The sequence below is a fragment of the Hemitrygon akajei genome, chromosome 4 (assembly GCF_048418815.1).
Source record: "Hemitrygon akajei chromosome 4, sHemAka1.3, whole genome shotgun sequence".
Taxonomy (NCBI): domain Eukaryota; kingdom Metazoa; phylum Chordata; class Chondrichthyes; order Myliobatiformes; family Dasyatidae; genus Hemitrygon; species Hemitrygon akajei.
In genome coordinates, this window is record NC_133127.1 from 163,042,769 (window position 1) to 163,527,615 (window position 484,847).

At 41.8% G+C, this 484,847-nt stretch overlaps 7 protein-coding genes, 2 long non-coding RNA genes and 4 other non-coding genes across 15 annotated transcripts in view; 6 read left to right on the forward strand and 7 right to left on the reverse strand.

Annotated features, from left to right (window-relative positions):
• The window catches only part of LOC140725967 (uncharacterized), a 6,985-nt gene extending 6,654 nt beyond the window's left edge, over window positions 1–331 (forward strand). Inside the window, exon 3 of the long non-coding RNA XR_012098549.1 lies at window positions 1–331. This exon is cut by the window's left edge and continues 136 nt beyond it. This is a non-coding gene — a long non-coding RNA (uncharacterized lncRNA).
• Window positions 332–63,575: 63,244 nt separating this feature from the next.
• LOC140726885 (high mobility group protein B1-like) lies at window positions 63,576–71,444 on the reverse strand. The gene is made up of 5 exons (XM_073043849.1): window positions 71,299–71,444; window positions 69,642–69,806; window positions 66,470–66,618; window positions 65,109–65,283; window positions 63,576–64,187 (listed from the first exon to the last, which is right to left on the reverse strand). The coding sequence occupies exons 2-5, from the start codon at window positions 69,792–69,794 to the stop codon at window positions 64,017–64,019; spliced, it is 648 nt and encodes a 215-aa protein (XP_072899950.1). The 5' UTR covers window positions 69,795–69,806; window positions 71,299–71,444; the 3' UTR covers window positions 63,576–64,016.
• Window positions 71,445–102,121: 30,677 nt separating this feature from the next.
• uspl1 (ubiquitin specific peptidase like 1) lies at window positions 102,122–135,869 on the forward strand. Of its 2 annotated transcripts, XM_073043843.1 has the most exons (9): window positions 102,122–102,259; window positions 107,361–107,531; window positions 108,024–108,152; window positions 109,756–110,389; window positions 116,757–116,870; window positions 123,368–123,497; window positions 124,203–124,328; window positions 124,402–124,562; window positions 132,692–135,869. In XM_073043843.1, exons 2-9 carry the CDS (start codon window positions 107,406–107,408, stop codon window positions 134,656–134,658), a joined length of 3,387 nt encoding a protein of 1,128 aa, XP_072899944.1. In that variant the 5' UTR covers window positions 102,122–102,259; window positions 107,361–107,405; the 3' UTR covers window positions 134,659–135,869. The 2 variants fall into 2 exon arrangements, with proteins under 2 accessions (XP_072899944.1, XP_072899943.1); XM_073043842.1 differs by lacking the exon at window positions 102,122–102,259 and having other exon boundaries at window positions 103,158–107,531.
• A 7,933-nt stretch (window positions 135,870–143,802) lies between these two features.
• Window positions 143,803–143,875, reverse strand: trnav-aac (transfer RNA valine (anticodon AAC)). Its single transcript has one exon. It is a non-coding gene; the product is annotated as a tRNA-Val (tRNA).
• Window positions 143,876–144,045: 170 nt separating this feature from the next.
• Window positions 144,046–144,119, reverse strand: trnan-guu (transfer RNA asparagine (anticodon GUU)). Its single transcript has one exon. It is a non-coding gene; the product is annotated as a tRNA-Asn (tRNA).
• An 8,533-nt stretch (window positions 144,120–152,652) lies between these two features.
• On the reverse strand, window positions 152,653–152,724 carry trnae-uuc (transfer RNA glutamic acid (anticodon UUC)). Its single transcript has one exon. It is a non-coding gene; the product is annotated as a tRNA-Glu (tRNA).
• Window positions 152,725–153,866: 1,142 nt separating this feature from the next.
• Window positions 153,867–153,938, reverse strand: trnae-uuc (transfer RNA glutamic acid (anticodon UUC)). The gene has a single exon. It is a non-coding gene; the product is annotated as a tRNA-Glu (tRNA).
• Window positions 153,939–175,768: 21,830 nt separating this feature from the next.
• On the forward strand, window positions 175,769–192,255 carry alox5ap (arachidonate 5-lipoxygenase-activating protein). The gene is made up of 5 exons (XM_073043850.1): window positions 175,769–175,979; window positions 176,246–176,327; window positions 186,551–186,621; window positions 189,945–190,026; window positions 191,934–192,255. Exons 1-5 carry the CDS (start codon window positions 175,910–175,912, stop codon window positions 192,094–192,096), a joined length of 468 nt encoding a protein of 155 aa, XP_072899951.1. The 5' UTR covers window positions 175,769–175,909; the 3' UTR covers window positions 192,097–192,255.
• Window positions 192,256–199,516: 7,261 nt separating this feature from the next.
• LOC140726884 (mesenteric estrogen-dependent adipogenesis protein-like) lies at window positions 199,517–242,098 on the forward strand. The gene is made up of 6 exons (XM_073043848.1): window positions 199,517–199,579; window positions 221,665–222,006; window positions 224,811–224,920; window positions 228,525–228,637; window positions 234,675–234,945; window positions 240,347–242,098. The coding sequence occupies exons 2-6, from the start codon at window positions 221,753–221,755 to the stop codon at window positions 240,493–240,495; spliced, it is 897 nt and encodes a 298-aa protein (XP_072899949.1). The 5' UTR covers window positions 199,517–199,579; window positions 221,665–221,752; the 3' UTR covers window positions 240,496–242,098.
• Window positions 242,099–257,862: 15,764 nt separating this feature from the next.
• tex26 (testis expressed 26) lies at window positions 257,863–284,482 on the forward strand. Its single transcript, XM_073043847.1, has 8 exons — window positions 257,863–258,122; window positions 258,213–258,402; window positions 265,516–265,600; window positions 270,394–270,541; window positions 270,653–270,809; window positions 276,635–276,808; window positions 281,827–281,988; window positions 284,255–284,482. The coding sequence occupies exons 1-8, from the start codon at window positions 258,066–258,068 to the stop codon at window positions 284,287–284,289; spliced, it is 1,008 nt and encodes a 335-aa protein (XP_072899948.1). The 5' UTR covers window positions 257,863–258,065; the 3' UTR covers window positions 284,290–284,482.
• A 9,557-nt stretch (window positions 284,483–294,039) lies between these two features.
• Window positions 294,040–399,473, forward strand: wdr95 (WD40 repeat domain 95). The gene is made up of 28 exons (XM_073041931.1): window positions 294,040–294,241; window positions 302,762–303,041; window positions 330,850–330,903; window positions 333,864–333,947; window positions 338,278–338,343; window positions 348,504–348,734; window positions 349,459–349,541; window positions 349,639–349,731; window positions 350,407–350,452; window positions 351,499–351,604; window positions 356,538–356,778; window positions 357,200–357,305; window positions 357,955–358,106; window positions 360,150–360,246; window positions 361,766–361,872; window positions 361,971–362,050; window positions 367,103–367,157; window positions 371,499–371,544; window positions 374,018–374,077; window positions 377,007–377,169; window positions 381,325–381,420; window positions 385,854–385,912; window positions 390,129–390,270; window positions 393,664–393,703; window positions 393,795–393,883; window positions 394,828–395,018; window positions 395,640–395,734; window positions 396,696–399,473. Exons 1-28 carry the CDS (start codon window positions 294,174–294,176, stop codon window positions 396,886–396,888), a joined length of 3,123 nt encoding a protein of 1,040 aa, XP_072898032.1. The 5' UTR covers window positions 294,040–294,173; the 3' UTR covers window positions 396,889–399,473.
• On the reverse strand, window positions 316,687–318,962 carry LOC140726887 (uncharacterized). Its single transcript, XR_012098749.1, has 2 exons — window positions 318,631–318,962; window positions 316,687–317,378 (listed from the first exon to the last, which is right to left on the reverse strand). It is a non-coding gene; the product is annotated as an uncharacterized lncRNA (long non-coding RNA).
• Window positions 399,474–403,541: 4,068 nt separating the features above from the next.
• LOC140726882 (heat shock protein 105 kDa-like) lies at window positions 403,542–480,580 on the reverse strand. Of its 2 annotated transcripts, XM_073043844.1 has the most exons (18): window positions 480,401–480,580; window positions 465,006–465,063; window positions 462,367–462,504; window positions 454,486–454,608; window positions 450,812–450,911; window positions 450,597–450,730; window positions 435,719–435,963; window positions 432,716–432,944; window positions 432,225–432,331; window positions 431,930–432,063; window positions 425,980–426,185; window positions 425,088–425,216; window positions 418,368–418,499; window positions 417,351–417,476; window positions 412,157–412,264; window positions 406,212–406,331; window positions 405,966–406,127; window positions 403,542–404,929 (listed from the first exon to the last, which is right to left on the reverse strand). In XM_073043844.1, the coding sequence occupies exons 1-18, from the start codon at window positions 480,505–480,507 to the stop codon at window positions 404,735–404,737; spliced, it is 2,553 nt and encodes an 850-aa protein (XP_072899945.1). In that variant the 5' UTR covers window positions 480,508–480,580; the 3' UTR covers window positions 403,542–404,734. The 2 variants fall into 2 exon arrangements, with proteins under 2 accessions (XP_072899945.1, XP_072899946.1); XM_073043845.1 differs by lacking the exon at window positions 425,088–425,216 and having other exon boundaries at window positions 418,368–418,508; window positions 425,998–426,185.
• Window positions 480,581–484,847: the final 4,267 nt, after the last annotated feature.

The following is a 484,847-nucleotide window of genomic DNA, read 5'->3' on the forward strand; positions in this document are numbered from 1 at the left end:
TTAAACTCCATGTCGTAAGAGTGAGCTTCTGGGAAAAGTGCCCAATGTTGTAACCAGGTAGCAGTCATCACGGGGATTTCCTTCCTGTGATTGAAAATGGACACAAGGTCTGTCACTCGAGTAAACTTTTGTCCGTAGAGGTAGGTGTGGAACTTCTCTTTCCCCCATACTAGACCAAGGGCCTCTCGGTCAGTCTGTGCATAGTTGCATTCTGCGTTCGTCAGTGATCTCGAAGCAAATGCAATTGGACATTCAGGTCCATCTTCCATAGTGTGTGACAGAATGGCTCCAATGCCATAAGGGGACGCATCGCATGCCAGCCTGATGGACAGTAATGGGTCATAATGGGTGAGCAGTTCATCTGATGTTATTAGCCTCTTTGTTTACTTCAATGCTCTTTCAAATCTTTCTCACCATTACCACTTTGCTCCTGTCTGCAACAGTGCATTTAAGGCTTGCAGCACTGTAGCAATGTTTGGGAAAAACTAGTGGTAGTAGTTTACAAAGTATGACCTGAGCCGTGACACATTTTCCAGTTTGGGTGCCTGTAGCACTGCTTCCATTTTCTCTTGTGACTTACGTAAGCCATGCTTGTCAATGACATGTCTATTGTATGAAACTTCATTCTTGAAAAACTCACGTTTCTCTCTCTTTGCTAGTACACCATACTCACTCAGCTTAGATAGCACTTTACCAAGGTTGTGGAGGTGCTCTTCATCACTCTTGCCAGTCATGATGATGTCATCGAGGTAACATTGTGTTCCTGGGATATGTTGGAGGATCTGGACCGTTGCTCTTTGTATATTGCTAGGACTGATGCAACACCAAAGATGAGATGATAATACTGGAACAATCCCTTGTGAATATTGATTGTGAGGAACTTCCTGCTTGACTCCTCAATCTCCATTTGCCTGTAGGCTTGTGACAAGTCAATCTTTGAAAACCTCTCCCCGCCTGTCAATTATGCTAATATGTCTTCTTTTCATGGCAGGGGATACTGCACAGTACGCAGCGCAGGGTTAATACTCACTTTGAAGTTCTCACATATGCAAACAGCTCTGGCCTTCCCTTTCTTGACAATGGATGTAGCCCAATTGCTCCCCTCAACCTTGGAGAGAATGCCAGATGCCTCCAAGCTCTGCAGTTCAGTATCCACTTCAGGCTATGTGTAAGGCACTAGACACGCTTGAAACTTGGTGTTGCTGCTTCATGCAGTTCAATTCTGGCCTTTATGCCTTTGAGTTTATCAATACCCTTCTCAAACACCTTCTCATTATCATTCAAGAGCTGTGACAGCCTCTAGTTAGCGCTACCATTTGGGCCCCAGTTGTCTGTTGATGACACATTGACAGATTTGATTGTCTACCAGTCTAGTTATCACATCCGGAAGGTGCTGGCACTGGACTTTTCAATACCTAAAGCTCTAACTGCTGTATTTGACCTCCACACTTCACATTCACTTTCAGTTTGCCTTTGAGAAACACTCCTTCACTGGTGTAGGTCTTTGTACACTTCTAGCACTGAGGTCTTTTCTAATGGTAGCTTAGAAAATAGTCTGTTGTAGTCAGCCTCAAATTATAGATAAAGCTGATTCTGTATTCAGCTCCATTTTCAGTTTTACACCAGACATATCTATTGTGATCCATATGATTTTGTGATCTGCTTCAGTAATACTGTGCAGTTCTAGACATGACAGCTCACCTTTGTCAGACTCTGTTGTCTGATTCTGTTTCACATTTAGTGACTTTATGCATTTGTTTCATGTTGTGTTTAATTTTTCACTCTGTAGTTTTTCTTTTTGGTTGTGCTTTTTGTCTGCCTTCCACACTCTCTATGTGACCTCGTCTGTGACTCTTTCTGCAAACTTTTTCTTTGAACCGACAATCATTTGCATCATGGGAGTATTTGCCACATTGGTAGCATGTTTGGCTTTTTCTACCATTCAGGACATTTTGTGCATTTCACATTCTAAACTCTTTTTCTATAGTTCTACTACGTCCTTTGCTGCAGTCTCTAATGATATTGCAATGGTCAATACCTGTTATAAAGTTAGGTCTCTTTCTGACAGTAGCCTCTTTTAAGTGCTTTGACTATGCATGCCATCCTGTCCCTTAATGCATCAGAAAACCCATCTCTAAGGTCACAGTCTTGGGAAAGTTTGCGCAGTTCTGCAATATATTCAGAAATGCTTTCATCCTTTGACTAGTTGTAAAATCTAAATCTCTTAGCAGTTCAGGGCTCAAGTGATTTTGTAAAATTGTAATAATTTCATCGAACATCTTGCTTGCTGACGCTTCAGGGGTTACTAAGTTGTGTAAAAGCCTGTATGTTTAAGCACCCAATGAGCTAAGAAGTGTGGAGACTTGCTTTTCCTCATCCACATCGTTCATGTTACAATACAGTTCAGCTATCTAGACATACGATTTCCAGTCACCATTAGCACAATCAGATTTGTCAACTTTCCCGGCTAAGGGCATTGTCACCTTTTCAGTTTAACTTTGCTAGTTGTGCATCTTTCACTGTGTACTATGCAGTCTTACTCATGAGTCTCTTTGTTCGTGTCCATTTCTCCGTGACTGCCTTCTCCGTACTGTTTAACTCTTTCCTCTGGCTGTCATGTCCCATAACTGTCGGTACGGTCGGTGATGTTTGCTGATATTCAGGTTCGTATTCGTTGCCAATTTGTTGTGTCTGTGCAACTACATATTAATTGAATCAAAGCACCCACGTGGGAGATGATTAACTGGTGTATTCACATTGCAGAGAGAGTGAGAGAGAGAAAAAACAGATAATTGCGCATGCGTAGACAGCAGATCAATGTGCTTAGTAAGTTACCCGTCCATCAGTAGTGCTAAGGAGAGTCATTGCTCTAAAAGAAACAGATTCATACAGTACAGATATCTTCTTGATCTTCTGAACCAATATTTACTTTTTTTTAAAACTGCGTATATCTTATCTCATCATCCCATTTGTGTTCGCTCCTCCCTCAGACCCCTTCCCCCAGAAATGTAGGCAGTGGGGCAATGTGAAGCTGAGGGAGCTGAAATTAAATAATATAACTTCAAGGAATTGGAAGTGTGCAAATCTTTGAAGGTGGTAGGATGCAATCCTGAGTGGTTTATGAAGTGTATGGAATTCTGTTAGACTGAAAAAAGTCAATTGTGCTCAAGCTTCCAATTTACCCACAGCGAGAGTCTTGCATTCAATTATGGGCAAATTCAGTTCTCACCAGGGAGAGTACAGTCGGCCCTCCTTATCCGCGAGTTCCGCATGCAAGAATTCAACCAACTGCGAATCGAGAAAACCCAGAAGTGCTCTTCCAGCACTCGTTCTCGAGCATGTACAGACTTTTTCCTTGTCATTATTCCCTAAACAATGCAGTATAACAACTATTTACATAGCACTTACATTGTATTAGGTGTTATAAGTAATGTAGAGATGATTTAAAGTATACAGGAGGATGTGCGTAGGTTATCATGGATCAGGATTAAAAAAATTAGTTCTCTTACTAAGTAAGTTGGAACAGCTACATCCAGTATTATTTAGTGTCAGTTAGTCAAACGTTTGTCTTAGAAAATAGTATATATTTTACCTTTCTATGCATATAAAACACTTAAGAAACGTTTGTATTTCAATAATTAAACCACTGCGTTGCTTAGTAATAATTGTAGCTTTCATCAGGGCAGGGCCTTTCTCACTTTATCCTTTAAAATTATTCCGATCATTGACCGACTGTAGCCTAATGGTTTTCCAATGACCGATGGCGTTTCACCTCTTTCCGATCGCTTTATTATTTCTACTTTATTTTCAATCGTGATCGTGATTATTTTCGTGAACAGAAACACCGCGGATTCAGAGCTCAGCCAGGTCCTAAAGACCACTGTTCTGAGACAGGTTAAATAAGGTCCGTGGTTCCGCTGGATCCTAAAGTCTACCACACTGAAACAGGTTAAATAAGGGACTTGAGCATCCGCATTTTTTGGTATTCGCAAGGGATCCCGGAACCAATCCCTCGCAGATAAGGAGGGCTGTCTGTATATAAAAACTTTCAATGGGAAAAGAAAGCCTCTTCCAGCCATGTGTTTCATTCATAGTTGAAAATTCAGAATGATATCAAGCTTCTGCTCTTTAGATGTACAGACTATTGTACCCAGCACAAACAATAATTTAAATAATGCATTTTCTTTTGATGGTCAGAAGACTCGTATTTAGTATGTCAACACACAGGTCTTCCAGAAAACTCTTGGTTTAAATTAGATTTGAGTTAAAGTGCTTCTGCTCTGAATTTCCATAGGGTTTGTCCAGATTTGGGGTGGGGTGTAGTTAATTAGATTAATTGGAGAAGCTGGGATTGTGCAGCAGAGAACAAACTTCCCAGAATTCCCTCTGTACACTGTAAAATGTCCAATTGTTCATGGGCCAGCTGTAATTCAGAGCAGGAAATGAACAGTGACTTGTTAGTAAAGTTTGAGACAGTTAGTACACCAAAACATATTTGTGTGACTGGGGAATTTCTATCTCACCTGCTCAGAATTAAATTGTGCAAGAGATGTAAGTATTCACAATGTCAACAAACTAGTGGACAATGAGAATGAATTTCAAATGACCTGTGTGTTTGAAATATCCAATACCCTAGCAATCATGCTTGTGACTTCACTTAATAAATTGCAGTGCCAGATGCAGAATATTTTTAAATTTGCCAGTCATCCAAAAGAGCAAGGGTTTGGATCATGAAGTGCACATGCTTCATGGATTAGTCACAAGAGTTAATATTTAATTAGTGAAATGAGTTTCACTAATGCTGGAATTGATAATCAATTACTTCTTTTTAAAAAGCATTTGACAAGGTCCTTTGTGGCAGACTAGTCCAGAAGATTAAGTTGCAGGTGATTCACAGTGAACCAATCTATTAGATACAAAATTAGCTTTGTCATAGATGACAGAAAAGAGTGGAGGAGTGTTTTATTTGTCTGGAAATCTCTGGTCAGTGAAGTTGTGGAAGGATCAGTGCTGAGACCTTTATTTGTAATATATGTTTAAATGATTTGGAGGAGGACAAAGGTTGTCTGGTTAGTAAGTCTGCAGATCACACAAAAATGGGTGGAGTTTTGGGTAGTGAGCAAGCTTGGCAAAGGATACGGCAGTGTAGAGACTGGTTAGAAATTTACGTAGTGAAATGGCAGATGGTGTTTAATCTGAACAAATGTGAAATAATGCATTTTGGCAGGTCAAATGCAGGAGAAGAGTACTGAGCTCTCTTCTTGCTGATGTCATCTGGAAGAAGGTACAAGAGCTTCAGGATCCATGCCACTAAGTTCAGGAACAGTTGGTATCCACAACCATCAGACTGTTGAACCAGAGGGGTTAACTTTAGTCGACTTCACTTACCCTATCATTGAACTGTTCCCACAACCTATGGACTCAGTTTCAAGGACTCTACAACTCATTTTCTCAATATTTATTGCTTATGTATTTATTGGTATTTTGTTTTTTTCTTTTTTTGTATTTGCACAGTGTGTTGTATTTTGCACATTGATTGTTGTCTGTCCTATTAGGGATGGTCTTTCATTGACTACTGTATTGTGATTCTTGTATTTATTGTGAATGCCCACAAGAGAATGAATCTCATGGTTGTATGTGGTGACTTTGTACTTTGTATATGTACTTTGATAATCTGTTTAATTTGAACTTTGGATATGGTTTATTGTGTAGTCATAAGAGATTTGTTGAATTGGCCATTTGATTATGTATTTCAGCACAGCACTGTGGGCAGACGGGTCTCTTCCTGTGCTGTACTGTTCTATGTTTAATTCAAACAAAATGCAGTCCTGGTGAAGGATCTCAGCCCAAAATATCAATAGTTTATTTATCTCCATAGATTCCGCCTGTCCGTGTGTGTGTGTGTGTGTGTGTGTGTGTGTGTGTGTGTGTGTGTGTGTGTGTGTGTGTGTGTGTGTGTGTGTGTGTGTGTGTGTGTGTGTGTGTGTGTGTGTGTGTGTGTGTGTGTGTGTGTGTGTGTGTGTGTGTGTGTGTGTGTGTGTGTGTGTGTGTGTGTGTGTGTGTATAGTAGTGTTCCTGTATCACCAATACTGTCAATAAAGACACTAAATATGTTCAAGGACTGCATCTCTTTACAGAAAATTCCCTTTAGCTCCCAGTATTGAAACAAAAAAACTGTGGTGTATGCTAACTAATCTTAATTCACATAGTTATGAATGAATTGCCATATTTAAACAGACTGCATCAATCATTTAGAGAGGAATACATGTTGGTAACAGGCTTTTGACCAGTGGCCAATCTGGACATTGTAAGTTTTAAGAGGAGGGGATTTCACTCAGGTCCACTGCCCAAGTAGAAAAGGAGCAGCAGGTTGCTACAGCGAAATAAAGCTTTGACCAGGGTCCAGTCCAGTCAGTGTTTGGGATTGATTAGCATAAGCAAATTAAAGGAAGGCAGGAGCAAGTTTGGTGGCCATTGTCACAGCAGCCGTTGTCTGAGTGGGTACAGTCAGAGTGGTGATCTGGAGGCTTTAGCTCTTTGAGGCTTCAGCAAAGAGAAGCTTCAATCAGAGAAAGAAAAGAAAAACTCTTGGTTATTTCATTCCTTTCCTTTCATTATATCTGCTCAGCTAGGACAGTAGAGTTGCCAGGCAGGGTAGTGAAATGCTTCTCTTGTGGGATGTGGGATGGCAGGGGGATCTCCAGTGTCCCTGACCACTACAGTTGGGAGACGTGCATCGAGCTACAGCTTCTAACAATCCGTTAAGGAGTTGGAGCTGCAACAGGATGAACTCCAGATCATTCGGGAGGCTGAAGGAGTGATAGACAGGACATATAAATAGGTAGTTACACCCAAGGTGCAGGACACAGAAATCTGGGTGACAGTCAGGAAGGGGAAAGGGGTTAAGGAGCCAGTGCAGGGTACCCCTGTGGCCATCCCCCTCAACAACAGGTATATCACTTTGGGTACTGCTGGGGGTGGAGGAGGGGGTTGACCAAACAGAAGAGAGTTACGGTGGTTGGGTCTCTGAGTCTGGCTGTGACTCAGAAAGGAAGTGGGGAGAAGAGGCACGCTGTGATGATAGGTGATTCATTAGGGGAATGGACAGGAGGTTCTGTGGGTGAGAACAAGATTCCCATATGATATGTTGCCTCTTAGGTGCCAGTGTCTCAGATATCTTGGATTGAATCCTCAGCATTCTTGAACAGCCAGAAGTTGTGGTCCATGTAGGTATCAATGGCATGGGAGGACAAGAGATGAGGTTCTGCATAGGGAGTTCGGTGCTAAAAGTGCAGGAACTCCAAGGTTGTGATCTCAGGATTGCTAATTGTGCCACGTACTAGTAAGGCTGGAACTAGGAAGATTATACAGTTTAATACATGGCTAAGAAGTTGCTGTAGGAGGGAGAGGATAAGATTTTTGGATTATTGGGCTCTCTTCCAGGGAAGGTGGGATCTGTACAGAAGGGATGACTTGCACCTGAACAGGAAGGGGACTAATATCCTGGCGGGAAGGTTTGTTAATGCAGTATGGTGGGGTTTAAACTAGAGTTGCAGAGGGATGGGACATAGAGTGCCAGAACACTTAGTGGAGAGGTTGTGGAGGCAGATGTTGGTAAGACCTCAGACGAAGTTAGAAATCAAATGGTTGAGCATAGTGTGATTAGTGTCCTGAGCTGCTATGTTTCAATGCAAGAAGTATTGAAGGAAAGGTGGATGATAGTGCTGAAGTTGAGGTAGCTGGTTTACAAACAGAGGTGATGTGTAGTGCGGAGAGGCTGTTGATAGTGCAAAATTGCAGTCAACGGCAAGTTTTAACTTAAAAGGTGGACAAAATCAAAAAGGGTGAATATAGGACTGAAGGTGTTATATCTGAATGCGCACAGTATATGGAATAAGGTAGATGAAATTGTAACACAGTTGCAGATTGGCAGGTATGATGTTGTAGGCATCACTGAATCATGGTTGAAAGATTATGGCTGGGAGCTTTAATGTCCAAGGATGTACTTTGTATTGAAAGAACAGACAGGAAGGCAGTGTTGTTCTGTTGGTAAAAAAATGAAACCAAATCATTAGAAACAGGTGACATAGGGTCAAAAGGTGTTGAATCATTGTGGACACAGTTAAGAAACTTCAAGGGTAAAAAGACCCTATGGGAGTTGGGACTATGGGAGACCCCTAAACAGTAGTAAGGATGCAGTCTACAAATTACAACGGTAGATAGAAAATGAATACCAAATGGGCAATGTTACAATAGTCATGGGGATGTCAAAATGCAGATAGATTGGGAAAATCAGGTTGGTGCTGGATTTCAAGAGAGGGCATTTCTAAAATGCCTACAAGATAGCTTTTTAGAGCAGCTTGTGGTTGAGCCCACTGGGGGATCAGCTATTCTGGATTGGATGTGTGAAATGAACAGAATTGATTAGAGAGTTTAAGCTAAAAGAACTCTTGGGGAAAGTGATCAGAATATCATCAAATTCACCCTGAATTTTGATAAGGAGAAGCTAAAGTCTGATATATCAGTATTACAATGGAGTAAAGGGAATTACAGAGGCATGAGAGAGGAGTTGGCCAGCATTGGTTGGAAAAGAACACTGACAGGGATGATGGCAGAGCAAGAATGTCTGGAATTCCTGGAAGCAATTTGGAAGGCTAAGGATATATATATCCCAAAAAGGAAGAATTATTCGAAAGGTAAGTTGACACAACCGTGGCTTACAAGAGAAGTCAAAGAGAGGGCATATAATACAGAACCAATTAGTGGGAAGTTAGAGGATTGGGAAGTTTTTAAAAATCAACAGAGGGTAACTAAAAAAAGTCATTAAGGTAAAGATGGAATACGAATGTAAGCTACTAAAGAGGATACCAAAAGTTTCTTCAGATACATAAAGTGTAAAGGAGAGGTGAGAGTGGATATCAAACCATTGAAAAACGATGCTGGAGAGGTAGTAATTGGGGAGCAAGGAAATGACGGATGAACTGAATAAGTATTTTGCATCACTCTTCACTGTGGAAGACAATAGTAGTATGGTGGAAGTTCCAGGTGTCAGGTCGTGAGGTGTATGAAGTTCCCATTACTAGAGAGAAGGTTCTTAGGAAATAGAAAGGACTGAAATAAGAGAAGTCACCTGGATGAGCTGGTGTACACCCCAGGGTTCTGAAGGAGGTGGCTGAAGAGATTGTGGAGGTATTAGTCATGATCTTTCAAGACTCACTTGGTTCTGGAAGACTGGAAAATTGCAGATGTCACTCCACTCTTCAAAAAGGGTCAAAGGCAGAAGAAAATAAACTATAGACCAGTTAGTCTGACCTCAGTGGTTGAGAAGATGTTGGAGTCAATTATTAAGGATGAGGCCTCAGGGTACTTGGAGGCACATGATAAAATAGGCCTTAGTTGGCATAGTTTCCTCAAGGGAAAACCTTGCCTGACAAATCTGTTGGAATTCTTTGAAGAAATAACAAGCAGGATAGACAATGGAGAACTGTTTGCTTATGGCGTGTACTTGGATTTTCAGAAGGCCTTTGATAAGGTGCCACACGTGAGGCTGCTTAACAAGCTATGAGCCCATGGTATTACAGGAAAGATTCAAGCATGGATAAAGCAGTGGCTGATTGGCAAGAGGCAAAGAGTGGGAATAAAGGGAGCCTCTTCTGGTTGGCTGCCGGTGACTACTGTAAAAGAGGTTTTTGTTGGGAACAATTCTTTTTATGTTATATGTCAGTGGTTTGGATGATGGAATTGATGGCTTTGTTGCAAAGTTTGCAGAAGATATGAAGCTAGGTGGAGGGGCAGGTAGTTTTGAGCAAAGTAATTACAGATGGAATGCTGTGTTGGGAAGTGTAAGGTCATGAACTTTGGTAGAAGAAATGCAAGGGCTGACTATTTTCTAAACAAAGAAAATACAAAAAACTGAGACACAAAGAAACTTGGGAGTGCTTGCGCAGGATTTCCTAAAGGTTAATTTGCAGGTCGTGTCTGCAGTGAGGAAGGTGATGTTAGCATTCATTTAAAGAGGACTGGAATATCAAAGCAAGGATGTAATGTTGAGACTTTATAAAGTACTGGTGAGGGCTCACTTGAAGTATTCTGAACAGTTTTGGGCCCCTTATCTTAGAAAGTATGTGCTGAAACTGGAGAGGGTTCAAAGGAGGTTCACAAAAATGATTCCAGGATTAATTGGCTTGTCATATGAAGAGAGTTTGATGGCTCTAGGACTGTATTCACTAAAATTCAGAAAAATAAGTGGTAACCTAATTGAAGCCTATCAAATGGTGAAAGGCCTGGATAGTGTGAATGTGGAGCTGGTATTTCATATGGTGGGAGAGTCTAAAACCAAAGGACACAGCCTTAGGATAGAGGGGCATCATTTTAGTATGAAGATGAGGAGGAATTTCTTCAGCCAGAGAGTGGTGAATCTGTAGAATTCTTTGCTACAGGCAGCAGTGAAGGTCAAATATACAAGGCCAATGGATATTTAAGTCAGAGGTTGATAGATTCTTGATTGGTCAGGGAATGAAGGGTTATGGGGAGAGGCAAGAGATTAGGACTGAGAAGAAAATTAGCTCAGCCATGATGAAATAACGGAGCAGACTCAATGGGCCAAATGACCTAATTCTGCTCCTATCTTATAGTCTTAGGATGGTTTATTTGAGATGTGAAAATCTATACACAATCAGTTGAGATACACTCAATAGTCACTTTATTGGGTATACCTGTACATCTACTCGTTCGTGCAAATATCTAATCAGCTTATCATGTGGCAGCAACTAAATGCATAAAAGCATATAGACATGGTCAGGAGATTCAGTTTTTCTTCAAAGTTCAAAGTAAATTTATTATAAAAGTCCATATATATATCACCATATACAACCCTGCAAATCATTTTCTTGTGAGCATGCTCAATAAACCTACAGTATAACCATAACAGAATCAATGAAAAACTGCACCATCTGATGTTCAGATCAAACAGCAGAATGGGGAGGAAATGTGACCTAAGTGACTGTCCATAGTATGATTGTTGGTGCTAGATGGGGTGATTTCATAATCGAAGACACTGCTAATCTCCTGGAATTTTTGTGCACATCTGTATCAGGGGTTTACAGAAAATGGTGTGAGAAACCCCATGTAAGGCTTATTGAAAAAGTAAGGAGGCTTGGGATCCAAGGGGAAATTGCTTTGTGGATCCAGAACTGGCTTGCCCACAGAAGGCAAAGAGTGGTTGTAGACGGGTCATATTCTACATGGAGGTCAGTCACCAGTGGTGTGCCTCAGGGATCTGTTCCAGTAGGTCAAATATGATGACAGAATATAGTATTAATGGTAAGACTCTTGGCAGTGTGGAGGATCAGAGGGAACTTGGGGCCTGAGTCCACAGGACACTCAAGGCTGCTGCGCAGGTTGACTCTGTGGTTAAGAAGGCATACGGTGCATTAGCCTTCATCAATAATGGGATTGAGTTTAGGAGCCGAAAGGTAATGTTGCAGCTATATAGGACCCTGGTCAGACCCCACTTGGAGTACTGTGCTCAGTTCTGGTCGCCTTGCTGTAGGAGCGATGTGGAAACCATAGAAAGGGTGCAGAGGAAATTTACGAGGATGTTGCCTGGATTGGGGAGCATGCCTTATGAGAATAGGTTGAGTGAACTCGGCCTTTTTTCCTTGGAGCATCGGAGGATGAGAGGTGACCTGATAGAGCTGTATGAGATGATGAGAGGCGTTGATCATGTGGACAGTCAGAGGCTTTTTCCCAGGGCTAAGATAGCTAGCACAAGAGGACACAGTTTTAAGGTGTTTGGAAGTAGGTACAGAGGAGATATCAGGGGTAAATTTTTCACACAGAATGGTGAGTGTGTGGAATGAGCTGCCGGCGACGGTGGTGGAGGCGAATACAATTGGGTCTTTTAAGAGACTCTTGGATAGGTACATGGAGCTCAGAAAAATAGAGGGCTATGGGTAACCCTAGGTAATTTCTCAGGTAAGGACATGTTCGGCACAGCTTTGTGGCCAAAGGGCCTGTATTGTGCTGTAGGTTTTCTATGTTTCTGAACAAAAATATCTAGTGAGCGGCAGTTCTGTGGGTAAAAATGCCTTGTTAATGAGGGAAGTTAGAGGAGAATAACCAGACTAGTTCAAACTGACTGTAAGTAACTCAAATAACCACGCATTACAAGAGTGGTGTGCAGAAGATGACAGTATCTTCCAACACACAACACTGCGAACCTTGAAGTGGATGAGTTACAGCAGCAAAAGATTGCATACACTCAATGTCCACTTTATTTGGTACAGGAGGTACCTAATTAAGTGACCATTCAGCGTATACTGTATGAATGAAACACATTTTAGAACTGTTCAAAAATTTTCATTTTGTTCTAAGGTTGCAGATGAGTTATCAAATGAATGGAGACAATTGATGTGTTAAGATCGCTCTCTGAGGTATGGTGATGTAATAGTTTTTTTTAACAGGACTTACAATCATAATCCAGAGACATGAGTTTGAATCCCATCATGGCAACCTTAACAACAGCAGCCATGAATCATCAGATTAGAGACTATGCTAGGAACTGGAGCTGTAGCTGGATAAGCTTAAACTCATAAGGGAGAATAAGGAGGCGATAGATAGGTGCTACAGGGAGATAGTCACCCCTAAATTGCTGGAGGCAGGTAACTGTTAGTGAGAAAGAGAATGGGTGAGCAGTGTGTAGTACCCCGTAGTCATTTGCCATAATAATAAGTATACCACTTTGGATACTGTTTGGGAGACTTTAGCACTGAGTCTAGCTTTGAGGCTCAGAAGGAAAGGGCAGAGAAGTGGAGTGGAATGATGATAGGAGTTTCGATAGTTAGAGGAGCAGGCAAGACATTCTGTTGACATGAAAGAGACACCTGGATGGTATCTTGCCTCCCACAGCATTCTAAAGGGAGAGGGTAAACAGCTGGAATTCATGGTACATATTGGTACCAAGAACGTAGGTAGGAAAAGGGAGGAGGTCCTGAAGAGAGAATATGGGGAGTTAGGTAGAAAAGTGAAAAGCAGGACCTCCAGTGTCTGGATTGCTGCCTGTACCACATGCCAGTGAAGGTAAGAAAAAAATGAATGTGTGGCTGAGGAATTGGTGCAGGGTGGCTCTGATCAAATCAAACCTTAGAAAGAGGTGACCTAGGATTGGAAGGTGTAGAATACTTGTGGGTAGAATAAAGAAACAGCAAGGGTAAAAAAACACTGAGGGGAGTTACCTGTATTTACAGACCTTCGAACAGTAGCCAGGATATGGGCTACAAATTACAATGAAAGATAGAAAAGGCATTTAAAAAGGGCAATGTTACTATAGTCATGGGGATTTCAATATGGAGGTACATTGGGAAAATCAGGTTGGTGCTAGATGCCAAGAGAGGGAATTTGTAGAATGCCAGTGAGATGGCTTTTTAGAGCAGCTTGAGGTTGAGCCCACTAGGGAAAAGGTAATTCTGGATTAGTGTTGTGTAATGAACCAGATTCAATTAGGAAGCTTAAGATAAATGAATCCTCAGGAGGCTGTGATAATATTATGATAGAATGACCCTGTAGCTTGAAAGATAGAAGCTAAAATCAGATGTATCAGTATTACAATGGTGTATAGAGAATTACAGAGGCATGAGAGAAGAGCTGGCCAAAGTTGGTTGGAAGTGAATGCTGGCAAGAAGGGGATGGCAGAACAGCAATGGCTTTAGTTTCTGGGAGCAGTTCGGATGGTGCAGGATAGATACATCCCAAACAAGAAGAAGTCATCTAAAGGGGGATGAGGCATCAGTGGATTTTTTCTTCCAGATATGTAAAGAGTAAAAGAGAAGCAAGACTACATATCAGACCACTGGAAAATAATGCTGCAGAGGCAGTGATGGTGGACAAAGAAATAGTGCAAAGGGACTTGGGAGTCCTAGTGCAGGATACCCTAAAGATTAACCACCAAGTTGGATTGGCAGTAAGGAAAGCGAATGCTATGTTGGCATTCATTTCAAGAGGTGTTGATGAGGCTCTATGGGGCACTGGTGAGACCCCATTTGGAATACTGTGTGCAGTTTTGGGCCCCCTAGCTTAGAAAGGATGCGCTGATGTTGGAGAGAGTTCAGAGAAGATTCACGAGGATGGTTCCTGGAATGCAGGGACTAACATATGAGGAGCGTTTGTCGGCTCTTGGATTATATTCATTAGAGTATAGAAGAATGAGAGGGGATCTCATAGAAACATTTCGAATGTTGAAAGGGTTGGACAGAGTAGATGTGAAAAGGCTGTTTCCCTTGGTGGGTGAGTCCAGGACAAGAGGTCACAGTCTTAGAATTAGAGGGTACCCATTTAAAACAGAGATGAGGAGAAATTTTTTTAGCCAGAGGGTCATGGATTTATGGAATTCTTTGCCACATACAGCTGTGGAGGCCCAATCATTGAGGGTTTTTAAGGAGGAGATTGACAGGTATCTAATTAATCAGGGTATCAAGGGATATGGGAAAAAAGCTGGAAATTGGAACTAGACAGGAGAATAGTTTAGCTCATGGTGGAGTGGTGGAGCAGACTCGATGGGCCGAATGGCCTACTTCTGCTCCTTTGTCTTGTGATCTTGTGAAATAGCAAACTTAGTAAGTATTTTGCATCACTTTTTACTGTGGAAGACACTAGCAATATGCCAGAAATTCAAGAGTGTTGGGGACAGAAGTGAGTGCAGTTGCTATTACTAAGGAGAAGGTTTGGTAAAGCTGAAAGGTTTGAAGGTAAATAAGTCACCTGGACTAGATGGTGTACACCCCAGGGTTCTGAAAGTGATAGCTGCAGAGAAGACATTAGTAGTAGAGGGATTGTGGAGGCATTCGTAGTGATCTTTGAAGACTGGAAAGTTGCAAATGTCACTCCACTCTTTAAGAAGAGAGGGAGGCAAAAGAAAGGAAATTGTAGGCCAGTTAGCCTGATTTCAATGATTAGGAAGATTTTGGATCCAGACAGACAGACATGCTTTATTGATCCCAAGGGAAATTGGGTTTCATTACAGTCGCACCAACCAAGAATAGGTAGAAATACAGCAATATAAAACCATAAATAATTAAATAATAAGTAAATTGTGCCATTATAATTATAATTATAATTATTGCCTCATCCATTATAAATGATGAGGTTTTGAGTTGCCTGGAGGCATATTATCAAATAGGACAATGTCAGCATGGTTCCCTTAAGGGGAAATCTTGCCTGACAAATTTGTTGGAATTTTTTGATGAAGTAACGGGCAGCATAGACAAAAGAGAGTCAGTAGAGGTTGTTCACTTGGATTCTCCGAAGGCCTTTGATAAGGTGCCACACATGAGGCTGCCAAACAAGGTAAGAGACCATGGTAACACAGGAATTTTACTAGCATGGATAGCAGATTGGCTGACAGGTAGGAGGCAAAGTGGGGAATGAAGGCGGCCTTATCTGGTTGACTACCATTGACTGGTGGTGTTCCGCAGAGGTCGGTGTTGGGACCGCTTCTTTTCATGTTATATGTCAATGATTTAGATGCCTGAATTGATGGTTTTGTGGCCAAGTTAGTGGACAATACAAAGATAGGTGGAAGGGCAGGTAGTGTTGAGGAAGCAGGGGGTCTGCAGAAGGACTTAGACAGATTAGGAGAATGAGCAAAGAAGTGGAAGATGGAATATAGTGCTGGGAAGTGTATGGTCATGCACTCTGGTAGAAATAATAAAGCCATAGATTATTTTCTAAATGGGGAGAAAATTCAAAATAAGGTGGTGCAAACGGACTTGGGAGTCTTTGTGCAAGATTCCCTAAATGGTAACTTGCAGGTTCAGCCAGTGCAATGTTAGCATTCACTTTGAGAGGACTAGGATATTAAAGCAAGGATGTAATGTTGTTTTATAAGGCATTGGTAAGACAGCACTTGGTGTACTGTGAGCAGTTTAGGTCCTCTTTTCTAAGACAGGATGTGGTGCTATTGGAGAGGATCCAAAGGAGGTTCACAAGAATGACTCTGGGAATGAAAAGGTTAACATACAAGGAGCATTTGATGACTTTGAGCCTGTAATTCCTGGAGTTTAGAAGAGTGAGAGGTGATCTCATTGAAGTCAAGTCAAGTCGTCAATTTTATTGTCATTTCGACCATAACTGCTGGTACAGTGCATAGTAAAAATGAGACAATGTTTTTCAGGACCATGGTGTTACATGACACAGTACAAAAACTAGACTGAACTACGTATTTAAAAAAAACACAGAGAAAGCTACACTAGACTACAGACCTACACAGGGCTGCATAAAGTGCACAAAAAAGGTGCAGGCATTTACAATAAATAATAAACAGGGCAGTAGGGCAAGGTGTCAGTCCAGGCTTCGGGTATTGAGGAGTCTGATAGCTTGGGGGAAGAAACTGTTACATAGTCTGGTCGTGAGAGCCCGAATGCTTCGGAGCCTTTTCCCAGATGGCAGGAGGGAGAAGAGATTGTATGAGGGGTGCATGGGGTCCTTCATAATGCTGTTTCCTTTGCGGATGCAGCGTGTAGTGTAAACCTATTAAGTACTGAAAGCTCTAAATTGAGTGGCTGTGGAGAGGATGTTTCCTATAGTGGGGGAGTCTAGGACTGGAGAACACAGCTTCTGAATAGAGGGATGTCCTTTTAGAACAAAGATGAGGAGGAATTTCTTTAGTGATGAATGTTTGGAATTCATTGCCACAGACAGCTGTGGAGGCCCACTCATTGGGTATATTTAAGAGGATGGTTGATAGGTTCTTGATTAGAAAGGGCATCAATGGTTGTGGAAAGAATGCAGGAGAATGGGGTTGAGAGGGATAATAAATCAGCTGAGATGGAATGGCGGAGCAGATTTGATGGTCCAAGTGGCCTAATTCTACACATACGTTTTACAATCTTATGGTCATAGAGCAATCCCATCTGGTTCACTAGAGTATTTCAAGAAATAAAAGCAGAACTCCTTATTGATTTGGCCTATATGTGGCGAGAAATACAGGAGTGATTCTTCTCTACCTCTGTTCAGCAGTAATTGGAGATAGATGCCATGTCTGCAGCCTGTGAACGAATAACTAAAACTGTGAAAGTCTAAGGTAACTGAAATGATAGTAAGCGGCAAATTATTACATAGTATTCACAGAAACGTGGCTCACCCCTACCCTTTCAGACGCAGCACTCCAGCCTGAGGGCTTCACCATCCACCACAAAGACAGGACAGCTAAGTCTTTTAAAGGTAGAGGAGGCAGAATATGCTTCCTGATTACCTCGTTGTGGTGTAGAGGTGTGGCGGTTCCGTCTCAATCCAGCTCATCTGACTTGGAATATCTAGTCGTCAAATGTCATTCATTTTACCTGTTGAGGGAGTTTTCTGCCATCATCGGGGTAGCGGTGTACATTCCATGCATGGCTAACGTCAGGCAGGCACTGGAGGAGCTGAGCACTGTGATCAGCATTCACAAAACAATGCACTCTTGATGCCTTCCTTATCATTGTAGGGAATTTCAATCAGGCCACCTTAAAGAAGTCTTCGACCAGCTAGCACCAACATATCACCTGTGGAACCTGAAGAGCCAAAATATTCAACCACTGTTACACCACTATCTCATGCCCGCACTTTGGGAAGTCTGATCACCTGGCTGTACCTCCACTCCTGGTGTACAGACAGACTAAAGACTGCAGCAGCAGTGAAGAGGACCAAAAAGGTATGGACAAGGGAGGTGGAGGAGCACTTGCAGGGCAGTTTGAGTCAGTGAACTGGACAATATTAAGAGATTCATCTTTGAATCTGAATGAATTTGCTGCAGTAGTCACCAATTTCATCAAGACCTGTGTGGTGAGTGTGTGCCTTTAAGAACATGCCAGACAAATCCAAACCAAAAGCCATGGATAAACCAGGAGAATCTTAATCTGCTGAGGGCTAGATCTGTAGCATTCAAAACCAGTGATCCATAACTGTACAAGGAGTCCAGATACGACCTATGGAAGGCTATTTTAAGAGTGGTAAAAGAAAACCTGTTTGAAGTTAGAGACAGAATCAGATACACTTCAGCTCTGGAGGATTTGCAGGCCATTACTTCCTACAAGGTAAAACCTAACATCATGAATAGGTGTGATGTTTCACTCCCAGGTATGCTCAATGTCTTTTATGCAGGCTTTGAAATAAAGAATAAAACACCTGTGTGAATCCCTGAAGCATCTGGTGACCCTGTGAACTCTGTCTCAGAGGCCAATATTGGAACATCTTTCAAGAGGATGAACCCTTGCAATGGATCAGGCCCTGATGGTGTACCGGGTGGGGCACTAACGAACTGTGTCAATCAACTGATGGGAATGCTCGAGGGTATTTTCAAGCTCTCACTGTTGCAGTCAGAGTTCAAAAGAGAGAGAATCATACCATTGCCCAAGAAGAGCAGGGTGACTATCGCCCAGTTGCACTCACATCGACTGTGATGACACTTCAAGAGGTTGGTCATAGCCATGATCAGCTCCTGCCTAAGGAGGGACCTGGACTTGCTGCAATTTGCCTATCACCACAATAAGTACAGCAGATGCAATCTCACTGGCTCTCCACTTAACCTTGGATCAGCTGGGCAATAGCAATACCTACACAAGGCTGCTGTTTATTGATTACAGCTCGATGTTCAAATCTATCATACCTCCGTACAAATCAACAAGCTCCAAAACTTGGGTCTCTGTACCTTCCTCTGCAACTGGATCCTTAACTTCCTCAGCAGGAGACCACAGTCAGTCAGTGCAGATCAGAAATAACATCTCCTCCTTGCTGACAATCAGCATTGGTGCACCTCAGCAATGTGTGCTAATCCCAATGCTCTACTCTCTCTACACCCATGACTATGGCTAGTCACAGCTCAAACACCATCTATAAATTTGCCGATGACACAACTATTGTTGACAGAATTTCAGATGGTGATGAGGAGGCATAGAGGATTGACATAGATCAGCTGGTTGAGTGGTGTCACAACAACAGGGCTGCACTCATTGTCAGTAAGACCAAGGAATTGATTGTGGACTTCAGGAAGGGGAAGTCGTGGGAACACACACCAGTCCTCAGCAAGAGTGTAGAAAGGGTAGCAACACACACAAAATGCTGGTGGAACACAGCAGGCCAGGCAGCATCTATAGGGAGAAGCACTGTCGACGTTTCGGGCCGAGAGTTTTCAAATTTCTGGGTGTCAACATCTCTGAAGGTCTATCCTAGGCTCAACACCTTGATGAAATTATGAAGAAAACATGCCAGTGGCTATATTTCATTAGGAGTTTGGGGAGATTTGGTATGTCTTCAAATACTCTAGTAAATTTCTACACATGTACTATGGAGAGAATTCTAGTCGGTTGCATCACCATTTGGTATGGAAGAGCCACTGCATAGGATCAGAGGAGGCTGCTGAGGGTTGCAAACTCAGCCCACTCCATCATGGGTGTTAGTGTCCCCAGCATCAAGGACATCTTCAAAAGAGGATGCCTCAAAACTGCAGCATCCATCATTAAGGACCCCCATCACCCAGGATGTGCCCTCTTCTCATTGCTACTATCAAGGAGGTGGTACAGGATGCTGAAGACACACACTCAATGGAACAGCTTTTTCCATTCTGCCATTAGATTTTTGAATGGACAATGAACCCAAGTACCTTATCTCACTATTTTTGCTCTCTTTTGACACTACTTATTTTATTTTGAAGTATATATACTCTAATTGTAATGTATAGTTTATTTTGTTTACATTGTACTGCTGCAGCAAAATAACATATGCCTACAATATTAAACCTGATTCTGATTAGTCTCACAAAGGAGGTTAAATTCGGCTCCCAATTTGCCATGCTAAGTGTAATGGAAATGCTGAGCAAGAGTAAGCTATATTACCGTGCTGTCTGTGATCTGTTGGAGCAGCTTAAAGAAAGGCAAATTTCACAGGAATGCCAAACTTCTGCTTGTCAGATGTACTGACTGCTTCATTCAACATAAGTAACGACTGCAATAATCCATTTCCTTTAGTAGGTCATAAGATTCATGTTTGACGTGCCAGCTGTAAATGAGGTTTGAGCATGAATATTAGGCAAATGCCATTTAGCCAAGGCTCATGGATTATGGGAAAGAGTGGAGCAGTAAATGTAGGGATGGCTCTGAATGTCCCAGTGTGTCAGAGGTTTGTGGCATCAGGGACATGTCTCCTGGCCTGGGAGTTTCTTTGGAATATACTGGGATCTGCTAGTTAACAGGTAAGGTGAGGTTCATTCTCCTGAAGAGCATACCTCCTGCTGTTCCAGCCTAGGTCTTAGTTTATATGCTATTAAAAAAATGCAGCAAACTTAAGACCTACTCCAGTGGTATGAGAAAGTGCCTACTCCTTGGATTTGGCACGCTGGCACCCTGTCCTGATATGAAAGTTGCAGAAAACATACCAATAGTGGCCTTTGTCAGGAAAATTAGATGAAAAAAGCTGGTGCTGACTTCCATACACTCCTTCAAAACTTTAAATACTTCTGGATGGGAAAATAATAGCAAGAGAACTAAGGAACGTAAGCTTACCAAGTAACATTTTATTTTAAAAACAGCTAAACAATAAACATCCACATTTCACAGATCTTAAAATTCCAAACATCCTGGCTTTCTAATCTGACCCAGGAAAGAACCCATGCTAGAATATCAGGATGTGATACGGTATGTATAATATTCACTTTCATATTGCTGAGTGTGTTGTGGACAGTAACTCACGTTGCAGTGGTATTTTGGACTGTGTCTCAGGGCAGCATGCATCAGATCCTCATCTTCTTTCCTCACCAGAGTTTAGGCCTAGTTCTTTAAAAAAAAATCTTTTAAGGTGATACCTATGTGACAGTACATTAAATGTTAATCTGCCATTTACCTTGAAGCCTTTAAGTGTTGAGGTGGTTGTCTTCTGACCTCAATCAATTCTGCTACAGTCCAAAGGACACAATGTGGAAATGGCTGAAGGCATTGATATAAACATTTAAAGGTCATCAATGATCTTAAAGAAGAAATGTATAATTGAGGTGGAATAGTGTTTGAGAGGACAGAGGTATCCAGATAAGGTTTGAAACCAAAATAGAAATAGAAGTAAAATGTGCTATCAAAAAAACACACAAAGCTAAACCAGATCCATTGGGGATCAAACTATAAGACATTCTAAAGGAACCCCATTTTTCAGCCACATTCTATTTCACAAAACTATTCAGACAGGTCAATTTTCAATTTATTATGTAAGCTGGTATGAGGAATGATTTCAATTAAAATTGGACAGTTTCTTTATTATTCCCATCCTAACGCAAATGTTTCTTTTGATTGGTATGGAAGGCAAAAGTTTAAATCCAAAGGCAGCATCTTAAAAACATGGACATTGTCAATGTTCTAAACAAGCCTCCGGAAATACAGTCCAATAAAATGTGGCTTTAGCAGTGGTGTATTTTTGTGGAGAAGTAAATTCTTGCACATGTTGGGAAACACTAACAAAATAGATTTCTCAAGACTCTGATATAGTCCAATTAAAGAAGACAGAAAGTAAGTCACCTAGCAGTAATGAAAACAGTATTAAATACAGATGGAAATAATTCACCCATCCAACTCTATGAGTTCATTTTCAAGTGTTTATACCATTGAAACTTGTTTTCTCTCCATGAGCAAATTTATATGTTTTTATTAAATTTATATGGAAGTATAATATTAAATCAGATAACAGTGCCTGAAATTGACAGTTTTGATTTTGATTTTTTTGGGACTCTGTTTTCCTAACAATGCCAATATTTATTCACTGTCTATAAAAAAAAAGCAAAAAAAAGTGGCACACCTGAGGACTGGGATAAATTCAGAGACCAGTAGAGGAGGACAAAGGGCTTAATTAGGAAAGGGAAAAAAGATTATGAGAGAAAGCTGGCAGGGAACATAAAAACTGACTGTAAAAGCTTTTATAGATACGTGAAAAGAAAAAGATTGGTCAAGACAAATGTAGGTGCTTTACAGTCAGAAACAGGTGAATTGATCATAGGGAACAAAGACATAGCAGACCAATTGAATAACTACTTTGGTTCTGTCTTCACTAAGGAGGACATAAATAATCTTCTAGAAATAGTAAGGGACCGAGGGTATAGTGAGATGTAGGGAAGTGGTGTTAGGTAAATTGAAGGGATTAAAGGCAGATAAAACCCCAGGGCCAGATGGTCTGCATCCCAGAGTGCTTAAGGAAGTAGCCCAAGAAATAGTGGATGCATTAGTGATAATTTTCAAAACTCCTTAGATTCTGGATTAGTTCCTGAGGATTGGAGGGTGGCTAATGTAACCCCACTTTTTAAAAAAGGAGGGAGAGAAAAACTGGGGATTTATAGACCAGTTAGGCTGACATCAGTGGTGGGGAAAATGCTAGAGTCAGTTATCAAACATGTGATAACAGCACATTTGGAAAGAGGTGAAATCATCGGACAAAGTCAGCATGGATTTGTGAAAGGAAGATCATGTCTGCTGAATCTTATAGATTTTTTTGAAGATGTAGCTAGTAGAGTGGATAGGGGAGAGCCTGTGGATGTGGTATATTTAGATTTTCAAAAGGCTTTTGACAAGGTCCCACACAGGGGATTAGTGTGCAAACTTAAAGCACACGGTATTGGGGGGATGGTATTGATGTGGATAGAGAATTGGTTGGCAGACAGGAAGCAAAGAGTGGGAGTAAACGGGACCTTTTCAGAATGGCAGGCAGTGACTAGTGGGGTACTGAGGAGCAAGGCTCAGTGCTGGGACCCCAGTTGTTTATAATATATATTAATGATTTAGACGAGGGAATTAAATGCAGCATCTCCAAGTTTGCGGATGACACAAAGCTGGGCGGTGGTGTTAGCTGTGAGGAGGATGCTAAGAGGATGCAGGGTGACTTGGATAGGTTAGGTGAGTGGGCAAATTCATGGCAGATGCAATTTAATGTGGATAAATGTGAGGTTATCCACTTTGGTTGCAAGAACAGGAAAACAAATTATTATCAGAACGGTGGCCGATTAGGAAAAGGGGAGATGCAACGAGACCTGGGTGTCATTGTACACCAGTCATTGAAGGTGGGCATGCAGGTACAGCAGGCGGTGAAAAAGGCAAATGGTATGTTGGCATTCATAGCAAAAGGATTTGAGTACAGGAGCAGGGAGGTTCTACTGCAGTTGTACAAGGCCTTGGTGAGACCGCACCTAGAGTATTGTGTGCAGTTTTGGTCCCCTAATCTGAGGAAAGACGTTCTTGCCATAGAGGGAGTACAGAGAAGGTTCACCAGATTGATTCCTGGGATGGCAGGACTTTCATATGAAGAAAGACTGGATCGACTAGGTTTATACTCACTGGAATTTAGAAGATTGAGGGGGGATCTTATTGAAATGTATAAAGTTCTAAAGGGATTGGACAGGCTAGATGCAGGAAGATTGTTTCCGATGTTGGGGAAGTCCAGAACGAGGGGTCACAGTTTAAGGATAAAGGGGAAGCCTTTTAGGACCGAGATGAGGAAAAACTTCACACAGAGTGTGGTGAATCTGTGGAATTCTCTGCCACAGGAAATAGTTGAGGTCGGTTCATTGGCTATATTTAAGAGGAAGTTTGATATGGCCCTTGTGGCTAAAGGGATCAGGGGGTATGGAGCAAAAGCAGATACAGGGTTCTGAGTTGGATGATCAGCCATGATCATACTGAATGGCGGTGCAGGCTCGAAGGGCCGAATGGCCTACTCCTGCACCTATTTTCTATGTTTCTATAATTGCACTTGAAAAGTTATGTTGAGTTGTCTTCTGGAATTACTAATATCATTCTGCTGAACACATTCCCAGAATACTGTTGAAGAAGGACATCCAAGATTTAGCTGCAGTGACGAATGGCAATATAATACCAAATCAGGATTGTGTGCTAAATGAAGGGGATATGTAGTTGGAGATGTTCCCCAAATGTTGAATTATGGTGTAGAGCTATTACTTTTCTTGTGGTTTTCTTGTGCTTGCTTATAATTTTTAAATAATTACCAATATATATGTAATTGTTCAGTAAATTTCCGGGTAATTGCAGTATAGTTGATTCTGTATTTTATTATTTAGAGATACAGCACGGAATAGGCCCTCCAAGCCGCACTGCACAGCAATCCCCCAATTAAACCCTAGCCTAATCATGGGACAATTTTCAATGGCCATTTAATCCACTAGCCAATGCATCTTTGGACTGTAGGAGGAAACCAGAGCACACAGAGTATAGACTTCCAATATAACTCGGAGTCCTGCCATGTGCAGAAGTTCGCTGATGACACGGCCATAGTGGGGTGTGTCAGGAATGGACAGGAGGAGGAGTATAGGAAACTGATACAGGACTTTGTGATATGGTGCAACTCAAACTACCTGCGTCTCAATATCACCAAGACCAAGGAGATGGTGGTGGACTTTAGGAGATCTAGGCCTCATATGGAGCCAGTGATCATTAATGGAGAATGTGTGGAGCAGGTTAAGACCTACAAGTATCTGGGAGTACAGTTAGACGAGAAGCTAGACTGGACTGCCAACACAGATGCCTTGTGCAGGAAGGCACAGAGTCGACTGTACTTCCTAAGAAGATTGGCGTCATTCAATGTCTGTAGTGAGATGCTGAAGATGTTCTATAGGTCAGTTGTGGAGAGCGCCCTCTTCTTTGTGGTGGCGTGTTGGGGAGGAAGCATTAAGAAGAGGGACGCCTCACGTCTTAATAAGCTGGTAAGGAAGGCGGGCTCTGTCGTGGGCAAAGTACTGGAGAGTTTAACATCGGTAGCTGAGCGAAGGGCGCTGAGTAGGCTACGGTCAATTATGGATAACTCTGAACATCCTCTACATAGCACCATCCAGAGACAGAGAAGCAGTTTCAGCGACAGGTTACTATCGATGCAATGCTCCTCAGACAGGATGAAGAGGTCAATACTCCCCAATGCCATTAGGCTTTACAATTCTACCGCCAGGACTTAAGAACTTTTTAAAAGCTATTATTAATGCTTTTTGAGATAGTGATTTAGATGCATATCATATTTTTTACTGAGTTAAGTATTGTATGTAATTAGTTTTGCTACAACAAGTGTATGGGACATTGGAAAAAAAGTTGAATTTCCCCATGGGGATGAATAAAGTATCTACCTATCTATCTATCAGAGGAAACCCAGGTGCATGTGGGAAGGGGCATACAAACTTACTTACCAAGCTTGCCCGAAAGCTTCTCAGTTTTTCCACAGCAGGTGTCACACCACTTGAATCTGGCTGTTTTATAGGTTAATTGTTATCACTGGAATGTTGTCATCTCCAGTCTGAGTTGTAAATGTCCACAGCCTTTTTTGTCATCTGTTTTTTCTTTATTTGTTCTTTGTTCTTGTAATACTTAATACTACCTGTATTAAACCATAACAATGAAGTTTTATGCCATGTTCATGATTTCCAAAGAACCTCCAGATCTTAGCTGGCTGCATCTTGGTGCGGTAAGGAAGCTGCAAGGCATTTGACCACAAGATCCTACAGAGGATAGAAAGAGGATCAATGCAGTCTCCCTCCCCCTCTACTTGTGAGATTTACCATAAGTGTTGTAGATGAAGGGTCCACAGCATTGTTTAGGCAGCCTAGCAGCATTTCACAATCTCTTTGATCCACTACCATCAGGAAGGAGGCACAGGAGCATCAGGACTAGGTCTTCCAGGCTGGGTAACAGCTTCTTCCCTTCAGGAACTAATGAATACCCTGCCACCACCAAGATCTTGTCACTAGGACAGTGAGTTGTTTACGGTTTACTACTTGTCTGTTCTGTGTACCACATGCATTGTGAATTATATTTTATGACTTATTTATGGTAATATTATGATTTCTGTTCTGTGTGATATATGCTTTGTGGGTGCACTGTGGTCCAGAGGAGCATTGTTGGTTTGGTTGTATATATGTACAGTCTGGTGACAATAAACATCAATTTGAACTTGAAACACTAAATAATGCCTGAAGGTTGGTAGGGAATTGTGCATGCAGGCATGGACTGCTTAATGTATGGAGGAGCTTTGTGGCTAAATTCGAAGATGGGTAGAAGTACAGGTAGTGTTGAGGATGCAGAAGGACTTGGATAGATTAGCAGAATGGGAAAAGAAGGGGCAGATGGAATACAGTATCGGGAAGTGTATGGTCATGCACTTTGCTAGAAGGAATAAAAGCATAGACTATCTTCTAAACAGGGAGAAAATTAAAAAATCTGACATACAAGGGGACTTCGGTATCCTCGTGAAGGATTCCCTAAACGTTAAGTTGCAGGCTGAGTCAGTGGTGAGGAAGGCAAATTCAATGTTAGCATTTATTTCAAGAGGACCAGTATACAAAAGCAAAAATGTAATGCTGATGCTTTATAAGGCTCTGGTGAGCCTCATTTGGAGCATCATGAGCAGTTTTGGGCCCCTTATCTAAGACAGGAAGTGCTGACATTGGAAAGGGTTCAGAAGAGGTTTGCAAGAATTATTCTGGGAATGAAAGGCTTATCATATTGAGTAGCAATTGATGGCTTTGGGTCTTTACTTGCTAGAATTTAGAAGAATGGGGGGGTGGGGAATCTCATTGAAACCTATCAAATGATGAAAGGCCTAGAGTGGATATGGAGATGATGTTTGAGCCTTCCTTGTAGGCCCTCTCTTTTGCTTTTCCTTTGGCTCTGACATAACTTGTCAGCCACGGTAGTGTCCTTCTTACATTTGAAAATTTCTTCTTATTTGGAATATATCTGTCTTGCAATTCCCTCATTTTTCACAGAAACTTCAGCCATTGCTGCTCTGCTGTCCTTCCTGCTAGTGTCCTTTTCCAGTCAACTTTGGCCAGTTCCCCATTCATGCCATTGTAATTTCCTTTATTCCACTGAAATACCAACACATTGGAATTTAATTTCAGATTTTAAAGTGAACTTGATCATATTGTGATCACTAATCCCTAAGGGTTCCTTAACCTTAAACTCTCTTTATCACCTCCGGATCATTGCACAACACCCAGTCCAGCACATCCGATCCCCTAGTGGGCTCAACAAAAAGCTGTTCTAAAAAGCCATCCCTTAGACATTCTACAAATTCTCTCTCTTGAGGTCCAGTACTGGCCTGATTTTCCCAATCCACTTTCATGTTAAAATCCCCAACGATTATCATGACATTGCCCTTCTGACTCACCTTTTCAGTCTCCTGCTGTAATTTGTAATCCACATCCCGGCTGCTGTTTGGAGCCCTGTATACAACTGCCATTAGGGTCCTTTTACCCTTGCCATTTCTTAACTCAAGCCATCGAGACTCTACACCTTCCAATCCATTGTCAACACTTCTAATGATTTAATATTATTTCTTATACACAGGGCCACACCTCCCCCTCTGCCTGCTAATCTATCTTGCTGATTCACCATATATCCTTGGACGTTCAGCTCTCAATGGCAGCCATCCTTTAACCAAGTTTCAGAGATGGCCACAATGTCATACTGGCCAATCTGTAGCTGACTTTCAAGATCATCCATTTTATTTCTTATGCTGTGTGCATTCAAATACAACACATTCAGTCCAGTATTTGTTGCTTTCTGTTTTAATTGCACCACGCCTCTATTGCCCTGTAACTCATCCCATTGGCTGTGATTATGCCTCTTCTCCTGCCTGTCCTTTCTATCATCTCTGTTGCATGCTATCTTTGATTTATTTCTGTTTCCCCCTTCCTCAGCCCTATCACTCCAGTTCCCATACCCCTGCCAAATTAGTTTAAACCCTCCATAACAGCTCTTTTAAATCTGCCTGCTAGGATATTGGACCCCTTTGGGTTCAGGTGTAACTCATCCTTTTCATAATGGTCATACCTCCCTCAGAAGATGCCCCAATGATCCAGGAACTTGAAACCCTGTCCCCAACACCAGTCTCTCAGCCACACTGATCATGCTATTCTTGTGCTCGTTAGCATGTGGCACAGGCAGCAATCCTGAGGTTCTGCTTTTCAGCTTCCTATCCAACTCCCTGAATTCTCTCTTCAGGACCTCCTCCCTTTTTCTACTTATGTCATTGGTACCAATGTGTACCGAGACTTCTGTTTGTTCACCCTCTCCCTTCAGAATACTCTGCACCCGATCCAAGACGTACTGTACCCTGGCACCTGGGAAGCAATAAGCCATGCGGGTATCTCTGTCAGGCTGACAGAACTTCCTGTCTATTCCCCTCACTATGGAATCCCCTATGACTACTGCATTCCTCATCTTCTCTCCCTTCTGCACCACGGAACCAGGCTCAGTGCCAGAGACCTGATCACTGTGGTTGCCCTCTGTCAGATCACAGCATCCAAACTGAGATAATGATTACTAAGGGGGATAGTCACAGGGATGTTCTCTACTATCTGAGCTCTTCCCCTCCCTTCCCTGACAGTCACCTACCGTACTCATCTAACTCCTGCAGCCTCAGAGTGACTACCGTAACTCCTTGTTTCAAAAGTTTAATAGTACATATCAAGAGGGAATGCCACACTCTTTTGCTTTTTATGCTCTGTTCCTATACTTAGGAGGTCCCTTTATTCTATTTTTCCCAGAACAGGCATCCTGTGCACTCCGTCCAAGTGTGAGTCAATTTAGTGATACTGTACTTGGCATTGTAGGTTACTTTGCATTGACCCCAGTGACTATTAAATTTTTTTTGGTGGGAAACTGGATTGTATCCTTATTTGGTGTGCTACATGTGCTGCATTTAGTCTTAATGACAAAATGGAAACTGCAGCCCTGCCGACCCCACCCACCCCCACACCAACATTCATAAAATTTACTGCTACAAAAGAGTCAGAGTGGGGTTTTCCCATGACTACTGCCTTAAAACACGCCCTGCCGCTAGGAAGCATGGCAAGCAGGTCCCAGCATTAAAGAGCTCCCTTCATGGTAACCAAACTACAGCAGCATAAGAACTGCCGTAGGGATGAGGGAAAATGTGGGGGAGGGGATAGACGTGCCTTTGGTGCGTATGGCCACACAATTCCCACCGCCCCCCGCCAACTGCAATCGCTCTCACAATGTGAGAAACTCCTCACTTCTGCAGGTCACAGGTTCATTACTCAGGCAAAGATTGCTGCATATCTGTGCCATGTATAATTCTGAAAGCTTGCAGTAAGCACTGTGAAGCCCAGCAATGATGTAACAAATGTGCACAGCAAATGCAGGCAGTAGCACAGTGAGGTCCCAGGCGGAATCCTCTATTTCCTTTCCCCTTGCCAAATTGCTGCTGGGATTGCTCCTTGTTTTACTGCTGGTTATAAACAGAAGTGGTTGGCTGTACTTTATTACTCCATTTTCTTTGTCAGTAATGAGGAAATGAGTGTCTTGTGCGTTGATGACATCATTGCTCGTGCACAAATTATGCCAAATAAACACCAGCTGCATGAAGATGAATTATGTCTGGTTCAGTTTCCTGAGTGCAACAGTTTTTGTGCACTATTTGTGCATGAAGTGGATGCTATCTGTGCACCTCCCAATTCTAGGCATTTGAGCTTTCAAAATCAGTTTCACAAATCTTATCTTCTGATTTTCATCTACTTTACACTGAGTAGAAATAGATGCAAAGTACAAGGGTGAGGTGGGACTGGAGAGATAAATTGAACACAGTAATCTTTGTAGGGAGGAAAACCTCATTGTCCTTTCAGTGGGCCTCATGCCAACTTTCTATGTTGTGTTACTGTTTTTCAGCAAGTTCCCATTTCAGTATACCCCCTGCTATACAGGGTGTGTAAAATGACAGAAGGTTTCAGGAGAAATTCCCGTCTCCCTAATCACCACCTCCAAAACCTTCAGGTCTCTGAATTACCAGTTTCTAAAGGTAAGTTATTCAAGATCTTCCAGTCCTTGAGATCCCAATGAAATTAAATCAAATACTTACATAATGTATTTGAATCCTGTTTATTTACCAGCAAATTGATCTTCAAATACCCATTTGCAAACAAATATGGAGTTTCTAATCAATATATCTATCAATCAGTGTCACTTCAGACTCCAGGAATTGGAATCAGTATAATTTCCCCACCAACCCAAACCTGAAATCTCCTCTAGTACTATGAATGTCCTATGCATGTCCAGCACTTTTCCAAATCTAGTTTTCCATATATCTCAGTCTCCCCTCCATTTGACTATTGCCACCCTCATTGTTAACCTTGCATTTTGAAGCTCTAATTCCACCACCTTATCACAGACTGTCCAAGCTCTTTTGCCAAGGTCCAGAGTTACTTCATTCCAGTGAAGCGTCTTCAATCTGAAACATTATCTCTGTTTCTCTTCCCAAAAATTTAATAGGCTCATCAGAGTCAGCTTCTTCCCACAAAGGATGTGCATATTTGGAATGAGCTGCGAAGTAGCGGATAGGAGAGGTTTAGAGGGCTATGGGCTACCTCACTGGGTCATACAGTGGGCGGGGACAAGTTGGGCTGAAGGGCCTGTTTCCAGAGACAAATCTGCAACTCTGTACAACCTGACCTGCTGAGTCCACCATTTTCTATTTTATTCTAGAATTATAATCAGAAACAGAATCAGTTTTAATATCACTGGCATATGTTGTAAAAATTTGTTGTTTTGCAATGGTAATATATTATAATATATAATTTTTAAAAACTAAATGTAAAATTAGAAATATGTAAACAATTTAAATTAAATAAGTATTACAAAAAGAGAGCAAAAGAATTCCTCCAATTGATCTCCACTCCACCCCACCCCCCATTTTTCAAGCAATTCTGCAAACGTTTACTTTATTGGAGAAACTAAGTAAAAGTATATCCTTCATAAAGATATTGAAAGCAAAATGAAATTAATAGGACAGAAAAGGAGAAAATGTGGTCGAGCACAAACATCTTGCTATATCAGGCAGCCTGAATTGCTCATTACCATGCTCAAAGCTTGAAGTGCTAAATCAGCACAAGCAAGAACATAGGAAAGTATGGCACTGGAATAGGTTCTTCAGCCCACAAAATCTGTGTAAATATGATGTCCAATTCAACTAAATTTTTTCTACCTGTGTGTGATTCATAACCTTTTATTCAATGCATATTCATGTGTGCAACAGCCACTTAAAAAACACTATCGCATCTACTTCCAACACAACCCCTAGCAGCCTGTTCCAGGCAACTAGCACACACTTTGTAAAAAAAAATTCCCCTACGTATCTCCTTTAAACTTTACCCCCTCACCTTAAACGTATGTCCTCTAGGTATTGATTTTTCTACCCTGGGAAAAAGTTCTGATTGTGATTGACTATGCCTTGCATAATCTTATAAATTTCTATCAGATCTCTCCTCTGCCTTTGTCGCTCGATAGAAAAAAATCCAAGTTCATCGAACTTCTCCTCATAGTTCAAAACAACACACAGAATGTTGGAGGAACTCGTCAGGTCAGTCAGCATCTATGGAAATGAATAAACAGTTGATGTTTCAGGCAGAGATCCTTCTTCAGGACTCTGGATTCCTGTATCTGCAGAATCTCTTGTGTTTGTCATTTGTCCTTCTAATCCAGGCAGCATCCTGGTAAACCTCTTCTGCATTATTTCCAAAGCCTTGACATCCTTCCTATAATGGGGCAATCAGATTTGCGCACAGTATTCCAAGTGCAACCTGACCAAATTTTTATATAACTATAACATGACCCACACTCAGTGCCCCTGACCAATGAAGGCAAGCATGCCACATACCTTCTTTTCCACCCTTTCTACTTGTGTGGTCACTTTCAGTGAGCTATGAACTTGAATCACAAGATCACTGTACATGTTGAATGCTATTAAGGATCCTGCTATTAACTGTAGACTCTCTCCTTACATTAGACTTCCCATTAGCTAGAATTAAAGTCCACCTGCCTTTTCTCCACCCATCAACATGCATTAAAATTTCAAACAAGAAACAAATGCATTCAGAATTAAGAATTTTATCAGTTATGAACACATTAAAATATCTAGTTGTGTTGTCTAGCTGCATTTGCTATCTTTCACATCACTGATTCTCATTGCAAAAAGAACATAAAAGGTAGTGTCATCTTTAAATAACTTTTACCATGTTTCCTTCTCCTTAGAGTAATACAGTACAAAAGCAACCGGCTACATACAGAGTAAGATCACTAAAAATTATGACTTTACTAAACTGAATAGGATTGCTCCTTATTATATTATGCAAGAATAAGTGAACAATTTGACCTTACTCTCTGATCAAGAAGACTATTGAATCTATCATGTCCATACTTATCATGTAATTCAGCTTTATGTAATTGTGCATTTGTTCCTTTGGAAAATAGGCAAGCTTCAGCCATTCTTTAAAGAATCTGTTAACGATTTTATTCTATACAATGCACAAGGGAAATATTTTTCCTCGGTCAGCAGGGTTTCATACAGAGAAGGAGGTCTCCGCTGAAAGTTGTTAGCAATTCTGCATTTCTAAAAAGGTTGCTGTGAGAGAATCAAAATAACAGAAAAGTGCTGTATCTTTAACATTGCCCAATGTAGAGAATAAATTAATAGATTTATTTTGTGTAAAACTAAAGACAAATGAGCTAAAGATCAAGAACTAAATAATGGAGCACAATTAGGAGCTAATAAAGCGTGGCCTCATCTCATTAGTTCAACAGCTCAGGATGCACTAGTGCCACATTTTAGCCTGAGCCTTTCATACTCTGAACAATTCATAACACAACTGTTAATGTTTCTGACACTTTAAGACCATGCAACCCCAACCACCCTGAGACTTCTTGTATAAACTGAGTTACTTCTTATAATCCATTTGAATTGAGCATATGGAAGTCTGTAAGCTAAGTGGATGTTGAAATGGGATCCATATTGGTATTCTGAAAATTTGTTCCTTTAATTTTCAGGGAATGAATCGGTGACAGTAGTTGTTAAGTTTGTGGCACATATTTCATAGCTGTTTTGCTCTTTATCTTTTTATGAAGTTGCTTGTTTAAATGCTTCCTATACTAAGCAAAAAATATTTAGTGGGAGCTGAGTCTTTTCTGTTATCAAACTCAGCTTCCTAGCATTACTTCTTCATATGCTGTAACCATCTGATGTACCCCTTTGGCTGCATCCTTGTTCTTTCAGAGTGCCAAGAAGACAGGAAGTAAGCAAGACACAATTTTTGGCATTTAATGGGATTATTTATGAGCTGCCATTTTAAGCCACAGCTTTGTGGTAGCCACTTTGATATAAACACATGGGAAAAATCTGCAAACAACCTCAACAATTCTTCAAAAATACGTAGAAAAAGAACTACTTCATAACAGGGATAGTACAGTATGCTCTGTTCAATTTGAACTAGCAGGTCTCCGTTGTCTTTGCCAAGATTAGTCTAATTCTGAATTTATGCTAAAGAGATTATGTACTGTCATGCCAAGAGAATATGAAGAAAAAAATGTTTTTTTAGGAACTTCTCAGTGATTTTGTCTCTGGGTTCCTTTGAACTAAAAAATGCCTTTACTTTTTCATGACATCAATAAAATCAAACTAATCTCTTGCCCAAAAGACTGCCATAGCCCATCTCTGGATTGAAAACAACCACATTTGCTTCCAAATCTGTCCCATCCCAAAGGAAGTCTATGCTGAGTACGTCCTTAAATTTGTCTCTTTCTGTCTTTGTCTCCTTGTCTGTATCTCTCTGCCTCTCCCTCTCCACGGCCACCTACCACCTTGAAGGTTGCCTGTGGCATTTCCTTTACCCACCATTGGTTGCATGTCAGTTTAATAATGAGACTCAGAGCCTGATGTCAGGGGCTTCTCAGTGACGACTAATCTGCAAAAGGAATAGTCTATTGTGTTTTCTGCAGTTGCCACATTTTATCTGACCTTACGTATAATTTGTAATCCAAAACCTCAATAGTTGCAATAGGTATCGCATAACTAATCTGCTTCAGAACTTGCTTTTTTATTCTGGGCAGCTCCCAAATAAGACCATAAGATATAGGAGCAGAAGTAGGCTATCCGGCCCATCGAGTCAACTCTGCCATTCAATCATGGCTGATCTAATTCTTCCAGTCATCCCAACTCCCCTGCCTTCTCCCCATACCCTTTGATGCCCTAGCTAATCAAGAACCTATTTATCAATGTCTTAAATGTTCTCAATGACTTGGCCTCCAAAGCCGCCCGTGGCACCAAATTCCACAGATTTACCACCCTCTGACTAAAGTAATTTCTCCGCATCTCTGTTCTAAATCGAAGTCCTTCAATCCTGAAGACGTGCCCTCTTATCCTAGACTCCCCTACCATGGGAAATAACTTTACTGTATCTGATCTGTTCAGGCCTTTTAACATTTGGAATATTTCTATGAGATCCCCCCTCATTCTCCTGAACTCCAGGGAATACATCCCAAGAGCTGCCAGACATTCCTCACACGGTAACCCTTTCATTCCTGGAATCATTCTCAAATGCCAATGTGCTCTAAAGGTCCCCAGAATCTTCTGTATGGCTGTTCCGATGCTGGCAAAGATTGTTTTGTCTCTATTATAGCTAATGTTGCTCCGTTATTCAAGAAAGGCTCCAAGAATAAGCAACAAAATTACGGGCCAGTGAGTAAATTATTGGAAGGTATTCTAATGGACAGGATATATAAGTATTTGGATAGACAAGATCTGATTAGGGATAGTCAGCATGGCTTTGTGCGTGATCGGTTGTGTCTAACCAATCTTTTCAAGCAGGTTACCAAAAAATTTAATGAGAGAAAGGCAGTAAATATTTTCTCCATGTACTTTAGCAAAGCCTTTGATAAAGTCCCACATGGGAAGCTGGTCCATAAGGTTCAATTGAAAGATGGAATTTAATGCAGGCAAGTGTGAGATGTTGCACTTTGGGAGGACAAACCAGGATCGGACTTGCACGGTGAATTGGAGTGCCATAGAGCAAAGGTATTTTGGAATACAGATCCATAATTCCTTGAAAAGTGATGCCACAGGTAGACTGGATCGTAAAGAGAGTTTTTGGCATATTGTCCTTCATAAATAAGTGCAGGAGATAGGATGTTATATTGAAGTTGTATAAGACATTGGTGAGGCCAGATTTAGAGTTTTGTGTACCCTATCTGCAGGAAAGACATAATAAGATTGAAAGAGTATTGAGAAATTTTACAACAATGTTGTTGGAACTCGAGGACCTGAGTTACAAGAAAAGGTTAAATAGGTTAGGATTTTATTCCCTGGAGCATAGAAGAATGAGGGGAAATTTGTTTTGAGAAATACATAATTACGAGCGGTATAGATAGGGTAAATGCAAATCATTTCTTTCCACTGATACTGAGTGAGAGAAGAACTAAAAGTCATGGGTTAAGGGTGAAAGGTGAAATATTTAAGGGGAACCTGAGGGGGAACTTCACTCAGAGAGTGGTTTAAGAGTGCAAATACTGCTAGTGGAAGTGATGGGTGTAGATTTGACTGCAATATTTAAAAGTTTAGGTAGGTACTGTACATAATTGAGAGGTATATGGAGGGCTTTGGTACAGGTGTGGGTGAATGGGATTAGGCAGAACAACAACTCAGCATGGACTAGATGGATTGAAGGACCTGTTTCTGTGCTGTTGTGCTCTAAGACTCTATTTCTTAGGGACTGTAAACATTCTTAGAGGATGGGTTGAAAGGTTGTTCTCATTTAGTGGGTAGAGCTCAATATGTTTTGTTCATAATGTGTAAACATCTGAATCTTGCTGCGGGTACTAATTTCTTCCTTTTGTTGGTGCTGCTCAGCAACTCTGAGTTCCATTTATTCTTCTTGAATTACATTCATGAATTTAATCCAGTGCATTTTTGTGCTTCTTCTTCTTTATCACCTCTGAAGGTGGTTGCTTCTGGACTGGTGTTTAAATAATCTGAAGGGTTTTGTGGAGGATTATGCATTGGTCATAGCCACATCAGTTTCTGATTTTTTAAGTGCCCAGTGCAATAAGAAAGGAAGCATGTGTTTACACAAGCCATTAGAATAGCCTCACTGGTATGAAAGCAGATAAACTCAGGTAAGGACAAAATCAGGCTGTGTTATAGAGAGAGAAAAGAAGGCAGACTTGTTCATGGAGCAGAAGTGGTCTGGAACATTGGTCTGGCTCTGTTCCCTTATAGGGACAGAGACAGAAAATATGGAAAGGAACCTGTTTCTTGGGTCTGAAACCAAGAGACAAGCTGTTATTGGAGTATAAAAGTTGCACTGTTTGCTGTGTAACCAAAACTATGTAGTCAGCTTTGAACTTGCTATTTGCTATGCATGTATCCAATTTAGCAGGAGAATGAAATCTTAAGAATGTAGAAGACAATGGTGTGTTAATGAGAGGTAGCTAAGAGATGTAGATTAGAACATGATTAAGTCAATGGGTAGAAACAATAGTGGTGGATGTACTTGTGATACGCAACTATAGACCGATTGGATATGCTAATGCAACAAAACCAGGAGATTGCTATAAAAAATGCTATGTACAAGGATCGGTGGGCAATCAGCGACTAGCTCAATGACTGTCTCGGCTTTGATTTGCAAATTAAAGTTTAACCCTTCTTGAAGAATCTTCTGCGTCTCCTGGTTGTTTGTGGGGCACGAGAAACCACAACACTGTCTACTCTTATCTTTTATAAGACCACCAGTTCTCATAGCTATCTTGACTATATCTCTTCCCATCCTGACTCCTGTAAAAATGCTATTCCCTTTTCTCATTTCCTTCTTCTCTGCCACATCTGTTTCCAGGGTGAGGCTTTCCTTTCCAAGACATCAGAGATGTCCTTCTTCTTCGAAGAATGAGATTTCCCTTCTTCCACCATTAGTGCTGCCCTCAGCCACATCTTTTTTTCCCAGACATCTATGCTCACCCCATCTTCCCGCTGCCTTAGCAGGGATAGAGTTCCTTTTGACCTCATCTACCACCCCATAAACCTCAACACTTTGTTCTCTGCAATTTCTGCCATCTTCAATGAAACCCTAGCAACAAACATATCTTTACCTCCCAAACACTCTCTGGTTTCCACAAGGATTGTTCTTTCTGTATTTCCCTTGTTCATTCATCCCTCCCCACTAATCTCTTTCTGGCACTTGGCCCTGCAAAAGGAAGAAATGCTATTTACCTTCTTCCTCAGCTCCAGTCAGGGATCCAGACAGTCCTTCCAGGTGAGGCAACACTTCACCTGCAAATCTGTTGGGTTCATCTTCTGTATCTGATGCTTCCGGTACAGCCTCCTCATCACTGGAGACACCCGATGTAGATTGGGAGACCGCTTCGTCAGGCACCTCAGCTCTGTCTGCAAAAAGCGGAATTTCTCATTGGCCAACCATTTCAATTCCTATCACCGTTCCTTTTCCAACACGCCAGTCTGTGGCCACCTCTTCTGCCATGATGAGGCCACTTACAGGTTGGAACAGCAATAGCTCAATGTACCCTCCAACCTGAAGGCATGAACATCAATTTCTCCAGCTTCCCGTAATTTTTCCCTCTGCTTTCCATTTTCTTCATTTCCCCCACTCTGGCCTCTTACCTCTTCTCCTCACTTGTCTTTTAATTCCCCTCCTCCTTCCCTTTCTCCCATGATCCACTCGCCTGTCCTATCAGAGTCCTTCTTCTTCAGCCCTTTGCCTTTTCCACTTATCACCTATTAGCTTCTTACTTTATTCCCTCCTCCCCCACCCACCTGGCTTCATCTATCACCTTCTCATTTGTCCTCTTTTCTCTCTCCCCCATCCCCCAACTTTTTATTTTGGCATCTTTCCACTTCCTTTCCAATCCTGAAGAAGGGTCTTGGCTCGAAATATCGACTGTTTATTTATTTCCATAGATGCTGCCTGACCTGCTGAGTTCCTCCAGCATTTTATGTGTGTTACTCTGAAACCAATGGATCAGTCTTATTCCTGTTTGGTGGAGGAAAATTCACTTACATATTTTATTGAATATTGTACTCTAAAATGGTTTAATGTTTCTATTTATGACTCATTATACAAATTTACTGAGCACAATGTGCTGCTTTCTTTATTGCCAAACCAGGATTCTGTGTTTGTCCAAGACGATACATAGTGCCCTGAAGGATTAAATACGCACATGGAAAGGAAATAACATAATAATGGAACCAAATCCTTCCCTGAGTTAGTTAAAAGTAACAGACACAAAGTGCTGGAGGAACTCAGCAGTTCAGACAGCATCTGCGGAGAGGAAAAAACAGTTAACATTTAAAGCTGAGCTCCTCATGGTGAAATTCTGGTCTTCTTAGTCTTTATATCCTCTTTAAATTTTATATAACGTGCTTACAATATCATTCAAATATGAAGGAGATTCGGCTCAGATGATGCATAGCTGTTATCACTTTGAAGACATGGGTTGTCTTTTCAACTGAGGTTGTTCAGTTGCTTCAGCGATTTGCTTATCCATTTTGGATTCACTGACAGCAGATGGTATTTTGAGTGCTTTGAAGGAGGATATGTTCTTTATGATGCTTTGCAATGTTGTGATTATACATATATTTGTGGCAGTCAAATGTGATAAGGAAATGCTTACTTGTTGTGTTCAATGAGATCTGTGGCCTGAGCTATTATGATGTAGACCAGAATGTCGGTGTTCCTTTGAATTTTGCTTTCATTCTATTTTTCATTGCTTTAACCATGAAATAAGTGGTTTATTTTGATGGCTCGGCCTGTACCCATTGGAGTTTAGAAGAATGAAGGGAGGTCTTTTTGAAATGTATCAGATATTGAAAGGCCTCGGTAGACTGTATGTGGAAAGGATGTTTCCTTTAGTGGTGGAGTCTAGAAGCAAGTTCAAGTTTAATTGCCATTCAACCATACTTGAATACCCATGTATACAGCTAAACAAAACAGGGTTACACTGGTGCCAAAGTATACAACATACTGCCAACAGTCATACACAGCACAGAGGGCACATAGCACATAAAAGACAGTCGTAAAAAAAAACACATAAAAAAAATAGTCCAAGTCCCTGAGTCCATGTATGTTGTAGCAGTCTGCGGTCAAGCGCAATGCATCTTGTCTTTTGCGGAGTGAACACTGGAGGGCAGCACCAACTCCATTCAGTATGCCCTGACACACCCCTTCCGACACTCCAGTTGAGTGCACCGACTCTGACGCCTCCCTCGGGCAGTGGCAAACAGGCAACACAGCAGCTCGAGGCCTAGTCCTCTCTGCAACCGAGGCCATGCAGTTCACCCACTGTTCGCCAGTAAACCAGTGAATCTGACTTGCAGCCTCCCACATTATCAAAATCCAACAGGAAAAGTGACTAAGACAATCACTCACTATTAGACTGCACACTGCTTTTGCGTACCAACTCCTCAGATGACTCTCTGACGCAGGCAACGGCACGATTCACACCAACTCCAGCTTCTTCAGTTGTTCCAATGAGCAACTCGCTGATGGGGAAGACCCGTACTTTTTCTTAATGTCCAGCAAGGTCTTGGGATCATAAAAAATACTTTTAAAGAAAAGACGATACCGCCTTTGATTGGCTCTTTAGAAGCCGCTGCATCCAACCTCACGCTATCTTACCAGACCAAAGGGCACAACCTCAGAATACAAGGATGTCCCTTTAGAACAGAGATAAGAAGGAATTTCTTTAGCTAGAAGATGGTAAATCTGTGGAATTCACTGACAAAGATGATTGTGGAGGTCAAGTCATTGGGTATATTTAAAGAAAAGGTTAATAGGTTTTTGAATAATCAGGGTGTCAAAAGTTATGGGGAAAGGGCAGGAGAATGGGGTTGAGAGGGATAATAAATCAACCATAATGGAATGACAGAGATGTCTCGAATACATGCAAGAACTAGCTAAATCAAAATGAGTGTAGCTGGCAGCATTTCCATCACTGAGTGGTATTCTTCTGTAGTTTTGTAAAAAGCAATAAACTCCTTAATGCACCATCAATAACTCTTGGAGACGTGAGGCGAGATATAGGCTTTTATTGGCGAGAAGAAAGAACAAGCAGCAATTGACCACCACACTACATCCTGGAGACTGAGGCCGGGGCGGAGTCCCCAATCGCCTTTATACCGGGGTCAGTGGGAGGAGCCACAGGAGCAGTCAGCGGGGGGGGGGGGGGGCGTGTCCAGACAGGTATATGTAGTTCACCACACTCCTTTCTCCCATAATTTGCCTTTTGTATGAACAAAATGATTTTATTGCATTCTTTGATGATTGGACAGCAAAGTGTGATTTTGTGAGGTGTTAATCCTAAATAATTAGCAAACTTCCTAAAGTCAGTGTTGTTGAATAGTAGTCCATTATCCATCCTTGCTATTTCAGTAATATTTTTAAAAAAACTCAAATTTGTCAAAAAATGCAACCAGGATATAGTTCTGTGAAAGCCTCATGTTAACCCATGGTTCATTGGAAAACTCTGATATTTGTATTGATCCATGAAAATCTGAAATCAACACTGCTTCACACACTGGACATGAGATAATTTTACATTCAGCAAAGCAACCTAACCTGGCATCCTCAAACACAAAAGCCCATCTGCTCCTCTGCAACCTAGTGGAATCTGTTGTAGGCACTGTGTATACCATCACTACAATACAAAGAGCTGATACAGTGCCAAAGCTAAGAGTATCAAAGTCAACTGAGATTGTTTCAAGTGTTGTGAAGATTTTTGTGATTTGTGTTGAAATTTTCTTCAGAGCAATCAAAGGTGTAGTACAGCTATGCAGTAGTATTGTTGCCAATGACTTTGCCTAATATCTATATATTTTTTATTTATTTTCATTTTAAAAATTCATAGATTCACTATACCAGGGGTCCCCAACTTTTTTTATGCCCATGAGCCTTAGCATTAACTGAGGGGTCTGTGGACCCCAGGTTGGAAACCCCTGCACTATACAGATCAAACAATTACTTAACTCTTTATTTTCACAACCTTAAATAATACTCATGAAGTATTTAGTTACATAACTCATTCACAGCTTCCAAGTTACTTGTGTTTAGATATTACCACCCAGAAAGAGAATCAGGTTTATTATCACTGATAAGTGACATGAAATTTGATGTTTTGCAATACATATATTAATTCAACCATCAGTTCCTTAATTATCAAAGTGACTGTTTATGCTTTTGCAATCCAACAGACTATCCCTTCCACCAGATGCCAGTCCCAAACCATCCTTAGCCCCGATTACTTTCAAATCTCTTAGTGTCTGTCCTTTCAGTTAGTCCTGACGAAGGGTCTCGGCCCGAAATGTCGACAGTGCTTCTTCCTATAGATGCTGCCTGGCCTGCTGTGTTCCACCAGCATTTTATATGTGTTGTTTGAATTTCCAGCATCTGCAGATTTCCTTGTGTTTGAACCATCCTTATTTACCTGTTCTGTGCCCAGGGTCAGCTGTGTGCTGGTACCACTCTGCTTTCTCACATTGATGCTGACCAAACATTGACCACGTAGCTTTTCCTCACTGTGCTCTTTGTACTGGGATCCCAACCTCTTTATCTCTGTCTAGCTAGGAGAGTTCCTCCCAGATCTGTTGGGATAGTTGACCTCTCTGACTGCTACAATACCTTGGCATTTCTTTGCTGACCTGGAGTAGGACGACAGTAATAAATGTTAAAGATTTGTTCACTCTTTATGTTGATAGATACATCTAGAACAACCAATAGAGCTATGAATTGCAAAATGTCACTTCTACCTGTGATTGAGTGTTTTGGAAATTGGGGTGAATAACAAATGTGTGCATTGGATCATCAAAACAGTTGTTGCACCGCCTTGAAGAACCCCAGCGGTAATTGAGCAGGAGCAGAAATGGAAATCCATGCAGATGATTTTTTGACTACCAAGATAGCTAAAAATGGAAATAGACTGAGGAAATCCCTTCCAATTTGACGGTGAGGGACGATGCATCTTAGTTGAAAGGTATAATTAATCATGACAAAAACTGGAAACAGATTAAGAAGAATAAAGTGGAGGGTACTAATGAAGTCACAAATCATGAATGACTTTGATAAAATCAATTTCCATGCTGTAGTAAGTGCAGGATCTACACTAGGTCAACACAAGCATAGAATTCAGGGAATATGATCTCATATTTGAGAGGCAATGGTACATCAATGGATTATAGAAATGGGGAGATGGAGGTTGGTGGGCTAGGTTTGGTGGAGTCATTTGGGAGTTGAGTAGCTTCTTTTTGGGGGGATAGGTAAAGATGGGAAAAACTGAGGGTTGAGGATGAAGAGGATGCTACCTGTCTGAAGGGAACTGTCAATATGGAGACCAGGAAAGGAATTTGTGTGCTTAGCAGATGTGGAAATTGGGCACTGGGAGAAGAAGATGGAACTTAAAGGGAAGATGAGCCTGGGGAAAACAAAAGGGGAGACTGGTAAAGTTTAGCCCCAGTGGAAATGGCAAAGGCAACTGAACATATGATCTCAATCTCCATGATAGAAGTTCACAAGTTCAACTGGCATCATTAGAGGTGATGTGGCGAAGGTTTTCAAAAGGCATTTTGTGTTGAAGGGAACCTGTGCAATATCTTTCAATTTCAGGTTTATATTGCCAAAACTATATGAGGTATCAACAACAAAACTAAGTTGAAATAAGCTGGATTGAAAGGAGTCCTTTGATGGCTTCCTTCATTCCAGCTCTCCCTGCTGATCTAGGACTTCTCACAGTTATACTATTTAGTATGTCAAACTATATTTACACCAGTTATGTCAGTATTTGGGAGACTCATATAAAACATCTGTTTTGATGATAGATTTTCTATGACATGAGCTTGGATAAGCACCTATCCATGTATTGCAAAAATGGTGGACAAATTGAAGTCTGATAGAAACAAATGATAAATCAGATCTCTGCCTTGACTGATTAGAAGAAAAGCTGTGATTTATTATATCTTATTTTGCTTTGTTTAAGGATAAAAGTTCTGATTCTAGAGATCTGTGGGCAATTCTAAAGTGCGTGTGAACATTCTGAAGAGCAGCTGAATGTCATGGTACATGTTAGCACTAATGACACAGGTAGAAAGAGGAATGAGATCCTGTAGAGCGAATTTGGGAAAACAGGTAGAAGTTTAAAAAAGCAGGACCTCAAGGGTCATAATCTCAGGACTACTCCCTGTCCCATGGGCTAGCATGGGTAACAATAAGAAAGCAGGACAGATGAATGTGTGGCTGAAGACCTGAGCAGGAGAGAAGACTTTGCGTATTTGGATCAATGGGACCAGATGAGATCTGTAGAAGAAAGGCAGGTTACACCTAACCAACACCATTACTTCTTCAGGAGGCTAAAGAAATCTGGTTCGAACCACAGGTGACTTTGGGCGGGTTCTGCTTGCTGTTTTGTGATGTTTTCTCAGCTCTGCGCTGAACTGAGGCTATGGCCTGCTCCGGCTGCTCCGGGCTTTGTGCCTGTTGGCTCACTTTTGTTCTGAATGCCATTTGCTTACTTTTATTGTTTGTATGATTTGTTTTGTTCTCTTTGCACATTGTGTGTTTAACAGTCTTCCTTTTTTTAATGGGTTCTTTTGGGTTTATTTGTTTTGTGGCTGCCTGTAAGGAGACGAATCGTAAGGTTGTATGTTTTATAATTTATACATTAATAATAAATGTACTTTGAACTTTGAAATTTGGCATGCCCTTTAAACCCTCACCAATTTTTATTGATGCACCATAGGAAACATTCTTTCCAGATGCATCACCACTTGGTATGCAAACGCTCTGTTCGAGACTGCAAGAAACCGCAGAGCATTATGGACACAGATCAGTATGTCATGAAAACCGGCCTCCTTTCCATGGACTATACTTCTCACTACCTTGACAATGCAGCCAACATAGCTCCACCCACCCGAGACATTTTGCCTTCTCTCCCCTCACATCAGGCAGTAGGTATAAAAAACTTGAAAGAATGTACCACCAGGTTCAATGACAAATTCTGTCCCACTGTTATAAGACTATTGAATGGTGTATAGTACAATACTATGGACTCTTGATCTCTCAATTCGCTTTGTAATGATCTTGCACTTTCTTCTCTGTCTGCACTTCACTTTCCCTGTAAATGTAAGACGTTATTCTGCATTCTGTTATTGCTTTACCTTGTACTACATCAGTGCACTGATGTAATACTGTAAGACCATAAGGCCATTTAGCCCATTGAATATGTTCTGCCATTCCATCATGGCAGATTTATTATCCCTCTCAACCCCATTCTCTTGCCTTCTCCCCATAATTGTTGACACTCTTACTAACTAAGAACCTATCGACTTCCACGTTAAATATACCCAATGACTTGGCCTCCACAGTCGTCTGTGGCAATGAATTGCACAAATTCACCACCCTCTGACTAAAGAAGTTCCTCTTTATCTCTGCTCTAAAGAGACATTATTCTATTTTGAGGCTGTGCTCTCTGGTCCTAGACTTTTCCCACTATAGGGAACATCCTCTCCACGTTCACTATATCTAGACCTTTCAGTATCTTATAAGTTTCAATGAGATCACTCCTCATTCTTCTAAACTCCAGCAAGTACAAGCCCAGAGCCATCAAACGCTCCTCATGAAGTGATTAGTATGTATGGCAGGCAAAACAAAGTTTTTTCACTGTATCTTGGTACATGTGACAATGACAAACCAATTTACCAAATGAGTAAATTGCTCTGTCTTTGATGGTATGTAGCTTGTAGAGAGTTGTTAGTTCTGCACTGATTCATCACACTTCAGAATTGTACCTTGAAGATAGGTGCAAAGAGTTAAACGCATCCTAAATCTCTGATCTGTTCTTATAGTCACAATATTTGTGTGGCTGGTCCAGTTGAGTATCTGGTTGATAATCCCTAGGGTATTGAAGGTGGGGGACTTGATGATGATCATGCCATTGAATGTAAAGGGTAAGTGGTTAGATACTCTGTTGTTGGAAGTGTCATTGCCTGGCATTTTGATGGTGCAAGTCTGACCTTCACTAAGTATTGTCTGGGTCTTACTCCATGCAGGCATGGGTGGTAGATTTTCTAGGAGCAATGCAAATTGAATTAAGCATTGTGCAATCATCAGCCACCACCTCCATTTCTGACCTTATGATGCAAGGCAGGTAATTGATGAAGAGAGTTGGATATATGATACTGCCCTGAGGAAGTTCTGCAGCAACGATTCAGGGGGAATGGGATGACAACAACCACAACCACCGTCTTTTGTGCAAGGAATGACTCCAGCCATTCAGTTGTTTTGCCTTCGATACCTGTTCACTTCAATTTTCTCAGAATATATTGATGCTACATTGGATCAAATAATGTCTTGATATCACAGTCAGTTTCTTTCACCTCACCTCTGGAATTCAGCTATTGATCTCTCTTTGGATTGGATTAATGTATTAGCTGAGCTGACTTTTCTTCAGCATTGGGAAACAGGTTATTAGTGAGTTAGTGCCGCTTAATAACCCCATTGATTGCAGTTTCCAAGACTTTTCTGGTGACTGAGTATAGACTAATTGGCCTGCAATTATTAGGATTGAATTTGTCTTATTTTTTTTGTGAACAGTAGATACTTGGATGATTTTCCACATTGTTAGCTTGATGTCAATGTTGTAACTCTCGCAGAACAGCGAGACTCGAGATCTACTTAGTTTTGAGTGCGGGTCTTCAGTGCTACAGTGTGACTTTGTTTGCTCCAAAGTCCTTTCCTGGATCCAGTGTTATGACTGGTTTATGTAATGGTGGGATCTCAGAGGAAACTGAAATCGGTCAACAACTTGGCACTTGTTTCTGAACATTGGCAGTGAATCCCTCGGCCCTTTCTTCCCATCATTGAATATGGAGATGATCTTAGAGATCCTACCTCCTTTTAGCTGTTTACTTATCCATTATTTTTCACAACTGGATATGCTAGGAGGCATAAGAGATACTGCAGATGCTGAAAATCTTGAGCAACAAGCACAAAATTCTGGAGGAACTCAGCAGGTCAGTCAGCATCCATGGCCGGAAGTGCACAGTTGACATTTTGGGCCTTCATCAGGACAGTAAAGGGGTAGAGCCAGAAAAGGTGAGGGGGATGAGGAGGGCCACAAGCTGACAGGAAAGGGTATGAGCCTAGATATGCTAGGTCTATGTAGCCTTAATTTGATGCTTCCATTGTTGAATTCCCTAGCTCTCTCTATTGCATGCTGTTTGCAAGCAAGACATCTGTATCTTATATTTGTAAATACAAACCCACATAAAGAAATAAATTCTGAAAAGACTTGCATTATAAAAAGTTTTGTTTAGACTTGGAGTTGCTGCAAAACTTTACAGTCAATGCAAAAACCATTCTATAGATCTTGCAGTTTCAACAATGTGGAGTATTTACAGGTTATAGCATATTATAATTCTGGCTGAACTTTGAATAAAGACTTCGAGGCGCCTGGATTAGAACTTGTTTTTGTCAGATAATCAAAATGCCAAAATGACCAAAGTGCCATCTGCTGTCAGCATTAAGCAATACAGGAAGAACTGTACAAAGTGCTGTTTTGCAATTGCCAGTGCTGGTAAGAAGTAGCACTGGATTTATAAAATATATATGTTGATATTCTGTTCGTTTTTAATGTCAAGTAGTTAAAGGTCATCCCATTGATATAGTTTACCCTAATTTATGCAATATTTAATTATACTATATATATATCTGTAAATTAATTATTATGGTTTAACATGGTGCATTGTTAATTTCCACATCAACCCTTTCCTGTCGTCTTGCTGAACATCTTGCGCACTCAGCTTTGCAAACTCATAGTGCAGCCTGATTGACAGAAAACTACCACCAATCAAATTTTTTTGTTTAGATCGTTCTAGAAATTTATTTTAACTTAAGGGCTGCACACACTGGTGTGACAGTTAGTCCTGCTGCTGCAGCATTTGAGTAATCTGGGAGAAGCCTAAACCCAGTCCTGTCTCTTGCAATTTCTCCCTCTGACTGCGGGTTTTCTCCAGGTCCTGCGGTTCCTCCCCATTCTGTAGATATGTTGTGAGACTAATTGGCAGCTGTAAATTGCCCCAATGTAATTATTTTGCATGAGAATTGGAATATGTTTATGGACATATGAGAGAGAATGGGTTATGGAGAAGTACACAAAAGAAACTAATACAATTGAGCAGAGAACGAGGGTACGTTCAGTGGGCAATATACACTCAGTGGTCACTTTATTAGGTGTATGTACATGATCTTCTACTGCAGTAGACCACCCACTTCAAGGTTCAATGTGAATGTTTTACAGAGATGCTCCTTTGCACACCACTGTTGCAACACGTGGTTATTTAAGTTACCCTTGCCTTTTTGTCAGCTTGAACTAGTCTAGCCATTCTCCTCTGAACTCTCTCATTAACAAGGCACTTTGCCCAAGAACTGCTGCTCACTGGATTTTTTTTTTGTTTATTGCACCCTTTTCTTTGAACTCCAGAGACTGGTGTGCCTGGAAGTCCTGGGAGATGAGCAGTTTCAGAGATAATCAAACCATCCAGTCTGGCATCAACAATCATTCCATGGTCCAAGTCACTTAGATGACATTTCTTCCACATTATCATGTTCTGTCTGAACAACAACTGAACCTCTTGACCGTGTCTGGGTGTTTTTATGCTGATTGACTGATTAGATACTTGCATTAATAAGCAGGTGTTCAGATGTATCTAATAAAGTGGCCACTATGATTCAGAATAAGCCCCAGCCTGAATAAATAGGAAGCCAACTGGCAAAAATTATGTGACGCTTTGAAGTTCAAGTATGCAAGCCCTGTTTCTGAAGCCACAGGTAAACTTCTGTTTCTCATCTGCTGAAAATTGGATTGAATTAAAGTCAGTCAGAGTTTTGCTTGAGAAGGTTGATACATATGGGAAGCTGAAGGTCTAGACGTATTTGTGCTTGAATTGCAAAATGTTAGCAGGCAAGTCATTAGGACAACAAATGGTGTACTGGCCTTTCTTCAAAAATCAAACAGTTTATAAATAAATTTGAGTTTCTAGTCAGAATTAGATTTATGTATAAATTTGATACTGTACATGTTGCGAAAGTTGTTTTATGGCAGCAGTACAGTGCAATACATTAAAAATTACTATAAGTTACAATAAAATGTACAGTATAAAGAAAAAATAAGTAGTGCAAAAATAGAGAAAATAGTGAGGCAGTGTTTATGGGTTCATGGACCATACAGTAATCTTATGGCAGACCAGAAGAAGCTGTTCCTAAAATGTTAAGTATGTGTCTTCAGGCTCATGTACCTCCTCTGTGATGGTAGTAATGAGAAGAGGCCATGTCCTAGGTGGTGAAAGTTCTTAATGATTGATGCCAGCTTCTTGAGGTATCACTTTTTGAAGAAGTTCTCAATGCTGGGGAGGCTAGTGCCTATGATGGAGCTGGCTGAGTTTACAACCCTTTGCAGCTTTTTCTGATCCTGTGCAGAGGCCCCTCCATACTAGACGGTGATGCAACCAGTTATAATGCTGTCCACCACACACCTGTAGAAATTTGCTACAGTCATTGGTAATATACCAAATCTACTCAAACTCCTGCATGCCTTCTTCAAAATTGCATCAATATGTTGGGTTTAGAATAGATCTTCAGAGATGTTGACATCCAGCAACTTGAAGCTGCTCACCCTTTCTGCTGCTGATCCTTCGATGAGGACTGGTGTGTGTTCTCCTGACTTCCCTTTCCTGAAGCCCATTATCAGATCCTTGGTCTTACTGATGCTGAGTGCAAGGTTGTTGTTGTGACACCACTCAACCAACCAGTCTATTTAACTCCTATACACTTCCTCGTCACCATCTGAGATGTGATTGTACAAGTACATGTATGCATTCGTGTAATGGAAAAGGCATATAAAATTAGATAAGCAGCATTTGCATGAGAAACTTAAATTCAACACAATTTTTACAATAAAGAACATAGAACAACAGAAAGCAAAGTCCCTTCTAGTGAAATTGATAAAAGTGGTTTATAATGCTGTTAAACAGGGGTAGTGTTCATGGTTGTGCAAGTTGGTTCAAGAATTGAATGGTTGAAGGAACTGTCCTTGAACCTGGTGGTGTGGGATTTCTGTACCTCCTATCTAATGGTAGCTATGAAAAGATAGCATGGCCCAGATAATAGGAATCCTTTATGATGGATTTTGCATTCTTGAGGCAATATCTATTATTGCAAGAGAGCTGGGGTTAGGAAAAATAAAAAGCTGTTACATTGGCACTAGTGAGGCCATACTTGGGAGTATTATACATAGTTTTCTTCCCCTTATTTAAGAAATCTATATTCATTAGAATTTAGAAGAATGAGTTGTAATCTTATTGATATATATAAAATCCTTGGCATTATAGAGTAATGTCAAGATGCTTCTAATAGTGAGCGGATCTCTAATGAGGGAACACTTTAGTTGGGGTGTGATCACTATAAATTCTGGGATGTAGTATCACCACACCTCTTGCAGAGGATGTTGAGACTACAGTCCTGGGAATTCAGTTCATGGCCACATTTCTGACTTGTTACAACCCACGTTACAAACAGTTAACAGGAACAGAACCCTACCATAACCTGTATATTTTTAAATGTAAACTTATGTATCCACTCGACATTCAAAAAAATCATTATATGTTACGACAATATACTCACCATATTTTAATGAAATTATTGTACCCTTTGATTATTTAGTGTTTCTTGGCATATATTTATGGTCCTTTAGATAATACCCATTGAGTTTGCTCTGCCATTCCATTATGGCTGATTTATTATAATTCTCAAACCGATTCTCCTGCCTTCTTCCTGTAATCTTTGAGGCCCTTACCATTCAAGAACCTATCAACCTCTGCTTTAAATGTACTCAGTGACTTGGCCTGCACAGCTGTCCGTGGCAATGAACTCCATAGATTCTACGCATTCTGGCTAAAGAAATTCCTCCTCATCTTTGTTCTAAATGGACATTTTTCTATTCTGAGGCTGTACCCTCTGGTCTTAGACTCTCCCAGCTCTTGGAAACATCCTCTTCATTTTCACTCCATTTAGGCCTTTCAATATTTGATAGGTTTCAGTGAGATTCTCCTCATTCCTCTAAACTCCAATGAGTACAGGCTGAGAGCCATCAAACGCTTCTCATACTGTACGTTAACCCTTTCATTTCCATGAACTACCTTTGGGCCCTCTCCATTGAGAGCGCATCCTTTCTTAGATAAGGGGCACAAATGTTCCCACAATATTCCATGTGCAATCTGTCCAATGTCTTACACTAGAAGCAAACTTGCCAAAGGGTTGTCCTGAACTCTGAAGAATTAATTAGGTCTCAGTTCATGTGAGGTGAACCCAGTTCCTGATCATCTATTTGGTTTCTTTCCTGCCTCTTTCAGCCACTGGATAGTTTGATTTGGTGAGTGAATACTGTACTATGTGGGGTATTGTTTACAAGATGCTTTGTGTTGCTGCCTCTGTATGAAGGCAAAATGTCATTTGTTTCAAATAGTGTTCACCTTTAATGATTCAAAGGCATATTTATGGTAGGAAGTGCAGTTCTCTAATGAATGCGAGGATGGATGTTCCTGCAATTAATATTGCGAATCATGCTGATTTATATGAGCCTGTCTCTTTAGTGGACAGGATGAAAGAGTAAGGAAGCAGGAGTGAAATGTAACAAACATTTTGTGTCTGTCAGAGGTTTTACAGGTTGTAACTGGCAGAAGAAATAAGGGCAAGCTAGATGATATTAATGTATTTGAATTTTCAGCAGGCTTTTGAAAGGAGCCACACAAAAGATTATTAAAGGAAGTTCAAGGGAACGATGGTTTCGAGGGTAATACACTAACTGGATAGAAGCTTGGTTAATAGACAGAAAAAAAGTGGAAGGTTGCAATGAATGGGGTACTGCAGGAAGCAATGCTGATTTCCTAGTCGTTCACAATCTGTACCTTGTAGGAAGAAAATATAATATCTTTAAATACATTGATGTTGCAAAGCTAGGTGGCAGTGTGTGCTCTGTGGCGGATGATGCAAAGCAGCTTCAGGGTGACATGAATACAAAGTAAAGATATCATAATATAATTATGAAGAATTCCTATTAAGACCACAGCTGGATTATTGTGTACATGTCTGAATTCCTAAAATCGGGAAGGAGATACTTGTGGTATGGGGATAAAGTTTCACCAAGATGATTTAATGGAGGGGTGGGGTGGATTTTTTTTCTTGTGAGGAGAGCTGAGGTCTATTTGGCCTTCAGAGGAATGAAAGGTGTATTCATTGAAATTCAGTATATTCAAGTCATATGTAAATAGATCTTGAGGTATTGAAAGAAATGAAGAGATATCAGGAAAGTCCTGATGAGGCAAAGATGAGCCATGATCTTACTGAAGAACAGAGTGGCACAAGGGTTCAAGTAGCTTACTTCTGTTCCTGTTCTCACATTTTTCTGATATATTGCTAGTTACAGCCTCAAAGAACTGACTGATTTATCAACACTGATCTACCTTTCAAAAATCTAAGCTAAGTTTTAAGTTACCTTCTAAGTGCCCCGTTGTTATCACATTTTTTATTATTTGAATCTAGCAATGTCCTGGCTATTGATGTCAATCTAACTGCTTTGTGGCTTCCTGTTTGTCTCTCCCTTCATTCTTAAATACCGGTAGTAGAATTTACCTTCGTTACCTTTTAATCTAACGGAACTAATCTAGAATCTAAGGATTTTTGGATGATGATAACCAGAGCATTTGCCGTCCATCTTTTTCACAACCTTGGGATTCAGGTTATTAGATCATGGACTTATTGGCTTTCTACAAGACCTTTCTCTTTTAAAGTATTTTTTTTAAGCTCCTCATTCATGCTAGAATGTTTGCTCAGTATTTTCAGGCAAGACAGATCAGTTTAATTTTTATTCTATTTCCTTATACTGCCATATAATTTCTTCCTTTTCTCTCTGTAAGGCACCCACATAAACTTTTCTAATCTTTACCTTTCCACATATTTCTCCTTTGTTTGTCTTCTTACTGTTTTACTGAATTCTGATTTTTTTTCAAGCCATCAGGTATCTGGCAATATTGTTAGCGTCTCCTCTGATCTAATTATTTCTTCTTCTTCCCTACCTTCTTCAAGATTCAAAATTGTTTAATGTCATTTCCTGTACACAAGTATAAAGGAGAACCAAGTAATTCCTTTCCTTGTTTCTCTTTCGCCTGCTGTATGTTTTGGAATCCGGGGTAAGTTGCCACCTGGGTTCTGAGGTAACAGAGAGGAAATGCAAATCTTTTCACACATGGGACAGAGCAGGAGGTGGCTGACAAACCAGGTAGGTCAATGCTTGGTGTACTCCTTCTTTTGTTTCTGCACATTTCCAATGCGTGGACTGAATCGATGTTCCTAATACATTCCCAAATGCTGTTTCTCCCTCCCTCCATCCTTAAATTGTAGAGTTACACGTGCTATCTTTTAATATGTAGGAACTAAAATCAAAGCCCACACAGGGATATCCTATTATTGTAGGTTCAATATGGTCCTGCTAAATGCTTTGGGATCCTTCAGGAAGCTGAAGTGTTAACGAGATGCTTTTTGATCATTTTTTTGTTATCCTTCTGAGGCTGTTCAGTGTAGGTTCTAGGGGCTTTGAAATAAATAGATTGTTTTCCAGCCATAAACATGAGGTATTATTCCCAGTGACCAGTGACTATGAAATTAGCTCATTAGTTCAAAGCTTTGCATAATATGAAAACTGTCAAGAATTTATACAGCCCTTCACTTACTGCCCTACCCACAATTCAGCATCCATTACGGAAAGAAATCCCTGTGGCAAGCACTGGTGTCCATGTCTGGATTTCCAGTGTGAGCTGCAGAGGAGTCTGTGCTGAGATTTCAAAATCATTTGCGTTTCTGGATTATTTTCACAGACATGATTCACCAGAATCAGAAACAGATTGACTCTGTTTCTGTGAGCTTAGAGTCACTGTGCCCAATGATGTCTCAATTACTCCAGTCACTGTGTTCCAACAATGGAAGCAGACTTGTAAAGGATTAACCTGCTTCCCACCAATAACAAAATCACAAACATACCTAAAAAAGTGCAGTCATAATTCTTCAGAAATACTAATTGTAAAATGCACATCTAATTTTTTATTGCAGTTTAATTAATTCTTCTCGTAATGTCAATCTATTTGTACACTACCAAGGGCCACACCCATAAGACCATAAGATATAGGAGTAGAATTAGGCAATTTGTCCCATTGAGTGTGATCCGCCATTTCATCATGGCTGATCTAATTTTCCTCTCAGCCCCAATCTCCTGTCCTCTCTCAGTATTCCTTCATGCCCTGACTTGTCAAGAATCTATCAAACTCTGCCTTAAATATACATAAAGGCTTGGCCTCCACTGCTGCCTCTGGGAAAGAATTCCACAGATTCACCACTCTCTGGCTAAAGAAATTCCTCCTCATCTCTGTTGTAAACGACGCCCCTTTGTTCTGAGGCTGTGTCCTCTGGTCTTAGACTCTCCCACCATGGGACACATCCTCTTCACATTCACTCTATCAAGGCCTTTCACCATTCAATAGGTTTCAATGAGATCACCCCTCATTCTTCTGAATTCTAGTGAATACTGGTTCAGAGCCTTCAAATGCTCTTCATATGACAAGCCATTCAACCCTGGAATCAAATGTCAATCTTCTGGAATATATTTTTATTATATGTTAACTTATTTGTGATAATATCACATTATGTGTTGTGTATGATTTATAAGTACTCTGTTGTGCAATTTGGTCCGGGGGTACCTTTTCACATTTGGCGGTATACATGTATACAGTTGAATGAAAATAAACTTGAACTTGAACTTAAATCCAGTCAGTGGCTTTTTTTTTACCACAAATCCATGGGGAGTGTCCATTTGAATTTCTGGAGTAATTTGAAGTAACTTGAAAATCATTCTAATTATGTAGTTTTTGAAGAAAGCCATTTTGCAAAGTTTATTGCTGAAATTAGAATCAGAATCAGGTTTAATATCACTGGCATATGTTGTGAAGTATGTTGCTTTGCAGTAGCGGTACATTGCAATACATAATAAAAGAACTATAAATTGCAATAGATATATATATATAATAAATTAAAAATAAATGCAGGTTGAACACCCCTTATCCAAAATACTTGGGCCTGGTAGTGTTTCATATTTCAGATTTTGGAATATTAGCATCTATGTTAGAACCCAAGTCTAAACATAAATAATATTTTTAGTAATTTTGTACATGAAACAATAACGTATACATTGAACCATCAGAAAGGTAAGCTATCACTATCTCAGCCAGCCAGGTGGACAGTCAGTGGCTGTTTGGCATCGCCATCATTCCTGAATCTGAATTTATGGGCTACCTGTAAGCAGTCTTTTACATTTTAACAGTAAAAGTTGTTACAGATTGTTAATAAAATGAAAATAGAATGTGTGCAGGGCAGGGTATCAAATGCAGCACAGCAGCATCCGGAGAATACATGAATCAGCTGCTGAACAATGACAAGCAACGATCAATAGACAATTGAAATCTTAATTGTTTACTTTATGCAGTATTTTCTATTTTTCATTAACTGTTCATTACTTGCAGCACAGAACTTTAACAGTTTGTTCTTCTGTTTCTTCAGGTCATAGATCCTCTGTTAGATGATTCACACACGCCACTCTCAAGGACTTTCTGAATCAGAATCAGGTTTATTATTATCGGCATGTGTCGTGAAATTTGTTAACAACAGCAGCAGTTCAATGCAATACATAATATAGAAGAAGAAGAAAAATAATAATAATAATTAATTAATTGATTAATTACAGTATGCATATATTGAACAGGTTAAAAATCGTGCAAAAAACAGAAACAATATTTATTTTAAAAGTGAGATGGTGTTCAAGGATTAAATATCCATTTAAGAATCGGATGGCAGAGGGGAAGAAGGTGTCCTGAATCACTGAGTGTGTGTCTTCAGGCTTCTGTACCTCCTACCTGATGGTAACAGTGAGAAAAGGGCATGTCCTGTGTGCTGGATAATAATAGATGCTGCCTTTCTGAGACACCGCACCTTGAAGATGTCCTGGGTACTTTCTAGGCTAGTACCCAAGGTGGAACTGACTAAATTTATGACCATCTGCAGCTTCTTTTGGTCCTGTACTTTAGCCCCTCCATACCAGACAATGATGCAGCCTCTCTCCATGGTAAACCTATAGAAGTTTTTGAGTGTATTTGTTGACATACCAAATCTCTTCAAACTCCTAATGAACTATAGTCGCTATCTTGCCTTCTTTATAACCATATTGATATGTTGGGACCAGGTTAGGCCCTCAGAGATCTTGACACCCAGGAACTTGAAACTGCTCACTCTCTCCACTTCTGATCCTTCTATGAGGATTGGTATGTGTTCCTTCGTCTTACCCTTCCTGAAGCCCACAATCAGCGCTTTCGTCTTACTGACACTGAGTGCAAGGTTGTTGCTGTGACACCACTCCACTAGTTGGCATATCTCACTCCTGTACTCCCTCTTGTCACCCTCTGAGATTCTACCAACAATGGTTGTATCGTCAGTAAATTTATGGATAGTATTTGAACTATGCCTAGCCACACTGTCATGGGTATAGACTGAGCAGAGCAGTGGGCTAAGCACACACCCCTGAGGTGCACCAGTGTTGATCGTAAGCAAGGAGGAGAAGTTATCATCAATCCACGCAGATTGTAGTCTTCCAGTTAGGAAGTCTAGGAGAGAGGTACAGAGGCCAATTGCAGAGAGAGGTACAGAGGCCAAGGTTCTGTAACTTCTCAATCAGGATTGTGGGAATTATGGTATTAAGTGATGAGTTATAGCAATATACAGTATCCTGACATAGGTGTTTGTGTTGTCCAGGTGGTCTAAAGATGTGTAGAGAGCCACTAAGGTTGCATCTATCGTTGACCTATTGTGACAATAGGCAAATTGCAATGGGTCCAGGTCCTTGCTGAGGCAGGAGTTCAGTCTAGTCATGACCAACTTCCCAAAACATTGCATCACTGTAGATGTGACTGCTACTGGGCGACAGTCATAAAGGCAGCTCACACTATTCTTCTTAGGCACTGATGTTGTTGCCTTTTTGAAGCAAATGGGAACTTTTGCCTGTAGCAGTGAGAGGTTGAAAATGTCCTTGAATACTCCTACCAGTTAGTTGGTACAGGTTTTCAGCCTTACCAGATACTCCATCGGGACCTTCCACCTTGCGAGGGTTCACCCTCTTTAAAGACAGCCTAACATTGGCCTCTGAGACAAAGATCACAGGACTGTCAGGTGCAGCAGGGATCTTCACAGCTGTAGTTATATTCTCCCTTTCATTGAGTTCATCTGGTAGTGAAGCATCCCTGCCATTCATGCTTTTGGGTTTCGCTTTGTAGGAATTAATGTCTTGCAAACCCTGCCAGAGTTGTACATCCGATGTGTTACAGATAAACATAAATGCTGCCTCTTTTTCTTTTCACTATTGCCCATATAGGTGATTGCAGGCCTTTTTCACATTTTCAACAATATCCTCACAGCGCAGAGCAGAGAATAAGCAAGAAACACATGGAAATCACTGAGTAATGCACTGAAGGTCTGGCTATGTTGAGTACTGAAAACAAACTGGCTCCATCGGGCCCCACTCCGGATATGTGAGGTCGCTTCTCATCAGTGTTCAGAGACCTAGCATCAACTGGGAACCTTCTTTGCGCCTTGTGAAATTTCCCATTTGTGGCATCATGTCAGTGCTCAAAACATTCAGGATTTTGGATTTTCAGATAAGGGGTGCTCAATCTGTAGTGCAAAAAGAGAACATGAAAAAGAAAAAAAAAATGAGGTAGTGTACATGGGTTCATTGTCCATTCAGAAATCTGATGGCAGTGGGAGAGAAGCTGTTCTGAAAACGTTGAGCAGTGGCGAAGAAGTTGTTCCGAAAACGTTGTGTGTGTGTCTTCAGGCTACTGTACCCCCTCCTGGATGGTAGCAATGGCAAGAGGGCTTGTCCTACATGCTGAGGACCCTTAATGATGAATGCCACCTTTCTGAGGCATGGCCTTTTGAAGGTGAAGCCACAGCAACCAGCTTTCCAGCACTGATCTGTGGTTCAGAACGGGAGAAGGGGAGCGCAGTAGTAATAGGGAATTCAATAATTAGGGGAGCAGAAAGCAGCATCTGTAGACATGAAAGAGCCATTTGGATGGTGCGTTTCCTCCCAGGTGCCAGGATCAGGGATGTCTCAGATTAGGTCCACGATATTCTAAAAGGGGAGGATGAACAGCCGGAAGTTGTGGTACAGATTGGTACCAACGACATAGGGTAGAAAAGGGAGGAGGTTCTAAAGAGAGAGTATAGGGAGTTAGGCAAAAAGCTGAAAAACAGGACCACCTGGGTAGTTATCTCTGGATTGTTGTCCATTTCCCCAATCTGTCTAAGTCCTTCTGCAAATCATCTTCTGCAGACTTCCTGCTACCTACCCACCCTTCATTTCTTGGGATCCAGCACCAACCGGATTTTCCCTGTCTACCTGCATTGAAATCGCCCATGATTATCATTGCATTGCCCTTTTTTACATGCCTTTTCTATCTCTCATTGTAATTTGTAACCCACATCCTGGCTACTGTTCAGAGGCCTGGATTTAACTCCCATCAGTGTCATTTTACCCTTGCACAAGAATTCTACATCTTCCGATGCTGTGTCATCTCTTTCTGAGAATTTGATTTCATTTTTTAACCAACAGAGCCACTCCACCTTCTCTGTCTACCTTCCTGTCTTTTCAATATAGAACATAGAACAATACAGCACAGTACAGGCCATTCGGCCCACAATGTTGACCCTTAAACTCTGCCTCCTATATAACCCTCCACCTTAAATTCCTCCATATACCTGTCTAGTAGTCTCTTAAATTTCACTAGTAGTATCCTTGTTATATCTTTGTTTGTTAAGCTCCCAACTATGATCTTCTTTCAGCCATGACTCAGAGATGCTCACAACATACCTGCCAATTTCTACTGCACTACAAGAGCACCTACCTTATTCCATATACTGCATGCATTCAAATATAACACTTTCAGTCCTGTATTTATCATTCCTTATGATTTGTCCCTCCTGTTACACTTTAATTCATGTCTCTAACTGCAATTTTGCCCTATCATCTTCCCCTTCCTGAAATCCACAATCAATTCCTTGGTCTTTCTGATGTTGAGTGCAAGGTTGTTGTTTCGACACCTCTCAACCAGTTCATCTATCTCACTCCTGTATGTTTCCTTGTCGCCATCTGAAATTCTGCCAACAAAAGCTGTGTCACTGGCAAATTAATTGATGTCATTTGAGCTGTGCCTTGGTGCACTATCCTGAGTGTAGAGAGAATAGAGCAGTGGGCTAAGCATGCATCCTTCAGGTGTGCCTGTGATGATTGCTAGCAAGGAGATTATGTTATTTTATGATCTGCACTGACTGTAGTCTCCCTATGAGGAAGTCAAGGATCCAGTTGCAGAAAGAGGTATAGAGGCCCAGGTTTTGGAGCTTGTTGAGTAGTACTAAAGAAATGACTGTGTTGAATGCTGAGCTGTAATCAATAAACAGCAGTCTAACAGGTATTTGCTATTGTCCAGCTGAACCAAGGCCGAGTGGAGAGTAGCCAGTAAGATTACATCAGCTGTAGACTTACTTTGGCAGTAGGCAAATATTCTGCAATTGATTTTTCAGCCACATGGAGGTATAAAACAGGAAGATGTCAGGCAATACAAAAAGAGATTATTTTTCAGCTTCGAAAAGTTATTGAAGGTTGGTATATTGTGAGATCTTGGTGCGCTGGTTCATGAGATACATAGAGCAAACGCACAGGAACCTCAAGTAATCAGAAAGGGAGATAGAAATTTGGACTTTGCTGTAAGGGATTTGCAGTAGAAAAGTAACAAATTTTTGTTGAGAGTAAGTGGCTCTGGTGACACCACGTTTAAATACACAGCATAATTTGAATCACGTCTGAGGACCGATATACCTGTCTTGGAGTAAATGAAACCTATGTTCACTGACTCATTCCTGAGATGAGGATATTGCCTCATGTGGAGAGATTAAGGAAGACCGGCCCATTCTCACTGGTATTTCAATGAAGTCCTTGAGATATCAAAGATTCTTAGAGGATTTGACAAAGTGGATGACCAGAGCCTGTGTTTTCTTCAAATGGGGTTATCTTGCTAATTAGTCAATTAGAACTGAGTGACAAGGTTTTTTAACATAAGAGCTGCACGTATTTTGAAGACTCCACCTCAGAGGGCTGTAGATGCTTAGGTATATTCAAGACTGAAACTGTTAATTTTTTGGAGATGAATGATAGTCGTGTGGGTAGTCAGAGGCTTTTTTTCCCAGGGCTGAAATGGCTAGCACGAGAGGGCATAGTTTTAAGGTGCTTGGAAGTAGGTACAGAGGAGATGTCAGGCGTAAGTTTTTTACGCAGCGAGTGGTGAGTGCGTGGAATGGGCTGTTGGCAGCGGTGGTGGAGACAGAAAAGATAGGATCTTTTACGAGGCTCCTGAATGGATACATGGAGCTTAGAAAAATAGAGGACTATGGGTAAGCCTAGGTAGTTCTAAGGTAAGGACATGTTTGGCTCAGCTTTGTGGGCCGAAAGGCCTGTATTGTGCTGTAGGTTTTCTATGTTTCTATGAATGAAATCAGGTGAATCGGATTTGCAAGGAAGAAATTTTGAGGTACATGAGTGGGGCAGGCTCAGGCCTACTCCTTATAAAAGTCAGTAGTCTATTCTAAGTGGGTTCTTTAGTTAAATATAATCACAACAATTCCAGCATACTCCCTAGCACCTCCCTTATACTACTGTTCATTATCCTGAGATCATTGGAGACTCTGTTGTGTGAGTCCTGACTTTCACCTTGCATTGAACCATTACCACTGCATTCACTTATTTAACATATGCCTCTGGTTATTTCTCGTTTTCATTATCAACCCTTAGCTTCATTACATTCCCCCCCCCCCCCCCCCCATTCTGAGCAACCCTGAATTTAATCCCTTCAGCTGTCAAGACTCTGAGTTCTGGAATTCTATCTTTAATCATCTCAGCCTTTCTATCTTTCCTTTATATTTTCCTTAAAATGTATTTCCTGCTCCAAGTGTTTGGTAATCTGTCCTGCAGTCTCCTTTGATAGCCAACAGTCACCCTTATTTTATATAATGATCATTATAATTTTATTTGTATTTGTTGTAATTAAACTGTATCCGTGACTATAAGCTTTTGGTGCTGAAAGGTTCTTTTGTCAGTATTGGCTATGTCACTTAAAGAAGTCTTTCTGAAGAATGAAAGTTCATGAATCAGTGGGTGTTTCAATTAGTAATCTAAAGTTAGAAATCAACTTGATCTTTCTGTCAGTGTCTACCAACACAGTTTCAATTACAATGACCTGCTGAGTTCCTCCAGCATTTTGTGTATATTGCAATTTCCTATACCTGTGAATGAATTTGTACCTTCATACACAACCCAAAAGTTTCTATTCAGCATACTGACATATTGAAAATTATTAAAACTTAATATGTTAACTGCACTTTGCATATTTAGACAAAGTATAAACGTTTTATCTTCAAGCTTTCATTATATCATTTGTCCTGTCAAAGTAGTCACAAGATAGATAAAATTCAAACAGCAAGGACAGACTGGACAATCTGATGGCCATGATTACAGCACTAAAAATTAACTTGTTTTCTCTCTATTTCGTGTCTGAAAAATGCTTCCTGGCCTGAAATGTTAACTCTGTTTCTCTTTCTGTAGATGCTGCCTAACCTGCTCTTTTTCTTCTGTTTTTATTTCAGATTTCCTGCAGCTTTTTTGATTTTCTTTAGAGTATTTTCCTGTATTTAAACCTCAATCTGAATGTTGACCAACTACTTTGATGAGAAGGGGAATGCATCTCCTCCTTCATGAATGGAGAACAGCAGTCAGTAATGCATCCGCTTTGTGCATGGGGCAAATACAATTAATTGTATCCATGTGATTTTGAGTGCCTTGTCTTAGACTTAGAAGAACCACAAATAGTTTCACTCTTTTAATTGCAAACTCCTCTCTGTCACCATTAAAACAGTGAGCAGATGAACTCTACAGATTAATCCCTAGCCTCAGTTTATGAGAGATATTCCATTTGTTCTTTCTGCTCTTCCACTATTTTCCTTGTAAAACTAACATTTTGTTTTCTCTTTTCTGGTTCTGAATAAGGGTCTTTGACCTGAAATAATAACTATGTTTCTCTTTCCAATACTGCCTGGCCTGCTTTGTGTTCCCAGTGTTTTCTGTTTTTCTCTCAGATTTTTCAGTATCTTCAGTTTTTGATTTTTATCTGCCTCCAAAGGTCTCTGGCTAGAAAATTGCAATGATTTGTAACTCTTGACAGAGTAACTTCCTCCTTACCTTCATATGGAATGGATAACTCCTTATTCTGAAAAAATGTCTCTAGTTTCAGATGTCCAGACTGGGAGAAACCTCCTCTCTAAATCCACCCTGTCAATCCTCCTCAAAACCTTGTACACTCATTGGCCACTTTATTAGGTACAGGAATGGACTCTGATATGTTTTGCAGCTGCAACCCATGCACTTCAAAGATTGATGTATTGTGCATTCAGAGATGCTCTTCTGCACACTGCTGTTGTAACACGTGGTTATCTGAGTTACTGTCGCTTTCCTGTTAGCTTGAACCACTCTGGCCATTCTCCTCTGACTTCTCATTAACAAAGCGTTTTCACCCACAGAACTGCCTGCACTGGATGTTTGTTTGTTTATTGCACCATTCTCTGTAAACTCTAGAGGCTGTTGTGTGTGAAAATCCCAAGAGATCAGCAGTTTCTGGAGTATCCAAACTATTCCATTTGGCACCAACAATCATCCCACAGTCAAAGTAACTTCCTCCCCATTCTGATACTTAGTCTGAACAACAAATAAACCTCTTGACCATGTTTGCAAGCTTTTATGCATTGAGTTGCTGACTTGTTGTTTGTAATAATACATGAATAACCTTGATGTATATGTGGTGAATATAGCGATGAAATGGTCTGAAAAATGGCAGTTGCAATTTAATCCAGACATTTATGAGGTGATGTATTTTGAAACTGTTAATGAGGCTGTGCCATATACCATAAATGGTAGAGTCTTACAAATTATTGAGGGACAGAAACCTTGGAATACAACTCCATAGATTCTTGAATACGACAACACAGGTAGACAATATGGTTAGGAAGACATATGGTATATTGGCCTTCATAAATCAGAGGATTGAATACAAAATAAGGAAGGTTATGGGCTCCAACTTTAGAAAACTTTGGTCAAATCTTGGGCTGGGGGGACATCTAGAATGCCCTGTTTGTGGGTGAAGGAAGTTTAGAAAGGTGCAACCAGAAATCACAATCAGCAGTGAGAATATTTGCTGACTTAAGGTGCCGTCACCTTTTAGTTTATGATCTCATGGATTCTTGGTGATGAGTCAAAGTGTGCCTTAAAGGCCTCAAGATCATTTTTTTTTAAACTTGAGAAAGCTTAGTTAGCAAAGCCATGGCCTTATCAAACCATTTGAAAAAATTCATGGTTTCAAATACAAAATTTTTTAATAATTTGATGTGATAGTGTGATAGAACCACTATTAACAAACTATTAGGAAAATTAATATTTTAAAAAAAACTAACCAGTTGGATGTTTCTCCACATTAATAAGGCCCGGAGCAATTACTTTCCATTCACTTGGCACAGGAATAGCCCATAAACCTCTTGCACTGACACTGATTTTTGTTGCACTTATAACTTAATTATCAGGAATTAGGCAAAAGTCATCTCCTCTCATTGAACAAATATTAGGTTTAAACTTATTTAAATCCTGTTTGCCTAATCCAGAGGTTTCCCTCAAGCAAAGAATTTCAATAGAGATTTAAAATCACTCTCATTTGTTCAAGTGAAGTTTACAAAAGCTCTCCAGGACCTAAGCTTTACTTTACAAACATTGCAGACAAGCATTTGAATGCACTTGGTGCTTTTCACATGTCATTCAATTTAGAGGACTTAATGATAGTTGTTTGCAAAGTGGAAGGTGAAACTTGCATCCTTTTTTAAGGTAGCAAATATATTAGTAAAGATAAAAGCCAGTTAGTTTATAGAACCAGATGCTCCCATCTCTGCTCAGGTTAGCATCCACCCAACTCCAAATGTTTACATTTATCTGTCCAGCAACTACAAACTTGAGAGGTGAACACATCCACTATTAACTACCTTCAACTAGTTATGCAGAGTTTAAAAACAGGCAAATAAGTAACGGTAATAATCAGACCTATGTGACTACACCATTGTGTGCTATGGCAGCTGCAAGGCATCGTACCGCAAGACCCTATGGGAAATGGTAAAAACTGCTGAGAGGATCACTGGGGTCTCCCTCCCTACTGTTTGTGATATTTACTGGCAGTATTGTATATGAAGGACCCGAGACCCACAGCTTCTTCCCCCAGGCTGTGAAGCTAATGAATATCCTGTCACCACCAAGGTCTCCTCACTTGGACAGCAAGCTATTGTTTACCTGTGCTGTACATTTCACATACATAGAACTATATTAACTTTTTTTATTTTATGTGCTGTGTGATAGTTGTATGGTGATCCAGAGGAACATTGCTTCATTTGGTTGTATATATGTAGTCAGATGATAAACATAATATCAAAGAATAAAAACACCATTGGAGAGCATTAATAAAAAGTTTTATTTTATAAGCGTTTCAAAAGGTCAAACAAAAGAAGCTGCAACCTCTGGCAATTACAGAGTGGCAATTTCTAACACAATGTTGGATGCACCAAGAATGTTACAATAACTCAATAGCAGATTAATGCCCCCTCCCCCAGACCAAGTTGGTGCGTGAAACCAACATGAAATTGCTCACCATGCCAATTCATATCCCCTCACTGTACCAGCCATGGTAAGTGTCAAACAAAACACCACTAAGAACAGAGACAATGGGCCACCCAAAGACACTTTCGTAGTGTGTTAACTATACAAAACAAAAATAAACTGTACAGTTTAAAATCAAATTCTCATATACATAGCCTTATATATTTTTAAAAAGAAGCAGTGTACAGGGCAGGGGTAAATGCTCTATAGCTAAGTGTTGCTGGAAGCAAAATTAATTCAATCATCATCATCCTCATCATCTTCCTCTTCCTCTTCATCTTCCTCATCATCATCTTCATCCTCATCATCATCTTCCTCCTCTACTACCTTCTTTTTCTTTTCAACTTTGGTAGCTGGAGTCTTTTTAGTAGTATCGGTCTTTGCTTTAGCACGATATGCTGCAAGATCCTACAAAACAAAATGAAAAATATTTTAGCCTTGAGTAAGTTTGTTCGTGATTGGGCTAGTTTAACTGAACCAGAATATTTAATAGGCCCCTAATATTAGCTGAAGGTCAGTACTAGAATCTTTTTAATTTTAGTACTAAAATTAAAATCCAGCATCTCATACCCACATAAATATGACAATACTATGTTTACCAATAACACCAAGTTTCATTAATCTTGACTTTCAACACAAGTGATTTTTAAGTTAGCATCACTTCCAATGTTAAGAATCATCAGCCAAATCCTAAAATACTCAATAGTGTTAGTACAAAAAAAGTTATCTGCACACTCAGTGGCCACTTTGTTAGCTATAGGGATGGAAGCTAGTGTAGTCTTCTACACTGGCTGTTGCCCACCCATTTAAAGGTTTAACATGTTGTGCATTCCACTCTTCTGCACACCACTTGTTGTAATGTGTTATTTGAGTTTGTTGCCTTCCTGTCAGCTTGAACCTGCCTGACAATTCTTCTCTGACCTTTCTCATTAACACCCACAGAACTGCTACTCACTGGAATTTTTGTTCTTTGCCCAATTCTCTGTAAACTCTAGAGACTGGAGTGTGTGAAAATCCCAAGAGATCAGCAGTTTGAGATACTCAAACCACCCCATCTGGCACCAATAATAATTCCACAAAGTCACTCAGGTCATATTTCTTTCCCATTCTGATGTTTAGTCTGAACAACTGATTCTCTTGATCATGTCTGCATCAAGTTGTTGCCATACCATTGGCTGATTAAATACTTGCATTCACGAGGTGTATAGGTGTACCTAATAATGTACAGTGGAGGCATTATGGATCTTAAGTTACATTAATTATCCATTTACAAGCTGTGGAAGTACAAAAAAATCCTACTAAAGCTGATAACTTTTAGTCAAATATTACCTGTTCATATCTTTCCTTGAGCTTAGCTGCCCTCTTCTCATATGGAATCTTATCACTTGCAGAAGTTGCATTCCAAAGCTCTCCCAGTTTCCTGGCTGTTTCTCCAATTGATAAACCAGGATTTTCCTCTTTAATTTTAGGACGCCAGTCAGAGCAGAACACAAAGAAAGCAGATCTGAAATGAATTGTAATCAATTAAAACTGGAAGTGAACCTGCATGAAGTAGAAACCCTTAACCATACCCTTTGCACCTAAAAGATGACTATTTGGACAGCTTTGCCAACATCCCTCCACAAGTTCAACCCAAATCTTGCAGTTTAACCCATCTCCTTTGAGATATACACTCTCCCCCCCCCCCCCCCCACAAAATCTACCAATGGTTCCATTTTTGCCATTTCCAAGTTGCAATTTTCCTTCATAAGCATCCAGTCTAAATTACTCCAGTATTGGTAGCCTTCATCTCCATAATCTGTTGACAAGGCCCCCTTCCCCCAAAGCTCTAGGAATCCCTTTCCTAAACCCCTCTGCCTCTTCAGATACTTCTACTACAACTTATTGTCTCCATACATAGGAGAATGTTAAATGAAGCTACAGTATTAAAAAAAGATGCTGAATACAAGTTTAAGTCAAAGTTTGGGTTAAAAGCAGGAACGGACAAATGTACCTTGTGTAACCCACTCACAAATGGCCAAGTGGCTTCCCTTGTTCCTACACAGGAGTTATTGCAATATCATATCCATAGAAAGCATCTTATCTGGCAACTGCTATACTACAAGAAACTGCAAAGTTGTGGACACAGCTCAACAAATCACAGCTTCCCTTCCATGGAAACTCTTCACTTTTTGCTGCCTTGGAAAAGAGCCAACATAATGGTCTTATAATAAGAATCTACTCTATAAATTCACCCTCCTCCCCTCTCCCATCAGCTAAAATGCCTGAAAGGACATAGCATTAGGCTCAATGACAGTTCTATTCCACGGTGACAAGACTATTGAACAATTCTCTAGTATGAAAGGTGGATTCTTGTTCTCACAATCTACATTATGATCTTGCACCTTACTATTTACCTGGACTACACTCTGTAAGTGTAACAGAGATATATTCCGCATCTTATTATTTTACTTTATACTAACTCAAATGCACGGTTTTAGTTAATTGTTCTGTATGGACAATATGCATTGTTCACTGCCCAGGTGACAATAGTAAACCAATTTAATTTACCAAGTTAATGCCCATATTAAGAGTATCATTACGATAAACACAATTTGGAAGATTCAAGCACTGCATTAGAAATGTTATACTGGGAACAATTTTGAGGTATTTTAGCAATATCTACAATGTATTTTTAGATATAAACTTACGGAGGCCTCTTTGGTGCATTAGGGTCCTTCTTTCTCTTTGCTTTTTTGCCACCTGTTGGTGGCACATAATTTTTCATTTCCTTCTCCCAACGAAGTTTGTCTTCTTTTGCCTTTTCTTCAAATTTTGTTTTCTCTTTGCCGGTCATTGACTAAAAATCAATCCAAAAATAAAATCCAAAAATAATGCCAAAAATATTTAGTTCACTAGATTTATGACTGGCCTAATAAAAAGTAGTCTGTGTACAACTGGTTCACTTTGTTTGTGCATTAATATATTTTTGTATTCTACACCCTAATCAAAGGTTTGGTAACATTCCAAGTAATTCTTTCCAATGCCAAAGCTTTATCCTATTTCAAGAGTGCAGAGATGTCATGGTGGACATATTTCCAGACAATTAACCTGATATCAGGGTATAAAGTTGGCACAAGTCAAATTTCCTTACAATTCTTAACTGTGTACTCAAATATGAAGATAACTCACAAGATTGTTGGAAAACAAAATTTAAATGCCAATCTACAGAAGGTGATAGATAGGCACTCATTTAAAGATTAGACAAACTAGCAGGCTTTAAGAAAAGCCTTAGGAATGGTAAGAGAAAGTGGAAAAAAATACAAGAGGCATTTATGAAGGAAATTCTAGAGCTTAGAGCTCTGTCAATGGAAGGATTAGTTAACAATAAAACAATATTCAGGGATTTTTAACTGGTCATATTTGGAAAAACGCAACAGTCTCTGTGATATCTACAAAAATTGATGCTTTGCTTAAGACAGGTACAATGAGTCAATGAAAAGTGCAATGCTGTGCAGGCAAAAATATTGTAGAGACCATAAGATGGCAGCCATATGTGCATTAGAAAGTAAAGGGTAGAGATGATAAAATCATGGAGCAAACTTTTCAGTGAGATGTCAGCAGAGTGGTTACTGTAATGGTACAAATATGACCTGAAGCTCATCTCAGAATGAAAAAAAAATCACATTTCTTCCAGTCTATTTCAATTTCAGAGATGGGGTTGGTGGGTAGGGAATAGAATGTAGTTAATCCAAGATTATTGTTTTGCCTCACCAAAATGTAATAGGTGGTCTTCTTTACCACTGTATGTAAAACATGCTGCTGTTTAGAAAGTGATTAATTGATGACACTGAGGTAGTCGTAGGTATTGTCAGCATATGTGGAGAAATTAACATTCTTGTTTAAACGATGACACCAAGGAACAACAGTTAGGAAGTGGCCTGGGAGGTACGTGTGTACCTATATATAAATATAGCAGACGGGGGGGGGGGGGGGGGGGGGGAAAGAACTAAAGTAATGGGACAGTTTCAGTAAAGGAAGCTAATGCAGGTAATTCACTGGCCATGACTAGATAGGTCATGGTCAACCACAAACTAGGTGAGGAGGATGATGAGCAATTATTTTTTATGACAATCACAAAACGTCGTTACTGCTCTTAAAAGTCAACTGAGTGAAACTTACTGATGAATTATGACACAAGGTCCCAACACCTAAGATATCCCCAATGGCCTGGGTTTATTTCCTTCATGTCCATCCAATTTTCCTTTAAAAATCACTGATTCACATTCATTTACAGTACCCTCAGGGTAGTAAGTTACAAATTATTACCACAGCATACCCCATATCTTTTCATACCTGGCCCTTGTGCATCTGCCAAAAGAGTTGGGAACATAAAGCAGTCTATTATCTTGTATTCAAGGTTAAGCAAAGCATCCACTCCAGGAATGGCTAGCCTTAGTAATGCACAACATTAATTTTCATGTAATCCATTACCTCTACTATCTCCACTTCTGCCAATATCTTGTCAGTATCTTCTTGTGCAGAAAAACTCAAAGTACTTATCGTGTGTTCTAGTCTTACCCTGTGCCTATGCACATTCATTCCCAAAAAGGCTCCACCCCATCCCTTATCATGTTTACACGCCAGTCAAAAGATTTTTCTTATTTCCTTCTATGTGAATTGACATTCTATTCTCAAACTTTCTCATTACTTGCAATTTGAGTGTTAGAACAGGAACCTGAGAAGATTCATCCATTCAACTAGATGAGGAAAAATTAATTAAATGCTGTCAGTTTCAATGATGAAGTAGTCCTCATGCTCATAACACTTCATAGAACAGAGCAGAAAGCTTGGGAGAAGAATCCAAATAGAGAAATTCAATTAGACTTTGTTTTTGCGATCCAGGATACCCATGACATAGTTAATGGGGTTGGGTTTACACTAAAACTCAATTAGGTAGTAAATGTTTTTTTTAAATTCCATTTAACTTTGGGTCTCTCTGAGTAAAAGGCTGTATAACAATTTTAATGAAGATTAGGGAATTAAAAATGGAAGCAAATATATTGTTAACTAGTTCGATAACTGCAGAAATGCAACTATATATCACTTTCAGAAATCTCAGCTGTCTGTCGGTTTGGCTTTAACTCATGATGTGGAAAATAAAAAAGCAGCATCTATAAAGGATGTAATATCAATGTGCAAAACTATAACCAAACATCCCAAGCACATCTACAAAATGTTGTAGGAGCTCAGAAGAACAAGCAAGGTTTGCAGCAGAGACCCTTCATCTGTGTCTTGGCCCAAAATACGAACTGTTCATTTTCCTCCATAGATGCCACCTGACCTGAGCTCCTCCAGCATTCTGTGTGGGTTGCCCTAGACTTCCAGCATCTGCAGCAGCTTGTGATCCCAAGAACACCATTTAACTTAATTGCCCAAATTAGAAAGGAATTTTTCAGCACCAGAGGCATTGTAGATAAGGACAATCACAGAACTGATCTGTACTGTAAATGATACTATAAAAAAGGTGATTTTTTTGTATTGTAGGATTTTTGACAATGTCCTATTTAAATGTTCATTCAGAGCATTTTATTAAAATTTAAACTTTAAAATTACAAGAAAATGCAACTTTAAAAAAATCAATAACAGGCAAACTCTGGATTATGAAAACCCATTTTGTACTTGCATGTGAAAACCTTGAATTCTTTTACATATACTGATGTTGTGGGGGGGCGTTGTTTCTGACAGGTCCATATTACATAGTGATCTGTTTTCAATCATACCATTTTTGCTTCAGTTTTAATATACATATTGAGGGGCAGAAGGTAAATATAAAATTTGGCAACTAGATTTGCCACCAAGTTACAGAACGCAAACTCCCACCTTCCACCTTTCTGCACACTTCTTTGAAAATTCAGAAAAGTTGACAGTGGCATCAGGATGCTTTTTCTTGTGCTCCTCACGGCAAGTTTGGACAAAGAAGGCATACGAGGACATTTTGCCTCGAGGTCTTTTAGGATCACCTCCCCTTACCATTTTGGCCCTTTCCTGAAAGGAAAAATCGTAGACAATTAATTGAATCCTGTACAATTCATAACATTCCATGTACTCATGTGGTGCATGAAATCGAGACACATTGCTCTTTTTCAGATACTTCCAAGATCCAACGAAATTTCGATGAACATGCAGTGTGGTGTACGTTAAATGGTGTAAAAACAAGTTTTGTGGAGACTAATACTGTATTACTGTTGATATTCCATTTGCGTTCGCATCACATTCTTCTGAGGCAGTACAGGTTTAAGCTACCTGTGCCTTTGTCGGTATCTATCACGAGAACTATTTATCAATACATCCTTACAGTTCTCAAAAAAAACACACACAAAAAAAAAGAACGAGTGCAAATTGCTATCCCGTTTACATTAAGTGTACGAAAACAACCGCGCCCCTGCATTTTAACATGGGACTACGAGGTGGGAAGAGACGATGAACGGTGCACAAATTCAACGGGCAAAATAAATTGCACTCCCGGCTATGTCATTTTCCACAAATCTGCTCTAAATGTTAATTCCATCCTTCGCGCCATTTTAAAATCAGTGGGAAAAAACATCTAATTTCTTTACCCGTGATAAAAAATGTTTCCGCGATTTAACAACCCCGCCTAACTCTTCCCGCAGTTATACTGCAAAAGTTTAAATTAGAATCGAAAAATACACTTCGAAATCTTAGCTTTCATGGTCACTTCCCGCCACATTGTTTTCCATTCTTGGATAAAGAATATAAAATAACGTCCATTAAAAATTTAAATCTCTAATCCAAATCCCTAAAAATAATAAAAAGTTAATATGCCGAACGCGTTGGTTCTGTTTAAAAATCATGGGGCTAAAGCGGAGGCACTTCACTAGAGTCTGGAGCAATGGCTGAGAACAAAAAAAAATGAGGTCAAACAACAACGACAATATTTCTTCTTCCATGTTGAAAAATCCTTCTTCATGAGAGAAAGTCCCCTTCAAATGTCACCAACCACCGTCTTCAGACGGTTTGCTAACGCCAAACGCCCGTTTTCCACGTTTTTCTCGCCTGTGGTCTTTGCGCTTGGCGGTATATAGTTATAGTGTGGGGTTTGTACATATAGTTTAGTAATACAGCCGCGAATGGCCGCTTGACTCTAACATTGAGAGTACATGGCTCCATCTTGATAGCAGCGTCAGTGCGAGAGCAGAACAGCCCGGCTCACCTTACAACCCGCATTTCTCCCCTTTAACCGCCTGCAAGCCCGACAAAAAGCGTATCGTTAGATAGCCCAGAGCCCCTGCTACCCGACCTCGCCCCGAAAACCCACTGTGAACGGCGCTTTACAGCGCCTGACACGGTTTGGAAAAGTTGAACTCAACTCGCTCTCGACGCGCTGCTATTTAATAATGGCTTTTCCTCAGCCGCCGTCAGCCATATTAAACAGCGCGGCTGAGGGAGATTTTTTAACTTTAATTCTAACACCCTACTAACGCACAGTTTTAAAATAAAACTAAAGAGTAAGACATGCCCGTTTAGAAAATGCTGAATTTTGGCCCTCTCGGAGCCTAAAAGCGAGGCGCTGTTGTAGAGTCTTTCCTTGCACTTGGTCCGCACGCTAACAATCAGCCTCACTCCGTCTCTCGCTGTAATGGCTGGGAAGGCGCTTGCTGCCTGCGCACTATCACTAGCCACTGCCGCGCTGCCATTGGCCGCGGCCGAGCCATTGCGCTCTCTGATTGGTCAGCGCCCCGCCATTGTTCTGACTACAGCTGTTCTTCGATTGGCCGCCGGGGGGAAAATGACAGCTGAAGGCGAAACAGCGCGCAAATACAAATCCAAAGAGACTGCAAAGATAGGTACAGAGCAGTCGGAGAACATAGCCACATAGTCTCTATGCAGCCTTGGTATATATATGTAAACTGCACTCCACTGGCTTTACCCCAGCTGGTACGCACTCCTCGATGTTTGGCTTGGTACGGTGGTCTCATATCGTTAATGACACTCCTTTCATTTAAGGTTAAGAGTTGTATGTGACAGAATGCAAAACTGTACAAAAATAAATGTGAATATTCAGCGCGAGAGGCAATGTTGACTTTTTAAAATTAAAGTCCAACGATCTGAAATGTTAATTGAATTACTCTTTCTGAAGATACATCTTCAGCACTTTTTGGATGAGGTCAGCTTTCTAGCACCCTTAGTATTTTGCTTTCTGTGAACTGCATTTATGGACAACGAATGCGCCATAATTTAAAAAGTCCTATCGCGCAATATCTAACATATATGAACAGAACATTATTGCTTTGGAAGTAAACTTTTCTGTTAATTTAATGATTAATTCGCAAATTATACGTTTCCACAAATATCAAAGTTTTGAATATCCAGAAAACACCAAATTATATTCTCTTACTCTTAATATCCCTTACTTTGTTCAACATATGAATATAAAACTATATTACAACAAATAAAACTTTAGTTGCTTGGCCATTCTATCGTGTACATCAGATCCTGAAATGTCGTAACAAAACTATGTTCATTGAATACCGAATATCTCCGAATGTAAAAGCAATGAGCGTAAATCAGATAATTCCCAATTTTGAGTAAGGATTACATATTTCTTTTTCGACATCGGGCAAATATTCAATCGGTAGGTTTAACAGCAACCTTCAAGTAGACATATCGTACCGATATAAAACTTATGCTCATAGCTCACAGCAGACTCATACAAGAAAATCTGTGTGTTCCTCTAGATTGCAGCATCTGCAGAATCTCGTGTTTACGATTTGTATTCAGCGTATTTATTTAATTGTGGATCAAGTAATTCAAAAATAAACTAAGAAAATAGTAGAAAGGGACTTCAACGAAAAAGTTAATGATAAAATATAGATTTTGTCCATTCATTTGTCATTACAATTGTATTAAACATTGTTTACGGCACATTCTAGGTGTGTTTTAAACTGCGTCGACAAGATTCTTAGCCATGCATATGAACAGCTTGGCATCTAAACCAGAAAGCCAGAAATTGCCATGTACAGTAAATAATGATCTTAAGAGTTTACTCTATTAACTATTTGCAATGTGTAGTCTGGCCATACTTGTTTTAAATACTTCCTTTCTTTTTCATGCTTTTCTCTTTAATGTCATTTTCCACCTCCTACGAATTTATTATGTGTGTTTCTTCATTTTAAATGTTGTTACAAATCAGCGAGGCTAAGTTAATTTCTTGGTATTAATCAACCCCTCCTCGTTCTCTAATTCTACTTCCTCGGGCGTTCTTAGCGAGACACACACACACACACACACACACACACACACACACACACACACACACACACACACACACACACACACACACACACACACACACACACACACACACACACACACACACACACACACACACACACACACACACACACCCCCCCCCCCCCCATTACTTTCATATCTTATACGAGTGCATTATTAGATCCAAGACATAGAAACCAGAAAAAAATTTGAATTCTCCAAATCGGAATTAACTCCAGTCTCTGCCAGAGAAGTTTTCCATAGATGCTGCCTAACCTGCTGAGTTCCTCCAGTATTTTGTGTGTGTTGTTTAACTGCTAAATACGTGTTTATAACGGGTCTGGGAAATTCACTAGAGAAGCCAAGGACTCGTTAAGACAGAGGAGACCTGAAATGAGTAAAGATTCTTTCTCTGAAGCTTCTACAATTCGGATTGATGAAATTGGAAGAGGTCTTTAAGAGGGGAAAATTCACAACTGACATTGCCTTGATTACTCTCACATGGTCTGGAGTTCAATAGCAGCAAATAAGAAAAATCATAATATGAAGAAGCATGGAATAAGGCCATTAGGCACAATATATTTGCATCTTAAAAAAACAATAGGTTGGTCCCATTCCTCTGTTCCTCTTCAATTCTCATTTGTCCTATTTATATATTTATAGACTTATCTTTTGAAGATTTGAAATCATGGAGTCAATAGTATAAACTATTTTCACAGCACCCAGTGGTGCATTTCTAGTTCAAGACAACCACTGCTGGTTTCACACCCTTGGTACAGTATCAATCTAGTAAAATGCCTCTGCACCCTGATCCTGGAAGCTGCAAGCAGCTTGTTTCCAGCAAATCCACTGGCAGCACTCAGCTCCAATGGGCAACCCATGCTGTTCATATGCCTGGCATGTGCTTCACAATTAAAACACTCTTCTGAGTTCCATGTCATGGAAAGTGATTACTTTGACTATCATAGGAACACTTCAAGAAGGTAATCGAACCATGCTTGAAACAACTCAATACCTTCACTGACTCATGTGCATGTATACTCCATGTCTTATCAAAATGGAGGAGCAGCATCCACAAGTGATACTGAGAATCTTAAAACTTTGTCAGGAGCAGGTGGAAGCACAATGAAAATGGTGGAAGCAGTGTACAGCATCCCAGTAGACTTTAGGGTATTAATGGTGATGGGGATGACATGGAAAATAAAATGATGCATCATTTCAGCCACTTAAGAAGATGTTAGGGGCTATGTGGCTTACTTCTGGTAATATTTCTTATCCTTCTTAAAATTGTAACATTTGCTTTAGATTGTCCCCATCTTTACACCAAAATGCATCAGTTTACAATATTTTTTAAAAATGCAACAGTCATACATCAGTCCATTTCAGCAAATACAGGATGATACAAGTGGCCAGCAGAGAAGTTAATAAGGGAATAATAAAAGGGTTAAGCTTACATTAGGTCCCATTAATGATGTACAGAGATTAGCCTCCTCATCTGTTCCAGAATGAGTGTTTCCACAAGACTGAAATGGCCATGTCATGTGGTCACAAACCTCTGAAAGTTTATTCCTGCTGAATAACATATTACCCATTGCTCATTTTGACCAAGTACTGTTACCAGCTTCATTGTTACTAAACTAGTTCTCTGCCGCCTGTTCCTAGCAGGTTGCTACCAGAGAGATGAAGAGGAAGAGCAGTTGTCTCTTCATTAAAGGATAAGTAGGCTGATGGTCTGTTTATTTGCCATGACTGGAGGATGTATAACAATTTGTCCTGTGATGACAGTAATCAAAATATGCACATACTGGATTTTCATTGCTGGCTTACCTCTCTAAGGCACAGATGTCATGAATCGTACAATTAAACTCTACACACTTTCAGAACAACCAAAAGAATTCATCAACTCTAAGGGATTTTATTTTATCGAGGCTTAGCTGGAGAGCTGGAAATCTGGCAAGTCAGGCCAGGTTAGGCCAAGTCAAGCTTATTCTCATATGCACAGGTATGGTAAGGTACAGATACAATGAAAAACCAGCCTGCAGCAGCATCACAGGCATGTAGTTTCAGCCAATACAGAACTTAAGTTATATGTAAATGATACATTAATTATACACAGTAGGGAAAATAAACATCGCAGAACAAGCTATTAGTGCAAGCAAAACAGAGTCAGAGACATGTCCATGGCAGTTCAAGAGGTGGTCGGTAATGTTCCATTGCTGAGGGAACATTAGGATTGTGCATCTCAGTTCAAGAACATGATGGTTGTAGGAAAGTAGCTGTTCCTGAACCTGGTGTTGTGTAATTTCAGGTGTATGTACCTCCTACTCAACTGTATCAATGAGAAAAGGACACTATTCAGATAATAGGATCCTTGATGATAGATGTTACCTTGTTGAAGACGCACCTCATGCAGATACTTTCAATGACAGGAAAGGCTGTGCCCATGATGGACAGGGCTGTGTACACTACTCTCTGCAGCTTTTTGCTCTGCATGGGAATTGCTGTATCAGGAAACTTTCAACAGTGCATCCACAGAAATTTTTTTTGGTATTTGATGACATGTTAAATCTCCTTCAGCTTCTAAAAAGAAGAAGAGGCACTGGTTCATTTTTTCCATTATTGTGTCCATGTACTGAGCCCAGGAAAGGTCATCTGAGATGTTAATACAAAAGAATGTGAAGCTGTTCACTCTCCCCAACTCTGACCCATCAATGAGAATGTGCATGTGGTGTCCCAGCTTCCCCTTTCTGAAATCTACAATTAGTTTTGCTAGCACTGAGGTGATTATCGCAGCACCACTCCATCAAGTGTTCTGTCACACTCCTGTATACTGACTCATTACCGACCATGATTCAGGCCTTTGCAGATTCCCCATAAGATAACATACTTCATTCATACTTTGTCAATCTAACATTCCTAACACCTTCCAAACTGGAACAAAGAATGGCAGCTTAGTGGAAAATGATATTCCTTTCAAACCTTTTATGCTCTGCCAGTGAGAATCTTGAGGTTAGTCACAGCCTGCTGTGTTCTGTACAGGATAATGCAGCACTTTTTCCTTCAGTATTGTCAGTCTCCCAACCCCAGTCGAAGCCCAGAAATCTTACTCTCTCTGGGTAAGCAACTCAGAGTTCACAAATATCTTGGAAGCCCACTTCAAACCTATCTACCATCACGTGTAATCCAGTTAAAATATCTTTGACCACAGGCCCTAAGGTTTGTATTTGTGGGTCTGTAAATAAGCCTTCAAAGAAGTAGCCAGACTGTAAATGGAAAATTGTATGGTTTAAAAAACCTTTGTTATTTCTCCATAAATGTTTCATTCTGTGTGCCATTGCGGGATGTTTGGCTTGAAATACAGGCAGTAGCTTACTCTAGATGTTCCTAATCCTCTGGCATTCTTGGTGTACATCAGCCATGGGCAATTCTGCCATTACTGGCTTTGGGATCTCAGTCCAGCCAAACACAGCTTGACAAACACCCTCAAATGTTGTTGCCACCATTCTCTATTTGTCTTCAAAGATGCTCAGTCATAAAATCAGAGTCAGATAGTTATATAACACAGAAAAATACCCTTTGGCCTACTATGTCTGTACTAATTCCATTTCTGTCACTTTCCCTTTGTTTTTATATGCCTTGGTGTTTCAGCTACCAAGTGTCTGTTTCTAATACATCCTTAAATTCCAACCATTCAAGATTCCAACCAGCCTTTGGCTGATAAAAATTATCTTCCTACCTATCATTTTAAACTAATATCCTTTTATTTTTAATTCATCTACAGTACTATGCAAAAGTCCTAGGCACATATATACAGACAGGGTGCTAAGTCATTTGCTCTGTACTGTAGTAATTTTATTTATTGTACTGTATTGTTGCAAACAAAACAAATTTCATTACATATGTGAGTGATGATAAACCTGCTTCTGAAATGGGTCTCTGTTGTGGAGTGAGAATGGTAAGGGGAGGGAGCAGGAAGCACCAGAACAATATTCTATAATGATCAATAAACCAATTGTTTGGAATCTATTTACCTCGCCTGGTGTCTCAGGGTTAGGTGCGTCTGCAACTATCCCACACCCCTCCTGCTGCATGCCACTCTTACCATATTCAACATTCATTTTTCCCGCCAGATCTACAAACACGCTCTTCACTCCACAGTGACAGCCTCCTCCTCTCCGCTAATTACAAGGTGACAGAACATCTTCTTAACAAGCCCTACAAAAAAAGTTTAAAACAGAAATGCTGTGGACACTGGAAATCTGAAATTAACTACGTAACCAGATTCTGCTCTAATTCCATCTGCAAGTTTGCAGATGATACACCATAGCGGGCTATATCTCAACTAATGATGAGTCAGAATACAGGAAGGAGATAGAAGCCTACTGGCATGGTGTCATAACAACAACCTCTCCCTCAATATCAGCAAATCTAAAAAGCTGGTCAATGACATCAGGAGGGGGTGCCAGTGCACATGCTCCTGCCTTCATCTATGGTGCTGAGGTTGAAAGGGTTAAGAACTTTACTTCTAGGAATGAACATCACCAATGTCCTGTCCTGGTCCACACATGTAGACACCACAGTCAAGAAAGCCCACCTATGCCTCTACTTCCTCAAGAGGCTAAAGAAATTTGGCATGACCCCTTTGACTTACACCATTTTTTTAAATCAATACAACATAGAAAGCATTCTATCCAGATGCATCATGGTTTAATATGGCAACTGCTCACCCCTTGACCAGAAGAAACTGCAGAGTGTTAGAGATACAGCTCAGCAGAGCATGGAAATCAGTCTCCTCTCCACAGACTCTGTCTACACTAACCAGCAGAGTCAAAACCCCAACCTCCCAAGACAGTTTCTCCTCTCCTCCTGTCAGGTAGAGTATACAAAAGCCTGAGAGCATGTACCACCAGGCTCAAGGACAGCTTTCATTCTATTGTTTTAAGATTATTGAAACCTTCTCTGTTCAATGACTGAACATGTTGAAATCATTACCATAGAAGGCAGTACAGACCAAGTCATTAAATTAACAATTAAAGTCACCGAGAAAAGGTAGCTATAGTTCTTAATGTCAAAATGACCAAGGGATTTTGGGAGGAAGCAGTGGATGATCAGGCATAATTAAATTTAAAAATGCAGCAGGTCCAAAGGCTGAATAGCCTATACCTGCTCTTATTTTCCATGTTTATTAATTTACGGAAGATGCATGATTGGAGTTTACTCATGCCCAGATAAGACAGCGGCCACAGGGCCCAGCAGCAGATGCCATGAGACATTGTGGTGATGTATTATGTTACACAGTTAGGTGTTCTTGCTGATGGAGATGTCAGAGGTTGGAATCTACGTTCAGGTCAGGTGTTGCCAAGGTTTCAGATAGTCTGGACTGTTTCTTCGAGGTCCCTGATGATGTGGTTGAGTATGCATGTGAAAAAGAGGTTGAACAGCACAGGGGCCAGCGCACACCCTTGCTTCACACTATCTGGGATATTGAATGGCTCTGAGGTTTCTCCATTTGAGAGCACAAGGACAGTCATATTATTGTGGCAGAAGTAAATAAGATTGATGGACTTGAGTGGGCATCCCAACTTTGACAAGATTGTCCAGAACGCTTCTCTGTTAACCGTGTCAAAGGCCTTGGTTAAATCTATGAAGACTACGTACAGATCCAGGTTCTGCTTGATACATTTTTCTTGAACCTGTGGACAACGAACATCACATTGATGATGCTTCTTCCAGGGAGGAACCCACACAGGGTGACAGGCAGGGTCTTCTCCAATAGTGTGATGATTAGGCAGTTGAGAATCACGTGGGTGGAGATCTTCCCAGCGATCAACAGCAGCAAAATGCTACAGTAGTTATTGCAGTCAGCTTTGCTGCCTTTGTTCTTGGAAAGAAGTACAATCCAAGAGTATTTGAATTCACTGGCTATGTCTTCATCTTCCTAGATGCTGTCAGAATATCATGAAAGGCTCTTAGTGCAACTGGACTCATTGTCTTGAAGATCTTGGCGGGGATTGTGTCCTCCTCAAAGGATTTCCAGAATTTAAACCTCTTCTATTGTAGGAGGGAAGTCGAGGCTGATGACAGTGGGTTTCTCGGGGATCTGATCAAGTGCAGTCTAGTTTACAGTAGAGAGCCTATTGCACAAGTTCATGATTGTTGTTATGGTCTTTTTGTCTCTGAGCATGACTGTGCCATCTACTGACAGAAGGCATGTGGTGCATGGCTTGTATGGTCCATCGATTGCACTGAAGATCATCTTTAAGATTTTGGCGTCAGCATAGTACTAATTTCCTCCATCTTTCTCTCCCAGCATTCAGTTTGTATTCTGCGTAGAACAGTCTGTGCTTGCTTCTGAAGATGTTTGAAGTGATTGCTTTTCAGGATGGAAGATATATCATTTTGCTTTGCAAAAAACGGTTTCTGCTTCACTTCCAGTATCAGTTGATATTTCTGTTAATTTTGTCAGACCAATCCTGATGAGCTCTCTTTATAGGTCTGAGGGCTGACTTTACTGATTTCATAACTAGCGTCTTGTATTGATCCCACTTCTGCGCAATGCTTCCATTCAAGGGCCTATGGGATGCCAGTGTGTCATCGAGACTGTTTGCAAATTGCTCTCGATGTTTATGGTGATGCAACTTGTCGGATTACTTTTAAGATATCAAATACCATAAAATATAGTAGAATCAGGCCATTTGGCCCATCGAGTCTGCTCTGCCATTTCATCATGGCTGATTCATTTCTCTCTCAGCCACAATCTCTTGCCTTCTCCCTGTACCCCTTCACACCCTGACTAATCATGAATCTATCAATCTCTGCCTTAAATATATCCAATGACTTGGCCTCCACAGCCATTTGTGGCAACAAATTCCATATTCACCACCATCTGGCAAAAGAAATTCCTTCTCCTTCTGTTCTAATGGATGTCCCACTATTCTGAGGCTGAGAGAGGATATACAAAGCTAGGTAGGAAGCTGAAACACAGGACCTCAAGGGTAGTAATATCTGGATTACTCCCCGTGCCACACACTAGTGAGGGCAAGATAGGATGATTTAGTGTGGGTGGAAGTCAGTAACTGGAAGAGAGCAATCACTCTTTTAGATGTATCTGATAGACCCTTGCAGTAGCAACAAAGACAATGAGGAACAGATCAGGAGGTAGATATTGGAAAGCTGCAAAAATAACAGGATTCTTGTCATTGGTGACTTCAACTTCCCTAATATTGATTGGTACTTCCTTAGTGTAAAAGATTTTGATGGGATGGAATTTGTTAGGTGTGTCCAGGGCAGATTCCTGACTGAATGTGTAGACAGGGAGACTAGAGGGAAGGTCATACTGGATGGATCTAGTACTAGGCAATGAGCCAGGTTAGCTGTCAGATATCTTGGTGGGTGAGCATTGCAGAAACAGTGACCACAACTCCCTGATGTTTACCATAGCCTTGGAGAGGGATAGGAGCTGACAGTATAGGAATGGTTTTATTTGGAGGAAAGGTAATTATGATGCTATTAGGCAGGAACGGGAGCATAAATTTGTCAGGTTGGAGGCCGACGACTAGTGGTGTGCCTAAAGGATCTGTACTGGGTCCAATGTTGTTTGTCATATACATTAATGATCTGGAGGATGGGGTGGTAAATTGGATTAGTAAGTATGCAGATGATACTAAGGTAGGTGGCATTGTGGATAATGAAGTAGGTTTTCAAAGCTTGCAGAGAGATTTAGGCCAGTTAGAAGAGTGGGCTGAAAGATGGCAGATGGAGTTTAATGCTGTTAAGTGTGATATGCTGATAAGAGGTGCTACATTTTGGTAGGACTAATCAAAATAGGACATACATGGTAAATGGTAGGCCATTGAGGAATGCAGTAGAACAGAGTGATATAGGAATAATGGTGCATAGTTCCCTGAAGGTGGAATCTCGTGTGGGTAGGGTGGTGAAGAAAGCTTTTGGTATGCTAGCCTTTATAAATCAGAGCATTGAGTCAAGGAGTTGGGATGTAATGTTAAAATTGTACAAGGCAGTGGTGAGGCCAAATTTGGAGTATTGTGTACAGTTCTGGTCACCGAATTATAGGAAAGATGTCAACAAAATAGAGAGCGTACAGAGGAGATTTACTAGAATGTTACCTGGGTTTCAGCACCTAAGTCACAGAGAACGGTTGAACAAGTTAGGTCTTTATTCTTTGGAGCATAGAAGGTTGATGGGGGGACTTGATAGGTATTTAAAATTAAGAGGGGTATAGATAGAGTTGACGTGGAAAGGCTTTTTTCATTGAGAGTAGGAGAGATTCAAACAAGAGGACATGAGTTGAGAGTTAAGGGACAAAAGTTTAGGGGTAACACGAGGGGGAACTTCTTTACTCAGGGAGTGGTAGCTGTGTGGAACGAGCTTCCAGTAGAAGTGGTAGAGACAGGTTCGATTTTGTCATTTAAAAAAAAATTGGATAGGTATATGGACAGGAAAGGAATGGAGGGTTATGGGCTGAGTGCAGGTAGGTGGGACTAGGTGAGAATAAGCGTTCAGCATGGACTAGAAGGGCTGAGATGGCCTGTTTCCGTGCTGTAATTGTTATATGGTTATATAAATTGGAAAAAGATGTACTCACGGAAATGCACAATGGAAATGTGGGTGTTCTTTTGGCAGCACTGCATGGGGTTCTGGTTAGGTCTGTCCCATTAAGATAGAGGAAGGATGGTAGGGTGAAGGAACCATGGTTAATGATTGATAAGTAACATCTAGACAAGAAGAAGAAAGAAGCTTACCTAAGGTTTAGGAGGCAAGGATCAGACAGGGCACTAGAGAGTTACAAGGCAGCCAGAAAGGTGCTGAATAATGGAATTAAAAGCACTAGAAGGGGCATGAGAAGGCCTTGGCGAGTAGCATTAAGGGAACTCCAAGGTCTTCTACACATATATGAAGAACATGAGGATGGCTAGAGTGAGGGTAGTAGCGATCAGGGATAACAGAGGAAATATATGCCTGGAGTTGGAGAAGGTAGGGAAGGTCCTTTATGGATATTTTGCTTCAGTATTCACCAGTGAGAGGAACCGTAATGATTGTGAGGACAGTGTCAAACAGGCTGATATGCTTGAACATGTCAATGATAAGAAAGAGGCTGTGCTAAACTTTTAAAAACCATTAGGATAAACAACTCCCCAGAACAGGACGGGATATACTCCAGTTTACTACGGGAAGCAAAGGAAGAGATTGCCGTGCCTTTGGTGATGATCTTTGTGTCCTGAATGGCCACAGGAGTAGTACCAGAAGATTGGACGGTGATAAATCTTATTCCTTTGTTCAAAAAGGGAGTAGAGATAACCCTGGGAATCTTACTTAAGTGGTGGGTAAATTATTGGAGGAAAATATTCAAGACAGAATTTATGAACATTTAGAGAAACATAGTCTGATTACAGATAATAAACATGGCTTTGTGAGGGGCAGGGAATACCGCGCAACCCAGACTGAATTCTTTGAGGATGTAATAAAGCACATAGATGAAGGTAGAGCAGTTGATGTAGTGTATATGGATTTTAATAAGGCCTTTGACAAGGTTCTCCATAGAAGACCCATGCAGAATGTTTGGAGGCATGAGATCCAGGGAAACTTGGCTGTGTAGATATAGAATTGCCTTGCCTACAGAAGGCAGAGGGTAATTGTAGATGGAACATATTCTGCTTGGAGGTCAGTGACTAGTGGTGTTCTGCAAGGATCTGATCTGGGACTCCTGCTCATTGTTATTTTTATAAGTAACATAGATGAGGAAGTAGAAGGGTGGGTTGTTAAGTCTGCAGATGAAATAAAGACTTCTGGAGTTGTAGTTCATGTAGAAAGATGTCAAGGATTGCAACAGGACATTGAAAGGAGGTAGAGCTGAGCTGAGAAGTGGCACATCAAGTTCAGTCCAGAAAAGTGTGAAGTTATTCATTTTGGAAAGTTGAATTTGAAGGCAGAATACAGGGTTAACAAAAGGATTCTAGGCAGTGTAGATGAACATAGCAATCTTTGGGTCCATGTCCATAGATCCCTCAAGGTTGCCACACAAGTTGATAGGATTGTTAAGAAGGTGTATGATGTGGTGACCTTTATTATTTGGGGAACTGAATTCAGGTGCCATGAGGCAACGTTGCAGTTCTATAAAACTCTGGCTATACATATGCTTGGAATATTGTGTTCAGTTCTGGTCATCTCATTATAGGAGGGACTTGGAAACTTCAGAGAGGGTGCAATGGAGATCTATGCTACCAGAATTAGAGAGAAAGTCTTATGAGGACAGGTTGAGCGAGCTGGGCTTGTCTTTTCAGAATGAAGAAGAATGAGAGGTGACTTAACGGAAGTGTACAAAGTGATTAGAGGCATAAGTAGAGCGGATACCCAGAAACTTATTCCCAGGGTGGAAATGGCTAATATGAGGGGGCAAAATTTTTAAGTACTTGTTAGAAGGTATAGGGAACAGTAAGTTATTTTTGCACAGTGAGTGGTGGGTGCATGGAATGCAACAGCTATATTAGAGACACTTAAGAAACTCTTATCTAGGCACATGGGTCAAAGGGTCTGTATTGTGCAAAAGTATTCTGTGTTCTAAGTTCTATGTTAAATACAATTTGCAGGTTATCAGAAAAAGGAAAACATTCAGGATTGTCCATGAAGGCATCATTACATTTTCACTAACTGCCAAAGGACAGGGCTTCTCCAACATACAACTAGACATTGCGCAGACATATTGCAATAATTTTAACCTCACTGCACCACCCCACAATCAAGATGGTCAGAGGGACATCTATCCTGAAAATCATGACCCCAAGCAATTGTGTAGCCAGGAAGCAGATTCTATACTGTTCTGTGTTTCATTTTTGAGATCAGGTTTCCACCATACAAATTTAATGCTGACAGCTAGGTTTCCCGGAATTCACAGAATATGGCAGTGAAATGGAGATGGAAGCAGGCAGATAAGGCAGCCTGCAAATCCTCAAGCAATTTGTTTGCCACAATCACCCACAACTCTGCAAAACCACAATCTTTAGATTTTACAACACAAGAACAAAAGAAATTGGAGGAAGAATAAATCATCCAGCCCCTCAAAACAGCTCTGCCATTCATTAAAATCATGGCTGATCTTCTATCCTGACATCATTTTTCAACACAATCTTGATAACCCTTGATTTACGTCCAGAAATCTACAAACTCATGTTTGAACTAAAACAATGCATTTGCTTTTATGGTCATTTGGGGTATGAAATTTCAAAGATTCACCATAACTCAGCGTGAAGAAATTTCTCATCTCAGTCATAAATTGTTCTGTTTTATTCTGAAATCGTGGTCCCAGTTATGTCTTCCTCAGCCAGTGGAATGACTTCCCTGCATCACACTTCTGTATGTTTTGATGAGGTCTCTTTTCATTCTTCTCAGATCTTTTAATCTTCTGAATCTCAAAGAATATAGTCCTATTTAATCTTTCCTCATATGGCAAAGTCACAGTTTCTTTAACCAATCGGATGAATCTTTGTTGTACTCCCTCTGGCTTGTGAATCTCTCTGTCTATCCGGATTTCCATCGGCCTGCTGATTCTGACTCTCATTCTTTCTTTCTTTCTTCTTTTTATTCACACTCTCTCTCTCCTGACTATTATCCCTTCCACCCCACAATCACTCCTTTAGTCCCTTTACATTTTTTAGATCATGTTTTTAAAAATTAGTCATACAACACAGAAAGAGGCCATTCAGCCCAATTTGTTTATGCTGACCAAGAATCTCATCTAAGATAATCAGCATCTGCCCACATTGGGCCCATATCCCTTTAAACCTTTCTTATCCATGTACCTGTCTAAGTTCATTTTAAATGTTGTTAATGTACCTGCCACAGTCACTTCCTCTGGCAGCTCATTCCAGTTGCTCTTTAGGTTCCTATTAAATCTGTCCCACTCACTCTAAGCCTTCGTCCTCTGGTACTTGATTCCCCAACCCCATGAAAAAGATTGTGAACATTCAGCTTAACTATGCTCCTCATGATTTTATACATAGCTCTAAGATTATCCTTCAGTCTTCTTCATTCCAATGAATAACCTGCTCAAGCTCTTACTATAGCTCAGTCTCTCAAATCCTGGCAACATCTCATAAATATCCTCTACACTCTTTCCAGTTTAATGCCATCCTTACTACAGCAGGGCAACCAAAACTGAACATCATTTTCCAAATGTGGCCTCACAACAATCTTGGATGACTAATAATTCAATGGTGTGCACTTCAGTCAAATGTTGAAAATTCTAATTGCCATAGCTATTTCAATTACCTATGATGATAATAGAATTCCCAGATGGTGATTTAGAGATTTATAGTGTCTTCAAAAGGGTACACTGGCATCTTTTCCAACCATTATTGTGTCAGACTATGTAACAAGAATAGTACAGATGAAGGAAAGTAAACGTGGCTTTAACATCCCATGAAAAGGAATTATAAACATATGGATCAACAAAGATCACTAATTCTATTTCTACAGATAACGTTATTCTATACAGTAAAAATTGAGTGGAATTTATTCATTAAAAGGTGAAATTAGAGTTTGAACTGCTAAAAGTCAGCAACTGGAGAGGCAGAGGGGCTAATTTCAGTGACTTGGAAAGGAATCTGTTTGGAATTGGAAGATTTAAGGCAAATGTTGCATGGAACAAACACAAGAACTAAAGCAGCTACACATACCTTTCTGGAGCAAATATATAAAAGGAAAAGTGACTCATTCATGGCTCACAGAAGAAGTTCAGAATAGTATTAAATCCAAATGAACTAAAAAGCAATGAGCCTGAATTCTGGGAGCAGTTTAGAATTTGGCAAAGGCAAAGGAAAAAGAGGGATGTACATACACTACAAGGGACATAGAAGTTGGCTATATACGGTCAACAAATATACAGTAAGTGGCCACTTTATCAGGTACCTGTATCTAATAAAGTGGCCACTGAGTGTGTATTTGTGGTCTTCTGCTGCTGTAACACATTAAGGTTCAACGGGTTGTGCATTCAGAGATGCTCTTCTGCACACCACTGTTATAATGCGTGGTTATTTGAGTTACTGTTGCTTTTGTTTCAGCTTGAACCAGCTTAGCCATTCTTCTCTGACCTCTCTCATAACAAGGAGAACTGCCACTCACTGGATGTTTTTTGATTTTCGCATCATTCTCTGTAAATTCTAGATACTGTTGTGCGTGAAAATCCCAGATCAGTAGTTTCTGAGATACTCAAACTACTTTGTCTGGCAGCGACAATCATTCCTCAGTCTAAGTCATTTAGATCACATTTCTTCCCCATTCTGATGTTTGGTCTGATCGACAGCTGAACTTCTTAACTATATCTGTGTGCTTTTACGCAATGAGTTTTTGCCACGTGATTGGCTAACTAGATATTTGCACTAACAAGCATGTATAGGTGTACCTAATAAAGAGGCCACTAGTGTATAAAGAAATGTAAGCCCCTTATAGTTAGAAACTTGAGATTTTACAAAGGGGAAAAAAAGCCATTAAACAATTACTTTGACTTTGTTTGCATGAAAGAGAACACCAATATCTTCCCACAGATGCTTGGGAATAATGAATAGGAAGAATTAAAGGAAATTAGTAACAGTAAAAATAAAACTGCTGGAGAAATTAATGACACTGATAAAGGATAAATCCTCTGGGGGCAGATAATATGCATCCCAACATAGTAAAAGAAGAAACTGTTGAAATAATAGATGCATTGGTTATCATCTTCCATAGTTGAAGCTGGGTGGCTGACAACATTAGTAAGTGAATTGCTTCAACATGGAGGGTTACAATGGGGCTAGTCAATGGGATTAATACAGAAGGATGCCCACTGGACAATTTAAATCAAATGGCCTGTTTCCATGCTTTAAGATTCTAAGAAAAATATATTGTAAAAGAGTTCCTATACATTGGTGGCTGGTAAATATAACACTACTATATTAAAAAAAAGAGAAAACTATAGAATGTCTAACGTCAGTAGCAGGGAAATTGCTAGTATCTATAATGAAGGATGCAAAGTCAAGTCACTTACAACATATCAATAAGATTAAACAAAGTCAACATGGATTTACAGAATCAGATTTATTATCACTGACATATGACATGAAATTTGTTGTTTTGTGGTAGTAAATATAAAAATGTATCAATTACAAAAATAAATCATGCAGAAATAGGGAGTAACAAGGTAGTGTTCAAGGACTGTTCAGAAATCTAATGGTGTTCATGAGTAGTTAAGTGTTGGTTTTCAGGCTTCTGTACCTCCTCCCTGATGGGAGTAACAAGAAGAGGGTATGTGCTATATGATGGGTGGTCCTTAATGATGAATATCACCTTCTTTAGGCCCAACCTTTTGAAGATGCCCTCAATAGTGGGTAGGGTTGTGCCCTTGATGAAGCTGGCTGAGTCTGTAACCCATGCACTGGGGGCTTCATACCAGGCTCTAATATAACCAGTCAGAATGTCCTTTACAAAAATATTGAAGAGTCTTTGGAAACCTACCAAATCTCCTCAAACTCCTAACAAAGTAGAGCCACCAGCATGCCTTGTTTATGTTTGCATTAATGCATGAAGCCCAAGACATCTAAGATGTTGATGCCCAGAACCTTGAAACTACTCACTGTTGGCTCCTCAATGAGGATTGGTCTGTGTTTTCCGGCTTCCGCTTCCTAAAGTCTACAATCAATCCCTTGGTCATCAATCTGTCCTGTAAGCCTGCTCATTGCCATCTTAAATTCTAACAACAACAGTAGGTAGAATTGTCAAATTTATAGACAGTGTTTGAGCTGAACTTAGCACCACAGTCATGAGTGTAGAGAAAGAGTAGTAGCTAAGCATGCATCATTGAAGTGTGTCTGTGTTGATAGTCAATGAAGAAGAGATGTTATCACTAATCATCACTGACTGTGGTCTTCCAATAAGAAAGTCGAGGATCCAGTTGCAGAGGGAGGTACAGAAGTCCAGGTTCTGAAGGTTGGTTAATAGTATTGAAGGAATGATGGTATCGAATGTCAAGCTGTTGTATCCCTTGTGGCTATCTAAGTGCTCCAAAGCAGAGTGGAGAGCAAGTGAGATTGCATCCACTGTAGACTTGTTTTACTGGTAGGCAAAATGCAGTGAATTCAGGTCTTACTCAGGCACGAATTACTTCTAATTAAAAATACTACTTAAAATGTCGAAGCACTTGAGTACTACCATGCAATTGCTAGTGAGGCAGATCACCTTGAATCTTCTTGGGCACCAGAATGATTGCTTCCCTTTTGAAACCGGTGAAAATCTAAGATGGCAACCATGAGATGTAGAAGATGTCCTTCAACACTCCAGCCGGTTGGTCGCCTCAGGTTTTCAGAATACAACCAGGTACACCATTAGAGCCTGCTGTCTTGCAAGTGTTCAGCTTCATCAAGGATGTTTGGACATTGACCTCCAAGAAATCACAGCATCACTGGATGATATGGGGATTTGCACAGGTGTAGTGTTATTCTACCTTTCAAAGCATACAAAAAAGATGTTGGGCTCACTGGGGAGTGAAACATCACTGTCCTTAATACTGTTAGGTTTCGCTTTATAGGAATTAATGGCAATGCAAACCCTGCATATTGTTCATCCAATCCTATCTATAGCTTCACTCAGACTTGCCTCTTCAATGGCTTTCATAGGTCATAGTTAGACTTGTAGGTTCTGGATTATCAGTCTTGAGCACAGCACATCTAGCCCTCAGCAAACTGCAATCCCTTGGTTCATCCAGGGCTTCTGATTTGGAATATTCTTAAAAGTCATACTCTCATCCACACAGGTCTTGATGAAGTCAGTGATGACCGTGGCATATTAATTCAGATTACAATTCATGAAAAAGATAAAAGGCAGCTACTGGATGTTGTGTATTTGAATTGTCGGTAAGTTTACGATAAGGTCCTACATAAGAGGCTTATGTGAAAAATTAAAGCACCTGTGATTGTAAGTGATGGACTGGCAGAGATTGAAACTTGGTTGACAAATAGGAAATAGAGACTTAGAAAGGTATTTCTTCAGCTAATGACTATTACGGCTCTGAACTGATCAGTGCTAGTGCCCTGGCTTTTCACAACATACAGTATATCAATAATTTGGATAGAAGAACTTAATTCACTATTTCTAATCACAAACAAGAGAAAATCTGCAGACGCTGGAAATCCAAGCAACACACACAAAATGTTGGCGGAACTCAGCAGGTCAGGCAGCATCTATGGAAAAGAATAAATAGTTGACATTTTGGGCTGAGACCCTTCATCAGGACTGGAGGAAAAAAGATGAGGAGTCAAAGAAAGAAGATGGGGAGAAGGGAGGAAGAAATATAACGTAGTAGGTGATAGGTGAAATCAAGAGATGGGGAGGAGTGAAGTAAAGAGCTGGGATGTCAATTGGTGAAAGAGATATATGGCTGGAGCAGGGGGAATCTGATAGGAGAAGACAGAAGGCCATGGAATAAGGGAAGGGGAGGCGCACCAAAGAGAGGTAATGGGTAGGTAAGGAGACAAGGTGAGAGAGGGAAATGAGAATGAGGAACGGTGAAGGGGCAGGGGTATTACTGGAAGTTTGAGAAAATGATGTACATGCCATCAGGTTGGAGGCTACCTAGAAGGAAGATAAGGTGTTGCTCCTCCAATCTGAGTGTGAACTCATTGCGGCAGTAGAGAAGGCCATGGACTGACATGTCGGAATGAGAATGGGAAGTAGAATTAAAATGGGCGACCACTGAAAGATGCTGCTTTTCCTGGCGGACGGAGCATAGGTGCTCAGCAAAGATGCAGCAAGCAGCTGAGAAGGCAAATATATGTTGGCCTTCAATACAAGAGGTTTTGAGTACAGAAGCAAGAATGCCATACAATTATACAGGACCTTTATAACATCACCAAGACATGGCCTCCACACCTCAGAAAGGATATACTTGCTCTACAGGAGTGCAGTGAAGATTCATCAGAGTCTAGGGATGGCAGGTCTATATTAACAGAGTTTAGAAGAATGAGAAGGGAGCTTATGAAGACATAAAAAATTCTGAATGGGCTAGACAGGCTAAGTGCAAGGGATTGCTTCCCTGGCTGGGACCCAAGAGCAAAAGGTCACAGTCTCAGAGATTTACTACTGAGATGAAGAGAAAGATCTTCACTCAAAAGATGCAAAACCTGTGGAATTCTGTACCAAAGAACACGATAGAGGCTAAGGTTGAATATTTCTAAGAAGGAAATAAATGTATTTCCAGATACAAAATGTATCAAGGAGTATTGGATTAGAAATATGGGTTACAATTGTGCAAGATAGCTCAGCAACCAATGCAACTAATGTCGACATCCTGCAGACAATTCATCAAACTACGACTTCTTCTCCTTCTTTTAAATATGCTTCTACTACTAATCTGTGTGTGATTGGAACCTATAATTTACATTTTGATAATGTGTTTTTGGGCTGACTAAGTGATCTGTTGCTTTGGCTGTATCCGAGAGAATTCGACGTGGTTGTGAGTGAGTTTGGGTACGGAGTGTGTGGCCTAATAACAGAGACCAAACCCATGATCGGCTCCAACTCTCAACCAGCTTGTTGATTAGTGTCAAGCAAGATTGAAATCAATGAGGACAAGAGCAGAAGGTGAGCGGGTGTTCAACGCCGTCTGCCTTTGTTTGACCAGTCTCTCTTTCTCTCTCGCATGCTGCTGCTGGAAGAAAGTGCAGGAGTCTTGGGTCCTAGTCAAGATTTGATCGGCGCAGTTCATAAATTGGACTCAGTTTTAGAGAACTCTACGGTTTATATTATTTGTGTTGCGGTTTCTGATGACTCCTTTTTTCATTGCTATTTTGTGCAATTTTGATCAGAGCGGCCTGGTTCTGCAGCCTGTAGTCAATGAATGACACAGCACCAAAATGAACAGAACTAAATATTCCTAGACTGCTTCAAGGCTCCGTGGCTTGATGTTTAATATTCCATATATTACTCACCATTTTTTGCCATTTGCGTGATTTGCTATTTTATTTAGGAGTTCCTAAATAAAAAAGGCAAGAAAATGGCGGCGCGACGGCAGCGCGCACGGCCTCTCCAGGAATGAAGCAGCGTGCATGGCCTCTCCAGGAATGAAGCAGCGTGCACGGCCTCTCCAGGAATGAATATCTGTTATCTGTAAGTAGGGCTGTGCACAATCCTGATTTGATGGGGACAGACGTGAGAAGCACGGAGGAACATCTGGTGAAACTTCTGACATGCCTGTTTCACCGCCGCTGCTACTGTGCGATCGGAAACATCTCCGGCGAGGAAGACCCCAAATCCTCGGCTTTGCCTGTTGCTTGGCGGCCGGGGCCGGGGTCAAAGCGCTCGGCAGAGATGGTGCTCAGTGCCGGAGGGTTGGTTGGAGGCTCGAAGTTTTTTGGACGGACTCAGAGTTGGCTGTAGTCGTATGCTTCCAGAGGCTGCGTCAGGAAGCTTTGCGGCGCTGGAGGTTCATGGCAGGAAGAGTTCTTCTTCCTTCTACCGTCTATGTGAGATGATGGGCTATCGAGGACTTTGAGACTTTTTATTACCGTGTCCATGGTCTGCCCTTATCAAATTATGGCATTGCTTTGCACTGTTGTAACTATATGTTATAATTATGTGGTTTTTGTAAGTTAGTCTTGGTCTGTCTTGTGTTTTTGTTCTATCATACTTGAGGAACATTGTATCACTTCTTAATGCATGCATTACTAAATGACAATAAATGAGGACTGAGTGTCCTCACAATCTAATCTAATCCTTGCTTGATGTTTTTTTTGAATGAGTTCCATGGTGTTCCTTTGTTTAGTGGCTATCTGTGTCTCAGGGTTATATACTGCATACATACCTTGATAATAAATGCACTTAGAATCTTTGAAATAAGGTATTGTGGTAGAAGATCAGGCATGATCTTCATGAATAGCATGGCACACTTGAAAGGCAGAATAACCTGCTCTTACTGACATCAAATTACAATAAAAGGCAGCACTGGGCATAGCAGCGAGCATAACGTTTTACAGTGCCAGTGATCTAACGAGCGCAAGAATAGCATGATCAGGTATATTAATGCGTGGCTGAGAGACTGGTGGAGGGGACAGGGCTTCGGGTTCCTGGATCACTGGGGCCCCTTCTGGGGGAGATACAATGTGTACAAAAAGGATGGGTTACACCTGAACCCAAAAGAGTGCAATATTCCAGCAGGCAGGTTTAATAGAACTGTTAGGGAGGGTTTAAGCTAATTTGGCAGAGGTATGGGAACTGGACTGATAGGGCTGAGGAAGGGGGAAACAAAGATAGCATGCAACAGAGATGATAGAAAGGGCAGGCAAGGAGATGAAGCATAATCACAGTCAGTGGGATGATTTGCAGGGCAATAGAGGCATGGTGCAGTTAAAACAGAAAGCAACAAATACTGGACTGAAAGTGTTGTATTTGAATTCACGCAGCATAAGAAATAAAATGGATGATCTTGAAATTCAGGTACAGATTGGCAAGTATGACGTTGTGGCCATCTCTGAAACTTGGCTAAAGGATGGTTGCCATTGGGAGCTGTATGTCCAAGGATATATGGTGTATTGGAAAGATAGGTTAGTAGGCAGAGAGGGTGGTGTGGCCCTGTGTATAAGAAATAATATTAAATCACTAGAAAGGGATGACATAGGATCAGAGGGTGTAGAGTCTTTATGAGTTGAGTTAAGAAATGGCAAGGGCAAAAGGACCCTAATGGCAGTTGTATACAGGTCTCCAAACAGCAGCTGGGATGTGGATTACAAATTATGGCAGGAGATAGAAAAGGTGAGTCAGAAGGGCAACATCATGAAAATCATTGGGGATTTTAACATCAAAATGGATTGGGAAAAAACAGGCTAGTACTGGACCTCAAGAAAGAGAATTTGTGGAAAGTCTAAGGGATGGCTTTTTAGAACAGCTTTTTGTTGAGCCCACTAGGGGATTGGATTTGCTGGACTGGGTGTTGTGCAATGATCCGGAGGTGATAAAGAGAGTTTAAGGTTAAGGAACCCTTAGGGATTAGTGATCACAATATGATCAAATTCACTTTGAAATCTGAAATTAAATTCCAATGTGTTGGTATTTCAGTGGAATAAAGGAAATTACAAAGGCATGAGTGGGGAACTGGCCAAAGTTGACTGGAAAAGGACACTAGCAGGAAGGACAGCTATACTTTAAATCTTTATCTTTAATGAAAAAAAAAAGAAAACCTAAAGATATATTATCAATGTATCAATAATTAAAAAGTTAAAAGTTAGTATCAATTAGACACCAAATAGTGGAAACATTTGAAGGGCTACGGAGATAGGAAAAGGAAAAAGAAATAATTTGCCACAGAAACATAATGGACAGAATGCTGTATATTTCTATGATTCTCTATAACAGATTCATCTGGGTACATGAACTGAGGATTGGCAAATAGAATTTGATCCAGATGAACGTGAGATATTGCATTTTGGGAGATCAGATCAGAGTTGGTTTTATACAATGAATGGGGTGTGTTATGGACCAGAGGGACCAAGGACTGCAAGAGCATATTTAGTTGAAAGCAATGTCACGGTGGTGAAGAAGGCATTTCCCACATCTTGCCAAGCCTCCATCAGTTCAGGGCATTGAGGATAGAAGTTGGGAAGTTATCATGGAAAGATATAAGATGTCAGTAGACCACATTAGAGTATTGTGTTCAGTTTTGGTCACCCTATTGTGGGAAAGATGTTATTAAACTAGAAAGAGTGCAGAAGCTTACCAGAATGTTTCTGCACTTGGGGGCCTGAATTACAAGAGACCATAAAACTCTAAGACATAGGAGCAGAACGAGGTCATTCAGCCCATCAAATCTGCTCTTCCATTTGATCATAGCTAATTTATTTTCATTCTCAACCCCATTCTCCTGCCTATTCTTCGTAACCTTTCTCGACCTTACTAATCAAGAAAATATCAATCTCTGCTTTAAATATACCCAATGACTTGTGGCAATGAATTCCATAGATTCACCACTTCCGGCTAAAGAAATTCTGCTTCATCTCTGTTCTAAAGGGACAATCTTTTATTCTGAAGCTGAATTTTCTGATCCCAGATTCTCCCACTATTGGATACATCCTTTCCACGTCCACTATCTTGGCCTTTCAATATTCATTCGGTTTCAATGAGACCCCTCTACGCTATCTATGCCTCTTGTAATTTTGAAATTGGCCCACATCTGGTACATGGTACAAATGGAATTTGCCACTGATTAGCCCATGTCTGAAATTTATCATGGTCAGACTAATTGTGACCAAAGGCTGCTTCATTATCTCAAAACTTGCATTTGGCCAGAGGTTGTATAGACTAGGACTTTATTTCCTTGGATGTAAGAGAATGAGGGGTGACCTGACAGAAGTACCGGTACATAAGATTATAAGGGGCATAGACAAGGTGAAAGTACAAAGTCTTTTTCCCAGGAAGGAGGTGCTATGAACAAGACATAGCTTTAAGCTTGTCTTGTTTATTATTTATTGTAATGCCTGCACTGTTTTGTGCACTTTATGCAGTCCTGGGTAGGTCTGTAGTTCAGTGTAGTTTTTGTATTGTTTTACGTAGTTCAGTGTAGTTTTTGTATTGTCTCAAATAGCACCATGGTCCTGAAAAACGGTGTATCGTTTTTACTGTGTACTGCAGCAGCAGTTTATGGTTGAAATGATAATAAAAAGTGACTTGACTTGAAGATAAGAGCCAAGATTTAAAGGGGACATCAGGGACAGCTTCTTACACAAAAGGAGCTGCCAGAAATGGTGGTTGAGGCAGGCACATTAGCAACATTTTAAAGCCATCTAGATGAGTACATGGATAGCAGGGGTTTAGAGTGCAATGGGCCAAATACAGGCAGATGGGGCTAGCTTACTGGCATGGAGTTAAGCCAAAGTGCCTGTTTCCATGCTGTATGACTGAGTCTCGTCACACAGTCATATAGCAGGAAACCAGGCTCTGGGGCTCACTGAGTCTGCATCAACTATTCATTTACATCAATCCTGCACTCCTCTGTCTTTGTTTAATACTCTCTCTATATATCTCTCTCTCTCATTCCCAAAAGCTTCCCTCAGATTCTACCACTCACCTATCAGAGGCAGTTCACAATGGCTATTAACTCATATTGTTAGGATGTGAAAAGAAACTTGAGCATCTGAGAAAAGCACACAGTTTGAATAAACAAACTCCACAGAGATATCAGAGGTCAGGCTTGAACTCTGGTCACTGGAGCTGTGGGGAGGCAGCTCTACCACCTTTTCTCTTCTCTGGAAAGATGAAAACAAACATGTAAACTAGCCCTGGAATATTCCAACCTAACCCCCCCCCCCCACCTTGAAAATTGTTACTTGTTGACATTGCACTGATCATGATTTATATTACAGGGCACCTACCTCAATAAGAGAAAGGTACAGATCTTCCTTACTACAATAAAGTTAATCAAGAGTCAATACACAAGCAGGCAAGCCTGTTTCAAATGGCTAACATTACTTGGGAGAAGAAAAATCAGCTTAGCGCTTCCATTATAAAATTGAACCATGGCTTTCTTATCCACTCTAAACCTTGAAGTTGAAATAGTTTACCCATGTAAATAGAATGCTATGCATCAACATTTCAGATAGAGCAATCAAGTCTAGTTTCTGAGTTAAACAAAAATACATACCCAATTTTTGTTGAGTAACTGAGGTGCTTTTAATAGGAATAAATCTTGTGACCAATATAATTTCCAATACATCAATTTCATTTTGAGAAGACCAAAACAGAGTAGGCAGTAGAAAACTGTTGCACTTAGTAACCTTTTTCAGTGCCATTAATGCTGATTTGCTCCCTGGTAGCAGAAATCTTTGCTTACCTAGAGTAAAAAGAGTACATAAATAGTTTCACCAACTCATACACAACACTGATTTGCTGCTGCTGTACAAGTTAGCCACAAAAAATCAGCTAATTTCATAAGTTAACCACATTTGGAAAGTTTAATGTTTACCAGTAGTAAGGGCACCTCTGCACAAAATAAAATCCTCAATGAATTGCAAAGTTGTTAACGATTAAATGCAACTATACCAGTTAAAATGGTTTCAAGAAGGCTTTATACTAATGATTATGGACTGCAGGAGGCCTTTGAACAGAGATACAACCATTCCCCATCTCTAAGCTTGTTCTAATATTAAACAACTTTATCTGCAATTCAACTCACTTCTTCCAAGTCAAATGTGTACCTATGGAAACCTGCATCTACAAACGTAAGTTAGCCTGGTTCTATGTGGAATAATTGGAACGGTCCTTGTTTCGGTCCTTTATGTGCCCATTACCTCACACTTGTTTCCAGAAGATTGATAAGTGCACTGGTAACACTTCCTGTTCTGGTACAGAATTTGTATCTTTCATTGTCATTGTTGCCAATTTTCACCATTGTCACACTTTCACATTGTTCATCTCTGACTCTGCTTCAATTTCCTTTCCAGTTTAGGGGACAGGAGAGTGATCAATATCCAATACAAGTGTACAGAGTGCCACAATTCTCTAGACTAACCTCCTCCAGTCTACTCTTCCAATTCTCCTGATTTTGTCATATCAACTTTGACAAATAATTTCCATACCAGTACTTCTGAAGTGTCTTCCTGTTTCCTTAATTTCTTCTTCACGTAATTGACATGGCAGTCTGTTTCTAGTATTTTTGCTTTCCTCTCAACTATTGTAAGGATGCGATTCCAATTCTCATCATCTATCATCCTATCAGGCTTCACACTCAATAGATTATCCTCTGTAATTTCCTGATGCCATCACCTGACACATCTTCCCCTTACAGAATTCTAAAAGGTCTATTCCTTTTATAACTACCAGTTTGTACCTCCACTTTCACAAACATTCACTCCCTGTTTTGGCACCTTCTAGGCAACAAAAGAAAATACATACAATGTCCTTTACTTCTTCTCTTCCTGGTATTAAGAGAATGGAACACTCCTTTCAGATCAACCAGTGGTTCACTTGTATTTCTCCCAATTTAGTGTATTGCATTCAGTAATCACAGTACAGAACATAGAACAGTGCAGGCCTTTCCCCCCACAATGTAGTGCTGAACCAAATAAATTAGTAATCAAATGACCAACTAATCCCTTATGCCTACATAATGTATATATTTCTCCATTTTCCAGACATTCATGTACCTAGCTAAATGTCTCTTATAAGTCCTTAATATATTTATGGCTACTGCCACCACAAGTAGTGCATTCCAGGCATCTACCACTCTCTGTGTAAAAATCTTGCCTCTCACATCTCCTTTAAAATGATCCCTTCTCACCTTAAATGCATCCTGTCTGGTATTAGATATTTCAACCCTGGGAAAAGATACTGTCTGTCTACTCTTATCTATACCTCTCACAATTTTATAAACCTCTACCAGATCTCCCCTGTTTCCACCGTGCCAAAGAAAACAACCCAAGTTTTTTCAACCTCCCGTTATAGCACATGGCCTCTAATCCCAGCAGCATCCTGGTAAAACCTCTTCTGCACCCTCTCCAAAGCCTCAATGTCTTTCCTATTATGGGGTGACCAAAACTATGCAATACTCCAAATGCAGCCAAGCTAGAGTATCAAGCTAGATATTAAAGCTGCAACATAACTTCTTGACTTTTGAACTCAATGCCTCAACTGATTAGGCTGCATTTAGAACACTCCTAGCAACCTGAGTAGCCAGTTTCGGGAAGCTGTTAACTTGGACCCCAAGATCCAATCAAGCTCTTTCTCAGTATTGTCAACTGTTGTAATATTGGAAATATGGAAGACAGTTTGAACACTACATCTTTCAAAAAGGATCACAAAAGTGAACAGATCGCCTACTTTACTGATGCATTTTGAGGGAATATTGTGGAGAATTCCCAGTACTTGATTAGTATTAGCTTGGTTGAATGGAAGTACTGTTATCTCATTCAAAAGCACATGGATTCAGGAACCAATCAAAGAACTTGATCACATAACACAAGCTGAATAATACAATTTTGAAAATGTTGCTTTTCTGTAGAGATGAACTTGCGCTGTCAGCTTACCAATTCAAGTATATACCAAAGATCCCATGGTACTAATCAAGAGAAGACAATAAAACCTGTAGTATCTTAACCAACAAAGATTACTTCAAATTCACAGTTTATATTAAATTCACCTTTTTTAACAGTCCTTTAGGGTGGGGGATGACCTGGTTGCACTCCTTTTCAGTTAAGTAACTGTTGAGGCCCATGTGGAATTCACATATTCTGCCATGTGCTGTTTGATGGAAGGGTACACAGACAGCTTTATGCACTGTAGGCCTTTTGCCATTTTTGATGGGCTTTCACTTGTTCTTTACAAACATCCCTAAGATTTTTAGTACCATCCTGGCAGGCACTTTTCCAATTTAATTAATCACCAGCCAGGGATTTACACATATCAACGAGGATGCTTCATCACTTTCAATGAACATTTCAGATATCTTTAATGTACTTTAATAAAAATAACTGCTATAAACATTGAGAATTTATTACAAAGTACATAAAAATGTTCCTTGTCATTCTCCTCAGCAGCCTTTTTTTATCTGGCTCAAATGTTTGGATATTTATGCATGCCAAATATTTCTCCAACATACCAGCTAAAATTAACCTTAAGAATCTATCAGACAGCCGCTAAGCAGCCCAGAAAAAAGATTAAAACTTCTAATAACATCTCCATCAAAATCTTTCCTTTACAGTCATTTTCTATCATTGCAGAGGAATACAAAAGGAATAAATGATTCTGCAGCAGCAGTTTCCATTTCCATACTGCCCATTTCAAACATCCCAATGCACTCTCTGACTAGGCCTGGCATTGTGAATGCTAAGTGTTAACCAATTCTGTAAACTACAAATAGAAATACTGGATGGGAACTGTAAATGCATTCATTCGTGTTTATCTTTAGTCACTTGTTGAGCAGAGCAAGTAGGATCTGCATTTGGAGAAATCTCCGACTCAGAGCATAGAAACATAGAAAACCTACATAACAATACAGGCCCTTCGGCCCACGATGCTGTGCCAAACATGTACTAACTTTAGAAATTATTTAGGGTTACCCACAGCCCTCTATTTTTCTAAGCTTCATGTACCTATCCAGGAGTCTCTTAAAAGACATCATATCCGCCTCCACCACCATCGCCAGCAGCTCATTCCTCGCACTCACCAACCATTGTGTAAAAAACTTGTCCCTGACATCTCCTCTGTACCAACTTCCAAGCACCTTAAAACTGTGCCCTCTTGTGCTAGCCATTTCAGCCCTGGGAAAAAGCCTCTGACTATCCACACAATCAATGCCTCTCATCATCTTATACACCTCTATCAGGTCACCTCTCATCCTCTGTCATTCCAAGGAGAAAAGGCCAAGTTCACTCAACCTATTCTGATGGGGCATGCTCCCCAATCCAGGCAACATCCTTGTAAATCTCCTCTGCACCCTTTCTGTGGCTTGCACATCCTTCCTGTAGTGAGGTGACCAGAACCAAGCACAGTTCTCCAAGTGGAGTCTGACCAGGGTCCTACATAGCAGTAACATTACTTCTCGGCTCTTAAATTCAATCCCACAGTTGATGAAGGCCAATGCATCGTATGCTTTCTTAACCACAGAGTCAACCTGCGCAGCAGCTTTGAGTGTCCTATGGACTCGGACCCCAAGATCCCTCTGAACTTCCACACTGCCAAGAGTCTTATCATAAATAATATATTCTGCCATCATACTTGACCTACCAAAATGAGCCACCTCACATTTACCTAGGTTGAACTCCATCTGCCACTTCTCAGCCCAGTTTTGCATCCTATCTATGTCCAACCTCTGACAGCCCTCCACACTATCCACAACACCTCCAATCTTTGTGTCATCAGCAAATTTACTAACCCATCCCTCCACTTCCTCATACAGGTCATTTATAAAAATCATGAAGAGAAGGGGTCGCAGAACAGATCCCTGAGACACACCACTGGTCATCGATCTCCATGCAGAACCCTCTACAACCGCTCTTTGTCTTCTGTGGGCAAGCCAATTCTAGATCCACAAAATAAGGTCCCCTTGGATCCCATGCCTCCTTAATTTCTCAAGAAGCCTTGCATGGGGTACCTTATCAAATACCTTGCTGAAATCCATATACACTATATCTACTACTCTACCTTCATCAATGGGTTTAGTCACATCCTCAAAAAATTCAATCAGGCTTGTAAGGCACGACCTGCCTTTGACAAAGCCATGCTGACTATCCCTAATTATATTATGCCTCTCCAAATGTTCAAAAATCCTGCCTCTCAGGATCTTCTCCATCAACTTACAAACCACTGAAAATGCTGAAGGAACTCAACATCTATTAAAGTGAATAAACAATCAATGTTTCGGGCCAAGACTCTTCCTTAGGACTAGAAAGGAAGGGGGAAGAAGAAGGAGGACTAGCTTTAAGGTGATAGGTCAAGCTAAGTGAGTGGGAAAAGTAAAGAGCTGGAGAAGAAAGAACCTGATAGGAGATTGGACCATGGGAGATAGGAAAGAAGGTGCAGCAGAGGGAGGTGATAGGCAAGTGAGAAGAGGTAAGAGGCTAGAGTGTGGAATAGATGAAGAGTGAAAGGAGAAAGGAAAAAATTACTGGAAGGAGAAATCAATTTCATGTCATCAGGTGGGAGGCAACCTAAATGGAATATGACGAGTTGCTCCTCCACTCTGAGACCGACATGTTGGAATGGGAATGGGGAGAGAAATTAATTGGTTGGCCACTGGAAAATTCCACTTTTGGCAGATGGAGTGTAGGTGCTCAACAAAGCGGTCCCCCAATTTACCTCGGGTCTCACCAATGTAGAGGAGGTGGCATCAGGAGAACAGGACATAATAGAAAACCCCTAAAGATTCATGGGTGAAGTGTTGCATCACCTGGAAGGACTATTTGGGACCCAGAATGGAGGTGAGGGAGGTGAATGGACTTGTTGGGATATGTGCCAGGTGGGAGATTACTGGGGAAGGACAAGTGCACAAGAGTATTGCAGAGGGAGCAATCTCTGTGGAAAGCAGAGAGTGAGAGGAGGTAAAGATGCATTGGGTGATAGGATCCTTTTGAAGATGGCAGAAGTTACAGAGAATGATGTTTTGGACATGAGGCTCATGGAGTGGTATGTAAGGACAAGAGCAAGTCTGTCCGTATTAAGATGGTGTGAACGTGGATGTCTAGGAAATGGAGATGCGGATGAAGGCAACATCAATGGTGGAGCAAGGGAAGGCCTTTTTTGAAGGAGGACATCTCTTATGTTCTGGAAAGGAAAGCCTCATCCTAGGAACAGATGTCATGCGAACAAAGGGACAAGAGAAAAGGAAAAAGCATGTTTACATAGTGGAACGAGGCATAATCCAGGTAGCTGCAGAAATCGGTAGCCTTATGAAAGTCGTCAGTAGAGTTTGTCTCCAGAGGAGGCAGAGAGATCAGAAAAGGGAGAGATGAGTCAAAAATTAACTGTGGATTTAAGTGTGTGTGTGTAAATAGTTTCAATATGTGATAAAATAAATTGTGTTCTTTCATAATCAAAAGTCCTGTGTACATACACCCTCGGAGGTCGACGGGGTGGGGGTGCTACCTCCTTGAAATGCAGGGTGGGATGTCTGTAATGAGAGCATGGATGCATGAAGCAGGACCAATGCAGTCGTCAATGTCACTTGAAATTTAAAAGTTACCTAGCTTATGTAATTGAAATTTTAAAAAAACTAGAAGCTTTCACGAAATTTCTATCAATGTTTTCCTCTCAGTGGCTGCTCAACGTCGTCCAACGGCCTGACAGAATATCCCAGATGAAAATGAGGCTCCAGCGATTCTCAAAATTTCCACGAGTTCGCGAATGTTTCCCACAGACACGTAGAGGGAGCTGACCCTCTCCTCGTTGTGTTTTTTTTGCGCTTTGTGGACGACGGCCGTAAACATCTCCCAAGTCAACAGACAGGCGAAACCTAAAACCGACCACGTGCTACCAGCGGACCGGATGTGGAAAGCCGTCACCGGAAGTTCGACACTGAAGTCGCTCGGCGAAAGTTGGTTCTGCGGGGCGGGCGGGCAGTCGTTTCCAGCGGCGGTGAGGTGACCGGAGGAGGAAGCACCGGCACGAACGAGGGTTGGAGTAGCTGGAGAAGGAACGCCTTAGTCTTGCGGTGGGGTGAAGCTGCGAGAAAGGGGGTGGAACAGGTAAGAGTCTTTTTCACGTGGACCATCCATGTGTTTTGGGCTCGAGTGTGGGTCCCCCCGCACCGACGCGGGGTTTGTGGAGATTGCAAAGACTGGAGATATTGGAATCGTGAGCGGAAAAAAAAATCAGTTCTCTATTTGTGAAAACAAAACATCCTCTATCAATTTAATTGGTCGAGCAGTAACTGTGGGTAAAGTCCCAATATAGTCCTTCGACCTGAACAGTCGACATTTCCTCTCCTCTTCCCCCCCCCCCCCCATAGATGCTGCTCTACCTCCTTAGTTCGTTCCAGCATACATTTCTTCCGTCTACACTGCTAATTGGATAGTGAGGGCTGCAAAGGGTGTGTGAGCCCACATTCATACAGGGCTGGGACTGCAAAATCTGCCATTCAGCTTTGGTAGGATAGGCTCTCCCAATTCAGATGGAGCTAATAATCGAGTCTCTGACGTTTTGGATCGTAATCCTTTCTGGGAAGCCGCACTGCCACAAACCTTACTCTGATCAGCTCTCACTCCTAACCTCTGCCTGGTTGAGTGGTTGTATTTAGTTTGGGGCTCTGCATGGAGGTATATAATGTTTGTTAACTGTTTAATCACATTCTTTCGCATCAAAGTTCAAGCACTTGAGTAGTTGAGATTCTTCAAGTGACTACGCTTTTCCTTCTCAAAATAAACAGAAAATTTTGGTTCATGTATTATGCATGTATTCTGTTGTGGCTGAAATTTGTAATTAATTTATTATTATGGACTTGGGAGTGCCAGCATCCCCTCCTGCACTCTTCTGTGATTGACATGTTTTATTTTGATCTAATGAACCTAGATGGAAAGATTTGGGAGCTAAAGATTGTTTGATACACCACACTAGATTAAAATGAGTAGTACCTGGATGAACAAGCTGGATGAACACAGCAGGTCGGGCAGCATCCGTTGAAATGAGCTTTGGTGACTTTGTGTATCTGTTTTAATTCCATTTATTGGTAAGCTCAATACAGTTCTTGGATATTCGTTAAAAAGCTGTGTGATTTTAATTCAGTTAGGGGATTTACTTCACTCTCACCTTCATTCTTACTGGAGTCTTGTACTTTAGTGATCTCACATATTTAGTATTTAAGAGCAATATTAAGTCAAACTTTAAATGATATCCAAATGCTAGTGTACATAAGAATTCTTAATCCTTAACGTACTAGTTTACCTTGCAGATATTCTTGTAGAAATACAGTAGATGCCAGTTAATTGGGACACATCAGGACCAGTGCATATTGGCCCACATTAAGCAGCTGCCCCAATTAGCTGAAGTTTCATGGAAATAGTTGAAAGGGTATAAAAAAAAGATGAACTGGGTAACCAAATTATGCATTTAAATGAAATACAGAACAATTAAGAACACTACCAATACTACTACACTACTATGAAACTATTAGTTCCTAATGTTTATCAACAGGAATTCATCCAGTGTACACTGCTGTGTTCTTTTGACTGTAACTGAATAAAATCAGCGCAGACTCCTAGTGTAAATACGGATTGCAAATCATAAACATGAGAAACGCTGCAGATGCTAGAAGTCTAAAGCAACACACACACAAAATGCTGGAGGAAATCAGCAGATCAGGCAGCAACTTTCACAGGATGAGTGATAGTAAAAATGTTTGAACCCCAACCCCCGCACAACAAGTAGCAGCAAAGTATCAACCCTGCCCCCTCCCCCACTTAATTCAGCAAAAAGCATCTGCACCTTCTACCCATCAAGCAAGCAACAAAAAGGTGGGGGAAGAGGAAGGAAGACAGCTAGAAGGCGATAGGTGAAGCCAGAGGGGTAGGAAAAGTAAAGGTGCTGGAGAGGAAGGAATCTGATAGGAAGGAGCATGGACCATAGGAGAAAGGGAAGGAGGAGGGGATCCAGGGGGAGTGGATAGGCAGGTGACAAGAGGTAGAGGCCAGAGTACAGTAGCATACTTTTGATGACTGTATCCTCCAAATCTTTATTTTCATTGTATCATTCAAGATGATTGTCAATACCTTCAAATTCTTTGTAGATCATAACTAGATGAAGTAGTGAAGTAATTTCAATGTCAGTCCTGGATGTTTCTTGAATGTTTGAAACTGCAATAAGCAAAACAGTTCTGAATTGTCTTAATGCTAATTTCTTGCCAACTATCAGTGACAAAAATCACTGCTTTTTGAACACAAAGCACACGACTGACGTTATTTAAAAACTTCATTCTAAGCATGAAGTTTGACGCTAGTTAGAAATGTTGTTTCTTGTTACACTTAAGTGGCATGGTGTTTGAAATAAATATAGGAAGCCTCAGCTGTTTCCTGGATTTTTGTGCTTTAAGAATTGTTGCAAATAAGCAGCTGCCCCAATTAACCAGAATCCGCTGTATTTGCTATTTAAGGTGCTTTCCATTTTACCATGCCAAAGTAACAAAATTGGCAGCAAGAGTTCTACTGCTATTTAATATTTACATGTACAGTATATAAAAGAAAGTGGTGAACAAAGTGAAGCTTAATCGTGTTGTCAAATTTTAATGAGTTTTTTTCCAATCATTGTTAAAAGCAAGTGCTTTAGCATCTGGAAATGCATTTGGATATAAAAATAGCAAAATGTCACATTAAACATTTTCATTTAGTTCTAGCTATAGTTAAATTGCACATGGCTCTCTCAACTTAATCATTCATATTTAGAAATACACTGGCTTTTGGATTTTGTTATGTTGTTATTTCTATTGAGTCTATAATGATATCAGCACTTCTCTGTAGGACAATTGTTTTTTTCAGTTGGTTTCTTTAGAAATGTAAAGCGGGCCAAATTAGTGATTAATCATAACAAGTATACTGTATAAGGGCAGTATACTTTGTTTTCTCAAAGTACATCCAATACGATGTAAAACATTGAATTGATTGGTTGCAAGTTGATCTCTGGTCTAACTGTGGGAGCACTATTTATTACTCTGACTGCAGATGAATGAAATTAGGATACAGATGACAGATTATTGCATTTATTAAGGTGAGTGCTTTTAATCAGTTTTGATAATGTTAATTTCAATTGTTTAAGTCCCGTAGTGAAAAACACCCAATTTTTTTCTATATTTCTTTTTGAACCAAACCATACATTAAAGTAGGAAATGAAGACTTGATTCATAATTTTTAGTTTTGTTCTTTTTTTTTAATGTGCTTTTCTGACTTAACAGAAGGTGATTTGTTTGGTTTGACATTCTCCAACTACATAAAAGAAAAGCAATTTAATATTTTTTTTACCGTTATGTTATGTGAAATCTATAGGTGATGTGCCGCACCTTCCATATGTTCCAGCATCTCAAATTTCAGTCTGCATTGAATAAAGTGGCCTAAATTTTTGTAAAACGTGCCATTGATTATACAGAATTTTGGAGGAAATTCATTTTTTCTATTTCTGCCATTTAATATTTTGCAACATATTACACATGGATATATTTCTGTATTTCAGTGAACTCTAAATTCAACCTTAAGCACAATGTATTCTACCAAGCTTAATAAGTGCGTCTATTTTTAAGTTGAATTTAAGACCTTGAAATAAAGTTAATTTGAATTTTAAATTTACAATGGTGGCTAATACATCTGTCCTTGGCTTTGAAAGAACCAAGATCCTTGATCCCATGTCCATCTTTTTATCTTAAACTCCTTTCAGTCTGAAACAACTGTTCCAGTTGCTTTTTTTTTAACAGGAGGATCAACAATGCAAAAGTAATTTTTCTGTTCTCTAAGCAACACACATAAAATGCTGGGGGAACTCAGCAGGTGAAGCAGCATCTTAGGAAAATAGTACAGTTGACATTTTGGACCGAAATCCTTCGGCAGGACTGATTGCCAAAGGGTTTCGGCCCAAAACATCGACTTAACTCTTTTCTATGGATGCTGCCTGACCTAAGTTCCACTAGCATTGTTTGTGTGTTGCTTGGATTTCCAGCATCTGCAGATTTCCCCTTATTCTTCTGTTCTCTGGATCATTTGGTTGAGGTTTTAGATTTTAATTTCTAGTTAGTGGTCTAATCAACATAGGTCTAATTTTTCCTCTGTTATAATTTCTGTTTGGTTTCTTTTTAAATCTCTTTGAGTTCCTAGCTTTGCCAGCTGATGTTGGTAAGTGTGGTATTTGGAGAGATCATTATGCATTACCATGCAGACCCATCAACCGTTTAAGAAGGCCAACATTACTAAACTCATTGCATGGAAAGAATAATGTACTTTAAGCACGAAGTTCTGCATGGTAGGACTTCAGTAAGGGCTTTGATAAGGTTATGTCTGGTAGGCTTCTGTGGAAAATTGGGATCTAGGAAGAGCTAGTTAATTAGATACTCAATTTGCTTGATGGCAGGAAGCAGAGGGTGATAGTGAGAGGTTGTGTATTGGACTGGAGGCTAATGGCTCTCTTGGGGTCGTCATAGGCTCATTACTATTCATTTATTTCAATAATTTGGAAATTGTACAAGGCACAGTTAGTAACCGCTACTGTTGACAGTGAAGGTGGATTTACAGTATGATCTTGGCCAGTTGGGTAGGTGGGCTAAAGAATGGTAAATAAAGTTTAATTCAGATAAGTTTGAGGAATTAAATGTTGGGAAGGTAGAAACTTGCTCCTATGCATTGTAAGGATGCATGCAATATTTTACAAAATATTGCTGAATTTTGTTCATGACTTGGGTGCTTCCTTCAACCAGAAAAAGTAATAATCACCAGAGGATTGTAATAGCTCATTTGATACATGAGTTTTGACATTAGTAAGCAGTGCATGTGTTCTTTATTTAAATACAAGTCCTTTGTGTGAGGTTAGTGAATGTTATCTAATGTTATTAATTCAAGTAAATTGTCTTCTGGTTGGGCCATTTTATTAAACTGTAACCACAATACCAAAGATGGCACTGAGATCAGTTTCAAATTGAAACAGAGGTGCTGATATGCTGGTTTTGATGTGGAATTTTTACTCAAAATATTGTAAACTAAATTACCATTTCAAATTTATACTTGTTATGTATATTTTCAGTATTGTAGCTGCTTGCATTTTAAAAATTCCAAAGTTTTGAGTAGTCTCTAATGATATCTTCATTTTTTATCTTAACAGCTTTATCTAAGAAGTTCCTGATATGTGCTTCAAATCACCAGTGAGATGGTAAAGGTTAGCCTGTGGCCCAGCATGATGGATAAACAGAAGACCAAGACTTATTTGCCATTAAGTGGTGCAGGCACTGATATAAATATGTCTTCCATCCACACAGTGGGGTATTTGGGAAAAGTCAGTAAAACTGTTTATTCCTCTCTAAACTGCGCAAAGTTCTAAATTTTATTACATTCCAAATTATTTTAATCTATTATTTCTGGGAAAAAAATTCAAAATTATGGAACGTTCTAAACTCATAATGACACGGAAATCTTGCACAGAGTGCTAAGGCGAAAGATTTTTCTGAGGTGAAAACATGATAAAAGTGGTAATCCTCTGAGTGATTATTGAAAAATGTTTTTGTTTTAAAGAACAACCAAGATCTGCTTTCAAATGAGAACCAGAATATGAAAGTAAACTTGGTATAAACATTTTTTTCACTTCTATACAACAAAATATAAATATACATTTCATGTTGGTTACCAAGGATGGAGATATCATATTAGATGAATTTAAGTTTCTATTTTGAAAGGAATTGGTGTAAAACTTTGATTCTTTTCCACAAAAACCATAATTGTAAACAAGGTCAACTCTTCTTTTGATGTCATTTTTCGTTTCTGTGTGCAGTTTTCTCATAGTACTTCACTTGACCTGCAAGAATATTGTCCAGTTTGTGCAGCAAACGGGAAAAGCCGGGCACTACGGACGTATTGTATAAGCTTTGAAGAATCCATTCTTCTTTGTGAAAATCCACAGGTACTGAATATTATTGAACTAATTTTTTCTTGGGAGAGTAGACGTGAGCTGGAATATTTTTCATATCAAGCTGCAACGATTCTATTAGCCGCATAAAAAATTGGTCTAGTTGTTTGTACTGTTAGTCAGTACGAGAAACTGCATTAACACTGCAATGGTGAACAGAACTTTTCAGTGGTGCCTATATTGATGTACAGATGGAAAAGTAAATTATTTTCCATCTATAGTGTCATAGAGCACTACAAGACAGAAACAGGCCCTTTAGCCTATCTAGTTCATGCCAAACGTTTATTCTGCCTAGTCCCATCAATCTGCAACTGGACCATAACCCTCTATACCCTTCTCATCCATGTACTCATCTGTACTTCTTTGAAGTGTTGAAATCAAATTAGCATCCGCTACTTCTGCTGGCAGTTTGTTCCACACTCTCACCACCCTCTGAGTGAAGAAGTTCCTCCTTCACCCTTAATGACCTATATTTCTTGTCTCACAGAACCTCAATGGAACAAGCCTGTTTCATTTACCTATCTATACTTCTCAATTTTGTATACCTCTGTCAAATCTTATCTGATTCTTCTATGCTCCAGCAGATAAAGTCCTAACCTATTCAGTCTTTCCCTATAACTTGGGTCCTCAAGTTCTGATAACATCCTTGTAAACTTTCTCTGTACTCTTTCAATCTTATTGATCTCTTTCCTGAGGATGGTGACAAGAACTGCACACAATACTCCAGCTTTGGCCTCACCAATGTCCTATGCAACTTCAGGGTAACATCCCAACTCCCATACTCACTGCTTTGCTTTATGAAGGCCAATGTGCCAGAAGCTCTCTTTACAACTCTTATCTACCTAAGCCAACAGTTTCGAGGAATTATGTATAATCCCAGATCATCTGTTCCACTACACTCCTCAGTGCCCTATCATTCACTATAAGTCCTACCTTGGTTTCTCCTCCTTCCAAAGTGCAACACCTCACACTTACCTACATTAGATTCCACCTGTTATTTTTTGTCCCCATTTTTCTAGTTAGTCCAGGTCCCTCTGCAAGTTTTGGCCTTCCTCACTGTCCACTGTGCCCTCAATCTTGATGAAATCCACAAATTTGCTGATTCATTTTACCACATTGTCATTCAGATTGTTGATGTAATTGAAAAGGAACAGACCTGTATTCCTGGTGCCTAATGGATCCCTGCAGCATATCACTAGTCACAGGCCTCCAGTCAGTGAGGCAACCATATACTATCACATGAAAACAATGTCGAATCCAATTTGCCAGCTCATCCTGAATGCCAAGAGACTGAGCCTTTTTAACCACCCTCCCATTTGTGACCTTGTCAGGGGCCTTGCTATAGTCCATGTGGACTACACCCATTACCTTCCCTTCATCTTTCCTGATAACCTCCTTGGAAAAGAAATTGGTTGGGGGATGACCTACCATACACAAAGCTATGTTGACTATCTCAAATCAGGTCCTATCTATCGAAATACTTGTGTATCCAGTCCCCTAGTCTGATCTGACATGTAATTGTTCCAAATTTGGGGGGATGTTTTGTCATTTGAGTTATTACTGCTTTTTAAATCTAACTGTTTCCTCTCCTTTATAGTGTTTCTTTCCTTTGGGATGTAAACCATTGAATGAGATCCTACTTGCATCTGCTTTACCAAGAACTCAATTATCTTCTTACAATGCGAAGAGCATATCTGAATCAAGCTTGCTGGTTCAACCTTGCAAACAGAATATAAAACGGCAAAAAACTTTGAATTGTAATAATAATGATACTTGGAATAGTTTCAGTGGCATTTCCAAGGAAGATGCATTTCAGTATTCAGGCAGTGGCTCAGATAGAATTGACAATTTTGTTCCTTGTTCAAAAAATGGAAGTAATCAAGAAACACTTAATTCTACTGCTGCGAGAGGCGCAGTTGTCTCAAGTGAGCCAATTACAGTGGCACCTGGTCAATTGTGTGGCAAAAGGAAGGAGCTATCAACTGAATCAGAACATTCTGGATTGGAAGTTTCTAAAGAGAAATTGTGCATCGAACAATTAGTCCTTCAGTGGAAGAACACGTCTGCTCTCTGCTGGTTAGATTGTATATTAACAACCTTGGTTCACTTGAAAGTAATTCGAAATGTCATAAGCAATATAGGAGCTGAAACAGAATCTCCAATTAAGAAACTATGCACTGAATATGATAAAGCATGTGCACTACTGTCTCACAGCCAATGTCATGGAACAGGTAGGAACTGATAATTGATCTCCTATATTTTGCTGTAGTACATAATCTGATTTTTATTTTTGTATCATGTTCATTCACTGCTTGATTTGAAATACTGATGACTTAAGAAATTCTCATGCCAAGGAAAGCCTAACTCTTTGGAATAACCTTTTTTTGGGAAGTTGAAATCAATTTTTAATGACAATTTAAATATATCTTTATTCTTGCTAGTAACTCAAGCTTCAACTACAGTAGAATTTTGGATCAACCCAATTAAATATTTTAATAAAGTATTAAGAATTCAGCAAAAATGGTGACAACATCTGAGTTGGAATATTGTGGATTAACACTTACTTTGGTACATACTTAAGGCACTTTTGTGGCCAAACCAAAAATTGATCTTGACAAATTTTGATGGCTTTAGAGTCAAGACCAAATTGTTCTAAGCAAAGTCTTTAAAATGTACAATATTTTTTTCTTTAGTTTTCCAAGTCACCTTAAATGTGTATTCTTTGAACCTACAATCGATGTGAACAATCTATCTTGTTTAGACTGCATTTTATTTTGAACTGCTCTATCACACTTCCTTTCAACTTTAAATCCAAGGAAAACATTCTCAGTTTCTCAATCTTCCTAGTTACATCAGACCCCCATTCTTGACACCATCCTACCAAATTTTATTTACATCTTCAATGGGGTTTATGTCCCTTCTAAGGTCTAGCAACAAAAAAAGTGCTTATAAAACAATAAGATTTAGGAGCAGAGCTAAGCTGTTCAATGCATCATTCACTCCTAATGATTTTTGTTTCAATATTCTTAACCTCCTCACCAAATAAGAACCAATCAATCTCTGTCTTAAATACAACCATCGAGTTGACCTACAGAACCTTCTGTGCCAATGACTTCCATAGATTCACCACTCTGGCTGAAGAAATTCCTTCTCATCTCAGTTTGAAAGGGACATCTTTTTTGTGTCTGTGCCCTCTGATCCTGGATTCTCCTAATGGATATTTTTAAACTAGAAAATTTTCAGGTTGGTGATTTTTTTTTTTAAAAAAAGCAGGTGGATCACAACAATAAAATAAAAAGTAACAATGTTTGTTTTTCTCTTTGAAATGTGCTCATGGCTTCAAACTAATACAAATCTGGTGCCAAATTTAAAATGTAAAAATTGTAAAGGAGAGGGTTAAATAGGGTAGGTTTTAGAATATCTTTAATTTATATTTTGAAATCCCTCTACAGAGTAAGCTGCCACAATGAAAAATAGTATTTCAAAGATAATATTTCTATCTTATACATGCCATTGAGTAAATTATTACTGTACCACGCTGATTAGATATCCATCTGTCTGCTTTGAAATAAGGACCAACCTTCCATTAACTTTCTGAGCTTTGTGCCCAGGGACCCAAAGTTCCCTTTGTACTGCAGCTTTCTGCATTTTGTTATTTCCATTTCAGTATCTGTTCAATAACTTCACTTTTCCCCCTACCTTATACCTCATTTATCAACTTTCGTCCACTAATTAGACACTCAGTATCTGTTTGCAGACTGTTTGTATCCCTCTTGCAATTTGCTTTCCTGCCCATTTTTTGAGTCAGCTGTAAATCTGGCTGTCTTACATCTGCTTAATTTTCCTACATCACTAATTTATACAGTTAAAAAGTTGTAGTCCCAGCTCTGAATTCTGTGGTATTTCACTGATTGCAGGTTCCCAGCCTAAAAATAACACCCTTATCCCCTACACACACACAAAGTGCTGATGGAACGCAGCAGGTCAGGCAGCATCTATAGGGAAAAGCACTGTCGATGTTTCGGGCTGAGACCCTTCGTCAGGACTAACGTTAGTCTTGGCCCGAAACGTCGACGGTGCTTCTACCTATAGATGCTGCCTGATCTGCTGCGTTCCACCAGCATTTTGTGTGTGTTGCTTGAATTTCCAACATCTGCAGATTTCCTCATGTTTACCCTTATCCCCTGCTTTGGTTTTCTGCTTGTTAGATATTCGTTCCTTGCTGAGAAGTTGCCTGCAACAGCATGAGCACTTATTGAATATATCTATTTGAAATTCTGGTTATAAAGCCTGATTCCCCTCTAGCAACTCTGAAAGAGACCACCTCATTGAATTCCAACAAATTCCCCCTTTGTAAAGCTACTGTGATTCATTATAGTTTTTCAAATGTACTGCAATTACTTAATTGAATATTAATTTTTCTGTCAATAAATGGCATGCATTTTGCTCCAGTTTTTTAAAATTTGTTTTTCACATTGGTAGTTTTCTAATCAATAGACAATAGGTGCAGAAGTAGACCATTCGGCCCTTCAAGCCTGCACCGTCATTCTGAGATCATGGCTGATCATCTACTATCAATACCAGGTTCCTGCCTTGTCTCCATATCCCTTGATTCCCCTATCCATAAGATACCTATCTAGCTCCTTCTTGAAAGCATCCAGAGAATTGGCCTCCACTGCCTTCCGAGGCAGTGCATTCCAGACCCCCACAACTCTCTGGGAGAAGTTTTTCCTTAACTCTGTCCTAAATGACCTACCCCTTATTCTCAAACCATGCCCTCTGGTACTGGACTCTCCCAGCATCTGGAACATATTTCCTGCCTCTGTCTTGTCCAATCCCTTAATAATCCCTCCCTCCTTTCTTAAAAAGTGGGATAACATTAGCCATTCTCCAATCCTCAGGAACTGATCCTGAATCTAAGGAACATTGGAAAATGATTACCAATGCATCCGCAATTTCCAGCAATTTTAGTACTCTAGGATGCAGACCATCTGGACCTGGGGGTTTGTCAGCCTTCAGCCCCATCAGTCTACTCATCGCTGTTTCCTTCCTAATGTCAATCTGTTTCATTTCCTCTGTTACCCTATGTCCTTGGCCCATCCATACATCTGGGAGATTGCTTGTGTCTTCCCTAGTGAAGACAGATCTAAAGTACTTATTAAATTCTTCTGCCATTTCTCTGTTTCCCATAACAATTTCACCCAATTCATTCTTCAAGGGCCCAACATTGTTCTTAACTATCTTCTTTCTCTTCACATACCTAAAAAAGCTTTTGCTATCCTCCTTTATATTCCTGGCTAGCTTGCATTCGTACCTCATTTTTTCTCCCCGTATTGCCTTTTTAGTTAAGTTCTGTTGTTCCTTAAAAATTTCCCAATCATCTGTCCTCTCACTCACCTTAGCTCTGTCATACTTTTTTTTTAAAAATGCTATGTAATCTCTGACTTCCTTTGTCAACCACTGTGGCCTCTTCCCCCCCTTTGAATCCTTCCTTCTCTAGGGGATGAACTGATTCTGCACCTTGTGCATTATTCCCAAGAATATCTGCCATTGCTGTTCCACTGTCTTTTCTGCTTGGATATCTGTCAGTTAACTTTGGCCAGCTCCTCCCTCATGGCTCCATAGTCTCCCCTGTTCAACTGCAACACTGACACCTCCGATTTGCCCTTATCCTTCTCAAATCGCAGACTCCTTTGCCAAAAATCCTAAAATCCTTTGCCACTTCTCCATAATTTTTGGAAGCTTATCAGTAAGTCACATTTTAGGATCCTAAGGTGCAAAATATCCTAGGTAGAGAACACTAGACCTCTGCAAATCTCCACAGCACTTGCTTCAGAAGGGCAGCGTTCATTCCGAAGCCCAAGGAAAGCAGGGTGAGTCTAGTAGCACACTCATCTATTGTGATGAAGTGCTTCAAGAGGGTAGAAGAAACTCCTTCCTCAGCAAGGACCAGGACCTGGACCTGCTTCAATTTGCCTACCACTGCAACAGATCTACACTCAATGCCATCTCACTCGCTCCACACTCTGGAGCACTGAGACAACAGCAAAACATACATCAAATGACGGTATGCCCATTAACAGCTGAATATTCAACACCATCATTCCTTCAATATTAATAACAAAGTTTCAAAACCTGGGCTTCTGTACCTCCCTCTGCAGCTGGATCATTGTCTTCCTTTTTGGGAGACCACAGGCAGTGTGGATCAGTAATAGCATCTCCGTATTGACAATCAATTTAAGTGCATCTCAAGGATGCTTGCTTATCCTGCTGCTCTACTCAGTGTTCATCACTGTGTGGCCAGGTGCAGCTTACACCTTCTATAATTTTGCCGATTGGCAGATTCTGCCAACGTTAGCAGAATCTCAGATGGCGTTGAGGAGGCTTACAAGAGTGAGATAGATAAATTGTAACAACAGCCTCTCACTCAGTGTCAGCAAGATCAAGCAACTGATTGTAGAATTCAGGAAGTTGAAGTTGGGAGAACTTACCAGTCCTCATTAAGGGGTCAGTGGTAGAAATGGTCAGCAGCTTCATGTTCCTGGGTGTTAACATCTGAGGATCTATTCTAGGCCCAACATTTGCAATAATGAAGAAAGCATTCCAATGGCTACTTTGTTGGGAGTTTGAGATTTGGTATGTCACTAAAGACTCTTAGAAATTTCTATAGATGTACAATGGTGTTCTGACTTGCTGCATCACAGCCTGGTATGGAGCCTCCATTGTACAGGTTCAGAAGAGACTGCAAAGTTTTGTAAACTCTGCTGACTCCCATCATGGGCACAACCCTTTCCACTATCAAGGACATCTTTAAGAGGCAGTGCCTTGGGAAAGCAGCTTTCATTGTTAAGGAACTTCACCATCCAAGACATGCCCTTCTCTCATTCCTGCTATTAGGGAGGAGTTACAGGAGTCTGAAGACCAGTATTCAAATGGTTTAAGAACAGCTTCTTTCCCTCTGCCATCAGATATCTAAGCAGTCCACAAACACTGCCACATTACCACGTTTTTTTCTTGCACAATATATTTGCAAGTTATAGATTTGTGTTTACACTGTACTTCAAAACAAATTTCATGGCACATGTCATTGATAATTCTGATTGAGGCAATAGGACTTGTCTACTGGAGCTCCATTAGTCTGCTTAGTTAATTCTCTAGCAGTTGTGATAATATTTAATTCCCTCCCCAGCTTTCTTTAATGTTAATAGATTGTTATAGTGTCTTCTATCTTAAAGACTTAAACTAAGTATATGGTTAATTCTCTGTTATTTCTTAATCTCATTCTCTAGGAGGCTAATATTCACCTGCAATTTTTACACACTAAAATAAACTTAACTTTTTTTCACTAATTGCCTTGATAGTTTATTTTCTTTTATCTTGCAGTCTTTGCATTCTTAGGCTTTACTACTAGCTTTTTGCTCTTTTTCAATTTGATGCTCTCTAACTTGCTCAGCTAACAGTTCATTTGAATATTTTCCTACTTAGTCAGATACAATTTTGCCGTGTTACAAATTACAAATATATGTCACTACTTCTACATAGTCATCCCTGGTCATTTTTCGGCCTAATCTACTCTTAATTCTCATCTCATTTTATTGTAATTATTAGATTTAAGTTAAAATGGTGTTTCAGACCCAAATTTTTTGTCTGAAGGCAAAAGTTATTCATCATTGTAGTGTTAACACATAGCTAAGTCCTCTTATTTCTGTTTCCCAGGCATGTTCCTTATTTAACAAATATATAGTACTGTGCAAAAATCTATGTATAATTAGGGTGCCTAAGATTTTTGTACAGTAATGTACCCTTTTAGAGTGACTAATGCTTTGGTTATTGTGGGGGTTGTTGGTGGTCTTTAAATGCTATTCTTACTGGTGATGCCTTTCCCTTGATATTTTTAATCTCCATTCAGATGGACTTCATCTGAGACTGGGGATTGTCTTTTGCAACTGTACTTATTTTTCTGTTATTAACATTGCTATCTCACTATCTTTCCCTTCCTGTTTGTCCTTGGAAAATTTTTTTTAAATCACAGTACTGAGAAAGGATGTGTTAGTAAACATCAAATGGTTGTTCAGAAAAGAATTTTAAGAAGAAACATTTTCATATTGTGAATTGAATCAGGAATAAGTTTAAAATAAGTTGACCAGGAGCCTTTAATAGAATTGAATATAGATCAATAGGTTCAGCGTGTGTTTACACGATTTAGGATATGCCTGCAGTATTGAATGAGGTTGTTTATGAAGAGTGGAAGACTGGTCAGGAATGTGTTGTAATAATAAATGTAGACGAAGGAAGTATGGTTGAGTTTGTTGCAAATACTTTTTTAAGCACTCTTATTATAAAACAACAGATCCTGCAATTCATTAGCACCGTGGCTACTATGTTTAGCATGATGAGAAGCCAGTTCACACTGAGTTATTAGTTCAGATAATTTTTCCTGTTAAATTTGATTATATGTTTTGTTTTGAGGCCAACTTTGATACAGAAATAAAAGTTTAATTGATTTTAAGTGGATGAGTTGCTATCTGTTTAGGTGATTTTTTTTTCTTCTCTCCCTTAAAATAATTGATCTGTGTCTGTGTCCTTTTTTATTTGCAGGTGATGGTTCATGGCAGATTCCTCCTCAGCTGCTTGCTCAGATAGAATTAATACTGAAAGATATCCGGCAGAGCTTCTTCGAGTTGCTTCAACCAAAGCTGAAATGTGAATTAGGTAATCACTAATTTGGGTGCATGTAAAATAAATGTTACCCTTAATATTTTTCATATAAAAATCAATTTTCTGTCCATTAATGGCTGAAAAACAGTGCTGCACTGGAAATGATTATGGTAACGTGTACACCATTGTGTAATATTTAAACCAAGCATATGAGTATAATCTGTTGCTGCTAATACCAGAGTAGTTAATATGTCTAAGATTATCTCTTTCCAGTCTTCCCCATTGAATAATTTTTGCTTTTTAATTTTGGCGGGTGCTTTTTTTGGTGGTGTTTGTTTTTTTTAAAATTGAGATTCAGCATAGAATAGGCCCATCCAGCACTTCAAGGTGTGCTACCCAGCAACCCTATCCTAATCCAGGGATAATTTACAATGACCAATTAATTTACCAACTGGTGTGTCTTCGGATTGTAGGAGAAAACCCACGCAGTCATGCGGAAAGTATACAAACTCTTTACAGACTGTTGGGAATTGAACCTGGGCTGCTGCTACCGTAAAATGTTGTGTTAAATATTAAGCTACTGTGCTGAATCAATGTTGTGGGCTATATTCCTTGTCAGAAATGGGAGGAGAACAAGCCATTATCTCTTTGAAACTGCTCTACAGTTTAGATCATGACATCTTCCTCAAAGCCATTTTTTTCCCCCAGTACTATCACTTAGGTCCTTGATTCATAAAGCACAGTAAATTAATAATTTCTGCTTAAATGAACCTCTACAATTCACTACCTGTTGTGAACAAGTTTCTGCCCATCTGTTCTGAATGTCCTGCTCTTTATTGTGAGGCTCTGACCCCAACTCCAAGGCCATTCAAAGAAAAACATCTGTGTTAATAAGACTTCTGCTCATTCTTTTAAACTCCAGAGTATACAAATCTGGTGCATTTGATCTTGCCTTCAGTGAATCTTTTAATGCACTCACATGACAATATATTCATTTTTAAGTATGGTATCCAAAACTAAGTTCTTCAATTCTACCAAGATGGGTTCAACAGATTGGAGAAGTATGAATAAAGTAAAAGAGAAAAGTAAGGGTGGAGTGAAGAAAAGTCAAGTGCATTAAGAGACAAAGATTACTAGATTTTAAGGACACAGTGAGTGTAAGGGCACTTTACCTGAATGCCTGTAGTATTCGTAACAAGGTATGATTTAGTGGCCATTACAGAAACATTGCAGAGTGGAGAGGATTGAGAATTAAATACCAATAATAACTGGTAATATGGACAGATCAACAGGAAGGTAGTGGAGGTGGGCTATCCCTCTTAATTAAGGATGAGATCCAGGTGATGGTGAGAGACTGTCTAAGGTGCAGAACGTTGAATCCACCTGGGTAGAGATTAGAAATAGTAAAGGGGGGAAAAACACTGGTGAGAGTTGTCTATTGGCCACCAAATAATAATATTACAGTAAACTGAGAAATATCTGAGACATGTAAGATTGGAACAGCAGTTATCATGGGGGACTTTAACTTGCACATAGTTTGGGTGAATCAAGTTGGTTGAGGCTGTCTTGAGGAAGACTTCATGGAATGCATCCATGATGACATTCTTGAACAGCATGTTACTGAACCTACAAGGGAACATGCTGCCTTGGATCTGGTCCTGTGCAATAAGACAGGTAAAATTAGCAATCTTGTAGTTAGGTATTCTCTTGGAAAGAGTGATTACAGTATGATTGAGTCTTTCATACAAATGGAGGGTGCAGTAGTTTGATCTAAAACCAGTGTATTATGCCTAACCATGGGAGGCTATAACAGGATGAGGGAGGAGTTGGATAGGGTAGACTGGGAACACATGTAATATGGTAGGACGATTGAGGAACATTGAAAGACTTTCAAAGAGATTTTTCATTGTGCTCAACAAAAGTATATTCCAGTTAAAAGCAAGGACAGTAAGGGTGTGAAGAGCCAGCCATGGATAACTAGGGAAATAAAAGAAGTTATCAAACTAAAAGTGTACAAAGTCGCCAAGAGTAGTGGGAAACTGGAAGATTGGAAAAGCTTTGAAAAGCACAAAGAACCACTAACCAAGCAATAATGAAAGAGAAGATAGATTATGAAAATAAACTAGCACAGATATAAAAACAGATAAAGCAGAAAAGGGTGGTCAAACTGGACATAGGTTCCTTGAGGACGAGATGGAAGAATTGATACTGAGTATTGAGGAAATGGCCAAGGCTTTTGACTATTTTGTGTCAGTCTTCATAGTGGAGGACATGTCTAACACGCTGAAGAGAGATATTATGGATACAGTGGGAGGTGAGGACCATGGTACAATAGCTATCTATAAAGAGGTGGTGCTGAGCAAACTTGTGGGCCTAAAGATAGTCCTGATGGAATGCGTCCCAGGGCACTGAAAGAAATGGTTGAGGTTTGGTTGATAATTTACCAAAGTTCTCTGGACTCAGGGCAGGTCCTGGCAGATTGGAAGAAGGCAAATGTCACACCACTGTTCAAAATAGGAAGCAGGCAAAAGGCAAGTAACTAAAGGCCAGTTAGTTTAACATCTGTGGGGAAAATGCTTGAAGCTATCATTAAGAAATGGCAAAGCTTCTGGAAGAAATGGATCTACCATCAGATGCAGCACGGATTCAGCAAAAGCTGATCTTGTTTGACAAACTGACTGGAGTTCTTTGAGGATGTAATGAGTGCAGTGGTTAGAGGGAAACAGATGGACGTTACTTACTTGAATTTCCAGAAGGTGTTTGATAAGGTGCCATTTAAAAGTCTTGTCCATAAGATAAGGATGTATAGAGTTTGGAATGATGTATTTGCATGGATAGAGGATTGGTTAAACAATAGAAAGCAGAGAGTTGGGAGACACGGATGTTCCCTTGGTTGACAATCAGTGGTGAGTGGTGTGCCCCAGGGGTCGGTGCTGGGCCCACAACTGTTCACAATGTACATTAATGATCTGGAAGCAGGGACTGAGTGTTAAGTTTGATGAAAGCACTAAATTGAGTGAAAAAGCAAATTGTGCAGAGGATATGGAGTGCTTGCAGAGAGATGAGGTGAGTTGGTGAGGGCCTGGCAGATGAAGTAAAATGGTAGATGCAAGGTCATCCACTTTGGAAGGAAAAATGGAAGATCAGATTTAAGTGGCAAAATATTGCAGCGTACTGCTGTGCAGAAGGACTGAGGAGTGCTTGTACATGAATTGCAAAAGGTTGGATAGCAGGTGCAGCAGGCTGTCAAGTAGGCAAATAGAATATTGACCTCCATTACTAGAGAGGTTGAATTTAAGAGCAGGGAGGTTATGCTGCAACAGTGTAGGGTACTGGTAAGGCCACACCTGGAGTACTATGTGCAGTTCTGGTCTCCTTATTTGAGGAAGGATATACTGGTTTTGGAGGTGGTGATGAGGAGGTTCCCCAGGATGATTCCAGAGATGAGGGGGTTTGACTATGAGAAGTAATTGGGACTTGTACTGGGACTGTACTCAGTGAAATTCAGAAGGAAGAGAGGAGATCTTATAGAAACATATAAAATTATGAAAGTGATAGATAAGATAGAGGCAGGAAAGTTGTTTCCACTGGTTGGTGAGACTAGAACTAGGGGACGTAGTCTCAAGATTCAAGGGAATAAATTTAGGACAGAAGAGGAGGAACTGCTTTTCCCAAAAAGTGGTGAATCTGTGAAATTCTCTGCCCAATGAAGCAGTGAGGCTACTTCAAATATATTTAAAACAAGGTTGGATAGATTTGTGCATAGGGGAATTAAGGGTTATGGGGGGGAAAGGCAGATAGGTGGAAATGAGTCCACGGCCAGATCAGCCATAATCTTATTGAATGGCAGAGCAGGCTCAAAGGGCCAGATGGTCTACCCCTGCTCCTATTTCTTATGTTCTTATAATTGTAAGATATCATTGCTCCTGTGCTCAGCTCCCTTTGGGGTAAAAGGTGAAAGCACTGCTTCCCTTTCTTATTGCATGCTGTAACTGTGTAGTGAGTTTCAAACGCTTGAGTATGCAGGAATCTAAATCCCTGGAGCATGGATGTTACCAGTTTCCAGAATCTAGTAGGAAATGGGCTGTTTTGGATAAACTATTGGTCGAATTTTCAGTAGTTACATTGCTAACAGACCTTTCACTCTTGCTGTCACTAAGGTTGGGTAACTCAATCTGGGCTTGCATTTTAAGGTGGAGCTTTTAGAAATATTTGGTTGTGAGTATTAAGTTATGCAGTTGAAAAGTAGATGAAAATTTCAAAGTGTTTGCTGCTTCTAGTCATTCTTTAAATCCATGGAATGGGATATTTTAAAATTTGAACAATTCTCTTTTTCCCTTCACCCAATTACTTTTCAAAGATTCAAAGTATGTATACAGAATACAACTCTGAGATCCATCTTCTTGTAGGCAGCCACAAAGCAAAGAAACACCATGGGGGACTTTGAAGTTCATATTACATGTGTTCTTAAATTTATTTTTTGCTGATTTTTGAGCAAGAAAACATCAAGCATAATACATGCCAAAAAAAATAGATTTTGCAAAAAGCAAGCAAACAACACATGGAATATCAAACCAGTAGTATTCAGTTTAGTTCAGTTCCACACCTCTAGCCAGTGTAAGCCGCAGAGCAATTCTTTACCAGAGCATACCAGTCCAAACCGATCAAACCACTCAAAACAGTGCTTCTGTGCAAAGGGATCTGGGGGTCCTGGTGCAGGAAACACGAAAAGTTAGTATGCAAGTGCAGCAGGTGGTCAAGAAGGCCAATGGAATGCTGGCTTTTATTGCTAGGGGGATGGAGTACAAGAACAGGGAGGTCTTACTGCAGTTGTACCGGGTATTGGTGAGACCACACCTGGAGTACTGCGTGCAGTTCTGGTGTCCATATTTAAGAAAGGACATACTGGCTCTCGAGGCAGTGCAGAGAAGGTTCACTAGGTTAATTCCGGGGATGGGTGGGTTGATGTATGATGAGAGGTTGAGTTGATTGGGACTCTACTCATTGGAGTTCCGAAGAATGAGAGGCGATCTTATTGAAACATATAAGATTGTGAAGGGGCTTGATCGGGTGGATGCGGGGAGAATGTTCCCAATGATGGGTGAAACTAGGACTAGGGGGCATAATCTTAAAATAAGGGGATGCCGTTCCAGGACTGAGATGCGGAGAAATTTCTTCACTCAGAGGGTAGTGGGGCTGTGGAATTTACTGCCCCAGAGAGCTGTGGAAGCTACTACACTCAATAAATTCAAAACAGAGATAGACATTTTCCTGGATAAAAATGGCATTAGGGGATACGGTGAGTGAGCAGGTAAGTGGACACGAGGCTAGGTTTAGATCAGCCATGTGATCTCCTGGACCAGTTTTCGATAGCCTGGATGGGTCAGAGAGGAATTTTCCAGATTTTTTCTCCTCAATTGGCAACTCGGTTTTTTCCCCCCGGGTGATCACATGGGTTTGGGCGGGATGAATAATAAAATAAAATGGGCGGCATGGTGCCCTGTTGGTTGGCATTGTTGCCTTGTGGGATTCGGTGAAAACTAGAGTTAAGATTGGATCAGCCATGATCTTGTTGAATGGCGGAGCAGGCTTGAGGGGCCGATTGGCCTACTCCTGCTCCTATCTCTTATGTTCTTATGTAACAGCAAAAAAATTGAAGAACACATACAGTGTGAACCTCAAAGGGACCAAAATGAGTCCACAGCCTCGCCAATCAATTCTGGCAACTTGGATCTCAAGACTTGCCTCCAACAACAGCTGGTGAGAGGGAGAGGACGACCTGTCAAACACAGGCAGACAGTGTCGAACACCCTCCTGTCCTCCGCTCTTGTTTCCATTGACTCCAGCTTTGCTCGACTGCTTAATTGGAGAGAAACAAGAGTCGATTGTGGGTTTGTTCCCCGTTACCAGGCCTCCAGACCGCACACTTCACTCCAAACCTCACTGAACTCCCTCAGAGACAGCAAAGCCCCAGGTCCAGCCTTTATTTAAAATTCAGATTCACATCTATCAAGTTCTTCTATGCAATTTTAGTCCTTGCATCTATTACCATCCATACTTCTGCAGCCTGAGCCTGCCACTCTTCAGTATTTACCATTCCTAGTATGGAGACCAACAATAAGCAGATTCAATCAGCTATTTATATTTTGTCAGATTTGCCATCACCATAATATTTTTGGATCCTGCTGTTATCTGTTAGGGGAGGAAATTGCTAAGAGGTCTGTCCTGTTTTATAATGAAAATTTGCTAAATCTTAATGGTCAATGCATATCATTCCAATGCTAATTTAGCTGCAGTAATTGTGCAGACTAATACAGTTGCTGTTGCCTCAAAGGGATTAGTTCTGGACTTCAGTTAGACCTATATTAAATGAAACACAAGCAAGGTCAATCTATACACTGCATTATTGTTCTCTCATATTAGACTATTTTTTGATGCTGCTGCAACAAAATATTGCTGGCTGTCATTAAAACTATGTAGCTGATGTGCAGCTATGTTGTCTTTTTTAATATAATGTGCTCCATTTGACAATATTTTAATGTCTTGTCCAGGAAAACCTGATAGCCCGGTCTTTGCTTTTCCGCTTCTCCTAAGACAGGATACCTATTTTGAGATGCTCTTCATGCAGTCATATATTTGGAGTTTTGAATGTATTAAGTGTGGCTACAAATATGATGAGAGGCAAGTATATCTTATAGACTAAAATTTAACTTGTTGGTAGCAAATATTTGTGCTGTATTACAGTATTAGAATATGGATAGCTAGTAAAATCATTCTGCCAATTCCTATAAAACATTATTCCTTCACTGTTTTTATTCTCGAGATTTGTGCGTGAATATTGGAAATTCAATTATTTTTGAGTGTACAATACTTCATATTACCTTCAAAATATAAGGTGTAATTTATGTAAAGTATTGATTTCTGTAAGATTAATGAAACAATTATGTGAATAATAACTAAGTGGATCCAAAGTAATGTGACTATTTTGTATTGCATCAGTCATTTGAATTAACCTGTAGGGCTATATCAATTGCTTTTGAAATAATGCTTCTAAATTTTATTGCGTTTGATTGTTTCTTGGATAAACCAGGTTGGACACAACACCTTCGGAATAACATGATGGAACATAGCATCAAATATCTGGCTTTGTTTCCACTATCATTTTGTTTCTATTGGAATGATAACTTTTAATCTTTCATAAGATGGAAAGCAACTGATTCCAGTTCCCACTTGAGAACTCTAATTAGTAATTTGTATTGCAATAAGATGTCTTTTAAAATGTACATACCCTTGGCAGTAACCTCTTACAACCGGTAGAGAGAAGGCACTTTTACTGAATAAAAGTTTTTTTTATATGTATTGTTAATGGAAGGTTTTTCTTTTTAGGTGTACAAAAACCTTGACGACATTTACAAAAGCAGATTCAGATTGGCATCCTCTGAATGCTGTTCATAAATCACCCTGCAATAAGTGTCAAGATCAAGATCAAAGGAGGAAAATGCTTATAGAACGGTAGGTATGTTGTTCATAGAGTTAATCATTACAGTTCATGTTAGGAACTAATTGCAACTACTTTTCCTCCTAGGATTTCCTCAATATACATGCTACATTTTGTGGATGGCCTACCACATACAGATTTGGATGCCTACAGATTTGACTTTCAAGGCAGTTTGTACAGAATCTGCACCATTATTCAGTATTTACAGACTATGAAGCACTTTATCACTTGGATTCGGAATCCTGATGGTATGAATTGTGTTTTCTGGCTTGGCTTCAATGTTTCAAAGTACTGTTTCCTTGGAATGTAGTGATGTTGGTCATTGCTTTGAAATTATCACACTAACAAGTGGGTATAAATATTTGGAATTTGCAAAAAAAAGACTTAATTGTAGCAACAACTTTGTAGGTAGCAAGCCTTTATTCTTAATAGCGCCTCCTCAAAGAAAAACAAATATGCAAAATCTTGTTGTAGACCGGTCTAGAAAATTGAGCTTTTTAATTAAAGTTGCTCCCATATCACGGATATGGGATAGTGGAAACAAGGAGACAGAAGAATAAAGGTAAAAGAAATGCCGTGTTTTGAAAAGGAATTGATCGGAGATGAATTTTATAGGCTATAAGATGATGTAGGATTTTTCTTAAGCAAAAATCTCAAACTCAGGAGGAACTCAGGCCACATCTGTAAATCTCTTGTGTTCAGGATTTTTCTTGGCTTCTCTTTGGATGATTGGAGAGCACATTTTACTAGATTAGATAGAATATTTTGTAGAATAAATTTGTCATTTTGACAGATAGGGTTCTGATTAGGTTTGATTTAATTTCATTAAATCGGACTTGAATTCAGAAGTTCAAATATGAAGACTCAGACTGTGTCACCTTGGGAAAATATTTTTTTAAAAAGATGAACAAAAGAAACGATTGAATCTGCAACGGATGTATTGAAAAGGAATTTAGTAGCAGCCATATACCAACTATCTGAAAAATGGAAAAAATGGTGTAAATGGATAGTGGTATTTCTATATGTAGAAAATAGTACTTATGAATGGATGATGTGATTCGAGTGTACATGACAGTTGAATTAATATTAGGATCAATATAATTGCTCTTTTAATCTATTTAAATGGACTTGGCTATAGAGACCATCATTGCAAACCTTACAGCTTGGTAAAAGATCAAAATGATAGAGACTGATCAGGTCAAGTAAGTTCATCACATACTTGGTAGGTGCAATTTAATGTAGCTGAGCGTAAAGCAATGCATTTTGTGTGATGTCTAATGGAAAAAGTGGCACATAAGTACACTCAAGTTGCTGCATGTTTATGGACATGATAGAGTTAAGAAGGTATGATATATTACGTTTTGTTAATGGGGGTATTCAATAGCAAAACAGTCAAATCATGCTGAACCTTCAAAAATTACTGCTTTAATATTGTGTTCAATTCATGGGAGCACACTTCAGAAAAGGGCACAGAATTTTTACAAGGTTGTTAGGAATGAGATTGTTTATAGAGTAAATTCATTGAATTAAAGCTAAATTATAAGCAAATTTGTTAGAGCAAGGATGGAGAATTTACTCGGACAGATATCAGTAACCATATATCCCAGGGTATTGAAAGAAACAGCAGATGTTATAGTTGAGGCTTTGATGATAATTCACCAAAATTCTCTGGACTCTGGGCAGGTCCTGGTATATTGGAAAAAGGCGAACTTTGTGCTACTGTTCAAAAAAGGATGCAAGCTAAAGGCAGGTAACAATAGGCCAGTTAGTTTAACATCTGTAGTTGGGAAAATGCTTAAGTTATCATTAAAGAAGAAATAGCAAGACATCCGGAAAGAAATGGATCCATCATGCAGACGCAGCATGGATTCAGCAAAGGCTGGTCCTGTTTGACAAACTTACTGGAGTTCTTTGAGGATGTAACGAGTGCAATGGATAAAGGGAGACAGATGGACGTTATTTACTTAGATTTCCAGAAGGCGTTTGATAAGGTGCCACATAAAAGACTTGCCCATAAGATAAGAATGCAGAGAGCTGGGATACATGGGTGTTACTCTGGTTGGTTATCAGTGGTGAGCAGTGTGCCGCAGGGGTCGGTGCTGGGCCTGCAACTGTTCACGATATACATTAATGATCTGGAATAGAGACTGAGTGTAGTGTATGTAAGTTTGCTGATGACTCTAAATTGAGTGGAAAAGCAAATTGTGTAGAGGATATGGAGAGCCTGCAGAGAGATATAGATAAGTGAGTGGGCAAGGGTCTGGTAGATGGATTACAGTGTTGGTAAATGCAAGGTCATCCACTTTGGAAGGGAAAATGGAAGATCAGATTACTATTTAAATGGTAAAAGATTGCAGCATGTTGCTGTGCAGAAGGATTTGGGAGTGCTTGTGCGTGAATCACAAAAGGTTGGTTTGCAGGTACAGCAGGCTATCAAGAAGGGAAATGGAATGTTGGCCTCATTGCTAGAGGATTGAATTTAAGAGCAGGGAGGTTATGCTGCAACTGTATAGGGTACTGGTGAAGTTGCATCTGGAGTACTGCGTGCTATTCTGGTCTCCTTACTTGAAGAATGTACTAGCTTGGAGGCGGTGCAAAGGAGGTTCACCAGGTTGATACCAGAGATGAGGTGATTAGACTATGAGGAGAGATTGAGTCGCCTGGGACTGTACTTGCTGCAATTCAGAAGGAACAGGGGAGATCTTATAGAGACATAGAAAATTATGAAAGGGATAGATATGACAGAAGCAGGAAAGCTGTTCCCACTGGTTGGTGAGACTAGAACTAGGGGACATAACCTGAAAATCGGGGAGTAAATTAGGACGGAGATGCGGAACTGCTTTTCCCCAGAGAATTTTCTGCTCAATGAAGCAGTGGAAGCTACCTCAGTAAATATATTTAAGACAAGGTTGGATAGTTTATTGCATAGTAGTGGTTATGGAGAAAAGGCAGGTAGGTGGCGATGAGTCCATGATCTTATTGAATGGCGGGGCAGGCTCGACGGGCTAGATGGCCTACTCTTGCTCCTATTTCTTACGTTCTTATAAAATGTGTAAATGAACTAGAATGCAAATTGAGAACTTCCCTCATAGAAGCTCATTAAGATCAGAAACATTCTAATTAAATTGGTGGAAATGAATTCCAAGGGAACTTTTTAAAGGCAACTGGATATGTACTTGAAGGCAAATGATTAGGGTAGAAATGGAGAAATGGTGTGGAATTTGAACTGGTTAGCTCTTTCAGAACCAGCAAGAGATGAATAACTGATCTATTTGCTTTGCAGCTACATGGCTCTGTGACTGTATGAATGCAATGACTGAATCCCAGTTTTACCCAAGCACTACAACAACCATTTTAATTTATATTAATTTGCATAACCATGTTAGGTTTTATTAGGATGTGGCTAATGTGGTGGTCTATCGATTTGTTCTAATGTGATTATTAGATTTGCATATCGAAAGTAAACGATGCCATTAAATGAGATGTTAGATTTCCATCTAAGTTTTCTTTCAATTATACATTTGGGGCTGCTATACATTCTGAGAGAAAGCTTGTATTAATGATTGAACTGGAATGTTTGAATGTCGGGTTATCATTTGATATGTTGGATCTTTGACATATCTTTGCTGTTCCACGTGGACTTGACTGTTCATTTTGTAATTATGCAGTCAATTTCCTCAACAGAAAAGACCTATTCCTCAGCCTTTACCAACAATTAACTCAGAATTTCTAAAATTATTTTTCCTTTTGGTAGTTATAAATTAATTCTTCATTAACTCCTCATCTTCCCCTTTTATTAAAAGCCTAAAAATCTCACCAATGTCATCTTTATTTTCTGGAAATGATTTTGGTGTAGCTTCTCAAATATCAAAAATATATATGCTGTTTCCATTAGTTAAAAGCTGAAAAATACTGGACAATGTAACAAGCTGGACAGCATTTATGCAGAAAGGAACTGTTAATGTTACAAGTTGATTACCTTCCCATGTGAAGTATCAATTCATTCATCAGAACTAAGCAAAATTATGAAGCTAACAATGTTTTTGATTGCAGATGAAGGGGAAATGTGGGAGGGTGAAGATTTAATTACACAAGCTGTCATAGTGCAGTCTGAGTGGATGGTGAAGATTTGTTTTCTGAAGATGTCTGAAGGAATGTATTGTAAATGAAAGGATGTGAATGAAAATGGATGAGGGAATAAAAATATGTCCAAACTATGTGGTACTGAACACTGCACATTGTGAAAAATGTCAGCATGTCTGTCAGCAACTGGAGAGAGAGAAATACAATTGTTAGGTCCTCCCAATTAGTGTCCTTCCAGTAGCAGCAATTCAGTTCAGCATACTATATTAAGTGTATGGTGTGGCTTACTCTGGAGAAAGTAAATGCAAATTGAGTGATCACTTTGCAGAGCAGCTTTGTTCAGTCATCAAGGATAGCATCAAGTATCCAGTTGTTGGTAAATAATTTTCCAGCCCACTCACATTCTAACCTGTCTTGCTATTCATTATGCTGGGTTTCACTGGAATAGCAGTACATCTTCCAACTTGTTCATGATAGTTTTTGGGGTTTCACACTGCATTGAACAATTTCAGGTTTAAAAAAAAATCTTCCAGAATGCAAAGACTGCCAGTGCAGGAATCTGGGGTTGGTGGGGAAGAGTGCTGTTAGAACCCAGTCACTCAACAGCATCTGTGAAGGTAAAAGGTGTATGTTGCCATTTTGAGTTGAGACCCTGCATCAGGACTGAGGGATAAGGAAAGGTACAGGGGTTAAGTGGGACAGAGGCTGGAAAATGATGTGTAACCATGTGAGGGAGTGATGAAGGAGACGTGGGAAATGGAAGAAATGTGTCTGTGGGCTCCATTAGCTACTTCAAGGAAAGAGGATGGTTTAGTGGCCTTAGAGCTGAAGGCCTCCATTGAGAAAAAGGATGTGATCTTTGAAAAAGGGGGGTGTCGTTGAGATAGCTGTGGGAGTCAGGATAATTGAAGATGCTAGTGTCTCCAGAGATGGAGACTAAGAGATCGAGAAAAAAGATGTCAGTGATAGTTCAGGTGCATTTGAGGGCAGGATAGAAGTTGGTAGCAAAGGTGTTGCATTTGCTTTGTGCTAGTGTAGGGGGTGACAGCAATGCAGTCATTAATGCAGCAGAACAATCTGGTTGGGAGAGGGGTGAGATGTAGGTAGTGGTGCCAGATAAGCTTGGATCTTGAGAGGATGTTTCCTATGGTTGGTGGATCTAGGACCAGAAGTCACAGCCTCAGAATAGAGGGATGTCCATTTAGAACAGAGATTAGGAATTTCTTCAGCCAGAGGGTGGTGAATCTGGAGTCTGAGTCATTGAGTATATTTAAAGCAGAAGTTCTTTGTCAGGGCACAATGGTTACGGGGCAAAGTGTAGAGAATGGGGTTGAGAACAATAATAAATCAGCCACGGTGGAATGGTGGAGCAGACTCAATGGGACAAATGGCCCAATTCTCTTGTTTTATGGTCTTGTGGGTTATTCCACGTGGCTAACATAAAGACCAGTATAGCTAAGGCCCATATGCATGCCCATGGCAACACCTTTGATCTGCAGAAAGTGGGAGGAATTGAAAGGGAAACTGAGGACAATGATAGGTTCTGCCAGGAAGGAGAGAGTGTTAACGGCAGGGAACACTTATCAAATAAAGATGCAGAGGAATCCCAAGTTGTTCGTAGCTGGGAGTTGGGCTGGTGGGGGAGGAATGTTGAGGCCTAGAGAGTGGACATCGAAGGTTAAGGTGGGAAGGTGTGACTAGTGAACTGGAAGTTATCAAAATGATGAAGGGCAAAGAGGTGTTTTAGGTGTAAGTGGGAGGGAACTGGATAAAAGGATTAGCCTGCCAAATGTCTTTGTCTTTTCATTCATCTCCTAATTACATATACTCGAGACAGATCAAATGCAATTGGCAAACTTCACTCACCTTCTTTAACTGGGCACCCCTACCCACTCATATTATTGTCTTCGTCTTATTGTCCAGCTTCTTGCAGAACTTTTCTTGTTTCTCTGCACATCTCTCCCTTTTCGGCCGCAGAAAACCAATTTAATTTCAAGCTTCGTATTTCTCATGAAAGGCCAATGAGCTGAAACACTGCAGCTTCTTGTGATCCTGTGCATTAGAGGCTCCATAGCAGGCTTTGATGCAGCCAGTCAGAATGCTCCCCATTAAACATCTCACTGAGGACCTTACACTTATCTGTACTTTAATACAGATTTGTCATTCCTTGTCCCACTTCCCTAACTGATCAAGATCCATCTGATTCTTCCCTATCACGACACTAATTGTGTGCCATCTGGAAACTTACTGATCAAGTCTGTGCATTTCCACCTAAATCATTTATATAAATAGTGAATAACAAAGTCTCAACACTGACCTCTGCAGCACACCACTAGTCACTGGCTTCCATTCTGAGAAAAAACCTTCAACTACCACCTTCTGCTTTATACTACGTCTCCCTGGACTCTATGGGCCCTGACCTTGTTGAACGCCTTGCTAAAGTCTGAATACCCTATCTTCACCTAACTATTTTGGTTAGCTCTTTTTAAAAAAAAACTCTACAAGGTTCCTCAAGTATGATTTTCCACGCACAAATCCATGCTGACTCTTCCAAATCAGACTCTATCACTAAATGCTTGTAGATTAAGAGGCAAGTAGAAAGAAACTTTGAAAGGAGTATAAGGTTCAAAGGTTCATTTATTATCGAAGTATACAACTTGAAATTCTATTGCAGGTGGCCACGAAACCAAGAAAGGGAAAAAAGGCAGCACAATCATCAACCCCCAAAAAATCCCCTCCTCCCTGCACAAAAAAAGAACAAAAATGGAACAGGCACATCAACCCCTCCCTGCACAAAAAGTGAACAAGGTCAGGTGATAAACATATAATATAAAAAAAACTATAAGACTGAAGAAAGGTCCATAGTCCAAGTCCGTGATCCAAAATGTAGAAAACCTGGGCAACGCTCTCCAGGCCCAGTGCCAGACCTTCCCCTCTCCATAGCAGAGTGATCAAAAGATAGGCAGCTGATGTTTACCCTTGGTACTTGCCTTGATGCTTCAATCTCCCTCAGCCTTCTCTCACACTGCCTCTGCCTCCCTGAATCCTCTTGGAGACTGCAGAGCACTGAAGCACCCAAACGATTTTTAAGCTTCCGTATTCGCTTCGATGTTTCGGTCTCTCTCCTCATTTTAATCAACAAACAATGGAAGCTTTAATCAGTGAAATGGAGTTGAACGTCGGCTTGAGCTTTGCCCGCCATGAGGTTCACGCACGCTACCTCTGCCTTCCGGAGACTTCAGAGTGCTGGAACACCCAGACAATCTCCAAGCAGCAAATCACAGGCTCCAACATTTCCAGAGTCACATCCAAGATGAAAAACAAACACAAAAGACATAAAAGAGCAGATATTAGGGCATTTGTGCAAAATTTATTGAGAATGGGAGGGCAGATTGAGAAAATGGTTATGATAGGATGCTGGGCTTTAAAAAGGTTTGAATACAAAGAGGGCATAATAAACTTATCATAAAACATTTGATTCAGCCACAACTGGTTTGTGTCCAAACATCAGGGAGAATGTGAAGTTCGTGGAGAAAGTGCAGGAAAGAGTTACCAAAATTCCAAGGATGGGTTATGATGTAGGTGGACTGGTAAAACTGATTTTGTTTTTGGAATAGTGGAGATTGCAAACAATATGATGGAATTTTTAAAAACAATAATGGTGTAGACTAAGGAAAGAAAATTGTTATGGTGAAACCTTTGGGAAGCAGGAGTGGGGAATGAAAATGATTGGCATTGAATAGTTGAAGTCTGAAATGCAGAGCAAGGGTGCTGGTGCAGATGGATTCAATTTCAGTGTTGAAAAGGAAATTGGATTTAATTGGGTAAGTGATGGGGCAGGTTTTTCTCAGTGCAATGAGACAAGGCAGTGATTTGCTCGGGTGAAATGGCCTGAATGGCATCCTTTTATGATCTTTAATGCTCCTCAACAATGCACACAAGTGTTCACCATTTAACATTTTACTTCATATTTTTAGAAAAATGTTTACATGTATATAATATATCATAGAAATATAATTGCAGAAGGCACTGTCCTTATACCCATAATGTAACCGTGCACTTTAGATCAGTTTTCAGTAAATTTGTTTGATGGTGAGCTGTATTTTTAAGAGGACAAATGTGGAAATTGTCTCAAGGTATTAGGTCACCGTGTCTGCATACTAATGCTAATATCTTTTTAAAGGTAGAATGAATATCTTTAGTCATTTCATTAATTTCCAATATTCCAACAGTGATTTTTTTAAAAATAAGATTGGTTTTGCTTTTAAAGTTTTATTTCAATTTGCTCTTGTAGGTTCTTGGCTTCAGTGTGATGATTTGCAGGGTTCCAGTTGTTTCAGACGTTTGACATTAGATGTTCCTGCAGATGAAGTTCACATTGTCATCTGGGAAAATAGTGACTTTGAAAAAAGAACATGGAACCGGGATATCATTCTGCGTTGTGACTCTTCATCTGCCACTTGTCCTAATGCTCCATCCTTAAATACTGAAGCTACTTCCTCTGTTCAACTTCCAACCAAAACATCATTGACGAGTTCTGTTCAGTTTAATACAGTAGTGACACCAGTACACAGTACAGTTAAAGAGATTACCACACCATATAAAGACAGTGTAAAACAAAGCAATATAAAAGATCTGGAGAATTCAGGAAATGACACATTAATAACACTGAATCTTACTGAGGTTAAAGTGGATGACAAAGGGAATCCATTGTGCGACATTCAATTCATACCAGATGCTCGGCTGTTACAAAATTCACCACAGGTGACTATTGATCGTAGTGTTGCTGTCCATCCTTCTACAGAAGTACAATATTCTAGTGAACAAGCCCATCAAATTGCTGAAACTGTTGTAAATTTTGATGTGCCTCAAAAACCTGTTTTACATTCTGAACTGTCATCTAGTCCATTTGGATCCTTACATTTGCAAGGAACTGAGATACCTGATATTCAGATGCCGATGTTACAAAGCGATTCTGCTGTGAAAATTTTAACAGCAGCATGTCAAGTAGAAGAAATGAAAATCCCATCTGAAAATTCAGAAATTCCTATAAGGTCTAATAACAAAATACAAAAGAAAGATTGCAATAAAATGCCAGCATCTCCAATCATGAAAACATCTGCTGCAAATAAGTTATCAGCTGATATTGCTCAGCCTGCGGTAACTAAACGAAACTTCACTGCTGGCTGGAGAAAGTGTCTGTTGAATCGTCATCTATCAATGTTGAGCACCAATGAACCTAGAACAGCTAAGAATGAAGTTGGGAATATTCAAAGGGGTGGTTTAAGCAAATTTGTTAAGCAAGCAAATTCAAAGCATCCTGTGAAGGAACATTTTGATGGGTTCAAAAGCAAAATTCTTCCAAAACTTGCACAAAAGGCAAGCAAAAATCTACCTGAATCACCAGATCTAACTGTTCCAAACATTACCAGTGTACAAAAGAGCAACCCTCAGTTTGTTAATATGAAGGAAAACTACAAAGAGTTACTGTCAAAGAAAATATCTTTGGATACCCATACTTTAAATAAAATACATCTTTCCAATTCATCAAAATTTGGTAATCCTTTGATGCATGAGGCAGGGGCTTGTAATGTGAATTATCAGGGCTCTGTCCTAGTTGATAAAACAGAACTGAATAACATGGATTCCAAAGTTCAAAAGCTCCGTCTTAAGTTACTCAAAAAGCTGCAAACCAAAAAAAATCAATTGGCATCACTTGACCAGTTAATGAAGACTAATCAGTGTGGTGAATCTGTGAGCACTGAGCAATCATTAAATCTGGCAAATAACAGTGGAAGCCTGCTGTATGATTTTTTGAATGAACTGTGGCATCAACCTGGAGTTGAAGACAATGAATCTGTTTGTACCAGCTCTAGTGCTTCATTGAACAGTAGTCCAAGCCATGATGAATTACTTGCAGAACTATTCACTCCAACTGGAGCTTCAACTTTGGACTACATGAAACATGACTTGAGACACTTTGAAATGCTACCAGATGGTGGAGTAGCAAATGGAAAACTGAGTAATGACTGCAGCATAGCTTCAAAGTCTAGAAACACATCTTCTATTTCAGCTTTAGATATGCAACAACAAGCTTACAAAAATGAGCTAATTGGCATAACTAACAACCATGCATCATCTTTTGAGAGTCCTATCAAGGATGAAATATTGGTAGATTTATTGTCCATTTCAACTCTAAACTCTTTCACAGGAGAAAATGAATTGCCCATTTTTGATGAAAAACTTTTTGAAAACTGCTAACAGAAAACTGCTGATGGTTCACTGAAACAGTTTTTAAAAAAGTGGTTTAAACAGCAATATTGCTGATTATGAATTTACTCTCATTGTTTTGTCACTAAATGGTGAAGTTTGCCCAGTCCATATTTGGAAAATAGTTTGTTTTATATTCTGGAGAATATTTGTGTGTAAAATTTACTTCCACAGGCACTGTTGTTTTATAATAGTTTCATTGTACTCGGGATCTGAGAATCTGCATTTGCTGCTTCTGCATACGATGTTTATGGCCATCCATTTTATTTGCTGACATTCTGTTTTGACACAGTGTGCACCATTATTTATATGAATAATTTTTAAAGTGCAATTTATCAATCCTGAACTGTAAATAAATTTGTTAATATTTCAATAATAGTTGGTGTTATTTGCAACAACAGATGCAAGAAACTTTTAATAATATAACAGTTCACACCACACAAAAATACACTAAATTCATAGAATGCTTAAACCACTTGAATTACGCTAAAAGCAATTGATCCATTGGAAGGAATGTAACATTAAGTTCAAGTATAAAATGTGGGTTCTTATTTTTATCACCTGTAATATAAATTAGTACAAGTGCAGGCAATAGGCAAAAGTTCTGTTTTGTGTAAAGATTGTTTATTAAATATTTCTTTTGGATCAGTTTATAAAGTTACTGTAATTATATTATAATTATTTTCCTATAAAAGTAAATGCTAGAAATGGTTTGGTAGACACTACCACATTTCTTAGTTTTGCTGAAGATTGAAAACTGCATCTTCTCTTGCATAGATACATTTTTGATCTCCAGCCTTTGATGCTTTACAATCTCCATTTTCAGTTGCTTTTTAATTTAGATATGAGTTCTAGAAGATCCAGTAAAGAAATCAGTGGAAATTCTGGGGACTGAATGTATATTTTGAGTAGTCACAATTGGTGAGACCTGTCAAATTATTTATGTAGGCATTAATTTTAACACCTGAGTGTTTGGTGCTTTTTTGAAATTTAACATGTGCTGTAAATTGCATCAATACAATCTTGAACTATTTCAATTTTCAGGAAATATTTTTTGTAACAGGTTCTTAATAGTCCAAAAAGGCCTTGTATATTCTCATTCAAAATAGTTCAAGGTTTCACTAAAATTGCCTTTTGAAGTTTCTGTGACAATGTAACTCATTGGTTCTGTTAACTTTCTTATTAAAAGTGTAATGACTAAACTCGGCATACTGCTATCAATAACTGTTCCAAATGCTTTAAACATTATTGAAATTAATCAAATATTTTAATGTAATAATTTAAATGTCAATGCTGCTTAAATCTTTCATCACAGAATGATTGAAAACCTAAAGTGGAATGGTACTGAAGAAAAATATGAAAGGTCATCATCATTTCTTAGCTTGTCACAGCAGACAGCCAGCCACTCAAGTGTTGTTTGGTTGATGTTGAGTCAGTTAAATCAGATGAGAGTGGGCAGTTGTGCAGAATGTGTTCAGATCAGCCCATGTGAAGAAAATAGACCCGTTGCTTAACGAAGGCTGCCGAATAATCACGGGCACACTGCGCCCTGCACCCCACACCCACTATCATCATTTACAGACTTGCAGGCATTGCTCCCCAGAGATCCAAAGACACACAACAAAAATTGAAAAAGGTAAACAGAACTTGGATCCACAGCACCCACTAACTACATCATCATGTGCTGGTTTCCAACGGCCTAAAATCGAGGAAAAGCCTTGCTACAGTGGAGGAACTACTGCATGGAACATTCCCCGCACCCCACCTCCCAAACATAAGGATTGACCTCTGGCAAAAAACAAGCCAGAACCCCATCAAACAATACAGTGCAAGACCCCACAGAAATGTTGCCAGACGGGGCACTCACAACAGAGCGAGAGCAGGAGTTTGTGGGACGGGGGACAATATGGTGAAGTGGGGTTTAAAGACCAGCGAATCCTGTGAGAGTGGCGAAAGGGTGCAGAACATTGAAAATATGAAAGGTTGAACCAATCATGGTTTTCCAAAAGTAACACACAAAATGCTGGTGGAACACAGCAGGCCAGGCAGCATCTATAGGGAGAAGCACTGTCGATGTTTTGGGCCCAGACCCTTTGTCCTGAAAACCAATACTAGTTATTTTAGATTCATAGTTATACAGCATGGAAATAGACCCTTTGGCTAATTTCATCCTCCCTGACCTATATTCCTAAATTAATCCCATTTGCCTGTATTTGGCCTGCAGCCTTCCAAACTTATTCCTATGCATGTGTCTGTCTTTATTACCCTTTCTGTGGAAAAATTTGTTCTCAAACATTCTTTAGATCATTCCCTTCTCACCTTAAATGAATGCCTTCTAGTTTTAGACTCTTCTCATTCTGGGGAATAAAGACTGACCATTTTCCTTTAACTATGCCCGTCATTATTTTGTAAATCTTAGTTCCTTTGCTCCAGGAAAAACATGTCCTAGCCTATCCAACCTCCAGTCCTGTCAACAAACTTATTAATCTTTCTGCATGCTCTCTAATCACATCCTTCCTAGAGAATGATGATCAGAACTGCATACAGTACCACAAGTGTGGCCCAATCAATATTTTGTACAACTGTAACAGGGCGTCCCAACTCTTGTACAAGTAACTTCAGAAAATGGATCACTTTGCACTCATCGTGAGTTAAATTTCACCTGCCTCGCCTTTGTCCATTTACATAGTTGATTAATATACTGTACTGCTGTAATCTTAGATCTCTTTTCACTGTCCAATGGTTTTTTAAAAAGATTCACTAATAGTGCCATCTTTATTTTTGACCAAATTGATACACATTATATGGCAAACAACATAGCAACCAGCACCAGTCACTGTGACACTCCTCTTGGTCACCACTTCAAACAAGAACTTGGATCAAATTTGTGAAACATTACTTCCCATGCACCCATCTTCCCAAATGCAAATAAATCCCATCTCTCAGGACCCTTGCCAGTAATTTAATGACCACTGATCAGAGTGGCCACCGAGTGTATATCACCGCTATAAGTAGCAGAGGTGTGAAATCCATGCGTGAAAGGGGAACTAATACCTGTCAAGTTGACTGAGGCTGAGACAGATCAATGCTGGAATTTGAAACCATATCAGAAATGCTGGAAGGACTTGGAACCAGGAACTCTTCTGTTTCTCTTTCCATGGATGTTACTTAATGTGGGGGAAAAAGTCTCAGGAGCAGCAGACAAAATAGACTCAGAGAATTGTTTCAGACTAAAGAGTTTTATTACATGATATCATGGAGAGCCCAGACACCTAAAGCGGAGTTCTGAGACTGCTCAACAATGGATTACGCTCTTATTTATACCTCAGGTGTATGTGACAAGAAGCACTTAAATCTGAAAAAGGAGGCAACTTCAACTACAACTCGTTAGAATAGCGAAGTTGCACTATATATCCTTGAGCGGTTATACACTTTCTTAAGTGTTAGTTCTCAGGACAGTATATCAGGCTTTCCCAAGCAAAGACTTGTGATGATTCTTAGAACAAGGAAGCACAGACAGTTATTTTCCCATCCCATCTACAAAGCACATTTCAGTTACACAGTGTACATTAGTCGCAGATAAGTGATTACAGACTTCGAATTCACGTACTAGAAGAAGGTCATTAACCCTTTAACTTTCGTCACAATGTCTTACTATTTTTCTTCCACACTTAACTAGCTGAGTTCTTACAACATACCCGTTTTGGTGACTCATTGTCACCTATGTAACCCTGCCTGTTGATGGCGAACTTCTAAAAACTCATTTTTGAAAGAATGACAGCAATAAATTATAATTTAAAATACTTTGCACTGGATTATCCCAAATATATTCTGTATTTTGTATAAAAAACATTGACAAAGATCTTACAGAATTAAAAATATAGATTGGTAAAGTTGTGAATTTGTGGTGGATTTTTTAAAGTAGCCATTCACAATTGTCTGTGTTCAAAAGTGTAGATTTCCCATGGGAATACAAAGCAAACCAGTCAAACAGATACATTCCAAAAGGGTGGATCAAAATGAATTGCTCTGATGGGGTGAAATAACGGGGAAGAAAAGATTAAGCTACTCTATTTAATATACTATTAATGTACTGTATAGACTGTAATGTTACTTCAGATTTTCTGCATCAGCAGTTTTCTTCTCTTGGCTAACTGAATTGAATTAACTTTATTTTTTACATCCTTCACCTACAGGAGTAAAAGTCTTTGTTACATCTCTGTCTCAATGTGCAATGTGTAATTTATAGTAGTTTGTAATAAATAGTATGTACAACAGAACAGTCAATATAGCTTAGAAATACGATTGTGTCAGCATGAATTAATCAGTCTGATGGTCTGGAGGAAGAAGCTGTTTCAGAACTGTTGGTCCTGGCTTTAATGCTGCAGTACTGTTTCTTGGATGGTAGCAGCTGGAACAGTTTGTGATTGGAGTGACTCGGGTCCCTATTATCCTTCGGGCCCTTTTTACACACCTGTCACTGTAAATGCCCTGAATAGTGGGAGGTTCACATCCACAGATGTGCTGGGCTGTCCACACCACTCTTTGCAGAATCCTGCGATTGAGGGAAGTACAGGTCCCATACCAGGCAGTGACACAGCCAGTCAGGAAACTCTCAATTATGCCCCTGTAGAAAGTTCTTAGGATTTGGGGACTCATGTCAAACTTCTTCAACCGTCTGAGGTGAAAGAGGCGCTGTTGTGCTTTTTTTTAAACACCACAGAGCCGGTACGTACAGACCATCTGAGATCCTTGGTGATGTGTATACTGAGGAACTTAAAGCTGTTCACCCTCTCAATCCCAGATCCATTGATGTCAATAGGGGTGATCCTGTCTCCATTCCTCCTGTAGTCTATAACCAGCTCCTTTGTTTTTGCGACATTGAGGGAGAGATTGTTTTCTTGACACCATCATGTCAGGGTGATGACTTCTCTGTAGGCTGCCTCATTATTTGAGATAAGGCCAATGAATGTATCATCTGCAAATTGTATTAGCAGATTGGAGCTGTGGGTGTCAACACAGTCATGGGTATACAGGGAGTAAAGGTGGGGGGGGGGGGGCTTAGGACACAGCCCTGGGCATTCCTGTGTTGAGGGTCAAGGCGTAGAGTGAGGGAGCCCACTATTATCACCTGCTATTGGTGTAGACTCAATATTAAATTTTATTGATACTGGCATTGGTTTGTTATTGTCACATATAACAAGATTCATTGAAAAGCTTGTGTTATAAACTCTACACAGATTAAAATCATTACACAGTGCATTGAGGTAAAACAACAACAATGCAGAATAAAGTGTAAAAGTTATAGAAGAAGTGCAATGCAGGTAAACAATAAAATGTAAGAACAGAAGGTAGATTCTGACTTTTGAGTCTTAAAATTTTGAGGTGCATTCAAGAGTCTGATAACAGTGGGAAAGAAGCTATCCTTGAGCCTGGTGGTAAATGCTTTAAGCCTTTTGTATCTTTTGTCCAATGGGAGAAGGGAGAAAGAATTTCTAGGGAGGGTGGGGTCTTCGATTATGTTGGCTGCTTTACTAAGGCAGCAAGAAGTGGAATCGTGGTTAGACAACGTTTATACTTAAGCCCTGATCTTACTGAACGTCAGAGCTGTCTGAATTATGTTAGGTTAATTATGGTGTGTTCTTTGTAAAATTTCCATTAAAGTAATAAATTTTATTCCATTAAAGTAATAAATCTCCCTCTTGTTTCCTTCAGTCCAGTTTATCGGCAAAGCTGGGTTGGCGAAACTGAAGATAATTTTACTCAATTGTTTCCGCCGCCCCCCCCCCCCCCAACTAATAACGTAGAGTAGAAATATGACCCAAGGGTTCCGGGGAAAAGGGATTTCACCTTTGTGACAAACTTGAGATGCTGGAGTTATTATATTGGAGCAGAGAAGGTTCAACATATTCAATAGAGCTCAATAGGTGCATAAAGATTTTGATAATAATCTTCTAGTGGCATAAGAATTGATCACTGAAGATTAAGGAGTTTTTTAAAAAGAAGTTTCAACCATAAAGAACCATGATCCATACACAGTCAATTGATATGAACTAGAATGCACTCCCTAGAAAGATGGTGAAAATAGATGCAATGGTATCATTCAAAATGAAAATATTGGATGAATACTTGAAGTGAGGTAATCGCAGGGTTTGGACTGACACTGAGAATGTGAGACCAACTAAATCAACTTGATAGTGCTAAGGAAGAGTTTCTAAAAACTATCTGGGTGTCAGGGTCCGGTCCGAAGTCTGCGTTCCGGGTCTCGGTCCGGTCCGAGTGCTCCGGACTCCAGGTCCTGCAATTGCCCCTCCCGTCACCCGTGAACTAGTTCGGACCCTCCTGGCTCAAGGAGGCACACCTGTAACTCACTGAGCTGCAGGTGTTTATAAGGGGCCTTGGGACTGGGACCAGGTGGGTGGTCGTTTTGTTCTCTTCTGTTTCCCCGCCGGCTCCGAACTCTTCTCTGCATTCTGTTATCCTGTTCGGGCTCAGATCTACTCCTCATCATGCTTCTCTGCCCCGTACCAGTACTGCCAGGTTGGTCCTCTCCCCCACCTTTCTTCCCATGCGCTGGTCCCGCTTCTCCGCTCGTTTGTTTTGTTCGCGCGGTCGTGCTGTCTGCCGGCCTTTCCCGATTTTCCTGCTATCATGGCTGTTGTGTTGGTCACCCTAGACCTATGCCCGTTCCTACCCCCCTCGCTCCGTCGGGCAGGTCTGGCCGGTCTGCCGCTGCCTGGCAGGGCTTCTGCCCCGTCCTCCTCTTCCGCCCGAACCCTGGGATTGTGCCCCGCACCTGCCTAGGGGTTCGCATCTTGCCCAGGCCTCCGGTGTTTCTGCCTGGGAGGCGGCCCTACCCGGGACATATGCGACCCGCCCAGGAAGGGCTCACCGCCAGCCTATCTAGCCACCTAGACCTGTCTGCCTACCTGCCCAAACCCCGGGAGCCCGCTCCACTCTGCCTGCCCGACACTCTATCTACCTGAACCCCAGCTCCACCCTTAAATGCCATGGCATCCCCATCCTGTCCTCCCCCAGTACTTCAGTGTCTGCATCCTGCGTTTGGGTCCATCCGCCCCGTTCCTGACACTGGGATAACTATAAAGCAAAATATTTTTGTTTGACAAAAAAAGACATTTTGAAAAAGTAAATTTTAGAAGATACTGATCATAATACCACAAGGTTTGCGTAGTTAAATAAAAGAAGGAACAATTTAATGTCAAAAAGATTTAATGTAAGAAAGGTGAGTTTCAAAGGGATGAGAACAAATCCAACACACGTAAACTAGAACCAAACATAGACAAGCAAAGCTGTAGCAGAACACTTGTCTCCCTTTTAGGTTGATAAATAAAAAGATTTACAGAGTAATATTAAGGAAAACAAAGGTTGCTTATAGAACAGAAACAGGCTCTCAGTCCATTACTACACCATGCCCATGCCAACCATTTCATGCCAATCCATAGCAATCCTGGTTACCAGCACTTCATTCATAGCCTTCTGCACCTTAGGGATTCTAGTACTCGATTAAGTGCTTAAATGTTGTGAGAGTATTGCCACCACCACCTCAGGCAATGTGTTTCAGATACCACGCAAACTTCCCTACATCCTTCACCCTAAATTTGTGCCCCTTGGTTTTATGCAGCTGTTATGAGAAATTTTTTTTGTTTCACTCATTTTTTTCTGTTGCCCTCAGAAACCCTTCTACCTCTGCTGCTGTATAGAAAACAAACCCAGTCTGTCTGTGGTGACGAACTACACACTTTATTCTTGCCGTGGCATAAACTACATGCTCTAAAGTTGCACCATAACTTCTGTGTTTTATTCTGTGTCCTGGCTAATAAAGGCAAATAACCCACATGCCTTCACCACCTTTTCTATCTATACTGCTGCCTTTAGGGATCCCTCTATGCCAGGACCAGTTCTTCAACACACCCACGGCCATACTATTTACTGTCCTACAGTCTGCCACCACAACCATGACTTTACCCGTGGCAACCAAAGATTTAATCATTTCTGCCAGGGCCCCAGAAATCGCTTTCCCTTGCTCCTTTAGTAGCTAGGGATCCATCCAACTAGGCCCCAGGGAGTAACCCACCTTTAATCCACTTTATATCTCTTTTTTTAATGATAGAGGACACAGGTTTAAGGTGCTGGGGAGTAGGTACAGAGGAGATGTCGGGGGTAATTTTTTTACGCAGAGAGTGGTGGGTGCGTGGAATGGGCTGCCGGCGACAGTGGTGGAGGTGGAATCGATAGGGTCTTTTAAGTGACTTTTGGATAGGTACATGGAGCTTAGAAAAATAGAGGTATGGGTAAGCCTAGTAATTTCTAAGGTAGGGACATGTTCGGCACAACTTTTTGGGCCAAAGGGCCTGTATTGTGCTGTAGGTCTTCTATTATAACCTGTTCCCGGATTACTTATTATTATTTAATTATTTATGCTTTTCATATTGCTATATTTCTACCTATTCTTGGTTGGTGCGACTGTAACGAAACCCAATTTCCCTCGGGATCAATAAAGTATGTCTATCTGTTCACCAGCTCTGACATGAATTCTCCAATTACAAATGCACTCCTTAGTGAGTACAGATGAGAAGTAGCTACATAAGACATTTCCAACATCCTGTGCTCCGTGTACGGACTGTCCTTTTGTCCCTAGTGGAATTTGCTTTTTAAACTGGTTTCTTTCTTGTTTTTCACATACTTTGATCAGGTTGCACATATTAGCAAGAACTCGAATGAATACAAAGAAATAGCCGGGAGGTGGAAAATAAAATAAGACTGTCAGAACGGCCTTCAGCCTGAAATGTTCTTATTTTTAAAGACGCTGACTGGATCTGCTGAATGCTTCCAGCATTTTCAGATTTTCTTTTTCCTAGCATCTGCAGTCTAATGTCTAGTTTAAAAAGATTTTATTAACATTGTTGAAATACATTATTATATCAATTTTATTCCATTCCTGGGATTGAAAACATGTTTAATCAGCAGTAAACACGAGGAAATCTGAAGATGCTGGATATTCAAGCAACGCAGTATATAGCTTCCGCTGTTGTAACTGTACCGGAGAACAGTACAATGCTTCAGTTCGCAGTTTATATGTTTGATGTTTAAGTATTTAATGAATTAAAATAGAAATGTTTCCGCCCGGTTTCGAACCGGGGACCTTTCGCGTGTTAGGCGAACGTGATAACCACTACACTACGGAAACCAAGTCATACAAATTCTTTCCTGCTTCCCCCCCATGTGTAATTGAAGTTTCATGTATAGTATATAAACATCTACAATGATGTACTGAGTTATGCTAAAATTATCAGAGTTGACTCCTTTCTAGTGTATTTTAAATCTATCAAAATAATTTCAAATAGGGAAAACATCATACGTCCCTGGGTGGGCTCGAACCACCAACCTTTCGGTTAACAGCCGAACGCGCTAACCGATTGCGCCACAGAGACGATGACGACGATGGAATGAGAAACACAACTGAACTAGGACAAAATAATCTGCAGATCCTGGAAATTCAAGCAACACACACAAAACGCTGATGGAACACAGCAGGCCAGACAGCATCTATAGGGAGAAGCGCTGTCGACGTTTCGAGCCGAGACCCTTCGTCATTTTGTGTGTGTTGGTGACAAAATATTGTGATTGGTTCATTAGTTGTGTTGCTATTATAAATAAGAAGATCCTGCTGTCCCTGTGTATATAACCCATCTGCAAGCCGCAACGAATTAACTGAGAAACAAGAGAAAATCTGCAGACGCTGGAAGTCCAAGCAACACACACAAAATGCTGGAGGAACTCAGCAGGCCAGGCAGCATCAATGGAAAAGAGTACAGTCGACGTTTTGGCTGAACTATTGAATTTCTATAAGTAACCTCGCTGCGCAAATATTGCAATCATTTCCGACCACTCGCTTAGATAGATAGATAGATAGATACTTTATTCATCCCCATGGGGAAATTCAACTTTTTTCCAATGTCCCATACACTTGTTGTAGCAAAACTAATTACATACAATACTTAACTCAGTAAAAAATATGATATGCATCTAAATCACTATCTCAAAAAGCATTAATAATAGCTTTTAAAAAGTTCTTAAGTCCTGGCGGTTGAATTGTAAAGCCTAATGGCATTGGGGAGTATTGACCTCTTCATCCTGTCTGAGGAGCATTGCATCGATAGTAACCTGTCGCTGAAACTGCTTCTCTGTCTCTGGATGGTGCTATGTAGAGGATGTTCAGAGTTTTCCATAATTGACCGTAGCCTACTCAGCGCCCTTCGCTCAGCTACCGATGTTAAACTTTGCCCACGACAGAGCCCGCCTTCCTTACCAGCTTATTAAGACGTGAGGCGTCCCTCTTCTTAATGCTTCCTCCCCAACACGCCACCACAAAGAAGAGGGCGCTCTCCACAACTGACCTATAGAACACCTTCAGCATCTCACTACAGACATTGAATGACACCAACCTTCTAAGGAAGTACAGTCGACTCTGTGCCTTCCTGCACAAGGCATCTGTGTTGGCAGTCCAGTCTAGCTTCTCGTCTAACTGTACTCCCAGATACTTGTAGGTCTTAACCTGCTCCACACATTCTCCATTAATGATCACTGGCTCCATATGAGGCCTAGATCTCCTAAAGTCCACCACCATCTCCTTGGTCTTGGTGATATTGAGACGCAGGTAGTTTGAGTTGCACCATATCACAAAGTCCTGTATCAGTTTCCTATACTCCTCCTCCTGTCCATTCCTGACACACCCCACTATGGCCGTGTCATTAGCGAACTTCTGCACATGGCAGGACTCCGAGTTATATTGAAAGTCCGATGTGTACAGGGTGAACAGGACCGGAGAGAGCACGGTCCCCTGCGGCGCTCCTGTGCTGCTGACCACCGTGTCAGACCTACAGTCTCCCAACCGCACATACTGAGGTCTATCTGTCAAGTAGTCCACTATCCAATCCACCATGTGAGAGTCTACTCTCATCTCCGTTAGTTTGTGCCTTAAGATCTTGGGCTGGATGGTGTTAAAGGCACTAGAGAAGTCAAGGAATGTAATCCTCACAGCTTAAGCTGACTTTCGAATCCCTGTAAACCACCAGCCTCTGCAACCAATGGAGTATAACAAAACCTCTAACACACATTCACTTCGGACTCAAAAGTAAGTAGGGTAATTGAGGTCAACCCTCAGATGAGATTAAAAAGATTAAAGTAATTTACAGCTAAGGAATAAAGACAGCCGAGGAAGAGGAAACAGCTTGCAGTCAGGTGGATAAAAGAGTGGAGACAATCTCGTTGGGGGTAGGTGGTCTAGGACGTCCTTGTCTGGTCAATGGTGTTAACAAATGAGTTGAATACTTCCCACCCACCACCTTCCACCTCGTTGGGTCTCACCTATCACCTGTACTCCACCCGATCGCCCTCCCCACCACCTTTCTTATTTTGGTTTATGAACCCTTCCTCCCGGTCCCGATGAAGGGTCATGACGACTGTTTATTCCCCTCCATAGATGCTGCTGCCTGACATGCAGAGTTCCTCCAGAATTTTGTGAGGGTCGCTAGAGGGAATCCAAACATGGTTTATGAGTAGATAAACAACAGGAAGATAGCTAACAAAAGAGTAAGGCCTTTATAACCAAAAAGATCACCTGTGTGTAGAGATGATGGGTTAAGCAAGAGCCTGAAATATCGTTTTATAATTTTATGGGGTAAATAAAGATGATGGCAATGAATGGTGAACTATTAGAATTATAGAACACAACAGCACATAAACAGGCTGTTCGGCCCATCTAGTCTGTGCCAAACCATTTATCTGCCTAGTCCAATTGACCTGCAACTGGACCATACACCCACCCTCCCCCACCCTGCCATCCACTTACCTATCCAAACTTCTCTTAAGTGTTAAAATGGAACCTGCATCCACCACTTCCACTGGCAGCTTATTACACACTCTCACCACACTCTGAGTTTAAAAAATTCCCCCTTGCGTTCCCCCCAAATATTTCACCTTTCACACTTAACCCATGACCTCTAGTTCCAGGATCTCCCTACCTCAGTGGAAAAAAAGCCCGCTTGCATTTACCCCATCTATACCTCTCATAATTTTGTATACCTCTTTTAAATCACTCTTCATTCTCCTATGTTCTGGGGAATTAAGTCCTAACCTATTCAAACTTTCCCTATAACTCAGGTCCTACAGTCCTGGCAGTGTTCTTATAAATTTTCTCTGCACTCATTCAGTATTATTGGCATCTTTCCTGTAGGTAGGTGACCAAACTGCATACAGTACTCCAAGTTAGACCTTAACGTCTAATACAACTTCAACATAACATTCCAACTTCTATACTCAGTACTTAGATTTATGAAGGCTAAAGTGCCAAAAGTTCTCTTTACGACCCTATTGATTTGTGACGATACTTTTCAGGAATTATGGATCTGTATTACCCGATCACTCTGCTCCACCACACTCCTCAGTGTCCTACTGCTCACCGTGTAAGTCCTACCCTGGTTTACCCTCTCAAAGGCCAACAATTCACATTTGTCTGCATTAAATTCCATCTGCCAATTTTTCCTGCTGCAAGCTCTGATGGTCTTCCTCACTGTCCACTACACCCCTAGTCTTGGTGTCATTGGCAGATCTGCTGTTTGCCACATTATCCTCCAGATCATTGATCTGGATGATAAACAACAGCAGACCCAGCACCTATTCCTGTGGCACACAGCTACTCACAGGCCACCAATCAGAGAGGCAACCATCTACTGCCACAAACAAGAGAATATCTGCAGATGCTGGAAATCCGTGCAACACACACACAAAATGCTGGACGAACTCAGCAGAACAGGCAGCATCCATGAAAAGAAAGAACAGTCAACGTTTCGGGCTGAAACCCTTCAGCAGGACTGGGGAGAAAAGGCTGAGGAGTAGATTTAAAAGGTGGGGAGAGGAGAGAGAGACACCAGGTGATAAGTGAAACCTGGAGGAGGAGCTGGGAAATTGATTGGTGAAAGAAACAGAAGACCATGGAAGAAAGAAAATGTGGGGAAGGGGCATCAGATGGAGGTGATGGGCGGGAAAAGAGGATGGGAAAAGGAGAAGGGGGAGGAGTGGTTGGGGTTGGGGGACATTACTGGAAGTTTGAGAAATCGATGCTCATGCCATCAGAGTGTTGTTCCTGCAACCTCAGTGTGGCCTCATCATGACAGTGGAGGAGGCCATGGATGGTCATATTGGAATCGGAATGGGAAGTGGAATTAAAATGGGTGGCCACTGGGATGTCCTGCTTCTTCTGGTGGATAGAGCTGGTCTCCCAATCTACATTGATCTCACTGATATACAGGAGGTCACACCAGGAGCATTGAACACAGTATATGACCCCAACAGACTCACTGATGAAGTGTTGCCTCACCTGGAAGGACTGTATAGGGCCCTGAATGGTAGTGAGGGAAGAGGTGTAAAGGCAGGTGTTGCACTTGTTTCACTTGCAAGAATAGGTGCCAGGAGCGAGATTAGTGGGAAGGAACGAACGGGCAAGGGAGTCGCATAGGGAGCAATCCCTGCGGAAAGCTGAAAGTGGAGGGGAGGGGAGGGAAAGATGTGCTTGGTGGTGGGATCCCGTTCGAGGTGGCAGAAGTTTTGCAGAATTATGTGCTGGACGCAGAGGCTGGTAAGTGGTAGGTGAGGACAAAAGGAATCCTATCTCTGGTAGGATGACGGGAGGATGGGGCAAGGGCAGATGGGCGTGAAATGGAAGAGGTTGGGAGACCACTTCAGCAAGCATCTACGCTCTGTCTGCCAGAACAAGCAGGATCTCCCAGTGGCCACCCATTTTAATTCCTCTTCCCATTCCCATTCCGATATGTCCGTTTATGGCCTCCTCCAGCTTCGTGATGAGGTTGGAGTAGCAACACCTTACATTCCATTTGGTAGCCTTCAACATGATGGCATGACATTGATTTCTCAAACCTCCGGTAATGCTCCACTGCCTTCTCCATTTCCCATCCCCTTTTCCCTCTCTCATCTTATCTCCTTGCCCACCCATCACCTCCCTCTGGTGCTCCTCCCCAGCTCTTCACTTTATCCCCCCAACCCCCCAGGTTTCACCTATTCCTGTTGGTTCTCACTCCCCTAGCCCGACCTTTTTAATCTACTCCTCAGTTTTTTATCTCTAGTCCCGCTGAAGGGTTTTGGCCCGAAATGTCGACTGTACTTTTTTCATAGAGGCTGCCTGGCCTGCTGAGTTACTCCAGCATTCTGTGTGTGTTGCATCTACTGCCACTCTCTGGCTTTTCCCGTGAAACCCATGTTTAATCCAATTTACTTCCTCACCTAGAATGCCAAGCGACTGAACCTTCTTGACCTACCTCCCTCTCAAAGGCCTTGCTCAAGTCTATGTAGACAACATCCACAGCCTTGCCTTCATCAACATTTCTGGTAACTTCTTCAAAAATCCTCTATCCGATTGGATAAAAAACGACCTACCATGCACAAGGCTGTGTTGACTATCCCTAATCAAACCCTGAATATCCATAATATTCCTTAGAATACATTCCAATAATTTACCCAGTACTAATGTTAGGCTCACTGGCATATAATTTCCTGGCTTAGAGTTTATTCATAGATTGCCACACTGATCTTCCAGTTGACGTATTTTTTCCCTTGCTGCCCTTTAGCTCTTAATATATCTGTAGAAACCCTTGATGTTTTCCTTTACCATGTCTGCTGGAGCAACCTCATGCCTTCTTTTAGCCCTCCTGATTTCCTTCTTAAGTGTTCTCTTGAATTTCTTATATATCAAGTATCTCATTTGTTCTCTCCTGCCTATACCCTACAATGCACCCTTGTATTCATCACACTTTTTGATTTTGTCCCCATGCTTCACCACACTAACTGCTATTTTCCCCTGTCATCTGCCTGTCTTTCCTGACAATCTCACTGCACAGTGCATCTAGTTGTATACCAAATATCCCATCCTTAGCCATATATTTCCAGTTCCCATCCCCATGTCAAGTTAGTTGAAAGCTCCCCAGAAGCTCTAGTAAACCTGCCTGCTAGGATATTGGTCACCCTCAGGTTCAGGTAGAACCTGTCCTTCTATTTACGGGTTGTACGTTCCCTAGAAGAGATCCCAATGATACAGAAATCTGAAACCCTGCCTGCCCCCTACACCAGTTCCTCAGCCACACATTCATCTGCCAAATCATCCTATTCCTACCCTCATTGGCATGTGGCACAGGTAGCAATCCAGAGATTACCACCCTGGAGGTCCTGCTTTTCGGATTTTTACCTATCCCCTATATTGCTGGCATTGGAGACGGTCCAGAGGAGGTTCACAAGGATTGTTCCAGGAATGAAAGGGTTATCATACGAACAACGCTTGATGGCTCTGGGTCTGTATTCGCTGGAATTCAGAAGGATGAGAGGGGTTCTCACCGAAACCTTTCAAATGTTGAAAGGCCTAGACAGAGTAGATGTGGAAAGGAAGTTTCCCATGTTTCCCAGAGAAAATGAAATGCAGGCAGAAAATAAGGGGCCAGGTCATAACGAAGTAGATAGTGTCGTGGTTTCTCGTGCCCCACAAACGACCAGGAGACGCAGAAGATTCTTCAAGAAGGGTTAAACTTTAATTTGCAAATCAAAGCTGAGACAGTCATTGAGCTGATTGCCCACCGATCCTTGTACATAGCATTTTTTATAGCAATCTCCTGGTTTCGTTCATTAGCATATCCAATCGGTCTACAGTTGCGTATCACAAGTACATCGGCCACTATTGTTTCTACCCATTGACTTAATCATGTTCTAATCTACATCTCTTAGCTACCTCTCATTAACACATCATTATCTTCTACATTCTTAAGATTTCATTCTCCTACTAAATTGGATACATGCATAGCAAATAGCAAACTCAAAGCTGACTACATAATCTACATCTCTCAGCTAGCCTCTCATTAACACACCATTATCTTCTTATTTGGCTACATTTACATTGGCTTACTTGAGAGTCACTGATGTGTTCAATAGTACAGAGACAATACAGAGATTTCATTCTCCTACTAAATTGGATACATACATAGCAAATAGCAAACACAAAGCTGACTACATAGTTTTGGTTACACTTTGCGACTTTATACTCCAATAATAGTTGAGGTCAAGAGTCTATCTTATAAGACCATAAGACATATGAGCAGAATTAGGCCATCTGGCCCATCGAGTCTGCTCTGCCATTCAATCATGGGAGTCTAGGACAAGAGGGCAAAGCCTCATGCAGCTATGAAGGCCAGGTCATTAGGTGTATTTAAGGCAGAGATTGACAAGTTCTTGATTGACATGGCATCTAAGGTTATGGGGAGAAGAAAAAAGGATCAGCCATGACTGAATGGCGGAGCAGACTTGAGGGACCAGTGGGCTAATTCTGCCCCTATGTCTTATGGTCTAAGATAGACTCTTGACCTCAACTATCTACTTCTTTATGACCTGGCCCCTTATTTTCTGCCTGCATTTTATTTTCTCTGTGGCTTGTTTTACCTTGTTCTATCTCAATGCACTGTATTGATTTGATCTTTATGAACTGTATGTGCATGATATTCCAATGTTTTAATATTAATGGGGCATACTTTCTAAAAATAGCCACAAATCCAAAACACATGATTAAAATTTATCTCCAAGAAATTACTTATAACTTCACAGAAGCTGCTTGACAGGGTGAGTTCGTTCAGCAGTCTGTTTTTTTTTACACACTCCAAACTTTGGTTTGTCCATTCTAAGGCATAAGGCATGCATTGTGTGGGGAGTGATGTCTAAAGACTGATTTTTTGAGGAGGCAATAAGGAGAGTTGAAGACACAACCTGTTTTTTTGACAAGGCCCTGTATAGCATACAGGTCAGAAAAGGTAAAAGCCCTTATGATCCAAGAAAGACAGACGAGATTAGCGTTGCGGGACAAAAGGAAAGTATAATAGTAGATGTAGTAAACTGTTTGCTGGAGAGACTCAGCAGGTCGAGCAGCAACAATGGGGCATAGGGTGGGGGGAGAAATTCGGACGTTTGGGTTATAAACCCTGCATGGAGAGTCCCTGATAGCAAGATACCATTGCTAACAGTTGCATGTTGCTCTTGGTTACCTCCCTTTTGTTCTCCTACACTGACAAACCCAGCATTTTCTTGCATCACATGAAGAAACGCAAAACATTAGGAGCAGGAGGGCGCCATCCAGCCATTGGGGCGTGCTCATCACTCCTCCATATCTTTCAACTCAGCTCCTAAACTCCCTCGGTTCCCGTATGTCCGGGAATCTATCTACTTCTGAAGCGTGGCCGGCATTTTAAAGTTTCTTTTCCTCCCTCTGGACATGTTTTTGTTTGTGGTAAAGCGAAGAGAACTTTGTTGCCACTGCCTGGTGAGAGCGCTGTAAGGTTTAATTACAAACCGGAATTAACAAGCTAAACGAAGGCGCGTTAGAGTCATATCACCGTAACTCGGAACTATAGACCGATTACTCGATCAAACTTGCCATTTTCGTGTCCGTCTTAAATATGTTGCACCCGGAACACGATACAGAGTGACCGAATTAAAAAACCAAACCACCGCTAAACAATATTCCGCCTTTGTAAACGGTGCACTGGAAAGCCCTCATTGAATATATATTAAATGTGGAGTCGCGATGACGTTCGCTTTAAATTATGAACCCAAATCCTCAAAAAAATGTACGGAACACTGCCATTATTGGCACTTCCCTTTCTAAACAACACAACGCTTTGGCGGCGGTTCTCTATGATTCATGGTTCTGTAGATTTATGCTGCAGTGGTCCCTCCTGGTCTAACGTGAAAACTACTGCTGAGCTACACCAGCCATTATAGAAAGAGCACGCAGTTAATGTTAATTTCAATAGAAAAATAAATAAGGACTGTCCCGACTTCAGTGTGTATCGGAAGAAAAAGAGATTTTAAAAAGGGATTAAACTACAACGAAAAGAGGAAGGGGGAAAAAATATTCAATTCCCATACCGGGAGTCGAACCCGGGCCGCCTGGGTGAAAACCAGGAATCCTAACCGCTAGACCATATGGGAGATTGATATTGACAAGCTCACAAAACGTCTTAATAAATGTGCACCTCTGTAGGAGTTGGATGGACTGCAGTTGATTACAATATTGGCCGATACTGTATCGTGAGTCGAAGGGCCTGTATGGTGCTGTACTTTTCCATGTGTGATAATTACTTCGCAGAACTTATATAGTCATATATGATCTTTCTGATTTATTTTTCGAAAGGAAGGTAGCAGAAGAAAATGGGCGAGAAGGTTGGAGTACAAACGTGTGATAGGTGAGGGGAAAGGTAGCTGGGGGTCGTGGGGGGAATGAATTAAGAAACTGGGAGGTGATAGGAAGAAGAAGAAAAAGAAGGAGAAGAAAAGGAATGAGGAGGAGGAGGAGGAGGAGGAGGAGAAGGGGAGGAAGAGGAAGGAGAAGAAAAGGAATGAGGAGGAGGAGGAGAAGAGGAAAAAGAGGAGAAGGGGGAGGAAGAGGAAGAAGAAGAAGAGAGGACAGGGGACTATGGAACGAAGGGGGAAGCAGATGGGCAGGTGAGGAGAAGAGAAGGGGCAAGGCTTCTGCCCCCTTCCTTTCCAGTCCTGATGAAAGGTCTCGGCTGGAATCGTCATCTGTTTATTCCCCTCCATAGATGCTGACTACGTGCTGAGTTATTCCAACATTTTGTGTGTATTGCTCAAGATTTCCAGCATCTGCATAATCTTTAGAGTTTATGATTTTCTGCAATTAATTTCCCGGGTTACTCCGTAAGCATCTCCCATACTTGGTTGTGACCTCTAAGCCAAGACGGACAAGAGCAGCAAACGGATGGGAAAACCACCGCTGAAGTTTCCCTCCAACTCATAGAAAATCCTGGGCATCTAGATCACAATCCCTTTTATGGATCTGAGTCCTGAAACCTCCCACCCAACATCATCGTGGGATTGCCGTCGTGGAAAAAAATACAATCGTTTCTGAAAGTGGCGCAGCAATTGATAAATGTTAGCTTTACCAGCGATGTGTCTAAGAAAGCCGAATAATAAATTCAACAAAGGCATCAAATCAGATAGGAAGGGATAGTGTGTTGATTTATCCTGACCACTAAACGTAGTATAAATGCGATCAAGCCAAGTACTACTGGGATCGTCAACTGTCAATAGAACAAAAAACATAAAATAACTGCTTCCCATACCGGGAGTCGAACCCGGGCCGCCTGGGTGAAAACCAGGAATCCTAACCGCTAGACCATATGGGAGAAGTTCATGGGTCGATTACTAAATATATTAATTAACCTGATCTCTTTCAAAATGTTCTTTCCTAAAGTGTATTTTGATGTTAATTTTCAATTTTATCTTTTAATAAAAGAGCACTTTTATATTTTATAATCTGACTATATATATACACACATACACAAATGTAGGTCAGCTGGTTGGTAAGTTAGCAGACAACGTTAAATTTGCTGGAATTGTACAAAGTTGGGAAGATTGTCAAAAGATTCGTAAGGATATAGACCAGTTGGAAAAGTGTTAAAGAAGCAGGAGATGGAGATTAAATCCAGCGTTAGGTGTTTCAATCTGGGGAGGTTAAATGCAATACAGTTAACGGGCGGACTCTCAGAAACGATGTCTAGAGAGATCAAGTTATATTGCTTTCATCAGGAGGGGTGTTGAGTAGAAAATTCAGGAAGTCGCATTGCAGTTCTATAAAACGTTGGTTAGGCCACATTTGGAGTACCGTGTGCAATTCTTGTTGCCGCATTATAGGAAGGATGTGGAGGCTTTGGAGAGGTGTACCAGGATGTTGCCTAGGTGAGAGGATTAGCTATAAGGAGCGGTTATACAAAGTTGGGTTGTTTTTTTCTCGGGAAAGTGCTGGAGTTTGAGGGGCGACCTGATAGAAGTGTATCGAGAGGCATAGATGTGTAGATAATATATCTTTTCCCCCAGGGTGGAAGTACCAGATAGCATTGTTTTAGGGTGAACGTAGAACATAGAAGATTGCACAGCATTGGCCAAGGCCTTTGGTCCACAATGTTGTGCTACTGTTCAACCTACTCCAAGATAGATCACTTTCATCCTGCACAGCCATCCAGTTTTCTCTCACTATGAAGTGCAAGGGGGAAGTTTAAAAGAGATACACAAAGGATGTCTTTTATATACAGGAAGTGGTAGACCTGGAACTCACTACCAGGGAAGCGCTGGAAGCAAATACAACAGCAATATTTAGACAAGCACGTGCGCAGAGAATGGAGGGATATAGACTATAGGCCAATGGATTTACCTTGAATGGGCATCATGATTGGCACAAGCCATGTCCCGTGCTGTACTGTTCTATGTTCAGGGGCACTCAGTGTCTGTGTGTAGAACAACAGCCAGAATAAAACAGGTGAGTTAAGAAAAGACTTTGCAGCTGAATCTAGTAATGCAGACCAGTCAGTTTCAATTTGATAAACATTAATAAAGATAGAACTAGCAATTATTGAACAAGTGTAGACTTATAAGAGAACAACCATCATGGATTTTTAAAATTATGGCTAAAAAGCAATAGAGGTGTTTGATAAAGTGTTAAAGTTGATGGATCAAATTCATCTGCTTGCTCGGATAGTTATCATTCTCTAAAAAAACATTTGATAAAGTGCAGTATAGTAGATTTGTAGCCAAGCTGCAGTTTGTGAATTATTAATAGTTGTAGCAGTGTAGGTAGAAATTGGCTAACAGGAAACAGAGAAATAGTGGGCTTTATACTGAGGAATCGAGTTCAAGAGCAAGGAATTCACAATTTTACAATTCACTATTTATCAAATTTCACAATTTTATTAAAATGATTTTGGTCACATCTGGAATATTGTGCCCAGTTTTGGTTGTCACAGTTTAGAAAACAGATGCAGAGGTACAGAAGAAGCAGGCTTTGTTCTCCTTGGAACAGAGGAGATTGCAAGGTGATCTGATTGAGGTAGTTAAAATCATATAGGTTATTGGCAAAATAGATGGGGAAAATATCTCATTAACAGAGGCGTGAAGAATTAGGGGTCATAGAATGAACCTAAAGGAACTAAAATGACATGAAAACAGTTTTTTTTTCATTTTCTGGGATCTTGGGGTCCAACTCCATAGCTCTGTGGAAGTGGCTAACATGTACATTGGGTGGTAAAGAAGGGTAAGTCATGTTTGCCTTTGTTTGTTGAGATATTGAGTTTGAGAGCTAGGATGATATGTTGCCATTTTGTAAAGCCCTACATAGGCTACAGATGGGGTATTACATTCAGTCCTGCTCAACCTCATTACAGGAAGGATGTGGAGGCTTTGGAGAAGGTGCAGAAAAGATTTACCAAGACGCTACCTAGATCAGAGGAAAAGTGCTATAAGGAGAGGTTATAATTAGGGTTGATTTCTCTGGAGCAGTAGAGGATGAAAGGAGACATGATAGAAGTTTATAAAATTATGTACGGTGGCGGGTATTTTACCCCATTGGCAGAAATGTCTAATAATTGAGGCTATGCAGTTGAAGTGAAAGGGAGACATTTTAGAGATGTCCAGGTTACATTTTTGCATGGGGAGTGGTGGGTGTTTGGGACAAGCTGCCAGTGCGAATGGGAAAGGCAGATACAATAGGGAGGTTTAAGAGATTCTTAGATAAGCAAATGAATATGCAAAGAATGGAGGAAGGAAGACTATCAGAGGTGGATAGGGTCATAAAGAGAGCTTTTGGTACATTGGCCTTTATAAATCAAAGTATTGAGAGAAGAGAGTTGGAATGTAATGGTGAGGTTGTATAAGACATTGGTGAGACCGAATTTGGAGTATTGTGTGCAGTTTTGGTCACCTAGTTACAGGAAGGATATTAATAAGGTTAAAAGAGTGCAGAGAAGGTTTACAAGGATGTTGCTGGGACTTGAGAAACTGAATTACAGAGAAAGGTTGAATAGGTTAGGACTTTATTCCCTGAGCGTGGAAGAATGAGATAGAATTTGATAGAGGTGTATAAAATTATGACGGGTATAGATAGAGTGAATACAAGCAGGCTTTTTCCACTGAGGTTAGGGGAAAAAAACCCAGAAGACATGGGTTAGGGGTGAAGGGGGAAAAGTTTAAAGGGAACATTGGGGGGGGGGGGCTTCTTCACAGAGGGTGGTGGGAGTGTGGAATGAACTGCCAGATGAAGTGGTCAATGCGGGCTCACTTTTAACATTGAAGGAAAACTTGGACAGGTACATAGATGAGAGGGGTATGGAAGGATATGGGCCAGGTGCAGGTCAGTGGGACTAGGCAGAAAAATGGTTCAGCACAGCCAAAAAGGGCCAAAGGGCCTGTTTCTGTGCTGTAATGTTCTATGGTTCTAAGACCATGTACAGCCCAAAAAGATTAGCTTAACTAGGCATCAATAGCCTAATCAGTTCTGGTTTTGGTTTAGTTATAGGAATTGGTTTATCATTGTCACATGTACCAAAATGCAGTGCAAAGCTTGTCTTTCATACTGTTCATACAGATCAGTTCATTACACAGTGCATTGAAGTAGAATAAGGTAAAACAATAACAGCTACAGAGAGGGTGCACTGCAGGTAGACAAAAACAGTGATGGATCATAATGAGGTAGTGTTTAGTGAGGTCAAGGGTCCAATTTATCAAACTAGGGAAATATTTACTAGTCCTATAGCAACAGGCCAGAAGCTGTCCTTGGTGATATATGCTCTTGGCTTTTGTATCTTCTGCCCAATGGAAGAGGGGAGAAGAGAGGATAGACATTTGATTTGATTATGCTGGCTTTTTACTGATGCAGTATAGATACAGTACACACACTTCTTTGGAGTGAAGTACTGAGCTGGGTCCATAACTCTCAGCAGTTTCGTGCAGTCATGTGCAGATCAGTTGTCAAACTAAGCTGTGTTTTTTACCACAGAACACACAATTCAGTCAAGTTCTGATCAAGATAGTGCTGAACTACAGAGTCTGGAGGTCGTGGCTTCAAATTATTTGTTTTTAGGTCTGTAGGGATGGTCTGGGGGTCAGTACAGGGAGTTAGGGGTCAGGTTAGGGTTTAGGGACAGGGATGAGGGAGAGTTAGAAGTCAGGGACAGTCAACTGTAGAAGCCAGAGGTCAGAGTTCAGGGCGAAGCACTTCATGGTTGAAAGCCAGCGATCCCCATGGATGGTGGATTGGCAAGCACTAAGGATGAAGGCTGTCGATCTCTGTGTCAGTAACCGAAGTCGGCAAGTTCATGGACAAGGGCTGGTGACCCCACAGGTCAGGGTGTACACCAGGTCACTGAGCTGCAGGGCTGTAAGTCCATGTGAGCCCAGAGGTTGAGGCCCGATGTTCAAAGTTCTGTGATTGGTGAGTCCTGCAGTTAATACCAGAGGCTGAAGCTGAAGGTCGCAGAGACACGTCTGCAAGTCTGGGCCTAATGTCTGTGGTGTCAGAGTACAGGGTCAAGGACTGGTAGACAGCATGTGCTGGGATTGGAGGCCTGTTTCTGTGTGAAAGTGGGTGACAGGAAAGAGTTTGTAATGCTGTTGTTTTGAAATGTGTGGTGACATTTGCAGCTGCCCTCAGCACATCCTTAAGTTACGTTGGTTGGTTAAAGCAAACCGACTTCTTCGAGATCATCTGCGAAACAGTTAAAAGTTTTCTCTTTAATGTCTCTTCTTTCCTTTTGAAGGTCATCATAGTCGTGGCTATCCCTCGAGGTCGAGGATGATGGTCTTCGTTCTGTTTCCACAGAGTGAAGATGCCTGTGTGTGTATTTGTTTAATGAGTACTTGATGTTGCACTCCAAGAAGCACATGATATTTCACAAATCAACCAACTGATTCCAAAGGCATGGAAACCACGACGATTGGAGCTGATGGATTTGTTGCCACCTTCATCCGCCTTTACAGCCGTTGAGTTCGAAGTGACTTCATCCGCCTGTTCCACCGTTGAGGTCTTGGTTGGATTGTTCTTTGTCAGGGACCTCACCCTTGACCTTACCGCCATGGGTGACCCTACCAGGAGCATAGCTCCAGACGGCATCGCTCTCGGGATCTCAGGACCACACAAGCTTCTCCACCACGACAAGGTGACAATCCACAGAGAAGTTTTGAAGGTAGCTGTGTGCCTGTCAGAGTCCATGATCTACGGCTGCACACAAACTCTGGTTCTTCATGGTGGTGGGTTCCCCCTCGCAGAGACTGCCCAGTGGCCTAGAGTTTTTAATATCTCCAGGAGCGGCTTGGCAGATGTGTGTCTCTGTGGTGTGGCCTGCTGCAGCCCCGTGGATGACCCGGTTCCTCACCGGTGTCGCTGGCTAAAGAGCCGCAGGAGATCAGAGCTTTGAGACAGCGGGTGCGGCTATCAGAACATCGAGAGAGGCCTCTGCACTCGAGCGATCGCGCTCTCTCTCTCTTCCTCTTTTGATGTTGAGTGAGAGTCTGGTGGTCTTCGAGGCAGGGGAACACGAAATGAACGTGACACTGCAGGCTGTAACATTGGAACAGCAAGCTGTTGACCTGCTCTCTCACTGTGGAAGGAGTGATACCTCTGTCTTCCTCGTTAGTTAGTGAGAGAGAGAGAGCACATGAAATGTCAATCTTTGGGATGAACAGTGGCTTTTAACGGACTCTAGATCTGGCCTCTGTGTGGGCTTTGCTATTGCTTCCATAGTGGGTGGTGGTGGGGGCTGATGTTTTCTGCTGGAACGTGGGGAAAGGGGGAAGGTTGATCCTTTGCTGCTGCTTGTGCCTGGGGGGGGAGGGGGCTTTGGGGTTCTAACATTTTTCAGTCCTTCATTCTTTGGGGTTTTCTTCTTTTTTGTGGATGTCTGTGAAGAGTACAAATTTCAGGTTGTATATTGTATACATTCTCTGATATTAAATGGAACCGCTGAACCAATACATTTCACTGTATATTTGATAAATAAATGAATTTGAATATGAATCTGAATATTATGCAGATAGGATGTTTTCTATGGTATATCAATTAAAAATAATGTGCCTCCAACTGGCATTTTTCAGCTAATTTTTCCAGCTGGTACAGATCCTGCTTCGAGCTTTCATAGCCTTCCTCACTAAACGCTACATTCCCAATCTTGGTGTCATCTGCAGATACCGTTTCTGATACAGTTTACCACATCATCATCCAGATCACTGATAAAGATGACAAACAATGACAGTCCCAGTACTGATCCTGCGGCACACCACTAGTCACAGGCCTCCAGTCAGGGAGTCAACCATCTACAACCACTCTCTGGCTTCTTCTGGAAAGCCAATGTCTAATCCAATTTACTGTCTCATCTTGAACGCCAAGCAACTGAACCTTGTTGACCAACCTCCCATGCTGTTCCTTGTCAAAGGCCTTGATGAAGTCCATGTAGACAGCATCCACTGTCTTGCCTTCATCAGTTTTCCTGGTAACTTCCTCAGCCTTTTGTTTTCACTAGATCATACAAAGTCTGTATTCTCAAAATTTCACTTTTGAAGGCCTCCCATTTACCAAGCACACTTTGCCAGTAAACAACCTGACACAGATCCACACTTACCAGAGCCTTTCTGATACCATCAAAATTGGCCTTATCCAATATAGAATCCCAACTTGAGGACCAGACCTATGTTTTTCCATAATTTCCTCAAAACTAATGACATTGTGATCACCAGATGCAATGACTTCCCCTACACAAACTTCTGTCACCTGCTCTGTCTCATTCCCTAATAGGAGATCTAGTATCACACTCTCTCTAGCTGGGACTTCCATGTACTTATTAAAGAAACTTTCCTGAACATATTTGACAACCTCTTTCCTATCCAGCCCTCTTACAGTATGGGAGTCTCAGTCAATACAAGGAAAAGTAAAATCACGTACTATCACAAACTCATGTTTCTTGCAACAGTCTGCGATCTCTCTATAAATTTACTCCTCTAAATCCTGCAGACAGTTGTGTGGTCTATAATACAATACCGTTAATGTGGTCAAGTCTGTTGAGCCAAAGCCAGACCACCCTACAATTGCCTCAATCACACAATAGCCACTCCGCTTACACCTCTTTGCTTTTTATTGGTTTGAACAATGACTCACTCCCAAAGAGACTTGCAGCTTTCAAATGGCTCCCACCCTGCAAGATGTCAACCTCTCCCTCACTACTTCAAACAGTCCTCCTTGGAATTTGAAGCTCTCAACCCTCAACACTGTTAATATAGACAGGAGCATGTGCTCCATTCCAGAAGTCAATGATCATCTCTTTTGTTTTGCTGACAGTGAGGGAAGGTTTTTCTCATGACAGCATGTCACTAAGGTCCTTATCTCCTTCCTGTACCCCAACTCGTCATTACCTGAGATGCAGCCCTGCAGCCCACTATGGTGGTATCATCTGCAAACTTGTAGGTGGAGTAGAGCGGAATCTGGAAATGTAGTCATGGTTGTGCAGAGAGTAGAGTAGGAGTGTGGTAATGAGCTTGCCAGGAACTATAGTAGAGTAGGCAGAGGAGTAGTCAATAAACGATAGTCTAACGTAAGTGTCTTTACTGTCTAGAGACGAGTGTAAGGTCAGGGAGAGGGCATCCACAGCAGATCTGCTTCTTCAGTTGTAAGCAAATGGCCGCGTGTCTGGGAAGCTGGACTTAACGTGTGCCATGAGTGGCGTTTTGAAGCATTTCGTGGTGTAGATGTCAGAGCCACAGGGCAGTAAGGCTGATTACCTTGCTTTCTTTGGGGACTGGGTTGACAGAGGTCTTCTTAAAGCAGGTGGGTAGCTCAGATTGAAGCAGAGAGAGGGAAAAATGTCTGCAAATATCCCCGCCAGTTGAGTTGCACAGGATCCAAAGACACAGCCACGGGCACCATCGGCCCATGGTTTCACTCTCTGAAAGGCTGATTTACATCTACATTGGTGACTGTGGGTTCAGGCGCACTGAACGTTGTCAGGGCATAACCTTTCAGCCGCTTGAAATAGTTTGTTATGATTTTCTTTCTATTCAGATTAGTGGACAGAAATTTATAGATGTCACACACTCAGCCCGATAGCATTTATTGAGGAACCTGGTTCTTATTACAAGAAAATGCATTTATAACATTACCATTTAACATTTATCGATACTGTAAAAATAATTCCCTGAAAATAATTCTATTGCACAGACTCATATTCAGTAAAGAGCATGCAGATACTCAACTGAGCTTTCAACAGTCATTTGGGTAGCTGTAAAATAGACGGGCGGATGTGAATAATTATCTTGTGTGGGATGAGAATCAAGGTCATATGGTAAGGAAACATGCCCATCCATTGTATCTGTACTTAACTTCATTTACCCTGTATTGAGTCAATATTCAAAATGATTGCACAAGAATATAGCTACATTTCAGTCATGTTTATATCTTTGCATGTATTTTAATGCAGAAGTCATGAGAAAGAGAATTATCTGAAAATTATCAAGTTCTACAGAGAGGAAACAGCATTTTCAGTCAGTTTTCAAAAAGAGGTTAAATCTCACTCTTGCTAAAATCACAGATATGTGGTTGAGATAAGATTCATCTGCATTTCTTACATCTAATACTTGAAAGAACGTTTTTAACCAAACTACATACATTTTCCTTGTTGTATAAATATCAACCGGCTATGGTTTTAAAAATGTATTCATTTCCTGGATGCGGGCATTGATTACAAATGCCTAGTTTTCCTGGACAAGTGAATGACAAGCTTCGTGTTTGAATTGTTGCAATCTGTATGATGGAAGAGATCCCTCTACACTGTTGATTACTAGGTACCCGGCAATGATGAAGGATTGGCAATGTACTTCCTAGCTGTGATATTATAAAACTGGGAGAGGAATTTGGAAGTGAACCTATTACTTCTTATAGGTTCACTTCCAAAAATTATTTCTTTGAAAATATTTCCATGGAAGGATATATACTGTGCAGTTCATACACATACAAAGGAGATTCACCAGACTAATTCTAGGGATGAGAGGGTTAGGGTTAGGCAAGGAAGTGTAGATAGTTTGGGTCTGTATTCCTTGGAGTTTAGAAGAAAGACGGGGTGAACTTCAAATGCATAAGATCCTAAGGGAGCTTGACAGTAGATGTGGAAATGTTTCTGCCAGCGAGACAGTCATGAACAATAGGACATAGTGACAAAATAAAGAGTTGGTCATTTAAAATAGGGTGTGTAGAAATTTCTTCCCTTGGAAATTAAGTGTTCTCTAGAATTCTCTGCCCATTAGGATGGTGGATATATGCCACCATCTACAACCCTAAGATTCATTTTCATACAGGTATTCACAGTAAATACAAGAAACACAATAGAATCAATGAAAGACCCCACCCAACAGGACAGACAAACAATGTGCAAAAGACAACAATCTGTGCAAATAAAAAAGAAAGAATATAAAGTAACACTAAATTAGCAATAAATATTGAGAACATGAGAGGAAGAGTCCTTGAAAGTGAGTCCACAGGTTGTTGGAACAGTTCAGTGATGGGGTGAATGAGGTTGAGTAAAGTTCTCCCCTCTGTTTCATGTGCCTAATAGGTTGGAGGGTAATAATTGCTCATGAACCTGGTGGTGTGGGTCCTGAGGCTCTTATACCTCCTTCCTGATGGCAGCAGTGCGAAGAGAATATGGCCTGAATAGTGGAGAGGGCGTAACCTTTGATGGACTGGACAATATCTACTACTTTTTGTAGGCTTTTCTGTTCAAGGGCATTGATTTTTTTCCATACAGGCTGTGATGCAACCATTCAATATACTCTCCACTGTGTATCTGTAGAAGATTGTCAAAGAATTAGATGATGTGCCAAATCTTCGCAAACTTCTAAAAAGTAGAGGCACTAGCGTGCTTTCTTCATAATGCCACATACATGCTGGACCCAGGATAGATCCTCTGAAATGATAACACCGAGGAATTTGAAGTTGCTGACCCACTCGACAACTGATACCCCTTTGAGGAGTGGCTAATCAATCTCTGATTTCCTCCTCCTGAAGTCAGTAGTCATCTCCTTGGTCTTGCTGGCATTGAGTGAGTAGTTGTTTCTGTGGCACCACTCAGCCAGATTCTCAATCTTATCCTATATGCTGATTCATCAATCAAAAGCATCCTGATGTATGCATCTTTGCATGCCAAACGTTCAGATTCAGATTCAGATTCAGTTTATTGTCATTTAGAAACCACAAATGCAATGCAGTTAAAAAATGAGGCTTAATGAGGTTGCAGGCTTAAGTGAAGAACCAATAACATGGCATCTGCTGTGACCTGTTGTGACAGCAGGCAAATTGGAGCGGATCCGAGTCTTATCAGGCAGGAGATGATACGTTTCATCGTCAGCCTCTCAAAGCGCTTCGTCATTGTGGATGTAAGTGCTACTGGATGATAGTCATTGAGGCAGGTTACCATGTTTTTCTTAGGCTGCTTGAAGCAGGTGGGTACCTCACACTACCTACCGAAGAGAGAGATCTCAGCGAACACTCCAGCCGGTTGATCAGCATGGGTTTTTAGTACTCAGCCACGTACCCCACCTGGGCTGAATGCTTTCTGTGGGGTTCACCCTCCAGAAAGATGCTCTCACGTCGGCCACAGGGATCGAAGTCACAGGGTCGTCGGTGACTGTAGGAGTTTGTGAACGTGCCTCCATGTTTTGATGGTCAAAGCGAGCATAAAAAAGGCATTTAGCTCAGCTGGAAGCGAAACCCTGTGTCACCTGTGTCGCTTGGTTTCACTTTGTAGGAGGTGATAGCATTTGAGCCCTGCCACAGCTAGTGAGCATCTTTCTGTGATTCAAGTTTGGCCCAGAACTGCAACTTTGCATGTGAGTGGCTCTCTGGAGATCATACCAGGACCCTTTGTATCTTACTTGGTCACCCAGACCTGAACACCACTGATCTGACCCTCAACAGATCCTGGATCTCTGATTCATCCAGGGCTACTGGCTGGGGAAGACTCTGAACAATCTTGTGGGGACGCACTCGTCTATGACTGGCAAAGAAGAGGAGTTGAGGCTGGCATAGATCAGCCATGGTTATACTGAATGGCAAGAGAGTCTTGAGGGGCTGGAAGGCCTAACCCTGCTCCCATGTTTTTGTGCTCTATGTCATACTTCACACACCAAAGATACATATTAAACATTCAAGTTTCATTTTGGATTCCACATCGCCTTCTGTGTTTTTTTAAAATGCTACTTTCTTTATAGAATCTGCAAATACTGTATATATACAAACATCTATGTCAGGATGTCATTTGTCAACTATAGCTCAGCACTTAACACCATCACTCCAACAATCCTGATTGATAAGTTACAGAACCTGGGCCTCTGTACCTCCCTCTGCAACTGGATCATCATCTTCCTAACTGGAAGACCACAATCTGTGCGGATTGGTGATAACATCTCCTCCTCGCTGACATTCAACACTGGCAAACCTCAGGGATGTGTGCTTTGCCCACTGCTCTACTCTCTCTCTATACCCATAACTGTGTGGCTAGGCATAGCTCAAATGCCATCTATAACTTTTTTGATGATACAACCATTTTTGGAAGAGACTCAGATGGAGATGAGAGGATTTTACAGGAACAAGATTTATCAGCTAGTTGTGTCGTGTTGCAGCAACAACCTTGCACTCAACATCAGTAAGACCAAAGAGGTGATTGTGGACTTCAGAAAGTGTAGGACAAGGGAACACATACCAATCCTCATAGAGGGATCAGAAGTGGAGAGAGTGAGCAATTTCAAGCTGCTGGGTGTCAAGATCTCTGAGGATCTAACCTGGTCCCAACATATCGATGCAGCAATAAAGAAGGCAAGTCAGCAGCAATATTTCATCAGGAGTTTGCGGAGATTTGGTTTGTTACCTAAGACACTTTAAAACGTCTACAGATGTACTGTGGAGAGCATTCTAACAGGCTGCATCACTTTCTGGTATTGGGGGGCACTACCACACAGGACCAAAAGAAGCTACAGAAAGTTGTAAAATTAGTCAGCTCCATCTTGGGTACTAACCTCCAAGACATCTTCAAGGAGTGGTGCCTCCGACATGCCCTTTTCTCACTGCTACCATCAGGTAGGAGGTACAGAAGTCTGAAGACACACACTCAGTGATTCAGGAACAGCTTCTACCCCTCTGCCATCTGATTCCTAAATGGACACTGAAACCATGAACACTTCCTTCCTTTTTTAACATATACTATTTCTGCTTTCGCACTATTTTTAATTTAACTATTTAATATACATAGATATATATACTTTCAGTGATTTATTTAATTTTTTATTTTTCTCTATTTTATCATGTATTGCATTGTACTGCTGCTGCTAAGATAACTTTCACGACATAAGCCAATGATAATAAACCTGATTCTGATTCTGATCATTCAGTAGGTCCTGGCACGGTTCTGGAGGATTGGAAAATTCAAATGTCACTCCACTCTAAAAGATGAGAGAGAGGCAGAAGAAAGAACTATCTGCTGATAGTCTGAGATGGTGGGGCAGGGCTTGGGTAACCACACAAGATCCTATCAAAGTTAATGCTAAGTTTAGTAAAGTCCTTGTTACTCCAAAACTCCAGCAGCACTGTGCAAAATCCTGCCAATGCTAAAAGACATTTTCTCTATTTATCATCAGTGCTATCACCAGTAATAAAATGTGACCCAGTCAACTACTGGTGACAACAAACTCATGGTTAGAAATGTCCTTGACAAGCAAAACTGAGAGTTGGCTTTAAAATTCACCCCAGCTTGCTGGTGTCTTGGAATGAACTTTAAAATTATAAGTCAGAATCATAAGAAAAACACGAGAAAGAAATATATTTTATCTATAAATCTATTATTTTTACTCAGAAGTAGAATTTTGTGGTCAATTATTCACATCCTTCTCTTTCCTTACTCACAATATGATGAAAGAAGTCATGTGACATATTGATTGATAAAAATTCAATTCTTATTAAAAGGTTAAATGTTCTGCTAAATGTGAATAAAAGATTGTTACAAAGAATCTCCAAAGAGAACAAACGGGAGAACCTAATTTAAAAGCTCATTATCAATATGGTCTTTTCCACTAATTTTGAAAAGGGGAAAACTCTTTATTACAAACTAAATGCTGCAGCTCTCACCTGTGCAGTGAAAAGCAGAATTAATATTTCAAGCTGATGATCTTTCACCTTTCTTTAGTATATAATTTTTACACCTAAGAAATTTACTAGTCGTCTTATACCCAAGGGTGATGCTGGTTTTCAGAAGACCATAACACTCTGATCATTATATTCTTGAATTCTATTAAGAATAATAGTAAAAGGTTCAGTAACTAAAGGGTACAAATTGAAATATTTACTAGAGAAACAGAGACAAGATCAGGAGCATTCAGATTAATGTAAGAACAGGAAAAGAACAACCAGTCCTTCAAGCCTGGTCTGCATTCATTAAGATACCACTGGTCTTCTATCTCAATGCCATTTTCTATCACAATCCTTAAAATTTAGATTATTTTAAAATACAGATTTGGGAACAACTTTCAACATTTACTCAGAAAAAAATAAATCTAGAGCATAGGGGAAGATCTGGGGATCAGGAAATGTAGAGGAGGCTTGACCCAAAAGCAAAGCAGTGATGACAATACGAGGGGTAACTGATAAGTCCGTGACCTAAGGTAGAAGGAGTCAATTTTAGAAAACCTAGCACATTTATTTTTCAACATAGTCCCCTCCTACATTTACACACTTAGTCCAGGGTCGTGGAGCATATGGATCTTGGACCTCTAGCAAGTGTGCACAGATGGGTGATTGATAAGTTCATGACCTAAGGTAGTAGGAGATGAGTTATACAGCTCTCGTTACTTGCACATGCAGTTCAACTCTTTGAGTGATTATGCAGAAAGTTTGAAGTTTCCTTCATCTCCTTCTACCTTAGGCCATGAACTTATTAATCACCCCTCGTATACCAGTAAATGATAGTTTTCATAATGGATTGCAAAATAACAAGCCATGACAGGCCACAAATCAAGAGAGAACTGAAACTAAGCACAACAGACAATGAGGTAAATGTTAGACTAGGAGAGGGAAAGCTATGAGCAATGGGTTGAGGCTGTCTGGTTCAATGAGTGAACAAGGACAGTGGATGGGAACTGGGGTTAAGTAGGCTGCAGGTGATGAGTCTGAAATGAGCGTGAAGTGAATCCTATTAGCTGGATGGAGACCGCGAGGTGCCTGCATATGCAGTCTGGGAGGAGTCAGAGGGAGCAGGCCTGTCAGGGAATAGCTCTTTTGAAGAGTAGCAAAGATTTCCTTTGTTATTCTTCTTTATGCTTCTATACCGAATTTGACTATCCATACAGACAATGAAGCTGAGTGTTCTTTACTAAGTTTCTTCCTTCAATCTGAGTAAAATTCTTTTACAAATCACTCCTTACCATTATTGAAGGAAGAAAAATATGTATTTTATGGGGTCTTCCACAGACCCTAAATATCCTTATACTCAAAACCTTCCCTCAAAGGTGGATGCTAAAATGTACAGACCTAAATTTTAATTGGGAAGATTTTCACATGCTATTTAGGATGTATGTCAGTACAAAGTTAGACACCTGTAGTTAGCATTTGTAATTAGCTACAGATGCTAGCCAGACTAATGGGTGTGAAACAATTGGTGACAGGTGCCTACTCTGGGAAGCAAGATCACCAACAAAGGGAAGGGTAGCCATGATCATCAGGAAATACAAGTACTTCAGGAAGTGAAAACCTCTCAGAGAAACACTGATATCCATGGATTCAATTCCTGATGTGCCATAACATCTGTGCAATAGAATATGGGGAGGTTGGGAAGAATGACTCCTTTGACAACTTTCTGGCAATGATTGAAGGGGCACTAAAAATTATGATCTGCTGGTTATAGCATACCACAATAAAAACATGGTCAGAGATATGATCAGAGGGATATACGGCACTGAATCAATGAACAGGTCAAAGATAAAATGACCAGTCAATCAGAATCAGGTTTATTATCATACACATGAAGTGAAATTTGTTTTTTTTGTGGCAGTAGTAGGGAGCAATTACACAGTAAGTAAATAGTACCAAAGATTGAACTCCCTTCCAGATTAAACTAATACACAAACTGATCTGGAAATCTTGAGATGGTAAAGAGGAAATTAGATAAATGGCAAGTGGCCTTATTATTGGACAAGTGAGAACCAAAAATATGCTGACAGACACAGGGCAGCATGACTTCAGTCAACTTCATTAACTTTGGAAAAGCCCTGGACAGATTTCACTTTGAAAGCCCCTGGAAAATCCCATTTGTATGGAATTTCCCACTTGATAGTGAATATCAAAGACAACTAAAGAGGGATGTTGAATGCGAAGTTAGCAGAAGGTAAGAAGTAGACAAAAGAGGAGGCTGTGAGCCCAATCTGATATCGACGAGATTTGGGGTTGATACTGTGCCTTAAGAATCCCCATCCCTACTTAATATTTTCCAAGGGTTTAAAAAATCTATCAACATCACCCTTGAATATTCTCAGTGACTGCGTTCTCACATTTGCTGACTAGAGTACTTCAAAGAGGTACATCCTCCTGCCCAATGCAGAGTGTTTCAGTATTACTGCAGAGGTCAAGCAGGTGACGTTTTGGCAACGCTTGCTTCCAGTGTAACAATGGACTGAGTTACACAGACAACGTAGATGACAGCAAGGGAGGAAAATGATGGACCCAAACTTTCCATTTGAATCATGTGTCCTAGCTAAAGGCGTCAGTCTTTTCTCAGATTTTCAGAAAGACATGGAGCAGAATGTACATTGACTGACGAGATGGTTTCAAACCTTGGGCTGGAAGTAACTGCAAGCAAACAAACCTGATGAGTATTAATCAGAAGAAAAACAAGGTTACATTTAAGGTGAGAGTGGAAACATTTAATAGGAACTTGAGGGGCATTTTTGTTTCATTTTTTACACAAAGGGTAGTATGTATGTGGAATGAGATTTCAAAGTGGTTGAGGCAGGTGCATTAACAATGTAGAAAAGACAGATGAACAGGTACATGATATGAAAGGTTTAGATGTTAATGGGCCAGATGCTGGCCACGGGTATTAGCTTGAATTGGATTCATATTCGGCATGGACCAATTGGTCCAAAAGCCAGTTTCTATGCTGTTTGACTATGTACAACCTTGTTACAATCAATAACAAGGTTAGAGAAGAAAGGAGTGAATTCATCTTCTTGAGAAGTAACAGTGAACCTTAACAGGATCATAGCAGTGAAAAATTCACAAATCTAAGCTTTTCTTTGTTCTACTGAAGAACATTGAAGATTAAAGCAAGTGGAACTAAAGAAAAAGCTAAGGATCCTCAACAATAAAGTTCACAGTGTTGTTATGTGGTCCAAGGTGCGGAAAGCTTACAACAAGAACGTTTCAACATTTAGAGAACGCTCAAAGGTTGTGGCAGACTCTTGTAATCTTCTGTCCGAGAATCTCAAACTAACAACAGCATCAAAGGACAAATGCAAAGACTGTCGTCCATAAGTGAATAGCGGTGAGGGTTTTGGACATGTGTGACAAACAGACAGACAGACATACTTTATTGATCCCGAGGGCAATTGGGTTTCGTTACAGCCGCACCAAGAATAGTGAAGAAATAAAGCAACATAAAACCATAAATAATTAAATAATAATAAGTTAATCATGCCAAGTGGAAATAAGTCCAGGACCAGCCTATTGGCTCAGGGTGTCTGACACTCCTAGGGAGGAGTTGTAAAGTTTGATGGCCACAGGCAGGAATGACTTCCTATGATGCTCAGTGTTGCATCTCGGTGGAATGAGTCTCTGGCTGAATGTACTCCTGTGCCTAACCAGTACATTATGGAGTGGATGGGAGTCGTTGTCCAAGATGGCATGCAACTTGGACAACATCCTCTTTTCAGACACCAGCGTCAGAGAGTCCAGTTCCACCCCCACAACATCACTGGCCTTACGAATGAGTTTGTTGATTCTGTTGGTGTCTGCTACCCTCAGCCTGCTACCCCAGCACACAACAGCAAACATGATAGCACTGGCCACCACAGACTCATAGAACATCCTCAGCATCATCCAGCAGATGTTAAAGGACCTCAGTCTCCTCAGGAAGTAGAGACGGCTCTGACCCTTCTTGTAGACAGCCTCAGTGTTCTTTGACCAGTCCAGTTTATTGTCAATTCATATCCCCAGGTATTTGTAATCCTCCACCATGTCCACACTGACCCCTTGGATGGAAACAGGGGTCACCGGTGCCTTAGCCCTCCTCAGGTCCACCACCAGCTCCTTAGTCTTTTTCACATTAAGCTGCAGATGATTCTGCTCGCACCATGTGACAAAGTTTCCCACCGTAGCCCTGTACTCAGCCTCATCTCCCTTGCTGATGCATCCAACTATGGCAGAGTCATCAGAAAACTTCTGAAGATGGCAAGACTCTGTGCAGTAGTTGAAGTCCAAGGTGTAGATGGTGAAGAGAAAGGGAGACAGGACAATCCCCTGTGGAGCCCCAGTGCTGCTGACCACTCTGTCTGACACACAGTGTTGCAAGCGAACGTACTGTGGTCTGCCAGTCAGGTAATCAATAATCCATGACACCAGGGAAGCATCCACCCGCATCACTGTCAGCTTCTCACCCAGCAGAGCAGGGTGGATGGTGTTGAACGCACTGGAGAAGTCAAAAAACATGACCCTCACAGTGCTCACCAGCTTGTCCAGGTGGGCGTAGATACGGTTCAGCAGGTAGACGATGGCATCCTCAACTCCTAGTCAGGGCTGATAGGTGAACTGGAGGGAGTCTAAGTGTGGCCTAACCATAGGCCGTAGCTTCTCTGGAACAAGAAAAGGCCTGTGCTGAATATCATTTGGAAAAAATACCAAAAGAAAATGGCCTCAAGGAGAATATTAGTGAAAGATGTGTACACGACTGACTTGGAACACCATCTGAGAGGGACAGCAGTAGGGTTCTTTCATGGAAGAGTTGTAAAACAATTGAAGCATTAAGAGGATTGAAGTGAAACAGAAAATACTGAGAAACATCAGAGAAGAGAGGAAGAGATTAATGTAACACACACAAAATGCAGGAAGAACTCAGCAGCCCAGGCAGCATCTATGGGAAAGAGTAAACAGTCAATGTTTCGGGTCAAGATCCTTCAACAGTCCTGTGAATAGGCGCCACCACTCTAGAGCTGGGAATTATAGTTGAAGGAGGCTCTCTTCCCCCATTAGGTGCTTCTAACTGTCAGGAAAGGCATCTGTTTTTTGATTTTTTGATCCTGGGCAGTAAATAATAAGTAAGTTGAAACTATTAAAGAATATGGACCAACTAGCCTGCCTGGAATTCAGCCTCATCGCATCCTGGATGAGGGTGAGATTTCTGTGGTCACTCTATATCACAAACTGATGTTTGGGGCCCCTCCAACCAGGGCCTCCATGCCCCCAGTGCCAGCTTAACAGCCAATAATTCCCGATTTCTGATGCCATATTCTGCCTCTGCGGGAGAAAGAAGTCTTGGGTAGAATGCAGTTTGTGGTCCGAGGCAAGTTGTTGGGACAAGATGGCCCCTATTCCCATGTCTGACTCTTCAGCCTCCATCAGGAGAGGTGAAGTCTGGGTCTGATGGAACTAAGACAGGTATGGATGTAAACCTTTGCTTGAAAAGCTGCTTCAGCCTCTGGCACCCAGCAGAAGGCCCCAGTAGACTTCTTGGTGAGGTTGCTGAGCACTGCCACCACTGAACTGAAAGCCACCCGTAAAAGTTGGCAAAACTTTGAAACCGCTGGAATTGTTTCACAGAGGTGGGTTGTGGCCAATTCCACACGGCCTGGGTTCTATCCGGGTTCATTTGTAGATGGCTGTTAGATATAATAAACCCAAGGAAGGAGACTGTGGTTGCATGGAATTCGCTCTTCGAGCTTAACTGATAGCTGATTCTTGAGAAGCCATTGTAGAATTTGCTGGACATGTTCTTGAGTGCACCGGGAGAAAATGATGTCATTCAGGTGGACAAAGACAAAGTGGTGTAGCATCTCCGGGAGCACCTCAATGATGACGGCTTGAAATTACTGCTGTAGTGTTTGCAGACCCAAAAGACATGACACGGTATTCATAGTGGCCCGTAGGTATGTTGAGCACTGTTTTCCATTCATCTCCCCCACAACTGCAGATGAGGTTGTTGGCGCTACAGAGGCCCAATATGGTAAATGTTGCAGCTCCCTCGAGAATATCAAAGGCTGTGTTCATAAGAGGCAGAGGGTACTGATTTTTAACAGTGATCCTACTTAGTCCCCTATAGTCTATACAGGGTTTTAGTCCACCATCATTCTTGGTAACAAAGAAAAACCCGGCCTCAGTGGGAGATGTGGACGGCTAAATAAACCCAGGCATCAGATCTTCTTGGATGTAGTCTCCATGGCTTTTCTTCGAGGCCAATAGAAAGCAAAGCTGTTCCTGAGGAGGACAAGTATGGAGCAGCAGATCAATGGGCCAGTCATAGTCCTGGTGAGGTGGAAGAATGGTGTCCTTTTTCTGCTGAAGACCTCCAGCAGGTCTGAATATTCTGGAGGTACTCTAGACCAATCAGATGCACTGGAGTTAGAGGTGGAAGGTTCAACAGGTAATTCAGGAGGTATGATGGAAGCTGTCTCGGAGGTTGACTCAGAAATAAACTCAAGAGGTAGTTTGGGAGGTAACTGAGAAGATGTCTTAGGCCCCTTTTGGAGGCATTTCTTTTTGGACTGTTTTGACCAGCCCAGACAACGCCGGTAGTCCAATTGACTCTTGGGTTGTGAAATGACCCAGAATGAGTGATTTTTTTGGGGAGTGAATGAGATGGAGCTGGATTGATTCCACATGCTGGACAATCTTGGGCATCAGCAGGGGATGTTTGGTGGTTGATCTGTCCCAGCATCAAAGGTCTACTATCCGGGTCCGTGCTAATGAACCACTGATTGAGACGGGATATTCAATCTTATGGCCAATCCGAAGTCCAAAGAATTCCTGCTGCACTGGAGTCAATAAAGGTGTTTTAGGTCTTCCAATGAAAGCGACACTGGGAGCACCACTTTCCCAGAGTTTCCCAGCACCTTGGGACAAGAGGTCTGATAATGTCTGTCCTCCCCACAGTAAATACAGCACCTCTGTCCTTTTTCTCTCTCTTTCTTTCAGCTCTGGAAAGCCTAGTCCATCTTCTTTACATAGGCTTCTCAGAGGCTGGGATCAGCAGCGGTCGAGTGAATAAGAGAGGACAGAGGACAGTCGGTGGGAGGGTCTCTTCAGAATGATCACCTTTGTCTAATCCTTCTTCTTTCTGTTAATCAGTTATCGAGTCAAATCACCAGGCCCTGGGGAACAAGGGCATCCTTCTGCTCGTCATTCAATCCCTTATGGAATAAAGTGGTCAGTGCTTCCATATTTCAACTGCTGTCCACAGCCAAGGTATGAAATTCTACAAAATAATCAGCCACAGACTGATTTCCCCGGTGCAATTTCAGGAACTTTATCACAGACCCATGTCCTCTGGCGGGGTGATCGAACACCCTCCTCAAAGTCTCTGAAAAGAGATCTGCTCTGGTACAGATGGTTGAATCCTTCTTCTAGGGTGTGGTGGCCCAGGCAAGGGCTCTTCCAGAAAGGAGCAAGATGACATACGCTACCTTGTTGCATTCTGACAGGAACTTGGATGGCTGTAATTTGAAGGCGAAGGAGTATTGTACCAGGAATCCTCGGCATACCTCAGGGTTACCATCGTACCATTCGGGAGCCGGTAGGTGCAGCAATTCCTCATGAGTATTGGAGCCTCCAGTTAGAACTGGAAATGCCCAGAACCGCAGTCTCCCTGGCTGAACTCGGATCCTGCTTACCAGAGTCAGAGAGTTTCTGGGTTGTGGTGAGGCTCTCCTGAAACATATTGTTAAGACTCCCTACAGTTGCTCCCTGGTAGGCCAATGTGGTTTGCAGGCATTCATACCCTGATGGGTTCATGATGGCTCAGTTGTGCTGTGACGACACAGCTATGGATGGTGGTGAACCCGTGCAGAGTAGGGTCTATGTCACAATGGTAGCAGACCCAAATGCAAGACACAGATACTGAAGTAGTAGAAACTGGACTATGTTTATTAAGAGTGCTAGGGAAGCCAAGGAACGAGGACAAAATGATAACATGAACGCAGACTTAGAGTGACAAACCAGAAAACCTGGACTTGGACTTGGGACTTGAACTTGACTGGGAACTCAGGTCATGACTTGGAACTCGGGTCTTGGCAGGGACTCAGAACCTGGGTCTAGACTTGGCTCTTGACTAGAGCTCGGACCTGGCTTGGACGACTTGGGCTCGGCTTGGACACAGGACTCGGAGTCGGGACTCTTCTTGGATACAGGATACAGAGCCGGGACTCTTCTTGGACACGGGACACAGAGCCGGGACCATTTTCTGTTTTTGTTTAGACTTCCTGCATCTGGAGTCTTTTTGAATTGAAATGGATTCAGTTTCAAAATCTAGAATGAAAACATATGTGCGGATGCTAGAAATCCAAACAACACACAAAAAAATGCTGGAGAAACTCAGCAGGCCAGGCAGCATCTATGGAAAAGAGTCTTTTACTCCAGCAGTTTGTGTGTGTTACTCCATTTCAAGAACTGTTTGTCCAAAAGCCTGTTACAGACAACAAAATACTTTTTAAGTAGAGTCTCTGTAGAAACACAGAAAATACAACAGCATTGTGTGCACTACAAGCTCCCGCCCGTCCACTCATTGCATTGTCCAGTTTTTTCCATTGATTGAGGGACAAATTATCACTGAGATTCCGGAGATAATCCCCACTCTTCTTCCTAGGAATATCTTGCATTCACATGTGAGGACAGAGGGCCAAAGTTTTACATCTTCTGTCAAAAACGTTGCAGTAATCCCATTAAACGGCACTGAAGTCAAGATTCTGCAGTTATACCTGGGTAAACAAGGGACCCGGCAGATGCTGGAAATCTGGAGTAACACACACAGCCTCCTAAATACTGTGTAATCCAACAGCGAATATGTGCCTCACGCAGATGGGCAGAAGGGCCCGTTTCGATGCTGCACAAGCACAGCTCCACAACTCTATGAATAAATTAAGCCACACCACTAAAACCGCACCCTTCCTGAAACTACAACTGACCCGCATTTCCCCCCCCCGCTGCAAGCAGTACTACACTGATATTGGAAGCTGAGAGATAATTACCAAACAACCTCGACTACTCTTCTGTACATTCTAAAACTCCCTCGTACAGGGACACGGATACCATCCCGTCGTTAGAATGGATATTGAGCATCTGGACAATGTGATCTTTCTGGGCGCTGTCACGGTACTCAGCGCTCTTCAGAACGGTAAGAAAGCGACCAGGAGCTAGTCAGGGGGTCCAGCCGGTCAGGTAGAACCTGTGGAGGCAAACGAGCAGTCGACGTTTCGGCTGAGAGGCAGGGTTCCTATCCCCGTCCTCGCCACACATGCCCCCCGACTCGCCGAATTCCTCCAGCTTTGCGGGTCGCTCCAGATTTAAACATCCGCAGTCACTTTTGCCTGTCTGTTGAAGTTATTGCCGTCGGGTGTGTTGATGTCTTTTAGTAAGAGCTGTTCGTACTCTCCGTTTCAGTTTTCTTCGCGTACACGGTGCAGAACGAATCCGTTCATCCGCGCTCTTCAAACACAGCTTTCGATCGGGTTAAAGTGGCAACGTAAGTAACGGCATGGCATTCGTACAGGTAAAGAAAAATATGTATTGTAATAAAGACAGGCCACCAACCTTGCCTTTATCTTTACTTACAATCAACAGAGCATTGCATTAAAATATGACTAATTCTTTAATTAAAAAGAAACAGCTCGATTGATAGAAATTGGCTTAAAGTTGCTAAAACCAACTCGTCTCCCAGTGTCTTCCATTACCGACCGGTCGGTCAAGAGGAAGCGCGTTCATCATAAACGGTGCATAGAAACAAAATATTGTGGATGCAGGAAACGTGAAATAAACACGGATTATGTAAATAAAAAAATGCTAAAACACGAAGCAGGTTGAGCAGTGGAAAGTGTAACAGTTAATGTTTAGGATGGAGGTCCTCCTTGAGTTTTCGACTGCATCTGAATTTCCCTAACTTTTGAGGAAAAGTTAATTTAACAATGGTTTCTGCTCCAGCTTAACTGATTCAGTTAATGCCTAAGTAGCCTATTCGGGATCATAGAAACGGGATGATAAGGTAGATTTAAGATACAAATAATCCGTAACGTAACTGAATGATTGAACAAGCATGAGATGCTGTAGAACCCAACCCTGATCTCACATTTCTGACTTTTTAAATCTAAGTTAGTGATAAAAATACGTGTAGATCAAATGACTGATTTGGTGAAGTAGTGCGCCCAATGCTGTGTCATCAGAGCCTCATGGGCGCCGGGTCAGCTCGGGGCGACGCAGTTCGGGGTTCAATCCCAGCATCCTCGGAAGTAATTTGTAAATTGTCTCTTAATTAGGTTACTGTTAAATCGGGGTTGCTGGGCCGTACAGCCCTCAGGGCCTATTCCGCACGGTATCTTAAAGTAAAAAATACCATCTTATGCCCCAATCACAAGCAAGATAAAAGATGCTGTAAATCCAAGCAACACACACAAAATGCTGGAGGAATTCAGCAGGCCAGGCAGCATCTATGGAAAAGAGTACTGCCGACGTTTTAGGCTGAGATCCTTCAGCAGGACTGGAGGGAAAAAAAAAAGAAAAGGAGTGAGAGTTGGGGGTGGGGGGTGAGGGAAAAACAGGAGGTGATAGGTGAAACCGGGAGGGCTGAAGTAAAGAGCTGGGTAATTGGTGAGAGAGATACAGGGCTGGAGAAGGGGGGATCTAATGGGAGAGGACAGAAGGCCATGGAAGAAAGAAAAAGAGGGAGGAGCACCGGAGGGAGACAATGGGCAGGCAAGGAGATAAGGTGAGAGAGCGAAAAGGGGATGGGGAATAGAGAAGGGGGAGGAGGGCTTCCAGGTGTCACCGGTGAGTCTGATGGGGTCATCTGGTGCTCCCAGCCTGACCTCTTATATATCATTGAGACCTGATGTAGATTGGGAGACCACTTCGCCGAGCACCTACGCTCCTTCGGCCAGAAAAAGCAGGATCTCCCAGTGCCCACCCATTTTAATTCCACTTCCCGTTCCCATTCCGACATGTCCATCCATGGCCTCTACCGTGGCAATGAGACCATGGAGGTGCAACAACTTGTATTCCATCTGGGTACCTCCAATCAATCTGATGGCATGAACATTGTTTTCTCAAACCTCCGGTAATGCCCTCCCCCTTCTGTATTCCCCATCCCCTCCCGGTTTCACCTATCACCTTGTGTCTCTTCCAACCCCCCCCCCCCCCCCAACTCTCACTCCTCATCTTCTTTTTCTCCAGTTCTGATGAAGGGTGTTAGGCCGAAATGTCGACTGTTTACTCTTTTACGTAGAAGCTGCCTGGCCTGCTAACTTCCTCCAGCACGTTGTGTGTGTTCTTCTGGTGTCCCATTTCCTCTTCCACTAAAATGCAGAATAGGCATGTTCCTGGGTCTGTGGGGCCAAAGTTGCTTGACATTATTTAAGAGTAGTATCAAGGCAGAATGAACAAATTGTTTTATTATTAAATAATATTTAATCATTGCCACTATTTGTGAATGATCTTGGTTTTAAATTACTGAAAGTAATACATTTATAGAATACGGTAATTTGCTTGTGATATTGAGATGGCTTCTGAAGAAATTTATATAAAGTGGCATTCCTTGTTTCCCTCTCTACTAAATGTACTAAATTAATTTTAATTTGAAGATCCATAAATGATTGAAACTTTAGTGGAAAATCGTGATCATTATCACTCCAGCTTCAGCTAGTGACACCTGCAGTTTAAGGGCAGCATAAACATTTTCAAACTGATGTCAAGGTCTGATTTTGTGCTGGGTGCAATTTGCATTTGAACTTCCGCAAACACTTCTGTGTAAATTATAGCTCAGCCTAATGGGGATCTGTTATGTTCAAAGGTGTAAAACATAATTTATCTATGCCTTTTATTTAATATTGTAGCATTCCCTTCATGCTTACCAACAAAACTGCTCTATAACAGATGCCGTAGCATCTGCCATGCACCTGGCCCTGACACACCTAGAAAACAAGGTCATTTCGTCAGATTGCTGTTTCTGGATTTCAGTTCAGCATTCAACACTATTGTCCCACAGACTCCTAGTCCACAGTGCATCTGTGTGTTGGACTTCCTAACCAACAGCCCTCAGACAGTCAGCCTCGTCCCTCCCCATCACCCACAACACGGGTGCCCCCCCAGGGCTGTGTGCTGAGCCCATTGCTGTACATTCTGCTCACACGTGACTGCGTGGCCAATCACCCAAGTGATCACATTGTCATTGATACAACAGTGGTGGGGCTAATGTTGAGAGGAGATGGAACACCTCGAGGCCTGTTGCCAGGCAAATGAGCTCTTCGTCAATGTCAACAAGACAAAGGAGATGGTTACCAATTTAGAAGACCTCACACCACTCACGTCCCTCTTTACATTGGTGCAGATCTTGCACAAACTCTCATGGTCCCAGAACACACCCTATACAATCAAGAAAGCTCAGCAATGCCTCTACTTTCTGAAGAGGCTGAAGGGAGCTGGACTTTGCACATCCACACTTACAACCCTTCTACAGATGTGCAGCAGGTAGCATCCTAACATGCTGCATCTCTGCATGGTGCGGAAACTGCACTGCAGCGAACAGGAAGGCTCTACAAAGAGTATCAAAACTGCTCAACACATCACCGGCACCACTCTAGCCATCACCAAGGACGTGTATACAGAAAGTGCTGGAAAAATGCCAGCAATATCATGGAGGATCCCACCAGCACCCTGTTCATGGATTGTTCGTCCCACTCCCATCAGGGAGGAGGCCACATGGCATCTACGCCAGAACCACCTGACTCAAAAACAGTTACCTCCCTCAAGCAGTAATGCTCCAACATCTCCAACCACTAACCCATCCAATCACACCCCCCACTACATTACCATTTACCATTTCCTGTTAGAATCGCCTTACGTACAGGCACTCCTGTGCTTGGCATCACTTTATGTACATATAATCAATATTGTGTTTTTTAAAATTATACTTTATCTTATTTAATTATTCTTTATCTTATTGTAATTTTTTTGTGCTTCATCCAATCCAAATTAACAATTATTTCAATGTCCTTTACACTTGTGTACTGGAAATGACATTAAACAACCCGGAACTTATTGCATAAATAAGTTTTAATTATGTAAAAAGTTACAAGAAAACATTAGTACACTTGCCCATTTTCTTCCATCTAGAGTCAAACAGTTATAGAAACTTCCTCTTTTAAAGTTAGATTAAAGTAGTGCTTGTTTGGATGAAGAAATGTAAGAGTACCCTCCTTTTGGCAAAGTCGGTGTTAGGAGAATAACAGCAAGCAAGCAAAGTCATTGTTAGTTTAATGGTGGTTAACAAACTTGCAGATTTATCAGTACATGTGAAAATGAGCTAGAGATTCCCATAAAATATCATTTTGTCGAGAAGGCCTTTGTATTCATCATTTCAACTACACTGACAGAAGGACGATTACAGTAAGAATCGTGAGACAACATAATCTTGTATGTTTTTATACAACACAAGTGTCTGGCACTTAATGTGGTGGTAACAGAAAAAGTGTTGAGATTGAGCGAAAGGAAAGCGGAGGTCTCAGGATGCAGCACAGCTGAAACGTCACTGCTTGGCAGACCAGGACTGTGCAAGTTGATGAGGTGGCAGGCGTGTGGTGTGTTGGCCTTCATTAGTCACGGAATTAAGTTCAAGAACTGCAAGATAATATAAAAGTTTGGTTAGGCCACACTTGAAGTATTGTGCTCATTTCAAGTTACCTCACCATTGGAAGGAGGTAGAAGCTTTAGAGAGAGTGCAGAGGAGATTTACCAGGATACTGCCTGGATTAGAGAACGTATCTTTTGAGGAAAGGTTGAATGAGCTTGCCTTTTCTCTTTGGAGGGAAGGAGGATGAGGAGATACTTGACAGAGGTGTATAAGATGATAAGAGGCATAGATAAAGTGGCCAGCCTGAGCCTTTACCCCAGGGTAGCTATGGTTAATATGAGAGGGCATATTTTTAAGGTGGGTGGAGGAACGTTTAGGGGAGATGTCAGGAGTAGGTTTTTACACAGACAGTGGCGAGTGCACGGAAAGATTGTGGTACAGGTTGATGTGTTTGGGGCATTTAAGTGGCTCTTAGATAGGCATGTGGATGAAAGAATAATGAAGGGCACCGTGGGAGTGAAGGGTTAAGAGGTCAGCACCATATTGTGGGCTGAAGGGTGTGTACTATTCTGTGTTCTATGTGCATTGTTCACCATTTTTACACTGTTTGGTATTGGTAGCATCTAAACACTGGACTCTGTGACAACAATGTCACACAGCTGAACGGCATCTCAGCATTTACCTGATGACAGTGTGTAGCCTCATACCAGCGTATTCAGATTTATTTTTCATGTTTTGAATTTTTACACAAGTGCCTGATATCTGAGTCTTGGAGATATCTACAGTGCAGTAGGTAATACTTCTCAGAAGCAGAACAAGGGCAGGAAGTTTCAGAAAAGGGATTTCCTCTTTAGCAATATGAAGCATAAGAAAGGGATATGCTCATTCCTTTAAATATTTAACAAATGAAATGCAATGTCCAGTTTATTTCATGTCACAGCAGAAATAAAAACACTCTGAAATTGCTCTTCTTTTAGTTTTGTAACTACATAAACTGGTTCAATGATTCTATTCTCTTGTGGTTTTGCCTCAAGACTTCTCTCTTTATATACACAAAATACTCTTTAAATATGTCAGAAAATGAATTATCGCTGTTGAGTTAGTTATCTGTAGCAATGGTCACAAATCCGTTCTCACTCAAATGCTGCCCACACCTACACCTTCCGACTTTTGCACACAGATAACAGGTTAGAGGGTGGAATTACCATCAATATTGACAGCACAGGACATTGGGTTAATGTTTCAGATTTGATCTTCCTCCATTACAATGAGCACAGCTGAAGTGTCTTTCACTCAAGTCACTGAGATTCCAAGTTCAGGATACATCTCATTTAATGCACTGCCCTAGTTCACTATCAAATTCCATCGCCTGTTCACATCGACTTAACTCGCCTGCTTCATTCTGCACCCCAGCTTAATTTTAAACACCCAAGTTACTATAGCATTGCTGTCATGTTGCTGTCTTTGCCTGAAAAGTACAAGCTTTAAACAGAACTCACAAGTGATGTAGCACACTGTCTTGTTATTCATTCCCAGAGTACAAGTATCAATAGCAAATTCGGGATGTCCTGCCCAGAGAGAGTGATATTAAAACTTAATCCAATGTAGACTGAAGGTAATTCTTTGTAGTAGTTTCATAGAATTCTACAGCTGACAAACACATATGTGTGGTAGTCCAATCCCAAGCAAAAGAAAATCTGCAGATGCTGGAAATCCAAGCAACACACACAAAATGCTGGAAGAACTCAGCAGGCCAGGCAGCATCTGTGGAAAAGAGTACAGTCAATGTTTCGGCTGAGACCCTTCATCAGGACTGGAGAAAAGACAATGAGGAATCAGGGTTAGGAGGGGAGGAAGAAACCCAAGGTGATCGGTGAAATTGGAGGTGGGTAGAGGTGAAGTGAAGAGCTGGGAAGTTGAGTGGTGAAGGAGATAGGGGCTAGAGAAGGGGGAATTTGATAGAAAAGGACAGAAAGGCATGGAAGAAAGAAAAGGTGGAGGAGCACCAGAGAGAGGTGATGTGTAGGTTAGGAGATGAGGTGAGAGAGGGAAAAGGGAATGGGGAATGGTGAAGAGGGGGCATTACCAGAAGTTTGAGAAATTGATATTCATGCCATTGAGTTGGAGGATATCCGGACGGAATGTAGCGGTTGTTCCTCCAACCTGCTGTGGCCTCATCGCGACAGGTTGGACTGACATGTCGGAATGGGAATGGGAAGTGGAATTAAAATGGGTGGCCACTGGGAGATCCCACTTTTTCTGGCAGACATATGTTTTGTCTTGAATCGTAGGTATGCTGCAGCATTCTTCTGTTGTGTCATCTTCCCTCTTTCTTTCCAGTCTTGAAGAAGGGTCTTGGCATGAAACGTTTCCTGTTTATTCATTTTCACAGATACTTCCTGACCTGCTGAGTTCCTCCAGCATTTTGTGTGTGTTGCTTTAGATTTCTAGCATCTGTAGAATTTCTCATGTTTGTATTTCCTTCCAACTGCATTTTGAAATAGTCCTTCATTTTGACTTAATTTAAGGTTCATTGCTGCTGCTTTAGTTAGATGTGTTGCTTTTTCAAAATGGTTTGTAACTTTCCAACTCAAATGGTTATTAAATTTGAATGTGAATCCAAAGTTTTACTGTTAATTTCCCATTTCATCCTCAAATTGCCTACATTTTGCTTCTGTTCTAAGGATTGGATGAACCTTTGTATGCATCACTTATTCCAAATGACTAAACAAATAGAAACATAGAACACCTACAGCACAATACAGGCCATTCTGCCCACAATGCTGTGCCGAACATGTACTTACTTCAGAAATTACCTAGGGATACACATAGCCCTCTATTTTTCTAAGCTCTATGTACTTATCCAGAAGTCTTTTAAAAGACCCTACCGTATCCGCCTCAACAACCATCACCGGCAGCCCATTCCACGCACTCACCACTCCCTGTGTAAAAAAAACTTACCCCTACCTCTGTACCTACTTCCAAGCATCTTAAAACTGTGCCCTCTTGTGATGGCCATTTCAGCCCTGGGAAAAAGCCTCTGACTATCCATACGATCAATGGCTCTCATCGTCTTATACACCTCTATCAGGTCACCTCTCATCCTCCGTTGCTCCAGGGAGAAAAGGCCAAGTTCACTCAACCTATTCTCATAAGGCCTGCTCCCCAATCCAGGCAACATCCTTGTAAATCTTTTTGGTACCCTTTCTACAGTTTCCATATCCTTCCTGTAGTGAGGTGACCAGAACTGAGCACAGTACTCCAAGTGGGGTCTGACCAGGGTCCTATATAGCAGTAATATTACCTCTTGGCTCTTGAACTCAATCCCACAGTTGATGAAGGCCAATACATCGTATGCCTTCCTAACCACACTGTCAAATTGCACAGCAGCTTTAAGTGTCCTATGGACACGGACCACAAGATCTGATCCTCCACACTGCCAAGAGTCTTATCATTAACACTATAGTCTGCCATCATATTTGACCTACCAAAATGAACCACCTCACACTTATCTGGGTTGAACTCCGTCTGTCACTTCTCAGCCCAATTTTGCATCCTATCAATGTCCTGCTGTAACCTCTGACAGCCCTCCACGCTATCCACAACACCCCCAATCTTTGTGTCATCAGCAAATTTACTAACCCATCACTCCACTTCCTCATCCAGGTAATTTATAAAAAGCATGAAGAGAAGGGGTCCCAGAACAGATCCCTGAGGCACACCTCTAGTCACTGAACTCCATGCAGAATATGACTAGTCTACAACCAAGCCAATTCTGGATCCACAAAGCAAGGTTCCATTGGATCCCATACTTTCTCAATAAGCCTTGCATGGGGTACCTTATCAAATGCTTTGCTGAAATCCATAGACACTACATCTACTACTCTACCTTCATAAATGCTCAAGTCACTTTCAGTCACATCCTCAAAAAATTCAATCAGGCTCGCAAGGTACGACCTGCCTTTGACAAAGCCATGCTGACTATTCCTAATCATATTACACCTCTCCAAATGTTCATAAATCCTGCCTCTCAGGATCTTCTCCATCAACCTAACAACCACTGAAGTAAGGCTCACTGGTCTATAGTTTTCTGGGCCATCTCTTTACTCCTTTTCTTGAATAAGGGAACAACATCTTCAACCCTCCAATTTTCTGGAACATCTCCTGTCCCCATTGATGATGCAAAGATTATTGCCAGAGGCTCAGCAATCTCCTCCCTTGCCTTCCACATTAGCTTGGGGTATATCTCGTCCGGTCTCGGAGATTTATCCAACTTGATACTTTCCAAAAGCTCCAGCACATCCTCTTTCTTAACGTCTATATGCTCAAGCTTTTCAATCCACTGTAAGTCATTCCTACAATCGCCAAGGTCCTTTTCTGTAGTGAATAGTAAAGCAAAGTATTCATTAAGTACCTCTGCTATCTCCTCTGGTTCCATACACACTCTTCCACTGTCATACTTGATTGTTCCTATTCTCTTACATCTTATCCTCTTGGTCTTCACATACTTGTAGAATACCTTGAGGTTTTCCTTAATCCTGCTCACCAAGGCCTTCTTATGGCCCCTTCTGGCTCTCCTAATTTCATTCTTAAGCTCCTTCCTGCTAGCCTTATAATTTTCTAGATCTTTATCATTACCTAGTTTTTTTAACCTTTTGTAAGCTTTTCTTTTCTTCTTGACTAGATTTTCAACAGCCTTTGTGCACCATGGTTCCTGTACCCGCCATCCTTTCCCTGTCTCATTAGAATGTACCTGTGCAGAACGCCATGCAACTATTCCCTGAACATTTGCCACATTTCTGCCTTACATTTCCCTGAGAAATCTGTTCCCAATTTATGCTTCCAAGTTCCTGCCTGATAGCTTCACATTTCTCCTTACTCCAATTAAACAGTTCCTAACTGTTCCGTTTCCTCTCCAATGCTATGGTAAAGGAGATAGAATTGTGATCACTATCTCCAAAATGCTCTCCCACTGAGAGACCTGACACCTGACCAGATTCATTTCCCAATACCAGATCAAGTACAGCCTCTCCTCTTGTAGGCTTATCTACATATTGTGTCAGGAAATCTTCCTGAACACACCTAACAAACTCCACCCTATCTAAATGTTTTGAACCAATGATAATTCTAAGCAATTAATTCCTGTAATTAGCATTCACTGAATAGAAAAGATCTCATCAGGAAGGCCTTAAAGATCTCTGGACATCACACCTAACCAGTTCCTCTCAACACCACCTTTCCTTTTCACCCTTTATCTTTTTTACCCGTCACCTCCCAGTTTCTTACTTCATCTTCCCTCCCCTACCCACTCACCTGATTTCACCTATCACCTTTCAAATTGTATCCTTCCCCTCCCCCCAGTTTCTTATTCTGACTACTGCCCATCCTTTACCAGTCCTGACGAAGAACCTCGGCCCAAAATCTTGACTGTTTATTCCCCTCCATGATGCTGCCTGACCTGCTAAGTCAGAATCTCTTGTGTTTATAGAAAGGGTATGTTGTATTCTGGAGAAGTTACCAAGTTTTCAATAGAGAATGCACAAGCAAGGCAAGGATTCACTGGAAAATTGATAATGCCTAGTGATATAACTGAGAATTTTGGGAATTTGAAATTTATAGGGTAGTTGGAATTCCAGATTTCTTCCTGGTGGGGTATCTAGATCAAGAAGACATAATATTAAAATCAGAGTCAGGCTGTTCATGAGAGAGTTAAGAAATATTTAAGCAAAAGAAGTTAGAAGTTCCACAAGGTAGTGCTTCCACAAAAAAAGCTAAGTGTTGGTTTAATGCATAGTTTTTACTTGGAAATAAAAGAGTGCAAAGGGGTTTGCATTGTCTGCTTTAGAAAGGATGCATAACCATACATATATGCTACATACGTAATTACACACCCATGCTCATCCTTAACATGTTCAATGAAAACTGCACAGCTATTCCCCTGCTAGCACAGTTCTGCTCTGAAATCAGTATGCCTTCATTACAAAAAGGTAGAAAAAGAAATGGTTGTAGGTTGAATTAAGCTACAGGTGTTCACACTTCCTTGCATTGAATGGGAGAATTGGCTTTGCTTTCCTATCATTGGAAATAGTTCATGTTGGAGTTGATTCCATTTTCTGCTTTATTTTTAGCCACAACTGCATTGAAGTGTATCCGACATTTCTTGCTCTGCTATGGACTGCTGGACTTTTTTGTAGTCAAGGTAAAGTATAATTTCAAACACTCTCTGTTTAGAATGCACTCATAATTTATGAAAGGAAAGCTTGCCTTGGTTACTTGGTTATTATTGCATCACTATTAATATTTCTTCATGACCTCATGTTATATACTCAACATTTGAGGCTTTGGTTATCAAAGTTCAAAGTAAATTTATTATCAAAGTACATAAACTGTATGTTATCATATATAACCCTGAGATTCACTTTCTCATGGGCATTCACAGTAAATACAAGAAACACAATAGAATCAATGAAAGACCACGCCCAATAGAGTGAACAATAAGCAATGTTCAAAAACAAACAATGCAAATACAAAAATAAAGAGAAAAAAGGAATAATAAATAAACAGACAAACAAGAAATATGGAGAACATGAGATGAAGAATTCTTGAGAGTGAGTCCAGTTTAGTGATGGGGTGAGTGAAGTTGAGTGGAGTTATCCCCTTTGGTTCAAGAGCCTAATGGCTGAGAGGTAGTAACTGTTTCTGTACCTGGTGGTGGAGGTCCTAAGGCTCCTGTATCAACTCCCTGACAGCAACAGTGAGAAGAGAGCATGGCCTGGAAGATGGAGGTCCTTGATTGTGGATATTGTTTTCTTATGAAGGCACACCATGCAGATGTGCTCAGTAGTTGGGAGGACTTTACCTGTGAAGTACAGGGCCGTATCCATTACTTTTAGTAGGATTTTCTGTACAAGAGCAATGGTGTTTCCATACCAGGCTGTGATACAACCAGTCAATATACTCTCCACCACACATCTACAGAAGATTTTCCGTTTTAGAAGACATGCTGAATCCTCGTAAATTTCTAAGAAAGCAAAGGTGCAGCCTTGCTTTCTTTGTAATGGCACTTGCATGCTGGACCTGTGACAAATCCTCTGAAATGATAAGACAGGAATTTAAGGTTGCTGACCTCCACCTCTGATCCCCCGATGAGGACTGGCTCGTGGACCTCGGGTTTCCTCCTCCTGAAGTCATTAATCAGCTCTTTGGTCTTGCTGACATTAAGTGATAGGTTGTTGCTGTGGCATCACTTAATCAGATCTTCAATCGCCCACCTATATGCTGATTCATCACCACATTTGATTTAGCTAACGATGGGGGGGGGGGGTATCAGCACACCTAGGTATGCCATTGGTGCAGTGCGTAGCTTCACAGTCATACGTATAAAGTGGGTTGAGCAGAGGGCTAAGCACACAGACTTGTGCTGATGGAGATTGCAGAGTGGATGTTAATGCCAATCCAAATTGACTAACAAATGAGAAAATTGAGGATCCAGTTGCACAGGGAGGAATTGAGGCCTAGGTCTTGAGTGGATTCAAGTCACTTCTTAGGTAGAAGTTGATATGTTTCATCACGAACCTCTCCAGACACTTCTTCACAATAGATGTAAGTGCTATTGGACAATAGTCATTAACTAGGACTGTTAAACAACACCCACAAAATGCTGGTGGAACACAGCAGGCCAGGCAGCATCTATAGGGAGAAGCACTGTCAACGTTTCGGGCTGAGACCCTTCGTCAAGACTAACTGAAAGGAGAGATAGTAAGAGATTTGAAAGTAGAGGGGGGAGGGGGAAATGCGAAATGATAGGAGAAGATCGGAGGGGGTGGGATGAAGCTAAGAGCTGGAAAGGTGATTGGCGAAAGTGATACAGAGCTGGAGAAGGGAAAGGATCATGGGACGGGAGGCCTCAGGAGAAAGAAAGGGGGAGGGGGAAGCACCAGGGGGAGATGGAGAACAGGCAAACAACTAAATATGTCAGGGATGGAGTAAGAAGGGGAGGAGGGGCATTAATGGAAGTTAGAGAAGTCAATGTTCATGCCATCAGGTTGGAGGCTACCCAGATGGTATAAAAGGTGTTGTTCCTCCAACCTGAGTTTGGATTCATTTTGACAGTAGAGGAGGCCATGGATAGACATATCAGAATGAGAATGGGACGTGTTATATCCCTATATATATATAAAACTAGGACTGTTATATCCCTCACTTTTGGATAATCTTCCTCACTACTGTTATAAAGTAAATTTATTATCGAAGTACATTTATGCCACCATATACAACCCTGAGATTCATTTCCTTGTGGCATAGTCAATAAAACTATAATAGAATAATAACCATAATAGGATCAATGAAAGACTGCCCAACTTGGGCATTCAACCAGTGTACAAAAGGCAACAAACTGCAAATACAAAAAAGGAAGAAATAATAATGATAAGTAAATAAGCAATAAATATAAAGAACACAAGATGAAGAGTCCTTGAGTGTGAATCAAGGGCCTGATGGTTGAGGGGTAATATCTGTCCCTGAACCTGGTGTTGTGAGTCCTGAAGCTCTTGTACCTTCTTCCTGATGTCAGCAGTGAGGAGAGAGCATGTCCAGGGTGGTAGGAGTTCCTGATGATGGATGCTACTTTCCTATGATGGCGCTCCGTGTAGATGTGTTCAGTAGTGGGGAGGGCTTTACCCATGATGCATCCACCACATTTCGTAGGATTTTCTGTTCAAGGGCATTGGTATTTCTATACCAGGCTGTGGTGCAGCCAGTCAATATCCTCTCCACTACACATCTATAGAAGTTTGTCAAAGTTTTAGATATCATGCTGAATCTTTGTAAACTCCTAAGGAAGTAGTGGTGCTGTACTAGGAATGAAAAGCTGTTGACCCTCTCCATCTCTGATCCTCTAATGAGGACTGGCTCCTGGACCATGGGTTTCCTCCTCATGAGGTCAATAATCAGTTCCTGGGTCTTGCTGACATTATGATAATCTGCCAGTACCATCTTGTCTTGTCCTCTTGCAGTAATATCAGAAGGAGATGCCTCAAAGCCAAAATATTCTATATTTAAATATACAAATTATGATGCTCATTCAAATAATTGACCAATTTCAGTGGTATATTACTTTAGCAGCCAACCTATTTTACGAGGCAAGACAAAGGACTATAATGAGCCAATTCTAATCATATTAATTTATTATTGTCACATGTACCAAGATACAGTCAAATGTTTGTTTTGTGTGCCTTAGACTATTATAGCCCAAAACAAACTTATTACAGACTACCACATCTACTACAGATCTGCCTTTGAATAAAAATAAATTTAGTGATGATAAAAGAGAAATTCCTTTATGCCCCTTTTCCTCTTGGTTATCTCGCTATAAATGTTATCTCTGGTTAGACTGCAATAGCTGAGAGCTATTGCGGCTTAGCTCCCCATAGTTTGCAGAATTGATGTAGGCATGATATAATTCTAACTGTATGGCTCGTTACCTTGCAATAAACAGCACTTGTGTGATTTTTGTTTTGTCAGCACCCGCTGCCTTTGCTGGATTGCTGTATTTGGTGGTGAGGCACAAGTACTTCGTTGGCTATTTGGGGGAAAACTGTCAAAGGTAATAGATTCTCTGTTTCACAACAATCCAATTACAAATTTTCTAAAAATTATGGATTTTTGTGCTTATCATGCAATGGTTGGGATGTTGATGTGAGACAATGGAATGGGTTATCTGGTTCAGTTTCAGGTTCAAGTTCATTCAACAACGCACATGCATACAGCTAAAAGAAACAACCTTCCTCCGGCACTAAGGTGCAAAACACATATATCACATACAACACATAAAATAATATTAACACAATGATACAAAAGTATTCTGTAGATACACAAGTTGACTGAAAGTGCATATATGACATATAGTTAAATACACAACAGAATACTGCTACTGGCACTGTCATAAATAATGTGTACTCGGTGGTAGCAGGGAGTTCAGAAGTCTCACAGCCTGGGGGAGGAAGCTATTACCGAGCCTAACTGACCTTGTTCTGATACTGTGGTACCTTCTTCCTGATGGTAGGAGGTCAAAGAGATTGTGGGTGGATGGGAGGGGGTCCCTGACAATGCTGAGGGCCCTGCAAATGTAGCACTTCTGGTATGTGTCCTGTTTGGGGGGGGGGGGGGGGGGAGACAGCGAGTTCATCAGCTCATCATCAGGTTATGTTTCTTGAATAGCCAGTTCCAGAACAGGATTCTCTTTATTCTGCTCCAATTAGAAATTTCAAAACAAAACTTTTATTTCAACACCAGCCAACCTGACATTGGCAAAGTGTGGTAGTCATGCTGCAAGGTAACGCTTATTCCCAACCAGCAGATAGTGTGTGAGTGCTGTTTCAGCACTTTGGACCTGTAGATGACAGGGCAATTTATTTCCACTCTCAAGCAGCTTGTCCATGAAGTACTGAGACCATGAGGCAAGCAGTAAATTTGAATCACTCACTTTTCTGTAAGAAACACAGTGTCTCAATATATCTTCTGAAACAACTCCTGTCTTATTTTGTAACAACTTCCTCTTTAAACCAGCTGTCTCAAGGTCTACTGTCACTTCCACATCAGTGTACGCTGGAAATAGTGGTTTTCTTTCCTTTAAAAATATTGCTTTTCTTGTGCAATTGGTTGATGTAAATGTCCATTTTTTCAGCTAGATTTTGAAATGTCCATCATCACATTCAGATGACTATGGTAATTCTATTTGACATATTTAACTCACAAATCAAATCAATGTACCAGGAGATAGGGGACAAAAGAAGTGATCAATCTGATTTAGTCAGTTAATTGTTAGAATAATACGGAGAGGTGGGTGGGTCTTGGGTTAAATTTGCCTCTTCTAAGGTTATTTAGAAAAACACAAGAAATCATTAGGTTCCTGGTTAATGAGGAATTACTAAGCCTTGAGAAAGTTAATTATGCAAATTTCCCACAGGATTTCTAGTGGGAATTCTACAGTTTTGATGCCAGTATCTCTTCACTACTGTCCTATGCTTGTTTTCCAAAAAAAATCATTGAAGCTACTGGCACTAAAAGAAAAGCCGCGATTTCTTTGATTTCCTGGAGGAGGCCAAGGCATTTATTCTACAATAATGTGAGCCTCCTGAAGGAGAAGATTGAGGGCTAATAAAGCTTGATGGAGATTATTTTATGAATGTGTGCACATGGTAGTGAATTTTATTCCATGAAAAGTATAGCTGAAAATTGTAGGTAACTGCCTCCAATTTTTCAGATCCACCAGGCAAGAGTCAACAATGTGAATTGAACATTTATCAATCAGTCAGATGCTCATCATTGTTCAAGACTGACTTTAGGCTGCAGGGCACAATGCCAGCATGTCAGGGGCGACCTGCTTACTAAGTACTTAATAAAAATGGCCCTGCAATTTTATTTGTGAGTTGTGATTTACTCAAGCACATTTAACATTTTCTATTTTGACAATGTATTTTTAATTCTTTGACATTTCACTTATTTTTGCAGCCTCCCTGGTTTCTTTTTTGGAAAACGTTTAATTGCGTTCCTCTTCATCATGTCAACTGCTGGAATTGTCAACTACACAACAAACTACTTCTTTGAGATCAACTTCCTGTTTTACATGCAAACAGTTACAAAGGCCTCTGCTGCACTGCTTCTCATTCCTTAATCAAATATGAGCTGTTGTCAGCATGATCATTTAATGGAACAAACCATTTACAGTTTTGTCAGATTATAATCTACTGCAACTGTACCTTTGTGGTTATTTGCAGCATTTAATCTTGAATTTATTTCTGTTATGTTGTGCAAATAAAATTGACTAAAATTACATTATTGCTAGAGGATTGTATATGTACACTGAGGCATAAAATGTGATATAGTCTATGTCAAATTTGTATTAGAGCCACAGGGCAATAGTGTAGAGAATATTTCAGTGGTGCTATCTATAGTTTTAGAGACACTCTTGATAGAGTGGCTTCTCATTATACAAAATGGTCCATCAACTGGTGCCCTAATGGTGAATAGTCTTGGTTGTAAACAAACTGAGTTTCTCAGCTCCTGTGGTGTCAGTGTGATCGGGCAGATGGGGCTCATCAGCTATGGTTGGCAGATCATCTAGAAGGAAAGCTCTGACCTCAAACCTCCGCTACCTTGTGGCTAGACCCACTCATGGGGAAGGCCTCAGGAGTAAACTCCGAGGGAAAAATCTGGAGCTGGAGTCCTACGTTGAACTCAAAGTTGACTGGCAACTCCTTTGGTTTCTGCCGTTCCTTTGGGTTCATCACATATGTGGAGGAGGGCAGCTTGTTACATGGGCAACAGCTTGCTCTCCGTATCACACTGTCCAGGCTTGCGGATCTAGACAGCTGGGATGCAATATCCATGGTCAACTCTCTTCGACAGAGGTCTCAGATGTCAGATGTTGGTATGAACCTCCTATGACTCAACTTCTCTAAAGTCTGGAACAAGAGGTGAAACATTGCAAGCAAGGCATGTGGAGAGCAATGTGCGTACGTGTGCAATTGCAGCTTTGCTGCTGCTGTTGGGGTCTGACAGTTAATACTTGCCAGGATATCCTGCAATAATCATCACCAAATCTTCCTAAACTGGATGGTACAGCAGCAGAAAACAGGAAATACAAGCAGTCAAATTTCCTGCCAAGCCTAAATTTCTCTCTGAACAGGGAAGTGATCAAGCTGACCCACTTTCTCCTTTTTGGGTAGGCCCTCAAAGTTTATGCCATGTTGATTCAAGTTCAAGTTTAATTGTCATTTGACCATACATGAATACCCATGAATAGAGTCAAATGAAACAGCTTGACTCTGGGGCCAAGGTGCAAAACACAATACTAACAGTCACGCACAGCACAAGGGAAATATAGCACATAAAAAGTAGAAAGCACATATAAGATATCATTAAAATACAGTCAAAAAGATAGTCCAAGCCCCTGAGCCCATGAATGCTGCAGGCATCTGCAGTCGAACACAATGCAGCTTGTCTTCTGCTGAGCAAACACTTGGGGGCAGCACCAACTCCAGCCTGGATTCGGAGGTGGCCAATAAGCCAATGTTGGACCTGCAGAGATGACCACAACTGACAACACACGCAGAATGCTGGTGGAACACAGCAGGCCAGGCAGCATCTATAGGGAGAAGCACTGTCGACGTTTCGGGCCGAGACCCTTCGCCAGGACTAACCGAAAGGAAAGATAGTAAGAGATTTGAAAGTAGTGGGGGGAGGGGGAAATGCAAAATGATAGGAGAAGACCGGAGGGGGTGGGATGAAGCTAAGAGCGGGAAAGGTGATTGGCGAAAGTGATACAGAGCTGGAGAAGGGAAAGGATCATGGGACGGAAGGCCTCAGGAGAAAGAAAGGAGGTGGGGGGGAGCACCAGAGGGAGATGGAGAACAGGCAAACAACTAAATATGTCAGGGATGGGGTAAGAAGGGGAGGAGGGGCATTAATGGAAGTTAGAGAAGTCAATGTTCATGTCATCAGGTTGGCGGTTACCCAGCCGGTATATAAGGTGTTGTTCCTCCAGCCTGAGTTTGGATTAAAAAAGGAAGACATCTCCTTCATCTCAGGATGAGGCTTTTCATTCCAGGACGAAGGAGATGTCTTCCTTTTTGAAACAAAGGGGCTTCCCTTCTTCCACCATCAACTCTGCTCTCAAACACATCTCTCCCATTTCCCGCACATCTGCCCTCACCCCATCCACCCGCCACCCCACCGGGATAGGGTTCCCCTTGTCCTTACCTACCACCCCACCAACCTCCAGGTCCAACGTATAATTCTCCATAACTTCCACCATCTCCAACGGGATCCCACTACCAAACACATTTTCCCCTCCCCCCCTTCTGCTTTTCGCAGGGATCGCTCCCTACGCGACTCCCTTGTCCACTCGTCCCCCACATTGCTTCCCACCGATCTCCCTCCTGGCACTTATCCTTGTAAACGGAACAAGTGCTACACCTGCCCTTACACTTCCTCCCTCACCACCATTCAGGGCCCCAGACAGTCCTTCCAGGTGAGGCGACACTTCACCTGTGAGTCGGCTGGTGTGGTATACTGTCCGGTGCTCCCGGTGTGGCCTTTTATATATTGGTGAGACCCGACGCAGAACACCTACGCTCAGTCCGCCAGAGAAAGCAGGATCTCCCAGTGGCCACACATTTTAATTCCACGTCCCATTCCCATTCTGATATGTTTATCCATGGCCCCCTCTACTGTCAAAATGAATCCAAACTCAGGTTGGAGGAACAACACCTTATATACTGGCTGGGTAGCCTCCAACCTGATGACATGAACATTGACTTCTCTAACTTCCGTTAATGCCCCTCCTCCCCTTCTTACCCCATCCCTGACATATTTAGTTGTTTGCCTGTTCTCCATCTCCCTCTGGTGCTCCGCCCCCTCCTTTCTTTCTCCGGAGGCCTCCTGTCCCATGATCCTTTCCCTTCTCCAGCTCTGTATCACTTTCGCCAATCACCTTTCCAGCTCTTAGCTTCATCCCACCCCCTCCGGTCTTCTCCTATCATTTCGCATTTCCCCCTCCCCCCACTACCTTCAAATCTCTTACTATCTTTCCTTTTGGTTAGTCCTGATGAAGGGTCTCGGCCCGAAACGTCGACAGTGCTTCTCCCTATAGATGCTGCCTGGCCTGCTGTGTTCTACCAGCATTTTGTGTGTGTTGTTTTTGAATTTCCAGCATCTGCAGATTTCCTCGTGATCACAACTGAGGTAGGGGATGTTTGATAGAATGGTCAAGAGCATTACTCCAAATGTGCTACACACTGATTGCCAATTGAACTCGAGGTTCGGGTAGTCAAGACATCCCAACTTGCCGGTTTTGGTGGGACCCAAGTCAAACTGAACCTAGATGTATAGAGTTTGAGAAAGGTGATTTTCTCACCGCTGAATCCAGTGGCAGTTAGCGAGGGGTTAACGAGCCATGTCTAGAGATGCCCAGTAAAAAGGGGTTTCAGGAGGAATTCATGGATTCCATGAAGAGGGTGTTCCATCATCCCTCTGGAGCTAACAGAGCTTTGGACCATCTGATGAAGGTGCGTCAGGGTAGTCGGTCAGCTGCTGATAAGCTTTTGAATGTCAGACCTTGGCTGAGGAAAATGGCTGGCACGGAAAGGCCTTGGCCAGTCTGTACCACCACAGACTCCAAGGCGAACTAAAGGATGCCATTGCTTTTGGAGAGCTGGTGGGGGTTGCTCTCCATATCATACTGCCCAGGCTTGTGTATCTAGACAGCTACAATGCAATATCCGCGGTCAACTCTGACTGACGGAGACCTCGGATGTCAGATGCTGGTGTGAACCAGTCCATCCACCTGGCAGAGCGGAAGTGGGACTACCTCAAGTTGACCACCTCGATAATCGCCTGGCAGAGCGGAAGTGGTTGAAGAGGGCTAGCTCGAGCCTGGTTTTAACGCATTGCAGTTCTACTTCCGGGCTTCAGACAATGACCAGCCCATCTCCTGCTCAGGATCCTGTCAGCTGCACAAGTCTTCTCAACGATGAGAGGTCCTGGCGTTGGGGTCAAGGTTGCTGCTATTACTGTGGGGAAGCAGGTCACCTGCAGGCTGAATGCAGGCCTTCACTGCTAAGATCATCCTGTATCGGGAGAATGGTGATGGCAGCCCTAGTGATTCTGGTATATTACTGATCTCTGAGGGTAAGAACTGATGAGAGGTGGGCTCTGTGGAGCCTTTGTGGACTCTGAGACCTCCAGTAATTTCCTGGACTTGGTGACTGCCTGTCGGCTCAACTGTCCAGACAGACAGACAGACATACTTTATTAATCCCGAGGGAAACTGCGTTTCGTTACAGTCGCACCAACCAAGAATAGTGTAGAAATATAGCAATATAAAACCATAAATAATTAAATAATAGTAAGTTAATCATGCCAAGTGGAAATAAGTCCAGGACCAGCCTATTGGCTCAGGATGTCTGACACTCCGAGGGAGGAGTTGTAAAGTTTGATGGCTACAGGCAGGAATGACTTCCTATGACGCTCAGTGTTGCATCTCGGTGGAATGACTCTCTGGCTGAATGTACTCCTGTGCCTAACCAATACATTATGGACTGGATGGGAGACATTGTCCAAGATGGCATGCAACTTGGACATCAACCTCTTTTCAGACACCACCGTCAGAGAGTCCAGTTCCACCCCCACAACATCACTGGCCTTACGAATGAGTTTGTTGATTCTGTTGGTGTCTGCTACCCTCAGCCTGCTGCCCCAGCACACACCAGCAAACATGATAGCACTGGCCACCACAGACTCGTAGAACATCCTCATCATCGTCCGGCAGATGTTAAAGGACCTCAGTCTCCTCAGGAAATAGAGATGGCTCTGCCCCTTCTTGTAGACAGCTCAGTATTCTTTGACCAGTCCAGTTAATTGTCAATTCATATCCCCAGGTATTTGTAATCCTCCACCATGTCCACACTGACCCCTTGGATGGAAACAGGGGTCACCGGTGCCTTAGCCCTCCTCAGGTCCACCACCAGCTCCTTAGTCTTTTTCACATTAAGCTGCAGATGATTCTGCTCACACCATGTGACAAAGTTTCCCACCGTAGCCCTGTACTCAGCCTCATCTCCCTTGCTGATGCATCCAACTATGGCAGAGTCATCAGAAAACTTCTGAAGATGGCAAGACTCTGTGCAGTAGTTGAAGTCCGAGGTGTAGAGCCAACCCATGGTGACCATCCAGGAGTTGAACCAGCCCATGGTGACCATCCAGGAGTTGAGCCAGCCCATGGTGACCATCCAGGAGTTGAACCAGCCCATGTTGACCATCTAGGAGTTGAACCAGCCCATGTTGACCATCCAGGAGTTTTACCAGCCCATGGTGACCGTCTAGAGTTGAGCCAGCCCATGTTGACCATCCAGGAGTTGAACCAGCCCATGGTGACCGTCTAGAGTTGAGCCAGCCCATGTTGACCATCCAGGAGTTGAACCAGCCCATGGTGACCGTCTAGAGTTGAGCCAGCCCATGGTGACCATCCAGGAGTTGAGCCAGCCCATGGTGACCATCCAGGAGTTGAGCCAGCCCATGGTGACCGTCTAGAGTTGAACCAGCCCATGGGGACCATCTAGGAGTTGAACCAGCCCATGTTGACCGTCTAGAGTTGAACCAGCCCATGGTGACCATCTAGGAGTTGAACCAGCCCATGGTGACCATCTAGGAGTTGAGCCAGCCCATGGTGACCACCCAGGAGTTGAACCAGCCCATGGTGACCATCCAGGAGTTGAGCCAGCCCATGGTGACCGTCTAGAAGTTGAGCCAGCCCATGTTGACCGTCTAGAGTTGAGCCAGCCCATGTTGACTGTCTAGAGTTGAGCCAGCCCATGGTGACCATCCAGGAGTTGAACCAGTCCATGGTGACCATCTAGGAGTTGAACCAGCCCATGGTGACCGTCTAGAGTTGAACCAGCCCATGGTGACCATCTAGGAGTTGAACCAGCCCATGGTGACCATCCAGGAGCTGAACCAGCCCATGGTGACCATCTAGGAGTTGAACCAGCCCATGGTGACCATCCAGGAGTTGAACCAGCCCATGGTGACCATCTAGGAGTTGAACCAGCCCATGTTAACCATCCAGGAGTTGAACCAGCCCATGGTGACCGTCTAGAGTTGAGCCAGCCCATGTTGACCATCCAGGAGTTGAACCAGCCCATGGTGACTGTCTAGAGTTGAGCCAGCCCATGTTGACCATCCAGGAGTTGAACCAGCCCATGGTGACCGTCTAGAGTTGAGCCAGCCCATGGTGACCATCCAGGAGTTGAACCAGCCCATGGTGACCATCTAGGAGTTGAACCAGCCCATGGTGACCATCCAGGAGTTGAACCAGCCTATGGTGACCATCTAGGAGTTTAACCAGCCCATGTTGACCATCCAGGAGTTGAACCAGCCCATGGTGACCGTCTAGAGTTGAGCCAGCCCATGTTGACCATCCAGGAGTTGAACCAGCCCATGGTGACCGTCTAGAGTTGAGCCAGCCCATGCCTGCAACAGCCCTGGATGGTCGTCCTCTTGGTTCCGGGCAGACCTCGCAGCAGACATTGGTTCTGCGAATGAGGATAGAGGATATAAGGTGTTGCTCCTCCAACCTGAGTGTGACCTCATTGCGACAGTAGAGGAGGCCATGGACTGACATGTCAGAATGGGAATGGGAAGTGGAATTAAAATGGGTGGCCACTGGGAAATCCCACTTTTTCTGGTGGATAGAGCGTTGATGCTATATTCTGGTAATGACCACGCCCCTCCCCCTGCACCATTCCCCACCCCCCTTTCCCTCTCACTTTATTTCCTGGCCTGCACTCTCAGGTGCTCCTGCCTCTTTTCTTTCTTCCATGGCCTTCTGTCCTCTCCTGTCAAATTGCCCCGTTCTCTGGCCCTGTATCTTTTTCACCAATCAACTTCCCATCTCTTTACCCCTCCTCCTCCCAGTTTCACCTATCACCTTGTGTTTCTCCCTCCCCTCCCCCACCTTTTAACTCTTGACTGCCATCTTTTTCCCTCCAGACCTGAGGAAAGGTCCCAACCCGAAATGCCGACTCTACTCTTTTCCATAGATGCTGCCTGGCCTGCTGAGTTCCTCCAGCATCTTGTGTGTGTTGCTTGGATTTCCAGCACTTGCAGATTTTCTGTTGCCTATAACCTATGGACTCACTTTCAAGGACTCTTCATCTCATGTTCTTGATATTTATTACTTATTTTTTCCCCTTTTTTTGTGCTGTATTTGCACAGTTTGTTGCCTTTCGCACACTGGCTGTTTGTCCTATTGGGTGCTGCCTTTCACCGATTCTATGGTGTTTCTTGGATTTCCTGTGCACACCTTCAAGAAAGCAAATCTCGGGGTTGCTAATGTACTTTGATAATAAATTTACTTTGAACTTTGAACAGGTATCCTTGGGAGGGCCCTCTATTGTAACTGAGGTTGGGAAACCTGTTCCCATTTGAGAGCAATCAATTGAGTTTAGATATTAAAAAATACACCATAACAACACAAACTATGGTGCCTGGTGAGTCAGAGGGAGTGAATGGTCAAAGTAGCATAGTTAGCAACAGTGTGAAAGGCAAGATGTTAATTAGTGTACTTCTTGTTGGGTCAGTTCCAGCTGTCAGTAAAGGTGAGTGCAGTTTTTAGTTTATTTCTTGTTGGGAATTTGGGGTAAAGAGGAGCTCTTTGATGAATTTGAAGCTCCTCTACCCTAAAATTTAAAATTAATAAGGAACTGATGGTGTGCTGACTTAAAAAATGGTATGAAAAGCATCAAGACAAGTGGCATACCACAGCTGAGGGATCTGTGAGCTCATTACTACCAGCTCGAGAGCAGGCTTATCTGTGGCCCAGTGCCGCAGGAGGGTGGTGTGATGGCAGGGCGGCTTAAAACAGGAGAAAGGCTTCTGAATTGATCAGAGGCCGGGGAAAGTGGAATGTGATTGAACGAGGAGTGTGAGAGCCTTGGCTTCTGCAGTTCCCAGTGGCGTTCAACTTGATGTTGGGCTGCAGAGTAGATGAGTTAATTTGGCAGGAGGTTAAGGAAAGCAATAATTTGGTGATGGTGGGCCCAGTACAAGGGTGGAATTATCAGCTTTTTGCAGCAATGTGCAGGAGGCTTGGTTCTGAATTAGTGGAATCTGTTTGGGACTGGGGAAGGTAGTGGGGGAGTCTATCCAGTAACCTCATATCTAGAGTAGGCTGGAGAAAGGAAGATGCTCTACCTAGCTCAGAATGCAATGCTGGGAAACAAATCAAGGTGCTGAGTAATCTCTGTTTATTTATCTGATCCATATTAAATTGATGTGGGACAATTAGGATCAGAAAGTGGATTGCGACGTAAATTGATATCTGCTGAAATGTTCAAATGCAATGTAATCGCAATGGATGATCTTTAAATTTCGGTGCCATTCTTGTATGAGAGACGGTGCAAAAATCAAACAGTGTTTCTGCAGAAGGGTGTGTATCTTTCAGTTAATCAGCAACAGAGTAACAGCTTTATTGATTTCAATCAATAGTCCTCCTTCAGTTTATCTATAACCTTAATGTGTGACCTAGCCTTAGATGCCTCTGGTAAAAGTCTGTGGTACTGAAATAAAAATGAGGTCTCCATTTCCCATGAAGTTTGTTTCTGCAGGCACTGGTTTAAAAAGAATCAGTTGTGAGTTTGTTTATTGGGTTAGTAGATCAAAGATGGATGGCCTATTCCTACTCCATTTCCTCAGTTCACTTACACACTGTCACAAATGTGTTGAGAATCTGAGTGTTCCATCTGAACAATACTACAACACAAGAAAATTGTGAACAGCCGCTCCTGGTAAGATTTAGTACTTAAATACCAGGTAATTATTACATGTTTTTGCTAAATTAATGCACAAACATGCAGAATACTACAGCAACAGTAATAGTTCAATTTGTCTGAAAACTCTGGATGAATTAAGCTAGTTCACTACTCTTTAACTTCAGGATACTTCAAGACTTCCAGATAGTTTAGCGTCATTTCCACTACACAAACGTAAAGGAGAATGATGTAATTGTTACTCTGGATCTGATGCAGCACAAAAAAACCCACAATAGGCTATTGAACACATTAATTAACAAAGCACAATAAATATAAATACATAGATAGCTTATATACGTAGTGATTGTATGTCCATACAGTGGCACCAGGCGCAGGAGTGCCATATGTAAGGTGACTGACAGGAAATGATAAAGTAGTGGTGGTTAGGGGTGTGGAAGGGTGGGGTAGTGGGTGGAGGTGTTGATCAGCCTTACTGGTTGGGGAAAGTAACTGTTTTTGAGTCTGGTGGTCCTGGTGTGAATGCGTAGCCTCCTCCCTGATGGCAGAGGGACAAACGGTCCATGAGCAGAGTGGGTGGGATCCTTCATGATGTCACTGGCCCCTCTCTGTATGGCGGGTGGGCTGGTGCCAGTGATGCGTTTGGTGTTTTGATTGCCTGTGGTAGACCCTTCCTGTCCACTGCGGCGCAGCTTCTGTACCATGCTGTGATTCAGCTTGTGGGCGTGCTTTCTGCGAGGCATCTGTGGAATGACGTGAGTGTAGATGGACATAGTCCAGCTCTCTTCAACCTCCTCGGAAAGGAGAGATGTTGGTGAGCTTTCCTGATTGGGTAGAGTGTGTTCTGGGATCACGAAGGGTTGTCTGAGATGTGCTCGCACTTTCTGTTGCTGTACCATCAGTGTGAGTGGGGTGAGTTCTCCTGAAGTTGATACCCATCTCTTTTGTCTTGCAAATAATGAGAAAGAGATTATTTGCCTGGTACCAGGCCTCGAGCTCTTCCACTCCCCCTCTGCAGGCCGATTCATCGTAATTGGTGATGAGCCCCACTACTGTTGTTCAGTTGGTGAACCTGACAGTGATTATTTGGGTTTTTGTTATGTAGTAGTGTGTGTACAGTAATGGACTCAGCACACAGCCCTGGGGGGCACCTGCGTTGGGGATGATGGGGAGGCAGAAGTGGCCGTGCATCTTGACTATCTGAGATGTGTTGGTTAGGAAGTCCAAACTCCGTTGCACAGTGGTGTATTTAGACCGAGGAGTAGGAGTCTGTTCACTCAGGTGCCACAGTGGCATAGCAGTCCGCACGACACTATTACAGCTCAGGGCATTACAGTTCTGAGTTCAATCCCAGCGTCCTCCGTAAGAAGTCTCCGTACATCCTCCTCTTCAAATGCGTGGGTTTTCTCCTCTGGTTCCCTCCCACAGTCCAAAGGCATATCGGGTAGGTTATTTGGTCATTGTAAATTGTCCTGTGATGAGATTAGGGTTAAATTGGGGTTGTTAGGAGGGCCATTCCACACTGTGTTGGTAAATGAATGCTGGACTGAAATCGAGAAGCAGCATTCTGACATCGATGCTCTTGTTTTTCAGGTGTTTCAGGGCCTGGTGCGTGAGCAGTTCTGTCAGTAAGCACACTGGTGAATGTCCAGTGTGGCAGGGTTGGAGGTTTTGAATTGTGCCGTTACTACCTGTTCTAGGCACTTCGTGATGATTGGCGTCTGCTGCACCAGGCGGTAGTTGTTCAGGGTGTTGGTACAGGGTTGCTGCTGGCTGGGACAGCAGCCCGCATGAGTGCAGAGCAGGGTTGAAGATGTCCACGAGCTGACATACACACTCCCTGAGTACTCAGCCTGAGCTGTGTCTGGCCTGACTGCCTTATGGGGGGGGGGGGGGTGACTCTCTGCAGAGTCCGTCTCACATCTGCTGCTCCCCTGGGGTGGGGGGCAGCTTTCATGATCAGTGTCATGTTGGATGTCCCAAAGCGTGTATAAAAATTGTTTAGAGCGTCAGGGAGGGAGTTGTTACTGGGGCAGTCAACACTGTTTCTCTTTACGTAGTCAGTGATGCTCTTGATGTCCAGCCACGTGCTGGGGATTGTTATTGGACAGGGGATTGTTATCCTGAGTTGTTCTGTCCGTAGGAGATTTTTGCCCTCTTGATGCCTAAGATGATATTTCTCCTGTCTGCTCTGAGAGCCCTTCTGTCATCAGACTTGAAGACAGCATCCTGGACATTTTAGGGAGCATACAGCCCGGTCTTCTGGTAGTGCTGTGAGATGGCTGTTCCTGAGGTACCAATGTTACTGATAACAGATTAGTCATAATCATCGAATCTTCTCCATTTGTGGTGGCCTGCTTGAACACCTGCCAGGTTAACCATTCAAAGCAGTCCTGAAGCACAGCGACTGCCTTATAAGGCCACACAGTGATGGTCCTTTTGACTGGTTTCTTCCTTTTCAGCACCGGTCGGCATGCTGGGATTAACATTATGTAGATGTGGTTGGAGAGGCCAAGACGAGGGCATGTGATCGCTTAGCAAATACCAAGTCTGTTATATAAACACGGTCCAGTCTGATTGTTTCCCTAGTGGCCATGGTGACATGATGGTGGAATTTGGGTAAATTCTCCTGCAGGTTAACGAGATTGAAGACTTGTGCAATTATGAAGTGATCATCAGGATGCCAGAGGACATGGTAGAGAGCTGATACTGTAAATCTCTTCCAGTGTGTCTTGGACCTTCACGCTCAGAGGAGATGTACACAGCAGTGATGAACACAACAATAATCTCACTGAAAAAGTAATGTGGCCAGCATTTAATTGTAATATGTCCAATTGCCTCATAACAGTGACGGATGAGTTCGTGCACCAACCTTCTTTAATGTATACACAAAATCCACCTCCTTGGATTTCCCCAACAAGGAATTCCTGTCAATGCGGAACAGAATCACCCCGTTGAGTGGAAATACTAAACCAAGCGTTGTTGTTGTTTAGCCACATTTTGGTGGAAATCAGAATGCAGCAGTTTCTCATCTCTCTCCATGCTTTCACTCTCAGTCTCAGTGAGACCTTTTTTCTTGCGAGTAGACATTGGCCAAGAAAAGTGTTGGTACCACCGGTTTGGTCCGGTTAGCTGTCGGCCTAGCTAGTGCCCTGGCTCTCTTGCTGTCTTTCTGTTTCCTCTCGTACTGCCTGCGTCTGCCTCTTCCTTGGCTGAGCCACCTAGGCCAGGTCACTGTTGCCAGGTCTTGTGTCTATCGAGCAGCACTGTTAACAGAGCTGCGGCTTAATCTGGTAGCATTGACGGTTGTAATTGAGTTTTGGTTAAGGGCAACTAAGAAAATTTCCAGAAACGATGAGATCAACTCAGCATGGCTTTGTAAACCACATGCTATCTGCTGAGATATTATCAGATGATACCAAATCTTTGGCTGGCTGACAATGAAGTTCTTATAGATTCTGAGCTTCTGAATTTTATTCAGTTTGCTATTCCTTTAATAGAAAGTCTGTTCTTCAGTGAAGTGTAATTTTAGGTTAATTCCTGACATTGTTCTGTCAGGAACAAGTAAAATCAGTTTTTAAAAACTTTTATGTACCATATAGATGTTGATATTCACTACATGAGGAAAACAATGTTGTTACAGTACCTACACAGGGAGGGTTTTATTGCCATGAAGTCTTACTTAAAAGATCCTCTACTGAAGATGTAGCATCCTGTCCAGTGCTATAACTTTGTAAACTTGTTATACAACTCTGCAGTTCAAATAGCCATGAGCGGTAGTATATAGAAGGAAGTATTCTATTGTGGGTCAGTCAAGACATTGTAACTAAGGACCAAAGCATGATTAGGAAAGGAGCTGCCTTGAGCAACTTCATTTCTTGTGTGAAGAGAGACTGAAAAGATGGCTTGAAGGTTCTGGAAACAATTCTAAAATAACTGCACAATTTTCAATTTGAACAAACTGCTACCAGTACATTTAATGGTCTGACACATTGTGAACAACTTGATTGGAGGTGTTCTCCAATTGCATTTCTGAATCGAACTGTTTCCATCTGTGGCAATTGAACCGAAATGCAGTATGAAACTAGACCATAATGACCAAAAAAGTTGCATGTAACATTCTTGTTCTTATTTCCATCAGAGCTGCTGGATTTGTGGTTTTGGTCTAATCAATTGAAATCAATATGTTGGTGAAGAGAAACCATTGATCAACTCAGAGACATCTCCATAGGTTCCAGTGCTTCAACAGTGGCCAGAAAAACTATTGTTACTATAGTAATGAGATAAAAGCTTATGTTAAAATTAGATCATGACCCCACTTAGATAAAGATCAGCTTTATTTGTCATAAGTACATTGAAACAGTGAAATAAGGCATTTGCGTCAACAACCAGTATGGTCTGAGGTTAAGCTGAGATCAGCTTGCAAGTGTTCTCATGCTTCTGGTCCAAACGTAGTCTGCCCGTAGCTCACAAGTCTGTTTGTCTTTTTGGACTGTGGGAGGAAGCCAGAGCACCCAGAGGAGACCCACATGGTCATGGGGAAATTACCCAGACTCTTTACTGACAGCGGCAGGAATTGAAGCCTGATCGCGGACACAGTAAGACACTATGCTAACCGCTACCCTGCCACGTGTAGGGAAAACTGTCAGGCACAGGTTCCATGCCCTTGTAGAATTGGGTGAGTTGAGTTTGTGGATCCCCAACAAACAAAGTGTTTTTTTTTAAGAAGAAGGAAAGTTGAGCAGATCAGCAATGACAACCATGAATTAACCTTGAATTCAGAGCAGGGAAGTCCGAGCCTTCATAAACAGCCTGGCCTGCTCTACGTCTATGGGAAGTCTTGCATTTTGTGATTATTTTTTAGCAAGCCTGCTCATTTGAGTGTGAGGATATTAAGAGTGTTTAGTATCTACAGTGGCCACAATTAACTGCTGGCAGACTCTGAAATCTGAGTATTAGTAAACATTGAGGGTCTTCCCCCTCCCTGATCCAGCTCTGTTCCTTGCCATGTCTTCACCATTCCCTCCTACCTTCCCCTCTCTGAGGTGTAACATTCTGTCCCCAGGAAAGGCTTACCTTCTGCCCACACCGCAGTGACTTCCATGCCTGACATGATGCCAAACTCTTCTGTTGCCTCCATCTCCAAGCCTACCTCTTTGGCAAGAATTCCACATCCCACATTGATGATCTCTTCTCCCGTCTCCAACCCCCCTCTCCCATCCCCGTCTCCAACCCTCCTCTCCCATCCCCGTCTCCAATCCTCCTCTCCCATCCCCGTCTCCAACCCTCCTCTCCCATCCCCGTCTCCAACCCTCCTCTCCCGTCCCCGTCCCCATCTCCAACCCTCCTCTCCCATCCCCATCTCCAACCCTCCTCTCCCGTCCCCGTCTCCAATGCTCCGCTCCCATCCCCGTCTCCAACCCTCTTCTCCCGTCCCCGTCTCCAACCCTCCTCTCCCATCCCCGTCTCCAACCCTCCTCTCCCATCCCCGTCTCCAACCCTCCTCTCCCGTCCCCGTCTCCAACCCTCCTCTCCCATCCCCGTCTCCAACCCTCCTCTCCCGTCCCCGTCTACAACCCTCCTCTCCCGTCCCCGTCTCCAATCCTCCTCTCCCATCCCCGTCTCCAATCCTCCTCTCCCATCCCCGTCTCCAATCCTCCTCTCCCATCCCCGTCTCCAACCCTCCTCTCCCATCCTGGTCTCCAATCCTCCTCTCCAATCCCCATCTCCAACCCTCCTCTCCCGTCCCCGTCTCCAACCCTCCTCTCAGTCCCCAACCCTCCTCTCCCATCCCCGTCTCCAACCCTCCTCTCCCGTCCCCGTCTCCAATCCTCCTCTCCCATCCCCGTCTCCAACCCTCCTCTCCCGTCCCCGTCTCCAACCCTCCTCTCCCAACCCCATCTCCAACCCTCCTCTCCAGTCCCCAACCCTCCTCTCCCGTTCCCAACCCTCCTCTCCCATCCCCGTCTCCAATCCTCCTCTCCTGTCCCCATCCCCAACCCTCCTCTCCCGTCCCCATCTCCAACCCTCCTCTCCCAACCCCATCTCCAACCCTCCTCTCCAGTCCCCAACCCTCCTCTCCCGTTCCCAACCCTCCTCTCCCATCCCCGTCTCCAATCCTCCTCTCCCGTCCCCGTCCCCAACCCTCCTCTCCCGTCCCCATCTCCAACCCTCCTCTCCCATCCCCGTCTCCAACCCTCCTCTCCCAACCCCATCTCCAACCCTCCTCTCCCAACCCCATCTCCAACCCTCCTCTCCAGTCCCCAACCCTCCTCTCCTGTTCCCAACCTTCCTCTCCCATCCCCGTCTCCAATCCTCCTCTCCCGTCCCCGTCCCCAACCCTCCTCTCCCGTCCCCATCTCCAACCCTCTTCTCCCGTCCCCGTCTCCAATCCTCCTCTCCCGTCTCCAACCCTCCTCTCCCATCCCCAACCCTCCTCTCCCATTCCCGTCTGCAATCCTCCTCTCCCGTCCCCGTCCCCAACCCTCCTCTCCCATCCCCATCTCCAACCCTCTTCTCCCGTCCCCGTCTCCAATCCTCCTCTCCCGTCTCCAACCCTCCTCTCCCATCCCCAACCCTCCTCTCCCATTCCCGTCTCCAACCCTCCTCTCCCATCCCCGTCTCCAACCCTCCTCTCCCGTCCCCGTCTCCAACCCTCTTCTCCCATCCTCGTCTCCAACCCTCCTCCTCTTTTTGGACATTCTGTTCAGGTTCTCTGCCTGCTCTGGATATTTTCATCTCAAAGTGCTGACAAGACATCAACTGGCTTGACTTAGGCACTTCTCTCTCCTCCTCAAACGTCACCCTCTTTGAACGCACTGCCCTCCACTTACTCCGCACCAATCCCAACTTCACCATCAAACCCGCAGACAAAGGGTGTGCTGTTGTAGTGTGGTGCACTGACCTCTACTTTGCTGAGGCCAGGCAGCATATCAGACACCTCCTCATACCTACCCCTTGAAGAGGATCCCACTCCGGACCATTCAAAAACTGCCTCTGACACCATCACTGACCTCATCAACTCTGGAGAGCTCCCACCCACTGCCGGCAAACTCATTGTTCCCTTATCCCACACTGCTCACTTCTGTCCCCTACCCAAGATCCCCAAACCTGACTGTCCAAGCAGCCTATTGTATCTGCCTGCTCCTGCCCCACCAACTTGTGTCCTCATACTTCAACTCCAATCTATCCCCCTCGGTTCAATCCCTGCCCACCTACATCAGAGACACTTCTCAGGCCCTCCATCTCCTCACTATCTTTCAATTCTCTGGCCCTGACTGCCTCATTTTCACCATGGATGTCCAGTGACAATACATTTCTACCCCGCCCCCTCCCCATGAAGAAAGCCTTAAAGCATTCAGCTTCTTTCTCAATAAAAGAGTCAAATAGTCCCTCTCCATCACAACCCTCCTCAGTCTGGCCCTCAACAATTTTTCCTTCATTTCCTATCACTTTCTCCAGACTCAAAGGGCACCCGCATGTGCCCAGCAAGGCCTGCCTTCTTGTGTCCACGTCAAACAGTCCATGTTCCAAGCCTTCCCTGGTAATGATGCCCAATTCTTCCTCCAGTACATTGATGACTGGATGGCTGCTTCAGACACCCATGCTGAGCTCATCAATTTGATGAATTTTGTCTCCAACTTCCACCCTGACTTTAAATTTACTTGGTCCATTTCTGTCACCTCCCTGCCTTTTCGCCCGACATCTTTTATAAACTACCAATTCCCATGATTATCTTGACTATACCTCTTCCTAACCTGTCTCCTGTGATCCCCTTTTTCTCAATTCCTTTATCCCCGCTGCATCCCAGCACGTGGCTTTCCTTTCCAGAACATCAAAGATGTCCTCCTTCAAAGAACAGGGTTTCTCTTCCTCCTGCCATTGATGCTGCCATCTCCCACGTCTCCTCGATTTTCCTAACATCTGCGCTCACCCCATTGTTCCACTGCCTTAACAGTGATGGAGTTCCTTTTGTCCTTGCCTATGACCCCATGAACCTTCGCATTTGACACATCATCCTTCGTAATTTCCACTATCTCCAAAGGGATCCTATCTTTACCTAGCCCCCTCTCTCTGCTTTCCTCAGGTATTGCTTCCTCCGTGATTCCTTTGTCCACTCATCCCTCCCAGCACTTTTCCTTGCAGGTGACCAAAGTGCTACACCTGTCCATTCAGGGCCCCAAAGAGTCCTTCCAGGTGAGGCAACACTTCACCTGTAAATCTGCTGAGGTCATCTATTGTGTGTGGCGCTCCTGATGAGACCTCCTCTACACTGGATAGTGGAACAGCTTCGTCAAACACCTCCGCTCCGTTTGCCAAAAGTGGGATTTCCCAGTAGCCAAATATTTTTTAATTCTGATTCTTGTTTTGACGTCTCCTCTTGTGCCATGGTAAGGCCACTCTCAGGGTGGAGAAGATATCCTGTCTGGGTAGCCTCCAACCTAATGGCATGAATATCGACTTCTCCTTCTGGCAAAAAATATTCCCTCCCTCTCCCCTCTTCTTCTATTCCCCATTTTAGCCTCTTACTCCTTTTCACCTGCCTATCACCTCCCCCTGGCTCCCTTTCTCCCATGGTCCACTCCCCTCTTTTATCAGATTCCTTCTTCAGCCCTTACCTTCCTACCCACCAGGCTTCACCTTTCAACTTCTAACCATCCTCCTTCTCCTCCCCCCACCTCTTTTATTCTTGTGTCCTCATCCCTTCCCTTCCAGTTCTGAAGGAAGGGTCTTGGCCTGAAAGATCGACTGTTTGTCTATTTCCATAGATGCAGCCTGACCTGCTGAGTTCCTCCAGCCTTTTGTGTGTGTTAATCTGGATTTTCAGCATCTGCAGAATCTCTTGTGTTTATGTTGGCACTCCAGATTGAGGACCAGTTCCATTTTTAGGATTCCTGCTGCTGAAGTGCCACTCATGACCCACGCTTACCCCCTTGTGCACTCAGGACATGATCCTGTGTGATTTATACCCCTGCATGATGCACCATCAATAACTCTTGGAGACGTGAGGCGAGAGATAGGCTTTTACTGGCTGGAAGAAAGCACCGTCAGCAAGAGACCATCACACAACATCCTGGAGACTGAGGGAGGAGCAGTGCCTCCAATCGCCTTTATACAGGGGTCTGTGGGAGGAGCCACAGGAGCAGTCAGCAGGGGGGGGCGAGTCCAGACAGGTATATGTAGTTCACCACACTGCACTTTCCTCATTGTTGGTGAAATATTTCAACCTCAGTTCAAGCCGCTGAACCCACTTACGTGGAAACCCTAGGAGGCAGTCCCACACATGGACTGCCTCAATTATGAGAATTTGCAGCGCACAGTTTCTGGAATGGCTCATTGAATAACTTAATGCCTGAGCTGCTTTCTCTTGCTGCATTTAGGGCCTTGCCCTTCAACTGTCTTGTCTGCAATTCTGTTTATTAAAAGTGCCTAATTTGAATTTGCCTTTGATATGGAAAACCAGCATTAGTTCATTACAGAAAATGCCTAGTGAAATTCCACAGCGGAAATTCAAATGATCTGGTTCATGTGGAGGGCGTTCAAGTGCTGGCTTTGTACTGAGGCTGAAAAACTTCTTGTTTCTATATCTCAGCAACACTAGCCTTGAGGCTGGGAGAGTCAGATCCAATCCCAACCCTCTTGTGCCTTCCATGTCGAGCGTGTACACTCTCTGACTGCATAGGATTCCTCCCATTTTTAAAAATAATAGGTGAGTTGTCTACATTGCCAAAATTGAGTTAATGGGCAGGAGAAGAAGGGTAAACAGGGTAAAGAAGAAATTAGACTAATCGGATTCCTCCGCTGGGAGCTAGAAGGCCTAACTGGCTTCTTGTGTAGTAAGGTGAGAAAGGGAAAGACTAGTAATTACTCTCCTCAGTAACATCCTGTACCTAATAAAGTGGCCACGGAGTGTGTGTTCATTGTCTTCTGCTGCTGTAGCCCATCCACTTCACAGTTCGACGTGTTGTGTGTTCAGTGACGTTCTTCTACACAGCGCTGCTGTAACGTGTGGCCATTGGAGTTACAGTCAGCTTGAACCAGTCCACACTGGCCACACGTTACAGCATTCTCCTCTGATCATTCTCACTAACAAGGTGTTTTGCCCAAGAGCTGCCACTCATTGGATGTTTTTTGCACCATTCTCGTTAGGCCCTAGACACTTCTGCATGAAAACCCCAGGAGATCAGCAGTTTCTGAGACACCCAAACTATCCTGTCTGGCACCAACAGTCACTCCATGGTCACAGTCACTTAGTTCGCATTTCATTCCCATTCAAATATTTTGAATCTGAACCCCCCGACCATGTCTGCATGCTTTTATGCATTGAGTTGCTGCCACATGATTGGCTGATTAGATATTTGAATTAATGAGCTGGTGGTCCTAATAAAGTGGCCACTGAGTGTATATTGAATTAGTGAAAATTGCAAAATTCCAGGGAATGGAATTGAAAACAGGATGAGCAAACCATTTGGTTTCTTCTGGAAGGACTTGAATCATCATAGAGCTGGGGGGTACAGTGAGCTGAACAAGTCAGTTGGATTCCAAGTCTTAATTTTCTTAACCCTGCCCAACTCTGTACAAATCAGTACTGTATCCATGGTTACTGAATGTTCTGCAGCGGGGCGGGCCTGCTTCCTGGCAGTACAACAAAAATCCGCATAAATTAAGCTTCATTGTTTATGTTTTTTGATGGCAACTTGCTTCTCATTGAGTGATGTAAATTCAGGTCTCAGTAGACATTATGTCAGTGTTGCTAGGGTGTTCCTGGTTAACCCACACCCGCCAGAAGCATGCAGGGCTGCTACATTTTTCACCATGCTGGGCCGATTTGATGCCTGCGCTTGGTGATGTGACTTCAACAGAATAAAAATCAAACAGCGCGCCAACAGGCCCGTCGGCCCATGGGATCCTGTCACTAAACACATCCTTCCCTCTCCATAGGAATCACTCTGTATGGTAATTCCTTGTCCACTCGCTGCTCCCCACAGATCTCTCTCTTTGGACTTGTTCTGTCCAACCTGACAAATGCTACATTGGTCCCTACACTTCCCTCTCACCACCACTCAGGGGCCCCACACAGCGCTTCCAGATGAGGTAACATTTCACCTGCAAGTCTGTTGGGGCCACCTGTTGTGCTCTGTGCAGTCTACTCTACGACACAGATTGGGAGACTACTTTGTCGAGTACCTTCACTCTGTCTACCGCATGAGGCTCCATCTCCCCGTGGCTGCCTGTTTCAGCTCCACTTCCCATTCCCATTCTGACAAGTCTTTCCATGGCCACCATGAGGTCAATCTCAGGTTGGAGGAGCAACACCTCGTACTCTGTGTGGATGGTCTCCAACCTAATGGCATTTCTCTCATTTCTGGTAATTTCCCCCAATCCCCATTCTCTCCTGCTCCATTCATCAGTCTGGCTACCCATTGCCTTCACCTCACCTGCCCATCAGTCCCTTCTGGTTTTCCTCCTCCTTCCCTTTCTTCCAATTCCCTCTGTCTTCTATTAGATTCTTCCTCCTACGGCTCTTTGCCTCTTCTACCTATCACCTCCCTGCTTCTTTCTTCCCCCTCCCCCTCACCTGGTCTTACCTATCACCTGCTGGCTTATCCTCTTTCCCCTCCTCTCTCTTTATTCTGGTTTCTGCTATCTTCCAGTCCCGAGGAAGGGCCCTGGCAGGAAAAATCAACTGTTTATTCCCCTCCGTAAATGCTGCCTAACTTGCTGAATTCCTCCAGCATTTTGTGTGTGTTGCTCTGGATTTCCTGCATCTGCAGAATCTCTTGAGTTTATTACAGAGCAGTGCACGTGTTGTACATTCTTAACATCCTTTTTCAACTGGCACATACAAGGATGATTAACTGTGAACAACACACACAGGAACTCAGCAGGCCAGGCAGCATCCATGGAAAAGAGTAGAGTCGGCTTTTTGCGCTGAGGCCCTTCAGCAGGACCCTGATTAATTGTGAAGTTCTGACAAGGTTAAGAAAATGGAAGCAAAGAAACTGATAAAATTTGACTGGAGGAATGAGGAATTTGTTATTACATGATATATCAAACTGGGATAAGATGTGGGACAATGTAGCTGTCTAACGCAGCCATCCCTCAGCTTCAAACAGCAGCTGTAAATTGGCCTGTAAGTTATACTTTAGCCTGAGGTCTCAAAAGCCTTATAAACTGGCAGCAATAGTGGAGTAGCCTGTTGTGACCTTCAGGGGAGTCCAAGAGAATTCACTCTCGTGAAATTATGTTTTATATTTTTTAAACACAGACAATAATGAATTATTTACAGTTTCAATAGCTATATCATCTACTTAACTTTAATATCCTGAATACAGTCATAAATTTGCAGACTTACAATTTACATTCATTGTTGCACATTCCCGCTAAGAGAACCACCTTTGTCACGGTCTGGGTACTATTGTGGAACAGAGGGACCTAGTGGTGGGGCCTGGGTACTATTGTGGAACAGAGGGGCCTAGTGGTGGGGCCTGGGTACTATTGTGGAACAGAGGGGCCTAGTGGTGGGGCCTGGGTACTATTGTGGAACAGAGGGGCCTACTGGTGGGGCCTGGGTACTATTGTGGAACAGAGGGGCCTAGTGGTGGGGCCTGGGTACTATTGTGGAACAGAGGGGCCTAGTGGTGGGGCCTGGGTACTATTATGGAACAGAGGGGCCTAGTGGTGGGACCTGGGTACTATTATGGAACAGAGGGGCCTAGTGGTGGGACCTGGGTACTATTATGGAACAGAGGGGCCTAGTGGTGGGACCTGGGTACTATTATGGAACAGAGGGACTTTGTGGTGCACTGATGTAAGAGGTGTCAGAGGTAGACAGGATGGTGAAGAAGGTCTTTGGGAAGTTATGCTGCAGTTATAAAAGACATCAGTGTGGTGAACTACATATACCTGTCCGGACTGCTCCTGTGGCTCCTCCCACAGACCCCTGCTGACTGCTTCTGTGGCTCCTCCCACAGACCCCTGTATAAAGGCGATTGAGGCCTGATGCCCGGCCTCATTCTCCAGGATGTAGTGTTGTTCATTCTTCCAGTCAATAAAAGCCGATATCTCACTTCTTACGTCTCAGAGTGAGTTATTGATGGTGCATCAATCAGTGTGACGGCGCTTGAAGTATTGTGTAGAATTTTGGTCACCAGAGTGCACCAAAGGTCTACCAGGATATTTCTTGGACTGCTGGTGGGGGCTGGTTAAGTTACAAGCAGAGGTTGTGTACACTAGGACTTGATTTGTTGGAATGTGCCAGATTGAGAGATGATCTGATAGAAGTATAGAATAGCATGATGGTCTAAAAGATAATGTATAAGAGCCATTAAGAGCGAACTGACCAGTTGCGTCACTGGCTGGTACGGGAATTGCAAGGCAGCTGACCCCAAGTCCCTACAACGGATTGTGAAGTCTGCTGAGAGGATCACTGGGGTCTCTCCTCCACCCATCCCAGATATTTGTCAGGACTGCTGCAGGCACAGTGCCCTGAGCACGTCAATAACCCTTCCCATCCATCCAATAATCTCTTTGACCCCCTACTGTCAGACAAGAGGTATCATAGTTCTAGGACAAGGACCGTTAGGATTGGAAACAGCTTCTTCCATCAGACTACTGAACTGCTTGCTACAATCCAGGTCTCATCACGTATGAAGCACCAGTAGCATATTCTATCTACTTTTGGACGTGTCACAAATGCACCTTATTATTTGTTAATTTATTTCTGTTGTATGTGTTGTGTGTGAGTTATATGTACTCTGTTGTGCACCTTGGTCTGGAGGAACTTTGTTTCATCTGGCGGTATACATGTGCACCGTTGAATGACAATAAATTTAAACGAAGTTGAAGGGCATAGACGGGGTGAAAGCACATAGTCTTTTCCCCAGTGAGAAGGTGCTTAAAACAAGAGGCTAGAGGCCTAAGCTCAGAGATTTAATAGGGACGTAGGGGTCAGCTTCTTCACACAAAGGGTTGTGCATATTTTGAACGAGCTGCCAGAAATAGAGGTTGATGTGGACACATTAGTAACATTTAAAGGGTAAGAACATGGGAAGGTACAGGGCTTTAGAGGGCAATGGGTCAAATGCAGACTGATGGGACTAGCTTGCAGGGCAACACAGTCGGGGTGACGGGCCCGTTTCCAACGTCTATGACTCTTTAACCTTCATTGTCCACCATACCATCAATCCTGATGTCAACTGAAAGCTTACTGAGTGTGGCAAGCACATTATCATCCACATTTCCAATATACAGGACAGAATAGCTGACCCTGTCCCGATACTTGCAGCTCCCCACTGGCTTCCAATCCTGACCATGACCCTCCAGTAAAAGCTCTAATTTCTACCAACTTTGTGTCAATTCCTGGATCCCAAATTTATTTTATGTCCCAAATTTAAATTTGCAAAGTATTTATATTTTACTGAGGATGTTACTTTGGAGGTAATCAGTGCTTCAAAGACAGTTATGATTATACATTTATAAATATGTTTTATTGGCCTCTGCCTGACAATGATTGAATTAAATCTCTATAATAGAAGGGAAATTGTTTGAAATTGGACCTTGTACTTGCAGGGAGGTGACAAGGGAAGGAAAAAGGGTGCAGAAGAAGAATAGTTCATGTCATATTGGAGAGGTCACAGAGATTTGCAAAGGTCTTGAAATGATTAGGGGAGGTGGTGCTGGTGATGCTAGGGAGCTCCAAATGCAGAAGGTGATGTGGAGCTGAGGGGGATATCAAGAAGATAGGAGCACTGCAGTGGGATCTGATCTTTGAGGGGATTAACAGGATGCACTGCAGCTGAGGGGAAGAATCTCTGCTCCTTTTTGGCCCTCAGATCTGAGGTATTCCCTTGTAGCTTTAATGCTGTCAGGAACCCTGGCCACTAAAGAGGGAATGAAACCAAAGCATGCTCCTTTAAGATCAAATCAAGTTTAACTATCATTCAAACCATGCATAGATACAGCTGAACAAGACAGCATTCCTCTGGGGCCAAGGTGCAGAGCATTCCAAATTGCAAGCAAACATTCAAAAATAGCCAGTAACCTAATTCAAAATATTGAGCATATTCACTCGAAAAAAATCATATATAGGCCAATACCCTGAGCAACAATGTCCAGTAATCGATGGTGCAGTCTCTTGACCGTGTACAGATGCACGCAATCCAGCTTATCATTAACCATATGAACACGGGAGGGCAGCACCGACGGGTGAGGCCAGGCCCCAGATGAACTCAGTAGGGCTTCCGTATCTCTCACTTGGCCTGCAGCAGCCGGCACGCCCAAGGCTTGCGGCCTAGTTCTCACTGCAACTGAGGCCACACAGCTCCTTTGTCGACTGTCTCCTCCACCAGACAAGGGTACCAGGCCTTTGGCAACTTACATTAGCAATGTCCAACAGAGACTGGCGATCGCAAGTGAAGCATCTGAGACAATCTGCTCCTGAGTAGTGGCAGCAACACGGTCTGCAGCCAGGTTGGCTCCCCACCCACCCCCTTGGCCGGCTCCACTGCCGACACCAGTCCAGTTACCCCTATCAACGAGCAGCTCACTGACGGAGTAGCTCTGCAATACCCGATGTTCTTAGAGTAGAATTGTCTTTGGATCATAAAAAAACTAATTCTGCAAAGGAAAAAGGCACCTTTTGTTGGCCTCCGAGAGGCACCTGCACTTGCCTGTGCTGCCATCTTAACAGGAGTTTATCCCGTCTAGATATTTAATGAAATATCTGCACCAGGTGCGACGAGCTGCAGCTCCTGAGGGACTGAGTTGGGGAACTGGAGATGCAGCTCAATAATCTTCATCTGGTCAGGGAGAGTGAGGAGGTGACAGAGAGGAGCTATAGGCAAGTAGTCACACTGGGGCCTCAGGAGACAGATAAGTGGGTAACAGTCAGGAGAGGGAAGGGCAAGAAGCAGGTACTAGAGAATACCCCAGTGGCTGTCCCCCTTGACAATACGTACTCGTGTTTGAGTACTGTTGGGGGGGGATGCCCTACCTGGGGGAAACAACAGTGGCCACGCCTCTGGCACAGAGTCTGGCCCTGAAGCTCAGAAGGGTAGGGAAAGGAAGAGGAAGGCAGTAGTAATAGGGGATCTATAGTCAGGGGTTCAGACAGGCGATTCTGCGGACGCAGGAAAGAAACTCAGATGGTAGTCTGCCTCCTAGGTGCCAGGGTCCGGGATGTTTCAGATTGTGTCCACAATATCCTGAAGTAGGAAGGTGAGCAGTCAGAGGTCGTGGTGCATATTGGTACCAACGACATGGGAGGAGGTTCTGAAAACAGACTACAGGGAGTTAGGAAAGAAGCTGAGAAGCAGGACCACAAAGGTAGTAATCTCGGGATTACTGCCTGTGCCACGTGACAGTGAGTATAGGAATAGAGTGAGGTGGAGGATAAATGCGTGGCTGAGGGATTGGAGCAGGGGTCAGGGATTCAGATTTCTGGATCACTGGGACCTCTTTTGGGGCAGGCAATACCTGTACTAAAAGGACAGGTTGCACTTGAATCCAAGGGGACCAATATCCTGGCAGGGAGGTTTGCTAAGGCTACTGGGGAGAGTTTAAACTAGAATTGCTGGGGGGTGGGAACCGAACTGAAGAGACGGAGGAAGGGGTTGTTGGCTTACAAATAGAGAAAGCTTGTAGACGGTGTGAGAGGGAGGCTAGGCAGGTAATAGAGAAGGGACGCACTCAGACCGATGGTTTGAGATGGGTCTATTTTAATGCAAAAAGCATCATGAACAAAGCAGATGAGCTTAGGTGGCGCTATGATGTGGTGGCCATTACAGAGACTTGGATGGCTCAGGGACAGGAATGGTTACTTCAAGTGCCGGGTTTCAGATGTTTCAGAAAGGACAGGGAGGGAGGCAAAAGAGGTGGGGGCGTGGCACTGCTGATCAGAGATAGTGTCACGACTGCAGAAAAGGAGGAAGTCATGGAGGGATTGTATACGGAGTCTCTGTGGGTGGAAGTTAGGAACAGGAAGGGGGCCAATAACTCTACTGGGTTTTTATAGACCACCCTATAGTAACAGGGACATCGAGGAGCAGATAGGGAGACAGATTCTGGAAAGGTGTAATAATAACAGGGTTGTCGTGGTGGGAGATCTTAATTTCTCAAATATTCAAGTCAAGTCAAGTCAAGTCACTTTTTATTGTCATTTCAACCATAACTGCTGGTACAGTGCATAGTAAAAATGAGAGGTTTTTCAGGACCATGGTGCTACATGAAACAGTACAAAAACTAGACTGAACTACGTAAAAACAACACAGAAAAAAAAGTACACTAGACTACAGAGCTACCCAGGACTGCATAAAGTGCACAAAACAGTGCAGGCATTACAATAAGTAATAAACAAGACAATAGGGCAGTAATTTAGCTGGATTTCATCGCTTCTAACAATGATCAGAAATGTGGTCAATTTATATTTTTGAAAGGAGAATTGGAGAGGCACTTGAGAGAAAATTAAATTATGGGAATCCACTGAAGACTGGGGAAATGGTATTGACTGGGATACTCAATTGAAAACTGAGTGGGACATGATGGGACAAGTGGCCTCTTCCTTATACCACCGTGATTCTCAGTCAATAGTGTGGAAGATTACAGCACCAATTTGAGCAACTTTGTGAACTTGTTCATCATGTGCCTGACACCAAACTCCTGAAGCCATGTACACTGAGCTCTTGTGCAGATAGATTACCAAGCAGGTGGAGGAATCATCTCCAAGCCTACTTGAAATCGCAGCCTGAGATTCTCTGGCGCATGACCAGTAGACAAGGAGCATTGGGGAGAGTAATGAGAACCTTAAAGCCACGCATAAACTGCAACGTGGGTACACTGCCTCCCAATTTACCACCATCCTACCCTGTTAACCACCATCATTGCAAGAGACTACAATTCCCACTCAGGACCATGCAAACACAAGTCACTCTCAGAATTGAGAGACTGCTGAAGAAAGGTAAATGATGATCTCTGTATCCCTTGAATTTCTATCTTACTGTTAGTACATTACCTGTACTTGGGATGGTTGTATATTTGTGGAGTGATAAACTTTTGCAAAGTATTGTCATTGCACACATTTCTAAAATGGATCAATGAAGGAGCATAATTGGTGCTGAGAATTTGAGTCTGAAATCCCAGAACCTTGCGGCTAGGCGGAGGAGAGTGGTGGTGGAGGAGAACTGGTTGGGTCTGGTGTCCAGAAAGATACAGAGAGCTTTGAGGCCTTCCTGGTGGGGGATGGTATTAAATTCACTGGACAGCCACAGTGAAAATAAGATGATGGGGGCCAGGGAACTTGAAATCATTGAAAAGATCCAGAACATGTGAAGTGTCATGGATGTAGGTAGGAAAGGACTGAACTAATGGGGATAAGACAGAGCTGACATATGCAGATATGAATTCAGTGGGGCAGGAACAAGATGAAACAATGGGCCTACCTGGACAAGCCGATTTGTGGATCTTGAGTAGGAGGTAGAAACAGGAGGTGTGAGGTGTGGGAACAATGAGGTTGGTGGCAGTGGATGGGGGATCCCCAGAGCTGATGTCAGTGATGGTGTGGGAGACAATGGCCTGGTGTTCCTTAGTGGGGTCCTGTTTGAGGGGTAAGTAGGAGGAGGTGTCTGAGAGTTGGTGCTAGGCCTCAGCAAGATAGAGGTCAGTACACCAGATTACTATGCAGGTGGGGGAAGAAAAGCTCAGCGTCATGGCGGGCTCAGAACTCGCTGAGGTGTGGGTGCAGGGGGACAAAAGTGAGGCTGTTATTGAGAACAGAACGTTCTGCCTCAGAGAGGGGAATGTCAGAGCGAATGGAGAAGACCCGGCAGAGATGAGAACTGGGATTGGAGGGGAGAATGGGATTGGTAGTGTCTGAGGAGTAGGGAGGTTTGTGGTGTTCAGGGATGGTGGGTTGAGAGGAAGATGGAGTCTTCCTAATGATGGACATCGTCTATTGAAGATGCTGGCTGGTGGCGTAGTGGCATCAGCGCCAGACTTCAGATTGAAGGCTTCCGAGGTCAAATCCAGCGGGCTCCAAAAAACCCGGAGAGGGATGGGCTCCGCCAGGTTTCAGATGCCCAAGACACGCCGTACGATGAGCAATCACCAAACAGATCGGTGCAAAAAGCTTGTCATGGCAGCTCCACCAGGAGTTAAGGGCGCACACACACACACACACACACACACACACACACACACACACACACACACACACACACACACACACACACACACACACACACACACACACACACACACACACACACACACACACACTATTGAAGATGTCATTGGTAGGGAGGCTAGTGCCCATGATGGAGCTGGCTGAGTTTATAGCACTCTGCAGCTTTTTCTGATCCTGTGAATAGGTCCCTCCGTATCAGATGGTGATGCAACCACTTAGAATTGTCTTCGCTGCATATCAGTAGAAATTTGCTAGAATGTTTGGTAACATGCCAAATTTCCTCAGACTCCTAATGAAATATAACTGCTGGCCTACCTTCTTCCTAATTGCATCAATATGTTGGGCCCAGGATAGATCTGAGATATTGACAGCCAGGAACTAGAAACAGCTCACCCTTTCCGCTATTGACCTCTTGATGAGGACTAGTCTGTGTTCCATCAACTTCCCCTTCCAGAAGTCCACAATCGATTCCTTGTTCTTACTGACCTTGAGTGCAAGGTTGAAATTCAAGATGTCCCGGTTAACCCTCACAATTTCTTTAGGTGCACCGTAGAAAGCATCCTGTCTGGATACATCATGACTTGGTCACGTAACTGCTCTGTCCAATGCCACAGGAAACTGCAAAGTTGCAGGCACAGGTTAACACATCACTGAAACTAAGCCCCTCTCTCCATAGAGTTTGTTCACACTTCTCACTGCCTTAGTAAAGAAATCACCATAATCAAAGACCCCACTCACCCCAGAATGCTCTCTTCTCCCCCTCCCATTGAGTGGAAGATAGAAAAACCTGAAAGCACGTACCACTAGGCGCGAGGACAGCTACGATCCCTCTGTTATAAGACTATTTTTGAATGGTCCTCTAGTACGATAAGACGGACTCTTGACCTCACAATTTACCTTGTCGTGGCCTTACAGTTTATTGTTTGCCTGCACTTCACTTTCTCTGGAACTGCACTTTACTCTGTATTCTTTCATCGTTTTTTCCTACGCCACTTCAAAGTAGTGATGTGATGCCATTATCTGTACAAGTGGCATGCAAAACAAAGTTCTTTACTGTACCTGTTGTATATGACAGATTTACCTCAGCACAACTCTCCTAAACTAACCAGGTGGCTTTTGTTTTCAATTGAGTGACTGTTGGGGATATACTGGTTGACTGAGTCCTCAGGAATTCTAGACGTTGTTCAACCTCTGACTGAAGGTTTTTATTCTAGGCTCAGTCCTGAATGATCAACAGCTTTGCCTTGACACTGTAACTCAGGGAAACATCATAGTGGTTGGTGTCTGTGAACTGTTACAGTTGTGCACCCATCCATGTTGTCACCTTTCGTTTTCCAATTTCTATCAGTTAATCAAACAAAATATGAGCTTTATTTGTTGAACATCTCTTCATAATGCACTGCTGCCTTCCTCCCCTCCTCCCCCCCCAGCGATCTTTATCCGTCATGGGATGACACAGGGAGATCAGAGCGACGTGCAGCATTCCAACTGCGGTCAAAAAGAGGAAAATAAGTTTACAACCCTGCCCTTACCACATGCAAATATCACCACCTCGAGAAAAGGGATAGTCTTTAAAGCAGTCTGTGTGTCAGACAGGTTGTAACCGCTTAGTCTGGTTCCACTGGAATGGGCTGTTCTTGGGCGAGCCTGTTCAATGTGGAGAGGGTTGACTCATTTGCATCCATTATCTTTATTACTATTGGAGAATAATAAAGCTGCTTTGGATTACACCTAGGGTTGTTTTTAAATCACTATCTGCCTGATCTGGTGTTTCTTTGACCTGGAGCTCCACGTCTATACGTGTTTCGGTTCTGCCTGCTGCCATGTCTGTGAATTGTTCTGGGTCCTTGCTGACGAGCTCTGCAGCTGCTCAGTTGCCAGATCTTCCCTCTGCCGTTGACTGTGAGATTGTCGTTCTGCCCATCGACCTGCTGCTCAGCTTGCAGAAGTCGCATTTCCACTTGCTGGGGAACACCATCAAAGTCCGCAAGGAACCGGGAATTGGGTACAACGTGATCTCCAATGGACAAGTTCGAGTGGATGGGCAGCAGTGTAACCTGGTCAACTACATCCACAGGTGAGACCCCATCTGTAATGGTTTCTTATTGTCTCATGCTGGGCCCAGGCCAGATCCTCAGAAATAATAACACCAAGTTGTAGACCTCTGATTCCCCCAGTATGGACTGGTTCATGGGCCTCCAGGTCAATGATCAGCTCTTTGGTCTTGCTGAGGTTGTTGTTGTGACACCACTCAGCTAAATTCTCAATCTCCCTCCTATATGCTGAATTATCACCACCTTTGATTCGGCCAATGACAGTGATGACATCAGCAAACTTGAATATGGCATTGGAGCTGTGCTTGGCATCACATTCATAGGTGTAAAGTGAGTAAAGCAGGGGCTAAGCACACAGTATCAAGGTGCACCTGTGCTGAGGGAGGCTGTGGAGGAGATGTTGTCAATCCAAACTGAATGGCTCATTATTCTGCCTCGTAGCACTGTATAATGATTTGACCTATCTGAGCAGTATGCAAGATAAGCTTTTCACTGTTTTTTGGTACACGTGACGATACTAAACCAATTCAGAATCAGAATCGGGTTTATTATCACCGGCATGTGACGTGAAATTTGTTAACTTAGCAGCAAAAGTTCAATGCAATACATAATCTAGCAGAGAGAGAGAAACGATAAATAAAATGAATTGATGTATTTATTTATTTATTATGTATATTGAATAGATTATTTTAAAAAGTGAAAGAACAGAAATACTGTATATTAAAAAAGTGAGGTAGTGTCCAAAGCTTCAAAGTCCATTTAGGAATCGGATGGCAGAGGGGAAGAAGCTGTTCCTGAATCACTGAGTGTGTTCCTTCAGGCTTCTGTACCTCCTACCTGATGGTAACAGTGAGAAAAGGGCACGCTGTTAAATAGTGATTGGCAGCTCATCGCCAGGTGGTGAATGTCACTGAGCTTGTTGTCCACTTTGGTTGATCTCACACTGTTTCTGAGACTGCTTTGACTAGAAAGAAAGAAAGAACTTGTAGCAGTCACCAAAGATTTGTTGCTTCCACTATTCACCTGAAAGAAGCTTATTTCTATTTAGTACAAGTAGTCAGGTGAATTAGAGTGGAGATGTAAAAGATCAAGAGAGAAATAGAGCTGGTGTACCTGTGCAAACTTACATTGTGTTTTCAGGCGATCTACATAGAAACAAAGAAAACCTACAGCACATTACAGGCCCTTCGGCCCACAAAGCTGTGCCGAACATGTCCTTACCTTAGAAATTACCTAGGGTTACCCATAGCCCTCTACTTTTCTGAGCTCCATGTACTTGTCCAGGAGTCTCTTAAAAGACCCTATCGTATCCGCCTCCACCACCGTTGCCGGCAGCCCATTCCACACACTCACCATTCTCTGCTTAAAAACTTACCCCTGCCATCTCCTCTGTACCTACTCCCCAGCACCTTAAATCTGTGCCCTCTCATGCTAGCCATTTCAGTCCTGGGGAAAAGCCTCTGACTATCCACACAATCAATGCCTCTCATCATCTTATCACCTCTGCTGGAAATGCGGCAAGCAGATGAGAAGAAGGAGCGGGCAAGTATTGATTCTTGGGGATCAGAACAGGAAGGGGAAGAGAAGCTGTCACAGTTTACTGATAGATTAGCACCATTGCAACAGGTCTTATCTATGTCTGCAATTAGACTACGACAGATGAGAAGTCAGATTGGATGCCATTTGTCACCTCACCATGGGATGTTTTGGGACTCTAGCAGGGGCAGAAGCCTAACTGGAGGAATTAAAAGACAGATTTTTGGGACATTCAAATTTCAAAGTAAATTTATTATCGAAGTATGTATATGTCATCACAAATTACATTTTCTTACAGTCATTCATAGCAGAACAAAGAAATAAAATTGAATCAATGACACACAAAGAGTAACAAATAACCAACGTGCAAAAGAAGACAAACTGTGCTAATAGAAACACAAATAAATAGATAATATTGAGAGCAGGAGATGTAAATTCCTTGAAAGTGAGTCTATAGGTTGTGGTATCAGTTCAGTGTTGAGGTGAGTGTAGTTATCCTCATTGATGTATGAACCTGGTGGTTGAGGGGTAGTAACTGTTCCTGAATCTGGCCGAGTGGGATGGAACGCAGCCGTACCTCCTTCTCGATGGCAGCAGTGAGGAGAGAGCAGGGACTGGATGGTGGGATCCTTGATGATGGATGAAGTGTTCATGTGGTAGTGCTCCTTGTAGATGCGCTCAGTGCCGGGATGGCTTTGCCTGTGATGGACTGAGCTATGGGTAGGTTTTTCCATTGCTGGGGATTTGTGTTTCCATACCAGGCCGTGATGCAACCAGTCAGGATAATCTCCACTGTGCATCTATCAAGGTTTGTCAATGCTCCAGAACTTGTCTCCTCACTGAACTCTGCCTAGATCATTGAAACCGGTGCACTGAAGACAACCACTCATTTTATCGTATCTGTGACCACACATTTAAGTTATGACTTTGCCAGTGGAGCAACAAAACAGCAGTTGCTCATCATACACAAGAGATTACCTGTATGGGGAGCCTTTAACATTTAAAAAAAAATTGTGCCGATTCAGAAATAAATATGAAACAGCTGTTGAGCCATGATGGCAAAGACCTGGATGATCAAGGAAGTTTAGCTTTCTTTAAAAGGATCCCAGTGGTGGAGAGAGGGATGGGTGATTTAATAATAAACATCATTGGAGCAGAAACTGGACCATTGAGGGCACTGCTCTGCTGTCAATGAAAGGCCAGAAATTCACAGAAACAAGGTACATTACATTGAGAAATGTACATTGAAAAATTTCTGCACTTTGCTCAATTGATTCTTTTTCTCTTTCAGTAATGTTACATTGAATTCTCATAAGGAATACAAAGATCTTAAGAAAATTATATTAAGTAAACTAATGGTCTTTTTCACCATTGTTAAGGTCACTGAAGGTTCTTCACAAGGTATGTTTCATCAGTTTTGTTTACATCAATTGTTACTTATTGCTGGTTCTGTACTTAGAATGAACATTTCTTCTATGTTGGGGCTTTTGGAACAGAGGAAAGAAAATACAAAGGACGATCAATGCAGTGGTCTTTATTTCAAACAGGTTAAAATAGCTAACAAATTGCTTCATTCTCCAATAAATTGAGGTATAGTGACCCACTCAACGAACTATTATTATTTCAGCTAAATTCTTTCTCCCATTAGATGGGAAATTAGGTGATGTGGTAAGGCCAGAAACACAAGAATCTTTATGTGTTGCAACTCTCTCATTGCCAGGTTAAACTAGAGGATTTTGTTTCTGTGTATAGTTTTGGGTGATTTCTTTCCATGTGTGAAGAGGAAGAGATGCGGGTGAGGGCAGCATTGATGGTGGAGGGAGGGAAGCCCCTTTCTTTGAAGAAGGAGGACATCTCCATTGTTCTGGAATGAAAAGCCTCACCCTGAGAGCAGGTACGGCAGAGACAGAGGAATTGAAAGAAGGGATGGCACTTTAACTGCTGACAGGGTGGGAGGAGGTATAGTCCAGGTAGCTGTGAGAGTCAGTGGGTTTACAACATACATCAGTAGATAAGCTGTCTCCATAGAAACATAGAAAATAGGTGCAGGAGTAGGCCATTCGGCCCTTTGAGCCTGCACCGCCATTCAGTATGATCATGGCTGATCATCCAACTCAGAACCCTGTACCTGCTTTCTCTCCATACCCCCTGATCCCTTTAGCCACAAGGGCCATATCTAACTTCCTCTTAAATATAGCCAATGAACCGGCCTCAACTGTTTCCTGTGGCCGAGAATTCCACAGATTCACCACTCTCTGTGTGAAGAAGTTTTTCCTCATCTCGGTCCTAAAAGGCTTTCCCTTTATCCTTAAACTGTGATCCCTCGTTCTGGACTTCCCCAACATTGGAAACAATCTTCCTGCATCTAGCCTGTCCAATCCCTTTAGAACTTTATACATTTCAATAAGATCCCCCCTCAATCTTCTAAATTCCAGTGAGTATAAGCCTAGTCGATCCAATCTTTCTTCATATGAAAGTCCTGCCATCCCAGGAATCAATCTGGTGAACCTTCTCTGTACTCCCTCTATGGCAAGAACATCTTTCCTCAGATTAGGGGACCAAAACTGCACACAATATTCTAGGTGCGGTCTCACCAAGGCCTTGTACAACTGCAGTAGAACTTCCCTGCTCCTGTACTCAAATCCTTTTGCTATGAATGCCAACATACCATTTGTCTTTTTCACCGCCTGCTGTACCTGCATGCCCACCTTCAATGACTGGTGTACAATGGCACCCAGGTCTCGTTGCATCTCCCCTTTTCCTAATCAGCCACCATTCAGATAATAATCTGTTTTCCTGTTCTTGCAACCAAGGTGGATAACCTCACATTTATCCACATTAAATTGCATCTGCCATGAATTTGCCCACTCACCTAACCTATCCAAGTCACCCTGCATCCTTTTAGCATCCTCCTCACAGCTAACACCGCCGCCCAGCTTCGTGTCATCCACAAACTTGGAGATGCTACATTTAATTCCCTTGTCTAAATCATTAATATATATTGTAAACAACTGGGGTCCCAGCACTGAGCCTTGCGGTACCCCACTAGTCACTGCCTGCCATTCTGAAAAGGTCCCGTTTACTCCCACTCTTTGCTTCCTGTCTGCCAACCAATTCTCTATCCACATCAATACCATCCTCCCAATACTGTGTGCTTTAAGTTTGCACACTAATCTCCCGTGTGGGACCTTGTCAAAAGCCTTTTGAAAATCTAAATATACCACATCCACTGGCTCTTCCCTATCCACTCTACTAGTTACATCTTCAAAAAATTCTATAAGATTCATCAGGCATGATTTTCCTTTCACAAATCCATGCTGACTTTGTCCGATGATTTCACCTCTTTCCAAATGTGCTGTTATAACATCTTTGATAACCGACTCTAGCATTTTCCCTATCGCCGATGTCAGACTAACCGGTCTATAATTCCCCGGTTTCTCTCTCCCTCCTTTTTTAAAAAGTGGGGTTACATTAGCCACCCTCCAATCTTCAGGAACTAATCCAGAATCTAAGGAGTTTTGAAAAATTATCACTAATGCATCCACTATTTCTTGGGCTACTTCCTTAAGCACTCTGGTATGCAGACCATCTGGCCCTGGGGATTTATCTGCCTTTAATCCCTTCAATTTACCTAACACCACTTCCCTACTAACATGTATTTCCCTCAGTTCCTCCATCTCACGAGACCCTCGGTCCCTTACTATTTCCGGAAGATTATTTATGTCCTCCTTAGTGAAGACAGAACCAAAGTAGTTATTCAATTGGTCTTCCATGTCTTTGTTCCCTATGATCAATTCACCTGTTTCTGACTGTAAAGGACCTACGTTTGTCTTGACCAATCTTTTTCTTTTCACGTATCTATAAAAGCTTTTACAGTCAGTTTTTATGTTCCCTGCCAGCTTTCTCTCATAATCTTTTTTCCCTTTCCTAATTAAGCCCTTGTCCTCCTCTGCTGGTCTTTGAATTTCTCCCAGTCCTCAGGTGTGCTGCTTTTTTTGGCTAATTTATATGTTTCTTCTTTGGACTTGATACTATCCCTAATTTCCCTTGTGAGCCACGGGTGCACTACCTTCCCTGGTTTATTCTTTTGCCAAACTGGGATGAACAATTGTTGTAGTTCATCCATGCGATCTTTAAATGCTTGCCATTGCATATCCACTGTCAACCCTTGAAGTATCATTTGCTAGTCTATCTTAGCTAATTTACGTCTCATACTTTCAAAGTTACCCTTCTTTAAGTTCAGAACCTTTGTTTCTGAATTAACTATGTCACTTTCCATCTTAATGAAGAATTCCACCATATTATGGTCACTCTTACCCAAGGGGCCTCGCACGACAAGATTGCTAACTAACCCTTCCTCATTGCTCAATACCCAATCTAGAAAAACCAATCTAGTTGGTTCCTCGACATGTTGGTTCAGATTCCTCGACATGTTGGTTCAGAGATGGAGAAAGGGGAGGGAGGTGTCGGAAATGGACCAGGTAAATCTGAGGGCAGGGTGGAAGTTGGAGATGAAGTTGATGAAGCTGACAAGCTCTGCATGGGTGCAGGAAGCAGCACCAATGCAGTTGTCGATGTTGTGTAGGAAAGGTGACACCAGTGTAGGCTTGGAACATAGACTGTTCCTGCCACCTTGTACTTCTTCCTCCCCTCCGCCCACCTTCTTGCTCTAACTTTAAAACTACATTTCCTTCAACCTTTCTTTCCCATTTTTGTATCATCTTTGGCCTAAAATGTTAATTCTCCTTTACTTTCCACTGATAGTGCCTGACCTACTGAGTGGTTCCACTACTGTTTTATTTCAATTTTACAATATCTGCAGTTTGTTTTATGTTTTTTTTTATGAACTGATGTTAACTTCATGTATTGTACAGGACAAAATAATACATTTTATTTTTATCATAATTACTATTAAATTAATAGAATTTATCAACTTGCCAAACTTTATACAGCAGCATTGCATCACCATGAAAATTTACGACATGCTTGCTCCCCACTCCTACAGACATAGTTTACGCTGTCATTGTGAACACTCGCCATCCCAGAATGAGACAGGAGATTGAAAGTAGTATGAAGGATGTCAAGGCATCAGAAGTGGGCACAAAATATGCCTTCCAGGTAACTTTGACTAGAATCGAGATTAACAGTTTGATGGCAATGCTAAATATCTCAGCCAATCCTGATATGTGTTCAGGACTTTGCCAGAAGATATCATCATTTCTACACAATTATGTAACAGTTACTTTCATTGTCTGGAAATATTATGTATTGCTGTTAAACCCAAAATAGATATAATATGAGCATAAAAGTCAAGGTGAGGCTCAAGACTCTGAGGGTTGATGAGGGAGAGTGCGTGGTGATGGCCCTTCTGGGTGAGGTTGGCGGTGGGTTGGATCAGGTGGGAGGTGGGACTCTGCAGTAGTCTGGTAGGCAGTGTCACTGGGGCTGCCTTGAGCCTGGGTTCCCACAGTGAGATGGATAAGAGGTTGTTTTCTGAGAGAAATTAACAACCGGGATCAAGGGGCCCACACAAAATCCCTAAAAGGAATCCCATGCAGGCTGTTCCCATAGAAACAGCCAGCCTGCCCTTTAACATGGTAGAAGATGCTGTGCCTCTGTTGACTCTGCTGCTTCTACAAGAAGTGCATCTTCTATGCAAAACTGTTAAATGAGTAATGTGAAAATGTGCACTGCACACTGTCTGATAACCACTCGAGTTGGCCACACACCTCTGTAACTAAACCCTTCATGTGCCTGGAGGTCAAGCAACTTGGACTCAATGCTGCTGATGTGGAGTTTGCACGTTCCTGCTCTGCCCACACAGGATTCCTTCAGGTGCTCTGGTTGACTTTCATATTCAAAAGATCTGCTGGCTAGTAGGTTAATTGACCACTGTAAATTGCTCTGATCAAGTAGATAATTGGCCGTTGAGGGGAAAAATAAATGGAAGTAGTGCAACTGGGAGCTTGATGGTTGGTACATAAGCATCCATTTTTTGTTACGTGACTCTGTGACCCAACGACCAACTTTAAGAGTCATAGCACAATAGGTTGCTTAACTCACTTGCGCCACACACACAAAAAAAATTGCAAACTAGCATTTTTAGTCCTGCCGAAGGGTTTCAGCCCGAAACGTTGACTGTACTTTTTTTCATGAATGCTGCCTGGCCTGCTGAGTTCCTCCAGCATTTTGAGTGTGTTGCTTGGATTTCCAGCAGCTGCAGATTTTCCCTTGCTTGTGATTTTTTTATGTAGAACTTATTTAAATTTCACGATATTTTACATTTTACATGGTGATTCATTACCAGATTATGAATGTGTCGTACATGAGGCCGCTTAACAAGATAACAGGAAGGATTACAGGAAAGATGCTATCATATATAGAACATTGACTGATTGGCAGGAGCCAATGAGAATAAAGGGAGCCTTTTATGATTGGCTACCGGTGATTAGAGGAGTTAGATCCACTTCTTTTGGCTTTGTATGTCAATGATTTGGATGATGGAGCTGATGGCTTTACGGCCAAGTTTGAAGATGATACACAGATAGGTGGAGGGACAGTAGTATTGAGGAAGCAGAGAGTCTGCAGAAGGACTTAGATAGATAAGGGGAATGGGCAAAGAAGTGGAAAATGGAATACAATGTTGCAAAGTGTATGGCCATGCTCTTTGGTAGAAGGAATAAAAGCACAGACTATTTTCTAAAAGGGGAGAAAATTAAAAAATCCGAGGTCCTAAGGGATTTGAGAGTCCCTGTGTAGGATTCCCTGAAGGTTAATTTTCAGGTTGAGTTGGTGGTGAGGAAGGCAAATGCAATGTTAGCATTCATTTTGAGGGGATATTAGAGCAAGGATGTAATGTTGAGATTTTGAGGCACTGGAGAGGCCTCACTTTGAGTATTGTGAATAGATTTTTAAGAAATGATGTGCTGACATTGGACAGGGTTCAGAGGAGATTCATGAGAATGATTCAGGAATGAAAGATTTATCATGTGAGGAGCATTTGATACCTCTGGACCTTCACTCGCTGGAATTTAGAAGGATGAGGGGGAAATGTCACTGAAACTTGTCAAATGTTGTAAGGCCCAGATACAGTGGATGTGGAGAGGATGTTTCCTATGGTGGGTGAGTGTAGGATCACTGGGCACATTCTTAGAGTAGAGGGACATCCATTTGGAAGAGATTTTAGGAGGAATTTCTTTAGCCAGAGTGTGGTGAATCTGTTGAATTTGTTGCCAAAGGTGGCTAGGGAAGCCAAGTCATTGGGTATGTTTAAGGTGGAGGTTGATAGGTTCTTTTTCAGTCAGGGCATGAAAAGCTATGGGGAGAATGGAATTAAGATAGAAATGGATCGGCCATGATGAAATGGTGGAGCCGACTTGCTAGGCCGAATGGCCTAGTTCTGCTCCTATTCTTGTGGTCTTACTATTGAGAAAGCAGCCAGTAAAAGAAAGACCAAACTCTGTCTTCAGTTTTCAAATTAGAACGAGGAAAGGAAAGACTGGGTGCCTAAAATTATTAAATCGATCAGTGCTGATGGCTGTAATGCATCCAAACAAAAGATGAGTTGCTGTTCCTCAAATTCATTTGGTGCTGCCAGTGAAGAACTGCGCATGGGAAATGGAAAAGTGAGAAGGCAGGAATGTTTTTTGCAGAGCAGGAGAGGGTGAGACAAAAACAAAAGACAGACCAGTTCAGCGAGATAGGAAATATTGTGTTGAGCATGTGTTCCATAATGACAGACAAGGAAGCTCGTCAAACTCAACAATCGTTTTAATGTGATGAACACAAAACAGATTGGGCAATACTACCAGGAGGGTGAACCCCACCCAGTCTCACCAGACAGGGGAGCTGACCATCAAGTTACAGTCAGGGTAACCCACAAAAACACAAGTGTATTTGTGTAACTGTGTAATCCAAGCTAAAATGCAGCAATAACTTGAACTTCCCACCATAATCCCACAAAAGCATTTGAACACAAGAACAATAAACAGTACAAGTCATTAGAAATGCAGAGGCGGGCTGTTGACCATGCCTCTCCGCAGAGTGTCACAGTGCCCCCACCCGAGGGGGTCAGCTGTCCCCGGCAGCCTTACAGTTCGTGACAAAGTCCAGGAGTCCCGGTGGGTGTGGACACTGCTGCCTGTTTGTGTGAGGCAAGAGGCAGGGCTCCAGGGCCACTTCCTTCCCTCAGTGGTGGCCAAGGGTTGACAGGGTGCCAGCTGGCCCTGGTGCAGCACGACTGCCTTCCACCACTCAGGTAACCACACCCGATATACCACATCGGAGATGTGGATGAGCATCTCTCCCGGCCCCTTCCAGCAGCCTCCAAGCCTGGGGGATAGTCCCTTTTCTGGGAGGGGCAACAGACCCATACTGGGCCCCCCACCATGTACTGCTGCATTGGCACCCTAGACTACTGGCTGGCCCCTTCTGGGACCTGCAAACGTCACAGCAGTGCACGAACAGCTCCACGTCTTGCCTGCACCCTGGCCAGTAGAAGCGTTCACCCAGCCTGCCCAGTGTCTTTGCAGCTCCCAGACGGCCGGCCCCCACCAGCCCGTGCACCGACCATAGCACTATGGCACGGAGCCACTGGGGGACCAGCAGCTGCAAGAGATGTCTGACACCATCGGACAGCTACCACCACTGGAACAGCGGCCTGTCACGCACCCCCAGCGTACCCCACTGCGAGTATAGGGCCTTGGTCTCTGGGTCCAGGGTGGAGACCTCTGCCCACTCCAGCCGTCGTCCCACACTCAGCCATTCCCTCACCCGGCCCAGCACAGGATCGTTCACCTGTTCACTGCGTAGCTGCTGCTCCACGGTGGGGAGGTGGTCGCCGGCTGTCACCGTCACTTGCCCGTGGTTCAGCTGTGTTGTGTTCTGCACCGCCCTGGGCCGCTGTGAAACCGGCGGTTGCTGCTCCTCCCGCTGGAACCGTTTCCTGGAGCTGCTCTGTCGGAGAGCCAAAGCTTCAGCACCGAGGTAGAGAGTTGCCCCCGAAACATCCACACAGGCCGCCCGGCGGGACGGGTCCAGGCCGATGATCCAGGACTCTCTGATGTCGGCGAGCCACACCTCGTGCTCCACTGTGTTTCTCCCCACTGCGATGTGCAGACTCCTCTTCCCTGGCATCGCCGCACAGTCACCGGTAGCGGTAGCCAGCTGGACCGCCGTCGTTGTCCACCCAGGCGGGGATGGCTGGTCCATTTTGGGGAGAACATCGGGACGGATGATGGTGATGATTGACCCTGTGTCCACCAATGTACAGCATCTGATTCTCTCCACCATATAATCCTTGCTCTTCACCCAGAGGGGCGACAACGGAGGGGTTCTGCTGGAGGGCTTGAGTGGCACTGCCCGCTCAGCCTTTCCCAACGGCCGTGCTGGGTCGTGGCACGGTGCCGGTGCAGGGCAGTCCCGGGTCAAATAATCTGGCTCACCGCACCGGCAACAGAGATGGTTTCGTAGCCGGCGGTGGGGTCAGCGTGGCGCTGGTCAGACCCGTCTCACAGGCGGGTGACACAAACCCAGGCTCGCTGCATGCGGGGTGATACTGGAACACCTTGGCAGGCAAAACTGCTTCTGCCTCAGCCAGCGGTGATGGCGACATCAGGCGAACACGCTGTCGAAGGCGCTCCAGCGTCAGCGCCTTTACAAAGGCGTGGAGGGTGAGCTCTTCCTGGGGCAGGGGAGGGAACTGGGGGTAGCCGCGCCGAGCACAGTGGCGGAGATCTGTTGCAAGCATCCCCGTGTTCTCCCACATGGCATCGTCTGCTGCCCAATTCTTCCCTCACTGATTCTGCTCACGGCCTCTGCTCGAAACGCCACTCCCACACCACTACCAGCGCCCTGTAGTCACATTGCTCCACCGGTGTTAAGTTGGGGAGGACCTGCAGAGTATCTCCCTCCAGTGCCAGAGCATGGTGTACCGCCGTCTCGATGGGACTCCACCCGTTGTGCCATGCAGCAAGTTTGACTTGCACCAGGTACGGCTCCAGGCGGCTGGTACCGTTGTATCTGGGGAGCTTCAGGGTGAACCTTGAGGCGCAAATCATCGAGGACCTTTGATCTTCCTGTTCCTCCGGCGGCATCTGCCATGGTGCCCGTCCTCCCACGGCTATGGCGTCTTGGGTTCTCTGGTGCGGGTGGTTACAGAGGCGAGTGATGCACTCCGCTCTGTTCCCCGGGTTGGGGAGCCGGTACGCTCGCTCCATCGGGGTTCTCTGGGAAGGAACAATGCTCGGTTCCCAGGTCCTCCATTTGGGTCTCGTCTTCACGAGCCCTGCCCGTGGTTGCGGGGGAGGATACAGCTCCGTCCCTCGTCTTACTCCCCGGGTCTTAAGGCATTCTATCCAAAAAGGCAGCTCTTCAATCTCCTCGTTGAACTCGCATTCCATTCCTGACACCAATGTGGCGAGCATTTGGTCCATAATGACAGAGGAGGAAGCTCGGTAACTCAACAACCATTTTATTAGGATAAACACGAAACAGACCGGGCACCATGACCCCGGAGAGTGAACCCAACCAGTCTCATACAAACGGGGGAGGCAACCATCACGTGCCCCAGTTACAGTCAGGGTGACCCACAAATACACACGTGAATAACTGTATAACCCAAGCTAAAAACTAACAATAAATAAACTGGAACTTCCTACAGTTATCCCACAAAAGCATTTTAACACAAGAACAATAAACAGTGCTGGTCATTAGAAATGCAGGGCCAGGCTTTCGACCACGTCCACCCCCAGAGCATCATAATATTTTAAAAACTGCCGATTTAAAGTCAAAGAGAAATTAAACAATTCGGAACATGGATAGTTCTGCAAATTAGAATGAGAAAAGAAAAGACTGGGTACATGAAATTATTAATTCGATCAGTGCTGATGACTGCAATATATTCAAACAATTGCTCTTTTAGTATTAAAAATTTCAACTATTTTGACACATACTTTTAAGCATATGCAAAATGTCCCAGTCCTGGTATTTAAAGTAAAGCTGTTGGTTAAGTTTAATTTTATTCAGTGGAATATTGTGAAAAATTTTGGATAACTGGACTCTTCACACATTGCCTTACTGAATGCTATTAAATCATTCTTGATATCTTACTGTAGAATAAATTAATTAGTAATTGTTTTTATCTCCCTCTTGTTAGTTCACCTTGCAAAAAGCAATCCAGTCGTTCTTCAGTTTAAAGGGTGCACATATAACACATGACCTTGGCTTGGAATTCACATGTGAATATAAATGTGATTCGTCAGACGTTTTCCATGGGTGTACGACAAAGGAACTGAATGGAAAAATCTTTGATCTCTCTTCTGTAACTGAAGATGGGAAAAGTAAAGTGAAGAAGTTGTTGGAGCAGATGAGTGAGGCCATTGCTGAAACAGAGATTGGACCCGGTCAGGTCTCTTCATTTCAAACAGGTTTGTGCTAGCTCAGTGTATCACTGGTTTAATCGACATTGACAATTTCTTCACCTGTTGTCTCTACATGGGACTTGACCCTCCCTGACAGTACGGTTTCCATCTTGTCTCTGGCCACTTAATCCAGATGTGCTTTGGCTCCTCTGCTTCCAGCTGTGCCACTGCGTTAGTTCCTGATTTTGGAAAGTCTCATTGTAAACATAAACACAGGATGTATTTCATGCCGAGATCTGTAAAAGACCTACCGGTGGCCATTCCAGATCGGGGCATCGGTGCATCTGTGCTGCCCATCTGAAGGTCACGGAGCAATGGAAACGGGTGCCAGATTCCCCCCCCCCCCCCCATCTCTGCAGCTGGGATGTCTGCTGGCTGAACCCATGCCAGGATAACATAGCACAAGTACAACCCTGCAGGATCAGCTACTGGAAGAAAAATAAATAAAGCTCATGGTTTCGTTTAACTACAGAGCTTTGTAGCTATGCTTTAAATTCCGAGTTTACTTTGAAAAGAGTTTCAAAGGTACATTTAATGTCAGAGAAATGTATACAATACACATCCTGAAATGCTTTTTCTTTGCAAACATCCACGAAAAATAAAGGAGTGCCCCCAAGGAATGAATGACAGTTAAATGTTAGAACCCCAAAGTTCCCCCAGCTCCCCTCCCGCCCACGCGTAAGCGGCAGCAAGCAACGATCACCCCTCCCCCACTAGCAAAAAAAACATCGACACCCGCCACCGAGCACTCAAGTGTGAGCAAAGCAACAGCAAAGACACAGACTTGCAGAACCCCAAAGACTACGCGTTCACCCGGTATTTGACATACCACAGGCTCTCTCCCTCTCTCCCTAATAAGAGGCATCTCTGTTTCACAGCGAGAGGGGAGACCTAACAAACAACTCGCCTGTTTACAGTGTTAAAAGTCTGTTGCGTCGCTTTTTCGAGCTCTGTGTCCAAAGATCTCGGGTCTTCCGGCTCCCACGACACACCGATCTCCTGCCCGGACGCTGACCTCCAATCCCCCCATCTCCAGAACCATGAAATCTCAGACCTCTGAAGGCGAGCGAAGCTCTTAGGCTGCGCTGTTGGTGTGCCGACAGTCGTGGAGCCCCGAGAGCGGATCCCATTCCCGCAAAGAACCGAGTTGTGGTGGCCGTAAAAAAGCTGGTGTGCTGGGTGCCTGCCATCACACAGAAGACTTCGTGCCATGGTTCAGGGTGCAGACTACTGGCAGACTCAGGCTAGAAGATCTCTATTACCTTTCAGTCTTCTATTACTGTTCTGTTCACCAGTTGCCCATTTTCACATGACTTTTCCTTCCCCAACATTTGCCCTTTTCCTCTACAGATCCTGGAGTATCCCAGCCCAAATAAATAGAAATTAGCACCTCCACGGTTCACATTTCCTCTCGGCGACCCATTTCATAATCAAAGCATTTACTTTATTGATCCTTTGATTGCTTGCCTCTTCTTACTGTGCTGTTACATAGGTGCTTATGTAAGTCGGTTAAATCTGTAAATGAATCCAAGGTAAACAAAGGGGCCGTTGAATCAAAGGAGACAAATAGGAATCTACACTATGCATCAGATAAAATATTAAAATAAACAGACAACTGTAGCTGAAATTTAATACATAATATTGGAAAACATTGTGCAGAAGGAGAAAATTAATGACTTGGTACTTTATTTATACCACATTAAAAATCTTCTTAGAAGTTTATTGGACAACGTACTTAATAATTATACTGATACAGCTATCGACCTACCCAACTTTCTTTCCTCTCATTACAAGATGACAACATTTTGACTTTGATCAGAATTTATGGCCATACCCTTTAAAGTAAACTTGTGTATTAGATGATCTGCTAAAATACTTTATTAATGATAGTTAATGTATTATAATAGGCTAATATAACAATCTGATCTTTGGTAATTTAATTACGAGTATCCGGTTTATAATAGAGGTAATATTTCAGAAGCCAGCTACAATAGTTCTCTTTAATAATACTAATGCCACTCTCCAAATTAAAACACACTTTGCTGTAGGGTTTCTTTTTACCCCCAGTATGAGACCATAAGACATAGGAGTAGAATTAGGCCATTCAGCCCAAGGCGTCTGCTCTGCCGTTAACTAGAGTCACAGAAAAGTACAGCACAGAAACAGACCCTTTGGCCTATCTAGTCCATGCCGAACCACTTAAACTGCCTATTCCCATCGGCCTGCACCAGGACCAATAGCCCTACTGTTAATGTACTTATCCAAACTTCTCTTAAATGTTGAAATCGAGCTCACATGCACCACTTGTGCTGGCAGATCACGGCCCTCTGAGTGAAGAAGTTTCCCCTCATGTTCCACTTAAACTTCTCACCTTTCACCCTTAACCCATGACCTCTAGTTGTAATCCCACCCAACCTCAGTAGAAAAAGCCTGCTTGCATTTACCCTATCTGTACACCTGATAATTTTGTATACCTCCATCAAATTTCCCCTCTTCTTCTTCATTCCAAGGAATAAAGTCTAAACTTATTCAATTTTTCCTTATAACTCAGGTCCTCCAGTCCTGGTAACATCTTTGTAATTTTTTTCTGTACTCTTTCAACCTTATTTACATCATTACTGTGGGTAGATGACCAAAAACTGCACACAATACTACAAATTAGCCCTCACGAATGTCTTACATAACTTCAGCATAACATCCTATCTCCTGTACTCAGTGCTTTGATTCTCCTGTACTCAGTGCCTATGTGCCAAAAGCTATCTTTATGACCCTATCTACCAGTGACAACACTTTCAAGGAATTACAGGCCTGTATTCCCTGATCCCCCTTTCCACTGTACTCCTTAGTGCCCAACCGTTTGCTGTGTAAAAGACTCAGTGGTTGGTTCGTCCTACCACCTTGCTCTTGTCTGCATTAAATTCCATCTGCCATTTTTCCAGCTGGTCCAGATCCCTCTGTAAGCTCTCATAGACTTCCTCACTGTTCACTGTGCTCTCAATCTTGGTGTCAGCCACAAATTTGCTGATCCTATTAACCACATAATCATCCAGATCATTGACATAGATGGCAAACAACAACGGACCCAGCACTGATCCCTGCGGCATTCCACAAGTCAAAGGCCTCCAGTCAGAGAGGCAACCATCTACTCCCACAAAGCCAATATGTAATCCAATCGAGCAACTGAACCTTCGTGATCAACCTCCCATGCAGGACCTTGTCAAATGCCTTGCTAAAGTTCGTACCTTGCCTTCATCAACTTTCCTCGAAAAACTCTGTAAGACTGGTTAGACACAACCTACCACACACAAAACCATGCTGACTATCCCTTATCAGTCCATCTCCATCCAAATACTCATATATCCAGTTCCTTAGAATACCTTCAAATAACTTTCCCACATCTGTTGTCAGACTTAACAACCTATAATTTCCTGGTTTATGTTTAGAGCCTTTTTTTAAACAGCAGAACAACATTGGCTATCCTCCAATCCTCTGGTACCTCTCCTGTCGCCAAGGGTGATTTATGTTTCTCTGCTAGGGCCCTGGCAGTTTCTGCACTTGCCTCCCGTAGGGTCCGAGGAAACACCTTGTCAAGCCCTGGGGATTTATCCACCCTGATTTGCCTCAGGACAGCAAACACCTCCTCCTCTGTAATCTGTACAGGGTCCATGAAGTCGATGCCACTTTGCCTCACTTCTATAGACACTGAGTCTGTTTCCTGAGTAAACACTGTTGTAAAAGGAATATTTAATATCTCCCCTTTCTGTTTTGGCTCCACACCTGGATTACCATTTTGATCTTCCAGAGGACCATTTTTGTCCCTTATAATCCTTTTGCTCTGAACATATCGGTAGAATCCGTTAGGATTCTCCTCCACCTTGTCTGCTAAGGCAACCTCATGTCTTCTTTTAGCCTTCCTGATTTCTTTCTTAAGTGTTCCCTTGCATTTCTTATACTCCGTAAATCTTATACTCTACATTGTTCCTACTTGCCTATACCTGCCATGCACCTTTTTTTTTCTTTACCAGGGCCTCAATACCTCTTGAGAACCAAGGTTCCCTTTATCTGACAGGCACGTACAAGCTTTGTACTCTCAATATTTTATTTTTGAAGGCCTCCCACTTACCAAATACACCGGTGCCAGAAAACTGCCTGTCCCAATACATAAACACCAGTTCTTTTCTGATACCATCAAAATTGGCCTTTTTCCAATTTAGAATCTCAACCTGGCGACCAGACCGATCCTTTTTCCATAATTACATTGAAACTAATGGCATTCTGATCACTGGATGCAAAGTGTTCCCCTACACAAACCTGTCACCTGCCCTGTCTCATTCCCTAATGGCAGATCAAGTACCACACTCTCTCATTGGGACTTCTACGTGCTGATTAAGCGAACTTTCCTGAACACATTTGACGAAGTCCATCCCATCTAGTTCTTTTACAGAATGGGAATTCCAGTCAATATGTGGAAAGTTAAAATCACCTTTTTCAACAACCTTACGTTTCTTACACCAGTCTGCATTCTCTTTACTGTTCCGCTAAATCCCTAGGACTGTTAGCCCCATTATGTGGTCATCCATTTCTTATTCCTCAGTTCCAGCCGTAATGCCTCACTAGACAATGTTCTTCAATCTGTCCTGACTGAGCACTGCGGTGACATTTCCCTGACTAGCAACACCATCCTTCCTCCTTTAATCCCCCCCGCTCTGTCATGTCCAAAAAAACAACGGAATCCCGGAATATTGAGCTGCCAGTCCTACCCTTCCTGCAACCAAGTCTCTCTAATGGCTATAATATCCTAATTCTATGTGTTGATCCGTGCTCTGAGCTGATCTGCCTTTCCTACGATACTTCTTGCAATGAAATATACGCAACTCAGAACATGTGTTGCATCATGGCTGAGCTGTTATTCTGCTCGACACTATTCTCCTGCCTTCTCCCTATAACCATTGATGCCCTGACTAATCAAGAACCTATCAACCTCCACTTTAAATATATCCACTGACTTGGCCTCCACAGCCATATTTGGCAATGAATTGCCACCCTCTGGCTAATATGTCTGTAGTTTAAACTATTCAGGAATCAAGGGCTTGAGAATAACCTTGGCAGATGGACAGATTTTCTGGAATTAAAAATAAAAATAAAGTTACCTGATTTTAGTAAACTCCCATCCCCAACTCCTTCCAGAAGGGAAATGAGCCATCATTACTCATTTAGATGTATGTGCAACCACAGTTCAACATGCACTTGTCCCTTGCACTGGCCTAGCAAGACAATAGCTACAGAGAGTAGTTGGGATGAATAATATTGTGTAATAAAATTCAATTCATTTCAAACAGTTTAGTTTGATGCAGCTTTTTCTCCTTCTAATAAGCACCCAATATGTAATCATCTTTTGTTAAAACAGACTTTTCGGGGGATAAAGTATTCCATTCAACTCAACAATTTGCAAAGCACTCATCTGGGAAGGAAACATCTTCATCGCAGTGGCCTGCAGTGAATGAGAAATCGTACCTCCTTCAGTTTACGCAACACTTGCCCAAATATATAGAATGAATGCCTGGAGGAAAAATAAAATAAATTGCTATCCTTTCATTGAAAAGGAATGTTGATGTCCTGATTTATTACCTGGGATAAATGGAAGGTGTACTTTTGTTGTTATTTGGTCTAAGTTGGTTTGTTTTGTGAAGTCTCTGCAACTACTTTATTGGTAAAGGTTGGAGTGATGTGTGAGACTGTTAATATGAGCAGAGGTAACAGTGGCTTATCTTTCTCTAATCAGGAGATAGTTACACATGAAAATGTGGGGGAAAGTGCAGATGCTGGAAATCTGAAATAACTAATTCCTGTCCAATGTGAATTCCACACACATTTGGAAGGGCATTTTCATTTTGATCCATGATTTCTATTGAGATAAAATCCCAGCTGAGCTCCACGGGCCATAGTATGAGTTAGAGGCATAGAGAGGCCCCTTGGCCCCTTGACCTGACCTACCATTCAATGTCACAACTGTTATGATTTTAACTTCAGCTCTGTATTCTTGTCTACCAGTAGTAATCTTTCAACCTCAGCTTTCAAGAACCTGCTTATCTGTTTTAAAGCTGATCAAAGATTTTGCTTCCGCAGCTCTTTCGGGAAGACTCAAAGCATTCTGGGGAAAAGATCACCTCCATATGGCTCAGATGTGGGACCTGTTATTTCAAAATAGTGCCCCCTAGTTTTAGTTTCTCAATGAGAACAAGAATCCTCTCCGCATCACGTATAAAAGGTTTCACGTATAAAATTCTAAAGGGATTGGGCAGGCTAGATGCAGGAAGATTGTTTCCGATGTTGGGGAAGTCCAGAACGAGGGGTCACAGTTTAAGGATAATGGGGAAGTCTTTTAGGACCGAGATGAGGAAAAACTTCTTCACACAGAGAGTGGTGAATCTGTGGAATTCTCTGCCACAGGAAACAGTTGAGGCCGGTTGATTGGCTATATTTAAGAGGAAGTTAGATATGGCTCTTGTGGCTAAAGGGATCGGGGGTATGGAGAGAAAGCAGGTACAGGGTTCTGAGTTGGATGATCAGCCATGATCATACTGAATGGCGGTGCAGGCTCAAAGGGCCGAATAGCCTACTCCTGCACCTATTTTCTATGTTTCTATGTTTCTATCCACCTTGTTGCAAACCCCTTGGGATGCTACGAGAACCCTGCAAGCTTTCATGCCTTTGTTCTAGTTTTTTGTTGCTAAAATACACAATTTATCATCTTCCAACAATATGCTTCATTAGTCAAATCTTTGTCTGCTCACTTGAGCCATCCACAGCCTTTTATCACCTCATTACCTTCTTTTAATTATTTACTCATGTGACTCATCTTTGTTTCACCAGCAAACTTAACAACTGTACCTTCGATGCAAAATCATTTATGGAAATTGTAAAGAGTTGAAGTCCCAGTAGCTCACCACTAATTCTACCTAGCCACCCAGGAAAGTGACATAAATGTTTGTTTGTTGTTAGCCAGGCAATCTTACATCCATTCAAATGTCATCTTACAGCATAATACTAATTTTTCTGCAATAGCTTTTGGTGCAAAAATTTATGAAATGATTTCTGGATTCTACTGGTCTCCTTTATCCACAGTACGTTATTTCTTCAAAGGATTCCAATAAATTGATTGTCCTGTTTCCCTTATTTGTCTCTTGTTCTTGTGTAATACCATGCTATCCAATCCATAGTACTGAAATATATACAGAGCTGGCTGATTAGACCAATCTGGGCTTCCACACAGGTCTAAGTATGCTATAGATAGGCTCATAACATTTAAAAAGAACAGGAAGATGGAGAATTTTTAAATAACTAAAGATTGGTTTTATTTGTCACACTTAAATCAAAACATGTAGTTGAATGTCTCTTCAACTCAGCAAGGATTTTACTGGGTAACCCACAAGTGTTGCCCGCTTCTGACACCCACATAGCATACGCAGAACTCACTAAGCCTAAACCTACTTAAGACTCTTTATCCCATTGAGTTTGCTCTGCCATTTCATCATGGCTGATCCAATTTTCCTCTCAGTCCCAATCTCCTGCCTTCTCCCCATATCCCGTCATGCCCTGACCAATCAAGTATCTATCAACCTCTGCCTTAAATATACATAAAGACTGTGGCAAAGAATTCCACAGATTAACCACTAAAGAAATTCTTCTTCATCTCTGTTCCAAAAGGACACTCCTCTATTCTGAGGCTGTGTCTTAGACTCTCCCACCATATGAAACATTCTCCATGACCACTCTATCAAGGCCTTTCACCATTCAATATGTTTCAATTGGGTCATCCCTCATTCTTCTGAATTCCAGTGAATACAGGCCCTGAGCCATCGAACACTCTTCATATGACAAGCCATTCAACACTAGAATCATTCTGGTGAACCTCCTTTGAACTCTCTCCAGTTTCAGCACACCCTTTCCAAGATAAGGGGCCCAAGACTGCTCACAATTCTCCAGGTGAGGCCTGACCAGTGCTTTATAAAATCTCAAGTTGAGTTTATTGTCTTTTAACTGTATTCATCTATGTAATGTATAGAGAAATGAGACAATGCTTATCTGAATCGGGGTCTAAAGCAAGCAGTACACATAACACATGATAATACATGATAACTTATGAAGGTAAGGATAAAATCTACAGATGAATTACAAACTAAAATACATTAATATTAAATATTGTAAGACAGAGAACAGATTAACTTGTGACACTTCAAATACGATGCGGCAGGGAGTTCATGAACCTAATGGCCTGGGGGAAGAAATTGTTTCCCATTCTGACTGTTCTAATTTAATGCATCATAGTCTCCTGCATGATGGTAGAATGTCAAAGAGCATTCTGGATGGATGGGTGGGACTAATGGCCCTGCATACAGCACTCCTGATAAATGTCCCCGATGGATGGTAGGGTGACCCCCATGATCCTCTCAGCTGTTCTCACAGTACTTTGTAGGGACTTCTGGTCCGATGCTCGACTGCTTCCATACCAGCTGGAGATGCAACTTGTCAGGATGCTGTCAATGGTGCTTCCGCAAAATGCGGTTAAGATGGGGGGAGGGAGCCTTGTTTGCCTAAAACTTCTTAGGAACTGGAGGCGCTGCTGTGCCTTCTTGTTCAGGGAGGAGATATTAAGGGACCAGGTGAGGTCATGCATGATGTGAACTCCCAGGTGCACTTAACTCTCTATGGAGTATCCACAGATTCACAGAGGGGATGGTTCATCTGCAACTTCCTTAAGTCCAGAATGACTTCCTTTGCCTTCTCTAAGTTCAGGCTTCGGTTGTTCTTCTCACACCAATCCACTTTCTCTTTCTACTCCATCTCATTATCATTTTTGATAAGGCCAACTGTTGTTGATGACATGATTTGAGTTGTATCTCGCGGTAGAATACACAGCCTTGAGGAGTGCCAGTGCTCAGCCAGATGGGACCAGACATTGCTGCCCACACAGACTGACTATGACCTTACTGCTAAGAGGTGCAGTATCCAATTGACTCAACATTACATCCTTGTTTTTATATTCTAGTCATCTTGAAATGAATAGTAACATCACATTTGCCTTCCTCACCACAGACTCAACCTACAAATTAACCTTAAGGGAACCCTACACAAGGACTGCCAAGTCCCTTTACATCTCAGTTTTTTGCACCTTCTCTCCATTTAGGAAATTGTCAACCCTTACATTTCTTCTACCAAAGTGCAGGACCAAACACTTCCTGTATTCCATCTGCCTCTTCTTTGCCCATTCTTGCAATCCATTTAAGTCCTTCTGTAGCCTCTCTACTTCCTCAAAACTACCTGTTCCTTCACCTATCTTCATATCTTCTGTAGACTTGGCCACAAAGCCAATGATTCCATCATCCAAGTCATTGACATATAACATAAAATGAAATGGTTCCAACATGGATCCCTGTGGAACACCACTAGTCTTCGACAGCCAACCAAAAAGCCTCTCTTTATTCCCACTCTTTGACTCCTGCTAATCACCCAATACTTTATCCATGCTAGAATCTTTCCTGTAATACCATGGGCTTGTAGCTTGTTAAACAGCCTCATGTGGCACCTTGTCAAAGGCCTTCTGGAAATCCAAGTACACACCATCAAGCGATTCTCCCTTGTCTATCCTGCTTGTTATTTCTTCAAAGAATTCCAGCAGATTTGTCCGGCAAGATTTTGCCTCGAGGAAACCATGCTGACTAAGGCCTAATTTATTATTTCCCCACAAGTACCCTGAGACCTAATTCTTAACAATGAATACCATCTTCCCAACCACTGAGGTCAGACTAACTGGCCTATAGCTACCTTCATGAAGAGTGGAGTATCATTTGCAATTTTCCAGTCTTCCAGAACCATTCCAGAATCATTACTAATGCCTCCATAATTTCTTCAGCCACCTCTTTCAGAACCCTGGGGTGTACACCATCTCATCCAGGTGACTTATCTTACTTCAGTTTCCCAAGAATCTTCTCTCTAGTAATGGTTACCACAAACCTCATGATCCCTGACACCTGGAACTTCCACCAAACTGCCACTACAGTGAAGACTGATGCAAAATACTTATTCAGTCTGTCCGCCATTTCGTTGTTCCCCCATTGCTACCTCTCCAGTATTGTTTTCCAGCGGTCCAATATCCACTCTCACCTCTTTTACACCTTATGCATCTGAAAAAACTTTTGGTATTCTCTTTAATATTATTGGCTAGCCTAGTTTCATATTACTTCTTTACCATCTTTATGACTTTTTTAATTGCCTTCTGTTGGTTTTTAAAAGCTTACCAATCCTCTAACTTCCCACCAATTTTTGCCCTATTACATGTCTTCTCTCTGGCTTTTATGTTAGCTTTGACATGTCTTGTTAGCCACGGTTGTGTCATCTTGCCTTTAGAATACTTCTTCCTCTTTGGGATGTATATATCTTATGCCTTCCCAATTGCTTCCAGAAATTCCAGCCATTGCTGCTCTACCATCATCCCTGCCAGTGTTCTTTTCCAATAAATTCTGGGCAACTCCTCTCTCATTCCTCTGTAATTCCCTTTACTCCACTGGAATACTGATTCATCTTACTTTAGTTTCTGCTTCTCAAATTGGATCATATTATGATCACTTTCCCCTTGGGGTTATTGTACCTTAAGCTCCCTGATCAATTCCGGTTCACTGCACACTACCTAATCCAGAGTAGCTGATCCTCTAGTGGGCTCAACCATGAGCTGCTCTAAAAAGCCATCTCGTAGGCAGTCTAGATACTCCCCCTTTTGGAATCCAGCACCAACCTGATTTCCCCAATCTACCTGCATATTGAAATCCCCCATGACTGTTGTAATACTATTCTTTTGGCATGCATTTTGGCAATAGCCTATTGTTATTTGTGGACCACATCCTTCCTTCTGTTTGGAGGTCAGTATACAATTCCCATCAGGGTCTTTTTACCCTTGCAGTTCTTTATCCACAATGATTCACCTCTTTCTGACCCTCTGCTACTTCTTTCTAATGGCTTGATTTCATTTTTTACCAATAGAGCAACACTGCCCCCTCTGTCTTCCTGCCTGTCTTTTCGAGACAATGTGTATCTTTGGACCTTAAGCTCCCAGCTATAATTTTCTTTCGGTCATTATTCAGTGATGCCTCCAACATCATACATGCTGTGCTACAAATTAATCTATCTTATTCCATATACTGTGCACATTCAAATATAACACCGTCAGTCCTGTATTCACCGTTTTCAACTTTGTCCGCCTTTTATGTTGCAACTCATCCTGTTGACTGCAGTTTTGCCCCATCAATATCCTCTCCTCACTACACATCACCACTGTTTGTAAACCAGCTATCTCATCTTCCGCACAATCACTCCGGTTCCCAATCCCCTGCCAAATTAAGTTAAATACCCCTGAACAACTCTACCCAACCTGCCTGCAAGGATATTGGACCCCTTCTGGTTCAGTTGTAATCTTTCTCTTTTGTACAGGTCATTCCTTCCCCAGAAGAGATCCCAATGATCCATAAATCTGAACCCCTGCCTCCTGCACCAGTTCCTCAGTCGTACATTCAAATCATCTGATTCCTACCCTCACTGGCACGTGGTACAAGTAGCAATTCAGAGATTACTAATCTGGAAGTCCCGTTTCTCAGCCTTATACCTAGCTCCCGGAAATCTCTCTTCAGGATCTCCTCACCTTATCCACCCATATCATTGGTGCCAAATGCACCAAAACTTCTTGCTGTTCACCGTTGAGAATGCCATGGACCTGATTTGAGACACCCCTGATCCTGGCACCAGGGAAGCAACATACCATCCAGATATCTCTATCGCACCCACAGAACCTTGTATCTGTTCCTCTGACTCCTATCAATGTTGCAGTTCTCTTCACCTCTCTGCTGAGAAATGGCAGATGGAGTTCAACCCAGATAAGTGTGATGTGGTTTATTTTGATATTTCAGCTTTGAAGACAGAATATAGCATTAATGGTAAGACTTGGCAGTGTGGAGGATCAGAGAGATCTTGGACACTCAAAGCTGTGGCACAGTGTTGTTAAGAAGGCATATGGTGAGTTGGCATTCAGCAACCATGGGATTGAGTTCAAGAGCTGTATAGACCCCACTTGGAGTACTGTGTTCAGTTCTAGTCACCTCACTATAGGAAAGATGTAGATACTATAGAGAGAGTGCAGAGGAGATTTACAAGGATGTTGCCTGGATTGGGGAGAGTGCCTTATGAGAATAGATTGAGCGAAATTGGCCTTTTCTCCTTGGAGTGACAAAGGATGAGAGGTGACCTGATAGAGGTGTTTAAGATGATGATGGGCATTGATCATGTAAAGAGCCAGAAACTTTTCCCCAGGGCTGAAATGGCTAACACGAGGGGGCATATTTTAAGTTGCTTGGAAATAAGTACAGGGGGAATGTCAGGGCTATGTTTTTCACACAGAGAGTGGTGGGTGCATGGAATGCACTGTTGGCGATGGTGGTAGAGGCGGATACAATAGGGTCCTTTAAGAGCCTCTTAGATGGTAGATGGAGCTTAGAAAAATAGAGGGCTATGCAGAGTGATTCTAGGCAGTCTCTAGAGTAGGTTACATGGTCGACACAACATTGTGTGTTGAAGGGCCTGTAATGTGCTGTGGATTTCCATGTTCTATGTTCTGCTCTTTTGAGCCATAGCCCCAGACTCAGTGCCAGAGACCCTGGTCAGTAACCCCCACCCCTCCGGTGGGTCATTCCCCTCAGTAGTATTTAACATTGTATACTTATCATTGAGGGGAATGGCCACAGGTGCTCTCTGCACTGGCAATGCATTTCCATTCCTTCTCCTGACAGTCATCCGGTTACCTGTTTCCTGCAACTTCAGGGTGACTACCTCCTTGTAGCTCCCGTTGATCACCTCCCCACTCTCACGTATGAGCTGAAGGTCATTGAGCTGCAGTTCCAGTTCCTTAATACGTTCTCTCAGGAGCTACCTCTTTCGAATGTGGGAGGGAACCCGAGTATTTGCAGGAAACCAATGCAGTCATGGGGAGAATGTGGGAATTGACAGAAGCGGGAATTGAACCGCTCTCTCAGTGTAAAGTGTTGCGCTAACCACATCTTACCATGAGTGCAAAAGAGAGGGATGACCAGGTTTAAGTATACTGGGATATAGAAGCTGTTCGGATAAAGATGAGAAATAATAATGGCAAAATGTGTACATGTCCTAATAGGAACCAGAGAATAAACAAAGAAATAGTGGGAGCTTGTCTGGATGATACGGTATAATCATAGAGGACTTTATCACACAGACTGGAGAAAACATCAAATGGACAATGGTAGCCTGAATGAATAGTTCGTACTGTTTTGGGATAGTTTTTTTTTAACAGCCCTTCTGAAGCCAACCAGAAAATATGACCATAAGATATAGGAGCAGAATTAGGTCATTTGACCCATCAAATCTGCTCTGCAATTCAATCATGCCTGCTTCTTTTCTTTCTCAACCCCCATTTTCCAACATTTTCTTCGAAACCTTAACTCCCTTATCAACGCCTGCCTTAAATACACCCAATGATTTGGCCACCACAGCCATCTGTCACAACAAATTTGACATTCACTACCTTCGGACTGAAGAAATTCCTCCTTATCTCAGCTTTCAAGTGACGTCCCATTAAAGGGACATCGACTCTGTGAACTGTGATGAGATTAAATAATAACATTCCAAAGATGCTCCAAGATGGCAGCGATCTGTACTAATTTCCGATTCAACATTCATTTCTTTTATCACACGTACAGCGAAGCACACAGTGAAAAGCCAGCACAATGTAAGGACACGCTGAGGGAAGCTCACAAGTGTTGCCACACATTCCGGAGCCAACGTCCTGTGCTCACAACGTTCCCCCGAACAACACAAGCAAAAAAACCAAAAACATCAACAACAACATAAAAACAAAATAACAATGGCAAGACAAAAACCTTTCACGCCATCTCATCCAGCCACCCGGGACATACAGACAGGCTTCCAACCCCAGGACAGGCAAACTCTGGCCCTCTGACCCCAGTTTTGGCTCTGGACTCTCAGACTCACAGGCATTGCACCTCCAACCTCCAGTCCCCGGCCCAACTCACAAACATGCCTCTGACTTCCACGTACACTGACCTAGGGGCTTTGACCTTCAGGCCTTGACTTCCTACTCACCGACTTTGCTCTTTGACCTCCGTATCAACCCCAGGACTTGTTGATCACAGGACTTTGAATTCCACACCTCAAACTCTGGATTTGCGTAGACATTCAACGGCAGGACTTACCGTCGTTGGTGCACACCAACCACAGTTCTTGAGCATAGGTCTTTGTCCTCAGAGCCTGCCAACTGCCAGGAATTCCTGCCCTTTGACCATGAGCACTCCCACCACTGGCTCCTGCTCTCATTCTTCCTTTACTGCCCCCTGATCTTTAACGCTCCCTCATCCTCATCCCTAAACCCGAAATTGACTCCCAGCTTTCTGCATTGTCACAAAATCATTCCAATATATCTAATAAAAATTGAAATAATAACTCTGAGCCACAACCTTAATGGCTATTGCTTGGCGCCAACTTGACTGAATGCTGCATTTTTAAATTTTATATTTAATTTGAGGGAGATAAAAATGGGTTTGAATCTTAGATTTGAAACTTAAATAAATGCAGAAATAATGACTTGAGAGGAGAGTAACTAAAGGAACATGCAGATTAATGATTAAGGAATGGTCAGCTTGGAACAGGTAATGTTCCAAATGGGACGTTGTCTGTGCTTAGCAAAAACGATTAAAGATCATACAAACTTGAAGAAAAAGTAAACAGTTGTACAAAGTTAGGTGGCAGGTCAGACGATGAGATAGAGCATATATGTCAAACTCAAGGCCCGCGGTGGAATTATCTTTGGCCCGCGAGATAATATCTAATTACTATTAAAGCTGGCCCCAGTAATCGAAGCGCCTATGGCGTATGATATGGCTAATGCTGAGTTTATTCAGGTACCAGGTTTTCAGGGGTTTTAGTGTTTATTTGGCAGTCCTCTTCATAAGAAACGGAATTTGTAAAGTGAAACACTTTGTAGTTATAGCAGAGACTGAGACACATGAGAGCAGTCTGAAAAAACGGAGGCAATGAAAGCTGCGTTCGCACGCGTCCGACTGATCCGGCCCGCATGAAGCTGCATTTTGCTCAATCCGGCCCGTGACCTAAAATGAGTTTGACACCCCTGAGATAGAGTATAACTAACATAGAAAGGAATGACGAAAAAGTTAAGAAAAATTGTAAAACTGGAGTATGAGGAAGCTAACCAGAAATGTAAAAAAAAAGAGGTTCTAAAAGATATTTAAAAAAAAGTATTAACAAAGTGTGTGCCAAAGCTGGGAAATGAATAATATAAAGCCATCACGTCAACATATTTTATTCATGCCTTAAATTCTTGTTCTACGATGACAGCTTTGTAATCTGGAGTCATGTTTAATTTAACAATTAACCCCTTTTCAGCTGAACTCTCTGTAGTTACCTTAGAGAGTCAGATAATTTATAAAAACTGCCATGTCCTCAGTGACTCAGGGGTATTCTCTGGGTTAAGGTGAAAAGAAAGCTTCATTGAGTAGATTAGGGAGGAAAAATAACGTACTGCAGTACGGGAAACCTGAAATAAAAGCATAAAATCATGGAGGTACCCAGCCACTTCCATGGAGAGGAAAACAGAAATAATGATTCAAGCTAAGGTTAATTCAACAAAGTCTTTTGTCGTTCCATTGGATTTAGTATACAACAATAGTTCAGTCTCTGTAATATTGCAATATTACTCCGAATTGACCTTTTCTTCTATCCAGGAGGCAGCAAGAAGATGTACTTCAAAGTTCCACATTTAAAGTAAATTTATTGTCAAAGGCATATATGTCACCATATACTACCCTGAGGTTTGTTTTCTTGTGGGCACTTACAGGAAAATAAAGAAATACAATGAAATTTATATAAAAAAATAGACATAAGAAAGACTGATAAATGTTATCTGTAGAAAAGAAGACAAAATAAGCCAATAATAAACAAAAATATAGAAATAGAACAAGTTGTAGAGTCCTTGAAAGTGAATCTATGGGTTGTGGAATCAGTTCAGCGTTGAGGTGCGCGAATTTATCCATGCTGGTTCAGAGATATGATGATTGTGGGGTGTTTACTGCTCTTGAAACCGGTGGTGGGGACAGCCTCCTGTATCTCCTGCCAGATCATAGTAGTCAGAAGAGATCATGGCCTGGATGGTGGGGGTCCTTGATTAGGATTTTGGACTTGGCTTGGGAAAACAGCAAGGTTCCAACAGTCTGGTAAGTATTTTGGTGGTACAGGACTGGCTGATTTTCCAGACTAACTTATTAATATCCTGACACATTTTAAACACTTGTTATAGATGTTACACAGCATTATTACACATTTTCCAGTGAACCCAGTAAATGTAAAATATATAGTTCTTAGGAAATAGAGCCCCACCGAGTTTAAGGGGAAAAGTGCCTTTTCTAAAAGCAGTTCAAACCAGCTATGGTGCACATATGGTGAAGTCACAATACAACCCACAGTATTCTGTGATGGTGCTGATGAAACAATCTAAATGTCATCGGATATTTAATCATTGTTCTGAATTGCAGCATGTAGAGAGAAAATCATTTGTGAAGACAAAATTTAACAAAAAAATCCAATTCAGGTGATCTTTACAGAATGAAGCTTGCAGTTAGAGGTTTTTTTTTGGTGAATGAATTTAACCATTGGTAAGGTAACTAGCTGTTTCATATTTTGGTAACAAATTCACATTTCAGCTGATATCTTTTTCCATCATTCTCTGTTTCTCATACTCATTTAACCTGAACAGCAAATGTAGCAAAGCTGAAGAATTTATCCCACCACTTAAATATAATTCCTCAGTCTACTGAGCTACCTCAAACAATGCTTAAAAAATGCATTCTGTGATCACACTACGGCTTGCAAGAATGTGCTCTGCCCAAATTTTCTGCCATATTCCCTTCATTAGAACAGTGATAGCACTTCAAAAAGGTTCACTTGTCCCACCTTATGGACTCTTTTAAATAAGAATATTACTAAATTCTAGAGTCCAATATACGTGCATACGTTTGTTTCCATGAATGGCTAAAACTGTTCTCCCTGTACATTGAATGCTTTTTGTGACTTTACAGACAAATTTGACTCATGGACATCTGTGAAAATGAAATGCCATTTGTTATCCAGGATTGACTATAAATTAAAACATCAAAAAGGCATTTAAGCAGGTACTTGGGTAGGAAAGGAGTGGAGGGACAGGTGCCTAGTTGTAGGCAAATGGGATTAGCATTACGGTGGGGAAGGATGAATTGGACCACCCAGCCTGTTTCAGCACTCCATGGTTCTATAAGCCCTAAGAGATAAGATCCAATACCAGAAGCAGTTTAAAGTTGGTCTTTTAGCAGCAGTTTAAAAAAATGAGTTCATGTTGAAAGTTTAGTCCATTTTTACAACTCTTCTAATTAACTTTTGCATTGATTTCAGTCAGAGGAAAAATGCATGTTGTAAAAGCAGGTACGGAACTATGCCTCTGTGCTACAACAGAATACCTGCTTACAGAACAGCATGCCCCTGGTTCAGGAGCAAAAATGGTCCTTAAAAAACTGCAGCACTTCATTGAGATTTCTGCTCATTTGATTGGGTAACTACATTACTGTTCTTATCTCTCTTGAGATATGAAGGCAGAATGTTGTCATATGGACATCATGTATAGAAAATCAAATTAGTCATTGGTATTTGATAATTCATTGAACATGGAGAGGAGTAGATTCAAAATATTGCTTTTTATGATGAAATATAGAGTGATCAACAAAAATATTTGGGATGAACGAGCAATTGAAATAAACATCTAATGCGCAGCAAAATCTAGATCCTTCCCATTTTGCAATGTGACAGGCCCTGAATGCAGCCTGAATACTCGACAGGCCAGGGGCTGCTTTGCATTCATAAGAACATATGAAATAGGAGCACATCTTAATAAGCTGGTAAGGAAGGCGGGCTCTGTCGTGGGCAAAGTACTGGAGAGTTTAACATCGGTAGCTGAGCGAAGGGCGCTGAGTAGGCTACGGTCAATTATGGAAAACTCTGAACATCCTCTACATAGCACCATCCAGAGACAGAGAAGCAGTTTCAGCGACAGGTTACTATCGATGCAATGCTCCTCAGACAGGATGAAGAGGTCAATACTCCCCAATGCCATTAGGCTTTACAATTCAACCACCAGGACTTAAGAACTTTTTAAAAGCTATTATTAATGCTTTTTGAGATAGTGATTTAGATGCATATCATATTTTTTACTGAGTTAAGTATTGTATGTAATTAGTTTTGCTACAACAAGTGTATGGGACATTGGAAAAAAAGTTGAATTTCCCCATGGGGATGAATAAAGTATCTATCTATCTATCTATCTATCTAAGAGTAGGCCATCTAGCCCGTTGAGCCTGCTCCGCCAATCAATAGGATCATGGCTGACCTGACCATGGACTCATCTCCACCTACCAGCCTTTTCCCCATAACCCTTAATTCCCCAAATGTTAGTGTGGAGCAAGGAGAGAGAAACTGCTGGAGACCGGTGAATGGTCCAGTGCAGAGGGTGTAGAAATGTAACCAATACCATGTGACCCTCTCTGTGTGTATCCTTTGCAATTTAACATTCTGTCCTGATGACCTCTATTGTGAGAAGGCCACACACATTCCCTCCACTTTTCAATTTCTCTTTTTGGTTTTCTGTTTTCTTCCTTTTGTTCCTATTCTTTCATCTTTTTTGTAAGTTGGCTATTTGTAATTGTCAAGATCCCAGACCAGTGCATCAAAGGCATGGGTGGGTACAGGAGAAATTGGGATACAGAGGCAAAGAAGACATGGTGTTGTAAAGCCAAATGGATGAAAGGAAGTAGTTGTTTTTGAACCCGGGGTTGTGGTGTTTCAGGTTGTCTGATGGTAGCTGTGAAAAATGCCACTGATGGGTGGTGTGGATCTTCAATGGAAGTTGCATTCTTGAGGCAGCACGTAGTGTAGATATTACTAGTAGTGGGAAGGGTATGATGTACCTTTGATGTTCTGGGCATGGTCCACTACTCTCTGTAGCTTCTCCTGTTCCTGCATATTTTAATCACCATGGTACAACCAGTCAGAATAATTTCAACAGTACATCTGTAGAAGATCGAGAGTGTTCAATGACCAGCCGAACCTCCTTAACCTCCGAAGAAGGCTCCTCCCTTGTTCCAGGTAGGATGTTCTCGGATTCGACATTTATAGATTTGGTTTCTCAGGAGTTTCAGGAGAAATTTCATTGGATATATACTGTCTCACTGGATAGCGTGAAACAGGACAAGGATCACTGTATCTCCAACTGATGTCTTGATACTGTTACGAATGTGGAGCAACTCTGAGGGGCCGAAGGGTACAAAGTCGCCCCCTCCTTTTTGAGAATCGCAAGATCGCTATTAATTCGGGTCTGGGACCCAGGAAATGAGAGAGAGACATCCAGAATACACAAGGTTTCGAATGTGTCCTGACCCCAGCGAAACGGAACCACTGATAACGGCCATTGTCTCTTGGAGACGGAATTGTGTATTGAGTACTGTACTATTCATTGAAACCCCTCAGGGGACGACCAGAGTGGGCTGGTTGAGGGATTGCATCATCCCAACCTGATTGAGACCCCGTGAGTAAGGATAAAAGAGGGTCTGGGGAACAACCCCTTTAGACGCACCAGGAGAAACGCTAGAAATCCCGTGACAGCGTTTACTAGCGACAGCCGGTGGGGGGCTCGTGTGCGTCCTCCCTTTGCCTGGGATGGCGAGCTCACCACGGAAGAACGGTTTAGCTAAAGGAGAGGCCACAAGTGAAAGGCCACGACAACGAGACTCCTGACGGATCAAAATCATAAAGGTTGGAAAACCCGTAGCGGTAACTGTTCCCATTCTATTCCTATTTCTCTCTCTCTCCAACAAAGTGCAACACAGCGACAACCAAAAGACGGCAGCTTGTGCAACGGCAGTGAACTGCATATTTCCATCGGACAATTCATTATCCCCTAGACAACGATAGAGCTATTTCTTATTGATTATTATTATACCCGCACTTTTAGATTTAGTATTGACGACGTATATTATCTGTATATTTGCATTGATATTATTTTTGTGTATTTTTACTAATAAATACTGTTAAAAATAGTATCATCAGACTTCAACGGACGTCTCCATCTTTGCTGGTAAGTGACCCAGTTACGGGGTTTGTAACAATACTTACATCAGGATGGAATTCAGGCAAACCTGTGGAAGTCTGTATCAAGTAAAGAAGCCTGGGGGAATTTCAGAAGCATTTGCATATCATCTTCCAAGAGTTAGAGGATGACTAAACTTAATACCGCAACATGTTTTGAAACGCTCTGTGTTGCCATAGATGTTGCTGTGAGCATGTTGCAATAGCTACACCATTAGCCTCAGCCTTGATATTGGGGGTCTGACCCTCATAGGACCAGACCAAGTACTCAAGATATTATGTTACACAAAATATAAAGGGATGCTGGAAAAAGTGCAAGAATTTTAAAGTTATGTCTATCAAGAAAAGAAAAAAAAACTGGGCCACTTTCACTTGAAAAGGGAAATCTGAAGGATTAAGTGAGCAAAATTTTAAAATTAAGTAAGTTGTGGAATAGGATAGATACAGTTAGGACTTGAAGCAAAGAGTAAAACTGTAATTTATGCTATCAAAAAGGAAGGAAAAGGATTTTCTTTTCCTGGAGTAATTGAGCCAAATGGTCCAGTTTGACAGACGGGGAAGCTGAACAATCACTGATGGTTATGTTATGGGAACTGCACGGGAAATGAATAAAGTATGACTGAAGCATAAGAATTGACATTCACTACTTGGATTAAATTAATTCTTCTCAAGCTGCGGCTTAAATGTGATTTTAATGTGTTTTGTTGCACTTTGGAATTAAAGCTAAAATATTCATGAACTGGGTGATGCGATAAGTTGATTGGGCTTCATGGGAGAATCCAGAGAGTGGTAGTAGACAGTTGCCTCTCTGGCTGGAGGCCTGTGACTAGTGGTGTGCCACAGGGATCAGAGCTGGCACACCGCAGTTGCTGATCGTCACCTACATTAATGATCTAGATGATAATATAGTAAACTGGATCAGCAAATTTGTAGATGACGTTATGATTGGAGACCTAGCGGACAGCAAGGAACGCTATCAAAGTTTAAAGTTTAATCTGGACCAACTGGTAAAATGGGCTGAAAAATGGCAGATGGAATTTATTGCAGGCGAGTGTGAGGTGTTGCTCTTTGGGAGGGAAAACCAAGGTAGGACTGCCACAGTAAGTGGTAGGGCACCAAGGAGTGTGGTAGAACAGAGGGATTTGGGAACACTGATCAATAATTCCTTGAAATTGGCATCGCAGGTTGAAAGGGTCGTATAGAGAGCTTTTGGCACATTGGCCTTCATATGTCAAAGTATTGAGTACAGAAGTTGGGATGTTACGTTGAAGTTGTAAAAGACGTTGGTGAGGCCATATTTGGAGTATTGTGTGCAGTTCTGGTCAACTACCTACAGGGAAGAGTGCAGAAAACATTTACATGGATGGTGCCAGGACTTGAGGACCTGAGTTTTAGGGAAAGGTTGAATAAGTTACGACTTTATTCCCTAGAGTGCAGGAGAATGAGGGGAGATTTGTTAGAGGTGTGCAAAATTATGAGAGTCTAGATAAGCAGGCTTTTTCCACTGAGGTTGGGTGAGAGGTCATGGGTTAAGGATGAAAGGTGAAATGTTTAAGGGGAATTTCTTCACTCAGAGACAGGTGAGAGTGTGGAAAGAGCTACCAGTGGGTTTGAGTTCACATTTAAGAGAGATTTGGATAGGTACATTGGATGGGAGGGGTATGGAGGTCCATGGTCTGGGTGCAGGTCGATGGGACTAGGCAGATTAATAGTTCAGTACAGACTAGATGGGTGACTATCCTTACATTACCTATTACAGGCTTAACTTTTCTGATAGGATACATATTTCATTTACAACAAATTCAAGAAGTTACATTAAGTGTAATTACCCAATGTTCTCAAACTGATTTTTTGTACAAGGCTCACAAAGTGCAAATGTTAACTGTATGTGATATCTTTGTTTGCAAAGAGCATGTAGCCAAAGTACAAGTGAGACAACACTTCACCTGCAAATCTGTTGGAGTTGTTTATTGTGTTCAGTGCTCTCGATGTGGCCTCCTTTTCATTGGTGAGACCTGATGTAGATTGGGAACCGCTCTGTCGAGCAACTTAGCTCCGTCCGCAGAAAGCAGGGTTACCCAGTGGCCACCATTTCAAATCCAATCCCCAATACTAATCTACCATGTCGGTCCATAGCTTCCTTTACTGCTGTGATGAGGCCACTCTCAGGTTGGAGGAGCAACACCTTATATTCCATTTAGGTAGCCTTCAAGCTAATGTTGTGAACATCGATTTCACCAACTTTAGGTAATTTTCCCCCTCCCCCCACTCTGACCTCTTACCCCTTCGCCTCACCTGCCTGCCACCTCCCCCTGATGCCCCTCCTCCTTCCCTTTCTCCCATGATCCATTCTCCTCTTCTACCAGATTTCTTCTTCCTCAGCCCTTTGCCTTTACCCCGATCTCCTCCCTGGTTCTTAATTCAACCCCATCCCTTACCCACCTGGCTTCACCTATCACCTTCTAGCTTGCCTTCTTTCCCCTCTCCCTACCTTCTTCCCCCCTTCTTTCCAGACCTGATGAAGACGAAGAGCCTTGGCCTGAGATGCTGCTTAGACTGCTGAGTTCTGCCAGCATTGTATGCTTGTTGCTATGGGTAACCTCATGTTGGTAGAATGCCATTTTAAGAGTGTAATGCAGACGACTACTGCTTTAAGGCCTCTAATTGAAGTGCATTGGCAGTACTTTTCTTTTATCAGCTCTTTGTTTATTCTAGACGAGGGAGCCATTCTGTATTGCTCAGCAACAGAGGCCGAATCTCCTCCAGCTGGTGATAACAGACTCAACCAGGTTCATCTACAGAGCAGTCTGAAAGAAACGATTCTAATTGCAAAGCTACTGCACTTCTGAAAGATGGAACTGTGTCTAGCATCATACGCAGGGGAAGCCCCACATTACAAAAGTACCCAAGTAAGTTTTAACTAAACCTAACTCATGCTTATTGAACGAGAAACAGCTCTAATTGATTTTGTAAATGTGAATTTATTCTTTGTGCTTCAGAATGCTGGCGCTCAAGGACACCATTGTCCCAATCAGCTACAAGGCACCGAGGAAGAAGGGAACGATCGAACAGAAAAGAAAAGCGAACAGCTCCTCAATCCTCGTAAAGCGGAGGTGGGAAAAAAGATCAAGAAGCGTAAAAAGGAAAAGATGGCAAACATCACCTCAAGTATGAACGATCCTTGCTCGGGTGAGTCAGTAACAGGATTCTTTCTGGACGATTAATCATGAATGCAGACTTTTATGCAAAAAGTATTTTGAAACTGAATAGTGATTCAGAAACAGCAATTATGAAATTTGATATCATGGCTTTAATTTCACAGGGAGAGAAGTTTCATTATGTGTGGGGCATAATCTAAGCCAGAAATGAAGGAGTGGCCGTACTACAAGTAGAAAAGGATGTAACAGAGGAATGATACCTTGCAACTCCTTCCTCTTTCTCCGTTGCTGCCTCCTCTCATCTGCTGATTGCTGTCTATAGCCTTCGGGCTACATTCCACTGAACTATTTATCACTGTGGTCCCTTATGGCCCATAAAATAGGGACAACAATGTTAAAAATACAGTAATAATGTTTGCAATTAATTATCTGTAATTATTGTTCCAAGATCTTGCTCATATAAAATAAATCTGCATTATCATATGTGATAGGGAGAGCAGATTAACACTTCATCCGTGGGGGGTTGGTTCCGGGACCCCCCTGCAGATACCAAAACACGCGGATGCTCAAGTCCCTTATATAAAATGGCGTAGTATTTTCATGTAACCTACGCACATCATCCCATATACTTTAAATCATCTTTACATTACTTATAATACCTAATACAATGTAAATGCTATGTAAATAGTCGTTATACTGTACTGTTTAGGGAATAATAACAAGAAAAAATGTCTGTACATGTTCAGTACTGACGCAACCATCGTAGCTCTTCTGGGAACGCTGATGCTGCCTCAGCATCAGCCAATGCCGATTCTCCCATGATCTTTAAGCTCTTGAGGCTGTAGCGCTTTACATAGCTAGCCAGCCATCCCTTACTAGCCTCAAACTCATTCCTCTCGCTCACAACACAAGTAGTGAATGAACTAGACGCGTGGCGAACAACGCTCAACTTCCGGGTTTTCCTCATCCGCGGTTGGTTGAATCCGCGCACGTGGAACCCGTGGATAAGGAGGGCTTGTACTGTGGTTAGAGTTGGAAAAAAAGCTGGAAAATTGGGAACATCTATGGGGAGGAAGTGTGTATGTGTGAGTATGACAGTGAGAGAGAGAGAGAGTGTGTGTGAGACAGACAGAGAGCGAGAGAGAGAGTGTGTGTGTGTGAGACAGACAGTGAGAGAGAGAGAGAGAGTGTGTGTGTGTGTGTGTGTGTGAGACAGACAGAAAGAGAGAGAGAGGGTATTCAGACTCTGCCTCAACTGGTGAGAGAGAGAGAGAGTGTGTGTGTGTGTGTCTGTGTGAGACAGAGAGAGAGTGTGTGTGTGTGTGTGTCTGTGTGAGACAGAGAGAGAGAGAGTGTGTGTGTGTGTCTGTGTGAGACAGAGAGAGAGAGAGAGAGAGAGAGTGTGTGTGTGTCTGTGTGAGACAGAGAGAGAGAGAGTGTGTGTGTGTGTGTCTGTGTGAGACAGACAGAGAGAGAGAGAGAGAGAGAGAGAGAGAGAGAGAGAGAGAGAGAGAGAGAGAGAGAGAGAGAGAGGGAGAGAGAGTATTCAGACTCTGCCACAATTGCAGATTGAAGAAGCCAGGGTCACAATCATCTGAGAGAAGGAAGTTGCCTCATCTTTGTCTTAAATGGGTTTATTTTTCAAACCTAGTCGTTACTTCCATATTCTCCCACTGCAGCATACACCCTCTGCCTACCCACACAGTCAGTCTCTTATGTACAGAGCCTATAAAAAGTATTCACCCCCTTGGAGGTTTTCATGTTTTATTGTTTTACAACATTGAACCACGGTGGATTTAATTTGGCTATTTTGACATTGATTAACAGAAAAAGACTCTCAGTGTCAAAGTGAAAACATATCTCTACAAAGTGATCTGAATTAATTACAAATATAAAACAAAAAAAATTAATTGCACAAGTATTCACCCCTTTTAACATGACACACCAAATCATCACTGATACAGCCAGAAGTCACATGATTAGTTAAATGGGGATCACTGTGTGTAGTCAAGGGGTTTCAATGGACTGTAGTAAAAATACACCTGTATCCAGAAGGTCCAATTGCTGGTGAGTTAGCATCCTGCCAAGACAAAAGAAGCATCTCTGTGAAAAGGTTATTTCCAGTCGGGAGTGGATACAACAGTTGCCCGGGTGCTTCAGCAGTTGCAGCTTTATGGGAGAGTGGCAAAATGAAAGCCACTCTTGAGAAAAACCCATATGAAATCTTGACTAGAGTTTGCCAGAAGGTATATGGGAGACTCTGAAATCAGCTGGAAGGAAGTTCTATGGTCTGATGAAACCAAAATCGAGCTGTCTGGCCATCAGACTAAACACTGTGTAAGCCAAACTCTACACTTCATCAAAAACACACCATCCCTACCGTGAAGCATGGTGGTGGCTGCATCATGCTGTGGGGATGCTTCACTGCAGCAGGCCCTGGAAGGCCCGTGAAGGTAGAGGGTAAAATGAATACAGCAAAATAAAGGAAGGTCCTGGAGGAAAACCTGATGCAGTCTGCAAAAGAACTGTGGCGTGGGAGAAGATCTGTTTTCCAGCAAGAAAATGACCTCAAGCATAAACCAAAGCTACACAGGAATGGCTTAAAAACAACAAAGCTAATGGCCTGGAGTGGCCAAGTCAGAATCCAGGCCACAATCCAATTGAGAATTTGCGGCTGGACTTAAAAAGATCTGTTCATTCATGATCGCCGTGCAATCTGACAGAGCTTGAGCAGTTTTGTAAAGAAGAATGGGGAAAAATTACAGTGACCAGATATGTAAAGCTGTTAGAGACCTATCCACACAGACTCAAGGCTGTAATTGCTGCCACAGGTGCTTCTACTAAATACTGACTAGAAGGGGGTGAATACGTATGCAATCAATTATTTTATGTTTATATTTGTAATTACTTTAGAACACTTTGTAGAAACTGTTTCCACTTTGACATGAAAGAGTCTTTTTCTGTTGATCAATGTCAAAAGAGCCAATTTAAATCCACTGTAAAACAATAAAACATGAAAACTTCTGGGGGAGGGGGGTGAATACTTTTTATAGGCACTGTATCTGATCAAGTCCCACCTTACATTTTTAGACTAGAGAATAAAAGTCTGTGTTAATATTACTGTTTTATCTCATACTCCATTTATCCTTCCTCATCTTCCTTCTTTTTCTCATTCTTTTCTTCTTCTTGTATTCTATACAATTTTCAGACCTGTGAACTGTGATAATGTCCATTTTCTTTAAATTTGAAGCTATCTTTAACTCTTCTAGTAATCATAGAGAGGGACAGAGATTGGGAAAAAATATCCCAGTGGAAGATACTTACATTGAAAAAGTTATGACGTGGAAGGTCAGCAAGATGCCAGATGAGAAAGATTAACCTATCTATTTCTACTACTTAGGATTCTATCCTTAGTTCTGTAGTCGCAGCTCAAGTTCACAACCCATATGTTGCTTAAATTTGCCACGTTTCTGTCCCTATTCTTTTAAGCAATGATCTCAGACCCATTCCACTCTCTGAGTGAAAGATAAATCCTCACCTCTTCTCTAAACTTTCTACCATCGCTTTAAATCAATGTCCCATGACGAGAAGGTACATAGTGGGCAGGGTAAGGTAAAATAAAGTAAGCTCATGTCAGATATCCTCAGATTATCCAAATCCTTTCTTATGACTACAATTTTACAGTTTGGCAGTATCTCAGTAAACCTTGCACCAAGTACAATCACATCTTTGCCTGAAATACAATGAACAAAACGGTAGATAATTCTCAAGCTGTGGCCTAACCAGCAATGCATACAGTCCTAGTGTAATTTTCTCTTATTCTCTGTATTTTGTCCAACAAAAGCACATGGTATGCCTGTGGTGAACTACATATACCTGTCTGGACACGCCCCCCTCCCCCCCCCCCCGCTGACTGCTCCTGTGGCTCCTCCCACTGACCGTGGCTCCTCCCACAGACCCTGGTATAAAGGCGATTGGAGACTCCGCCCTGGCCTCAGTCTCCAGGATGCAGTGTGGTGGTCAATTGCTGCTTGTTCTTTCTTCCAGCCAATAAAAGCCTATATCTCGCCTCACGTCTCCGAGAGTTATTGATGGTGCATCAATGCCTTTTAACCACTTTAATAACTAGTCCTGTTATCTTTATGATCCACAAACATACACTCCAAATTTTGTTCCTCAATATTTCTCAACATTCTCTTATTTATTGTGTTTTCTGCTGCTATGTTTAACCACCTCAGACACCGTTCCTCTGGATTAAATACTGTTCAATTTTCTGCTCAGCTGAAAAATGTTATGTTGTTTTCATTTCTTTGTATCTGGCATAAGTTTGCTTATTTTACCTTATTCCACCCTCAATGCTCCTTTTCGTACAGCGGCCTCTAGATCTGGCATTCTTACCCCATTTCTTTGTGGAAACATGTTTGTCTCGAGTTCCATGGATTTTAATAGTAGCCTCCTATTTGGTCTGAAAGGCTTTTTGGCTTGTAATGTTAACTCTGTTGCTTTTTCCACATCCCTGTGCTTTTTCCACAGATGCAGCCTGACCTGTTGAATGTTTCTGCATTTTCTGCCTTTAGAACATAAGAAGCTAAGAGCAGGAATAGGTCACTGGGCCCTCAAGCTTGCCTTGCCTTCCAATGCCATCACAGATAATCTGCCATGGCTTCAGTTGGGTGCCAGTTCCCAACACTCCTCAGTTCCCTTATCTTTCTTATTGACATCTTCTTTAAATATCCACCAATTACTTAAACTCCATATCCATCTTGGCTGAATTGCAGAGATTCACTAGCCTCTGTGAGAAGAAATTCCTATGTGTCGCAGTTTTAAAGGGCAGCCCCACAATCTTGTAACTGTCAATTAGATCTCTCCACCATTCTTCTAACGTCCAAAAATCATACTGACAAACTTCAACTCAATCAGAATGCTGCTGCTGCACTTCTAACTAAAACCAGGACAAGGAAACATCTCACTTCTGTCCTAGCTACTCCGTATTGGCTTCCTGCTGTATTTTCTAGAATTGATTTTAAAGTTCTTCTATTTGTTTTTAAAGCTCTTCACGGTCTGAGTCAGAGTATATTACAGAATCATTTTTGTTTTATAATCCTGCTCGAGCTCTCAGGTCTTCTTCCACCTGAGAGCTAAAATTTAAACAATCTTCCTCAAAAGATAATTGGCAGGACAGCTTTTTAAACTATGCTCCTAAATTGTGTAATTCAATACCTGAAACTATAAGGTTTACAGACTCAGTTAACACTGATAAACGTCAGCTTAAAACCTAATTATTTAATCTTGTTTTTAACTAATATCTTTTTGTCTTTTATTTTCATGTTTACTTTTATTTTTATTTTGTCTTCTATTTTCATGTTTGCACTTTTTCCTGTTGTAAAGCACTTTGAAAAGTGCTCAGTAAATAAGTTATTATTATTAATATTATTATAAATTTTATTTCTTTAACTGCTCACCTTATCCCAGAAATGATCATCTCAAATCTTTTTCAGACTGTCTCCAACGTGATTACAGGTGTCCCCCCCCCCCTTTACAAAGGTAGAGCGTTCCTATGAAACCTTTCTTAAGCCAAAATGGCAAAAAGCAAAGAACCATTCATTTATATGGGAAAAATTTCCGTTAAAGTGAAAATCCTCTTCGTAAAGTGAAAACAGGTTACTAATGTAGGCCTTTTGTAAAGCGATGTGGCGTAAAGCGAACAATTGTAAAGCGAGGGACACCCGGTATGTCCTTTGTTAAATAACGGAACTGTGCGCAATATCTCCAGTGTAGATGCAACAGTGTTCAACTTCTAAAACTCCAACCTTCTTGCAATGGAAGCCAGTTTGTCTTCCTACCACGTGCTGCAACTTCCTACTTTATTTCAGATTTCCAGCATCACTTCTCACCTGAGTAAAGTTGGTTTTCTCACAATTAAAATTTTTTATTCTCAAGTGTAGACTAAGAGACTGTTTCATAAAACACCTGCATTGATAAACGTCAGCTTAAAACCTAATTATTTAATCTTGTTTTTAACTGATATCTTTTAACTGACATCTCAAGCTTCCGATCACACTTCATTTTAATTCTCTTTCCCTCTTCAAAGTTCAAAGTAAAATTTATTATCAGAGTGCATACATCTCACTACATACAATAGAGATTTATACACTTACCTGAGACTCTTTTTCCGCAGGCATACTTGGCAAATTTATAGAACAGTAACTATAAATCAGATCAATGACCACAAATTGTACAAATGCAAACACCAATAAAAAGCAGTAAATAATGAGAGCATGAAATAGCAAGATAAAGACACTAGCCTGTCTGTTCTCAGTCTCCCCCTCTGCAACTGAGAGACCAACACAGAATGAAACATGGTACGAACACTAAATTTTTCAATGTTTTTATTCACTCAAGGATCGTGGCCTGATTGGGCAATCACAGCCAGCATTTAATTTCCCATCTCTAATTGCCCTTTCAGGTAACCTATACCCACATTACTCTCCTCCTTCACACACTCATCTTTTCATTTTGTTTTCTTCCCCCTTTATTCATCAGTCCTATCCCATTCCTCCACCTAGTTCTATCTGCCCATCATCACCTCCCCGTTCAGTTGCAACAATCACCTAGAAGCTTACTTCATACTACTTTATGCAGTACTAACAACCTCTCCTGATCCCTCTCAGCCTTGACCCAAAATATCAACCCACATATTTTGTCTCCCCAAATGCTGTTTGACCCATTGAGTTCTCCCAGTCACTGCAGTATTTAATCCTGTTTTATTTTGTCCTTGAATGGTGATCACTACTACCAAAGTGTTCTCTAACTGGTAATCGTTCATTTATGTCATTCCCTAAACTAAGTACAGAATTCCACCCCTACTTGTTGGTAAATATTTGAAACAGAGTAAAAGAGAGAACAAACAAGAGACTGCTGTGCAGCAAGATTAGGTATGAATTGTTGTAGGAACGAGCCAACCAAATATATTTGCAACTTTGTTGTAAGATGTTGAGACTCGAATGTACAGAGCTTCACCTTCAGAACTCAGGAGTAGATCCTGATATTAACATGCTTGATATAAAATATTTTAAAGTATGTTTTAATCTTTCTTTTTGTAGAAATTTTTGATAATAATTTGAACAATCTTTAATATCTTTAGGAAGGTCATCAGCCTTTGATCCCTACCAAACAACATTCAAGCGGGACTTTGTTTATCGTCCAGGGTCCATGACTCAACCCATTCGGTGAGTTGGTATAAGAACCACTGTGAGTATCAGCTTAATCAGCTTCAAGTTCCTCTGCTAACTTCAAGTGTAGATGAAACGAGCGCCTAGCAAGTGAATTGATCGGCATTTGCTGAAATTATTTATTCATATTAGGGTGAAGGGTTGATATATTCACCACATATTGGTGTCAAGACTAAGTGAATGCTTCCAGTACTTCCTGATCACAGAGCTCTCTGCATAAGCATTTTAGGGAAAGTGATCGTTGTCCTGCTGCTCAGGACTCTGCTGGAAAATAAAGTAACATCAAGGCTTGCTGCCTCTTTACCACTGGGAGCTTTCCTCTGGCATCCAGTGAATATCCAGATTAAACATGAGTTAATGACCGTGTTAGAGAATGTGTTGCAGCATCAGGGGCAAATATGTCACGTAGCTTAGCAATTAGTATAACGCTCTTGAAAAGTGTCATCTGTAAGATGGGATTCAGTTACCACCATTGTCTATAAGGAGTTTATACCTTCTCCCTGTGACCACGTGGGTTTCCTCTGGGTGCTCCGGTTTCCGTCTGCATTGTAACGATGTATGGTTAGGGTTAGCGAGTTGTGGGCATTATACTGACGTGCTGGAAGTGTGGCAACACTTACAGGCTGCCAAGTACAATCCTCGCTCACTTGATTTGACAAAAATGGTGCAAATCACTGTACGATTTGATGTACATGTGACAAATAAAGCTAATCTTTATAGGGAAGGGAGAATGGAACTTAAGGGTTTGTTCTGCTGGGAGTTGTCACTGTCTAGATGGTCTCCTTCTGTGCTGTAGTGTAGGAAGTCTCTTCGGGAAATGGACCGAGTGTATTATGGCCGTGCTGTATCTACAGAGCTAATGCACGGCTCGGCATCCTTTACTGCTTCAATCCGGGGTCCGGAGGTAGTGTTCGGTGGTTTTGATTTTGATGGAGTGTCCAGCCATTGTCACCACCCAGACTGATCTGAGGAGATGTCACCAACAGACAAGGGAGTGCTGAAAGATGACATCCATTTACTCTTCAGTGCTTCTGATCTGGGCTGCATTAACACACTGGAGCAGAGTGCCTTTGTACCAAACAGCCTGGTTGCCAAGCACAAACGACGATTAGGGTTCTGCCATCCTCCCCACCCACAGCTGAACACGCAGGCCAGAGAAACCCCATTTGTTGCCTCCTCACCAGGTTGATTGCACTAGAAAGCCCCTCTCTGGGTAAATCAGCATGATGCCCTTGAATTTGATCAAGCATCTCAAGGTCAAAACACATCATACGTTCGGGACATCTCTGAGACGCCTAGATAGACATGTGGATGAAAGAGAAATGGACTGTTATGTGGGAGGGAAGGGTTAGATTGACCTTGGAGTAGTTTAAAGATTTGGCACAACATTATGAGCCGAAGGGCCTCTATGTTCTTTTGGATTCACTGTGGTGTTGTTTGTGGGATCTTGGTATTATCAGAATATCTGCAGAATTTGTTCACATAAAGGTAGTTTGTTGTATGTGAGGTGCTTTGAGATGACCAGGAGCGATGAAAACTGTCCTTTAAAAATGCAAGTCCTTTATATTTCAGTATTGGGTCTTACTGAAGGTGCGGGATGGTGACAGCAGTCATTCAATGTATAGAGTATGTTTCTCAACGCTTCTGTTCTGCAACAACAACCTTGCATTCAACATCAGCAAGACCAAGGAACTGATTGTAGACACAAGGAAATCTGCAGATGCTGAAAATTCAAGCAACACACACAAAATGCTGGCGGAACACAGCAGGCCAGGCATCATTTATAGGAAGAAGTACAATCAATGTTTCAGGTTGAGACCCTTCGTCAGGACTAACTGTAAGAGATTTGAAAGTGGGAGGGGGAGGGGGAGATCTGAAATGATAGGAGAAGACAGGAGGGGGAGGGATAACTTTTAAAGAAGGGGAGTAGAGATAGCCCAAGAAATTATAGACCAGCGAATCTTACCTCAGTGGTTGGTAAGTTGATGGAGAAGATCCTGAGAGGCAGGATTTATGAACATTTGGAGAGGTATAATACAATTAGGAGTAGTCAGCATGGCTTTGTCAAGGGTAGGTCGTGCCTAACGAGCCTGATTGAATTTTATGAGGATGTGACTAAACACATTGATGAAGGAAGAGCAGTAGATGTAGTGTATATGGATTTCAGCAAGGCATTTGATGAGGTACCCCATGCAAGGCTTATTGAGAAAGTAAGGAGGCATGGGATCCAAGGGGACATTGCTTTCTGGATCCAGAACTGGCTTGCCCACAGAAGGCAAAGAGTGGTTGCAGACGGGTCATATTCTGCATGAAGGTTGGTCATCAGTGGAGTGCCTCAGGGATCTGTTCTGGGACCCTTACTCTTCGCTTTGTGATTTTTATAAATGACCTGGATGAGGAAGTGGAGGGATGGGTTAGTAAGTTTGCTGATGACACAAAGATTAGAGGTGTTGTGGATAGTGTGGAGGGCTGTCAGAGGTTACAGCGGGACATTGATAGGATGCAAAACTGGGCTGAGAAGTGGCAGATGGAGTTCAACCCAGATAAGTGTGAAGTTGTTCATTTTGGTAGGTCAAATATGACAGCAGAATATGGTATTAATGGTAAGACTCTTGGCAGTGTGGAGGATCAGAGGGATCTTGGGGTCTGAGTCCATAGGACACACAAAGCAGCTGCGCAGGTTGACTCTGTGGTTAAGAAGGCGTATGGTGTATTGGCCTTCATCAATCGTAGACTTGAATTTAGGAGCTGAGAGGTAGTGTTGCAGCTATATAGGACCCTGGTCAGACCCCACTTGGAGTACTGTGCTCAGTTCTGGTTGCCTCACTACAGGAAGGATGTGGAAGCCATAGAAAAGGTGCAGAGGAGATTTACAAGGATGTTGCCTGGATTGGGGAGCATGCCTTATGAAAACAGGTTGAGCAAACTTGGCCTTTTCTCCTTGGAGCGACGGAGGATGAGACATGACCTGTAGAGGTGTATAAGATGATGAGAGGCATTGATCGTGTGGATAGTCAGAGGCTTTTTCCCAGGGCTGAAATGGTTGCCACAAGAGGACACAGGTTTAAGGTGCTGGGGAGTAGGTACAGAGGAGATGTCAGGGATAAATTTTTTACTCAGAGAATGGTGAATCCATGGAATGGGCTGCTGGCAATGGTGATGGAGGCAGAAACGATTGGGTCTTTTAAGAGACTTTTGGATAGGTACATGGAGCTTAGAGAAATAGAGGGCTATAGGTAAGCCTAGTAATTTCTAAGGTAGGGGCATGTTCAGCACAGCTTTGTGGGCCGAAGGGCCTGTATTGTGCTGTAGGTTTTCTATGTTTCTATGTTTTCATTGAGGGGTCAGTGGTAGAAATGGTGAGCAGCTCCAAGTTCCTTGGCATCAACATTGCTGAGGAGCTGTCCTGGGCCCAATGCATTGAGGTAATCACAAAGAAGGCAGACCAGCAGCTTCAGTTCATTAGGAATTTGGCCTGCCACCAAAGACTCTTTACAAATTTCCATCGATGTACGATGGAGAGCATTCTTACCGGCTGCATCACAACCTGGTATATGGAGGCTCCAATAGACAGGATTGCAAAAGATTACAGAGGGCTATAGTCAGCTGCACCATCCTCCCCATTATCGAGGACATTTTCAAGAGGAGGTGCCTCAAGATAGTGGCACCTATCATTAAAAACCCTCATTATCCATGACTTACCCTCGTCGTATTACTACCATCAGAAAGGAGGTACAGGAGCCTCAAGATGCACTCTCGATGGTTTAGGAACAGCTTCTTCCCCACCATCATCAGATTTCTGAACAGTCCATGAATCCACAAATACTACCTTGTTATTCCTTTCTTTTGCACAATTAATTTATTTTGTAATTTATAGATCTTTATTGTCTTTGCACTGTGGTAGTTGTCCATCGTGACATAATTTCCGATGATGACAGGAAACATTTGCAGGGGAGTTTGTAAAGTGGAACAGCCATTGCACTTGGGCAGTTCCACTCTCTCAACTTCAGAGAGAGTGGTACGAACAAGGATCATAAACCGGGTCCTTTCTTGGTTGCAATGGAAGATAATGACGTCTTCTGTGCCTTGTCATGCTCTTTACTCTCCATGGAGTATACTTCCTGGTGGAGGGATCTCACTTCAGATCTCCTCTGCCCAATCTGCACGAGCCGACTTTGCAGGCTAGGACAGACATGTCCCTGTCTCACTGGGGTGTGAGGTCACTGGCTACCCTCACCTGATATAGCCCACCTTTCAAAATGGTGTTTTGGGTGTATGGGGTGTCCAGGGAGGGGTAGCACCTCTGGTGAAGGGGCTTGTCATGTCCATTCTAGGGCAGCTCACTCACCTTTGGTCCCCACCAGACACTCAGCTCTCACCTCTGACCCCAAGTAGCTGTTTGCATGCAACAGGGGCTATACTTTGCACTGTCCTGCTGCCACAAAACAACAGATTTCATGTCTTACGTCAGTGATAATAAATCTGATTCTGATCTTGAAGAGCCCACCTTATCGTATCAATAGTTCTATAACAGAGGGACAGAAGCTGTCCTAGAGCCTGGTGGCATGTGCTTTAAGGCTTTTGTATCTTCTGCCTGACGGGAGGGGAGGCAAAGAGCAAATGTCAGGCGTGAGTGGGGTCTTTGATTATGCTGGCTGCTTTACCAAGGTGGATTTAGTAAAATCTATTCATATAACTATAATTACAGTACTGATATAATATGAAAATTCTACTACAGTCCTAAATGTACTTTATTTATTTGTGCCTGTTTTCTCTCTGCCTTGCTGTAGACCTAAATCATCTAATGGGTTTACTTACCCCTATCAGCTCCACGAGCCTATTGGTGACACCTCATATTCAAATGACTACGCCTGGAAGTTACTGAGCAGTCCGCACAGTAGCAGAGGATCCTCAGGCAGTGAACCTCATCCATGTGATGTAAGCAACAGTCTGTGCATAGGAAACCCCAGGGATGAATGGCATTTTAATTACGAACAAAACAATAATAGCCTTCTGACCATAACGTCATTGAAAATTGTGCTATTGCAGGTTTTGTGGCTGTGGAAACAGCTCAAGAAGAATCCAGAGTCCTTCCCAAGGGTCAACTCATATTTCCCTCAAACAATGTCTTCTGATGACACCAGCAGACTAAAAGCACATCAGTATGATACAATATACCGGCAGGATTACCTGGGACTACAGCAAGGTAGGACGGCATTGAAACTCATCATTCAGTTACGGAAGGATGTAAAGAGCACTGAGATGAAAGGTGTTATTGCAATTGACTAAGTGAGTGCTAAATATATGAGGTCATTTCAGTATACTATTAGCTGGGGTGACGCCTCCTCCCTCCACCAACATTTTGCATCTTTTACCTCAATGGGAGACAGCTGATGGAATTAGGTTTTAAGTACATATTATAGCTGATAATGGATTGAAAGGGAATCCATAGGGAACAACATTTGGAAGATTTGAAAGAAAACATGTTGAAGAAGAGCATTGAATGTGAGCAGGTATATTTTAGACAACTAGTATTTAGATTAAAACTGGATACCACCAATAGTGAACTTCCACAATGATTAATCCAAGTGTTGCTGTCTTTTTAAATGTAATCTTCATGATCACAAGGCCCTGCAGGACATTAGGAATGTGAAGCCCTGCGGATCTGCTCCATCAGCAAGATGCTCATTGGTGGGGAGACTGAAGGAGCTGGACTTGGTGTGGACCGTGATGCTGCCTGTGTCGGAGGAATCAGTGTGTGAAGGAGGTGTGCAGCTGGCAGTTCAAGTTGCTTTTATTGTCATTTCGATTGGTACAGTACACAATGAAAATGAAACAATGTTCCTCCAGGACCCTGGTGCTACATGAAACAACACAAAACTACACTGGACTACGTGAGACAGCACAAGGCTACACTAGACTATGTAAAACAACATAAAAACTGCACTAGACTACAGACCTGCACAGGACTACATAAAGTGCACAAAACTGTGCAGGGCAGCACAATAATGAATAAACAAGACAATAGGCACAGTAGGGGACAAATTACAATATAATAATAAATGATGTAGATGTCAGTCTAGACTGAGTATTGAGGAGACAGATGGCTTGAGGGAAGAAACTGTTACACGGTCTGGTCGTGAGAGCCCAAATGCTTCGGAGCCTTTTGCCAGATGGCAGGAAGGAGAAGAGTTTGTGTGAGGGGTGCGTGGGGTCCTTCATAATGCTGTTTGCTTTGTGGATGCAGCGTGTAGTGTAAATGTCCGTAATGGCAGGAAGAGAGACCCCGATGATCTTCTCAGCTGACCTCACTATCCGCTGCAGGGTCTTGCGATCCGAGACGGTGCAATTCCCAAACCAGGCAGTGATGCAGCTGCTCAGGATACTCTCGATACATCCTCTGTAGAATGTGGTGAGGATGGGGGGGGGGGGGGGGTGGGAGATGGACTTTGCTCAGCCTTCGCAGCGAGTAGAGACGTGATCATCTTAGTTGATTTTCTTGCCATTGTAAGATCTTGTTGGACATTGTTAATGCAGAGTGCTGCAAGTCTGATTCATCGATTTATTGGCATATGGCGGGGGAGCTGCGCGGCCTCGGTCGCAGCAAGGACTAGGCCTCAAGCCTGGGTGTTGCTGGTTTGGCATTGCCGGTTTACAGCCGCCCAGGAGAGAGGGGTCAGAGTGGCTGTGCTCCACCGGGGCAGAGTGGCACATCGGAGCTGGAGTTGGTGCTCCTCCCAGTGCTCGCTCGGCAGAAGACAAGCTGTATTGTGTTCTGTTGCTGACTGTTGCAATATTCATGGTCCCAGGGTCTTGGACTATATATATTTTGTGTGACTGTGTTTTACTGATACCTTGTATGTGTTTGCTATCTTATTTGTGCACTACATGCCTGTGCTGTGAGCGACTATTTGTATTGCAGTTTGTACCTTTGGCCCCAGACGAACACTGTTTCATTTGGTTGCAGTCATGGGTATTCATGTTTGGTTGATTGATGATTAAACTTGAACTTGAACCTGAAGCGGCTATTCAGTTTATTTAGCACAACTGTTCTGTCTTCCCTGACTGAATGATTTCAAATTTGTTAGTGTTGCTAATCATTTCAAGGTTCCTGCTGCTGCTGAGGGAGACAACACATGCAGTCTGGAGAAATGGAGCCCTCTAGTCCAGCAAAAAGCGAATGGAAATGAAGCAAGCAAACAAAATGAAAGGAAATATATATCGGGGTACAGATTCATAAGAAGAGAATAAATGGTAATTTCAGATAATTTTAAAATTAAGGATGAGAATGATTGGACCAACCTTTGTCATACATAAGGAAACGGATCCCATGGTGGAAGCAGAGTTGAAGGTGGAAAAATATTTTAAAATGGGAACACAATGAAATGGAAACAAAATTTAGAGAGCTCTTTTCCCCATAAAATATACATTATTCATAAAATTTATAGAGGAGGGAAGTTTTTTACACAGAGAATGGTGAATGAACGGAATACCTTGCCAGGGGTGGCAGTAGAGGCAAATACATTTGGGGGATTTAACAAACTCTTTGATTGGCACATGGCTGATAAAAAAAATGGAGGGCTATGTAGGATGCAAGGGTTAGATTGATCTTAGAGTAGGTTAAAAGGTCATCACAAAGGGCCTGCTCTATTCTATAATATTCAATATTCGGTGTTCTTAAAATGCAATTGGGACATACCTCCATCTGTGTTCATTTCACCACTGATCTGTACTTTCTGCAACAACGTCACACAGGTCTCACCCTTAACCAGTACACCAGTGATGGTTTGAGATGCTGTTACAGTTCAGTGACTAGACCACAATCCTCCTCCATAAAACCTTTGCTGTGGTTGTACCATGCTCCAGCGTGGAAGGTGCAGCAACTGAATGTGGTGCCTCCATAACGCGGACAAGTTTCAGGCAGACCGTTCACCAGGTTGATGTTTGTGGCAGTTGGTGTTTGCCTCAGTACGTAACTCTGAGAATGGCCCATAAATTGGAAATTTATGCTGCTGCTTGGGAGAACTTCAACAAGGATCACTGGCAGATGGACAGTCTATCAGGAGGTGAATGATTGTCTCTTCTATACCACAGAGGTCAGTGCCTTGGGAATGAGGCCTCCTCTGTGCATCAAGGATCCAATAGATAGATAGATAGATAGATAGATAGATAGATAGATACTTTATTCATCCCCATGGGGAAATTCAACTTTTTTCCAATGTCCCATACACTTGTTGTAGCAAAACTAATTACATACAATACTTAACTCAGTAAAAAATATGATATGCATCTAAATCACTATCTCAAAAAGCATTAATAATAGCTTTTAAAAAAGTTCTTAAGTCCTGGCGGTAGAATTGTAAAGCCTAATGGCATTGGGGAGTATTGACCTCTTCATCCTGTCTGAGGAGCATTGCATCGATAGTAACCTGTCGCTGAAACTGCTTCTCTGTCTCTGGATGGTGCTATGTAGAGGATGTTCAGAGTTTTCCATAATTGATCGTAGCCTACTCAGCGCCCTTCGCTCAGCTACCGATGTTAAACTCTCCAGTACTTTGCCCATGACAGAGCCCGCCTTCCTTACCAGCTTATTAAGACGTGAGGCGTCCCTCTTCTTAATGCTTCCTCCCCAACACGCCACCACAAAGAAGAGGGCGCTCTCCACAACTGACCTATAGAACATCTTCAGCATCTCACTACAGACATTGAATGACGCCAACCTTCTAAGGAAGTACAGTCGACTCTGTGCCTTCCTGCACAAGGCATCTGTATTGGCAGTCCAGTCTAGCTTCTCATCTAACTGTACTCCCAGATACTTGTAGGTCTTAACCTGCTCCACACATTCTCCATTAATGATCACTGGCTCCATATGAGGCCTAGATCTCCTAAAGTCCACCACCATCTCCTTGGTCTTGGTGATATTGAGACGCAGGTAGTTTGAGTTGCACCATATCACAAAGTCCTGTATCAGTTTCCTATACTCCTCCTCCTGTCCATTCCTGACACACCCCACTATGGCCGTGTCATCAGCGAACTTCTGCACATGGCAGGACTCCGAGTTATATTGGAAGTCTGATGAGTACAGGGTGAACAGGACCGGAGAGAGTACGGTTCCCTGTGGCGCTCCTGTGCTGCTGACCACCGTGTCAGACCTACAGTCTCCCAACCGCACATACTGAGGTCTATCTGTCAAGTAGTCCACTATCCAATCCACCATGTGAGAGTCTACTCCCATCTCCGTTAGTTTGTGCCTTAAGATCTTGGGCTGGATGGTGTTAAAGGCACTAGAGAAGTCAAGGAATGTAATCCTCACAGCACAACTGACCCCATCTAGGTGAGAGAGTGATTTGTGCAGCAAATACGTGATAGCATCCTCCACTCCCACCTTCTCCTTATACGCAAACTGAAGAGGATCCTGGGCGTGCCTGGTTTGTGGCCTCAGATTCTGTATTATCAGCCGCTCCATGGTCTTCATCACGTGCGACGTCAAGGCAACAGGTCTGAAGTCATTCAACTCCTTTGGTTGTGGTTTCTTCGGTACCGGGACAATACAAGATGTTTTCCACTGTCTGGGTACTCTTCTCTGCTCCAGGCTCATGTTGAAGATGCGCTGTAGTGGTTCTCCCAGCTCAGTCGCACAGGCCCTCAGTAATCGTGGGGAAACTCCATCCGGTCCCACCGCCTTGCTGGTACAGATCTTCCTCAGTTGACCTTCCACCTGTGCAGCCGTAATCCTGGGCGTGGGCAAGGTCTCCTGTGAGTGACTATTTTCCTGTGAGGGAAGTAAGCCTGGTGTGGATTTCTGCGGCGAGGATGAGATTGAGCTGTCGAACCTGTTGAAGAAGTTGTTCAGCTGGTTCGCTTTCTCCACATCTCCACTTATGTTCGCCCCCCGCTTTGCACCGCATCCGGTGATGATCTTCATCCCATCCCACACCTCCTTCATGCTTTTTTTCTGCAGCTTTTGTTCTAGCTTCCTCCTATACTGCTCCTTTGCTCCCCTTATCTGTACTCTGAGTTCCTTCTGAACTCTTTTAAGCTCCAACCGATCACCATCTTTAAAGGCCCTCTTCTTCTGGTTTAGGAGGCCTTTGATGTGACTAGTGATCCAGGGCTTATTATTGGGATAGCAGCAAACAGTTCTAACAGGGACAACGGCATCCACACAAAAGTTAATATTAAAGTTAATAGGAAGGATAACTTTGTCCAAGTGAGGTGCTGCAGGTTATTTGCTTGTCCAGGTCACTTTGACCTCGTGAGCCCATCCCAAAGGATTCACTGTCCTCTTCTCTTTCTCTTCTTCCCCTCCTGTACCTGTTTCCTCTAGCTGCTTGTAAATCATGACCTGATAGACACAATCCATTCTGGATCTCCAGATGAAAGGAAGTTGGCTTGGGTGACTGTTCGGGCAGGATATTAACCCCCTCCCACCTCCTTCAGGAGGAACACAAAAAGCACCTGTCTCCTGATCATCAGGTTCTTGCCAGCCATCCAGAGAGAATATTACTCCACGTTTCATTGGCTTTCTTCTCCAGCTGGTTCTTGTGGAAAGACCTTTCTTCTTCAAACCAGATTCCCAGTGCTTTCAAATAATTAGACTTGACAGTGAGAGGAACTGAGGACTACTTTTGTGAGTTTAGCAAAGAAGATGAGAAGAGGTTTCGATGGGGTGAGAAGGAATATACGATTCCCTGGCAGATGCTGTAGCTAGCGAGAGACCTGAGCACGATGGTCGGCACCTAGCTGTGGCACTGGAGCCTGCCTCAGGCCAACCACAGTTAATGAAGGTTTACACAATGGAGGCTGACCTCAAACACCAGGGCCTCAGGTTATGCTCAGTGTGGTAGCAACCTCAGCATAGATCCCTGGCTGCATCTGACAGAGCTGCTGTATTCCATCCAGTTGCAAACAACCGAGGACGAGAGAGGAATATATAATCCCGAGTGTAGACATTCTAACCAAGTGTAGAAAGATGCTCAGTGAGCAGTAGGAGTGATATTGTCTCTGAAGTGTTTGGAATTTTCTTTCCAGAGCTCACGAAGAAATGCCCCCCGTGTGTGCCTATGCAAAGAATGGGAGGACGCTGTCTTCCTCTCACAGATAACCAGCATCACTATAGAAAACCGAACCAAAAACCCCAGCTGGCAGCCTGCATGTCCCGATATGGCAGCAATAAACAATGGAATATCGCTGCTAAAGGAATAGGTGAGAACAACTGAACACTCCACTGACCTTGTCTTTGTGTGTGCTGTAATAACACAGTCCACGAGAGAGCATTCCTTTTATCTGCTATTGATGTCTATTGCTTCATCTTCCTGTTAATGTGTAAAACTGTATCTTTATCAACTGGAGTTTACCACGTAGTTTAGATATACACTATTATTGCATCAGACTTCAGTAAAAGCTCTTCTGTTGTTGGTTTTCCTCCTGTTATTCGCCTTCGCAAGCAGCACCAGCTGCAACACGAGGCTGAAGGCTGTCTGGAAGTCGTGCTTGCCCCTCAGGGTCATGAGACTGGCAACAGAGCCAGGGCTTTCTCACGTAATGAGTCATGAGGATTAGCACAGCACTGCCTGGAGGATGTTGGATGCAGTTTATTACACGAAAATTGGACAAGTACTTGCAAGAGAAGAGGGTTGTAGGTATATCAGGAAAGGTGAGGGAAGGTGGATTGTTTACAGACATGGTGCCGATTAATCTCTTTCTGTGTTGCACTACAGTTATAGAGTCATAGAGAAGTACAGCACAGACACAGGCCTGTCAGCCCATCTAGTCCATGCTGAAACCACTTAATTTGCATATTCCCATTGACTTGTCCCAGGACTGTAGGCCTCAAGACCCCTGCTACCCATGTACCTATCCAGATTTCTCTTAAACATTGAAACTGAGTTCACATACACTACTTGTGCTGGCAGCTCATTCCACACTCTCATGACTAGGTGAAGAAATTTCCCCTCCTGTTCCCCTTAAACTTTTCACCATTCACCTTTAACCCATGACCTCTGGTTGTAGTCCCAACCAACCTCAGTGGAAAAAGCTTGTTTGTATTTCCTCTATCTACACCACTCAATAATTTTGTATACCTCTTTCAACTCTCCTCACAGTTTTCTACATTCTAAAGAATACAGTCCCAACCTATACATTCTTTCCATACAACCCAGGACCTCCAGACCCGGCAACATCCTTGTACATTTTTGTCTGCACTCTTTCAACCTTGTTTACATCTTTCCTGTAGGTAGGTGAGCAAAACTGCACACAATACTCCAAATTAGACTGCACCAACATCTTATACAGCTTCAACATAACATCTGATTTATGAAGGCCAATGTACCAAAAGCTTTCTATCTACCTGTGACACCACTTTCAATGAATAATGAATCAGTATTCCCTGATCCCTTTGTTCTACAGCACTCATCAGTGCCTACTGTTCACTGTGCAAGACTTAAGCTAGTTGGTCCTATCAAAGTGCGAAACCTTGCACTTGTCTGCACTAAATTCCATCTGCCGTTTTTTCAGAAGATGCAGATCTCTCTGTAAGTCAATATAGCCTTCCTCACTGTCCACTACACCCCCAGCCTTGGTGTCTTCTGCAAATTCGCTGATCCAGTTAACTACATTATTGCCCAGATCATTGATATGGATGACAAACAACAAAATACCCAGGACTGATCCTTGCAGCACACCACTAATCACAGGCCTCCAGTCAGAGAGGCAACCATCTACTACCACTCCTGGCTTCTTCTATAAAGCCAATGTCTAATCCAATTTACTACCTCATCCTGAATGCCAAGCGACTGAACCTTCTTGACCAGCAACCCATGTGGGAGCTTGTCAGATGCCTAACTAAAGTCTATGTAGACAACATCCACTGCCTTGTCTTCATCCACTTTCCTGGTAGCTTCCTTGAAAAACTCTATAAGATTGGTTAGACATGACCTACCAAGCACAAAACCATACCGACTATTCTCGATCAGTCCACGTCTATCCAAATATTTCCGATTTTCTACTATCTACTAAGTCCCCTCCTTTACTCCCTGTATTCTGTGACTGTGTCACCACTCACAGCTCCAATCTGCTAATTAAATTTGCTGATGACACAACATTGATTGGCTTAATCTCAAACAATAACGAGGTGGCCTACAGGGAAGAATTCATCTCTCTGACACAGTGGTGTCAAGAAAACAACCTCTCCCTCAATGTCGCAAAAAGAAAGGAGCTGGTTGTGGACTACAGGAGGAATGGAGATGGGCTAACCCCTATTGACATGAATGGATCTGGGGTTTGAGGGTAAACAGTTTCGTTCCTCGGCATCCACATCACCGAGAATCTCATGGTGTGTATACATCAGCTGTGTGGTGAAAAAGGCACAAAATCGCCTCTTTCATCTTAGACGGTTGAATAAGTTTGGTATGGGCCCCCAAATCCTAAGAACTTCCTACAGGGGCACAATTGAGAGTATCCTGACTGGCTGCTTCACTGCCTGGTATGGGAACTGTATCTCCCTTAATCGCAGGACTCTGCAGAGAGCGGTGTGGACAGTCCAGCACATCTGTAGTTGTGAACTTCCCATGATTCAGAACATTTACAAAGACAGGTGTGAATAAAGGGCCGAAGGCTCATTGGGCACCCGAGTCACCCCAACCACAATCTATACCAGCTGCTACCATCTGGGAAACTGTACTGCAGCATAAAAGCCAGGACATCAGGCTGATTCTTCCCCCAGGCCATCAGGCTGATTAACTCACACTGATTTTGAGTGTATTTCTATGTTACATTGACTGTTCTATTTATTATAAATTACTATAATTGCACATTTAGACAGAGATGTAACGTAAAGATTTTTACTCCTCACGTATGTGAAGGATGTAAGAAATAAAATCAATTCAATTCAATTCAACATATCCAGTCCTTTAGAATATCTTCCAATAACTTCCCCACAACCGATGTCAGACTAACTGGCCTATAATTTTCTGGTTTATGTTTTGAGCCTTTTTAAAACAGTGGAACAACATTGGTTGTTGTCTAATCCCCTGATACTTCTCCTGTTACAAAGGATAATTTAAATATCTCTGCTAAGGCCCCAGCAAGTTCTGCACTGGCCTCCCGCAGGCCCGAAGGAACACTTTGTCAGGCCTTGGGAATTTATCCACCCTGATATGCCTTAACCAGGGCCCCAACACCTCATGAAAACGAAGGTTCCCTACACTTGTTGTCTTTACCTATTATTCTGACAGGTACACACAAGCTTTGTACTCTCAAAATTTCATTTTGAAGGCCTCCGATTTAACAAGTACCCCTTTGTCAGAAAACAGCCTGTCCCAACCACACTTGCCAGATCATTTCTGATACCATCTAAATATGGCCTTTCTCCATTACACTATGATTTTGTGAAGACTGTAAGTTCAAATTCTGTTGGAGTATGAAATATGGATTGACATTGCAGTCAGAGCAGTGGTATGGATCTATAGTCTTGGCTGCCAATTACCAAAGTCTTAGAGCACTGCAACACAAAAGCAGGCCCTTTGGCCCATCTAGTCTGTGCCTAGTCCCATCAGCCCATACATGAACCATAGCTCTTCATACCCCTCCATCACTTGGATATTGAAACGGAACTGCCATCCAGCACGTCCGCAGGCAGCTTGTTCCACAATCGCAACGCCTTCTGAGTGAAGATGTTCCCCCTGAGGTTACCCCCAAATATTTCACCTTTCCACAATTACCTAGAAACTTTCGTTCTAGTACCACCCCACCTCAGTGGAAAACGCTCCCTGTATTCACCCTATTGCAGGTGATAAGAAGAAATCCTGTTAGGTGGATTCTCACTGACAACGTTGGCAATATTTCTCCCTACTTATTGAAGCAGAGAGCTTCAGGTCATTATCTCACTTGTGCTTCTGGAACCTTGTTGAGTACATTTTTTTTTCCATTTTGACATAAAAGGCCATTCAGCCTTGTGAGTCTCTAGCAACTCACAATACAAATCTTTTCCTTACAACTTTCCCCTGAATATCTATTCAATTGAATATTGAATTGACTTTATTTCTTACATCCTTCACATACATGAGGAGTAAAAATCTGTACGTTACATCTCTGTCTAAATGTGCAATCATAGTAATTTATAATAAATAGAACAGTCAATGTAACATAGAAATACACTCAAAATCAGCATGAGTTAATCAGTCTGATGGCCTGGTGGAAGAAGCTGTCCCGGAGCCTGTTGGTCCTGGCTTTTATGCTGCGGTACAGTTTCCCAGATGGTAGCAGCTGGAATAGATTGTGGTTGGGGTGACTTGGGTCCTAATGATTCTATGGGCCCTTTTCTCACACCTGTCTTTGTAAATGTTCTGAATCATGGGAAGTTCACAACTACAGATGCACTGGGCTGTCCGCACCACTCCCTGCAGAGCCCTGCGATTGAGGGAGGTACAGTTCCCATACCAGGCAATGATGCAGCCAGTCAGGATGCTCTCAATTGTGCCCCTGTAGAAAGTTCTTAGGATCTGGAGGCCCATACCAAACTTCCTCTATCATCTGAGGTGAAAAGAATGCTGTTGTGCCTTTTTCACCACACAGCTGGTGTGTACAGACAGCGTGAGGTCCTCAGTGATGTGGATGCCAAGGAACTTAAAGCTGTTCACCCTCTCAACTGCAGATCCATTGATGTCAATAGGGGTTAGCCTGCCTCCATTCCTCCTTTAATCCACAATCAACTCCTTTGTTTTTCTGACATTGAGGGAGAGATTGTTTTCTTGACACCACTGTGTCAGAGAGATGACTTCATTCTTGTAGGCCACCTCATTATTGTTTGAGATTAGGCCAATCAATGCCCTGTCATCAGCAAATTTAATTTTTCTTCCCACATTCCCATCAGCTCTGCCACCCACTACCCCAGGAGCAACCTACTCTGGTCAGTTAAACCTACAAATCTGCATTTTGGGGAGTGGGAGGAAACCTTGGAGGAACTCCACACACCCATAGGGAGAACGTGCAGACTGAAGGTCAGGACAGAATGCAGGTCTCTGTGAATGTCAGGTCGTAGTTCACATGCTATGCCATATGGTACCTCCACTGAACTGCAGTGTGCCCCATTTTACCATCGCAAGTCATTGTCCATGTTTCAATCTTTGAGGTCCTTAAAAAGAGTGGATTGTTTGAAAATGTTTGTTGAATCTTTTCTATCACCATCTAGTATTTAAACTCTTCCCTTCGTGGTTTATTTACAGTGCCCAAGTTGACACAAGCACATATGAAAATCCAGGAGAACAGCATGCAGCCAACCACATATGAGAGAGAGTATGGGAGCGCCAGTATGGATATTACCAGTCTATTGAAATCCCTTGAACCAAAAACTATTAAGAACTATCTGGAATCACTTCCAAGTAAAGGTATTAGATTGTATATGAAATCTTTGCCAAATATTATATTTACCGGTATTAAGTTGTAGTAATGGAGATAGAGCTCATCAGCCTGGGAAGGCAGTCCATCTAAGAGAGGGAAAACTCTGATTTCAAACCTCCGCTGCCTTGCGGCCATTCCCACTCACAGGAAAGGCTTCGGGAGTAAACCCTGAGGACAAATCTGGAGCTGGCGTCCCTAAGGCAGTCCGACATTGCCTTCAACCTCATTCTGGCAACTCCTGCGATGTCACTGGTGCCAAGCTGTATCAGCCCTTGCCCTTCCCTTGGACAACATCGGTGGCCTGGAGAGGGGAGACTTGCTATTTGGGTAACTACTGGTCTTCCATACAACCTTGCCCAGGCCTGTGCCCTGGAGAGACTGAAGCAAGACTTTCCAGGCGCATATCCATGGTCTTGCGAGACCAACGGATGCCATCCAGCAATGAAAACCAATTCCGATAGAAAAGTGCTTCAGTCATCACTGTGCCTGCAGTACCATAATGAAGTTGCTACTGTGTTGGTTATTTATTGTAAGGATCTTACAGCTAGCAGTTAATGAAACAATGGCCTTGGCAGGAGATCAAAATCCTCTACACTTAGCTGACAATAACTTCCAAAAGCTGCGGCCAAGGCAAATCCGTATGGAGAAAGCAGCCCATTTTGTTAAAAAAGCATTGAACTTACTGGTTCAGAAAACCGTCATGCCATGTTGAGCTATCACCACCATTTGCTGGTAGGGTAGTGGCTAAATGCTTTAAAACAGAGTTTATTGTGTGGTAGAATGTTAATCATCCAGCAATTCTTCTCTTTCAAAGAAGAAAGAGTGTGGCAGTAAGTAAATTCCAGTAGACTTGGGAAGTAGTAAAGGTATAAAGAAAATGCCTTCACTTACAAGGTGCAAATTCTGTGCCTAGGCATTGTAATTCAATACAAGCTGCCATTTTAATTCTTTTCCATCACATACATTATTGATAAAAAAATTTAAAAGTTCCTTTTCGAGAATCGTTGTTGTAAAAACTGGTGAAATTGGTGCAAAATTAGAAATGTTAATTCTTTTCCAATTTACTCATCTATCTGTGATGAAGGATGACAATATCCATTTTCCATGGCCAATAGTAAATTAGTGCCCTACCGGGATACTCAGAGCAAGTGACTTTGGTCAAGTTGCTAGCTTTCACACCATCTTACTATGGGCTGTGCTTCAGATGGGATTCAAATTAATTTTGTGTGAATCCCCAAGCAATTGCATATTTCTTGTCCTGCCTTTCTCTGGTACCAGTATTACCACATTTGAATCATTATCTCATCTAGGGTACTAGCCTCCGTAGTATCCAAGACACCTCCAAGTAGCGGTGCCTCAGGAAGACAGCGTCCATTGCTAAGGACCCCCATCACCCAGGACATGCCCTCTTCTCATTGTTACCATCAGGAAGGAGGTACAGAAGCCTGAAAACACACACTCAACGGCTCAGGAACACCTTCTTCCCCTCTGCCGTACAATTCCTAAATGGACACTGAATCCATGAACACTACCTCTCTTTTTTATATACTGTATATTATTTTTGTTTTTGTACTATTTTTAATCCATTCAATATGTATATACATATCTATTTACAGTAATTAATTTATTTTTCTTACCATATTATCATGTGTTGCATTGAACTGCTGCTGCTAAGCTAACAAATTTCACAACACATGCCAGTGATAATAAACCTGATTCTGATTTTAACCCTTCCCTCCTAAATAACCCTCAATTTTTACATCATCCATGTGCCTATCCAAGAGTTTTGTGAATGTTCCCAATGTATCTGCCTCTAGCACAGCCCTGGCAGGGTGTTCCATGCACCCACCACTCTCTGTGTAAAGAATTTACCTCTGACATCCCCCCCCCACGCTCCCACACAGAGGACTGCAAAAACGTGCAGTGGTTTCATGTAGAATCATTTTTGATTTGGAAGAACATTTTTTGTATGCTTCAATTTCTTGTACGCACACCTTACAAAGCAATAAAATAATAGACTGTGAATATATGGCCAGGGATTCAAGAATAAGCAAGCTACAGTTGAGTGTTGGGTTTCATCAAACTCCTGGAATCTGTTATGATGGCCTCCGAGGCAGGCTGTTGAACATATTTGGGAAAATAAGCTGAATTTGTCATAAAGGCAACAAATAATTTGGATCCATATTATAGATACAGAAGTAAATCGGTTGTTTTTGGCAAATAAACATGGGATTTGTTTGCATTATTTTGCAGAGCGGGAAGTTTTATTGCAAATTTTAAATAAGTAACTCCAGGAAGTGAAGCAAGCTAATAGCGGCGTCTAACGTCCTCATTCAATGGATCCAAGGTGTCAATGTGAATGGTCCAGCACAGATAATGAACAGTGATAATAAATGTCACAATCTGAAAATACGAAGATCTGTAATTTATTGTTTATAGGCTTTCTGGAAGCCTCCATGTGTGTAATAGCTACTTCATTGAATCAAGTATTAACAATTATTAAATATTTTCTGAATTTTGGAAATAAATCAATTTTCTATGATTCTTCAGTTTTTGCTTTACTTCGCTGATATTAACTGATTGAAGAAATTCTGTAAGAATTTCCTTCTGTAGTTCAAACCTCTATGTTTCTTCTCAAGTTTATGATATTGCAATTTTTAGGGATTTCTCTTATTTGGGGAAAAACACAATATTGAGTAAATATCACTTTCTTTCTGCTTTTGTACACCATTTCACCAGCTAAGTTGCTTCAGCCCATGCATACGAACGTTATTGTTTCCGTTGCTTGAGTGACTGATGTATATTTTGGGTATTCCATATACAATATTCCCCACTGCAACCAGATATCTTGTTCCACTTAAATAAATTGTCTTCTAACCTTGCCAATGATTAAGGTATTGTAAAATTGTCCAATCTGTCATGTGGATATATTAGCCTAGAAACTCTGTCTCATTATACTTTGTAAGTGCTACTTGCTTTCGTGCTAGTGAATGCAGACCGTGCATGGTTGATATCAGTCCTCATGCAATGCTCAGATCAGTGCTCCTCTGTGAAAAGATAACATGGGAATGTAATGAACTCACAGAAAAGCAGATATGGACAACCATGCAAATCTGCACTTAAGTAGAATAATCAGTCACGACCAATTTTGTTTAGAATCATTTGTAGAAGAGCTCAGTTAGCTTTCTCACATATACTGCAAAACATACAGTAGAATGCATCATTTGCGTCAATAAACAACACAGCTGTAATCTGTGGCCTGTGTAATCTCACACCTCTCTTTTGCTTCTTTATTGACAAGTCCCATATCACTTCAGTAATGACTGTGCAAAAGAGAAATATGTAATTGAAATAATGAAAAGACAGTTAATGACAATGAAACCGAGAAGCCAAAACTACAGAAGTTAAAAATAAATTATTCATTTTCTCTACTTCAAAGAGGTGCTATATTTTCAAGATTTTCTGTTAAGATATCATCAATGATTAAATATGAAAGACTTATTTTCTTGTTCTGAGGGTCATGTTTGTCATCTTTTGTCAATTTTATCTTCATGAGATAAACTTGAACCAAGCTATGTTTATATAAATGCAAATGCTTAATTTTCATTATTTGTTTTGGAAATATTAACTAATATTAGGTTCTAATTAGACATTAATGAGAATGAAAAAGAAATAACTTTGAACTGCCAATGAAGGGCAAGTATAGAATGTATGCAAATGTATCCAGCATACAGGCAGGACATACTTACACTGAAAAGGGTGCAGGGAAGATTTATGAAGATATTGCCAGAAACGGGAACTCTTTGTTATGAGGGAAAATGAGAAAACCTCTTTTCTGTGGGGGCTGAGTTCTTTTTGGGACTACCAGAGGCTTAGCCTGCAAAGCCTACATCCTTTGAATGAATATATTTAAAAAATGAGATATATAAAATGATAAGGAGGGAGGGAAGAATGATTAAACATGAAAGATCTATTTTCCTGTTCTGAGCAACAAAATCTAGAAGGCACAGAGTATATAGTAGATGCAGAATTAAAGAGGAGATTAAGAAAAATGTTTTCAGGACTTAAAATCAATCACTGTCTTCAGCTTTTCATTTTGCATTTCCAACATTTTTTTAATCTTCTTTCTTCTCATCTGGCTTTTCAGATCTCAATTGTCTACTCTCATCCAGACCTCTCCTTGACTTACGTTTGTAATCACCAGTCTTTACCCAAAGATATAGTGTCCTTCTGTCCTCTCAGTCTCCATCCCATAATGGATCTTCCCTGCTTTCCTCTCCCCCAGTGACCTGGCCCCCACAACAACCTATGGCAATGAATTCCGCAGTTTCACCATCCTCTGGCAAAAGAAACCTCGGATTTTTTAATTTTATCCCTGTTTCTAAAATGGTCTGTGCTTTTATTCCTTCTACCAAAATGCGTGGCCATACACTTCCCGGTTCTGTATTCCATTTGTCACCTCTCTGCTTCCTCAAAACTACCTGCCCCTCCACCTATCTTCATACCGTCCGCAAAGCCATCAATTTCATTATCCGAATCACTGACACACTATGTAAACAGAAGCAGTCCCAACACAGACCCCTGTGGAACAGCACTAGTCACTGGCAGCCAATCCAATCCTCTTATTCCCACTCTTTACCTCCATCCAATCAGCCAATGTTAGTACCCTTCCTATAATACCATGGGCTCTCATATTATTTAGCAGCCTCATGTGCGGCACCTTGTCAAAGGCCTTCTGAAAGTCCAAGTTTACAACATCCACTGATTTTCCTTTGTCTGTTCTGCTTGTTATTTCTTCAAAGAATTCCAACAGATTTTTCGGGCAAGATTTTCCCTTGAGGAAACCATGTTGATGTTAGCCTATTTTGTCATGTGCCTGCAAGTACCCCAAAATCACATTCTTACAATAAACTCCAACATCTTCCCAACCACTGAAGTCAGGCTAACTGGCATATAATTTCCTTTATTTGCCTCCCTCCCTTCTTGAAGAATGGAGTGACATTTGCAATTTTCCGGTCCTCCGGAATCATGCCTGAACCTATTGATTCTTGAAATATAATAACTAATGCCTGCAAAATCTCTTCAGCTACCTCTTTTAGATCCCTGGGGATTAGTCCATCGGGTGTAGGTGACTGATCTACCTCCAGGTCTTTCAATTTCCCAAGCAACATCTCTCTAGTAATTGTAACTGCACTCACTTCTGCCCCGACACTCTCAAACTTTCAGTATAATGCTGGGGTCTTCCATAGTGAAGATTATTGCAAAATATTTATTCAGTCCTTGTCCACAGTTACAATCTGTGCAGCATCATTTTCCAGTAGTCCAATATCTATTCTTGTCTCTCTTTCACTCTTTATATATCTAAAAGACCTTTTAGTATCATTTTTGATATTGTTAGCTAGCTTACCTTCATATTTCATCATTTCTCCCTTATAGCTTTTTTAGTTGCTTTCTGTTGGTTTTTTAAAAATTCCCAATCCCAATCCTAATCGTCTGCATTTGCACAGTTTGCTGTCCATTGATCCCATTTATAGTTACTGTTCTATAGATTTGCTAAATATGCCCACAGAAAAAGAATCTCAGGGTTGTATGTGGTGACCTGATAATACATTTTCCTTAGAACTTTTCCTAATACTATTTGTTCTATTATAGACCCCTCTTTGGTGTTTATGTTGGCTTTGGTTTTCCTTGTCAGCCATGGTTGCAACATTCTGCCTTTAGAATACTTCCTCTTCTTTGGGATTTATCTATCATGCACCTTCCAAATTGCATCTAGAAAATCCAGCCATTGCTGCTCTGCTGTCATCCCTGCTAGTGTCACCTTCCAAACAACTTTGGCCAGCTCCTCCCTCATGTCTCTGTAATTCCCATTACTCCACTGTTACATCTGACTTTAGCTTCTCTCTCTCAAATTGCAGGGTGAATTCTATTATATCGTGATCACTGTTTCCTACAGTTGCCTTTACCTTAAACTCCCTATTCATATCCAGCTCACTACACAACACCTGATCCAGAACTGCTGACTCCCTATTGGATTGACCACAAGCTGCTCCAAATTGCCAGCTCTGAGGCTTTCCACAAACTCTGTCTCTCTGCTTGATTTTCCCAATTTATCTGCATATTGAAATCCCCATGACTAACTCAACACTGCCTTTTTGACATGCTTTTTCTATCTCCCACTGTAATTAGTAGGCACATCCTGGCTTCTGTTTGGAGGCCTGTAAGTACCTCCCATCAGGGACTTTTTACCCTTGCAGTTTCCTAACTTGCCCACATGGATTCTGCAACTTCCGATCCTATGCTACCTCTTTCTAAAGATTTGATTTCATGTTTTACTGGCACAGCTACTCCTCCCCCTCTGCCTACCTGCCTGTCCTTTTGATAGATTGTGCATCCTTGGAAAATAAGCTCCCAACTACGATCATCTTTCAGCCAGGACTCCTTGATTCCCACAATGCCATACCTGGCAATCTCTAACAGCACCATAAGATCATCTACCTTTTTTCATATACTGTTTCCTGTATTTGTCACCTTTTAAAATTTTGTCCCCCTTTTACACTGCAACCCATCCAACTGACTGCAATTTTCCCCCATCATCTGTCTATCCTTCCGCACAGTTTCACTATACACTACCTCTGCTTGTAAACCAGTATCCCTGTCCTCAGCCCTGTCACTCTGGTTCCCATCCACCTGCCAAATTAGTTTAAACCCTCCCCAACAGCTCCAGCAAACTTGGCCACAAGGGTGTTGTCCCCCTCAGGTTCAGATGTGGTCCATCCCTTTTGTTCAGATCAGATGATCCATAAACTGGAAACTCTTAGTCTCTCGATCACATCCATAGATTCTCCTATCTACTCCTCTAAGTATGGAATCTCCTATCACCAGTGCTTTCCTCCTCTGCCCCCTTCCCGTCTGAGCCACAGTGCCAGACTCAGTGTCAGAGACCCGGCTGCTGTGGCTCCCCATCGGTAAGTCATTCCCCACCCACCCACCCACCCAAACAATGTCCAAAATGATATACTTGTTATTGAGGGAATGGCCACAGGGGTACCCTGATATACTTGTTATTGAGGGGATTGGCCACAGGGGTACCCTGATATACTTGTTATTGAGGGAATTGGTCACAGGGGTACCCTGATATACTTGTTATTGAGGGAATGGTCACAGGGGTACCCTGATATACTTGTTATTGAGGGGATTGGCCACAGGGGTACCCTGATATACTTGTTATTGAGGGAATTGGTCACAGGGGTACCCTGATATACTTGTTATTGAGGGAATTGGCCACAGGGGTACCCTGATATACTTGTTATTGAGGGGAATGGTCACAGGGGTACCCTGATATACTTGTTATTGAGGGGATTGGCCACAGGGGTACCCTGATATACTTGTTATTGAGGGGAATGGTCACAGGGGTACCCTGATATACTTGTTATTGAGGGAATGATCACAGGGGTACCCTGATATACTTGTTATTGAGGGAATGGTCACAGGGGTACCCTGATATACTTGTTATTGAGGGGATTGGCCACAGGGGTACCCTGATATACTTGTTATTGAGGGAATGGTCACAGGGGTACCCTGATATACTTGTTATTGAGGGGATTGGCCACAGGGGTACCCTGATATACTTGTTATTGAGGGAATGATCACAGGGGTACCCTGATATACTTGTTATTGAGGGAATGGTCACAGGGGTACCCTGATATACTTGTTATTGAGGGAATGGTCACAGGGGTACCCTGATATACTTGTTATTGAGGGGATTGGCCACAGGGGTACCCTGATATACTTGTTATTGAGGGAATGATCACAGGGGTACCCTGATATACTTGTTATTGAGGGAATGGCCACAGGGGTACCCTGATATACTTGTTATTGAGGGAATGGCCACAGGGGTACCCTGATATACTTGTTATTGAGGGAATGGTCACAGGGGTACCCTGATATACTTGTTATTGAGGGGAATGGCCACAGGGGTACCCTGATATACTTGTTATTGAGGGGAATGGTCACAGGGGTACCCTGTACCGGCTGCCTATTTCCCTTTCCTCTCCTGCAGTCACCCATTCACCTGCCTCCTACAACCTAGGGGTGACTACCTCCCTGTAGCTCCCATCTATTATCTTCTCAGTTTCCCTTACGAGCTGAAGGTCATCGAGCTGCAGCTCCAGTAACCCGTTCTGTGAGGAGCTACAGTTTGGTGTACCTGGTGCAGATATTTTTATCGGGAGGCCGCAGTTCTTCCAGAATTCCCACGTCTCACACACAGAACAAAACACAGTCCCTGGAGCCATTCCTAGTGCCCTAACTATACACGCAGATAAATAATGAGCAAGAAATAGTTTACTAGATACATGTCACCCAAGCCTGTTACGTTTTTCTTGTAATTGTTTTTTAATCTCCAACTTTTCCTAGAAACAATGAAAGACCATTAAGCTGAAATGTTAGTTCTGTAATTAAAAAGGCTAATGGAAAGTTATCCTTTATTGCAAGGAATATGAAGTATGGAAGTAGAGATGCCTTGATATATTTTTACAGTGTATTGGAAACTTGCTCCTAAGGTAGTTCATATAGTGTGGTCTCCATTTTCAATATGGACTTACGTTGGAGCTAGTATTGAAAAGATTGATTAAGTTGATTATTGGGAAGAATGAATTGGTGGATGAAGAGGGGCTGAGTTGGGCTTACAGTCTTTGAAGTTTAGGAAAAAGAGAAGTGATCTTTTTCAACTTAGAAGGAGATTAACAGGATGGATGCTCAAAGGAATTTTTGTTAATGGGAGTATCAAGAATTTAAGCATTTATTTATTTTGGCAGAGCAAAGTTTCTCTGACTCTATCCTGTCTAAATCTTCACACCTACATCACTTCTCAGTAGCAACTCTTGACTGATTTATTTACTGTGGTCGAACTGCAGACAGGGGCGTTGTGGGTCTTTGCTGCTGTAGACCTTGGCTGTCAACACCTGGACTCTATGAAAGGCATGTTGGCTGAGTGGTGTGAATAGCTTCTCCTTGTAGATCTGGAGCACTGTAGTTTTTATAGTCAAAGTGCTTTGGACGTACTGTAGTAAGATGCATTAACTGTGTGATGGCAAAGTATGACTGCTTCTCACAACTGTCTAAGTCAGCTGCAACTTCATACAAGTTTGCCTCTGCTAAGGCAGCGCCAGCTTCACAGTCTTTCTGGGTTGCACTTAAAGTAGCCTCTAGAAGTGCCCTCTCAATTCTACATGTGCTTTCTCCGTCTCTATTACACACTTAGCATACACAGCACTCTTTCTTGCTGCTTCAGTTTTTACGTGAGCTCATGCTGCAGCTATGCTAGTTGTGGTTTCGCTTGAGCGTCGTGAAGACACGATAGATGAGCCACATTATAACCTGATCTCCAGCTCTTGATAATTGATGTTGCTTGAGTTGAACGTCTACTGTGGTCAGATGTGTCTCTGGTCTGGGCGATGCCTTTGAAATGAGTATTAAGTATTTTGGTAATATTGGTAAATTCTACTGCCCTCACTGTGTGCATGGACACAGCTATGCTGTGAGCTGAACATCACCCAAAATGGAAACTTTCCTTCAAGGCTATTAATGAGATTTCTTTTTTCTATGAAACTGCAGAGAGTAAAGTTAAATACGTGTTTAATTCAATACAGAGTCATCGCATGCCTTGTAGTAGTAGTCTCTCGAAGTCCGAGGAAGACGAATGTGTTGCGCAGTCAACGTCTGTGGGCATGCATATGACTTCTGAGGCAGAAGTCCGAAGCGCAGATACGGTCGCAGATGGGGCAAGGAGCACCGCCTGTTGGGGCAAGAGCGGATGCCTTCCTGTGTCTTTCTTGACTCTTGGCTTGGAAGTTGTTTGCTGCCTTGGAGTATAGATTGCGCCACTTGGACCAATCAGCAGCAGTGTGTTCGAGATCGCGGGGCTGGAGTTTGGCCCACTTAAGGTTTGACTTGAGGTTATCCTTGTATCTCTTCCTTGGGCGACCTTGGGCATGGTTGCCCTGCTCCAGTTCTCCGTAGAACAACTGACGCAACATTCTGGACTCATCCATGCAGATCAAATGGCCGGTCCATCTGAGCTGAGCCTTCAAAACCTTGGCTTCAATGCTTGTGGAATTGGCTCGGTCCAGGACTGTCAGGTTGGAGATACGGTCTTGCCAGTGGATTTGCATGATTGATCGCAGAGCGCGATTGTGGAATTGTTCAAGCTGTTTGACATGTCTGCGATACAGTGTCCAGGTTTCACAGCCATATAGAAGTGATGAAACCACAACAGCATTGCACGACTTAATACTGTCTTAATACCCAATTCTGTCAATAATTCTCACAACAGACGTTAACCAAGCTAGTAAAACAATATATCTATACACTGTAAACAAGAGTAAATGCAAAGATAAACCAACATAATATTCCCTTCAAAATATGTCTACTAAATGTTTACCAATATTACCAGAAGCTTAATACTCACAGATACTGCTGTTTCAAGGCCAGTAAAGAGATGATGGAGATGAATGTCTTTCCACTGTTCAAATCAGAATACAAAAGTGCAGGAAGTGGTATAAAAACAGTTTAATAATAGGAAGTGATCATGGTGTGCCAGGATCCGTGGTGAGAGCAGATTTTGCTTGCTCTCTGCGATGGTCACACCTCTCCCTCTGTGGCGCCAAGGCTATGAAGACTGGCCCAGCTGCCACGCGCTGTGCCTGCCTGCTAATATGAAGGCTTTGGGCCTACTCTGGGCTGCTTCAGGGTTCGGATCTAAGGCCAAGATTTATTCACTAAATTTCAAATGTGATCTATATGGAAGCAGATTACAGTGGCATATCACTGTCACATCACTTCCTCACATTTATCTCAATTCCTTTTCCCCAGAGCTTCATATTCCAATCATACTCTCTGCACCTCTACAATAGTATTGTATTCCCTGTACTCCTTGAACTTACTTCTTCTCCTCCCTCCACCTTCTTATTCTGGCTGTGTTCCCTTCATTTCCAGTCTGATAAAGTCTTGTCTCGAAATGTCGAAATTCCCCTCCATAGATGTCCCATGACCAACTGAGTTCTTCAGTAACTCTTCAGTGCTGTGTGAGCTGCTCAAGATGTCCAGCAACTGCAGAATCCCGTGTTTACAGTAGTATTTAGTGACTTGTTTTCATGGGCCCAAATCTCTTTGCTCCTGATTCAGAACACAAAACGTTATTTAATTTGAGCTTTTTCTGAAATGTAGCCTGGATGGGATATTTCGAAGAGTATTGGCAGTAGGCATGGAAGAAATTTGATATCCTCGGAAAGGTTCAACATTTGCATGTATTCAAGAAAGAAAACATGACTTTTATTTATAGATATAATTGGAAGTGATGTTCAAATTATTTGTGGATAAAAAGAACTAGAAGCATAATCAGGTTTTCTATCACTGACATGATGCGATATTTGTTTTGCCGCAGCAGAGGACCATTCATAAATATAACGGCAGAAGGAAAGGAGCTGTTTCTAAAACATTGAGTGTGGGTTTCCAGGCTTTCTTTAATGAACTTTTTAATCAGCTGGAGCTCCTCACCTTGCCTTACTATGTGGTTTTAGTTAGCTTCTTCTCAAGGCCCAGATGAGGCAGAATTCCTGCAGAGCAAAATCGTCGTGAAGCACCTCCCGTTTGGCACCCTATCCAGGCCAAGCGTTGTGGCCACCCTGAAAGTAGTGGTTTCTGTCAAATCGTCATTTAATAAACCCACTAGGGGGCAGTAACTAACCAGTAGCGTAAAATTCAATCGTGTTTTTACATTAGCAGCGAGTTAAAACCAAAGGTAGATATTTTGCGAAAATTCTGCAAGAGGGGCTGAGATCAATTTACTACTATGAACAGATTGTTAGGAAATCACAGTTCCACGTCAGAAGGTATAACACGATTTTCATAGATTTCAGAATAACACATTTAAACTCTGTTTATTAGGCGGTTTCCCGATTTTTATAATGCAACATGAGTAGCGTTCCGGTTGAGCGGCATGTCGCTTTAAGATGTTCCTGGCTCGGTGCTGCCACAGGTGAGAGCGGTGGGAGGTTACTCGCAGGAGGCGGAGATCGCTCGGCCGGATCCAGGCTTCTCTTCACTGAGTGTGTGGTCCATTCTCCAACTATAGTTGAGTTATCAAAGAGAGAGAGAGAGAGAAGCGACCATGCCACTGGGAAAGAAAGTGCGGCCAAGTTCTGCCGCCGGGAAGTTAGAGACCTACACCATAACCAGGTACTTCAATAATACACAAGCACGAAGACACCGCTGTTAGTGTCATTATAACATTTGTAGTAATTGGTAATTCCAGCACATGAGGCTGCAAAGTCCGGTTATTAAAAGTTCATATAACCGAAATACACAACTGTTTATTTACTTGTGAGTTGGGAAAGCCAGTCATCTGCTTCCTCAGTTGTGGAGATGCTGTTTGCTGTTGTCAGGATACCAGGTGTTTGACTCGCAATTCTTGCAGTTTAATCTCCGAGCAATGGTTTCGCTTGACCAACAATGAACCCTCGGATTATTTCCCATACACGTCACAGCTAGGATACTCGTTATTTCTTCTGTTGAGAGGAACTGTTAAGTTTTCCTTGGTACACACCTGAAGATGTTTTGACTTGTATTAGAGAAAATTCAGATAGTTCCCAACTACTCGGCTCTTTGGTCGACTCTGATACCAGTCTTTCATTCCACAACTATTTAATTACATTAATTTACCAGGTGATGTAGTTTGATTTAAAATAATGTCTCCCTACGACACAGAGTAAGGCTGGGTGGAGTGTGGTTGAGGGTGTTGTGGCTGTGTTTTGGGGTTTCTTCTCGGCCGGCTGAACGGCGCTTTTGGGCGTGGCTGCGGGCTGAGGAACTGCTGGGGTGTTGTGGGGGACATTCTGTGGGAATATGGACCGACGGCCTGTACAGGTCCGGAACGATATTCGTACACGTTTCCTTGAAAACTCCGATAGGATGGCAGGGAGGGAGACTGATGGTGACAGCAGCAGCTTGGAGTTTGAGTGGGGAGAGGTGGGGAGAGGGACTAAGAATAGGAAGGTGATGGGTTGGAAGAGAAAGAATGGAGGTGGCTCCAGTGTAGGTGGATCGGAAAATGAGGGAAGAGAAGTTGAGGAGAAGGGCCCGGGGGCAAAATTGCTAAATGTAGTGGTAAGATTTGAGGGGGAAGGGGGAGTAAAGAAAATCCATCTGCTTAATCTAACAAAAATCATCAGAGGGCGTAGGGGAAGGAGTCGTGCGAGAATTTCAGGAGATGGAAACCTGCTGATAGGATGTAAAACTAAAGAGCAGATGCAGAAGGCAATGAAGGTGACTAATGTTGGGCAAGTCAAAGTGTCCAGGGTTGTAAGAGTTGGAGCACAAAGGGTCAATGGTTGCAAGGGGGTGATCTCCGGGGTTCCCCTCAGTGTTAATATGAAGGAGCTAGTGGAGAACTTAAGGGTGAGGAATAGTTCAGTGAAGAGTGTGAAAAGAATGACCAGGGGAACAGAGAAAAGGGAGACTGAAACTGTTCTGGTAGAATTTGAGGATAAGGTGCCTCCAAAGGAATTATATTCTGGATTTCTGAGATACAATGTAAGAGAATAGACACCAAATGTTTCAATTGCCAGGAGTTTGGGCAGTGGCCAAAGTGTGCAAAGGAAAGAGAAGATGTGCAAGGTGTGGTGGGGAACATGAATACGGAAAGTGTGGAGAGGGAGTGGGACCAAGGTGCTGTAATTGTGGAGGTAACCATAGTGTAGCGTACTGGGGATGTGAAGTGGTGAAAAAAGAGAGAGAGATGCAGAAGATGAGGGTGAAGGAAAAAGTCTGATATGCTGAGGCCGTCAAGCTGGCAGGACAGAAGAAAATGAATGAGGGAGGGTGTAGCAAAGAGCAAGTGGCAGCTAAAAAATGCAAGTTAAGAAGAATGCATGGATAGAGAAGAAGAAATAGGTGACCTTATAGCAGGAGTGGTAAATGTAACTTGTGAGATCAAATCTAAAACTGAAAGGATTCAGATTATTGTGAAAGCTGCAGAGCACCATTTGGGTATGATAGGATTAAAATGGGAAGAGATAAATGATGAACTTGGGGTACAGTCAAGTCAAGAGACAGTATGTGTGGGTTGATATTACTAATAATGCTAATTCTTCAATGGAATGCAAGAAGCCTGATTAGTAATGGACAAGATTTCAAGCAGTTTATAGCTAGTAGGAGAGAAAAGCCAGATGTGTGTATCCAGGAAACCTGGTTAAAATCTAATTTAGATTTTGTTTTATATGGTTATGAGGCAGTAAGGCAAGACAGGAGAAAGGGGGGAGGAGGAGGATGTGAAACTTATGTAAAGCAAGGCATTCCTTATAGAATACTAGGTATAGGAAGTGAACAGGAGTATGTGGTAGTAAAAGTATGGGCTGAAAGGAAAGAGTTGGTGATTGTGAATTATTGTAATCCATGCAAAAGGCTAGAGTTAATCAAGCTTGAGGAGATAGAAGGGCAGAATAGTAGTAACGTTGATTGGTGTGGTGATTTTAATGGACATAATGTATTATGGGGGAGTGACAGAACAGACATCAATGGTCAAGTAATAGAGGAGTTGCTAGATGAGAAGTATTTAGTGTGCCTAAATGATGGCAGTAGTACTGGAATTGATGTTAATACAGGTAAAGAATCTGTGCTTGATCTTACATTAGTATCAAACTCTATTGCATCAGTATGTGAGTGGTTAGTGTACCAAGAAGGAACTGTAGGGAGTGATCATTACCCAATCTGGTGCAAGATAAATATTTCTGCCTCATTGGTCACAGAGAATATAGGTGGGAAATAGATCCTTGAGAAAGCCAATTGGGAGAAGTTTCTGGAAAGAAGTGATAGATATCTAAGTTGGGTCAGTGATGAGATGGACATAGAAACACTTGACAGCATATTAAAACAAGGTATAATATCAGCTGCATTGGAATCCATTCCTAAAAGTAAAGGAGGAACAAAGAAGAGAGTAATGCCATGGTTGGATGATAATTGTAAGGAAGCAGTGAGAAATAGAAATAAGGCTTTTAAATTGGTTAAGAGAACTCATAACTTCTAACATATGACTCAGTACAAACAAGCTCAGGCAATAGTAAGGAGGACAATAAGACATGCTAAAAAGACGCACTGGAAAAAGTATTATGATTCAATCGGAAACACAACCCAAGTAGGAGAGGTGTGGGGGTTGATAAAAAGGATGGGAGGGGACAGGAGAGAGTGGAGGTACCCAGTTCTGGTGGATGGAAATATGACTGCAGTAACAAATAAGGAAAAGGCAGAGTTGTTGGCGAGTACTTTTGTTATGGTATGTAGTTCTGATAATTTGTCTGAGAAGGAAAGAAGAGGTAGAGAGAGAGAACAAAAGCTGAAAATATGGAGGCTTTATGTTGGAAAACTAACTTTGACAGTGTGCAAGATGTCCCTTTCAGCATGGGAGAATTAAGAAAGGCATTGGATAGAACAGGAAAGACTACACCAGGTAAAGATGAAATATGCTATAGTATGATAAAACACCTGAGTGAAGGAAGTCTGGAGAAACTACCGCTTCTGTATAACAAAGTCTGGGATGAAGGGAGAATACCAGGAAGCTGGAAAGAGGCAATAATTATTTCAATAAGGAAAACTGGAAAAGATGCCTGCAGGCCAGGAAATTACAGGCCAATTGCCTTGACGTCTCATATATGTAAACTTATGGAACTTATGATAAATGAGAGGTTAGTGTACTTTCTGGAGAGTAGAGGTATGGTGGCTACGTATCAAAGCGGGTTCAGGAAAGGAAGGAATACTATGGATCCAGTGGTGTGTCTAGAGGATGAAATAAGAAAAGCACAAGTAAATAAAGAGACAGTGGTTGCAGTTTTTTTGATGTTGAGAAAGCTTATGATATGTTATGGAAAGAGGGGCTCCTAATCAAGCTGCATTTAATGGGAATCGGGGGGGGCAATGTTCAATTGGGTTAAGGACTTTTTAAACGGGAGAACTATTCAGGTGAAGATAGGATCAGAACTATCAAGCCAGTACGTTGTAGAAAGCGGGAGGGCTCAGGGGAGTGTAGTGAGTCCAACTTTATTCTCCATTTTGATTCTCCATTCGTAAATATACCAACGGAAGTGGGGTCATTGTTTGCAGACAATGGGGCTTTGTGGAAAAGAGAGAGAAATATTGAACATATAGTTATGAAAATGCAAGATGGAATGAATCAAGTTGAAGAGTGGGAGACAAAGTGGGATGTTAAATTTTCAGTGGAGAAGACAAATACCATGTTCTTTACGAGGAAAAAGCTCAGGGGACTTAATCTGACTCTGTATGGAAGTAACCTGGAGAGAGTCGAAAGTTTTTGGGAGTGCACTTTGACTTGAGACTAACATGGAGAGAACATGTTAGATATGTAGTTGCTAAATGTAAAAATGTGATAAATGTCATGAGGTGTCTTGCTGGTTTGGAATGGGTTGCTGATTTTGCATCACTGAAGTATATTTATGTAGTATTAATAAGATCAAGATTAGATTATGCATACGGGCCAGCAGCAAAATCTGTGTTAGTAGAACTGGATATTGTGCAAGCTCGGGCTCTACGGGTGTGCTTGGGAGCGGTTAGAACTTCCCCAGTGTGTACACTCCAAGTTGAAGCAAATGAAATGCCATTGGGGCTGCGATGTAAACAGCTGGAGGCCAATTACTGGATTAATTTAAGGAGGCATGGTGATAGCCATCCTACAAAAAGGGTGTTGGAGACATGCTGGGAGAAGGAAAGGACACAAAAAGAAAGTTTTGGCTGGACAAGAGAGCAAACAGCAAAAGATATGGGTGTATATGATAGAGTTTTGTCCAATTGTGGTGTGGCCTGTCAGACCTTTCTGGGTATTAGAAAATCCCTCTGTAGATTTGGAATTGCTTAAGATTAAATGCAGTAATAAAACGGTTGATATACTCAGTGGATATCATAGGTACAGGGAATGTAAATATAAAGATGTACAGATTTTGACGGATGGATCAAAGGGTCCAGAAACCGGTGCAACAGGGTCTGCAATTGTTGTGCCAAGTTATCAAGTGGAAATTAGCAAGAGAATGCCGGATTGCTTGAGTGTTTATGCAGTTGAAATGTTTGCCATATTGTTAGCACTAAATGGAGTGAGCAGGTTGATTGTAATATTATTGTGATATGTAGCGATTCTGTATCGGCCCTTGCAAGCATTGAGGCGGGTACAGCTAGAGGACACCAGGATCTGCTTTATGAAATACTGTTTGCAAATTCAAGACTGGCTAGACAAGGCAAAAATATCGCATTCATGTGGGTTCCAGCACACTCGGGTATTATGGGAAATGAGACAGCAGATAAGCTGGCAAAAGCAGCAGTCAAAAAAGGATCTGTAGAGTCAATATTAAACTATCAAAATCAGAGGGGAAGAGCATAGTGTGGAGAAGGATAAATCAACAGTGGCAGCCGCATTGGGATAGAGCAATAAACGGAAGACGTTTACATTCAATTCAGAACAGAGTAGATATGGGAAGGAGTAGGGGAGTAAAGCGGAAGGAGCAAGTAATTATAAGTAGACTGGGAATTGGGCACAGCAACCTTAATGGTACTCTGGCCATCATAAATAAACATCCGACAGGTTTTTGCGATCTATGTCAGGAGACTGAAACAGTAGAGCATGTCCTTATTTCATGCAGGAAATTTGCACAGGAGAGACAACAAATGCTACAACAATTATGCAAAATAGGACTGGTAGAGAACAGTGTTAAAGGTTTGTTGGAATGTGGGGAGAGTGATCGGGGAGGAAATGGTTGTTTAGTTTTTTAAGGGCGACGGGACTGGAAAGACGACTTTAGGCAGTCAAGTAAATGGACAATGAGGGACAGTAAATCCTGAAGATGGCAGTAATGCAACAGTGTGGATGCCAACTGCCATAAAAACTCGAGGAAGAAGAAGACAGAGTAAAAGAGAGGTGAGAATGGACCACTGGAAAATGACGCTGGAGAGGTAGTTATGTGGGAACAAAGAAATGGCAGACAAACTTAATAAGTATTTTGCTTCAAACTTCACTTTGGAAGTAACTGGTTAGTGTGCCAGAAAATCGATAGTGTCAGGGGGCAGAGGTGAATGTTGTTGCTATTACTAAAGAGAAGGTGCTTGGGAAGCTGAAAAGGTCCAAGGGTAGATAGGTCACCTGGACCAGATGTAATACACCCCAAGGTTGTGAAAGGGGTGGCTGAAGAGATTGTGGAGGCATCAGTAATGATCTTTCAAGAATCTCTAGAAAATTGCAAATGGCACTCTACTCTTTAAGAAAGGAGGGAAAGAGACGGAAGGAAATTATAGGCCATTTACCTGACTTCAGTGATTAGGAAGATGTTAGAGTCCATTATTAAAAACCAGGTTTCTGGGTACTTAAAAGCACATGATAAAGTAAGCCAAAGTCAGCATGGTTTCCTTAAGGGGAAATCTTGCCTGACAAATCTGTTGGAATTCTTTGAGGAAATAACAGGCAGAATAAATGAAGGAGAGTCGGTGGATACTGCTTTCTTGGATTTTTAGAAGGGCTTTAACAAGGTGCCACACATGAGATAAGATCCCATGATATTACAGGAAAGGTACTAGCATGAATAGAAGATTTGCTGACGGTCAGGAGGCAAAGAGTGGGTACAAAGGGGGCTCATTCTGGCTGACTTCCAATGACTATTGGTGTTCCACAGGGGTAGGCACTTGGACCACTTCTTTCCATATTATATGTCAATGATTTGGATGGCAGTTTAGATGACTTTGTGGTTAAGTTTGTAGATGATACAATGATAGGTGGAGAGGCAAGTAGTGTTGAAGATGCAGGGAGTGGGCAGAAGCACTTGGACAGATTAGGAGAATGGGCAAAGAAGTGGCTGATGGAATACAGTGTTGGGAAGTGTATGGACATGCACTTTGGTAGAAGGAATAAAAGCACAGACTGTTTTCTAAACAGGGAGAAATTCAAAAATCTTAGATGCAAAAGGACTTGGGAGTCCTTGTGCAGGGCTCCCTAAAGGATAGTTTGCAGGTTGACTCTGGTAAGGAAGACAAATGTAATGTAAGCATTCATTTCGAGAAGGTGTAATATAAAAGCAGGAATGTGACGCTCAGGCTTTATAATGCATTAGTCAGATTGCACTTAGAGTATTGTGAATTGTTTTTGATGCCTTATTTAAGAAAACGTGCTGGCTTCAGAGAGGGTCCATAGGAGGTTCACGAGAATGATTCTGGGAATAAAAGGAATAACGTATGGAGAGTGTTTGAACAGAGGGATGTCCATTTAGAACAGAGATGAGGAATTTCTTTAGGTAGATGGTGGTGAATCTGTGGAATTCATTGCCACAAGTGGCTGTCAAGGTGAAGACAGTGAGATAAAGAGGAGGTTGATGGGTTCTTGATTAGTCAGGATGTCAAAGATTACCGGGTGAAGACAGGAGAATGGAATTGAGAGGGATAATGTGTCAACCAGCAGTGCACATTTCTGTAGTGCCAGGAGTGTTAGAGATGTAATGGCAGAGCTTCAGTGTGGATCTCTTCCCTGGGTGTGGCATTTCATTTATCCAGGCACCTCCTTCCACCTTGACGGCACCCAATGCTTGATGTGCGAGCAATGCTAGTTGGGTCCTCTTCCAGTAGAAATCCCATCATCTGTAGAGGTTGCAGAAAGGGAAGAGATAAAGTAGCGTGCTAACAGAAGCGAGTGCAGACACTTTGTTCAGTGTGGAAGTTCAGTAAGCCAAAAGCTGACAGAGACAATGTGGAGACACCGAGCAGTCATCCAGGCTGAACGTGGCCCTTGAAAGTTTTGTACTGCTTTTCCATTCAAGCCTCGGAAACAAGGTCACCCGGCATACCGGGACAAGATAAAGATGCAAACAAAGGATTTTACTACAGCATTTACTATTGGACAGTTATTTTACTATTTCAAGTATTATTGGGCTTTACTGCACTGCTTTAATTGGTTATTAAAATCTGAAATGTGTATTATGATTGGTACTTAGATATGAAAATGAGGGGATTCAGAAGTAAACAAAGTTTCTATTGGATCAATATCGGTACAGAACTAGTCATTTTTTGTATACAACTGACATTTCTTTGTTCAAACCTCAGAACAGTTTGACAAGAGGCCAAGGTGTTCTCCTGGTGTAAAGTGTGATTGAGGAACCAGAGAGCAATTAATCAGCAATGACATTTCTACCCAACAAACCTGTCGATTCTATACAGCAGGAGCAAATAACCGAGGATACGATCAAAGTAAACCAAAATCAGAAGATATTCTGCATATGTGAGAAATAAAATTGTTTCAGGTTGATTGTGGTGAAAGGCTATTGATATGAAATATTATCACCATTTTTCTCCCCACAGGCTTTATATTAACTTCTCAATATTTACAGAAATTGTTTTCCATCCTTTGGAAGGTGTCATTCTTCAACAGTCACCAGTCCTCAGCTCTTTGCATCTGTCTGAACGAGTGGTGATTGCATTGGATAGATGTTTTTCAGGAATGTTGCTTCCACCTATCACTAGTATTGAAACTCCCTGGTGTCTGGGATCTACAGGGCTCCAGAAGATCGGCCTAAGTGATCAGAAGCCCAAAATAAGACTAGGCTGATCTCTCAATGACCCCACAGCAACTTCTTATTTTAAACTTGAGGCAGATGATGTCATGAAGACAATTACAATAAAAAGGACACTATATTGCTCATTTAATGAATAAATATTGTATTTCAGCATTTTCCACAATGCAAGACCTGTCACTGCGAAGACTGCAACTTCCAGGATTAGTTCGACGCAAGTGCGTGCAAGAACATCCATTCCAGAAAGCAGAGTCCCGCTCGACCCTGCTGGCTGCCGTACGCAGGGGGAACAGTGTGAGCACCCAGAGTGGTTGGAGACGGGGCCTCTGAAACAGTATCCTAGACGGCACTCGGTAGGACTCACCCAGAACGTAGCAACAAATGAAAATATCCAGAGGTTTGGGGACACCATAAAAAACCTGAGAAAGGGCAAGGTAACAAAATGTTTAAAAAGTAGCTGAATTTTTGTGCAGTTTTGTTCAATGTTTACTGAATATTTCATGTAGAGTGGATTCTGGTTAATTGGGACACATCAGAACCAATACAACTTGGCCCATTTAAGCGGCTGCCTCAATTAGCCGAAGTTTCATGGAAATAGTTTAAAAATATATTCAAAACAGACAAACTACTGTTTAACTGAGTAAGAAATTTTGTAATTAAATGAAATACACAAATTAGAATATTACCAATGCTACTACAGTACTAAGAAATTGTATTAGTTCCTAATGGTTATCATCTCATGAATTCATCCAGTTTATGCTGCCATTTTCTTTTTATTGACTCTAAATTAACAAAATCAGTGTAGGTAATGGACTGCCTTCAATGCCTTCCTGCAAGAAAATGATCAAAAATCACCACATTTGCTTTTGGCATCCATTGCTCCAAATGGACAATATAACACAAGCACATTGACGCTGTTTAAAAACTGTTCGTTCTAAACACAGTGTGGTGTCTAATAGCCACACAAGTGCACGTGAGTGACACTAGTTAGAAACCGTTTGGTAACGGTCTCTTGTCCCAATTAAGGGGCATAGTGTCCCAAATAAATGGAGGGAATCCCAGCTATTTTCTTGAATAGTTTTTGTTCTTTAAGTGTTGTCCCAAATAAGTTGCTGCCCTGATTAACTGTTGGCCCAATTAACTGGAATCCACTTTATATAACTTGATTTATGCTTTATCAAAGTTCAAAGCAAATTCGCTATCAAAATGCATACATGTCACCATTTACAATCCTTAGATTCATTTTCTTTATGATCTTGGGTCTACATTTATTTTTTGTTCTTCCCCCAATGAGCTAGTTGCACCCTTTACAATCGTCTGTAAGTTTTGCTGCTTTATGTACAGTTGGCCACCTTTGGATGGAGAAGCTTTTTGCTGGGTAGCCGTAGCTGACAGATTGCATTTTGATTAGAGGATCCCTAGAGTCAGTTTTAAACTCAGTGTGACTAGGCTGGTGTGGAATGGGACAGTGGGCAGTTACTTTCTCTCTCACCTGGATCTTATCACTGTTTGGAAGTAGAACTAGGAACGTGACTTTGCCATGGATTTGATAGTTTTCTAGAGAGCCCAAGCACATGAACTCGGGGGGGTGGGGGGGGGGGGGGGAGAAAACAAGTTGTTTTTTTTCAACAAATGTCATCAGCTTCTTCACCATTCATTAAAGAAATTCCTTGTGGTACTTAGGGATTTTAAGATTGGTAAATTTTTATGTAAGAGGGCCTCAAAATTGCATTTGTAGTACAATATTCTGACTAATACTGTTTTAGTTAAATGCTTTCTTGCTGCAGGTTTGGTTAATGAATTTATCCACTGATGCAATGTTAAGGAATACTAAAGCAATCTGTCTTTTTAATCTATGAACATATTAACTCCTTTAAATGTAACCTCAATTATTAAAGTGGTTGAAAAAAATCTTTCATTACCTTTTACTCTAGTTTTTAATTTTGTACCCAATTCAGATGGCGGGGGGTAGATTTATACAGTGGTGCTAGAAAATTTGTGAACCCTATAGAAATTTTCTCTATTTCTGCATAAATATGACATAAAATGCAATCAGATCTTCAAGTCCTAGCTAGATGAAGAGAACCCAATTAAATAAATAACACAAAAATATTATATTTGTTCATTTATTTATTGAGAAAAATGATTTAGTATTACATGTATTTGTTGAAAGAAGTATGTGAAACTTTGTTTTCAATAACTGGTGTGAGCCCCTTGTACAGCAATAACTTTAACCAAATGATTCCGGTAACTGTTGATCAGTCCTGTTCATCAGCTTGAAGGAATTTTAGGCCATTCCTCCTTACAAAACTGCTTCAAGTCTGGGATGTTGGTGGGCTTCCTTGTATGAACTGCTTGCTTCAGGTCCTTCCACAACACTTAAATAGGATTAAGGTTAGGACTTTGACTTGGCCATTCCAAAACACAACTTTTCTTCTTTTTTAAAAGCCATTCTGTTGTCGATTTACTCTTGTCTTTCAGATCATTGTCTTGTTGCATTAATCAACTTCCATTAAGCTTCAGGTGACAGATTGTGACCCTGACATTCTCCTGTAAAAAGTCTTGATACAACTTTGAATTCATTGTTCCCTCAGCAATTGCAAACTGTCCAGGTCTTGAGGCAGCAAAACAGCCCCAAACCATAATGCTCTTTCCACCATGCTTCACATTTGGGATGAGGTTTCAGTGTTGGTGTACTGTGCCCTTTTCCTTCCAAACATAGTGGTATGCATTTCTGCCAAAAAGTTTAATTTTTGATGAGCAGCATTTTTTCCCTTTTTTTTAAGGAGAACAATGGTTTCCTCCATGATGTCCTTCCATGAACATCATTCTTCTTCAGTATTTTTCGTATAGTGGACACAGGAACAGAGATCGTAGCAAGTTCTGGAAATTTCTGCAAGCCTTTTGCTGTTACCCATTGGTTCTTTTTCACCTCCTTCAGCGTTGCCCGTTGTGCTCTTGGTGTGATCTTTGCAGGATGCCCACTCCTAGGGAGAGTAGCAACAGTAGAGTTTTCTCCACTTGTAGACAATTTCTCTTGCTGTGGACCGATGAACACTCAGGTCTTTAGAAATGCTTTTGTAGCCTTTTCCAGTTTCATGCATCTCTACAATTATTCTGAGGTCCTCTGAAAGTTGTTTTGATCACAGCATGGTGCTTGTGAACAGATCTTTCTCGAGAAGAGCAAGCTCTGTCAGAAACCTGACTTTATGTGTCTTTTTTATAGGGTAGGACTCCGCTACAATCCACACCTCCAATCTCATTTCATTGATTGGAACACCTGACTCCAAATAGCTTTTGTAGAAGGCATTTGACATACTTTTTCCAAAAAAGACATGTAATATTGGATAATTTTTCTCAACAAAAAAAACCAAGAATAATATTTTTGTGTATTTTTTTAATTGGGTTCTCTTTGTCCAGTTCTAGGACTTGTGAGAAGATCTGATCACATTTTAGGTCATTTTTATGCAGAAATAGAGAAAATTCTACAGGGTTCACAACTGTCTAGCATCATTGGAATTAAAATTCACCTAGAAATTTAAATTTATTTTATGTTAACAATGCCAATGGCTGAATTTAAACAAATTTTGTACAGAAACATTTCAGATTTTAAAGATCTTACTGTTAAGACTTAAAACTCCTTGTCAATTGTCAAAATGTTTTGTAAACCATTATTTTTGCTTCCGTCAACTTTGCTTCATGACACTGGTTGCTTGTTCAGAGGACAATGTGATTATTCAGTGACACAAGTTGGTGGAGGTTGTTCCCAGAATCTAGCCTGCTGCTTCACTTTACTTGGGTGTGGAACATCATTAGTTTTTCTTGTTACCTGTTGAAAATGTCAGTACTTTCTACTGACCCATAGCCATCTGAATTTGGAGAAAAACTCTAATATTCAATTAACTCAGTTTTTTTGAAACAAATTCAAGAGCACACCATATAAATGCAAATTGATTACCCTGCGAGAAAGTGAAATTTATTTTCCAAGATTTCTCTTTTTTGGTTCCTTGTTTACACTGAGTTAATTGTTGTGCAGTTCAAGGGAAGTAAATGGCTCGGTTTGGTCTTTGATCATTAACATGTGCTGCTAGTTTGAAAGAGTAATATGTTGGATTAGGGTAGATCACATTACATTGTCCTTTGTAGAACAGTCCTGACATTTACTGTACTGGTCCCTGCAGGAAGAATAATGTTTTTTGTGGAATGATATCCAAGTGGGCATCCACTTTCAGGGAAAAAGGGAACCAGGGTGGGAATGATGAGTTGAAAAGTTAAATTAAGCTGCACATGATACACTATGTACAATGTACCTTATGGTGGAAAATGTGATCTTACCGGTGAGCCTACACAACTAAATGACAAATGCCTAGAGAGGATTTATTTGTTTGACAGTTGAGATAAGGATTTTACTGTGTTCAGACAAATGAATAATGTGGAGCTAATTGGTGTGAGTATATCATGTTCATAGTTTACAAAGAATTGATAGAAAGGAGACTGGTACAAAGTCAGAGCTGCCTTTGAAGCGTGAAAGTCATCTCAACCTAATTGACCAAATCTTTGTGAATGAAGTAATGCCTTACAATTTTTCATTTCAATTTACTTTTCAGAAGTATTTTATCTTCAGTAAGTAAAGTCTGTTAGAAGTTAACATTCTTCATTATTGTGTGTGTGTTCACCCCTAACTCCTGGTGGAGTTGTCGGGGTGCCATCATGACAAGCTTTTTGCACTGACCTTTTTGGTGATTGCTCATCGTAGGGCGTGTCTTGGGCTTCTGAAATCCGGCGGAGCCCATCCCTCTCCAGGTGTTTTTTTACAAGGTCGAGTTGCCAGCTCGACATGCAACCCAGGCACGGATGGAGAGCGTGCAAGGGAGCCGGCCGGCTTAAAACTTGGGACTTCTTGCCCCAAAGTCCAGCGCTGATGCTACTACGCCACAGCCATTATTATGATTTCTTTAAAAGAGTCTCTGCATTGGGAATATTAACACTGGAGTTAGGCTGGAGTCTGGTTTCAACCTAAGGGTGATGCCAAGAAACATTTCCTTCTGTGGAGACATGGTACTTGACCCGTAAACCCGCTGGGAACAAATCGATTTCAAATTTCTAAATTGGGAATGATAGTCTTTGTTAGATTTTTACAGTTCAATCTGTAATTGTTCCAAAATAGTTTTATTTTCTCAGCGTGGAATAGTAAGATGAATTCTGGCTCACCAGCCACACATTAATAAAGCTTGTAGCTCAGCTGCCTCTGGGTTCAACCTTTCATTGTTATTGGGTTTATCAGTGGGTGTAGTTTCCCAACACGCATGGCCAGTGGGTGGGGACTCTTTTTAGCAGCAGAATTTGGGAATTTCAGTCTTGATGCACATTGAGAACAGATGATGCAGTGCAGAAAGCTGTCTGCTGGCACGTTGTGTGGCATGTTTACCCGGCGTGGAGAAGCAGCGATACAGGACGACTCTATGCAGCTCTGGTGTCTGACACCCATGTGGCAGCTGTCGGCAGAAACTGCATGTACTGTAGCAACATTTCAATCATAAAATGAGAAATTATACAATTGAAAGAGTCTGAAACCTGAACAGAATGGGGTAACTTTACTCTAATTGTGGAATGCTGGACTTTTGAAGGCGATGAGCTGCGAAGGTTAGCACACGTGGTCTTCGGGAGGACTGGCATTGCACCCTTTTGTTCATGTGCAAGCCGGATTAACTGTGATCTGCAGTTTAATACTTCTCCAAGTGGATCTTCTATTACTATCTAGACTTTTCTATCATGGTTAGAATATTGATGAAATACACTATGCAGCACGAGTCAGGTGCCAGGTTACATTGTAAATGATCGCAGCCTGAGTTAATGCACTGGTTTCGATGGCTGCTTCAGTTTTAATTCCAAATGCGGACTCTAACCTACAACTCTGAGTTCCCCGTGCCAGGAAGGGGGGTGTACGTGGAGTAGTGACAATATTTAAGATAGCCTGGTGGCACTCCGGCAGGGCAGCCTAGTACACTCTTGTGCTGTGATTTGATAGACCCAATCTGCAAGTCAGCCTCCTATTTAACCACAAGCTGCTTTGATCCATCTCCTTGCTCAGCTGCTTAGATGCTCAATGTACTCTGAGGGCAATGAAATACTAGCAATTTATGGAGTAGCCAGCAAGGATTGACTCTGTTTTCATGCTTCAGTTAGTTCACATACAAAGTCTCCCGAATCTCTTTTATTGGGCTCTCATTTGCTCACTTTTTGGGAGAATTGGTAACAATTTTTGAAATAGCTCTTAACTTACTTTGTTCCCCTCCCTTTAAGAAATTTTCTGTTGAGTTCATGGCTCAAGGCACGTTTGTTCACAGTAAATGTAGGATCTTTGAGATGTTTAACTCGGTAATATGAAAGCCACACTTTTGCAACAATATAGCCATCAGCCTCCCTGATCATTTTACAAGTGGCATTGGAAAGTATTGCTTGTCAATCTTTCAGGCAAAAGAAGGTAGCTGGAGAGCTTTGGCTACTCGTAGAAGGGCCACTCACATGAGATCCCTGCCTCTGCACAGTAGAGTGTATTTACAAAACCAATGGTACAATATAAAACCGAAACACTTGAAGTGTGACTCAATGAATCTTAATCTCGAGGTAGTATATGATGACGTACACATACAGTACTTCAATTTATTTTAACTTTTCCACCCAATGGAAAATGTACATCAGCATCCAAGAACATGGAGTCAATGCCTAGTGGTTTAGGTGTTAAAGAGAAGAGAAGAACATTACAGCATTAAGAGTAAGCCACAGAGTCTGCAGTTTTCCTCCTCCATTTAATGAGATCCTGGCTGATGACTTCCAGTTTCAGCATTGATAATATAAGAACTTTGCACCAACCCTGACCCATGTTCTCGTAGACGACACAAGTTCTTCCATCCTTGTGAATGAAGACTTGGTCACTTCAGTTTTGGAGTGCAGCTGACAATGAGCAGAATTTCACTTCAATTAGCAACTGCCTTCTTATTAAGTAAAAGTGCACATTGTTTCTACCTTAAAATCTCATCTGAATTCACAAGGGGTTTTCAAAGGTGTTATCAGGCATCTCCTAATGGGTTCAACTTTGAAAGGTTAGCTGATGTTTAAGCGTCCCATATACTGGTGGTTCATTGGTTCATTGACTTCATTGGTGGTTCTCATTTGTGTTAATGTGTCAGGTTTGCTCTTGTCGAACTCTTCGGATAACGTCACTGTGTAGCGCAGACTGGAAACCTTTCTGGTTTTGGGAATGTTGTAGTTCCCTTTTTGGCATAAGGCAGTGACAGTTTTATAAACAGACACAGGTGAATGAATGGAAAGAATCCAACATTTTACTAATCCATTCTTCAGTCACCCACTAACTGTCCTCGTTGCTGGGACTGTCTCCCTTGGTCCGTGTGGATTTTACAGTATGACAATGCTCAATGCTCCTTGACATGACCTAGTCTACTCCTTTCCTAGTTCAGGGTGTTGGAGCCAATCAAAACACCTTATTAGCATTGATATCTATTTTCCCCTACTTCTAGTGACTTCTCCCCCTTCCCCATTTTCTCTTTTTCCATTCCCCATTCTAGCTCTCCTCTCACCCCTTCTCTTCCACCTGCCTTGTGGTGCCTCTCTTCCTCTTTCTTTCATGGTGCACCGTCCTCTCCTATCAGATTACTTCGACCCTTTACCTCTTCCATCTATCGTCCCAGCTGCTCTCTTTACCCCCCCTCTCCCCCCCCCCCAGTTTCACATCACCTGCTGGCTTGTATTACTTCCCCCAAACCCCCACATTATTCTGGTTTCTGTACCATTCCTTTCCAAGCCTGTTGTCTAGGTAGATTGTATGGTGTCTACTTGGTTCCATTTTATCAGACTAATTATAGACAGAAAATTGCTACCTGCAATGCTTGTCTATCCACAACTACGGCATTATTTCTCATGTTCCAGGAACCCCCCCCCCCCCCACCGACCCACATCAGCCAGATCCTTGGTCCTTCCCTATTTACCATCTCTGTGATACCTCCTCAATAATGTTTCTGAAGGTGTAACGTCATGCTCTAACACCTGCCTGTCTACCCATTGCTTCCTCTGGCAATGTTCATCTCAACATTAGCAGACTGCTTGACATTAGTACCTGATGAAAAGGATTTTCTTCATCAATCGCTCGTCTGCAGGTGCGGCCAAGTGACCAGTCCCTGAAAGTGCTGAAGATGAGTTTTGCTTGGTCCTTTTGGGTTTTTGACAGAAAAGCCCTCAGAAAATACTTATTGTCTGTGTTCTATTTTGGTGCTGGAATGGGCTTGGACTCAGTCCTCAGCTGTAAAAGAGAAGTTCCTAACTGACATAGAAAATAGAAACATAGAAAATAGGTGCAGGAGTAGGCCATTCGGCCCTTCGAGCCTGCACCGCCATTCAGTATGATCATGGCTAATCATCCAACTCAGAACCCTGTACCTGCTTTCTCTCCATACCCCCTGATCCCTTTAGCCACAAGGGCCATATCTAACTTCCTCTTAAATATAGCCAATGAACCGGCCTCAACTGTTTCCTGTGGCAGAGAATTCCACAGATTCACCACTCTCTGTGTGAAGAAGTTTTTCCTCATCTCGGTCCTAAATGGCTTCCCCTTTATCCTTAAACTGTGACCCCTCATTCTGGACTTTCCCAACATCGGAAACAATCTTCCTGCATCTAGCCTGTCCAATCCCTTTAGAATTTTATATGTTTCAATAAGATCCCCCCTCAATCTTCTAAATCCCAGTGAGTATAAGCCTAGTCGATTCAGTCTTTCTTCATATGAAAGTCCTGCCATCCCAGGAATCAATATGGTGAACCTTCTCTGTACTCCCTCTATGGCAAGAATGTCTTTCCTCAGATTAGGGGACCAAAACTGCACACAATATTCTAGGTGCGGTCTCACCAAGGCCTTGTACAACTGCAGTAGAACCTCCCTCCTGTACTCAAATCCTTTTGCTATGAATGCCAACATACCATTTGCCTTTTTCACTGCCTGCTGTACCTGCATGCCCACCTTCAATGACTGGTGTACAATGACACCCAGGTCTCGTTGCATCTCCCCTTTTCCTAATCGGCCACCGTTCAGATAATAATCTGTTTTCCTGTTCTTGCAACCAAAGTGGATAACCTCACATTTATCCACATTAAATTGCATCTGCCATGAATTTGCCCACTCACCTAACCTATCCAAGTCACCCTGCATCCTCTTAGCATCCTCCTCACAGCTAACACCGCCTCCCAGCTTCGTGTCATCCGCAAACTTGGAGATGCTGCATTTAATTCCCTCGTCTAAATCATTAATATATATTGTAAACAACTGGGGTCCCAGCACTGGGCCTTGCGGTACCCCACTAGTCACTGCCTGCCATTCTGAAAAGGTCCCGTTTACTCCCACTCTTTGCTTCCTGTCTGCCAACCAATTCTCTATCCACATCAATACCATACCCCCAATACCGTGTGCTTTAAGTTTGCACACTAATCTCCTGTGTGGGACCTTGTCAAAAGCCTTTTGAAAATCTAAATATACCACATCCACTGACTCTCCCCTATCCACTCTACTAGTTACATCTTCAAAAAATTCTATAAGATTCGTCAGACATGATTTTCCTTTCACAAATCCATGCTGACTTTGTCCGATGATTTCACCGCTTTCCAAATGTGCTGTTATCACATCTTTGATAACCGACTCTAGCATTTTCCCCACCACTGATGTCAGACTAACCGGTCTATAATGCCCAAGTTTCTCTCTCTTAAAGTATACCATAGTATATATAATATGACAGTGGCAGCATGAATATTTTTAATCCACACACGAAACAGTTATTATAGATGGGCAATAAATCTGGAAGGTGAAATTGCGTTATGTCTGCAGAAATGGTTGACTTAATCACCTAGAAGGAATCATTTTAATCAGATGTGTTTGGAATTGTGGCACCTGATCTTTTTCATTAACTATATCAGGAGGCTGAGGGGTTGATCAACAGGACATACAGAGAGGTAGTTTCACTCGATGTGCAGGATGCAGGAAACTGGGATGACTGTCGGGATGGAGGGAGGAAGAAAGGGGATAGACACCCAGTGCAAAGTACCCCTGGGGCTGTTCCCTTCAACAACCACTAAACTGATTGGAGGGTGCGGATAAGCTAGCAGAGGAAGGCCACAGCGGTCAGGTCTCTGGCACAGAGTCTGGCTCTATGCCTAAGAAGAATTGCAGTGGTGATGAGGGATGGCATAGTTAGAGGAACAGACGGGAGATGCTTGGACATGAAAGAGACACCTGGATGGTATGCTGCCTGCCAGGTGCCAGGATGAGGGATGTCTTGGATTGGGTCCAAGGGGAGAGTGAACTGCTGGAAGTCATGGTACATATTGATACCAATGATGTACAGTAGGGAGGAAATGGGAGGAGATCCTGAAGAGACAATATGCGGAGTTGGATTGAAAGCTGAAAAGCATGTCCTCCAGGATAGTAATTTCTGGATTGCTGCCCAAGCCATGCACCAGTGAGGGCAAGAATAAGGTGATCTGGCAGATGAATGAGTGGCTGAGGAATTGGTGCAGGGGGCAGGGTTTCTGATTTCTAGATAATTGGGATCCCTTCTGGGGAAGGTATGACCTGTACTAAAAAGGACGGGTTAAACCTGAACCCAAGGGGGACTAATATTCTTGCGGGCAGGTTTGCTAGAACTGTTGCGTAGGGTTTAAACTAATCTGTTGGGAATAGGAGTGATGGGGCTGAGGATGGGGCAGTTGGTATGTGTGTAGATGCAGTGTGTAATGAGACTGTGAGGAGGGCCAGGCAGATGATAGGGCAAAACTGCAGTCAGTGGGATGAGGGGAAGTGGAAAATCAAAAAGGGTGATGAATACAGGACTGAAGGTGTTATATTTGAATGCATGTGGTATACAGAATAAGATGGATGACCTTGTAGCGCAGTTAGAGATTGGCAGGTACGATGTTGTGGGCATCACTGAGAGTGGCTGAGGAAGATGATAGTTGGGAGCTTAACATCCAAGGATACAGCTTCTATCAAAAGGACAGGTGGGTATGGAGAGGGGGTGGGGTGGCTTTGTTGGTAAAAAAAAATTAAATCAAATCATTTGAAAGAAATGACATAGAATCAGAAAATGTGGAATCTTTGTGGGTCGAGTTAAGAATCTGCAAGTAAATAGAGCTTGATGGGTGTTGTGTACAGGCCTCTGACTAGTAGTCAGGGTGTGGGGTACAAATTACAAAAGATGAGGCACGTAAAAGGGCCATGATATGATGGTCACTGGGAATTTCAAAATGCAGGTAGATTGGCAAAATCAGATTGGTGCTGAATCCCAAGATATGTAATTTGTAGAATGTCAATGAGATAGCTTTTTATTTAAAAAAAAGGTTGTGGTTGAGCCCACAAGGGGAAAGACAATTCTAAATTGGGTGCTGAGTCGTGAACAAGATTTGATTTGGGAGTTTAAGGTAAAGGATTCCTTATGAGGCAGTAATCATAATATGATAGAATTCATCTTGCAGTTTGAGAGGGAGAAGCTAAAGTCAGACGTATCAATATTATAGTGGAGTAAAGGGAATTACAGAGGCATGAGAGAGGAGCTGGCAAAGTTGATTGGAAGGGGACTCTAGCAGGGATGATGGTAGAACAACAATAGCTGGAATTTCTAGGGGAAATTTGGAAGGTGCCCAATAGATGCATCCTAAAGGTGCAGAAGCATTCTAAAGGGAAGATGAGGCAACTGTGGCTGACAGGGATGTCAATGACAGCATAACAGAAGGCGAAAATTAGTGGGAAGTTAGAGGATTGTGAAGCTTTAAAAACCAATAGAAGGTAACTAAATATACTATAAGGAGCGAAAAGGCAAAATATGTAGGTAAGCTATCCAGATATAAAGAGTAAACGAGAGGCGAGAGTAGATATCAGCCGCTGGAGAGGTAGTAATGGCAGATGGACTTGGTTATTTTGCATCAATCAGCACTGTGGAAGCACCATCAGTTTGCCAGAAAATGGAGAGTGTCGGGGGGCAGAGGTGAGTGTAGTGTCTGTTACTATCCAGAAGGTGATTGGGAAGCTGAAAGGTTTGAAGATAGATAAGTCACCTGGACTAGATGAACTACAACCAGGTTTCTGAAAGAGGCAGTGGCATTAGTGGTGCCACATCACTAGATTCTGGAATAGTTCTGGAGGACTGGAAAATTACAAATGTTACTCCATTCTTCAAAAAGAGAGGAAAGCAGAAAGAAGGAAATTAGAGGCTAGTTAGCCTGAGTTCAGTAGTTGGGAGGATGTTGGAGTCCATTATTAAGGATCAGGTCTTGGGGTACTTGGAGGGACATGATAAAATAGGCCAAAGTCAGCATGGTTTCATTAGAGGGAAATTTTGCCAGACAAATCTGATGGAATTCCTTGAGGAAACAACAAGCAGGATAGACAAAGGACAGTCAATGTATGTTGTTTACTTGAATTTTTAGAAGGCCCTTAACAATGTGCCACACGTGAGACTGCTTAACAAGGTAAGGGCCTATGGTATTACAGGAGAGTTACCAGCATGGGTAAAAGGTTGTTTGGCTGGCAGGAGGCAAGGAGTGTAACCCTTGGTTTCTTTGAGTTTCTCTTCTCAACTACCAGCCCTTTGATCTAGCAGTGTGAATAAACACACTCTTTTCCACTAATATTAAAGAAGTATATTCAACCACTGTTGTGAGGTCCATTACCTAGTACAGGGTATTTTTCTATTTATGGGATAGAAATCGCTGGCACAAGCTTGTCACTGTGTTACCTGTGATCTCTCCACTTCTGAACTTGCATTTCATATAACTGTCGTGGGCTTTAAGGGCATGACCTGATGTTCTGAAATTCTGAAATTTTTAAGCTATTGAAAATAAAAATCCATTTCAATTCAGACATAAGCCAAACAACTCACTTCCCTTCCTTCCTCCTGTCCATCCCTCCAGTCTCTATTGCTATCCTTGGGGTTATGGATAATTCACTGGATCTACTGGGGTACAAGGCTGGAGAAATGATAACTCCCAAAGGAAATGCTGGGAAGATTGAGCTCTGTTGATCAATGGACAATGTTCAGTAGCTTCAGTATGTTGTGACCAACTAGAACAGTCACGTGGACGTGTAAACCTTCAGGAGGGAGAGTTTGAGAGTCTAGAAGAATCTCACTTCCCTGATGCAGTATCTTATACCTTTTGAACACAAAATAACAATGAATGGTCAATTTCAATGGCTAAAGTCGCTGACTCAACTTTAAAACCTAGAATCTAGTCAGGTATCTTTTTAGAATTACGTATTTACAATGGGTGCACATCTCAAGTAGCAGCTTATTGAGTATTCAAAGGAATATGAGGATGGGGTAGTTGGCAGTGTGTAGTGAGACTGCCAGCAAGGAGAGGCTGATGATGGTGCAAAACTGCAGTCAACGGGATGAGTTGCAATGTGAAAGCGGGACAAAATCGAAAAGGGCGAATACAGGACTGAAGGTGTTATAGTAGCAGTATACAGAATAAATTGGAGATTAATATGTATGACATTGCAGGCATTACTGAATCGTGTCTGGAAGATTATAGCTGGGAGCTTAATGTCCAAGGATAAACATTGTATTGAAATGACAGGCAGATAGCCAGAGAGGGTTGTGTGGCTATGTTGGTAAAAAATGAAATCAAATCCTTAGAAAGAGGTAACATTGGATCGGAAGGTGGAGAAGATATTTCCTATATTGAGAGAGTACAGAACCAGAGGACACAGCCTCAGAATATAAGGACATCTATTTGGAACGGAGATGAGGAGGAATTTCTTTAGCCTGACAGTGGTGAACCTGTGGAATTAGTTGCAGTAGATAGCAGTGGAGGGTAAGGTATTGGGTATATTTAAGCAGAGGTTGATAGTTTCTTGATTAGCCAGGGCAGGAAGGGACGTGGGAAGAAGGCAGGAGATTGGGGCTGAGAGGGAAATGGATCAGCTGTGATGAAATGGTGGAGCAGACTCAGTGGGCCAAACGCTCCTATACTTTATATCTTGTATTCAATACTGATGTCTGTTCCAAAAGCTTCTGAGCAGAATTACCAGGCACCATTTTATTAGTGTTAAGAAATGGATTCCTGAGTATAAAACTAGCCAGAAATTACAACTGACGAAAGCAGAGCTGTGCGTTCAGTGGCAAGGATATGCCCGTGCTAATACGGGATATAATCTCTTCATGCCTTCCCTAATCGTATTCTGGAGTTTTCATAATCATTGATGGCATGAACTTGCATCTTTCGTCTTCCATGTGTAGCTTCAATGGGACAGAATCAGAGTGCCCCACACCCAATAGTTGGTTTCACTAGCCAAAGTAATAGTTGGAAATTAAATTGTGAACAAGTTTTGCTTCCTTAGCGCTGAATCTCATTTCAATTAATCCATAATTATGCTATCTATAATTTCACTCCTCTAGAAAATTCCCTAACACCATAATGCCACAGAATGCAGAAGCTCTGACATGCACAATAAAATTCAGAGCAATTTATTCTTCAAAGTCGTGCTTCAATAACCTTTCAACACTCATTGTCCCAACTGCCATCAGAAAAATAGCTCCTGGATGATGCGTGTGTGTGTGTGATCTTCTTTCCGAAGTGGCTTCAGGCAGATTTCAGATGAAGAGAATCAATCTCGCCTTATCCATCCATTCTTCCAAAAAAGCTTTGTTATCATTTCTCTCCACTCAATGAGGCCAGTCCATTGGTCCTCATCTGTACCTCATAACAGAGGAGATCTGAAAAGATGATACAAGGTCAGCAAAATACTTAAGCTCATTTAAAAACAAACATATTCTTTTCCTTTATAAATTCATAACTACTTGCATTGTAACAGAAGTGTGTCAAATGAAATTAACTGCTGATGAGTTCTACTAATTACAAGTTTTAAGCACGGTGACTATGTAAAATATATAGGCATATAATTCAATGGCAGTCTGTGTATGCACTGGTGGAAGTGTCATTGCTGGAGTTGAATGTATAATTAATGACCAGCAGGATTATCGTAGGGTTGGAGGCAGTCAGATGAATTAAGAGCTTTAAAGGTGGCAGATTAATTCCATTCTCACAGGCATGGAGGTAAGTGAATGTAACATATGTGTATTTTTACAATGAAGATTAAGGTATAATTTAGATTAGACAAATGCTAAATATTATGAAGTATATCATAATATTGGTTTAAAAAAAGTTTGTTTAATGTTTTTAAATGTGTTGTGACTATACAATAAGTAAGGCTGTTGAATAACTAACTAATGCATTGAACAGGTGTAACAAAAATGAACATTTCTTTAAATAGTGATCTTTTGAATAGCTAGCAAAGTAGTAAGGAAGGCTTAGAGTCACTAACTTGCATTTCTCTAAAGTCTAGTAGTGTGCTTGTAAGCATAATGTGTGGATTTTACTGCCTTGTTATTGTTTGCTCACAGTATCCATGTCCTGCAAGTTCACTTCACATGACTGATCACTTAACCATGAAAAAGTTAACGATCAACACAAAAATATATCCAGTTTAACTATTCCTATTAATAATTGGCTGTTCCTTACTAATGAATGTTTTAAACTTTGGCTCCAGAGTAATGCTGTTTCGTTTGATTGTATTCATCTATGGTTGAATGACATTTAAACTTGAACTTGACTGAATATTCAAAGTACATTTATTATCAAAGTTTGCATACGATATACAACCTTGAGATTCGTCTCCTTACAGACAGCCACAAAACATAGAAACCCAACAGAACTTATTATAAAAGACGTTCAAACACCAATGTTCAGATAAAAAAAATTGTGCAAACACCAAAGTAAGCAAATAACATTCAGAAATGAAGTTCATGGAAGTGAGTCCAGAGCCACCAGGCCAGCCATCACAGCAGCCAATCCAGGAGCCCGTTAGTTGCTGTCCACAGCCTCAATTCAGTGCAGAGATGAGTGGCAAGTTGAACCCTGTCCCTCTCCTCCGGCCCTGACACTCTGAACTTTGCAACCTTGGCTCACCGCTTAAATCCACCAAACAGCAGTTTGTTCCTTGGTCTTGCACCGAGGGCCTGCTGCTTTGATACGCTCTCGGGATGGGACCCACTGCCTTGATTTGGCCTGTTCACAACTCCCCAATCTGATCCGGTGCTTAAATCAGTCGCACATCAGCTTGCAACTTGCTCTTGGGCCTGGGCCTTGCCTCCTCGGCTCAGTCACGCCTCTGTTCTGCCACTTCGAATCGGCTCTAAACAACAGCCAAATAATGGCTCGTTTCCCGCTCTCTGGCCCAGGCCCTGCTGACTGGATTCAGCCCACACACGCCATGCAGCAACCGTCCTGCACCTTCAAGATTTCAGTTCACACTGCAGAATGCCGGGTCATAAAGGTGGTTCAAAAGCTCAACTTGAAAGGGAAGTTACAGGCTATTGATTGCAGTGATTGTTTTCCAGAAAAAGTGTTATTAATAAAGTAGTTAGTGATTTGGTGTGCTAGCAGCAAGTTGTTGTGTTTCACCAACACCATCTTACACCGGAATGTACTGATATTTGCCAGAAATTTTGTTCCTTTGAAAACACAGGACTGAACCATCTTCCAAATAGTGTTCTCCCAACTTTGTGATGTAACTTGCCATTACTGCCTTTTTTAGGAATATGTTGTGTTAACTAAAACCTTTAGGGAACATTGCAGTAATTGTTCTTGGCTAGCTTATGGCCAGGCAAATAGTTTGTGCCTGGGAATGTCAGTTGAAACATGGCCAACCTATATTTTTAAGGACAGAGGTCCTTGCTGAGTTGTGAAATGTAGTAGTTCTGTAGAGTGTGGTTTTCTAGATTCAAATAATCGATTGTCATTCTTCAATACACAAGTGTAAAGGCGCACATAATGATTGGATCAGATGCAGCACAAAAACAAATATAAAAGCTATCCTATAAATGCACTGTAAAATTCACTGTTGAGTGTGCCCATATACACAAGGTTAGCTTCAATACATAGACTGATTCTATGTATATGCATAAATTGTTGCTACTAAACAGTTATAATGCACACAATGCAATCCTTTCATATCTGACAATGGGAAGAGATAGTGAGCAGGGCTTGTGCAATTGAGTCCTGAACTGACAGATCCTTTCATGCTGATAAAGTGAAATCCTTCAGTTGGATATTAGGCTTCAATGAGTTGTAATAGTTACAGGAACTCTATCATAGCGTTCTATGATGACAGTAACTTGACACCTCAACCTGTGTCAGAAAGATCTCATCTGGTTTTCCAGTTGTGATCATGCTTGTCTGATCAATACACTGGTGACAAAGCAACAGTGTAATTGAAGACACACACAAAATGCCGGAGGAATTCAGCAGGTTGGGCAGTATCTATGGAAATGAAAAAGTGGTCGATGTTTTGGGCCGAGACCCTTCACCAGGATTGAAAAGGAAGGGGAAAATGCCAAAATCTTCCTGGGAGGGGGAGGAGTACAACCTAGAAGGTGATAGGTGAAGCCAGGTGGTTGGGGGAGGGGTGACTTACGTAAGCAGGTGATAGGTGGTAAAGGGTTGGAGAAAAAGGAATCTGATAGGAGAGGAGAGTAGAACATGGAAGAAATGGAAGGTAGAGGGATACCGGGGGAGATGATAGGGAGGTGAGGAGGAGATATAAGAGGGGAGCTAGAGTGGGAAAATGAAGAAGAGGGAAAAGGAGAGTGGAAAATTAACCAGAAATTGGACAAATCAATGTTCATGCCATCAGGTTGAAGGTTACTTAAGTAGAATATAAGGTATTGCTTCACCTACCTGATAATGGCCTCATCTTGACAGAAGGAGGCTATGGGCCGACATGGTGGAATGGGAAAGGGGATTGGAGTTGAAAACCTGGAAATCCTGCTTTTTGCAAATGGAGTGAAGTTGCTTGACAAAGCAACCCCTCCATTCTACATCAAGTCTCACCAACGTAGAGGAGGCCACATTGAGAGCACCAGCTACTGTAGACGATCCTAACAAATTTACAGGTGCAATGTTGCTTCACCTGGAAGGACTGTTTGGAGACGTGAATTCCTCCACCATTGATGCTTCCCTCACCCACATCTCCTCCATTCCCTGGACATTCATGCTTACCCCATCTTACCGCCACCTTAAATGCTAGAGTTCCTCTTGTCCTCACTTACCACCTTGTGAGCCTCTGCATCTAACACATCATTCTCCACAACTCCACCATCTTCAAATGGGACCCTACCACCAAACACATCTTTACCCATCCCCACCTCCACTCTCCGCTTTCCTGCAGAGATCAGTCCCGCCGTGATTCACTTGTTCCTCCCCACTAATCTCCCTCCTTGCACTTACCCCTGCAAGCAGCAGGAGTGGCTACAATCTCCCATTCATCTACTTTCTCACCTCCACTCCAGGCTCCAAGCAATCCTTCCAGGTGAGGCAACACATCCTGATGAAAGATCTCGGCCCACAAAGTCAACCGTCCATTTATTTCCATGGATGCTGCCTGACCTACTGAGTTTCTCCAGCATTTTGTATGTGTTGCTCTGGATCTGCAGAATCTCTTGTGTTTGTAATGGAGGACAGCTGAGTTTTATTAATTTTAGCCAATGCATATTGAAATCAATTTGGTCTGCACAGTAAAGCATTCTTTTGTTCAAATTAAATTGATGTTCTGAGGTCGGGACTTGAGGTGACGGTGGGAGCAATTTGATGGGCCACTGGATCCCTGCCTAGGGAATTGAGCAGAACAAGTGGGTTCTTTCTTCACTTGTTAGCACATCACCTTTAATGTGAGGCAGGCTGGAGGGTATCGGGTAAACCTGTTATCAGCCTTAACTTCATTGCCCTTATGATCAGGTAACCTGCTCATTACAGTTAAGTGGCAGGTGTAATGAACATCTTTGTCAGCATCTCAGAGGCTTGCAGCAGCATTTTCCCCAGGATAACTCACCACGGATATCGGCAGCATTTGCAGCAACTTCAAAGTTCAAAGTAAATTTTGTTATTAGAATGCATAATGTATATGCCACCACATACAACCCTGAGATTTTTTTTCCTGCAGACATACTCAGAAAATGTGCAGAATACAGTACTAACAATGACAGGATCAATGAAAGATCAGCTAGAGTGGAGATAGATAACAAACCGTGTAAATGCAAATATAAATAAATAGCAATGAGTAACGAGCACATGAAATAACAAGGTAGAATCCTTAAAGTGAGATGATTTGCTGTGGGAAGATTGAAATAGATGAGTGTAGTTATTCCTTTTTGTTCAAGAGTCTGATGGTTGAGGGGTGGTAACTGTTCTTGAAGCTGGTGGTGCGAGTCCTGAGGCTCTTGTACTTTCTACCTGATGGCAGCAGCGAGGAAAGAGCATGGCCTGGGTGGTGAGGATCTTTGATGATGGATGTGGCTTTCCTACAACAGCATTTCATGTTGATGTGCTCACTGGTTGGGAGGGCTTTACCTGAGATGTACTGGGCTGAATCTACTAGCTTTTGTAGGAGTTTCAAAGGCATCAGTGTTCCCATACCAGGTCGTGATGTAGCCTGAAATAGAGGACGTGTGCTATAACAAGAGGTTGGACAGTTTTTTTCTGCACCTTCTCCAAAGCCACGACATCCTTCCTTTAATGGGGTGACGAGAACTGTATGCAATACTCCAGATGCGACTGAATGAGAGTAGGTGAGAGCCGGGACATGCTCTCTTCTCACTGTTGCCATCTGGAAGAAGGTACAGGAGCTTCATGATTCACACCAACAGGTTCAGGAGCAGTTACTACCCCTCAACCATCAGGCTTTTGAACCAGAGGGCTTAACTTCACTCACCCCATCACTGAACTGTCCTCATAACCTATAGACTCACTTTCAAGGACTCTTCATCAATATTTATTGCTTATTTATGTGTTGTTATTATTTGTTTTTCTTTCTTTTTGTATTTTCACATTGCCCTGTTGGGTGGTCTTTTGTTGATTGAGTTATGGTTATTGGATTTATTGAGTATGCCCGCAAGAAAATGAATCTTGAGGTTGTATGCAGTAACATATATGTTCTTTAATAATAAATTTACTTTGAACTAACTAGAGTTTTATAAAGCTGCAACATAACTTCCTGACTTTTGAACTCATTACCTTGACTAACGAAGGCAAGCATGACATATGCCTCCTTAACCATCGTATCAGTCTGTGTAGCCACTTCCAGGGAGCTATGAACTTGGAGCCCAAAGTCCCTCTGTTCGTCAGTGTTGGTAAGGGTCTTGCCCTCAACAGTTTATTATCTTTTTACATTAGGCCTACCAAGGTGCAACACATCACATTTGGCTGAGCTAAACTCCAGCTGCCATTTGTCTGCCCATATCTGCAATGAGTCTATATTCAGCTGTATTCTTTTCCAGACTTCTATGCTATCCACTGTACAGCCAGTCTTAGTGTCATCTCCAAACTTACTAACCCACCCATCTACATTTTCATCCAAGTCATTTACTGTATACACATCACAAACAGCAGAGGTTCAGTCCAGTACATGAGCCATACCCCTCCATTCCCTACATATTTAAAAGCCTCTTAAACACCACTATTGTATCTGCTTCCTGAACTAGCCTTGGCAGCCAGTGATCAGGCACCTACTCTGTTTTTTTTAAAAAAAAAACTGGTCCACACATCTTGACATTCCCCTTTCACCTTAAGATGTGTGCCCTTTAGTATTCTATATTTCTAACGTGAAAAGAAATTTTAACTATCTGTCCTATCTTTACCTCTCTTAATTTTATAAATGTCTATCAGGTTGCTTGAGAATATTTCCAGAGCAAACAACCCAATCTCTCTTTAGCTTCTAGTCCAGGCAGCATCCTGGTGAACCTTTCTGCACCCTTTTCAAAAGTTCCACATTCTATCTGTAATGGAGGACCAGAACGTACACTACCTCAATTACAGCCTGACCAATTGAGTTCCTTTCTCAATTTCTTCCTTAGTCAGTACCCTGACCAATGAAAAACATAAGCCAGTTTAACACTGTATCTACTTGTGTGGCCACTTTCAGCGAGCTATGGACTTGCACTCCAAACCTCTCTGCATATCAATGCAGTTGAGGGTCCTGCCATTAACTGTATACTTCTCACTTATTTTGATCTCCCAAAGTATGACACCTTGTATTTGCTCAGATGAAACCTCATCTGTACGCCCATATCTGTAGCTGATCTATATCCTGCTGCACCTTTTGATCACTATACTGTCTCCAACTCCACTAGTCTTTGAAAGTGATAGCCTGATTTTTTATGTGACAATTTGAAAATAATGCAGTTGAAAAAAAATGGTGCTATTTGCACATGGATTACCGTGCAATCACACTGCTTTAGCTTGGGTAATACATGGTTTGCAAATTAATTCCTTTTAGAACAGAGGTGAGGAGGAATTTTAGCCAGAGAGTGGTGAATCTGTGAAATCCTTTGCCACAGGCGGCTGTGGAGGTTAAGTCTGTATGTATATTTAAGGCAGAGCTTGATAGATTCTTGACTGGTCAGGGCATGAAAGAATATGGGGAGTAGGCAGGAGATTGGGGCTGAGAGGAAAATCGTATCAGCCATGATGAAGTGGTGGTTTAGATTAGATAGGCCAAATAGCTTAATTCTGCTCCTATACCTTATGGTCTTAAAACAGACCTATACATTATTTGATTTGATTTTTATTTTATATTTAATTATGCATTTATTTATTACCTGCCAGCTACACTCCTTTAACATTATTGGTAGCAAATTGAATACTCTAAACATAATTCTTCATTTCATTTTTAAGATTCAGAATGTTTTTAATTTTTACCCTCATACTACAAAGAAGCTGCTTCTTCCAGCTTGTATTGAAGCTGTGGGCTCCTCTGGTTAGTTGGGCCTTGTTCAGTTAACAAGTGATATGAGCTTTGCAAGTGAGGCCAGTGTTTAATTGCTCATTCCTAGTTGCCCTTGAGAAGATGGGGGTTGAGTCACCCTCTTGAACCACTGCAGCCCTTGAGGTGTGTGTATACCCACACTGCTGTGTGGGAAGGGGTTCCAGGATTTTGACCCAGCCATAGTAAAGCAACAGCAATATATTTCCAAGTCAGGATAGGGAGAGGCTTCAAGGTGAACTTCCAGGAGCCTGTGTTTGTGTGCTATTGCTAACCCGTGTCTGGTAGAGATTAGGGTTTGGAAGACGTGGTCTAGGGAGTGTTGGGCAATTGCTGCAGTGCACCCATTGCCGTTACTGTGTGTCCGTGGTAGAGTGAGTGGATGGGTTGCCTGTCAAGTGGGCTGCTGTGTCAAGCTTTTTGAGTGTTGTTGAAGATGCTCTCATCCAGGCAAATGGAGAGTATTCCATTGCACTCTGACTTGAGTCTTGTATGTGACGTACAGGCTTTGGAGTGTTAAGAGGTGAGTTCCTCACACCAGGATTCCTAATCTTTGACCTTCTCTTGTAGCCATTTTTTTGTGAATAGTGACTCAAGTTCAGCAATGACTACAGCACACCCCTTTCCGATGAGGTAAACACATTCTACACACTGTCTGAACCAAAGGGAGTTGATATATCATCAGCCACCATGACAGTCTCTAGTGCACCTGAACCCACAGAGACCATTGCAGATGCAAGGGCAGTCTTCCAGAGAGTGAACACACATTAAACATTTAGCCTAGATGATGTCACTGGCTCTGTCCTTAGATCCTGCACAGATCAGCAGACAGAAATATTTGTGGACATTTTTAATTTCTTCCTGCTTCAATCTGAGGTTCCCACTTGTTTAAGAAGACCACTATCATCCTGGTATCTAAGGAAATCAAGGTGATGTGCCTTATTGACTACTGCCTGGTGACTCTGACATCCACCATCATGAAGTGCCTTAAGAGGCTGGTCAGTGGCACATATTAACTCCAACGTCTTAGACAGGTTCTACCTAATGCCTACCACTGAAGCATGTCTACAGCAAGTGCCATCTCTCTAGGTCTATACTCAGCTCGGGAATATCTGAACAGTAAAGACACCTACTTAGACTACTGTTTATTGACTACAGCCCCATCTTCAATACAATTATTCCAAGCAAACACATCACCTACTGTTTATTGACTACAGCCCCATCTTCAATACAATTATTCCAAGCAAACACATCACCTACTGTTTATTGACTACAGCCCCATCTTCAATACAATTATTCCAAGCAAACACATCACCAAACTCTGTGACCTGGTAGTCAACATCTCCCCCTGCAACTGAATTCTTGACTTCCTGACCAAGGGACCACAGTCAGTAAGGATAAGCAGCAACATCACCACCACAATTGTTCTCAATGCAGGTGCTCCACAAGGTCATGTTCTCAACCCCTTTTCTGCTCCTTGAACTGTGTGTCCAGATTCTGCTCTACCTCCAGGTTTGCAGATGATGCCACCATTGTGAGTTACATCTCAAGTAACAATGAACTGGAGTACAGGATGGAGATAGAAAACTTAATAATATGATGTCATGATGACAGTCTTTCCTTCAGTGTTTCTAAACAAGAGAGCTGGTCATTTTCTTCAGAAAGAAGAGCAGTGTGCATGCTCCTGCTTGCATCGTGGTGCTGAGGTTAAGGATTAAGAAAGTAAAGTTCCTTGGGGTGAACATCTCCAGTAGCCTGCCCTAGTCCAACCACATAGATGTCACACTGAGGAAAGCTCACCAGCACCTCGGGAGGCCAAGGAAATTTGGTATGTCCCCATTGACCGCCTCATTGATGAGGATTGCTGTGCATTCTCGCACTTCCCTTTCTTGAAGTCCCCAGTCAATTCCTTGGTCTAACTGATGTTGAGTGCAAGGTTGTTGTGACACCACTCAGCCGATCTGTCACATCTCTTCCTCTCCACCTGAGATCAGTCATAATCTGATTGAACTCCAGAGAGGGCCTGTGCTATTGAGTAGCCAACTCCTGCTATTTTGCATGCTCTGCTTTTGTGTGCCCTTGCCCTCTTACTCACATTATATAGTGGATTATGTATCCTGCATCCCCCAGTCATTTTCTCTATGTGCAGCTAGATAAGCTGTCAAAGTCTCCTGTCACGATTGGTGCAGTGTGGTATGCACCACAGAGAGGCCTGGTTCACTGCACTTCAATTCTCTTTGCTTAATAAGTGACCCCTTGTTATGTAGTTGCTAGGACACCTTGATTGTTTTTGCTGTTGTTCAAAGTGGCTAAATAGTAAACTGCAGCCAACAGTTTTCTTTTATCTAAGCGATTATATGCCATGGCTGTGAAATACTGCTAGGGACCATGGCAGAATCCCAATAGATTCTGACATGAAGGAGGAAATAAGGTGCAATGCCACATCGTCAGTATTGTACCTGCATTCCATGAGGAAATCCCAGTGATCCTGAACTCTAGCATCTCAGAGGATCTATCCTGGGCTCACTGTGCTGAAGAAGGAATGCTGGTGACTCTACTTCATTTGAAGTTAGAGAAGATTTAGTATGTCACCAAAAACTTACCAATTTCTATAGATGTAAGGTGTACCATTAAGATTAAAGTGAACAATCAAAATGTACAGTGAAGTGCACTATTTACATTAACAACCAACACACCCTGGGGTGTGCTGGGACAGTCTACAAGTGTCACCATGTTTCACCGCCAACACAGCATGCCCACAATGCTCGAAAGAATGCAACAAGCAACAAACAACTATAAAAGCAAGATTCATTCCAACCTCTCAGCCACGCACACACAGTCATTTAACTCCAAGACAAGCCTCCAACTCCAGCGGACACAGAGTCGGGCTGCAGACGCCTGGCTTCAAATTCTCTAGTGGACTCTCGGTCTCGGTTCCATCCAATGGGCCTCGACTTCAGGGTTTCCGATTCATCCTCGGCATCGATCCCACGCAGGATGATCACCGAAAACCCGCCCTTAAAGCCTGGACTCATTGATGGCTGGACCCTGAACACCAGGTCTCAGACTGATTCATGGACCCAGGGAGTCGGCGAAACTTGTTCCATTCCTTCTGCCCGCACAGAATTCTGACTCCAAAACTCACCAACACCTCGCTGACCTGGTACAGACCTCATCCACTCTCTGCCGGTCCAAATTCTAATATCCAAATCTCTCTGCCAAGACCCCTGCTATTTCTGCAATAGCTTTTCACAATGTCTAAGCAGACAACTTCTCAGGCCTTGTGGTCTTATCCATCTTAATTTGTCTCAAGACAGCACACACCTCCTTGTCTGTAATCTGGATATGGCCCATAACCTCAGTACTCTTCTATAAACCCTGTGTTATATAGACTCTTATTCCATAGACCTTGTGCCTGCCTTCCAAGTAAATACAGATACAAAAAAATTAATATCTCCTCCATCTATTTTGGTTGCATGCTGATTTTCAAAAGGACCAGTTTTGTCCCTTGATATCCATTTGCTCAATATATCTGTAGAAGCCTTTGAGATTCACCTTCACCAAGTAGTAGCACACAAACCTTTCCATAGCTATTGTGCCTCTGGTTCTGCCTCTAGCCTCACCTGAAACTGCCTTTTTGCTCTCACAACGGCCTTCTGTAGGATGTACCCGGACTTCTTGTAGGCTTTTAGATTGTTGGTCTTGAATGTCACAGATCCACCGATTCAGAACAGATTTGTAAATGTTCCTCCACCTCTCTTCACCGTCCTCATCACTGTTGAGACTCCTTTAGACTGGCCTGGTTGAAGTCTCTCATGACAACATGGCGTGTTGTTCCAACATGAGAGCGTGCAATACTGGATCTGCTACTACGAAATGAGATGGGGCAGGTGACAGAAGTTGGTGTAGGGGAGCACTTTGCATCCAATGACCATAAAGCTATTAGTTTCAAAGTAAATATGCAAAGAGATAGGCCAATTTTGATGGCATCAGGAATGATCTAGCAGTGTGAATTGGAACAGGCTGTTTTCTGGCAAAGGTATACTTGGAAAGTGGGAGTCCTTCAAAAATGAAATTTTGAGAGTACAAAGCGTGTACTGTCAGAATAAAAGGTAAAGATAACAAGTGTATGGAATCTTGATTTTCAAGAGATATTACAGCCCTAGTTAAGAGACAAAAGTAGATACATAGCAAGTATTGGCAAGTAGGAACAAATGAGATGCTTATGGAGTGCAAGAAATATAACAGAACACATTAGAAAGCATTAGGAAGGCTAAAAGAAGGCATGAAGTTGCTCTTGCAGAAAAGGTGAAGTAGAAACCTAAGGGATTCTACAGATATGTTAAGAGCAAAAGGAAAGCTTAGAGACAAAGTTGGTCCTCTGGAAGACCAGAATGGTAATCCACGTGTGGAGCCAAATCAGATGGGGGAGATCTTAAATATGTTCTTTGCATCTGTATTTACATGGGTGATGGATACAGAGTCTTACAGAAGTGAGGCAAAGTGGCATCAACCTCATGGACCCTGTACAAATTACAGAGGAGAAGGTGTTTGCTACTCTGAGGCAAATCAGGGTTGAGAAATCCCTAGGGCCTGATGAGATGGTCCCTTGGACCCTGTGGGAGGCAAATGCAGAAATTGCTGGGGCCCTAGCAGAGACAACTAAAAGTGGATGAAGGCAAGGCAGTAGATGTTGTCTACACGGACTTTAGTAAGGCATCTGACAAGATCCCACATGTGAGGCTGGTCAAGAAGGTTCAGTCACTCAGCATTCAGGATGAGGTAGTAAATTGGATTAGACATTGGCTTTGTGTGGGAAACCAGAGAGTGGTAGTAGATGGTTGCCTGTCTGACTGGAGGCCTGTGACAATTGGTATGCCGCAGGGATCAGTGCTGGGTCCTTTGTTGTTTGTCATCTATATCAATGCTCTAGATGATAATGTAGTTAACTGGATCAGCAAATTTGCGAATTGGGGGTGTAGTGGACGGCGAGGAAGGCTATATTGGCTTGCAGAGGGATCTGCATTAGCTGGAAAATGGCAGATAGAATTTAGTGCTAACAAGTGCAAGACTTTGAACTTTGGTAGGACCAACATGTGTCTTACACAATGAAAGGTACACACTGAAGGTTGTGGCAGAAGGAAAGGATCTGGGAATATAGGTCCATAATTTGTTGAAAGTGATGTCACAGTTAGATTGCGTCCTAAAGAAAGCTTTTGCCACTTTGGCCTTCGTAAATCCATGCTGTACTTCTCTATGACTGTTGATTACAAAGCTGTACTTAATGTTATTCCCTGCCACCCCCTCCCGCCCACAGAGTGTGCTTCATCAGTGTTTTCAGCAGAGCGCCGTATATCAGATCCTGTATACAACCATTGCCTTTGGGGTTGTTGCACCTGGGTTATTGTTTGGTTCTGGCCTGGCTGCAGGTTACTTGCAGCTAGTGAGTAACCATGTGCAAATCCTGCGGTATTATGGTGACTGAGTCTTACTGTTATGCTAGGACAGACATTAGTAGTTTTCAGGTGGGGGCTATATGTTTAGATCAATTGGAGTGCTGAGATGGTGTTTGAAATGGTTAGATATCATCTCTGCATTCTGTAAGGGTTTTTAAAGCATTTTCACATTAGTAAACTAGATCAGAATCTTGCTAAATTGCAGCTGTTTGCTTTCATTAAAATGAACAGGGAAACACTAATATGCCTCTTGAATCTGGTGCATAATTTGTATCTCAGGTTCCCCCTGGAAACACTGGGTGATTACCCCATGTTTGTAAAAAGTAATAATACTTTTACTTTGTAAAAGTAATTTAACTTTGAACTTTACTGCTTCTTCAGAAAAGTTCTCAGCCTGAAATATGAAACCGGTTTCTTTCTCCACAGATGCTGGTTGACCTGCTGAGTCTTTCTTGTATTATCTATTATTAGCAAAACACACAAAAAGTTGGAGGAACTCAGCAGGTCGGGCAGCATCAATGAAGCGAAATAAAGCATGGTGGTTTCAGGAGGTGGCCCTTCGGGTCTCTTAGGCTGTCCTTATTTTCACAGCAAGGAAGCACCAGCTGCATGGAAGCAGTAAAGTATCCTTTAGTTTCTGAACTTGTGCGCATGGGATGGTGAAATGGGAGTGATAGCAAACAACGGTAAATTTGTTGATTTTACTACAAAAGCTGGGATTTCTGAGTACGAGTTTCTCAGCCACACCGTTCTGGTGGCATTGTTGCAGGCCGGTACAAGAGGAGGATAGATTAGCATCCCCATCCAAAGGAGACACATCATCTCCCCTCAACAACCCCTAGCACCAGTAGCTTGTATCTTAGGCGAACAACACCAATAATTGCATACAAATAACAAGTGCTGTTTTGTTTCCAGATTGAACAAAAGGTCTCCTTGACACATCTGAAGAACATCCAGGCTGCTTTTGAAGTGAGTTTAACTGCAGTTTGATATCACCATTAAGAATAAATTTCAATCAGACTGCGAGAGAGTGTAGCAGCACTAAATTAAGTGCTCCTACCTTTTTTCATTATGCCATTATTAATTACTTATTAATCTTTTTAGCTGAATTAAACTATTAATATTATTATATCTTCTCAGTACTATCATTTGTTAGTAACACAAATCATAAAGGCAGTTTTTTTTTCCAAAAATATATGCAAAGTATAAAACTGAAAGAGATTTCTATTCATTGTTTTCATCAGGTTTTACCAGGTGCAAGGCTGCAAATGTTTGCTAGCATTTTACTAAACCATTATCCTGATGTGGTTGCCTCCATGTTGCAAGGGATGTATAACCATTCTGAAACATCAGACTACAGACCACTTTAATAGATACAAAAAGAATCTGTGCCAAATGACCTGAACAGGGAATTCTGGTTACCATTTTGGTTCTGAGCCTGCATCATTGATTAATTCCTCTTGGTGGTGGAACCAAACACCCACCAACAATAGAAGCTGAATTACTCCAAGTGCTTCTGTGGCCGCTCCCTCATCAGCATAACTGTGGCCCTTCCCTTTTGCCTCCCAACACACTGCACCATAATCTCACCCTCAACTTGGTAAACTGCATTAACAAACCTGTCTGAAGACTGATTCTAAAATGATAAATGGGGCAGCGTTTAATTCAGTCAAAGTGGTCAGAGGCCAAACGATCCAAAAGGAGCCCTGAATGACACTTGATTCCATTTCTATATAGAAGGAAATTGTTTTGAAAACACAATAAATGTGGTTTAAAATTGTGGGTGCTATACATTCTACCAATGGTATATGCCGTAGAGGGAGTACAAAGAAGGTTCACCAGATTGATTCCTGGGATGGCAGGACTTTCATATGAAGAAAGACTGAATCGACTAGGTTTATACTCACTGGAATTTAGAAGATTGAGGGGGGATCTTATTGAAACGTATAAAATTCTAAAGGGATTGGACAGGCTAGATGCAGGAAGATAGTTTCCGATGTCAGGGAAGTCCAGAACAAGGGGTCACAGTTTAAGGATAAAGGGGAAGCCTTTTAGGACCGAGATGAGGAAAAACTTCTTCACACAGAGAGTGGCGAATCTGTGGAATTCTCTGCCACAGGAAACAGTTGAGGCCGGTTCATTGGCTATATTTAAGAGGAAGTTAAATATGGCCCTTGTGGCTAAAGGGATCAGGGGGTATGGAGAGAAAGCAGGTACAGGGTTCTGAGTTGGATGATCAGCCATGATCATACTGAATGGCGGTGCAGGCTTGAAGGGCAGAATGGCCTACTCCTGCACCTATTTTCTATGTTTCTATGCTTTCAACCACTATTTACCATGGTTGGAAGTGGGTAAGCTCCATTAGGTCAAGGAAAGAGTATTTTAGTTAGCCTTGGTTTCATTATTAATGGTTTTTTTAAGCAACCTATTCTGCAAATACCACATTACAGACACAAACAAAATACAGTGAATTCTGGTTAATTGGGCCAGCTGTTAATCGGGTAGCTGCTTATTTGGGTAAACTCTCAAAGAACAAAATCCAATCAGGAAACTGGCCAGGTTCCCCTCACTTATTTGGAACACTGTGCTGGTGAACTGGGCCAGGAGACTGTTACTGAACAGTTTCTAGCTGGGATCAGTCGTGTACACTTGTGTGGCTGTTAGACACGACACCCTGCTTAGAGCAAACAGTTTTTAAATAGTGTTATTTGCGTGTCTTTCTGTTCAAAAAGCAGTGATTTTTGTCACTGATAGTTGGTGAGAAATAAGTAGTGAGACAATTCAGAACTGTTTTGCATGCTGCAGTTTCAAGCATTGAGGTGGAGTTGACAAAGGCTGAGAGTGAGGAGGTTACAGCGGGACATCGATAGGATGCAAAACCGGGCTGAGAAGTGGCAGATGGAGTTCAACTCCGATAACTGTAAGGTGGCTCATTTTGGTAGGTCAAATATGGTATTAATGGTAAGACTCTTGGCAGTGTGGAGGATCAGAGGGATCTTGGGATCAGAGTCCATAGGACACCCAAAGCTGCTGTGCAGGTTGACTCTGTGGTTAAGAAAGCATACGGTGCATTGGCCTTCATCAACTGTGGGATTGGGTTTAGGAGCTGAGAAGTAATGTTGCAGCTATATAGGACACTGGTCAGACCCCACTTAGAGTACTGTGCTCAGTTCTGGTCGCCTCACTATAGGAAGGATGTGGAAACCACAGAAAGGGTGTAGAGGAGATTTACAAGGATGTTGCCTGGATTTTGGAGCATGCCTTATGAGAATAGGTTGAGTGAACTCTGCCTTTTATCCTTGGAGCGACGGAGGATGAGAGGTAACCTGATAGAGGTGTATAAGATGATGAGAGGCATTGATCGTGTGGATAGTCAGAGGCTTTTTCCCCAAGGTTAAAGTGGCTAGCATGAGAGGGCACAGTTTTAAGGTGCTTGGAAGTAGGTACAGAGGAGATGTCAGGGGTAAGTTTTTTATGCAGAGAATGATGAGTGCGTGGAATGGGCTGCCAGCGATGGTGCTGGAGGCAGAAACGATAGGGTCTTTGAAGAGACTCCTGGATGGAAAATGGAGCTCAGAAAAATAGAGGGCTATGGGTAACCCTAGGTAATTTCTCAGGTAAGGACATGTTCGGCACAGCTTTGGGGGCCAAGGGGCCTGTATTGTGCTGTAGGTTTTCTATGTTTCTATGTTATAGCTTAGTGCTACCTTGAAGCAGTTCTGCTCTCTTATAATAATTGTGTGTAGTTGGTTTATGTTTCTCTTGTGAATGATGTCAAGTACCTGCAAGTTTTTCATTGTATCTGTACATATGACAAGAATCTTGACTTTGAGATGAAAACAAATTATTTATGAACATCTGAATTAACTTATCTGTAATTGGAGGTTTGATCAGTGGAAAAGAAATTCCAGTTTGCTTCTGTTCTTTAGGAATCTGAAAGTGATGGCAGATCACTGTTGGATGTAAAAGCATTCAAGCTGATAATGAAGAAATGTCTGGGATACCATGGCATAGTAAGTGTTGGAAACTTGGATTGTATACAGTTATACACCTTCACTAATTTTCCTGTGAGAATGTTTCACTGCAATTAGGGGATGAAATTTTCTCTTAAAATTAATTGTGACAATTAAAGCAGCAGTAATAATACAGAAACTCCTAATTAAAGCACGATGAAAAACTTAATTGCCTTGTTCTGAGTTAATTGTCTTATCTTGAATTGATATATAAATCAAAGGGGTGCTCAATGCCTTAATGGAAATGTGAGAAGTAATGAATGCTTCATCTAAGCACCAGATAGGGTATAATATTCAGTACTGTGTATATAAACACCAGGCAAGGTCATTTGATTCCAAACAATTGGTTTATTGATCATTACAGAATGTCTCTCTGGTGCTTCCTGCTCCCCCCTCTCCCTTTCCCTTTTCCCAATCATGATTCCCTTCTCCCTGCCCCCTTCCCACACTCAGTCCACAATAGAGGCCATAGCAGAATCACTTACATATGTTGCGAAATATGTCTTTGTTTGCAGCAGCAGTATAGTGTAATACATAACATTATTCCGGTACTGTGCAAAAGTCTTACGCAACCTAGCTCTATATGTTTGCCTCAAACTTTTCCACAGAACTGTATTCTGAATTTATACATGTAGATTAATACTAACTAGTTCCAAGTGGTTAGAAATTATACCAAATTATACCACATGGTTTACGTTTTTCACTGGGATGAATTCATTAGTGTAATTTCTGGGTCAGCTTTGGTGCTGGATGTGAGGATTCTAGTATACAGAAAATTGTAACTGGGTTGAGATTTGTATGTGATAGGAAAATGACTCATTTGGAGGATGAAATTTTTTGCTTCGTCTGAAAAGATCTCTAGCCAACTGACAACCTCTGTCTTGAGTTAGAAGTGACAGGTTGAGTTGGAGGAATCTCTACATGGAATTGTAAGGAAGTCAGCAGACAAATGACAGTAACCTAGCACCCCGATCTCTGTTTGAAAGCGTGTGTCGATGGCTTGAATATACCACTGTAGCATGTATAGCAGGAAGTGAAGGTGACTTTGCTGTTGCCTCTTGGGCAAGGTGACTTAAAGTATGAAATAATTAGGACTAGTCATCTATTCTTGATTATACCTGTGGGGTTATTTCTGCAGTGGATTTTGAATAGCTGATGCATTAGTGGGTAAGGTACTTGATTCACTGTCTGTATCAGCAATGTTTTGGAGCAGCCTCACTCTTGGGGTTAATCTTCCATGCTTGATTCACAATTAGAATTTTCTCATTCATGTATAGCCAGGGTTCTGCGATCCATGCGACATTCCCACTTATTGCAGTCTGGAGCATTTTGTTGCTAAAGGTTGTAACCAGGCAGAGTTGCATGGAAACTTGTACTGATATCTGCTTCATCATTTGCTTTGTGATGCATGGAGATTTCTGGGAGAGAAGATGATTGTCAATGTAACGTGAAGGGAGAGAGCATTGATTCATCCCAACATTTGTACACACAAGTTGCTGAAAATCTCCCATAGCCAACTGAAACGGTTGTCCCTAGTTTCTAGGAAAACAGCCGGTAACACAGAATCCTTAAAGAGTTAATGGAGAATAATCAATGATGGATGTGCAAGACATTTTGGTGACTGGATTTTTTTTTCTTAATACTGGCTTTAATTTTCAGCTGTTGGCCTACTACGTGAGTTGTTGAAAAAAGGATGAGCAGAGCAAAACAGTGGTTACTTTGCAGTCTGTACTTGCGTGCTAGTACCCTCAAGGGAGCATTTACTGATAAAAGTGAACATATGACCTTCTGTTAGAGGATTATCGGTTCTGGATGTTCCTATCTGTAAGGAGTTGTGATAGCTGACAGTGATAGTAGATAATCCTTTGGTATCGCCTAATTCACAGTACTAGTTGGTTATGTGTGAGGCCAGCTATAAAAGGTTTTGTTGGAGATTTAGATACTGCAGAGAGGTGGGCGAGCATACACGTTCAGTAGTGATATATGGTCTTGATGGAGGGTCTCATCACAAAGCATCGATTGTTTGTTCCCCCTCCATAGACGCTGTCTGACCAGCTGAGTTCCTCCAGAATTTTGTGTGTTGCTCTAGATTTCCTCTGTGTGTGTGTGTGTGTGTGTGTGTGTGTGTGTGTGTGTGTGTGTGTGTGTGTGTGTTGCGCAGTGCGCATTGGGGGAAATTACCTGTAGGCTTCCTGTAGGAACAGCTGATCACCCATTTCTTACCCAGCCTGATTTGGGAATGAGGAGAAGCATATTTGTCTCTGGAAATAATCTTCCCTGAGGGTGATGGAGGGCAGATTATTAGATGTTTGAGATGGAGATTGATAAATCCTTGAACTATCAGGAAATTGAGGGTCATGGGGATTGGCTCGAAAGAAGAATTCAAACCCACATGGATCAGTCATGATCATATTGAATGGAGAGGCAAGCTTGAAGAGATGGGTGACCTACTCATGCTCCAATTTTCTTCTGTTATCATGTAAGGTTAACCATTATTCTTATCACCCTGATGCCAAACCAAATACATTTAAAGTGATTAACTTTGGCACGAACACCAATTTCTCTAACTTTGGATAATTTCTCCACCCTCCACCTTATCAATTTTTCCGTTTTCCCTTCATTTCTTTTCTTCTCCTCACCTGCCCATCACCTGCCTCTGGCGTCCCTCATCCTTCCCTTTCCTCACCATCTTCTCCTATCAGATTCCTTCTTCTTCAGCTCTTTACCTCTTCTTCCTATCACCTCTCAGCTTCTCACTTCATTCCCCTTCCCCCACCCAGTCACGTCACCTGGTTTCACCTATCTCCTGCCAGCTTGTACCCTTCCCCTCCCTACACCTGCTTCTTCCCCTTCCTTTCCTGCCCTGACGAAGGGTCTCAGCCTGAAACTTTGACTGTTTATTCCTTTCCACAGATGCTGCCTGACCTGCTGAGTTCCTCTAGCATTTTGTGTGTGTTGTTTGTGTTCAAAATGACAGTGTCCAGTGTTAAGTAGTAAATGCTGGATGGTGTGATGTAAGAACCAGAGTTAAGCCTTCTGTGGTTCTTTTTAAACTTCATCCACTGTGGGTGGAGTTGCTGGCTGATTAAATTACCATCCCACTTCATTCTTCATCCAAATCATCCAAATCTTCATTTGTTGCAATGACTTTACAACACATTGCTTAAAACTCTGTCTATTTCTAGTCATCGCGCAGCAGTAACAAACACTTAATTTCAGAGAGGATCTGATGAAGAATGGTGAAATAATAATAATTGAAGAAAAGCCAGAGAAGCTCAATATTTCATAGCCTGGAAATGACAACTGAAAAAAAGACCATATGACAAAGTAAATTCAAGCAAAATATTCTTGTAGTGTTGAACACTTGGAGTAAAACAGCAGAGTCTGAGGTGGAGAGTGACGATGATTTATGGAGACGTTGAGATCTGAGCCATATTGTTTATTGGAAGGTCTACTTCCTTTCAGTAAGAAGGCTGTGTGTTTGATCACAGTGGCTTCTATGGGGTCAAACAGAGGTGCTGTTGTCCTTTTTAAACATGCTTTTTATGATCGCAAGACCCTACTGGAAATTCAGAACTGAAAGTACTGCGGGAGTACCCCATCAGTGAGTTACCCACTGGCAGAGAAACTGAAGGAGCCGGACTTGGATTGTGCTGCTCCCTGCATCAGAGAGGCGTCGGAGAAGCCGGTGTGTGGAGGCCGTGCGCAATCTGACAGCGAGTGATCACAAGACCTTCTCAGACATTATTAATATGGAATGCTGCAAGTCCGATTCACAGATTTATTGGCGGATGGTGGAGTGGTAAGCGGGGGAGTTGTGTGGCCTTGGTCATAGCAAGGACTAGGCCTCAAGCTGCAGCTGCCCAGGAGAGAGGCATTAGATTCTTTGTGCTGCACCAGAGGTAGTGTGGTCAGTGCTGTCCCCCAGTGTTCCCTTGACAGAAGACAAGCTGTATTACGTTTGACTGCAGACTGCTGCAACATCCATAGACTTGGGGTCTTGGAATAGATTTTTTTCGTACCACTGTATTTTACTGATATCTTGTACGTGCTTGTTTTATGTGCTGTGTGTGTTTTGTGTCGTGTGTGACTGTTGGAACTGTGTTTTGCTCCTTGGCCTCAGGATAGCGCTGTTTTTTTTTGGCCATGTTCATAGGTATTCATATATGGTTGAATGACAATTAAACGAACTATATATTTAAAATTGACTTTCCAAAGACATTGAGAGCCTCCCTTAATGTTTTTCATGACCTTATTACTGTAGCTGTGACCTAGTTTGATAATGCCAGTGTTATTTTCAGATAATTAATTTTACTGTTTTTCATTCTAGCATGATGACCAAATAGAAGAACTTTTCAGGAAGATTGATTATTCTGCAAATGGTCAAATTGGATGGGTATGTCCAAAAACTGCAGGGTTCTGCAGTTCTGAGATGCTGAAATTAATTTTGGATCTTGTGTACACAGAAGGATTTTGTGTGCATTAAATTAACCTGTATCTTGAAACTATTTCCTCAATAAGTTCAAGAATTTTTATTTTCTTTTATTATAATTTTCTTATTTTTAAACAAACATGAATGAAGTGATAAAATTCTGAAGAAAACTTTCAAACAAGGGTGAGAGGTAATGAGAGCACAGTGTTAAAATCGCATGCTTATGGTTGTTGTGAAGTGAATCTTTTCTGAGTCAGTCTGCCCATCAGCATTTATTACCTATTGCAGTCAAATCTGCCACTTCTTTCATTTTGCCTCTATTGAGAAATTAGTTGAGTTCACAAACTGAATTAAAATATTAAGCTGCTTATTGTAAATTAGGCAGATATTTGTGTCAAGGACAAATATATTAAATAAATTATTTAATTAAGGGCATTTTCAAATGATTTATAGCAATTTGCATGAAAGAAAAGTTGATAATTCCTTTCACCAATTACTCATTTAATAGTTCAATTATGGCATGGTTCCCTGCTCAAGATGGATAATTTATTCTTCACGGACTGCACTTTCTTGTGTTGTTATCCCTCAGGCCCAATCTATTATAATAAGGCTGCTTCCTTTATCAGTATTACTGTGTCTTCAAGGCCATGATGCTTGCAGTTTTGTCCCTGAACAGAGTGGAGCTGAATATTAACGGCAGGTCTTACAGAAGCTCTACATTCAAATTGTGCTGTGGAGCAAGGATTTTCAAATCTATTAACGCAATAGTATTTTATTTAAAATGATGAGGAGAATAACATCTGATGAACATAATAACATTAGTTTCTAATATAGGAGAGCATGATTTTGACCTCAAAAGCTCTCTTTGGAAATTATTTTAATCTGGACTTTATCAGGGATAACTGATTTGTTGTCCAACTGCTGACGATGGAAACTGAGCACTGCGACACAAGAACAAATACATCACAGGGATGTCCATATAAATGCAACAAATTTGTGTGGTGTCAATATATCATTTCTGATCTTTCTTCTCCAGGCAGTTATAATGTACACTTTTCTGACATACTCTTTGATTTAAATGTGGCAGAATTGTAGTGGAATTTAGAAATCTGGCCAGAACCCAGAGACTCCAAATCCTCTCTGTCAAATATCTGCTCTCACCAAGATGAGCAGGACCCTAACTGCCACCTACTGAGGTGAACTGCAAATAACATGGTTTCCTACTTCAATTACTCCGCTTGGGGAACGTCCTTCCTGCCTTCATGCAGGCACATAAGACCATAAAGTACAGAAGCTGAATTAGGCTATTTGTCCATCAAGTCCGCTCTGCCATTTCATCATGGCTGGTCCATTTTCCCCCTCACCCCAGTCTCCTGCCTTCTCCCCATACCCTTTCATGCCCTGACTAATCAAGAATCTTTCAACCTTTGCCTTAAATATACCAAAAGACTGAGCCTCCACAGGACCTGTGGCAATGAATCCCACAGCTTCTTCACTCTGTGGCAAAAGGAGCACCTCCTCATCACCATTCTAAAAGGATGCCCCTCTATTCTGATCCGAGACTCTCCCACCAAAGGATACATCCTCTCCACATCTACTCTATTGAGGCCTTTCAATATTCAATAGGTTTCAATTAGGTTACCCCTCATTCTTCATAATTCCTGTGAGTACAGGATCAGAGCCATCAAATGTTCCTCATATGAGAAGCCTTTCAATCCAGGAATCATTTTAGTTGAACCTCCTTTTGACCGTTTCTAAAGTCAGCACATCATGTCTTAGAAAACAGGCCCAAAACTGCTCACAATACTCGTGAGGCCTCACAGTGCTTTATAAAGCCTCGACATTACATCTGGTCCTCTTGACATGAATGCTACCATCACATTTGCTTTCCTCACCACAGACTCAACCTGAAAATTAACCTTCAGAGAATACTATACAAGTCCCTTTGCACCTCAGAGTTTTGAATTTCTCTCCATTTCGAAAATAGTCCACTCTTTTATTTCTTCAACCAAAGTGCATGACCATACACTTCCTGATGCTGTATTCCATGTCACCTCTTTGTGCATTTTCTTAATCTGTTTAAGGCATTCAGTAGCCTCTATATTTTCTCAAAACTGCCTGCTCCTCCACCTATCTTCATAGCATCTGCAAACTTAGCAACAAGGCCATCAGTTCTGTCATCCAAGTCATTCACATATAAACGAAAAAAGAAATGGTTCCAACACAGACCCCTGTGGAATGTTGCTAATCACCGGCAGCCAACCAGAAAAGGTTCCCTTTATTCCCATTCTTTGCCTCCTGTCAATCAGCCACCATTTTCTCCGCACTAGAATCTTTCCTGTAATACCATGGGCTTGTAGCTTGTTAAGCAGCCTCGTGTGGCACCTTGTCAAAGGCCTTCTGAAAATCCTTTGTCTGTCCTGCTTGTTACTTCTTCAAAGAATTCCAACAGATTTGTCAGAAAAGATATTACCTTGAGGAAACCATGTTGACTACAGCCCATTTTTATCATGTGCCTCCCAAACCACATCCTTAGCAATGGACACCGACACTTTCCCAACCACTGAGGTCAGACTAATTGGCCTATAATTTCCTTTCTTCTGCCTCTGTCCCATCTTGAAGAGTAGTATGTCATTTATGTGGAACTATCGATTCTTGAAAGATCATTACTAATGCCTCCACAACTTCTTAAGCCACCTCTTTCTGAATGCTGGGGTGTAGTCCATCTGGTCCAGGTGACTTAGCTATCTTCAGACCTTTTAACTTCCCAAGAACCTTCCCTCTAGTAATGGCAAGTTCACACACTTCTTCCCCCTGACACTCTCAAACTTCCAACATACTGCTAATGTCTTCCACAGTGAATACTGATGCAAAATACTTATTCTGTTCATCTGTTATTTCCTCGTGTCTCATTACCACCTCTCCAGCATCATTTTCCAGTGGTTCGGTATCCACTCTCGCCTCTTTTACACTTTATGTATCTGAAGAAACTTTTGATATTCTCTTTAGTTTTATTAGCTATCTTACTTTCATATTCCATCTTTTTCAGTTGCCCTATTGGTTTTTAAATGTTTCCTAATCCTTTAATTTCCCATTAATTTTTGCTCTATTATATGCCCTCTCTTTAGCTTTTATGTTGATTTTCACTACTCTTGTTAGCCGTGGTTGTGCCACCTTGCCTTTTAGCGTACTTCTTCCTCTTTGGGATGTATATACCTTATGCCTTCCAAATTGCTTCCAGAAATTCCAGCCATTGCTGCTTTGCCATCATCCCTGCCAGTGTTCTTTTCCACTCAATTTTGGCCAGCACCTTGCTCGTTCCTCTTCAATTCCCATTACTCCACTGTAATACTAATACATCTGATTTTAACTTCTTTCTCTCAAATTTCAGGGTAAATATGATCATATTATGATCACTGGTCCCTAAGGGTTCCTTTACCTTAAGCCAGGGGTGTCAAACTCATTTTAGGTCACGGGCTGGATTGAGCAAAATGCAGCTTCATGCGGGCCGGATCAGTCGGACGTGTGCGAACGCAGCTTTCGTTGCCTCAGTTTTTTCAGCCTGCTCTCATGTGTCTCAGTCTCTGCTATAACTACAAAGTGTTTCACTTTACAAATTCCGTTTCTTATGAAGACTGCCGAATAAACACTAAAAACCCTGAAAACCTGGTACCTGAATAAACTCAGCATTAGCCATTTCATATGCCATAGGCGCTTCGATTACTGGGGCCAGCTTTAATAGTAATTAGATATTATCTCACGGGCCAAAGATAATTCCACCGCGGGCCGGATTTGGCCCATGGGCCTTGAGTTTGACATATATGCCTTAAGCTCTCTAATCAATTCTGGTTTATTGCACAACACCCAATCCAGAATAGCTGCCACCTTTCTGGGCTCAACCAGGAGCTGCTCCAAAAAGCCATCTCATAGGCATTCTAGAAAACCTCCCTCTTGGGATCCAGCGCCAACCTAATTTTCCCAATCTACCTGCATATTGAAATCCCCCATTAGTATTGTAACTTTGCCTTTTTGGCTTGCATTTTCTTTCTCCAGATGTAATTTGTAAGCCACATCTTTACAACGCTTTGGGGGAGGGGGTTCTGCATGTGACTATTTATGTCTTTTTACCCTTCAGTTCCTTAGCTCTACCCACACTGACTCAACACCTTCCAACCTCATGTCTTCTGCTTTTAATAATTTGATTTCATTTTTTTTTACCCACAGACCCTCCTCACTCCTCCCCCCCCACCGGCAGAGCTGCCTGTCCTTTTGATACAATGTGTATCTTTGGATGTTAAGCTCACAGCTATAATCTTTCAACCATAATTCAATGATGCCTAAATCATCATACCTGCCAATTTGTAACTGTGCTACAAGTTCATTGGCCTTGTTCTGTATACTGTGTACATTCAACTATAACACCTTCAGTCCTGTGTTCACCCTTTTCGATTTTGTCTGCCTTGTACATTGCAACTCATCCCGTTGACTGCAATTTTGCCCTATCATCAGCCTCTCCTTGCTAGCAGTCTCACTGCACACTGCCTCTGTTTGTAAACCAACTACCTCATCCTCAACACTGTCTCTCCAGTTCCCATGCCCCTGCTAAATTGATTTAAATCCTCCCGAACAACTCTAGCAAACCTGTCTGCAAGGATATTGGTCTCCCTCAGGTTCAGCTGTAACCCATCGCTTTTGTACAAATTGTACCTTCCCCAGAAGAGATCCCAATGAATCTGAACCCCTACCGCTGAACACGTTCCTCAGCAATGCATTCTCTGCCAAATCATCCTACTCTTACCTTCACCGGCACGTAGCACAGGTAGCAATCTAAAGATTACTCCCCTAGAGGTCCTGTTTTTCAGCTTTCAAACTAGCATCCTAAAATCTATCTTCAGGACCTCCTCACCTTTCCTACCTATGTTATTGGTCCCAATATGTACCAAGACTTCTGACTGCTCACCCTCCCCCTTTAGAATGTCGTGGACCCAATCCGAGACATCTCTGACCCTGGCATCATGCCACCTGGGTGTCTCTATTGTGCCCACAGAATCTCGCCTCTGTTTCTCTGACTACGGAATCTCCTATCACCACTGCAGTCCCCCTCCCCTCTCTGCTCTTCTGAGCCACAGCACCAGACTCGGTGCCAGAGACCCCTCAAAGTTGTATTATTGAGAGGAACAGCCACAGGTGTACTCTGCACTGGCTGTGCATTACCACTCCTCCTCCTGATAGTCATCCGGTTACCTGTCTTCTACAACCTAGGGGTGACTACCTCCCTGTAGCTCCTGTCTATCACCTCCTCATTCTCCCGTCGGGGGAGAAGGTCATTGAGCTGTAGCTCCAGTTCATTAATACGGTCCCTCAGGAGCTGTGGCTCCATGCACCTGCTCTAGATGTGTTTATCCAGAAGGCTGGAGGTCTCCCAGAATTCTCACATCAGTCACAGAGTATAAAACACTGGCCTGGAGCCATTCTCACTACACTGCTATGCCCTAAAAGACAATAAATGAACAATTAAGAACAAAAAGATATACTTACCACATACTTTACCTCACTGAAGCCTGCTGAGCCAAAGCTACTCCAAGCATTGACACACTAAGAATGGCCCCCTCCATTTGCACTTGTGTTATTTTTATTCGCCCTTATTTATGAATCTGGCTTGGTGATTGGTCACAGTCTAACTCTGAGAAACTGCCACGAAGTTCTGCTTTTATAATTTTAACTGCAGTCCTGATTGCAAAGGTAGCTCTCTTCACGTAGTCTCACTCAGCGATCTGGTAGCTACACCAGGATGTAACATGCATCCCTCATAGTCCCTTCACGAGTAGGATATTACGCTGTGAAAAGTGTCACATCACAACTATACCAAGGGAAAGGAACACATTTATTATTTGAAGTTATTTCTTCCCTTGAGGCAACTTAATGAGGGTGCTGTAAATAGCGGTTTAACTCGTTTCCTTGTGATCATTTTAGAATGAGACAAGTCCGCCTGAGAGATCTGCCTCTTCAACAGTACAAGAATCAGGTTTATTATCACTGAACTATGTCATGAAAGGTGTTGTTTTACAGCACAATATATGAAAAATTACTAGAAGTTAAAATAAGCAGTCTATTTAAAAAAACAATGCAAAGATAGAGCAGAATAGTGCGGTAGTGTTCACGGACCATTCATAACTCTGGTGGAGGGTAAGAAGCTGTTCGTAAAATACTAAGTGTGCATCTTCAGGCTCCTGTACCTCCTCCCTGATTGCAGTAATGATGTTGTTTTCAATGTATAAGATGTTGTTTAGTGTCAATGGATAAGGCATGAACAGATTAGATATGGCAAAGTTATTTCCCATGGTAGGAGATTCTAGGACAAGAGGGCAAGACTTCAGGATTGAAGGACGTCCTCTTAGAACTGAGATGCAGAGAAATTACCTTAGTCAGAGGGTGGTAAATCTGTAGAATTTGTTACCACGAGCGGCTGTGGAGGCCAAGTCATTGTGTTTATTTAAGGTAGAGATAGATAGGTTCTTGATTAGCCAGGGCATCAAAAGGTATGAGGTGAAAGCAGGGGAGTGTGGATGACTGGAAGAATTGAATCAGCCCATGATTGAATGGCAGAGCAGTCTCGATGGGCTGAATGGCCTACTTCTGCCCCTATATCTTATGGTCTTATGATAAATGCTTCTATCTTTCTCAGTTTTCCACTTTCATAAACCATGCCTTTATGAACTTTGTGAGGAGATGAATAGTTAGCACTGTCATGAAGCATAACAATTCCTTGATGTTAGTGGTGGCATAGACTAGATAGACAATTCTAGTGACAGTTTCTCAGGGGATGGTTCTTGTTCATTTGGAGGATTTCGCAGTGTGCACAGTAAATATTCTTCATGGAGCCACAATGTGCTTTGCTCTGACACAATTTCAATGTTTAGATAGATAGATAGATAGATACTTTATTCATCCCCATGGGGAAATTCAACTTTTTTCCAATGTCCCATACACTTGTTGTAGCAAAACTAATTACATACAATACTTAACTCAGTAAAAAATATGATATGCATCTAAATCACTATCTCAAAAAGCATTAATAATAGCTTTTAAAAAGTTCTTAAGTCCTGGCGGTAGAATTGTAAAGCCTAATGGCATTGGGGAGTATTGACCTCTTCATCCTGTCTGAGGAGCATTGCATCGATAGTAACCTGTCGCTGAAACTGCTTCTCTGTCTCTGGATGGTGCTATGTAGAGGATGTTCAGAGTTATCCATAATTGACCGTAGCCTACTCAGCGCCCTTCGCTCAGCTACCGATGTTAAACTCTCCAGTACTTTGCCCATGACAGAGCCCGCCTTCCTTACCAGCTTATTAAGACGTGAGGCGTCCCTCTTCTTAATGCTTCCTCCCCAACACGCCACCACAAAGAAGAGGGCGCTCTCCACAACTGACCTATAGAACATCTTCAGCATCTCACTACAGACATTGAATGACGCCAACCTTCTTAGGAAGTACAGTCGACTCTGTGCCTTCCTGCACAAGGCATCTGTGTTGGCAGTCCAGTCTAGCTTCTCGTCTAACTGTACTCCCAGATACTTGTAGGTCTTAACCTGCTCCACACATTCTCCATTAATGATCACTGGCTCCATATGAGGCCTAGATCTCCTAAAGTCCACCACCATCTCCTTGGTCTTGGTGATATTGAGACGCAGGTAGTTTGAGTTGCACCATATCACAAAGTCCTGTATCAGTTTCCTATACTCCTCCTCCTGTCCATTCCTGACACACCCCACTATGGCCGTGTCATCAGCGAACTTCTGCACATGGCAGGACTCCGAGTTATATTGGAAGTCTGATGTGTACAGGGTGAACAGGACCGGAGAGAGTACGGTTCCCTGCGGCGCTCCTGTGCTGCTGACCACCGTGTCAGACCTACAGTCTCCCAACCGCACATACTGAGGTCTATCTGTCAAGTTTAATGGTGGGTTCATTGCTATAGCACCAGAAGAAGCTTATTGAAGAGGTAGAAAGATGAGAGGAGACCTTTGTAAGTCCTCCCTGTCAAGACCAGAACCACTGTGTTCCTTCCTGCTCCCATTTCCCCCCTCACTGATGTTGGGCTGTGAGTAAATTGGAGTAAGGATGGCGATGGGCCTCTTCTATTTGAAGATGATTGGGAAGGGGGCAGTCAGCAATTGTTGTGGTGAGCTGGGGGCGGTTGGGGGTGAGGACATATCCAACTCTATGTATTTTCTGTTTTTCTCCGTTGCTCTCCTATCCAAGTTCATGTGAAACTGTTGTTGAGCACCCAGCCTCATAAGGTATTCCACTGGTCTGAGAAAAATGTATAGTAGTTTGATGAACTTTGATTAAGAACAATGACATAAACTCAGCATCTGTAAGGTCAAGGAATTGATTGTGGGCTTCAGGAAAGAGAAATAGGGAGAACACAGCAATTCTCATCGAGGGGTCAGTAATGGAGAGGGTGAGTAACAACACAGTAATTCTCATCAAGGGGTCAGTAATAGAGAGGGTGAGTAACAACACACAGCAATTCTCATCGAGAGGTCAGTAATGGAGAGGGTGAGTAACAACACAGTAATTCTCATCAAGGGGTCAGTAATGGAGAGGGTGAGTAACAACACACAGCAATTCTCATCGAGAGGTCAGTAATGGAGAGGGTGAGTAACAACACAGTAATTCTCATCGAGGGGTCAGTAATGGAGGGGGTGAGTAACAACACAGCAATTCTCATCAAGGGGTCAGTAATGGAGAGGGTGAGTAACAACACACAACAATTCTCATCACGAGGTCAGTAATGGAGAGGGTGAGTAACAACACACAACAATTCTCATCACGAGGTCAGTAATGGAGAGGGTGAGTAACAACACACAGCAATTCTCAGCGAGGGGTCAGTAATGGAGAGGGTGAGCAACTTCAAGTTCCTGGGCATCAACATTTCAGATCTGTCCTGGGCCCAACACAGTGATAGAATTACTAAAAAGACACGGCAGTGCCTGTATTTAATTTGAAGTTTGAGGATGGAGTTCTGGTATGTCACTGAAGACTCTAGCAAATATCTATAGATGTACCATGAGGAACATTCTAACTGGTTGCATCACTGATATGGAGGTGCCAATGCAAACTTTGCAAAGGGTTTTAAAATCATTCCAGCTCCATCATGGCCTCCCCATTATTGAGAGTCTTCAATAGGTGACATTGATCGTGAAGGGCCCTGACCATCCGGGATATGTCCCCATCTCATTACTGCCATCGGGAAAGAGGCAAAAGAGCCTGAAGATGCACACTCGATGTTTTAGGGACATCTCCCTCTCCTCAGCTATCTGATTTCTGATGATCCAAAACACAGCCTCACTATTTTGCACTATGTTAAAAAATATATTCTTATTGTAATTTATAGTATTATTTTTGTAATTTATTTTTTATTGAAGTTCATCAAGCATTTCCATAAGATGTATTTCAGACATTGTACATATATATCACAAATCTGCACAAAGTATTTATCTGGGGTATACACTTATAGAAAAGAGTGGAAAGAAAAAACAAGCGAAAGGAAAGAACTATGTACAAGTAGGGAGTGATCTTTTTTTACAACAGATTCATTGATTTGTGAGAATAAAATCAGGCCTATGAGGCATTATGTAGTTAAACCATTTTTCCCAGTATGAATCAAATTGTTACAGCTTATGATTAACAGATGCTGTTATCTTCTCCATTTTGTAAATGTCCATTGTATTTTTTAATATATTGCACAGTACTGCTGCAAGACAACAAATTTCACAGCATATCTGTGATATTAAACCTGATTTTGAGCTTTTGAAGATATGTTTTTGGTATAATCCACATAAAAGATAAAATCAACAGAAGGTATTTAATGTGACAGCTCTTTATTTTTGAGAAATAAAATGCAGTTCTCAGAACATAGTTCAGATTGGACTTAATCATTTTCACAGTCTTGCTCTAATATCCCATAATCTTTCTGAAAATATAAAGTAGAAATAGCTGAAACTATTCAGCAGATCAATGCTGTATCTATGAGGAATTAGACTGAATAAATATTTCTGTTGTCCTTTCATTAGAGCTACTGCATTCTGTTCTGTGCTCCTTTATTTTTTTGTTTGACAGGATGAATTCTGCACGTACATGCAACTGAAGTATCAGGAGATTGAGGAATCCTACGTGCGATCAAAACACATCTCATTCTCCCTTCCGGCAACTGTCAGGATGCTCTCCCATGCCCAGCAGATCCTACGCATTTACTTCACACCTGATGAGACGTTCATCATGATGCGAGAAGGTGGAACCATTTCCTTCTGGACGTCACAGCTAAAGCTGAAGCGTAGTCGGAGGCTCTTCGTACGTGCATTTGTAGTCTTTCATAAGGATTGAGTTTGAGAGCTGGACATTTGCACATTAAACTTCATTCCCACTATTACCAAGGGGTAATAGTGCGAATAATCTTCATTCATGTGCATTGGTCTTCACTTGAGGTGACTGTCAAGCATAGATAATCAAATGCTATGTTCTTGTATTAGAAATTCAAAAATAGTTTAATGGCCTTTAGCACTTAGAAAATGTAGAACTTAGAAATTTGCACATGCTGAGAGAGTGAGGAGGAGGAATAAGCAGAAAAAAAGAATGTCTCTAAATTGTTATTGACTTGCAGAGGCTGCTGAAGGCTTCTACGCTTAGTGGTTACAGCAAGAGTTTGTTTTCTCTATTTTTTTTCAATTTACATCTTCTCCAGACAGATTAAATACATCAACAAGCCTCCAGAACCCTCTTCTGGTAAACAGTAAGCTGTCTTATCCATTTTCTCATAGTCTGCACCCTATCACATTCATGTGCTTTGTTCTCTCCATCTTTCCTTCTCTGCACACTTAAATCTGCTTGTTTTTCAAATTTTTCTCAATTCTGAAAACCATTACCCTAGAATATTCTCCACAGATGCTGACTAACTTGCTGAACATTTCTTGCAATTTTCATACTTATATCTTTGTATTATCTGAATGTGTACAATTTTATTGAAGTAACAATACAACTGGACAAAATAGATAATTTTGTTCATTTTATTTTACAGGAGAAGTCTTTCAACCGGAAGCCAAAATGGATAACTGACTTCACCATCATGTATCAATACAACAAGATCATTCTAAGTACTGGGTATGGGTTCCTTCTCCATTTTATCTGAATGAATTTTATAAAACTAACTGAATAACATGAGAAGAGCTGAGGTATTTTATATTTCTTTTAAATTCAGAGATCGAGAAATTCAGATTTATGAGCTCTCTACATTTGAGCCATATTGCCAGCTCACTGGTTTGGAGGCATGTCCATTACAGCTTGACTACTGGTAAGGAATCCAAGTCACTGGGTTACTCCTAAGTGGGAGATATTCTTGAATTTTCACTTCAGTATCAAAATCTGAATGTAATGGTGCTTGATCCACTTCCTCCAGCAGACAATTTTGCTGCTGTAGATTCCAGAAACTATCATCTCTTGTGTCTCCATCAAAATAATTTATTTATTGATTGATTGCAGTACGTCAATGAATAGGCCTTCCCGCCTTTCGAGCCACACTGCCCAGCAACCCCTGATTTAACCCTTGCCTATACACGGGGCAATTTACAATGGCCGATTAACCTACCAACCAGTACATCTTTGGACTGTGGGAGGAAACCGGAGCACCTGGAGGTAACCCATGTGAACATACAAACTCCTTACGGACAGTGGCAGGAGTTGAACTGTAGTTGCTGGTACTGTGCTAACCACTATGCTACCATGCCACCATATTCTGACTTACAAAATTTTTCTGCAATCTTCAATACTTCACCAGAGCTTCTAAATTTAACATACCGTAGTGTAAACATTATTTCACAGAACTTGTTGTTGAAATAAAACTGACTGCAGCAGAAACTCTCGATTTTTAACAGTTTTGTTGGGCTTGAATAATTCTCCAAGATGTTTTGTGCTGTGAAATAGTCTGTAGACGTCAGATTGCTATGACTTAATTTCTTTTATTTTGTAGTTCTACTGGTGCCGATGACTGCATGATTCTCTATGGAGATGACCAGGTGAAAGTCTGATGCTGCATTTATATGACCATTCTGCGTTGCTGATAGCTCCACACACCAGTATCTGGAAAGCACTTCCAGTGTACCTGGTGACATGGAGATCTGACACGCAGATCTCAACACAGGCTTCACTCTCTTTGTTTGTCTAATAAACAAAATTCCAAATATATCCCTGCTCACTTTCAAGGACTCTACAACCCGTGTTCACAGAACACTGACTGAGGCATTTCAGTGATGACTTCACTTTGCAATGCTTTTATACAGTCAGTGGCCATTTCATTAGGTAAAGGAGTGGAACCCGCTGTGGCTCTCCGCTGCTATAGCCCATCCGCTTCAATGTTTGATGTGTTGCAAATTCAGAAATGGTCTTCTGCACATCACTGTTGTAGCACGCGGTTATTTGAATTAATGTTTGAATTAATGCCTTCCTGTCAGCTTGAAACAGTCTGGCCATTCCCCTCTGACCTCTCTCATTAACAAGGTGTTTTAGCCCACAGAACTGCACTCGCTGGATGTTATTTGTTTTTTGTAAACTCTACAGACTGTTGTGTGGGGGTGTTAAATTCCGTTTACCATTTAATCAAGTCAAGTCACTTTTATTGTCATTTCGACCATAACTGCTGGTACAGTACATAGTAAAAATGAGACAACGTTTTTCAGGACCATGGTGTTACATGACACAGTACAAAAAATAGACTGAACTACATAAAAATACAACAATACAGAGAAAGCTACACTAGACTACAGACCTACACTGGACTGCATAAAGTGCACAAAAACAGTGCAGGCATTACAATAAATAATAAACAGGACAATAGGGCAAGGTGTCAGTCCAGGCTTCGGGTATTGAGGAGTCTGATGGCTTGGGGGAAGAAACTGTTACATATTCTGGCCGTGAGAGCCCGAATGCTTCGGAGCCTTTTCCCAGTCGGCAGGAGGGAGAAGAGTTTGTATGAGGGGTGCACAGGGTCCTTCATAATGCTGTTTGCTTTGCGGATGCAGCGTGTAGTGTAAATGTCCGTGATGGCTCAAACCATGTCATCAAGTCTGTGGTTGACACATCAACGGTGGGCTTCATCAACAGCAATGATGAGTCGGAGTACCAAGAGGAAGTGGCACAGCTGGTGGACTGGTGTGAGAAGAACAACCTGAGTATGAATGTGGAGAAAACCAAGGAAATTATTGTGAACTTCAAAAACATCCCCCTCTTCAAGAACATGGCTCCTCCATAGAAAGAGTCAAATGCACCAAGTTCCTTGGAGTTCACATTACAGTTGACCTCACCTGGTCCCTTAATATCACCTCCGTGAACAAGGAGGCACAGCAGCGCCTCCTCGTAAAGGGAAAGGGGATTGGGGCAGCTCCCCTCTCTCCCCCCACCACCCTAACTGACTTTTGTTGGAGCACCATTGAGGGCGTCCTGCCAAGCTGCCATCTCCTTTGGGAGCAGCCGAGCGTTGGACCAGAAGCCCCTACAAAGGACTGTACCTACAGAGGATCATAGGAGCCTCCCTACCATCCATCAAGGACATTTATCAAGAATCCCACCCATCCATTCACCATCCTCTTTGACGTTCTACCATCAGGCAGGAGACTATGATGCATAAAAACAAGAGCAGTCAAGATGAGAAACAGTTTCTTTCCACAGGCCATTAGGTTTCTGAATTCCCTGCCACATTGCATTTAAAATGTCCCCAGTTACCTTACGATAGTTCACTTATGCACTTCAGTTCATTTATTTATGTGTAGATTTTATCCGTACTTTCATAAGTGACTGTGTGGTATATGTGTGTTATGGGTACTATGCTTTACACCCTGCTTTGAGAAATGTCTTGTTTGACGGTATACACGTATACAGTTAAATGACATTAAAATTGAGTTGACACCACTCTATCTCACTCCTGTACACCTGTCTGAAATTCTGCCAACAACATTTGTGTCTCTGGTGAATTTATAGGCGGTGTTTGAGCTGTGCAAAACCAGACGGCCATGAGTGTAGAGCGAGTAGAACATTGGGCTAAGTAGGTGTGCACACTGTGTGCCTGTTTTAACTGCCAATACACAATGACTGTAGTCTCCCAAGGAGACGGTCAAGGATTCAGTTGTGGAGGAGGTACTGAGGCCAAGGTTTTGAAGTTTGTCGATTGGTCCTGAGGCAATGATGGTATTAAATGCCAAGCTGTAATTGGTAAAAAGAAGCCTGATGTAGGTATTGATGTTGTCCAGGTAGTTCAAGGCTGAGCGGAGAGCCGATAAGATGCATCTGCTGTCGAACTATTATGGAAGTAGGCAAGTTGTAGTGTGTCTAGGTCAGATAGGAGTTAGTTCTAGCCACGATATATCTCTTAAAGCATTCCACAGAGTCGATCGGAGCGCTCCTGGATTATACTTGTTGAGGCAGCTCACATTGCATTTCTTGGGCATTGGTATAATCGATGCCCTTTTCAAGCAGAGACCAAACTCTGACTGTTGCAGTGCATGATTGAAAATGTTCTTGAACACTAGCTAGTCGGTTGGCACAGGCTTCCAGCATTTGGCTTGAACGTTGAACATAGTACAGCACAGGAACAGGCCCTTCAGCCCACAATGTTGTACTGAACCAATTAAATTAGTAATCAAATGTCTAATGAAACTAATCTCTTCTGTCTACGCAATGTCCATGTCTTTCCATCTTCCTCACATTCATGTGTTTATCTTAACATTTCTTAAAATTCTTTAATGTTTTTGGCTCCTACTACCACCCTAGGCAACACATCCCAAGCATCCTCCACTCTGTGTGTGTGTGTGTGTGTGTGTGTGTGTGTGTGTGTGTGTGTGTGTGTGTGTGTGTGTGTGTGTGTGTGTGTGTGTGTGTGTGTGTGTGTGTGTGTGTGTGTGTGTGTGTGTGTGTGTGTGTGTGTGTGTGTGTGTGTGTGTGTGTGTGTGTGTGTGTGTGTGTGTGTGTGTGTGTGTGTGTGAGAGAGAGAGAGAGAGAGAGAGAGAGGGAGAGAGAGGGACACTGAGTGTCATAGGAAGTCATTCCTGCCTGTGGCCATCAAACTTTACAACTCCTCCCTCAGAGTGTCAGACACTGAGCCAATAGGCTGGTCCTGGACTAACTTCCACTTGGCATTATTTACTTACTATTATTTAATTATTTATGGTTTTATATTGCTATATTTCTACACTATTCTTGGTTGGTGCGACTGTAACGAAACCCAATTTCGCTCAGGATCAATAATGTGTGTGTGTGTGTAAAAAAAAAAAAAAAAAAACAAACAAAAACACTTGCCCCTCACATCTCCATTGAAATTACTCCCTCTCATCTGTCCTCCGGTATTAGACATTTCAACCCTCTGAAAAATCTACTGTCTGTTTATCTATGCCTCTCATAATTTTATAAAGCTCTGTCAGATCTCCCCTCAACCTCTGCCACTCCAGAGAAAAGGGCCCAAGTTTTTCCCAACCTCCTGTTATAGCACATTACCTCTAATCCAGGCAACATCCTGGTTAACTTGCACACTCTCCAAAGCCTTGACATCCTTCCTATAATGGGGCGACCAGTAACGTATGCAATCCTCCAGATGTGACGTAGCTAGAGTTTTATAAAGCTGCAACATAACTTTCTGACTTCGGAATTCAGTGTCTCGGCTAATAAAGGCAAGCATGCCACATGCCTTCTGAACTACCCTATCAACCTGTGCAGCCACTTTCATGGAACTATGAACTTGTAGCCCAAGTTTGCTCTCCTCATCAATGTTGTTAAGAATGTTGCCCTTAATAGTGTACTGTCTATTTTGCATTTTGCCTACCGAGGTGCAACACTTCATATTTGGCCAGGTTAAACTCCATCTGCCTTTTCTTCCAACTGATCTACATATATCCTGTTGTATTCTTTGCCAGTCTAATATGCTATCCACAACATCACCAATTGTCATATGTGCCAACTTACTAACTCATCCATCTATATTTTCATCCATATCATTTATATACATCACTAATAGCAGAGGCCCCAGTACTGATCCGTGCAGAACACCACTAATCACAGACTTCTATCTTCTAAGTCTCTTCAACAACTGCCTTCTATCTGCTATGGGCAAGCAACTTCTGAATCCAAATGGTTAATTCACCATGGATTCCATCCATCTTGATCTTCTGGATGAGCTTCCCATGAGGGACCTTGTCAAACACCTTATTAATATCCATGTGTACAGCATACACAGCTCTACCTTCATCAGTCACCCTCGTCACCTTGTCAAAAAAACTCAGTCAAGTTAGGAAGACACAACTTGCCCCACACAAAGCCATGCTGGCTTTCCCTAGTTAGGCCATGGTTTTCCAAATGTTCATAAATCCTAGCCTTAAAAATTATTTCCAGTAACTTACCTACCACTGATGTGGGACTATAGGTTCCAGGAAAATCCCTGGTTTCCTTCTTGAGTAATGGAACAACATTAACTACTCACCAGCCCTCCAGGACCTCGCCTGTGCTTAAAGATATTGATTAAGGCACCCGAAATCTTTCTTGCCTCTCTCAATAACCTGGGGTATATCCCATCTAGCTCTGAGGATTTATTCACCTTAATGCTCTTTCCCCTTTACCTAGAAATGATCGAGCACATTGATACTCTCAGCACTGTTCTTCCTCTCCTCCACATCCTTTTCCTTGGTGAATACTAGTGTAAAATACTCATTGAGGACCTCCCCTGCCTCATCCGCATCCAAGCAGATGTTCCCCCTTTACCATTGAGTAGTCTTACCCTCTCCTACGTATCCTCTTGCTCTTGATATATGTATAGAGTGCCTTGCCCTTCTACTTGTAAAGAGCTTTTTATGGCCCCTCTCGCTTTCTTAATTCCCTTCTTGAGTTATTTTGTAGCCTCCTTATAATCCTCAAGAGCTTTGTTTGATTCTAGCTTCCTAAGCTTTCCAAACTTTTCCTTTTTCTTCTTTACTAAACTCATCTCCTTCCTTGACATCCTTAGTTTTCTTATCTTTCCATTCTTGTCCTTCCTTCTGACTGGAAAATACCTGTCCTGTACGCTGTGTCTTTAAACACTCTCCACATGTCAAATGTGGACCTTCCCAAAAGCAGCTGTTCCCAATTAACTCTCCCTAGTTCCTGCCTGATGCTCTCGGAATTTGCCCTGCTCCAATTTAATACTCTTCCACAAGGTCCATTTTTAGCCTTCTCTAGAGCTATCTTAAAATTTAGGGAGTTGTGGTCACTGTTCCTTAACGGCTCACCCACTGAAAGGTTCATCACCTGGCCAGGCTAATTACCAAACACCAGGTCTAGAACAACCCTTCCTCTTGTTGGGCTATCTGGATTTTGATTTAAGAAACCCTCTAGGATGCACCTAACAAATTCTGCCCATCTAAACTTAGTGATGTGATGTTTTGAAAAGATAGATTGTTCCAAAAGATAGATTGTTCTTCTCCCTTGGGGAGCAAAAATAAACCGTAAGTGTATGTATAATTTCCTGTTATGTGAACGTTTGCAGTCCTGATGATGGTGAGAAGATTAGCCTTAAGCTGTAGTACAATATAGATCAGATTATATATTTTACTGACTTGATCTTAAAATATGATTTTCTTCGGTGGGTCAAAGGCTGCTCTGACACATTGAACGAGATTGTGGCTTCATCTGGTCACTAAGGGGAGTATCATCTGTCTGGTGCACTCCGACAGACTGGATTTCTGGTGGAGTTACCCAGTCACTTCCACTCTGGCTACTTACAATGGGGAAAACCGGTAGTGTAGCAGTGAGCATAATGCCATTACAGTGCCAGCAACCATGATTCAACTCTGTCGCTGACCGCAGTGAGATTGTACCTTCTCCCCGTGGATTTCCTCTGGGTGCTCCGGTTTCATCCCACATTCCAAAGATGTACGGATTAGTAGCTTACTGATCAGATGCAATAGGCATAATTGGGTGGTGCAGGCTCGTCGGGCTGGAAGGGCCTGTTACCGTGTTGTATCTCTGAATGAAATACTGTGCAAACTAGAGTAGATGGCAAGATTTATTGACAGTGCTGTCTTCTACATTTTGCAGAATGCTTGCTTAGATCTCTTTTTAACTGGTTTGTTGATTGACTCACTGAAGGCTGTACCACTGGTACCACAAACCTGGAAAAACAGATGAAGGAAATGAAGGAATGCTGGAAAGAGGGGAAGACCACGAAGTACCACAGTCCTTGTGTTCCTCAGAAGAGGCTGGCATGTGATCAATCAGTATTCAGTGTTCATAAAGGCGTAAAGACATTTGACTTGTGTAAGGATAAGAACCTGCTCGTGACAGGAGGAATGGACAGGATTGTGCGTATGTGGAACCCTTACATTCCTGGGTAAGGCGAAGATGAAATCTACTATTAGTATTCTGTTTTCTCACACTAATTGCTCCAAGCAGCTTTCATCAAAGTTTAGTTCATGTTTCAATGAATAAAACGAGGCCCAGTAGCTGAATTATTTATCTGCTGTATACTAGTTGGTTTATCATAGTAAGAAAACATAATAAAGAGCAGTAGAATTGTGGGGAAGATCTAAATTGAATGAGAAGGATATTGAGACAAATTGGAAAGTTAAGATGATCTTCCTTATTGTAGCAAAAAGAAATATTTCTCACGTTGCTGTATAATGACTGGGGCAATTACCCAACTGGTGCATTGATGAGCAGTTGAAGTTGGAAATACAAATATTGAAATCATGGACTGCATTCATGACACTTTGGGATTGGAACCTATTTTCTCTGTTTGTATTGGTTTTTAGGAAACCCACCAGTTTGCTGAGGGGCCACTGTGCTCCAATCTGCTTTCTTTGTATTTCCACTGATGACGATAAACTCTTCTCCGTCTCCACCGACAGCACTGTGAAGGTATGTAAAATCGAGGGCTGGGCAGTTTTTGGGCTGCTTATTTTGGTATCCATGATGTACTGGTAGATTATATCCATGCCTTCCTTTTTTAGGTTAAGCTTGTGCAAAGCCAGTTGGAGGTTAATGGTACAATAACTTAGTGAATGTGAAGATCAGGTTTGAATTCAGCTCTTAGAATCCTACATAAATTATGTCAGTTGAGTACTGGTAGAGGTGAGCCTGCAGCACAAATTGACTCAAATTACTAGTAGTTTTAATTCTGAAATGAATTGTTTCCAAATATGGATAACTCAGTTGAATGGACATAAGTTCTAGAGTTTTATGCTATGCAAGGTCAAAAAATAATCACTGGGCCAAAACTAATAAAATCATTATGGTATCAAACATAGAGCCTATTTAACTATTAATACAAATTGAATTTTTTCAGAGATGGGGTATGTGGTTGAAGCTTGTCCTAATACAGTTATGCTAAACTCATCATCTGTCCAATTGTTAGAAAGGCTTACCTACTTGGAATTTTAGCTTTCGGGAGCAGATAAAAACCGTCAAGAATGTTTGCTCTTCTACTGTTTATATAATTTTCTGCATGGGACAATATATGTAGATTCCACTTAGACTTCATCAAATATTCAATTTGTCTTCCTTCTAGATTTGGGATACTGAAGATCAGTGTTGTCTGTACACAGCGAATCAGAAAGCCACTAGAGTCACTGGTGATATATCGACATGCCTCTACGTTCCAGCGATCAAAGCGCTTTGCGTTGCTGCAGATGCCATAGCTCTTCTGCACCTCAGGATACGGTCAGCCTCCTCTCAGCACTATTACAAAATAATCTTTGAAGTAATGACAACTTTTCACAGTAAAAATAATTGCTTTTCAATTTCTTTGTTTATTTTCATATAATTACAACAATGCATTTAATCACATCCACTTGATTGTTTTTCCATGAATTCTTTCACAAATGAATATTTTGGTGTTTGAAGCTGGTGGCAGAAGTATGGACCTGTAAAAAGCACTTGGAACGGCCTGATCTATGCAACCACTTCTGAATTGCTTTATTATACACCTGTACTTCTTAAAAATGGGCTTTGCCTGATTCACCCCTGCCCACTTGATATGACTTCTCTGTCACTTGTACAAGAAATGATGGCATTTTCCATGGAATGCTCTGTTCGGAATGCTGTGAGAGACTTGGACGGTGTTGTCCTGAAAGTCTCCATCATTGGGATTTCCCAGGGCAATTAACTTTTAATACTTGCAAAGATTAGAAATTATTATGATCCTCACCCTTTCCAAGTAAGGCATTAACCATCATCATTAAGGCATCATCATTCTCCTCATCAACACTGAAACACGTCCAATCCGCCCCCCCCCCCCACCGATTCTCTGATGTTCACGAACCTGATATCCGCTGATGTAATTCTTACATCTGATCTTTGAAAATAAAACCTCTCCCACTTACTTAGCTTGTTCACTGACCAGATGCCAGAATCATCGGCCTGTACATCTTGACTTCCATTTTAGTGGGGGCTTGCTTCTCACAAGCCACTTTCACTTGCAATGGTGAAAATATTTTATTATCACTGAAGTGCTTTTAGATGCCCTGAAAGGAAGTGAAGGACAAGTCTTTCTTTTCAAAACCATGAAATAGCTTGTAGATTTCACTTACCTTAAAGAGTAGAAACAGGGGAGGTCGTTCAGACCCACATGCCATCCATCTTTCGATAGAATTATGGCTGATCTTGCATTTTAATGCCACTTTTCCATAGAAATCCAATACTACTTAATTTCCTTAAATCTATTGATTATCTTGAAAATACCCATTTACTGAGCTTTCACGGCCATTTTCCATAGATAATTTCGAATGCTTACTAGCCTCTGATCTCATTGCTGAATGGCCAACTCTTTTCTTGAGGTTTTATTCTCTGATTCTAGTCACCAAAATTAGGTGAAACATCAAAGCTACATTTGCATTATTAAGTCCTTGAAGACTTCTGAATGTTTTGATGGTTTGAGAGGGTATAGAACTGTGTGGTTGCACTCCTCCCTGTGGTTTCTATCAATTTCCTGCTGTAAGTGCTGCGGGAAACCGTCAGAATGATGTAATTTCACACTTGCCTGTGCCCATCATTTTGCACCTGTCAAATTTTTATGTAAATTTTTTTGCCAAACATACATCAACTTTAAATTCATCCAACAGCAATAAACCATCACTACAAAGGCAGAAAATGTGCTAACTGTATTAAATCGAGCATACTTTTCCTACATCATGTTTGAAATGTGCCACAGTGCCTGTTGAGAATAATAATGAAGCCCTTTTAAGGAGAGTAGTGAAAGAATCTGTTTAGAAATGGTATTTGAGGATGTAATGACATTGCAAAGTTGACCCAGTATTTCCTGTAGCACTTGGCTTCTGTGCACTCAGTGCTTCATCAAGGATCAGAGTGGAACACTCTAAGTTGTCAAGATGGTTTCACGCTCGGCGGGATAAGGATTAGAAGGAATTTTAATCCTTTTTTCCTGTGGGTTTCACCTGCAGTTGGCCTTCTCATCAGGAGTGGCAAGTGTTTATCAGAATTCCTGTTTGAGAGAAAATGGTATGAGTGCTGAAGGATACAGACTTGAAAGCCTTTGTGGATTTTTTCCATATTTATGTGCTTTTCTTTATCATTTGCCAAGATTCGTGCAGTATTCCACTGCACCTGGACTCCTCCATGGGTGTGAATGGATTTGCTTCTTTTTAGGTCCCAGGAATCTTGAGCACCTTTGATATTTCAGATATATAACGGACAGAATCTCATTAATTTCACTTTGGTTCTATTTCTATTTTTTCATACTTGCAGACCACAGCCACACCATATTAAGTCCCATAAGGAACCAGTTCTGTGCTGCATATACTGCAGTGAATTTCGGCAGATTATTAGCTGTTCAGAGGAATCAGTAAGTATAAGGTGACGATTATAAAAGTGAGACTTACTGATACACAGTACTGTTTAAAAGTCTTGAGTACATATTTAGCTAGGGTGCCAAAGACGGAATTGTATTTGTCAACGTGGAACAGAGAGCAAGCTTGTAAATCTGGATGTTGGGAATGGTGAGGGTGGAGTGCCGTGAGACAGATGGCAGGGAAGGAATGCCGGGGCGGGGAGTGGCATGGGTGCAAATACACCCACCCCCGAGACACCAGTCAAGGTCATTTGATTCCAAGCAATTTGTTTATTGATCATTACAGAATGTCTCTCTGGTACTTCCTGCTTCCTCCCTCTTCACTCCCCCCTCTCCCAACCATGATCCTCCTCTCCCTGCCCCCTCCCCACACTCAGTCCACAACGAAGACCCATATCAGAATCATATAAACTTGTTTTATTCCTGGCAGCAGTACAGTGCAATGTATGAAATTACTACAGTACTGTCCAAAAGTCTTATACATCCTTACTATATGTATATGTGCCTAAGACTTTTGCACAGTGCCAAAAATCATTATGTTAAAAAAAGGGCTTTGTGTAGTGAGATATAAATGTATTTTAAATAAAAGCAAATATGATGGTTGTGTTCCCATGGTTGCTTGTGGTAGGGGATGTAGATTTGGGAGACTCTATTAGAATAATTGGGGTAAGCAATTGAAGTGTATTTTGTAGCTGGTACGTGGCAGTCACAGTGTATTGATGGTAGTGAAATAAAAGTTCAGGGAGTTTCATTGGGCGCTTCGTCCAGGATGCTGTCGAAAATTTATTAAAATAATTGTGCATATATAGGTAATCAGATAAAAATGATAAGCAAGCCTAGGAAAGTCATACTACAAGAAAAATAACAATTCTACATCCTCATCCAACACCTGAAAGTTCTAATATATGTGTTCTAATTGTGCCAAATCTCAATCTCATCTGTTCTCTTGGACAACATATTTTCTCTTAAGTGATGCCCATGAAAAGAATCCTTTACATTCAACTGGCAAACTCTAATGTCAACACTGACATCCCTACCCAATTTCAAACCAATGCATCTGCACAACTAACAAAGGACAAACCAAGAGTTAAAACATACACCCATGTGTTAGAATTTTTTGAATTTAATTTTACAAAGATGCATCTTTAACCTGGAGTTTTGGTGTGTTCTCACCTTTTTAACGGCAAGGGATAAGTTGGGCTGAGGAATGAGCACATAAATAAAGGAAAGAGTGCTATAGAAATGTACAGTTATGGATCTGAAACCTAAAGGTAGATATAATCTTAATTGAATTTGATTTGTTCATTCACTGTAAATCAGTGTTCCATACATGCATGGAGACACAAAGACTTGAACAAAATAATGTCTCCTGTACCTTATTCTGAGCAGTGCCACTGAGGATTTATTAGTTTAATTAAATATACGATAAATAGAATAAAAACCTGATTTATACAATCAAGATAATTGAAATCCTCAAAGGAAAAGACAGCAAACAATTTGTGTTTTCTTCCAGGTGATCAAAGTCTGGGACCTTGACACAGGAAAACTGGTGTTTGAATTCAGTGGAGCTCATGGTGATTCTGCCATTTGCTGCATGGCTTTTGATGACAGTGGAAGGAGGTGAGTGAGGGGTTAGCAGTTTGCGGAGCTGTGTCTCGTGTTGATTCTTTCAGTTTAGTAAGACATGGAAGCACAAAAGTAACATTTTCATTCTGTAGACTGATTACAGGAGGAAGAGATGGATGTGTAAAGATCTGGAATCATAACAATGGCCACTGCTTAAAAATACTGAAGAAAGGTAAATTATGGTAATAATTGTGGTTTCAAAATGATATATTTGTGTCAAATAGTCACAGAGCGATACAGCATGGATACAGGCCTTTGGCCCAACCAGTTCATACTGAACATGGTGCCCATCCAGCCAGTCTGAGTTCAGCTCATATTCCTCCAAGCCCCATTCTTCTAAGTATCCATCCAAGTGATTTTTAAATTATGTTACTGTGCCTGCTTTAGTCACTTCCTTTGGCAACTATCCCTTTTAAATCCTTCCCCTTTCATCCTAAACCTATGCCTAGTTTTCAACTCCCAATCCAGCAATAAAAAGCATATTACTGCCTATCTTATTTATCTGGCCTGTTATTGCTACACTTTTTAAAACATAGGTCACTCTGCAGTCCTTGAGAAATTCACCTGTGGCCAGACATCAAGCAAAAATCTCCTTGAGGACCTCCACAACTTCTTCTCTAACTTCCTACAATTGCACCAGGCCAGGACCTGAGAATCAGAGCTGGGAACTCTCATTAGCCAGGGTCCCTTAAATCTGCCCAGTTCACCCTTCACCTTAGCAAGCTCATCCTCTCCTGGAGCTTGATGTCACACTCTTCAAAGCCTTCCATTTGCCATTCATTCATTTCCCTTCGATCAGACTGATCTAATCTACCTCTACTAGATTCTGCCTAATTTCCACAAAACTAGCTCTCCTCCAATTTAGTACCCTAATGTGTGGATCTGTCCTATCATTTTTCCATCACTATATATTAAAAAATATAATTATGGTCACTAGAGCTAAACAGCTCCCTGACTAATACTTGCCCTGCTTTGTTCCCGAAAAGGAGGTCTCATATTACAGCCCTTTAAATAGGGCCCTCTATGTATTATGTCCGGAAACTCTTCTGGACAGATTTCACAAGTTCCACCTAGTCCAGGTCTATAATACTCTGGGTAGCCCAACCAACTCTGGGGAAATTAAAACCTGCCTATTATCTTCACAACTATACAGGCCTGTTTCTCAAGTTCCCACTAACTACTGGGGTGAGGTCTATCTATAATAAAGCCCACCAGAGTGACCCTCCCATTCTTGTTTCTGAGCTCTACTTGTATGGCATCACTTGCAGAACCTCCAAGAATGTTGTCCTAAGCCACAGCTATTACATCCTCCCTTGGCAAAAAGGCTACACACCCTCCTCACATACCTGTGTCTCTCTCATGTCTGTAGCATCTGTATCCTGGAATTATAGTGCCACCAGTTCTGCCCTTCTCTCAGATATATTTCTATTATGACTTTAACATCCCAGTCTCCAGAAGGAATCCATGCTCCAGTGTCTCCACCTTACCTGTTAAGCGCCATGCGCTGAAATAAATGCAGCTGAACTGAGAATTCTTCTCCCTCCCTGAAATGTTCCCTTGGCTGTCCTGGTTACTAAAGTTGCTCTCGCTGCCTATTGCATTATTCCACGACTTGCTCCAGCTTAGTCCTACCCACCCTTCCCAAACTAGTTTGAACCCTCTTAAATTCTGTAGGTTAAAACAAATTCCTCCACACTACCAAGAAGCAGTCTCTGGCAGTGCAATGTTAGACTGGACTCCTTCTGACTGCAGCAACAATATTCAATGGAACTAATATAAAAGGTCAGGAATCTGGAACTTGTATGTCAACTACTACTTTATTCAATGCTACCCTTGGTAGTCCACTCTACAGATGGGACCTGTGGCTTAGGCTTGGGTACCAAGCCAATTAATCATAGTTACAGAGCATTACAGCACCAAAACAGGGCCTTCAGCCCATCTAGTCCATACTTAAGTTTTATCTCCATATACCTATTAAGTGTATACACAACTCTCATTTATGTTGTCTTCAGTCAGTAACCAGGCTTGTATGTAATGGAATGTGTTTTTGTGTGCAGCAGCAGTGTAGACAGAGAGTATACAATTAGCATATCGTATGCCATGGCGGTAATTACATATCATTGGCAGTGAACATTCATCTTCTGGTAAGGTTTCATTGTTGAAGTTCATCTCATTGGAGTTTTGGTTTAAAGCCCCTTCCAATTCACAGCTGCCTCTTTTCCTGTAATTCTTTTTATAATTGCATTTGCTCTTTTCCAAATGTCATATTATTTTCTTCCTTTCACAACGCAGCGTCTCGTTTTTAATTTATATTTTGCACAGTGTGTTCTTTCCAAGAAACGTAGTGTGCAAAATGTAGCTTGCATATTGCTGCATATTAAGCAGGAAGACATCTGGAATATGGGGTCAGTGCTGAAGTAACTTTGCTTCCTGTTGACCAGGGAGAAATTTTCTTACAGAGATGGGCCCTTGAGTGAGTACTCTCTTTTTTTTCAGACGTCAGAAGTCAATTCAAAGTTCAAAGTAAATTGTTATCAAAGTTTGTACATGTCACCATATTACTACACTAAGATTCATTTTCTTGCATGCATTCACTATGGAACAATAAATACAATAGAATCAATGAAAAATTCAGAAGTCCCTGATATTACCGAGCTGAGATGGCTTCAATCTGACTTCACATTCAATCATATAAAAGAATTTCCATAGGCAGAAATAATACATTTTTAAAATATGCAGTGCTAAATATTATACATAGACATTGATGTAATTAAAAGAGAAGTTAAAATTTGTTTCAAAACAAAATATGACTTGCTATATGTTTAGCCAATCTATTAGAGTTTTTCGAGGAAGTTACCAGGAAAGTGGATGAAGGGAAGGCAGTGGATGCTGTATACATGGACTTCAGTAAGGCCTTTGACAAGGTCCCGCATGGGAGGTTAGTTAGGAAGATTCAGTCGCTAGGCATACATGGTGAGGTAGTAAATTGGATTAGGCATTGGCTCAATGGGAGAAGTCAGAGAGTGGTAGTGGAAGATTGCTTCTCTGAATGGAGGCCTGTGACTAGTGGTGTGCCACAGGGATCAGTGCTGGGTCCATTGTTATTTGTCATCTATATCAATGGTCTGGATGATAATGTGATAAATTGGATCAGCAAATTTGCTGATGATACAAAGATTGGAGGTGTAGTGGACAGTGAGGAAGGTTTTCAAAGCTTGCAGAGGGATTTGGATGAGCTGGAAAAATGGGCTGAGAAATGGCAGATGGCGTTTAATGCAGACAAGTGTGAGGTATTGCACTTTGGAAGGACAAACCAAGGTAGAACATACAAAGTAAATGGTAGGACACTGAGGAGTGCAGTAGAACAGAGGGATCTGGGAATACAGCTACATAATTCCCTAAAAGTGGTGTCACAGGTAGATAGGGTCATAAAGAGAGCTTTTGGTACATTGGCCTTTATAAATCAAAGTTTTGAGTGTAAGAGTTGGAATGTTATGGTGAGGTTGTAAAAGACATTGGTGAGGCCGAATTTGGAGTATTGTGTGCAGTTTTGGTCACCTAATTACAGGAGGGATTTTAATAAGGTTGAAAGAGTGCAGAGAAGGTTTACAAGGATGTTGCCGGGACTTGAGAAACTGAGTTACAGAGAAAGGTTGAGTAGATTAGGACTTTATTCCCTGGAGCGTAGAAGAATGAGGGGAGACTTGATAGAGGTGTATAAAATTATGATGGGTATAGATAGAGTGAATGCAAGCAGGCTTTTTCCACTGAGGCTAGGGGAGAAAAAAACCCAGAGGGCATGGGTTAAGGGTGAAGGGGGGAAAGTTTAAAGCAAACATTTGGGGGGGGGGGTTTCTTCACACAGAGAGCGGTGGGAGTGTGGAATGAGCTGCCAGATGAAGTGGTAAATCCAGGCTCACTTTTAACATTTAAGAAAAACTTGGACAGGTACTTGGATGAGAGGTGTATGGAGGGATATGGCCCAGGTGCAGGTCAGTGGGACAAGGCAGAAAAATGGTTCCGCACAGCCAAGAAGGGCCAAAGGGCCTGTTTCTGTGCTGTAATGTTCTATGGTTCTATATTACATGTATTTAGAAATTCTCATGAAAGAAAATGACGATAAGCATATATAGCACTGCTGTTTCTAAAATTCTTTTTAAGGGGAACTAAAACTACACTAATTTATTTTGAGTTTGAGTCACCTTTAACATTCCGTGGTTTGAGTTATGGTAGTTGTTGTGTTCCTCCTTAACAGAGCACAGTGTGTTCATTTTGCCAGTTTACCGACGATGGATGAAATAACTATGCTTTGAAGTTCTTAAAGTTTCTGTATATAATGTTGTATTGTGTATTAATCTTTTTTTTTATCTACATGCATTTCCTTTCAGCTTTTCCTTGTGCTTGTACTCACATTTATTAAAGGAAATAGCCTCCATAAATTTGTTCTCATTAGCCGAAGGGTGAAAGGGCACTTACTTTAGCAAGTAATGTGCTCCTTCCTAGAAAGCATTATAGGGCTATTAAAACAAAAACTTCATACCACCTTAGACAGTTAATACCCTAGGCAGTTCACCTGATCAACCTTTCTAGTTATCCGCCACCCACCCTCCCTTCATCTGTTACCTCACTCACTGCACTGAAATCACTTTAACCCATTTTTATAAGGCTGTTTACATTGCAAATACAGGCTGGTGTTTATGAATATATACACAGTTTATTCCATATCCAAGCTTCTAACTTTATAAAATTCTTTGATTTTTATAATGTTGTTTTATTGTATTAATTATATAATTATTATTATTTATAATTGTAGGATATTTTTGTTGAATGTAGCCCCAACACACCACAGCAAAATCCTAATTCATGTAAATGTGTATGGTGAATAAAGTTTATCCTTGATCCTATGACTTTGTTCATATCTTTGCATAGAATTTGTAAACTAGTGAGAACTATTATCAGTGTCTAATTGTCTTTTACCTAAAGACCAATCTTCATTTTCTGTAAGATGTTGACCAATTGATTTTTAAGCTTATAGATTTAAGAAACTAATATGGATTATTAGAAAAATTGTACATAATTGGAATAAAAATAAGGTATATTTTTACTAATTAATTAGTCTAATTTTGAAGAAAAAATTGCAAGTGGACTCTACATCGTAAAGTGATATTCACTTGGAGCAAAAGTATATCACTTTTTTGACAAAGGTAATCTATTCTTGTTGCAGAGAGCAGATGTGATGAAATCTGTGACTGTATCTATGTGGAGATGCACAAGAATAAGTAAGCATGAAGTATTTAACATTGTCTTTAGTTTCCCTCACCTGAATTTCTTTCCGCCCATCTCTAAATGTACTTGTCTCTTTGGTATCACTGTCTCTCCAGCTTCATTTTTAATTTGTCATTGGATTATTTAAATATTTTCCCTCATTTGACTTGACAAAGAGTGACGGGAAGCCAGCTGCTATAAGATTTGATCTTGTGTAGTGTCAGTTATTCAACCTAACACCAAAGCAATTCGGTACAATTAGAACATTTGCCATCTCAATGGAAATACTAAAACAATAATTATTGCAAGTAAAATGGGTATTAAGCCATAGAACACACAAAATGCTGGAAGAATTCAACAGGTCAGGCAGCATCTTTTGGAGAGAAGTATGTAGAATCGGCTCAGTTTATTAGGCTACACAACCTATTTCAATGATGGCTAGAAAAACCATGTGTTCCATTATGTTTATCAAGATTGGCATTTCTGTATGTATCTCCCCCAACTGCCAGAACACTGCAAGACCCTTCTGCTCATCAATGCTCCTATGCATCATGCCACTTTCTCTATACTTGCCTTCTAAAATTACCATTGCATAGTGCAACACCTCACATCTGTCTGAATTAAACTCCATCTGCCATTACTTTGCCCATATTTCCTACTGGTTGATGTCCTGTTGTATCCTTTGGCAACCTTTCTCACTATCCACAACTCTGCCAAAGTTTGTATTGTATGCAGACTTATTAATCACCCCTCTCCTACATCCTAGTTCAAATCATTAATGTATAACTCAAACAACAGAGGTTTCAGTTTTGTTCCCTGTGGAACACCATTGGTCACAGACCTCCAGTCAGAATTACACCCACCACCACTACCATTTGTCACCTTTGGCCAATTGTGTATCCAATCTACAAAGTCATCATCAATCCCACATGCCTTAATCTTCAGATCAGCCTACCATGAAGAACCTTATTGGTATGGAGTTTAGTAAACTATTTGACCCGTATCCACTGCTCTATCCACATCAAACATCTGTATCACCTCCTCAGAAAATTTAGTCAAAGTTGTAAAGCGTACAAAGTCATGCTGACTATCCCTAATAGATCCAGCTTTTCCAGGTGTGAACAAATCCTATCCCTAAGAGTCTGCCCCAGAGTTCCAGAGACTCTACAGATGATATTGAGTCAACATGAGGAAGTCTGCAGATGCTGGAAATTCAAACAACACTCACAAAATGCTGGTGGAACACAGCAGGCCAGGCAGCATCTATAGGGAGAAGCACTGTCGACGTTTTGGGCCGAGACCCTTCGTCAGGACCAACTGAAAGGAAAGATACTAAGAGATTTGAAAGTAGGAGGGGGAGGGGAAAATGTGAAATGATAGGAGAAAACCCGAGGGGGTGGGATGAAGCTGAGAGCCAGAAAGGTGATTGGCAAAAGGGATACAGAGCTGGAGAAGGGAAAGGAACATGGGACAGGAGGCCTAGGGAGAAAGGAGGGGGGAGCAGCAGAGGGAGATGGAGAACAGCAGAGTGATGGGCAGAGAGAGAGAAAAGAACAAACAACTAAATATGTCAGGGATGGGGTAAGAAGGGGAGGAGGGGCATTAACGGAAGTTAGAGAAGTCAATGTTCATGCCATCAGGTTGGAGGCTACCCAGCCGGTATATAAGGTGTTGTTCCTCCAACCTGAGTGTGGCTTCATCTTTAAAGTAGAGGAGGCCATGGATAGACATATCAGAATGGGAATGGGACGTGGAATTAAAATGTGTGGCCACTGGGAGATCCTTGCTTTCTCTAGCGGACAGAGCGTAGGTGTTCAGCGAAACGGTCTCACCAATATATAAAAGGCCACACTGGGAGCACCAGACGCAGTATACCACACCAGCCGACTCACAGGTGAAGTGTCGCCTCACCTGGAAGGACTGTCTGGGGCCCTGAATGGTGGTGAGGGAGGAAGTGTAAGGGCAGGTGTAGCACTTGTTCCGTTTACAAGGATAAGTGCCAGGAGGGAGATCGGTGGGAAGGAATGGGGGGGACAAGTGGACAAGGGAGTCGCGTAGGGAGCGATCCCTGCGGAAAGCAGAAAGTGGGGGGGGGGGGGGGGGGGGAAGATGTGCTTGGTAGTGGGATCCCGTTGGAGGTGGTGGAAGTTACGGAGAATTATACATCGGACCTGGAGGCTGGTGGGGTGGTAGGTGAGGACAAGTGGGGTGGCGGGCGGATGGAGTGAGGGCAGATGTGCAGGAAATGGGAGAGATGTGTTTGAGAGCAGAGTTGATGATGGAAGAAGGGAAGCCCCTTTGTTTAAAAAAGGAAGACATCTCCTTCGTCCTGGAATGAAAAGCCTCATCCTGAGAGCAGATGCGGTGGAGACGGAGGAATTGTAAGAAGGGGATAGCATTTTTGCAAGAGACAGGGTGAGAAGAGGAATAGGTCCAGGTAGCTGTGAGAGTCTGTAGGCTTATAGTAGATATCAGTAGATAAGCTGTCTCCAGAGATGGAGACAGAAAGATCAAGAAAGGGGAGGGAGGTGTCGGAAATGGACCAGGTAAATTTGAGGGCAGGATGAAAGTTGGAGGCAAAGTTAATGAAGTCAACTTTTGACTTCATTAACTTGACTCAACAATTGAGTCAAGTTTGTTGTGATAGCAGTAAACCACCAATTTCCTGATTTATTCTACACCATAGGAACAGGTTGAAAGACCCCTATAGATTGGCCAAACTAAGAGCAATTGCCATTGTCCTCACAAAACCCGGAACAACGAAGTTCCTGATCTGTCATTGCCTTCTTTTACCAGGCAAAGGGAAATGTGCTATATTCATAGTTGATCTATACCACTAATTCTACACCCTTTTAAACTAGTATTCCTCTCTGAGATCCAGTCTAAAACTACCCAAGAACTGAAACAACTGGAGTAACCTACTCTGCAATTAAATAAAATTCTGGCTGATCCAACTTGTTGTCTGTCAATCTATATCTACGCAGCTTGTGGGTCGGAAAAATCATGACCTTTTTTGAAAGAAGTTCTTCCCTATGCCTTAAATGGGCATCCATTATCCTGAAATATGCTCCTAGTTACAGATACCCCTCCAGGAGAAACCCATCCTCCACATCCACCCAGTCAACCCCCCTTAAAATTTAGTGTGTATCAATATGGTCACTTCTCAGTCTTTTAAACTCTATTGGATATAAGCCCTATATCTCAAACTTATTTTATGTTTGAATATGTTCATCCCAGGAAAAACTATTTGCAGTGTTCCCACCAGTATCTGTAAAGTTGCAACAAAAATTCCCTGTTTTGATACTCCATATCCCTTATAATTAAGGCCAACATTTAATTTGCCTTCTTAATTATTTGTATCTGCATATATGCTAACTTTTTGTGTTTCCTAAGTGAGGACCCCAGATCACATTGTCATTTTCAAGTCTCAGTGATTTGGCTGTTCTCTCTTCCTTGCAAAGTGACTAACTTCATATTTCCCCCATCACACTCCACTGCCAATTTTTTTTACCCTTTTCTCCAAGCTACCCATCTAATATTGATTGCTACTCTGAAAATGACGTGTATTCTGGGCTTTTTGTTGGTTAGTCACTCTCTGCTCTATTGCTGGATATTGCTTACAGCCTTGTGGGGTCTTCTGCAGTCACCTTTCATGTTCTTCAGCTTTTCAGTGGTATCTATGATCTTTGTACCAAGAGGCTGCATGCCATCATAGAGATGTGTCATCCTAGTATCAAGTCTGTGACTGTAGAAACACCCGTATGAGCTGTTAATCTAATCCCTTTGCTGACTTTTGTGCCAGTTCAGTGTCTTTCTGTGATACCTTGTTATTTGTCATTTGTGCTATTTATTTATTTATATTAACATAGTAACTTATATTAATTTTTAATGTCTTGCTCTGCAAAACAACAAATTTTATGACACATATCAGTGAGCTTGATTCTATGTAGCAAAGTTCTCAGCACTCTAAGTAAGAAAGTTCCTATAACATCTGTGCTTATTTCTTTTAAATTTACTACACTCAACATTGGCTTTCTAGACAGAAAACTATTTTGTATTTTCATTCTGTCAAACTGTTTCAGATTTTAAAAATATCTAATACTTATTTCATAAACTTTCTCTATGTTAATCGATGACCGCTATATCCTCGCAATGTTTTAGGCTTCCTGTTTCTTTTATTTTCTATTGTTAGCTCACTAACTCAGTTACTTTAATGACAACTAAGCAACAATCTGAGAGTTCACTATCTAACCAACCCATCCAGGTATCTCTTTGATCAGTGAACTGGAATCAGCTTTGTGCTTTTAAGTTGTATTGTGTGCTCTCAGTCACGTACTTCTTGAATTTCTTTTTAGTTATGTGCTTGCTGTTGGATGGGATAGAAGAATAAATATATACTGTGTAAGTATGTTGCTTTAAGGAAGTTTGTAATATAAAGTAATGAGGTCACTATGTGTTGTATCATCCAAATGGATATTTTGGTGTCCATGGCGACATGACTTCACCTTGGGAATCCAGAAGTCACAGAAGCTCCTGAGTATCTGAAACAATTACAACGTATAAACGAATTCATTGACACACTGAATCTCTGATTGAGAACACCTGGGCATGGAAGCAGCTAATTTACTTTCCAAAAGGGAAGAACAGCATTGCGTAGAGGCCAATAGCTGTGGGCGAGCTCATTACATAATATGACATCATAATTATGTGCATTACAACCACCCGTAGCTGGAGCTTGTGACGAGTCCGTGCCTAACAACGTAGCTATGAGCGGAGCAGCCAGGTTTATGAAATCAAGCTTTGTCGTTCAGTGCCATACTGAGCAATCTAGAACATCAAAGTAAACCAAAACCGGAGCACAGCCTAAAATACAGAGCACACTGAGAATGGGGATTAGGATCAGAGCAACTCACTTAGATGATTGAGTTCTTCTGCATTGATCTTTGTGCTTTATTGGTCACAGGGACTAGCAGTTATGACACTGGGCTACTAGTCAGAGTGAGAGAGACAGGGACGTGCAGGCAGCCTCTTGGCGCCATGTGGAAACAATGTTCGAGCTGCATGTATGTTGAATATGCAAGGTCTTTTAAAGCAAAATAATGCACTGGATATAAATGCACATTTGAGTTCATCTTAGCAGGACACCAGAACAAAATGATGCCAAATGCCTGTTTTGGAAGCTTGGTTCTTTTAACTGGCTTCAGGGTCATTTGTGGCTCAGGAGATGTTCCACAAAACAAAACAAAAACAAGAATTACAGAAACAATGAAGAAAGAGTAGAAAATGTTCAGGGATGAAATAAAACACTTAAGGAAGAAAATATATTATTCTGGCCTCTAAGACTGTCAAATCTCAGTGCCCTTCGAATGTCCTTCTCACTGGAGAAGTTGGAGATGTATTATGATTCTCAGTATATGAAAGTGCCATTTGTTAACTTTGGAACAGGAAATTTTTGGATGAAATTGTCAGTTACTACATGGGGGCAATTAAAGAGGTGTCAAAGCATTAAAAAACTGGTGAATTTTTAGATAGAACGTTGTGAAATAAATTTGTTCATGGGCTGTGCAATAGCCAGGTTCATTCAAAGCTACTGAGCATTGCTGTGTTAGTAAAAATAGCTGCCAGATATACAAAAGGGTTTCACTTGGGCTAACTCCAGCTGCAGTTGTGGCTCGCAGTCAGAAGGTGAAGTCAAAGCCCTCATACCTGAAACAATCCAACTCCTCGATACAAAGTCCTGCTTAGCTTGCACTGGTGGATACCCACTAAGTACACTTAAGAAAGCAAGGTTATTTGTTTGTGAGATAAACAGCCCTATTAGGTAAGTTTAAAAACAAAGTGGCAAGTCAAGGCTATATTAAAGGAAACGATTCACAACCAGTGAACTCTGCGTTTGTGTATATTGCACTGAAGAGGCTGTAGTTGAAAGTGAGCTTTGAATTTACAGCATTGATAGAATAGGTGGAGATTGTTGCCCGGACTGAATCCAAGTAAAATTTAACAAGGAAGTGGAATGTTAGACAAGGGAAGTCATGACAATAGAGCCATTTACTCCACCAATGAAATGGGTATTTACTTTATAACTTAAAGTATAGCATTGATCATAAAAGGGGGGGGGGGGAAGGATGGGGTATTTTGCAAAAGTTACTTACCTAGGCTATTCTGACAGCATCTCCCAAACCTACCACCATGAAGGGTAGGGGCAGCACCTACCACGATTGCCATTACTTCTATGTTCCTCTGCAAGCTGAAGAACATTTTGATGTGGAAGTAGATCACTGTTGCTTCGCCATCCTGTAACGCTACCTAACAGCACTCTGGGATCTCCTTCAGTAGCAAGTTCTGGAAAGCTGTTCGTCCCCTTCTCAAGGGCAGTTGGAGACGAACAATGAAAGCTGATATTGACAATGGCCACCGGATGTCCGTGATACACAGTTCCAGCTGAATTCAGGGGATAGAAGCAGGAAGTGCTGGCTGATTAGTTTTTCCTTTACTTAACCCCTCTGCAAAATTTGAGCTTAATTGGTAATGCTAACAGTAATGAGGTTGAAGTGAAGAGAAGGGAAGTCAGTTGGCATTAGGAGTTTGAGTAGAGTTTAACCACCAGCATTGGGTAGTTGAGCACAATGGCTTGTCTCTATGTCACAGGCCACACCATGCCTTCACTAGGACCTGGTGAGACCCATAAACTCAGTGGTGATTGGAAATTTAGCCTGGTACTTTTGGGACACTGAATTCAGTAGTCACAGCATACTCTTTTCTATCTTCCCTTTACCATTCTGAATGTTAGTACACCAAACTTGTGTAAATTTTGGTTATGTAAATGTACTTTTAAAACTGGGTAAATGGTTATTCTCTTTCTCATATGGTCCAGGATTCATTTGATGACCTTCATCATGTTCAGCCTCCTCAGCCATACTGGCAAGATGATCTGGTAAGGAACACTACTTGGTGCTTCCTTCGCTCTGCAATGTGCCTGTACTGTCCACGTATTGTAGTATTTTCATTCAGGATTTCTCTGCTGTCTTCAAATGGATTTGTTCACTGGTCTTTGTGCAACCTCTCATAGTGTCCTGTACCTAAGGAATGCTGTATATCCTAAGGAAATGCATACATTATAAAGAAAAAAAAACAAAAAAGCCCCCTGCTAATGTTGTGAATGAAAAAAAACACAACATTATCCCCCTCCGTTGTGTGGGTCATGGCAAACACCATGATTACACACGTGAATCCCGTAGCGATCGATCCGAAGTTCCCCCAGCTCCCCCGTAACATAAAAAAAGTATATATAAGATAAGACAAAATAATAGCACTACTCTCGATTAATATTTCTCAAATTTTTACCTTTCTCCCCCTGTATCATATAATTAAAAGTATATTTAAATATTCTTCTATCCTTAATGTCCATCAACTCACTTCAGTGTCCCCGTCTTCATCTTTAATCTGTTTCACTTTTAAATCTTACTGTGTCTAGTGAATATTTGGGAGTTCTTGTGCAAACTCCTCTGCATCCCGATGATCAGTAAAAAATCTTCTTTTTCCGTCATCCAAAAAAATTATCAGTGTTGCCGAGTGGCGCAATATAAATTTATAACCCTTTTCCCATAAAACTTTTGTTGCTTGGTTAAATTCCTTCTTTCTCTTCAAAAGGTCAGAACTTACATCAGGATAGAAAAGAACTGCTTTCCCTTCTATCATCAATGGCTCATTTTTCTTTCTGGCACGTTGGGCAGCCGCCTTCAGGATCTTTTCTTTATCTTGATATCTTAAGCATTTTATCAAGATTGGTCGTGGGTTTTGATCAGGTTGGGGTTTTGGTCTTAAGGCTCTGTGGACCCTTTCAATTTCAATCAACTGGGTTCCCTCTTCCATTTCCAAATTTTCCGGGATCCATTTTTGAAATTTTTTTATTGGATCCTCTCCCTCTATCCCTTCTTTAAGACCAACAATTTTAATATTATTTCGTCTACTAAAATTTTCAAGCACGTCTATTTTTTCCAACAGTCGTTTTCTTTCTGATGTCCAGGCAAGAATATTATCTTCCATTTTATTCACTCTTTCAATAGTGTCTCCCATTATTTCTTCCAGCTTTTTAACTTTCTTGTCCATTTTCTCCTGTTTTTTCACCATTTTATCAAACATAGCCTTCATATTTTTAATATCTTTTATTATTTTTAATGTTTTAAATTCTTTTAATTCATGCATTATTTGCGCCAAAGCTTCTCTTATGTCTCAAGAATATCTTCCACCTCCAACCTCTTCCTGTTTTTCTTCTTTTACCTCATCTTCATCTGTATGTTCCAGAGAATCCGAATCCACCTCGGGTTCATTCTCACTTCCGCTTCCAATCGTAGCTGGGATTTGTAGTTCAAATTGCTCATGTTTGCACATGCCCTTTCCTGCGCGCACGCACAGTTCCTGTTGTTCCTTCTTGGAGTCTGTTGATGTTGCCGCCGATTTCTGTTCTGTATCGCCAGAGGTAAGATGCACTTGAGTCCAAGGCTTCTTCATGGTGGCCGGCCCAGCTTGTACCGTCTTCAAAGTAGAAGTTTTCTTCTTTGTCTGTTTAGGAGGCATATCTAAGGAAAATCCTGAGTAGTTTAGATGTAGTTTTTAGAAAATATTTACTAACTTTTCACTTAAACATTAATTAGTTTTTTTACGGGAGAGCTGGATTTCCACGTCTCGATCCTATGTCATCACGTGATGTCCCCCAGGAAATGCATACATTTACTTGCTAATGACATGAGTGGTTTCCTAGTACAATAAGATGGACCCTTGACCTCATTTATATCATTATGACACCTTGGCGTGATTATTTACCTGCGCTGCACTTTATCTGTAGCTGCTACGCTTTATTTTGCATTATGAAGCTTTTCACTGCACGTGACAATAATCCAATTCCAATTTCAGTTTGCATGGTAGTGTAGCAGTGAGCCTAACACTATTACAGTACTAGCTGTAAGATCAGCATTCAGTTTTACCACTGTAAAGAGTTTGTACATTTTCCCTGTGACCATATGGGTTTCCTCCAGGTGCTCCAGTTTCCTCCCACATTCCAAAGAGGTATAATTATGAAAACTGTGTTGTGGGCATGCTATGTTGGCACCAGAAGCATGGAGGCACTTGCAGACTGCCCAGCACAATCTTTACTAATTTGATGTGGCATAAACAACACTCTTCACTCTGTTTCAATGTACATGGGACAAAACTAATCTAAGCTTCAAAACAAAATCTAAAAACCTCGTTTCTTATAATTGGTGCAAAAAAAAGTATCCAGGAAATCAGATAGTAATGAAATGTATAGAATTCACATTTATTGGTCCTTCCCAGCTTACTAATGCCCTATTCATGTACATAGGGAGGAGTATTTGAGAGTCAAGCAGAATGGATTTCCTTGGACTGTGGGGTTGCAGGCACCTTCTTCTGAGAAGTCAGTTCAAGATCAGATTTCTGACTTGAAACAGGTTATGAACAGTTCACAGTAATGGATCCCAGTCAAAGCATGGGGAGAACCTGTACTGCATACTGGTCTTGGGTAGTTTATTCGTTTGTGGTCGGACTAGCCAGGGAACAGGTACTCAGATCAAGTTCAAGTCATAGTTCTCAAAAACATTGTGAGTCTGTTGAACAACTTCAGCCAAGATTCAAAAGTCTCTACTATAAATTTGGTTATGTGCTGTGACCTGATCTTATTGAAAACCTGAATTCTACCCCTTCAGATTCCTGAGCAGCTAAGATAATACTCTATTCTGGTAAACTGATAAGAATGTTTATAAAACAGACTTTGTGAAAGTAAGAGGATACATTTATATGAATATGGATCATAAGTAATCACAGTATCTTGTTGTGTCTCTTTCTAGAAATGGGGACACAAGGATGACGTTCTGTGCATTGCCCAATGCCCTCCGACACTTCTTGCCACCTCCAGCTATGACGGAGAAACAATTGTTTGGAATATGATCTCCGGTCACATCTGTTGCCACCTCCAGAATCCGACAATCAAAGAGTGCAGAGACGGAGAAGGTAACATAAGAGAAGCATGATTGATAGGTTGTAAACTTCTTTTAAAAGAGGTGACAGGACTTGTATGAAACAAATATGAGTGGTAGATATTACTAATATCTATTCCAAATTTTAAAAGATTAAGAATATAAACAATTGAAGAGAAAATGTTGTCTGATCCTCCTGCTCAATACAATGCTCTTAATACTTTCTGTTTCCAATAACCTATTTAAACCCTTCCCAAAAATATTCAGTGAACGGTCTCCACTGACTTTAAAGGTAGATCATTGCAATGATCTTAAATAAATTGGCTGGATCAGTTCAGGAATTAGGTGGTTTTTTACTCATCAGAAATACAGTTCCATTTATCACAAATAACTCTTCCAAAATTGAATTTGAAAGAACAGAAGGGATTAGATATGCCTTTTACATTAAAAGAGGTCGAAGAAGCTCTAGGATCACTTCAAAGTAATAAATCCCCAGGAGAAGATGGTTTTCTGCCCGAATTTTACAAAAAGTTTAAAGATTTACTAATTCCTCCTTTTATGGAGTTAATACATCAAGCGGAAAGAACGCATAAACTTCCAGAATCTTTTTCGACAGCTATTTTAATAGTATTGCCAAAAAAAGATAGAGATCTTTTAAAGCCAACATCATATAGACCTATTTCTTTGTTAAACACTGACTATAAAATAATAGCAAAAATGTTATCTAGCATATTATCTAAATACTTAACAAAATTAATACATATGGATCAAACAGGATTTATCAAAAACAATCAGCAGATAATGTAACCCAGTTACTTAGCATAATTCATTTGGCACAAAAGAGGGAGGAAATGAGTGTGGCAGTTGCTTTAGATGCAGAAAAAGCATTTGATAGATTGGAATGGGATTTTTTATTTAAGGTATTGGGAAAAATATGGATTAGGAGTATCCTTTATAAAATGGATTAAAACCTTTAAATACTAATCCCAAAGCTAAAGTAGTGACAAATGGTCAAATTTCAACACCATTTCAGTTAACAAGGTCAACTAGGCAAGGTTGTCCATTATCACCTGCTTTATTTGTGTTGGCAATAGAACCATTAGCTGAATTAATTAGAATGGACCCAGATATTAAGGGTTTCAGAGTTAACCAGGAGGAATACAAGATTAACTTATTTGCTGATGATGTTCTGTTTTATTTAACAAACCCATTGTACTCGCTGCATAAATTATCTTCTAAATTGGAAGAATATGGGAAAATATCAGGCTACAAAATAAATTGGGATAAAAGTGAAATTCTACCTCTTACTAAAGGAGATTATAGTCAATGTCGATTAATAACTCAATTTAGATGGCCGATAAATGGTATAAAATATTTAGGTATAAGAGTTGATAATGATATAAAGAACTTATATAAATTAAATTATTTACCATTATTGAAAAAAATTCAAGAAGATCTTGATAAGTGGATGATATTACCAATAACATTAGTAGGTAGAGTAAATGCCATAAAAATGAATATATTCTCTAGATTACAATACTTATTCCAGTCACTACCAATACAACTACCCCAGAAGTTTTTTCAAGAGTTAAATAAATATGTGAGGAAGTTCCTTTGGAAAGGTAAGATGTCAAGAATATCGTTGGAAAAATTGACATGGAAATTTGATCTAGGAGGGTTACAACTTCCAAACTTTAAGAATTATTATAAAGCAAATCAACTTAGATTTATTGCATCTTTTTTTGATAAAGATAAACCGGCATGGATTAGAATAGAACTAGATAAAATAGGAGAAAATACACCAGAAGATTTTATATATAAATGGGAATCTAAATGGATACGGGAAAAGAAAGAATCTCCTATATTAAAACATTTGATTGATCTATGGAATAAAATAAATGTTGATGATGAGATAAGGAAGTCTTTATTAGCAAAGAGATCTTTAATTCAAAATAAACATTCCTTTTACAATGGATAATCAACTTTTATACAACTGGTTTCAAAAAGGGATTAGATATATAGGAGATTGTTTTGAAGGAGGTATATTAATGTCATTTGATCAATTAAAGAATAAATACAAAATATCAAACAACACTCTTTTTTTGTTATTTCCAATTAAGGGCTTATTTAAGAGAAAAATTGGGTCAAACAATGTTATTGCCGAAATCTAATGAAATAGAAACTTTAATTCAAAAAGGAAAAATTTAAAAAATTATTTCTTGTATGTATAGTTTGATTCAAAAACAGGCAATTAAACAAGGAATCCATAAGTCAAGACAAAAATGGGAAACTGACTTGAATATTAAAATTGAAGAAACAAGTTGGTCAAGACTATGTCTTGATAGTATGACAAATACAACAAATGTCCGGTTAAGATTAGTGCAATATAATTTTTTACATCAATTATATATTACACCACAAAAAATAAATAAATTAAACCCAAATTTATCTGATCAATGTTTCCGATGTAATCAAGAAATTGGTACTTTTTTACATTCTACTTGGTCTTGTTCTAAAATTCAACCTTTTTGGACAAATTTAAGAGTTTTACTGGAACAAATTATTGGAACACAACTTCCACATAACCCAACATTATTTTTATTAGGTGATATTGAAGGGATAAAACCGAAACCCAAATTGAATAAATATCAGAAAGAATTCATAAAAATTGCATTGGCAGTAGCCAAAAAGGCTATTGCAGTTACTTGGAAATCGGATTCATACTTAAGTATAGAACGTTGGAAGAACAAAGTTTCCAGCTGTATTCCATTTGAAAAAATTACTTGTAATTTAAGAGATAAATATGAAACATTTCTGAAAATTTGGCACCCTTATTTACAAAAGACAGGATTAAATATATAGATGCTCCGAAGATAAAATAATTGGTTATTTGGGGAAAGAAATAAATATATATACTAAAATTATTATGAACTCCGTGGAGCATGTGGGTATCTTCCGATATCCAGTCTTCTTTCTCTCTCTCTCTCTCTCTCTCTCTCTCTCTCTCCCTCTCTCCTCTTTTTCTTTCCTTCTATAGGGTTATGTTAGGGGGGAAGGGTTGATAATTTTTTTTCCTTCTTTCTGTAATCATTTGAAAACTCAATAAAAAAAAATTAAAAAAAAGAAATACAGTTCCAAAACTCAGTGGTAAATGTTGGTAGTCCTCTGTGAAGCTGCCTTCATTTATCGATGTACTGCATGTGCCAGCGGATTTAGGATTCGGATGTTTCCGTGTTTGAACGCAGAAACCCTGAGCTCACTGAAAAACTATTGTTACTTGAATCTGTAGGTGTGCTCCAGACAGAGTTGAGTGGAGATGAATTACCTCTGGAGTACCACAACTTCATACACGTTAGACCTGGCATAGGAACTTGTAGCACATTTGTTTAAATGGAAATTTGACACTTGCAAGGATGAACAAAAATAATGTATATACTATTTTGATTATAGTTGGAATTGTGCCATACTTTTCATTACCTAAAAGTACTTAGAAATGTTTTTGGAATTTAAAAAAAAAAATTTGATTTCTATATTTTTGAACACTTGGTGGAACATTTGAAACCACTGACACTAATCTGATAGCCTTGAACAGATAACAAAGTTGAGGAGATGATTTTGATGCCAGTCAAAAGTTTTTCTGAGTGGCTTTCATTCCCATGACAACACATACGTACACAGGGTCTCACAGTCACAGTGGGCCTCACTGTACAACACATGTCACTTTTAAGTAAATTCAGCCTTCTGGGTAAAAATTAGATAAGTGCATTGACCAAAATGTGCCTTAGTTGTGTGTGACGACAGGGAACTACACTTTGCACGTGCCCAGCTATGGAGTTATAACAGCTTCATTTGTTTTTGTGGGAAGGAAATTTCTGGATGAGTTGGACTAATATTTCATCCCTGAGCTACAAAGCAATGAAAGTTTGAAAGGTTTCATATTGCATTAATCCATATTTCCAATCTAAATTTTATGGACTTTGGTGTTAACAGCTTTTTCAGAGAAAGGAGAAATTACAGGAGACAACTAACAACTGTAAATAGGCAGAAAAATGCTCTGAATGAAAAGGAGCAGACAAGAACTAAATAATGTCTAAAGTTTACTGGTATCACTACGCTAAATATCTTTTTATCCCTATCTTACTGTTCAGTACTGTTTATTATTTTAATTACTTTTTCAATGTTTTCACAGCAGTAACAGATAAAAGTGTAAATAAAGTTATATTCTTGAAAACTCGAGCACTGAAGATTGATTCAGGAGCATCCCTTGTTACCACTGGTTCCCAAGGTAAGTAAATAATTCAATCTAGAGATCAAAAGCTGAAACTGTTGAAAATCTGAAACAACAGTCAAAAATGTGATAAATATACAAATCTAACAGCATCTGGAGAGATAAAACCATAAGGCATAAGAACAGAATTAGGCCACTCGGCCCATCAAGTCTGCTCTGCCATTCCATCATGGCTGATTTATTACCCCTCTCAACCTTCTCCTGCCTTCTCCCCGAAACCTTCGACACCCTGGATAATCGTAAACTTCCCAATCTCCACTTTAAATATACTCCATGAGTTGACCTCCACAGCCATTCATGGGAATGAATTCCACAGATGTACCACCACATGACTAAAAAAAATTCCGCCTGATCTCTGTTCTGAATGGATGGCCCTCTATTCTGAGACTGTGCCCTCTGGTCCAAGACTCACCCATCCATAGGAAATATCCTCTCCGCATCCAGTTTATTTAGGACTTTTGATATTTGACAAGTTTCAATGAGATCCCCTTTCTTCTAAATTCCAGTGTGTACAGGCCTAGAGCCAACAAATGCTTGACACACATTAACCCTTTCATTCCCAGAATAATTCTTGTGAACCTCCTCTGGAACCTGTCCAGCACATCCTTTCTTAGATAAGGGGCCCAAAACTGTTCACAATACTCAGTGTGGTCTGACCAATGCTTTATAAAGCCTCAGCATCACATCATTGTTCTTATATTCTAGTCCTCTTGAAATGATTGCTTACATTGCATTTGCCTTCCTTGCCACTGACTCAACCTGCAAATTAACCATTAGGGAATCCTGCACAAGAACTCTCAAATTCCTTTTCACCTGATTTTTGAATTTTCTCTTCATTTAGAAAATATTCTAAAAATATTCCTTCTACCAAAGTGCATGCCTTTCACTTCCTTACACTATATTTCATCTGCCACTTCTTTGCCCATTCTCTCAATCTGTCCCTTTGCAGACTCCCTGCTTCCCCAACACTACCTGCCCCTCCACCGATCTTTTTATTATCTGCAAGTTTGGTCACAAGGCAATCAATTCTGTCATCCAAATCGTTGACATGTAACATGAAAAGAAGCAGTTCCACAACAGATCCACCCCACCACTAGTCACCAGCAGCCAACCAGAAAAGGATCCCTTTACTGCATTCCCACTTTTCTTCCTGCCTATCAGCCACTGCTTTATCCATGCTGGAATCTTTCCTGTAGTACCATGGGCTGTTAACTTGCTAGAATTTCAACAGATTTGTCAGGCAAGATATCCCCTTAAGAAAGCCGTGCTAACTTTGGCCTACTTTATCATGTTCCTCAAAGTACCCTGAAACCTCACCTGAATAATGGACTCCAACACTGAAGTCAGGCTAACTGGCCTATAATTCCTTTCTTTCGCATCTGAATGGCCCCTAGTGCTTTTTAAACCTCGCGCAGCCCCCCTAATGAATGACCTCGCATGACAATTGCAGCCCACAGATAGAAAGTACTTCAATTATAATCTCTTTCAAAGTTCAGAGCATACTTATTATCAAGTTATTTAAGATATCATGTGCTACTTTGAAATTCATTTGCTTGCAGGCATTTACAGAAAGATTAAAAAATATAATAGAATTTACAAAAAAACTACACAAAGATTGACAAATAAACAATGTGCAAAAGAAGAAAAATTGGGGAGATTAAAAATGAATAACAATGAGAACATGAGTTGTAAAGTTGTTGAAAGTGTGTCTGTAAGGTTATACAATCAGTTGAGGTGAGTGAGGTTATGCACAGCAGCTCAGGAGCACGATGGTTGTAGAGTAATAATTGTTCCTGAACCTGGTAGCGTGAGACCTGCCTGATGGTAGTAGTGAGAAGAAAGCATGGCCTGGATGGTGGGAGTCTCTGATAATGGATGCTGACTTATTATGATAGCACTCCTTGTAGATGTGCTCATTGGTGGGGAAGTCCCTTCCTGTGATGGGATTCACAGTGCCAGGAAAGGGATCGTCTTATGTTTGTTTCTCCAATCCATTTCCTTTACCAGTACATGGCTGAATTTGGAAGACAGGGTACATTTATTGGGCTCTTACCATTGTATATCCACAGAAGGTTTAAAGCAATCTAGGTCCTAAGTTCTTAAATGATTTTAGCAGCAGCTGAGTTGAGGCTAGAGTGGATTTGGAAAATATTATGGCGGAGGACGTAAGCGGTTGAAAGCAATGGTCCTGTTGGTAAAAGAAGAGAGGCTCAGAAGCTCAAGTGGAAGCTGAGTAGAGCAATAAGATTGTGCACTGTCCTCCTCAAAGGAGGATATTGACAGGGGTGGCATAGAAGGTGAGGACATAAAGAAAAACAATCAGTGTTTCAGCCATCCCAGTCTTTCAATGGAGGAAGCTGCAGATCACCCAAGGTTGGTTATTAGCAAGCAGATGGAAAAAGTGAATGATCAAGATTGAGTGGAGAGTGATGCTTTTAGATAAAGGTGTTTATATTAAGATGCAAAGAATGATAGTCTAAGAACAAATCCTTGGCAAATTTCCAGTTAGTGATGCATGGGTGCTGGTTGTCCATTGTGTCCAATGATGATAGGAAACCCGTGGGAGAGCTTTAAAAGTGGAAAAGCAGTTGCACTGGCCCTGGGGCAGTTCAACTCTCTCAGAAGTTTGAGACCAGTGATACAGACAAGAGTCTCAAAATTGGGGAAAGTTCAGATAAAATTGTACAAGGAAAATATCACTACTGTAGATGTGGAAGAAAGATGTCAGAGAGTGCTGTGGTATCACTGGTTGCAGATATGATAAAGAGGGGGTATGAAAGATAGCGTGCTATAACAGTTACCATAATTCATCACTCAGCATTGGTTAGAGATATAATTGGGGTCAAGGTGGGAAGAGGGACACTGTTTTGAGAGGTGACAATGTGTTCAAGAATTTTGTAGAGGAAAGCAAGTAGTTTTCAGTGTAGGACGGCTTTGTATTTTTTTGAGGTACTTAGGATGATAAAAGTTTTTGAGAGTAAGGCAGACAATACTTGAGGAGAGGAAAAAGTTCAAATATGACTTTAGAATTAGTTTGTGTTGTCACAGTTTAATGAAGGATCTGGTGAGCTTCGAATTCATGAGAAAATATTGGGAAATTAAAACCGTAGGAAGATGCAGGTTCAGGGCTAGATCAATGGGAAGTTAAAATTATTTTCTTTCTTTCCACTTTTATCACCTGGCTTCCTGAATATCTCCAGCATTTATTGTTTTAAGTTGAGGTTTCGAACATCTGTAGATTTTTTTTCTCTTTTCAGAATGTTCAATATTATCCTTGTTCAGAACTGGTTTTTGTAGGAACTGCCGATACTGTGCAATGTGTCTGTTTATAATAAAGTGAGAATCTGAGCTTTCAGCCATTAATTCAGAATCAGGTTTAATATCACCGATGTACATCATGAAATTTTTAAACTTTATGGCAGCAATACAATGAAATACACGATAAATAGATATAGAGGAAAAAACTGAATTACATTAAGCATATATATGTCTTTTAAATAGTTAAGTTAGTGCGAGAACACCAGAAATAAAAAGTAGCGAGGTGGTGTTCATGGGTTCAATGTCCATTCAGAAATTGGGTGGCAGAGGGGAAGAAGCTGTTCCTGAATCGCTGAGTGTGTGCCTTCAGGCTTCTGTACCTCCTTCCCGACAGTAACAATGAGAAGAGGGCGTGTCCTGGGTGATGGAGATCCTTAATGATGGAAGCTGCCTTTCTGAGGCACCACTCCTTGAAGATGTCTTGGATACTATAGAGGCTCGTACTCACGATGGAGCTGACTGATTTTACATGTTTCTGCAGCTTACTTTGATCTTGTGCAGTAGCCTCCCCCCCCCCCCCGCCCCACTCCATACCAGACGGTGATGCAGCCAGTCAGAATGCTCTCTCCATGGTACATTTGTAGAAGTTTAAGTGTTTGAGTTGACAAGCCAAACCTCCTCAAACTCCTAATGAAATATAACTGCTGTCTTGCCTTCTTTATTGCTGCATCGATATGTTGCATCCAGATTAGGTCCTCGGAGATATTGACACCCAGGAACTTGTAATTGCTCACTCTCTCCACTTCTGATCCTTTTATGAGGGTTGGTTTGTGTTCCCTTGTCATACACTTTCTGAAGTCCACAATCAGCTCTTTGCTTTTGCTGATGTTGAGTGCAAGGTTGTTACTGCGATATCACTCAACCACTCAATCTAATTCCTGTAGGCCCTTTCGTCACCTTCTGAAGTTCTGCCAACAATGGTTATATCATCAACAAATTTATAGATGGCAATCGAGCTATGCCTATCCACACAGTCATGGGTGCTGAGAGAGTAGAGTGGTGGGCTAAGCACCCCGCCCCCCCGAGGTGCACCAGTGTTGATCGTCAGCTAGGTGGAGATGTTATTTCCGATCTGCTAGTTCAAGAGTAATTTTCATTTTTGTTTCTTAAAGGTACGCTTGTTTTCTGGAACCTGTTCAATGGTGGACTGCTCTATGGTACTTTCACAGCTGTGAGTTACATTGTATTTCAGAGCTCCAAGTTGGCAAAGATGCATACATTACTATAAAGAGCTGAACTGTCTTTAGTTCCTTGTGGATAACCTGTATAAAAGACAATGTCAATCTCAATGCAATGCTTTGAAAAGATCTGTCACAAATATATCCTAAAAATATCTCCTGCATCTAATAGAATAAGCATGACAAATGTATTTTCTTGTATTAGTATGCTTTTTATCATCTTAAATGGTTAGAAATGTAGATTTTTTTTCTTTGGAGTGTATTCTGAGAAAAAATAGCAATTATACTGAAGTTTTAATTTGATTTATTTAATTCCATTGCAAATTGAAGTACTTTGGGCCAAATAAATCATTTCCATGAATAATATGCTACAGTGCCTTGGCAATAAGGCAATCCTGACTTGATAGGAAACGTGCCGCTCTAAATGTGCCAAGCTGTGCGTTTGCTCAGACAGATTTGTGCATTGAAGAATTCTGCTTAATGCAGGCAAATGTTTTAGAAGGCTTCACAGTACATTTTTGACATAATTCGTTTAATTCAAGCACTTTATAATCCTTAAATTGAATCCATTTGAAAGAGTATTAGTGATTTCTGAAGAGAACAAAACATAGAATGAACTTCTGTCTTAAGAGATAGCAGCTATAAACAGATTACATTACTGCTAACTTTCACTCATTCTATTACTGCGAAGATAAGATGATCCCGCATTATAGCCATTTGGTTTCTGGAAATTTGTCCTTACGGAATTTACAGATCACGAACAAAACGTGAGGTGTGGAATAATGCCGTTGTCGCAGAATGTATGTTGGGTGGGGGGGGGGGATGCAAGTAAATCAACACAATTTTTTCCAACTCGCATTTCTTGGTGACACGCCCTGCCCATATAGAAAACCACTGTATGCCCTATTTTCCAGGGCATCAAACCTTTATTGCCCATCCCTCCATAATGTGGGGTTATATCATAAAATGGAATGCCCCTGTATCCCCTCCCATGCATAGCACAGTAACAAAATAAGAAATGTGAAATTTTGTATGTAGGTTTGATTGAGTATAAGGATGCACACTATATTTTTATTTTTATTAAAACCAGCATAGGATACCCTCCATAGCTTAAAGGAGACCTGTTTTTAATGTTCCCCATTGAAGATAAGTAAAATTGTTATGAAGTCTTTTTTTTGAGGTACTAAATCCTTCAATAGACTTTTGGCCATTTGAACCTCAAATTTGTACTCTCCAGATAGCCAGGAAACAAAGAAAGAATTGAACATCTTTGTGTTTTCTTTGTTTCGTGGCTATCTGGAGAAGACAAATTTCAGAGTTGTATATGGATACGTGCTTTGATAATAAATTACCCTTTGAAAGAGAAGCTATACATCTGTGCACCAAGTTTCTATGGGAGGTTTAGTGTGACACCAAAGAAATGTCTTAAATACTATTACAGAGATTGCCTACAATGCATCATATATTTGGGAAAATGTTAAATAAATAATTATATTTGGGGAAAAAATGCATGTTAACATTTGGTTAAAGGTTAATATGCAGATTGAGCCAGTGGTGAGGAATGCAGATGCAATGTTAGCATTCATTTAGAGAGGAGTAGAATATAAAAACAAGTTTGTAATGTTGAGGCTTTGTAAGGCGCTGGTGAGGCCTCATTTGGAGTATTGTGAGCAGTTTTGGGCCCCTTATCTAAGAAAGGATGTGCTGGCATTGGAGAGAGTTCAGAGGAGGTTCACAAAAGTGATTCTAGGAATAAAGGGCTTATCTTATGAGGAGCTATTGGTGGCTCTAGGCCTTTACTCGCTGGAATTTAGAAAAATGAGGGGCTCTCATTAAAACCTATCGAACATTGAAAGTCCTGGATAGAGTGGATGTGGAGAGGATATTTCCTATAGTGAGGGCATCTAGGATCAGAAGGCACAGCCTCAGAATAGAGGGCTGACCATTTAGTAAGGAAATGAGGAAGAATTTCTTTAGTCAGAGAATGGTGAATCTTTAGAATTCACTGCCACAGGTGGCTGTGGAGGTCAGGTCATTGAGGGCCTTCAAGGTGGAAGTTGATAGGGTGTTGATTCATCAAGGCATGAAAGGTTATGGGGAGAAGGTAGGGGAATGGGGCTGAGAGGGAAATAGCTATGTGAAATGGTGGAGCAGTCTCGATAGGCTGAATGGCCCAATTCTGCTCCAATGTTGTATGGTCCTATGGTCCAAAAGACTGAGGTAATTATGTTTGTGTGTGAATGCATTCGACAGGTGAGCCAATGCAAGAGAGTTTGCTTTGGATTTGCACAAATTAGGAAATAGGGAAGTTGCAAAAAAAGTCTTAACAGGAATGATTTCAATGAAAAACCTGGGCCAAGTTGTTACATTACTTCATAATCTGATGCAAGCAGTTGGCCTAAATGCCACTCAATGGTATTTGAATTACTAATGATTGTGTGAAAGTGCAACTTTAGCACCCAAAAATGACAGAGTTCAGGCTATGAATAAAGGCTCCCATGTAATGCTTCATGCACAATCTGTACAATATATAAGTTTATTGACAGGATGACAGACATTGCTCGGGCTGCATGGCTTCCTGTTCAATGTTTAAACTCTGCTACCACTTGGAGTGACATCACATAATCTTGAATCAAAGAAGCACCAGAATTTGGGTCCACAAATACTAATCAATAGCACAAGATTATCAGTTCAAAATTTACTACCTCATGGCTACGGTAATGACTGGTAATGCTCTTGGGGAAAATGTCTTCAAACCTTAATAGTAATTATCCCGTCTGATCCACCTATTCAGTTCAACATACTTTAGTTCCCTGATCAACGTCATTTTGCTATAAGCACTAACATGGCACAAGTACAATCATTAGAAGTTATTGGACCTAACCTCAAAACTCGGTTCTCTCCACATGATCAGCTATAAATTGACTGGTCCTGAGTTAGATATGAAAATAATCTATACAATTTTACATTAGATCAAAAAGAAACATGGCGTATTCCGAGCATCTACAGATATTCTTTGTGCTTGTGATGATGTATTCTAATGCACTTTGACAGTGAAATAAAGCAATTGTGCACATTATGCTAGGTACACACTGTGTATTTAAAGAGAAATAGATTAAATTAGATTTTTATGCACACATTTATTTTCACTGAATGCTTTTATTGGTAACTTTAGATAACCAACATAATTTTAACCCCCATAATTATATCATTCATGAAATGATTATATATTTAAGTTCTATTTTATTTCACTTACAAAGTGTGTTATAAAACCAATTACACAGAAATAAATTGAAAGCATCATGATTACTGTCATAATAATCTGGGCAATGCCTTTATTCGGTCACCATCAAATATATTAAACATCAGTTTGTGGTAGAATAAAGGAAGATCTATTTTACTCTTGCCCACTCAATGTGAGTAATACAAGGTCAGGTGTTTTTGAGGGGACATTTTATCTTTAGGACTATATAGCTATTTTAACAATAAGTTTCAAGGACCATTCCCTTTGAGCTTCATGACATCAGCCACAGTCCTTCACCTGCTTGATTGTTCCTGTAGTTTTCCCACTGCCTTTGGCTGAAGACTTCACTTGAACCACTTATCTGATGCCAGGGAATTAAAGGATCCTGGGCTTTCTACTGTGTCATCAGTGAGATTTTCTCCCCCATCACATAGCCTACCTGGGGATAGATTCTTCCCATTTCCTTTTCCCTCTTTCTTCATTCCCCACTCCAGCTCCCCCTTACCTCTTCTCTTCTCCTCATCCACCTATCAGCTCCCTTAGGTGCCCCTCCTCCTTCCCTTTCTCCCATGATGCACTTTCCTCTCCTATCAGATTCCTCCTTCTCCATCCCTTTACCATTTCCACCTTCTTCCCCTCCCCAAACACCTGGCTTCACCTACCACCTTCCAGCTTGTATTCCCTCCTCTCCTTCCATCTCCTTATTCTGCTTCTTCTCCCTTCCGTTCCAGTCCTGAAGAAGTGTCTCAGCCCGAAACATCAACTGTTTATTCATTTCCATAGATGCTACCTGACCTGCTGAGTTCCTCCAGCATTTGTATGTGTTACTGATGATAGATACTGTGCACTTTTTCACTAATGCAAGGAAGCAGTGTTTAGGAAAAAGTCTGAGAAAAGTGCTACATCTGCTTCACCACGCCATTCATCCCAATTCTGAAATTGATAATGTGCTTCCATCTTTTTAGTCTAGAGTGAAGTCTCAGATAAGTAGTCTTGGTGCATCGACAAATGACTCTTTACTTTACACCGCGGATTATGTTGGATATATCTATGTTTACAGTATAAAGGATTATGCTGTTCAAGGACCGGAAACAGATCCACCAAAAAGTAAGAATTTGAGATGCTCCATTGTCCCAATAAGTACATTGTATTTCCAAATTTAGAATATCCCTTGTGGTAGTATGGTTGTAATTTTTATCCTGTTACTAAACAGCATGGAACTATCTCAGCTGCCTGTTGTTATATTTCACTACTACGCCATATTCTCATTGTTTTCATCCAGACAAAGATGGTGCTTTGTTGTAAACATTAAATTTAAAAAATAGTTTCGGTTTGCTAGGCAACAAATGATTTGTTATGTAAAATATACATCAGATTATTTAATTAGATAAATATTTGACTTTTGTCAGTTTAAAAATACTCTAAAATCTGCCAGATTGGAGTGAAGGACTGAATCATCTTCAGAATAACAAACCATTATCATGAAATCAGTGACTGAATTTTACTGCTGGCATTTTCAGTAACCCTCTACAGTTCCCCGATTTGCTGTATTTGTCCTTTTATCCATTCACATTACTATTATTATAGATGTGGAGCACCTTTGTTCCGTTACAATCCTGTAGTCAGAAGAAACAATTTGCATTTGTAAAACACTTTACATATACTGAGGATATCCCAAAATATTTAACAGCCAAGGGATATTTATTTGGTAGTCAGTAGCAAAATGCTCCTCTCCACCTTCGCATTTCCATAGTTAATTTAAATCTTAGTCCTTAATTCTTCCCCTTTCTAAACCCTTGCTTATAATTTCATATGCCTTAATTAAATCTCCCCTCAGCACCAAAGAAAATAAATTCAGACTTTGTCAATGTTTACATTCCCCACTACTGATAACAGCCTCATATGTTGCCTCTGCCCCCTCTTCTGTGTGAGGGTATAAGTTAATGTCATTACAAGAATTGTACACTGTATTGAAAGAGGTTTTGTTTCACTTCTATTTTATGTCCCAAGCTACAAAGGAAAGCATCATTCTAAGTATATTTTAACCATCTTGTCTGTGGAAACATGTGCCTGCTTATATCCCCTCTAAGTCTCTTTCCCCTTACCATAAATTTCATCTACCTATGTGTGATATAGAACAAAAACATTCCTGGACTCTACCCAGTCCATAAATTCATCATCTCATATACCTCATATACCCTTCTGAACCTCCTTGCTCTAGGGGGATCTGACCCAGCTTCTCCAGACTCTCCTAATAACTGAACTGCTTCATCCCAGAGAATGTTCTCTGCATTCTTCTCCAGCATTATTATCTCCTTCCTGCCACATGGTGACCAGAACTCCATCCAGTATTCCAGCTGAGGTCTGACAAGGTTTTGTAAAATTGAAACTTAACATCTCTGCTTCTGTATTCAGTGGCCTTACTATTGAAGGCCCATATCCTCTATGCCAGGGGTGTCAAACTCATTTTAGGTCACGGGCCGGATTGAGCAAAATGCAGCTTCATGCGGGCCGGATCAGTCGGACGCGTGCGAACGCAGCTTTAGTTGCCTCCGTTTTTTCAGCCTGCTCTCATGTGTCTCAGTCTCTGCTATAACTACAAAGTGTTTCACTTTACAAATTCCGTTTCTTATGAAGAAGACTGCTGAGCAAGACTGCCGAATAAACACTAAAAACCCTGAAAACCTGGTACCTGAATAAACTCAGCATTAGCCATATCATACGCCATAGGCGCTTCGATTACTGGGGCCAGCTTTAATAGTAATTAGATATTATCTCACGGGCCAAAGATAATTCTACTGCGGGCCGGATTTGGCCCGCGGGCCTTGAGTTTGACATATATGCTCTATGCCTTCCTGAACATCTTGCCTCCTTTAAGGATATATGACATTGTATTCCAAGATCCCTCTGTTCCTTAATACTCCCTAACATTCATGGTGTATGTCCTAGCCTTATTAGGACTACCAAAATCCATCACCTTACACTAAATTCCACCTGTCATTTTTCAGTCCATTTCACCAACACATTAATATTTTGATAACAAAATGAGCCCAGCTTCCATACTGTCAACAACTCTATATTCATCATGAACTTATCTTGCCACCCTGGCCCACATCCATGTCATTTACATATGTTATAAAGAGTAAGTTTCTCCTCTGATTCTTAGTGGCACACAGGCATCTAATTGCAAAATCAACCCTCTACTATCACCACTGCATTCTATTGCCAAGCTAATTTTAGATCTAACTTCCATAGGCCCTAACCTATGGGGCCAATCTCCTATGGGAGCCTTACTAAAGTCCATGTAAATCTCATCTGCTGCCCTGCCCTCACTGATAAACTTTATTACCTCAACATTCAGTCAATTAGCTGGACAAGATGTACATTTGAGAAAGCTATTGTATGTTCCCTGTCATTAAACCCTGCATTTCTATTTGACCCTTGACCCTTAACCCTCTCTCTGAGAACTGTTTCCAGTATCTGTTGTTAGCCTCACACATCTGTAGTTACCTCGATGTCTGGAATTGTAATTTATAATGTTTCTATATATTGCTCTGCCTTGCTGCCACAAAACAAATTTCACAACGTATGCCAGTGATATTAAATCTTTTTCTGATTACCAGGCCTTTCCCTGCTGCCTTTCTTGAAAAGGGGCAGAGCCACAGTTGTCCTCCAGTCACTTGGTGCCTCATTTGTGTCCAGGGAAGATATAAAATTCTCAGCCTGACCACCAGCAATCTCTTCCTTTGCCCACCTTTACAGCCTGGAATAAATCCCATTCAGTCCTTAGGAACAATCCACTTCTAAGCCCCTACTGGATTTAGTATCTCTTCCCTTATTTATGGAAACATATATTCTTATGCCTGGTTTACTCCACAATAGCATTAATTCACTCTTCTGCAGATTAAGATTCATTAACTAGGGTACATCACATGACTATTTTTATGTCATGTTCTAAATCATGACATGGCATTTAAATCTTAATGATTAACATGCAAAACAAAAAGCATGAGAAATACAACTGAACTCCATGGCCTTCCAAACTCAAAACATGATCATTAATGTTGTTTTCTCCTGTTACTGAGGCAATTTTGGAACTGAAGATTTTTAACTTGGATTCCATGGGTTTTTACTGTTTTGACCATTGGAGAACTTGCCCCCGCCCACCCTAATCCTCAGCCACGAAGTAGCAGTTCTGCTACTCATCATTATCGTTGGAAGAAAAACATCCCGTAGGAACACATCTCCATTTGTAGGGGTTCACTTTGCGAAAAAGCACAACGTGGGTGGTTTTCTCCAAACTCAGCTCCACGGATTGGTTGTGGATGTCAGATCTTCTGAATAGCATTATGATTTTTTTTGCTTTCATTCTTTTTACATCACCTGTCAGATGTGCTACCTGTGTGTAGAAAAAAAGCATTGTGTAATGAGAAAAAACTGCTGAATATTACATTTTGTTAGTACTAACTTAACTGCCTTGTCTTTTTCATTGTGGTATAGTTCTTAACTACTGGAGAGCCCATGTAAGCAGTATTACTTGGTAAGAATGCACAATAAACTTTGCTTTAAGTTCTAAAAACCTCCATTTCTTTTAGTTTAATGATAATAAGTTTTAATTTTTTTTGTTCCAGCATGGAACTGATAGAAGAACAAAATTTGATGGTGACTTCTGCTTCTGAGGGTACTGTACGACTGTGGAGCATGGATGGTGAATTAATTGGTAATTACTGATGCAATAACTAAAGGCTAATACTCTAGTTGTTGGTCTCATGTGTTCTGCTAACTAAAATATCATGAAATAGTAAACATTCAGATGTAATGTTGAACAATTGCAATAGTTTGATGTGAATATTAAAGGTGTAAAATGAAAAAAATTGCATTTATTAGCAGCCAGATTTCAAGGGACTTATTAGCCAATCATTTAAAAAAGTATTATTACTGTTATTAGCCATTCAAACACAACAAACTTCCACAATAATTTGATGCACAAAATAGATATAAAGAACCAGAGTTATCAGGCTTGGGAAGCAGTACAACATTTAACCATCTAGAAATCAAACATATCAGAAATCTGCCAGTTCTCTGCCCGAGTGTTGCACTTGGTAAAACGTCACCTTCTCTCACTGGGATTTAACTCTCTGACATGATGGCATCAAGTTTTAACAATGGGCCTTGTTTGCCTACTCCCCTCCCTTCCCAGTCCTTGCCCCCATTGCTCCAAACTAACGTTCTGAATCAATCTTGCACCCTCCTTACCAAGAATGAGACTTTCCGTTACCCTTTTGGGGGCTCTAATCACCCCGACTCTGAAGCAATTTCCCTGCCTTTGTTTTGCTCTCCCCATTATATCCATTTGATATCTGTATCCCTTTGCTTTCTCCTCCGTCATCAGCTTCTTTCCCTCTTTCTCTTGTAGTCCTCTCCACGCTCCCTGTACATCTTTGTTATGTCCTCCTCTTCTCATTCCACTGCTATTTTCATCTCGTTCTCCTCCTCGTCCATGTTTTAATAATTGTCTGATTGAAAATATGTTGCAAAATTTAGCCTTATTCCTGCAATTAGACTGTTAAAAAAGGGCTTGTTTATCTGACAGTTTGAAAGTATATAATCTTGTAATCGTTCTCGCGTATTTAATATGCCTGTTTAACATGTTCTTTTCCTAAGGTACTTTTGGGCAGCCACAGCCATGGGACATTTATGCTCCTGCATCGTGGATGCACCCAATGGTTCCCTATGAGATTCTGGTGGATCCACTCAGCTTGCCCATTCACCCGTTGTTGGAAGAAGAGGCCTCTGTAACACAGCATGTCAATTTAAGCCAAAGTGAAGAAAATAAACAGATTATGACATTAAAGGTTTGGAGATGGTTTGAAAGGCCAATAAAAATAATATAGTACATCTAAAATATCTACGTTTATTGTGAATCATTGTTTCCACAAAGAGCACCAGTTTCATCTCAAAGTCACCCCAATAGGTTGAATAGCTGCTATGACTTGCCTCTGGTGATGATGGACGTGGAAGAGAGAGGAGGTAGTTGGGAATATAATTGGAGGAAAGGGATTCCTGGGTCTATTCTGAGAGTCAGTATGCACTTAATGAGTTGAATGGACCCCTCTGTCATAAGAACATATTTATATGAGAAATATTTCATTTCATGGTGAATTGATTATTGCAAACTGTCTCTAATAACTTAGGTAATAGATAGAAAATTGCTGAGGGAGGTAAAATTAGTTCAACTTATTGGATAGAAATTCAAAGTAATTTTTCATTCTTCTTAGAATAGAGATGTACAAGTGGTGTACAAATGTTAATAATGAAATCATTTTTTGCCAAAGTATACATTATTAAATATGGTCTAATTCATTGATATCACAAAAATAGACCAATGTAAAAAAATTAAAGATGTTATGAGAACTTAAAACAGCTTGTGAGCAGTAAAATAAGGCTAAGTAGTCTTCTTGCATCCTATATTTTAGAATCTACAGCACAGTTCTTCAAAAGTGATCATTTCAGATGAAGATATCAAAGAAAAAATAAAGAAGATGACATCCCAGAACAATCTTGGCAAAAGGTAATACCTTTGGTTTTGAGATTGTGTTGCCTAGAAATTTGACTTTCCCTGTATTTGGTGTAACGCTACTGTCGAACTCAAAAGATCCCACAAAAAAATCTTGATATTTTAGCATCCCCTTTTCATTGTCACTCTGGTTTAATCCCTTTAAAAGCATGGTAGAAACCCAACCAGCATGCAGCACAGACACTGGTGATTGATAGGCAAGCAGTAGCAAAGGCATTTTTGATCTGATTCATGGGACCTTTATCTGTACTGATAAAGTGATATGTCAATGGTAGTCTCACATTGCCATGGAGATGATATTAGCTGTACCTACAGCTGGATCAATCCCAGTGTCAAACGAGGCTACATCATTTTCCAAACATTTTCTTTTCTCGATCTTCCTTGCTATAATGTTGTTTCTTCTCTTTACCATCTTTCTCATGGGAGAGGAGCAAATCTTCAGAATTATTGGGAAATTGTTCAATATGTGGTGACTACATTCTAAACCAAGGTCTACAAATATCAGCATGTTTTTGGGATGTGGGAGAACACTGGAGGAAACCCACAAAGTTACAGGGAAAATGTGGCATTTTCCACAGAAACACAACACTGGAAGTCTGGATTGAACCTGGGTCGCATGGAACAACTAGAGAATCTCTTGAGCTGGGTTATATTATGCAAATTGTACAATGTGAAGTGATTATCTTAAAAGATTCATTGTAAGTGTTGTGTAAGCTCTGGGATACTGTACACTGTTTGCTATTAGTAACATAATTCAATGAATCTGATATAGCTTCACTACACATTTTTAGTTGGGATTTTCTGGAGTGACACCTGTAGGCAGGTAGCTGTTGGAAAACACTAGAGCAAAAAAAAAAAATTGGATTTGTAGCACTATAGGAACTTCTCATTTTCATCAGCTAGTGAACAAATGAAGAACAGTTTAGTAATAATAATTTTTTTTTCTTTTTTGTAGACTTCGGCAAGAAAGATATAAGAGTTTGAACAGGCCACTGAACCATGGAGGCCCCTCTGCATATCATACTCTAAATTATTTTGAAATTAGTACCCCAGATCCTTGTGAAAAACCTAACCTGTCAACAGGAAGCACAGATCCATATGATATTTGCTTTAAAGAGAGTACCGTTGACCTCCAAGCCTGTGCATAAGCATTTATCTGGAAGATGTTTGATTTCCCCTGAATTTAATTTGTTATTTGAAGCTAATATTGTTGTATTTAATTGTGTCTGTATGACTGAGGCTGTGATACAGACCAGATCTTACTCCTAGTCAGTTGTCTCTTCATCATGTTCCCAATTCTTCTTGACCCTGTCTCTTCTAAGTTATTTTTTTAACCTCAACTCCTTTTTTTCTCCTTTCCTATCTCAGAATCAGGTTTATTATCGCTGACATTATGCTGTGAAATGTGCTGCTTTGCAGCAGCAGTACAACACGTAAAAATGAACTATACTTTGCAATAAGAAATATAAAGTAAATAAATAGTGCAAAAAAGAGTAAAATAGTGAGGTAGCATTCATGGATTCTTCTGAAATCTGATGGTGGAGGGTAGTCTCCTGCCTTTGCTGAATATGCCCATTGCCACTGTGATAGGTTAGTAGGCAGAGAGGATGGTGTGGCCTTGTTAATAAGAAATAATATTAAATCATTAGGAAGAGATGACATAGGATTGGAAGGTGTAGAGTCTCTATGGATTGAGTTAAGAAATGTCAAGGGTAAAAGGACCCTAATGGCATTTGTATACAGGCCTCCAAACAGCAGCCGGGATGTGGATTACAATTTACAGCAGGAGATAGAAAAGGCGTGTCAGAAGGCCAATGTCATGATAATCATTGTGGATTTTAACATGAAAGTGGATTGGGAAAACCAGGCCAGTACTGGACCTCAAGAGAAAGAATTTGTAAAATGTCTAAGGGATGGCTTTTTAGAACAGCTTGTTGTTGAGCCCTCTAGGGGATCAGCTGTGCTGGATTAGGTGTTGTGCAATGATCCGGAGGTGATAAGAAAGCTTAAGTTTAAGGAACCTTTAGGGATTAGTGATCACAATATGATCGAGTTCATTTTGAAATTTGAGAAGGAGAAACTAAATTCCGAAGTGTTGGTATTTCAGTGGAATAAAGGAAATTACAATGACCTAAGAGGGGAACTGGCCAAGTTTGACTGGAAAGGGACACCAGCAGGAAGGACAGCAGAGCAGCAACGGATGGAGTTTCTGCGAAAAATGAGGGAAGTGCAAGTCAGGTATATTGCCAATAAGAAGAAATTTTCAAATGTAAGAAGGACACTACCATTAACTGAGAAGTGAAGTCAAAGTAAAAGCAAAACAGGAAGCCTGAGCTAATGAGAAGATAAAGGATTGGGAAGCTTTTAAAAATTTGCAGAAGGAAATTAAGAAGGTCATCAGGAAGGAAAAGATGAAATATGAAAGGAAGTTTGCGACTAATATCAAAGAAGATACTAAAAGCTTTTTTAAGTATGTAAAGGGTAAAAGAGAGTTGAGGGTAGATATAGGACCAATAGAAAATGGTGCTGGAGATACTGTAATGAGAGACACAGAGATGGCAGAGGAACCGAATGCATATTTTGCATCAGTTTTCACAGTTGAAGACACCTGCAGTATACCAGACATTCAAGAGTGTCAGGGAAGTGAAGTTTGTGCAGTGAAAATCACAACTGAGAAGGTGCTCAGGAAGCTTAATGGTCTGAGGATGGATAAATCTCCTGGACCTGATGGAATGCACCTTTGGGTTCTGAAGGAAGTAGCTGGAGAGATTGCGGAGGCATTAACAATAATCTTTCAAGAATCGATAGATTACATCGAAAACACTGATCAGATAAATTTGGGTTTAATTAATTTATTTTTTGTGGTGTAATATATAGTTGATGTAAAAAATTGTATTGCACTAATCTTAATTGGACATTTATTGTATTTGTCATACTCTCAAGACATAGTCTTGACCAATTTTTTTCTTCAATTTTAATATTCAAATCACTTTCCCATTTTTGTCTTGACTTATGGACTCCTCGTTTAATTGCCTGTTTTTGAATCAAATTATACATACAAGAGATAAATTTTTTAGTCTTTCCTTTTTGAATTAAAGTTTCTATTTCATTGGGTTTCGGTAATAAACCCAAATTTATCTGATCAGTGTTTCCGATGTAACCAAGAAATTGGTACTTTTTTACATTCTACTTGGTCTTGTTCTAAAATTCAACCTTTTTGGACAAATTTAAGAGTTTTACTGGAACAAATTATTGGAATACAACTTCCACATAATCCAATATTACTTGTACTAGGTGATATTGAAGGGATAAAACCGATATCCAAATTGAATAAATATCAGAAAGAATTTATAAAAATTGCATTGGCAGTAGCCAAAAAAGCTATTGCAGTTACTTGGAAATTGGATACATATTTAAGTATAGATTGTTGGAAGAAAGAAATTTATGGCTGTATTCCACTTGAAAAAATTACTTATAATTTAAGAGATAAATATGAAACATTTTTGAAAATTTGGCGCCCTTATTTACAAAAGACAGGATTAAATATATAGGTGCTCCGAAGATGAAATAATTGGTTACTTGGGGAAAGAAATAAATATATATACTAAAGTTATTACGAACTCCGTGGAGCATGTGGGGATCTTCTCATATCCAGGCATTCCTTTTTTCTTTCTTTCTTTCTTTTTTCTTTCAGTAGGGATGTTAGGGGGGAGGGGTTAAGGGGAGGGGGGATGGGTAACACATATTTTCTTTTTCACATACTTTTATTCTGTAACTATTTGAAAACACAATTTAAAAAAAAGAAAAAAAAAAGAATCGATAGATTCTGGCAATGTACTGGATGACTGGAAAACTGCAAATGTTACTCCTCTATTTAAGAAGGGTGGGAGACAGCAGAAAGGAAACTATAGACCTGTTAGCCTGACATCAGTGGTTGGGGAGTTGTTGGAATTGATTGTTAGGCATGAGATTACGAAGTACATGGAGGCACAAGACAAGTTAGGTCAAAGCCAGCATGATTTCCTGAAAGGAAAATCCTGCCTGACTAACCTACTGCAATTTTTTTTTTGGAAATTACAAACAGGGTAAATAAAGGAGATGCAGTAGATGTGGTGTACTTGGATTTTCAGAAGGCCTTTGACAAGGTGCTGCACATGAGGCTGCTTAACAAGATAAGAGCTCGTGGAATTACAGGGAAGTTACTAGCGTGGATGGAGCATTGGCTGATTGGCAGAAAACAGAGTGGGAATAAAGGGATCCTATTCTAGCTGGCTGCTGGCTACCAGTGGAGTTCTGCAGGGGTTGGTGTTGGGACCGCTGCTTTTTACGATGTATGTCAATGAATTGGACTATGGGATTAATGGATTTGTGGCTAAATTTGCCTATGATGCAAAGATAGGTGGAGGAGCGGGTAGTGTTGAGGAAACAGAGAGCCCGCAGAGAGACTTAGATAGTTTAGGGGGATGGGAAAAGAAGTGGCAAATGAACTACAATGCTGGAAAGTATATGGTCATGTACATTTTGCAGAAGAAATAAATGGACAGACTATTGTTTAGATGGGGAGAGAATTCAAAATGCAGAGATGCAAAGGGACTTGGGAGTCCTTGTGCAGGATACCCTAAAGGTTAACCTCCAGGTTGAGTTGGTGGTGAAGAGGGCGAATGAAATGTTGGCATTCATTTCTAGAGATACAGAAGAGCAGGGATGTGATGTTGAGGCTCTATAAGGCACTTGGAGTACTGTGTGCAGTTTTGGTCTCCTTATTTCAGAAAGGATATACTGACATCAGAGAGGGTTCAGAGAAGGTCCATGAGAATGATTCCAGGAATAAAAGGGTTACCATAAGAGGAACATCTGGCAGCTCTTGGGCTGTGTTCCCTGGAGTTCAGGGGAATGAGGGAGATCTCATATAAACACTCTGTTTGTTAAAAGACCTGAACAGATAAGATATGCAAAGTTATTTCCCATGGTAGGGACAAGAGGGCATGACTTCAGGTTTAAAGGACGTCCATTTAGAACAGAGATGCGGAGAAATTACTGTAGTTAGAGGGTGGTAAATCTGTGGAATTTGTTGCTATGAGCGGCTGTGGGGGCCAAGTAATTGGGTGCATTTAAGGCAGAGATAGATAAGATTCTTGATTAGCCAGGGCATCAAAGAGTATGGGGAGAAGGCAGGTGAGTGGGGATGATGGGAAGAATTGGATCAGACCATGATTGAATGATGGAGCAGACTCAATGGGCTGAATGGCCTATTTCTGCTCCTGTATCTTATGGTCTCATGATTTTTTTGTTTTCCTTTGAACTTATCATTGGTATATTGAAGTGCAACTTGTTAGCCACTTGAGCATTTTTTTAAATTCCCCACCTTTACCTTCAATTCTATCCTCTCCTATTCATGGAAGAGTCGCCATTCTCCATCTTTTATTTGTCAATCTCTAGAATGTTTTCTGTTTTGCATATTCCAGATCACTCAAGCTGAACTTCTTGTCCCAGAACCCAATTTAAATTGTCAACCATCTAGGCCATGTTTGCATTAGCCTTCACTGGATCTTTGCTCCAAATAATTTTTCGAGGTGATGTATCCCTCAGCCATCATGATCGCAATCATCAAAATAATATTGGTTAACATTACACTGGAGTTTGCTGTTGGCAAATAGGCAAACATTCCCACTACAGTACCTTCCTTTCAAAAGTTTTTCATCAGTTGTCAAATTCCTGGAGCATCCTAAATGTCAAAGGCACCATATAAATACACATTTTTCTCTTCACAGATTTCTCAATCTTCCCTGGATTTGCAGCCTTCTTGAGCCTTTCTCAACTTTTGTTTTCTTCACGTCTTCGCATTCTGTTGCCATCATACTCAGCGGCTGAGTTTTCAACCATTACATTTCTAAACATAGGCCATCTCATCCGTCAAGCCTACATCACCATTCAACAAGGGCATGGACTCAGTTCCACCTGCCTGGCCTTTCCTCATAACCTTTAATTCCCCTACTATGCAAGAATTTATTTAACTGTGTCTTAAATATATTTAATAAGATAACCACTACCTCATTATTCTATATGTTGCTATGATTCCCCCCCCCCCCCCCACCCCCATTCTTCTGAATTCCAATGAGTGTAATCACCTTGACTCAATTTCTCTTCGGGGGTTTAACCATTCATTTCTGATGTCAACCTGGTGAACCTCTGCACTCCAAAGCCATTGTATCTTTTCCCAAGTAAGGAGATCAAACCTGCATATAGTACTTCAGGTGCTGCCTCACCAGCAAAACCTCCCTGCTCTTAAATACAATTTCTCTGGTAATAAAGGCCAACATTCCACTTGCCTTCTTGTAACATGTTACATTTGATTCATTTGCATGCACTCCCTAGTCCCTCAGTACAACACAATCTGCAGACTCTCCACATCCTCTGCACAATTTGCTTTTTCATTCAATTTGGTGTCAACTACACGTGGTTCCCTTTTCCAAATTGTCAGTGACTCCTGTGGCACTCCATACACGACTGATTGCCAACCAGTGTAATATCCATTTATTCCAACTCTCTGCCTTCTATTGGTTCACCATAAGACCATACTAATACATTACCCTAACTCCCTGCATCCTTGTCTTATGGATAACTCAATTAGGTGGCACTTTATTGAATGTCTTACGGAAATTCAAGTATGCAACATACGCTCATCCCCCCTCTATTCGCTATGCTCATTATATCATCAAAGTACTCGATTAAGGTTGTCAGCTTCCCTTCCTGAATCCTTGCTGTGTCTGCCTGATGGAACCACTTATAAACGGATTATCTCACTATTTCATCCTTCATGATAGCTTAAAACACTTTTCTGACCACAGATGTTAAGCCATGAGCCCATAGTTTCCTAACTTTTGCCTGCCTCCTTTTTTAAACCTAGGTGTGCCATTCACTGTCTTTCAATCTGCTGGGACTTGCCCAGAGTATTTTAAGAAATGATCACGTGCTTTACTATAACTTTCACCATTTCTTCAGAACCTTTGAATACATTCTCTCAGGACCAGCAGACTTACCTACCTTTGTGAAGAGCCACCTTTTAACAAGTGATTGTATGGAGGTCCTAATCTCACGTCATTCTTAACATCTCTTTGGCATGTTATACATGTCTTCACATGAAGACTGACATAAAATACTCATTCGATGCTTTGACTATTTCCATATCATTCAGTATTAATTCTCCCTTTTCATCTTCCAAGGGACCTGCGTTCACCTTTTTCTGCTTTAGATGATTATAAAAATTTAACTTTAAAAAAATTTTTTGTTCTAGTTTACTTTCATAATCTTTGTTTCTCTTATTGCTTGCTTAAAGTCTGGGACATTCTCATTAGAATTTATTGTCTTTTCACCTTTCGTCTTTTATATTTTTGTGTACTTTGTGTGTTTTAATATATGTATGTTTTCCTGTTTACTCAATTTTGACAGTTGAGTTGCCAGAAACATTGATACCTTTAAACTTCTGATGTTGCTATTGAAATAGTTTAGAGGCAAAACAGATACAATATGGAAGAAGGGTTTTAGTATACCTGCTAGTTATTTTTCTATCAAACATTTATAATAGATGTTAATTGGTTAACTTTTACTGACAGTCTATTTTACTGTATAGTTTCTCATTTTACTGTATAGTTTTTCACTTTTCCAATAAAATAATCAAAAAGCTATTTATATAAAAACTTGTAAATTTCTTATAGTACAATTGTCAATTTCCAAGTACTTTGCATCGTAATAAATACAGGAAGATCAAAGTGTTAACAGATGAATGAATATGCTTGAGATCTTTTGCAACAAGTCTTAGATTTTAATTGCTGCTTTGATGAGATTTAATTCCATCAGTTTGATGCATAATTCACCAAAGCCTATGCATATTCTGTATTAGGTGACAATTCAGATTTATTTATCATAAGTACATTAAAATATAGTGAAGTGATCGCTGCATTAAAAATCAGCACACCGAAGGAGGTGCTGGGGGCAGCTCACAGGTGTTACCACACGTTCCAGAGCCATCATTGCTCCATACTGTTTCAAGAACACAGTACCAATAACTCACAAACAAAAAACACGAACAAGAGCAAAACAAGACATTTTCTCATCCTTCCCACCAACCCAGACATACAGACCATCTCCAACCCCAGGATGGGCCATCTCCTGGCCTCCAATCCCTGTCACTGGATTTTCATACTAACCGACATCGCACATTGGACTTCACCCCAGGACTTTGGGCCTAAACCACTGGATTTACTAATCATGTGTTTGACCTTCAGACTTCTGACACTGGTGATGTGGACCCTTGTAACTCCTCCAGGCTTGTGCATTCCAGTTTCTAATTCTACTGCTGTATTTTGGACTTAGACTTTCCACTTTGCCCTCTTCCTGGTGTGCAGTGTTAAAACAGCTAAAGAAAATATCTTGTAAAGAGAAATACCAGGAATTCCATAGGAGGTCCTGCAATATACCACGCATTGTTTGATACAAGCCCCAATGATAAATAAACCTGACTTTCAATTGTTGTTGTGGCTGGGAGACCAGAAACATAGCATTCTATTTTGGAGAGACAATGTTGAAGAAAAGGACTAGTTCTTCAGGTTGAATGTTTATTGGTAGAAAGAGCGTATCCAGTTTAATATATTCTTAGAATATGTCCCGTGAGGCCTTACTACTGCACAAAAACTTTAAAAATAAACATTTAGTATACCATAGTTGCTGGAGAAATATTAGATGCTTCATGCAGAAGTAAGCTCCATCAAAATAAGAAAGAACTGCATCATGCCCTATTGGTAACAACAGAAATTTACAATTCCACAAGAATCTTACATATAACACTTTACCAATACATAATACTGAACTCTACATCCTCAGTTCCTAAATGAAAAATAGAAAAGTTGTTTTTCTTTTGAATAAATGAATGTGCCTGGACATTTAGAGACTTCAAAAGCAATAGAGGCAAAACAGTGTCCTTTAAATCTTCATAGTTTAATCCAGGTCCATGTTTGTTGTGCATTCACCATTTTTGAGTGAGACTTCAGTATCCTTGGTAACATTTTCATTCTCCATTGGCTCTCCTCCGTTTTGAGAATTGACTTTCATATTCGATTGATTTACTTCTTTAGAATTCTCCACCTTTGGCTTAGGTTTAGTGACTATTGGATTGCAGATATTGTCCAGCTCCTATGATGAAAGATTAATAAAATTGCAAATTTTGAGTTATTTGGACATCACATTTAAATTCATTACACATTATTATAAAACCATTAATGCTAGTATTTGATTATTGATTGTTTCAAGTAAACCATTACAATAGAAAGCAGGTAGAATAGATCCTTTTTGAAGTAGAATAATATTTAGAGATACTAATCTTGGGATGAGGTACATGTGGTGAACACATATACCTGTCTGGACACTCCCCCCCCCACTGACTGCTCCTATGGCTCCTCCCACAGACCCTGGTAGAAAGGCGACTGGGGACTCCGCCCCGGCCTCAGTCTCCAGGATGTAGTGTGGTGATCAATTGCTACTTGTTCTTTCTTCCAGCCAATAAAAGCCTATATCTCGCCTCACGTCTCAGAGAGTTATTGATGGTGCATCAGTACAAGAGCAAGTTCATCTAGTTGAAGTAGATGTGGAAGGTCCTGTCATTGTTAGATGAATCAGGAATTGTTTTATAAGCACATAATGGTAAACAATAATTTACAATAACTTAGTTTGATGTCACAGAATACATTAGATTGAAAATAGTGGTAGAAATCAATTCTGTTCTTTTTAAAAGGTAATCAGTTGTACAGACTTCAAGTGATGATCCAGTAGACTTTTAACACGATTGAAATGCCAAGTAAAACATACAGCTTGATGCTAATGAGCAGCCACTTGAAACAAAATAATTTAGAATAGTCAGTGCTCATAACTAGTGTCTTGCCTGAAGTGGGTATTATTAAGGCATTTCAGGTACTGAAATTCAGCTGGAGAAGTACAAACTATATTGTCATTATTCAATGTTATCATTAATCTGAACAATGTTTTTGGTCACATTGCATCAAAGAAATTAATGAGTCTAAAGAGAGAAGTCAGCATTGCAGCTCTTATCAGGAGATAAAGATGGACTTATCTTAGATATCTGCCACAGACTAGATTCCAATCAATGCTTTTAGACTGAGTTTTAAAATTTCCAATCATGTAGTCATTAAAAAGTTTAATTATGTTGCAATACCTTATGTTTATCTTTAATTTCAGCCACATGTACAACAGGATCCTGGTCAAAACTTAGTTTGGCTTGTGAGTCCATTGCAATATTCATCCATTCCATTGTTTCATTCACTGACTTTTCCAATGTATGTATTTCAGCAGCCTCTATGGGGTTATAGTTTTCAGCCTGTAAAACAGAAACCTTAATTCCTCTGCCTGAATCATGAAGTAGAGTAAATTTCAATTGTGAATTTTTGTTTTGTTTGCTTACTTTGCTCCTGGCTTCCGCTGCTAGTTTTGCATAATATTGTAGTCTTTGATTAAGCTCATCAAAAGCTTTTGGTCGTGCTTCAGCTTCCAGATATCTTTCCTGAATTGGTGTACCTAATTTCTTTGTACAAAAATTTTGAAATATATTAAAACAACTCATTTGAAGTAATTAAAGTTATTTCATTTGCCTCTGCATTTGATATGTGATGTATCTACTCTGCACCTTCCAAATTGCTCCAAGGAATTTGGACATTGCTGCTCTGCCATCATCCCTTCTAGTGTTCCCTTCCAACCAAATTTGGCAAGCTCCTCACTCAATCCTCTGATTTCCTTTACTTCATTGCAATACTGATAAATCTGACTTTAGCTTCTCCCGCTCAGAATTTCAGGGTGAGTTTTATCATGATAAGATCACTGTCTCCTAAAGATTTCTTCACCTTAAGCGCCCAAATCGAATCTGGTTTGTAACACCCAAACTGGAATGGCTGATCTCCTACTCGGTTCAACCACAACCTGTTCTTAAAAAGCCATCTCATAGAATTTGTAGAATGCCGAGCTCTTGGGATCCAAAATCAGCACCAATATGATTTTCTGAATCTATCTGCACATACTCAAATCCTCCATTTTTTAATCTCCCATTGTAAGTTGTAGCCCAATTTGTATAAAACTCCCATCAGGATCTTTTTAGCCTTACATATCCTTGTATCCAACACATCAATTCTACATCTTCTGATCCTTTTTTCTTAAAACCTGTTTCTAAGGATTTGATTTCATTTTTTACTAACAGAGCCATGCCATCCCCTCTGCCTATCCTTTCAATACATTGTGTATCCTCAGATGTTAAGCTCCCAATTGTAATCATTCAGCCATTACTCCGTAATGCCCACAAAGTCATACCTGTCGGTCTCTAATTGCGCTACAAGATCACTTACCTTATTTCATATACTGAATGTATTCAAATATAACACCTTCAGTCCTGTAGTCATCACCCTTGTTGATTTTGTCTGTTACATTGAAACTCATTCCACTGACTGCAATTTTGCCCAAACATTGGCCTGTCCTTCCTGACATTCTCACCTCACACTGCCTCTGCTTGTATACCATAGAACATTACAGCACAGAAACAGGCCCCCTGGCCCTTCTTGGCTGTGCCAAACCATTTTTCTGCCTAGTCCCACTGAACTGCACCTGGGCCATATCCCTCCAAACCCCTCTCATTCATATACCTGTCGAAGTTTTTCTTAAAAGTGAGCCCGCATTCACCACTTCATCTGGCAGCTCATTCAATACTCCCACCACTCTCTGCATGAAGAAGCCCCCCCAATGTTCCCTTTAAACTTTTCCCCCTTCACCCTTAACCCATGACCTCTGGTATTTTTCCTCCCCTGGCCTCAGTGGAAAAAGCCTGCTTGCATTCACTATCTATACCCATCATAATTTTATACACCTCTATCAAATCATCCCTCATTCTCCTATGCTCCAGGGAATAAAGTCCTAACCTATTCAACCTTTCTCTGTAACTCAGTTTCTCAAGTCACGGCAACATCCTTGTAAACCTTCTCTGCACTCTTTCAACCTTATTAATATCCTTCCTGTAATTAGGTGACCAAATCTGCACACAATACTCCAAATTCGGTCTCACCAATGTCTTATACAACCTCACCATTACATTTCAACTCATACTCAATACTTTGATTTATAAAGGCCAATGTACCAAAAGCTCTCTTTACAACCTTATCTACTTGTGACGCCACTTTCAGGGAATTATGTATCTGTACTCCCAGATCCCTCTGTTCTACTGCACTCCTCAGTGTCCTACCATTTACCTTGTATGTTCTACCTTGGTTTGACCTTCTGAAGTGCAATACCTCACACTTGTCTGCATTAAACTCCATCTGCCATTTTTCAGCCCATTTCTCCAACTGGTCCAAATCCCTCTGCAAGCTTTGGCAACCTTCTGCACTGTCCACTACACCTCCAATCTTTGTATCATCAGCAAATTTGCTGGTCCAATTTGCCACATTATCATCCAGATCATTGATATAGATGACAAATAACAATGGACCCAGCACTGATCCCTGTGGCACACCACTAGTCACAGGCCTCCATTTAGAGAAGCAATCCTTCACTACCACTCTCTGGATTCTCCCATTGAGCCAATGTCTAATCCAATTTACTACCCCTCAATGTATACCTAGCGATTGAATCTTCCTAACTAACCTCCCATGTGGGACCTTGTCAAAGGCCTTACTGAAGTCCATGTATACTACATCCTCTGCCTTCCCTTCATCCACTTTCCTGGTAACTTCCTCAAAAAACTCTTAACAAATTGGTTAAACATGACCTACCATGCACAAAGCCATGCTGACTGTTTCTAATAAGTTCCTGTCTATCCAAATACTTGTAGATCCTATCTCTTAGTATTCCTTCCAATAATTTACCTACTACCGATGTCAAACTTACCAGCCTATAATTTCCCGGTTTACTTTTTGAGCCTTTTTTAAACAATAGAACTACATGAGCTATCCTCTAATCCTCTGGCACCTGCCCCGTGGATATCGACATTTTAAATATTTCTGTCAGGGCCCCTGCAATTTCAACACTAGTCTCCTTCAAGGTCCAAGGGAATACCCTGTCAGATCCTGGGGATTTATCTACTCTGATTTGCCTCAAGACAGCAAGCACCACCTCCTCTTTAATCTGTATAAGTTCCATGACCTCCCTACTTGTTTGCTTTGGTTCCATAGACTCCATTCCAGTTTCCTTAGTAAATACAGATGCAAAAAATCCATTTAATATCTCTCCCATTTCTTTTGGTTCCATACACAGCTGACCACTCTGATCTTCAAGAGGACCAATTTTATCCCTTACTATCCTTTTGCTCTTAACATACCTGTAGAAGCTCTTAGGATTATCCTTCACCCTGACTGCCAAAGCAACCTCATGTCTTCTTTTAGCCCTCCTGATATCTTTATTAGTATTTTCTTACCCTTTTTATACTCCTCAAGCATCTTATTTCCTCCCTGTTGCCTGTACATGTTATACATCTCTCTTCTTCTTTATCAGAGTTCCAATATCCCTCGAGAACCAAGGTTCCTTATTATTCGTTTTGCCTTTAACCCTGACAGGAACATACAAACTCTGCATTCTCAAAATTTCTCCTTTGAAGGCCTCCCACTTACCAATCACATCCTTGCCAGAGAACAACCTGTCCCAATCTACTCTTTTTAGATCCTTTCTCATTTCTTCAAATTTAGCCTTTTTCCAGTTTAGAACTTCAACCCGAGGTCCAGATCTATCTTTATCCATGATCAAGTTGAAACCAATGACGTTATGATCGCTGGAGCCAAAGTGTTCCCCTACACACACTTCTGTCACCTGCCCTAACTCATTTCCTAATAGGAGATCTAATATTGCATCCTCCCTAGTTGGTACATCTATATATTGATTTAGAAAACTTTCCTGAACACATTTCACAAACTCTAATCCATCTAGACCTTTAACATTATGGGAGTCCCAATCAATGTGTGGAAACTGCTGCATTCTTGGTCCTATCTGTTTCCCACCCCTCCCTCCCACCAAATTTATTTAAACCTTCCCCAAAGCTCTAGCAAACCTGTCCACAAGAATACTGGTTCCCTTTGGGTTCAGTTATAACCCGTCACTTTAGTACAGGCTTTACCTTCCACAAAAGAAATCCCGATGATACAGAAATCTAAAACTCTGCCCCTTGCACCAGCTTCTCAGGCATGCATTCATCTGCCAAATCATCCTATTCTTGCCCTCACTGGCATGTGGAACAGGCAGCAATTCAGAGATTACTATCTTGGAGGTCCTGCTTTCCAGCTCACTAAATTCTCTCCTCAGGACCTCTTCCCTTTTCCTACCCATGTCACTGGTGCCATATTTATGATCTGGTTGCTCACCCTCTCCTTTAGAATGCTGTAGACCTGATCCAAGAGGTCTTTGATCCTGGCACCTGGGAGGCAACATACTGTCCAGTGTCTCTTTCACATCCATGGAATCTCATGTCTAATCCCCTAACCATGGAACTCGCCATCACTATCACATTCCTTCTTCCCCTTCCCTTCAAAGCCACAGCACCAAACTCAGTGCCAGAGACCTTATCACTGCAGCTTCTTGGTAGATCATGCCCTCACCAGTATCCAAAGTGGTATACTTATTACTGAGAGGTATGGCCAAAGGGATACTCTGCACTGGCTGCCTATTTTCTTTCTCTAGATGTAGGCACCTGCCTCCTGCAATTCAGGGGTGACCACCTCCCTGTAGCTCCTATCACCTCTTCAGTTTCATAAGACAAAGGAGCAGAAGTCAGCCATTTGGCGCAAAGAGTCTGCTTCACCATTTTATCATGAGCTGATCCATTCTCCTATTTAGTCCTACTCCCCCACTTTCTCACCATAACCTTTGATGCCCTGGCTACTCAGATATTCTCTGCCTTAGAATCTCTGCCTTAAATACACCCAATGACTTGGCCTCCACTGCCACCTGTGGCAACAAATTCCACAGATTCACCACCCTCTGGCTAAAAAAATTTCTTCACATCTCTGTTCTGAATGGGTGCCCTTCAATCCTTAAGTCATGCCCTCTCGTACTAGACTCCCCCAACCATGGGAAACAACTTTGCCACATCCACTGTCCATGCCTTTTAACATTCGAAATGTTTCTATGAAGTCCCCTCTCATTCTTCTAAACTCCAAGGAGTACAGTCCAAGAGTGGTCAAACGTTCCTCATATGTTAACCCTCTCATTCCCAGAATCATTCTAGTGAATCCCTCTCTGAACCCTCTCCAACGTCAGCACATCCTTTCTTAAATATGGAGCCCAAAACTTCAGAGTACTCCAAGTGAGGTCTTACCAGTGCCTTATAGAGCCTCAACATCACATCCCTGCTCCTATACTCTATTCCTCCAGAAATTTCCTGTATGAGCTCAAAGTCACTGAGCTCCAGCTCCAATTCCATAACATATTCTGAGGAGCTGCAGCTCAGTTAACTCACCCAATGGCTGTTCCACTTCTCCCGGCCTTATTTTTATTTTGCCTTGCTAATGAATTGCAATTTGACTAGGCTGCCAGAAAATGCTGAAAGACTGTGAATGTTCCTTTTTAAATCTCACTCATTGACCTGTGAGTTGCTTCCTCTATTGCTCCTGATTCAATTGGGCTGCCAGATAACTTCCGTTCAAAGATTTTCTTATGTGTTTCCAATGTATCTGTCTCTACCACTAACCCTGGCAATGCATTCCACGCACCCATCACTATGTTAAAAACCTACCTCTGACAACCCTCACTTAACCTTGTTTCAATCATCTTAAAATTATGCCCTGTCACATTAGCAATTGTTGCCCTAGGGGGAAAATGTGCTGGCTGTCTACACATCTTATCTATCAAATCACCCCTTATCCTCATTTGCTTCAAAGAGAAAAGCCCTAGCTCACTCAACCTTTCCTCATAAGCCATGCTTTCAAATTCAGGAAGCAGCCTGTAAAACATCTCCCTACCCTCTCTATAGCTTCCACCACCTCCTGACAATGAGATCACCAAAACTGAACACAATACACCAAGTGTTGTCTATACAGAGTTTTATAGAGCTGAAACATTACCTCATGGCTGTTGAACGCAATTCCTCAACTAATGAAGGCAAACACACCATATACGTTCTTAATAACTTATCCCTCAATGTTCACACACAAATTGAGATGGACATGGCCTCCAAGATCATTCTGTTCTCCACACTGCTAAGAATCCAGCCATTAACCCTGAATTCTGCCTTCGAGTTCAACCTTCCAAAGTGCATCACTTCACACTTTCCTGATTGAACTCCATCTGCCACTTCTCAGCCCAGCTCTGCATTCTATCAATGGCCCATTGTAACCTATGAATACCTTCCACATACAATTCAGTTAAAAAAAATTAAGGACTTGCCTTTAGCTCCAACAACTTATCAACATATACTTGTTTAACTTGATCTTCACCATCTTCGTATAACCAATTTTCCGTTTCAGACAACAGCAATGAAATGTCTTCCAGATCCTGCAATTACAGCAAAAAATTTGTAATTTAAAAAGATAATGGAAAACCATTTTCCTCCACCCATTATCTCTCTCAATATCCAAGTAATAGCAAATACTTAACTTTAGAGTGATCTTCTCATTCTTGAATTAACGAGCATGTCCTCTTTCCCCCCTCCACCTTGATAGTGCATTTAACCCAAATGTGCTCAAATTGAGAAACTGAGACAATGGAAGAAATTTTAAACCAAATTGAAAGTTTTTTCCATTGGCTCAGTTTCGCAATTTGAGTACTTTTGGATTAAATGTACAAATCAAGGTAGAGTTTAGCAGGAGTAGAAACTTAGGATCGTGCTGGAAAATTGCTAATCCACTGTGAGTGATAATTTGGACTTCCGCACATTAATTAGAGGTGCAAAACCTACAGATTGACTTGGAAGGCTATGCAAATCAGTTTACTTGGGCACTTCCGTTTACCACTTATCCACTTTGGGAGTAAGAACAGGAAGGCAGATTATTATCTGAACGGTGTAGAGTTAGGTAAGGGAGAAATACAAAGAGATCTAGGAGTCCTTGTTCATCAGTCACTGAAGGTGAATGAGCAAGTGCAGCAGGCAGTGAAGAAGGCTAATGGAATGTTGGCCTTTATTACAAAGGGAATTGAGTACAAGAGCAAGGAAATCCTTTTGCATTTGTACAGGGCCCTGGTGAGACCACACCTGGAGTATTGTGTACAGTTTTGGTCTCCAGGCTTAAGGAAGGACATCCTGGCTGTAGAGGAAGTGAGGCATAGATTCACAAGGTTAATTCCTGGGATGTCCGGACTGTCTTACGCAGAGAGGTTAGAGAGACTGGGCTTGTACACGCTGGAATTAAGGAGATTGAGAGGGGATCTGATTGCAACATATAAGATTATTAAGGGATTGGACAAGATAGAGGCAGGAAATATGTTCCAGATGCTGGGAGAGTCCAGTACCAGAGGGCATGGTTTGAGAATAAGGGGTAGGTCATTTAGGACAGAGTTAAGGAAAAACTTCTTCTCCCAGAGAGTTGTGGGGGTGTGGAATGCACTGCCTCAGAAGGCAGTGGAGGCCAATTCTCTGGATGCTTTCAAGAAGGAGCTAGATAGGTATCTTATGGATGGGGGAGTCAAGGGATATGGGGACAAGGCAGGAACCGGGTATTGATAGTAGATGATCAGCTATGATCTCAGAATGGTGGTGCAGGCTCGAAGGGCCGAATGGTCTACTTCTGCACCTATTGTCTATTGTCACAGCTCTTGAGAGCTAAGCCCAGACTTGCTGGGAACCCCCTGCATTACACTTGGGGGGTTACTTCTCAAGTACTGAGACATACTAATACTGAGACAGAGACACTTTCTGGATAAGCGGAGGTGTCAGGCAGGTGGTAGTAAAACCATTGGTAGCAAAACCTACATGATGGGGGAAGGAAACAAACAAGCAAACTCCAATTGTTTAAGTCTTATCAAAAGAGAAATGCCAGTATATTAGCATTACAGATTATATATAATTTACTGAAAAGTTTCACTTGTACAAAATAAAGGAGGATAGAAAATGTTGTAGAATAGGTTGAGGGTCAAAATTAGTTCTTAAATGCCTACTGTAAATATATGTAGTGTGTAATGGCCTCTCTGTAATGTTCCACTGCTAATGTAATGGTTTCACTGTAGCAGAAATGTTTAGGTTATGACTAGAGATAACAGGGGCTTTGGAATGTGTGCCATCCAATGAGAGGCATGTTGTTTCTTTTTTGTGGGGCTGAGAGAAGTCTTTTGTTCGGCAGAAGATGGAGAGAGAAGATGCCAGAACGAAGTTGTAGACTGCAGGACCGTGTGGGTTGGGAGTCAACGCCCAGGGAGAGGAGGGAAAAAAAAACCCGATGGAGAATGAACAGACAGGAAAACAGTGAGCTCCAATGTTGCGGAATGGAGTGTTTCATAAGAATGGCCCTTTTCTTTTTTGTTCCTTTACTAACCCTATAGCCAAATTAAGAGTTACAAAGCTCAATCGTTTAATTGCACATTGTGTACTGTTTGTTATTTTGTGGTACTGATTTGTAACAGGGGAACACATCACGCAGCATCCACCCAAACAAGATTTCTCAAGTTTGGCTTGGCCGGAGGCTGTCTTTCCCTAGAGTAAGCCACTAGCCAAACCTGAAGGTTACAAGTGTGGGGGTACCGGGATTGATTTCATTGAATGCTGTGTGATTACCCTGAGCACTGAATCAGTGGGGTAGATATTCGTACTCCAGCTGAATTGTTAATTCGCCTGTTCAGTAGTGTTAAAAGTTGCAATTGTGGGCAGAGGTTTGATAAAATGGCGGACGCAGGTCTAATTTTAAATGCAGACTAGTGCTGACGTAGCGGTCGTGGAGACTTACCCCTGCAGAGGTGGAAGATATTTAGCAGCATTTGTGCAAGTTGAAGGAAGCTGAGATCGTCACTGAGTCTCAAAGCTGCTATGCGTTCCCATTAGTAGTGGACCAAATGAAGAAAGGGAAGGTATGGATGTGTGTGGACTATAAGATTCTGACCAGTATATGGTCCCAGGGATCGAAGATGTGCTGGCCTGTCTGAGTGGTGCGAAGTGGCCGGGGGGGGGAATGGGGGGTGGGGGGGACACATACAAAGTTCAAAGTAAATTTATTATCAAAATGTATATGTCACCATATACCACATAGATTCATTTTCTTGTGGGCATACTCAATAACTCAATAATAGAAAATTAACATTATAGAATCAATGAAATACCACACCAACTGGGCATTCAACCAGGTGCAAAAGACAACAAACTGTGCAAATACAAAATGAAAGAGATAATAATAATAAATAAGCAATATCAAGAACACGAGTTGAAGACTCTTTGAAAGAGAGTTCATAGGCTGTGGGAACATGCCAGTATAGGGCAAGTGAAGTTACCCCCTTTTGTTCAAGAAGCTGATGGTTGAGGGGTAGTAACTGTTCCTGAACTTGGTGGTGCAAGTCCTGAGGCTCCTGTACCTACTTCCTGATGACAGCAACAAAAGAACATGTCCTAAGTGGTGGGGTCCCTGATGATGGATGCTGCTTTCCGGTGACAACGCTACACGTAGATGTGCTCAAAGGTGGGAAGGGCTTTACCTGTGATGGACTGGGCTGTATCCACTCCTTTAGGAAGGATTTTCTGTTCAAGAGCATTGGCGTTTCCGTACTCGGAAACAACTTGCAGCCTGGTACTCTTGTAGGTTTTCGCAAGTATAACGGTGAGGCATTTTATGTTTAAGAAAAACTGTAACAACTCATTTATTTGCACTCCAAACACTGAACACAAAGCATGATAACAGAAACTCACGTAATTGTGTAATGTCAGACCAGCCTCTTAAAGTGAACCCCAACCCACTTTAAGTGTTTGGAGTGTTTGTGAAGTATGTACACTTCCACCAATTACATTATCCTGGATTCTCAATATACTTCCCACCACTCATGTATAGAAGTTTCTCCAAGTTTTAGATGTCATGCTGAATCTTCACAAACTCCTAAGGAAGTATAGATGCTGTGCTTTCTTTGTAATTGTACTTATGTGCTCAGCCCAGGACATGTCCTCTGAGATGATAACGCTGAGGTATTTAAAGTTGTTGACCCTCTCCACCTCTGATCCTCCAATGAAAAGTGACTCATGGACCTCTGGTTTCCTTCTCCTGAAGTCAATTATCAGCTCCATTGTCTTGCTGACTGAGTGAGAGTTTGTTGTTGTGGCACCACTCAGCCAGGTTCTCAGTCTCCCTTCTGTCCGCAGATTCATCACCTATATTTGGCCTACAACAGTGATGGCATCAGCATACTTATATGTGGCATTGGAGCTGTACTTAGCCACACAATTGTAAGTGTAAAGTGAGTAGAGCAGGAAGGCAAGCTCAATATTGTAGAGATGTTGTCAGTCCAGACTGAGGTTTGCAAGTGATGAAATTGAGGATCCAGTTGCACAAGGAAGTTTGAGGCCACAGTCTTGAAGCTTACTGATTAGTTTTGAGGGCATGATAATAATGAATCCTGAGCTGTAGTCAATAAACAGCACCCTGATGAGTGCATCTTTGCTGTCCAGATGTTCCAGGGTTGAGGAAAGAGCCAATGAGATGGCATCTATGGTAGAACTGTTGATCTGGTAGGCAAATTGGAGTGGATCCAAGTCACTTCTCAGGCAGGAGTTGTTATGTCTCATCACCAAGCTCTCAAAACACTTCACTACTGTGAATGTAAGTGCTAATTGACAATATACATTGAGACTGTTTACAAAGTTTAGGATAGTGATGAATATTGGTAGCTTGCATTGAGGTGTTTCATGTTGCAGGGTTTGCCAAACTTGGCAATTAGCTTGCAGATGTTACGTCACCCGTCAAGGTAACATCCTCAGTGCACAGTGTTGATGTTTCTCTCTGGGAGTGCTCACGTTTATATAGGCCCCCATTCACTTGCCTTGGTCCTGATTGGCTACCCCTTCAGTTGCCCTTTGAATTCTACTGGCTCATGTTTCTTTGGCTCTTAGGGGTTCGCAGATAACATCTATTTTGATATGTTTGCTTATGGACTTATCAGAAGAGAATCATGCTTCTAAAAGTTCTCATGCCTGCTTTGTGTTTGCCTGCACCAGAACCTCCATGGTACCCCGGTTAAGTGTATTTTGGTCTTCATGTACTGAAATCAGCGACAGTGGATCACATCTCCGAACCACATAAACCATTCACATTCACATAAACTAATTAGGAGTTTACATCTTGTCTGGCTGACATAGTTCTTGATGCAGTCTTCACAGGTGATCCTGTACATCACATTGCTTTTGTCGGTTATCTTCACTGATACCTTGGTTCTTGAGACAAGATTTCCTAAAATGTACTCTGGGCATGGAATGGTAGGCACTACTTATCTTAGTAAAACAGTGAATTAATATGAATTAATGAAAGTTCCTAACCAACTTTTTTAAAAAAAAGTCAATCTTAATAACTTTCCAGTTAATTTTACATAAAACAAGCTAAAATATTGGATCTACATTATTCCCCTTTAAGACCATTTTCACTCAAGTACCCACTTAAATATCAAAGATTACACATACCTTGGAACTGACAAATTTTTCAAATTGTCCATTAAGTTTCTCTCTCAAGTCATATATGTATTCTTCCACAGCATTTTTGGCATAACTTCTCTCTTTTTCTAACTTATCCTGCATGATCATATCCCCCTGTTTAAAAAAACACAGAAATTATATCTACTTCATTGCCATGTGCAAATATGTAGATAACTAAACACTATGATTTGTAATCACATAAGGCAAATCGCATTACAATGATGCAGCTGGTAGACAAAGTCCAAGTATTTCTTTGAGAATGACATCCTGCTTTTATAGCAGCCGGGTGATTATCTCAATTCCTAGAAGCCTCCAAAGAATTCAGCTAATACACTTATCTAAAAATTGGAGGGTCAGAATTTGGAATGAATAACTTGGTTTAAGAGAAAAATACACAAAACTGACATTAGATTCTAAGGAGAAAACCAGGTAGCCAGGATAATTTTAGATACTGCATATACTTTATTGACATCTGTAGATTAAAATGCATGTGTCTCTCTTCACCAGTGACTGCAGTTTCATCCGTTACCCATTCTAAAGCAGGCTCCAGCCTCTAATGCCAATGTTTCTGTTCTATCTGCCATTCCAGGGTTCTCCATCTTTCCATCTTATCCCATTGCATTGGAGCTGCACCACCAAAGTATTTTGCAAATCCAGTCTCAACTCATCCACCCTAGAATTGTTCCATTCTGATGCATTTATCCCATCCTAGTGCATGTTTGAATAAACAGCAATTTTTAAGCAACGTTATGTACTAAGACATTTTTTGGAACTGTAGATATACTATGCATCTTTCATTACCCAGACACATAATCATTACCTTTAGGGGTAATTTCCTTTTTGGAATCACTGCATTTCTTTATGACATTTAGTTATAGAATTTTCTCTATTGCACCCTTATTGAAAGATTCTGTTGTCATTCCTTATCCATGGTTCCATTAACTGGTTCCTGTGTATTCCCACAGATTAAGACAAAAATAGAATACGTTTCCATATTCTACTTACCTCCTTTGCAAAATACATGCTAAGTAGATCCTTCCCAAACTGCCACACTAGTTTAGCTTCAATGGGAAGATTAACAGTCTTGAACTTAATTTTTGGCTTTTTTGGATCTGGAGGTTGATTTGATTTCTTGTCCGTATTAGTCTGTAAGTGGAAAAAATTTTTTTAAATGGATTAAGATGTTTGCAGTCGTGGAGGTGGTGACAGAGACAATGGTCCTAATGTTATGGGTAGTGGCATCGGAAGGGAGCAGGTATGAAGAGTGTCACGTTGAATATATGGAATACAGTAAGTGGGATTGAAGGGTCAAGTCTTGGGCCTTACATGTTAACAGCAAAAAAGCTTGTGGATGGATTGATGAGTGGCTGGGAGGGCGGAGTGGTTTGGCTAAAGGAGAGGAACAGAATTCCGAATGGTTGGTAAGGATCTTAGTGGTCTGTGGTCTTACTTTAGGGATATATTTCAAAGATAAAGAGACTACAGATACTGGAATCTGGGTGGCCTGGAAGAACTAAATATTTGCAGTGCTCCAGAATAACGTTCTATAAGAAAATATACAATTTTCTGGTTCCTAATTTAAACCACATGCAATGGTAGAACTCAGGAAGTGCTCAGATAACTTCTAGAGCAATACTGATCAACTTTGTAATGGTTATAAATCTTCACTTTGGAGGAAGCAAACTTTCAACTGCAAAAAGTAACCTGACAAACTTTAAGCATTAATTTGCAGCATTAATCAATTTATTTCAGTTTGTGATAACAAATGAGCCCGAACCTAGAGCCACACATCACATTAGAAGATTGAGGAAAGATTTGATAGAGGTGTACAAAATTATGAGGTGTATAGATAGGGTAAATGCAAGCAGGCTTTTCCCCTACTGAGGTTGAGTAAGACTAGAACTAGTGGTCATGGGTTAAGGCTGAAATAAAATGTTTGAGGGTAACGCAAGGAGAAATATCTTCACTCAGAGAATGGTGAGAATATGGAATGAACAGCTAGTGGAAATGGTGGATGAGGGTTCAATGTCAACATCTAAGAAAAATTTGGATAGGTAAATGGATGGAAGGGGCATGGAGGGCTATGGTCTTGGGTGCAGGTTGATGGGACTAGACAGATTAATAATTCATCATGTACGAGATGGGCTGAAGGGCCTGTTTCTGTGCTGTGGTCTTCTTACTCTATTACATTGTACAAACACTAGGTTTCACCAAACTTTTAACCTACTTTAAGATCAACCTAACACGAGGAAATCTGCAGATGCTGGAAATTCAAACAACAACACACACAAAATGCTGGTGGAACACAGCAGGCCAGGCAGCATTTTGTGTGTGTTGTTGTTTTAAGATCAACCTAACCCTTTCCTCCACATAGCCCTCCATTTTTCTATCATTCATATGCCCATCTAAGATTCCCTTAAATATCCATAATGTATCAGTCTCTACCACCACATTTGGCAGTGCATTTTATGCACTCACAATTCTGTGAGAAAAAAACAACTTACCTCTGACATCCCCCTACATTTTCTTCCAACCACCCTAAAATTATAACCCCTTGTATTAGCCAATACAAGCCTGATTTGCATGCTGTTTTGCATGCAATACAAGCAAAATTACAAAAAATATAACTGCAGATGCTGTGGATCAAAGAATACGTACACAATGCTGGAAGAACTCAGCAGGTCAGGCAGCATCCGTGAGAAAAGAGTATCCAATGTTTCGGGCCGAGACCCTTCATCAGCAAAATTAGCCTGTTTCCAAGGAAACAATCTCTGGCTGTCCACTCAATCCATACCTCTTATCAATATTCCAAGTGTGGTGTAACCAGAGTTATACAGAGCTGCAACCTTGTGGCGCTCCAACTCAATTCTTCAAATAATGAAGGCCAACACACAATATACCTTCTAAACCACCCGATCAACTAGTATGCCAACTTTGAGGGATTTATAGACAGGGACCCCAAGGTTCCTCTGTTCCTCCACACTAAGAATCCTAACATTAATCCTCTATTCTGCCTTCAAATGTGACCTTCCAATTTGACTCATTTCACACTTTTCTGCATTGAAATGCATCCGCCACTTCTCAGACCAGATCTGCATCTTCTCAATGTCCTGTTATAACCCTCAACAATTTTCTACACCATCCACAATACTACCTACCTCCATGTCATCTGCAAACTTACTAATCTATCCATCCACTTCCTCATCCAAGTCATTTGCAAAAATTACAAAGAGCAGAGGTCCCAGAACAGATCTCTGTGAAATATCACTGGTTACTGACCTCCATCTACAATTACCCTCAACCATTTATGGGCAAGTCAATTCACACATGGCCAAGTTTTCTTGGATCTGATGCCTCAACTTTCTGAAAGAACCTTCCATGGGGAGCCTTATCAAACATCAATCCTACTACTCTAACTTCGACAATGAATTTTGCTACAGCCTCAAAGAATTCACTCAGGCTTGTGAGGTGCAATACCTGCCCCTTACAAAGCCATGCTGACTATCTCCAATCATTCTATGCTTTTCCAAATGCTCACAAATCTTGCCTTTAAAATGTTCTCCAATAATTTGCCTTCTACTGAAGTAAGACTCACTGGTCCATGATTCGCAGGGTTATCCCTATTCCCTTTCTTGAACAAAGGAATAACATTTGCCACCCTCCAATCATCTAGTACTTCTCGAGGCCAGTGAGGATGCAAAGATCATGTTGCAATTGGGAAGGGAGGGGGATTCTATAAAACACTCCCAACACTGTGACTGTTTCTTTCCTTCTGACTTCCACCCACACTGATTTAGTAGATAATGCCTCCACAACATTCTTCCTTTCTGCAGCTAGTATACTATTCCTGACTGGCAATGTCACTCCCCCAGTTCTTTAACACCCCCTGTCCCTTTCTGAAATATCTGAACCCCAGAAGATCCAGCAGCCATTCCTACCCTCATGACAAGCAAGTCTCTGTAATGGCCAAATTGTAGGTTCATGTACTGACCCATAGTCAATATATCCAACTACTGAGCTCTCGCCTTCTCCCCCACTTCACTTCTGAACTACAGAACTAGACTCAGTGCCAGAGATCAAGGTTGCTGCAGCTTTCCTCAGGTAGGTTGTTCCCACTAACAGTATCCAAAACAGTATACTGTTATTGAGGGGAATGGTCCTTCTTGATAGCCTGCTGCACCTGCAAACAAACCTTTTGTGATTCATGCAGAAGCACTCTCAAGTCCCTCTGCACAGCAGCATGCTGCAATTTTTTAGTTTAAATAATCTGCTTTCATTTTTCCTTCCAAAGCAGATGACCTCATATTTACCAACACTGTACTCCATCTGCCAGACCCACTCACTTAACCTATCTATATCTCTTTGCAAACTCTCTGTATCCTCTGGACAATTTGCTTTCCCATTCAATTTAGTATTATCAGTAAACTTAGATACACTTGTTACGAATGTGCCGCAACTCTGAGGGGCCGAAGGGTACAAAGTTGCCCCCTCCTTTTTGAGAATCGCAAGATCACTATTAATTCAGGTCTGGAACCCAGGAAATGAGAGAGAGACACGCAGAATCCACAAGGTTTGGAATGTGTCCAGGCCTCAGCAAAACAAAACCACTGATAATGGCTATTGTCTCTTGGAGACGGAATTGTGTATTGAGTACTGTACTATTCATTGAAGCCCCTCAGGGGATGACCAGAGTGGGCTGGTTGAGGGATTGCATCATCCCAACCTGATTGACATCTGAGACCCTGTGAGTAAGGATAAAAGAGGGTCTGGGGAACAACCCCTTTAGGCGCACCAGGAGAAACGCTAGAAATCCCGTGACAGTGTTTAATAGCGACAGCCGGTGGGGCTCGTGTGCGTCCTTCCCTTGCCTGGGATTGGCGGGCTCACCACGGAAGAACGGCTTTAGCTAAAGGAGAGGCCACAAGTGAAAGACCACGACAACGAGACTCCTGACGGATCAAAATCATAAAGGTTGGAAAACCCGTAGCGGTAACTGTTCCCATTCTATTCCTATTTCTCTCTCTCTCCAACAAGTGCAACACAACGACAATCAAAAGACGGCAGCTTGTGGGACTGCAGTGAACTGTATATTTCCATCGGACAATTCATTATCCCCTAGACAACGACAGAGCTTATTTCTTATTGATTATTATTATACCCGCACTTTTAGATTCAGTATTGACGACGTATATTATCTGTATATTTGCATTGATATTATTTTTGTGTATTTTTACTAATAAATACTGTTAAAAATAGTATCATCAGACTTCAATGGACCTCTCTATCTTTGCTGGTAAGTGACCCAGTTACGGGGTTCGTAACACACTACACTCGGTTCCCTCTTCCAGATCATTAATGTACATCGCGAACAGTTGTGGGCCCAGCACCGACCACTGCAGCACACCACTCATCACTGATTATCAACCAGAGAAACACCCATGTATCCCAACACTCTGCTTTTCTATTAGTTAACCAATCCTCTAACTATACTAATGCATCACTCCTAATTCTATGCGTCCTTATGGACAAATTTTATTTTTATGCGGCACCTTATGGAAGGCTCTCTGGAAATCCAAGTAAATAATGTTCATCTGTTCCCCTCTATACACTGCACTTGTTAGATCCTGAAAGAACTCTAGTAAGTTTGTCAAACAGGACCTGTCTTTGCTGAATTCATGCTGTGTCTGCCTGATGGATCCATTTCTTTCCAGGCGCCTTGCTATTTCTACTTTAATGGTAACTTCATGCATTGTCCCCAACTCCAGACATTAAACTAATAGGCCTATAATTACCTGCCTTTTGCCTATATCCTTTTTTGAACAGTGGCGTGACATTCATCATCTTCCAATCCACCAGGACCTGCCCAGAGTCCAGAGAATTTTGGTAAATCATAACCAAAGCCTCTACTATAACTTCTGCCATTTTTTTCAGTATCCTGGGATACATTCCATCAGGACCAGGGGACTTATCTACCTTCAGGCTCACAAATTTGCTCAGCACTACCTTTTTAGTGATAGCTATGATATAGAGGTCCTTCCTTCCCATCACATCCATAGCATCTTTCTTTGGCATGTTAGATGTATCCTCCACTGTGAAAACTGAGACAAAATAGTCATTCAAAGCCTCAGCCATTTTCTCATTATCCAAAATCAATTCTCCCATCTCATCCTCCAAGGGACCTACATTGACTTTTAGCCACCCTTTTCCGCTTTATACAATTAGAAAAACATTTGCTATCTGTTTTTATATTTTATGCTAGTTTATTTTCATAATTTAGCTTCCTTTTTTTATTGCTTGCTTAGTGGCACAGAAATAATAAGGAAGAGTGCCACTTTGCTATAGATTTATGAGGATGTTGCTGGGATGCAAGGGACTGAGCGAGAGAGGTTAAGTCAGCTGATATTATATTCATTGGAGCACAAGAGAATGAGGAATGATCTTGGAGGTCTTTTTAAAGTATTTTTTAAACCAATTTAAGTGTGGTTTCAATATGGAATGAGCTGCCAGAGGAAGTGGATGAGATAGGTACATGAACATCTAAAAGGCTCTTGAACAAATACGTGGACATGGGCATCTTGGTTGGCATAGACAAGAAGGGCCTATTTCCATGTCACATAACTCTGACTATATAGTTTCTTATTGTGTACTGTACCAGCTGCACAAGCCACCATGTCAAAGTAAACATTGGCTATTGCCTGCAAGGGCCATCTGCTGAGTCAACATTTTTTTTAAAAATTTAGAGATATAGTACAGTAACAGACCCTCCATGCCCAGGACCCTGTACCACCCAAATACACCCATGTGGCCAATTAACCAACTAATCAGTACATCTTTGGAATGTGGGAGGAAATCCATGCTGTGACAGGGAGAAAGGACTAATTCTTCCCAGACAGTGGTGGGAATTGAACCCAGGTCACTGGCACTGTAATAGCATTACTCTAGCAACTACACTACCATGATGCCCCATTTGATGTTGCTTGTGGCATGCAACTCATGTACAGCAACACATTGAACGAAAATCACCCTCAGACTCAAAATCCAATAAACTAGATCCTCAATCTGCTGCAAAACACTTGCTATCTGCATTCCTATAGATGATTACTACTAGAAGTTGCAGAAATATTACCCTGAATACCATGGGCTGCTGAATACTGAACAGATTAATCTACATAATAATTTCATAAATCCAGGTGGAATCTGTTCAGACCCAAGATCTTATTTTATTACAACTTTTATAATAGATTACAGCAATATAACTACAACTCGACATTTAGCTAACAGGCTGTTCTTCTCTCTCTTTTAAAACAGTGGAATCATAATTGCTAACCTCTAACCCAGGTAAAATAATCTGTACAATTTTGGAAGATAATAATCTGAGCACCTACTGTCTCTAAAGCAACCTCCTTCAAAACTCAGACGTAGACCATCAGGACTTAAGATCATCAGCTTTTCCAATATTTTACTCAATTCTTTAAGATATTCATCCTTACTAAACTCTTCTCTATGATAACTGACACACATGGTATATTGGTTAAATCTCATCACTGCTACTTCCTCAATCAATCTTGCAAATTTCCTGTGCCTTTGATCATAAGGTGTCTACAACTGCCCTTACCAACTTTTTTCCTCTTGACATACCTTTAAAAGGTCTTAAATAGAAAGAAAAATAATTAGTTCATTGAGTTTGAAGAAAATGTTTTCTGTAAAACGCATATAATATGAATCATTTGCCTTGCACTTAGTTTCAGCATTTCCAGCTTTATTTTCTTCTTGGTCCATTTCAGTAGAAGAGAGAGACTGTGGAGACCCTTGATTATCTGATTGTACTTGGGGCTGAACATCAATCTCATAAGTCTAATTGATTCTTGTTCTAAAAGGAAGTGAAATATAAAGAAAGTAGACTAGTAACAACAATGTTTTGCCTGACAATATTAATCACTTCTCATTAAAAGGTATTTTAAGATATCTCCTCGATGCAAACGTGTCCTGTGAGGTTTGACTCATTCAGGTAGCAATGGTACAGCTTTTGCAGCTTTCATAGCCACAACCACAGGAATTCACTAAATTCAATTTTACAACTTTCCTTGATAGAATTTGAAATAAATCTTTCAAGCCAGTTTAATATCATCAACACTTATACCACCAGAACAAACTTAAAACATGCAAAAAGGATATGCAAAAAGCAAATCCTCAAGCCAAATATCAAAGTCACGATCACTAGAAGTTAAAAATTATCCATTTTCTGCAAGTTGAGTGGTTATTTTAGAAAAGGCACTGAAAATGTAAAACTAGGAAACCACTGCAATATTTTGGAAACAGTAGATTAAAGTGGCATGTTCTTGGTTAGTGTACAGATGTCTAGCATTTTACCATGTAATTTTTCAAAAGTATAATCCATGTTTATCTTTCATTATAAATTTAGTATCTTTTAGAAGATGCAAAATAATTACTGAAAGTGGAAACCTCTCTTTATTCATGGCATTAATTTGATATTGTAGAGTATTAAGAAATTTTCTGTTATTTGCACAAGAGTGGTGTGATCTACAGATTTTGTGATGAAGAACCAATGACAATGAGTAATTATTAATGACCAAGGATATCATTCTAAGGGACCTACCTCATCAATATCCTCTACCTTATGATCAGGTGTGATGGGACACAGATCTGTTTCCATAGTAGCTTCATTCTCTGAAATTTCCACCTTCTCAATCATAGATGCCGTTGAAACACTAAAGATTCCATGATCATTGACACATACTTCCACCTTCACTTCGGACTTTTCACCATTTGCTTGAGGTACTACATCATGGATAATATACTGTCCTGTACCAAAAGATTAATATGAAAAGATTAAAACTATGCAAGGTTCCCCATGCATCATAAAACAATAATGTGAAAACTACAGTAATCTGCTAGGATGCTATTTGGAAATCCCAGTTCATTAATTGGTTCACTGGGCTCCATTTTCTACCCTGCATCCAAGCTCAGTGAGGCCACATTTTGCATCTTTTCTCTAATCTCACTGGGGTCCCTATGCACCTTGCACTTTCAAACTCAATGAGAACACTTGAAAATTCAGCCATTTGGCACATCAAGTCTGCTCTGTCACTTGATCATGGCTGATTTATTTTTTCTCCAAACACCATTCTCCTGTCTCTTCCCCACAGTCTTTGACACCCTTACTAAATCAAGAACCTATAACCTCTGCTTTAAATATACTAAATGACACAGTGTCCACATCCAAGTGTGGTAGAAAATTCCAGAGATTCACTACACTCTGGCTAAAGAAGTTCCACCTTGTCTCTGTTCCAAAGGATGTCCTTCTATTCTGAGGCTGCACTCTCTGGATAGACTCTCCCACATTTGGAAATATCTCCTCCATGTCATTGTATCTAGGCCTTTCAATATTTGGTTGGTTTCAATGAGATTCCCCCTCATTCTTCTAAACTCCACTGACTACGTACTCATATCCATCAAACACTCCTAATACATTAACCCTTTCATTGGAGGGATCCTTGCAATTCTCCTCTGGACCTCTCCAATGCCAACACATCTTTCTCAGATATGGAGCCCAAAGATTCAAGATTATTTAATGTCATTTACAATACACAAGTATGTGAACAAAAAAAAATTACTCCAGATCTGATGCAGTGCAAAAACTCACGAGATAAAGAACAGATTAATTAAAAACACAAAATGAATACAAATACATAAGATAGCTTGTATAGATAGAGTGATTGTATGTCCATAAAGTGACACTAGTGTGAACAAAGGTGACTTAACAGAAAGTAAAATAGTGGTGGTTGGGGGTGTGGAGGGGTGGGTTAGTGGGTGAAGGTGTTGATCAGCCTTGCTGCTAGGGAAAGTGACTGTCCTTGAGTCTGGTATGCATGCTATGTAGCCTCCTTTCTGACGGGAGTGGGACGAAGCCCATGAGCAGGGATCCTTCATGTTACTGGCATTTCACAGGCACCTTTCTGTATATATACTTGGTGGGCAGGCTGATGCCAGTGATGCATTGGGCAGTTTTGCCTACCTGTTGTAGAGCCTTCCTCTTTGCAGCAGTGCATTTTCTGTACCATGTAGTGATGCAGTTTGTTAGGATGTTCTCTACAGCAAATCAACAGGATCGGAGTACACACATGCATAGTCCAGCTCTCTTCAGCTTCCTCAGAAAATATAATCGTTGGTGAGCTTTCTTGACTGTGTGTAATGTGTTCTGGGACAATGAAAGGTGTGCACTCCCAGGAGCTTGAATCTGTTTGCAGTTTCCACTGCTGTGCTGCCAGTGTAAAAGGAGTGTGAGTGGTGCGAATTCTCCTGAAGTTGATAATCATTTCCTCTGTCTTGCTGATACTGAGGATGAGATCATTTACTTGGCACCAGGTCTTAAGCTCTTCCGCCTCCTTTCTGTAGGCCACCTCATTGCTGTTGGTAAGGAGCCCCACTACTGTCATGTCATAGGCGAACTTGACAATGCGATTACTCAGGTGTTTCACTATGTAGCCATATCTGGGCAGAGTGCACAGTAGTAGTCTCAACACACAGCCCTGGGGAGGGGGGGGATACCAGGTTGAGGTTGATGGGAGAGGGAGTTGTCCATCCTGAATATTGAGGTCTATTAGTTAGGAAGTCCAATACCCAGTTGCACAGTGACCAAGGAGGAGCTTGTTCACCAAGGTCTTTGGGATAATAGTGTTGAATACCAAATAGAAATCGAAAATCAAACTTACACAAGTCAAAACTGCTCACAATACCCAAATGTAGTTTGACCAATCACTTCACAAGCCTCAAAATTACATCCTTACTTCTAATATTCTGGTCCTCTGAAAATAAATGCTAACATTGCATTTGCCTTCCTTATTACTGACTCAACCTGTAAGTTAACTTTCAGAGAATCCTGCATGAGGGCTCCCAAGTTCCTTTATACCTCCAATTTATGAATTTGCTCCCCATTTAAAAATCTGTCTATGCCTTTATTTCATCTACCAAAGTGCATGACCATATCAGACATCCCGTCCTCCACCCATTTTGTATCATCCACACAACACACCAGTTCGCTCATCCAGATCATTAACATAAAACGTGAAAAGTAGCAAACTCCACAGAACACTGCTAGCTTCCAGCAGCCAACCAGAAATACTCCCTTTATTCCCACTCTGTTTTCTGCCAGTCAGCCAATCTTCTATCTGTGCTATTATTTTTCCTCGTGGTACCATGGGCTCTTATCTTGTATTAGCAGTCTCATGTGTGACACCTTGTCAAAGCCCTTCTGAAAATCTAAGTAGCCAACATTCACCAGCTCTCCCTTGTCTATCCCGCTTGTTATTTCCCAAAAGAATTATAAAAGATTTGTCAGGGAAGATTTCCCCTTAAGGAAACCATGCTGACTTGGGTCTATTTTAACGTGTGCATACAAATACCCCGATACCTCATCCTTAATAATGGACTGACACCTTGCCAAACACGGGCCTATAATTTCCGATCTTTTGTCTCTCTCCCCTCTTAGAGAGTGGAGTGACATTTTCAATTTTCCAGTCCCCTAGTATCATTCCAAAAATCGATTGGCACTTAAAAGATCACTGCTAATGCTTCTGCAATAGTGTTACAGTATGAATAGTAACATTTAATGACAACATTAATCTGGCACCAAAATCTGACACTGCTGGATTAACAGAATTTTACTGTACATTGTTTTTAGTTACTTTGACCAGCACTTCTTCCCAACAAAGCAAAAATCTGGATTATTTTGAAATTGTTCCTCCAAGCCTCTACTCAAACAACATGATTTTCTATACAGACAGATTTTCATATCATCAACATATTCGGTCACATCAGAGCAAATTGACCATTTAAAAAAAAAATTAATGAAATTCAAATTTTGTTCTGAAATATTCATTGACTTTAAGCAAGTGCATTTTTAATAAATACAGAAGAATTGCATTAATCAGAAAAAAAAATTCACTGTGATCAGTTACCTGAATTAAGTAATTAAAATTGTTCTATTGAAAGAAAATAATATCTCAATTACTTTGGGGTGAGCTTTTTGGTAAATTAAACATTAAAAAATGCAAAACATAATAAAAAAGTTTACATTTTGTAATCTTAAGGTCCACAAACAAGCAATTAACATAAACTTGGGGTGAATAAACTCTTGAGCTTCCAGCCAGATACAGGTATCAAGTATAACCAAATATCAATTATAAACTTGAGGTAATTAATTCATTCTGGTGGTATAACCAATCTCATAAGCAGGGCCTGAGTTAAGTCAAATGATTTTATAATAATACATATAAATATGGCATAAACTCTCCATTAATATGACCACAATTTGCACAGTGTTATCAAATTAATCTTGGCAAGTTGCATTCAGCCCCTTGTTCCTGCTTTGTCTCAAGAACAGGACTGGTCATTTATCTTATTTTATCACTTTGATAGTGTGGCTGTTGTTCTAGAAACACTCACCAGAGGAACACCTTCTGTGTAACTATCCTGTCAAGCCACTTAATGCTGTAAATTTCAATGAATATTTAACCTCCTGTTCTTTAAAATTTCAGTTCAGTCTGCTTAACTTCTTCCAACACAATAAAACCACTATCCCAAGAATCAATATCAAGAGCATTTGCTGCATTTTCTCTTTCAGAAGCATAGCCATCCTCTTCTGTCTATATTTGTACCACATTTCACAAACAAGAGAAAATCTGCAGATGCTGGAAATCAAAGTAATACACACAAAATGTTGGAGGAACTCAGCAGACCACGCAGCGTAAACAGTCGATGTTTTGGGCCGAGACCTTTCATCAAGACTCATGAAGGGTCTTGTCCCGAAATATCGATCGTTTACTCTTTTCCATATATGCTACTTGGCCTACTAGTTCCTTTAGCATTTTATATGTATTACTTTGTACCGTATTTGTAATGTCATGTGGAGCTGAATGGTCCTAACCCAAGCCAATGGTTAAGCGTATTTTGATATTTCATGACTGCCAATGAAGAAAATTGTGAAAATGGCTAGCTAGATTAGAATAGATCCTTCATTCGTAGATACTTCATAACAGCTACTGTGTTGCCTTCAAGGCATTTGTTTAGTTTATTATATTTTCGCTTTAGTAATTCGTTTGTTATCGTTTTCTAGTTAAAGTTAAGGTTGTTTAAAGTAAATTCGTTGTCTGTGATATATCACGGCATTCGATGACGTCACACCCGGTTTCGCCGCGTCTTGTGGGAAAATACCGGTTTGGAGAAACGGGAAGGAGGGGGCTTATGTGTGCAGGATCAGCACGAGAGAAGTTTTCTTTCTACGCACTAGAAACATTAGTGAAGCAACGCCGTAAGTTCATGAGATAATCGATATGTTGAATTAAAAATGTTAACGCTGATTCTGTTAAAAGTAATGACGGTTGATAAAGTTTATGTTTTTTGTTATTTAGAGAGTTGCGGATAGTTTGTGTTGAAGTGTATTTAAAGCCAGTCGATGGCGTAGGTAGATTCTGACTGTATGTTGCACTTTAATGTAATATAGTTGTTGTAGTTTTATTTTTACAAGTATTTATGATGTAAATGTGATGTCAAGAAGGAAACAAATACTGTATATATTTTGTATTGTTTTATCAACAGTTTTCACCATACGTTAATGTGGAAGAGTGAACAGTAAACGATTAATCTTACTGGGACCGCCTCATTGACTGGTTTATGCTTGGTGTTTAGTTCAGAGTTCTTTTACACCTGTGCGAGAACACTACAGCTACATTTCTACAACTGGGTAGATGTTAATATTGTAGCAATATTGGTTGCAACTTGACCAAGATTGCAGCAAGATTATGATGCACAAACTATAATGGCAGGCCACATGCATTCTTAGAACAATTTGGTAACAAATTTGAAAATATACATTTTTCCTTTAAACACTTTTAATGGTTTAAATGACACTTGATAGGTTTGCTCAAGTTTACAAAAGGTAGGTGGTATTCAGTCTAAGTGGGCTTTCAGTCAAGGCATTCAGCTACGTACCCATACCAAAAATTTTTATTATAGCAGATAGTTGTAACATTACGAGTGCATCCTAGGCACACATTAGAAGTGAAAAAAAAAACTTGACATTAAGTGATACTACTGCCCAAAAACTTTAGTCCTATCCATTATTCCCTTTCAGTAGAAGTGGGATGGAAAGGAATTCAAACAACCATAACCATTAAGTTACTTTGATACTGGAATCAAGTAGAAACCCAGGTATGATAAGGGTTGCTAACTTTAGTTAGACAGTTTGGGCAAGATTATCTCTAATGGAATCAACCTTGTTGTAGGTAATGGTTTAGTTATGCTGCTGTGAATTCAAATCAGAGGTGATCAGCAAACCAGAAGAGTACTGTTTTATTATCAACTGTGCCAGGTTAGCTCATATCTGTCAATGTGCAGTACAGGTACAAGATTTTGTCTCAGCCTCCTCACTTAGGGAGAAGGAAGTCTTTCAGGCTTCAAAGACCCACAGATTTCAATCAGAATAATTATCTCAGTCAAGTTAGTAAAAACTTCAGACTAAAATACCTTTAGCACAGAAAAATACTTACCTATTCTTGGCTCTGTGTAAGGAAGTGAGTTTGGATTGCTGTAAAATGCTTCTAATTCAAATGGATGTTTTCTGTAAAAGGTGAGTAGCTTTGAAAAGGGGACAGCATGGTTTTTGGGATAAACTTCACAAATCCTAATAAATAAAAATGAAAGAATTTCAACTCAGCAAATGTTATTTAAAAGTCAAAAGCTATTTAATGATTCACAGTGATGTATTTTTATGGTTTTGTTTTGAAGGAATTTATGGAAAATAATAGCAAATTAACAATAACCCACTTGAGTAGTTTCTCTTACCCTCCTACTCCACCAGTTTCTGTATTCCAGCTCAGAGAAATTGGGAATGGCATTACATCAGTAATGGAGAATTCACGCACTTTGAAAGCAGGAGAAAGTATTGCACACTGAAAAAAGATATCAAGTTATACATCTGGATTTTTACATGAACTGAATTAACATTAATTTCAAAACACACTGCAGATGAATCTAAGAAAAAAATTATACAGACAAGTAAATATTAGACAAACTATTTTCCCATCCTGTCTGTAATAGCTCAATAGTATATTAACAATCCTTGTTTTAAATTATATTTAATTGGCCTATGTACCAGCAAAATATTAATCATTAAGTTCATATATTTAAAAATTACTTCCAAAGATAGTCTTACTTGTATAGCTAATACATCTGCAAACTTTCTAGATTCTAGAATAATTTGATGGGAGCTTGAAATTCCCAGTAGTCTGCAGAACTAGCCAGAAGTAAACACAAGCATTCTAACAGACTATTACCTGTAAGGCACAACCTCTGGCAACGGCCTCATCTGCGTTGAGTCTGGTGCTGGTAACCTTCCCAAAGAATTTTGCTATCCTTTCTTTAACTGCTGGTATACGTGTGGAACCACCAATTATTTCAACTGTACTGACATCTGCAGGTTTCAGCTGTGTTTGATCCATAAGTGATTCAAGAGTTGTCTCTACTCTTTGTAGCAGGCTTGCACATAATTCCTCAAAGTGAGCTCTGGTGGAATATAGATTTGACATGTGGTTCATCAATTTATACAAATCAAGCCAGGATCAACAGGCTCTGGGATAGCTTCTTTCTACAAGCTATTAGACTGTTAAATTCACGTCCCTACATTGCGATGGAGTCATAACGCAAAGATTTTTACTCCCTCATTACTCCTTTTTACTCGTGTGCGACTATTTTCATGGATATATTTAACAAATTCCATCCCATCCAATCCCTTTGCTCTATAGCTGGTCTAGTCGATACTAGGGAAGTTAAAATCTTTCACCGATACTACCCTACTATTCTTACAACAATATGCAATCTTTCAACGCATCGTTTCTGAGACATTTAGACAGCCAATCAAATTGGCAATGCATAGAATTATACACAACTAATGTTGATAAATGGGACTAGCGTACCTGGGTAAAAAGACAGGCACGGAAGTGGTAGGCTGACAAGCAAATTTCTGCAAAAATGTAGGCTCCAAACACAAGGAAAGTTGTATTTGTCTTGAGGACAGTCTAAAATACTCAATAATTTTCTTCTTGTGGAAGTATTGGGGGTTCTTGCGCAAAGTAATGCTCAACTATAAAGGGTTTTGTTTATTAATTTAGAAGAATGAGGTATATTGTGACTGGAATAGACTGGATTAAAAGAGATTGAAATTGTTAACTTTCATATTACTTCTTCTAGCTGAACATTAAGAAACAGAGTTAGACGTTACAGATTGAACATTAATGAATATATACAGCTCTAAAGGTTATGGTGAAAGGCGATTCAATGGTTTTAGGGAATGACTGCAATCAGGTGGCTTGAGCTAGATGATCTACCATAATTTTCTCTGAATGTAGAGTTGAGTGTACATATACGTAGGACAAGTAGAAAGTGACGCTGGAGATATTGTAATGAGTGACACAGAGATGGCAGAGGAACTGAATGCATATTTTACATCAGTTTTCACAGTGGAAGATGCCTGCAGTACATTGGACATTCAAGAGTGTCAGGGGAGTGAAGTATGTGTAAAGAAAATTACGACCGAGAAGGTGCTCAGAAAGCTTAATGGTCTGAGGGTGGATAAATCTCCTGGACCTGATGGAATGTACCCTCGGGTTCTAGGAAGTAGCTGGAGAGATTGCAGAGGCATTAACAATGATCTTTTAAGAATCAATAGATTCTGGCATTGTACCGGATGTCTGGAAAAATGCAAAAGTTACTCCGCTATTTAAGAAGGGTGGAAAGCAGCAGAAAGGAAACTATAGACATGTTAGCGTGACATCAGTGGTTGGGAAGTTGTTGGAATTGACTGTTAGGGATGAGATTACGGAATACCTGGAGGCACATGACAAGATAGGTCAAAGCCAGCATGGTTTCCTGAAAGAAAAATCCTGCCTGACGAACCTACTACAAGCTTTTGAAGAAATTACAAGCAGGGTAGACAAAGGAGATGCAATAGATGTGCTGTACTTGGATTTTCAGAAGGCCTTTGACAAGGTGCTGCACATGAGGCTGCTTAACAACATAAGAGCCCATGGAATTACAGGGGAGCTACTAGCATGCGTGGAGATTGGCTAACTGGCAGAAAACAGATAGTGGGAATAAAGGGATCCTATTCTGGCTGATTGCCGGTTACCAGTGGAGTTCCACAGTGATTGGTGTTGGGACCACTGCTTTTTATGATGTATGTCAATGATTTGGACTATTGGAATTAATGGATTTGTGGCTAAATTTGCCAATGATACAAAGATAGGTACAGGAGCAGGTAGTGTTGAGGAGACAGAGAGTCTGCAGAGAGACTTAGGTAGTTTAGGGGAATGGACAAAGAAGTGGCAAATGAAATACAATGTTGGAAAGTGTATGGTCATGCACTTTGGTGGAAGAAATAAATGGGCAGACTATTATTTAGGTGGGGAGAGAACTCAAAATGCAGAGATGCAAAGGCAGTCCTTGTACAGGGTATCCTAGAGGTTAACCTCCAGGTTGAGTCGGTGGTGAAGAAGGCGAATGCAATGTTGGCATTCATTTCTAGAGGTACAGAATATAAGAGCAGGGCTGTGATGTTGAAGCTCTATAAGGCACTTGTGAGACTACACTTCGGGTATTGTGTGCAGTTTTGGGCTCCTTATTTTAGAAAGGATATACTGACATTGGAGAGGGTTCAGAGAAGATTCAGGAGAATGATTCCAAGAATGAAAGGGTTACCGTATGAGGAACGTCTAGCAGCTCTTGGGATGTATTCCCTGCAGTTCAAGGGAACGAGAGGGGATCTCCTAGAAACATTCTGGATGTTAAAAGGCCTGAACAGATTAGATATGCAAAGTTATTTCCCATGGTAGAGGATTCTAGGACAAGAGGGCACGACTTCAGGATTAAATGACATCCTTTTAGAACAGAGATGTGGAGAAATTACTTTAGTTAGAGTTGTAAATCTGAGGAATCTGTTGCCATGAGTGGCTGTGGAGGCCAAGTCATTGGGTGCATTTAAGACAGAGATAGATAGGTTCTTAACTAGCCAGGGCATCAAAGGGTATGGGGAGAAGGCAGGGAGTGGGGATGACTGGAAGAATGGATCAGCCCATGACTGAATGGTGGAACAGACTTGATGGGTCGAATGGCCTACTTCTGCTCCTGTATCTTATGGAATGTCTGAGTGGTCTGAATGGGTCTCGTGGCCTATTCCTGTTCTTCTATACAATATACCAAGACATTACCACATTTGTAAGTCAGTAAATTATTTGTCACATCTGTAATGAAATGCAGCTTTGTTAGTTTTTTCAGTACTTTACCGATTCATCTTTCCAGCTACATCTATATCATTCATGAAGCATTCAATATTTAAAGGAGTATCCATGGAATTAGCGCTCATGAGTTTCTTTAGTTTTTCACATTCTTGATAGAGTCTCAACAAAGCCCGGATATTAGACTTTACATCCAATTTGTACTTGGTTTTAAACTCTGCACAAAAATACTTCACCAATACTTCATCAAAGTCTTGGCCTCCCAAATATGGGTCGAAGGCTGTAGCAAGAACCTGTGTGGAAAAGACACATTTGATGCATTTCTTAAAATTAAAAGAAAGAAATCCAGGAATAAGTGTTACATTGGTTTCACAAGAACTTAATAAAGGCAATTTTGCAAAATTAAGTTCACTCTATTTTTTTTCCAAAGTTATATAGGATCTATGGAATTCCAAGCACTTGAAGGGACTTATAATATAGCACAGAATCTTAGAAATAGCTTCAATGAAGATGGAACTCATGAGAACTATAAATTAATAAAGCATTTATTGGTCCTCTTGGATTTATAATACTGCATTTTCTGAGCAACATCTTTCCCCATTACTGTCTTTACAAGTCAAAGGTTTCAAAATGTCAGGCATACCAGAATATTGTTTGAACTTTTTCACTAATACACTGCACTTCTAGTTAATAAAATCAAGTTTGCTCTATTACCTCAGCTAATTACACTTAACAGAAGATGAACTGTCAAAAATTTGGGATGTATAGATAAGTGTAACAATACTCTTCATTTTAGGACAAGTTATGTTGCTATGTACAAAAGACGTTTGACTGAGCATCAGGAGTTTGAAACCAAATTAAAGTGCAATACTTAATCACTGAATCAAGTTAAAGTATATTCAAATTTTACTGAGCTATATGATCAGAAGAGAAACAGCAACTGTAAAAGGCTAGTGAGGGAAAGTTTTTTTAAAAAAGTGGGCACTAGCAGTAGTAGTATGACACAGGGGATCAGTGGCACTAAAATGTTCCAAAATCAATTGAGAAAGAAAATGTAGGACCCAGTTAAGGAACAAGTGCTGAGAAAATACAAAAAAGGGAAAATGAGTGTAAAAAGATGAAAATACAGAGGGACTCCTGTTAAAATACCTGCAAGAGATATACACTGTGACTTACAAAAGAAAGCACTTTAAACAGTAAGCCATTGAAGAACCAGACCTAACACGAATTGGTGAGGCATGCCCACACACAAAATCAGGACTAGCATATTTAGAAAATAAAGAGGCAACAGTGGGATCTAAAGTAGCAGCTTGTAAGGCAGGGAATTTCAAATTTGATGTGAAAATTATTTCTCTGGTGTAGCTGAATGGATAGAAAGACAGGAAATGGATTTAAGGGAAAGAAGAGTTATTCAAAATGGAGAAACTGGGGGCACCCCCATGAACATCAGTAATGGGACGAGTGATTGCAATTAATGAACCAAAAACGGTAAGACCACAAGACAATCAAGCCTCTTTCACCATTCAATCATAATTGATTTATTATTCCTCTCAATCTCATTCTCCTACCTTATCCTATGCCTTTCAATATTCGATACATTTCAATGAAATCCCCACTCATTCTTTTAAACTCCAGTGAGTACAGGACCAGAGACAGCAAATGCTCCTCATACCTTAACCCTTTCAGTCCTGGGATAATTCTCAGAAGCCTCTTCTGGAACTTCTCCATTGTCAGCACATTCTCTTACATATAGGGCCTAAAACTGTTCACAACACTCCAAGTGCGGTCCAATCAATGCCTTACAAAGCCTTAGCATTATATCATTTCATATTGTAGTCCTCCCAAAATGAGTGCTAACATTGTATTTGCCTTCCTTACTATTGACTTAACCTGTAAGTTACCTTTTAGTGAATCCTGTATGAGGACTCCTAAATCTCTTTGCATCTCTGATTTCTGAATTTTATCTCCATTTAGAAAATAGTTTACGCCTTTATTTCTTTTACCAAGGTTGATGACCGTACACTTCCCTATACTACATTCCATCAGCCATTTTGCCATTCTCCTAATCTGTCCAAGTCCTTCTGTAGACTCCCTACTTCCTCAACGCTACCTGGCCCTCTACCTATCTCTGTATTGTCTGCAAACTTGGCCCACAAAGCCATTAATTTTATCATCCAAATAATAGTTCACTGCAGTCATCTCCAAACGTTCAACGTGATAGTAAATACCAAAAATAATTTAGGCAAGAATTTGCCCAGTGGGTGTACCAATAGCAAATATTTCAATGTAGGTAAATGGAATATTACATGTTTGTAAGATAGTCATTACATAGGAAATAGGAATTCAAATGACATAGGAACTAAGGGATTTGGGAAGAAAATACATAATTGAACAAATCATCATTACAACTTTGGCTTAAACATGGACAAAGAAGCAAATCCAGGTGAAATGAGAACTACTTCAAATGCCTGCTGCAAAGTTGGTGCCAGCCTAGTCAACTTTGTAATGTCTTCTTCAAAAACATCGGCGGACTTATGTCTAAAACAGTCAAGCAACAACCTAAAATAGTTGTAAGCAATGAATCATTCCTTGCAGGTAATATGCCGAACTCCTTCAATTACAATCCTGGGTTATCTTAGGTCCCACTTGCAGGACCCACCCACCAGAGATGGCAGCACTGTTATACAAGCATGAGGGGTTAATCCTATTTTACTTCAGACCTATGAAGTCTCATGGCATTAGGTCAAACATGGGCAAGGAAACTCCTCCTGATGACCACCTACTATGCTCCCTCAGCTGATAAAGCAGTGCTCCCCCATGTTAAGCAATATTTGAAAGAAACAGTGACGTTAACCACATCAGAAAATGCGCTCCTGGTAGAGACTTCAATTGTCGATCATAAAGGTAGCTACATATTATCATCCCTGGCCAAATCCTGGATGACACAGCTGCCAGTCTGGGTCTGTGGTAGGTAATGAATAAACCAATGTGAGGGATAAACCAATTGGAACTTTGAAGGTATTCAGACTGAAGGGGAGTAAAGTGATCTGCTGTTTTCCTCCATCATTTTGTCTATTGCTCTGGAACTTTTCTTCACTAGTTTACCTGTGACAAATGTAGGATTTGTAAAAGTTTTGATTGTAGTCCTTGCGCAGTCAAGATTTCACCTTTACAAAAAGGACATTATGTTGTGCAGTACAACAAACATGCTAAATGTGATAGGTTCAACAGTTCAAAACTGGCTATTCATGAGGTGCTGTAAACCATCAGCAACACTGGAAAGCTGCAAGCTCACCTGATATAGACCCAATTCTACCCCGAATATCAAAACATATATTCTTGCTGTAGTGTTTCATGTTTTCCTCCAATTACTTCCTAAATGTCATGCGATTACTTGTCTCTCCATTCAGGCAGTACATTCCCGATTTCAACTATTTTTTGAATGAAACAAAAACTTCAATATGTCAATTTGAAATCTCCCAGCACTTAACCCCATTATCATCTGATTGTGGAGAACCCTGCCGTGGGGATATTTCTCACTGTCTATAATCCTCAACTCAGATTCCCCAAGCCTTCCCCAAAGTAAACATCCTAGGTAATGCAAGTCCTCCAAGGCAATATCCTAGTGAATCTCCTCTCTACCCCTGGCAGTAGGTGGTGAACAAAATTGGTGCAGTACTCTGTTGAAACCCAACAATTGATTTAGCAATAGCACAACCTTCCTTCTCTAGTATTTTATGGCCCACTTAACAAAAGCACATATACACTGTGTCTTCTTAATCACCCTGCTTCAACACTACCTACCTCTCCATTCACCTTCATATCATCCAAACACGCAGCAACAAAACCATCAATTCCATCATCCAAGTCATTGACATATAACATATAAAGAAGTGGTCCCCACACTGACCCCTGTGGAACACCACCAGTCACCAGAAGCTAACCAGACAGGGCCCCTTTTATTCCCACTCTTTGCTTCCTCTCAGTCAGATAATTTTGTATTCATGCTAGTATTTTTCCTATAATACCATGGTCTCTTAACTTTCTAAAACAGCTTCATACGTGGCACCTTGTCAAAGGCCTTCCGAAAATCCAAGTACACAATCTCCACTGACCAAGGAAAAACAGGTAGAATAGACAAAGCAAAGAATTCAAACAGATTAGTCAAGCAAGATCTCCCCTCAGGAAACCATGCTGATTTTGGCCTATTTTGTCATGTGCCTCCAAGTACCCCAAAAACTCATACTTAATAATACACTCCAATATCTTTCCAACTACTGAAGTCAGACTAACTGACCTATAACTTACTTTCTTCTGCCTTCCTCCCTTTTTAAAGAGTGTGGTGACATATGCAATTTTCTGGTCCTCCAAAACCATTCCAGAAACTAGTAGTTCTTGAAAGATCATTACTAATGCCTCCACAATCTCTTCAGCTACCTCTTTCAGAACCCTGGGCGTAGTCCATCCGGCCCATCTTCTGACTTATCTACCTTTAGACTTTACATCTGCCCAAGCACCTCCTTAACAATCGCAACAACATTTACTTCTACCTCCTGACACTCTCACATTTCTGACATTCTACTAGTAAAATGAAACTGATACAATACACTTATCAAATCCAACCACCATTTCTTTGTCCCCCGCTATTACCTCACCAGTATCATTTTCTAGTGGTCCAATTTCCACTTTCACCTTTTACTCTTAATATCTGAAAAGATTTTTTGTGTCCTCATATTATTGGCTGGCTTGGCTTTATAGTTAATCTTTTTTCTTCCATGGCTTTTTTTGGTTGCCTTCTTTTGCTGATTTTTTTTAAAAAGCTTCCCAGTCCTCCAACTTCCCTCTATTTTTTTGCTATATTATAGATAGATAGATAGATACTTTATTCATCCCCATGGGGAAATTCAACATTTTTTCCAATGTCCCATACACTTATTGTAGCAAAACTAATTACATACAATACTTAACTCAGTAAAAATATGATGTGCATCTAAAATCACCCTCTCAAAAAGCATTAATAATAGCTTTTAAAAAGTTCTTAAGTAGTTTACTTAAATACATTGAGTCCTAACCCCGGCACTTTAACATATCTTACTCCTGGCGGTTGAATTGTAAAGCCGAATGGCATTGGGGAGTATTGATCTCTTCATCCTGTCTGAGGAGCACTGCATCGATAGCAACCTGTCGCTGAAACTGCTTCTCTGTCTCTGGATGGTGCTATGTAGAGGATGTTCAGGGTTTTCCATAATTGACCGTAGCCTACTCAGCGCCCTTCGCTCTGCTACCGATGTTATACTCTCCAGTACTTTGCCCACGACAGAGCCCACCTTCCTTACCAGCTTATTAAGACGTGAGGCGTCCCTCTTCTTAATGCTGCCTCCCCAACACGCCACCACAAAGAAGAGGGCGCTCTCCACAACTGACCTATAGAACATCTTCAGCATCTCACTACAAACATTGAATGACGCCAACCTTCTTAGGAAGTACAGTCGACTCTGTGCCTTCCTGCACAAGGCATCTGTGTTGGCAGTCCAGTCTAGCTTCTCGTCTAACTGTACTCCCAGATACTTGTAGGTCTTAACCTGCTCCACACATTCTCCATTAATGATCACTGGCTCCATATGAGGCCTAGATCTCCTAAAGTCCACCACCATCTCCTTGGTCTTGGTGATATTGAGACGCAGGTAGTTTGAGTTGCACCATATCACAAAGTCCTGTATCAGTTTCCTATACTCTTCCTCCTGTCCATTCCTGACACACTCCACTATGGCCGTGTCATCAGCGAACTTCTGCACGTGGCAGGACTCTGAGTTATATTGGAAGTCTGATGTGTACAGGGTGAACAGGACCGGAGAGAGCACGGTCCCCTGCGGCGCTCCTGTGCTGCTGACCACCGTGTCAGACCTACAGTCTCCCAACCGCACATACTGCACTCTCTTTTGCTTTTATGCTGTCTTTGAATTCTTTATTCAGTCATTCTCCCTTTAGAATACTTCATCTTTGGGATGCATCTTTCCTGTACCTTCCAAATTGCTCTTCAGCCATCATCTCTTCCAACTGACTTTTGCTAGCTTCTCTCTCATGCCTCTGTAAATCCCTTTACTTCACTGTAATACCAACAAATCTGCTTTTACATCAGTTTTTCCCTCAAACTGCCAGGTAAATTATATCATATTATGATCACTGTCTCCTAAGGGTTCCTTTACTTTAAGCTCCCTAATCAAATCTGCATCACCACACAACACCCAATCCAGAATTGCCATTGCCTAGTAAGTTCAACCACAAACTGCTCTAAATTCCCTATGAATATTGCAATTTTGCACTTTTTACATGCTTTCCGAACAGTGGCTACTTTTCAGAAGCCTGTATACAAATCCCATCAGGGTCTTTTTACACTTGCAGATTCTTAACTTAATCCAAAAGGATTTGACAATCCTATTTCACCTCTAAGGATTTGATTTCATTTTTTACCAACAGAGCAAAATCTGCCAGATAGTGACCATCGCTAACAAGAAGTTAATTACCTACTGTCAACATTAAATTGATATTGTCATTAATCAGGCTCCTCACAAATACTTTGGTGAATCACAACAGGTTAGAAACTAAAATGGACAAGTACAGGTTATTGGATGGATATTCTAATTCAAGTGTCTTTCCACCATTTACAAGGAACATAATAAGCAACACAGCATACTCTCCATTGCCTTGATGAATACAGTGCCAAAACTTATGGGGCTCAGTGCCATCTAGATTTTTTTTAAAAATCAGCCTGTTTGATTTGTATGTCATCAACCACCCTAACTATTCACACCATAAGTACAAAACTGGCTATAATGTATTATCAACTACAAAATACAGTGCAATTACTTAGCCAAGCTAATCTGACTACAGACACACTTATGATCTCTATCACCATGAAAAAAATATCCATGGCCCCTCTGTCACTTGGTTGACATCCCAAAACCCCTACTCAGCAACACTGTGATTAAAGGATTGCAATAGTTCAAGAGATCAACTTCCCAAAAGCAATAATCTGGACCTTGCTTTTCTACAAGACCCAGATACCAAAAATGAATAATAAAAAAGCTTGTGTAAATAAAAAGCTTTTAAATAAAACAAAGTTAATGTAAATTAAAGAAAACCTAGAGTTGTACCGAAATGCATAGGATAATGAGATTGAAGCCAACCATTTAGACCCAAGGACATTTTATAGCTGCTCAGGATTATATCCTGAAATCTATCCACCTTCAACTGTTCATAAATGATCATAACATTTGGAGTGGATGATTGCAGTGTCAAATTCCACTTTATTCACAACTGAAGAGACTGAGGAAAAGGCGGTTAGCTCACAAATAGAGAAAGCTTGGAGACAGTGCAAGAGGGAGGATAGGCAGGAGATAGAGAAGGGATGCAGTCAGACCGATGGTTTGAGTTATTTGTATTTTAATGCAAGGGGTATGATGAACAAAGTGGATGAGCTTAGAGTGTGGATCAATACTTGGAGCTATTGTGGCCATTACAGAGACTTGGCTGACTCGGGCAGGAGTGGTTACTTGGAGTGCCAGGCTTTAGATGTTTCAGAAAGGACAGTGTTAGGTACCCCTAGGGTTCATTTTTTCTGTGGACAACCACTTTAAAATGTCGGGAGAATGCGACTGGCTTTTGGACACTGTTTGTGGAGGAAGAGGGAGAGGGAGATATATGATTTAGTATTATGGCTTCTTCGCTAATTGTTTACTTTGCTTCAAGGACACTTTCTTTGCCTGCTCGTGTGGATTCATGCTGAGACAGCAAGGCGGTACCAGGTGATGGACAGCTGCTGGATGGCTGGTACCCCGCCAGGGGAGATAAAAAGCAGGTCTGCTGAGACACAAGCAGACACACCATGGGGCACTGAAAGAGCGTTGTGCACCCACAGGAAGGTGGGGGTTTGGAGGATCGATTCGGGGGAATCGATCAGAGGTTCATAGTGTGAAGGCAGACTGGTGGGGGCTTGTGTGTGTGTCCATCCTTGCATGGGTGACAAGCCTACCACAGAAGAATGGTCGCACCTGGTATGGTCACAGTCGGTGACCACAGCAGGACAGGAAGACAACGGAAGGTTTGACTGCAAATGCATCACCTCTCGCTCTCTCTCTCCCCCCCCAATGGTACAACAGCAACTACCTCGACCTAAACTGAACTGAACACTGCACCATCTTAAGACTATTCATTTACCCCCAGACTTCGATAGAGCTTGGTTTTGATTCCTATTTCCACACTCCTGTATATATCATTGCTAACCTGTTTCATATATTTGCATTTTAGAGTACTGTATTACTTAGTTTACTAATAAGCACTATTAGTTACAGTAATACCAGATTCCAACGTATTATTCCATTTCTGCTGGTTCGGTAACCCGGTCACGGGGTACGTGACAACAGGAAGGGAGGCAAAAGACTTGGGGGCATGGCACTGTTGATCAGAGATAGTGTGACGGCTACAGAAAAGGAGGAAGTCATGGAGGGATTGTCTACAGAGTCTCTGTGGGTAGAAGTTAGGAATAAGAAGGGGTCAATAACTATCATGTGGATGGTCAGAGGCTTTTTCCCAGGACTGAAATGGCTATCACAAAAGGGCACAGGTTTAAGGAGCTGGGGAGTAAGTACAGAGGAGGTGTCAGGAGTAAGTTTTTTTAAAAAAAAAGCAGAGTGGTGAGTACTTGGAATGGACTGCCGGCAATGTTGGTGGAGAAGATATGATAGGGTCTTTTAAGAGACTTTTGGATAGGTACATGGAGCTTAGAAAAAGAGAGGGCTATGGGTAACCCTAGTGATTTCTAAAGTAGGGACATGTTCGGCACAACTTTGTGGGCTAAAAGGCTGTATTGTGCTGTAGGTTTTCTATATAATAACTCTACTGAGTATTTCTTTGTTAATATACACCCCCCCCCCCATAGCAACAGGGACAACGAGGAGCAGATAGGGAGACAGATTCTGGAAAGGTGTAATAATAGCAAGGTTGTTGTGGTGGGAGATTTTAATTTCCCAAATATCGACTGGGATCTCCATAGAGAAAGGGGTTTAAATAGGGTGGAGTTTGTTAGGGAGGTTTCTTGACATAATACGTAGACAAGCCTACAAGAGGAGAGGCTGTACTTGATCTGGTTTTGGGAAATGAACCTGGTCAGGTGTCAGGTCTCCCAGTGGGAGAGCATTTTGGAGATAGTGATCATAATTCTATCTTCTTTACTATAGCATTGGAGAGGGATAGGAACAGACAAGTTAGGAAAGTGTTTAATTGGAGTAAGGGGAAATATGAGGCTATCAGGTAGGAACTTGGAAGAATAAATTGGGAACAGATGTTCTCAGGGAAGAAATGTGGCAAATGCTCAGGTGATATTTGCGTGGAGTTCTGCATAGGTACGTTCCAATGAGACAGGGAAAGGATGGTAAGGTATAGGAACCGTGGTGCACAAGGGCTGTTGTAAATCTCGTCAAGAAAAGAAGAGCTTATGAAAGGTTCAAGAAAATAGGCAATGATAGAGATCTAGAAGATTATAAGGCTACCAGGAAGGAGTTTAAGATTTAAATTAGGAGAGCCAGAAGGGGCCATGAAAAGGCCTTGGTGGACAGGATTACAGAGAACCCAAGGCATTCTACAAGTATGTGAACAGCAAGAGGATAAGATCTGACAGAATAGGACAAATGTGACGGTGGAAAAGTGTGTATGGAACCGGAGGAGATAGCAGAGGTACTTAATGACTACTTTGCTTCAGTACTCACTACGGAAAAGGATCTTGGCATTTTTAGGGATGACTTACAGCAGACTGAAAAGCTTGAGCATGTAGGTATTAAGAAAGAGGATGTGCTGGAGCTTTGGGAAAGCATCATGTTGGATAAGTCACTGGGACCGGATGAGATGTACCCCAGGCTACTGTAGGAGGCGAGGGAGGAGATTGCTGAGCCTCTGGCAATGATCTTTGTATTATCAATGGGGATGGGAGAGGTTCCAGAAGATTGGAGGGTTGCGGATGTTGCTCCTTTATTCAAGAAAGGGAGTAGAGATAGCCCAGGACATTATAGACCAGTGAGTCTTACCTCAGTGGTTGGTAAGTTGATGGAGAAGATCCTGAGAGGCAGGATTTATGAACATTTGAAGAGGTATAATATGATTAGGAATAGTCAGCATGGCTTTGTCAAAGGCAAGTCGTGCATGATGAGCCTGATTGAATTTTCTGAGGAGGTGACTAAACACATTGATGAAGGTAGAGTAGTAGATGTACTGTATATGGATTTCAGCAAGGCATTTGATAAGGTATCCCATGCAAGGCTTATTGAGAAAGTAAGGAGGCATAGGATCCAAGGGGACCTTGCTTTGTGGATCCAGAACTGGCTTGCGCGCAGAAGGCAGAGTGGTAGTAGACGGGTAATAGTCTGCATGGAGGTCAGTGACCAGTGGTCACTGTTCTGGGACCCCCCCCCCCCCCCGACTCTTCATGATTTGTATAAATGACCTGGATGAAGAAGTGGAGGGATGGGTTAGTAAATTTGCTGATGACACAAAGGTTGGGGGTGTTGTGGATAGTGTGGAGGGCTGTCAGAGGTTACAGCAGGACATTGATAAGATGCAAAACTGGGTTGAGAAGTGGCAGATGGTGTTCAACCCAAGTAAGTGTGAAGTAGTTCATTTTGGTAGGTCAAATTTGATGTCAGAATATAGTATTAATTTATACTTGGGACTCTTTGACCCCAAGATACCCCTGATCCTCCACACTGCCGAGTCTATGGGACACTCAAAGCTGCTGTGCAGGTTGACTCTGTGTTTAAGAAGGTATACAGTGCATTGGCCTTCATCAATCGTAGGATTGAGTTAAAGAGCCAAGAGGTAATGTTGCAGCTATAAAGGACCCTGGTCAGACCCCACTTGGAGTACTGTGCTCAGTTCTGGTTGCTTCACTACAGGAAGGATGTGGAAACCATAGAAAGGGTGCAGAGGAGATTTACAAGCATGTTGCCTGGATTTGGGAGCATGCCTTATGAGAATAGGTTGTGTGAACTCAGCCTTTTCTCCTTGGAGCGACGGAGGATGAGGTGACCTGATAGAGGTGTACAAGATGATGACAGGCATTGATCGTATGAATAGTCAGAGGCTTTTTTCCAGGGCTGAAATGGCTAGCACGAGAGGGCACAGTTTTAAGGTGCTTGGAAGTAGGTACAGAGGAGATGTCAAGGTTAATTTTTTTTTGGGAAAAACACAGAGTGGTAAGTGCATGAAATGCTGACAACAGTGGTGAAAGTGGATACGATAGGATCTTTTAAGAGACTCCTGGATAGGTAATGGAGCTTAGAAAAAATATAGGGCTATGGGTAACCCTAGGTAATTTATAAGGTAAGGACATGTTCAGCATAGCTTTGTGGGCCAAAGGGCCTGTATTGTGCTTTTGGCTTTCTATGTTTTCCATTTCCCAAGTAATTACCGTAGATGTCGGATTATAAGCCGCTACTTTTTTCCCACATTTTGAACAGCTTTGAACACTGCGGCCTTTACTACGGTGCGGCTAATGCATGATTTTTTTTCATGCCGCCAAAAACATTTTGCCTCGTAACAGTAGACCAATAAAATTGATGAGTAGTTCACAGAGGTCCAATGAAATTGTACGATAAATCAAGCGCACTTTCACAATTAAATTATTGTAAATCAGTCATTTGTACTCACCCTCATCAACATGGAAAACACTCGAAGAAAAGCATTGTGCTGCCTTTATGGCAGTTATTTAGTTTATAATATTTTCGCTTAGTAATTCATTTGTTAGTATTTTCTAGTTAAAGTTAGAAGTGTTTTAAGTACCCGGTATATTTGTTTTCTGTACTACATCCCGGGATGCTAAGACGTCACATCCGGTTTCGCCGCGTCTTGTGGGGAATACCGGTTTGCGATAAACGGGAAGGTGGGGGCGAGCGGCATTAGACACGCGCGAGAACGCTGCTTTTAAGTTAAAGGCGATCAATAACTTTTCCTGGTAGGCTGCAGTATATATATTTTTTACCAGTCGTTAGGAGATATCGGAATGTTGTTCGTGCACTGTTCAGTAAAAAAGTATACGCAATGTAATTTGTGTGTTACCGATACGTATGTATATTTAAAAGTAGCCGCGTTACAGGCACGGTTCGAAAAAAAGCATTTGCAATATGTATTTGTTTATGTTACCATATGGATTTAATTAAAAGTTAAAAAATCCTCACATGTAATATCTTTCTGTGTAAATATCTCATATTACAACGTGGGACACCTGCGGCCTAAAATCCGGTGCGGCTTGTACAAGTACAAAATTGATTTTCTTTCTAAAATTAGAGCCAGTGGCTTTTAATCAGGTGCGCTCTGTAGTGCGAAATCTACGGTAAGTACAGGTGGCTCCCATTTTTCTAATGTTCGCTTTACGACAGATCGCTGTTACAAAAGACCTACATCAGTACCTGATTTCGCTAACCAAAGAGGATTTTTGCTTTTACGAATAAAGACACCTGCTTTATATGGGTGTTTACCCCGAGAAGGACCACCATGACCGTGAAGCCCTGTGCGTGCGTGTACGTGCCGATTTTTTTCTCCAAATCAATTTCAGCTCAGTCTTCCTGATTTTGATAAGTGAAACTACACTGTACATACAATATTTCTACTTTATATAGGCTGTATATTTATCATATCATTCCCGCTTTTACTATATGTTAGTGTTAATTTATGTTTTATGTGTGATTTGGTAGGTTATTTTTTGGGTCTGGGAAATTTTTCCCCCATATAAATTAATGGTAATTGCTTTTTCGCTTTACGACATTTCAGCTTACAAACAGTTTCATAGGAATGCTCTACCTTCGGATAGCGGGGGAAACCTGTATTCCACATTTACAATCAACATCACACGTACAAAATTCAGGGATGGAACGGCAAATGGGAAGAGGATCTCAACAAGACAGTCTTATTACTGTTCTTTTACATACAATGGCAATACCATTAATGAATTCTTCCCACCATCAACACCTTCAGAGCGACCACTAGCTGGAAACTTAACTAAATTAGGTACATAAATACAATTACCATTACAAGAAGTTACAGATTGGAGTAAATAAGTTACTTCTTAATTTTCAAAGCCCTTCTGAAATTGCACATGGCACAATTCGAGAGTGTGATGGAATATCTTATTCAGCCTCAATAAAATTGTCACAAAAAAAACCCCCACAAGATTATCATATCATGGGGTCATGTAGTATACCTCGTGCTCCCTGTGTAGCCTCCTGTACATTGGTGAGACGTAATGTAGATTGGGAGACCACTGTGCCAAGCACCTATGTTCCATCTGCCAGAAAAAGTGGGATCTCCCAGTGGCCACCCACTTCAATTCTACTTCCCATTCCAACATGTCAGTCCATGGCCTACTCTACTGCCGCAATGAGACCACACTCAGGTTGGAGAAGCCATACATTATATTCCATTTGGTTAGCCTCTAACCTGATGGCATGAACATTAATTTCTCGAACTTCCGGTAATGCTCCCCACTTCTATTCACCATTCCCAATCCCTCTCTCACCTTATCTCCTTACCTGCCCATCACCTCCCTCTGGTGCTCCTTCCCCTTCTCTTTCTTCCATGGTCTTCCACCAGCTATCAGATTCCCCCTTCTCCAGCCCTTTACATCTTTCACCTGTCAGCTTCCCAGCTCTTTACTTAAACCCTACCCCTCCTCTGGTTTCACCTATCACCTTCTACTTCTTCCTCCCTTCCCCCACCCTCTTGCTTGAACTCCTCATCTTTCTTTTTCCAGTCCTGATGCAGGGTCTCGGGACTCAATTTCCCTCGGGATCAATAAAGTATGTCTGTCTGTCTCGGCCCAAAACGTCGACTGTTTACGCTTTTCCATTGATGCTGCCTGGCCTGCTGAGTTCCTCCAGCAATTGTGTGTGTTGCAATAGATTTTTTGGCTGCTATAGGGCTGCAGGCATTTTCTGCTCTGCAGGAACTCTATCTGCAGCCACATTTCTGACTTAATGAACTGTTAAGGTTACAAATGTTCATAGAAACCCTGCTGCAACTTGGTGAGAACCTCCTGCAAGATACTCTGCAGCAATTTACCAAAGCTCAGTTTACCAAAAAGAAAATCTGCAGATGCTGGAAATCCAAGCAAGGCACACAAACTGCTGAAGAACTCTGCAGGCCAGGCAGCATCGATGGAAAAAAGTACAGTCGACACCTTTGGCTGGGACCTTCGACAGGACTATAAGGTGTTGGAATATAAGGTGTTGTTCCTCCAACCTGAGTGTGGCCCCATTGTGACAGTAGAGGAGGCCATGGATGGACATTTTGGAATGAGAATGGGAAGTGGAATTAAAATTTGTGGCTACTGGGAGGTCCCGCCTCTTCCGACGAATGTGCTGGACGCAGAGGCTGGTGGGTGGTAGGTGAGGACAAGAGGAATCCTATCCCTGGTAGGGTGGCAGGAGGATGGAGTAAGAGCAGATGTGCGTGAAATGGAAGAGATGCTGTTGAGGGCAGTATTGATGGTGGAGGAAGGGAAGTCCCTTTCTTTGAAAAAAGGAGGACATCTCCCTCGTTCTGGAATAAAAAGTCTCATCCTGAGAACAGCTGTGGCAGAGACGGAGGAATTGAGAGAAGGGGATGAAAGTTCAATTACAACCAGGTCTCAAAACAAAGCAATTGTACATTTTTGAAGAAAATGTGCAAAACTTGTTCAGTTGTAACTGAAATTACACCCATTTAACCAGGTGTAAAACACATAGTTAAGCTGAACATAAACATTTTCAGATAACATTTGCAAATTGTTTGTCAATATTTTGATTATTTACAAATCGTCCTAGTAAATTTCAGGAGTGACTTCTCATAACACAGAAGAACATTCAGGTGTCTCTTAATGAAAATAAAATGCAAAATTAATTACCTTCATGCTTCCCTTATGTAAAGCACAGGCAGAAACTTGAAATGCAGAATGACCCATATCTGCAAATACAACAATCTTTGATTTTTCCTCAGGGGATGGAAGATCTGGGTTGTAGATTCCATACGCCAGACAGGCTACAATAATAAGGATAGATTATTAGAGAAAAATATTCCAAAAGGAATCATCCATTAAAATCTTTCAACCTGACAGCATACCTGCAGTAGGATCATTCATTAACTTTAAGCAGTTCAAGCCAGCGATTCCAGCAGCTTTTAGTATTGAACTCCGTTCAGCATTGGTGAAAAAAGAAGGTACCTACAAAAGAAAATATATTTCATATCATATTGTACATTTTACTATTCAAGTTAGCATATCTTAGCTCAGCATTTTTACTGGAGAAAACTGTCAAAAATATTATAATTACTGCATTTCTAGAATGTCTGAGATGACTTTTTCAGAGCAGCTTATGATTCAGCCCACCAGGGGATCAGCTGTTCTGGATTTTGTGTTATGCATTGAATCAGACTGGATTAAAAAGCTAAGATAAAGAACCCCAAGGGGCAAGTGATGATAATATGATCAAATTCTCCCTGATATTTAAGAAGGAGAAACTAAAGTTAAATGCATCAGTACTACAGTGGAGTGAAGGGAATTACAGAGCCATGAGAGAGAGGAGCTGGCCAGAATTTATTGGAAAAGAACAGTGGCAGGGATGATGGTAGAGCAGCAATGGTTGTAATTTCTGGAAGCAATTTGGAAGGCACAGGATATATACATCCCAAAGAGGAAGATGTATTCCAAAGGAAGGATGCCACAACTGTGTCAAAGAAGAGAAGTCAAAGCCAACATTAAAGCCAAAGAGAGGGTATATAATAGAGCAAAAATTAGTGGGAAGTTAGATTAGGAAGCCTTTAAAAACCAGAAGACAACTAAAAAAGTAATTAAGATGGAATACAAAAGTAAGCTAGCCAATAATATTAAAGAGGATAGCAAACGTTTCTTCAGATATGTAAAATGTAAAAGAGAGGAGAGAGTGGATGTCTGACCAGTGGAAAACAATGCTGGAGAGGAAGTAATGGAGGACAAGGAAATGACAGCTTAATTGAATAAGTATTTTGCATCAGTTTTCACTGTGGAAGACACTAGCAGCGTGGTGGAAGTTGCAGATGTCAGACAGCATGAAGTGTGTGAAGTTATCATAATATAGAGAATGTTCTTCGGAAACTGAAAGGTCTAATGGCTCATAAGTCATCTGGACCAGATGGTGTACACCCCAGAGTTCTGAAAGAAGAGACTGAAGAGATCATGGAGGCTTTACTAATGACCTTTCAAGAATCATTAGATTCTGGAATGGTTCTTGAATACTGGAAAACTGTACATGTCACTTCGCTCCAAGAAGCGCGAGAGGCAGAAGAAAGGAACCTATAGGCCACTCAGTCTGACCTCAGTGGTTGGGATTATTATTGGAGTGGATTATTAAGGATGAGGTCTCAGGCTACTTGGAGGTATGTGATAAAATGGGCCATAATCAGCATGGTTTCTTTAAGGGAAAAATTTTGTGTGACAAATCTGTTGCAATTCATTGAAGTAGTAACAAGCAGGATAGACGAAGGAGGATCCACTGATGTTCTGTACTTGGATTTATGCCTTTGACAAGGTGCCACACATGAGGCTGCTTAACAAACTACAAAACTACAGGAAAGACTCTAGTATGGATAAAGCACTGGCTGATTGGCATGAGGCAAAGAGTGGAAATAAAGGCAGCCTTCTCCGACTGTCTACTGCTAACTAGTGGTGTTCCACAGGGTTCTGTGTTAGGACCAACTTTTTTTACATTATGCTTCAATGATTTGGATGATGGCATGGACAGCTTTGTTACAAAGTATGCTGATGATATGAAGATAGGTGGAGCGCAGGTAGTTTTGAGGAAGTAGAGAGGCTACTGTTACGAATGTGCCACAACTCTGAAGGGCCAAAGGGTACAAAGTAGCCCCCTACTTTTTGAGAATCACAAGATCGCTATTAATTCAGGTCTGGGGACCCAGGAAATGAGAGAGAGAATCCTCAAGGGTTTGGAATGTGTGTCCTGCCCTCAGCGAGATAAAGCCATGGATACCGGCCATTGTCTCTTGGAGACGGAATTGTGTATTGAGTACTGTACTATTCATTGAAGCCCTCCGGGAATGACCAGAGTGGGCTGGTTGAGGGATTGCATCATCCCAACCTGATTGACATCTGAGACCCCGTGAGTAAGGATAAAAGAGGTTCTGGGGAACAACCCCTTTAGACGCACCAGGAGAAACGCTAGAAATCCCGTGACAGCGTTTAATAGCGACAGCCAGTGGGGGCCCGCGTGCGTCCTTTTCCATTTGCCAAGGAATTGGCGGGACTTACCACGGAAGAATGGCTTTAGCTAAAAGGAGAAACCAACACCAACGGAACTCTGGAAGGATCGACATCATAAAAAGGAAAAGCTGGCAAGTTCTAAAAATCTGTCTCTTGACTCCAACCAAAGGCTGCAGCCTGAATGAACTTGAGTGACTTTTATATTTCCATCGGACAATACATTATCCTCTAGACAACGATAGAGCTATTTCTTATTATTATTATACCCGCACTTTTAGATCTAGTATTGACAACGTATAGTATCTGTATGTTTGCATTGATATTATTTTTGTGTATTTTTACCAATAAATACTGTTAAAATAGTACCATCAGACTTCAACGGACCTCTCTGTCTTTGCTGGTAAGTGACCCAGTTACGGGGTTCGTAACACTACAGAAGGACTTAAGACAGATTAGGAGAATGGGTAAAGAAATGGCAGATGGAATACAGTGTTGGGAAGTGTATGGTCATGTACTTTGATAGAAGGAATGGAAGGATTGACCATTTTCTAAATGGAGAGAAAAAACAACAAACTGTGGTGCACAGGGACTTAGGAGTCCCTGTGTAGGAATCCCTAAAGGTTAACTTGGAGGTTGAGTCTGTGATGATGAAGGCAAATGGAATGTTAGCATTCATTTCTAGAGGACTAAAATATAAAAACAAGGATGTAATCCTGAAACTTTATAAAGCACTGGTGAGTGCTCACTTGGAGTACCGTGAGCAGGTTTGAGTCCCTTATCTTAGGAAGGATGTGCTGAAACTGGAGAGGGTTCAAAGGAGGTTCACGAAAATGATTCTAGGATTGAACGGCTTGTCATATGAAGAATGCTCAATAGCTCTGGGCCCGTTTTCACTAGAATTCAAAAGAATGAGGGGTGACCTCACTGAAACCTATCGAATGGTGGAAGTCTTTGATAGAGTGGATGTGGAGAGAATATATCCCATGGTGGGAGAGTCCAAGACCAGAGGACACAGCCTTAAAATAGAGAGATGTCCTTTTAGAACAGTGATGAGTAGGAATTTCTTTAGCCAGAGAAGAGTGAATTTGTGGAATTTGTGGAATCCCTTCATGCCCTGTGGAGGCTGTCTTTATGTACATTTAAGGCAGATGTTGACAGATTTTTGATTGGTCAGGGCATGAAGGGATACAGGGAGAGAAGGCAGGAGAATGGGGCTGAGAGAAAAACTGGATCAGCCATGACAAAATGGCAGAGCAGACGCAATGGGCCAAATGGCCTAATTCTGCTCCTATATCTTATGGTAAAATTTTTATAACTTAATGTTGAGCAAATCTGAGAGTGTTTTTCCAAAGTACTGAGACAACCACTGCTATTTAAAAATTTGAACAGACCTAGATTCTGTACAGTAATTGTATAAAGGGCATAATAAAAACTGGTATACAAAATAAGTATCTCCACGAATGAAGCTGATCAAAGAATAAGATAATCACATCTATGTTAATGCGATTTGAACACAGCAATGTCCATGCCTAAAAATACTTACAGAAATTACACAATCAGATACAGGCTTTTTCAGATTACTTTCAGCAGTCGCCTTCAGTTTGCTTAGCAACATTGCTGTAATCTGTTCTGTGGTGAAATGCTGTTCTTTATTCATGTACATAACCTACAAGCAAGAACATAAACCACTGAAGAACAAATTGATTTACAAATTAGAGCCTTAATCTTCATTTCTTGCACCATAACTGGCAACTTGCATATTTGCATCAAACATCTGGTATCGTTCCATCTTAATGCTTTACTTGTGCTTTTATTCTCAATGTTCACTTTCTAAAGACCTCAGAAAGAAATTAGGTACTGTTCAAATTTGTTCAAATTGGTATTAGATATTACAAGTGTTATTTTTGGTACTTTGTAATTTCTATCTGGTTCAGTACATAAAGTACCATTTATACAGTCAATCACATTTTCTGTCACTAAGCCCACAACTTCTTGCACCAGCTCCCAATTATCTGTTCCCTACCCTGTCGAACTTGAACCCTCAATCATATTTTAGAAGAGGATAGCAACAATACTTTTTCTGTGATCACTATAGCCTTTGCAAATATTGGTTTAATAAGGTAGTACACAAGGTACATAAGGTAGACTTTTGTACTAAGTCTCTGGAATCACCATTCAGTGCAATTCTTCTCTCACACACACTAAAGAATATGAAATCCAAAATTCATAATGCTTCAATTTTCTACCTCTACAGATACTAATTCCTTTTCCAATGGCACCTTCTATTGCAAATGCCTTCCAAACAATTGAGGTTAAGTATTTCCTTCCAAGTGATTCATCAATTTACTTGTATGTAACTGGAGGAACCAAATGCAAATTAGGTGAACACTTTTCAGAGAAGAGTCTGCAAAATGAGTCAAAGTTTCCATGTACCTACAATTTCAGTTACCCAGATTTCTCCTATCACGACCTTGTGGTTTTCAGCCTCCTACACTGATCCTATGAAGATAACCTTAGGACAAATCTTATCTTACAAGGTATATTACTGACTCTCAATTCAGCACTAATTTCAACAATTGCAGGTAGTCCGCATTTCAACTTATTTTTATCTTTGTCTCCCCCCCACAAAAAATATTCCAGGTTTTTTTTTCTCCTGTTTATACTTCTCCTGGCAGATGCTTTTTTGCTAGTTAATCATGCCTTTGTAGCGACTCACTTCCTAGCGCACTCGAACCGGCTCACAAATAGCCAGCGCGCCGGCACAAAGGCCAGGTCTGCTTCACCAACAAAGGGAAAAGCCTGCAGGGGTTTGTGAGTACGTGCACCTTACAGCATCCGCGCCTGGGGAGGGTAGGATGAGGGAGGCTTTAAAGCAAGGCTGTGAAGTTCGAATAAAATCTTCTTTAGTTGCAGTTTACGAACTCCGTGTCGTTATTTTAGCACTGTGTGTAGCACACCGCTATAATTGGTGACCCCGACGGTCCAAACGATTTTTGGACCGGAGATGACCGACGCCGCATCTGTTCATGCGGTTTCATTGAAACTGCCAAGCTTCTGGATGCTGCGACCTCACCTCTGGTTCCAGCAAGCAGAAGCCCAATTCCACGTTCGGCAGATAACCTCAGAGGACACACGTTACTACTACGTGGTGAGCTCCCTCGACCAGGACGCAGCAGCCCAGGTTGCGGAGTTCGTACAGTCTCCCCCAGCGGACGGCAAGTACACGGAATTCAAAGCCTTGCTCATGAGGACTTTCGGACTCTCATGGCGCGAGCGGGCTGCCCGTTTACTGCACCTGGATGGTTTGGGAGACAGACCTCCATCGGCTTTAATGAATGAGATGTTGTCTCTGGCCGGAGGACACAAGCCCTGCCTCATGTTTGAGCAGGCATTCCTGGAGCAGCTGCCCGAGGACATACGCCTGCTGCTGTCCGACGCGGATTTCAGCGACCCCCGGAAGGTGGCAGCCTGGGCGGACTTGCTGTGGAAAGCCAAGAATGTGAGTGGGGCATCCATCACACAGATCACCAGGCCACGCTCTCAGCAGCAAACCAGTCCAGGCCCGGCTGCCGAGCCCACTAACCCCAGAGGCAGGGGTGGGGAGCCCAACGAACAATGATGTTTCTACCACCAGCGGTGGGGCGCAAAAGCCCGCCGTTGTCGCCCGCCCTGCCAGTTCCCGGGAAACGCCAGGGCCAGCCGCCGCTGATGGCTATGGCGGCTGGCCATCGGGATAGCCTCCTGTATGTGTGGGACAAGAGGTCGGGACGCCGTTTTTTGGTCGACACTGGTGCTGAGATCAGCGTCTTACCTCCGACGAGTTACAACACCCGCAACAGGGCACCGGGTCCCCCCGCGGGCCGTGAACGGCAGCACGGTAAGGACCTACGGCACCCGTACGGTGCAGCTACAGTTCGGCTCCAGCCAGTTTACGTGGGACTTCACACTGGCCGCCGTAGCCCAACCGCTTCTGGGTGTGGATTTTTTGCAGGCTCACAGCCTGCTGGTCGACCTGCCGAGGCAGAGGCTGGTCCACGCCGAGACCTTTCAGATGTTCTCCCTGGGAGAAGCCCAGTTGCCAGCCCCACACCTCGACTCCATCACGCTGTCCAACAACGACTTCACCAGGGTCCTGACGGATTTCCCATCGGTTCTGGCACCGCAGTTCACGGCAGCCATGCCCCGACACGGCGTACAGCACCACATCCCGACCCAGGGACCACCCCTCCATGCCCGTGCTCGGCGGCTTCCCCCGGACAAGCTCTGACTGGCGAAGGAGGAGTTCAAGAGGATGGAGGAATTGGGGATCATCCAGTGGTCCGACAGCCCATGGGCCTCCCCCCTGCACATGGTGCCCAAAGTGACAGGTGGCTGGAGACCGTGCGGCGACTACCGCAGGCTGAACGAGGCTACCACACCGGACCGCTACCCTGTGCCGCACATTCAGGACTTTGCAGCAAACCTGCACGGCGCACGGATCTTCTCCAAGGTAGACCTCGCCGGAGGATACCATCACATCCCGATGCATCCGGACGACATCCCCAAAACGACTCTCATAACCCTCTTCGGCCTTTTCGAGTTCCTCCGCATGCTGTTCGGCCTGAAGAATGCCGCACAGACGTTCCAGCGTTAATGGACGCGACCTGGACTTCGCATTCATCTATTTGGACGACATCCTCATAGCCAGCAGCAGTCGTCAGGAGCATCTGTCCCACCTCCATCAACTCTACACCCGACTGAGTGAATACGGTCTAACGATCAACCCGGCCAAATGCCAGTTCGGGCTCAACACCATCGATTTCCTGGGCCACAGGATTACTAAAGACAGGGCAACCCCTCTGCCCGCTAAGGTAGATGCGGTCCGCCATTTCCCCCGACCCACCACTGTCAAAGGCCTTCAGGAATTCGTAGGTATGGTCAATTTCTACCACCTCTTCCTCCCTTCAGCTGCCCGAATCATGCGCCCCCTGTTCGCCCTGCTGTCGGGTCCGGGCAAGGACATTACCTGGGACGAGGAGTCCGCCACTGCTTTCATTCAAATGAAGGAAGGCTTGGCGAACGCCGTGATGCTAGTGCACCCCAGAATGGACGTCCCTACCGCCCTCACAGTGGACGCATCTAACACAGCAGTCGGTGGGGTGCTGGAGCAACTCATCGCGGGTCGCTGGCAACCCCTGGCGTTTTTCAGCAAACACCTGCGACCACCCGAGCTCAAATACAGTGCTTTCGACCGGGAACTGTTGGCACTATACCTGACAATCTGGCATTTCAGGTACTTCTTGGAAGGTAGGCCCTTCACCGCGTTCACGGACCACAAGCCACTTACCTTTACGTTCACGAAGGTGTCCGATCCCTGGTCGTCCCGCCAGCAGCGCCATCTGTCCTACATCTCTGAATACATGACGGACATCCGGCACGTCTTGGGTAAGGACAATGTTGTGGTGGACGCACTCTCTCGCCCTAACATCCAAGCCCTTTCCCAAGGGGTAGACTTTGAGGCGCTGGCAGAGGCGCAGCAGGCAGACAAGGAGATCCCGAGTTACAGAACCGCAGTCTCCGGTTTGCAGCTCCAAGACCTCCCCGTAGGCCCAGGTGAGAGGACCCTACTCTGTGATGTCGCCACCGGCCAGCCCCGTCGTCCCGACACCTTGGCGGCGACGCGTTTTCGACTCCATTCATAACTTGGCACACCCCTCCATCCACACTACCGTCCGGATGGTCTGCAGCAGGTTTGTTTGGCACGGACTCCGCAAGCAGGTCAGTGAATGGGCCAGAACGTGCATGCACTGCCAGACAGCCAAGGTGCAGCGGCACACCAAAGCTCTGCCACAGCAGTTCCACCCCACCCGCCGGCGTTTCGACCACATTCATATGGATATCGTGGGCCCCCTGCCAGTGTCGCGCGAAGCACGGAACCTCCTAACTATCGTGGACCTGTTCACAAGATGGCCAGAGGCGGTCCCACTCACCGACACCACCTCCGAATCTTGCGCCCGGGTACTGATCGCCACCTGGGTGTCCCGCTTTGGTGTACCGGCCCACATTATCTCCGACAGAGGCGCCCAGTTCACCTCCAGCCTGTGGTCAGCTATGGCCAGCCTTTTGGGGACTCAACTGCACCACACCACTGCCTACCACCCACAGTCGAATGGACTAGTGGAGTGTTTCCACCGTCACCTAAAGTCGGCTCTCATGGCCCGCCTGAGAAGACCTAACTGAGTGGATGAGCTTCCCTGGGTCCTACTCGGCATCCGCACGGCGCCCAAAAACGATCTGCACACCTCGTCGGCCGAGTTGGTGTACGGCGCACCCCTGGTCGTTCCCGGGGAGTTCATACCAGCCCCAAGGGGGCGAGAGGAAGAACCCGTAGCAGTCCTGGACAGACTACGTGAGAGGCTCGGTGACCTGGCCCCCATACCCACTTCGCAGCATGGGCAGAACCTGACCTGCGTACCCAAAGACCTGCAGAACTGTAAGTTTGTGTTTGTACAAAGGGGCGGGCATCGGCCACCGCTGCAACGGCCCTACGAGGGGCCGTTTACGGTGATCAGGAACAACGGGTCCACGTTCGTGCTGGACGTTGGGGGGAGAGAGGAGGTTTTCACGGTGGACCGACTCAAACCGGCCCATGTGGACTTGGCACAGCCGGTCGAGTTTCCGGCACCGCGGCACAGAGGCCGACCTCCCAAACAGGGTCCGGCCCAGACTGTGGACATTGGGGGGTGTATCGCTGGTTCTGGGGGGGGGGGTTATGTGGCGACTCACTTCCTAGCGCACTCGAACCAGCTCACAAATAGCCAGCGCGCCGGCACAAAGGCCAGGTCTGCTTCACCAACAAAGAGAAAAGCCTGCGGGGGTTTGTGAGTACGTGCACCTTACAGCATCCGCGCCCGGGGAGGGCAGGATGAGGGAGGCTTTAAAACAAGGCTGTGAAGTTCGAATAAAATCTTCTTTAGTTGCAGTTTACCGACTCCGTGTTGTTATTTTAGCGCTGCGTGTAGCACACCGCTACACCTTTACCATTTTCCCCCACTCAGGTTCATCATCATTTCTGTCATTTAATCTCTTGTTCCATCACAGATGGTTGTGTCTCCTCTACTTGCCGTGCCTTTTTGTATTCATCTCCAACATACCCAGTTTAGATGAAAAACCAGACACAACGTGACCTACGAGAACTTCTAGCCAACAAACCCGATGACAATTTCTAGAAATAATTACTATTTACAAGTTGAAATAGCATAGGCTGTGGACTTGCCCAATTTCCCACAAACACTTTCTATGGTGAAACCTTAGACACCATCCAATTTTGTTGCTACAACTACATCTGAATCCTCAATACCCAAAGCCTGGACTGACACCAATTTACTGCCCTCTATTGTGCCTATTGTTTATTATTTATTGTAATGCCTGCACTGTTTTGTGCACTTTATGCAGTCCTGGGTAGGTCTGTAGTCTAGTGTTTTTTTCTGTGTTGTTTTTACGTAGTTCAGTGTATTATTTCATATAGCACCACGATCCTGAAAAACGTTGTCTCATTTTTACTGTGTACTGCACCAGCAGTTATGGTCGAAATGACAATAAAAAGTGACTTGATTTGACTTGACTTAAAGATCTTGGCAATTGATGTCAAACTATATCCAACATATATTATTCAAACATACCGGAGTCAAATTTTGTATGTGGATTTCATCTCATTTTGGAGAGCAAAAAATAGGTTGCAACTTCCGAGTACAAATGAGAATCAATGATCACTAGGTTTCTGAACTGTATTAATTGTCATAAAATCACAAGAGTTGTGAAACCAACTGTCAGTATTCAATCACAGGATTCATGCAGTTATCTAGCTTTCTCTGCACACCACTGGAGAGTAACAAAAATGTACTAAACTGGCATCAGTCGACAAGTCAGATGCAGTTAACAAAACAAAAATAAATAAAATAAAATTGGTAGGACCACTAGCCTACAGTGAATTTTACAGCAAAATCAACCTTTGTTTTAAAATGACTGGTATAAATTGCAGCAAACTGAAACCGCATAAGGATTAATTACAAAACCTCTTGATAATAACTGGCTCCCTTATCCTACAGGTGACAGAAAGAACAGGGAAATTATAAGTTATTTTGCTCATACACAGAATCCAATTGAAACATCTTGACCCAACATTGTTGACTGACAACACAAACACCTACGTCAGGATGCTGTTCATCGACTATACCCAGCATTTAGTACCATTATTCCCACAATCCTGATTGAGAAGTTGCAGAACCTCGGCCTCTGTACCTCACCCTGCAACTGGAGCTTCGACTGCCTAACCGGAAGACCACAGTCTGTGCGGATTGCTGTTATCATGTCCTCCTCGCTGACAATCAACACTGGTGCACCTCAGGAGTTTGTGCTTAGCCTACTGCTCTACGCTCTGTATACACATGACTATGTGGCTAGGCATAGCTCAAATACCATCTACAAATTTGCTGATGATACAACCATTGTTGGTAGAATCTCACCACTTGACCAGAGGGCATACAGGAGTGAGATATGCCAACTAGTGGAATGGTGCCACAGCAACAACCTGGCACTCAACGTCAGTAAGACAAAAGAGCTAACTGCGGACTTCAGGAAGGGCAAGATGAAGGAACAAATACCAATCCTCAGAGGGATCAGAAATGGAGAGAGTGAGCAGCTTCAAGTTCCTGGGTGTCATAATCTGAGGATCTAACCTGGTCCCAACATATCGATGTAGTCATAAAGAAGGCAAGACAGCAGCTATATTTTATTAGGAACTTGAAGAGATTTGGCATGTCAACAAATACACTTAAAATCTTCTATAGCTATACTATGGAGAGTATTCTGACAGGCTGCATCACTGTCTGGTATGGAGGACTGCACAGGACTGAAAGAAGCTGCAGAAGGTTGTAAATCTAGTCAGCTCCATTAGCCTACAAAGTACCCAGGACATCTTCAGGGAGCAGAGACTCAGAAGGGCAGTGTCCATTATTAAGGACCCCCAGCACCCAGGGCATGCCCTTTTCTCACTGGTACCATCAGGTAGGAGGTACAGGAGCCTGAAGGTGAAGGCACACACTCAGCAATTCAGAAACAGCTTCCTCCCCTCTGCCATCCATTTCCTGAATGGACACTACCTCACTTTTTAAAAAAAAATACAGTATTTATGTTTTTGCACATTATACATAATTGATTTACTGGTTTATTTATTATGTTTTATTTTATTTATTAATATTATCTTTTCTCTCTGCTAGATTATGTATTGCATTGAACTGCTACTGCCAAGTTAATAAATATCACGTCACATGCCCGTGATATAAACCTGATTCTGATTCTAAAAAGGTTTTCAATACATATAAAAAACTAAGTGTTTCTGATGTTCTTGATATACTCAACAACAAGAAAATTCAAATACACTTGCCTTAATTCCCACACCGGTTTCCATCGGAACAAGATCAAAAACTAGCTTATCTTTCTGATTTTGAATAAAAGGATCATTAAAAGCTCGACCATGGAATCTTTTGAAGTTTATTATAGTGTTCTTGGCATTTGTGATTAGCTGCAAAGTGAAAGGAAAAAACAAAAGTTTTACTAAATAATACTAGGTTACATGTTCACACAAAGAAGAAAATCCACTTGTTAGATAAGGTCCAATTTGAAATAGAAAGCTTCTTAAAGTAGGCAGAATATGCAGAAAATAACAGGTCTTTCCTTTCATCTCCATGGAACCTAAAATGAAGTGGATTTGACTTCAGCACTACCATCTCAGAGAACTGTATGATTCTGATCTTACTCTGAAGACAGCCATGGTACTCAGCACATAAAATACAGAACAGCACAACACAGGAACCAGGCTCATTGGCAGTCTCCTTCGGCTCTTCCCACTTCCATCAAACAAAACATGTAGCCATGGGCACTTACATGGGTCCCAGCTATGCCTGCCTTTTTGTTGGCTACATGGAACAGTCTATGTTCCAGACCAACACTGGGATCACTCCCTAACTTTTCCTACGCTATATCGACCACTACTTTCTGCACCCATGTGGAGCTCGTTAACTTCATCAACATTGCCTCCAACTCCACTCTGCCTTCAGATTTACCTGGTCCATTTCCGACATCTCCCTCCCCTTTCTCGATCTCTGTCTATCTCTGGAGACACTTTACCTACTAATGTATTTTTAGAAACATACCAACTCTTACAGCTACCTGGACTATACCCCTTCCCAACCTGTTACTTGCAAAGAAAAACCCTTCTCTCAATTCCTTCATCTCTACTGTATCTGCTCTTAAGATGAGAGGCCTTTCACTCTGGAACTAGTCCTGGTGAACTACAGACTCCATATCCTTACAATTGATGCACACAATTTTCCAAATAATTGCATAACCAAAGTTTTATACAGTTGTATCATGATTTTGTATTCAACAGCCTGGCTGATGAAGGTAAAGCCATAAGCTTTATTTACCACCTTGTCTACTTCTGTTGCCACTTCCAAGGAACTCCATGAACTCTATGAACGGGAACTCCATGATGTCTTTGTGCAACAATGATCCTAAGGGTCTTGCTGTTACTATACATTTACCTCTTATATTTGATCTTGCAAAGCGCAGCATCTCAGACTTCTCCAGATTAAACTCCATCTGCCATTTCTCTGCCCACATTTCCGAATGGTCTATATCTTGCCGAATCCTTTGAGAACCATCCTTGTTATTCAAAACTCCACCAACTGTTGTGTTTTCTGTAAACTTACTAATCATCCTACCTCCATTTTAATCCAAATTGCTCATTTACAAGCTACAAAGCTCCCAGCACTGATTTTTGTGGAACATCACTGGTCTCTTACCTCCAGTTGGAACATCATGCCTCCACCACCACCCTGCCTTCTATGGCTAAGCCATCTTTGAATCAAATCTACCAGTTCTCCATAGATGCCACATACCCTAATATTGAGGATCTGTCTACAAGGGAACTGAAGACTTCAACAAAGTCCATGTATACAATACCCACTTATTTCTCTTCATTAATCATCTTCCTCAAAATGTCAATCAAATTTGTAAGACAGCAATTGACAGATTTCAGTGAGGGCATCTTAATGTCCTAAAATCCCTATTAAGCATCCATTCTTAAGAACAACTGACTCAATCATATCATCTTCGTTGGACTCTAGAAATCATAATCAACACATCAGCAGTGGAATAAGAGGCAATAGCTTATAGGAATGTTCTTTTGGCTGATGAACATATGTACAGTTCTAAAGGCAAGAGAGGGGCAGCATATAATATTAATGCAGAAGTAAAATAAGTATTGTGAACTGAATTACACATTCCAGCTGCTCTGCATACATTCAATAGCTACTTTCTCACAAGCAACTGTAATGTAAACCACTGCCGACACGTTTTGCATCCTGCATAACTCGTGTGACAAGTTGTAGATGTATGTAATCATTGTCATTTCAAACATCTCAGCACAACTAACATTAAAAAAAATGAAAGAACAAGCTGCTTTGAGCTAAATCTTGTAGCAAAAGAGGGTCAAGTTTAGTATTTGGAATGATTACCTCCATACACTACAATAAGCATTCTTAAATCAAACCAGTTACAACAGAGGATCAGCGCAAATCAGTTTGAAGATTTTACTTTCAAATCTCAACTGGCAAGAACACTGGCAATCATAATCTCAAATGACAGAATACTAAAACTACAAATGTAAATGCAACTCTAAACTGTAAATTCAATTTCCCTTTTCCCACTCTACATCTTCATCTAGTTTTGACTCAACAATTACACACAAAGAAATACTTTATCAAATAGTTTTAATGTAAAGTGTTTGATGAAAAAGATTACCTACAATTTAAGATGGCCCAAACCTTATTAGGGTATTGCAAATTACAACTTATACAAGATAAACCAAGTGATTCTAATTACACATAAGCAATCAATGGAAACCTTTCTGATGAACATGAGCTCAGTACTACAAGGTGAGAAAGGGGCAAAAAATGAAGCGCCAAAATGCTAATGCAGAAGTAAAATAAGTTTGGAAGAGGAGATAAAATAAAATCATACCTGACTTTTAGCTGCAATTCCAACCGCCCTGTTCTTGTAGCCAAAGGATACAACTGAGCTGGGTGGTGAAAACAATAGTATGTTATATATCTCTAGTTAAAATACAAATGAAGTATTTAATTAGCAATGGATGTACAATTTCATGCTCCCATATGCACTGTTCTTAGTGAAGGGAATAAGAATTTGTCCCATGTTCAACATCAGAATCAGATTTAATATCACCAGCATACGTTGTGAAATTTGTTAACTTTGCGGCAACAATACAAGATAATATAAAAAGAACTGAATTACAGTGAATATCCTGACGAATGGTCTTGGCCGGAAACGTCGACAGTGCTTCTCCTTATAGATGCTGCCTGGCCTGCTGTGTTCCACCAGCATTTTGTGTGTGTTGTTAGTGAATATATATTTTTTTAACATATTAAACAGTTAAACAAATAGTGCAAAACAGAAATAAAAAATAGGGAGGTAATGTTCTTTAGTAATCAGATGACAGAGAGGAAGAAGCTGTTTCTGAATCATTGAATATGTGTCTTCAGGTTTCTGTACAGGTAGTCCCCGAGTTACGAACGTCCGACTTACAGACAACTCAAACTTACAACCAAAGAAGAACGCCATCCGCCATTTTGTCGGATTGCGATGCCGTCTGCCATTTCACGTCAAATCGCAATGCCATCCGCCATTTTACCTCGTTGCCGTTGACACTGTGTTGCGTGTTTAACTTTGTATTTGGCTTAAATTTTTCTTAGTAAGATTCACCCTGACCCCGCCCCCCCCCCCACTTCCAGTTGGCTGGTGGCACAGTGAGATCAGCACCGGGCTGGAGAACGGAGTTTTCCGAGTTTGATCCAGTAATAGACCGTTCCCGTGCCGGGTTGATGTCGATCCAGTGACTCTGTACCATCCGTGCTGGGTTGATGTTGAGCTCGCAACTCGACCCTGTAAAAATAAACACTGCCACCTCCAGTTTAAATTCCCATGCGGAATATTGTGGAGGATCAAATACCCAAACCCAGCACAGCCCCCCACTTGTCCCATTTAGCCTGTCTCAGTGCTGTGGTCCTTAGGACCCAGCAAAGCTCGGGAGCCGCCACCCACAGTGTTTCTGTTCCATTGACGGGAAGTGATCGCGATTGAAAATAAAGTGGAAATAATAAAGCGTTTGGAAAGAGGTGAAACGCCATCAGTCATCGGAAAAGCGTCAGGCTACAGTCAGTCAACGATCAGAACAATTTTAAAGGATAACGGATAAAGTGAGAATAATGGAGCATGTGAAACGCCCTGCAACGCAGTGGTTTAATCATTGGAATACATACGTTTAAGTGTTTTATATGCATAGAAAGGTAAAATATATACTATATACTAAGACAAAGGTTTGACTAACTGACGCTAAATAATACCGGATGTACTTGTTCTGACTTCCGTACAAATCCGGCTTAAAGACAGACTCAGGAACGGAACTCGTACATAACCAGGGGACTGCCTGTACTTCCTTTCTGATGGTAACAATGAAAAGAGGGCATGTACTGGTTGGTGGGGGTCCTTAATGATGGATGGCACCTTTTTGAGGCACCGCTCCTTGAAAGTATCTTAGATACTATGGAGACTACTGCTCATGATGGAGCTGACTAATTTTACAACTCCCTGCAGCTTACTTCGATCCTGTGCAGTAGTCCCCTCCTCCCATAACAAGTAGTCAAAATGCTCTCTATGGTACATTTGTAGAAATTTGCAAGTGTTTTAGGTGATACACCCAATCTGCTCAAACTTCTAATGAAATATAGTCGCTTTATAGCTGCATCGGCATGTTGGGATCAGGTATTTTATATATAGAGCAAGGGAGCCTAAGACTTTTGCACAGTACTATATTTAATCGATGTGGAGAACTGTAAATGTATCAGGAGCAAAGGATGTTGGGATTAGTGAGGGTGGTGAGCTGTGGGACAGGTGACAGAGAAGGAGTGCCAGGGGCAGGGGGTGGCACAGGTGCAGACACACCCAGCCACAAGACATCAGGCAAGGTCATTTGATTTCAATCAATTGTTTTATTGATTATTACAGAATGTCTCTCTGGTGCACCCCATTCCCCATCCTCTCCTTTCCCCCCCTTTTCTTAATCATGATTCCCATCTCCCTGCCCCCTTCCTACTCTCAGTCCACAATAGAGACCCAAATCAGAATCAAGATTATCATTACTCACATAATTTTTTATTTCCGGGGCAGCAGTGTAATGCAATACATAAAATTACTACAGTACTATGCAAACAGCTTAGGCAACCTAGCTATATACATGTGTCTAAGACTGTTGTACAATGCTGTGCATTTATTTTCTTTGAAAAATATTACAATAAATTTTCCAATGAAGCTAGTAAGTTTCAATCAGGGTACTAGCAAGTTTCAAGGGATTATAGGAAACAGCACCCTAGAAGCTGCTTTGTCCTTGAATGTTTTTGCAGCTGCATTCATCCATGCGTGAACTGTTCACCATCGTGTTCGTGACTTATGCATTATGAATAAAGTTTTGGGAAGTCAGAAGGCAAATTATACACCATCAGATGCCCAGTTTTAATTTGCTCATTGGCTACAGGATTAGTAGCTCTTCGAGTTGAGTTTCTGGTCAATGCTGATACACCCAGGAATGACAGATGGTTTAGCCATAGTATTACTACTACATGTCTGGAGTAGAAGATTAGGCTCCCTTGATGTTCATTGCTTATTTGTATGACAAGAGCATTATAGTCATACTATATGTAGCTCTGAAGATTGATAGCACTTAAACAATTGGGGATCCTTAAAATGCTAATTTGCAGGTTGAGTCAGTAGTAAGTAAATGCCATGTTCATTTCCAGAAGAGTAAAATACAAAAGCAAGGTGATGCACCATCAATAACTCTCTGAGATATGAGGTGAGATATAGGCTTTCATTGGCTGGAAGAAAGAACAAGCAGCAATTGACCACCACACTGCATCCTGGAGACTGAGGCCGGGGCGGAGTCCCCAATCACCTTTATACCGGGGTCTGTGGGAGGAGCCACAGGAGCAGTCAGCAGGGGGGGGGGGGGGGGGGGGGGGGTGTCCCGACAGGTATATGTAGTTCACCACATTCACCCTCCCTTTGTTTTAAAAGAGAGTCCCCATGGGGCGAAGTTTCTTACAAGTATATTTACAGGTTAAGTCTATCAGGTGGTCAAATCTGTCGCTGCAATCTACGTAGCACCGGCTGTGATTGCACAGGTGCCGGTGGTGATTGCACCGGAGACGGTGGGTGTGCTGGTTCCGGCCTAACTGGAGGTGTCAGCCCACTAGGCGTCAGTGATCCCTCACGCGTGTGCAAGGCGCCTGGTATATACACGTACGAGACGCCCGGTATAGGAGTGTCGTGAGGAGTCTGTGTAGGGCTCAGTGTGCGCGGTGTCACCTCGGGTACAGGGTTCATAGTTACCGTGGAGTGTTCGGGGTAGTGGTCTGCTGCTCCGGTGGGCGCCAGGTCGCGGACGGAGACCGTGTCCTCCCGCCCATCAGGTAAGACCACGTAGGCATACTGGGGGTTCGCATGTAGAAGGTGAACCCTCTCGACCAGCGGGGAGAATTTATTGCTCCTCGCATGTTTCCGGAGCAGCACTGGCCCTGGGGATGTCAGCCAAGCTGGTAGGGTGGTCCCAGTGGCAGACTTCCTGGGAAAAGAGAATAGGCGCTCGTGAGGGGTGGCATTGGTGGACGTACATAACAGGGAGCAGATAGAGTGGAGTACCTCGGGGAGGACCTCCTGCCATCGAGAGACCGGCAACCCTTTTGACTTAAGGGCTAAAAGTGTGGCCTTCCACACTGTGGCATTCTCCCTCTCCACCTGTCCATTTCCCCGGGGATTATAGCTCGTGGTCCTACTAGTAGCAATGCCCCTAGCTAGCAGGTACTGGCGCAGCTCGTCACTCATAAAGGAGGACCCTCTATCACTGTGGATACAGCAGGGATATCCGAACAGAGTGAAGAGCTGGTGCAGGGCTTTTGTGACGGACGTGGCAGTGGTGTCGGGGCAGGGGATGCCAAAGGTGAACCACGAGTACTCGTCGATAATGTTGAGAAAGTAGACATTGCGGTCGATGGAGGGAAGGGGGCCCTTAAAGTCAACACTCAGTTGCTCAAAGGGGCAGGTGGCCTTGATAAGTTGCACCTTTTCAGGACGGTAGAAGTGCAGTTTGCACTCAGCGCAGACTTGGCAGTCCCTGGGTCATCGTGCTGATGTCCTCAAGGGAGTATGGCAGGTTCCAGGCTTTCACGAAATGGTAAAATCGGGTGACCCCGGGGTGGCAAAGATGTGCATGGAGGGCGTATAGCTGGTCGAGCTGTGCGCTGGCACACGCTCCCCGTGATAGGGCATCAGGGGGCTCATTGAGCCTTCCAGGCCGGTACAGGATATCATAGTTGTAGGTGGAGAGTCCTATTCTCCACCTCAAAATTTTATCATTTTTGATTTTGCCCTGCTGTTGGTTGCTGAACATGAACGCAACTGAGCGCTGGTCGGTCAGCAAGGTGAACCTTTTGCCAGCGAGATAGTGCCTCCAGTGCCTAATAGCTTCCACTATGGCCTGGGCTTCATTTTTCACCGCAGAGTGCCGAATTTCAGGGCCTCGAAGGGTACGAGAAAAGAATGCTACTGGCCTTCCTGCCTGATTGAGGGTAGCAGCCAGCACGAAATCGGAGGCGTCAACTCTCTACTTGGAAGGGAATGGTCTCGTCCACCGCATGCATCGTTGCTTTGGCAATGTCCCCTTTAATGCGGCTGAAGGCCGCGCGGGCCTCGGCAGAGAGGGGAAATGTGGTAGACTTGATCAGGGGGCGGGCCTTGTCTGCGTAATGGGGGACCCATTGAGCATAATAGGAAAAGAAGCCCAGGCACCGTCTGAGGGTGGTGGGAAGAGGGAGTTCTAACAGGGGGCGCATACGGTCGGGATCAGGGCCAATGACCCCGTTCTCCACGACATACCCAAGGATAGCGAGTTGGGTGGTTCCGAACACGCACTTGTCCCTGTTATAAGGTTCAGGGGCTTTGGCCACTTGGAAAAATCACTGGAGGTTGGCGTTGTGATCCGACCAGTCGTGACCACAGATGGTGATATTATCCAGATAGGGAAATGTGGCCTTCAGTTGGCACTGGTTCACCATCCGGTCCATTTCCCTCTGGAAGACCGAGACACCATTTGTGACACCGAATGGGACGCGCAGAAAGTGATAGAGCCTGCTGCCCGCCTCGAAGGCGGTGTAGGGGCGGTCCTCTGGGCGGATGGGGAGCTGGTGATAAGCGGATTTCAGATCTATTGTCAAGTACACCTTGTACTGAGCTATCTGGTTGACCATATCCGCGATGCCGGGTATGGGGTACGCGTCAAGCTGCGTGAACCTATTGATGGTCTGGCTATAGTCCACAACCATCCTATTTTTCTGCCCGGTCCGAACAACCACCACCTGGGCCCTCCAAGGACTTGTGCTTGGCTCAATGATCCCCTCCCTGAGCAGGGTGGGATGTGTGGGTCGGTGTGTGTGTGTGTGGTCAGTAGCGGGGTATATGACGAAATCCCACAAAACTGAGGATTCCGGACAGTGAGTGGTGGGAGGGACCCGTCATATGCCATAGACACACTTTCGAGGTGGCTCTGGAAGTCCAGCCCCAATAGCACAGGCGTGCACAGTTGAGGCATGACCAGTAGCACAAAGTTCCGATATTCTGTGCCCTGCACCATCAATGTCGCTACACAACCCACCCGGATGTTTGTGGAATGCGACCCAGAAACCATGGTGACCCTCTGGCTTACCGGCCGTGTCACGAGTCCGCAGCGTTGCACCGTGTCCGGGTCAATAAAACTCTCAGTGCTGCCCATGTCAAACAGGCAGCTAGTCCTGTGCCCCTCCACCAGGATGTCCATCATTGACCTTGCAAGCTGGTGTGGGGCGCTTTGGTCGAGGGTTACGGTGGCCAGAGTTGAACCGCCGTCTTGGTGCCCGGTAAGCACCGGTGGGTCAGGGGTGGGGCGAGGTGGCGTCAACAAAGATGGCCGCCCCCATGTCTCGCATGAGGCAGGCAGGCAAGATGGCGGCCCCCATGCCTCACACGCAGCGCTGCCTGACCCTGCTCGTGGTTTAGGCTTACAGACCTTGGCGAAATGGCCCTTCTTCCCGCAGCGGAGCAGGTCGCTTCTCGGGCCGGGCAGTGTTTTCAGGGGTGCTTTTCGAGTCCGCAGAAGTAACACTGCGCGGACTTGCGACTGGCAGCAGCTGTGGTCAATTTTGGGGAGTTCGTGGACTCGCGACTGGCAGCGGTGTTGGTGAATTCGCTCACGGGCGGCGGTGGTGGGGTCTGCAGTGTCCACGGAACCGGCGGAGGATCGCGCGGCTGGACAGCGTCAGTGTTGTGCAGAGCAGCCTCCAGCGTGTCGGCCGTCTCGATCGCCGAGCGTAAGGTAAGATCGGTGTTTTCCAGCAGCCGCTGGCGCACGTACACTGACCTGATCCCCGTAACGAAGGTGTCTTGTACTAGCAGCTCCTCATGTTGTTCCGCCATCAGTCCTTTGCAGTCGCAGGCCCGCACGAGTGTCTGTAGGGCTCAGAGAAACTCGGCGCTCGACTCGCCGGGTCGCTAAGCGATGTCTTGCGTAGACGGTGTTCACCGGCCGCAGGTACTGTCTTTTGAGGGCGTCCAGTGCCCCTTGGTAGGTCGGCAGGTCCCTGATAAGTGAGTAAACTTTGGGGCTGACCCTCGAAAGGAGGATTCTGTGCATAATAGCGGGCTCAGTCACACGAACCTCCTCCAAGTATGATTGGAAGCATGCAAGCCAGAGTTCAAAGGCAAGAGCTGCTTCTGAGTTTTGAGGATCAAGGTCTAATTTTTCCGGACGTAAAATGCTTTCCATGTTTTAAAACTTCCAGCCAATAAAATTGATGCACCATCAATAACTCTCGGAGATGTGAGGTGAGATATAGGCTTTTATTGGCTGGAAGATCAAGCAGCAATTGACCACCACACTGCATCCTGGAGACTGAGGCCGGGGCGGAGTCCCCAATCGCCTTTATACTGGGATCCGTGGGAGGAGCCACGGTCAGTGGGAGCAGCCACAGGAGCAGTCAGCGGGTGGGGGGGGTGGTGGTGTCCAGACAGGTATATGTAGTTCACCACACAAGGGATGTAATATTGTGACTTGATAAGGCATTGATCAGACTAGATTTGGAGTATTGTGAGCAGTTTTAGGCCACATATCTAAGAAATGATGTGCTGGCATTAGAGAGGGTCCAGAGGTGGTTTACAAATGAAAGAGTTAATGTGAGGAACATTTGATCTAGGCCTGGAGTTTAGAAGAATGAGGAGGAATAAGGACATGAGAAGGCCTTGGTGAGAGGGATTAAAGAATAACCCCCGAGTTCTGTAGGTACATGAAATACAAGATAATGACCAGAGTGAGGGTGGGACTGCTCAGGGATCAAGGGGGAATACAGGTGCCTGGAGGTACTTAATGAATACTTTCTTTAGCATTCACAGTTGTGCAAGTCATTAGTGAGCCCAACAGAGTATTGGGTATAATTTTGATCAGCCTGTTATAGCAAATATGTGGATAAACAAAAGAGTGCAGCAAAGATTTCAGGATGTTTTTAGGATTAAAGGGCCTGAATTATATGTAGAACTTGGCAAGGCCAAGTCTTTATTCCCTGCAGCACAGAAAAATGAGGGACAACTTTATACAAGTACTTAAAATTCTGAAAGACACAGATAAGGTGAATGGCAACTACATTTTCTTCAGCATAGGGAATTCAAAATAATAGTGCATGGGTTTAGGGCAAAAGGAGAAAGATTTAAGAAGGTCTTGAGGAACATATTTTTCATCTAGAAGGTGGCAATTATACAGAATGAGCTGCCAGAGGAAATTGTGTGGCAGATTTACTAGTATTATTTGAGAAGCACTTGAACAGGTACAATCAGGGCTGAGGGCTTAAGACATGTGGACTAAATGCAGGAAAAAAGGGACTAACTGAGTGGATATGGTCGGTATGGACTAAAGTATTTCATCATCTAATTTAGCCATAAATGTACACTCAGTTACCATTTTACGAAATACCTCATGTACCTAATTAAGTGGCCACCATGTGTATGCCCATAGTCGTCTGCTACTATAGGTTAACAAATTCAAGGTTTGACGTGCTGTGCATTGAAAGATGCTCCTCTGCACACCCATGTGGTTATTTGAGTTACTGTCACCTTTGTACCAGTCTGACCATTCTCCTTAGATCTCTCTCATTACCAAGTTGTTCTACCAACAGAGATGCCACTCACTGGATTTTTTTGGGTTATTTTTTGCACCATTCTCTATCAACTCTGAGACTGTTGTGCATGAAAATCCCATCAGATCATCAGTTTCTGAGATACTCAAGCAATCCTGAATGTCACCAACAGATATTCTACAGTCAAAGTCTTCCCCATTCTGACCTCTGGTCGAAACAACAACTTAAACTCTTGGGAATGATTGCATGCTTTTATGCATTGACTTGCTGCCACGATTGGCTGATTAGATATTTGCATAAAGGGGTGACTCGCGGGTTGGTGGAAGGGGGAGCGCCTTGCACATTCTTTGATAGAGGCGCATCTCCACCCCGTCACTCACCTTATACAATTAACCCTCTCATTCCTGGGATCATTCTCAAATCTCCTCTGGAACTTCTCCAGTGCCAGCACATCCTTTCTTTAGCCATCTTTTACTTTCACCATTCCTACTCTCCTCTCTCCCTCACCTACCTACCATCCCCCTCACCTGGATCCACCTGCCAGCTCTTGCTCTTCCCCATCAGCCCACCTTTTTCTGCCCCCTTCCTTTCCAGTCCTAAAGGAGGGTCTCAGCCCAAAATATTGACTTTTTAAATTCATTTCCACAGATGCTGCCTGATCAGCTGAGTTCCTCCAGCATTTTGTGAGTGTTGCTTTATATTAGCTCTCTCCCTTCTTTCCCTCATGTCCAGATGAAGGTGTTGACCACAAACATCAAATGTATTTTCCTCCACAGATGCTGACTGGTCCACCAAGTTCCTCCTGGTCCTTAGTGACTTGCTTCAGATCTCCAGCACCTGGATCAAGTTATTTTACACAGAGTGGTTGGTGCCGGAATGCACTCCTGAGATGGTGGTAGAGACAGATGTGTTAGAGACTTTTAAGAGACAGTTAGATAGGCACAGGGTTACCTATCTAGTTAGGGAGGTGTGGAGTGTTCTTTCCCTCCACTGGACTGCTGGTCACCCTTGCGCGGGCTGTGGTGCCTGCTTAGAACCACCCCCTCCCCCCGATTGGGGTTGGGTGGCACCATGGGAGCGGGTGGTAGATGGTCATGTGAGCGGCTGGTGCATGTCTCGGGTCCTGGTTGTGTGACCATTAACGCCAAGCGGACAGTCTCTGAAGAGTATTGATAGTGACTGGGGTCACCTGTTTTGTGGGGACATTGCCTGGAGGAGGGCAGCAGCAGGCCTCTTCTGTGGAGGACTTTGCCAGGAACAATCATGGACATGAGATTGTGATCACCCACATCATACAACATGGCACATAAAGATGATAATGATGAGATAGGCTCATGAATGTGAGGAAAATGGAATGATGTGGAACTTGTGTCGGCAGAAGTGATTAGTTTAGATGGCCTGTTGATGACTAATTTAATTGGTCTGGCGCAACATTTTGGGCTGAAAGGCCTGTTCTTGTGCTGTTTTGTGTTTTATGGTCAGTGGAAGATCTGGGAAACAGGAAGCTGCTTCAGAGAATGCCACTACATTTCCAAATTGATCTCTTTGCTGGCTGTCACGCCGCTGGCATTCAAGGCAGCAAAGAAGGTTGTCCATCTCTGGTGGTGTTCAGGGCTTCCTTCTTCACGTCAGTAGCTTTCTCAGTTTTCAGTACTGTCAGTCATGCAAGTCCTGGGTGGAGATTCAGGAATACCAGTCGCAGTCAGGTGTAGAAGGTGTTTCTATAACAATTGTTTTGACTGATCACTGTTATTAGCCCGGACCTGAGCCCCCGAACCTGGAGGACAGGTGGACCACTCTTAGTCTGGCCTCCACCCTTTGACCTATTTGGCATGGATGACCTCTCACAAACCAAAGCATAGAGCCCTGACTCCAGCCAACATAGTTCTCCACACAAGGCACAAGCCTCCAAACCCTATGATAAGGTCATGGTCTTCTTGGAGGAACAAAGTTGATGGTAGGAGGCAAATATGATTGAGGCATTCAAGCAACTCTTGGATATGCACAGGAATGGGAGGGAAATAGAAGGCTATGTACATTGTATAGGCATTATAAGGATTAGTTTAGTTGGCCAATTGATTAATAATTTAATCGATGTGGCACAACATTTTGGGCCGAAGTACCCATTTCTGAGCTGTACTGTATGTGTACTATGTTCAAAGTGGAAGATCTGGGAAGCGGAAGCTGGTTGAAAGAATTCACTACATAACCAAGTTGATGGTAGGAGGCAAATATGATAGGGGCATTCAGGGGGCTCTTAAATAGGCAAAGTGGAGAAAATGGAGCAATATGCACATTGTGTAGGCAGGGGCAGGGGCATATCTACAGAAAATAGCGCCTATGGCAAGCACTGAAATTGCGCCCCTGTCCAAACAACTGACACCCATTTTTTAGATAACTTTACCATATCAGCTCAAGAATGCAAATCAAGCTTTTATCTAACAAATTATGGCACTACATAGAAATTATAATTGCACCTTCCTTGCTTCGACTGACGCAAATTGGTGTATGATGTGATCAAAATTAGGTTTTTTCTTTTTTTCCCCCTCTTTCTACACTGAACAGAGCAAAATCTCAGAGTCTGCCTTGACCCATGGAGGCTCTCAAGTATGAAAGTATTAGTTTTAACTTGCTGTATGATCTCTCACAGCTGGCAATGGAAACTGTGATGGTTAGCATTATCAGAATAGCAATGCGAAGATTGGGGAAGACACTCTCATCTCCATACAGAACAATAAATTCAGGAAGTTCTTCAAGTATTGATATTTTCATGTTGACCTGCCTTGATAGCAACATTCTGCAAACCAAAATTTCTTCATATAGTTGCTGTCCATCAACATCAGAGCTGTACAATTCGCCCAAATTTTCGCACTTCTTCTTTAGGTCGTTAATGTTGGCACCATAACAGTCCCTTAACATCGAGAAAGAACCCAAACTTGGCGTCAGTATCGTGCAAATGAGCAAACCTTTCATCCATTTCTCTGTGAAGATGGTCGAGTATTTCCTTCATGACCCTTTCCATTTCCTCCTTAGCTGTTAACCCAGCATCTCTCGAGTTCTCATCAGCCATTCGTTTCTTTCGTCTGACATCTTTCAACTTGAATATTCCATTCTTGCCAGAGACCGAGTCCTTCTTTGAGTGACTCATTGACTAACACTTCTGTTTCATCATAAAAATGATCTTGGAGGGCTTTCAAATCCAGGGCAGCATAGTGGAAGTTCATGCTAGGATCCTGTAGCCTCTTTTGAATACGGTCAATGTGAATGAGTACTTTGTTCCAAAATTCCAGCAGAATCAGAAAATCGTAACTCTGCTTGCAGTTGTACAGCTGCCTTGTGTCACTTCTTGTTTCACTGGTCTCGTTTTCATTGTCTATCATGTCCTGGAGAACTTGAAGTATCTCCTCAAGGTACTTGTTCTGTCCTTGCACTCCACCTGGTTTTGGACTCCGACTCAACAACCACAGGCATGGCGTTTTTGAGTTTTTCCCAGCGCTGTGTTGAACAAGAGAAAAAATACATAGAGAGCTTCAATGGTTCCAAAACACGTGACCATCATTGTATCCTCCTTGGCTGCATGTACACCCACCAAGTTGAGTGAGTGATTGTCGCAATTCACAAACACTGCCAGGTTGTTTTTGTCATTTATTCTTTGATGAACACCACTTCTGTGTCCAGCCATCACAGCAGCATTGTCATAGCACTGTGACTGACAATCTTGTGGCTCCATTTCGTCCTTCTCTAGCTGTTTCAAGAAGTCTTCAACCAAGCTCTCAGTATTCTTCCAGCTTATCTGCATAAAACCAAGGAAGGACTCTCTAACACGTACTGTTTTCCTCTCAAAATCAACTTCCACATACCTCACTACTTCTGACATCTGCTCACGGTGTGCCTGATCAGGAGTCGAGTCGAACATGAGACCATAGTACTTGGCTTTACAAATGCTTCTCAGTAAACTCTGGCGAACAGTGGATGCCATCATGTGAATGAATTTGTTCTGGACACCCAGTGAAAGATAAGACGTGGATCCAGGATGACTTTCCAAATGAGTGAGGTGTTCTTTTATGACAGGGTCAAAGATGGCCAGTAGTTTCAGTAAGCCAAGGAAATTTCCCACATTGGGGTCACCGTCTAGCAGAAGTTACTCTGTGTCCTCGCAAAGCCAGGTTCTGAGTCGCAAAGGAGTTTATGCAGTGAAGGATTCTCGTCAAGATACCATGCCACTTCTGTTTTTCCTTCTCAATTTGTGACTGAAATACCGCGTCAATAACTCCTCTGTTTCCAGCTAATTGTCTTTCCATTTCTTTCCACTGTGTGAAGCATTCCCGATGATTCTTGGCATTTTCATGAACACTAATCCTTTCAGGTGCTTTCCACTGGTTGAATCCACTTTCCTGCTCCAATGAGGATTGATGGTCTGACCGGGAATAGAGAAGACAACAGATACAAAATGCAGACTTTTTAGAAAGGGAATAGACCAGCCATGAGCAAGTCACTTCCTCACCACGACCATTTCCCAAGTTTTGTTCATTGAGCGGTTACTTGTTGGTAGGAAAGGCCCCTCACTGTTCTGGAAATACTTAGAACCAAGCTTTATTATTTCTGTTCTCAATGCATCAGGCAGAATTGTTTTTCCAGTATCCTTGTCGAACTTCAGAAGTCCAGTGTCATGCTGTTCAATCACTTCTGGTATGACAGTTCAAGGCTCTTTGACACCATCCAGTTCACTAGGTTCAGTGTCGTCAGGTAAAATCTCATCAATAAACTCAATATCACCACCACCACATCGTCTTCCCTTCCTGTCATGTCCATGTTCTCTGTGGCAGCCTCACTCTTAATCTCATCATACTCGGATTTATCTGACTTAACTTCCTCCTCGACTTGTGACGCATTTGCACTTGCTCCACCTTCAGATTCTAACAAACTTGTAGCAGGTGCAGGTGCAGGCGACTCCATGGAACGTGTCAAACTACTTGTTCCGGGCTTTTCAAAGAAAGGCATGAAGAACTTGCTCGACTTCTTGGCTTCCTCCAGCACTGCCTCCAACTTCTGTCTCTTCCGTCCTTCAGTTCCACTTTCCTTCTTCTTCGTGAAGAAACGTTTCATGGTCTTCTTACACAATGCTCTGAAATAAGGCCATCCTAGTGCTTCTCACCTCACCCATGATAATCAAAGACAGACCATACAATGGAAAAAAAATTCTTTTTTCACTATCCCAGGATGGCTTGTCTGACTTTAATAGAAACTGCTCAGTGGTGCCCCCTCCTTCAAGTAGTGCCCAGGACATGTGCCATACTTGCCATACCTTAGATACGCCACTGGGCAGAGGGGAGTAGTATAGTTGACTAGCTGATTACTAATTTAATTGGTTCAGCACGATATTGTGGGCCGAAGAGCCTGTTCTTGTGCTGTATAGCAGAATCTCTTGTGTTAACTATAAACAGGCAGGTGTACCGGTGTACCTAATAAAATGGCCAGTGTATATTTCAGTCTGATTTTAGCATGCTCTAAAAAAAATTATAAATTGTGTAATTTGTTTCCAGTGTGCCATCTGAGAATTATTGAATATGATTTGCTTTCTGGGCACCAGCAATCTAAATTACTCACTGCTCAATAACAGTGGCATAGAGATTACTGTGGTTGATCTTTGTGAGAGCTTTAGGCGCTATCACAATGCCAAGACACAAGGAATTCTGCAGTTGCTGTACATCTGGAGCAACACGCACAAAACGCTGGAGGAACTCAGTAAGGGTTCAGAAGCCAGTACAAGAAGGTGGCGAAGAGCTAGAGCAGTGCAGTATTAGTCAACAGGTGATAGTGAGGTGGAAGGCGGGTGAGTAGGTGGGGGAGGGAGACGGAGGGGGAGTGATGTCAAAAGCTACCACATCCTAGGTGGAAGAGGTAAAGGGCTGTAAGCAGAAGGACTCTGATAGAAGAGAACAATGGGATAGAGGGGGAGCAGCGAGAAAGAGTCTCATTGATCTCCCGTGTCGAAGAGAGAAGGAAAACTTTATTTCCTTCCATTGATGGTGCCTGACCCGCTGACTTCCTCCGGCACTGTGTTACTGCCAGAATGCTGCCAATCACAAATTGTAGGTCACGTTGAAAACAGATTCCGCACAATGACACTGCCTGCATTACTCCTTGCTGAGTACTGATCTGCACTTTTACATTGTGTCCTGCCTGAATGGCCGAGAGAGCGACACCTGAAGGCGTCATCCGCACAGCATCTCCAAGCAAAAATTACACGGCCACTTAGATGCCCAGAGCAAGATGCTAATACATTTTTGAACAACGTAAAATGTCAAGGACTCTTCTTGAAAGTTAAACATTTTCAAGTCCTGAAATCCTCAATACAATATCTATGACTGATATTCATTAGAAGCCCATTATCACAGATTAAACCACTTCCTTTAAACCTTTATTAAACGTAAACAACTTCAATCATTTGTGCTGGTCCCATCAAATATCTGCAACATGAATGCATTGATCGCTTAAATCGCTAATTACTTTTGGATTTTAAGCTGATCGGGCTCAATATACGAGGACAGCATCATCGTTTGTTCCACGTAACTTTCAGAAGGAATAAAACACACATTCACTCGACAATTAATTCAAGATGTGAGATCTACCAGAAACTAGTGCATTTGATTGCAGCAACATCTCCCAGATATTCCTTGATTTCTATCGACCAAGTTCTCGAAGTTTCCAGCATATTCTTGATGCATTTAAGCCACGAATTAAGAGAAAATTTAATTCTAATAAGGGACGATGTTATTACAGGGAGCTTTCTTTAACTTAGATTAAGTAAACATTTAAGGCATCAGAAGGCTTTCAAAATCCCCCCGCAACATTTTAAACTTCAAGATCTTCCAGTGAACTTTCGAAACGTTGGTAGGGGAACACGTTAAAACGGCATAAAATACAGACTAAAAAATATTTCACTGAATTGAACATAATATTATCAACAAAAAAATAACCGGAGTACATTGTGTAAATCTGTTCGTACCATGGACCAATTTTAAAGAGATGGCTGAACATTACAGCACACGTTCGCAAAGTTATTTTGCTTATTTAAAACTATTAATAGTTTTATTAAACTATTAATAAAAGTATTAATCCATTACTTACAGGGTACATCTGTCGCTGTACTCATTGGCAATAGTCTCGATTCCCCCGGCTCTGGCGATGGCGATGTAACAATTTTGCATTCCAATATCAAACCCGACCACAGACATGTTTATTTACTGTCCCTGTGCAGTAACAAGGATCGACAACCAACAGCTCAACTCACTGTTGCTTCTCCAATACACCAGCATTACTATGCGGGTTCGTGTAGTTTATATATCGAGCTCGGAAGAAACTTCCAGAAACCGTCACTATCCCTCGGATTGCCCGCCTATTTGGTCCGCATGCTCCAGACTTTTCACCCAATCACGTTGCGAGAACCACCCGGCTGTCCGCGATCACCATGACGACCACGGACGCTCTGACGTAGAAAGGAAGTTCGCGAGCTCGCTGGAAGCTTCTACCACGCTGGGTGCTTCGATGCCGTAGTTGAGTAATATGTGACATTTCGCAGCATAATAATATTGATGAATAATTTAGAAACAGAAAATTCTAGACTTTTCAGGAAAGGGATCTACTTCCCCCACTCCCATTTGATGTTCGGCATACGGAGACCAAATTTTAAAATAAACTGAGTGGGAATTCCTACTCCGTTTCTCTGCTTTTCCACTTTGAATGATTTAACTGGAGTCATGGAGCGGAAACAGACCCAGCGTCCCATGTAGACCATGGTCTGGGCTTCTGCTTGCACCAAGACCATAACCCTTTATACTTCTCATTACCTTTTCAAACTGCTCTGTGTTCCGATTAAACCGCAACTACCACTTCTGCTGACAGCTCCTTAACACCCAAATCACTCTCAGAACGAAGATATTCCCCATTAAGTTATCCTTAAATATTTCATCTTTCATCCTAAGTCTAAGGCTTCTAGTTCTAACTTCATCCAACCTGAGGGGAGAAGCATGTATGCGTCACCCTATCTATACTCAATTTTGCACACAAAGATCTCCCCTGATCCACTGCACTCCAATGAATGAAGTCCTAACTTACCGTATTCAGCCTTTCCTCGGGTTCTGGCAACATTCTTGTAAAATTTCTTTCAAGTTTATTGCTAACTTTCCTGTATTTGGGTGAACAAAACTGCACGCAATACTCAAAATTTTGCCTCTCCATGCTTTTACAAATTCAACATAACATCCCATGTACTCAATCCCTAAATTTATGAAGGCCAATGCACCAAACTCCTTCGTTATGACTATCTACCCTTTATGTTTTACCTTAAACAGCTGTGATGTTTCTGCTGCTGGACCATCAAGTCATCAGCTGGGTCCATCTGTCTTCAAATGTTTCATCCCCTAACCTGGAACATCCTCGGGATGGTGGGACAGCAGAAGCTGATCCATCTTCTACCCCTGATGGTCAGACATCCAGCTACTATTGTCCCTTCGCAGCCAAAGCCAACTGGACACTCTCTCTGCTGCTCGAACCATGGTGTTAACGGCTCTCTTCCCGGTTCTCCCTTGTATCCCTAAAGCTGCCATCATCTTCCAGCATGACATGGCGGGAAATCCTCGCCCCCCCCCCCACTTCGACAGGGAAGTTCCACGTCTGCCAGCCTTGCCGTCTGCAGTCTGCCACCAGGTCTTCATACCTCACAAGCTTCCTCTCGTGGGCCTCTTGGCATCGGGTCTCCCATGGTACTGTTAGCTCTATCACCACAAACTTCTTTGCACTCTCTAGTAGAACGTCTGTCGAAGTGTCGTCTCTACTATTGGTGGGAACACCAGCTTCTTTTCAAGATCGACCTTCATCTCCCAGTCCTTTGCCTTGCTCTGGATACCATCTCTGCATTTGTTTGTTGCTGCAGCATGTTCCCTGGTCCTGAAGAAGTTGATGAAGTTTGGTTGGCTGTCCTTTTTGTGGTCCTTCTTCCTCTCTGTCCCCAAAGTGTGAGTGAGTGCTCTCAAAACCTGGCTGTGTCTCCATCTGTACCGTCCTTGGGAAAGGGCAACCTGGCATGAGGAAAGAATATGCTCTAGGTTGGCTGGTTTCTGGCACAGATGGCACGACAGCCCTCAGTAAGAACTGAGGTTGGAAAGATGTATATTTCCAAATGTCATCCCATGTCAACACTCTCTGTTCTGTTTCCCACTTTGTCCAGGTCCCCTGACTCCCCATCTCTACTGCTTGCACATATCTAGCCTCCTCCTCTTTCTTCCTTATCTCCTGCTGGACCAAGTGTCGTCTGTCCTTAGGGTTGGCCTCCCTCCACCTGGTTGTTGACTTACATCCCAGGCCTTGTCTGCCCTTACACAGTCTTCTGACAACGTCTCTGTGGCGAAGTCGGGTCTCTGCTTCTTCTACTGTCTCTGCTGCCTTCCGTTTCCTCCCCGTCTGTATCTTGACTCCTGCTTCACTGACCTTGTCATCCTTGGAGTCTTTGAGGGTCATGATGAGATGCTTTCCCTGCCTTAAATTCCTCTACAACTGAGGAGAGGGGCAACCGGAGCCTGGCTGACTTGCTGTAGAGCCCTGTTGAAGAAAAGCACTGCGGTACTCCTAACCACCTTCTCAGATACCTGTTAATCATCCTCTCCATGCCCTCGATCGTTGACAGGGCGATACCATAGAGCATCATTGGTCTCATTAGTCTGGGTAGGAGCCCATGTTGGAAGATCCACCTCTTAAACTTTCCTGGTAAACCTGATTTGTCGATCTTTACCAGACTTTGTTGTTTGTTGCTCCAGGCGTCTGCTGTTGTTGACATCCTTCAGGCTGTCATCATACCATTTCCCTAGGCACTTGATGCGGTTTCCTATGATAGACGGAATTTCTTCATCCTGGATCTTCAAGGTGAACTTCTGGGTAAGTTGGCCTTTCTTTATCACCAAACACCTTGATTTGGCAGGTTTAAATTTCATTCGCGCCCATGTGGCAGTCTCGTCCATTGCCTGGAGTACCCACCCGGCCTGGATACGTGTTGTGGTTGTAACTGGAAGGTCATCCATAAATCCTCTGCTTGGCGGCTGCCTGATATTGGTTGTCTTTGGCCCTCTGGTCTCTCTTTTCCCCGCCTCTATAAGTAGATTAATGGCCATGACGAAGAGGACTATGGATATAGTGCAGCCAGTCACAATGCCCTTCTCTACTTGCTGCCATGATGTTACGTAGTCCTGCACGCTGAACCTTAGGTGAATCCCCTTGAAATAGCTTGCTAGGATCTTGGTGACCTTCTCCAGGATATGGTAGTGTTTCAGTGCTGTCTCGATGAGCTTGTGCGCTACTGAACCATAGGCATTGACTAAATCCAACCACACAACCATCAGGTTCCCTTTGGTTGACTTGGCCTCCTTTAACAGCTGGGATATAACACTTGTGTGTTCCACACATCCTGGAAATCCAAGAATCCCTCCCTTTTGTATTGGTTTTCTACCATGTATGATGTCATCCTTCTTGCTAGAACAGCGGAGAAGAATTTTCCTTCGACGTTGAGGAGGGAAGTGGTTCTGAACTGCTTGATCTCAATTGAATTTTCCTCATTTGGCACAAAACATCCTTCAGCCACTTGCCAGCACCTGTCAGAAGAGGAGGTAGAGGCAGAAACAGTAACAAGGCATCTAAACAGCTACTAAACAAGCAGTGCATAGAGAGATATAGAATTAATGCAAACAAACAGGATGATAGATAGGCATGATAATCAGCATAGACAGATCTGTTTCTGTGCTATACAGTTCTAAAGCACACCATCTCACAGCCTCAAATACCCACTGTTCAGAACAAGTTTAAGAGAAGCTTGAGGCAAATTACTATCTATTAAATGTAGTTATCAATGCAGCTATATGGTACAATCTTCCCTTATATGGAATAGGTATTATATAGCATAGGTTTTTATTTTTATCAGCACAGTAGTTACAATATTACAGTCATTATTAATCTCCTTACTTATAATGGAAAATTATACCCTACAATGTGTTACCAGGACTTCTTTGCAGAGATCAAAGTGATGTCAATTCAAACATGTATCTGTTACAGTCATGTATTTCAATCTCAAGCAACCATCCTATAAACTTGTATCTATGTCCTTCATTTCTCACTGTTGGAAAAGTCTCAAGCTCTGCCCTGTTTCAATCCCTTAGGTTCTTATAATGTTAGAGTAAGACTGCCACTCATTCTTCTAAATTCCAAAGACTTTAGATCTGATGCACTGTCTGTTTATGTTGTGATAATCTTCTCATCCCAGGAATTGGCCTACAGAACTACCTACAGTGCCATTATATCTTTATTTCGGAAGTAAAGCACCAAAATTGCACAGTACTTCAGAGTTGGCATTACCAGTACACAATACAATTGTAATCATACTTCTCGCTTTTTAATCTCCTAGTCTCGTGCAACCCTCTTAAAGTTCAAAGTAAGTTTATTTTAAAGTACATATATGTCACCATGTAGTATCCTGAGATTCATTTTCTTGTGGGCATTCAGAGTAAATGCAAAAAAAAAACAATAGATTCAA

Coding starts and splice junctions, on each gene's coding strand:
- LOC140726885 (XM_073043849.1), bottom strand. CDS start 69,794: ATGGTAAGGGGAGGTGATCCTAAAAGACCTCGAGGCAAAATGTCCTCG. Junction 66,619..69,641: donor AGTGTGCAGAAAGGTGGAAG/GTGGGAGTTTGC, acceptor ATTGATTTTTAG/TCAATGACCGGCAAAGAGAA. Junction 64,188..65,108: donor TCAAGGAAAGATATGAACAG/GTAATATTTGAC, acceptor TTTGTTTTGTAG/GATCTTGCAGCATATCGTGC.
- uspl1 (XM_073043843.1), top strand. CDS start 107,406: ATGGTAAAGGTTAGCCTGTGGCCCAGCATGATGGATAAACAGAAGACC. Junction 108,153..109,755: donor TTCTTTGTGAAAATCCACAG/GTACTGAATATT, acceptor TCTCCTTTATAG/TGTTTCTTTCCTTTGGGATG. Junction 110,390..116,756: donor CAGCCAATGTCATGGAACAG/GTAGGAACTGAT, acceptor TTTTATTTGCAG/GTGATGGTTCATGGCAGATT.
- alox5ap (XM_073043850.1), top strand. CDS start 175,910: ATGGATATTGAGCATCTGGACAATGTGATCTTTCTGGGCGCTGTCACG. Junction 176,328..186,550: donor GATCGGGTTAAAGTGGCAAC/GTAAGTAACGGC, acceptor CTTTATTTTTAG/CCACAACTGCATTGAAGTGT. Junction 186,622..189,944: donor TGGACTTTTTTGTAGTCAAG/GTAAAGTATAAT, acceptor TTGTTTTGTCAG/CACCCGCTGCCTTTGCTGGA.
- LOC140726884 (XM_073043848.1), top strand. CDS start 221,753: ATGTCTGTGAATTGTTCTGGGTCCTTGCTGACGAGCTCTGCAGCTGCT. Junction 222,007..224,810: donor CTGGTCAACTACATCCACAG/GTGAGACCCCAT, acceptor TTTCTCTTTCAG/TAATGTTACATTGAATTCTC. Junction 224,921..228,524: donor CACTGAAGGTTCTTCACAAG/GTATGTTTCATC, acceptor CCACTCCTACAG/ACATAGTTTACGCTGTCATT.
- tex26 (XM_073043847.1), top strand. CDS start 258,066: ATGGAACTGTGTCTAGCATCATACGCAGGGGAAGCCCCACATTACAAA. Junction 270,542..270,652: donor GTGAACCTCATCCATGTGAT/GTAAGCAACAGT, acceptor GTGCTATTGCAG/GTTTTGTGGCTGTGGAAACA. Junction 270,810..276,634: donor TTACCTGGGACTACAGCAAG/GTAGGACGGCAT, acceptor TTTTCTTTCCAG/AGCTCACGAAGAAATGCCCC.
- wdr95 (XM_073041931.1), top strand. CDS start 294,174: ATGCCACTGGGAAAGAAAGTGCGGCCAAGTTCTGCCGCCGGGAAGTTA. Junction 303,042..330,849: donor AAAACCTGAGAAAGGGCAAG/GTAACAAAATGT, acceptor TTTTGTTTCCAG/ATTGAACAAAAGGTCTCCTT. Junction 338,344..348,503: donor CAAATGGTCAAATTGGATGG/GTATGTCCAAAA, acceptor TTTGTTTGACAG/GATGAATTCTGCACGTACAT.
- LOC140726882 (XM_073043844.1), bottom strand. CDS start 480,507: ATGTCTGTGGTCGGGTTTGATATTGGAATGCAAAATTGTTACATCGCC. Junction 426,186..431,929: donor TTACACAGAGCCAAGAATAG/GTAAGTATTTTT, acceptor CTTTTGGTACAG/GACAGTATATTATCCATGAT. Junction 406,128..406,211: donor CAGCGGAAGCCAGGAGCAAA/GTAAGCAAACAA, acceptor TCTGTTTTACAG/GCTGAAAACTATAACCCCAT.